General features: G+C 40.1%; 1 protein-coding gene, 1 long non-coding RNA gene and 1 pseudogene across 6 annotated transcripts; 2 read left to right on the forward strand and 1 right to left on the reverse strand.

Moving 5' to 3' along the window:
- Positions 1–68,938: 68,938 nt before the first annotated feature.
- Positions 68,939–451,349, reverse strand: NFIA (nuclear factor I A). Of its 4 annotated transcripts, none has more exons than XM_010370667.2 (12): positions 451,060–451,349; positions 450,302–450,359; positions 444,440–444,971; positions 254,178–254,243; positions 204,260–204,334; positions 184,983–185,100; positions 178,259–178,386; positions 151,629–151,757; positions 127,779–127,942; positions 125,344–125,509; positions 105,515–105,606; positions 68,939–76,390 (listed from the first exon to the last, which is right to left on the reverse strand). In XM_010370667.2, exons 1-12 carry the CDS (start codon positions 451,161–451,163, stop codon positions 76,373–76,375), a joined length of 1,650 nt encoding a protein of 549 aa, XP_010368969.2. In that variant the 5' UTR covers positions 451,164–451,349; the 3' UTR covers positions 68,939–76,372. The 4 variants fall into 4 exon arrangements, with proteins under 4 accessions (XP_010368969.2, XP_010368968.2, XP_030798516.1 ...); XM_010370666.2 differs by having other exon boundaries at positions 127,764–127,942; positions 451,060–451,239; XM_030942656.1 differs by lacking the exon at positions 105,515–105,606 and having other exon boundaries at positions 127,764–127,942.
- On the forward strand, positions 175,939–176,621 carry LOC104668048 (annotated as a pseudogene). Its single transcript, XR_748764.2, has one exon. The product of XR_748764.2 is annotated as a low molecular weight phosphotyrosine protein phosphatase pseudogene (transcript).
- A 24,490-nt stretch (positions 451,350–475,839) lies between the features above and the next one.
- On the forward strand, positions 475,840–480,641 carry LOC115900791. The gene is made up of 4 exons (XR_004060444.1): positions 475,840–475,867; positions 475,992–476,106; positions 477,076–477,217; positions 480,350–480,641. It is a non-coding gene; the product is annotated as an uncharacterized LOC115900791 (long non-coding RNA).
- Positions 480,642–576,716: the final 96,075 nt, after the last annotated feature.

The raw sequence follows: 576,716 nt of genomic DNA on the forward strand, positions 1-576,716 counted from the left end.
AACCAGCATAGACTAATTAGAATCTCTAAGACACAATTACAAATTATTGGGAGAGAAAATCTGATTGGCTAAGCTGTTTGACCGCATGCTGCTGGCCATAGCTGATTGGGCCAAGAACTAGCAGGGTTTCTTTTCTAGAAATCTGGAACTCAGACTTGATCTCTGCTGAACACTTGGAACAAGGATGTGTAAGTCATGACTGTGGGAGGGTAAGGCCATTTGGTAGAGGACAGTCTTTCAGTACCCATTTAGAGAACAGAAAATGAATTAATGTCACAACCAGAGCAGAGGCCCTAGGCAGTGTCCATCTACTTAAAAATACATTATGTTGACTGTGAGGATTCAGTGAATTCACATATATAATGTAATGCAAGAACACTCTAACACTTCATTCCTTTAAATCTCCTTATTTTAATGAGATATTCACAGACTTTGGAGTCAGGTAAAATCTGGTTCAAATCCATAGGAGCGTTGTTTTGAAGTGTACATAATAAAACATGTTAGAAAACCCTACTGCATTGCCTAATGTATAGTAGGCAGTCAATTGAGTAGCAGATATGAATCTTAATCCACAGACTAAGGAAGTGAGGAATATCACATCTTGTTATTTTGGTAAATCAACTTAAATCAAATTGTGAGTTCCCATACCTTTCATGTCAGGAAGAATTGTCTCAGTCTTGGACCCTTCCAGTTTGTGGACAAGTTCCTAAATGCTTTTGCAGGGCCAGAGACTCCTCTGGTCACTACTGAGATGTCCACTGTCCCAGGGGTCTCATTGGGTCCAGGTGCTCTGGCTGGGATCCTGGGGGAATGGGAATCCCTACTCCTTGTAACTTGTATCTCCAGAAGCTCCCACACAGCAGCTCATCTCCTCTGAGCTCTCACTCTCTTTCTGGACCACTGTCCAACAGCCTGGGAGTTGTTGACCTGCAACATATTTTCCCATCTCTGTTCACCTCCTTCCCTCTGCCCTCGAAGTCTCTTCCTTTTTCCTGCTAAAAAGAACAAATGTAACTTTTTCTTTTTGCCCTGCAAAACTTCACATATCCATAGCGACACAAAAACTAACATATCAAGGAAGTATTGTATCAGGAATGTTACTTCCCTCCTGCTTCCTACATCTAGGAAGCAGAGATTTGAGAACTCCTAGTTTACAAAAATTTTTGACTAATTAGTGCCCCATGATGCTGTGATGTACCAGGTAGCACAGCTTTCACCATATAATCATATAATGGAATTTGCTATACACAGCATAATAGGGCCTTAGTAGCATAAAAACTGTGGCACTCAGGAGAGCAACAAGAGTTCCAGGCACTGTAGGAACATCCCACAGGGGCATAGGATGCTGGACCTGGAGGGTTGTCACCTACTGTGTCTGAGGAAGGGGCTGTCGAGGGCCCAAGGTCACATGTGCATGAGCTAAATGTCCGGTCTGAGAGATGAAGCAGGTGAGGCTGCTAATAATTAGGGCAGATGCTAAGAGGACAATGTGATTTATGATTTGTGCAGAAGTTTGCATGAAGTGAGCACATGGCTGAAGCCTGGCTTTATGCTGGGAAGAGTTCAGGGTAGTGGTTCTCAGTACACAGCCTGGAGCCTGTTGGCTTGGGCTCAACATCCGTTTCCACCATTTCCTGGCTGCGTAGCCTTGGGTACATTATTACACTTCTCTGTTCCTTTGCTCATTTATAAAAATGGGGGCAAAGGATAGTGCTTATTTCATAGAGTTGAGATGCTTCAATGAGAAAATGCATGCAAAATGTTTGGCGGTGTTCCTAGTTCATATGCTCAGTACAGGTTGAGCATCCCTAATCTGAACATCTGATATCCAAATGCTCCAAACTCTGAAATTTTTGAGCACAGACATGATGCCACAAGTGGAAAATTCCACACCTGACCTCACGTGATGGGTCACAGTCAAAACGCAGTCAAACCTGTTTCATGCACAAAATTATTTAAAATATTGTATGAAATTGCCATCAGGTTATGTGTATATGAAACATCAATGAATTTTGTGTTTAGAGTTGGGTCCTATCCCCAAGATATCGCATTACATATATGCAAATATTCCAAAATGTGAAAGAATCCAAAATTCACAACACTTCTGGTCCCAAGCATTTCAGATAAGGGTTATTCAACTTGTGTAATAACAGTAGCTAACATGTATGGGCATGTACGATATTCCAGGACCTACCCTAATTGCATTCTACACAACAAACTCATGAAGTAGATACTATTATTAATTTCTCCATTTTACAGGAGAGGAAAATGAGGATCAGGGAAGAGGCCAAGCCAGGAATCAAACCCAGGCTGTTTGACTGCAGGACCAGCACTCTTGACCACTGTATTTTTGGTCATTGTTCTTGGTGTTATTTGGTACTGACTTCCTGTGCAGGTAGGCCAGAGGGCGGATACGACCTGTAGAAGGCCACAAACAGTCTGGGCACAGTGGCTCATCCCTGTAATCCCAGCACTTTGGGAGGTCAAGGCGGGCAGATCATGAGCTCAGGAGTTTGAGACCAGCCTGGGTGACATAGCAAAACCCCGTTTCTACAAATAAAAAAAATAGCCAGGTGTGGTGGTGTGTACCTGTAGTTCCAGCTACTCAGGAGGCGGAGGGAGAAGGATCACCTGAGCCTGGGAGGTAGAGGCTATAGTGAGTTGAGATTGTGCCACTGCACTCCAGCCTGGGCAACAGAGTGAAATCCTGTCAGAAAAAAAAAAAAGAAGAAGACGGCCACAAACCACAAACAAATGGGCATCAGATTTATCCTCCATCCAAACTGTGGGTGACAGAAGAGGCAGCATGATTAAGCCCGGAATTTGCTGGGAGGCACTCAGTGCTGGACACTGGGCAGATGCTAATTGTGAGTAATTTATCTTGGGCCTAAAGACCATTCTTACTGCTGGACTTCCAGTTGCTCTTAACACTGTAGGTAAAGCTGCAGACACTTTGCCAAGAGGCTCATACTTTCCACTTCAGCACCTCAGAACTCGGAGGTCCAGGAGGAGAATGGTCAAGGGCACAGGCACTGGCATTAGGCAGACTTGGCTTTGACTTGGTTCTGCCACATGTTGTAAGGATTATTTGAGATAACATGGGTAAAACCCTTAAGACACACTCAAAAATGAGGGCTGTTACTATTATGAATGATTCTAGTTTTAGTTTGTGTCCACCAGTCCAAGTTGGTTATTCTGTTGTCTAGGTTTTCTATTCCAGTGCTTTGTACCCTGCTGCCTGCCACTCTCTTGCCAATCCCTTTGGATTGAGGTTTTATTGGGATTTTGCCCTTGGCCTCTGTCCTGGGGTCCTCTGGGCTTCACACTCTGTAAGCAATGGGCCATTTCTGTTCTCCCCATGATCTCAGGGAATGAGGATGAGCCCCAGGTCTTACCTTTTTAGTGAGGTGCCAGGCCTGGAATGGAGCCTGCATGGCTGGAAATGCCTTCTCCCCACAAGTCGTGCTTTTCTGTGATGAGGGAGAGGGAGCTAATCTTGAGGTCCCTTAGGCTGAGATGGCATCAATCATCTCAGTTTGAAGCCTGCAATCACCAGGAATGGGTGATGGGAATGGAAGCAAATCAGGAGAAAGGCCAAAGAAAAATAGGACCATCCAAATGCCCAGACCTCCTTTAGAATGTCTCTGAGGGCTAATTGCTGTCCGTGTCAAGTAACCAGGAACAGAACGCAGAGGAAAACCGATGTAGCAGTTGTCTCTCAAGTTGCAAGACTCTATCAATTCAAACGTGGTAATAAGCTCAGTGAGAAACACCTGGGTTCTCTATGGCGTGAGGTTGTACCCAAGGAGAGGATGGGCAGGCATGGGGGATGCATTACTTAGGCTGAAAGACAATTCTAATACGTATGGCTATTTTTATTTTTCAGCTAGCAGCAGACTGGAAGTGAAAGAAGGAAGAAAGAGAGGGAGAGAGAAGGAGAGGTGGAGGACAGTTAGAGGAAGACGCACTGAAAGCCATGCAAAATGCCTTTTTTTTTTTTTTTTTTTTGAGACGGAATCTTGCTCTGTGGTCCAGGCTGGAGTGCAGTGGCGCAATCTCAGCTCACTGCAAGCTCCGCCTCCCGGGTTTACGCCATTCTCCTGCCTCAGCTTCCCAAGTAGCTGGGACTACAGGCGCCCGCCACCACGCCCGGCTAATCTTTTGTATTTTTAGTAGAGACGGGAGATTTCACCGTGTTAGGCAGGATGGTCTCGATCTCCTGACATCATGATCCACCCGCCTCGCCCTCCCAAAGTGCTGGGATTACAGTTGTGAGCCACCGCGCCCGACCGCAGAATGACATCTTATATCTAGACAGTGAGGAAGTTAACAGAAAACTAGGATTAATTCAGTTGACAATTTTTAAAAATATCTACTATATACCAGCCTCTATTCTAGGTGCCTGGGACATAGTGAACAAATCAGATCTCTGCCTTCATAAAGCTCACATTCTAGCAAGTTTCTACTTGTTACAGAAAATCCATGGGTGCATTTTGAATACGGCATCTGGCTTACAGACTTCTGTAGTTACTTCAGGCTTCATTACATCATAGTTCATTCACCACGGTAATAATGATGATACTAGTGAATAGCTATTCTGTGCATACCATATGCTAGGTACTGTTCAGTGGCTTTCTGTGCATTCACTTCTTTAACCAGCACCTGAACTCTAGTGTTACTTTTTGCCTTGAACCAGCTGCGGCCAAGTAGCATGGTGCGCTCTGCCTGGTCAGGCCTGCTGTCTGTGGCTGCCTGCCCTTCCCTTTCCCTCTTCCTCAGTCCTCTCACTCGCTTTGGAAGGAAGCTGGTGTCAACACCCCATCAGAGTCACATGGATTGAGCAAGACAACTGAAAGGGGGTGAGGGTTGGCTCTCCAAAGGGCAGACAAGCATATGTCTACCAACATACATAGTAGACCATTCTAGAAAGGCAACGGCTTCCCCATTCAGCATCCAAAAGGCAGGATGGTGTGGCTGGACAAAGCAGAAATTATTACCCTCAAAGCACTGTTATTATCCTCATTTTATAAATGAGGCACAGAAAAGGTATATAACATGTACAGGTTCACACACCCAGTAAATGATAGAGACGGGATTTTGATCTCTCTCCAGAACCTGTGACTTAATACTGCACTATTCTGATAAAGTCATAAAGACAATTTTAGTTGTCATATTTCAGGGTTTCTAAGAGCATGTCTTTCCCATTTTAACATCTCTGCAATTGGGATGTGTCATATAATAGATGTGATAAGAATATGTAGTATAAGTTTAATTGGCAGCATTTCTTCTTCCTTAGTGGTATATAAAATAATAGTGCACCTCGCAAAAAAGTCATGTTAGAGTTGATGAAGTGCTGCGTTCTTCCCACAAATATTTCTAATGCTCCTCCTCTATGCCAGGCAGCTGTGCTAGGCTCACTGTGCAGCAGGGTAAGAGACACACATACAGATCATTAGTCATTACTATGATGATCAATGGGAAGGGTACAGTGCAAGAGTCATGCACAGGAAGGTACAGGGAATAGAATAGAGGGGCACTGGTCAGAGGGGGCAGGCAGGAAACCCTCCCAGAGGGGTGGAGTCCCAGAGGGTAGGGGAAGGAGAGGAGCATGTGGAGGACAAAAGTAGCTGCATATTGAAAGGGGATAAAATGTGAGTCAGGGAGTGGTTCGAGATGAGGCTGGAGGTGTTCAGCATCATTCGATGTAAGGAGGTTTGATGCATTTGGACCTCGAATTCCATGCTGTGTACACTGTAGGCAGTGAGGATTCACTTAAGGGGTTGAAGTGAGTAGGCCATGGCCAGATTCCACTTTGAAAAGTTCCTTCTGGAATCTGGGCACACGATGAGCTAAATCAGAGGCTGGTTCAGGGGCTATGGCAGTCAGTTTGAACTCCATGACTCAGTGGCAGGATGGAGAAGAGGTAGACTTGATGTCACTTTTAGAGATAAGATGGGAAATGCTTGGCGATGAGATTTGGAGATGAGAGTGAGAAGAATCAGGGATGATTTCCAGGTTTTGGGTTTAGACCACTGGCTGAGTGGTGATGCTACCAATTAAGGCAGAAAACAAAGGAAAAAGACAGATAAAACACTGTAGCAAAGGCATACAGAACAAACTCTGAAGCCGGACTATCTAGTTTTAAATCCTAGCTCTACCACTTCCTGGCTCTGGAAACTTAGGCAAGTTACTTAACTTCTCTGTGCCTCAAATTCCTAATCTCAGAAAACACAAGTCCTAATAGTGCATACCTTACTATCATTGTACGAACTGAATGAGAGTTAATACTTGTAAATATCTTAGTACAGTGACTAGTATATAACAAGCACTGTAATCACACACAAATACATTCATATATAGACACATGACATACATTCACATGTACATTCACACATGCACACACAGAGATTACTAAATTATTATACTTGCCTGATGGCAAATGTTTATTGAGCATTGATAGGTGTGAAAAGAAAAACAGAGTCCGTAATCTCAGGATGCTCACAATTTCAACTGCCAGTGCCACTGACTTCTAAATCTGAACACTCCACCTAGTCACAGATACCACCTCCTTCTCTTACAGAACTCTCACACTAAGCATGTGCTAGATCATAGACATTCTCTTTCTTTCCTCTTCTCCTCTTTCTTTCTTACAGTGGTAGTGAGGTATATACTATTATGACACGCATTTTTAAGATTCGGAATTGGAAGCACAGGCAAGTTAAATAACTTGCCTACATTTCCAGAGCCAGGAAGTGGTAGAGCTAGGATTTAAAGTTAGGTAGTCTGGATACAGGGTTTGCTCTCTATGTCTTTACTATAATTATTTTTGTTTTTATTTTAAATAAAATTTTCCTTCTTTTAACAATTGGTAAATAGACAAGGTTCAGCACAGAAAAGGTCAAATTTCAGTTGTTTGGAAATTTTATCTTTTTACTTGGCAAATGCACATTCATATGACAAGATTCCATGTAAACAGCACCATCTTTGTGAAGCTTTCCCTGGCCCGGCCTCTTTTCATTCAGCATTAAGCCTTGCCTTCCTCTGGGCTCCCCTTAGTATCCTTAGGATGCTACTATTAAAATACTACTCTGTGTTGAATATTTTGTGGTATAACTTGTGACTCCTTCTGAAGGGTGGAGACTATGTATTATGATTTTTGTATTCTCAAATAGCTAACATCATGCATAGCATATAGTAAGTACATAATGAATGCCTGTTCAGTGAATGAAAGAATGGGAAAATAATTGATCCTTTCTTTTACTAACATGTGACAGTGACAAACAAGGAGTTACATTGGACAACATGCTTTCTGCTCTCTCTCAGTCTCCATTCTGGCTGCATAGACACTCACGGAAGGTCCATCTTCCTTTTGAGTGTGGAGCCTTGCACTAAGACATGCTGGCCATAGGTCATTCAGTCATAGTCCCCTCTCTGTGGCAACAGCCAAGCCTACTGTCACATTACTTCTGCATCACCCCAATTTTGAAGGAGAAATGCATAGGGGAGCTCTCCCACCATGCCTGTAAAGGAGTGTTCCACACGCTTACCCCAAAGCTGGAACACAACACGGAGGTCATATCCTGGCTTTCTGAGTCCATGCCAAGAATGGAAATGCCCCGAGAATTCCTTTAATACTCACTATCTCAATTTCTCTCTCTCTCTCTCTTTTTTTAATGTAATGGGATCTAGAACTACTCAGAACATCTCCTCGAACCCCTATTTTCTAAAGACCTATTTATATTAGTCCTTGCTATGCATTTGTTTAGGAATAAAGTCAACATTTTGAATCGCTGCAGCATGTGGTTACTGTTTGCCATAGGGGTGGGGTATCCATTCCTCCATCATGTGGCAAAAGTACAGCAGCTGTAATATCTCATTACAGGGATTCACTTTATTTAATAAAAAAAAAATAGTATTGCTCTACTTAACAAAATTATCCTCATCCCCCACTCCCCAGAAAAACCTGATCTGTGGTTTCAATGCCTCTTGCCATAATAGCTTTAGATGGTTTGCATGTGATATTAGTTAGCTCCAGAATCTGCTTTCAATTCAGTTGCTTCAGATTGTATTTTCACTGTGAGCCATTAGTCACCAAATGTTGACAAGCATTTGTAAGGATGCCATCTTCCCCTTTGTTTATATGCAAGTGCAGCAACTAAAATGATTTATTTATGCTTTAATTAAAATTTGTGGATAGACCAGTGATTTTTAGCAGCGACTTTTCTAATTTGTGGGCTCTAGAAAGAAAAAAAAATCAATAACCTGATACCATTTATGTTTTTATAGTTACCCCAGGCATTTGTAATGCAGACCTGCCACTCACCTGCAGTCTCACTCTAAAGGAGAGTGATCCTCGCCACATAAATCTTCCCCAGAGGCCGAGAGGGTCTATATTTCAGAGTCACTTCCCTTCTGTGTCAGCTGTAAGTGAGATGTTACATGCTTTCCATTCTCATGGTTTTCATGGCAAGGTACAAAGCTAAAATTAATATTGAAAGTAAATTGATGAACTGTAAGTTTTATAATACTTGACCCAATCCGTAATGACTGCCTAGAATTTTAATAATTTAAGCCCATTGATTTTGGTTCCTGCATATCATTCTCCACATTGAAAATGTACCCCATAGGGTCTTTGGAAAGAACATACCGAAAATGCCAAGCTTTTATGGAAACTTAATATATTCGACATTGCAGGTGCATAAATCTCCATGAAATTGCACCGAGTTAATGCATTTACTGGTGCACGCAATTCAGTAACTACTTTGTAAAAGTCCAAATAAAGATAGATAAGACAGGTAGATATGGAGAGATAATGAGTAAATGTTCCAGTGTATATTAACAAGATGAACTTATTGCCTTCGCAAGGCTATTAGCTTAACTGGAAAAGAATTAATTAATGTTCAAGGTGTTTGAGATGGTTTTAATTGCTGTTTTTCAAAGTCTTAGGAAAATGAACTGTTTTTGCATTTTCTGCCAGATTTGAATTATCCTTTCGCAATAGTCAGGGCTAGGGGGTGGAGTGTGATGACACAGAGGGTGGGAAGAGAAATACTCAGTTTTGCTTACCATTTTGGCCCCTAAAATAAAGGCACAAGTGATATGAAGCTTGTTTTATTTCCAAAAGTCCTCTTAAGAAGGCTTCCATTTGAGCTTTTGCAGGGACCTTGCATTTTCAGAAAATGTATTTTCCAAGGTCCCTGCAAATGCTCGTGCTGACGTTTGACTTTTCCCCTTTCTTTCTTTCTTTCTTTCTTTCTTTCTTTCTTTCTTTCTTTCTTTCTTTCTTTCTTTCTTTCTTTCTTTCTTTCTTTCTTTCTTTCTTTCTTTCTCTCTCTCTCTCTTTCCTTCTTTCTTTCTTTCTTTCTCTCTCTCTCTCTCTCTCTCTCTCTCTCTCTCTCTCTTTCTTTCTTTCTTTCTTTCTTTCTTTCTTTCTTTCTTTCTTTCTTTCTTTCTTTCTTTCTTTCTTTCTTTCTTTCTTTCTTTCTTTCTTTCTTTCCTCTTACCTTCCCTTCTGTAGTTTTTGCAGTTCAGCTGTGGGAACATTCAAGCAAATTTTCACTGCAGCATGTTGAAAACATCTGGCCACATTCTACCAAGAAGACCCCCACCCTTGCTTACCTTTGGAGGACAGAGTTCGGGTGCTTTCTTAAGAGCAGATTTTTGAGTTTATGGAGAGAATAGTTCACTTCTTGGGAACTATCTAACTCAAACATATATATACATATATATATATATACACATATACACATATACATATTTATATATAATATATAATCAGATAGGTAGATAGATAGCAGCAGAAACCTTTCTTCAGATGAAATCTTATATAGAAATTCATTTTCTGAATCAGATAAGTATGAAAATGTTCTGGTTGAAGTGGTGGTTTTAAAATAGGTAATGAAGGAGAGGGTCTTGTTCTGCCCCCACCTTCCATCCTAACCTAGTCCCTGGACATCTCTACAGAACGCCTGGGCTATGTAGAGCAGGAGTGGAAAATCGCTATACTAATATTAATTCAGTATTGGTCACAATCTCAATATCTGTTAGTGTAAGTGAGCAAGAAATGAAAAAGTCACCCAAATAGATCTTAATGGGGCCTTCTGTCCTCCTTAGGCAGGCCTCTTCTTACTCTTTGGGCCACATATTGCAGATACACTGAATCACTTTCAATTCCTGGAATACAAATAGCTCTCTCTTACCTTTAATTTGAACATGTTCTTCACCCTGCTTGGAATGTGCTATCTCCCCTACCCATGTCATCATCAACTGGCTTACTCTTACTAACCCTTTAACTTAGAGAGTACTCTTCTTATGTGACGCCTTCTCTCATTTTCAGACACTAGGTTCAGTATCCCTAGGATATGTCCTCCTATGGTATCGAGTCCATTTATAGTCATTAGCACATAGCCCTCTGGATTTAACGTCTTATTTAGTATCTCTTGCCCATGAACACAGATGCAAAATTCCCATATGAAATATAGACCAAGCTGGGTTTATTCCAGTAAAAATGTTTTAAAAATTCTATACCCATTTATGATAACAAATGAACAAAAATACTTAGCAAATTAAGAATAAGAACATCCTTAATAAGATAAAAGGCCTCTAAAAAGCAAAGCAAAACATCTTAAAAGAGATATCATACTCATCAGTGAAATGTTAAAAGCTTCCTCCTGAAAATGGGAATAAAATGCATGCTGTCAAGAATTTATTCAACATCATACCAGAAGTCCTAGCAACTGCAGTGAAACAAGAACAAAGATTGTTAAAGAAGGATAAAGACTGTAAAGAAGAAAATTGTCATTCACAGGGAACCTGATTGTAAATATAGAAAGTCCAAAAGAATCTAAGATAAACACAATTAAGAAATTAATTTAGCTGTTCTTTAGATACAAGGTCAATATGCAAATATCAGAAGTCTTTTTATATACCAGCAACAGCAAATTGGAAAGTAATATTTGTAAACATTACCATTTATAATAGCAATAAATATAAAGAAACAAGTGCAACACCACTATACCATAAAACATTATTTAGAAGAATCAAAGAAGATCTAAATAAATGAGGGGATATATCATGCTCCTGGGTTGAAAGAATCCTCTCAACCCAGGAACATGATATGAATGTCAGTTCCCTCCAGCATAAACCAGAGATTCAATGCAACCCCATTTAGAATCCCAGGTAGTTTTTTGGAAATTGACAAGGTGATTCTAATATTTATACAAAAATACAAATGATGAAATCAGCTTAAGAATTTTTGAAGAAGAACCAAGTTTGAGGACTTACATTACTGTATATCAAAACTCACTTCAAAATTTCCAAGTACAATTGAAAAATACATGTATTCCGTCATTGTTGATTTTCATGTTCCATACATATTTATTAGATTAGTTTTTTCAAACATGTAACATTTTTAATATATTTTCTGATTTTACTTTTGGTCTGTCTATTCCATCAGGTACTGAGAAGGTGTGTTAAAATCTCTCACTATGGAATAAACTTAACAAAATAACTATAGGACTTGTATACTGAAAACTAGAAAACATAATTGAAATAAATTAAAGAAGACCTAAATAAGTGAAAAGACATCCCATGGTCATGTATTGCAAAACTTAATATTGTTAAAATAGCAACACTTCCCAAAACAGCCTACAAAGTCAACGTAATTCCTATGAAAATCTCAGATGGCTTTTCCCCACAGAAATTAACATGCTAATTCTAAAATTCACATGGAAATGAAAGGACTTCAAATAGATAAAACAGTCTTGAAAAAGAAGTATGAAGTTGGAGGACTCACAGTTTTCAATTTCAAAACTTACTACAAAACTATAGTAAGTAAGACAGTGTGATATTGGCAAAGGGAAAAGCATATAGATCAATGGAATAGAATTAAAAGTCCAGACATAAAAATTCTTATGTTTATGATTCATTGATTTTCAGCAAGAGAGTCAAGACAATTCACTGGGGAAAGGTAGTCTTTTCAACAAATGTTTGTACAACTGGATATCCACAGCAAAAGAATGAAGTTAAACTCCCCTACCTCACACCACATACAAAAATTAACTCAACATGCTTTATAGCCTAAATGTAGGAACTGAAACTAAAACACTGTTAGAAGGAAACAGAAGTAAAGTTCTATGACCTTAGATTAGGCAACAGTTTCTTAGATGTGGCAACAAAAGTTCAGGTGATAACAGTAAAAATAGCTAAATCAAAAATAAATACATTTTAAATAGATTAATCAAAATAAAAGACTTTTGTGCTTCAAAGGACATTATCACAAAAGTGAAATTGAAAATCATGTATCCAATAAGGAACTTGTACTCAAAATGTATAAAGAACTCTTACAACTCAGTAATAGAAACACAAATAATCCAGTTTTTAAAATGGGCAAAGTATTTGACTAGACATTTCTCCTAAGAAGATACAGAAGTGGCCAACAGCACATGAAAAGATTTTCAACATCATTAGGAAATGCAAATGAAAACTACAATGAGATATCACTTTATACCTACTAGCATGGCTAGCATTAAAAACAACAACAACAACAACAACCCAAAATACCAAGTGTTGTCAAGCATGTGAGGAAATTAGAAACCTTGTACATTGATGGTAGGAATATAAAATGGTGAAGCTGCTGTGGAAAACTCTGGCAGTTCTTCAAAAAGCTAAACACAGAATTACCATATGATCCAGCAATTTTACTCCTGGGTATACAACCAAAGGAGTTGAAAGTAGGAACTGTAACAGATACTTGTATGCCAATGTTCATTGCAGCATTATTCAAAATAGCCAAGAGGTGGAAACAATCCAAGTGTCCATTAACAGATAAATGAGTAAACAAAATGTGGTATACACATACAATGAAATATTCAGTTTCAAAAGGAAATGAAGTTCTGATACATGCTAAAACATGAATGAACCTTAAAAACTTTATGCCAAGTGAAGTAAGCCAGACACAGAAGAACAAATATTGTATAATTCACATACATCAAATATCTAGAATAGGCAAATTCATAGACACAGAAAGAAGATTAGAGGTTACCAAGGGCTAGAGAGCAGGGGAAGGGGGATTTAAAGTTATTGTTTAGTGGTTACAGAGTTTTTGTATGGGGTGATCAAAGTTTTGGAAATAGTGGTGATGGTTGCACAAGTGTGTAAGTGTAATTAATACCACTGAATTGTACACTTAAAGTTGGTTAAAATGGCAGATCTTATGATTTTATCACCATTAAAAAAATTAATATTCAAATACAGCAAAGACTATTGAATTTTACACTTTAAATGGATAAATTATGTTATATAAATTGTATCTCAATAAAGCTGTTAAAAATGGGCAAAGGATTTGAATATAAATTTTTCTAAAGAAGATATACAAGTGGCCAAGATGCACATGAAAAGATGCTCTACATTATTAGTCATTAGGGAAATGAAAACAAAACCACAATGAGATACCACTTCACACTGACTAGGATGACTATAATTACAAAAATAAAAACAAAAAAACTAGACAACAGTATGTTTTGGCAAGAGTGCAGAGAAACTGGAAGCCTTATGCCTTGCTGGTAGGAATGCAAAATAATATGCACCCAATTTCCAAAACAATTTAGCAATTCCTCAAAAGTTAAACAGAGTTACCATTTGACCCAGGAATTTCACTCCTAGTGATATACCCAAAATAACTGAAAACATTTATCTATACAAAAACCTGTACACAAATGCTCAAAGCAGCATTATTCATAAAGCCCCAAATAGAAATTAACCCAAATGTTTATCAACTGATGAATGAATACATTAAATGTGGTATATCCTTACAATGGAGTACGATTTACCCATATAAAGGAATGAAGTACCTATAGATGCTTCCATGCTACACCGTGGATGAACATTGAAAACATTAAGTGAAAGAAAGCCAGACACAAAAGGCCATATATTGTATGACTGTATTTATATGAAATACCCAGAAGTGGTAAATCTGTAGAGCAGAAGGGAGAGGACTGTATACTGAAAGCATTTTATTAGAAACAAAAATTTGAATTGTTATATATTTTTGGCAGAATGACCCTTTTATCATTGTGAAATATCACTCTTCATCCCCAGCAATGCTTCTTGCCTTGAAATATATTTTGTCCGAAAACAATATAACTACCCTGTTGGTTTTGGTTAGGCTTGTATTGTATTTCTTTTAACATACTTTTATTTTCAACCCTTTTCAACCCTTCTATATTCTTACATTTACATTATATTGCTTGTAAGCACCATGCAGTGTTTTGTGTGTTTTACATTCTTTGTCTTTTAATTGGAATTTTGTTTGATTTATTTAGTCTTTGTATTTTAACTGGAATCTTTATTTCATTGAAATGTAACGTAATTACTGATTTATGTGGGTTGAAATCTACCATTGTGCTACTTCAAAAATATGTTCTGCCTTTTCTTTCTCTTTCTTTATTTTTTATTTTTATTTTAGAGGTGAGGTCTCACAGGGGCTATTCATAGGTGCTGATCAGAGCACCAACAGCTCCAAACTCATGGGCTCAAGAGATCCTCCAGCCTCAGCCTCCCCAGTAGCTGGGACCACAGGCATGTGCCACCACGCCCAGCTCTGTTTCACCTTTTCTATGTTGTTTTTTTCTATCCTTCTTTTCTTCTTTGAGTTAATTTTTTAATTATTTTATTCTTTTCCTATTCCTTTAGTGTTTATCCTGGAGATTACATTGTGCATACTTGATTTTAAAATCTAATATGACAACTATAATAATGTAATATAATGATAATTTAATATAATGATAAATGTCATTATGTATGTACTCAACCCAAGAAATATAAGAACCTTAGAACATCTTTTATTTTTTTATTATACTTTATGTTCTAGGGTACATGTGCACAATGTGCAGGTTTGTTACATGTATATACATGTGCCATGTTGGTGTGCTGCACCCATTAACTCGTCATTTACGTTAGGTATAACTCCTAATGCTATCCCTCCCAGCCCCCCATCCCCATAATAGGCCCCGGTGTGTGATGTTCTCCTTCCTGTGTCCAAGTGTTCTCATTGTTCAATTCCCACCTGTGAGGGAGAACATGCGGTGTTTGGTTTTCTGTTCTTGCAACAGTTTGCTGAGAATGGTGGTTTCCAGCTGCATCCATGTCCCTACAAAGAACATGAACTCATCCTTTTTTATGGCTGCATAGTGTTCCATGGTGTATATGTGCCACATTTTCTTAATCCAGTCTGTCATTGATGGACATTTGGGTTGGCTCCAAGTCTTTGTTATTGTGAATAGTGCCATAATAAACATACGTGTGCATGTGTCTTTATAGCAGCAATGATTTATAATCCTTTGGGTATATACCCAGTAATGAGATGGCTGGGTCAAATGGTGTTTCTAGTTCTAGATCCTTGAGGAATCACCACACTGTCTTCCACAATGGTTAAACTAGTTTACAGTCCCACCAACAGTGTACAAGTGTTCCTATTTCTCCACATCCTCTCCAGCACCTGTTGTTTCCTGACGTTTTAATGATCGCCATTCTAACTGGTGTGAGGTGGTATCTCATTGTGGTTTTGATTTCCATTTCTCTGATGGCCAGTGATGATGAACATTTTTTCATGTGTCTGTTGGCTGCATAAATGCTTTCTTTTGAGAAATGTCTGTTCATATCCTTTGCCCACTTTTTGATGCGGTTGTTTCTTTTCTTGTAAATTTGTTTGAGTTCTTTGTAGATTCTGGATATTAGCCCTTTGTCAGATGGGTAGATTGCAAAAATTTTCTCCCATTCTGTAGGTTGCCTGTTCACTCTGATGGTAGTTTCTTTTGCTGTGCAGAAGCTCTTTAGTTTAATTAGATCCCATTTGTCAATTTTGGCTTTTGTTGCCATTGCTTTTGGTGTTTTAGACATGAAGTCCTTGCCCATGCCTATGTCCTGAATGGTATTACCTAGGTTTTTTTCTTGGGTTTTTATGGTTTTAGGTCTAACATTTAAGTCTCTAATCCATCTTGAATTAATTTTTGTATAAGGTATAAGGAAGGGATCCAGTTTCAGCTTTCTACTTATAGCTAGCCAGTTTTCCCAGCACCATTTATTAAACGGGGAATCCTTTCCCCATTTCTTGTTTTTGTCAGGTTTGTCAAAGATCAGACGGTTGTAGATGTGTGGTGTTATTTCTGCAGGCTTTGTTCTGTTCCACTGGTCTATATTTCTGTTTTGGTACCAGTACCATGCTGTTTTGAAGAACCTTAGAACATCTTGACTCCATTTATTACCCTCCCAACTTTTGTGCTTTGTTGTCATGTATTTTAATTCTCGATGTGTTTTATACAACACAACACATTACTGTTGTGTTTTAAGCAGCCAATAATAATTTAAGTTTCTCTAAGGCTTATCTTTTCTGTTGCTCCTTCCCTTCTGTATCTCCAGGCTTCTGTGCGGTATAATTTCCCTTCTGCCTGAATATCTTTAGTATTTTCTTCAGTATGCATCTGCTCTCTAAAAATGTCTTGAGTTTGCCTTCATTTTTGAAATATTTGATTCTAGGCTGCCAGCGATGGGGTTTAGGATACATTACCCCAAAACGTGCCACCTCAGCATGTTAAGAAACAGCAGAAGCAGAGAGATCCTTCTGACCTTCCACCCTTCTTGCCCTTCTTCCCTGAAGCCAGGAAGGATTTTCTGACCTTCCCCCAACACAGGTCACAAGACCCGCTTGTGACAAGTACCCTCTCTATACCACCGGAGGAAAGAGATCCTGATTCCTGAATACGAAGGGTCACAGAGAAGAATCTGAGCAATCGGGCCTTGCTAAGTTTCCCCCAGTTTATTACCATTAGGTCATACCCTCTTTGTCCTATATGTTTCTCCACAACTGTCCATTCCTCATCAAATCTGGCAAAAAAAAAACAAAACAAAACAAAACAAAAAAACCTCAGATTTAACTCTTTCTTTGGTCTTTGTATTCTTTGGAAGACTCTCGTGTCTTGTAAAGCTTAAATAATTTGTATGCTCTTCTTTTGTTAATCTGTCTTTTGGTTGTAGGTGCTTCAGTCCTGAACCTAAGATGAGTGAGAAAAAGATGTTTTTCTCCTCTAAACCAGTTAGTTTGTCTACTCTATTTTACTTTTAAACTGGATGTGACTCATCACGTTTATTTCATAAACCTCCGAGGGTTGCAACTGGTAGGTTGAAAAACACTGCTGTAGACTGAGCTTCTGGTCATCCAGCTATTTCAAGCCATCCTGAGAAATCAGGTGGTTCCCATAGTGAAGAATCTCTATCAAGTTTGCCAAACACTAACCACTCCAACAGAGAAGGCCTTTGGAATCCACACTTAGTCCTCAGTTTCCCAGTCTCCACAGGCTGAGTCTGAGCCAAACTTCAGAATTACAAGAAAGTTTCTACCTAATAAAGGAACCAGAAATCAGACTATTCCTGTTGCCACTCTAATCACAGGACTGAAAAAATGTACAGAGGGTGCTTCTTATCACAGGTTCCGCATTGTGGATCAAAAATATTCAGAAAAAAATAACAATATAATGATAAAAATAATGCAAATAAAAAACTAATACAGTATAACAACTATTTACATACTCTAGATCAGCAGTCCCCAGTGTTTTTGGCACCAGGGACTGGTTTCATGGAAGACCTCAGTCAGATCATCAGGCATTAATTAGATTCTCATAAGGAGTGGGCCATGTAGATCCCACACGCGCAGTTCACAAGTGTTCGCACTCCTGTGAGAATCTAATGCCCATGCTGATCTGACAGGAGGTGGAGCTCAGGTGGCAATGCTTGCTCACCTGCCACTCACCTCCTGCTGTGCAGCCCAGTTCCTAACAGGCCAAAGACTGGTACTGGTCTGCAGCCTAGGGGTTGGGGACCCTGCTCTTTATTACTTATAAGTCATCTAGAGATGACTTAAAGTACACAGGAGGATGAGTGAAGGTTAGATGCAAATACTACACCATTTTATGTCAGAGACTTGAATATCTGCAGATTTTGATAATTGTGGGGGTCCTGGAACCAACCCCTCATGGACACTGAGGGAGAACTGTATATTAAATCCCTTCCAACTTACGAAGTCACTGACCCACCTTAGCTCTCAAAACCTGAGTAGAACCAGGTGGAGGTAGGCTGAGGTAACCATAAAATTCCGAGATTCGCTCATAATTTTAAGCATTTATTGAGTGTCTACTTCATGCAACTCATCTCCATAATGTATGGCACTCCCCTCAAAGGAGGTTGACTTGTGTGACCCTAACAGGACTTTCTCTTTACTGTGGATTGTTGAATGAACGCCACCAACACATGTTTACTGTTTTATCTCCACATGTCTACTATTCTTCCTTTCTTCACTAATTGCCCAAGCCACTTCTGTGTGACCCCATGCATTCTAGCTACTCTAATACTCTCAGTCAGGTCATTGTCAAACACGTTCGGGAGTTTGGGAGCCATTGTTTTCTTCAGTGAATATTAATTGTATGTTTATTACATGTTAGGTACTGTTCTAGGTTCTAGAAATGCAGACCCTACCATTGTAGAACCCTGTAAAGTAAGGAAGACAGATAACAAATAAATATCTAATCCTGTTAGGTCATGGTGAGGGTATGAATAAGGATAACAGGAAAGAGAAAAACAGAACATGATGGTGGTGTCTTAGAAAATGTGGTCAGCAAAGCTATCTCTGAGGTGGTAAAAGCTGTGCAAAGATCTCAATGATGTGAGAAAGTGAACCATGAAAAAACTCATTGCACATGCACTTTCAGGTAGAGAATAGCTAACACAAAACTCCTGCAATTGAAGCAGACTTGGACCATTCAGAGAAGAGCAGAGGCCTGTGTGGCTGAATCACAGTGAGCAGGAGAGGGGCTGTTAGGAAATTAGGTCAGACAGGTGGTTAGGAGCTAGAGTATGGGGCTGGGTGTCATTTCTATGTCTTTAATGTGACTTTAGTAAGTGGATTGTTATTTTAATGTTTATCTTTCTTGTATGTAACTAACAATGTAGTTTTATTTCTCCAGGGTTTCTTAATCATTAGTTTAAAAATCTGGACATAAACAAATTTAATCCAAACTACAGCCCTAGAAATAACATGGGTCTTAGGATCAAATTGGCTTAACTTTTGGACCCATCTGTAAAATGAGGATAAGTTGCTCTGTCCATCTGGTTGCTATGAGGATTAAATGACATAATATATAAAATGAAAGCATTCAGCACAGTGCCTAACACTCAGATGACACTCAGATTTTAGTTTTGTGTTACCAGAGCACAAGATAGTGGAGGGTGGGGATGAGGGTCTCTGGGGGAGACCAAGATTAGCTCACATCAGGCACTGTCTCACATGCTAAATTGATGATGAGATTTTATCCTGATGGTGAGGCCCCTTTGAAGAGTTTTGAGAAGGAGAGTGAGAATGAGATTATTTAGTGAAAGGTGGATTTGTGAAGATGGTGGCAGTGGTGGGAAAGGTTAGGGAAGGGTCAGGAGACAGCAGTACCAACAAGAAGGCCACTGCAGTACTCTTGGTGAGAAATGAGGAGAGCCTGCATGGTGTGCAAATATTTTCTCCCATTCTGTAGTTTGTCTCTTCACTCTATTGATTGTTCCTTGACTGTGGAGAAGCTTTTTAGTTTGCTGTAATATCGTTTGTCTATTTTTGTATTTGTTGTCTGTAATTTTTGGTTTATATCCAAAAATCATTGTTCGGACTAAGGTCATGCATGAAGCTTTTCCCTTATGTTTTCTTCTAGTAGTTTTATAGTTTTGGGACTTATATTTAAATCTTTAATCCATGTAGAGTCAATCTTTGTACAAGATGTGAGATAAAGGTCTAATTTCGTTTTTCTGCATGTGGATATTCAGTCGTCCCAACATCATTTATTGAAGAGATTGCTCTCCATTGTGTGTTTTTGGCATCTTTGACAAAAATCAAGTAACTGTAAATGTGCAGATTTATTTTTGGGCTCTCTATTCTGTTGCATCGGCCTATGTGTCTATTTTTATGCCAGTACCATACTAATAAGGAGCTAATATTAAAAATATACAAGGAACTCAAACAACTTGATAGTAAGAAAATAAATAACCTGATTTAAAAGTGGACAAAGGATCTGAATAGACATTTCTCAAAAGAAGACATACAAATGGCCAACAGGTATAAGAAAAAATGCTCAAAATTTCTAATAATTAGAGAACTACAAATTAAAACCACAATGAGACATTACCTTACACCTGTTAGTATGGCTATTATCAAAAAGGCAAAAGATAACAGGTGTTGGTGAGGACCTGGGGAGAAGGGAACTTCTGTACAGTGTTGGTGGAAATGTAAATTTGTATAGCCATTATGGGAAACAGCATGGAGGTTTCTCAAAAACTTAAAATTAGAACTGTCGCAGATCCAGCAATCCCACTACTGCATACATATCCAAAGGATATGAGCTCAGTATGTTGAAGAGGTATCTGCACTTCTGTGTTTATGCAGCACTATTCACAATAGCCAAGATATGGAATCAAACTAAGTGTCCATCATCAGCTAAATGAATAAAGAAATTGTGGTCTATGTATACAATGGAATACTCTCCAGCTTCAAAAAAGAAGGAAATCCTGTCATTTGCAACAACATAGATGAACATCAAGGATATTACACTAAGTGAAATAAGCCAGGCAGAGAGACAAACACTGCATGATCTCACTCATATGAGGAATCTAAAAAAGTGCAATTCCTTTAAGTAGACAGTAGAATGGTGGTTACAGGGACTGGGGGAGGGGAATTGAGGAGACGCAAAAAAAACAACAACAACGATGAGAACCTTTGCTCCTGGGAAGTGAGGGATGGGAAATGGATTTGAGACGCTTCAGTTCCCAGAGCTGTTCATGTGTTGGTGCCATCAAGAGAGCTTTGGCCTCTGTCTACGCGGCCTCTCTCCTTCTGCACCTGCCTGTCTCCTCCTTACCCTCATCTTGAGCATCTTCAGCTCAGGGAAGCCCTGACTTACCCTCAAGCTGGCTTCAGATGCCTTTCCTGTTGTTTCTTCCTTTGCTCCTTAGCTCTCCTGGAAAGATGCTTTCCTGTAACTCCCCCTCACCTCCCTTCTTGGCAGGACAGCAAGGAGTGCAGTCCCTTCTCTTTTTTGAGGAGTGCTCAGTCAGTGTTAGTTGCTCACATTCACCCTGGCATTGTGATTTCCAAACAGAAGTCGGTTAAGCCTTGGGAATGCTCCTGTGTTCACTAAGAACCATTCATCCCTTGTAATTACAAGGTCCCAGGTTTTAAGACCAATCTGCATTCTTTTAATGTCAGAACAGCATGTGCCCCATAACAAGAATATGTCCCACTGCCCAGACTTATTGTTTCGGGATTATGGTTTCTAAGAGGAAGCTGGCTTTCATACCCAGTAACTAGGTTGCTGTTGTTTGGCCTCCATCCTTGAAAACTTGTAATTTATTGATTTTGATATTCACATTGTGTCCCATCACAAGATGTGCAGTTAACAGAGGCAGGCCTGAGATTAAGAATGGCCTGGGGGAATGATTCGAATAATTAAACCTGCTCCTTGGGTAGCATAGCAGGCACATTCACCCTGGGAGTCTATTGTGTTTAAAATATACTTTAACAAATTATATCCCCAACAAGCTAGGATGCCCCAAACAGGAGCACCTTTCAGGTTGCTCCAAGAAGACAGTTACTTACAGCAAACCAGTGAGTGAGGGAAGGACCATATTTCAAACCTGAAACAAAGAAAAATGGGAAGACAAGCAAAGAGGGGCCTTGTCAGCAGAACTGTTCCTTTCATTAGAGATTCATGGTTCTCTACTCAAGATCTGGCATTCTGGGAGCAAGATGGGCTGGGGGAATAGCAGAAAGAGGATTTACACACGAGGAATATTGCAGACACAGCACACATAAGCTCTAGAATCAGAAAGCTCAATATTAATACCATCACTACTAATACTTACATCAGCAACAACAATAATAATAGCAAACACTTACGTAGAACTTAGTTTGGCAGACACTGTTCTAAACACCTTATGTGTATTAATTCATTTCATCCTCATAGCAACCCTATGAGATAGGTGCTATTATTATTATCCCCATTTTACAGAGGAGAAAACCAAGCCATATATAAGTTAAGTAAATTGTCCAAGGTGACGTAAGTAGTGAGTGGTGGTGGTAGTCTCCAAAGTTAATTTTCTTAGCTACTTGGCTTATCAGCTACTCACCTTGGGCAATTCATTTAAGGTCCTTGATTTAAGTTATCTCACCTATCAAATGAGGCTAATGGTACCAACATGGAAGGAGTATTCTGAGTGGTCAAATAGTACACATTCAACAAATAGTGGGCAAGAATTAAAAAACGATGTAGTGAAAAGAAGCCTGGAAGAACAGCTTTTCAACAGTTTTTGGTTGTAAGCCACAGAAACTGTCTGACTCACCCAGGCAAGAAATGAATTTATGGAAGGGATATGGGGTATCTTAAGTTGAGCCCTCAGGAAACAGTTTCTCAGATGGAGATCTTTCTGCAGGATATCTACTGGAGGATGTTCTTGGCAACAAAACCCATGAGGGAGTGAGGGAAGCAGAACTGAGCAGAAGGAAAAGTTGAATTGTGACTCAGGTACAACAAAAGCCTCACCTGATCGACCAGGGATGGCTCTTCAGAGTTGTCCCAAGGGAGGCCACCCCCAGGATAAGGTAGCTCTCTTGAGAGAAGGGCAATTCTTGGGGTGAGACGTGTCTGTGGCTCTCAGCGATCAACCCTTCCAGGAGCTGTGGGAATTGCCTCCGTCCTGAGTGGGATCTGGGTGGCGCACACAGCATCCACCGCAGCAGGCAGTGCACAGAACTGAAGCACAGCCAAACGGTCAGACCTCACAAGGAAAGTGGCTGGGCGGCACTGAGGAGCAAAGGCGGCAAGGAAAGATGGAGCATCTGTCTGAAGTCATGCTGCCACTCTGCTGGGTCAGTGTTCAAATTCCAGGCAAAGAGCATCTGGATGGGTCTAACCATCAACAGGTGGACAAGCAACCGGATGGGTGGAGCTTTTTCGTTAAAAGTTCTTCCAAAACTGGATTTAAAGTAAATTCTAAGTGTAATTCTCCAAAGAAGAGGAGACGGATGCTAGGTGGGCAAAACAATAGATCTCCATTATATCTCAAAATCAAGAGTCTTGGGGAGAATTCCTGGATATACTTTGGGATAGAGAGTTTGCAAAAAAGCTTCAATTATTTCTGTCTTTGTGTGCTGCCCTTTTGCACTTGTCTTTAAATCTCCTCAAATCAAGAGATGGAGACTATTTCCCTATCCCTTGAATCTGTGCTGGCCTTGTCACTGGCTTTGAACAGTAGAATGCCATGGAAGCAATGTTGTGCCACTTTTGAAGCTAGGACTAAGAGGGCTTAAGAGCACTTGTCCTCTCCTGGGATCCTGCCAAGGTGCCATGTGAATAGGCTTGGGCTAATCTGCTGGAAGATGAAAGATCTTGTGAAGTAGAGGTGAGCCATTCTAACTGAGACCACCACAAGCTAGCACCTAGCTGACTGCACGTGCATGAGTGAGTTCAGTCAAGACCAGGTGAGCACAGCCCAAAATCCTGGCCCATAGAACAATGAGCTAAGTATACGTCTGTTGCTTTAAGCCACTAAGTTTTGGGGCAGCTTGTTATGTAGCAAAAGCTAACTGATACATGCTACTAACATACTGTGTGACTTTAAATAAGGAGCACATCTTCTCTGGTTTTCCTACCTGAGGAATGAAGGGATTGTACAAATGAGGATCCTTCCTGATCAGATAGTTCAAGCATCTGGGAAGGGCCAGAAGGCCAGCCAGGCTTCCAGAAAGCAAAGCTTAAAGCTGTCATATACCCAGACTGCCACCTACTTAGTGTACAGGGGTCACTGAGCTATTTCCAGCAACTCTGATAAGGTGTGAAACACTAGGTGAGGACAGAAAAGCAGTAATGATGTTAATGCAGCTCTTTTTGATGCTCAGCGAGCCACAGGCTAAACACGACAACTGTAGTTCACAGAAGGTGAGGAAACACAACTCCTTTCTTTCCCAGGGTTTGGTGACCTCCTCCACCTCTCCATTCTGGCAGCTCTGTGGGCAGGGTTTATGGATGCTTCCCCATCCACAGCTTTCTTGAGGTATGACTTGGCAAACAGAATTGTATAAATTTAAGGTGCGCACTGTGATTATCCGATATACAAATAGAGTGAAATGATTACCACAATCAACTTAGTTAACACACCCATCACCTCATATAGTTACCTTTTGTGTATGTTTGTGTAATGAGAACATTTAATATTTACTCTTTTAGCAAATTTCAAGTATACAATACAGTGTTAATTACAGTCACTAGGCTCTATAGGAGGAGATCCCCAGAACTCATCCATTTTATAACTGGAAGTTTGTACCTTTGACCATCTCTTCACTTTCCCCAACCTCTAGGCGGGAAACCACCATTCTGTTCTCCCCAACCACCATTCTACTCTATGTTTCAATGAGTTCAACTTTTTTATAAAAAATTTAAGTTCCAAGGTATATGTGCAGGATGTACAGATTTGTTACATAGATAAATGTGTGCCATGGTGGTTTACTGCACAGATCAAACCATCCATCACTTTGGTATTAAGCCCAGCATCCATTAGCTAGCTATTCTTCCTGATGCTTTCCCTTCCCCAGCACCGACAGGCCCCAGTGTGTCTTGTTTGCCTTCACATGTCCACATGTTCGCGTCATTCAGCTCCTAGTTACAAGTGAGAACATGTGGTGTTTGGTTTTCTGTTCCTGTGTTAGTTTGCTGAGGATAAACGGCTTCCAGTTTCATCCACGTCCCTGCAAAGGATGTGTTCTCATTCCTTTTCATGGCTGCATAGTATTCCATGGTGTATATATACCACATTTTCTTTATCCAGTCTATCATTGATGGGCATGTGGATTGATTCCATGTCTTCGTTATTGTGAGTAGTGCTGCAAAGAACATACACGTGCATGTATCTTTCCAATAGAATGATTTATATTCCTTTGGATATATACTCAGTAATGGAATTGCTGAGTCAAATGGTATTTCTGGCTTTAGATCTTTGAGGAATCGCCACACTGTCTTCTTAAGTGAGATCATACGGTATTTGTCTTTCTCTGTCTGTCTTATTTCACTTAGCATAATGCCCTCAAGTTTCATTCATATTGTCCCAAATGGCAGGATTTTCTTCTTTTCTTATGGCTAGACTATATATATAATTATATATAATATGTAATAAACACTATCATATATATTATGTGTGCATGTGTATGTATAGATAGACAGATATCCATTCAGCCACTGACAGATACTTATGTACTTACATTGTTTTGGCTATTATGAATAATGCTGCAATTAACATCAGAGTACAGATATCTCTTTGAGATACTGATTTTGTTTGCTACGGAAACAAACCCAGAAGTGAGATTGCTGAATCATATGGCTGTTCTATTTCTATTTTTTTGAGGAACCTCTCTACTGTTTTATAATGGCTCCACCAATTTACATTCCCACCAGCAGTGTACAAGGGTTTCTTTTTCTCCACATCCTCATCAACGCTTATCTCTCTCTCTCTCTCTTTTTTTTTTTTTTTTTTTTTTGAGACAGAGTTTTACTCTTGTCGCCCAGGCTGGAGTGCAGTGGTGTGATCTTAGTTCACTGCAACCTCTGCCTCCCAGGTTCAAGCGATTCTCCTGCTTCAGCCTTCAGAGTAGCTTGGATTACAGGTATGTGCCACCATGCCCAGATAATTTTTGTATTTTTAGTAGAGACTGGGTTTTATCATGTTGGCCAGGCTGGTCTCCAACTCCTAACCTCAGGTGATCCACCCACCTTGACCTCCCGAAGTGCTGGGATTACAGGTGTGAACCACCACACCAGGCCTTATTTTTTTTATAATAGCCATCCTAACATGTGGGAGGTGATATTTCATTGTGGTTTTGATTTGCATTTTCCTGATGACTAATGATGGTGAGAGCCTTTTTGTGCACCTGTTGGCCATTTGTATGTCTTTTTAAAAATAAAAATTTAATTATCCCCTCCTGGCACACAGATTCAAGTTGCCCTTAACATACACTCCCTGTAGTCGTCATTGGAAAGATACCTGTTCAGGTTTCTTGCCATTTTAAAATTGGATTATGGGGCCGGGCGTGGTGGCTCAAGCCTGTAATCCCAGCACTTTGGGAGGCCGAGACGGGCGGATCCCGAGGTCAGGAGATCGAGACCATCCTGGCTAACACGGTGAAACCCCGTCTCCACTAAAAATACAAAAAACTAGCCGGGCGAGGTGGCGGCGCCTGTAGTCCCAGCTACTCGGGAGGCTGAGGCAGGAGAATGGCGTGAACCTGGGAGGCGGAGCTTGCAGTGAGCTGAGATCTGGCCACTGCACTCCAGCCTGGGTGACAGAGCGAGACTCCGTCTCAAAAAAAAAAAAAAAAAAAAAAAAATTGGATTATTTATTTGTTTATTTGTTTGCTATTGAGTTGTATGAGTTCCTTATATATTTTAGCTATTAACTCCTTATCAGATATATGCTTTGCAAATATTGTCTCCCATTCCATAGACTGCCTTTTCATTTTGTCGATTGTTTCCTTGGATGTACAGAAGCGTTTTAGTTTGATGTAGTCCTTCTTGTCTATTTTTGCTTGTGTTGTTGTGTGTTTTGGTGTCATAGCCAAAAAATCATTGCCAAGACCAGTGTCAAGAAATCTTTCCCTATGTTTACTTCTAGGAGTTTTGCAGTTTCGGGTCTTACATTTATGTCATTAATCCATTTCGATTAATTTTTGTGAGTGGTGTATGATAGGGATCCAATTTCATTCTTTTGTCTGTGAATATCCAGTTTTCCCAACACCATTTATGGGAGAGTATCCATTCCCCATGTATATTCTTGGTGCCTTCATCAAATATTAGTTGACTACATAAGCATGGGTTTATTTCTGGGCTCTTGATTCTGTTCCATTGGTCTGTGTGTCTGTTTTATGTGATGTATGCATTCTTTCAGCCCAGTTTTGTCTTTCAAATTGGTACCTCCTTTCCTGTCTACACATCTGCTTTTCCTTAACTGAAGCCAAAGATGCAGAGTGGGGAGGCAGTTAATCTCAGATTCTTTGCCACATACAAATCCAAACCAACTGTCTACTTCTCAAATGAAGCCTGTGGCCCAGAATGAGCTGGTATGTATGTATGCATGTGGGTTTTTAGTTAGCTAATTAGTTAGTTGGCTTTTCCAGTTTTTAGTAATGATTTTTTTAGTTCTTGCAACGTTTATTGAAAGCATGTTATGTACAATGCATTATATCAGCTGCTTTCATGTATATTATGATTACCATCATTTTCCAAATAAGAAAAAAGAGGTTCAGAGCAGGTATATAACCTTCCTAAGGCCACACAACTAGTAAGTAGCAGAGCTGAAACAAGCACCAAGGCTTTTGAAGCTTAATTTAAGTATTCTTTGTCCTACTATGGGCAACCAAGAAAGCCAGGAGCCTCTGCCTGAGCTGTGTGACCACTCAAAAAAACAAAAAACAAAAAAACAAAAAAAAAAAATATGGTTTTTGAGACCATTAAGTTGAGGCACCAGATACATAAATTAAAAGAGAGCTTGTCTTTAACAACAATTTGAGAGATACTAACACTGTTATATATATAGTTTTAGGGACATAACATATATAATTACATATATATACACACACACACATAGCTTTTGGGGACATAACATATATAATTATATATATATATACACACACACATAGCTTTTGGGGACATAATATATATAATTAGAATGACATAATCTATGATGGAACATAGATGTTTTAAAGCCTGCTTCTGAGTTCAGGGCTGATGTTGAGCTGGCAGGTACCAGAATCACTATCTCAGTTGTCAAAGAATGAAATAATTCTATAGTTGGCAGACTGCTCTTGCCCCGAATCCTCAGAGTACTGTGACTCAGCTCTCTTGTACTCTTATTCTGAGACACCTCACTCTCCCTCCCCAGCAACTAAAGGGTTTACAGCTGGCCCAGTAGGGCCTCCGGTACTTAGTCCTAGCACCACTGTGGGCCACTCGCTTTTAGGTCTCACCCCCTACCTTAGTACATTCATGCTGTTGTAACAAAATACTAGAGCCTAGGTAATTTATAAATAATAGAAATTTATTTCTTAGAGTTCCAGAGCCTGAGAAGTCTAAGATCAATGTACTGGAAGTTTGGGTCTGGTGAGGACCTGGACTCTGCTTTCAATATGGCACGCTGAAGGGCAAAAAAGAGTTTAGGGTGTTCCCTCCTTTTATAAGATGTTAACTCCATCCATGATGGCTTTGCCCTCATGACTTAATCACCTGCTAAGGACTCCACATCTTCATACTATCATGTTGGCAATTAAGTTTCTTTTTTTTTTTTTTTTTTGAGACGGAGTCTAGCTCTGTCGCCCAGGCTGGAGTGCAGTGGCCAGATCTCAGCTCACTGCAAGCTCCACCTCCCGGGTTTATGCCATTCTCCTGCCTCAGCCTCCCGAGTAGCTGGGACTACAGGCGCCCGCCACCTCGCCCGGCTAGTTTTTTGTAGAGACGGGGTTTCACCGTGTTAGCCAGGATGGTCTCGATCTCCTGACCTTGTGATCCGCCCGTCTCGGCCTCCCAAAGTGCTGGGATTAAAGGCTTGAGCCACCACGCCCGGCCGGCAATTAAGTTTCAACATACAAATTTTGCAAGACACATTCAGACTATAGCACCCTCCAAGTACTAATATTTTTTCCCTACCATTACCTTTCTTCGCTCAGTAAACTTGACCTTAGGAAGATCTCTGATAGGGCTAGACTCAAAGATATACTAGAAGTGGCAATGACTGGTGCAATGGGACTTCTGCATTCTGGACTTTATCCTTTATCATGACCCACAAGATCTGCCTGTCCTATGTCCTATCCACTTAGGGCTCATGCTCTGCTTTCCGTGGGAAAAGTACCTGTCCTCTACAGAATGCCCGCCTCGTGAAACGTTCCCCAAATAAGAAGGTTCTGTGGTCATCTGAATTGGTGAATGCTGCATGCTATATCCTCCTTTTTGGAGTGTCACATATTTACATAGTAAAAGCTCTGAAAAGACCTGTAATAAAGAAACCTACTTAATTTTGTCTAATCCAGCATTTCCCAATGATGGAAGCCTATTTCCTTCCCCTTTCCCCATTATGCCTATTAAATTTCTACTTCCCCACATGAGAGACTCTCCTCATGTATAAAAGTCTTAGGAGGAATGTATAAAATGTATAAAAGTCTTAGGAGGGAGGCTGAGGGAAAGATGGAAAAGGATGCTTACTATCTATTTGTTGACCTGTGTATCATGACAGGAGGTGAGATGGAGAGGGTGGGAGTAGGAAAGAGAAATGCAAGGGGAGCATGTGGCTGGCTCTCCTGCCCCACAGCCATCACTCCACTCTGAAACCAGAGTAAGCATGGAGAAGAGGGCCAGTCAGCAGCTGGGGCTGTCCCCAGGGAATCCGGAAGATCTCCAGGCAGATACCAAGTCGCTGGTTGAGAACTGGGTTCATGTTCCAGTTCTGTAAATTTTTCTGCTCAGTAGCTCTGAGCATGTCATTTAAATTCCCTGGGACTCCCTTTCTCCAGCTCTATAGATTAAATCAGATCCTTTATGTAAGGTGATCTCGGACTTGAATGAGTCACCCAGAGGACTTGTTAAAACACAGATTGCTGGGCCACACCCCCAGGGTTTGATTCATTAGGCCTGGAATAGGCTGATAATTTGGTTCTCACTAGCTTCCCATCAGTGCTGCTGCTGCTAGAAGGGACCGCAATTTGAGTAACATTGATATAAGTTAAGGTGCAAATTTATAATTTGTAAAGCATGCATCTTGATTAATTTAAATGATTTAACCCATTCTGTATTAAAATAACAACGTGTTCATGAAATAAGTTTTATCTCTTACCACCTGCATGTTTGGGATGAAACGGTTTTGTTTCTATGCCAGAGGACTGATTTCTACAGTGGACATTTCAGGAAAGTATCTGGGGACCAGGCAGTCTCTATCACATTGCATGGACAGGCACCTGTTCTGGCTGGGGGTGTCAGTACCCCAGACAGTCCCACTTGGGGACAGAGGTCATCTGCCATCTCCAGAGAAGCAGAAGAGATTGTGTCCCTTGGGTATGTTCTATTTCCTCTCTGAGTTTTGCAACACCCATTGACAGACAAAGGCTCTGAGAAGTTCTGCTGAAAAATGTTTGTTCAATTTTCCTGTGGTGTAGGGGTTAGAGGTACAGGGTCTAGACCTGCTCTGTCCAGTATAGTTGCCACTGGCCACATGTGGGTATTCAAAATTAAATTAATTAAATTTGTATAAAATTAAAAATTCAGTTCCTCAATCCCAATTCAGATACTCAGTGGCCACATGTGGCTAATGCCTACCATTTAGATAGCACATATAGCATATTTCCTTAATTGCAGAAAGTTTTATTGATGTAGGGCTTCAAAACCCAATTCTACCACTTACCAGCTGTGTGAACTCAGACAGTTTCCTGAAACTTTTGGTGCCTTAATTTTCTGAGCTACAAAATAGGGCTAGTAATTTTGGTGGTACATACCTCAAAGGGTTGTTGTGAGAATTAAGCAAGTTAATATAGTAATCACTAGAATTGTGTCTGGCACATACCAAGCTGTCAATGAATGGTACCTGATACACACACACACATATATACATACATACACCTATATACACATAAGCATTAAAGCACACACACACACATATATACACACACACATAAAGATTATACATATACACACATATATAGATACATACATATGTATATATATAAAAATACATGTTTTTAAATGTAGGTTTTATTATTATTCAGGTGTGAAGAGATCACAGGATCAGGAGGCCAGGCACAGTGGCTCACGCCTGTAATCCCAGCACTTTGGGAGGCTGAGGCGACCAGATCACTTAAGGCCAGAAGTTTGAGACCAGCCTGGCCAACATGGTGAAACTTCATTTCTACTAAAGATACAAAAATTAGCTGGGTGTGGTGGTGCGGGTCTGTAATCCCAGCTACTTGGGAGGCTGAGGCAGGAGAATCACTTGAACCCAGGAGGCGGAGGTTGCAGTGAGCTAAGATCGTACCACTGCACTCCAGCATGGGCGACAGAGCGAGACTCTGTCTCAAAAAAAAAAAAAAAAGATAGTTTGTTCCTCGTGGTTCACAAGAGGAAAGGGTATTCCAAGCCACACAGGGCCACACCAGGAAGGGCCACACAGGGAAGCACCTGGGCTGTTTAGGAGACAGAAGAAGTAAGAATGAATGGGAGCAAGAGTCTTTGTTTAAATTTCACTAATGAAACAGAATCATAAGACTTTATTTTTTAGATAAAGAAAGTGAAATTCAGAGGCATGAAGAAAATTGTTCAGGTTCACAGGATAAGGAAGTGAGGGAGCTGGAACTGAAATCCAGATTTGTCTGCCTCTAAAAATCTTGCTCTTTCAACTACGTTATAGCCAGAGACACAATCAGACCCACCGAAACCTCAGAAAGTGGCAGCAATAATTCAGAGATGGCATGTTACTTTTTCTTCTTTCAGAAGCTCTTGTTGCACAAATCCTCTCTGAAAGGAAGAAGAGACACTGATTCCGAGTGCCTGCAATGAACGCTGCAGAACTTACCATGTGAGCTATAATTGATAGAGATGCCAACTGCCAACTAACCAGAAAAACTCCGGCATCGTAAATCTGTCCCCTGGCTTCTCATGAGAACTGATGGATGAGGAATTCAGCTTAAATATTTAACAATCAATAATTCAAATACCTATCCAACCATTTGCAAGTTGACATGTTTATAAATATAAGGGCTGCACTTTCTTGCATTTCACATGAAACTTAGAGTTTAAATGGAGGGAGTAGAAATACCACATATTCTATGGGGAAGAATCTAGAGGAGTAAGTGGAAATACCCTACCAGTCTTGGCTCAACTGGAATCTATTAAACTTCTAGCTTTGATCATGTACCATTGTTCACGCCCTCATGTTGCTGGTGAGCAAATCAGCAACAAATAATGTGTTGGAAAGCCCGGTTGTGCAGCTGGGGTAAGATGCCAGAGCTTGATCTCCTTTGCATCAGCAGCTCCAGGGATGAAACCTAACACACAGCCAAACAGCACAATGAATTATTCACTTTGAGCTTCCACAATCTCTCTGCCACTAGAATGGGTCCTCTCTCAGGCTGTAATGCAACCTCCTTCTTTGTCTTCACTTCCCAACAGACGGCCAGGAATGAGGCCCAACTCCGGGGAGACATTCTAGCCTGGTGGCTGGGGGCCATGAGCTGTGTGTGTCCAGATGCTGGGTAGGCATATTGCTGTTTGAATTTAACCATTTTGAATGAATAAAGTCTAAAGTCAGCATTGACAGCAGTGATTTATCTGCACTTCACAATTATTGAATTTAGATGCTCCATCCACTCGCTGATTTATTAAACTGCTCTCTCCTCTGAGAGAGAATCAAAGCACCTCCTTTGGCCCTAATGGATAGACACTTTGGAAGCACTTAGGGAAGCCATTGTTGATAAGACTCACTACCTAAAAGAGAACCCTGTCTCATTGTCTTTGCACGGAAATAACATTCATTACTTGTGTTTACTTCACAGTCAATAACTTACCCTTTCCAGAGAAGGTGGGGTTGTTGGCAAACACCTCTGATGCTGCAGGGGCTGAAGTGTCAGGCCTGGGCAATGAACTGCTTGCCACATTTGCCTTCCTTTGCCCACACTTTACAGCTGTGTCTCCTTCAGCTGCAGAGCCTGAGGGTTCCCAGATTAAAAGGAGACCAAGAGCTTGAGCCACCAGCTGGCTACACTTCCTGTTCACAGGTTCTACCTGCATAGAAACAACACTAGCCAGGACCTTGACCATTCTCCTCTTCGCAAAACAATGCAGACTCTGAAACCCCCCAGTGGAGACGGAGAGGAGAAAGGGGCCATGCGGCTGAAACGAATCCAGGCCTGGTATGCCCACCACCCTCATTGTTGGAAAAGGGCTGTGAATTCTCTGTGCCAACAGTAATTGATGATTCCGGTTGGCGGATGGCCTGTTAATGAAAAGATTACCAGGCAGCAGCATATCTGGTGTAGAATTTTGGCTTCACTCTGAGAAAACATAACTGGCTGGTGGGGAAAGAAAGGACGGAGCTCAGTCTACTTGCAGAGCCACAAGCTAGAGGTCTGTCTTGAATTTAGGTTTCCAGGTCTGTGGAGGAATAGATGAGGTGTAGGTTAGTTACAAAGGAAAAATAATATTGGTTGAAGCCGATGATAAATGAATGTCAGAAGGTGTGATATGTAGAATTTCTGGAAACGTGTATGAAACACAGTAACTAATGTGCACAGTTTGTGAGCATTTCAAAGCATATTCACAATCATTTTCATTGAATGGGTCAGTACTGATCAGAAGCAGAAGTTGGAGGGGAACTCTTGTGGGAGAAGGGAAAGACACAATAGTTATTAGAAACAAAGTAAGTTATTAACACATTTAGGAGAAAGCAGACTAGTCATTAAGAACTTACAGAGAGCATCTGGAGGACCAAGGCCCTTTGGTTTCTCTCACTGTCAGGAAGAAGTCAGATAACAAACCTTGCAACTGCAGATCCAGGTTTACCGTTTTACCTATTGATGTTGCTGCCTAAAGAAGATTCAGGTGGAAACTCTTTCTCACCTGTGTGCCTTAGCTTAGGCTAAGAGCAATTGTCATGGCTGCCCACTTCTTGCCTAGGAGGAAACCTGGGTCTGATTGGCGCAGAGCAATTAAGTAAAACATGGAGCCAAAATTTTTATTTGAGGCTTATAATCACTCTTGGAAGCAGATACCATTGGTATCTTTAAAATAAGCAAACATTGGCCGGGTGCGGTGGCACACACCTGTAATCCTAGCACTTTGGGAGTCTGAGGTGGGAGAATCACTGAGGTTAGGAGTTCAAGACCAGCCTGGCCAATATGGTGAAACCCCGCCTCTACTAAAAATACAAAAATTAGCCGGGCGTGGTGGCAGGTGCCTGTAATCTCAGCTACTGAGGAGGCTGAAACAGGAGAATCACTTGAACCTGGGAGGTGGAGGTTGCATTGAGCCGAGATTGTGCCACTGCACTCCAGTCTGGGCGACAGAGCAAGACTCCATCTCCAAAAAAGAAAAAAAAAAGATAAAATAATTTTTTAAAAATACAGACTTTGGTTTTCAACATGAGCTCCATCTGATAGCAGTGATTTTGTCCATCCCTTGAGAACTGGCCAACAAGTGTGAGACTGTCTCAAAAAAATAAAATAAAATAAAATAAAATAAAATAAAATAAAATAAAATAAAATAAAATAAAATAAAATAAAATAAAATAAAATAAGCAGAGGCACAGAGGGGCTGAATGCCCTGCTCAAAGTGACACATTCATACCGTTTCTTGCGGAACTGAGATTTTAGACCATGTGCTTCAATATTTTCTCCCAGGTCCTTCCCTTTTTTCTACAAAGAAGGGAAATGGAAGTCATGGAGAAGAGAAGGCCAAATAGCTGGAACCTGGGTTCCTGCCCCTGTTGACTTGAGATCAATCTTCTCTTTCACACATAATGGTTTCAAGTACAATCTTAGAGAGAAGATCTCATGCTGCTAAAAAGTGTTCGAAGACTACTATAACAGGCCGGGCGCGGTGGCTCAAGCCTGTAATCCCAGCACTTTGGGAGGCCGAGACGGGCGGATCACGAGGTCAGGAGATCGAGACCATCCTGGCTAACATGGTGAAACCCTGTCTCTACTAAAAAATACAAAATAGCTGGGCGAAGTGGCGGGCGCCTGTAGTCCCAGCTACTCGGGAGGCTGAGGCAGGAGAATGGCATAAACCCGGGAGGCAGAGCTTGCAGTGAGCTGAGATCCGGCCACTGCACTCCAGCCTGGGCAACCGAGCGAGACTCTGTCTCAAAAAAAAAAAAAAGAGACTACTATAACAGACAAGCCAATTTTCTCTTCATGACAACCAGATACAAAGATGAAATGAAAAATCTGAAGACCTAGTTTCTGTATATTAAGGCACTCTGCACATAAATAACATTTTCACTAACCCGATCCTAACGTAAACCGGAAACTCAGTCTCAGACTACTGAATCTTGTAGATGGAAAGTCTTCAGAAATATTGATTAAATTAAATTGCAAGTCTCAACTGCACCAGCAACTGCAGTTCATGGGTACAGGCCTGACCAACTCCCCCTGGGTCAGAAAAGGCCAGATGCTTATTTGAAATTCAGAATGAGGCCAGAAGAGGCCAGATTTAGATTGTTACTTCTTGAGAGACAGAAACCTTTCAGCATTTTGGCAATTACTATTGAAAAACCACCCAGGGAGAAGGTAGTTTTAAACACAATTAGGATTCTATTTTAAGGAGAAATCATAAACCGCCCATTTAACGTGCTAATGTTTGATCTACTGTGAAGCAGAGAAGGGAGAAGCTATTACAAATTTGCTAATACCATCAAAACTTATAAAGTGATAAAATGAGGCTACATGAAGAAAAGGCAGTCATCCCAAGCATTAGCCATGCTAATAGCTGTGAATATATATGAGAGCAGAGAACTGTTCTGAGAATCAGTGAGATAGATTGGGCTGTTTTATCTGCAGTCTGCCCAGTGACCCTTGGTCACTCCTGATTCTCAGCCCACCTGAACGCTCTCCAAAGCAGCGACACACACTCTAAAAAACTAACATCATGATGAGAATATCTATGGCATTTATTTTTATTTTCTCCATTTAGAATGATGATTTTTCTGATTTTTTAATGCCCATAATATTTTAGTACAGGAGTACACAAATATAATTTTAAATAAATAGCTATCCTACCCAAACTCAAGAATTGAACTAATTCAGATATATTTTAGGATGAAGTCTTGGCGATCCAAATTCTGACTGCTTGATGTCAGAACCAAATAGATTTGGCTAAAGTGATACTCTTCACTATCCAAATGTACCATCCCAACTCAGGAACTGATATTTTTAGATAGCGAAGGATAGCTGTGTGTAATTATGGAGATGCCAGTTTGTTGTTGTTTTTACTGATAAAAGGCACTATTAAAGGAACTGAGGAGACCACAGCTGCAGATGACTGATCGACCTGACTCTGAGTCACGGGCAGACAGGGCCTGCAGAAGCCGGGACAGAGCGAAATGCTCCATCTGTGCTTCTGTGTCAAGTACACTTGTGTATTTCTTGGAGATTAGTTTCTGACCTTGGTGAATAAAGTGAAAAGTTCGTATATCCAAATTTTCCCTTGAAAATCCTTTGGGAAGATATATTTTGGAGGGTAAGTTTTTTCTTTAGTTTGGGAAAAGATCACTATTTCTTCATGGAACTCTAAGAAGATACTGAGTTGCCTGTTGGAGGTGTATCAGAAACTTATATCTTTATTTTTATTTATTTATTTATTTGTTTATTGAGACAGAGTCTTGCTCTGTCACCTAGGCTGGAGTGTAGTGGCACGATCTCGGCTCACTGCAACCTTCGCCTCCTGGGTTCAAGCAATTCTACCGCTTCAGCCTCCTAGTAGCTGGGATTACAGGCATGCACCACCCCCAACCCTGCCTAATTTTTGTATTTTTAGTAGAGATGGGATTTCACCATGTTGGCCAGGCTGATCTTGAACTCCTGACCTCAAGTGATCCACCCGTCTCCGTCTCCCAAAGTGCTGGGATTGCAGGCATGAGCCACTGCACCTGGCCAAATTTATATCTTTAAATATTAGAATGAAACTCAGTGCACTGACATACTTTATAAGAGGACATGAAGGAGAGAGATGCCCTGAGGAAGACCCAGTTCCAGTGTCCCCTTCTCATCCTCCCACTGGTCTACAGTTGAGCCTGGTGCTGGTTGCACAACTCTGTGAATATACTGGAAATCATTGGATTGTACACTTTAACTGGGTGAATTGTGTGGTATGCTAATTATATATCAATAAAACTTAAAAAAAAAAATATAGCCCTAGGCATTCATTTCTAACGGACAAGTTTCAAGAGATGAAATCAGTACCACTCTTAATTAAATCCAGGCAATTGAGGTTCCTGTCCCGGGTCCTCTACTTTAGAGGGCCCTTTCTTTGGCTCTCCTATTGCTGTACTCTCCCCACAGGCTGAGGGGTCCCTGGAGCCAAGGGGATGTCACTACCCAAGTCTCTGCTTCTCTTTTATAGGCCATGCTATTGGGCCCAAGCACCCTGAAATTCCTGGTCAAATGGCCCCAACTTGCTTTCATGCCCTGTAGAACTCTTCTCCTGTTCATCTTCCAGTGGCAATGGCAGACTTTACCACATATGTATATGCTTCTAATTGCAAAGGGTAGACTTTGTCTTTGGAGGGGAAGGGTTTATAGGTAGAGCTTGGACATATAGGTTAGGATGTCCAAGCATGTGCACAAGACCCTTCATGGTGCAGGACTGAGTTAATGGTTGGAAAAGAAGGGGGTTGGCTACGAGCCAGAGATCCTTATCTGTGCTCTGATCCAGGTCCCTCCTATGTTGGGACATACATGTTATGATAGGAAAAGTCTAAAGCCAGAATATGCATCAACCTAACCTAGTACTTTTCCAATATACATTCCCTCTTTTCTCAGAAATCCAAATACAATAATGGCTAACATGTATTACACGTGTTCGGCTCTCTTTTGTGCACTTAATACACATTATCTCATTTATTTCTTACAATGATGTGGGTACTGTTATCACCCCAACTTTCCTATGACAATACTAAAGCTTAGGGAAGTTAAGTAAATAGTTGAGTCTGAATTTGGTCACAGAACAAGCTGACAAAATCCAACTGAGCCACACTACTCCCTAGGAATGCTTGGCTCATAGATAAGATTGTGTTAGCAAGAAACAGGCCTCTTTTTATCTTCTAGCAATTCTGAAAGTGATACAATAAGAAAAAAAGAAAAAAGCTTACCTTCCAACAGAATCGTTGACGAAGTTCCTTTTATTTGAACAAGGCCGGATAGCACAAAACGTGCATGAGTATTGTAATATGAATCACATTTGTAGAGGACATTTTCATTTTCTCTGTAGCCTGAGGCAATGGGTTGTCAGTTATTCCTTCTAAGATTAATCTTTCTGCATCAGAGATATGGAGATTAAGTGTTCAGGGCATGATGACTTATGCACAGATGAATTTGATTTTCTATATGTTACAAAAAAATTTGGTTCACAAAGCATTCCTTCCATCTAAGATCTCAGTGGCATGGTTACTCAGAACTTATTGATGTGCTTAGGGGTGGTTTTCTGAAGTTGCAGACAAGACCTCCAAATTTACCAGCTCAAACTGGTTTTATAAAAGCTGACTCAATTCTAGCATGGATTAAGCTAAAAGCAATTTATAGTAAGTACATATATGTAAGCATGTTCCATTGTTAGCTGACATCTCCATTTTATAGATGGGGAAACCAAGGCTCGGAGTTCTATAAATTGTTCAAAGTGATAAGGCCAGAAATCAAACTAGTCTTCTGATGCCACTTTGCATGTCAGTGTCCAGCATTTTACAGGTATAGGTCATTGTCATTTTCACAATCTTCTGTGATTTTTATATTAGCCTAGTGAGCTGTATAGGAATATGGGCCCCTTGGTGAATGCCTCCCCAGCCTCCATTTCTCCATCTCCTTCTCCCATAAATATCATCTAGATCTTCGTTTGTAGGGGAGTCCATTCTTAGGATGGGACAGCCTCTACCTTATCTCCAGAGAAAGCTCTAGTTGGCTTCCATTTGTTCAGTTCAAGAATTTGTCACCATGTGACTTGGTTTGGCTGATGAGCTGTAAGGGGACAGTTGCTGGAACTTCCAGGAAAGAGGTTTCCTCTTTTATCTATGGTAACTACTGGAAGAGATCAGTCTTCTTCCTTTGAAGTGTGGAATATGTGGAGGAGAGGCCTGAAAATTGCTGTGGTTTTTACCACAAAAGGAGGCAGCCAGGGGAGGGGGAAAAAGTGGGGAAGTGTGGAGTTGACTCACAGGGAAGGATGGAGTACAAAGAATGGCAGAGAAATGGAGATGGGGCCATGACACCGTGACCTCAGGATCAATTCACACCTGGACTCATCATTTTATTATTTTTTTTATTTATTTTTTTTTTTGAGACAGAGTCTCGCTCTGTCGCCCAGGCTGGAGTGCAGTGGCCAGATCTCAGCTCACTGCAAGCTCCGCCTCCCGGGTTCACGCCATTCTCCTACCTCAGCCTCCCGAGTAGCTGGGACTACGTTAGCTGGGACTACAGGCACCCGCCACCTTGCCTGGCTAGTGTTTTGTATTTTTTAGTAGAGACGGAGTTGCACTGTGTTAGCCAGGATGGTCTTGATCTCCTGACCTCGTGATCCGCCCGTCTCGGCCTCCCAAAGTGCTGGGATTACAGGCTTGAGCCACCGCGCCCGGCCAGGACTCATCATTTTTACTTAATTTTGATTGTGTTGATACAATAGGAACTATCTTCTCATTGCATGTTAAAACAACCTGAAGCTCAGAGACAGAATCGCTTCTCAGGTTACCATAACTACTAAGAACCGTGTCTAGGGCTGATATACATGTTCCTTGACTTCAAGTCCAAGGTGGCTTTCGTGTTTTTAAAGATGATTTCTCTAAACTTGGGTAAGAGCAATGCTTCTTTCTCTTCTTCTGAGAAAAATAAGGAAACATTCACTCCATAGAAGATTCATGGGGCAAAGGCCACAAGAAATAGAAAAGAACAATCAGGGCATTGTCACAGAAAGAGTTGTTTCAAAGCCAATAGAACCAATGGAATTAGAAATGGCCAATCCTAGGCATTCAGAACAAGTCCTATTAAAAATGCTGACTGATTTGTTAGAAACCAGGGAGGCCGTTTTAAGTTTTTATAATTACTAGGGACTTCAGAATATTCCCATTATGATGCCAAAAGCTGTGGAACAAATAAAAAATGTAATCAAAGAATAAAGCATAAAACATTAGGTTTAGAACAGACCTTAAACATCATCTTATTGGTGGGAGCACCAACGGAGAAGTTCCTCTTACTGCACCCTTAGTAGATGGCCTTCCTGCTCTATTTGAACACCTCTGTTTACGGAGCTCTCACTACCTCATAAAGTAACTAATTTTGCTTTTTAAATGACACTTCATCTGATTTAATTAATGATAAAATTTAAGTACACATAAAAACAGTAATGCTGCAGGATAATATTGTTTATATTTATATCAACTTTTTTTTTTTTTACTTCTTGGTATTTCCTGTTATCCTATAATAAATCTTCCTCTGATTTGATGAACAGCATGCGTGTTCTGTTTCTGCCTTAGAAGAGGGATGGCCAAGCAGAATGCAGAAAACAAAGGGTCAATTTTATGGCTTCTGGGCTTCAAAAGCCTAAGTCAGGGCATAAGCAATAGATTTAGAAATATAGATGTAAAGCCAGACTCCCCTGCCTTCAGAACAAAACAACAGCAGTAACTACAAAAAGATTCTGCAGACTGGGGAAGGTGAAAGAGGAGAGAAGCAAGGAGGGCTCAGACACAGTGAAGTGCCTAGAAAAGTAGCTGCCTCCTGCCCCACCTTAGGTGAACCCCAGGATAAGAGGGAACAGAAGGCCCTGGGGTGGTTCATGGCCCTAATCCTAGCACTTTGGGAGGCCGAGGTGGAAGGATCGCTTGAGCCCAGGAGTTCAAGTCTAGCCTGGACAACAAAGTGTGATCTCTGTTTCAATAAAAATCAAAATATTAGGTATGTTGGTGCATGCCTACAGTCTCAGCTATATGGGAGGCTGAGCTTGAGCCCAGGAGGTCGAGGCTGCAGTGAGCCGTGTTGGCACCACTGCAGCCCGGGCAACAGAGCAAGACTCTGTCTCAAACAAACAAATAAAAAAATAGAGGGAAACAGCAGAAATTCCAGACAGGTTTGTGGATGTCAGGAGCCCTCTCCTTTTTTCTGAAGAGAGTCTGTGAAAAGAGGAAATAGGCCAGAGTTCCAGCCTAGGCAACACGGTCAAACCCCATCTCTACCAAAAATAGAAAAAAATTAGCCGGGTATGGCGGTGTGTGCCTGTAGTCCCAGCTGTAATTCCAGGCTGAGGCAGGAGAGTCGCTTGAGCCCGGGAGGCACAGGTTGCAGTGAGCCAAGATCGCGGCACTGCACTGCAGCCTGGGCGATGCAGCGAGACCCTGTCCAAAAAAAAAGCCAGCGTAGAAAGAGTCATGTGGCCCATCTAGGAAAACAGTGCTGCAGCGGCCCTCAGGCTTTCCAGTAGCCCAGAGTTGGCGGGGTGCGGTATGGAAAAAGAGGCAGGATGTTGCTCCTTGCTCCTGTGGGCGGAAGGAGGCAGATTCCATGGTGACCCGCGTGGGCTCATCACATGGAAGTGGCAACATCTCAGTGAGACAATGGAGATGAATAATGACCAAGGTCAGTTCCTGACCTCTGTACCAACATCATGGTTCTGTGTCACACCCCCAAACAGAACGCAGTCTCACATTACTTTTTGCCTTCCTCAAATCCAACCTGTCTCTGGGATTCCTTAGGGGAACTCTTTCTGTCTCTCCACTGCCCTCTCCTCTGCTAGAGTGAGGACATGTGACCGATTGTCACTCATTGAATACTTCTACCCGGAAGTTTGACTTTGGAGTGAGTGAAGGGATGATGAGACCAGCCTGGCAGCAACCGGGACAGTGGTCTGCAGTGATGGCTATGCTTGTGACTAGCTATGGTTACATCCTGGCCAGTTTTTCCTGCTGCCTGGCTTTGCTCGGTTCTTAATTTGCAAACCTGTGAGATACCCAATACCTTCCAATGAATTCCTCTTTTGTATTAATATATGTGATTATATTAATATATGTTTCTGTTCCTTGCAGCTTATTGATGCAGAAATTGGTGCCAGGGCATATGCTCCGGGCTCATTAAGTCAGAAGGCCTTTACGATAGAAATCTGGAGTTGATCAGATTGCCTCAGTGGGGAGTTAGGACATGATCATTCTTCTAGGATTCAGAGACAGGAATATGGAAGCTCATGTTTAGATGTTCGGCAGCAGAACATCTAAAGTATCACCTGTGGAGGTGACACTTTTGGAGGAAGTGCTCCACATTTGGAGGAAGGGCTCCACATTTGGAGGAAGTGCTCATGAACATCAAGGGAGCTTTAAGACAGCGCGTAAGTATTGCCCTGGGTCAGCCTGAAAGACAGGAGTTAAGGACTATGGAAGAATGGCTGCTTCAAATGGCCCTGGATAGCTTATAAGAAGAGAATGACAAATTTAAATCCCCAGATTCTCAATTTAAGGCAGATATCCACACCCAGGAACTTTCTATGGCAGTGCTAAATGAATGTCCAACCTTTAAAAGCCACATTGCTGAGAGAGTAGAAAACAAATTCAAAGTTGGACTGTGAGATTGGTAGAATTACATCAGTTGAATGCACAGTTTTGACATGCCTCTTTGCGGAAAGTTAAGGTACTGATAGAGTAAGGTGTGGAAGACCAGGCACGGTGGCACACGCCTATAACCCCAGCACTTAGGAGGCCGAGGAGGGCAGATCACCTGAGGTCGGGAGTTCGAGACTAGCCTGACCAAAATGGAGAAACCCTGTCTCTACTAAAAATACAAAATTATCTAGGCATGGTGGCACATGCCTGTAGTCCCAGCCACTCTGGAGGCTGAGGCAGGAGAATTGCTTGAACCCGGACGGCGGAGGTTGTGGTGAGCCGAGATGGCGCCATTGCACTCCAGCCTGGGCAACAAGAGTGAAACTCCGTCCCCCCTAGAAAATAAATAAATAATAATTTTAAAAAGATGTGGAATGGGGGTATGTGAGAAGACCCAGAGAAATGGCCAATCTTTCTGTGCCAGCCAAAGCAACTCTCCTCCTTGAACTGTTGGCTATCTTTATATTTTGCTCAAAAGACACTATAACTCTTTTACCCACAAGAGTTACATGGAAAGGAGTCTGTCCTTTCTCTGCACTGCAGCATCTCTCCCTTGTCTCCACGATCTGACCTAGAATACCTGTGGGGGAGACGGGGAGTAAAAGGTCAAACTGGGAGCAGAAGGCATATATAACAAATGATTTGCAAGACCTTGCTAATTTACACCTTCAAAACCCAGGGAATATGTGTAGGAATGAATTCTGTATGCTATTGACTAAGGGGAGAGGAACATAATTTCAGACCAAGTTGAAGTGCCTGGTAAGGATGCACTTACTAGAGACTCCAGATTCTGTTGCTAGCTCGGAGCAGCTGGGAGTAGACACTGTTGTTTGTTCAGTTGGTTGACAGAAATCTGGACTCAGTGGTGGCCAATATTAAACAGAGTTGAGATGTCATAAATTCCTTGATACCGAGTAAAGGAAAGAATCCAAAGACTCTGAGAGATAGGAATGTTGGAGTGAATTTATCATGTGCAACTAACCCTATCTTTCCCTGAATATGTCTCCCAGGAGAGCTTAGAGGACATACCCTTTGCCAAAGTGTTGAGAAATACCTTGATGAGGGTAACACCAGCAAGTGCTATCTGGAGGCTAGGGATACTGATGGGCGGTGGGTTGACATGGCTCCCTGAACTCAGTGGGGAGGAGGGTCCCAGGGCCACGCCACAGCTCTTCAATGGCAAACGTGGAAACTGAAAGGGGAATCCTCCCTGTTTAACACTTGGGGACATGTGGCTTTAATTCAGCCACTGAGATCTTCCAATCCAGAATTCTGAATCCTAAGCAAGTAAAGCAAAGATGACAGATGGTGAGATTGTCTCAGGGGCCCTTAGGGTAAAGACTCAAATACTCTACCCTCCTGAATTTGACTTTTGATATCTTACAAAGTTGAACATGCTCAACCCCTTACTTATTTGTCCACTTTCATCTTGCTGCACTCTCCCACTAATCCACTGGGATCCAACCACGTTGGCCTTGTTTCAGTTCCTTAAACTTGCCCAGATATCTCCCTTCTCATGGCTTTGATAGATACCATTTACTCTGCTTAGAATATTCTCCCAGCTCTGGGCCGGGCGCGGTGGCTCAAGCCTGTAATCCCAGCACTTTGGGAGGCCGAGACGGGCGGATCACGAGGTCAGGAGATCGAGACCATCCTGGCGAACACGGTGAAACCCTGTCTCTACTAAAAAATACAAAAAACTAGCCGGGCGAGGTGGCGGGCGCCTGTAGTCCCAGCTACTCGGGAGGCTGAGGCGGGAGAATGGCCTAAACCCGGGAGACGGAGCTTGCAGTAAGCTGAGATCCGGCCACTGCACTCCAGCCTGGGCGACAGACCAAGACTCCGTCTCAAAAAAAAAAAAAAAAAAAAGAATATTCTCCCAGCTCTGGCCTGGCTAACTCTGCTCATGCTTCAGGTTTCAGGAAAAATAGCTCTGTCTTATGAGGCCTTTCCTATTAAACTGTATTTATTTTCCTCTATAGCTCTTATCAGAGTGTTAATTGCCTTTTAATTTGTATATATTTCCTGATATATATATATATATATGTCTGTTCATGACCCTCCAGGTTTTCTGCTGTGTTCCTGGCTGTGTTTCCTGTCGGTGACTTCTAAGCGAGGACCTGACAGAGATGGTGCTCACAATGATTTGCTACGTGGATGCTGTGCATTTGCTGCTTTGATTGATTGTTTTCCCTCACTGTATAATGAGGACACCTTTTTCCATCAATAAATATAAATCTATAAAGACATTTTTAATGATACCACAGTATTCTACAATAGGGATGATGATAATAACAATAACAGTCTTTATTTAAACATTACTTTCTGCCAGGCCCTTTTGTAAGGGCTGTACATGGATAACTTATTTAATCTTCCCAAACCTTACAGGGTAAAAATGTGTGTATTCCTATTTTACACAGGTGGGAACTGAGGCATAAGAAAAATTGGGTTACCTTCCTCAGAGTCTCACAGCCAGCGTCATGTACAGCCAAGATTTGCACCAAGGCATTTTTGCTTTGTTTTGTTTTTAGTTGAGAAATAGCACCTAGGCATTTTGCCTTCAGATCTTGTGCTTTAATCTCAATGCTACATGGCACATAAAATTCTATTTCATGTAACCAGTCTCTGAAGGATATATATTTAGGTGTTTTCTAACTTTGGGCCATGGTAAATACCGGAATTAACTCCCTTATCTCTGAGCAATTATCTGATCATATTGGAAAGTATTTTGCCAAATTTCTTACCAGATTGAGCATTTTCCATCAGCAGAATGAGACTGCTCTTGCCCACACCCTTTATGCTTTTCAATATTTAGGGCTGACAGATTTAGCAAATAAAAATACAGGATGCCCAGTTCAATTTGCATTTCAGATAAGTAACAATCTTTTGGTGTGTGTCCCATGCAACATTTGAGACACATTTCTGCTTAGTACAAGTATGTTCCATACGCTGTTTGGAACATACTTATACTGAAAAAAGTATTCTTTGTTTATTTGAAATTCAAATTTCAATTTAAACTCCAGTGTGACTGGGTGTCCTGTGTTTATCTGGTAACCCTAAGGAGAAAAGAGTACTTCATTTAAATTTGTCTATCTTTCCTTAACTGGTTATTGCAAAATGATTTATGAAGCAGTGGCTAAATGCTGGCAACTGTGACTGTAAAAAGGAATACATAGTTCCTGACATCAACTAGGTGTACCGTCTAGTGAGGAAAATGGACACACCATTAAATCTAGTGCAAGATGGCAAGGACAGTGATTGAGACGTGCACAGGGGTTTCAGGGAAGAGCATCTAACACCAGATGCAGGAGGCAGAGAAGGATTCCTAAAAGGCGCCTAAAGAATAAATAGAATTTAGCAGATGGGAGTGGTGGCTCACGCCTGCAATCCCAGCACTTTGGGAGGCTGAGACGGCAAATCACTTGAGGTCAGGAGTTCTAGACCAGCCTGGCCAACATGATGAAACCCTGTCTCTACTAAAAAAAATACAAATAATTAGCTGGGCATGGTGGTACACACTTGTAATCCCAGCTACTCAGGAGGCGGAGGCAGGAGAATCGCTTGAACTCGGGAAACGGAGGTTGCAGTGAGCTGAGACTGCGCTGCATGCTAGCATGTATGGATGATAGAGCGAGATTCTGTCTCAAAAAATAAAATAAAATAAAAATGTCATTTAGCCCAAGGGATGGTGGAGTATTTCAGGCAGATGAGAGTCATATAATCAAGAATTCACCATCAGCATGGACGCGGAGGTAACCACCAGCAGCTGAAGTTGCTGTAGCCCAAAGTGTGGGGCAAAGTGAAGAGAAATGAGACTGGGGGTCGGTAGGAGCCAAACCATGAATATGGTTCATCTTTTGGGCCGTGGTACTGATTAGAACAAGATTGTAAGCAGGACCATGTCAAGGACATCCTCTCTTGTCCTGATCAGCTACCACTGTCTTCTGTGTCTCACTTCCAGTGTTCTCTTCTTCAGGAACCTTTCCTCACCAGCCCTTGGTGACTTAGGTGCCTCTCCCCAGGGCTGCTCTGAGACCCTGAGCTTGTTTTGTCAACATGTGACCACCTTGGGTCAGAAATCCCTGTTCACTGTCTTCCCCACAGCCTTCCTGAGGACAGGACTAATGTCTTCATCACTTCTGTAGCCTCAGCTTCCAATTCCCTTTTGGTTTTCCTGAATCCTGGCTGTCTGCACTGGTGGGTGCTACATTAGTGATGCCCAGGCAGACCATATTCTCTATACTACTAAGTCATATTCTATCTCTGCAGAACCCCAGAGGGCTTCCAGTGCTCAAACCCTACTGTGAGTAGCTTCCCTAAAGCTGAGAGCCCTCAGTTAATTCCAAGGTCCAGAAATGAAACTTCTCATGGTCCCCCACCAGTCCTTGCCCCCTGGGAAACTGTTTGGGGTATCCATTGTCTAGCAACTTTTACTGTATTATCCCCCTATCTTTCTCCCAGAGGTCCCTCTTCTCCCAGACCATTAACTTTCTGACATATATTAATCAGTTAGACCCTTGGGCTTGCTCAGATTTAAGCTGATAGCCAGGCATAGTGATGCAAATCTATAGTCCCAGCTACTGGAGAGGCTGAGGCCGGAGGATTGCTGGAGCCTGGGGGACGTAGAGGTTGCAGTGAGCCATGATTGTGCCACTGCACTCCAGCCTGGGTGACAGAGTGAGGCCGAGTCCCGCCCCCCCCCAAAAAAAGGCTGAACTTCTGCTGTATATAGTTGAGATCTCAGATCTCAGAGGCTCACAGGTCAATCTTACTTCCCACATTCTCCTTTTTATGATTTTCATATAGGAAGTATACCATTAGCTGATCTTCAAGTCTGCCTGGCTGCTGACCTTGCTGCAGCCTTTGCTCAGCATGGATAACTCTGCTCTGTTTGCGCTCCCCTGCGAGTCCAAGCCCTACACTACACCCCAGTGGGTCCCGTTAGGTCCTCCGCGACTCTGGATTTGGCATCCTGTCTTGGCCTCTGTGTCTCTCCAGAGTCATGAGTTTTTAATGGTTTAGTTACAAGAACTTTGGAGTCTGAAAAACGTGGCCTGGAATCCCAGCTTATTTTTATTTAAGACTTTCATTTTATTATTTAGCCTAACCCACCCGTGTATCCGGTGATGACTGTGTTAATCTATCACCTTTTGTTGACAAATGAAAAAAACTACGGGCAGAGAAAGGCTAAATGTTTTTCAAAACTGCCCAGCTAATGCGTAGCGTAGCGGGGACTCAAACGCTGGTTTCTGTGATTTCAAAACTCACATTCTCCCTCCAATGTGGTGTCCATGCAGTGTACCTGGGCCTAGGGCAAGCCACTTCAATTTTATGAGTGTCAGCTTCCTGCTCTCTGAAATGGAGTTAATAGTTGGTTAATAAGAGCTACCTTTCAAGATTGTTGTGGAGATTAAATGAAATTATGCAAGTTAGGCACCTAGCCCAGAGCCTGACAACAATTGTGCAAGAAATATTTCCTTCCCTCTTTGCTGCACTCACCTGGGTGGATTTTCCATTGCATTAGCAAAAGAGCAGTTCTGAGGAAATATCAGCTGTGTCAGCTGGCCTGGGAGGAGCTGCTTTTCTGATGAGCGGGTGAATGCGGGCTCTTTCCCCAGCCATCAGATGGAAATGAGCTTAGTCTCCACAGGCCCAGCCGGATGGCCTGGGGCCTGCCCCTGGTCCTGGGAGACCAGGTCTTCACCAACCTATGGCATCCCAGAAAAAGGTGACAGCTAATGGGCTCAGCAACTTTTTTGGGAGAAAAGATGTTTTGGATAAGTCTTTTGGATAAGGGCTGCATTAGTGATGTCCAGGCAGACCATGTTCTCTCTACTACTAAATTGTATTCTATCTCTGAAGAACCCCAGATGGTTTCCAGTGCCCACACTCGGTATTCCTTATCTCTCCAGCCCATCTAAATATGCCCGTGGCCTGGCTCTGAGTCACGAGGACATAAATCTCCATCACAGATTTATTGCCATAATGTATCAGCTCCTGTTGCTCAATGGCCAAGTAGTTAATTTTTAAATGAAGTGGGGCTGTTTTCATTAACACCCTTGCGCTAACTACCTATCAAAACACTCAAAGACAATAATACCATATTGCTGAAGTACTGAACCAATAAATATCGCCAGTCTTCTCTCTGGCGGATGAAAGACATTAGACTCATCCTCTGATATAATAATATTATCCCATTGTCTTCCTCTTCATAGCATCAGAAACATCTACATTTTAGGACTGTATTCCATGGCTGTACCAGCCCATACCACGACTTTAAGAGGCTGTTGCCTCATGACATCTAGGTCATGTCTTCAGGATATCGTGGTAATGACAATAGGCCTGAAAAGTGGATGGAACGTTTCTGAAGATGATACATGATCAATACCAAAGCCTTTTGGTTTCAAAGGCTTTCTGGAAAACAAATGCCTTGCATCTAACTGGTGCCAGAGTTTAGGTTTATCAGTAGTTTGAGCAGTGAACAGAGGTTGAAATTCACATTTTTTATAGGTGCAAACCTGTATAGAAAGAACATTCTAGATTTTGACAACTCTCGAGCCACATAAGGGATTCATAGCCCATGATAATTTGTTATTTACTAATGCATGATGTTATACCTCATATAGAGGCTACTGTGAGCCGGTGATTTTTTTCACTTACAGGGATGTTCACTTACCCTCTTTGCCAGCAGTATCTCACTCAATCATTTCTTCCTTAACCATTTACTGGGGGCCTACTGTGTGCTAAATGCTGCCCTAGGCCCCAGAGAGGGGAGCATGGCACCTCCCTGCCATCTCAATCTGCAGGGAGCATATTCATATCTCCTTTATTATTTTCCACATGCCAGCATCATTTATACAACAACTCTTAGGAGGTCATAAAAAATTGGTTTCTTTATGGAAAATAGCCCTAAAAAGAAATCCAGGTGGTGCATTTAAAAAGTTGTTTTTATTGCTTTTTTCCCATCTTGCTTAAATAATATGTTCACCATGGCAAAAATTAGAAACTATATAGGTAAGCAAAAAGAATATAATTAGCTCCCTTAATTTCACCACCCAGAGATCACCACAGTTAACCTTTGCCTCCCACACATGGGCTGTCTTTATTCTTTTACATATATCCACTGTCTATTTTTTTAAAGTCACGATTATTCTTTGTATAACTGTGTAATTGTCTGCTCCTCATTTCCTTATATGAGGCTATCCTGAACCACCATTCCATCTTCATAAACATACTTCTGTAATTGATGGCTGTATACACTCTTGGCGCCCTACTGACTCGTGCATGTGACATTCTAAAACATGTAATAGTTTGCTTAATCAGGTATATCAGTCCTTCTTGCGTTGCTATACGGGAATACCCAATGCTGGATAATTTATATAGAAAAGAGGTTTATTTGGTTCATGATTCTGCAGGCTGTACCTGAACCATAGTGCCAGCATCTGCTTCTGGTGAGGGCCTCAGGGAACTTCCAATTATGATAGAAGGCAAAGGAAGAGCCAGCGTGTCATATGACGAGAGAGGGAGCGAGAGAGGAGGAGTCAGCTTCCTTTAAACAACCAGCTCTCATACGAACTAACAGAGAGAGAACTCTCTTGTTACCATGGGGAGGGCACCAAGCTCATTCATGAAGGATCTGCCCTCCACGACCCAAGCACCTCCCACCAGGCCACATCTCCAATATTGGGGATCACACTTCAAAATGGGATTTGGAGGGAACAAACATCCAAACCATATCGCCAGGCCTCCATTTTTGGGATATTGAGGGTGTTTTCTATCCTTTTGTATGATAAACAAAACTATAGTTTTATTTGTGTAGCCGTCTTTATTGCCAGATTCCCATGTAGCCCCCTAATTATTTCCTTGGGATAAATTAACTGTATGCACATTTTAAAGGTTTAGACACACGCAGTCAAATTGCCCTCAAAATGTTTCCAGTTTATACTCTCAGGCATCCTTTTCCTCTGTCACATGAAGAATCACCAGCTTCCCACCTTCAGGTTACAGAAAAATCAACTGCTTGCACCCCCAGCACTGCAGAGAAATCGACTGCCCCTGCACCCCCAGGACTGCAGAGAAACCGACTGCACCTGCACCCCCAGCACTGCAGAAAAACCGATTGCAATCTACACCTGCAGCACTACAGAGAAACCAACTGCAATCTACACCCCCAGCACTGCAGAGAAACAGACTGTGCCTGCACCCCCAGCACTGCAGAGAAACTGACTGCACCTGCACCCCCAGCACTGCAGAGAAACTAACTGCAATCTACACCCCCAGCATTGCAGAGAAACTGACTGCACCTGCACCCCCAGCACTGCAGAGAAACCGACTGCACCCGCACCCCCAGCACTGCAGAGAAACTGACTGCACCTGCACCCCCAGCACTGCAGAGAAACCAACTGTGTCTGCATCCCCAACATTGCACAGAAACCAGCTGCACTGCACACCAGCATTGCAGATAAACCGACTGTGTCTGCACCCTCAATATTGCAGAGAAAGTGACTGCCTGCACCCTTGGTTACTGGAGCAGATGCCTCCCTCCTTCTGCCCAGGGCTCCCTTTCCCCTGGGCTCTCCTTCCAACCCCTGCCCCAGCCTCAGGACTTTTCCTCTATTAAGTGACCTCTATTTCTCTAAGCTCTCTTTCCACTACATGTAAAAATGCTTGACACTTGCATATGAAAAGAAAAGTTCTTGACCTACAGATTGAATTGCATCCTTTCCTTCCTCCCAAATTTCATATACTAAATCCCTAACCCCTAGTACCTCAGAATGTGACTGAATTTGAAGATAGGGTCCTTTAAACAAAGTGACTAAGTTAAAATAAGGCTGTTAGGGTGGACCCAACTTCAATATAGAAGATGTCTTTATAGGAGGAAGAATTTGGGCACACAGAAAGAAAGCAAGGATGTGGATGCACAGAGGAAAGCCTGATGAAGACGCAGCGAGAAGGTGGCCATCCGCAAGCTATGGAGAGAGACTGCAGAGAAAACCTAATCTGCCAACACCTTGATTTTGGACTTCCAGCCTCCAGAGCTGTGAGAAAATACATTTCTGTTGTTTAAGCCACCTAGTGTGTGGTATTTTCCTATGGCAGCCCTAGCAAACTAATACAACATCCTAATAGCCATTTCCATGACTGCCCCCATACAACCAAACTTCTTGAACACATTTGCTCTCAAGTGCTTCATTCCCTAGCTCCTCTCATTCAACAGCCCACCTCAGTCAGGCTTCTACCACCTCTTTGGGAGACAGCTCCCACCCAGGTCACCAGCAGCCTCCACAGTAGTTACTCAATGAACTTCATTCCCAACATAGGTAGACACTGAATTCATGAAGAAGTAGTTGCTGTTGTTACAGTTGTTTAAGAGGTGCCAGCTCAGTCTGTCAAATTATGGTACAAGATAAGAAAGTAACCCAGGAAGTGATGGGGAAGTAGGGATGGTTAATAGGTACCAAAAAAAAAAAAAAAAAAAACCGAAAGAATGAATAAGACCTAGTATTTGATAGCACAATGAGGGGGAGGGTAAAGTCAATAATAATTTAACTGAACATTTAAAAGTAACTAAACCAGGATACTTGGATCATTTGTAACACAAAGGATAAGGGCTTGAAGAGATGGATACCCTATTCTCTATGATGTGATTATTACACATTGCATACCTGTATCAAAACATTTCATGTACCCCAGGAATACGTACACCTACTATGTACCCATGAAATTGAACATTTAAAAAAATCTGTGTTATTCTTTATAAAAAGTGTATTGGTATTTTTCAGTGTGTACATAGCATAGGCATACACATTTTAGACTTATTTAGAAAATAGGATAGGTATACACATTATACAGATTATTTGTAAAATGCAACGTGATATTGAAGCAGTCCTCACAGGATTAACAAGCATTTTGGACAGAAATAGAATTATAATGAAGCATGAATCAGGCTGCGCTTTGGCTCAGTTCCTTGTAATAGAAAGTCATGTAGCATCAGACACCAACCATTTGCATCCTCATTGTTCTTACAGATAGGCTCTCCAATGTTAGAACCATAAAGCTTTTAGGAATTGCTTAAGTTGTTTTTCAGATCCTGAATTCCAGTGGAACAGCTGAGGACAACCAGTTTGAAAATCCCCACGGTGGAACCGAATCAGCATGAGAATGCAATCTCTTCATCTCTCTGTCCCATGACTTCACCCTGCACTCTTTGACTAGGTGATGATCTCCACACTTCAGCCCACTCCAAAACCCTTAAAATTCCTAGCCCCAAACTCCTTGGAATGATAGACGTGAGGTTTCCTCCTGTCTCCTTGTTCAGCAGCCCCAGGATGAAACCGCTTTCTCTGCTGCAACCAGTGTCTCAGCATATTGACTTGCTGCACATGGGGCAATGAACCTATTACAGTTATAATATCTTGGTCAATTTCCTCCAGGTCTTTTTTTCCCCTATGCTGAGGTTGTCTTCATGCTATAGTCTGCAGCATATTCTCTGTACAATTATTTTGCACCCACCTTTCTTTCCTTTTAAGAAACATTATAACCATGCCTCCTCCAGCTATATTCAGGCTATTTAAAAGCAGCATGTAGCTCACTGATCTTCCTGATTCTCCTTTCAGGTTAGGAGCTCAGTTTCTGGTAGAGCCTTGGCCTCTATGAGGATCAAGACCAGTTGGTCAAGAAGCACCCCCTGGACTATAAACCTTGTGCCCACCACACCCTTCCTGCCCCCACCTTCCACTCCCTGACCTTCCACTGCCCCACCTGCAGATGCATATTATGGTGAATTACTTTGATTTTTGATTTGCCAGGTGTGGCAATTGAGGGATTCCAAGGAATTGGCAAAGACGTGAAATGCCATTCAGAAAGCAAGGTGAGTCAGGAACAGCTCTTGCAGCAAGCACCTGGCATGCCCATGAGCTTTGAATGTAGTGATGTTCCTTTCATCTGCTGGGTGGTTCCCCCCTCTCAAAGGAGGGACTCTGAATGACCTTTCACAGACCCAGGGAGAGGTGGCTGGAGCCATTTGAAAGCAGATTTATGGAATCAAGACACAGAGATTCCCTAACTTGCTTGAGCAAAGTAGATGCAGCTTTGATGACAAAAGAAGAAGGAATTTGGATCCTATTTTAGGGTGTGGGTTGTTCCCATCATAGCCCCACAGGCACACAGGGCCAGGGTGGAGGTGGTAGGATGTGGAGGGACTTTCCTAACCAATTCTTCAACCACGCTGTGCTTCCTGAGAACCACATGTCACACCCTGGAAGGAAGAGAGCAGTCTTGGACCCAAGTAGCACCAACCTGCTCTTCTCTGGAGGTTCTCTGTTGTCAGTGTCCACTCCTGCCTCTATGGCTTCCAGGTGGCTCCTTGGAAGCCCATCTCTCCCTTTTCCAGTACATTCTGCCCTCCTCTCCAGGCTCACTTGCTTTTCCAGTATGTCTGTTACCTGACTAAATTTGTGCTTGACTTCCTGCTGCTTGACAAAATCACCACTAGTTCAATAATCGTGTTGATGGAGGTTTTTAAAAATTTTATTTGTTTTTCTTGGCCTCCAAAACAAAGATGCAGAAACAGTCCCTGCTTTAAGTCTAGAAAGACAGGTATACAGAAAGAAAATTCACAGGGAGAGTGCGACCACAGAGGAAAGCAGAGTGCCATAGCAGTTCAAGCTCTCCTGAAGACAGTTCCCAACCAATGCACCAGATTCCCAAGCTTACATATTTTTTTTTTCCTGCACTTCAGATGTTTAACAACAAACTCACTGCTTGACTTCAATGTCTCACATGCATCTGTGGCTTAAAGTGTTTAAAGTTCAGCTCTTAATCTCCCACACACGCTATCCCACACACAGGCATTAACACTCAAGCACTTGTCACTTGTCCTGGCTCTGCAACTCCCAACCCCTGGCGTGGCTGCTCCAATATCCGCATCACGTGCTTCTGCTATGTTCTCAGTTTCTACTGTCTTTCTAGAACCTCACGATTTCTCTTTCTTGCAAGCTCAGCCAAACACTTTAGTTTTACAAATTGTATTAAAAGTAATGGCAAAAACCGCAATTACTTTTGCACCAACCTAATACATTGTTCAGAATGTCTAATTATAAAAGGTATGTAAATTTCAGGGTAGCCTAGTCTGCCTTAAATGCGTTTATTATATTAATGTTTTAAAAGTGTGAAATATAACACATATATAGATAGGTATACAAAGTAAAAGTCTAAAGCCAATGATTTATCGCATGCAAACATTCTCCTTTATCCTGTCTATGCGGTGAATTATTTCGATTTTTGAATGCTAAATTACATTTGTATTATGGGAATAAAACCATCCTAGTTGTGTTGTATGCCCATTTACTATAAAGCTGGATATCCTTCTTTTCCTTTTTTTTTTTTTTTTTTGAGACAGAGTCTTGCGCTGTCTTGCCCACGCTGGAGTGCATTGGCGCGCACTGCAACCTCTGCCTCCCAGGCTCAAGGATTCTCTTGCCTCAGCCTCCCAAGGAGCTGGGACTACAGGTGCCCACTACCATGCCCAGGTAATTTTTTTGTATTTTAGTAGAAATGAGGTTTCACCATCTTGCCCAGGGTGTTCACAAACTCCTGAGCTCAGGCAATCCGCCAGCCTCAGCCTCCCAAAGTGCTAGGATTACAGGTGTGAGCCACTGCACCTGACCAAGCTGGATTTTGTGTTAACATTTTGCTTAGGACTTTTGGATCTATGTTCATGCATGAGATTAGCCTATAATTTTTCTTTCCTGTAATGTCCTTTTCAGGTTTTGGTATCCAGGTAAAATAGAGAGGTCTTTCTTTCTTATTCTTTATAAGAGTTATGAACTATTAGCATCGTTTCTTTCTTTAGTGTTTGGTTATTGTCACTATTGAAGATATCAGGACCTAGAGTTTTCTGGATGGAAAAATTTTTGATTTTTTTTCATGGTGATAGGACGGTTCAGATTTTTAATTTAGTCTAGTGTCAGGCTTTTAAAAAAATTGCCCATTTGATCAGTATTTTTGTTTATTGGGGTAAGACTAGTTCATAAGCTTTTTTTTTTTTTACTGTTATTTGTAATGCTACCACATCTATAGCACATCCTTCTTTTCATTTCTGACATTGCTTATTTGTGCATTTAAATCCTCTTTGATGAATCATTCTCCCCAGGGAATATTCCATTATATTGTGTGTTTTAAAGCACCAACTTATGGCTGGGCATGGTGGCTCAGTCTAGAATCCAAGCACTTTGGGAGGCCGAGGGGGTGTGAATCACTTGAGCCCAGGAGTTTGAAACCAGGTTGGGCAATATGGTGAAACCCCATCTCTACAAATAATACAAAAAAAAAAAAAAATTAGCTGGGAGTGGCGGTGTGCACCTAGAGTCCTGGGCAACACGGTGAAACCCCGTCTCTACAAATAATACCAAAAAAAAAAAAAAAAAAAAATTAGCTGGGCGTGGTGGTGTGCACCTAGAGTCCCAGCTATTTGGGAGGCTGAGGCCACAGGATTACCTGAGTCCAGAAGGTCAAGTTGCAGTGAGCTGAGATTGCACCGCTGCACTCCAGCCAGGGTGACAGAGGGAGACTCTGTCCCCCCCGCCAAAAAAAAAGTACCAGTTCATGGTTTCTTAATCTATATTGTGTATTTATATTTTCTTTCATTATTTTTTCTCTTTATCTTTTCTCTCTACTTTTCTTGGGCATAATTTAGTGGTTTAAAAATTTTTTTTGAGTTGGGTTCTTAATGCAATGATTTCATCCTTTCTTATTTGGTAATACATGCATTCTTAACTATAACATGTTATTCAAGTTATAGTTTAACTAAATCTCTTAAATTTTTAAATTAAAAAAATTTACAAACAGTGAAATTATTCTACTTCTTTGATAAAGTGTCTAGTCAAATCTTTTGCTTTTTTTTTATTTGGGTTGTTTGTTTTTATTGTTGTTCAGATTTGAGGGTTCTTTAAGTATTCTAGATACAAGTTCCTCGCTGTATACTTGTTTTGAAAAAATTTTTTTCAGCCTGTGACTTGTCTTTTCCATCTCTTAACAGTGTCTTTTGACAAGAAAAATACTTTAGTTTTAATAAAGCCAATGTATCATCCTTGATGCTTTTGCTCTTATATCTGAGAAGCATAACCCAGAGTCACAAAGACATTTTAGGATATTTTATTCTAGAAGTTTTATAATTTTAGGTTTTATATTTAGTTCTATGGTCCATTTTGAAATAAATTTTGTACAAAGCATAAAGTAGAATAGAGGCTGTTCTCCTCTTTCTTCTTTTTGCATGTGATGTCCAATTTTCCAGCACCATTTGTTGAAGAGACAATTCTCCATTGAATTGCCTTTGCACCTCTTTCAGAAATCAGTTGACTACACTTGTGTGGATCTATTTCTAGACTCTGCTGTGTTCCATTGATCTATATATGTATTCTTTTGCCAATACTGCCCCGTCTTGATAATTGTAGCTTTATAGCAAGACTTGAAATCAGGTAGTATGAGTGCTCCAACTTTGTTCCTTTCTTTCAAAAATATTTTGGTTATTCTAGTGCATTTTTAAAAATATAAATCTTGAAATCAGATTGTTGATATCCACAAAAAATGTCCTGAGATATTTATTAAGAACACCTTGACTCTACAGATCAATTTCTAGAGAATTGACATCTTAACAATATTGTCTTCCAATCCAAGAATATGGTGTATTTCTCTACATTTTTAGGTCTCAGTTAACTTCTTTCATCATTGTTTTGGGTTTTCAGAATGTACATACTAACCATATTTTATTAGATTTATACCTAAGTGTTTTGTACTTGTAAAAGATACCATAAAAATTAGATTAGAATTGTTCATTACCATTACATAGAAATATAATTGATTTTTATTTGTAAACCATGTTACTGTTATGGGTGGAGTGTTTGCACCTTCCCAAATTCATATGCTGATGTCCTAACCCCCAGGGCAATGGTATTTGGAGATGGGGCCTTTTAGAGGTAATTAGGGTTGGATGAGGCCCTCATGATGGGATTAGTGATCTTTTTTTTTTTTTTTTTTTTTTTTTTGAGACGGAGTCTCGCTCTGTCGCCCAGGCTGGAGTGCGGTGGCCGGATCTCAGCTCACTGCAAGCTCCGCCTCCCAGGTTTACGCCATTCTCCTGCCTCCGCCTCCCGAGTAGCTGGGACTACAGGTACCCGCCTCGTCGCGGCTAGTTTTTTTTTTGTATTCTTTAGTAGAGACGGGGTTTCACCATATTAGCCAGGATGGTCTCGATCTCCTGACCTTGTGATCCGCCCGTCTTGGCCTCCCAAAGTGCTGGGATTACAGGCTTGAGCCACCGCGCCCAGCCTGGGATTAGTGATTTTATTTTATTTTATTTTATTATTTTTTTTTTTTTGAGACGGAGTCTTGCTCTGCCGCCCAGGCTGGAGTGCAGTGGCCAGCTCTCAGCTCACTGCAAGCTCCGCCTCCCGGGTTCACGCCATTCTCCTGTCTCAGCCTCCCCAGTAGCTGGGACTACAGGCGCCCGCCTCGTCGCCCGGCTAGTTTTTTGTATTTTTTAGTAGAGACGGGGTTTCACCGTATTAGCCAGGATGGTCTTGATCTCCTGACCTCGTGATCCGCCCGTCTCGGCCTCCCAAAGTGCTGGGATTACAGGCTTGAGCCACCGCGCCCGGCCTGGATTAGTGATTTTATAAGAAGAGACACCTGAGGGCTGCTGAACCAGTTAGCAATGTCCTCCCTTGTCTACAGGTTTCACTTTTCCCAGTTTTAGTTACTCATGGTCAACCACAGAATGAAAATATCAAATGAAAAATTCCAGAAGTAAACAATTCGTAAGTTTAACATTGTTTCTTGTTCTGAGTGGCATGATATAATCTCAAACCATCCTGCACCACCCTGCTCGGGCTGTGAATTATCCCTTTGTCCAGTGGATCCACACAGTGGATGCTACTTGCCCATTACTGTACAGGAAAAAACATAGTGTCTATAGGGGTCGGTACTCTCCCTGGTCTCAGGCATCCATGGTGGGATGGGGGTGTCTTGGAATCCATTCCCCATGGATAAGGGGGGACTACTGTGTTACCTCTGTGATAGTTCACGTTGCTTGTCAGCTTGACTGGATCACAGGACAATCAGGTACCTGGTTAAACAGGATTTCTGGCTGTGTCTGTGGAGGTGTTTCCAGAAGAGATTAACGTTTGAACTGTAAATTTAGTAAAGCAGACGGCCCTTCCTAATGTGGGTGGATATCATCTGATCCACTGAGGGTCTATTGAGGCTAGTATAATAGCACAAGAGGGCTGAGGAGGGGTGAATTAGCTATCTGCCTGATGGCTTGAGCTGGGACATCCATTTTCTCTCACCCCTGGCACTCCTGGTTCTCAGACCCTCAGACTTGAACTGGAATCTCCACCATCAGCCTCTGGCTCTCAGGCTGTTGAACTACACCACCAGCTTTCCTGGGCCTCTGCTTGCAGAGGGTAGATGGTAGGACATCTTAGCCTCCATAATTGTGTGAGCCCACACCTTATCTCTTTCCAGATACAGATATAAATATAGATATTTATTCTATTGATTCTGTTTCTCTGGAGAATCCTGACTAATACAACCTCTCAGCTCCAAACTCCACTGTTAAGTCCAGATCCTGTGTATTTTCCCTCCCAGAAGATGATGAGGCTCAAGTCACTCAAGGGGACAATGGGCCAAGAGTAGGAATCTCTTGCTGTACTGAGGGCATATCCCTGGCTCTCTGTGCAGTCACTGAGGATTTGCCCTGACTGAACATGTAGGGGGCTCCTGAAGGATCAGGACTCCCACCACACAGTGTAGCAGGCATGGGTGTGTGTCCTCAGGGGTCATGTTCTCCCCTCACCCACTGAAAGCCCCCCACACTCTGAAAATGGTGCTCAGGTAACCAACAATTCAGTTGATGGTTCATGTACTGGCCACCCACTCCCAAAGGACAAAAATTTCTTTAAAAGTTTAGCTTATTCTAGTAGTGTTAACATTATTCAGAGCTTTTCTCAATTATTCTGAAAGCACTGAAGGATTGTGAGGTATCTACAAGTCCCAATTGTGAGCATTTTGGGGTGCAAGTATTCAATAGTATTAGTTGATAGCAACTCTTTGTCTAAATAAATTTTACTCAGCTTCTGGGGCTCAAAGGTGAGCCCTCGGGATTCATGCTTTCCAGTTGGGTGACTTTAATTTTTCTGTGTCTTATAGTTTCTTCGTTTATTGAATGGGACTCCTAGTTTCTACACTGCTAGGTTACTGGAAGGATTAAATGATTGAATGAGATAACCCCGTGACACAAGTTAAGCACCCTCTATAGTGTTGACTGTTGGGTTTCAAGGCTGGACATCTAAATGATGTAGGAATGAGAAGGGGCTGACACATTAGCCATGTATGCTTTTGTAGGAATAGGCTGAAATCCCATGTGATTGAGTTTACCAATCTAGGAATGAGAATAAAACAAAGTGTATGAGATTAGAGAACACTTTAATAATCCAGGTAAATGCTTTAAAACAAACAACTGGGATTATGTGTGTGTGTGTGTGCGCGCACGCACACGTGCACTCACACACATGTGCTTGCATGTAAATGTATATGTGTAAATCAAGATTTAGGGGAGACATTTTTGAATTTTAGTTTAATTTGTTTTAAAGCAGTGGTCTGTGGACTATGAGGTTTATCAGATTCTAGGTTTTACTGCTGTTCCTGGTTCATGGCTGGCTCAGTTCAAGTCCATTGGAAGCCAGTTAGGGAGAGATTGCTGAAGAGAAGAAGCAGAGTATAATGGGTTGAATCAGGTCATATGTTGAAATCCCAGTGCCTCCAAAGATATTCGGAGATAAGTCATATAAAGAGGTGATTAAATTAAAATGAGGCTGTTGTGGGCCAGGGGCTAATTCCACTGGTGTCCTTATAAGAAGACATTTGGACACAAAGAAAGATACCAGAGACACCAGGCATTTGCAGGCAGAGAAAAAAGGTCATGTGAGAACTCAGAAGGCCACCGTCTGCAAGCCAAGGAGAGAGGCCCGAGAAGAAAGCAAACCTACCAACACCATGACCTTGGACTTCCAGCCTGTGGCCTTCCAGATATGTGAATAAATACACTTCTGTGTTGAAGCCACTCAGTCTGTAGTAGTTTGTTATGAAAGCCTGAGCAGACAAATACAGAAAGGTCTGAAGGCAGAGCTGAGGGGAACTGCCTGCAGATTTCTGTTCATGGAGTGGCAGCCTTTGTCAGGGCTAGTCAATAGCAGCAAACCAGCATCCTCCAGAATTCAGGGTTTGGATAACAGGAAGAGGATAAATGGCCAATAAGATAAAAGTAAATTGAAAAAGAAGAATTCACCATCACTTCTGTCAGAAACCCATTCCAGCCGTTTTTTTTTTTTTTCCTTCAGAGATTTTGGCTCCATCTTTCCCTTCTGCCTCGGATAAACCTCTCAAACCTATTCGTGTAAATGTTAGTTACAGTGTAGGGTTCCTCTAGAACGTCCAGGTTGACTGCTTGAGACTAACATGTGCCGATTGTCTGCCTTCATTGATCTGCACTTCAGAGCCGGAGAAGGGCAGGGATGATTTAATGCCTATTTTCAAAGAATGAAGGATCTTATTTCAGCTCTTGCCAAGGAACAGACAAAGGAAATGGGCTTCACCTGTAACACGAGGGGTTACTGTTAGACAGGAGGGAGATTTATCAGGCAAGGAGGCCGAAGACACATGAGTGAGTTATGGTATCTCCTTACCTGGAGATCTTCAGAGTAAGATGTACTTCCCTCTGACAGGAGCAGTCAGGGTGGGGGTGGGGGCGGGATTCCTAGCTGGAGGCAGAGAAATGGACTTCAGTGACCTTTCAAGGTTGAGTCCAGCCTTCTGAGTCTAGGATAAACTAAGATGGGAAAATTTATGGTTTTGACTTCTATCATGTGAATAAATCTGAGCCTCTGCTGGAGTTTCAGGAGAAAGAAGATTCCAGAAGCCTGCTCTGGCTTGATCTCTCTATCAGTCAAGGAACACATGGCACATACAACTCAAGATGGTTTGAGAGGGGCTTAATATAGAGAATTTTTACAAAAGTGTGGACAAGATGTAAGGGAGAATACAAAGGATAGAGCAGTACCCCCAGAGCTTTTACTACCCCATGCCTGAAGGAATGAGGGAGGGAGCAGTTATTAGAAAGTAGAAGGAGAAATTCGGGTCCAGAGACCCATCTTGAGAGGAGCTGTGGCCTTCTGTTGAGGAATGTCACCAGCCAGAGGAGAACCAGAGGGAGCCAGGGAAATACAATAAGTCTTCAAAAAGTTCACGGAAAATGTGTATTAGGAAAAAACTATGCATGATTTTCAAAACTTTTACACCAAAATAAACTCATACTAACTTGTTGTAACGTGACTGAATAGGATCTAGTTTGAGGCACTAAGAAGGATAAGACATTAGTTTTAAAAGAGCCCCCATCAGAGCAGCATAATTCTGCTGAAATGAAAGCAAGAAGTAACAAATGTATGGTGAAGCTTGGATGGAAGAATGGTGAGATCACTGATGCAACCCAGAAAGTTTATGGGAACAATGCCCCCCAATAATAAGCAGTCTAGGCCAAGTGTGGTGGCTCATACCTGCAATCCCAGCACTTTGAGAGGCTGAGGTGGGCCAGGAGTTCAGGACCAGACTGGCTAACATGGCAAAACCCCATCTCTACAAAAAATACAAAAATTAGCTGGGCGTGGTGGTGCACACCTTTAATCTCAGCTACTCAGGTGGCTGAGACATGAGAATTGTCTAAACCCGGGAGGCAGAGGTTGCAGTGAGCTGGGATTGGGCCACTGCACTCCAGCCAGGGTGACAGAGCAAGACCCTGTCTCTAAGAAAAAGAAATCAGCAGGCTGCAAATGGATGACTCATTTTAAGAAGGAAAGAAACAATGTTGAAGATAAGCCTACAGTGGCTGACTGTCCACATCAATTTGTGAGGAAAAAAATGAACCCAGTTCATGCTCTAAATGAGGAGGACCAATGATTAACAGCACAAAAATAGCCAACCTCATAGACATCTCAACTGGTTCAGCTTACACAATTCTCTGAGTGAAAAATTACAGTTAAGTTACCTGTTCCACTCAATGGGTGCCAAAACAGATCAGCTGCAGACAAGAGCAGAGCTTTCAATGGAAATTTTAAACAAGTGGGATGAAGGCTCTGAAGCACATCTTCGAAGAACTGTAACAGGAGATGAGACACGGCTTTACCAGTATGATCCTGAAGACAAAGCACAAGCAAAGCAATGGCTACCAGCAGGTGGGAGTGTGCCAGGCACAGTGAATCACACCTGTAATCCCAGCACTTTGGGAGGCTGAGGTGGGAGGATCACTTGGGCCCAGAAGTTTGAGACCAGCCTAGGCAACATAGCAAGACTACATCTCTACAAAAATAGAAAAAATTAGCCAGGCATGGTGGTGCACTCTCGTAGTCCCAGGTACTCAGAAGTCTGAAGTAGGAGGATTGCTTAAGCTGAGGAAGCAGAAGCTTCAATGGCCTGTGATCATGCCACTGCACTCTGGCCTGCAGAACAGAATGAGACCTTGTCTCTCAAAAAAAAAAAAAAAAAAAAAAAAAAAAAAAAAAAAAAAAAAAAAAAAAGCAAAGAAGTAGAAGTGTGTAATCAAAGCAAAACTGTTCTAGTCAAGAGCAAAGGTCATGGCAACAGTTTTTGGGGGATGCTCAAGGCATTTTGCTTGTTGACGTTCTGGAGAGACAAAGAACAATAACATCTGCTTACTATGAGAGTGTTTGGAGAAAGTTAGCCAAAGTGTTCATAGAAAAATGCTCAGGAAAGTTTCACCAGAGAGGCATTTTCCAGCACAACAGTGCTCCTGCTCATTCCTCTCCTCAAACAAGGGCAAACGTTCCAAGAGTTTCAATGGAATATCATTAGGCATCCACATCACAGTCCTGCTATGACTCTTTCTGACTTCGTCTCCTAATCTTAAAAAAAAATTTAAAGGGTACCCATTTTTGTCCAGTTAATAATGTAAGAAAGACTGCACTGACATGGTTAAATTTCTGGGACCCTCAGTTCTCAAGGGATGGACTAAATGACTGCGATCATCCCTCACAAAGATGTCTTGAAATTGATGGAGCTCATGTTGAGAAACAAAGTTTGTAGTTTTAAAAAATTATTTTATCTTTTTTTGCAGCCTCCACCTCCTGGGTTCAAGCTATTCTTCTGCCTCAGCCTCCTGAGTAGTTGGGATTACAGGAGCCCACCACCACACCTGGCTAATTTTTGTGTTTTTAGTAGAGACAGGGTTTCACCATGTTGGTCAGGCTGGTCTCGAACTCCTGACCTCAAGTGATCTGCCCGCCTCGGCCTCCCAAAGTGCTGAGATTACAGGCATGAGCCACTGCGCCCAGCCAAAAATTATTTTATCTTTTTAAAATGACCCCCGGAAAGGCATTATTTTTGTCTTTTAACTCCTTTTCTCCAGGAAATTTCTGTAGTCCCCTCATAAATACCTGACATCACTCTCCTCCAATCCACCAATCTGTCAGCGCTTCCAATCTGCCGATCTCAATTGAAAGCTCTAGTTCAGGGGAGCCCATTGATGTGGTCCACACAGGTCAGCCTTCTGAGCACAGAGGATTTTGGAGATAATTGGAGAGTGCATCTGGAGGGGCACACAGGATAATAGGATGCTCATCCCCTCACACTATAGAGTGCCTTTTATACGCCAAGCACTGTTCTGGGCATTGGGAAGAGCACTGTCAACCAGACTTCCTTTTGGAACAAATTGTGATTTACACATGTCAGGCACCACACCCCTTAAGCCTCTGAGTGTTTGCACTTTAAGGTCATACACAGGTAGCTATTAAGTAGGGAAGAAACGCTACTGAAACTGTGCCTCAGTATCCTCATCTGTACAACAGGGATAACAATGGTGTCTCTGTCACTGGGTTCGATTATATGTGCGAGTGCGTGGAAAGCACTTAGAATAACACAGTGTGAAGTTAAGGGTTCACTCAATGCATGTGGCTGTTGTTACTATTAGCATCATTAATATCTTCCAACCAATCTCTTGAACTCTTCCTCATCTTTGAAGTCCTGGACTGTGCATCTCCTCCCTGTAGCCTCCAGGGTCTCCCTGTAGAGCCCCTGCTCCTCCCTCTTCTCTCTTCCTTAGGCATGGTTGGTTCCCAGATTACTTGGCCCATGATGTCTTCCTGCTTCTTGCAAGGCTGTGGCGCAATTATTTGGTTTGCATGTCTGCTTCCTCTGCTAGACTCCACCCTTCTGGGATGATCTCAAATTCATCTCCTTCACTAGCCCCAAGTTCTGGCACATGGGAGCTACTCAATGATGTTTGTTATGCTTGTTTTGAATGACTTTACATAATAAGCTTTTGTAGTTTCATAGAAAAGAGTTGGCCCAGGTCAGTGTTAAGAGCCATGGTGGTGGAAGTGGAAGCAGCAAGTGAGCTAGAGATGAAGTGATCTTAGGGCCTTCAAGAATCTAGCCCCACTGCTTCCACAGAGCCTGATCAGGGAATTCTTTCTTCCCTGGCTAGCAAGTGACTTCCGGTCCCCAAGAGCACACATTGTCAAAGGAAACAGGATGCCTACTGAACAAGGAGGCATGAAAAGACACATTTTATTTTTATTTTTATTTTATTTTATTTATTAATTTTTTTTGAGATGAAGTTTCGCTCTTGTTGCCTAGGCTGGAGTGCAATGGCGTGATCTTGGCTCACTGTAACCTCTGCCTCCCAGGTTCAAGCGATTCTCCTGCCTCAGCCTCCTGAGTAGCTGGAATGATAGGCATGCACCACTATGAACACTATGTATTTTTAGTAGAGATGGGGTTTCTCCATGTTGGTTAGGCTGGTCTCGAACTCCTGACCTCAGGTGATCTGCCTGCCTCGGCCTCCCAGAGTGCTGGGACTACAGGTGTGAGCCACTGCACCTGGCCCATTTTTATTTTTTTGAGACAGAGTTTCCCTCTTGTTGCCCAGGCTGGAGTGCAATGGCATGATCTCCACTCACTGCAACCTCCACCTCCTGGGTTCAAGTGATTCTCCAGCCTCTGCCTCCCGATTAGCTGGGATTACAGGCGCCCACCACCACACCTGGCTAATTTTTTAAAATTATTTTTGGTAGGTACGGGGTTTCACCATGTTGGCCAGGCTGGTCTTCAACTCCTGACCTCAGGTCATCTGCCCGACTTGGCCTCTCGCAGTGCTGGGATTACAGGCGTGAGCCAGTGTGCCCAGTTCAGACAGACTTTAATCTCGAGTTTTCAACCAGAATTATTTATCTTCTCCGTTAAGGTGGAAACTGTTTTTTTCTCTCTTGGTTTTTGTTTTTAATTATCAGTAGAAGGTGGCAAAGGAGGACAGGGTCCTTTGTCAATCAGTAGGCCCTCCCTTAGCCTTCACTCTCCCTGTTGGAGGAAACAATACAAAACAAAACAAAAATCAGCAGCAGAGAACTGCCCTGAAGCACCTTGCCCTTTGGGCCAGTTATTTGCCCACAGTTTCCAGAGTCAGGACACAAACCCAAAGGCAAGTCCCTTTGTCCTTCCCATGATTAATCTGTGAAACAGTCTTGGGATTTCATCCCATAGGGTCAGCTTCCAAGGTCAGGAATATGCTTCCAATTTGATGGTTCAAATAGCATTTACAATATGCCAAGCCACTGTTAACCACTTTACAAAATTTAACTCATCAAATATCTACATCAGTGCTGTGAAGTAGTTTGGTGCTGTTATAATTATTCCCATCTTACCAATGGGGAAACTGAGGCACTTGCCAACACCATAGAGCTAATAAAATGCAGAGCCAGGATTCAACCCAGGCTGTCTGGGCCTGAGTCCATGGTTTTGATCACTGCATTGCCTTCCCTTTGAGCCCAGTATTAAGCACCACTTTGTCACAGAGTATGTCAATAAAGGGGTGGTGTTGGCTGACCTTCATTCCAATTTCTTAACCCCAAATACTCAAGACTGAAATAAGATAGTGACTGATTTGGTCTAACTTAAACTCTAAGGCATGTACATGTGAAATTGCTCTATTCACTTGAGTCAGCAATGTGTTTTGAGGACTGACTACACCTTTCTGAGAGCTACAATAATAAGAGAGAACATACTCAATTTAATGGGATAAATCACCTATAGCACTTGGCACATGAAAGAGCTCAATATGCAGTGGCTATTAATATCTGTATTAATCTCTCAAATCTATCCACTTCTCTTTCATTCTATCATGGGCACCACAGCCTGGGAATCTGTCATCTCTTCCATTGCTGCAGTAGCTTTTTTTCGGCGGCCCTCTCCACTCAGGTCCTACTTCTCTCTCCTCTCTTAACTAGTTTGCAATCATGTTCTCTAAGCCTTCTGTGGGGAAGGACTATCCTTCTAGGTCCTGTCAAACCCAGGCATGGCCCGGCGACTTGCTCTGGCCAGTGCAATGTGAGCGGAGTGGTGTGTGTCAAATCCAGTTGGAATATTAAAAGCCAGCTATGTGCCTTGCTAACACATCCAGCAGTGGTCCATATGGTAGCTACTTTTCACCCTGGGTCGCGGAATGAGATCCTCTGCAGAGGCCCCAGGCAACCTTTGATAGACATGTAAAATCAGTGGTAAACCTTTATTGTTGTAAGCCACTGACATTTTGGACTTATTTGTATGACAGCATAGGCCTAGTCTAATCTGACTGATACATGTTTTGTAAAGCTCTTAAAGGGTAGGACAAACCTGCCTGCAAGGTCCCACAATGTCTTGACCTAAATATCAAGCTTCATTTTGTACCGCATTTCCTCTCCGTTTCTCCTCTTCATCCAAACAAACCTTCTTCTAGCCCCTCACAGGTGCTGAGCTCCATTTGACTCAGGTTCTTTGTTTTTCTGCGCAGAATATTCTTTCTTCCCTCTTTTGCCTGGTTAATTTCTACCTATCGCACTAGTGTCATTAGGCTTTCATGGCAATGTATATACTTCTTTTTAAACAAATTTATTTTGAGACAGGGTCTCGCTCTGTCACTCATATCTCACTGTAGCCTCAACCTTCCAAGTTCAAGCCGTCCTCCCACCTCTGCCTCCCAAGTAGCTGGGACCACAGGTGTACACACCACCATGCTCAGCCGATTTTTAAATTTTTACATTTTTGGTAGAGATGGGGTCTCCCTGTGTTGCCCAGGCTGGTCTTGAACTCTTGAGCTCATGGCATCCTCCTGCATCAATGTATATCATTTATGGCATGTATCACAACCACGTGCTTACCTTTGCTGCTGTTCAAACATTATTTAAATGTTTCTTTTGTCCACTCGAATGCATACTTTATCAGCATAGATGCCCCATCTTTACTTACTATTTCTAGCCCCTGGCATGGTCTCTGGTACACAGTAGGCACTCAATAAGTATTTATTGAATAAATAATTAAGAGTCAATATATTGCAGTGATTATAGGATGGAGGTTGGGGCCGGATTTCTTGGATTCAAATCCCACTGTGTCAATTACGCACTATATGGACTTGGATAAATTATTTAATCTCCCCCTGCCTTGGCTTCCTCATTTATAAGAGGATAAAAGCAGATTTTGAGACCCTGTCTCCCCGGTGGCTGTGAGGTTTGAATGGACTGAGATATGTCTGCTGTTATTTATGTATCGTCTTGTCTCCAAGCTGTCTCATCTACATTCTGCTTCATGGGGTTGGGGCTGATATTTTTCTCGTTACCTTTTCCAGACTCCCTTGCCTTATGGCTACCATTAGGTCCAGCCCATGAGAGACACAGGCAGGAGCCGAGGAGGAGGAGGAGGAGGAGGAGGAAGAGGGCGAAGGGACTTCTTTCTGGTTTCAGTTTCTGTCCACAATGACACCGCAGCAGAGGACAGCTGCACCTGCAGCCTCCAGCTCCTTTGGGCACTCTGGCACCAGCCACACCTCACCTTCTTAGAAGTACTAATCTCCCCTTCACTCCCCGCAGTGATTCTAGCGCCAGCACCCCATGTCTTCTCAGAGGTCTGGCCACTGGCCATGTGTTGTCCCCACCCTCATGGTGACCAACCCCCTTAGAAAAGACCCAATTATCAGCTGTGTGGTGTCCCTCCTTGAGTGCCTAGGTTCTGGTAAGCCCACCTTTCCCTTCAGTTTCCCCAGCTCCAGGGGTGGTGGCTGTATCCCGCAGTTACTAATACCTAGGCAACTTTACAGCCCCTGTTGGAAAACCCACTGAATCCTATTCCTGATTCCCAATTGGGTCCCAACTGATACAATCTATATGACACTCAGAACAATATCAAGCACACAGTAAACACTACGTGAGTGTCAAGTCCTGTATTTGTCTAGGTAGGTGAAAAAATAACAGTGCCCGTCAGAACACAGCCAAGGATACTATGTGCCTGACAAATCCCACGGTGTATAAAGACCATCTTCTGTGGGAGCCTCCAGTCCACACCGGTGACTGTCACTCAATCACCCAGGCATGCTGTAAAGCAAATGATGACACAACTTCCATAGCATTAGCAATTTTTTATTTTTCCTTTTTTGTTGCATAGGAAATGCAGTACTTGCTTCCAGTAATTGTATTGTAATGTGAGAAGGTGGTAGCACTAATGGTTGAATACAAGAGTTAAACTAATCCACACCAGCTCAAAAAACCTGTGGAGATTTAGTTGAATAAGAATGGACGCCCACAGTGATTCTCAACCAATTACAAATTTTCACAGAACACAGTAAAACTAAAAGGGTAACTATGAGAGTCAATACAAGTATACTAGAGGCACAGGGGGCCCGGCTCATAAAAACAGATTTCAGACCAAGTTATTAACACGGGGGGTGTTTCATTTCATAACAGATTTCTTACCATCACTGGAAGTGTTCCATCCCCTCCCCCTACAATTTGAAATGGAAAACGGAGGTATTCCGAGTGGACAGATTTCCATGTGTGGTGGGAAAAGTCCCCAGTGAATTTTGCTCTGGTGAGAGGGCAGGGCTAAGGGTGGGATGGGAGATCAGGGATTTGCCTTTGAGAGTCTTCCTAAAGGACCTCCTAGAACCTGATAAAGCTCCTAGTCTAGGTCTAGTTAGTATCTCAGTGGTGAGGCTACCAAATGCCTTCGCAGTGCAGAGACGACGGTCTGAGACCAGGGAGAAGGCACCGAGCTGGCAGCTCTCTCAAGCCTCCGTCCCAGCGGAGCTAGCGGCCTTATGACCTTAGGTTGCAATGTCAAAGGAAAAAAAAAAAAAACCCCAAAAGGCTAATTTACAGACTATTACCAAAAAAATAAAAATTTAAAAAATAAGAACAACACAAATAAAGTCAAAGGAAAAATAAAAGCTTTTTTCATTTTGAGAAGTTGAGTATAAAAACAGCAGGAAAAATGGCCCATATGTTGGACACTATATGTCCTTGAAACCACTGCAGAGATACAAAAGTTCACATTGTACGACCTGGTGGGTATTTTCCACCATGAAGGTGCTCTGGTTAGATTAGAGGTAGCACTTCCACTGTATACTCTTGTGGTTCAGACACATTTTGGGAAAGTTTGTTTTTCTGAATCAAATCGGCTAATGTGTCTACATGTAAAACTCAGGATGCTAGGCACACAGGTGAGGTCCCACCCCCACACACAGCCTCCCTGTTCTCACGCCCAGCTGTGGGTGGTCCCCCTTATCTTTCTAAGCATTTCCACTATCTGCTCCCCACATGCCATCCCCCTAATCTGGGTAAGGTAACTCTTTGGGGAATAAAAGGCAGATGGGTGCTGGTTTAGGGAAAAAAAATGAGATGAAATTTATTTAATTTGGAAAGCAAGTAATTTCAAATTTAGACCAAAAAAAGTATATTAAAAAAAATCCCGTGTTAATAGCAAACTTCTTTTTCTTATGAATCGGGCCCAAAGTTTGTACAGAGTTTTATTTTTGAAGAAGATATTGCAACTGTGCATGAAACTAAATAGCCATGTGATTTCTTAATTTTTTTTTCTTATTTTTCCTTTTAATATGAGGAGGTCTGGTGTGAAGATGGATCAAGCATGGGTACCTGGCTGAACATTGTCCATTAAGAAAATGTATCAGTCTCAGCACAGCGTCAGTTGAGGGTCAAGGAAAATGCCCCTGACTTGCAAATGTTCTCAGGGTGTCTTCGCGGCACAGTTCTTGAAATTCAAATAGTTGTTTTCAGACAAAAATCTCGCCAGGTACTGATTTCTGAAATCAAACACCCATGCTTGTCCCCTAGGAAAAAGAAAACAAAAAAACAAAAACAAAAACAAAACACAAGTAATACTGAATTTAAGTAAATGTATACCTCCAAAATACTGAAAACAGCCGAAATCAAGAAAAGACAGAATTTGCGTTCTCAGTGAAATACCTTTAAATCTAGCTGACAAGAACCAAGTCAGAAAAAAAGACTAACATAACTTTGAGTAATATTCATACAGTTCACTAAGCATTATGGAATAGCATGCATTAATATTGTACGGTTATTTTACATCACCTATACCAGAAGGTCCTGACTGACAGACAGCGAAGGCTACCGGTGTAGAAAAATCTTACTTCAGAAGAGCAATATAATACAGATTTCACAGGCACTACATTTTAATATATCAGGTATTATGCTGGTTTTCTTATAATTCTTTCTGTCCTAAAGCTGGCATTATAACAATGACCAAAAAGGCAAGGATTGGAGTAAACGGAAAGTAGATACCAAAGTTGATATAGTTTTTTTCTTCAGATAGATTAGTGCATAGTTCTCATGCAGATAAACACTGCTATGCATTTACACTGTTGGAAAGCAGAGTGAATTGAGCCCAAGTTGTCACATTTGTGTAAATCATTTTGTCAGCCTATAATAGCACCATGTAATGGATTTGCATTAAACATTAAATTGATTTCAAAATTGGTGACACAGTATTCACTACAGTTAAGTGCTATGGAATAGCTTCAATGTTACCTGCTATATATCAAAGCAATTTTCATCCCACTGCTTTTTTATTGGAAAAAATAAAAGGAAAACATACACGACGCTAATTAAACGAATGCACAGCCTTGGACGTGGAGAAGGCAGAGCGGGTTTACTGTCAAACAGTAAATACATGCATTGACTTCAAGACAGAATTGGCCTTGGAAGCCTATTTGAATGAAAGCCGAGCCGGTGGGCAGTGCAGCTTTCTGAGACTGTCTTTGGACAGATCTCGGAGGTGGGTGGTGAGGTGCCACTGAAGCTCTCCTTACATTACTATGGTGGTTGTGTTTTAGATTTGTTCTATGGAGGCCTGCTACCAAAAATAAAAAGAAAAGAAAGAATGAAGACAAGAAAGAAAACAGAAGCAAACAGAGAGAGAGAGAGAAAGAGAGAGAGAGAGAGAGAGAGAGAGACCACCGCCACTATGGACAAAGGTATTTCCAGAGACATGAGGTGAAGTACATTAAATGACATTCTTAGAATCCCTTTCCCCTAAAAAAAAAAAAAATTCACGCACAAAAAAGTTTTCCTTAATCCAGGTTTTGTCAATCTTTTATGCCACTGTAACTATAGGATTCAAACCTTATGGGGCTAAGGGTTTGGAAAAAATGAAAGACAACCTTTTGGAGATGGGTCCTGCATATTCCTGTGGGCTGACTGAACACCGTGGCTCGGGGAAGTCTGGGTTCCTTCACACTTCGACTGTGAGAAAATGAAGATCACAAGCTTTGGGAGGTGTAACCTTGTCAGCCTGCCTAGAGCCCACACCTGGCGGCAGGGACGGGCCTGGGGAGCAGGCTGACCATACCTGTCATGCCGAGGTGTGAAGAAACAGAACATCAGTTCAAACCTCAGAGGAAAGAGAAGGCTCTCTAGCATGGAGAGAGTGGCATTACTGGGAGGGCCTCTGCCCACAGATGATCAGAAAAGGGGTGTTTTGCCGGCAGGGACAAGGGCCAGAAGAAAAAGTCTACAGAAAAATGCTAAGATTTACTGCTCGTGCCTCTGACTTCAGTTCCCAAAGGAAAAAAAAAAAAAAACAAAAACACACACACACAGAAATTTGAGGGACTCATCTTTGCCCAATCTTGTTAATGCCATTTGATGGGAGAGAAAAAATTCAAATGTGTCTCAGAGTCAAGGGCTGGGCCTTCAAATGCTGATAGCTCTCAGTCTGTCTGTCTACACACCCCAGGTAGCAAAGTCTTCCTCAAGCATCTTCACTATGCTTTTAAGCTAAAAAGCAAAAACACTGGAAACTGTTGCTGTTTCTTTTTTCCTGCTTGATCACAACTGAACTAGTTTCCTGCTGCTTTCTGGACAATGAAACATGAATAAAAATGTAACTTAGTGTATTTAATACTTAACCCCTGTTCGTTATCACCCTAGACTGCCTCCCTAATGTTTTAAAGCCTTTAAAACATTTTTTTCCTGCAAATCTGTTCAGAGTTCCCTAATTTTAGCTTCATCAAACTTAATACAACGAAATACCTTCAAAAATACAGCATACCTGTAACGTCCATTTACAATGGTTTTTCAGTAGACCTATACTTCTCAAGCATAGGAATATGCTATACCATTGAGAGAAAAAAATAACTGTATTTAAATACTTACAAAAAAAAAAAAAAGGAAACAGGAAAGTTTTAAACTTAAATCCAGTTCCCAAAGGGGGGGTAAAAAGAAAGAAAAGCAATTCTATGAACGCTGCCTTTATAATGAACAATCAGAAATTTCACTAGGCTAATTTGACAGAAATTTTTCCTCATTTAAACAACATTACAAAAGTCCTGCATTATAAAATAGGGTAGAATAAATCAGTGTAATCAATAAAACTATACAACAATACAAATTACATATCTTCTGAGTGGGCAGTTTATTCTCTCTCTTTGCAGTCATGACTACAACATGCTCACTAAAAACAACTAAAACTGCCCAAACTATTGCTTAGTTTGTTTTGTTTAAAAAAGGGTGCAATTTTATTGTATATACAACCAATTTACTGGTAATACCTTGGCTTATTGCAAGGTTCTGACAAAATGTTTGTCTAGGCTTTTTTCCCTTCACTGTGAAGCACTGAAAGCTGCTATTTTTTCTTTTTTTTTTTCCTTTTTTTCCTTTTTTTTTTTTTTAGTGCACATATGTCATAATAAAGTAATGCCCAGCTAAGTGCTATAGGGGAAGGCAAAGTATGCTGGCTGGCTATAGGAAGTGACACCATACACTGACAATCACACCATACAACAGCGCCAAACGACTATTCAACCACTTATCAGACACATATGAAAATCCAAAATGTTTTATTTTATTTTTTTTTCCTTAAATAGAGATAACCAGTAAACAATTTTCAGAACTTGGAAGTTTAAAAACGTGCATATAAAAATGGGCATTATATACTTTTTATTGAATGTGGATTGACTGCAGTCTGCTAAGAAAAATGGGGTGTGGGAGCTGAAGAAAAAGGAAGTTGTCTTTTTTTCTTTTTAAGGCTTGCTTGTGAAAGGAACAGTTGTAAAAACAAAATTGCTTGAAGCAGGGTCAGCTTAGTGCTTCACAGTTTGACTGCTTCTCTAAGAGGAGCCCTTCCTGCGCACGTGCATTCAAAAATCACAAAAAAGTACAAAGACAAACACCTAAAACACACTGCGCCAAGTGCAGCACCGACTTTGGTCAAATAAAAAAAAATAAAAGAAAAATTAATAATTGCTAAGCTTTTCTACATGATATAAGCAGGTATTGCATATTTTCATATATCTGGGGGAAAATAAAGGAAGACTCCAAATAAATTGTAAAATGCAGCAACATCCAAAATACTGATATTCTAAGCATCTACAGATCTCAGAATAGCACTGCCACCGACCGTACAGGACAATAAAGACTACTCCTATCTGCGGAACAACTAGCTTTCTATTTAGTTCTAGATGTTGAAACTGACAATGGCTGACATAAAAGTCACATTTACAAAAAGTGTCTCCAAATGCTTGACTAGGGAAAAACCCCTTTCAATAGAGGAGCATGTGCAACAATTCCACAAATAATCGCTATCCAGGGCAAGGCACATTGATATGGAATTTTTGTTTTCGTGCAAATTAAGGAAAAAAAACAAAACAAAACAACATTGTTTCGGGGGGAAAGATGAGGAGCAAAGTGTCTTCCCAAGAATTTCAGTTACTTGATTGTATAGGACAGTAGTAGAACCCTTCTGAAGGGCTGAAAAACATAGTTTAAAGGCAAGTGCCTAGAGTAGGGATTACAATATTGTGTCTTAATGCACTCTACTTTATCCTACATTAACTATATAAAAATTAGTTACTAACACTAGAACATGCAGAGACTTTCTCTGATCAGCAGGGCTTGCCAACCAGAACGTATATATATGTATAGTATAGGAAACCTTCTTGAAGTCGCATGGGAAGCAAAGGGGTGCTTCGCTGTCTGGTAGAAAAATCACTTGCACTTTTTTTTATGTTTCTGTGGTTTTTTTTTTTTTTTTTTTTGTTTTTGTTTTTGTTTTTTTTTTTTCATAAGATACAGGACATTTGGGGGTGCAAACTTTTTTTTTCCCTAACAAGTACCCCTTGATGTGAATGGGCACCAGCATTTGTGTCAGTATTGGTTTCATCATTATTATTATTATTCTTACTATTATTATTTCCCATAGCCCAGTTCAGGGACGCAAAGGTCTTTAAAACTTCTGGACAATCTCTGGTACAATGAGGTGTCTGATAACTGATAAATCCTATGATGCCAGATATGTGTAAAATTTTTTAGAATTGGCATAATCCATTATAGTGACTTCTAGCTTATAAAATTAACAGATACCATGATTTCATTTTAGTCATGTGCTTTGATAACAGAAAATAATTAATTAGCATTTAATGTAGTTAACATATTGTGGTAAAAGCACCATTAGATTTGTTTTTTTGTTTTTTTGTTTTTTTTAATTTCCTTCAGTTTTTAAAGGGATACAAGTTTAACAATAAAAAACATAAAAAGCAAAAATAGCTCCCCTTTTTCTTGCAAGGCTGTTTTTTACCCCAATAATTTAGAGTCCTGGGGTGAAAGGACTTGAAAAACAAAAATAGAATTTTCAACAATCTCTATCTTACAAAGATATTTAGCTATCCAATGAAATTGCACTTTACTCAATTCAAAATTCGATTGTTTTGATTGATTCCTGTCAGTTTCTGTCAAAACAGACCATCTTCCCCATTTCCATGTGAATTTTTGTGTCATTGTTGAAATTGTTGAAAAAATGTTGTTGTTGTTGTTGTTTTAATGTAAGTGCAGCATTTCAAAACTTTTAAAAAACTGAACAGTAGTAGTAGTAGTTTGCCATTTTCGGAATTGTTCTGCAATGTGAGTGGATTCATTGTCCTTGCGGGCCATGTTATATACTTAACTGCTGACTGCTGAACCAAAACAAACTAAAAGAACAAATAAAAAAGGAATACAACTGCATTTTCTTTTTCCAATATGTTACAGAAAAACATTGCCCTTTGACTGTCCCGTAAGTTATATATTGCAGATCTCAGCTACTACAAAAGATTTAGTTCTCCATGTGCCTCCTCAATGCTCAAGGAGGATCACACCTGTGTGGGTAAATTCATGAAATACTGTGAAACAGCCGGGCTCCGTAAGGAAGTCAGTGAGCAAGGGTAGTCCTCTGCTAGCCACGTCACCTAATGCTCACGCTACCACGGAAACACTTCAAATGTTACAAAGCCCAACCATTTCCAGCACCATATGAGAAATTACAACAGTCCCTAAAGTATTTTTTTAAAAAAAAAAATCCCAAAAGGTTATGGCCTTTGCTGTTTGACCATAATGCTTGCTGTTTCCATGTACAAGTTGATTTGAATCGGTTTTTCTCCCCTTCCACTGACAGTGAAGTTGTAACTGCGCTGGGTTGAGGTTGCGTCCGTGTTACAGAGTTGAGAAGGGGTCAGGTGGTCTGTCTGGTGGATGGTGGGACGCTGCAACTTTTATCCCAGGTACCAGGACTGGAAGACAAAAGGAAAAACATAATTAAAAGCACAATTTGTAAAAAAGTGTGCTTTAGAAGTTGTCTTTTCAACCATGCAACCAGGATCTACGTTAGGGATGTGGGAGGGATTCGTTGGGAAAAGTAAAGTCATGACAGACAATAATAAATCCTGTGACACTGAAACTGATCTTCCTCTTCTGAAATTATAATTCATTGTCTTCGTTGGGGTTTTCCAACATTCTGAGTGTGTCTTACAAAATGAGGTATTTCTGTTCACTTGAAATACAAATAAGGGTTTCGTTATCTGATGGGGGCAGTTATAGGAGGGCAGGAAACTTGACCATCTTGTTTATCATTCAATCCTCAGTGCCTAGCCCAGTGCCTGGAATACAGAACGTTCTTAATGAAGAAGAGTTGAATGAATGGAGAATGGGTGAAGGGAGGGGCTTCATGTGGCAATGAATGGCTACTCTGATGACTTTCAACATCTCCTTTCAAATGAGGTGCAGGCACTAAATACATGATTGTGACACTCTCCTAACAGGCCCAGATGGTCAATAGCGATACAAGAGTAAGTAGAGGTAAGGTGGAAAAAGCGCTGGACCCAGTCTTCCTGGGTGATTTTGAGCAAGTCACAGTATTTTTCTTTCCTTATATATGTCAGATTTTATGAGGGAAGATGCTCCTTTCAGCCCAATATATCTAAAATAGTATTTTCAAACATGAAACATCATAACTAAGTAGGATCAAGATTTTACTCTATTAAGTACCACACTGATCAAAGGAAAAATGAGGCCACTGCATACACTTCATTCATGCTTGCAGCATTTATTTAGAGCCTTCATTCATGCTTGCAGCATTTATTTAGAGCCTTCTGTGTGCCTGCTGAGCCCAGTTACTGGTTACCTTTTCCTTTCGTAAATTCTTAGGTGATTAGCTTTGAGCAATTGTCTGGTCATCTATCACTTTATCTGCTGGCATTTCTTTTTCTGTTAGCTAGACAGAATGAGCAATTATGGACTAATATCAGAGTTAATTTCTCCAGTGAAATAAAAAAGTATGTGGCTTTTGCCGACTTTTCTCTAGAGATACCTGACAAATTCACTCCATTTATCATTATTTACAGAAAAATTACCAAAGCCTAACAAAAGTCAAGGCTTCTGAATTCTTTAAGTTGATGGTATCAGAAAGGGTTCTAATTGGGTAGCTTCAGGCAGGTGAAGGATCATCCCTGTGGAAGAGATTCAATTAGGTAAAGTAAGGACTCGTTTGGTCCCCAGGGATGAATGGCTAAGTGATAGCTACATGGAGTTTGGTATAAGATTTCCTAGTCACACAAGCCACCTTTGATTTCCAGAGAAGTTTAAAAAACTGAAGCCCAAACCGAAAAACTACTCATCCTGTAGACTTTTAGATGTTATTCTTTGACCACATGCTTTGAGGAACACAATAAAGCCCCTTGTGTCCTGAAAGGAACTCAGCCTGGCAAATACACATGGCCTAAATCTAACTGGACAAAAGAAAGAAGAGGGGCAGAGAAAGGAGAGAGAAGGCGAGCTCCAAAGTGTGTTTCTAGTAGGTCTCTACCTAACAGCTGACTCTGATCCAAGTTAGAGCCGCTTACTCTCTTCTACAAAATGGGCTCAAACTTTGGGTGCGGGGAATAATGCTTACTATTTCTGTTTTCACACTTTCTAAGTCAGTTGTGAAATTCCAGACTTCTTTAATCTGACACTAAGGTAGTTCTTGAAGCAAAGGCCTGGCACCCAGTGAGTCAGCAGGGGGAGCAGTTTTCCACACCACAGTTTCTGGAAGAGACCTCAGGGCACTACAAAAATCTGCAGTGCCTCTGCACTTCTCTTAAAAAGCAAAGCAAAAAAAAAAAAAAAAAAAAAAAAAAGTTCCTTCACACATCTTACTATTCAGTATGTGCCTTGCCGACAAGGTTACCCCAGAGCAGCTCTGTAATCCTTCACTGAAATAGGCTTTATTGATTGCTCTGGTCTATTGTTCTCTTTTCAAGTCCCCCAAGTTCAAGTTCATCCTGGTGTTACATCATGTCTGGTTGCTCTTAGCAACCAGACAGACCCAGACGTGACTATCATTAGCAAGAAACCCTCTGCTCTCCTCCCACCAACCTTCCAGTGGTTCTGACGTAGCAGGCCCACTGCAAACACATTGAAGTATTTATTCTGCCTAATTTATGACCTACACAGCAAGCAAGACCCCCACTCCAAAAACCAACACTGTTGTATATTTAATTAATCTGTCTTTCTCTGGCACTTGGGAAAGTTAGACAAAGGACTAATTATTGTGTTTCACTCTCCACACTTTTCTTTTGGGGGGTGGATATTTGCATGGGAAAGAAAACTGCAAGGCCCAGCATCAGCCCCCCTCCTCTTTTTCTTTTTGCCCTATTGACATTTCATGAAATACTTTAGCTGCTTAAGGGAATTAGAAAAAAAAAATGCGATGTGAATGTTACTCCTTCTGAGTTGGTATTCAGTAACACAAATCAACTCATGACATGTTTAAATTTAAATGCTAACCACACACTCTCAGAGTTACTTTAAAGGTTAGTTTTTAATCAATAGAAGTTGCTGACTCCAGGTTTTTGAGCTGCGCGCTGCAACTCTTGGGCTTTTGTCTAACGTTAAAGCTTTCAAACTTTTTTTTCCTTGAGATGATTTTAGCAATGATTTGCAGACACAGAAGGCTATTGTGCTCTGACCAGCAACATGTCAATAGAGGGGCTGAGCTGCCCTGTGGTGGGGTGTCAATATGACTCCTGAAGGCAGAGGTTGGGGGTCTTTAATAACCCGTGAAAAAACCTTAATTAACCCTTTCAGGCCCAAACCAAAACCTATTCTTAAACTTGTTCACTCCTATAATTTGACCATTAGTACTTATTTCAACATCACACTAATCTTCATGACAATTAACCCAGCTACTTGACCAAGGTTTTCCAGAATAGGAAGTTGGTTAGGGGAACCACACAGGGAATTTTTTTTTTTTTTTGAAGTCTCTGATTAAATCACTTATTTGCAGAGATGGCAGATAATAATAATAATAATAATAATAATAACAATTCATATATCTCCCTGAATTTTCTCCTAATCAGTTTGTAGTTAAAGACACTCATAATCCCATTGGGATGAGTGTGACAGTCACACACATGTAAGCCAATCAATTTCTAGAAACTTCCATGAGCTGCTAGTAACACCAGATGGACAATATAATGTTTGTAAAAGCCTACTTTTCTCTTGTGATATTTTCTTATAATTTCTATTATGCAAGCAGTACAAGTTTTAGAACATTAACTGAGGAATGGTTCTGCATATTTTCTTCCTGGGTCATATAGGAAAAACATAAAAGAAATCTGAGATTATCCGATTGTTGGGGTTGAGTAGCTAATCACTGGGAAAATGTTGACACATGAAACAAAGACCATCCTCAGACATTTAGTGACATAAGCTTAGGTTTCATATGGTTTTTGCCTTCGTACTTTATAGCCCCTTAATCTACTCTACTGTATCCAAATGGACTACAAAGGAATCTCCCTCCCTTATGTGCAGTGAGTGGCATTATTACAATCCGATATAGGATGATGTTATCTTGATACATTTACATTAAGGAAGTAAACACAGAGCTTTGATCTATTTTTTCCTCAGGAACTTTCAGCTGTAGTTGTTGTGGAGGTCCATAAATGCACACTCCCACCAAGGCTCCAGTTACGTAAAATTAGTTGGTAACATTCACAATGTGTACAGTTTGGGATGTGCTGAGCGGGAGTGGGGAGGGAAGTGAGGGGACTGTCCTCTTTCAGTGTTCAAGGTGAAACATCAAAAGAAATCTCAGTCCAGGACAAGAGCTCAGCTTTCCTTGTCTCCAGTCAAATGAAGAAGTAATCTCATCAGGTTGGAAAAGTGCTGACTAAGGATTTAATAAAGTGCCTGCAGATGTGGCGTCTCTAAGGTATTCAACTCATGTAATGCAAAACAGCTCCACACTGAATGTGCTTATAAAATTTCATTTAACCATTGCAGCGCGACTTTTTCCCCCTCACAGTTCTCTGAGGAGTTTTATCACACTTGCTGCCCGTTAATTTACAGCTCCATGAAAGTTCGAATCCCATTCCACTGGGATTCTGGAATACTCACAGTAGTCAGGTTTTATGAACCATAAACAATATCTATCCGACTGCATCCTAAACAGGAAGCCTCAAATGGCAGAAGGTACCTCTGACGGTGCCAATCTCTTCCATTTCTTACGCTTCACAGAGAACAATCAGAACACACGGGCCATCTTCCAAAATGCGGTCATGGGGCTGCCGAAGACACAGCTGATGAGGGCCATGGCCTCAACCCCTGAGTTAACAACAAATGCTCTAATGTGTGCAACAACATTTTAAAAGGCTTTTTACATCCTCTTTTTACTAACAGGGCAGGATGCACATTCTAGAGGAAAAAGAAAAATGTCTGAGAAACATTTTTTATATTTTGTATTTTACTTTAACCCCCAAAAGGAGCAGAGAGTGCTAGGATGGCAGGGGCAGAGAGGGCAGAGAGGACTGTGATGCAGCAGAATCTGTTTTTCAGATTAAAAGCTTAAACAAAAGGCCTCAAGGGCAAAGTTTAACACTGCGGAAGGAGGTTGTTAATGTGGAATCCAGAACTGGGTGTGACACTTGGCTTTCTTCTGCAGGCAAGGTGGGTTATTTGAGGACATTCACACACATAAAACGGAAACGTGCAAACACAGGCTGGCCTCCCTGCACCCTGCAGGCCCAGCTCCTCATCAGCCCCCAAAGAGGCTCAGCCAACCAATAAGCCAAGACTCCAGGAGCTGCTGTCACTGTTGTGCATTCTCTTCTGGGGAGGTGCTAGCTTTGCTGGGTCACACTACTCCCATGGGTCATTTTTGGCTTCCCGCACTTGTGTGGATGGACTAAAGTCTACCGTTTAGCCCAAATGAGTTGTCCTTGGCAAATCAGCCAAAAGCCCGGTAGTCTCTTCTCCCCATCTCAATATGATGGAAGTGGATGGGGCCTCTGAGCGGACTTCAAGTTTCTCACATTCGCATAAACCATTTAGGAGCATTTATTCACTCATTCAGTAAGCACTAAGGGCTTTCTATGTACTAGGTGCTATGTACGCTGGCTCTGCGGATATAATGAGTAAAATATAGTCCCTGTCCTGAAGGACTTTCTTGTCTATCAGGAAGCAGGGGCTAGATTCTAGACCCCAAATGATACCAGAGAGCCTGCTTTTCTCCCAATAGGATTTTGTAAACTTCTGGCAATGAACGATGCCCAGTATCCAGTGTCCAAAGGACTCAGGATTGGTGTCGCCTTTTCCACTGACCAGCAGTGTGACTTCAAGCAAGCCAGTCCCTGTCCTGGGAACCTCAGAGTCTTGTGAGGACCATTCTGTATTCGTGAGAGGCAGCAGTGATTTACACTGGTTTCTTCTGAAAAGGGGGTCATGCTGTACACAGGTGTTAGTTACTGGTACTGCCAGCCTTAGGCTTTGATCTCTGTAATCATTTTTCTTGCCTGATTTTATTTTCTTAATTAAAGAAAGTCTCTTTTCAGTAACTCCGAACCAAGACTTGTTTATTGTACAGAAAACTATTAAAACAGTAATGAGCCGGGATCGGCCCCAGGTACCTTTGTGGCCCTATCTTTTCACCACTTGTCCTCAACACTTGTGTTGCCTTAAACTTTTCCAGATCCCCCAAAGCCAAATGCGTCCTCCCTGCCAGGCGTGGGCACAGGCTTTCCCTCTCCTTGGCTTTGCTTAATGCTTGCTAGTCCTTGGGTTCTAAGATTAGATGTTCCTTCTTCAGAGGGGTCTTCTTGGGGCCTTTACCCTCAGGATTCTCCTCTGTCACAGTTGCTAATCTTTAATTACCTGTTTTCATCCCAGGCAAGCTGGCTATCTAAGGGATGCCAGGGTAGGCATGTAATAAATACTGTTAAATAAATAAAGGAGGGAAGGAAGAACAAGCTGTATCCGAGGTTCTCAAAGCCTGGTGTCAGTCACCCCAACAAGTGCAAAGCAAGGCATTTGGATGGATGACTTCTAGCACGCTCGTGCCACATGACCATGTCTCCCCAAATGACAGACACTCTCCCTCGAGGGACACAAGTCTCCACAAGCCACTCCAGGTAGTTTCGATGGGAGAGTTGTTGCAATGGGGCCAATTGCGGCCAACTGCGTCAGTAGCATGTGCAATAGTTTTGTAACATGGACTGCTGCCTACTTACTACAAGCTCAGAGGAGTTGTCCAAACCACTGATCCCTGGAGAATGACTGTGCTGCTCCCAGCCAAGACCTCCGTTTTGGTTCAAACCTCAAGACGGGAAAACACTAATCTTTTTACCCAATAAGCCATCCAGTACCTCCAAACCTTGAGAGTGCATACAGAATCCAATTATTTTGACTGTTCATCCAAAGTCCGAATCTTTCACGAGATTCCAGCTTGCCCTAGTGTCTCTCTTACCACCAAGTACATTTTTCTTTTGGTCTCCCTTCCTTTCCGTTTTTCTTCAAGTAACCTTTTACCTCATGAAATAAAGACTGCTGGATTAAACATTGCACTCTGGTCCACCTGCATTTGCTTCAAAATCTTACTAGAGAGCTGCGTGCATAGCCGTAAGAGCCAGGACTCTGGGGTCCGAATGACAAAAATCCTGGCACCATTATGAACTAGTTAGATACTACCTTAGGCAAGTTAGCATCACTAGGTCTCAGTTTTAGACTCCAGGAAATGGAGGTAACAACTTTATCAGTTTTTGTGGGGATTAAAAGCCTGGCTAGGGGTTACTACAGAAAACCAGGAAGCCAGGGTAGCTGGGTTCTCTCACTGTAAAAGGTTTCTGGGGCCTTAGGGTCCATGTGAGACCTAAAGTCCCCGGGAAAGCAAATCGCTCTACAAGGTGGCTTTCTCTTATTTAATGACATAATTTCTTAGTTAAAAGTAGCAGCTGTGTCAATTCCATTTCCCCAGTTGCAAGAGAAAGTTCTTGAGAAAATAAAAATCTGTCTTTAATTGCGATATTAAAATCAGAGCGGCGAAACCAACAACACAAAAGGAATTGGCTCAAGTTTATGAAAGGCATTTGGGCCCTTGCGTTGCAAGGCTAAACTGCACGCCTTGGAGGTTGGGGGTGAGGAGAAAAGGGGAGGAAGGGAGGGAGTAGTCAGGCAACCAAGTGGGACAGAAACAATCCTATTTTGGTTTTTGTTAGCGAATGGCATACTACATAGATCAGAGACTTCTTATAAAATACAAACCCCCACTGTACACAAAGCACAGGAAAATGTGAGGAAAAAAGGGAAAAACTAAAAGCAGCTTAGGGTGTGTTAACGCTGCTATTCTGTCAGCTTAAAGAGTATTTTATGCTTGATCAACAGCTCTTTTTTATTGTGCTTTTCTTTCATTCATTCAAGACATCAAAGCCGGGCACCACCAGCGTACCTGCCCTTCTGGAGCCGCTTATGACGGGGTTCTAATGAAGCACGACTCTGGGAGCCGGAGACCCCCGTGGACACGGCAGTTCAAAGGGAATATTTCAACAATGATTACATTTTGTAAATCTTTTTATGAAAGAGACAGCTTATTTCCTGCTTTTTCATGAAAAATAGATTCTATCCATTAAATGGAGCCCGCGCCACGGAAGCTGCTTGAGATCTGAGGTGCAGCGTGGAGATTAAGGGGACAATGACCCAATGAAATTGTCCAGAGTTCCTATCTATTTGGTCATGATGGCACTGCCGGATTTTCTGGGTGGAGCCCAGACAGTGCAGTAGATGGCTCTGCTGCGGAAAATGCAGTGGCGAGGGGGTTTCGCGGCTTTATTTTTCAACTCGGGCCTCATGTTTATTATCTGTTTCTTTGTATTTATTGATTCCACAAAGGCCTACAAATATCAGAAGACAGGCCACACTTTCTATCGCATAAGAGCAAGATAAAAGTTTTAAGTTGCAAATTCATTAAACGCTGTATTTTAATGCCCTGAAATGGGACAAACCCTTTTCCATATGGGAAGTTAGCCATAAAAAAGCTGGCTCCTGGTCTGAAGACACAATACAGGCTTTCTGATTGGCTAATGTCTCCCCCAAAGGCAAAAAATAAAGAAGCAGCCTAGCCCTTTGTAATTTTTGATTTTCACATTAAAATAATCTTTTCCTTTGCATTTAAAAAAAAAATTTTTTTTGGCAGGGGGAGAGTCAAGGAGAGTGGGGAAGGAAGGGAATATGACTTCCTGGGGAGCTATGAAATGAAAAAAATGTATGTTTTCTACACATCGGATTCCAATTTTAATTAAATGCCTGTTGTCTAACAAGTGCAGACAGTCACACTTGGGGTTGGCCCAATGGTGGCCCAGGGAGGTAACCTTTCTTGTTTAAAAAGAGAGGCGTGGGAGTGGAGGCCGGAGCTCAGCAGAGCGTGGCCACATTGTAATAACCATTCCACGGCGTGCCTCCTCGCTCTTGCTCTTCCCAAACATGACTCAGGTTGAGAGCCTATTGATCGTGGAGACCTTAGTGTGGATTGTGCAGGAAGATAAAGTCCAGTCGGAGCGAAAATAACATTGAAGTAAAAAGTCCAGTTATTTCAAAAATTCTCCCAGATACATCCTGCAATAGTATGCCAGAAGATCTGGCCTCTTGCCAGAAATGAATTCCCAAACTAACCTTTCCAGCCAAGAAGCCCTTCAGACACTGGATAGCATCTGCCACCTTTAGACTTCTCCACCCCAGCAGGCACTTCCATGCTCAAGCCCTGGCACGAGTCTGCTCCTTACCTCTTTAATTCTCCCCTGTCCACCATTCCTGGTCTTTCTAGTTCCATTCTCTATCTCCTCCCACCCCTCAAGTTAGTGTCTCCCTCCCTCTCCACCTGTGTTTAATCCCCGTGCGGGAATCACGACAGACCCCTACTCTCTCCCAGGCCATGCAGACCAACAGTCCCTAAGGATTAAGAGGAAGTGAAGAAGACCTTGAGCTGCAAACCACAACCCCTGGAAGGCTTCTGTTGTGAGCCCAGGAAACAAGACACACAGGCAGCATTTGGAGAGAATGCAAAGGAGACTGTGGTGTCTTTGTTTTCATTTTCATGAGAAAAGACAGTGAGAGTACAGTGAGATGTCACTGAGCACTGGACTGTGGGTCTGGTGGCCTGGTTCAAGTCCCAGTTCAGTCACCGGCTTGCTAAGGGGCCTGAACTTCACCAGACCTCTCTAAGGATACTACAAGATCCTGTTGCTATGCCTTTCTTTACCTTCTAGGAACACCTGCTTTTAGATATCACTGGTGCCAGAAATCGTTGTTGTGTTGTGTGTGTGTGTGTGTTTTTTTTAATCGTTCACAGGGTAGATGGGATACTGGCAGAGGTAAAACTGTTCCTATCTTTCACTGAGGTCAGAATGAACTTGCCTATGGAAAAAGTCAGATCATGGAGTCAGAGATCTAAATCCTAGTCTGTAGCGAGTCAGGGATCCAACTTTAACTTTTCTGCAAAACAGGCCTCAGGATACTAGTTATCACAGCATTTGAGGGAAAAAATAAAAACACAAAACGACTTTCAGATACTGACCTAAAATGTAAGGAGCATAATTATGTGAGGCACTGATATGATCTAGATGGGAGGTGTGTGTGTGTCAGGGTTTCATCTGAACCAACAACCCTGGATAAAATCCGAACAATTTCCCTCTGCGCAGTCATAGCTCTGTCTATTATCCTAAAAGCCCAAACCCAGAACCAGTGAGCAATACTTTTCTCCTGCTTCTGAGGATGTGGTAGGATTTAGGGTTTTATGGCAACAAAACTTGTCTTTGTTAAGACGTGACTTGCAAAACAAACCCACATGGGAGAGTTTGCAGTTTCAAATGACAGTAATTTTTTTTTTTTAATGCTGAAACAGCAAATGCTTTTTATGTTCAGATTTATTTCCTTCTAAATTTGTAGATTAAATTTACAACTAAGCAATATTCATTGCTACAAACAATTAGATTCCTCCCAAATATTTCCAGGGGATATGAGGGGGAGACTTCCTGATGGGGTTGTGGTTGGGATTTGAGCAAGGTGAAGATCCTATAGCATTGACGGTCTCCGTGAAGGGCCTTCCTAACAACCTGGACTGTACATAGCATATGTGACTGGCACAGCTACTTGGCTTCCCTGTCAGGGATCTATGCTTCTTGGAGGGAGGTAATATCATTCTAACACAGACTATTTAATTAATTTTTTACCTTTTTAGTAGTGACTTCTGAGATGGAGACCTCACAAGCAAAGATTATTGAAGACTGATTCACGAATTTTTTTTTTTTTTTTTGAGACAGAGTCTCGCTCTGTCCCCCAGGCTGGAGCGCAGTCGCGCTATCTCAGCTCACTGCAAGCTCCGCCTCCCGGGTTTACGCCATTCTCCTGCCTCAGCCTCCCAAGTAGCTGGGACTACAGGCGCCCGCCACCACCACCGCGCCCGGCTAATTGTTTTGTATTTTTAGTAGAGACAGGGTTTCACCGTGTTAGCCAGGATGGTCTCAAATCTTCTGACCTCGTGATCCGCCCGCCTCGGCCTCCCAAAGTGCTGGGATTACAGGCGTGAGCCACCGCGCCAGGCCCACGAATGTGTTTTATAAAATTGAGCATGCGTACAAACTCATTCTCACTTTGTTTTCCGATAAATCCCACTTGGTAGTGCTCTACCAGTAACTGAGATTTGCGAACAAACTCCGAATACACACACACACAGTGCTAGTTTGAAACAGTCCCACACCTCTATTGTCACTTTATTATCAATTAATAAAATCAATTACAGATGGCATGACTATTATATGTTGACAGGCTCTTTAAATATCCTCTTGTTAAATCACCATATGGATGGGAAATTCTATTGTTTATTTTGCAAGAATGGTGGTAAGTTCAAATGATATATATACATACACACTTCCATTCTGACTCTGCAATACCAAAAATCTTGCAGACATGCCAATTTGTGCTGTTCTAGAAGACAGTTCAATTAAGGAATACTTTAAGATACTTTCCTTCTTTTAAATTAGGAGTAAAACGTCTGAGCTAAAATATGACTTCCTGTTCTACTGCATCAACCTTTCTGTATTGTTCTCAAGGAACATGTTTACAAGTTCAAGTTCAGGTTTAAACTACTCAGGAGTTTATAACGGAGCCTCATTTACATGTGTTCCCTCTGAACTCTGCCGGCCTCTGTATGCTAGTTTCCAAGGCTTGGTGAAGGAATGTTTTACAGTTGGAATCTGGACTGCTTTCTCAGGCATTTCAGACTCAGAGGCTACGCGGCACCAAGTTCTCGTTAGTATTAAAAGTTTCCTCAGGTCTACTCCAGAGACAAAGAAAGACAGAGAGAAAGGCAGGGTAGGGGCCAAGAGAACTGTAGCTTCTTAATTTTCCCTAAAAGGCATTCTAGTTAACATTATAGTTGAAAAGTGAACAATGGCTTCTAGATGTAGATTCTAGAATCTCATGGCCATGACTTAAAATTTCTGTGCAATGATTTTCAGCTTTCTGTGGAAATGGTCAACGCACGTTGATTCTCTTCAAATATTAAAACTAGGGTTTGCTTAAATTGTTTTTCTGCCTTGAAGATTAAGTTATGAAGAGAAATGTACCCAGTCCAAAAGAGATCCTAAACCTAAGAGGTTTTGGGGGTCAAAAAGATCTCAGGGGTTTTCCAGCCAATAAAGGTGCATCAGAGAGGAAGAAATGGCTATTCTTCATTTAGAAGCAGGAAGCTTTGAAGGGGGTTCTCAGATGCCCACAGGGAACCAATCTGGAGAGAGCTGATTTCCTGGCTTATTGAAATTAGCCAATTAGCCTTATTGCTAAGCAAGGGTCCAAGAGTTCAGAGAAAGCAGCCATCACTTTCATGGGCAGAAATGGAAAGGGCATAGGAGAAAGAGGACCAAGGACTCTGCTTCTCAACTTCTCTCTGAATCAGAGTTTATCTACAATAGCAAGAAAGTAGGTTCAGCAGTAATAAATCAATGATGCTAATAGTAACTGTAACCTCAGGGCAATGCTCAAGAGCTACTTTATAGCATCTTTTCATACTGGAGCAGTCCTTTCCTGATAGGTGAGCATACCCGACAAAACTGTAGGTTGTGGCTTCCCTGGTACCCAGATTCAGCAGCTGCATCCCTGCAGAGTGACATGTGATGAGTCAGACAAATAGTTCAAGAGTAAGCACTACTGTAGGGGGGTTCAGAGAAGCAACTGCATGGCTGGGTGTGGATGGACTAGGAGTGTGTGGTGAATCTGGATCTCAGTTTGCACCTCTGCTAAGAAGGGATGAAGACCGCCTTGCTAGCATGGTGTTTGTAAGGATGAAATCAACTAATACATGTGTTTTGTCTCCTAATGGGACTGTAATGCAGAGCTGATGCTTTTTTATTTTTGGAGTTGTTGGGGTGGGGGAAGGGGATTCCTCTCTGTCTTGGGGGAAGACAGAAACCTCATCTTCATGTGCTAGATCATGGCCTTTTCTTAACCTAGTGCAATATTGAGCCGTCACTTTTCTTGCATAAAGTTCAATAATAGCATGAGCATGCTGGCTACATGCAAAGCTTTTAGTCTTTTTTCTCAATCCCCTGAACTCAACCTAGCTCAATGCTAAAAAACATTAAGGGTTTTCTAAAACCAAATTAAATGTGAATATGCTTCTAAATAAAACCCGCTGCTGCAAAAATCAGAAGGTTCCTCTTACTGGATAAGGACATGAAGGAAAGAAGAATCCATTTAGAGGATGTTCTGCAGAAATGGATGATAAAAATGGTTTCTTTGGGAGCAGCAGTTTAGTTACAGTGATGGGGTGGAATTGGGGCTTGCAACTCTTAAGAGTTTCTCAGCCTTTAGCCAGGACTGATTGGCTGATTTCCAGAAAGAAGATAATTTGCATAAGAGATAATTTCTCATTGGTCAGTCAACTCCAAATGACTGAAAATCATGTGTTCTTTCTTTTGTGTATTTTTTCTTCTTTCTTTTTCATAAATATCTATAAAACTGGTTCATTTTCCACTATCCTTTGGACCCCTGCCAATAACGGCTGCTATAGGAAGCCTATTAAACATAACTGCTAACGTTACTTTTTTTTTTTTTTTTTTTTAAGCAACTCTGACAACATGGTGAACAGGAGAAATTTGAAACTTAAAATGGTTTACAGATTTTCCTGAGGATTTAATTTATCCATGTGGATCCTAATGGTTTTGAAGACAAAATAATTTTTTAGTTGATTTAATAGTTGATTGAAGTTCCAAGTGTTTCACACTTGTTCATGTGTGGGTAGGCAGATTCAGATCTAATCTCATTTCATTTATGCTGATTCTTCTGGTAAAACAGTAGCTTCATTCACCTGTAATCTTCTTTAAGAAACAGAGGGCACCAACTTTGGAAGCGTGCTTGCTTAATCAAGCTATGTGGAAGGTGTGGGATGAAGAGGGGAAACTATTTCCTGGAGGTGAATCCGGCACCAGGAGGAGCAACGCTTCTGTCCTGTACCCCCTTACAGTTACCTACTCAGCGCCTGGCATCCCTCGTCGGGGCTTCATTCTGTGTGCCTGCTTCTGACTCAAAGCAAGCAGCCAGGAAGGGGTGCGAGGGGACAGTCCAGATTTGACAGTATTGACCCCAGGGCTGAGGAGCATTAGTGAATTCCATAAGGAGTTTCACCCAGCAGTTGTTGGTTTACAAAGGTCACTGTGATGCAAAGCCCAAGGGATGAGCCAAGCAAACCGCCTTCCTGGAAGACGGTGGGGGTGGGGGAAAGGGAACAATGATGTTAATATGGGGGTGGTGTGAAGGGAGTTTGGTACATCTTTAGACTTCAAGACAGGAAAAAAATATTTGGGAAGAGGCCAACTAAGAGATACAGCGTGGCCCTAGCTAAATAGTAATGATGTAACAAAGAGCAATATCAGCACTATCCAGATATCAGAGAGAACAACTGGTGGATACTAAAGTCATTATAAGATGTGAAATTATTACCTCTCACTGCTTCATTATCACTATATTTCATAATATTTGTCTAGAAAGGCACACAAAGCCTATCAGGTTAAATTAATCCTAATGACCAATTTTAGTTTTATTCTAATTAAATAATTTCAATTTAATTAATGCTAGCACAGAAATTAGTCAAAATTACAAATGTAAATGCTGAACTTTAAATCAAAGGTCCTCCCTACGACCTGCCTCATGTAGAAGCACTTTAAAGTGTTTGCCTGTGAAGGTAGATGGGAATTTTGACCTTTGTCTGCACTGTGAAGATCAGAAGATAGAAAAATATGCAACAAAAAGCTGTCCAGGAGCATAGACAGCAGCACAGGTTAAACACACACACACACACACACACACACACACACACACACACACACACACACACACACTCCTGCATGGCAGTCTGTGAAAGTAAATCCTGCAAAGTGAACTTCTGAATTACATGCATTTGTTTCTTGGAATTCCAATGCATTTGAGTCAGTCTAATGGATATTGGGCTTTTATAAAACACCTTTGTAAAATGGAAACCATGGCCCCATTTTCTAAGCCACATATTAAACCACCAGTCCCTTCCTTCACTCATGGCAGGTCCCTGCATTTCAGTCCTGCTCTGTCTCTGATTAGGTTTGGGGCCTTGCAAGTTGTTTCAGTTCCCCAGGCTTTGGCCCTCTTATTTGGAGGTGCTACTTTATTAAAAATGATATGAACTTTATTCCAAAATATTCTTAAAGTTGTATCTGAAAAATGACGGGAGTCTGGAGTGGATAATCTTTAAGGAAATTACCAGCTTCAGTGTTCTATATTCTAAAACTTTGAAAAATACTGGCATCTTAAAATGGATTTGAAAATGGTACAGGGCACATGTGTCTGAGTCATCATATAAAGACATTTAAATATCCTTTCTTCCCTCTTCATAAAAATCCAAAGTAGACAGTATTCAGAGCTCAAAAAATTTGTGGAAAAAGGAATCTGGCAAAATAGACGTTCTTTTTTCCCAAAGAAAAGAAAAGAAAAAAAAAAAAAGGTGGGGAGGATGATACAAAAATCTGAAAGAGAAAAAAAACACAACACAATAAAGAGAAATACATGTTCTTTTTTTTGTATTTAAACAAACATGTACTGATGGATTATACTTAATAACAGGTCTGTAGCGCCACTCACTCTTCATCTTAAAAGAACATTCTACACTATCACTGTTATCCATAAAATAGTCACAACTTCTTTCCTCAAAAGGAGGCCTTCATCCATGATCCTCTATCTCAACTTGTTCTCAACTATATATGAGAATTATTTGGTAGCAATCAATTCACTATTACTGTTTGGGGACATTACAGAACAGCAGAGTAATTTAATAATATAGTTGATTAGTATAATAATCATCATTAAACTTAGTAATGATAGTGGGATTCCCCTTAACTTGGTTAATGATCATGGACAATTCATTTCTTGACTGCCAGTGGTAGAAATGGTTTTTGAAATATTAACTTCTGCCCCATGGGAATGACACTTAGCCCATCACATTTAATTTTTGACCTTCACTGAGCAGCACGATCCTAATCCCTTTGATTTTATAATCTTAACTAGGAAACATTAAAATATGGATTGACTCCAGTTGGCAGGAATCTTTATGTTCTTTTCACTAAAAAAGCTATAAATTCAATGGTTGACCTTTTATTTCCAGGTCACAAATGACACCCACTCAGTTTTGTCCATTCACACAGGATTTATGTTAGGGTCTACAGGTATAAGCCATGAAAGTTGAACTTTAATGAAATGTCTTTCAAAGATGTGCACTTAACCAAAAATTCCTCACAAAAAAATTAGCAGGTGGCCTTTTAAAAACAGCCATTATGTCCTCAGGTTCATTGCTGGCCTCCACTAAGTCTATTTTTCACTTGTAATAAGTTTCTCCTAATATCATTTTTCAGGGGGTACAAATTACGCTTGTGTTTGGGATGACAATAATATCTTAGTTCCCAATTTAGGCTTCTAACCTGAAAGATTTCTGAGATGTTCTCTTTCCCATAACCACAATTCATCTCTCTCCAGTTGAAAAATGTTCCTTGTCCTTTTCACAAAATCAATCGTATTGATGGGAGGTATTCTGTGTTGTCAATCAGGGAAATGTGATTTGATGGGACCCCAAAGCAGCGAGACAGGGAGAGGAATACCAAACCTGCTCAGGTCCACACCATCGGAGTGAGATCGATGTTTCCCATAATACTCATCCTGTCATGTGGCACCCTGTCACAATTAATAATGTAGAAGAAGCTGATTAACTTAAGTAAAGTGCTCTCTGCTGTGTAAACACATAAAGATCTATGAGGCAAAAAACGGGGGGAGGGGGCAGGAGAGAACAAAACGTCATTTTTATTTTTCACGTGTACACGTTCTCACTTTCTATTCTTCTCTTGTAACAATTGCTGTACCAGCCACTCTAGCAGAGTCAATAAATTGATCTGGGTCTTGACGCAGCAGCAAGGCAGACTAATCTGATACACCATTATCTGCACTGGAGAGTGTGGGGGCTTGGGGGTGCACTCAGGTAACACAGGGCAAAGGGAAGGAAGTAAAGGCCAGCCAGCCTTACTCTAGATAGGTAATTAATGTTCAGTGTGGAGCTTCTAGAGTAGATGGATGCATATGTAGCAGGTGTGTGTGTGTGTGTGTGTGCATGCATGTTAGGAAAACGAAGCCTTCACCTTGGCTAAAGGATGCAGCCTAAGTAATACCATATGCACCACTTATTTAAGTCCCTGCGGTATTTCAGTCACTCATACCAATCTGCAATTCAATAAGGATCACCACCCCATTAGAACTAATCATGTCAGCTGTGTATCTGACAAAATAAACGTTCAGAAACTGTGCTCCTAGGTTCAGAACTTGTTTTTGCACTGGGATTTTTTTTTTCCTTCCCTCCCTGATCCAGTATAAAATTTAATCATTTTTTATATGAAATTATAAGACACACAGAAGCTCTCCGTATGGATTCCTCAGTGTATCCTGACAACGAGAAACTGGCGATGTTAGTTGAACTTTAACTTGCTCCTTGGGAGTACGCTAAGTATGATCTCAATAAATAAATATCATTCCACCGGGTAATGAGAGAATTAATGGCACGACTTATGGAAAATGGACACAGGAGGATGGGGTGAGAAGAGACTCAGCTCAGGGACAACGTTACCAGATTACATCTGGGGTTACCACTTGTTTCTTCTTCATGGTCACAGGCCCCTTGTCCTAAAGATAAATGAGCAGCACCCCGCCTCCAGTGCTCACAGAGCTTCCCTCCTGAGGGCTGCAAAGGCAGCACCACACATTGGCTGGGCAGGGTGCTGGGGGCTTTACATCCTAACCAGACTGAGTCTTTACACAACTCTAAGTAGAATGCAGGCATTCATTTATAATTTTATAGATGGGACATCTGAGGGTCAGAAAGGCTAAAAATTATTCCAGCGTCACATACTGAGATCAAACTCAGGTCTGTCTCCCTCCAAAGCTTCTATTTTTTCCACTGCCCAGAAGAGGAAGGTACCTCATGACCATAGGTCTCAATGCTACTACTGCCTGTAAAATCCTGTATCTCACGAGGATTGAACATAAGCAAGGCAGAGGTTTCTTCACATATAGAGATCCCACTGTGCCCGTCACCCGCTTCCTATCTCCCACAGAATAAAGTCCAAGTGCTTTACTACCCCTGGATAAAGGCATGTATTTATTCATGACTAGACCCTGATCTAATATTTCTACCATCTACTGTAAACTGACAGATACATCAAACAGAATAGGGTTCTTTAGACACACACTGCTATTCCTTTGCATGCACTGTTCCTCCTGTCTGGTCTGGAATGTTCTCCTCACCAAGTATATCTGTCTCCTTCAAAACCACTCATGTGTCTTCTCTTCTGGCATATCTTCCATGAGCTCCATACTTCTCCCCAGAGTTACTTACTGACTCTTCTGTATGGATTATACCTATTTCAATTACTTCACCGATCACATCTTAGTTTCTTTACTTTTCTTTCTGTGAGCTATGTATGGCGGGGATTGAATAATGTACATCTTTAGCCTCCCTTCCAGCTTAGTATGGTGCCAGGAATATAGTAGGTGTTCAATAAATTCTGGCTTCTTTCTCCTCCTTAAGATCAATCATGTAGCTGGTGGGTGGGAGAGATGAGCTAGGAATCCAGGTATTTTGATTCCTAGTCCAGGATTTCTCTGTGTACCAAGATGCACAAGTCCCTCCTATGGTCAGTTCCCTTACTAGACCTACTGTGTTGTTCTTCTATCCCCCCAGTACCACTCCTTCCCCATATATGCACAGACACACTGCCAGAGACCAGTGGAAGGGAGACGGTGCTTGAGAGGGACAGAAGCTGTATGTCATAAGGGCTGGCCTTACGTTTCCCTTCACTAGTCAAGGCAACAGGAGATATGCAGCACAGTCCAGTCCTGGAGGGCAGCAAAGGGTGCTTCCCACATTATCAAGGCAGCACTGTGAGGGTCCGAGGTTGCCCTGTCCTGAGAACAACTGTGCCCAGTGGCATCCCCATTATCCCAACACATTCAGACTCTGAGGAAGGAGGGTGTTGAGGGTGAGAAACACAGGGCCAGGACAGCCTGTCCTAACAACCCAGTGTCCCTGCTCCAAGACAAGGGATCTGGCTTATCACAAGCTCATGTGACTCATTAGTTAAATGTGTATAGTGTTTGGAAAGTGAAAAGCCAATTCGAAGTGCTAGGTTATATCATCTCTGCTGTAAAGGGAGCAATGTGAGACCTTAAGAAAAATTCTCATGCAAATATTCTGGGGGAGGCGTGTGCTGTGGAATGTAATTCAATGAATAGACTCAATAGAAAGGCTATATCCGCAAAAGACAGGCCACTGATCAAAGAATGTGCCTAGGTCCTCAATAAACAAACAAGAAGGTAAGCAGGTGGGTGTGAGAAAAGTGGACAGGAAGAATCACTGAGACCTCGCGTGAGATCTTCGATGGATCTCACATTAGACAGCAAGCTCTGGGCTTGACACTGTGTGTGTCAGGGGAACTTTTGAGGCCTTAGACCCATTAGAAGCCCTGAGAAAGCCTATGTCCAAAAGGATTCCTAATGCTGAATCCTTTCCTTACGTGAACAGTCATTATTTAGAGTGTCGAAATATTCGGTAAGGCCAATTCCTTGGGCATGAGATTTCCACAAGCAAGGACTTTGTGGACAGTGAGAACACCACCTGTACTGCATTCTCTCCTCAAAGTTCATGCAGCAGGGCCAGTCAACTCATTTTCCTGTTCTCTGAACTCCTGTTGACTCAAGCTCTGCAAAACCAGGCTCTTTTCTTTTGCAAAGGAAGCATCTGGTTCCAAGTCATAAAAGAGAAACCCAGAACCTACTGCTGCCTGTTTGGTAAGCACTCTGGAGGGCACCCGGGGGCACTGTTTCACAGAGCTCCCCTGCAACCACAAAGGCACATCTACTCCAACTCAGCCTTTTCAGAGTCCATGTTTAACCAGTACACGGTGACCCAGCCCCATGGGAGCTGGTCTGCACAAAACACCAGGACTTCTGCCCAAATCCTGGACCTCAAACAGAGGCTGAAAAGAAATGACCTCTGCACAGTCACACACACAGCATATATGTCTCCTAAACACATAGGGAGTGTGTGGAGGAAAGGCAGAGTAATAAGCCAAGCATTCAGAGACAAGAGGGTCAAGTGCAACTACTGGAGTTGAAAAGTGCATGAAACCTATCAGGGAACAGGACAAAAGAACAAGGCAGATCCTATTAACAGTCTATCCACTATCTATTGCCCCTTCTTCCTTGGGACAATTTTGCTTAGAGAGGCAAATGTGACTGGTCCTAGGTGATGGGTCATGATTTGAGCCAATCAAGATAATCTTCTGCTGGATTTCTCAGCATCCTTTGCAGCTAGAGATTAAAATGTGACCCAGATTTAGCCAATGAGACCTACAAAGAAATTCGCTAGCAGGGTGCAGAGGAGGAATAGCAGGGCCTTTTCCCTGATATTAGAGGAAAAATAAGGTATGATATGACTATGCTATTTGGAGTTGCAGCAGCCGTGTTGCAGTCAGAGGCTCTAAGCACGAGGCTGAAAAGGCAGCATACTGAGGAAGGCAGAGCAGAATGTTAGGAAGGGCATGGGTTCCTGCTGGCCTCGTGCAGCACTGAAACAATGCTAACACCCACTCACTCACAGATTTCTTGTTACGTGAGAAAAATAATCCTGACTGCCTTACACCACACTTAATTGGGGTTTCTTCTATGAGGTAGATACTATTATTGCCTTCATTTCACAGATGAGGAAGCTGAATTTTAAAGGGTAAGATACACAAGACCACTGAGATAAATGGCACAGCCAGGATGTCAGAACAGGTCTGTCCTACTCCTCAAATCCTGACTTTTCCTCCTGTTCCCCCAGAGAAACCTGCTGAGTACCCAGTACATTTCCCTTAGTACCCTGGAATGTCACTGATCGGAAGCATTGTTATGGAGACCCATCTAACAGCTAGAAATGTTGATGGCATTTCTGCACTTGGCACTATGGTTTTCTAAGTTCCATGCATGGCTATCATCAACTTCTGATCTAGTTCCTGTCAGTTCTCTCCACCAACTCACAGCTCCTTTCTCCAACCCTTTTCCTGACATCATTTTCTGTCCCCCTTTTCCCACAGTTCCAAGTGCTAATTGAATGGATAGCAGATTTTTGGTCTTTTCTCTTCTTCTCCCATACAATGTAAAATTTCCTGTGAAATCTCTTTTTTACCTTCCCCTTCTCTACTGCCACTGTTCTCATTTTAATACTAAAAAAAAGGAAGCAAGAAGGGAAGCGATATTTGCTGAGTAGCTATTGTGTGCCAGATACTATCGTAGAGACCTTAATTATTATAATAACCATCAATTTGTTTCAACTAAGAAGATCCCCCAAATCTTTGTGGAGCAAAGGTGACAGGAAGAATAGGAATAGAGAGAAAAGGTGAACAGTATCTAGAATTAATGGCTCAAACTTTGTCCAGAAGTGAAGTTTGTGGCCAAGGATGTCTACAACATGCTGCCAAATTAAAACCTGAAAGACAAAGACTCTGTTTATTGAAAAATTTATTTTAAGAGTGTCTCATAGCCTGTCAGTGAGTCAGCCGCCAAGTGTATGTGAAGAGAATGTGTCAAGAACTTACAGGTTGGTGTGGGAGCTGGGGAAGCTGGGACGATTCACTCCTGCCCACAGTAGTACGGAGGGAGGCGAAGCAGATTGCATGAGTAACTCAACTCTGCGAGGTGTTGCTTACTATTCAACACCTGCTACTGGAGCTGAGAACATACGAGAAAAAATGACCAGGCAGCACCTCAATTTAGGTACCTCCTTTCCCTTTAGATTCTGGGTGGATGCATTCACTTCCTCCCGGTCCTTACCACTCTCAGAGACATTGTCTCCCCTTGGGAAGGCCCTTCTCGGCACAATTTAGCATAAGGGGAGAAACGGTGCACTTATGCTGCTGCCTGTACAAGGGAAGAATAGCCGTGCCCAATTTAAACAGGCTTTTGGGCACCTTTAAGGCTGATGCTCAATGGAGCAACCTACAGGGTTAGGATCTTGCAGTGGGTAGGGGGAAGCTTCCTAATTTGTTAGATGGTTGCTTTTGGTAAGTAGCTTCTGACCATAGAACAGCAGGTGCTGAATGGCTTATACACAAGTCCTTCCTTCATAGGACATGTGGAATCAGAAGTGGATTTGTGTCCTGGCTCTACCGACCTCTTGATATGTGGTTCTGGGAAAGTCACTTCCCTTCTTTAAACTTCAGTTTTTTTAACCTATACAGCGGGGATAACAATAATAATAGCTCTGCCTACTTCAAAGGGTAACTCTTACAATCAAATGAGAAAATACTTCGTAATCCAGAAAGTAAGAGTTTAGTTATTAACCAAACAATGAAAGCTATCATTTGTTAGGTGTTCATTAGGTGTTAAACACTTTTTTCACACAAACAGAATTTAAGACTCAAAACCATAGGGCTGTGTGTGTGTACATATATATATACACACATATTTATAGCTCACTATTTTCACTATTTTACAGTTAAAAAAACTAGACTAGATAAACTGAATTACTGTGGAAAAAAAAACCCAACAACAACAAAAATAAAACACAGAAAATGCTTCTAAGTGATGGAATAAAGCTTCAACTAAAATCTGAAAATAAAGGAGTTATCTTAGCTGCTCTGATATCTGGTCTCTGGACAAAGGCTAGTTGCTCTCACAGATGCAGACTAATATCATTAGTAAAGGTCTTCTTCCCAGGCAGGATGAGAGAATGAATTCAGTCCTGGTTTCACAGAGACATGAGCAGGAGACTGGGGCAGATCTTCAGAAGAACCAAGTTCAGCACAGTCCCACTGGAGCCAGGGAGCACTGGGATCAACCTCAAGGCTTCTGATTCCTTGATATGAGAGTGTGAGTCAATCTTAGACTCTTAAAGAGAAAATGGTCAGTAACCTTTCAATACAAACAACTGGGGATGCAGATAAGTATTTGGGAAAAACATAAGTTTTGGAGACTGGTTCAAATCTCAGCTACCTCAATTACCAAGGGATAAATGTACTCTTCTGAAACTTCGGTTTCCTCATCTGTAAAATGGAGATGTAGCACCAACCTTAGAGGGCTCTTGAGTATTGTAGCAAGTGTAGACACAGAACCTAGCATGCATGGGTGCTGTAGAACACTCATTTGGCCAGTAAGACTTTGAACTTGGCTCAAAGTCAGGAGAAAATGGAATTTTATCTGCCATTCCTCTCTAATCTTGGGAGTTTTCAGCTGTGTGGGCTTGAAACTGAAATGCTCAAATCCACTTCTAATTGGAAGATGAAGTAGAGTTGCAGGGTGGGAGAGAGAGAGAGAGAGAGATATATAAATTTATTAATTATATATAATAATGAATAAATATTTATTCTTTATTTAATAATTATAATTATTATTTATAATAACATTTATTATAATAAATACATTTTAAAATATATTTTATATAATAAATATATATATAAATTATATATATATAATTTTTTTTTTCCTCTAAGGAAATCTGAGTTTCCTGCCTTTGTAACTCTCCAGCTGCTCCTTGAACTTCTGTGTGCTAACTAACCTTCTACACCCAGGCAGCTCCTGTCAGGGTGGGCAGGGGCCCGGAAATGGCTTCAGCTAACTCAAATGCAATCTCAGGTGAGCTTGGGTGGGCAAGTGACGATGTGCCACCCGGAGGGGGCGTTTCTTGGAAATGAGGGGTGAAGGGGTTACTGGTTGAGCCTTGTGCAGCAGTAAAGGAGTCTAATTTTATCTGGTCCAGAGAAGATAGAACTGAACATGTCTCTCTTATTGGGATGGGCTAAAACACGATCTACCATCTGATTGGCAAAAGTTAAAAGTAGGGAAAAGTGTACAAGAACTATATCATTAGGCCCAAGCTAGACAAGGACAAGGACAGAAAAACTATCCAGCCTCTTCTGCTGCTTCCACTCTTTGGAAAGTTCTTATACCCAACTCTGCTTAAAGCCTCTTAGACAAATCCTTATAGTACTGGCATTACACTGCATTATTGATGCTGATGTTGTCATTACTATTATTTCTTTACATATGTTTCCTCTGCTAGACTTCGAACAACTCGAGGAGAGTTTTTAGTCCCTGTACTTTGTAGGTGTTGAGGCTATATTAAGTAATTAAGTAAACACTAAATGATTGAAGAAAGGAACTTATGAAGAGTTCCACAGATGGCCTAAGCTTTGGTTTCTCGGGTAGAGCTTCAGGAATATGACACACAGAATGGCAACAGCTCAAAATGCTCTCCATGATCTCCATCTCTCCCATTCTGGGTGTACCCCCACCAGACGCAGACAATGGGTGTCATGACCATACTTTAGCTATGCAGGGACCTCTCCAGATCAGCTGGCTTCCAACACAGTGAAGTGTGTGGCTTGTGCATATATTTGTAAATTTCATGAGGCAAAGGCAATCACACTGCTTGCAAGTCAGGCAGCTAAATGATTTATTAAACAAAGGTTATAGCACCTGTGCCTTTTTGTCAACAAATCGGGCCCATGCCATGCCAAGTGATTCTTCTAATAGTCTGAATGGTAATTTGGTTTTAAACAGCATTTCGGATACCACGATTCTGTTGATGCAAAACAGTGATAGATTTGGGTGGTAAGGAGGAAATGCCTGTTTTTAATATTGTTTGTACTCATTTTTCATTTTAAAGAATTAGTCCTCACTGGAGTTCTGCAGGTTAAGCATTTTATTTAAACCTTTTGATTAAACTAGAACCTGAATCAAAATGAGTTCTTTGCTCAGTCCTCCTGTGTCGAAATTGGTATTTCTATTTATTACCTAATGATGAAATATTAACTTTTTTTCCTTTAAATAAATGCCTCCTCTTAATGGTTCTCATTTTCACACATCAGATTAAGTTATGGGATGCAACTGAAATGGCCACTGGCTTTCTGCTATTTGAAACAATGGCAAGTTCCCTATCATTACATTATATCATTCAGTGGGCGTGCAGGGCGCGTTAATAGTGTCTAAAGTGAAGTAAATACTGTATACCCCAGACACCATTCTATATGTTAATATCAGCTGTCACGGGACAATGTTGAAAAATAAGAGATTCAAGGTGGGACAAGTGGCCACAGTTTCTCAGTGTTGATGGTTGTTCTAAAGGCTGTAGGGAGGTGGCCACCTCTCATCTCAATGATCAGTTACAATATGGAGAAGGGGGAAGAAAAATGAGAGGCAAATGATGGTAGCAGAGGTAACAGACAAGTGAGGCAAAAGAATGGGACAGATAAGGCAGGAATGTTCAAACAAAGCCGAAAGCCAGGGCGAGATATGCAATGCAACTGGAAGGCAGTTTGAAAGAAAACTAGCTCAAGGCAAGGCTAAAGAGAAGGCAATTCTGCTTCAGTCAAGGGAGGAATTCTCTGGAGAAAACAACAGACTACAAGCGAAAGAGGAGGAAAAATGGCTTTCAATTATCCATGTTATCTTTCCCTACCAATCATTACAGATGATGAATAGATGCAATAAAAGCCAATATTCAATTTTTCCAATTTACATGGTAAGAAGGCCATAATATATTGTTAAGGGGAAGAAACAGCAGGCTACCAAACAGTGTATATAATATGATCTCACTTTTTGCAATATATTTGTATGCACAGAAACACTCTGGATGGATTTATATAGAAATGTTAATAGTAGGACTACAAGTGATTTTTATACTTTTTCTCATCTGTATTTTCCACAATTAACATGCATTATGAATATAATAAGAAAAAGTCATATTTTGTAAAGTTCCTTCTGAACCATTTAGACTCAGCCAATGTATGCAGAGTACCCACTATGTGCTGGGCATGATAATTAGTGCTTTTCTGTCAGCACATGATTACTCTGATCAACAGTCCACTTGCCCTTACTGTTTCACACAATTTTTAACTCCTAAGAGGTGAAAAGGACTTTAGAGCTTATTTAATGATTCTGTTTTAAAAATTGTGGTGAAATACATACAATGTAACATTTACCATCTTAACCATTTTTGAGTGTACAGTTCAGTGGGATTCGGTACGTTCACGTTGTTGTGCAAACATCACCAACATCCATCTCCAGAACTCTTTTCATCTTGCAAAGCTGAAACTCCGCACCCCTTCAACACTGACTCCCCATTCTGCCCTCCCCCTAACCCCTGGCAGCCACTACTCTACTTTCCATTTCTATGAATTTGACTACTCTAGGTACCTCACATCTGTAGAATCATATAGTATTTATTTTGTTGTGACTGGCTTATTTCATAAGCATAATGAGCATAATGTCTTCAAGATTCATCCACGTTGTGGCGTATGTCAGAATTTCCTTCCTTTTAAAGGCTGAGTAATATTCCATTCTACGTACACACCATGTTTTGCTTATCCATTCGTCTGTCAATGGACACCTGGGTTGCTTCCACCTTTTGGCTATTGTGGAGAATGCTGCTACAACCATAAGCAAACAAATATCTCTTTGAAACTTTGCTTTCCATGTTTGGGGGTATACACTCAAGATTAGATTTTAATGCAGTCTCAGGGATAAAAGCAGGGACTCCACCAGTAGTATTCCTGAGAAGTGAGCATCAGTCTCTGTTGGAAAATCCCCAGGGAAAAGAGCTCATCAGCTCATGAGGCAGTAACATAATACAGTGGTTAGAGGGCATAGGCCTTGGTGTCAGACAGAACTGGGTACAAATTCTTGCTCCACTCCTGACTATTTTATGGCCTTGGGAAAATCAACAGTCTCCTTAGTCTTAGCTTCCCCATCTATAAAGTAGAGATCTAGCCTATTAGGTGACTATAAAGATTAGGTGCATCACATACTTGATGGACTTAGAACACAGAAAATGCCCCGTAGAAGCTATATACAATCAAATAACTCTTTTTCTTGAAAAAGATCTTATGATAGTCTGAAAGCTGCCTACTTATAATGCCTGCATTGGTTCAATTTCTACCCACTTGAAAAAACAGAGACCCCATCAATTCCATCTTCTACAGGATGATGCTTCAGGCATTTTAAGAGATTTCCACTGGAAACTGGTCTTTGGGAGTAGAAAGGCCATTTTATTTTGCATTTGTTTATAGATTTATGTACAAGATACTGCTTCTACATTTAGAAAGCTTAAGTATCTGCTTGGGTGACGCTTCAATTCTTATTCCTCCATAGGTAGAAAGCAAAATTTTGTTTTCCCAGGTAACTTTTCCTGTAATTCAATTAATATAAAGGTCATGCTTTATAACAAGGGTATCAATATAGAAAAACACAAGTTTGCCTAGGAAATATGCAGACCATGTTCTAAATATATTTTTAAAAATTCTTGTCAAAAATTCCTCCTCCGAACTAATGTCCTCTTGAAAGTGAACTTTTTTTTTAGGTATATTATTATTTTTATTATCTATATTTACATATATCTAACACTTTAAGTGGTTCCAGAAAACAGTCTCTCATTTAAGGAAAGAGTTAATATACATGCTTTAAAATTAAAATATTTAGAATACATAATTTTTACCTCAAGATATCTTTTTTTGGGGGGAAAATGACAACTCCATTAGCATAGTTTCTCATTAGACAACTGGGAATGACTTTCTTCAAGCCAAATGTGGCAGGTGTCATTGTGGTAAGAAAAATTTAAGCTGTTGTCCCTATGATGCCAAATATTTAACAGAAACCAAAAAAAAAAAAAAAAAAAAAAAAAAAAAAAAAAAAAAAAAAAAAAAGTTTGAGTTCCAGATGCCAACATTGGGCCTACATGACATCATTCATCCAGATGCATGGAAAATCTGGATTTTTAAGAATTGAATTTCTGTGGTCAGCATTACGAAAACTCAGATTCTGGGTTAAGTGAGGCATTTGTGAAGGAAAGCCACAGTGGAATATAATACATTTCGATTACAGAGAAATAAATTGAATGGAACACAGCGTACAATTTCAGGGCTGTGAATCACAGCTTATATAAAAAATACTATGTAAAATACAGACAGGACATTTCAAAGCTGCATTTTAAAGGCTCTTAATGAAGCAACTTGAGGACATTCGTGCTTTGGGAAAATGAATCATCCAATATAGAGCCACTATCTCCAGTTCTCCCCCCTCACTGAACTTGGACACTTACCCAAATGTACAAAATTAAATTATGTTCTTCTGTTTTAATGCCTTACAGGTAATCATGCAACTTCAAATTCACCAGAAAAGTGTTTGAATATTTGAAGGTATGGGAAAATAAGCAAATAACTGAAAGAATTTTATGGGAGGTACTGAATAGGAGATTTTAATCTCAGATGCCATGTGCAGGCCAGTTTAAGAAGAAACAGCAGAGGTGGGAAATTCAAGAGTTAACCTTCTCTCTCCCCTTTTGGCTCCCCCTCTCCTCCCAGCTGCCTTCTCTGCTGATGCTGTACTTTCTGTGACCCTGCTTCAGTGTGAGGAAGGCTTCAGATACAATGCAGTTTAACCTGTGCTGTCGACATAGCAATAAACCAAAGCCCTTTACAGAGGGAGCAAATGGACCCAGGAAGGCAAATCTATTCCATTCATATGCACCTGGTCATAGTTTTATAAACGGAGGCGAATAGTTATAAATTAGGCATCTGGAGATTCCACACACAGGCATGTGCACAAAATTGCTCCAAGAATGTTTTCAAACACCGTGCTAAGAACCTTACAGAGAAAATACTTTCCTTAGGTTAATTATGATAAAATATGGTCATGTTCTAATTAGGAAATCAGAGAGTAGTTTATTTCAAAACGTGAATATAATTCTATTTCACAAACCTCTAAATGCCTCTACCTATACTAACGTTGAACTTAAAAAGTCTTTTACTATTTCTCAATATACAGCAGCCATTCCAAAACTTTTCAAAAAGATTTCTTCTCCTTGACCTGGACTAGCACAAAACACAACTGTCTATGGGCAGACAAGCTCTGGATGTCTGGGCAGTCCTCTTCTCTCAATCACCTGCTTCAGATATGACTCATACACACCCCTCACCACCCACCGCACCTTGCTCCCCAGTGGCCAGCAGTAACCACTAACAAACACGTCTTATTTCTGGACCAACACCAGCAACTTAATAGGGCTCATGCACCCTTTCCCTCTCTTTCTTTCAGAAAGCTTGCCAGGTTCCTGGGGACCCTCTAATGAATACAGAGGAGTGGCTGGTCCCTCCATGCCCAGCATGCACTCTGATGTCACTGGTTTTACTTTCAGGTTCTGTAGGGGCCTGCTTCTGTCTGCTTGCATTTAGAGGGCCATGAATTCCTAAAAGAGGGAACACACACTAGCTAACCCTGGGAAACCTTTTTTGCCATGGCTAAAACAGCTCTTCTTCTACCCACTCAATACAAGAAGCAAAAACTGCAGGAAAGTTTTCTGTGATTTCTGAGAACACATGGAAATGTGGCTGGGATCAGGAGGAAAGGGAAGACTGGACAGGGTCTGGAAAATGAGGCCTTTTGTGCCAAAAGACAAGTTAAAATGCACCTGATGAATAATACAAGCTGCACCACATACAGAAAAGATGAGAGCGGCCCACCTGTGTCTGTTGAGGGATATTTACAAAGCTTGGATCCCGTGGTCCAACACTGACGAATCGGTTTGCGGGGGAGGTGCTGGGTGTCGAGTAGGCTGTGAAGGGAAGGGACACATGCGTTCAGGAAGCGGCACGAGATTGCACACACAAACAACACCAAAACACACGGTCTCTGAGCCGACGCAGCTGATTAACAAGGAAATGTGCAAACACTGTAGCTAGCAAAGGGGTCTGGCTAGCAAGGGCATTTTAGACAGTCAAAAAAGGGGGAAGGCGGATTGGCTTCCAAAGACCATTGGGATAAAATGATGTCAAACTGATGCTCAGACGAGCTATTTTCTCCTTCTACCATACAAATTAGAACATGCAGGACATTTGCAAAGTATACTTTCTGAGTTAAACATGAGCTCTGGGGTCAGAAAGAGATATCCTAGTCTTTAGAGCAGAGGGAGAAAGAAATTAGCTAGGAAGGGGAGGAAAGCAGTTCATTTTACAAGCTTGCTTTTCACACCGTTACACTCCTAAAAAATCATGAAATGGTCCTGTGCCTCTACAGCTAGAGATGGAAGAGGAATCTTTACAGAAGGAACTAATGGGTTCTCCAGGAAGGAGGTAGAAAACCATTTCAGAATAAGCTGTCTTTATAGGCCCAGTTGTGTCTAGAACCTTTATGATGCACAAAATATGCTTTTCATATTAACATTTGTAGCCTTCCCATCCTAGAACCTCTCTGTTCAGGCATAAACTATCAAGACCCTTTGTGAACTAAGATATCACACTGGAACCTCAGGTAACACACTTCAGTTTACTATCCTTTCTTGGTTCATGGAAGTTTTGTTGTTGGTTTTCGTATTTGTATTTAAGATCTTCTTTCTACTTTAGTGGGAAAAAATTCAGTGGCTTTGGTGTTTCACTGGCTCTTAAATCCAAAGGTACATTTGGTTTTTTGGTGTCCTGCAATTCACTTCTTTATCACCAACTCCAAGGATTTGTTCACATTCTTCCTCTGTGCTAGAACCTTTAGACAGTTACTTAAAAATTTCAAATGTCTTCACAATAATTAAAAAGACCTAAGGTTTTTAAACTAACTCTAGACACACATCATCTAAGAAACAATCTAGGTTTTTAAGCTAACTCTAGACAAACACCATGTAAGAAACAATCAGGATATGTAACTTTTTAAAACACAGATAATTGAGGGCATGATATCAAATTCCTGCCAGATTTTTTTTTCCTTCTTGACATCATCTGCTCCTCTTACTCTGGCTTTCTGTTTTACAGAAAATTGCTCATACTTCTTGTTTCTCTCATTAAACAACTCTAGGGATAAAATTCCCACCATCTGGCCCAGGCCCTGTTGGTTGTCTTTGGTAAGAGCTAAGCCACCCAAACAGATCTGCAATGGTCATGTGGATGTGGACGTGGCTGTGTTAAAATGGCACTGAACAGAGGTTGAGCATGAGGGTCCTTGATGTCTCATTTAAATAAGAAACTTTTTGTGATAATAGTATTTGTTTAAGGAGGATCTATTCAGTAATGACTTCATTTAAAATGATCTAAATGTATATGTCATACTGTCTACCAATGTGGATCTACTGATTTTGTCTCTAGCCCACGCTATGCCAGACTAATTTGAATAGATCTGAGAAATACCTCTGCCTTTAGCCATTCTGCATGTACCTCTCACTTACCGGCATGGGGATAATTTAATTTTTTTAAAAGCTCAATAAAATAATCTATATTAAGTGTTCCATTCACCCCATGGTTTTATTGATATGCTTTGAGAAACAGCAACATAAAGTTTATAAATTGAAAATGATAGAGTATAATTATCTGATAGTGTGTTCCCCTGCTCTTAGAGCACAAAGAGGTTGTGGGAGGGATAAAGAGGAAGCTAAGAGGTGAAATAACCTGTTGAACCTGTTAGTGGTTAGGGAAAAAAGTGTTCTTTCACACATGAATAGGTAGGTAGGTTGAGAAGGAACAAAAAGGAATGAAGGGTATATTAAGGTATGAAGGCTGAGTGATTGATGACAGACGCTGAAACGTGAGTCCGTGTTTGATGGCCCTAATAGAACAGTGTGCACCCACCTGCTGCTCATCATAGACGCATAGCAGGATTTCCTATGACATTCTTACCATACTGGGGACATCCAAAACAAGCATGCTAACTGATCCCAACACAGAAGCCATTCTGGGGGTTGGGGGGGTGTCATTTTTTTGTGAAAATAGTTTCACTATAGCAAGCTTACTAAATCGGGAAAGGTATCTGTATTATATCCCATCATCTATTTTTGCTTAACCTCAATTTCTCCATTTGAAAGACGATTTAGCATACAAATACTTTAGCTATGCAAAATTTCTATGAGGCCAACAATCAGATACTTTCCCTTCTTCAGTCATGGGACAAAACATGCAGTCTTAGTTTTACAACATCCCAGAAGCCCTTTCATGCTCTCAAGGCCTACCAGAGCTTCTCCAAATTTTATTCTAGTTCTTTAAAAAAGAGAACAATGGTAAGAGAGGTGCTAGTGGGTTTGCATTTATATATATATAAACTACAAAAGTCTACTAGTCTTTCAGTACCCAAGTGAAACAATGGGACAAATGGTGCCCAGGCAAATTTATTCCATAGAAAGCTAGCTTCTGGGAAAAGCACACAGGGAAAATAAAGGAAGGAAGAACGAAATTCTGACTCATCTTCTATTATTCTAGCAGGGTGGTCACCTATAACAGGATGTAGTCCCAAAAAGGATACAACATAAGTTGAATTTGATTTTCCTAAAGAAACAATTGAGTAAGGGAATTACACTGTTGAATAAAACCTTAATTGAAACTTTTTGTTAAAACAATCACATTTATCATAGTGAATCAATTATACATGCACAGTTAAGAGCTTACAACATGAATATCAAGTAAAGGGGCAATAAGGTAATTCATTACATACAACTGTGTATACTAGGATATATCATATTCATATCCTTCTTAATTATAATTCTTGACTTATTTACAACAGCAATAATCAAAGCTGTAGGTAGAGCTATGAAAAGTCATAAAATCCAGAAAATAGTTTTCTGGGGAGATTACTGTAGGGCATTTTTGAGAATTCTGGAGGGGAGATTCAGAAGTGCTTGATGACTTATTGATAAAGTCAACAGGGAAATCAACTTGGCTACATAATCTCATTATAAGAATCCTCATGGCAAACATGACTATTAGAAATCAAATAATTGATGATTTGGCTGCTTCTGAAACAGAAAGTGTTTGCTTTTTGTTTTAGCAGCCATTTTACCTATATTAGCGATAGTGCTATGAACCATTTTCCTAACATTGAAGAATGTTCCTCTAAGAAGCTTCTGGCAAGCTCTCATTTGCACTATCTGACCATATTTTCTCTCTCTCTCTAATGTATTTCTTCACATTATCCAAGAGTCTTAGTTTGGCCAGCACTCCAGCAGTAAGTTTCAAAATTCCAAACCAGAATTTGATCCCATATCCAGAAAATTTGCGTTCTTTCTGTGTTACCCTCTTAGGGTAGGCATTGCTAATTCTATAATCCTTCACTTAGACAATACTGGTCCTGCCTTCCTAAGATCAGTTGGGGAATGGCTCAAGAACAGTTCTCTCGTTATGAACAACAGTTTGATAGGGCCTCTGAGGATGCTAGGAATTATCTCTAGGGGCATTGTGGGGTACATGGACACGAGGGAGTGGGGTGAAGAGGGTAAGTAGGGGGAATCACCTATCAGTGCGGCTCTTTTTTTTTTTTTTTTTTTTTTTTTTAATAGAGATGGGGGTCTCGCCATGCTGCTTAGGCTTGTCTCAAACTCTTGAGCTCAGGCAATCCTCCCGCCTTGGCCTCCCAAGGTGCTGGGACCAAGCACTGTCCTTTATCATGGCGGATGTCCCTGAGAGGACTGAACTGCCTCTACGTCCTCAGAAATGAATGTGGTTCACTGACTGCTAGCCAAACAAATTCCAGTTTTTGTTGCTCCTGTGGTAGGTTTCCTTTTTTCTTTTCCCAAATGGGAAGGCATAAGGGATATATCTGCAGAAAGGAACCATGGCATTTCCAGATGAATTAGTTTTGAGTCTGTAATAGCCTTCACTCAACAATTACACCTGAACATGGTGTTGAGAATGTGGTCAAACTGATTTGAGTGGAGATGCTTTTGTCTTGTCTTTGGAAAAAATATGACTGAAGAAGAAGATATTAAGATATTAAAATATTTATGCCAATGTCAGTTGATATTTCTTTATTTTTTTTTGAGATGGAGTCTGGTTCTGTCGCCCAGGCTAGAGTGCAGTGGCATGAACATGGCTTACTGAAGCCTTGACCTCCTGAGCTCAAATGATTCTTGTACTTCAACTTCCTGAGTAGCTGGGACCACAGGCATGTGCCATCATGCCCTTTTAATTTTTAAAATTATTTGTGGAGATGAGGTCTCCCTATGTTGCCCAGGCTGGTCTCAAACTCCTGGGCTCAAGTGATCCTCCCACCTTGGCCTCCCAAAGTGCTGGGATTACAGGCATGAGCCACCACTACACTCAGCCAGTTGATGTTTCTTTAAGATAAAAATAATATTAATAAAATTCCCCAAAACTGACAAACTAGAAAATGTGAGCTCATATTGGTTGGTTTTGAAAGCAGGCAGTTAGTTTCAAGGTTTAGTTCAAATTTAGCAATCACTAAAATACATGTAATCACAGAAAGGCAGAAAAGGGAGAAAATTTAGCCAGATTTCTTCTGTGTAAAGGGTAAACCTGAAAGGAGAGCTGCTCTTTGGACAAAAAGCCCTCCATATACCCATAGGGTGCCCAGAAGGAGGCTAAGTGGCTGGTTTCACCTGGGGCTGACCTACTTGAGTGACAGCCAGCTCCTCTGGCCGCAGCTAGGAGGAAAATGTGAGGCACCCTGGCAGAAAATATACGGCAGGGTGAGCTTTGAGGTTCTGAATTTACTTCCAGATGCAGCAAGCGATGAGGTACCCTAAACCCTGGCAGCCTGGTCTATAAACCGACATGAAGTTAGAAGAAAAATTGGTCTGTTTTATCAAAGACTCCAAATGTACGGAAGTAGCAAACATTCACCCCCTCTTCATTCCCTTAAACTAGATCCACCACGTCTAGCTTCCGCAGTGCATCATAGAGACATTTTAATAGATTCATTTTTTTCCTCTCTCTCCAAGAGATATTTCAACACTTGCTACGTGCCAGGCTCTGTACTGAGCACTATGGAGGCTGCAAAGGCGAGTGAGACACACTGTTAGAGCCTAACATGTTAGAGCCTAATGGGGAGAGATAAGTACAGAAGATGGAAACACGAGTGCCTAAAAGTAATATAAATAAAACTCTGCAGGGTGTAAAGGACAGAAAAGTGACACTGGCAGGAGGAACAGGACAAGCTTTACAAGGGAGATGGAGAGGGCTTCTGGGATGGGCTGTGAAAGATGTGTTGGTTGACAGGTTCCAGTGGACTAAGGCCACCAAGGGCACAGCACAATTGGAGGAACAGAGGCAGGGAATGGAGCTAGCGATTGCAGAGGGAAAGGAGAAAACAGGGAACTTGCAAATTACATTTTGCCATACAGCAAGGAAAGGTAACATTTCAATGATCAGGGACCTGAATGTTTGAAAATGACGGGGAAGAAGCCTGTTGAATTTATTTTTAGAGGAGGAGATAATTTACAAAATAAACAGACACCAAATTTCAATTATAAACACTGTTAAGGCAACTAGACATTCCTGCACTCTAAACCTTTTCCTGCTCATCTCAAATATCAAGATGCACCTTCATGTGTTCCCTCGTTTTCAGAAACTCAGACATATTCATGTGTGGGAGCCTCCCTCTAAAGCTAGTCGAAAATTCAATTTCATTCAAAATAGTCTTACTGTATGATTCTACTACCTGCTCAAAATTTGCCAGTTATTAGACAAAAGTAATCAAAACAAGTTCAGGAATACAGACTTAAACAGAATCCTGGGTATTCAAATTGCAGTTTTATTAAATGTTTATCAGTGACTCCTGGCAGTAAAGGAAATGTGCCTAAGAAGCATTCAGTTGCAAACTGAAACAGGGAGGTGGCTAAATACCTCACTGAAATAATTTCCCAAATCTTTTAACTGCACTGTCATGCTATTAAAAAAAAAAAAAAAAAAAAAAAAAAAAGGCCCTGTGAGAAAACTTTCGTGTCTAAAAAAAATGCGGAAACTTAGAAAATAGATTGGCTAATTTCTAAATGAAACATTACAACTGAACTCACTTAAAAATCTGAACAGCACTATTTCTTACAAGGTCACAAAAGAAATGCTGGAAAATATCGGAATGTTTCTCCTTCAAAGAAATCAATTGGTATTGACAAGTTTACAAGGCCTGGGCTAGTATTATTAATATCATTCTATAGCTAGAGAAACAGCCTTTTACAAATCTACAGGCCTTACTTACACATGATCCAATATTCAGAGGTTTCAAAATCCCCACAAGATGGAATGGATGTTGTAGTTTTTATCCAGATGTTTAGCATCTAGAGGATAACTACGCCGAATTTCTATTATTTTGATCACATCTGTACAGCTACCTCATCCTATTATTTCTGCAAATCTTTTGTCTTTACAAACAAGTTACCAACAGCAACAACAAAAACTCACAACCCTCAGGGCACAGAATGAAAGCCTCCTTATCGCTAGTAAATTATTACAGAACAACATGCCCACAAGCTTCCTTCCTGAAAAGCTAATGAATTCTAACTTTAACATATTAGCATTGCTTAACGTGTATGATAACTATTTGCATGGCATGTCTAAGGTGCCAAGAACTCACAAAAATCATGAAAAGAAATAGTCTGGCCAGATGGCTTTGCTCTGTGGGTATTTCTGTTTGTATTAAGGATCCTAAGGGCAGTAGGAGGTCAAGCTATATCAGAATTTGGGGTAAAAAGTATAGAAAGGAGGTGCAAGACAATTCATGCTATAATGTGCACACAGAGAGGAGACCAGAGTAACCCTTCAACTGGAGATGATTTGACCTTATGTTACCAAAATCTGTGCAAGAAGGCGGCACTTTACAATGAGTGCAATGAGCGTTTCCTGTAGCCAATCTTTTTTTTTTTTTTTAGAGACAGGGTCTTATTCTGTCACCCAGGCTGGAGTACAGTGCAGTGGTGTCATTATAGCTCACTGCAGCCTCAAATTCCTGGGGGCTCCAGTGATCTTCCCACCTCAGCTTTTCCAGTAGTTAGGACTACAAGCACGTGCCACGGTGCCCAGCTAATTTTTTTACTTTTATTTTTTGCAGAGGTAGGGGTCTCGCTATGTTGCTTAGGCTGGTCTGGAACTCCTGGTTTCAAGCAATCTTCCTGTGATGGCCTCCCAAAGTGCTGGGATTACAGGGGCAAGCAACTGCACCTGGCCCACAGCCTGTTTGTTTGAACTGCCTGTAACATTCTTTCTCATAATAGTTTTTAAAGGTTAAGAATACAACTTTGTTTCAGTTCATTTAAATTTATTTCTGATGGTGAATCCAAATTCTATGACCGTCATTTATTTTTATGTGTATGCTGTGTGTTGCTCAATTGAAAGAAAATATTTATTGATCAGAAGCAACCATGTATATGGGTAGGGACAGGTGAAAGTTATATTAAATAGCCACAGGGAATAAACCCTGGATACGGCTGGGGTTTGCTAAAAAAAGAAACTTTGATCAATATATTGGATTGCTCCCACTTGAAAGACTTCTGCAGCCTCTCAAAAGGCAGTGCAACTCTGGAAATCTACTTCGGGAATTTATCCTCCACAAATACTAATAATACAGATAAAGGTTTACGCTACAAGATGTTCATTACATCATTACTTATAAGAGCAACAAATTGGAACCAACTTTTAAGTTAATGCTTCATCCATACATTGGAATATTTTGCAGCCATTAATAGTATCTTAAAATAATAGTTAATGACATTGTAATGTGTTTGTAAGATGAAATAAGAATCATTTACGAAACTGTATAATACATACACACATATATCATGATCAATTATGATTAAAATATGCACAGAAAATGACTGGAAAATATGCACAGAGAGTGATTATCTTTGAAGACTGGGATAATGGATGATTTTTTATTTTTCTTTTTTGAAATGGGTCTTGCTCTGTTGCCTAGGCTAGAGTGCAGTGGCTTTAACACGGCTCACTGCAGCCTTGACCTGCTGGGCTCAAGTGATCCTCCTCCTGCCTCAGCCTCCCAAGTAGCTGGGACCACAGGTGTGTGCCACACGCCTGGAAAATTTTATGTTCTGTAGAGACACTGTCTCATTATATTGCCCAGGCTGGTCTTGAACTCCTAGGCTCAAGTGATCTTCCTGTCTCGGCCTCCCAAAGTGCTGGGATTACAGATGTGTGCCATTGTACCCAGCCGGATTATAGATGATTTTTAAATAACTTCTAGTAATTTTTAATGTTAAACACAAATGGAACCTAAAAATCTCAAATAATACTTTTTTTTGGAGACAGTACAACACAGTCAATAGAAAATAAATTTTAAAAATCACCAAATCCTGGATTGAATTCATTAGATCTCTTATTAGAAATGTGATCTTGGCAAGTCAGTTAACCTCTCTGAACTTCTCTATATTGAGTCCAGTATAATGGACATTATTTACTCCAATCTCCCAGCCCTTTAACTAAGTCTTTACCCCTCTGTGATGTCCAACAGGTCACTCTCTTCACAGGAACAGTCCAAAGGGTGATCCCTATGGAGAGGCTTTGCAAATAGGATGGGAAATCCCTAGAATTCCAATTTTAATATAATTAATACAAGTAAAGAAAAACACTAAAATCACTTCATCAGGGACCACTGATTCTAATATCTGATAAAGGACATTATATCCCCAACACATCTGCCTTCCAACAATTAAAAAAGATAACACCCAAACTTCTCAAGGGTTAATGTTATGATCATACTCGTATGCAATTTGAAAACGTATAAATTGGCACAACCTTTCTGAAAGCAATTCAGTAATGTGTATCAAGAGGAATGTTCATACTGTTTGTGTTAGCAATTCCAATTCTAGAACTATATCCTAAAAAAATTATTAGAGTTGGGGACAAAAATATGTCTAAGGATATGCTGCAGCATACGCCATAGGTTGGAAGAAAAGTTAATGTTCTATAGTGGGAATATAGGTAAAAATTATTTAAAATCTCATTTCTCAACTTTTTTTTGAGTAAGAAAGGCATACAATTTGAATTAATGGCATACTAAATATTATATTCAGTATGGTCGCAATCATCTTATATGTGTATACACACACACACACACACACACACACACACACACACACAAAAGATGAGGAAACAAGACCAAAATGTTAATAGTTGATAATGGGAGAATATAATTTTCTTTTTTATGCTTTTCTATATTTTGCAAATTTCTTAAAATGCCATATATTATCTTCATAAAGAGAGACTTAAACTCATGGGTCATCTGAAACAATAAAAAACTAAGGTGAACACAAGAGTTGACTGGGTTATGACGACCCAAATGAATGGAATCGTCCAAAGTTCTGTTCTTTTTCCTATTCTTTTTTTGCAATGCTTATCTCTTAATCTTTTTCCTGCTTTGGTTTCCGTTTTTTCATCTATTTCAACATACCCAGGATGGTGTTATTCTTGATGCAATGTAAAATATTTTTAATGGGGTGTTTTAAGATTTTCAAGGGAAAGCTGCATGATATTACATCTCTAAACAGAACACGTGTCCTGGTAGAGTAGAAAACACTGGGCTTTGGAGTCCAACAGACTGGGATTAGAACTTTTGCTCAGTTTCATCTTCTTTAAAAGGGCTAACAATTCCAGTGGTGCAGATTTATAATAACAAATGCAACTAAGGTAATGCATATGAACATACCTACCAAAATGCTTGATTTTTAATAATTCTTTTTCTTTTCATTTAAAAAAGTTAAACACTAAAATATTAGACTACACAAAATTAAAATGCTCTAAAAAGTATTTATAACAAATTATGTTATAAGATAGTACAAGTACATTTATATTTAATGGGTTCGTAAGGCAGAACCTGTAACCAACTAATAGCTACTGTGAATGAAAATGCTCACCTTACACTGAACCCCATGCTCTCTGTGAGGGGGAAAAGAGTATTATTCTTTACTAGAAAAATCACACATTTTTGGAATCACTCCAAAAGTTCAGGTTAGTAGAGCTAAAAGCTAGATGTATAAAAATTGCCAAGGATTTTAGGAACTCCCCCACATATGAGTATGTGGTTTTGATCACTGTCATCATTTTAGTATAAACAAGATTATTATTAGATCACTAGACAAATATTTTTAAGAATAAAGAAATCATAATATTTGATATAAAAGGAGGACTGAAAACTTAGCAATATCTTTCTCACTGGATAAGGCACCAAAAAGTTGTCCGCCAACAACCTTGTCCCTTTCCCTGGAGTAAACCACTATTAGTTTCTATCCTTCCACATACCATCCAATTTGTATATACATCCCCTCTCCGATGCAGCATTCCATACACATTTCTTAGCACTCTCCTTTGCTGAATTAATATAACAATATAACTCAAGGATTCGTCCATGAATTCATGGAGACAGACCTATCTTTTTATTTTTAAAGGGTTCCTAATGTACAGTACTCACTTGGTGGGTGTTTCAGTTATTACCAGTCTCTTATTGTAATCAATGTTGCAATCAATACTTTATGTACAGTTTTGTTCGTATGTCCAAACCAAGTATGCACAGCTTACAAGTAAAATTTATATATGTATTAATATAGGGACAAAATTTAAACATTAATGTTTTTGTGTTATAAAGTTTATTGCACACATTTAAATTTTATATATATATAAAACTAAAATGTCCTCTGAAGAGGTTGAACCAATTTACAGTCCTTTAACAGCGTAAGAGAATGTCTGTTTTCCACATACTTACCAATATTGTGTTAAGACACCTTTTGATCTGTTAATATAATAGATGAAAACATCATTCAAGTTTTAATCAGTATTGCTCTCATGCTACATGAATGAGATGTCTTTTAAATGTTTTCCTTTTCTCTCTGTTTATATCCGTTTCTCCTTTCTATTGGATTGTTGATCTTTCTCTTTCTCACTCACTTTTAAAAATAATTTATATGTCAGATAATTTAGCCCTGTCACGTATGTTACACTTTTTCTCCCATCTTTTGTCTTTTGACTGTATTCATGGTGTTTTTTCCATGCATAAATTTTGGATACTTTCCTTTCATGGCTGCTGGTTTTTTGGCATTATTTAGAAAGCCCTTCTTTACTCCAACATTATAAAAATTTATCCTGTATTTTCTCGTGCTATTTTATGGCTTAACATTGTATTTTTGGTTCCAGCTGAAATTTATCTTGATGCAAGAAATATATTTTTCAGACTCTCCCAATACACTTCACTGACTAACCCCTTTTGCTCCTCTAATATAAAATGCCACTGTTACCATAGATTAAAATACTGTATGTATTTGGGTCTCTTTCATAATCTCTCAATTTTTGAAACATAATGGGATAGCAGCAGCACTGACAGGGGAATTAAAATCAACGTAGAAATCGAGCAAAGTAAAATAAGCTCCCTGGCACTAAGTGACATCAGACATTAAACTAAGAGTAGGTGAGAACAATGAGAGAGTTTGGGTATTGTTCTGTATCCTGTCTGTGGTGTTGGTTACAAGAATGTTATTAACATTCACAGAGCTGTACATTAAAGAGTGAATTTTATTGAATGTAAAATTTTAAAATTAAGAAAAAGAACAGTAACATAGTCCAGGCATCACTAATGAAAAAAAAAAAGTTCCGTGAATGGAAGCCACTAACTCCTTTTCTTCATTCTTTCTTAAAATCTACTGCTTCTTCTCTGACAGAGGAAACACAGTCCTCACGTCTCCCCTCAAACTTTCTGCTCTCTTCCTTACCTGCTAATAAGACGCACTCTCTGAAACAGAAACCAATTCATACTGAAGTACAAACAACTACTTACATCTTCCTCTATATTTCTGCCATTGGGTTTTCACTGAAAAAAAAAAAAAAAGGAGCTTTGGGCTAAAGCAAAGATCCTCATGTTACAGCCAAGCCTATGAGCTCTAGGTTGAAGGCGAATTGGATGGAAATCATGACTCTGGCACCCTGGTTAAGTGACCTTGAGAAAGTTACTTTATCTCTCCACGCTTTGTCTTTCTCAATCTGGGTAACAAGAGAATTTATTTCATAGGATTATTCTGAGGATGAAGTGAGATAATACATATATAAAAACATTTTGTAAAGTGGGCCGGGCACAGTGGCTAACACCTGTAATCCCAGCACTTTGGGAGGCTGAGGAAGGTGGACTGCTTGAAGCCAGGAGTTTGAGACTAGCCTGGCCAACATGACGAAACCCTGTCTTTACTAAAAATACAAAAATTAGCTGGGTGTGGTGGTGGGCACCTGTCATCCCAGATACTCAGGAGGCTGAGGCATGAGAATCACTTGAACCAGAAAGATGGAGGTTGCAGTGAGCTGAGATTGCACCACTGTACTCCAGCCTGGGTGACAGAGACTCTGTTGCAGAAAAACAAACAAAAAACAAACAAACAAACAATTTGTAAAGTGCCTGACACATCCGTAAAAGCAAAATACTTGGGCCGGGCGCAGTAGCTCATTCCTGTAATCCCAGCACTTTGGGAGGCCGAGGTGGGAGGATCATAAAGTCAAAGAGTTCGAGACCAGCCTGGCCAATATGGTGAAACTCTGTCTCTACAAAAAAATATAAAAATTAGACAGGTATGGTGGCGGGCACCTGTAGTCCCATCTACTCGGGAGGCTGAGGGAGGAGAATCGCTTGAATCCGCGAGGCGGAGGTTACATTGAGTTGAGACAGTGCCACTGCACTCCAGCCTGGGTGACAGAGCGAGACTCCATCTCAAAAAAAAAAAAAAGGCAAAATACTTTGTTGTTGTTAATTTCAGATAGTAGCAGACAGCTGTGGTTCCCCCCAGAACCAGAAATCTAGTCACATTGTTTGTAATTTGTTCAGTGACAGTATGAGGTAGTAGAAAGAGCATGGAAAGGCCTGTGTTTGAGTCCCTACCAAACTAACCTGGGAATGTAACCTCCATCTTCCAATCTCGGTTTCTTTGCCTATGAAATCCTGACCTCATAGGAGGGTTGAGAAGATGGGATGAGATAATATACATGTAAAAAGAGCTTTGCTAACCAAAAAGCATTCAACACATGTTAATTATTATATGAGAAATTTTAAATCCCATAGATTATTGTTATGTTCTTGGCTAATGAATTCATATTCATTTGTATAATGAATATATACAAGATTCATCAAAGATATAAAAATAAATAATAAAGGTAACTTATTACATGCTTCTATTTTAATAGAATTCTAGTTGAAAAAAATCCAAAGTTCATAGTGAGGAAGGCATGGAGAAACATGTTGATAGGTCTTTTATGCATTTCTAAATTGAGTTTTTGTGTTCCTAATTAATTAAAAAAAGAAAATATGCATGTTTTATCTTCCATCATAATTCAAAAGTGTTTTTTCTCTTTCTATTATATTTCTAGATTATGATGCCAATCTCCATTTTTTTCTGGAAAAGTCCATTTTTATAGCAGGTTGATTCCAATCTACAATATAAAAATTGGAACTTAAAAGTACAATTAACAGAAAGAATTGTATATTTTGAATTACCACAGCACAAACAGACCCAGACATAATGAAAGATTTCCTCCATGCCTGAGCTGTTCTCAGGACTCTTAGTCTATTCATTAATTGTATGATATGTTCAAAAAGGAGTCCCTTCTCAATTTGAGATGGTGCACACAGAAAAACACAGTCCCCTGCAAAGAGCTGCAATAGGCAGCAGGTTATTATGACTAGTCCAGCAATAAGATGTCTAATAGGCATCTCAAACATAATTTGGTCAAACCGAACTTCTGATCTCCACCCCTCACCCAGAGATGCCCCTCCTGTGGTCTTCCCATCTCAGCTGCTGGCAACTCTATCCCAGTTGCTCAGGTCATAAACCTAGGCATCATCACCAATTCTTCTCAACCCATATCTAATGTGTCAGCAAGTCTTGTCAGCTCTACCTTTCAAATATACCCGGAACCCACTTACTTCTCATCACTCCTATTGCTCCCACGTTGGTGCAGGTCATTAGCAACTCTTGCCTGGATGATTGCAATAGTGCCCCTCCCCATCAACCCTGCCTGTTTTAGTTTTCTCCATTGTCCTTACTGGTCCTTAACTCACTAATTTACTTATATTTTAATTACTGTTTATCCCCTTCCACTAAAATGTAAGCTCCACCAGGGCAAGGGATTTTTGCCTGTTTTGTTCACTTTTATATCCCTTGTACCTAGAATACTGGCTGGCATGTAGAAGATGCTCATTTTATTTATTGGAAAAACCCAGTTTTTTAACTCCCTGTTTTAATTCTTTAATTCTTGCTCCTGGCAATCTATTTTCAACACAACCTTCAGGATGTATCTATTAAAATCTAGGTGGTATTACCTCTCTGCCCCATCTCACTCAGGGTAAATGCTGAAGTCCTTACAAGAGCCTATAAGAACCGGTGTGATTTACATCCCTGAGGCCCCAAAAGTGGAGTGAGGCATCCTCACTCCACTCTGACCTCACCCCCTGCTTTCATTCCCTGATCTCCCCACACTGGTCTGCCTTTCTACTGGCTGGTCCTTCTGCTTGGAAACCTCTCCTCCTACAGCATCCTGGCTCATGCTCTCATCTTTGTCCAGGCTTTGTTCAAATTTGCTCTTCTCAAATAGCCCTCCTCTGATCACCCTGCTTAGAGCTGCATCCCTCCTCTCTCGGCTTGATTTCCCTATGTAGCACTTACATATCACCGTCTTACATCCTACCTACCTTTCACACTCACTGTTTTGTTCACTGTCTTTCTTCCCTCTCTAGAATCAAAGTTCCATAAGGCCAGGGATTCCCTGCTGAACCCTACCACCTAGAAGAGTGCTTGGCACATAGCTGATGCTCAATAAACATTTATTGAATAAATAAAAGAAGTGGTCTTTTTTCAATAAGTATCAAAACCCACACAAGTCGTTAATCTGTGGGAATGGAGCACATTGGTTGTGAAATGCTCTTACAGGTCATGCTTCCATTTGTCATAGTATCCTAAAGAGACCTGGCATAATCTATCAATCTTTCTCCAAACAAATCAACAGTATAAAAATTCTTCTTGCCCCACTCCCACTTCCCTGTTTCTTAGGGCACTGGTAAGGATTATTCCCATTAAAATGTATTTATTTCATAGGAATTTTTTCCCCCAGATCTGCCTTCCCCCTGTTTTTCTGGCCACAGCTGCAAAGTTTAGTATTAGTGCCAGAGGCAACTGATTAGTGAAAAAATACATACTCTGCTCCAGGCTGGCATCCATTTGTATTTCATTATAAGAGGATATTAAAAATGATGCCTTGGACTTTTAACTGTCTATAGCATAGCACATCTGTTACCCCATTTGTTCTGATAATCTGACTACGAGAGTGAGTACAGCAGTTAGTGTTATTTCCATTAACACATAAGGGAGTTGAGACCTAGAAAAGTTGATAATACAGAAGGCACTTGGCATGTTTTCCTACTTTTATTTTTATTATATATATATTTTTTGAAACAAGGTCTCACTCTGTCACCCAGGCTTGAGTGCAGTGGCATGATCTTGGTTCACTGCAGCCTCGACCTCCCGGGCTCAAGCAATTTTCCTGCCTCAGCCTCCCAAGTAGCTGAAACTACAGGTGCACGCCACCACGCCCAACTAATTTTTGTATTTTTTGTAGAGATGGGGTTTCACCATGTTGTCCAGGCTGGTCTCGAATGCCTGAGCTCCAGCAATCTGCCCCTCCTAGGCTTCCCAAAGTGTTGGGTCTGCAGGCATAAGCCACCAAGCCCAGTCTCTATATTTATTTTTAGAATTGTATTGTATGGCAAGTCATCTCAAACTCCTAAATAGAAAAGGCTGTCTTACGTCATACAGTTTACATTTTTGAGAAGAGCCTCCATTTCAGACATGAAACTGTTGGGATGCTGAGTACATGTACTGAATACCCTGTTGTGATGTTCCTTCTTACTAAAGTTGAGCTCTGATAAACTGACAAGATAAACAGAATCTGCTCAACCTGTGTTTTTAATTTCTAAGAAAGTACCTGATTTCTGAAACTATAGTTTTGCCCGACATTTTTATCTAGTGGTAATCCATTAGGCCACCAAGCTGGTTTCAGAAGAAAAGTTCTATATTCTCTTAAGACACCAGGATGTTATCCCTACTAAAGAGCTTAGAAGTCACCTCCTCTAAAATATGTTTACCTGGAGGCCCACACTGGACCAAACTCCCTCCCATGTCTTCTTGTGGCACCTATACACAACTTTATGCCAGTGTCATCCTGTATAAACTGCCTGTTTACGTGTCCCTCAACAGATGCCCATTTCTTGAGAGTAGGGATCCATCATCTCTGAATCCCATGCGCTAATACAGCCGTGCTGCATCATAGGTGCCTGATAGGTGCAGGCTGATAAACGAATGAAAAAAGGCAGTCGTCAAAGATGAATGTTAAAGGAGGGGGAGGCTACTTCACTCCTGATACTTATTCCCTTCCATCTACTCTTGGCTTCTCTCCACCCTCTCACCTATTACTCTCTTGGTTGTAGAGCTTCAAAGGAAAAACTGGACATGACTAGTCCCCACCACCCCACCCAGTCTCTTCCTCTTTGGGGACAGGTGCTGGTGGGAAGCACACTGCCACCCGCACCTTCATGCCATCAGCTTTATAGGCTAGGGCGGATCACATGTAAGAAGGGCAGCTGTGGTCTAGCCCTGCCAGTGACCAGGTAGCTATGATGGTGTAATTGGGGGTTCAGTGTTAGGAAGTGCCCTGGCCACAGTTCTAAACTGAATTCTCTCACAATAAAGGTGATATTTTGTCTTCTGATTTTTAAAAAGTATTTTATTTATCAATTGGTTTAGAAATCAGGGCATGGGAGAGGACTTTTTAAATTGAGGGCCCTTAAATCCCCTCCAAATAAGGATGAGTGAGCTTCAAGATTTTTAATTTGAAAGGCTTCTCCTACGCTATAAATTACAGCTCTCCCACCCTAACACCATCTTGTTAAGAAAGCAGAAAATGGTAAGCAACAGTATGCTGTGAAACTACATATTACTATGAATTCATCATACCCTAGAAAAGCCTTTAGCTGAACAAGGGCTAAAATGAATGATGATAAAAACCTTTCTGTGTCATCAGTAGAACATTTTGTTTTGTCTATATTTCTAGAATCCCATGATTCAAAAAGTATCAAATCTGTATCAAGCTCTGGGACTCTTTCTTCTGATATTCGCTCACCCCCACCCTACCCAAAATCTTAAGTGCTGCTCTAACATGCAACCATGAGTTGGATCTGCCAAGACTCCCTCTGCCCTTCTCCCCTTAGTGCTGACAAGATGCTTGAGGCTGGGCACAAGAGAATGATAGGTATTATCTTATACATAGTGCTTGGTTCAATCCATGGAGTGGAGTCCAGAACTATGGACCCAAAGGCATCCACTCAATTTAGGGGTTGAGTAGCTTCTCCAAGTCCTACAGATGTATTTTACCATTACCCAAGTCTGGAGCCTTCCACTACGTAAGAGTTTAGGCAGATAATAAAATACTTCAATGATCAGAACTGATCTCACACAAATATCTACCGCCAGGTAGATATTATCATCTACATTTTACAGAAGAGGAAATTGATTCAAAGAGAAACCCAGTTAGTAATTTGAAAGGTGGGCATTTGAGCCCCCATCCTTCAGACTTGAACAGCCACACATTGCTATTTCCACTCTTCTGCCATGCCTCAGCAGAGCCTCATTCCCATTACTGAAAAACTCATTATGACACATGAGCCATTGAGAGTGGAGGTGAGGATCTGTTTCTATGGAATTGATGGCATATTACTACGGAGCTTTTAAAAGACTGGCAAGGTCCTGCACAGACAGGGAGAAGACGAGCAGAAAATGGTATGCGGAAGCATGGACAGGGCACAATAGGCATAATCTGTAAGCCAACATCCTCATGGAACAGATGTAAGTAGAGTCTGGGGCAGTTATTTCTCTGACTTGTTCAAAGATGTTACATAAATACACAACAAGCAGGGCACGTACTGTGTATTTATGTGACATCTTTGAAGAAGCCTCAATCCTCTGAGAAGCAGAGGCTTTCTTTCTAAGCTGAGCTTCTAAGATCCATGGGCCAAGCCCAGCTTGCTTCTCTGTCATTGGACGCTCAGGGTTTTCTCCTTTGTTGACAAGTGTTGTATCACATCTCACCAAGAGAAGTAGGTCTCCCCTAGATTGCCCCTGGACCTTCAATCTTTTGGCTATTGATACAGAATCCATGCACAGTGCTGCTCATTTCTGCATATGTTATCAAAATGCATAAATACTGGATAATCCAAAGCTCACTCTCTGATGTGTCCATGAGGGCCTCTAGCCATTTGGGTTCCATGCCTCCAGAATCAAATTCTATGAACATGGCATAAACAGGGGCTCAGTTTTCCTCTTTCTCTCTTCCTTCCTGTATTCAATATCATTATTATTCCAATACTGAAGGTAAGGAAGCTGAGAGGCCCAGAATCTTCATTCACTGTATTCACCCAGAGGACGGCCCAATCCCAATGCTTATGTCTACAAAACACTCCCCACCATGTCCTGTTCCATTCTACACCTATCACTGTGGTTCAAGTTCTTGGCCTTAACACTCATTTCCCACACTGCTCTTACATCCTTTCCTCTACAGATTCCTTGCCTCAGTCTCACCTCTTTTGACAACCCCCTTGAAGGCTTCCCTTAGGGTCACACTGTCACAGTTCCTATCCTTCTCTTATACTTTGCTGCCTCTTTACAGCTTTAGGGAAGGTGCTCATCACACCATCTATCAAGACTAGGGCATCCATCCCCTAGGAACTCCAGTCATCACTCTTTTTGTCGTTATTCCAGGCATTAATAAAAGCCACATTTGTGCATTCAAACTATTTCCATCCCCTTGCCACCTCTAAAACATCTGGGAATATCTGGAAAATTATTCTCTCTCTAGTTCAAGTAATCATTCCCATCACCTAAAAGGGTTGTGAAATCTTATATTCTTTGATTAAATGTTCTCAGACTGTTCAGAGAAGAGCCAAGAGTTCTCTCCTCCCTCCATCCTACTCTCCCCTCTATCTCCATCCCCCATCCCCCACCCCAACCTCTGCCAAACCTCACCATGCAACTGCCAGGGCTACTAGCACTGATCTTCTGCCAGGCTCTTACTCTTAGTGAATGGTCAGTGTACACACCTTTGAGTTGATGCTTTGATCTAGACATTTTCTCCTATTGATGTATGAGGTATATAACTTTCAAGTGCATTTCTCTTAGACTGCAAGTTCCTGGAAGGCAGGGCTGTCCGTAAGAATGAGGAACTTTCTCTAAGCAGAATCCATGCAAGTCGCTGCTGCTTGATGATGGGAATAGCATTTGAAGTCCCTCAAATAATATACAAAATGTAATAGCTCGTAACTTGATTTCAGTCCTAGGTATGTAGCTATACCATCTCATCCACCCAACACCCAGTGTTTTCCTCATCTGGTAGAGTACCTAAGAGTCGTGTTCACTTTGATTCTTACTCTGGCAAACTCATGCTACAACACCACTGGGGATCTGTGCCTCTTTCTAGAGCCTATACAGTGAGGGACAAAGCCTAAGTGTGGATTCCAGTGCATACAGCTTTATAAGTGACCGGCGCCTTGTCACAGCCATACTTACTTGGTGACGTGGGGGAGGCTGCACCTCCTTCTGTTGACGTGGTCGGAGGCTTCGTGTCTGGCACCGGCAGAGGCACAGGCCTGGCCATTGGTGGTGGTGGTGGCGGTGGCAACATTGGGGTGGGAAGGAATGGGTTGTGCACCTTGCCTTGGCTGCTCCCATTGGGCTGTGAGGGTGGGGGCAGAAAACACACATACAAGAAAAAGAAGAAAGAGACAGCAACCATTAGCTGCTTCTGAAAACAAAATATTCATCAGGCACCTTTAATGTAAATTACTAAGTATCTAGCTGCTTGAATTCTTCCCTAAGTCCATATAGAAATGTCCATTGTTGGGTTCTGTTCTTCAGGCATTTCACAAAAGTACTCTTAGCCGCACGCGCTCCATGCATCCTAAACTTATTTCTTTAACTGCATTGTCCTTCTTTGCATCTGATTTCATAAAACCACCTGCCAGTCATCACTCCGCATTTGTCACCTGAGTAACCAACTTTTGCTTGGAATGTTTTATATTTTTCTGTTATTAACTACTACCTTCATTATCTTCCTCATGATTATTAAATATTTAATATCTAAGTGTTTTATGGACTGTGCTATTATTCCACTATGTTTCTTTACATAGATATAGCAAAGTTTCCTAAATATGCACTTGAGAAAAAAAACATTTTATTTTCACTCTTTAAAGTTGATATTATATAACATTTAATAAACGTGTTAAGTGAACATAGAAAATTTTGTTCACATATTGTATAACATCAGGCACACAAACTTTAGAATTCAGCTGTCAGAAGTCTGCTAGGGAAAAATATCACTTCTAATTTTGATTTAAATTATATAAGCATATGCCGTAAGAGTCATATTTATTTTGCTGCCTGATGCTAAAACAACCAAATAACAGCTCTTTAACAAAAAAATTCCCCTCTAAAGAGAGCAATAAAACTCATTTTATTTTCAATTTTTTCAAAACAGTTTCATGAAGAGACCTGCCTTAAGTCCTATAAAGTTTTGATCAAAATGCTAAACTGGGCATTTGACAGTTATATTGGGTGTCAGGACTATTAAAAAAATGGTTAAAAATTTAGAAATCAGATGCCTGATGCTGGTGATCAGTTCAGTTTTTTCACTGTTTCCCAAGAGGCCTCTATTCAACCAACAACAACAGTTCACATTTAGTCCCCAATCAAAATTCGGTTGAAGGAGATTCTGCTGTCCCAGGCTTTTACATTTAAGCTTAATAATTCTACAGAGGCAGTCTCACTCCCCCATCAACATTTACTTATATATTTAGTATTGCTCCTCAAAGACTACCTTGTCTGATGATCAGAACGCTGTGCTTTCTTGCCAGCAACCTTGCCTTTGCGTTATTTCTGAGTGTGCTGAGAGTCCATAAGTGAATGCTTTAGAATAAGCCAAGCAAATGAATATACAAGCAAAAAGAAAAGAGGCACCATATTGATTTGTTGTCTAGACAGAAATGTATCTGCTAACACATCACCAGACATTAGTCAAAGCTGCCTGTTCTGGCTCAGATATGCAGAATCAGGTATTTCTGCAAGTGAAAAAATCAGTGACAGGATGGTGTGACATACTATCCTAAATTAGCCAGTAATAATTATGGCTAATCTGTGACTTCATGCACAATTATTAGTAGAAAAGGAAAATCAAATTTGGCTTTATGCCGGTCACTATTATTATTGGCCTTGGGATACAGCTATCCACTGTAAACATCTAATCCTATATTTGAAATAAAATTTCTGATTTTTAAAAATCACTTTTATATTTGGAATGCCATTTCAAATTGTGATTATTTGGTTTACTTGAAGAAAAATAAAAACATTCACATGAAGCTATTGAACACTGTTTAGCTTTATACCAAGATAAGTGGGAAAGATAATGACTTGCAGAAATAACAAACCATAATAAACTGTACTTTTAGCATCTTGAGTTCAAGTACTGGTCAACTTGATCTAAAGTGTTAGAAGACTGTATTTTTCAAAAATATCAACTTAGTTGATCTGAAACATCTGTCCCCTTCATCTCCCTACCTCTCTCTACCGCCCCAAATCATTATTTAAAACTATTTGGTCTTTCTATTTTGTTAACTGTATGAGCCCTGGGGTTAGAATGCACGAGGTGGAACGATCAGCCCACAGAACTTAGAAGGTTATATAGTTCACCCTTGAGCTGATTTATATCCATAAACTTGACAGTTGCAAACTTAACACAAACACTGTTTTTAAACCCTGACTAATCACTCTTAGACCAAATTAACTTTCCCACAATCTAGAATAAATATGACATTTGTCTGCAGTCAGTCAGCACAACATTAGAGCACAATGTCACATGATCATAAGGTCTCCCCTTGTTATTTTTATATTCGGCTAACATTTCTAAAGAAATGGAAAAAAAAAGGTTTCCTTACATTGAGGAACCCCACCTGTCCAGCCTGCTGACCAGCATCAGGGCAGACAAGTTGGACAAATTCTTTCAGCGTCTCCTGAGGGTGATAGCGGATGGCTGGGTGTGAGAAGTAAGGCCCAGGCTGCTGGATAATGGGTGATGTCGGGAAATGAAGAGTCGATGGTGTTGCATGCGGACTTGCTGCAGGAAAAGAAAACATCAGGGTTATGAAAAGAAAGACCTGCTTTGTCATAGCTGAACCCGATTCAACTTCCTCCTTTATTTCTCTTCCTGGCCTGATTCACAATATTGGTCACGTGACTGAATTTAACACTGGATAGGTCTGACAGATTTTCTTCCTTATGGCTCTAAGACAAACATGGAGGTTAGATTAGGGTAGAGTTTCAAGCTGTCTTTCTATTTTCAGTGGACATGAGTTATAAAGGCATTAATAATCCTTGGTTAGGCTGAAGATTATTCATTACCTTAAGAGCTTTTTTAATGAAGCAAGCAATAAAAAATGTATTTGGTAGATTAGACCTGACTTAACTGACATTACATATGACAAATTCTAGTTTGCACATATGGATCCCCTTTCACGCTGAGCTATCCATAGACAATAATTCATTGTTAAAGCTCTTATACCCCTTTCAAGGAAATTTCTAGGGACTAATTCAGGATGAAAATTTTTTGAAGTATGTAGTAAATGATCACTTAATGAACCCATGCAATTTGGGTGCCTCACTTTACACGGATGGTTTATGTCGCCTTCAGATGACATTTCAAAACCAAACTCAGAAATGCATACATGTTAGAGCAGGGGAACCCCCAGGGTAAGCAGGCAGTGGCCCCTGCTAAAATGTTGGCCCTGTGCCCACAAAAACTGGTAAAAGACTCAGACAACTACTACTCCCTTACATTTGAACCCTGGTAAATTTCATGAGAACAAGAAGATTACATTAGATTAAAAAAAACTTATGTGAGATGCCTAATAACTTCTCTAAGAGAACTTTTGCCCTTGAATTAGAAGGATGATTGATAAAACTGGCTGGAGGATAACAGTAGTGCATGGGAAGGTTGAAGATATTCAAATTAAGTCAAGCCAAGATAGCAGCTCTTACTTCTCAATGAGAGCCAGAGAAACCTCTCCCAAATTAGAGGAGATGAGAGTATTTATCTTTACTTTACTTTCCTCAGTTTAAATCTTTAAACTAAAAATCACAGGAATGTCTACATTTTGGAAAATAAAACCTTTCTAATACCAAGAATGACTCATAATACTGAAGAGAAACCCAGTAACACAGGCCACCACTTCTACCACTTGCATGGGTAAGGGCTGTAAAAAAGAATGCATCTGTATTAGTTGCTGGACATGGGTTCTTTGTTCCCTACTGGGATTTCCTTATGATTGGGGCACTTTCTGACTCATGACTGAAATGGCTCATACTATGGGGTTCAGAGTGACATCTGTAGTTTTCAAAGACTGGAAATGGGCGATTGGAGTGGAAGCAACTTTCCAATCCATGTCTTGCAGGTGGTCTGATGAAACCCTTTAATTCATGCAATCTTTAATCTGCCCAATAAATATTCATAGGCTCCTACTATGGCCTCAAGAAACAAATCTGAGCTGAAACAGATGAAATTCTGCCCTCGGTCATACAACTGAGGATGTCTCAAACATAGCCTATTTGAATCAGAATTTTCATTACCTTCTCCTCTCAAGCTTACGCTTCTCCCAGTCTTCTCCATCTTTGTAAATAGCTTTTTCACCCACTGCAATATCCCCAGATCTGAGTCTGGCACTCAGTAAATATTTGTTGAATGTGCAGTGAATGACTGAAAGTTTAAACAGAGGTTAATAAGATAGTCATACCATTAAACAGAATAAAATTTGCCAAAACCAAAACTTGGTTTTTCCACCTGGCCAAGAACCAGGGAGCTTTTAGAAAAATGGGTAAAACTGGCCAGGTATGGTGGCTCATGCATGTAATCCCAGCACTTTGGGAGGCCAAGGCAGATGGATCATGAGGTCAGGAGATTGAGACCATCCTGGTTAACACGGTGAAACCTTGTCTCTATTAAAAATACAAAAAATTAGCCGGGCGCGGTGGCGGGTGCCTGTAGTCCCAGCTACTCAGGAGCCTGAGGCAGGAGAATGGCGTGAACCTGGGAGGTGGATCTTGTAGTGAGCCAAGATCGCACCACTGCGCTCTAGCCTGGGTGACAGAGCAAGACTCTGTCTCAAAAAAAAAAAAAAAAAAAAAAACGAGCAAAACTTAGGACTTCCTACAATGAACGATAAATCTTGGAATCTATTGTTGTTGCTGAGTTAAAACCCACAAGCTAAAAAGTTAAATGGCTCTAGTCATCTCTTACTCTGCAAATTATGCTACTGGCTTTAAAAAATCAAAGGAATTTTTTCATCCAACATGGTACAGTCCTCCTCGCTGGTGGCAAGAAACTTTCACTCGGTACCTTGCATCTGATGAAACAGTCACTAGTTAAGGACAGAATGTGGTATTTCCCAAACTAGGCTGAGGATATACTGAGCCTAACTAAACAAAACACTCAACTTTTGCAGGGTGTCAAACACAAAGGTGTCGATCTGCTGCCAAGAGCCCCTGGTAGACTGACGTTGAAGATAAAGCGCTGCTGCCTCAGGTGCTCAATGGAAAGTGATGGGAAATTGTTAGATTACGAAATCATGGTGGCCAACAGAGAACGCTGCCCAAAAAAGAAATTCACTTGAGCAAAGATCAAGCAGAACTGATCTTTAAAGAAATGAGACAGAAGAAATAACTCAAAAGCACCCTGTCATCTCCCCATTAACTGTTAATAAACATCCTTTCCCTCATTTTGTTGTTGTCGTTAAATACCTAAAAGACAATCATTAGCAACTTAAATTTAGACCTTCATTTCTTTATTTTACTAAAAACAATTTATTCACTACTTCCTTGTGGAATAGAGTTTAACACAAACACAAGAACATATGGTACTATATGGAATTAATTCTACAATGACTGATTTATAAGAATCAATTCTTAATTAATACCAGGAAATCATTTAGTCTGTAGTTTCAAATTAGGCAATTGCTGAGTCTGCATTTTAAAGTGTCATCCTTTGCAACCCTTACTTTCTCATGCTTTGGACTTCCTGGTTCAGTCGTCAGTTCACTGTGCAACTGGAAGAAATCATTCCAGATCCTCAGCCTTCATTTCTTCAAACAGAAAATAGTTACGTTACTGACATCACAAAGCTCTAGTAATTATTATTAAATAGATGCTGCTTCTCCGGATAACCTGCTATATTCCTCGTCTACCAGACAATGAAACCCACTGAAACTCAGAATTAAGATTTCATCAATGCCTGTCTAACTTTGTTTTTCTTCTCTCCTCTCTATTTCTTGCTTTCTCTCTTCTTCTTGGATATTTTTACTGTACCTAAGTTTTTATTTGTCCAAATCATTTTAGAAAGAGCCATTGGGGTTAAATCAATTTAAGAGTAAAATTCATCAAACATATTTTGAGATGGCCAGATCAGGTTTTATAGAAAAAAAACTACTATTATGAATTTGGCATGATGCTAATGGAATGCACAAAGAATGGTATGAGTCCAGATTTTTGATGAAGAAAAACATGTCTTACGGATGTGTGTGTGTGAGTAGTTGACACGATAAAAAATTATAGCACATTATGTAAATGCATATTTAGATCCTTTAAAATGTGCATTATTTACTTGAGAGTCAATAAAGGCTTTTCTCAAGTGGTTACAATTTATTGCAGTGCATCCATCTGTATCCATGTTGATGTTAATACAATTTTGTGTATTAAAAGACACGACAAAATTGGCTGCTTCTGGCATCTCATACTCTTAGTACCCTAGGCCAGGAGCAGCAGAAAGTGTCAGAAACACTTCACTCCTGATGGATCTCACTACTAGTTCAAACTTTTTTTTTTTTTTTTTTTTTGAGATGGAGTCTCGCTCTGTTTCCCAGCCTGGAGTGCAGTGACCGGATCTCAGCTCACTGCAAGCTCCGTCTCCCAGGTTTACACCATTCTCCTGCCTCAGCCTCCCGTGTAGCTGGGACTACAGGCGCCCGCCACCTCACCCGGCTAGTTTTTTGTATCTTTTAGTAGAGATGGGGTTTCATATGTTAGCCAGGATGGTCTCGATCTCCTGACCTCGTGATCCGCCCGTCTCAGCCTCCCAAAGTGCTGGAATTACAGGCTTGAGCCACCACGCCTGACCTAGTTCAAACTTGTTAATTAAAGAGTGGCCAGACTTGTTTAAAACAACTGCTTGGGCTTTTCACAAAGAATACAAATAAGATGGGAAGGAAGGAAATTTGATCAGGTTTCTCTGGCTGCAGTGGCACTGCCTACACATCCTGAACAAAGTAGCCACAATGAAAGAAACAGAGAGCCAGAATTTCCCAACGGTGTAATACTCAGCTGTTTCTTACCAAATGATCATATCACTGCATACTTTAAAAAAAGAAAGCAGGTCAGTCAGGTTGGTTTACTTGTTCACTCCCCTCCCTACCAGTCCAGCAGCCCACCGGTTCTTGAAAATCCTCTCTTGGTTTTAGTTTGAAGGAGAAAAAGTTAAAAATTCAAACAACTGAAAAAATACATACACATATTTAACTCAAAAATGCTTCTTCTGGCCGGGCGTGGTGGCTCAAGCCTGTAATCCCAGCACTTTGGGAGGCTGAGATGGGCAGATCACGAGGTCAGGAGATTGAGACCATCCTGGCTAACACAGTGAAACCCCCTTCTCCACTAAAAAATACAAAAAACTAGCCGGGCGAGGTGGCGGGCGCCTGTAAGTCCCAGCTACTCGGGAGGCTGAGGCAGGAGAATGGCGTGAACCCGGGAGGCGGAGCTTGCAATGAGCTGAGATCCAGCCAGTGCACTCCAGCCTGGGCGACAGAGTGAGACTCTGTCTCAAAAAAAAAAAAAAAAAAAAAAAAAAAAAAAAAAAAAAAAAAAAAAATGCTTCTTCTGTTAAAAGCAGAATTTATGAAGACTGAGAAAGGAGGTCAAGATCATTATTGTATTATTGGATATGTTATGAGACTTCTATAATACCACCAGTGATTCTTGGTGTGAGAGTCCACTATGAGGACGAGGTCTTGTAGACACATACAGTGCTCTTAAGAGGAGTCAGAACTAGTTAGAACATCTAAGTGTGGGCCATATGAAATAAGATGGTATCAGGGAGCTGTGTCCAGACAAGCTTGGAATCTTGCATTTTTCTGCTTTTATAAGTCTCAGGGAAGAAAAAGAGATAGAAGAAAGTAATCTCTTAGTATTTCCAGTAGTTTTTCTCAAGCTCAACCTCCAAGAACTCTAATAACCCTCACACATTTTTCCTCAAACCAAAATTTTATGGGTTGAAATATGTTCTTCTGTATTACAACCCTGACATTGCCTTAATTGCTTTATTCCTTGTCCATGAACCGTTGCAGATTCTCACACACTGGACAGAGACTTGGATTCTTTTCACGTTAGCTTTTGCTTTCTGGCATCAGCCTTTAAATCCCAGTCTCTCTTCTATGGGAGGCTCCAAAGAAAAGCTGTCAAGAGAGCAACACAAACAATAAAATCTAATCCTCCTTCAGGTGCAGTGTGGTCTTAAGGCAGTGTTATATACAGGCTTCTTCCCTCACAAGAGCGAAGAATCGCTCCTGAGCCCTGGCATCTGCAAAACTTCACAGTCTTAGTGTTAATCAATACAAAGGCAGTGGCAACAGGTGAGATTCCAAACACTTTTTCTCTGTTAGCGCCATTATAAGAAAAACCTTCTTCTCTGTCTTCAGAAGTAAGATGTTCTTTAGATGAAAGTCACTATTTCCATAGAGTAAGGGTGGCATTAAGAACCCTTGACTACTCATAATTAGAAGTAAAAATTTGTAATAAGGCATAGCCTCAAAAGGAAAAGAAAATCGAAGAAAAATATCCCACTTAAAAAACAAAAGAAGCTTTCCATAAGGGCAAATAGAACTTAAAAATGGCTTGGATTGTCAACTACTATGTATCTTGCTTCTTCAGAAATTGAAAACCACATTACACAACACCATTATACCCTACCTAAAGCTGAGAAATCTATCTTAATGGTCCATAGCCCTAATTTATAAATCATGCATGAATCAGGCCTGCCATTTATGAAAGCTGAGAAGTTTGGAGTCATGGGATTTATTTTAACAGAGACACAAGGAAAGAAGGATTGACAATGGTTTTCAAACCTTTAAGAGGTGATGCCTTTTCTAAATAACAAAGCTTTTGACTCAAGGTGAGCCAAGGTTTTTGAAAACATTTGGTACATATCTTTTAACATCATGAACATGTACGTGAAAGGACCCGGATATGTCAATTGAGAGAAATATATGACATTACTTGATAGCTTGCAAAACACCAGTGTTTTGTATTACTACTACCAGACAAAGTAACTTTATGACACGGTTAGTTTCCAAGATGGTTGATAGAGTCTATTTCATTTGAATTGAGGGGATCTTCTAAGAGATCAAATTCTAATGTCTTTTGGAAAAACAGAAAGAAAAAGAAAGGCCCACACAAGAAAATGAAAGATCCAAGTCTTTTAAAATTTTTATGTAGATCAATTTTAGCTACTTCAAGACCTTTGTTGCTCAAGGCCCTGGCTAGGCCAGGAGTTGGCAAATATTTTCTGTAAAGACCAGATACTAAATAGTTTAGACTTTGCAGGCTATATGGTCTCTGTTGTAACTGCTCAACTCTGCTGCTACAGTGCAGAAGCAGTCATAGACATTACATAAACAAGTGAGTGTGGCTGTGTTCCAATAAAACTTTATTTTCAAATACAGGCAAAGGGCTATTGGAGCTGTGGGTCCAGGCATAGTTTTCCAGATCCACAAAATTTCTGTTCACTCTCCAAGCACCTGCCGTGCTCTGTGAGTCGACACCCGACAATCACTACTACTTCCACCTCAGCTTTCTGAAGCTTTCCAAAGCAATCTGGTCGCTTCTGATCTCTCATTAGCTCTCCATGGTAGCCTTTTGATTGTCTGTCTTCACCATTACTTAACATGCCTTGGTCTTTGGAGTCAGATAGACATGAGTTTAAATTCTAAGCTCTATCACTTACGAGCTATACTTCAGTTGCTGAGCTTCTCTATAACTCAGATTTGGCATCTGTATAATGGGGCTAATAATACTTCACAGAGCTGTTGTGAAGATTAAATGAGACAATGTATATAAGGCACATGGCACAGTTTCTCAACATACAATTAAGTGATCATTAGCTTCTTTTATTAGTATGATAGTACTATCATAGACAAGAATGGGATAGGCAATGAATAAACTGAAATTTGCTCCTGTGTGCTAGGACCTGTTCTGATTGTAGAATACATGAAAGAAAGGAGTGGTGGAACAAGAGGTACTTGTTGCTTGCTTGTCTCTTGGACAAAAAACTACATAAATTTTGATAAAATAGTATATACTATCAGTATGAATATGACATGAGGGCCTTGAAAATAATTCCACAAACAACAAAATGAAAAGTAAAAGCAACAATACCAGTAGCAACAATCTTGACCTAATAATCATAGATACCATAGATATCTAAGTAAAGATAAAAGCTCTTTAAAGACCTAGACCGATAAAGAGTCTTTGCTGACCAAATATACTGTGAATCCCCGCCTTTACTGAAAATTTCAGACTGTGAGACTTAACCCAGAAGCTTAGAACTATGGGGCCATCGCCGTCCAGATGCTATTTTTTACTTAGACCTACAATCTTTGAGTGTCCACACTGACCTCCCTCTTCACCATGTAGGCCCCTGCCAACCAGGCATTATTATTATTATTATTATTTTTGGAGACAGAGTTTCACTCTGTGACCTAGGATGGAGTGCAGTGGCGCAATCTCAGGTCACTGCAACCTCTGCCTTCCGGGTTCAAGTAATTCTCCTGCCTCAGCCTCCCGAGTAGCTGGGACTACAGGTGCCCACCACCACGCCCAGCTAATTTTTGTATTTTTTTAGTAGAGACGGGGTTTCACCATGTTGCCCAGCGTTGTCTTGAACTCCTGAGCTCAGGCAATACTTTGGCCTCCCCAAGTGCTAGGATTACAGGCATGAGCCACTGTGCCTGGCCCCAGGCACATTTCTCAGCACACCACATTCTAAGCATGGCCTCCCAAAACATGGAAATAGTGGAAATCTCTATCATTTCCCTTGAAAGTCCCACCATTTTAGTTATTGGGAGTTTGCTTATCAGAAATCTAATACATATTGACTACTAGAAACACTTTTTGGCTGGGTGTGATGGCTCACACCTGTAACCCCAGCTACTCAGAAGGCTGAGACAGGAGAATCACTGGAGCCCAGGAGTTTGAGACCACCCTGTGCAATACAGTGAGATCTCATCTCTACACAAAATTCAAAAATGTAGCCAGGTGTGGTGGCAGGTGCTTGTAATCCCAGCTACTTGGAGGCTGAGGCGGAAGGATTGCTTAAGCCCAGGAGTTTGAGGCTGCAGTGAGCCATGATCATACCACTGCACTCTAGCCTGGGTGACAGAGCAACACCCCGTATCTAAAACAAAACAAAAACAAAAAACAAACAAAAAACAGTAACAAAAACAAATGCTTTTCAGAAGATCTAGGACCTTTTCTTGGAAAATGTTCAGATTAGATAAAGGGACTTGGGTTTTAACTTAGTTTCTGCTGCTACCTGGCATATTATAAATGTGGGTGGCTTCTCTTTCCCTCGGTCTCTCTTCTCACAATAAGCAGTTTGAACTGAATACTCTCTGAAGCTCATCTAGTTTAAGCCCTAGTGGATGTATAGAATTCAGTCTCTGAGATTACATTTACAAATAGTACAACTGATCCATTAAATAAAATTAAAATCTAAAAATCTGAAATAAGGAAGCCTTTTAAAAGAAATTATTTTAAAAATGTTTATGAGATATTAAGTTATACGGTATATCTAGACTCAGTCTTTAAGATACTTTGCCTTTGGGGAGACTGTAATATTTAGAGTTTAAAAAACCCTGAGTGTGCTACTTTAAGCTCTGTGAAATAGAGCCCCAGCCTTTGTCCTGAGAGGGCCTCTTTGAATCAAAATTGACCATATTCTCACACTAATTGCCTAAGCTTCCATGATGGCTGATGTGAAATGTGTTCAAACGCCACGCAACAGCTGTGATTATTGGAAATATTTAGAGTGATGGTTTAATAGGCAAAGTTGACAAGAATCCAGTTCCATGAAGGGAACTTGAACTTTTACGTAACATGTAAGCGATACTACTGTGAGACTAAATGAAGAATGAAAAACAAATCAAAACAATTACTTGAGAAGAAAACTAACCACCATAGATTGAATGATTCCAGAGATTAACATAAAAAGGGAGGGAATCATCCAATGACCCGTTGGAAGTGAAATGGAATTACAAACTGCAGTCCTGTGAAAGAGGACTTCAAAAAACAAGATCCGGGCAGATGCTTCTTGGATAATGACCAAGTGCTGGATCTAGGCTGTTGCAAGTCTTTCCCTGCATTAAAAACAAAATAAAACAACAACAAAAAAACAAAACACACACACACAGGAAATAAGCAGACAAAAAAAGCAAATCTCATAACGAACATAAAGCCATGGGTTATTTTGCAGCATTTCTCTCCACCAAATTGTCAGATTTATACTGAAATGGAAGCCTCTATTTCTGTGCAACATGATTACTAAAGCATAGACTACTTTTCTCTCTCTCTCTCTCTTTCTCTCCTTCTCTCTCTGAGACAGGGTTTTGCTCTCACCCAGGTTGGAGGGCAGTGATGCAATCTAGGTTCACTGCAACCTCTGCTTTCCGGGCTCAAGCAATCCTCCCACCTCAGCCTCCCAAGTGGCTGAGACTACAAGCATGTGCCACCATGCCCGGCTAACTTTTATATTTTTAGTAGAGATGGGGTTTCATTGTCGCCCAGGCAGGTTGCAAACTCCTGAACTGAAACGATCCACCTGCCGTGGTCTCTCAACATGTTGGGATTACAGGTGTGAGCCACTGCTACCAGCCAAACACTACTTTCAAGGCATCCTCCTGAACTCGAAGTATCTTCCTGAATTCATCCCATAGGATTTGAGGATTAATCCTACTGTGGGTAGATTTCACAGAAGGCATGGAATAAGCAACAGAATAATCAGTCTAGTGATTAAAGTCAGGGGACCAAGTTTTCATTCCAGCTTGGGTATTGACTAGCAAGATGCCAGCCTCCTATATTCCTTAGTTTCCTCTACTACAAAATGACCTTGACTCTTCTGGCTTTAAAATCATTCACTCCCTGTGTTAACCTGGGTAAAGTTATTTAACATTTCCAAACCTACATTTTCTTATCTTTAAGTTTCTTATCGTTAAATAGTAGCAGCAATTGGTCAGGCATGGTGGCTCACGCCTGTAATCCCAGCACTTTGGGAGGCTGAGGTGGGCAGATCACAAGGTCAGGAGTTTGAGACCAGCCTGGTCAACGTGGTGAAACCTCATCTCTACTAAAAATACAAAAAATTAGCTGGGCGTGGTGGCGTGTACCTGTAGTCCCAGATACTCAAGAGGCTGAGGTAGAAGAATCACTTGAACCTGGAAGGCAGAGGTTGCAGTGAGCCAAGATCGTGCCACTGCACTCCAGCCTGGGCAACAGAGCAAGACTGTGTCTTGGAAAAAAAAAAAGAAAGAATAGCAGCAATTTAAAAGGCTTTTCTGAGGATTAGAATTAATGTACACAGGTACCTCATTCAATAAATGTGTTGAGAATCTACTATGTGCCAAACAGTAGGCTAGACTCTGGGTTATTTAATATTCTTAGGATTGTTTTTAGAATAAATTGAGATACATGAAAAGTAGTCTGGATTATACAGTGCAATGAGGCAACACCAAATAACTGAGAATCAAGAGCCGAACTGTTTTCAAGTTACCCTGGGGGTCTACTGCATGAACAAATAGGCCTGGGTTTTTCTTGTGCTCTGCAAATGCTAACTGCAGGAACAAGCCACAGCTAGTGAGTAAGCTGAGCCCATTGGCCAGTGCTCAGGCCAGCTTTGCTGTTATCTCCTGCAGTGGGTAGCTATTATTTTTGCCTGCCCAGCAGTTCTTCACCCCTTCTTCTGGAAACAGAGCTCTAATGTTTCTTTGGGGAACTCTCTGTCCCTCAGCCTCAGCCTATGTGGTTAGGGTGGACTTGACTTAACCTGCTGACTCCACGGGTGGACAGGGAAGCCGGGTCACACCAATGAGGCACTCCGTTGTCTTTTAAACATAAGGGTTGTTTTAAAAGTGAGCAAATGACCCAAACCTGGATAATCAGAATCATAAGCATCTAGGAGTAGGCCCTTCCCTAGATCTATTGTTGAAAAACTGCTCTTTTTTCTCTTGGGATTATTAAATTGGTGGAAATTAAGCCTGGAGCTGCTCACACTATCTGGGCCACAGTCTGAGGATATTTAGTCTAAGAATAGAGCTCATACACAGAACAGCAGACCTGGGGGGGGGTGGGGTAGGGGAGGGGAGAGAGGGGGAAAAAGGGGAGAGAGAGGGAGAGAGAGTGAGAGCAAGAGAGCGAGAGCAAGAGAGCGAGAGCAAGAGCTTTCTGAAGGTAGCATCTGAACACCTGACTCCATCTCTACCCGAAGCCATATACCCCTGGACTTTTCAGTTACATACACTAATCCATTATTTGCTTTTGGGGGAGTAGAGGAATGGCAAAGCAATTTGGTTGGGATTCTTTCATTTGTAAGAATCTTTCACTAGAACGAATATGTGTTAACATATCTACCGTTCATTACCTGGTACGTGACAATTCAACAACTCTTATTATGCTACTCAGGAATTTGGAGATTCAGAAAGATCTAGACATATCCCTCAGGGACACCAAAGTTTTAAAAATTCATATTTCATACCAACAAAGAGGACCCTTACATCCTGACATAAGTGCATCCAAATCTCCACAAATATTTCAAACAGCTTGCTATAGTATTCCTCCACCTTCTTTAATTCCCTGCATATTCATCTCATCACAGGTGTAATCATTTGTCTAATATCTGTCTGCTCTGCTAGATTGGAAGAGCAGGACTGGCTGGTCTAGCTCGTTCATTAGGGCCCAGCACAGTGCTTGGCAGATAGTAAGTGCCCAATAATTATTTGCCAAATTGACTCTTACAAACAACGGATTCTTGAAAACAACAAAGGTGCATATCCCTTTAGGAAGAGCCATGCCTGAATGAAGGCAGATCAGAGCAAAGCCTAGATCATGGCTAAGGGGCTACCCCTTATGCGAGAGGGGCTGCTCGCTCCACTGGAAAGGTTCTCCCGTGGCTCCAAGTGTACAAGAGCAATGGGATGGGGTAACTGGGCTTGCTCACGTCCCCGAGACCACATCTCCTCTAGGCAAACGTGGCTTCTCCCCGAGAGGGGGAACACATTCTTCTTTCTGGACCAACAGGAGCAGGTAGAGAGAACTGGGATGGGGAGTGAGGAATGAAAGAATCATCGCAAGAGAACCACATACAAAAACAAAGAGCAATATGGGGATGGGGGAATCTGAGAGATAATGAACATGTATGTATTGGATGCCTAATGTATACCAAGCTCTTTCCATGTGTCATCTCACTTCCCCTCCCAGAAAGCCTTTCCAATTTGGGAGAGGTGGGAAAACAAAGACCAGCAGAGAATAAGTGACTTGGAGAAGCTGACACAGACCCCAAGTGGCCGTCCAGGATCTGAATTCTATTCTGGCTGACTCCAAAGCCCATGCTCTTTTCATTGCCCTCTGCTGCTCCCATTTATTTTTCAGAGGTCAAAAGATTTATTTGCTTTCAGATTTTTTTTTTTTTTTTTTTTTTTTTTGCTCATAGACCCCTTATTATTGTAATAGCTGGCAATTCTGATGATCCTCAGATGTGTTTTGTGCATCAGAAAAAGGAGTTTTTTCAGGGGGAAAAAGCAGCTACCATTTGATATGAAGAAATGGCAAATGTAAATTTACTGCCAAAACATGAAGTTTAAAAGACATTCCATACGTGCGGGTGATCAAATATGCTAGTTTCAATAACACAAAGGATGCAGCCTGGAATGGGTGACTCTTAGTGATACTGCAAGCACATTAATAGGGCCATACATTCCCATTTCGAGTATCAGCACTCACCCCTCCTTTCCTACATGGATGATAAGCTGATACTCCATAAACACTGTTAAAGTTACAGTCCCATGCTATAGTACTTCACTTAACCTTAACATGATTTATGATTCTGTCAATAGGGGAGGTTGAAAACCCTGCACTGAAGCTTCAATGTGAGCTTCAGATTTAAAACAGTAATCGGGTATGTGTGTGCGTGTGTGTGTGTGTGAGAAGAGAGAGAGAGAGGCAGAAGAAACCATTCCACATAAAGAGGAGATACAAGTTCAATCTTGAATTTTTTATTCTATGCTGAAAAAAGAAAATAAATGATGAGTCTAAACAGGGAATCAACTTTGGATTAAGCTAAACCAGAAAGAACGGGGCTTATCTGATTATGCGAGGTACAGTTGAAGCCCACGATACCAGGAAGTCTTAAAATGAGGGGGTTTCTAAGAAACCTTGCTCAGAACCACTGCCTTCACTATGTATGGATATGTGGGTCTATGCCTGTGTGTGCCTGTGCGCACGCATGCACCCGTGAGGCACACAGGCCTGCGTGTGATTGAGAGGGACAGAGAGAAAGGGGCAAAGGAATTCCAAGGGAAAGCAGCTTCCTTTGTGAAGATGAGTTTAAATCCAGGTCCCCTGGGCTAATCACCCTATTCTCTTCAGCACTCACCCTGGAGGCCCTTTGCCTCTTTAAGAGATTAAGGAGCCAAGTGGTCTCACTGCTCTAACCTGTCCTCCCAGGGACAACATATTAACATGATTCCACTACGGAAGAGCTCTCTTTAGAAGTTTGCTGCAGGGATGACAAATTAACCCAGCAGGGTGTCCCACACATCTATCACAGTACAAATTATTAGTGTAATAGAGCTTTTAGTTGTGCATTTATCTAGTAATTATTGAACGTTACACAAACCCAAGCTGAGCAGCCATGGCCCTTTATGAGGGTGGCTCAGTGGGTGGCCTTACAGTTAATTTAGGATAGTTCTCCACTAGGCAGTTCACTTGCAGACAAATTAGCTAAACAGCCTTCTCCTTTAAATATTTTCCATGTCACAGTGAAACTCTTTACAATACAATAAAGGTACAGTTTTAATTACACGCTTCCTGACTTTTGTTTAGTTGTAGTTTTAAAACATTTGTTGGCACTCTTTTTTCCTTTGGCTGGGCAGTAATAGCTGCTTCTAAGTATCTGGCTAATGAATTTAATAATTTCCTGAACTGGGACTTAAAGGACCTTTGCAAAAAAAAAAAAAAAAAAAAGAAAAAAAAAAAAGAAAAAAAGAAAAAGCTGCTTTTCTTCTTTAGTGTCCTGCGACTTCAAATCCCATCCACAACACTGCCCTTTAGGCTAGGCACTGGCACTTGAACTAACCCTGAACGAGGCTCACAGGCTCTCTTGCTTTTCTGTTCCATGCTCCTCAAAGGTGGTACTTGTTAGGTCTACGAGGCCTGCGTTTGAAAATCATTCTGGCAATTCTTCTTGGAGAAAGGCAACGTAATGTTTTCTCAAGTGACATACTCCAATAATAAATAAACACCGTGCGTCTGTTGGCAGATTATTTCAGCGCCTTGTTAGCAACAGGTACCTAATTGCTTCTCATTTTCCCGAGATGATTCAATTGCACTAAACCAGGAGAGACAAATTAGATTCAGTGGATCACCAGCATGTTCTACAACTAAGTGAAAAGCGTTCCTAAGAGGCAAAGAAGTTTGTGGATATGACAGGAGAAAGATGAACAAACCTAGCACTTGGGGGCCTAGGCCAGGGGAGGGGGTGCCACAATTACAGTAGTGGTGAAACGTCAGGGGACGTTCCTTCTGGAGGGACCTTAGTTTGGAGAGAAAAACTTATAATGCCACAGCAAAAATTCTACAAATGGAGGACCAAACAATTTTGAGCTCATTTCTCTTAAGGTCTATCCAGGTAGATCTTAATTAAAACTAAACTTGCATTAGGCTGGGCATGGCGGCACACGTCTGCCAGAATCAAGGCAATTTCACTTCTAAACTGCCTTCGCATGTGTGTGTGTGTGTGTGTTTGATTCACAAAGAAGTGGGGTTTAACCTTGTGCTCGCATTTTGTATGTCTTGAATCCTCAGTACCTAGTTATCTAAGGGCATGACTTATTTGCTGTTGTAAGCCCAGCACTTTGGAAGGCGAAGGCAGGAGGATTGCTTGAGCCCAGGAGTTCGAAACCCGCCTAGGTAACATAGTGAGACCCTGTCTCTACAAAAAAAAATTTAAAAATTAGCTAGGCATAGTGGCATGCGCCTGTAGTCCCAGCTACTTGGAATGCTGAGGCAGAAGGATCCCTGGAGCCTAGGAGGTCGAGGCTGCAGTGAGCCGTGATCAAGTCACTGCACTCTAGCTTGGGTGTCAGAGAGAGACCCTGTCTCAAAACAAACAAACAAACAAATCAAATATATACTGAGCACTTAAACATGCTATGCCTCTTTCTATGTGCTGCTGAGTACATGCATTTGAATACTGTATTACTACACAGTGGAGAAGGAAAGAACTTCCTATTATTCTCAAACTTTCTCTGTTCCTTCAATCAAATCCATGCATTCACTCATTTATTTGACAATTATTTATTGAGTGCTTTCTTTATGCCGGGCAAAAGGCGGAGGGATTCAGAGATAAATGATAAAGATGTGGTCCTTGCCCCAATAGGCCCTGCCATCTACTGATGACTGTCACCCTGCTATTTTACCTCTCCTTCCCTGCTCCTCTATTGTTATCTCTGCATATTATGAATCCACACTCCTCTAACCTTCCTTGGTGACCCCAACTTCCTGAAAGGTAATCTTAATTCTCATAATTCTCTGCGGTATATTTTTCTTGGCCAAACTGGGAGATATTGTTAACTTCAGACCCTCAGATGTTTCATCACTGAGAGCAAGATCCCTGTTTGGGTCAGGAGGATCATGGACTCAGAGAGGTTTATAGTGCATATAAACTTCTGACTACCTCTCCAAACAGAAACTGGAATGATTCTTTGAAAGCTGCACAATAAATCTTTGGTTTATATGGTGATTGCTTTAGTGTATCTTAGGCGTATTTTCGGAATAAAGGCAATTTTACTTCTAAACTCTCATTGTGTATTTTTTTTTTTGACTCATAAAGAGGTGGGGGTTTAACGTCATGTTTGCCTTTTGTATCCCTGAATTCTTCGGTACTTAGCTATCTAAGAGCATGATTTATTTGCTGTTGATCTGTTTTGCACGCCTGTAATATGAAGGCAAACTGTTTGACAATAGGGGTTAGGTCTTCTGCTTGTCTGGACTTGTGTAGTGCCAGATGCCCCTGTAGTTGTCCACAAGGATGTCCTTCCCCTCATTTTCTATTGCACCCTGTGCTTCTAGCACAGTAATGCAACTGCTGGTTTCCTTGTCCTCTCGTCCTCCAGGAGGCAAGCACTCTAAGGACGGAATCCATGCTTCTCTTATTCACTCTACTACTAGAGCACCTTGTACACTGTAAGAATTTGATAAACATTTGTGGAAAAAAATGAATGGGTCCCCAGATAGTAATGGGTATCTGCAAGCTAATACAATATTGAAAAAAGCCAAATTGACCTCAAAAAGTGTCTCTGAAGTGGCGTGCACCTAAGAGAAACCCTGAATTTACCAGTAGCAAGGACTTATGGACTAATAAAAAAGGCTAAATGATTTGTTTATGGCTGCTATTAAAAAAAAACTCAGTGTGATGGCACAGGTTATGTTATGATTATCAAAAGATCTAAATGGATATGTTATGACTTTGACTCATAAAAAATGTGAAAACAAAGTAATTGTTTAAATAAATGCAGTTAATTTCTCCCAGTGGGGGAGAAAAAGGTAGAAACTACTGATATGGCAAAAAAGGCACTGAACTGGAGACTTGATTTCTGGTCTTGGTTCTGGGTACCTCAGATTTCTCATCTGTAAAAATAATGGGGAATATGTTGCTAACTGTCAACCAGCATATTTATCCACTATTTACCCACTGATAAAACCTTAATTTGATACAGAGCAGCCATATGCTCAGCTAAAAATTTAGAGTTTCCAGCCTCCCTTGCAGCTACAGGTGATCATCGGACATAGTCTTACTGTGCTGTAGAAGATCCTATGAAAAAGTGGCAGGATAAGCTGACAGGTCCTTTTTGCCTTCACCTTTTCTCTTCTTTCTGCTTGGCATGCAGACATAAGGCAAGAGTGCAGCGCCCATGCTGTGACCTCATAAAAAAACAACCCACTGAAACATGGCTAGGAGAAGAAATCTCAATCCCTGATGGCACTGCAAGTGCCACCCTAACAGCCTTGAATCATCTACTTGCTTTTTTTGTTTTTGTTTTTGTTTTTTTGAGACAGGGTCTTTCTCTGCTGCCCAGGCTGGAGTGCCGTCATAGCTCACTGCAGCCTCAAATTCCTGGGCTCAAGCAATCCTCGCACCTCAGCCTCCTGAGTATCTAGGCCCACAGGACTTATCACTGTGCTCTCCTAATTTAAAAAAATTTTTGTAGCGATAGGGTCTTGCTGTGTTGCCCAGGTTGGTCTCAAACCCCTGGCCTCAAGTGCTTCCTGCCTCAGCCTCCCGAAGTGCTGGGATTTCAAGTGTGAGTCACCATACCTAGCCACATTCTTGTTTTTCTATGAGAAAAATGTGACTCCTTATTTTCTTAAGCCATTGTTCACTCAGATATACTGTTACTTTCAGCCAAAAACAATCTTTGCTGAGACTGGGAACACATTATACCAAAAGATTCCCAGACCATAACTCTTTCAATTACTTTCAATTGTGCCGCCCAATGTGGATCGTGTAGGCTGCTCCCTGTTCCTAAATCTCTAAGGCACAGAATTGCTTTACTTAGTGCAGAGTATTTAAATAAACTACCATTCATTATCTTCTTAATCTTCAAAATAGCAAAGATTTTAATCAAAAAGGTAAGTTTTAAGAAGATCTAAACTTTCAAGAAACTTTAAGATGTAACTGATGGTTACTCCAAATAATTCTCTAAGAAGTTAGCCCCTTCAGATCATCAACCAGGCAAACTTACAATTCTTGAAAAGGCAAAAGGACGAAGAAAGATTTCTTTTTTCAATTATCATGAATAAGACAAATAGTCATGAGTAAATACTTTACTATGGTTACAATTTTAAGTCATGGTAAAAGAAAGTCTTTGAAAGCCCAATCTTTCAGCTTAAAGTGCACAGTGATTATACTAATGTATAACGATGTACAAATGCCTGTACTGAAATGTAATATCTTCCCCCTACCGATAGGATATTCCCAAATAACCTCTTTACCTAATTCTCACCACACAGAAAAACAGGTGGCAAAGTATTATCCCCATGCTACAGATGGCCAAACTGAGGCCACAAGGTTAAGTGATTTAACAAAGCCACAAAGAAAGCCAATATCAGAGAGGGGATTCATTTTAAGAAACCACACGCCTCTACCTTTATACTGTAAATAGGGAAGTGGTTAGAACAACCTAAAGAAAGCCCATAGCTCTTAATAGCAAAGCTTTACTTAGAGAATTTTGCATAGGTTTTCTTTGGATGCAACGCCATGGTTCTTCCACATCCTGGACATTTCTTACAAGGAAGTACTGCATGAACTATCACACATTTATCACCCTTGGCTCTTCTGAAGAAATGAAAATTCATCAGGGTCAGAGAGAGGATAAATGTCTCCTGTGTGCATTTATATGCATTTTGATTACTTTTATTCATTCAAACAATATTTGAGCATAAAACCCACTGTGTGACGCACAACAAAGATAGTGAAATGTCTAAGTTAGAGATCCTTCCCTTTGGAGATTCTCCTCTAGGAAACATGTATATTAACTAACAAGGCCAGATGAGGTTGGTGGAGTCAATGTGCAGACACAAAAGGCAGCAGGAGCTTAAGCAGTGTGAGATGATGGCAAGCTGGGTGGAGAGGAGGTTTCACTTTGAAAGTAGTGCTTGAGCTGATCTGGGGGGATGGGCAGAATATTGCTGGGCGAAGGCAATAGGGACAGCATGATATTTTCAAAGCCTGGGTGAAAAAGGATTATTTAATTGTATGACCTGTGTGCATACTGTACTTCCAGGCACTGTGAAAATGACTACAAATACATGATTTCCTTTGCTCCTAACATAATACAATTCTTTTGAGTTAGAGATGATGATCTCCAACTTAGAGATGAGAAACGTTTGGTTCAGGGAGAAAAGCAATGTGCCAAGTAGTGGACAGAGATTCAGACAGCAGCCTATCTGACCCCCTGAAATTTTGTGCTTAACCACTGCCATAGGCTGAATGTTTGTGGCCCTCTGGGATCCATATCTTGAAATCCTCACCCCCATTGTGATGGTAACAGGTAGCAGTGCCTTTGGGAGGTGATCAGGTCACAGGGTAGGGCCCTCATGAATACGATTAGTGCCTTTATGAAAGAGACCCTAGAGAGCACCCCCGCCCCTTCTGCCGTGTGAGGACACAGCAAGAAGTGGGCCCTCACCAGACACAGAAGCTGCCAGAGCCTTGATCTTGGACTTCCGGTCTCCAGAACTGTGAGTGATAAATTTCTGTGGTTTATAGGCCACCCAGTCCATGGTGTTCTGTTCTGGCAGTCAAAACAGATAAAGACAACTGCTGTGCTATGCTACCTCCCTTCAACGCCCTGTGTTTCTCCCTTCGCTTTGCAATCTTGAGAGAGGTTTTCTTTGTAAAAGGTGGCCATGAAATTTCCAAATGTAGCTTATGTTTGCAGCCAAAAGTAAGGCCCTTGGGTTTTTAGTGAGGTGACCTTGATTTGCTGTAGCTCTGTAAAACCTCACCTCCATTCTGAGCGTGGATGTGTGTTGGACAGTTATTGCTTACTCACTGGTGCTAGTCTCGTTGAGGCATTCCTGTGAGAAATGCTAGGGAAGGCAGCAGAAGCCTTGCAACCTAGTGCTAACCACAGAGCGGTCAATGGCCTCCCTGATCCCTGCCCCATGCCCTGGGGACCTGATAAAGGACATTCTTTCCTTTTCTTTAAGACCCTTTTAAAGTTTGATTCTCTGGATTCTCTAATAATTTACTATTTTGTGTCGTGGCAACTTTGCACAATAAAAGGAGTGTCAGAGGTTGAAACCTCCTTTATGTGCACATGTTGACATCGATTCCACACTGACTCTTGGCAGCTATACTCTTGCTCCTCAATTTTGGCCTCATCTTCCTAAAACACCAAGTCTTACTCCCAAATGTGATATCATTCCAAGCATTAGCTTTCCAACTAGTTCAGAGAAAAATGAAGGAAATTACAGTACCCATAGCAAATACGCCTTAAATAATGAGGCTGAATTCCAACCTTTTAAAAATATCTTAGCCAGAAAAATGTCTTATGTTAGCCTATCTCAATTCTTATGATTCTTACCACAAAGAGGCAACTGAAGTTTCATCTCAACTACTCCAATTCCCTTCACCAGACCACTAAGCGGGGTGGGGCACGGTAAGAACGGGTACCTGAGTAGACTTTCCAGAAAGGAGAGCTGAGGATGCTGGGAGCCATCTTGAATTCTGGTGAAAACAAAGAATCTTTGGTATTCCATACTTCTTACACTAGGCATCTTTCTCTTTTCCTCAAACACAATTTTATGAATGAATATGATTAGACTGGAACTTGTTATGCTGTGAGCTAAGGAGGTTCATCCTGGTTCAACCCAGCGTGGGTCATTTTAGAAAACGTGCTTAGTCATCTAGCATGAAGAAGCTCTCAACCTGTACCCGTGGGGAAGTGCTCATGACAATAATTTCTAGAACTACAGTTTTAAGGCAAGACACACATTAGACACTCTTAACATTTACTGACTAATGATAATATATACAGATTGCCTTATGGAATCTCCACAAATACTGTTTTATTGTTGTTTCTGTATAAGAATACAAGATTGGGAGGAAAGGGTCATTTATTATTAGTATTGTGCCCATTGTATTGATGAGGACATTGAAAAACACAGAAGGTGAGTGGGAAGGAAAAGAGGGAGGCTACCCAGCTCTCCTGATTGCTGGCGTACTGTTCTTCTCAGTTCTTACTAACTTACTACACCACGAATCTTTCCTTTCCTTAGGATGGTCCTCCATTTATCTAAGCATCTTTTAAGTTTTGACTTCAACGTTATTTATACTTTGAAGTCTCTCTTTTTTTTTTTTTTGAGATGGAGTCTCACTCTGTTGCCCAGGCTGGAGTGCAGTGGCACCATCTTGGCTCACTGCAGCCTCCGCCTCCTGGGTTCAAGCAATTCTCCTGCCTCAGCCTCACAGGTAGCTGGGATTTACAGGCGTGTGCCACCACACCCGGCTAATTTTTTTGTATTTTCAGTACAGATGGGGTTTCATCGTGTTGGCCAGGCTGGTCTCAAACTCCTGACCTCAAGTGATCTGCCTGCCTCGACCTCCCAAAGTGCTGGGATTAGAGGTGTGGGACACCGCATCCGGCCTGAAGTCACTTTATTTGATACAAAGTGATAAGTAATAGTACATTCCACATCAGGTTTTTGTGTGTGTGTGTGTTTTTTTTTTTTTTTTTTTTTTTTTTTTGAGACAGGGTCTGCTATGTTGCGCAGGCTGGAGTGCAGTGGTGCGATCTTGGCTCGTGGAACCTCTGCTTTCTGGGTGCGAGCAATCCTCCCATCGCAGCCTCTTGAGTAGCTGGGACTAAGGCACTCGCTACCATGCTCAGCTAATTTTTGTATTTTTTTCTAGACAGTGTTTTGCCATGTTGCCCAGGCTGACCTTGAATTCCTGAGTTCAAGTGATCTGCCTGCCTTGGCCTCAGAAAGTGCTAGGATTACAGGTGTGAGCCACCGTGCCTGGCCCATCATCTTTTACTTGCTTATTTTCTTGTGTGCCTCTCTTCTGTGGTAGATAACATGCTCTGTGAGGACAGGAACCATTGGTCCCAGTGTCTAGAGTCACTCAGTAAATCCTTGTTTAAAGAGTGAATGAACCTCCATGGTCACCCCAACACTGAGCTCCTGCAGGAACTTTTACCATTCAGTTAGCATTTAGAATATGTGAACTTGACCCCAAACAGATGAAAAGTGACACATGCCTCATCTCCTTCTGGCCATAAATATTCTGACTAAAAGGGTTTCATATCTCTGATCCCCCACTACAGTTTATATGCTCAATGAGTGTTAACTATGAGGATAACATTTTAATACTATTTAATAAGCCTCATTCTGGGACCTTATAATTCAATTCTGATGCAGGTTTTCAAATTATATATCGATAGTAAGCCTCTCTGATTATACCACACATATACACAAATGAAAGAAGGGATCTTGAGAAAGTTCTTTTTTTTTTTTTTTTTTTTTGAGGTGGAGTCTCGCTCTGTCGCCCGGACTGGAGTGCAGTGGCCAGATCTCAGCTCACTGCAAGCTCCGCCTCCCGGGTTTACGCCATTCTCCTGCCTCAGCCTCCCGAGTAGCTGGGTCTACAGGCGCCCGCCACCTCGCCCGGCTAGTTTTTTTTTGTATTTTTAGTAGAGACGGGGTTTCACCGTGTTAGCCAGGATGGTCTCCATCTCCTGACCTCGTGATCCACCCGTCTCGACCTCTCAAAGTGCTGGGATTACAGGCTTGAGCCACCGCGCCCGGCCGAGAAAGTCCTACCAATGATCACAAGATGTTTAAAGATGAAGCAAGTAAGTTTCATAATTATGGATAAAGAAATTGCTTCCCACAGTAGTCAAAATGCTTACTTTCTTCAATATGACTTCCATGTGTGCACCGGACAGTCATCTTACCCGCCACATTTCCCTGATCTGCACACACAGCATATTCATAAAGGGATTCAGATTTGTGGGACTAACATTGAGATTAATGCAAGAAACATCAGTTTCCCCAGGTATATGTCAAAGCAGACAAGAGATCATAACTTTCTAGGACGTTTTATGATTGCAGCTGGTAGACCACAGATCTACCTAAAAGAAAATCTGATAAAGGAAAGCAAACGTGGTTACAATTATTCATACTCCTACCGTGGGAGTTTCATAAACAAAATAATAAATATTTTTATCTTGCAATGAGATCAAGTTAAGTGATTTGCTGACATTCTCTTGAGGCTTAAGGCTTGTCTTTAATGCGAAATACAAATCATATTTCTTGTGGACACATTTTAATAATAAACTTAAAAGCATATGAGACAAAAATAATGAAAACATTGCAATGAAACCCAGACAAACTATCTACCACTTCAAAAGGAATGAATGAAGACTGCTCGTCAACACTCTGATGCAAACAACCTCAACAGAAAATGCCACATATTGAACTCAGGTTTTATGGCAAGAGAGTCAGCAGGGATGAGAAAAAGCTACTACTTGAAAACAGGTGATTGACCATATGGAAATATACTCACCTAATGCATGCCTGTGTGCGTGTGTGTGTCCGCACACACTCTCTCTCTCTCACACACACAAACACACACACAACTTGTAGAACAGATTTGATTTTGGTTCAATTCAAGTTACTTCCCATCTCTCTGCAAAAATCTCACTTGCAAACAGAAAACAGATTTGGTCCCTTTTTGCTTTAGGAAAGGATAAAAAATTTGATGCCAAATCTGTCTGGTCTCTAAAATTCCAAGGCTGCCCCCAAGGGTAAGAAATTGGAACACTCACTGCCTCAGGAGTATTCAGGGGGAGTCTTCATTGTCTCTCATTTTGCTACTTGGGTCCAAAGGCCATGATATAAGCACAACCAAGGGTCCCTGTGGAGCAGCTCACCTCTGGGTCCTGTAATGACAGGTCGGTGATGCTGTGTGAACGCCGTTCCCAGGGAGGAGGTCTGCGAAGGGGAGGGGCTGCTGAAACCAGACTTCTCCGACTTCTTCAGTGTGGTTGGAGATGGCATTCCTGGCAAGAAGGATCAACTGGTAAGTACACTTTAATTCATGGAACAATGATTTGTGCAACCTAAAAGATAACATCTAAAGAATTAAAAACAAACAAAAAGAGGAATCCACCTGTGAATGAAAAAGATGTTTTGAATTGCTTTGCATTTGTCACAGGAACAAAGAAGTGACAGAATAGCCCCCTGCTAAGTCGGTCTGTATTTGATTTCAATTTATTCTACTTAATCACAGTCCATTTTTGGGTTATTGATCTTCTCTTAATAATACAGGGTTCAACTTTTGCAGTGTTTCCTAAAAGTTGTTTGTGTCTGTGACCTCTGGGACCCCCAAAAGGAGACCATCTATGCTTATGAAGACTTCGCATGCAATCATTTCATCTTGTTGGTTATCTTGCTTTGAGACCGAATCACTTTCTCCATATTTTAAATAAGTTGGCTGTTTTAACATAAGAATACCCTCAACAGTGGCAACTTAGTTGTTCATTCAATGAATTCTTTAGAATAGAAAAAAAGAAAAGTAAAAAATCTTAAATGCCCTACAATTGGGGACTGGTTAAATAAGTATGGTATAACCAATGTAAACAATATGGTAAAAGAGTAATGACGTGGCAAAACATTGATAATATAATGTTAATTGAAAAAGGCGATTACAAAATAGGATGTTATACTATGACACCATCGAAAAGGCTATTTCTATGCACAGAGAAAGAACTGGAAGGCAATAAGCACAAACTATAATGGCAGTTCTCGCTCTGTGTTGAATTTGGGTGATTTTCATTGCCTTCGTTTTGCTTACCTGTCTTTTCTATGATGAACATATATTGCTTTCATGTTAATACAATAAAAGCTTGTTTTTTTAAAAAAATACTTCTACTATTGTGCCTAAGGTTTTCACAGCATTTCCAGCATAGAAAATACTTTGGGAAGAAAATAATGGAGAAACAGTTCCTTGTAATTACTGGATTTGTAATGTTCTCGGCAACCACGCTGACATACCCAACTGGAGGCATCTATCAGTTTGGTAGGGTGCCAATTAAAACAATGAAAATTTGGATACAAAAATAAGAGAAATGACTCCTAGTCTCCACATCGGGGGACAAATTTGGGCTCTTTTAAGGTTGTAGCACAAAACTGGTCTGCACTGATGTTAAAAGAACCAAAGCCCATTCTACTTATACGTGTTTACGTGTGCTGTGCTCTGCCCGTGACCAGAGAATTATTTGGGTGAACTGAAAAAGTAATAAAAATCATAATGATATTAACATGTAACTGTGACTGAGTACCATGTACTGTGCCAAGCACTTTATAGGTATAGATCTGTCCAGAAATTTAGTTAGTTTGGCCTGTATCTAAATATGTCCCTGTTATTTCTGATCACAGATTTCCTTAATGCAATTCTATAACATGACCTTGGAGTGTGACTCAGACTCTATACGGACAGAGTACTTGTCTGCTTTGTTCCCTTCTATGTCCAAGACATCCAAGGGTCTGAAACATCCAAACGATCTGAAAAGATATTTAAACTACTTGTGCAGGTCTCAGCTTTATCTGCAGCTTAATGAATACATGCTTAAACATAGCAAAACTTAAGAAAAATTGCAAACTGGTAAACACTTTTGCATCGTCAGACGTAAGTACAATATAGAGTGGTATGTGATTTCATACTAATTTGACAAATTTGAATCAGATCCTTTCTAGATCAATATCCATGTGATTTGAATTAAAAATGAAGTCACTAAGTCAAGTGACTTTAGTTATACTTGTTGCTTGCTGAATCAGTAACCAGTCACACCATGCCAAAGTTCTAATAATGTAGGATGCACTGAGATTTTGGGTGAACATTCACTGCAAGTAACCTAACCTAAGGTATCATCATGAAATTACACTAAGGAGGAGATTTCAAATAAAAAAATAATTAAAGAAATAAAAAGCTACCAAAATGTAAACAAATCTCCCAACTCATTTAAACCTTTTTGTGTAGACCAGTTATAGGCTGTCAACCATTCCACTGATTTAAATTTAGTCAAATGCCTGAACTATATGTCATAAAACAGAAGCAGAACAGAGAACAACAACCAAATCAAAACTTTAAAGACGGCAGATTTTTTTTCCCCCCAGATAATGGAATCACTGATGAAATCTAGTATCCTAACTAATCTTATTGGCGATAGCAAATGGCTGGACTCAAGAAAAAGTTATGATTTCTTTGAAAATTTCATGTTTTCTAATTCATGCCATTCTAAATCTGCAGAAATGTTGACATGATTGAAATTCACTATTTATGCTTCTAAAAGGAATTGTAAGTAAAATTCGGGTAATAACAAGTATCGAGAATGACCAAGCTGATAAACAAGTTCAAAAATAGCAAAATTTATGTCTTCTTTGCAAGGGTTACAGAGGAAAGAAATACTGTCGGCATGCAGGAAGAACTAGCCAAACTATGTATAATCTTCTAAATTTATCACAGTCAAGTAATATGAACCCTAAGGCTGTCATGAATCTCAAAATTACTCTGTGTTTTCAATTTTTAAAGACTCGTATTGAGCACATTTCCTTATTATATACTTTAATATTTTCTCTACATGCATAATGTATGTTTTGGTTAATTTGCTTTGTATATTTAATTGACCAGATGAAATTCCAAAATGCTAGTAAACTGCTCTCTGTTAAAAGCTAGAGAACATTAATCTTGGCTTTTATTTTTGAAATCAAACTTGGTTCTATACATCCCTTTAAAAATAAACTCCTTTTTAAAATCTTTTGCCAAATATTTATGCACAACTGTTACAAAATTACTATATGGATTAATGACTGATTGGCTTTCTTTTAATGAATTAAAACTTTAATTTCAATATATTTTCTAGAAGTACCAGATTTTTAAAAAAAGATTACGGATGAAGTAATCCTACCCCTTTTCTGGAGGAAACGAAATGTTACGTCAAAGTTCAAAGCAGAAAAATAAAGAATTTTGTAGAATAAGAAGCAGAAATCTAGCACAATGTTTTCTTTCAGTGGGGCATTTCATCCTTTTGATGGGTATTAAAAAAACCCAATGATAGGAAACAGAATTGGAGGTACGTTTCAAGAAGGACTTTGGCTTGTCACTGGTTTTCTAAACATCCAGAATTTCTGAATTTTGAATTTCCCTCTAGTCTGCCAGTTTTCTAAGCTACATGAGTCATTCCAAATTGTGTTCAGTAGACAAGGGCAAACATATATGGGACTCTAGTCATGTCGTGGCTTTCACCTCTGGAGGCACTTATAAGTGTAAAGTTCAACAAGAAAACCTTGAAAATACAGGTCAAATGCACTATTCACAAAGATTCCTTCAAATTCATCGCTGGTATTTGTGGTAGTCAGGCTGGGCTGGTGGCTCATGCCTATAATCCCAGTACCGTGGGAGGCTGAGACAGGAGGATTGCTTCAGGTCAGGAGTTTGAGAGCAGCCTGGGCAATATAGTGAGACCTTGTCTCTACAAAAAAAGGATTTTTAAAAGTTAGCTGAGGCCAGGCACGGTGGCTCATGCCTGTAATCCCAGCACTTTGGGAGGCCAAGGTAGGCAGATCACATGGTCAAGAGATCGAGACCAGCCTGGCCAACATGGTGAAACCTGGTCTCTACTAAAAATACAAAAATTAGCTGGGCGTGGTGGCGTGTGCCTGTAGTCCCAGCTACTCGGGAGGTAGAAGCAGGAGAATTGCTTGAACCTGGGAGGTGGAGGTTGCAGTCAGCCCGGATCACGCCACTGCACTCCAGTCTGGTGACAGAGCAAGACTCTGTCTCAAAAAAAAGAAAAAAAAAAAAAAATTAGCGGAGTACGGTATATGCCTATAGTCCCAGCTACTCAGAAGGCTGAAGCAGGAGGATCATGTGAACCCAGGAGTTTATGAGCTGTAACCATACCACTGTACTTCAGCCTGGGCAACAGACAGAGACCTTATGTCGAAAAAAAATTGTGGTACTCAGAATTCTAAGATGGTTTCCTAGTTCCCAGCCTTGTATAATGATGCCTTACATAATCCTCTCCTCTTGCATGTGTGAGACACTTGTGAATATGAAAAATGTCATTCTTGTGAATAGGTTATATTATACCACAAAGGTGATTATGTTGATTAGGTTATGTTATATTGCAAAAGACTTCTGCAGATATAATTAAGGTCCCCAATCAGCTGAGTTTGAGTTAAGGAAAAATATATTATCCCTAGCGGGCCTGACCTAATCAGGGGATCCCTGTATAAAAGGAACTAGAAGTCAGAGAGATTCTTCTTCAGGCTTTGAAGAAGTCAGCTGCCATATTGTGAAAAGGCCTGTGACAGCCACATGGCAAGGAACTGCAGGGGCCTCTAGGAGCTGAGTAGGGCCCCTTGCTGACAGTTAGCTTTCAGAAAGCAGGGACCTTAGTCCCAAATCCACAAGCAACTGAATTCTGCCAACAATCACGAGAGTTTGCAACAGGCCCTTGAGCTCCAGAAAGAAATGGAGTCTGAATAAAATTCTCATTGCAGCCTTGTATGACCCGAGCAGAGGATCCAGTTCAGCTGTGGCCAGGCTCTGGACCCATGGAAACTGTGAGATAATATTAAGAACTGTGTGTTCTTTCACGTTGCTAACTCTGTGAAAATTTGTTCTGCAGCAACGGAAAACAAACATGATATTCAAATATAAGACTATTGCAATGCTAGACATGTGTGTATTAAAGATCTTTACTGTACAATAATTACTCTCTATAATTCTGAAAGTTTCCCTTAGTTTTACTTAATCCACCCTAGGTTGTACAGTCTTCCACTAGCCTACACTCACCCAGAGAAAACGGTAAGATGTATTCTTAGAAAATGAGCTAGAAAGTGGGGACATAATACTTTTGAAAATTTATCCTTCTCCTGATTCTTTCGAGAAACATCAATAACAAAATTAGATTGACTGATGTGAAAAAAAACTCAAAAAAATTCTCACTGTCTCCCCTAAGAAATTAAGATTTGTTTTAGGTAATTTTTCACTGCAATTTGATATTACACAAAATAAAAAGAAGAAAAAGGAAAACCAATAATAATTAATGTTACCTCTCCGTTACTCCCAAGTTATGATATTTTTCAAACACTTTGACCAAGAACTCTACAGTGACAACCGTAAAGGAAACACTACAGGAATCATTAGGAAGTACAATGCTGTGTTTTTTTTTTCTTAGGTATCTTCTTAAAGGGGATATTTTTAGGAGTCAAAGGAGCTACAACATTAACGGGAATGGAAGAGAAGGGAAGGATCACCATAAACTATAATTATTCCAGTGACAATCGAACAACACACTGGATTTTTCAAAAGGAAATGGTAACTTCTCAGTGTTAGTGCTTACTTTGTTAGAGCACCTATCCAAAAATTCATTCTCCTGTGAAAAGTATCCCTGGCAAGTGCTGCTCGGGACAGCAGGACCTTCTCTTGTCTGTCGCAGGAGTTTGGGAGATGTAATTCAAGTTGTCAGAGAAGATTTAACGGGTGTATGTTCCTTTCTTCAAAGTGACAAAGTCAAGAATAGAAAGTTTAGTTTCAATAATGTTCATTTATAGTCACAAACTGAGAGAAAGTCTGAAAGCAAGCAACCTCAGCACTTTAGTTTTTAAATCCAATACAATAAACAGGTTAGAGAGGACCCCAAAATGTTGCAAGTTTAATTGTTCATGACTTGGATAGTGTCCTGTTCATTGTCATCATTTAATTTCCAACAACCTATTTTTATAACTGTTATTACCAGAACAACTATTACACCAAACTTAAAGGCTGAAAGGCAACTGGAAGCATTCATCCATCACGTGGCCTCAAGAGAGGCAGGAGGCAGCTACAGAGATTAAATCTCTGCATATCGATCACTTCCAAAAACCAAGCTGAAAATAATAAAAGCTACAAATTACGGAGTACCCATTACGTGCCACGCACTTATAAATACCTCAAATCCTTACATTTTCTTTTCTTTTTTTTTTTTGAGATGTAGTCTTGGTCTGTTGCCCAGGCTGGAGTGCAGTGGCAAGATCTCGGCTCACTGCAACCTCCACCTCCCTGGTTCAAGCAATTCTCCTGCCTCAGCCTCCTGAGTAGCTGGGACTACAGGCACGCGCCACCATACCTGGCTAATATTTTTATTTTTATTTTTATTTTTAATTTTTATTTGTAGTAGACACGGAGTTTCACCATGTTGGCCAAGCTGGTCTCAAACTCCTGACCTCAGGTGATCCACCCGCCTTGGCCTCCCAAAGTGCTGGGATTACAGGCATGAACCACTGTGTCCATCCCCAGATCCTTACATTTTCATCTCAGATAGGTAGCTATTATTATCCTATCTACCAATAACTTAATATTCCAGAAATTAGATATCAAGTGATGTTAAGCAATTTGTCTAGGATCATACAGCTATTAGATGGTACTACAGATCCAGGTATCTCTGGTTCTCAAGTACATACATTTTGTAAAACCCTCATGTAGTTTCCCTAGTATACTATAAAAACAGTGTCCTATTTAAGTCCATAAAGTACAGTTATAGCTGAAGTTTTAAATTTGGTTATCCAAAGGGGGAAAAAAAAGGAAGGGTATATCAGATACGAAAGTGTATACAAAAAAAACTCACTCTGAAGTATACTAGGAATCATTTGTCTTATATATAAAAGTTTTTTCTTGGCTTTAGTAGGGATCAGTTAGGATTTTATCAAACACACACTGAATGAATTATCAGCGATTCTAACACAGAACCTCCACAAAATAAATATCACATAGATTTAGAAGATAATGACCCCAGATGTTGAGTTGCAAAAGAGCATATACATGTTTTATATTTACAATAGGCCTCTTGCCTATTCAACAAGTTACTTCTTCTATAAAGTCTCCTGCAAACCATGTTATGTCTCTATAACAAGAAATGACAAAAATTTTCCTCTTAAGACTTGTTGATAGTGTCCAAGCCTAGACTATATATTACAATGCAGTAATAAATAGCTCACTTAACCAGAGGCTATAACACACACAATTATTTAGAATTCAGTAATTTGTAAAATCAAGGAAGGCCCCTGAGTGTCTAAAGTCAGCATCAAAACAGGCAACTAAGTTGAGGCATTTAACTCATAGGGGAGTATATCTTTACAGAAACTAAGAAGTGTTTCAAGGAGAAGGCTGCAATCAACTAAGTTGAATGCCACTGAGAGATCACGTATAATGAGAACATAAAAGGATCCACTGGATTTGGCAACATGAATGTTTCTGACAGTCTTGAAAAGTGAGCTCCAGGAGAGTGAGGCACATAGAAGACAGGATAGAATGGTTTATAAAATCAATGGGAAGTGAAGAAACAGGGAAAATGGTGTAGTCAACTTCCATGAAATGAAGGAGGAATCGGCAGAGGAGAGCAGAAAAATAGGGTAGTGGCTACAGGAAGAGGGAGGGAAGCAAGGGATAGCTTTCTGAAGGTGGAAGAGAGTCCAGCATGCTTGTCTACTGATGGGAATGGTCCAGCAGACAGGCAGAAAGCCATGACTCAGAGGAGAGGGTGCCCGAGGCAGAGCAGTCCTTAAGAAGGCGAGAGGCTACACAATTAGTGAGTGGAGGAGCCAGGATTTGAACCCAGGCAACCAAAGCTCTTGCTCCTTTCAGTGTACCGTGCTACCAAGATGCCTATTTCTGGGGGAGGGCGCGGGGGAGTACTACTTATGTATCTTATTGATACAAACCTATCATGAGCTGATTTAAATGTGAACTATTAATGACACTTGAACATTTTTCTTCTTGCAAACATTCCAAGTCTTAATGATGCTAACTGCTTTGTGACTCTTCTTTTTTACACTCAGGCGTTCAGATTCCCCTACTCCACTAGATCTAAGTGTGGGGAACAGACAACCCAGTCATGTCCATCAGACTAATGGTGTTAGCATAAATTTCAGTGACATTTCTCAAACCCAGAATGAATGCTGAGTACCAGTATCATCTTTTGCAAGTCATCCACCATCAGATTTACACTCAGACACATCTCTTCCAGACGCAGAGCTATAATGCACTCTAGTAATTCCCCCACAGGCAGGAACAGGACCTTTCTAGAACCATTTAAAGTATACCTTGTAATTAGATTATCTCTAACCATGATGCCAAATAAGTCTGTGATTGAACAGAAGAATCCCACAGTTAAGGGACCATTCTGTTCTCGTGAGCATAAACACAGGCTGCGTGATACAAGGAGGTCATGGAAGACACTGCACGTTTGTTACATGTGTGTCCTAATGATAAAATCCATTAGGGTTCATTCTAATATAATTTTTTATGATTAGCACACTCAACAATAAAAAGGTAAAGCAGACTATTTTGACTTTTAGCCTTTTTCAGTGCATAAAAATGTTTTAAAATCATTTTTATGATAGAGAGCATAAAGAAAAGTTAATATAGCTTCTGAGGTTTATCTTTCTTACTCTATATGCAGCCATTGAAAATGAGCTAAAAGGACCCCCAAAGAATGATCACATCATAAAGAAGTTCAGGTAATTTAAATGGCTTGGGGACACCAGTGATTTCTTCAATTTTTAAAAAATGGGAGTACGGAGTAAAAATTACATGGATTATTCAAGGGGAAAGAAATGATGAGTTCTGTAATATATTCCAAATGTTCATTTGTGAGTGAAAATTTACAACCAGAGAGAGTAAAGAATAGACACAAGGAAAATGTCATATAAAAATCTGGTTTCTGGGCCAAAAATAAAATCTCTTGACTAGTTGGGGGATTTCCTCTCCTTTCAAGGTAAACACAGACACCCCAGTGACAGGACTGAAATAAAAAAAATTGTGCTACATGCTCCATATACTTACAAGAGGTTGGAGATTCCCTACCCATTCCATCTGCCCCCTAGCCATCCCATCCCCCTACGTGTTCAGGAAAGGACTGATTTTGGCTCAACATAGCAATTATACGCATTCACAGAAGGACTGAGGATAAAGAAGACATTTCTGAGAAAACCAAATTATTTCTTTGCATAAACAATACATATAGTATAAAATAGCATAATGTTTTATTCATTCTCCTTAGATATCCAGCTGAATAGTAAAAAACTCAATCATACATATGTTTGGTTTATATCTGCCCTGCCCAATATGGCCACTACTAGCCACATGTGGCTACTTAAATCTAAATTAATTAAAATTAAATGAATTTAAAAATTCAGTTGCTCAGCATAGCCACAATGCAAGGGCTTAGTAGACATATGTGGCTCATGGTTAGAATATTGGATACTACAGATGCAGGACATCTCTATCACTGCAGAAAGTCCTATTGGACAGCTCTGGTCTATATGATATGATATCAAATAACTTTTTACTCTTTTGGTCATGCTGTACAACAGCAGATAAACCTTATTTTGTATTGCTCAGCATGGTTAGTCTTTTTTTTTTTAAGTTCCAAAAGCAAAACATATTCACTGTACAAATATAGACTGTATAATGGGGCAAAATGAAAGCCTTTCCTCTCCATCTCCAACAAGTTGGAAGTAACCCAGTGTTCAAGCTTGGTAAACACCCTTGTAAATACTTTCGTTGGCACATAACATTAGCCTTGATGATGTGAACTTTGGTATTTACTTAAATATACTCTCTTCCGTCGGTTAAAACATGATAGAGAGCTAGAGTTTAAGGGTCCTATGGATAAAATTTAATTTGAAAGAAATGCGTAGAAAAGGGTCCATGTTTGGGATACGCCTGTGCTGGAGCTCTATTAGTTCCAGTGTTCCCTGGATACAAGCAGAGCACTCAGCTAAAGTAAAAATTTGAAACTGATTGAAACATTTCATAGGGGAAAAAGAAAGAAAAATTTAGCCCTCTTCAAATTGCTTGAACTGTGAAATCAAGTAATGAAAACGAGAAAAGGTTCTGTCAGCTAGAATCTAAGGCTTCGTGTCGTCAGCATTTTCTTGCTAAATCTTATTATGGTAAAGCATTTGCTTTTTCATCTCTGCACTCTGTTCATCCCACAAATAAACTGCTTTGACCTCCACCTGTTACTTAGTGAAATCTGCCTGCCATCCTTCAATAACCCTATTCTTTGCCTTCGAAGGCCTTTGAGTCAAGGAGAAAGTGGGAAGCTAGCATTGTGCAATGAATTGAGCTGCTATCACTTTATAAGTATTCAGTAGTTCACAGTTCAAGCTAGAAGCTACACAGCAAAAGAAAATGAATTTTTTTAAAGGTAGTGCTTACGAATACTGGAAGAGGGCAATACATTCCATCATTTTAACCTCCAATTTTTTATAGAAAGAGGTTTTCTCTTGAGCTCTTATTTAATGCAGAAAACTTCTAGCCCATTCCTTATAAGAAAACCTTTCTCTGAAAGAGCTTTGCCTTCAGTTTAGGTAGATGAGCCAAAATATCACTTCAAAGCTTAAAAATACTTCAAATTCAAGTATGTTCATTATACTCATATTTTACAAAACGAAACGAATGAACCACTAACCTCAAATGCAGCTTCATGGCTGTAGAAGGACCACACTACTATTAAACACCATTAAAACAAACAAAAAACAATAAAAAGGGAAATAACTGTATTCATGTAAATCACACAACTACACGCGTCATTTTCTGAAGCACTGTATCTGACAAAATAGTTTGCTTTTTTTTTTTTTTAACAACAATGACATATCAGAAACAAGTATGCTGTGTAAAACTGCACTTCTAATGATTAATGCTACATTCAACAGAAGAGATGGTGTCTAATTATGTTAAATACTTATCTAAGAGGGATTAGCAGGCTGTTTCTGCTCACTGTCATTCTTTGTGACAACGTAATGATCCATTTACTTATGAGTGCAATTATTAAAAAGCATGCTATTTTCTTAACTGTCTTCACATCTTAGAAATATTTTATTAAAAATTACTTATTTGACACTAAGGGTAAATGCTTGGCAGAGTTTTGCATATCAATTAAGTAAATGAGTTAGTTCCATCAGTCACAGTCTTTGTTGGGTGTCTTATTCAAGTTGGGTGAAACTTGATCACCATAATCCTTTCATATTGGAGTTAATGATTCACCCTTTTTTTCTCCTCGTCTTATTTGTCCAAATCCTAAAGTTTGGTTTTCACTTAAACTAAAAACTGCTCATGGCCGACATTTTCTCTGGAGTCATGATTTAACACTTCTTCTTCACATTCACACCTTTTTTTGGAACCGAACACAAGGATCCAATTTTACACAGGCAACTCTTCATAGACCAATCAGAATGGGTTGCTAGCTATATACCATCTTTTGCGGCTTCTTCTACTCATGCAATGAACTTTATCCAGCACTTGTGAGGAAAAGGTCTTTAGACAAGATAAAAACAAGAAAGCAAACCACAGTGGGCACTACAACTAGGCTGGTTACCCCCAAACCAAAGGACTATTTCTATATGTGTCTAAACAGACAAAATTAGGTTACTCTGTCTTTGTCCTTCCAGTTACTAACTCTCAAATGACAATTGCCACCAACCTGGCCCTTGGGTGTGAAAGACAACCAAATAAGGGTACTGGGTGAAAGTTATTTACTGAATTGCTCCTTCAAGGAAGAGTTTATCTATGTCTACAGCTTTTGTCAACTTAAGACAACTATCAAGTAGGCCAAGTGGCAGATAATGACATTTCTGATGAATTATATCTCTGCAAAAGTCTTCGAATGCGTGGCCAGGGCAAAAAGTTATGTGACCCAATATAATAAATGTGTGTCACAATTTTTTTTTTAATTCTAAACTAAAGGTATGTTAAGGTTTCAACGCTGATAGACAAACTCATCAAAACATCAAGCACATCAAAAAAAGAGAAATTGCTAGTTAAGTCTTTTGAGGATAAGATTTCTGAAGGAAAAAAAAATCCACTGGAAGAAAGAACTCTTAAAATTAGAAGCAGGTGTCAGCACCATGAAGTGATAAATATCAAAGAATAACTGGCCCTGAAAAGCATTCTTAAGCATCCCATACTACTTTTAAGCCTTACACGTGGATTTTGACATTCGAACATGAAGTGTTGCTTATATAAGTCCCTAAAGAGTGTTAAGACATGAGGGGTGTTGGGCCGGGCACGGTGGCTCACGTCTGTAATCCCAACACTTTGGGAGGCCGAGGCGGGCAGATCACGAGGTCAGGAGATCGAGACCATCCTGGCTAACACGGTGAAACCCCGTCTCTACTAAAAGTACAAAAAATTAGCCAGGCGCGGTGGCGGGCACCTGCCGTCCCAGCTACTCGGGAGGCTGAGGCAGGAGAATGGCGTGAACCCGGGTAGGTGGAGCTTGCAGTGAGATCGCGCCACTGCACTCCAGCCTGGGTAACAGAGGGAGACTCCGTCTCAAAAAAAAAAAAAAAAAAAAAAAAAAGACATGAGGGGTGTTGCACAGCCATTTTGATAAATGCTGCCTTCCGCTGGGTTCATGAAACGGCTGAAAGGCAGATGGCAAATTCTGACTGACATTAAGTCATAAGTAATCATGATATCCTAGAATTCATTAATCTTGGAAGCTAATCATAGTTAAGTGATTTCTGGGTGGGGCTAGCTAACATGGCAGAATAATCTGGTGCTACAGAAGACCCTTCAGATTAGAAATGGATATTGAGTTGCCATTCCTTGAATATCTAATGACGTGAGTGCACTTCCAGCTACTCAAATGAAAACTTTAAACTACCTCTCATTACATACAAAGTAGACGATCCCTTAGAGACTGGAATGTTTCTTCAAAATGAAGAACAAGATGCTTGGACCACAGTAAATCATCAAAGTGTGGGAGTATTGTCTGAATAAATACCGAACATTCACAGCTGTCTGGAAAGCCAGTTCCCCACAGTGGGCTGAGCATGCTGGACCACAGGAAGAGTTTTTTTGCTTGAAAAAGGTCAGAGAATCAAGAACCAAAGTAACGCTGTATTTAAAAAACCCAAAGGTTTCAGAGGGGTTTTAATTGTTAAGAAAGGGAGGTCAGGTGGGCCGGGCGCGGTGGCTCAAGCCTGTAATCCCAGCACTTTGGGAGGCCGAGACGGGCGGATCACGAGGTCAGGAGATCAAGACCATCCTGGCTAACATGCTGAAACCCCGTCTCTACTAAAAAAAAAATACAAAAAACTAGCTGGGCGACCTGGCGGGCGCCTGTAGTCCCAGCTACTAGGGGGGCTGAGGCAGGAGAATGGCGTGAACCCGGGAGGCGGAGCTTGCAGTGAGCTGAGATCCGGCCACTGCACTCCAGCCTGGGCGACAGAGCGAGACTCCGTCTCAAACAAACAAACAAACAAACAAACAAACAAACAAGAAAGGGAGGTCAGTGATACTTTACTCTGAAGAAGGAAGCCAATTAATTGCATTAATATTTAATTGGTTTTGCCATTCTACCTCAGGTTAATTTTTCAAGTTTAACAGATGCTTCGAAATAAAGCGATGTTTTATTCTAGAAGTTTTCTTCCACTTGAGATATACTTTGTGTATCAGTGCTGGAGACAGCCCTCTTCATTTCAGTACTTGGTGTGCCGTTCAGGAATCCATCAGGAAATAGTTCCTGATTCACTCTGTCGACGTGAGCATTTCTCGTAATCTTCTAGGATGTAATTCACCCAGCATTTCAAAATGGGTGCCATGTCTCTGATTAATTGATGAGTTTATGATGTATCTAAAATCCTTGGATGGACAGAGCTGGATAAATAGGCATTATTGTAATCCTCTGCTGAGCAGAAAGCAATTGGGATGTGCACAGCCTCATGAGAAACTGCTGCACAGCAGTGTGCTGCACACACTATTGATTGACTCCTGGGATCTGCATGGACCAAGGACTTCTTTCTTCCCTCTCTCCCCAATTCCCCATGTAAAAGCCTCTTACTCCGGGGTGTTAAAAAACTACTTTATTAGAAACATTGATGGCCAAAACCCACAGAACTTTATTTCCATATAAACGGATGGTGCTGTATTTGGTTATTTCACATTTAAAGAGAATAATCAGTATGTAGGAAAAATATAAGACCCTATGAGAGAGGGAAATAAGTCTGCAAACAGTAATATTAGTGGTATCACTTTTTTTGCAAATTAAATGAATGTATATGTACACACAAATATATATTTATATGTGTATGTATGCATAGAGCTTAGAACAATGGCCCATAGTAAGTGCTCAATAAACATCAGTTATTGCTATTACTTATAAAACACTTATATATTTAAAATTTCAGCAGCAGTGACAAAATACAAGCCAATTTATATTTATTGTTAATCAATTTGTTTTGAGTCTATAAAATAGCTACATCGTGTTCATACAATAGAGCTGAGGAAGTAAGATCACTAAAGTATTTTCATCTTTATATCTGTGGTTAAAACTACCTTCAATTTAAGTTCTATAAATATTTAAATAATACTAGATATAGGAAAACACAGTATACTCTTAGGTAAGTCTGACCTATTATCTATCTATCGATGATCGATCTGTCTGTCTTTATTCTCTTTCTTTTCTCCTCTTCCAACTATACCTTCTGGTTATTTTTTTTTTTTTTTTTTTTTTGAGACGGAGTCTCGCTCTGCCGCCCAGGCTGGAGTGCAGTGGCCGGATCTCAGCTCACTGCAAGCTTCTCCTCCCGGGTTCACGCCATTCTCCTGCCTCAGCCTCCCGAGTAGCTGGGACTACAGGCACCCGCCACCTCGCCCGGCTAATTTTTTTGTATTTTTTAGTAGAGACGGGGTTTCACCGTGTTAGCCAGGATGGTCTCGATCTCCTGACCTCGTGATCCGCCCGTCTCAGCCTCCCAAAGTGCTGGGATTACAGGCTTGAGCCACCGCGCCCGGCCACCTTCTGGTTATTTTACCCTCTAGTGAATTTAGTCTCCATTCAGATTAATTTTGTTCCCTCTAAGTAAATTATTTGCTTGTATTCTACCCAATCTATTATCTACAAACCCCTGTTTCATGCAGGGGAGATTTGGGTCCATGAGTATAGAATGATAAACTGTATTTTTGTGCATGCACTTCTTGAGGACTTCCTAGTATGTCAGCTCTCTAGGTGCTTCTTAGAGACGCAGTAAGATTAGACTCTTGATATTATGAAAGTAAGGAAACGGGCCAGTATTCACTGCTGCTCCTTTAACGATGAAATGGCTGATGCACCAGCTATTTCAAGCAGGCACAGCAGAGGACTGTGGTCTAAGTCACTGACTAAACTCCTCACCCACATGAAGCTTGCTGTACTCTACTTCTTATGTATTATAGCCATTGGGTACTTATTCAACCAGTTACCCTTCCTTCCTTCACTGGGCTGTAAGCTCTTTCAAGGCAAGTTCTGTTTTGCTTATTTTCATATTTCTTCTATCATTTTTGTGCAGTGCTTTGCATATAATAGATGCAGAGGTATAAAATATGTTATCAAATAAATTTCACAGTATCTTAAATTCATAAAGTTTAGGGTTTTCAAAGTACCCCCTAAAAACGATATACAGTATTTCTTTACAGCATTTTGATTTATTAAATATACTTTGCATATATTAAAAATATGTATAGTACCCTGCATAATACTTTTACACACAGCTGATGCTTAATAAATGGTAGCTGTTGTTCTTAACATCTCATCTGATCTTTCCAAAGCTACGAGTTAGGAAGGCAAGGCTGTTTTATTGTCCTCAATGTTTACCTAAGAGGAAATGAAAATTCAGAGAAGTAGTTTGCTAAAATTCTCAGGCTTGCTCATGGCAGAATGAGAGAATGACTAATTTTTAAAATTCTTAATTTGTACTTTTTCCTCTTCATAATACATTTGATTTCTCATTTATCATCTCCCTCCCCAGCAAGCCTACGAAGACTGCTGTGGTTGGAATGAAATATGATTTAACGTTCCTCCTTACAGTATGCTCCACCCAAGCCATACCATGAGTTGGCCACCTGAACCATGGGGGCTGTACTGAGGATGGTGACAGGCACAGGGAGGAGGATTTCACATATAAACCTAATGTATACACTGCATCTCCTTCTTCCTCCCCTTCTAGAATATTTACACAGCTTCATTTTTAAACATGAAATTAAAAATTTTGGAGATTTGGGTAATTTATTTATTCAGACAAGACCAGCTGAAATGCAGCATCTGTTTTCCTGAGAGCTTCTGCATTCACAAAATTGTACATCTGGGTTCTCCGATGCAAGTGGAGCAACGCTCATTCGTTCGACAAACGTATACATCACTCTGCTTCTGAGCGCTTGATCCTACTCGAAGGACAAAGTGAGACGTGTGTGATCTCCATCTTATTATTTACTTATTTATTAAACAAATATTGATTGATGGCTACTAAGTCGCCAGGTACTAGAGGCTTCAGGAATCCAAACAATTTTTTGGATTATGCTTTATCATATATGTATATAACACATACACAGAGTATATGTGTGTGTGTGTGTGTGAGAGAGAGAGAGAGAAGAATATTTCTTTTCCTCTAATAGGTAACCTTTTGGACTCCAATTACAAGGAACTGTTTTAGGCCCTTTTCTGACATTAAGAAAAAAATCGCCTTGATAAAGAAGGCAAGGGATTTTTGAAGGGTGGGTACAGTGCTCATTTTGTAATACAGCTTTCCTGTCATAACCCTTATTTGGGTGAAATGTCTCTAATAAAGAAGGGTTCATAAAGAAGAGGCCCGTTGTTACTGTACCAATGTCCCCTGGTATACCAGACTCTAATGAGCAGGTGCCAATATGAGAAGAGATCACAGAAGAGGATGTGATCCCAGATGATGCTTTCCTACTGCTCCATAAATGCAGAAGAAAAGCCAAGACATCGATCCCATGGCAATGTTCTGTAGCAGTGACTATTCCTCCTCCAGCAGGAGATGATGGGAGATTTAATCATTTTCTCTAATATATGCTAGTGCAGTGGAGTGTCCATGATCAATGCACTATTGTTACCAGTCGCTGCCTTTTTGCTGGCACTGATAATGGGTTTCCTCTGTGTCTCAGCTAGAAGTCTAAGTTGGTAGACTTCCTCCACTCTTACAATTGATAAATGACTGTTGGCAGTCAAATTAGGATCAGCAGAGTTGGGAATCCAAGTGAACCTAATATGTGATATTTAAAATTACAATGACTAACATAAGTCTGCAAAATTCAACTATGCTGCCAGTAGTTGTGACACTGGCCCCTAGTTCTGAATGTCCTGGCTTGCTGACTGACCAGATGTTGACTGAATATTCTTTGACAGATGCCTTTAAACAATTTTTTAAAACTATGTTTCTTAATAATTGTGATAGGAACAGAGAACATGTTATTAAAGTACTTAATTTCTTTTTTTTTTTTTTTTTTTTTGAGATGGGAGTTTTGTTCTTGTCGCACAGACTGGAGTGCAATGGCACAATCCTGATTCACTGCAACCTCTGCCTCCTGGGTTCAAGCGATTCTCCTGCCTCAGCCTCCCTAGTAGCTGGGATTACATGAGGGCGCCACCATGGCCAGTTAATTTTTGTGTTTTTAGCAGAGATGAGGTTTCACCATGTTGGCCAGGCAGGTCTCAAACTCCTGACCTCAAGTGATCTGCCCACCTCGGCCTCCCAAAGTGCTGGGATTACAGGCGTATGCCACTGTGCCTGGCTTAAAGTACTTAATTTTGACCTTCAAAAATGAGAACAACTTACTCTTTGCGGAGAAATGTATCTCTAAAAGTATCTATAAAAATACAACTAAGTTTACTACTTAACAAATTTGACTTCAAAACTTTAACTGAACTGTTTTGAAACTTCCAACATTTTGGTGGATGTAACTGTGTCTGTTAATTGTTTTACAATCCCAGTATAATTGAAGGCATTTGGAATTTTGAATGTTTTTTCTACAGGAGAAAATGTAAGTAACCTCTTATGCATATATTTCAAACACAGTACTGAACTTCAGTGAAAAGTACTATAATTTCATGTTTTTTCACAATAAAAAAATTTGCTTTACTTTTCAGGTCTGCCAAAACTTACTGATATGTCGGTACTTAATGCAGATGCGGTCTCAAACCTGCATGTGGTGCAATGCAGTCATCCGTGCAGCCCACTGGACCCCTGGTATAAATCGTTAACTTTGGGGACAAATACAACCTGAGAAAGGTTCACAGAACAGCCACTGAGCTGCCTTTCAACTTAGAAAGAAGACTTAAATTTATAAATACTAACAATCAAAAGACTAAGAGACAAGTCTCACTTTCAAGTGAGACATGAACATTTCTCAGACTGATTCCATCTAAATCCAGTTTAACTGCCACCTTTTAAGAAAATTGTCTCTTATTCTCCAGGCAGATTTAACAGCTCTCTTCTTTTACTCCGTGACACTTAACCCTGTCTGCTTTCAACTACCCTCAGCTGGGTAAGCCTGGCTGCCTCAATAATCCCAATGATGGTATTTCACGTGATTAGAGAATATTAACTTTCACAAAGGACTTTGGACTTTGTTACCTCATCTGTCATAACTTTGTGACAGAGATGGAGCAGAAGGAAAAGTTCCCACCTTACAGGTAGTGACTGACACGAAGAAATTCGGAGGTTTGCCCTTGGAGACAGGGACTTGCTGGAGTCCTCTCTGTATCTACTCTAGTATACTGCATACAGTCAGCACTTAATAAGGATTCAACAACTTGGCTTGACTTTAATGATAACGATTAGATGACCAGCCACTCCTTTTCATGCACCAGGCCCTAAACTGGAGGAATATAAGACAGAGAAAGAGACAAGAGAATTGTTTTTCTTATAGTGAGGTATCTAGAGTCACCCAGAATCCAATCTTCTCTAATCTGTTTGAAAATAGGCTAGATTTCTACCTATCTAGACTTGTTCTAAAGAAAACCTACTGTAACAGAGACAGAAAGTTGGGGAGCATGACATTTAAAGTTAAGGTGGCTTCCAGACAAGTACTGAGTGGGGAGAACCCACCTAAAGGAACAAAAAAGCAGCCTAAATCAGTGCCTTGCAAACCGTAACACACATTAAGCATCACCAGGAGATCTTGTTAAAATTCTGTTGGTCTAGGCGGGGCCTGAGATTCTGTTTTTCTCTTTGTTTCTCTTTTCTTTTGGGACAGGGTCTCACTCTATTGCTCAGGCTGGAGTGCAATGGCACAATCATAACTCACTGTAACCTTGAGTTCCTGGGCTCAAGCAAGGCTCCTGCCTCAGCCTCCCAAGTAGCTAGGACTACAGGCACATGCCACTATGCATTGCTGATTTTAAAAATGTTTTTTGTAGAGACAGGGTTCTGCTGTCTTACTTAGGCTGATCTCAAGCTCCTGGCCTCAAGCAATCCTCCCACCTTGGGCCCTCAAAGTGCTGGGATTATGGTGTAAGCCACCACGCCCGGATTACGGTGTAAGCCACCACGCCTGGCCAGGGTTCTCTATTTTTAGTAAACTCCCAGGTGATGCCATGTTGCAGGTCCTCAGACCACACTTTAATAGCAAGGGTCTGAAGTGTCTCATATGGGTTCTCCTTACACTTGGGTAAGAGAAAATTTGGCATGGAAATCTGAATTTTTCACAGGTAAGTCAGGGAGGTTGTCTATACTACATAAAATGTTCTACAAAGAATTCACTGTTGAGATTCTTCATATAGAGCTAAAACTAAACAACGAACTTAAAAATAATACAGAATTATTTTTTATTTTATTTTTTTAAAAAGGTTTGATTCACTTAAAGGAACACACTTTCAGGTGAGGGATACTTGTAATAAAGTCAATGCACTGCTGCTCATCAATGGGGTCCTTGGCTGAGCCTAAGCAATTGTTCTGCTTACGAATTGCTAGTAATTGGATGTGACTGAAAGCCTGCAAATTGAAAAATGTAGTAAACACCAATTCTGAGAGTATTCTTGGTAGCAAAGTCTGCTTTCAAGTTTATTGAAAGCACCTCAGATTCTCTGCTTTATCCTTCATTCATTCAATCAGTATTTACTGAATATCTATTATGTGCTAGACACTGTTATGGATGTTAGAGATACAGCAATGGAAAAGACAGACTAAGTCCCACTGTTTATGGAGTATATATCCTAGAGAGAGAAAACAGACAATAATAGCAGAGAGATGCCCTGGCATGGTGGGCTCACACCAGTAATCCCAGCACTCTGGGAGGCTGAGGCAGGAGGATCTCTTGAGGCCAGGAGTTTGAGACTAGCCTGGTCAATATGATGAAACCCCGTCTCTACTAAAAATACAAACATTAGCCAGGCATGGTGGTGTGCACTTGTAGTCCCACCTGCTAAGGAGGCTGAGGCAAGAGAATCACCTGCACCCAGGAGGTGGAGTTTGTAATGAGCTGAGATCGTGCCACTGCACTCCAGCCTGGGCGAGAGAGTGAGACTCTGTCTCAGAAAAAAAAAAAAAAAAAAAAAATAGTGGATGCAGATATAAAGAAAGCAAAATAGGGTTGTGGGTTATAGGATGATGCAGGGAGGGTCAGCAGCTATTTTAGATCACTGAGGGCCTGTCTGATGAGCTACTATTTGAACAAAGACCTAACTGCTGAGGGTTATTTGATTTTATAAATGAAAATGATAGTTTACTTTGTTAAAAGTTAATACTCTTTGCTTATATATTGTGTCCTATGTATATTTAATAACCTATATTTCTTCTCTTGATTAAGTTGTATGACAAGGCTTTGGGATAAGGAAAATCAAATGTTTTTCAGGTCTCTCTGATGAGTTATTTATTGTTTCTTATTATATATATGTATTTTTTTTTTTGACGGAGTTTCACTCTTGTTACCCAGGCTGGAGTGCAATGGCACGATCTCAGCTCACCGCAACCTTCACCTCCCGGGTTCAAGCAATTCTCCCACCTCAGCCTCCGGAGTAGCTGGGATTACAGGCGTGCGGCACCACACCCGGCTAATTTTGTATTTTTGGTAGAGATGGGGTTTCTCCATGTTGATCAGGCTGGTCTCCAACTCCCAACCTCAGGTGAACCGTCCACCTTGGCTTCCCAAAGTACTGGGATTACAGGCATGAGCCATCATGCCCGGTCTTATAATGCTTTAACTGAAGTACCAGTCCAGGACATGAGACCCTAAAATGCTGCTCTAATTGTTTATGGTAAAAGAGGTTATTGAGTATAGAAGATAAACTTAAGACTATGAAGTCAGATTTGGTTTCAAATAGGGATTTTGGATCCACAGATTTACTATCTGTGTGGGCTTGGGCGAGTCATGTGACCTTTTATGAGTCTCGGTTTTTATCTCTATAGAGGCAGGATCATTATATCTTGCATATTTTAAAGGAGGTTAATTTTTTAAAAACCTGGTACACAGTAGGTACTCAATCGTCACTAGAATTTTTCCACACATTTGAAAGCAACATGCAGAGTCTGACCCAATGTGGGAGCTGTCTATTGGTTTCCTTCCTGTTTATCTGCATTATCAATTTCTCAGTAATTCTTCATTTGTACAGATAAACAAGAGTTGATGGTACGCGCATTTGTGCTTGATAGAATTTCATAGGACTGGTTTCATCAATTCACGATTTGCTTCAAAGTTTCGTATCTAGCCCAGGTTTGAGATAACTGGGAAGTGAAACTAAGTACGAGGGACAAATGCAGCATTGTTAGAGAAGCAAAAGTCATTCTGAAGTTGTCTGATGTTTTTAAACTAACATCATCTTTAATCTCCTATGCCCTTCTTCCCAGATAATAAGAGCTGTGCACTAAAAGTGCCGAGATAAACTAATGGGGAACAGGATACTACAAAAGACATTTGGAAGAGCCCATGTAATTTACTGCATGTCTGGTTTGTTTTACTTTCCATAATCTTCCTGTTGCTCTAGGAAATTTGTCTCTTTTGGCAACCTTTGGCCCTCTTTTGGCCAGGGAATCCTGAAAAAGTATTTGAAGGCAGGTAAATGGATACCAAAGCGTTCTGAGTGAGGAGCAGGTACAGGCCTTGCTTCCTGTGTCACATCTGAGGCATATACACAGTATCCTTAGTACTTGTTTGAGAGAATTATCCCAAATGTAGGAAACCAAGAAACTGCCCGTCCATTCAGATATACATAACTCCCAACATATTTCTGAAGGTAATTTACATGTGAACCACTAAAAGCCTCCTACTCAATTAACTGTACCCCTGGGGAAAAGCTATGCAGGCCTGCATAAGTGTGGGAACAACATAAAGGTGTCCTCTGTGCCAAAAAGGGGATTGGGCTTTATGGAATATCCCCAAAAAGGACCATCTGGCAGCATAAATTATCCATTTTAAATGGCTGGTGTGAGTTAATGACACCAAAGTCACCATGAACATGTGCAACATCCTTCAGTTGAGTTTTAATGTCCCCTCAGGCCTTGTTGCAATTATGACTTTCTGCGCTGAGTATGGCCAAATGTACATTTATCTGCTGTCCTCTATCACTCCCTCTAAACATATACCATGGAACTGCATTTTTCTGTAATGAAATGGGGATAGAGAACGGAGAGTCAGTCCAGGAATATAATTGTGAGGGATTCTCTAAGAATATATATATGTACACACACACACACACACACACACACACACACACACACACACCCCTCTTACCAAAAAGGATTCAGCCATTAAACTTCAGTTGTTTAATGACTACAAAGGATTCAGGTATTCAAATGTTAAAATTTATGATCATTTGAATCATAATGTACAGATAGGAATAGGAATTGCTCTGAATAAGAGTCGCTAGGTCAAAATACTCTATAATAATCAATCAACCTCTACAGCCCCCAATATACACAGAGGAAGTAAATGTAAGGACCTAGAGCTCAGCCTTAGGATGGGGGAGCTCTGAGTACCTCAGCCTAATAAAGCAGCTTCAATATGCACAAAAATGCATCTACACAATAATCAAGCACAAATGTACCAAACCTGTATGTTGAATTCTGATTTTCACTGAAGCAGGTAAATTGGCTAGGGCTCTAATTAGCCTTTGAAAAAGGGTTCAAAGAAGTTTTACATCTTGTAATTTTTTAATAGCACATACACTTTTCATTGGCACTATACAGAAGTCACACTGACCATGCAGGTAGGGGCAGGGAGAGTCAGCATTTTCCTGCTCATTTAGGACTGGGACTATTTCTTAGGCACTTCAGGCGAACTGATGTGAACACAAATGTGGAGAAAAGACGATGTGTGACCTTCATAGAAGAACCACCACACCTTGAGTGCTGTGGTTGGTACTAATTAGAAACAGAAGGCACGGAAGACTAACACCACCATCTCTGTGCTTCCCATATCACCGTATAATGATCTGTTTACGTGTTCGTTTCCCATCTCTGATTGTGAATTCCTTGAGAGCAGGGGCCATAACCTTCCCATCTATCCTTGAGTTCCCAGAACATGGAATAGTGCTTCATACAGAGAAAGTCCCCAGTGAAGACTATCTAATGAGTGAATGAATGAGAGACTACGCAGAAGCAAAGCAACGAGACGTTTTTGCATTTTAATAGCAGGGGCAAGATAAAAGACACAGCCAATGGGCCTGAGGTGTTTTTGTTTTGTGTTTAATTATGATACAGTAAAATTAACTTGAGCAGGGAGGTATGTACTTCTGTGAATGTTAACAACGCTTGTCTAGATTACTGTCGCCACCACAATCAGGATGCAGAATGGTTCTATCGCCCCAACGTTTTCCCTGTGCTACACCTTCAGAGTCATATCCCCTGAGCATTGTCTTTTGAAAAAAAAATTTAGGGAGGAGACAAGGGAGCTAAGATTTGTAGATGAAGAGGTTGGTTCAGAAATTTTCTTGGTGTTCGTCTGTACTTGCATGGAATTACTCTGAAGCAAAGGCTGGGAAGGATGGCCAGAGAACAATTTTCTCATACTTACTCTATGCTAGGCAGTAGCTATGCTAGGAAATAGCTATTTGTACTGTCAGATTATAAAAAGGGAGACACAGGCTCAGAGAGGTTAGGTAACTTGCCCACAATCACACAGTCAGCAGGAGTTGAAGCCAGGTTGACACTCCAGTTGTCTGATTTCAAGGCACATACTCTATCTTTTATACCCATATTCAGGAAGCCATTGGAGAAGATTCCCTCTAACCCACATGTTAGACATCGGTAAGGGTTTCAAAAAGTTTTTCCGATCAGATTTATTCATATTACTCCCAAGACTCCAGAGCCAAGATTAGACTACCCCAGGAGATTAGACCAGCAGTCATCATTTGTTTAGTTTACTACAGATGAGAATAAAGAGAGTTGTCCCATTTAAACAGAAAAACAGGAAAGATGGCGGAACAGGCTACCAAGTCCGTGCTGTTTGTGTGTCTGGGTAACATTTGTCGATCACCCATTGCAGAAGCAGTTTTCAGGAAACTTGTAACTGATCAAAACATCTCAGAGAATTGGGTCATGGACAGCGGTGCTGTTTCTGACTGGAACGTGGGCCGGTCCCCAGACCCAAGAGCTGTGAGCTGCCTAAGAAATCATGGCATTCACACAGCCCATAAAGCAAGACAGATTACCAAAGAAGATTTTGCCACGTTTGATTATATACTATGTATGGATGAAAGCAATCTGAGAGATTTGAATAGAAAAAGTAATCAAGTTAAAACCTGCACAGCTAAAATTGAACTACTTGGGAGCTATGATCCACAAAAACAACTTATCATTGAAGATCCCTATTATGGGAATGATTCTGACTTTGAGACGGTGTACCAGCAATGTGTCAGGTGCTGCAGAGAGTTCTTGGAGAAGGCCCACTGAGGCAGGTTCATGCCCTGCTGTGGCCAGCCTGACTAGACCCCACCCTGAGGTCCTGCATTCTCAGTCAGTGTGTAATCATGTTCCAGAGCCCAAAGGCCTAGCTCTTTGTTCAGTTGACTTACTGTTTCTTACCTTAAAAAATATTGTAGATGGAAATCAGTTATGTTTGGCAGAAGAATCAATAAAATTATTTGATTCTGACAGTTTATGGGGTGTATTAAGCATTCTTAGACTAGTTGAACATCTCACTTTGCCCCAATTACAAAAATAGTAGAACAAACAACATAAAACATAATGAAGGAAAACCTCACTTGAACGCCCAGGTCAGCATCTGAGCCCGCTGAGACTTAGATAGTCAAGTCTACCTCTTCAGTAGGTTTGTGTGGATGGCCTGATGGAGGGCAGGTGTCCTCTGCTCCCTGTGCTACCTCTCTCTTCCCCGGGCCTTTTATGGATTGACAGTAGCCCTCTCCATAGGAGCTCACAGTCTAGATTAGAAGTGTTTTAATTTATACACACCCATAGTGCACACTTGTATATTGAAAAGATAGGGAAGAGAGAAACATTTATGGAAACAGTCGTTAGCACCTTCAATACTTCATGATTTTTGTCGAGTTTACTTCATGAGGAGGTCAGCTCATTGGTTCCCATCTGAACCACTTTGCCTCTGAAACTTAATTATATCCAGAAAGAAGGACGCTTGTATGCTAGTCTAACTATGGTCAGTTGAGGAATATGACTGTTTTTATATGCACATGTAACCCAAATGTCCAATATAAATTGGCTTATTTTTAAAATTTTTAAAAGTTGGGAAAAGCTTTATTATTTGGCATGCTTAAATATTAAGTATTCTTCATCAGCATTTAATAAGTGTGTAGGCAGATATAGGTAATTTCTGTGTATTTTGAGATAATGTCGAAATCATGAATATTTCAAAATAAACTGGGGAGTTACAAAAATACAACTAGAGATATAAAAAAAAAAAAAAAAACAGAAAAACAATCATGATGATATCCAGTAATAGGAAAAATACTGCAAAGTGTCCTTATCATATAGAAATCTGAGTCTAAACTGTAGGGCAAGGAACCCATTCTTCTTTCGAATGTTACCAATCTTGCTGAAAAAGTTGACAGATCTTTATTAGGATGAAAAGATAATTTTTAAAACTAAACCAAAAGATAGTATAAACACAAAAACAATTGGGAGGCCAAGGTGGGTGAATCACAAGGTCGGGAGTTCGAGACCAGCCTGGCCAACATGGTGAAAACCCATGTTGTATTTTTTAAAATACAAAAATCGACCAGCTTGGCCAACATGGTGAAACCCCATCTCTAATAAAAATACAAAAAATTAGCCGGGTGTGGTGGCAGGTGCCTGTAATGCCAGCTACTTGGGAGGCTGAGGCAGGAGAATTGCTTGAACCAGGGAGAAGGAGGTTGCAGTGAGCCAAGATCGGGCCACTGCACTCCAGCCCGGGTGACTGGGAGAGACTCCGTCTCAAAAAAAAAAAAAAAAAAAAAAAAAAAAAAAAAAAAAAAACCACAAAGCAAACAAAAAAACCCAAAAGCAAATCAAATGCTGAATTGTGGTGTAGGGGAAAATATGTAAGAGTAGAAAATCATACACCATCTCACCAGTCTTGCATTTCAGTTGAATTACTACCGCTTTGCACAGCCATCCTTTTATGAATGTGGCAATCGGATTACAATACAAACAAGTGTTCACCCTGAAAAACTCAACTACCTTGAGCTTTCTTTCTCCACTTTTATGCATGGCATGGGACCCCACACGTATTTTCAGTTTCACAGTGTTAGCCACATGCCCGTGCCCCCACTCTGCTTACCTGGCTCCACTTCATGCCATCCACTTGACTGACTGCCACTTCCTGGGGAGCGCCCTTGGCCTGTATAAAATGGCTCCTCACCAGGACTGTCCATTTCATCCTCCACAGACTTGAGGCGCTTTGTGGAGCTGAAATAACAAATGGGTGCATGTTTAAAAGCAATCGAAACCACCTTTCTCTTGGATGCTGCACCTCTGGTTGAAAGAAAGCCAAGGGAAGAAGCAACTGGACAACTTAGCGTAGCTCTAGGACTCCTTTTAAACTTCTGTTCAGTCTGGTGAGTCACTGGATGTAGAACAAAGTCTTGGGTCTGCGTTGTTCCAAGTATCTGAGTTTGATTTTTTATTGTCAATCAAGTTGCTGCCGCCGCCACATCTTGTTCCTGTTTCCTTTGAGGAATGACTGGCTGGCTCTAGCTTCTGTCTCCACCTGGAAGTGTTGGGAGTAAGGCCACATATTTCCTGTCTCCACAGGTGGTGGCTGGGGCCTGGCCATCAGCAATGAACCTGGGCATCAATTTAATCCCTGCTGGAACCCCAGAAAGGGTAAGAAGCAGGGCTCATGATCCTTCAAGAAAAGCTTGGATTGGGCTGGGCATGGTGGCTCAAGCCTGTAATCTCAGGACTTTGGGAGGCCGAGGCAGGCTGATCACACTTGAGGCCAGGAGTTTGAGACCATCCTGGCCAACATGGTGAAATCCTATCTCTACTAAAAATGCAAAAATTAGCCAGGTGTGGTGGCAGGCACCTGTAATCCCAGCTACTTGGGAGACTGAGGCAGGAGAAGCGCTTGAATCCAGAGGTGGAGGTTGCAGCGAGCTGAGATCGCTCCACTGCACTCAAGCCTGGGCAACAGAGTAAGACTCTGTCTCAAAAAAAAAAAAAAAAAAAAAAAAAGGCAAAAAAAGAAAAGAATAAGTTTGGATTGCTTTTTTTTTTCTTTTGCCACATTTTCCCATCTTCCACTTGGGAGTTGTTCATTCAAAAAAACATTTACTGCACAGCTAGTCCAGGTCCTGCTCTAAAAGCTAGAAATAAATCAGTGAACAAAACAAATAAAAAGGAAGGAAGAAGGCGTGCATTGTCCCCTGAGAACAAGAGACATAAAAAAAGAGTGGCCCAATGACTTTTATGTGCTTTCTCTATACAGAGATTATCAAAACAAAGTTTTATTCCATCAGGGTAGGGATTTTCGGTTTTTGGAGAGGTATGGTCAAGAAACTTCCAGAATATATCTCATTTTTTCCAGTTGAGGGACTGAATATTCTCCCCCGTTTGAGGCTTCAGGAGTGAAAACGTAATGAAATGCTGCCTGTTGCTATGCTTGCTGTAGTTGTTTTAATTGAATGCCACAAAATCAGGAAGTTTGCAGGGGTGATAACACTGTCTAATCTACCCATATTAAGATGAGTAGATTTCATAGCTAGTGGGAGCGCTTGTTGGGAAATCTCTTCTTCATGTTTCAGGGGACAGAATTTTTCGTATGTTTCATTCATGAAATACCTACTATGCGCATCCCACATGCCAGGTGCTGTGCAAAGTGCTGAGATATAGAGATGAGTCAGACATGGGGACAGGCAAACAAAACTGTGTCAAAGAGAAATATAGGAGTTATGATGGAACCACACACAGGGTACAGTGGGTCACACAATGGAGACAGTGATGAGTCAGGGGTTCGGGAAAGGCTTCCTGGAGGAAATGGCTCCTGAGCTATCTTCAAGAGTGTCACAGGGAAGAATGAAGGAAAGGGCAGAGGCAGGGGTGCTATTCAGCTGATGTACCACTCAGACAGCCATTTGGTATTAAAAATATCCTCAATGGGCAAACTGTCATTGTCTCAAAGTCCATACATTTCTTCCAACCTTGCCTCTCCTTCTTTGTCCCAGACACCCTCACAGTCCGAAATCTAAAGGGTTAACGTCTTGCAGATCAGGAGCATTCCAGGACCTAGCCAAAGAAAGCCCTGCAAGCAGGACAGTGTCTGTTCTAATTGGCATGCTCCTGTCACACAGGTTATCAGATATTTCGAACATAACCCCCAGAAGGGAGGAGCCTATCAGGAAGAAGACACGTCGTGAGTGAAGTGTGATATGTTTGGAGAACTGCCAGCTGTTTAGGATGGCTGAGGTGGGGAAGAAGGGACACAGCGAGTGAGAAGGGTGGAGGTTACAGAAGATACTGCATGTCTGGACTTTCTCCTATAAGCAATGTAGACTCCCCAAAATAGTCTAAACAGGGAATGACAGGGGAGTTACATTTTAGAAAAGTTACTTTGGTAACTGCGCAGATGATAGATTTAGAAAGGCAAAGGGGAAAACAGGAAAATGGAGCCTAGGGCAGGGAGACAGTTAAGCTATTGCAGCAATCTGAATGAAAGAATGAATGTGGAGGGGCAATTTATGGCAAGAAATTCTAATTATTAATGTTGGCATTCCAGTATTCTTAGCCATTAAGTTCTATTCTCATTAAAGCCAGACCACAGGAAAGCAACATAACTATGCCATGCTAGCTTAGTACTCAAAGGAAATGCCTTTAATAGCTTATTTAATGCTCTTTGCTTGGCTTTCCTTGAAAGTTCAATGAAAAACAGCCACTGAAGTACTCTTCTATGTTTTTTGTAAAACTACATCTAATGGGAGTCCTATATAAGAGAATATATACAGAGAATTCCTTACAAAACATAACCAGAAAAATATGGTCTCTTTGAACAAATTTATCTTGTTTCCTTTTATTAGAAATGCAAACTATATAACCCTTTTTGCCTTGGCCACCAGGAAGCTCAGGGTTAAACTTGAGGCGTAACTCTTGGTTCAGGTTCCTGCTGTAACAATTTTTTCCACATGGTTTCTGGCCTCTTTCTACATGTAATATTACCTGTTGTTTTAAAATTGAAAGCCACTTGAAATCATCTTGGAAACAGAAAGAATACATGTTAGAAAAAAATAAACATTTCTCTGAAGTACTCAGGCAAATAAAATGAGAAGCCTATATGTTCTGATGGGGCTGTAAGATCTTCAGGGAAAATTACTATATGCTTTTTAATCTCTAGTGCCTGCCACAGTGTCTGGCTAACAGAAGATACTAAAAATCTGCTGAATTAGGCTATTGACTTAGAAATAGCCTTACGAATACATGCAACATGGATTCATCCAAGTATCATAATTCAATTAGATCTAGCCCCAAAGGTCAACTCCATTGTCCATCATTCTCCCATTGTTGATACTTTTCTGAGTCTTTAAAGGTTTTGATTTCCTTGGCATTTTCCAACAAAATGCAAATACCCCAAGCCAGTATTATTGAAAGATTCTATAGTTATCAGCTGATGTCTTAGTTTGAAAGCAAGGACTTTCAGAAGTTGACAAAAGAGGGCTGGACATGGTGGCTCACACCTGTAATTCCAACACTTGGGGAGGCCAAGGCAGGAGGATCACTTGAGGCCAGGAATTCAGCGACCACCCTGGGCAACATAGTGACACCTTGTCTTTACGAAACAAAAATATTTTTAAAATCAGCCATGTGTGGTGGCAGATGCCCACAGTCCCAGCTACTTCAAAGGCTGAGACAGGAGAATCGCTTGAGCTCAGAACTTCGAGGCTGCAGTGAGTTATGATCACTGCATTCACCCTGGGTAATAGAAAGAGACTCTGTCTCTACTGGGGAAAAAAAAAAAGATAAACATCTGGAGCGTGTAGGTACAGCATGGAAAAGAGGAAAAGATCAGGAATGAAGCAAGTTAGGAAGCACAGGTGGAGGCTTCTGAGACAAGTTTACTCTGACTTCACAAACTTTTGACAGCTGGTTTATCTTGATAAAGTTTTTTGGAATAAAAAATGTATTTTATCCCAGTTTTTACACTGTTCTTTGTATGATTTTGAAGATGTTTACCCTGAAGGGGTACAGAACTTACAGTGAGTACCACTGCATCACATCTATCTACCTACCTATCTATCTATTAAAATGAATCAGTCATTGATTTTGGTTTCTTGCTCTTTCTAACACACTCATTCTATTTTCCCAGAAACGCTTGAGGGAAGCAGGAAAGTATCTGTAAGATCTACACAAAAAGTGAGGATGAATATTTTCCTAAGGAGTGATGCACTATCTCTTCTTGTGTGTGGAATTTTTTCTCATATTTCTAGCAATTATATCTAAAAAATAGGTAAAAGTATTACCTTAATTCCAAATATCTTAATTCCTACCGTGTGTAAGGCCTAGAAGCCTTACTTAGCATTCCTAAGACTGCGAAAGGCCTTAACTTCCCTGAGTGTTCATAGGACCCTGAACTGAAAATTCCCACTAACTTCTCAGTCTCTACCACTAGATTGTAAAGCCCCTTATTTGACTTTACACCCATGGTGCCAAGGACACTATCTTACTAAAGTAAGATAGTAAGTTTCTTACTAATAGTGTTCGCTGCTGAATGGGAAGCGTCAGACGCTGTCACTCAAGGGACTCACCATCCAGATGGGGAGGCTGCACACGTGCAGACCTCAAAGATGGCAGGAATAACTCAAGACGGCAAACACTAAGTGCCAGGGAGGAGTGGAGATGCTAGAAACTCCTTTTTTAGGACCTCATATTCTATTGTTCCTCACAAAAAGAGTCAGTCCTATTCTCAAGAGGATTCTGAGTGAAAAGAGCATATTTTTAAAGTTCCAACAGACCTGAGTGTGAATGGAGACTCCTCTGTTCACTAGGACTGTGACTTTGGGCAAGTGACTTAACTTCTCTGAGCTTTGTGTTGCTCCACTGTTTAAATGGTGACACTGTGTATGTTGTAAAATTATTGTGAAGAATAAATCAGAACAGCCATACAACTCACCTAATATGGTGCCTGCCACAGAGAAAATGATCCATTAATATTGGCACAGCAGGAAGACATACTGATCGGTGAACATTTCTATATATGAATCTGAGATATTCTTCTGGGCACACTTTCTAACCTGTACATTGTTAATTCTGCTGAATCTATGTATTTAAAGAATTTAAAAAATCATCCTAGGAAGAGCCTAATGAGAGTAAAACAAACATATTACTGGGTTATTAACTACTGATGCAGGTTATAATTAGCTCCTTATCAGGGTTAGTTATTTGCAGAATATGAGAACGACACTGGCCTTTTAAATGACATTCATAATGAGCTTTTCTCTCAGAGAGTCACAAAAGATAATAAAACATAGCTGGAGAATTGTGTGAAAACGTAAAAAGTGGGGAACACTGTTTGGGAGGTATATGGTACATGTACAGCACACACATGAAAAACAAACAGCCCGTAAACTTTTAAATTAATCACTGCCTACAAGCATTTGCAAAGCTTTTTCATGTTGACTGAGTGCAGTTACACACAATGTCTCTTCCATTAGCAAACATTCAAAATCCTCAGAATGTATTAACACCCGAATGTATTCACAATCTCTTTCTTCTATTATAAATAGACTTTGGATGTGTGACTTTTTTGTCCCCCTGAGGAGCTGATACTACAGAGAACTAAAGGGAACATTTAAACAACACGAAAGGCGACGGTAGGATTTGGTAGTTATACTAACGGAATACCTGTTTCTTTAACTGTCTTCAAGGTATTAGCGATGACTAAGTTGATTTTTTTTAAAAGTAGCGATGTTTAAAATATATAAAGGCAAGGTAAGAACGAGTGTGCACCGAGGAAAATTTCTACAATTTGGGCATTGTTTTAAATCATAAGACTCAGGTACTTGCTTTAGGAGGAATATGCCTTTGTCAGACATTTTTCTGCAAAGTGTACAAACATTAAAGATCGCTCTGCACCATTCTATTCTTTGTTGTCACAGTCCAGTGCTAAAGCCAATTTGTAAAAGAATACTGTGGATTTAATGCCTAATCCCTTTCCCTCTGGTACAGGTTATCTAGAGACAACACAATCTTGCAAAAATGTTTCATTTTGATTTTGGCTTTGTGACTTTAAGGGGAGCAAGAACCCCAGAAACATTATCTGGTCACTCTACTCTAGCTTTATTGTTTTTAAGGTCTTTCAATACAATGGCATCTGTAGTCTGGCCCCATCCTCACTTGAGGTTATGCAAGTGACTGCTTCCATTTGTATAATCTCACACCAGGATATCAAATGGGTTTCATCTTTTAGGGCAACTCCAGTAAACTGGATATTGAGAGCTCTGGGGTCTCAGTGGGAAAAGAGCTGGCACTGAGCTGTAATGTCTGCTGTGGGCATGACACTGGGACTGTCACCAGTGTTCACTTCCTGCCAAACAAGCCAAAACATATGCCCTTTGCTGCAGTCCAGCCTTGTCCTTCATTTCCTGAGAACATGTTATGTTCATCATCCATCCTTCCTCCATGCCTCCGCTCCTTTTTCACCCCGCCCAGAATTCCATTCCTTTTCCTTTCGATCTCACCAACCCTAACCAACATTTAGAGCTGGAACCATGGTATTCTTTTTGGATAAAGCTCTCTTTAACTATTTTTAGCCTGTGTCACACAATTTAGTTCAGTTTTTTACTGTGTTTGTGTGTGTGTGTGTGTGTGTATGTGTGTGTGTGTATTTAACCTTGCTACATGCATATTTGCTTTATCTCCCCAACGAGACCGACAGTGTCTGTTGGGGCTGAACCCACTACTTTGGTATCTTCTATTACTAAAGGCGCACTGCTAAATGCATAGCGGGCCCAGAGTTAAAATCAAGGTGTGCAACCATGTAGCATAACTTCTTTAAGAGCTGCCAATCAAATTACCTCGTAGAGGATGTGCTGGGTAAAGACCTCCTCATTGCTCCTGGACTCATGCTGTAGTATGAAGAACTTTCCAAATCTGAGAGAGAAAAATTTGGGCCAGTTCCTGCAGCTATTGGTGCTAGAATTAAGAAAACAAACAAAAACCAGTTAAATTCTGTGGATATAAAATCAATGACAGCATACTTCAGTCTTGCATTTAGCACATTTTTTTTTTACATTTATATGGTAAGCTAATCGAAAATAATCAGTAATAAACTGACTCCAAAGGAATACTGACTAAAAATAGTCTATACGGGAAAGGCATATTTTTTCTAATACATTTTTCATCTTTTCTCTTTATGTAATAGTAAATTGTCACCGAGGCTGCAACATCCTTGGATGCTTTTAACAAAAATACTTCCCCCACATTTTGGTCTTAAACTTTTCTGGAATGACCAGCCAAAACACTCCTTAGGCTTGTCTAACTTTATCTGATCCTGATAGCTTCTACTCATCGGTATTTTGGAATTCTGTTTTGAACTTTGGTGAGAACAAAGTCATCTTTCTAAGCTGCCCATTCCCAGTTTCTTATAATATGAAATGTGTGGTTTCTCTTTACTCTGAATCACCTCTCCATCTTGCATACATCTTAACTGAATATTTGTCCAACCTTGTAATTTAAGGCAGGCCCATAGTTTTTATGAATAAAGTTTTACTGGCGCAGAGCCATGGTCTTTCATTTCTACGTTGTCTATGGCTGCTGCCACACTACACCATCAGAGACAAGGAGCTGCAACAGAGACCATATGGCCCACAAAGCCTAACGTATTTATTAGCTGGCCTTTTATAAAATAATTTTCTGATCTTTGATTTAATTTTGATTATTTGTGATTTTCAGAAATGGCACTTGTGTGAGACTGATTCCTTGTATTTTCTATCCTTCAGCCGGGATACCTTTTTGACAGTAGTTTAATAAATGTTTTCCAATGGACAAATAACAAGTACCAATTTTATAAAACAACTCCGTGAAATTAGTGGTGTAAATTATCAGTGCAAAAATCTTTCTGAAAGATTACGTAAAAGCAGGAACAACAGATACTATATTGAGGCACTGGTTTGAGAGCTAAGCCCACATAATTTGATACTGGAATAAATAAATTACAGGTTAGTATCCATCAGAAGAAATAATAATAAGAGGCATCATGAACCAGAGACATTTATTCAGAGACATTTATTCATCCAATGAATGCTTACTGAGAGCCTGCGACTGCCAAGAACTATGCTGAGTGAGGAAGGCACTCAGATGAAAGACGTGGTCCCTACCCCTCAACGGAAAGGAAAGTCTGACAGATAAATTTTTTAAAAGTCTGAGAAGCCATTTGATAGGACTACAGGCGCTCAACTTACAATGAGGCTATGCCCTGATAAACTCATCGTAAGTTAAAAATATCATCAGTTGAAAATGCAGTTAATACTCCTATTTTATAACGAAGTGTTGAATATCTCACGTAACTGATTGAATATTGTACTGAACGTGAAAAACAGAGTAATTGTATGGCTACTTGAAGTATGATTTCTACTGAACACACGTCACTTTCCCACCATCGTAAAGCTGAACATTTTAAGTGGAATCATTGTAAACTGGGGACCATCTGCATTCCTAAATTGAAGTGGCTGAAAAGAAGGGGGTTATTTAACCCAGCCTGGGGATAAGAAGTTCAAGGAATGGCCTCAGAAAATGTGAAGCCTGGAAACAATGTGAAAAGGACAAGGAGGAATCATGCAACTGAAAGGGATGGATGACTTCTAGGCAGAGGAGACAGCATCGAGGTAAGACAGCAGAAAATGTTGACTGGATTTCTGAGAGCTTGGTATGATGACATAGTGTAGAATACACGGGAAAGAGGAAGGATGGTTAAGGTCAGATTATGAAGGATCTGGTAGGTTTTTCTTTCTTTTGTTTTAGAGACAAGAGCTCACTTTGTCACACAGGCTAAGTGCAGATGCAGAGGTGTGGTCAAAGCTTACTGTAGCCTCCAGCTCCTGGGCTCAAGCAGTCTTCCTGCCCCAGCCTCCCGAATAGCTGGGACCACAGGTGTGCTATGTCACACCCAACTAATTTGTAAAAAGTTTCTTTGGTAGAGATGGGGTCTTACCATACTGCCCAGGCTGATATTGAACTTCTAGTCTAAAGCAATCCTCCTGCCTTTGCCTCCCAAAGCACTGGTATTACAAGCATGAGCCAACACGTGCCGGTGGGATCTGGCAGGTTTCTTTAAGGAACATAAATTTGAAGTCAGCAGATTGCCAAGTTTATAAGCTATTAAAGCATTTACCTTACCCCACTATAACTGGAGATTATACTGTCAGCATCTAATATAGTCCCTGACACCAGGAGGCAGTCAGTAAACACTGGTCAATGGAATGGGTTGCTGCACTGAGTTATATTCAATAGTGAAAGAAGAACCAGAAAGGTACGGGAATGCTATCATCAAATTTGCATTTATCACCTAGAAAGATCAGTCTGTCATGAGCGTAGGCATGGAGAGGAAAGGGTGAGGGGCGCTTGAAGAATATCATCGGCAAACCAGAGAGTCCACTGGGGCATTTATGCAAGGTATAGTGGGGATGGGGTCTAAACTCAAAGGATGGAAAGGAGGAGCCTGATGTAAGTTATTCAGGAGTACTGACTGGCTGGGCACATGTGTGGTGGCTCACACCTGTAATCACAGCACTTTGGGAAGCTGAGGTGGGAGGATTGCTTAAGACCAAAAGTTCAAAACCAGCCTGAGCAACATAGTAAGACTGTGTCTCCACGCACACAAAGTTTTTTTAAATTAAATTAGCTAGGTGTAGCGACACGTGCCTGTAGTCCCAGCTACTTAGGAGGCTGAGGCGGGAGGATCACTTGAGCCCAGGAGTTTGAGGCTGCAGTTAACGATGATCATGCCACTACAACTCCAGCCTGGGCAATGCAGTGAGACCCCATCTTGAATAAAAATCTTGGAAAACAAATAAATAAAAAAAAGCCATGCTGACTTCTTGACTGTCGTAATAATGGGAACAGGGGAGTTTGGGATAACTCCCAGGATTAGCACTTGGGAAACCAGGTGAATTGAGGTGCCATAATGGAACTATGGAATCAAGAGGCGGTATGAGGGAATATAAGAATTTCTAAGAATAAATAGTTATTTGATTAATAGCAATGAATAAACCCTAATCCCAACTGTCAGTATATAAAAACAGTCACTGCTGAAAAAAATGGAAGACTGAAATTCACATCTACTTTCTGAAATTCAAACACATCTCTCAGTAACAGGCTCTAAGGGAGGAAGAGCCTTTCATTTAAAAAAAATGGTGAGGCTTGACAATAAGTGTAAACAGGGTTCTAATTAATAATTCTGACAGTCATCCCCTAATTCGCTTTTTATATTAAATTTATTTGCATAATTTCCCCTTTAATTTCGTGGTATTTTAAGTATGAAATAGGCTGTGGAGGAGAGGCGAGGGAGATTACTCAAATATGAGCCTAGATCACTCACCCTCACTCCCAGCAGGCTGACATACAGTAGGTGCTTAATGCTTTGTGCCTTCCTGGAGATTAGAGATCCACACCTCTCATTAGCTGAAGAAGAGTTACAAGGCTAATCAGTGTCACAGGTCTGGATTTAGACGTTTTTCACAAATGTCAAAAGGGAGATGAGGCCTCAACTGGGTGGAGAAGTCGTTTCATTCCTGAGCATGGTGGACACTGTCTGGCCCTCACTCCCTTGCTTTTGGAAGGAGAGGAACACAGCAAAGTGTGAATGTGAGGGACTGGATCAGACAGAGAGAAGAGGCCTCCTAGCTCATGGTGAACATCCAGCTGCACTTATATTTAATACTTTATCTATCCTAGAAAAACGTCTTTTGTCTTATCTTTTTTAAATGTCAAGAGAGCCAGAATAGGGGAAGAAAAAAAAAGCCTGTATAAACATGGTGTGCCCACCTTCCAGATATTAAAAAATAATTAAGTCCACATAAACGCGCTTAGCTTGGCCATATATGTGAACCACTTAAGTATACTGTAATTGTAATGTGCAAATGGCACCAGGTGGCCTGGCACTTCCCAAAAGTGTCTATCTGACTTCTGATGAGCAACTTGAGAGCTTGGCAAAGTGGTTATGCGTGTCTTAAAACATCACTAAGTTTCTGAAATGAGAATGGGTTTCACAACCTGAGTTAAATCATCCTAGTAATTCACAGACCCAAACTCTGCCTTCTTCAAGAGTCTTATCAAGGAACATCCCCCTGCAACTGCCTGTAGGTATGTATCACATGGACAGCTGGCTTATCGGATTGGATTCTGACTCAGTGACACTGTCACAGCCAAAGAGAAAGCTTCGCACCTGAGGGGAGCAGTCCCTGTCAAAGTATCCCTGCAATGGGTTGGGTATTCTCAGTATCTCTAATCTGGAGAACAGAAAGAGCTTTTGACAGGTCATGAAGAACTCAAGAGGTGGGCTTTAGGCAGGCCTTTTGGAGCACCCATCATGCCACGTTTTGATAAGCACTTTATTTACTGTACTTAATTTCATTCTCAAACTTAAAAGTGTATTTTCTAGATGAGGAGAACGAAGGCTTGGAGTGACATTAAATAACTTGTCCTCGATTACAGAAAGACAAAAAGAGAGAGTCAGGGTTAAAATGTAAGGACGCTGACCTCAAAACCTGGGCTTTTCTTACCGCACCACAATGACTCTCACATATAGTACTTGCCTTAAACTTGAAATAATAAAAAGGTACACAGTGTCTCTGTCCCCAAAAGGTTTACAACCTAAGTGGAATACTAAAATAATACCTTAATATCTAATGCAATGCCGAACATGCTAAATTTCATAGGAAAAATGTTATGAATGTGCTAGGAAAGTTCAAAGGAGTCACAGATCCCATTGGCTTGTGAGATCAGAAAAAGGTTTGATTCCAGGAAGAGTGGGCACTTAAACTGAGCCTTTAAGGATGGTTCAGATTTAAAGAGGCACAGGAGACAGGAAAGGCTTTCTTGGCAAAGGACAAAGTATGTGCGTAAGTTGGGAGATAAGAAGTAAAGTGGGCTGGGTGCGGTGGCTCACACCTGTGATCCCAGCACTTTGGGAGGCCCAGGCAGGCGGATCACAAGGTCAGGAGATTGAGACCATCCTGGCTAACACGGTGAAACTCTGTCTCTACTAAAAATACAAAAAATAAGGCAGGCATGGTGGCGGGCACCTGTAGTCCCAGCTACCTGGGAGGCTGAGGCAGGAGAATGGTGTGAACCCGGGAGGTGGGGCTTGCAGTGAACCAAGATCGTACCACTACACTCCAGCCTGGGAGACAGAGCAAGACTTTGTCTCAAAAACAAAAACAAAAACAAAAACAAAAAAATTAGTAAAGTGAGTGATCTGTGGGATCCAGGACAGTTTCTGAATAGGGAAGTGATAAGATCACTGCGGACCTGGGAACATTCATAAGGCAAGTGATACGGTTTGGCTCTGTGTCTCCACCCAAATCTCTCCTTGAATTGTAATTTCCACATGTCAAGGGTGGGACCAGGTGGAGATAATTGAATCATGGGGGCAATTTCCCCCATGCTGTTCTCGTGATAGTGAGTGAGTTCCCACGAGATCTCATGGTTCTATAAGGGGCTTCCCCCTTTACTCAGGACCCATTCTCTCCTGCTGCCCTGTGAAGAGGTGCCTTCTGCCATGATTATAAGTTTCCTGAGACCTTGCCAGCCATGTAGAACTGTGAGTCAATTAAACCTCTTTTGTTTGCAAATTACCCAGTCTTGGGTACTTCTTCATAGCAGCAGGAGAACAGACTAACACAGAAACCATATTCAGAATGCTTGGAAGGGGGCTAAGATTCTGGAGGTGGGGAAATCAGAAGATTGATTCAAGTGTCCCAGCAGAAGGGAATGGAGGCCAAGACTCTGCTGTTGGGAAAGAAAATATAATTTTTACAATAGATATTTGACAACTCCTCCAGGAGAGCAAACAGGTCTAAAAGACCTGTTCCCAACTGTGCACTTGAAAGGACATAAATAAATTATCATATTCTTCTAACAAATATAAAATAGCAATAAGATATGTGTAACGTAGTATACTTTTTAACTAATAATGGCATTAAGTCCTTCTTTTGAAAAATTAAGAAACTAATAAAAGTTGTGGAGGGTTAAATGCTTTGTCCAATTTCACATAAATTCTGGGCTACCCAGGTTATCACATTGGGTTTCTGAGGTTAAAGACTAACTGCCTTCTGGTGTGCTACAGAAATGATGCAGCCACTGCCAATCAAACGTGGAGATGTTAGGGCAGGACTGGATCAAGCACAGCACTGCCTCTCTGTTCCATTTATTGTGAAATCCAGTTTTGCTCCATTTGTAATTGACTCTAGGCTTTACCATTCTTTGTCTCATATGTAACATTTTCTCCCTATCTAGGTTGAGATGCCTTTTGAAGGTTATAAAGAGATATCATGGGGCATAAAAAACGCTAGTCCAGGATGGGGAGAGATTGTCTAGATTCCCAGTCCTGCCAATAACCACCTGTTTACCTGATTAAGTTGCTGAAACTCTTTGGGCCCCATAATTCTAGTAACAATTATGGCAAAAATGAGCTGCCACCACCACTAGCCACTGCTGCCACCATCACCATCATGATTTACTTATTAGGCATCATTTATGAACCAGAAGTTGGGCTAAGGGTTTTAAGCACATCATCCCATTTGATCCTCACTAGAAGTCCCCAACCTTTTTGGCACCAGGGACCGGTTTCATAGAAAACAACGTTGCCATGGATCAGAGTAGGGGGGTGATTTCGGAGCGAAACTGTTCCCCCTCAGATCATCAGGCAAATTAGACTCTCATAAGGAGCCTGCAGCCTAGATCCTTTGCATGTGCAGTTCACAATAGGGTTTGCGTTCCTATGAGAATCTAACACTACCACCGATCTAACAGGAGGCAGAGCTCAGGGAGTAGTGCTCACTCACCGGCCGCTCCCCTTCTGCTGTGCAGTCCGGTTTCTAACAGGCCACTGACTGGTACTAGTCTGCAGCCTGAGTGCTGGGGAATCCCGATCCTCACCATACCACCAGGAAGGAACGGAGGCACAAAGAGGTTAAATAACTCTCCCAGGTCATGAAGTCAGAGGTAATACACATGACCTTTAATCTGACAGATCCTAGAACTCCCTTTGACCACAGTGTTGTGTACACAGTTGATCATCAATAAATACGCTTTGAATTAAGGAGAGTGAATAATTACCCTCCCTATTTGCCCCCTCTAAACTTTAAATAATACCAAATGAAACTCAGAATTCTATAAATACGTATAAATCGTGTGGAGGGGCTCCTCAATTTTCTTAAGTAGAATTGTAATTAATGAATCTGAAGTATTTTGCTCTATCGAGGAGTTTTTCTCAAAAGGTTAACTTTTGGAAATTGTCTCTTCAGATACTATTTCCAAGTCATTCATCCTCTACCCCCGCCTCTTTCCTGTCATAAGTAGTATGTAGTCTTTGTGTCATTTCTTAATAAATGGTTTGCTATTAAGGAATCATTATATTAATGTAGGCTACTGGAAGAAAGGGGTTATTTTAGTAGCCAACCCTCTTAATGACCTGCTCTTCTGTACACATTAGTAGTTGGATAAGGTTGTGGTTATTGAACTTCTGCCATCCACCAGAGACAAGCTGCTCAGGCTTGCATTGTTGGAAAGAGAGGATGATGGAAAAAATTTCTATACAAATTTTTGAGCTACTCTGCCTGAGAGAGTACAGTGTGCTAAGTTTCCAACTTGTTCAACAGAAGCCAGCAGGGAGCATTAACGAAATGACTAGTTTGTCCAACCTATGGTTAATAGTACATATCCTCGGAGAGGCTGTATTCAGTGGAATTCAACAATATTTATGGAGCACTTTTAGTGAGCCAGGTATCATTTCAGATGCTTGAGAAACATCAGTGGACAAGATACAAAAAACCCCTGCCCTTGTGGGGCTTACATTTCAGAGACTGACCATTATTGCCCCTTCTTCAAATCCGTGTGGCCGTATGAAAGAATGGCAATAAGTAACCCAACTCAATTTCCAACTTATAACTATGAAAAAATGGAGATACATTTTTCTTCTGATTACATGATCTGAAACACTCAGTGAGACTTTGGGAACTTGCACTTTAAGACTGGGGGGAAAAAGTCCAATAGCAGCACACAGTTCTACGGACCCAGCACAATTTAGTGTTGTTTTGCATTCCAGTGGCAAAGATCTTGTAAGAAAGTTCATGTCACTGGCACAAAGGGACTGAACATGGGAAAATACTTGTTCTTCTTTCTATCAAAGGCACAGTTGTAAAACGCACAATGCTATGAAAACTCAAGCAAATCTGGAATCATCGTTAAAGGGAATTAACTTGGAAAGTAATTTATGGCAAGAAAATTCAACTCCTTTGTTATCTCCCTTTTACCGTAATATGCCTCCTGAACACTGCCTATGAGAAAGGGCTTTTAGAAAGAAAAAAAAATAAGTATAGTAAAAATTAACTCATTTTATCAATTTGTGCTCTCTGCCAGAGTTTCCTGACTGGCTACGAGAGGCTGTAAAACTGATGAATTTGCATGGAAAAAGAAACCAGTGTAAGTAATTTGTGTAAGAGGTAACACGAACATAGACTGCTATAATTCAGACACCCTGCAGATAGCAGACTGCTGCAGTGTGAGCAGTTATGGGTTAGAAAAATGACCACACTGCAGTCAGTCTGACTTGAATGGAAATCAATCATAAAGGTACTTTCTCTGCAGCTTCTATGCCACAGTCTTCAGCAACTCCTTTGCCAAGCAGATTTCTGGTCTGTAAACCCTGTGCTGATCTCCTGTTTTCCACTTTTCCTTTCTAAAAGGTCTGACCAAATGCAGGCTAAGAGTATGGTTTATCCAAACAGGAACATTTGAAAAAGGCATTGAACTAAAACAAGGATTTCCCTCTATGTGAAAATGAACTTGCCTGCTATTAAAAGATTTAAGCAATGCTTTTTATGAAATGTAGTATTAGGTGCCAAAAGCCAGTAGAATATTTTTTAACCCCATGAAAGGCATCCGCTAACACAGACAGAGCCTTATTTTCACACATCCCTGTCTTGTGGACACATGTTAAGGAATACATATGTGGTGGCAGAAGGAGAAAAGGGAGGTGAATAGAGGAATTTTTATTTTTCAAAAAATCTTTGTTTCATTAAAATAGGAAAATTCACCGATACATTTTCCCACCCCATTCCAAATCAGGAAGATAATTTATCTTTGACAGATAATTACTGTAAGTTTAATTGGTAAATTAAGTGTATTCAGGCATTTTATTGCCATAAAATAAGCTCAGTCTTAGATCTCGAGAAACTTAGATATGTACTCTACAGAGGAAAAGTCTGTCTCCTACTTATTTTTGTATTCTCAGTACACAGTGCAGGGTGCTTCATATATTACACATATGCACCAAATGTTTACTGAGCTAAACTAAAATTACATGAGCTTGTTAATGAAAAATAGCTAAGAACTAATATTTATTGAACATTTATTACATGCCAGGCAATGTGCTAGGTATTTTACCTGAATCAACTCATTTAATCTTTGCATTATCCCTATGGAATATGTATTTATACTATTCTCATTTAGAAATGAGAAACTACGCTGTAGGTTAAGTAACATGGTCAAGATCACGCAACTAAGTAAGTGACAGAGGAAGGGCTTGAATGTAGGCATTTCCTAGATATCTGTTCAGAGAAACGAGTGAAATCCACATTTCTAGTGCTGCTGTCTTTCCTTTGTCATCAGTTATGAGGGAGATAAATTCAACAAGTTTAAATAGAAGAGTAATTATCGCCTACAGTTATGTGGCAAAACTTCTATCTCATCATTCTCCTTCTCGCCTCTCTGCTTTTGCAGGTCTTAAACCTTACAAGCATCAGCAAGAGTTCCACTGGATGAAGGGCCCTGCCACCTGGTCTAACAGAGCAGTCCACAGAGGGGTTAGCAATGCTGACTGATCTGCATTAGTGCCTTCTGCCTTGGGGACCGAAATTGATTTTCTGCATTTTAGAGTATCATCATATCTTAGCTTTTGGTTGAGGTCAAATGTGGTACCCGTTTAATATCTGATACAGCCTCAGTCATGGGATTAAGTCTTCTCTGACAGGGGCAGGATTTGATGGCCTAAGAGATCTTTTCCCCACAGTGATTTATAAACCAGGGAAGGGCTAAGCTAAACATAAGCCCCACAACCAATAAGGCACTGGGGCTATTTGACCATTAGCTGTTAGGAAACCAAACTGTATCAACAGGGTCCTATCCCAACAACTGACTAATCCAGCTGTCTAAAAAATAAATAGTTTTCAATATTTCCACCAATAACTTTCATTTTTTTTCTCCTCCACCTAGTGAAAAATCCTGGGTATTGACATGTACTCATATTAACCACAGACTGGATTAGTTCAGTTCCAGTATTTGACCTACGTGTGGTTTTGCTGAATGTGGACTCTACCAGCCCCATTCTAGCCACACTAGGATGGTCAATACCAACAGCCCTTCTAATCGGCAAGAGTTAGCTATGATAATGTACTCCAGCCAAATCTCAATAATATTTGTGGCCCTACTGCAGGGTAATATAGGATTTCTCCTAAGCTTCTGGAAGTCACAAAAACCCCTTTTAGCTTTTCAGTGTTACTACTGGATATGAATATCCACCATGAAAAAGTTGAGGCTTATGAGTGCATAAATAAAGGTTTATTAAAAAGCACATTATTAGCTGGGCACACTGGCTCATCCCTGTAATCCAGGCACTTTGGGAGGCCAAGGCAGGCAGATCTCTTGAGCCCAGGAGTTTGAGACAAGCCTGGGCAACATGGCAAAACCCTATCTCTGCAAAAAATACAAAAATAGTTGGGTGTGGCAACGCGTGCCTGTGGTCCCAGCTACTGGGAAGGCTGAGGTGGGAGGATCCCCGGGGCCTGGGAGGCGGAGGGTGCAGGGAGCCATGATTGTATCACCACACTTCAGCCTGGACAACAGAGTGAGACTTTGTCTCAAGAAAACCCAAACAAACCACATTGTCAGTAATGACCTGTAGCATGCTTCTGCCATTCATAGGGAATTTTGACTCATAATATGAGTGAAAGCAAAATTTAAAAATACTGTAAAACTAAGTACGACTTTTAAGAATGCTGGTACAGATAACCCAGGTGTGGTTTGCCACTAAAAAAGTTGCTAATGTGTCAGTGTTAGATTGAGAATTTTAAAAGATTCTTCTATCCATGAGATATCCTAGGAGAACAATTTCTAGAATAATACAGAAACACAGGCTATGGCTGAAAATTTGAGGAATAAAAATTTTCTGGTTTCCTAAAACAGAGGAATGAGGTCTAATACTGGCATGCTCTTACTCTATTGGAATTACTAACTCCGTAAGAGTCACTAGAGTGGTTCTTCTCATAAATTGGTTGTTAGAACACGAATTCTAAAATTGGCCCTTCTTAATTTATACATGCACACACACATGCATTTTCAATACATTTACTGATAGTGGTCAGCTCCACGATTGGCTCTGAGCACACAGTGAACAAAGATCGGGGCTGAGGCTCTGTTCAATAACTGTGGTGGTTATCACTGCTGAGCATCTACTCTGTGGCGGACACTAGGCTATCTGTCACTTAACTCTCATTACACTCCTGAGAGGTATTCCTATTTCCAGTACTTGGACTTAGGCTCAGCACACAGTTAGGACTTCATGAACATTTGCTAAATGAATAAATGATTGTAACCTAGAAGAAAACACAGCCAAGAGGGGTTAAATATTGCCCAAAGTTGATAAGTTGAAAAGCTCGACTCCCCAACTCTATATCCTGTACTGTTTTACAATACCATGCTGCCATCTTGAATATAGGTTTTATACTTGACACATAGGAAGCATAACTAACGAATGACCTAAAAATAGATGAATATACGAATAGAGACCACGACAACACATTAGTATGTATATCAAGGTGTATGTTGTGCTTCTCCCCAGTTCAAATCTTTATAAGAAGAGAATTCATAGTCTGGTAAATTTAGCAAAAGCTTCAGCTGAGAACAGAGATCAAAAGGGCCCCAAATTCTGCCATGAGAACTCTCACTGCCAGCTCTAACCAGGAAGACTGTAGGAGTATATGCATGTAAGAGAAAGGACTAGACCTTCATGCAGAGCATTGACTAAAGGATACACTAATGTCATAAGCTTATTCCTGCCATAGTTCTAATTTCAACAGCTCAGGGGTCCATGACAACTGCCAGAGCACATATCGAACACAAGGTATATACACCTTTTAATTTGTAGGGCTGAGTCAGCTGAGGACAGAGTCAGTCTAAGGGTGGGGACACTCTCACCTTACATGGCTTCATTAGGTGAGGAGGGTAGGATACGATAAATCAAGCTTGGCCACCCATACTGTGAGCTAGGATTCAGAAGAAAGGGTAGTTTGATGAAAATTTCTATTACTGCCAGTACATTGCACTTGCTGCCAGCTTTACTACCCAAATATTCACCCCAAATATGTCAAGAAAATTAAAAGGAAAAAAATCACACAACAAAACATCCTCCTAAACTAATTCAATTTCAATATTTATTTTGAAAATTTATTAAATTATAGTAGAGGAAGCTGGCTAAATTAAGCCAGCCAGACTGTTATTTTTCTTCCTAAGAGTATGGCAATATTTATTATTTTACCTCTCTATGAGGGGTTGGATTAAAACTAGAAAATGTAACATTTGCAAAGTCATAATATACTCAGAACAAGGTGGTTCAGATAGGGAAAATAAAAATATATAGGGGCCAATCAGAATTTTCTCTTCCAAAACTTAGATTTCCTTTAAAAACTACATTTGGAAATAGACATTATGATTTTTTTTAAAGGGCCACCCACTCTTTTGTCTGCTCCACACTCTACCCTCACTCTAGAAGAGGTACCATTGACTTCTACAGATATAAAATGTGTGATGTTCATTTTAAAATTACTAGTAGAGCCTGCTATTGACCATCTAATTATGCCGAGTTCCATTTATAAACATAGCTAACCACTAAGTTTATGGAGACTTTTTGTGCTGCTTTAATAGGATATTGATCGAGCACATAGTTTGAGTAGACTGCCATTGAAATGTGTAATGGCAAACAAAAGGCAAGGTCACAGCGACTGTTCATGCTAGGGCTGCAATCTATTTTTTATTATATTCTCTTTGTTTCTTCCTTTAATGCTCGAGCCCAAATGGTTTCTTTTGAAAGAAGATCTTACTTAAGAATATAAGCTATTTTAAAAATTAATTTCCATGCAATGATCACAGCTATTGTGTTACTTAACACAGGAAAACCAACAGGCCATTCATTTAGAAAGAAAGTTTTAAATCTATCCCACTTTAATTAAGATCTAAAGTACTGCAAATGTTTAAATGGCACCCCAAATGACTCGGTGTCTGGAATTTCTTTTCACCCATTTCCATTTACACCCATTTCCTCATTAGTCCTTCTGTGCAAGAACATTTTGTATTTTCAAGTTTGGGCTTGTTCCTACCAGAGAGTTTCATTTTCTTATTGTGCCTTGTAGTGCAGTTCACTCTGTCTTAGAAGTTCCACCATGTCAGGTTAGAATACTGCCAATAGTTCTTACTAAATGACTGGCCTGAAAATCTAAGCATCTGAATATGGGTACCTGAAGATGCAACAAGGACCTAGAGACTTCAAAAAGAACTTTAGAAATGAACTGCAATTTGGATGTTAATGACAATTCCTGTGTGAAAATATAGAGAGTTCACATTTCTAAGGCAGAAAACAGCCACTAGGGTGCCACCTCATGCCAGGCTGAGGCATATGCCTGGTTCCATTCACTCCTACTCTCCATTGACAAACAACTCAGGAATCCTGTAGTCGACCCAGCAGCTGAGCTTTGTGGCAGAGCCAGGACAATTCAGCTGCTGGATTTTAATAGATTCTGCAGCACTGCAACAGGAACCAAAAATCAGTCTGGGTAACTGAGAGTGGTTTTCACACCCAAAGACTCTAAGGCTGGCCACAGTGTACTGAGAATCCTGGCTTTTCAAAATTCCAGGGCCATGAAGTCATCCTTAGCCACGAAGTTTACTTAACCCTTGCAGCCGGCTTGGGTGTACAAACCGCCGCTAGAAAATTAGAGCCCACCAGGCCAGAGTCACAATGGCCTGTGTGTATTTGCGGTTTTCCTCTTTCCCAGTGAAGTAGTTAGGGTTTCGAAGTCACTCCACCAAGTTCAAGTAAAATAGAGTCAGCAATTTGGAAGGAAATGGGCAGAAGTAGTGGATTTTTCAGGAGAACTTTCTGGGTTCATACCAGGAGTGATATTTGACAGCCTTAGAGCTCATACTTTGAGGGAAACACTGGTGTAAAATAAACAAAAGAGTGGGTGCTGACAGAGAGAGCTATCTAAGCAGCATCATTTAGCAGCTAGCAGAGTGGGCTTCTCTTTGTAGCAACTTCAAGGGAAAGAGACCAAGCTAAAAATGCCTTGAGAAGGCTTTGTTTGAAAATGCAGCATCATGTAAGAGCCATTTCAACAGATGGTTCTTGTCTCTTTCCTCATAGTATTATGCTAAAACAACTTTAGTGATTCTGAACCACATTGTTAACACTTGTAAAACCCCCTTCCCCAAAGCAGAGAATACTTCCCCCTCTCTCTCTCTGGCACAGCGTCTAGTGGTCTGTCTTTTCCTCCTCCCCTGGAACAAGGCAATAAATAATTGAGCTACTTTCAGATGGTCCTACCACATGGGGGGGAAAGTAGCAAGAGAACAAATATAGATTTTTATGCTATAGTACTTTCTTTGCCATGGAAGCAGAACTTTCCATTCTTGCCTTTCATGGACTTTAGATGATAATGAAAAAAAAAAAAAAAAAAAAATTAAAAGGTGGTGGGCAGGAGGCAAGGAGGAGAGGGGAGTTCATGGAAGACTGAAGCTTCGGTTGGCCAGCAGGAGTCCCTGATTCCAACAGCTTCATATATCTGATCAGTATAATTCAATGGCAAGCATCCTTGTTGCCTAATCCCTCACCTCTGAGTTTGTCAGGCTAAGCCAGCAGCTTTCTCTTGAGTTTCTCCACCATTGCCACCTCAGTAGTAACACTATTAAAAACAACACACTTAGCACACAGTTATTTCAGTGAATCCGCATGAGGAAATACTGAAAGAGCACCTCCCTCCTGTCTTACATTTAAAAGGAAGAAAATGAAAAACAATAACTGGAAACCTAGTGAAAGTAAATATTTATATTAGCAAATTTAAAAATCAAATACTAAAGATCCAGAAAGGGAGAAAAATCTCAAGTCAAGCCATCATTAATGATGACTGTGAAATTTCCAGTCCATATAAGTAGTCATAATTAGGGTATAATTGCAGGGGACTGGATGGGGCTGGGATACCGATAACAGAAGGTTAAGAAATCTGTAAAAGAGTCAGAGATTCTAGGACACTGAAACCATTAAAAACATCTAAGTAAAAGGCATAACTATGGAGAGAGTAAAAAGATCAGTGGTGGGGAGTGGGAGGTAATGAATAGGTGGAGAACGGGAGATATTTAGGGCAGTAAAACTATTCTGTATGATACCATAATAGTAGTTACCTGTCACTATGCATTTGTCAAAACCCACAGAATGTACAAGAATGAACCCTAATGTAAACTGTGGACTTTAATTAATAATTACGTGTCAATATTGGCTCATGAATTGTAACAAATGTACCACACTAACAAACGATATTAACAATAGGGGAAACTGTTTGGGAGGAGGGGTATATGGGACTTCTGTACTTTCTGTTAACCTAAAACTGTAAACCTAAAAAACTGCCCTAAAAAAGAATAAAGTCTGTTAATTAAAAACAAACTCACACCTGAAAACAATCCAGGAAAAAAAAAAAATTAAGTATCTTACTTGCTTTGGTTTACATGAAAATAGTTTTAACCTTTTTTTAAATGCACAAATTAATAAGCTGAAAGTGTATCAAATCAACAAGAACTGATTATTCAATAAAAGCACAGAATCCTTGGATGCCATTTAGTTCTATAATGCAATTATAGGAGAGGTTTTGATGAAAAGGTCGGCAGTGAGCTAGCTGAGTACAATAAAGGAAAAAGAGCAAGTTGCTTAACCTCTGGGAGTATTGCAGACTCCATCTATAAAAAGGGATGGTAACACCAACCATGGGAGGATTGAATGAGATAATGTTTACAAAGTACCCAGCACAATGCCTGGTACATGGTATGTGCTTGATAAATGCTAGCTACTCTAAATTTTTGTATCATATGACATAGTGAACTCCTAACAGGGCCAATATCATGTGTTTAATCACTTTATGCGCCAGTTAACTTATTTCTATTCAAGGATACAGAATGCACCCCAGGTCCACTCATCTGCAAAAACCATCCACCACAGTTCTGAAATGGGTGCTTCTCTCTTCCCACATGGGGGAACAAGGAGGAGGGCAGCCTTGCAAGGCAATGCTGAGGGATTTCAACTCCCGCATGTGGCTTGAGTGTTAAGCCTTTCAGGAGGGTGTGTAGGTGAGGAAACCTGAGCTGGGGATCCTTACCCCAGCAGTCAAGGCAATCTTGTGAAATATACCCTGACAAACCTAGATTATCTCTAAGAAAAAGGGGTCTCCTGACTACAGTTGACTAGTTTGGCCTGAACCCACGATCGAGCTGACACAGCCCAGACCCACTCTTGCCAAACAGTTTCCGTCAGCATGAGGCCATGTGTGAGTGAGTCCCAGAGCGATTACGCAGCAGTGTGCAGAATCAAAAAGCATTTGAGAGCCAAAGGATGTTCACGATGCCAGGTACTGGCTAAGCAACCCCCTAAGCGGGCACAGGAAACAAGTCCAGGTCCCTCTGCAAACTCAATCCCTGTCCAGCCATACTCTCTGGCAGTCTTGAAGGCAGGTTTAGAATTCATTTGGCAGCCAAGCAATCTTAGACTGACCAGAGTTCTAATCAAACTTGGAACTGATAAGCTTTGGGATATAAGACCTTAAAAGGAAAGGCAGGGAGTAGAAGGAAGAGGAGAGGCTGGGGGTGATTCTGTACTGTGTGGGCCTTCTCATACAACCCCCAGGCCTGGGAACACTGATGGTAATGAGGACTAAATGTAAGAATTGCAGCACTCAGGGCAGAATAAAATGGCTAGTGCTCCAATCTTATGCTTAAAAGGATTTTCTTTTCACTCTTTAAGACTATGTTTTAGATCCCATTGAGGGCTCAATGAATGTATTTCCCTATAATGCTACTATGACAGGTATGGTCTGATACACACACATACACACACACACACACACACACACACACACACACACACACATATATACACACTCTCCATATTACTGTTATTACTAAAATTACAAGAAAATGTGATATTTATTGTGTTCAAAAGTCCTAAGAGTTAAATATATATATACACACACACTGATGCACTGTTATTTGTCTATGACTGTGCTATAACTAGGGCAGCATATCCTCTCCAGCTTAACAAGGCAACATAGTATCTACTTAACTGGTTGGTACTTTAAGTACACTTCAGTACCATGGCAGCAACCTCACCATTTCAAGTCACGACCCGCTGCTCCTAATGTCTCATTCCTTAGGGTTCCAAGTCTTCTACACTGGAATACCTCAGCATCAACCTGGGAGTCCTTGACTCCCACAATTCTAACACCGACAGTTACCTTCCCACTGCTTCCCTGTCTAGTCTCATGCCATAGATCTCTTCAAGTTCCTTTGGGCCAGTCTAAAAAGTACGGATTCTGGCCTTATAGAGACTCAGCTTAACGATTTATCCACTATTTGAATTTTTTGCTTGTTCGTTTTTTGAGATGGAGTCTCACTGTGTTCCCCAGGCTGGAGTGCAGTGGTGCGATCTCGGCTCACTGCAACCTCCATCCACTGGGTTCGAGCAACTGTCCTGCCTCAGTCTCCTGAGTAGCTGGGACTATAGGCGTGCACCACCTTGTCCAGCTAATTTTTTGTAGTTTTAGCTGAGACAGGGTTTCACCATGTTGGCCAGGCTTATCTCAAACTCCTGACCTCAAGTGATCCGCCCGCCTCAACCTCCCAAAGTGCTGGGATTACAGGCGTGAGCCACCGTGCCTGGCCTCACTGTTTGACTTTGGATAAATAACTTAAATAGACCCTCAATTTAACTCATCTTTAAAAATGGGAATAATTTCTTGTCTGAAAAGCTTATTGCAAGGATTAATTTATGCATCTTACACTAAGGCCTAGGACAGTGCCTGGCAGACAGTAAATGACTAGTAGTCATTAGATTCTCCCCTATTCCCACATTGTATATCACATTCTGTGCTCTCAAGACTCTCCTAGCCTGAAAGCGACTGAAATAAGAACAGAGAGAATCCAGGCTTTTGGGACCAGGATGGCTTGTTTGACCTGACATGGTGTCCTGAGATGGACCGGCTTACTCAGTCAATCTTGCAAGCCTGTAACACAGAGAATGGGGGGTATGAACCTGAAATGAAAATATTTCTTCTTACTCCAGCTCATTCCACAAAGGGCTGATGCTGCTCAAAACCAATTTTAAACATGTAAATTTTACCTACAAGTGGTATTTTGAAGTAGGTGGAGGGGTAAAACAAAATAAAATTTCAATATTTGGTATTTATTTTTCCTTCTTACTGGGACCTGGAACATCATAATCATTGTAGTTACGCTTTCAAATAAGAAAAAAGAGAGATTCTTAAGGGAAGGCAACTGTGTGTGTGTGTGTGTGTGTGTGTGTGTGTGTGCACTAGATTATGTCATAACAAAACTACAATCAATTGAATGGGCCTTTGATCAATGGAGAAAGATGGTGACAGGCACTCTTCATTCACTGTTAGTGATTATTGACAAGCTGGTAATGATCATCCCAGACTGTGTCACTCATACCAAGGACATTAGCATTTTTTAAAGGTCAAAACCAAATTCTTTTAAAATGCAGAATTTCTTAGACATCAGGGAAGCCTTGGAATATATGAGACCCTCAGGATTTTCGTCTTTCTTTTACGCCTCACATCAAAATAATGTTTAATTTTTCCTAATTTAAATTCTTGGTTGTCAAACAAACTGTGTGTCACAATTCCTCCAATGGGTGAACGAAAAGGAGGTTCTGGAGGCTTTTTTTGGTCTCTAGGGGTCCCAGGCAGAAAGCAAGCACCAACCAAGGCAAATCTGTACCAAATGAAAGCAAAATTCTACTTACTCTGTGACACTCTTACTAGCTCAGTCACACTAAAAACACCTGATGTGACAAAACTGTCCTGGAAGCCCAAATGTCCTGGGGAAACAAAAACAAAAGAAAACAAAGTGTCATAAATACAAGACATTTGACAACAGAGCTTTAAATATTAGTTTCATTATGATTAACACATGTGGTGCCTCATCTCATTCTCTGCTCTCCTTAGGGTTTATGTGGGAGGGCACAGTCATTTAGCTATGCTGATAGATTTTTGGTTTGAATTTCAAGGTTGTGCAAAGCTATGGTACGACAACTGGCTGATTTTTGAAATGGTTAAAAAAAATTCAACAGGAAATCTGAAACAAAAGACAATTTAAAATAAATAGTTACCTTGGGTGACCTCTAAGACCTTAACAATTGGGATAAAAACAGCATATCTAAGAATCACTAGGAGAGCTGCATTCCATAATAGTTTTTTAAACATTATTCTCTAAAGCAACATCTGATTGGAATTAGTTATCTATTCATTTAACTCAAACACGATTTAAAGATGTTATTTTCTGGAGGCACCACAGGGTGAATTTTTAAAAAGTCAGAATAGAAAAAGCAAAGCCCCAACCCACAAAACAGGAAAACAAATTCTTTTGAGCACAAATAAAAATTCAGATTATTTACACACACCAAATGTTTCTCGTGTCCATTGATTTTTTTGAGAAAAGATAATAAATCAATGGTTCAAACATTGATTAATCTTTGAACTTTGTTTCTGCTTCATTTTTGCTGGATGCAATTAATTCCCTTTAAGACACCTGGTATTATGTCGATCACCAATTACTCATTCAATTTTATGATATATTCAGAAACATAGAACTTATAAATGACAAGGAACACATAATCTATGATATGTAGTTTCTGTCTCTGCCTGTACAATTTTCTGATTCTATGACTCTCACACAGGTAGATTCTAGTTGAGAGATCACTCCAAGGTCAGCTTAGTCTTTCCCTGCTTTTAAATCTGGGTCAACAAATTGTTGGTTGAAGGGATTTTTGAAATAATTGTTCTTTGACACAGGAAACATACCTTGAGAAAATGCAATAAAAGAAAATAGACCAATCTGAATATATAACAATCCAAAACAAAGTTTATGTTATTAATAAAAGCTAGATTTCATACACTACTGAGGGAAAGCAAGTTTACCTGTGGCACTGCATATCCACCAGTACATTTACTAAATGTCACACACATAAACACACGCAAAAAGTTGCCATGTTTTGGAGGAGTATAAATGGACCTGCAAATTACTTGTCTTTTTTTGGTTACATTGGATTTTTGCATAAGAAATTTCTACTGAGATGTTAAAAATTTTCAGTTAACTTTTATATCAAACACATAATCTATGGTATTTGAGATGAAACAGTTCTAAGTTTTAGGATAGACAATAATTGTAAACTGCTTTTTGAAATAAAATGGCAAAATTTTACTATCAAAGTGCTCAAGAAATTTCACCTCTCAAAACCACCCACACCCAGGTATTCAGCTGGCTTTGGTAAGCACCTAAGACGCTGTCTATTAGATTAAGAGAAGTTAAAAAAATTAATAAATAAATAAAATTCTCTAATGAGGTCTTGGCAAAACAGACCACAACATCTCTTTCTTATAGGGAGACCATCAACATTACATTTATCCCACAGATCACAGCAAAGGAAATCTAACCACAATGTACATTAAGGTTGACTTAAAACACATAGAACAATAACAAGGAAATTCACAGATGAATAGGAAAATCTGGGTTGATCTCCAGCTCCTGCTCATCCCTACCTTCTTTACTTGACTTACAGGCTGATACTTGTTTCAGTTCCAATCTTTGAAATTCCTTATTTTAAGGATGAACTAACATGAATTTCTGTATAGAGTGAATGTAAACACATGCAATTTAATCCTGCCACCAAAAAAGCCAGCAATATATTTTAAAGGCTAAGCTGAGTTTGGTGCAAGGACTTGGGAATTGGGAAGACCCCTGCGTTCATTCATTCAAATTACCACCCTTTCCTGGTTGCCCCTTTTCTTGTGTTCACCTCTTAAATGTTGGTGTTCTCCAGGGTCTGTGCTCATCTCTCCCTGTATGTGTGTGCAGGTGGCGGGGGGTGTCTATTTCCTAAGTTATTTTATCTACCTCCATGTCATCAACTAACAGTCTAGACTGTGATATTTGTGAAAACTAAAATAATATTTTTGTTTACCATTGTATACTTAATGCCTGAGACAAAGCAGGTTAGTAAGTGAATATTTATTGAATGAGTAGGTGAATGAATCTACAGACCAATGACTCTCAACTCTATCATTTACTGAGATCTATCTCCTGGTTTCCAAATCCATAAATCTAGGTATTTGTTGGGCATTCCATCCAGATAGCCCACAGGTATTCTTAGACCCAACATGCCCAAAGCTGACTCCATTTTCTACTGCACCCAAAACCCGTTCTTACTCTTCCGAATTCCGTATTTCAATGAACCATTGGCCATTCATCTAGTTTTTTGGCATCATCCCTGACTCCTGCCTCCGACAATCACCCACATCCAACCAGTCCCCACTGCTTCTGTGATTCTTGACTCTATGTACGTCTCCATCATCCTCCTGTAACTGTGGCTCAGGACCTTCCCACTTCACCAGCATGGCGGGAAAGCCTCCTAACTGTGCTCTCTATCATCTCTCTCGGCTTCTTCTCCAATCCCCTCTCTCCGCTTCAGCCAGGGCTGTAAAAATCAGCTGGGTGTAGTGGTGCACACCTGTAATCCCAGCTATTCGGGAGGCTGAGGCAGGAGAATCGTTTGAACCCAGGAGGCAAAGGTTGCAGTGAGCCAAGATCATGCCACTGCACTCCAGCCTGGGTGACAGAGTGAGATCCGTCTCAAAAAAAAAAAAAAAAAAAAAAAAAAAAAAATTATAGGCCGGGTGCGGTGGTTCATGCCTGTAATCCCAGCACTTTGGGAGGCTGAGGCAGGCAAATCACCTGAGGTTGGGAGTTAGAGACCAGCCTGACCAACATGGAGAAACCCCATCTCTACTAAAAATACAAAATTAGCTGGGCATCGTGGCGCATGCCTATAATCCCAGCTGCTCGGGGGGCTGAAGCAGGAGAATCACTTGAACAGGGAGGCATAGGTTGCGGTGAGCCGAGATCGTGCCATTGCACTCCAGCCTGGGCAACAAGAGTGAAACTCCATCTCAAAAAAAAAAAAAAAAAAAAAAAAAAAAAATATATATATATATATATATATACACACACACACACACACACACACACACCATATATTATATATATTTATACCATACATTATATATATTACATATATGTTATAAATATATATATTATATATGGTATAAATGATATGAAGGAGACAAATATCAAAAGCTTTAGAAAGGGTGGTCAGGGCAGGTCTTGTTTAAGAGCTGATATCTGAAAGATATAAAGGAGCCAAACAGGAAAAGGAGAAAGAGCTCTTCAGGCAGAGGATTAACATGAGCAATGGCCCTGAGGTAGGAAAGAGCAAGATGCTGGAGAAACTGAGACAAATCCAATGTGTTCTGAGCCCCCGCCCTATCAGAAAGCTTACAAGAAATATGCATCCAACAAAGGACTAGTATCCAAAATTTACAAGGAACTCAAATAAATCAGCAAGAAAAAAACCAAATAATTCCATCAAGTAGGCAAAGGACATGATCAGACATTTCTCAAAAGAAGATATACAAATGGCCAATAAACATGAAAAAATGCCCAACATCACTAATCATCATGGAAATGTAAATTAAAACCATAATGAGATGCCACCTTATGGCCTGTAAGAATGGCCATTATTAAAAAGTCAAAAAAAAAAAAAAAAAAAGATATTGGCATGGATGTTGTGAAAAGGGAATGCTTATGTCCTGCTGGTAAGAATAAGTACCATCTCTATGTGAAACAGCATGGAGATTTCTTAAAGAACTCAAAGTAGATCTACCACTTCATCCAGCAATCCCACTACTTGATATCTGCTCAAAGGAAAAGAAGTCAACATATCAAAAAGACAACTGCATGCGTTTGTTCATTGCCACACAAGTCACATTTGCAAAGATGTGGAACCAACCTAAATGCCCACTGGCCAAGGAACGGATAAAGAAAATATGGTATATATACGCCATAGAATACTACTCAGCCATAAAAAAGAACAAAATAATGTATTTTGCAGCAACTTGGATGGAGCCAGAGGCCATTATTCTAAGGGAAGTAACTCAGGAATGGAAAACCAAATACCGTCATGTTCTCACTTATAAGTGGAAGTTAAGCTATGAGTGCGCAAAAGTATACAGAGTGATATAATGGACCTTGGAGACTCAGAAGGGGGCGGCTGGGTAGGGAGTGAGGGATTTTAAAAAGCCTACATACTGGGTACAATGTACACTGCTTGGGTGAGGGATGCACTAAAATCTCAGACTTCACCACTGTACAATTCATTCATGTACCCAAAAACCACTTTTACCCCGAAAGCCACTGAAATGAAATATATATGTAAATATATATTTTTACATATACTGTAAACCTTTGACAGAACTTCTTATTTCTGTCTCTCTCTCTGATTTTCAACAATATAGTTTAAACTAAAACTGAGCTGATCTGCACTGGGAAACCATTAAAATGAAAAAAATATATATAATAAATATATATGTGTATATATAAGTAGATATATACATATCATATATACAAGTAGATATATACATATCTCATGTATATATATTTTCTTTTAAAGAGAAAGAATGCTTGCAAGAGCCCCACAGAATGTTCAGAGTACAGTACAAACTCCTTCCCACGGCATGGGACCTAGATATAGCCTCTGTTTCCTCTCTCTCACTTCTGGCCCTACCCTTGGCCTAAGGGAACTACATGCTCACTCCCCGTTGCACTGCTTCACTGCCATCCCCTGATACAGCTCCTTCTTCCTGAAACATCTGTTCTTCCTCCTCCTGGCTTAGCCAACTCCTAAAGTGTCTTTTAGAACTCAGCTTTGTTGTCTCCTCTCACAAAAGTCTTCCCTGGCTGCCCCCACCACTGGGGAACACTTTTTTCTCCCTTCTGAATACTGACCAGTCATACTGTATATAACTCTCACCTGGGACCTGCCTTACTCGATTGTAACTTTGTCTTTTTCTCACATCAGACTGTAAGCCCTCTGAGGAGGGGAAGTATCTTCTGTGCCTCTGGCCCTCCAGGTCCTGACAGGCTGCCTGGCAGGGGGTCCGTGTTCCTGAGATGCCTCGGAATGAAGGAAACTCAAACTGGGCTCACCTATGTCATTTTTCCACTTGGTAAAATCTGTGGCAGAACTTCTTATTTCTGTCTCTTTCTCTCATTTCCAGCAATATAGTTGAAACTAAAACTGAGCCAGTCTGCACTGGGAAACTATGAAAATGAACTATCCACATATTCCCTCCAAACTAAACAGGATCAGGACAGGAAAGGCAAAGAAGCTTCTGGTCAGACTGATTCAGGCATTTCTGATGATAAATGCCGGGGGATTGTCTTCTTGTTCGCTTTATGGTTCATATTTTTAAAGTTCAAGTAAAAATAGAGTTAAAGGGCAGCAGCATTGTCCATCATGTCCATAAAGCTCCCTCCATCCAAAAAGGATCTAGTCCCAAGCTTAAATGAAGATCCTGTGTGATCCTGAGACAGTCACTGCAAAAATAACAATTTCATCCCCTTCCCCTACCGGCAACTTGCCTCCCAAGGCTTACCTTAGTGGAACGTGCGCAATTTAGAAGGTAAAATATATGTGAATGCACTATAATCAGAAAAATAAAGAGTGTAATTCTTTGGCAGGTTTTGATGTAACCATCTCTTCACACAGTATTATCAGACAGCCTTGGCTAGATTATGTTTATAATATGTCCCCAAGGAAAGGTCTGTGTAAACACTCCATGTAACTTTAAATGGCGATGAAACTACTCTTGTTCCTTTACCAATTGCTTGGAAACCCACTGATGAACTCTGTAAGAAGACAGCAATGAGAAATGAAACCTAAGAAATGATGGAAAAAGTGATATTGCTAACATAATTACTAAGCAAACCTGAGTGAATTAACATTTCATTCTCACGAACACAAACCAAATCTTAAAAATGACTTTCAGGGAAATGACACTAATCTGATTGTTCTACTTTACTGCAAAGTGAGAAAAAAGTGGAAAAGAAAATAAAAAGGTGAGTTTAAGCTATTCAAAATTCGGATATTATTAGCATTGAAAGATGCTCCATTGGAAAGCAGATTAAACACTCCCAAAAGGTCCCAAGATTTACATTCTGAATAGGGCCTCTCAGAAAAAAAGGGCAAAACATGTACTTTCGTTAAGTATGTCTTAGATGAAAAGCCAGATTGCATAATGTGCTATCTCTACAATTCTGTACTACTGTTCAGGAGCAATTGTATAGGAGATTGAAATGAGGAGCAGATCCTTTCTCATTTTATATAATATGGCTAAAAAAGTTCATTCACTGAAGTCTTGTTCATTGAATTCCCAATTAGAGCACAGACTTCAATATCTTGGAGTCAGTCATACAGTGGGGAGAGATTAAACTATACGGGAGAGGTAGAAATATAAAAAGCGAAATTCTTTCATGGGTAGTTAGGAGAAGCAGCTCTCTTTACCTCGATGATATCAGCAGTTATTATGGAAAATGCCATTACATGGGAACCAAATCTCATTTCATGGAGGAACTGAACATCTATCTGCCTTTTGGCAGGCAGCAGAGGAACAAAGTTAAGATTTGAAGAGAGACAGGTAACCTTGAAGAGCTGTTCAGAGGTCAAGGCCAGAGACACCTGGGAACAAATCACACAGGGGGCTGACTACTAAGGAAAGTTTTCAGGTCCAAGCAACAGAGTTAATTTTGCATCTGAGAAGGGAAGTTTATATCCAAGATGGTATTTTTGTTTTTTTTTGCTGGAATATCAAGGGGCTATCAGATCTAAATTATCAAATCTCATCTGGTTAAGGGATGTAGGCAAACTGCAATACCCAGTCATTTCATCAAAAAGAACTCATCTCAATTCTAGTCTTCCCTTGGTAAACAGGTTCCATCCCTAATAACAAGACAGGCCAATGATTACCAGGCTTCCCCATGCTGGTGTGCCTTGGCCACTCGAAGGGAAAAGCTCCCTGTTTCTCACGCTGTTTATATTCCAGAATGATTTTGGACTGCCTGTGCGTGCAGGTCTGTGCTAGTACCTGGGGACACTGCTCTCAGGGAGCCTACATTCTCATCCTTCCAAAGAAAAGTTTACCTCATCAACCACACTCCCTCCTTGGAATTTTAATTTCTCCTTCTGTGAATTCCCCACTGGCTTATGAGCCGCCTGTGGGAATGTGGCTCGTTAATCTTCCCTCTCACCCCAACACAGAACATGTTAGATGTGCTCAGGAGACACTGTTCAATTAAGGAGAACTTCTGCTCTGCTTGTCTTAACGGCACTTGCCTCTTTCTACCTGACTGGACAGTTATTTGTTTATATGTCTTATCTCTGCATTCCTACAGCAAACCAGGGGAGGGGAGGGTTGCGACTCATTATCGCACATTGTCCACAGGGCCCAGCACAACCCTTTATTCTAGGTGTGTAATATTTATTTAGTGATTCAGATGTGTGACTTATGAGTCCCTCATTTGCTAAGTCCTCTTGTGCATGATGTAAATTTGTGTTAGCTCACCTGCAGTGATACTACTTCTGTACTCTTAATTTGGAGTATCTTGGAAAACAGTTTTTCCTTTTGAGGAGTCAGGTGCAGGTATGTTTTGAGGAGTCAGGTGCAGGTATATTTCTGCTGATCCGTTAAGGCCAAATTTTAAATTTCTGGTCTGATTTCTGACTGTATAGTGACTATTTAGATTGTTCTGCCACTCATCGGTGACATTTGAGATATGGTTTATTTTTAGAATAATTCCTTATATTTTAAAGAAATGCAAAAATTCAGTATCTAAAAAAGAACACAGGAGCAATAAAAGTACATATATATTCTGTTTGTGAGATTCACCTTTATGATAGTGGAGAAAAATTCACTTGGTAGTGTGCTTATGGTAAACATTAGAAGGTTGACATATGGTGTTGGACTGATAGTAAGGGTGAAACACTTCTGTGTCTAGAAAGTTGTGCCTGAGAATTTGCAAAATGTAGAAATGTTTGTCAGCTAATAATATGGATGAGGTGTTTTGAGATTCTCAGATGGATTGCTTTAAATGCATTTGTAACATGGTTATGATTGTCATTTTGGTTTATCATGACACATTAAGAAATTGTCACCATTATGGAAATAATGTACTCTTAGACCAAGAGAAGGATGAGGCAAAAAGAGGTTTGAGAAGTATGTGTCATGGGACTTACACACTATTGGCCTTCTTTTGTGGCTCCAAATTTCCCTGTGCCGCTCATTTATGCTGCTCAATACAGATAGCTAATCTGTGTTTTTTTGTTTGTTTTTGCCATCATTGCTCACTCAATGATTTCTGCCATAGCCATACAGACAGAGTCAATATTTAATTTACAGCTTCCACTCCATAAATGTTTACTTAATGTCTATTACATGGCAACCACAATCCTAGGACCTGGGATGCAACAGGTAATAACATAAGGTCCTTACTCTTGGGGACTTACATCTCCAGTCAAGGAAGATATTTACACCAAGATTTCCCGTAATGTATTTATAAAAAATTCGAATTTTTATAATACCTTTCGAGGAGAACATTAGAAACTAATAAAGACTACTGCAATATCTTCCTGTGATGAGTCTGCTGTTTGTCACGCATATCCGTGGTTGATAGCCAGAAAGCACACTTTCCAACTGCCTTACAGTTAGGAGAGGCCACAACCAGAAAGTGAATGCAAGTGATATGATTAACTTCTACCCCACATACCTAAAAGGAAATTCTTGCCCTGAACATTGTCTCTACCCCTTTTTATGAGTGAGAACACTTCCTACCATGCAGGCACATACCCATGGAATAGCAGAGCAGTAAGACAGAAGGAACCTGGGACCCTGAATGACACCGTGGAGTAGAACCATCCTGTCAACTTAGGCTGTTCATCTGGGAATATTACCAGAAAGAAAAATAGATTTCAATATACATTAACTACTATGTGTTTTTGTGTTTTATTGGTTTCTTCGTTATGGTAGCTAAGTACTTACTCTAAACCACATCGTTACTAACTTTGCCCTTTTGAATCTAAAGTGTCACAGCTTAGCAGCCCTCAGGCCAATTCCAGTCTACAAACATATTTTGCTAGTACAGTATATGCATTATTAATCTGCATAGGAAAGCTTTTAAACTAGACATGAGAAGTTAAGTGACTTGCTTAACTTAAAGGTAAACAAGTGGCAGAATTAAGATGACAACACAGGTACATTTACCACTCTTTATATAATAAAGTTGATTCCATTTTCATCCATGATTTTTAGCATCAGAGACTTAATTGCCCATTCTAATCCAAAGGTCTTGACACATCTTTTCACCAATTCCTGCAGTTAATAAAGGAAGGGTAGCATTTAATTAAACTAAATGTGATTGCCCAATGACTTCACAGAAAGAAAGTTCATGAGTTTTAAGTTCCAAGTGATTGAGAAATTAATTAAAGGACTATGTCTATTAGATATCAAAATATCTAAAAGTGAAAGTGAAAAAAGATTTTTACCTATTTGTATCTTTGCACATATCAGATCCATGTCATCACACAACGAACTGGATATGGAAGGGACCTTAAAGTTAATCTAGCAGTGGAGTAATAATCATCATGTTGCAACAAAAAATTATGCCTAGTAAAAAATGAGGGTTAAAAAAAATCATATTTCCCTGAATACGTCTACCTTCCTATAACTTGTAATTTACCTAGATTTTGTCCTCTGGCATAGGCAGAACAAATGTTGGCTCTCTTTAATTCTACTACCCTTCAAATATCTGAAGACATCCTCACAACCTAATTTTCTCTCCTCCAGGCTAAGTTTCCTTCCTTCCTCCCTCCCTTTCTCTCTCTCTCTTTCTTGTCATGTCAACAAGTTATTTTCCCCATTTCCCCTAAACATTTAGAATTATGCATTTATTAGTCTTAAAAGCTGAAACAGCTGTTTTGCAAGCAGACTCAACTGAAAATTTAGACTTGTACAAGAACAGAGAAATACTTAAAAATAATCTTTAGGGATTATTTTTACATTTTAAACACTTACTTTAGCACCATTTTTAAAAAACAGACCATTTTGCATCATATTAGAAAAGCTAAGGTCTACTGTAATTAGCATAGTATCAGTATTTTATAAGCTTAATATTTAAAAATGTAATTAACCTGGTTTTGAATTAAAGACGTTTTTAAAAAAGCAAACTTACTGTTTTTATGTTCTGAATCAAAGTTTCCTCTAAACTTGGACAGTAACAACTGGTAATTTGCAAATAGATCAAGCTATTTGTAGTAGCTTTAGTTTCTGCTTATGAACTTTTACATATACTAGCGAAAAAACAGGGAAATGTATTCCCTGAATACATCAGAAACTGATTATCTTAAGTGAAACAGACATGAAACTGGATCACCTGAGGGCTACCCTGGTTCATGGATGTTAAACAGCAAAAAATCATAATAGCCCATCTCCCTTTTCTTCCTTTTTAGGTTTTATACACAGGGCTGTGAGACAGACCACTTACAGAGAACCCCGCTTGCTAAACCACCTGAGGACACATGCCATGATAATGAAAGTAGATGACCAGGGGCCATGTGCTAATTTTAAGATACTCAACACTGATTTTGGTTCACCAAGCATAGAAAGAAAACCATGGATGGACTGAAGCAATAATATATTTTTTAAAATCCTTACAATTACTTTTTCAAGACTCCAAATATTAAATGTACTATTATATACAGTTCTCCACATATAAAATAAAACTAGCTAATGTTTAGAACCACAAAATGCAAAGAGCTTTCATCTTTTTAAAAGTTATTTTTTGCGTAATTCTTGCTCATTTACCCAGTAATTAGTTATCAATGCCAAAATTCACTGTGTTTATTAAATTCTAGAACTTGCATTATTCACTTCTGCAGATACTATGGCAGGCCACAATCGTGGGTCACAATACTTTGAAGTTTGCTGGCCTAGCACAAAGTATTTTAGAAGTACCAGAAAATTCTTTGTGAAATGTAACAGAATGAATTAGACTGTTCAGGCCATGTCGTGTTAGCACAATGGAGGAACACTTTTAAGACTTTAAAGTCATGTAATGCAATTCTAGGCTGGATTTTTCTTGTTTAAAAAAAAGTAGAATGGAAGTGATTGGAAGAGAAAAGGGCCAATATTTGACAACAGAAATCAGCATAACCTTTTAACTGCAGCAGCCATGGGTGACTGCCCTTTGACCTTGGAAGATTATGTGGGATTTCAATGACAACAGCTGGAAGTGAGCATGTGTGAATAGAGAACACAGATCTGAGGCCTGGTACAAAAGATCGCACAATCTCTGCCCAGATCAGAGTGCTGATTAGAAATTGTTTCCTGGTCCTGGCTTAATAGAGTGTGATCATGAAAGTTGTGTGTGCGTGTGTGTGTGTGTGTGTGTGTGTGTGTGTTTAATTCTTCCAGCAAGAAATCATTGGTGGATTTCTTCCATATCCATTCTACCTCTTCAGCCCTTCAAATCTTCAGAATTTCGATATAAAACAGGCCCCTCTTTCTTCGAATAAAACCTTCACTACTTTTTGTAGACAAAATATCTTTAAGTTCTAGAGTTCTCTCCTTGAGTTTTAAAATAACCTCTACTGGGGCATTTCCCATAGGTTATCATTATTTTCTGTTTAAGGATCTGTCACTCGCAGACAGACAGACAGACAGACACACGCAGCTTGAATGAGGACTCAGTGAAAGTGGGGATCTTCTCTCATCTTTCTAATTCTAACATCTGCACAGTGTATGACTTATGGTGGGTACTCAGTATATCTATGATGAATGAACACAGAAATGAAACATCTATTCTTAATCGGTTTTTCCTTTTATTCTTGAGCGGTAATGGAAGATTCCTGCTACTACACAAACATTTGTGTAATTTCATCTTTTTTTCCAACCAACTTCATATATATTTTAGCAATTTTTTTAGTGAAGTCTTTAGGTATAGTTTGCCAAACATAAATATATGAGAAAGATTAGTAATTACTTCCTTTCCAAGGCAAGGTAACTTAATCCAGTAGAGGCAGGCTATCTGGTGAATGTGGTCATTTCCATGCACAAAACCCTCAATGAATTGTATTCACTGGGCTGAAGTACATGTACACTGACACAGATGCACTCTCAGATTCCTACACAGGACCCCACACTTGCTGACACTGCTCTGAAACCACCAGAATGATGCCATATGATTACTGAAAGGGCACTGCGTTATGACTCATTTACGTTGTTTTGGTTTTACCATACACTGTATCTTACCTTCCATTACTCTGGATTTTGCTAACTCTTTTAGCTCTGGATTTTGCTAACTACTCTAGTTTCTATATCAAATTAGCTTCGGTAGAAGGTGACGTTTCCTCTATGCAAATACCTTGAGTCGGGCAAAAACCAACCTGGCCGAACAATAAAGGACAAGGAGAAGAAACTGGGGAAACTGTCTTCCAAATCAGACACGGGTCATCTGCCTCCATCCTTCTATAGCAACTCTAGATGTTATTCCAAACAAGCCACAGGACAGATTGTTTTTTCAGAACAGACCAAATCCATTTGCTGTTTCAAAATTCTATAAACAAAGTATTAAGGAATTCAATTCCCAGAGCAACTATATGGGTGTTGGCTTCAGTTTCATGGGAGCATCTGCCAAGCTCACATATTTGTAAAACTATTGGTTTAGAGTGTCCTTTGCAGCTCAGAACAGGAGGGACCATTACTTGTGATCTCAGTTCACTTTAAGGACTGGGTCTTGCTGGTGACAGGTATACATGATAAATGTTCCAGAAGGCTGACCTAATTTCCGTTGAAGTGAGTGTTTTGCTAAGAACATTCCCTCAAAGTGTCAGCTTGCAACCACGGATTCCAACATGCCGGGGTCCACTCTCCTCAGCAACTTATTACCATTGCTTGTAAAACTTCCTTTATAGTGAAGTTAATTTCGACTTATTTATCCAACTTCTCCAGACTTAGTTTTGAACTTAAATAAGTTATATATTTAATGTGAAATATGTAATTATCAAACATAGTAAGTTTCACAGTTTTTAGTTGTTTGTGATCAGAAAAAAACAAATGCTCTGGGCTAAATATGAATCGGGGTGAATTTGCAATGTACCTGTCTTTTCTCTTGTAAAGGGATTTATATGGCAAAATGTTCGTTCATTTCATCATTCAAAAAATCATATCTGCAAGATATTATTCATTTACAATAAAGCAGGAGGGGCAGTATTACAGAAATTATAATTCCAAAATCCTAAGCCTCAATTTCCCCATCTGTAAAACGACACTAATGATTGAACCTACTTCATAGGTTTGTCATTAGGAATAATGTCACAGTACATTTAAAATGCTTAGCAAAGAACCTGGAACACAGAATGTGTTCAAAAAATGGTAACTTATAAATAGTAAACAAAATCTTTATATCTTAGATCTTGAATCACATAGGGAATTTTTAATAGAAAACAATTAAGAAATAACCACATTCTTTTCACATGGAAAGTTAAATAATGCAGGTATTCATATAAAAGTTGTCTAAATAAATCCAAATGTAGATAATGTAATTTTATTTAAGTGAATTTTTGAGTAAAAAAATTATTTTCTAAAGCTGGTAACAAATTATTAAAAATCAATTCTCTGGAATTTTTTGTTTTTTTCTACAAAAAGTGAGAAATAACAGTACTTAGTCTCTAAGCTATTTAAAATTTTAGAAATCTAATTCCCAAATATAATCATACTAGTATGTATATTTATGTATAATGTTTATGAAAATAATTATTTATAATTCCTCAAATATTTTTCAATATAAATCACCAGCTCTTCTTTAAATACATATTGAATATCTACATGGGCCAAGCATTATTCTAGACGTAAGGATACAAATTTTGGTCTTATATTTTTGGGATGATGACTATTAATACTCTAGAAATGGACCTTAGGTCAATTTTACTTGCAGGAGATCAAGTTTTATCTACTTTTTCATAAATGATGTACAGAAGTATATAAAGAATTAAAAATGGCTTCTCTTTTTCCAGTTTCACTTTATTTTTTAAAAGATTTTTGTTTGCTGAAAAGTCCTGTTGATAACTAAATATGCCATGCTGCCTGCTCTAGGAAACTGAATTTAATTTATTTAATTTAGAAATCTAATTTTATTTTTCAGTATTTTTTGAATAAAAGTTATTTAAATTTTTTAGATGTGAAAGTATTTCAGATGGTATTAAAAGGCATATAAAAGAAGAAATTAATATTAACATTAAATGCAGAAATAACTTTTTAAAATCAACTACCCTCTAGTGCAGAGCCTCCACACTTCAGCTCCTTCCGTCAATACAAATGGAGAGTCATCAGAAAGCATCATTAAAGAAAGGGTCTTGATTCCTTACAGCTTTAAATCAATGCTAAAAGAATTTGGCCTTTTAGGCAGGACAATGATCGACACATTTCACTTGACTGACTTTGATCATTGAAGCACTTTATGATCCAGGCCATTTCCTTGATTTTGGGGAACAGAACCTTTGTTTGACTCATAGAATATGTGGAGGACATCTCAGACTCACTTCCAAGTAAGAATGCTCTCGTTCTTCTCGGAACCACTACAACGTTTCTCATCAGGGTTATCAGCATTTGGAGGGGAATCGCTTCCAGTGTTCACAACTGCCCTGTCCCCTCAGGATGCTCAGCATCCCTGGCCTGCACCACTGAATGCCAGCAACATTCCCTCCTTGTGAGCACCAAAAATGCCCTCACACATTTTTGAATACCCTCAAGGAGGGCCATATGGTCCCTGGGGGAAAATACCCTCTAGTGTATAAACACTGCCTTAAGACCTCAGCAGGTGTTTAGTACTATGTGATCTTGCCACTGTTGAGCTGTCTGACTTATATTCTCTGTAATTAGAATATAATTAGACTCTTATAAGGTCAGGGACTGATTATTACCATTCTTTTGAAATGCCCCTTCTTCCTCAGCCATACCCTCTACTCCTCACCCTTACCCAAGCATCTAACTCAGATTTTATAGTGAGAAGTTGATTTTTAAAATTGTTATATCTAAACTACTATCTTTGGTTGAGGGGGGTTGGGAGGAGGCTCTCAGACATGTGGTCTATAAATATAAACTTGACAATTTGGACTTTCTGGAAGAATCTTGATTTTGAAGGTTGGCTTATCGGTCCGTATGTGGACGAGAGAACACATTGGCCAAGCCTCCCGGATCTCCTTTTGTTGATGCTGAGAAGGTATGTTTACTGTACTAATAGGCTCTCAGGAACACTCAGACAGCATCTTACTTGTTCACGACAGCATCCCTGTACCTAAAAGTCCACAGAGTCTATGGAAATACGAAATAGCAGGTAAAAATGGAAAATAAATATGTATTCTGTTCTCTGCTCTCAACTCAAGGATGCAGGTGAACTAAAAAGACACAGCACCAAAATGACCCAAGTCCTTATTGCTAAAACCAAATGAACACAACCCTGAAAATATACAGGAAACAAAATTAAGCAACAACAGGCTACATAATGTCAACTGACCATGAATTCCAATGAGTGCCTTTGTTTCAACTGCTTGTTCAGAAGTAGGGCAGCTCCTCCAGCTCTATTTTTTTCCCCCTCTAATCATTCTGATACTTTATTGAATATCTGTCATTTTTACAAAATTAAGAGCCAAGGGCTGCTACCCAGTACCATGTTGCATGGACGTCCTTCTGCTTCATGATTACCAAGGGGTACTCCCTTAGTTAAATTCCTACCTCTAACATTAGAAAATCGATCAAATCTCCCAAGGTTGCAGTGTAGTCACAGACCAGATGCAAAGTCCCATGTATGTGCATGTATACACAAACATATATGTATGTGAGTTCAATTTCATTTACTCCCTCGAAAACCCACACAGAGAAAAGCACTTTCTTGTCAGATGTTAACTGTCAGGGGCACTTGAAATATTTTTCACTACCGTAGGCATTTCTGACCCTCAGTGTCACCATTAGCAACAATGCCATGAGGGACATGATTTGTAGCTAATTTGAACATGGAGCCCTTCTGGCCACAGCTGGTGAAGCCAATAGCATTCTGCTCTATTATACAGTAAATCGTTAGAAAAAAGAGTCAGTAAGCTCAATGGCTAATTTCTGAGGTTCCAACTACCATTAAAAGGGTTAGAGAGAATCTAAATGTAGTGTTTTTTTTTCAGGTGCTTTAATTATAAACCTAAAATGTTTCTCTACAGCCATCTGATTTATTCATTCAACAAAAATCTACTGATGGCAACCTATAAACCAAATACGAACAGTGAACTCAGAACAAATACCAAAATATTTTGTGTCATCAAGGGCTCACACATTAGTCAAAACTTCTTTCAAAGAAGAGCTAGTGGGGAATGCTTGATTCACACCAGCAAGATGTAGTTCAAATGTCACCACCTTCTGATATCATTTCTGTATCCTTAGAGCATCACAGGTCGCTGCAATGTAGGCCTCAATAAATACTGATGACTGCTTGAGAGGAGATGAAAGTGCAAGTCAAATTTATGGGGGACAACAAGGATAACCCTATGGATAGGAAGTCAAGTGTGTATGTTGGAGGCAGAGTATAAAGTGAGTACTATTGTCAGATAGAGGTTTGAAGAGACGATAGAGCCAAAATTTGGAAGGTTTCAAGTAATTTTGAGAGTATTCTGTAAGTAATAGGTGGAATCACAATTTAGTGCATTATTGTTATCAGAGGAATATCTTTCTTATAGTTTATTATTTATTTTTATAAGTCAGACATGGGTTTCACTCAATTACTAGCTTTGTGACCCTAAGAAAGTTAATTAAACTTACAATAATTTATCCAAGATGCATTTGTTGAGTATCTGTTCTGCTTCATGTACTATGGTAGGCATTAGAGGGTACATCTTTGACCTTCACGTCCTTGCAGTCCAGTAGGGGAGGCAGGCCAACATAGGAACCATTACAATACAATGTGGTAAGGGCTCTGGTAGTGGAAGCAGGCTCTGAGGGCACAGAGCCTGGCCACATCCACCTAAATTTCTATACTTTTGGAATTTGCTTTTACTCCTTGAACTGATGAGAACCTGAAGCCATGTCTTCATATACATAAACCTTTGTGTGAATTTTCTTATTTTTTTTCCCTCTCACTGTGGAAAGCAAGGGAAAAAGTATTAGAGGAGAAAGGGAGATAAAATATGTCCAGAAACATGAAAAGATTTAAGTAAGGAAAAGTCATGCATACATTTGTTGGTCAGAGGCTTTTTTGGCAAGCGTGTGGGGTGCTCATGTCTGGCCCCAAATTAATGATAACGAGTACTGACATTGGAGAAGGAGTCAAGACTCCAAGATTCATAGGAGTAACATGTAGGACACATGTCACATGTAGGGTCTCTTCATATTCAACCCTGACAACATCCCTCTATAGAGATGTTTGGCACTGGGCTCCATATAATTATTATAATATACAAAGTGTTAGAGCTCAGATGAAAGAAGGAAAGGCTTTGTAAGGAAAATTGCAGGAAAGGAGGAAGCTGGGGAAAACTCTATACTATAGAGTATTCACAGACATAGTGAACAACTAGTCTCTATCTACTCTGATGACTGCAAATGGAAAATGGATTGAGATCTTGGCCCTACAGTATAGGTTACTAAATGATGGCATGGATTTCTTATGGCTTCTGGAGAAGTGCTGGGTTTGGGAAGCTTTATAGCAGCACTGGTTCTCAATCATTCAAAATAATTAGGTTATGGTTACTACTTGGAATATAGCATAGAGCAGCATGACCAGCGCTTCTGAATCAAGGCAAGAACAGCAGTAACAATAGCAGGAACAGCAATGGTGATCATTTATTGAAGACTTACTATGTACCTGAAACTAAAGCTGCAAAGAAATCTGAAAGTTAGGTACTAACTTCTTTGCTTCCTGAGAAAACTGACAGAATGCTTCAATGATTTGCTGGAGGTCACACTACTAGAAAAGGACAAAGCAGTATGTAAACCTAAATGATTTCCAGGCCCATCTTCTTCCCACAGGGGCACCATACTCATTATACCATGGTTTGCCTTTATGCAAAACTGCAACTTACTATCTCCAATAGCTCACTAATATAATACAGTTCTATTTTATACACAGCCTTTAACGCATGAACCTGGATTATACACACCTGAGAGGAAAGTCTCATCTCATTCATTTCAAAAAGAAATCTTTGCTCTTTCCTATGGTGTAACACTCAATGAGACCTAAAGTAATTTTTTATTATTGATGATGATGATATCCTATGGATTTTTTGTCTACTCCTTTACTCCTTGACTAATGCACTAAAATGGCAAAGCACATGAGAAACTGCATTCATTGTTTTGTTAAAAGATTGTCATCATCACCTGCTTTCTACCATTACTAGAAATAAAATGTGACTTCCTTCATCTCTGTCCTCCTCTGCAACATTCATACAGAGATAACCTGACTGCTACTGCATTTTTTCAGCTTAAAAATTTAAAGCCAATAAATTCCAAGTACTACCAGGTTATTCTGCTAGACTTGTCCTTCATCCAGTTCAGCTACAGAAGGGGATAATGATCTGTCATAAAGGTAAATTCATTACCACGAAATAATATCATCATACTTCTACTGCCCATTTTCACAGCAAGGCACGCTCTCTCTGTAATGCTGTATCTTACTCCTCTAGGGAGCATTTTACTGCTGACACAATAATAATAACAACAACAACCGACGTTTATAGGAAGACAAGACAGCCTGTATTTTCTAACTCTTGACAAAGAAGGGCTCCCATCTCTACTTCAGATGCATCAGTTATCATCACAAAATGCTCAGAAAAATCCAGAGTCTTTAAAAGATGCTAGCAAATGGATCTCCTAAAGGTTCACGGAAGTTTAGCTGTCACAAACAGGTGACTCAATTGCCAACCTCACTGAGCTGGGGAAGCACTGCCAGTGGCATTACTCCAGAGCAACTTAATAAAACACAAAACAGAAGCACAGTCATATGTGGCTACTGGAAATGATTCTTTATGCATTGCTGGCTGATTCAATGGACCACTCGGCACACTTATCCAGGTGACTGATTTTCATCAGGGTTTAAAAAATCCCATTTTCTGGTGTTGGGTGGTGGTGTTGGCTTAGCCCTTTTGGGCTGCTGTAACAAAACACCATAAACAAGATAGCTTATAAACAACAGAAATCGATTTCTTACACTTCTGGGGGCCAGAAAGTGCAAGATCAAGGCACCAACGGATTTATTACCCAGTGGCAGCACTCCTCCTCATAGATCACACCTTCCACGTCCTCACGCGGCAGAACGGCTAGCTCGCTCTCCGTGTTCTCTTTATAAGAGCACTAGTTCCATCCAAGAGGGTTTTAGCCTCATGAACGAATCTCCCAAGAGGCCCCACCTCTGAATACCATCACCATGGAGTCAGGATTTCAACATATGAAATTTTGGGGGACACAAACATTAAGGCCATAGCAGCTGTGGTTTACTGTAGAATGCAAAAATCCTTCCAAGCTCATGCCACTGCTTCTACCCCCACAAGTTTTTTCCCTAAAGACACAGCTTTAATCTAAAATGGGTAATCTGTGCTGCATTCACCAACCCAATACTTTCTGAATTTTTCCTATATGGACAGTATCGGGTTAGATGTGACAGAGGAAGCCAAGGTGAATTAGAAAAGAAAAGCCCTCCAAAAGGCATACTGGAGCAGACTGGTTCCTAAACTTTGGCTTAGTGTGACTCTTCTTACAGGATAAGAGTTTTCCATACCCTGATATGACAAGACAGACAATGCCTGGCTGTGCATGGATTTGCTGTTCCTACAGAATAACTCCTCCAGGACTCAAAGGCCCCAGTATGTGGACCACTATGTGTTTTTGAGGTTGGGTAGAACTTATGAAAAACCTCCACCATCTAGGAAGTATTCAGGGGCAAACCTTATTATTATTATTATTATTTTTTGAGACAGAGTCTTGCCCTGTTGCCCAGGCTGGAGAGTGATCTCGGCTCACTGCAAGCCCTGCCTCCCGGGTTCATGCCATTCTCCTGCCTCGGTCTCCCAAGTAGTTGGGACTACAGGCGCCCGCCACCACCCCCGGCTAATTTTTTGTGCATTTTTAGTAGAGACGGGGTTTCACCGTGTTAGCCAGGATGGTCTCGATCTCCTGACCTCGTGATCCTCCCGCCTCGGCCTCCCAAAGTGCTGGGATTACAGGCTTGAGCCACCGCGCCCGGCCTGGCAAACCTTATTTTGCCGTTACTTCGTTATTAATCACGGTAAGTGGTAAAGAAGAAGTGGGTGAATGACAGAAAGAATTCCAGAAACAACAGCTAAGGGGAAAAAATACTACACCAAATCGTACAGTTGCTATTCGAGAACAAAATCTGGCAGCACTTTGGGAGGCCAAGGTGGGTAGATCATCTGAGGTCAGGAGTTTGAGACCAGCCTGGCCAACATGGCAAAACTTTGTCTCTACTAAAAACACCAAAATTAGCCAGGTGTGGTGGTGTGCGCCTGTAGTCTCAGCTACTCGGGAGGCTGAGGCACAAGAATCGCTTGAACCCAGGAGGAGGAGGCCATGTGAGCCAAGATGGCTTCACTGCACTCCAGCCTGGACGACAGAGCGAGACTCTGTCTTAAAAAAAGAAAAAAAAAAGAACAAAATCTGGGTTTCCAGGATGACAGGTGAAATGGCTAAAAGGTAGGCAGGTAGAGAACCAGAGAAGTGAGAGAAGCAAAAAGGCTGAGTACAAGTCTCTGAAAAAAATCAAGAGAAGACAATTTCTTGCTAACAGGAAAGCAATCCTTTGGAGCCAGGCTCCAGGTCTGAATTCTGGCCATATTCTTTTACTAACCAAGCCTCAGAGTCTTCTTCTGTTAAACGGGACTAATGTTGTCCATCTGAGGATTAAACAAGACGGCAAGCCCTGAAGACAGGATGGTCTTCCCTTCTGTTTTCATCCTATTGGAAGAGCACTGAAGGAATCCTACCCACCCCTCAAATGCTTACATGGGGGCTTATAAAATGTCTGGGCTCTCAGCTTATCTGCCTAACAGGACTGCACGGATATCAGATTTCATAAGTGTACACTGCAACACCACCACAGCTATGTAGAGTCTCCAGGTGTCTTCAGTCTCTAACTTGCAACCTCTCTAATACTTCTCTTGTTTTCTGCTGTTCATAAAAAATGCAGAGACTTCTGCAGGTCCAGCCAGTGGCCGTCTTGTGTTTAATGGAGGTTCTGGCCTGATGCTTTGCAGGGCATGGTAATGAGTTGCTTACGGTTAACCTCTGCCCTGCTAACAGGTTCTAGGAACTGTGGTGCTTTTCTCCTCTGCCACCCCTTCCCATCCCTTGCTTCCCCTTTTTATTTGCCTCTGGCTACCTTAATATTGGTCATTCCTGGTCCCTACCATATCTCCATTTCCTACCTGACTTCTTTTCCTTCTCTCTCCTTTCAAGGGTTCACTGCTCTTCACTCTCCCATGCCCACAGCATTTCCACCGTTTTCTCCCTTGCCCCTAACTTACTTTATACTACACTATTTTTGTACACAGTGAGAATTTTGGTTAGGGACCAGTAAGTGTCCATCTTGAAAAGAAAATAGAAGTCTACTTACATTTCATTGTGATCATGATAGTTGCAGCTAACATTTGATGAGTACCCTCCCTTGACCCTTGCTATGAGACAAGCACTACTACTATTCCTGTTTTCAGATGAGATTAGAGACTTGGGTAAGGTTGCACAGTTATTAATTGGAGGTTTACGACTTTCCCTCATTTTGTACATCAGGAAGGAGGAAAAGGTGGTGCCACATTATTGTTCTCTTTCCTTATTTATTCCTCATAGAGCTGGGTGTCTCAGGGAGCATTTGTATGTACTATAAACAACATTTTGGGGGACCATGGGAACTTTCACCTCTTCAATCCTACAAAAAAATCAGATCTGAGATCAAATGGCAGGAATTTGAAGAACAACTGTCGTTTCTCTTCCGTGGACCATCTCAGTGTCCCGTTCCCCACTGCCTCCCGAGGATATTCTGCTAGTCCCATGTTCCTAGGCAGATCCTTGTCAGCCATATTTGAAACGTATCCCAACTATAAACTCCCCGTATTTTCCATCCGTTTCTCAAACTTGTGGACGAGCAACTCTTTGAAAAGGAATTCATACACTAATTAAACTGAAGATTTAACCAAAGGAATTTTAGGCTGACATAACTAATGCTTGGTATGCTTTTGCTTTAGAGGACAACCTCAAATAAACTCAGAATGGAGACAGCATAGCTCAATGATGTCACCCTGATCTCTCTCTTTCTTTCTTTTTTTTTTTAGATGGAGTCTCGCTCTGTTGCCCAGGCTGGAGTGCACTGGCATGATCTTGGCTCACTGCAACCTCCATCTCCTGGGTTTAAGCAATTCTCTCACCTCAGCCTCCTGAGTAGCTGGGATTACAGGCATGTGTCACCACGCCCAGCTAATTTTTCTATTTTTAGTAGACACGGGGTTTCACTATGTCGGCCAGGCTGGTCTCGAATTTCTGGTCTCAAGTGATCTGGCCCACCTTGGCCTCCCAAAGTGCTGGGTTTACAGGCGTGAGCCACTGTGCCTGGCCAATGTCACCCTGATCTCTTATCTTGATTACTGTAGTAGAACCCTAGTTGGTTTCCCTTCTTCTGCCCTTGTCTCCTACAGTGTACTCTGAACAGCATAAAGAGATTTTATTTCTCCTATTCTCAATTCCTGCAAATGGCATTCATGTTATTAAGAGTAAAAGCCAAAGTCTCCCAATAGCTTCAGTGGATCTCAAAGTGTGGCCCCGGAGCAGTGGCACTGGCATTACTTGGAACTTTGTTAGAAACACAAACTTCTGAATCAGAAACTGTAAGGGTAGTGCCCAGAAATCTGTGTTTTAACAAGACTTCCAAGTGATTCTTAGGCTGCTGAAGTCAGAGAGCCACTGTCCTGCACGAATGGTCCCAGGCTTTTACCTGAGTTCCTCTTCTCCTACTCACCTTGCTGTCTTCATTCCATCTAGACTAGTCTTCCCCCAGGAAATCTGCATGTCTCACTCCCTTACCTTTTCTAAGTCTTGTTCAAATGTCAACTTCTTAGCAATGTGTTTGTGGCCATCATTGCCTTTCAAACCAAAACTACTCTGGACTCCCTATTCCTCTTCCTTTCTTAATTTTTCTCCATAGTACTTATTACCATCTTTTGCACTAGATACTTTTCTCATTGATATTTTAATTATCTGTCTCCATCAACTAGAACATAAGCTCCTTGAGGGGCAGGGATTTTATTATTTAGTGATGTATCCTGTGCAACTACCAAGGTATCTGGAATAAAGTAGGTGCTCATTAAATATTTGCTGAATATTGAGAGAAGGAATGATTATATTCTGCCTCTTAGAAGCCATTTGACCTGTGCAAGGTACTTAATCTCTTTGAGCCTCAGTTTCCTCACCAATAAAAAGAGAATGAAGATGAAAAGCAGACACAGTGCACAGATCATTTAGCCATTCGATTAACAGTAGCAATTGTGACCTTCAAAATAGGAAAAACCATTTCAATATCATTAGAACCAAACGAAGAGTAACGGTTTGAACTTATAAAAGCATTTTTTAGAATTTGGAGAACATTTTTGGGAGGTGGGGGTGTACTAAAGATACATTTCCCTTTCTAAGAGCAGGTTGGTGAAAAAAAGAGTAATTTTCCTATGCTGAAATTATTTTCCCAAAAGGTGGCATTTTGATGAATTAAGAACAAAGGAATTATAAACATACAATCTAATTATCCTTCAAAACAAAATACATATTGAATAGGAAACACATTGAAAACTTAGGTTTGTTTGTGGATGTTTTTTCCAAAATATTGCAATAAAATGTTTGGGAACATCTAATAAAACTAATATGCAGCTGGATTTTCCTGCCCTAAAACTAATTTGTGCTGATTACAAGATAGGTCACAAGGTCTGCAGGCTTTATTTTTGATGCATTCATTATAATTGTTACTATGGACCAAGACTAAACACAAAAAATAAAACATCCTGTTGGGGAATATCTACCCAACACACACCACATGTTTTCTCTTCTATCATTAGTCTAAAGGGGATTTCCACAAAAACTGAGATTCTTAGAAACTAAGCTTTTACTCGTCATTGCTGCATATTCCCACTTAGTCACTGTCCTGGGACCTCCCAGTTGCTCTGTGATGAAATAAATCTGAGGTTGTACACTAAAAAAATAACCGTAGCTATGAATTAGCTATTTGGAGAACAAAACCCTCTTTTTGTACTGTTATGTTTAATAGTATAATATCACGATCAACAGCTTAACAATTTCTTAACATGACTGCATTCCATATAGTTTCTATATGACCAAGACTTCTGTAGAGTACCCATCTGGAGCTTTTAGAACTAGGAGATGATATAAGTCCTAGCCCACACTTCTCTGCTACGAATGAACAAGGTCAAAAGAGAAACTCTGCCCACTGCATGGGGAAATGGCAGTTGTCACAACACATACCTTCACACCTACCACTGTCTCCCCTGTGAAAATAACCCTTTTGGTCCTAAGCAACAGTAGTGTGTCCAAGTAATATTGTAAATGGGAAAGTTCTCTCTCAGAGGACAGCTATGGATGAGACGCAAAGAAAAGGTTACCAGGTCAGCAGTGGCTAAGTGCTGCCAACAACCACCTTAGGAAACAGCATTGTTGTTTGCTTTTTTAGGTGACCTGACTCAGACAGAACCTGCCATTTCACTCCCCTTGAAGAACCCAAAGTTCTTTCCAGAGAAGAAACTACTTTCAGGCAAGACTCTGATGTCAATCATTTCTGTTTGGAGGTGAATTAAATCAGCACGTTCGTACTCTCTTAAAACAAGCCCTGCATTCTAAACCTCATTTCTCTTTAAATAACAATAGACATTATACCCTGTTAAATAAATCTTCAGGAAATCTATTAAGGGAAGATAATGAGAGGAATTTTTAAAAAGCACTTTAAAAAATAACCACAAGGGTAAATGCTTGCTTTTCCTATATTCAGGAGCTTCAGTTTTTACCTTGTAAGGCCAATCCTGTTTGTTTACTCTGTCAAGTCGAGTCCTTAAGAAAATATCAGTTCTTAAAAAACATCAATGTGACTGTCTGTGGCTCAGCTTTAATCAAAAGTTTGGCTGTGAGAAATATTTAAAATCATCTAAGGACTATGACACCTACTTGCTTCTCAGGATTTATAAATTTCATGATGTGAATCTCTCCAGCTCTTATAAAAGTCTTGATGGATTGGCAGCAAGTTACTTTCATGGATCATTCAGAATCACTTTTATTGAGTTACACTTTTGTATTAGGTTCTCAGCTTCTAGTTAGTGGGTCCTAAAAGAAGCTATCTTACCAAACCCTTTATTCTATCTACTTGAATAGCACTGACTGTTAGCATATCTCTGGGTGTCCTCCTGCTGAAGTTCTATGTGAGAAATTTACATCACAACTAAGCGCCAGGGAAAGCTTCCTTCCCTTGAGGAACTGGTATGTATTTTCTCATGGGTAATGAGAACCACATGATTAATCATGTATGTTTCTCTTTTTCCTTTGGCTGCCAGGAAATTCAGAACCAAACTTATATCTCAACGTTATTAACTATGTAGAACCATATGGTAGAACCTTTGTCCAATTTTTTTCTCTGATTTTCCTTTTCTACTTTAATTTACACATTTCCTAATTCTCAGTTTTTACTTGTTTATATTTTCTTACTGTATGTATTCTTGTAAGCCATCAATCTTTATAAAAATGGAGGTTTATACATGTGTATGTATCTCTGTGTACAGATACATATATATATACACACATACATATATACCGAGCTTACATATGGGTTTGTGTGTATATATACATATATACACACACACATATATAGCTAGCTTACATATGGTGTGCGTGTATACATGTGTACATACAGACATACATATATATATGTGTATATGTATACTGGGTAATTAGAAAGACTGTAATTTTAATAGACTATATTCATGAGAAAGAACTAAAATAAAATTGGTTGTAATGGGTTAATCATTGTAGAGAATTATTTTGAATAAATCTCAGTGGGCTATGTATGAACATATAGCCATGCTTAATGGTACTTTCTGTAATATTTTTGTATAAGTAAGTATTTAGAGTTCTTGAAATCTAATTTTCTAAATGGCCTTGTTCTTAACAATCTCAGATAGGTGTCAATTTTTAAAAATTCAATATTCTTATTACTCATACTCTAGTGAAATTGGTATAGATCTGTTGGAATATCATAAAATTATACTTAGAAGATCTGTAAAGTATCCCATGAGATAATGCATAGCGAAGTGTTTTGTAAAACTCTAGAGTATAATTGTTAGCTATCACTGCTATTGCCTAAAACACATAAAATATGATCCAGAGATGAACTGTATCTTACTGGTAAGCATGGTAACTACTGTGGAAATCTGGAAAATAACTGTTGAAACAAGTTAAAAAAAATTTTTTAATGTCATCCTCAGTTGATTTGCTCCTTGAGAGGACCTGGCCAGCTCATGGATGAGTTTTTTGTGAAACTTTATTGGGACTCTCAAAAATACAGATATACTCACAAACCCTCAGATACTTGAAAACTCCTTGATCTCACGAGTATAAAACAATATCTAATTTTAAAATATTCTGCATAAGAAACAGAAGTAAAAACCTCAGAGATGAGAGGTCTTCTCAGTGAAGGTACTGGCGTGTTTGTTACTTTCTTTCTGTTTATTAAATACAACTTAGCTATTCACTAATAATCCAGGAAGCACAGAACTAAGACATTAACCAGCTCGTGTTCCAAACTAAAAGGAGGTTAAAAACACAGCATTGTAATACAAACACAGCTTATAAGTACAGTGTGTGTACCTACTGTTCAGCCATTTAAACTCTGAGTCGCTGTACAAACAAGTCTATCTTGAGGAAACAGACTGGGTAATTTTCCATTTGGACTGTCTGAGATTTCACCAAGAGCCTCAAACTTGCAGAAGTCTGTGTTGCCAGACATTTTCCTCAAATTTGTTATCTACAGTTCTTCCCATTAAGATTTCCCTGTAACAAAAATGCTTTTCATAAAGGTTGTGCTTTAAGTGAAAGCTTTTCTTCTACAGACATTGAGATTAAATTAAAAAGAAAAATTAAAGAGGTAGTGGCCTCATTTTGGAAACATAAGTGAAAGCTCTCTCCTGGATAGCCTAAGATAGACCCAGATCACGATTTCAAGCACTTGAGTCTTCAAAGTTCAGAGGAGAGTTCAAAAGATTGAAAAGGAAGGTAAAATTCTAATCAATGAAAGATCAAGATGCAAAATTGCTGGAATGGCACTAAATGCCCACAGTGATTTGAGGGATCTTTAGAGTCTTTTGATACCGGATGGGAATCTGTCAGGGAAGGAAAAATTCAGCACTTCGAATGCAACTAGAGAATATCAACTTCTTTTTAGCTTCCATAAACTCGGAACACTCATGAACAACTGTCAAGCAATGGAAAAGAGATCTAGTATACAATTATTTTAGAAACTCATGAAAGTACATTTCATAAGTTCAGGTCTCAAAAATTTCAAAATGACTATTCTACAAATACAAGTGAGTAGTATTTTAGAATGACTTTTATTGGGAAGGATCTTATTTTCCAAGTTATTGCAGTCATTTTGAACACAGGGACGTTTCCCCCAGCATGTTGTAAGTTATCAATAAGTAAAATAAAGTCCAGTTTAATTAAGACGGGCAATGAAGTATAAAAACATTTTTAAGTTGTTTCTACTTTTTGAGTACTGGTTATATGCTGAGGACCCTGCTAAACACCTTTGAGGCATGGTCTCATTTAAGACTCTCAACAGCCATGAGGTAGGTAATATTATTATCTCCAGTTTACAAAAGTAAACCAAGGCTCAGAGAGAAACAGTTATTTATCCAAAATCACAGCCAGTTAATGGCTGAGTCAGGAATAGAAGCCTGTTTTCTGGGTTCCTGATTTAATGCATTTTCTACCAACATTCTGATTGGTTGAACTACAGAATTGGGTTAAGACAAGCTCTGGTGACAGTGAGTCCGTGGCCAAAGGTGAACTGAGCGTTTCTTTGTTTTATGCTGTAAGGAGAATCTAAAAGCTTAGTATGTGAGTCCATTTTCACACCGCTATAAAGAATACCACCCGAGACTGGGTAACTTTTTTTTTTTTTTAAAAGAGGTATACTTGACTCATAGTTCTGCATGGCTGGGGAGGCCTCGGGAAACTTACAATCCTGGTTGAAGGGGAAGCAGACACATCTTACATGGTGGCGGGCAAGAGAGAGCGTGTGTGAGCACAGGAAAATACCATTTATAAAACCATCAGATCTCATGAGACTTCACCTACTATTATGGGAACAACATGGGGGAAACTGCTCTCATAATCCAATCACTTCCCTCCCTTGACACATGGGAATTACAGCTCCTTCCTCCCTTGACATGTGGGGATTACAATTCGAGATGAGATTTGGGTGGGGACACAGAGCCAAACCATATCAGTTATACTAAAGTATGAATGCCTTACCTCCATCCCCTCATTTTACCCTTGCAAAGGCCATACCACACTACTTGGCGATTATCCAAGCTCATCATAAACTTTCAGACCACACTATGCCTTTGGGGGTGCTATTTCATTTTTTTGGACCTCTTTCTCTATCCTCCTCATCCTTCTCTGCTGGTTGAAATCTAACGTTCTGCTTCCTGTCCTAAAGTCTGAATTAAAGCATTCTTTTTTTCACATTCTCAGAGTACTTTGTTTCACTGTTAGAGTACTTAGCATATTTACCCTGCATTATTATTAGGTGCAAACCTGCCTGTCACCTGCATAGAAAAGTATGGCTCTTAAAGGACTGCATCCAAAACATGTTTCTATAGCCATGTGTCTTCAACAGCACCCTGAACACAGCAGACACTCAATAAATGTTTCATGTAGAGTTAAAATAGGAAACTCAGGTACTACTACTGCAACATTTATATCAAAGAAAGGACTATTCTCAAAGGAAGTAGGGAGTATTTTTGCTCACTCTTCTTTTTTAAAGGACTTTTCAGACAGCCTATCACCATTCCAAGGAAGGTAATGGGGCTATTTTTCTGTTTAGGAACCAGTGGTTTAAGTAATGTAAGCTATGGATCAGTGGTTTGCAATGATGGGGCTGATCGAAAGACAATCACACTCAGCACTGCTAAGGTTAATGGCATTGCCTCTTATAGAGGAAATATAAAACTGGAAGATAGGGAAGAAACCAATAAAAACATTTACACATACCTTTAATAGTATGCAGAATAGAACCCACTTAAATGAATACCAACTAATGAAAACATCTTGAAAAGAGAGTGATTTTCTTAGAAACCTTTTATCTACAGGTCCTATATTTATAGACCAAACCTTTTAAATAAATACAGGGTAAAAAATGAATTAAACTGGTAATTGTTGTGATTCACTGTGGTTCATACAACTTTCATTAGGCCAGTGAAATAAATGAACCATTTAACAAAAGGAAGCTCTTCTCCACCAATTTATGCCATGCACTTCACGTTATCAGTAAGAATCTCCTCTTTAGGTACCACAGACCAAAAAAATTATCTTGGGAATGACTGGACTTTACCCATTCTGCTGTACTTCTAGCTGGGCATAGTCAAAGATTTAATTCTAAGAGGAGGTGAAAGAATTCAGTTCAACCAGAAAAATGCATGAAAACAGAAACATACATGTCTTAGCCCTCCCAATATATGTAGAGGGTTTCTTTCTATGAACCTTATTATTTTTTTCTTTTTTAAAATGAACTTTGATGTCTTAAAGTTACAGGTGGGTAAGGACTATGATGAGGGGGTAGAAATGGAGGCTCAAAAGCAGAGATAAGAGGTGGAATCACAATTTCTTCTAAAATCTTAGAAATAATTTGTCAGGGATTTAAATCTTATGCTTGACAGATATTTTAGACCAGTGGCTTAAGAAAGAGGACACTAATATTTCCTCTTAAGATCACCAAATACAAAGAATTACTTGGGACTACTGTGTTCCTACAGCCCTTAGCAACTAATAAAATGTATCTATTTACCAAAACATCTTTGTGGTTGGAGCCTATTTTGTCTCTGAGCTGATTGTCTCCAAAAAAGAAAAGCCTAAGTAAAAGCCAATTCAAAGTGATCTGAATGTCAATGGGGAGAATATACTCAATGCAAATAAGAAAAAAGCCTGGAGATTCAAGGGAGTTTAAGAATGAATAAACGAGTCAATCTGAAGTCAAATACTGATACACTAACATAGTCTAAAGGTTTCTTAAGTGTATTCTGGATCAACTGGAATATCATTTATTCAGTGTTGTATTTATTTGTTTTGGCTCTTTGAGGTAATTTTGGATGCTTATACTTTTAATGATTATGTTTGAAAATCTTAGAATGCCAGATCAGTTCAGAATAGAGGGCGAAAGTGATACCGCAGGAAACACAGAAAGACACCTTTCAGTACCCTGAGGACTCTGCAGTCACGGGGGTGCACTGGTGTGCTGAATGTAAAGAATGTTCCCCCTAAGAGAGGAGTGTGCATTTTTTATGAAACAGATTTGTTACCATATTCAACCTGAAAATGAGTACTGCTGGGCTGAAAGAAAAATATGCAATATATTCACTGGTTTCCTAGCACTGTCCAGGGCATCTGGGATGGAAATGAAGGAATTCCTAATGACTCGAAATTATGATAATAGCTCATTTTATATATGGCTTGATTGTTCATAAAGTGCTTTTGGATATATCATATCATTAAATCCTTACCAAATCCTTGGGAGCAAAGAAGGGCAAGAAGCATTCATGACCATTTTACAGATGAGGAAACTGAGGCACAGAAGGTCAGGTACCCTTCCTAAGGCCAGTTACAATTAGTAAGTGTTTCTGTTCTGAAAGCGTTTCACAGCCAGGTGAGTGGTAGAGTCAAGGTAGAGTCTCCCTTTCTCTTCCATCCTTGCACTTGCCAAGCTCCAAAGAGGACGACACTCTTCCTTTCAACAAAGTTCCACCTGAGAGAACTATCCAATGTATCACTTAGAACTTTACCCATGTTCTGAACCCAATAAGATCATGAAAAAGACTGAGCAAGAGAGACACCATGTCTTTTATGTCTGCTAGGAAATATGAGGCGGACATTGCCTTTCCTTTCACACAGGTTCTTGCTTCAACTCTAACCCAGAGCCCACTCCTAATTTACTCTGGTCTCCCTTTGCTGAATCTCTCTCGGCGCAAAGATCCCCTCATGTCAGTCAGCTTTGCCATAGAACGAGTATTTCTCTCACACTTTGACTAGTTACAGCCACCTCTGCCTCGTATACAATTTTCCGTCAAGAGTGCTGCACTTAGGACAGCTGATGGCTGTGGGCATATGAGGATGGTGGTGGTGACATAGAGGGAAGACCCAGATGTGGAGCCTGAAATCCTGCTACCCCTAGCCAAGGCAAACCTTTCTCCCTCATTGGCAGCAAACATTTCACACCCTGCTTGAAACCATCCTGCTGTGTCTGCAGCCTGGGGGCCTCCAAGTACCAGAGGCACTCACCCCAACATAGCAAGGAGAACTAAAAGCTGCTTGACTGGACACTTAAGTACTGAATATCGAGTTCTGCAGAGGAGATGGACTGGGAATGACATGCTCTACACAGAAGCCCACTGAATACAGACAGCACCGTTCACCATCTTACCGGCAACAGACTCATAAGAGAGCTCACGTTGCACACACTGCACCAGACAACAGGGATATAGCGAAGCACAGGAAATGCATTTAGTTCTGCATTTATGGTAGATATTTATTGAACACGTACTATGTGATAGGCACTGTACTAAAGAGAAAACAGTGAGTAAAAAAGAAAACAATCCTTGCTTTCACGGAGTTCACAATCCACTTAATGTCTGCCTTTGAAGGCATTTTTCAGAAAATCATACACATAAATGTAATATGAAAACTGTATTAAACTGATTCAAAATCCTACACAAATGACTTTCCAATAAACTTTACAACTTACTGGAAAATGAAAAGAATGATTTCAATCGCCTTTCAGGTAACTTTTTGATTCCAGTTTATTTATTTATATTTTTTGGTGAAACAGTAAGTGTAAGAAGAGCAGAGTAGAAACGTAGAAGCAAGCAAGCTGGACAAGGAACCGAACATCAAGGCTCTCAGTTCTACAATGCATCTGTTATTGGACGCATGACACTTTACGTTTCTGTGCTTCATCAATCTTGTGACTAATGCCTGCAGCAGTATCTGCCACACAGCAGATGTTTAGTAAATAAATATTGGTTGAATGAGTGAATGTAATATGTGAAGGTTTCGTGTGAAGACTTTTGTAATTCAATGTCAACATTAAGAAATTGGAGGCCGGGCGCGGTGGCTCAAGCCTGTAATCCCAGCACTTTGGGAGGCCGAGACGGGCGGATCACGAGGTCAGGAGATCGAGACCATCCTGGCTAACAAGGTGAAAGCCCGTCTCTACTAAAAATACAAAAAAACTAGCCGGGGGAGGTGGCTGGCGCCTGTAGTCCCAGCTACTCCGGAGGCTGAGGCAGGAGAATGGCGTAAACCCGGGAGGCGGAGCTTGCAGTGAGCTGAGATCAGGCAACTGCACTCCAGCCCGGGCGACAGAGCAAGACTCAGTCTCAAAAAAAAAAAAAAAAAAAAAAAAAAATTGGAGATGAGAAGAGTCATGTAACAAAGATGCATGTACTGTGCTTATAGACCCACAAATCAAACTTCTCTAGTAAACTGTGTCAAAGTGACCAAGTGGCCAGCAGGAAAATGTGGGAATGTGACCACTCGTCCTACTTTTTCACTGCATCCCTCAGGTGTGAATTGTATTATAATTTAAACCCAACAAATGGACTTTTTCTCATTCCAACTCAGTAGGCTAGTACCCTGGCTAGCAACTTCACTGGTGCCATTCTAAGCCTTCCCTTCAATATTTACAGAATAAAAAGCAATTTTGGTTTGAGCTTTGAGCACATTAGATTTTGACAGCTTGGAAATGTCATTCTCAAAGCAAGGACTTCTCACATGCATAGAATTCTGGCTCTTAACTATTCTATAAATGCAAATGCAAATATCCTTGACCAGAAAACCTTGAGCATCATGTTCTAAGAATGTTAGTGAGATTACATGAAGTTCTTTTTAACTGTATTAGTTTCCATCTAACATCTACTAAATTGAATTAAAGTGGGGAAGGCCTAGGTTCGAAAGGTGGATGCCAAAGAAGTCACATTTTAATTTCATCTCCATCTCTCATTTATGGATGCTTTCTAGCTGTCAGCCAGTCAGTCAGCAAGCTTCATTCCAAGGGAAACACGCTGGGTGACTGGCCATCCAAGAATTCAACATGATATGACTGGCGTATTTGAAACTGTTCAGAAACACTATGTCCTAGCCAAGCCGCAGCTTTACACGCTGGGTCCTTTCTGCCCCTAGGCCTTTACCCATAATGTTCCTTTTGTTTAACAAGGACTTTGCATCTTCCCTCTCATACACATAGAAACTGCAAATCCCATCTATCATTTTGTCAAGAGTGCCAGAATCCATTGATTGGGAAAATATCTTGATGGCACACTTCTTATTTAAAAAGGAGATTCCTAAGAACATAAATTTGCAAGGCTCAAGGAAAACTAAACAAGAACAAGGAGAGGCTAAAAGAGAGGGAGGGAGGAAGAGAGGGCAATGGTAACACGGCAGTGACCTAAGTGCTCTTAAAAACAGAGTTGTTTAAAATCAATGTGATGCGGTTAGTATGTTCTTAGACACTACTGAAGTGCCCAAACTCGCCCTCCTACAACTTCACCAAAGCTGGCTGTACACATAACTTCTAAAGGTACATCAGACAGAAATATAGAGAAGGTGCTCAACCCAGCATATGGGCACAGGACATGGAAAAGAGCATTGTATAGCTTGGGGGAAGATGTATAAAGTAAACTAACTCAGCAGGTGCAGGAACTGACTGACAGAAGAGAACTTTTGCTGTAAGCATCCCCAGAAACACACAGAAATCCTGGGATAGGCTTTAGATGTCGTCAGGTTGTGGAATGGTGGGTTTGAGCTGATTTTAAGGAGCAAGAAAGCCCTAAGTAACATCTAGGAACATGTATACACTTCAGCATTTAGGTCAAATACTGAACAAGCTCTTCTCTGAACACTTCTAACTTTACTTTTGTCGCTTCTTGCCTAGCGCCTTTATCACTTGTACCTCCACCATGTGCCCCAAACACCATCCAAATAACTTTAGGAGATCACAATCACATTTTATGCGATCATATTTATGCCTAAATATCTGTATTCCTTGCTAGAATATGTACTCAAGGAGCATGGGGTTGGTATCTCATTTATGTGGCCATGCCCACTGCCTGGCACAGGGATTATATATTAATAAATATATGTACAACTAAGATCAGTTGGAAGGAGGGGAATAACCTATGATCATGTATTACTTTCCCCTCAAAAGACTTAAACTCCTGAAGACAAGATTCACTCGCTTACCCATTTATTCATTCACTCACCCTAAAATATTTATTGAGTGCCAAACATTATGTTTGGAATGTAATACAAACACTAGTTTCTGCCCTCAGGGAGCACATAGTCTAGAATAGTGTTCTCCTCAAAACACAAATTAGGGGTGCCCAAAGAAATCACTGGAGCTTCCATTTATAGTTATATTGTATCTTTTAAAAATAAGAAGTCTTTTGAAAAAATGTTTATTTCTTTTTTTTTTTTTTTTTGAGACGGAGTCTCACTCTGTCACCCAGGCTGGAGTGCCACTAGTGGTGAGATCTCGGCTCACTGCAAGCTCCGCCTCCCAGGTTCACGCCATTCTCCTGCCTCAGCCTCCCGAGTAGCTGGGACTACAGGCGCCCGCCACCACGCCTGGCTAGTTTTTTGTATTTTTTAGTAGAGACGGGGTTTCACCGTGTTAGGCAGGATGGTTTCGATCTCCTGACCTCGTGATCCGCCCGTCTCGGCCTCCCAAAGTGCTGGGACTATAGGCTTGAGCCACCGTGCCCAGCCGAAAAAATGTTTATTTCTAATAATGCATTCTCTCTCACTTGGTACCGATGTCAGGTGGTCATGTGTCACCCATGGTCTGCGAGGTATCCTGAGGAAAATGTGGGATTCTGCAGACCCTCTCTCACTGGCTTCACTTTCATCATACTGTGACATTTACTATTTTCATTGGCTGGTGTTCCGTCAAAATCCTAATAGATTATAAGGACTAGAGATTACACATTGTAATATAATAGATAATACATTTACTCAATAATGTAATACATAATGTATGTAACACTATAATACATGTATTATGTAGTCTATCATATGACATTATGTCACCATACTTATATGTCATATGCCATTGTTATTCCCTGACCTCAAGTCTACACTTTCCCTGGGGTAGGGGGACAGAACATACAATCAACACATTGAAAACCTAACAATACAAATTATTTGAGGTTATTACAGCTGCTGAGTACAAAACATTTCAAAGCACACCACTATCCGTTATCCCTATTTATTCTCAAGGTTCTCCCAGGAAAGATGAAGCAGGAACTCACTTGCTATTGATCATGAACATGTGCCTCAACTTCCGAGCCTCAGTTTCCTCATCCTCTATGTCTTAGAATTATTACATCAAATTAACATATTCAAGCAATCTAAAGTTTATAGTACATAGTATTATTTGACCCGTCAATTTTCATGCCTCTCTTATGAATGCACAGAAAAAAACCCAGCGATCAGAGCCCAAAATTCAAATGTTCTACACACTTACATGTGACTGAGCTAGGAAATTTTGTTAGAATCTTTTGTTTCAAAGTTATGATTTCCTAGTCAATTTACATAGAGAAGTACTACCTGAGTCTCCTACTCTGATCTGCTTTCCACATCAGCCTATCAATTCTGCTCAGATAGAACTGAATTCAACAGTATCTGCTCAAAGAACAGTGGAAAGGGGTACATTAATGGAGATGATGGGCAGCACTTGCAACAACCAATCTCAACTGGCTATTCCTAGCACCTGCTTTTCCCTTCTTTCCTCGTCTTCGCTAAGAGACAGTTAAAAGGCTATTAACCAGTGGTCTACAGCACAGGCTTCTGTATCTTCTCACCATTAAGGACAACTTGTAATCATTTCCTCTCGTAGGGCCAGCTTCTCAAAGTATTTAATTTACCATCTTTACTAAATAATAGATAATTCATCACTTCCCCACCTTTCATTGAATGAATCCAAACTATAACTGCCAGAGTCTCTGTAAGTATGAGAACCCATGAGTTCACAAGCATAAAGTCAGAAGCAAAAATCTTCAGCCAGTGCAGCTTTATCTAAGGGGAAAAATGCATCATTTTTTTAAAGATGTTTCCTCTGGCTCCCTTCAAGGACCACCAGCTGGTAACTACTCCACGAGCATGCGCTAAGGTTTACTTGCATGCCTTCCATGATATTGTGTTGCAAATCCACTAGAACTCAAAGGACATAGACGTTCTGCACTGCTACTTTTAGAACTGGCTCAAGCTCGGACAACAAGGTGCTTCATTTTCCTTCTTCCTATTGTTTACGATCTTACTTAGACTTCAAAGCTGTAACAATGCATTAAACTTCAGCTTTCAGTTTGGGCAGCATTTGCAATTTTAAAAGAAGATAAACCTCTCTATAGAGTTAACATGATCTGTGAATGTGGGACCTGCTAGGAATCAGATATCCTAATGAACTTTGTCTTGCTCACTTGAAATGGAGAATTAACCAATTCTTTTAAATAATTCAGAAATCTAAAATGAAAGGAATGGGGCCCAAATTTCTATTGTACTGCACAAAAAATGAGGAATGAAAAGAAACACTTTATGTTTTCAATAAAACTACACTCCTACATCTTTTGCAAGTGAAACACTTTCAAATTTATTGGCAATCATAATTGTTGTATGCCATCTAACACACATAATGGCATCTGGTATAAATACCTTGCAACTAACCTCATTTTATAGTCTCCACCTCCAGCAGAAAAATCAAATGAAAATTTAGTCTATTGCTTAAAAATATCTATTAAAGTACCATATACTCATAATACTTGAGACTGTAGAAAAAAAGAAGAGTGTTCATAAAAAAATAAGAATAATTTTTCTATTAAAATGTTATTTTGTCAAAAAAAAAAAAAAAAAAAAAAACTTAAAAACAAGATGTCCCCTGGCACCTGGTTCATGTCTATGAGGCAATGAGGTGGATGAGAGAGAAGGTGAGCTACATTTTATTATCTATGATGGATTGCTGCAAGTACTCTGCACTTTCCACTTATCTACATCCAGACATATAATACACACAGAAACAGTCCTGTTAGTTCTGAGGACATAGTTAAGCCTGTGGGTGCCTGAACAAGGCTAAGGCAGATACCTGGGAAGATGAGATAAGAAATAAAGGAAGAGATGACGATCCTAGATGAGAGCAAAACAAGAGGAAGGAAAAGGAGCTAACATTGTTTGTGCTCAGAACAAAACAGCAACGAAAACACATTTCCTGGGAAGGTGATGACATTGCACCTTATATATTAGAAAATAAAAGTCTAAGAGTTTAAATAACTTGTTCAAATTTATACAGTCAATACATTATAGAACCAGAGTTTAAATTCCATGCTTTCTCTAATACAATGTCATGGTTAAGCAGTTAAGACTCTGGACTTACAGTGAGTTTGAATACCCTTATGCCTTCTTGACTGTGGGCAAGCTATTTAAATTGTTTGTGTCTCAGTTTCCTAATCTGTAAAATGGGCACACTGATAGCACCTATCTCCATAAGATGATATAAGATCATGAATATAGAACTCAGCACAGTGCATGGCTCTGGTGGCCATGAGTAAAATGGGCCACCCTGATCACCTGTTGGAAGGAACATGGTTGCCTAGCAGGGCTGCTCCTCTGAATTCACCACCACATTTGCTTGAAGGCCACACTTCCTCCAGGCTGTTTCCAGCCAACAACTGAGGGGGAGGATACCAACATAGACCCATTCCTATAAAACACAGAATTCTTCCAACAGGGGACTTAAGCTCAGGGACTCTCCATTGGCACGGCCAAAACTTTCTTAGAAGATTACTCCAGGCACAGTGGCTCACACCTGCGATCCCAGCACTTTGAGAGGTTGAGGCAGGCGGATCTCTTGAGCCCAGGAGTTTGAACCCAGCCTGGGCAACATAGTGAGACCCTTGTCTCTACTAAAAATACAAAAAATTAGCTGGGCTTGGTACTGTGTGCCTGTAGTCTCAGTTATTTGTTAGGCTGAGATGGGAGCATCACCTGAGTCTGGGAGGTTGAGGCTGCAGTGAGCCGTGATCATGCCACTGCACTCCAGCCTAGGCAATGGGAGTGAGACCTCTGGGATTCTTCCAATCCAATCCCTCATTCTTCCCTCCTCCTTTCCCACCTGTCAGAATTGTGCTGCAGCCTAAAGGTTCTCTCAACCTATTCTTGCTCTGTCCCTCTTTATATTTTATAGATATTGCCCCAATAAATCTCTTGCATGTCTAATCCTATCAGGACATATTATTCTTGGAGGACCCAAACTAACATAATGGCACACAGAAAGTCCACAATGAATGTGAGCTACTATTATGATTATTATCACCCAAAATAATTATTTTTGTTATTATCTGGCTCTAAGCCCAATACAGTTTAACCCTATTTCAAAAATTGTTTTCCTAGAATCTGTGAACATTATTCTTTTTTTTAAAAGTAGGAGGATTCAAAGGTTATACTATATTTCTTTAACATGTTCAAACAAGATTTGTCATACCTAGCAAAGTTGTCCCAATTACAAATGAAAACATATACATTTATCATTCCATATTGCACATAAAAAATATGGCCCCTTCTATTTTCAAGTTTATCAGAAATGCCATTTCTCTACTTCACCTTTGAATGTGCGAATTCCAAATGCTCTATTATTTGACTGATTTCCTGTTTTCATCATCTTTCATGAGTAAATGGTCTGTCAGTGACTGGATGTATGTGCTCACATAGTGTCCCAGTGGCTTACTCAATTAATATACGACTAATTAAACTTATACACTCACTTGCATGGGCTGAGTGGCTCTCAACTATTATATTGTACCTATTGACTGTGCCTCACAAGTGGTTTATTGTTCCAAGAAAACTACTGGGCTAGGTACCAGCAGATGCGGGAGGAATGGAATTTAAGTAGCCAAGTCACTAGAACTTTGTAGTACTCTTCCCAGATTTCATTTTCAGTGGGTGAAATTCCAGTGGTTTGGCCTTTCGTGATCAGTGAAATCATCGCAGACTAATCAAACCTTTTCATACGCTGCTGTTACTATTGCCTATGTAACCTCCACAGGAGTATGTGGAGAATTACAACTGGTTGCCAGATAAAATACAAAACTTGGTCTAGATAAACAACGAATACTTTGTATATTTCATGCAATACTAAAAAATTATTCATTGTTTATCTGAAATTCAAATTTAACTTGGCATCTTGGTTTTTTTTTTCTTGCGGGGGGCGGAGGGGTGTGGGTGACAGAGTCTTGCTCTGTCGCCCAGGCTGGTGTAGAGTGGTGCAATCTCGGCTTCCTGCAACCTCCTCCTCCTGGTTTCAAGCTATTCTCCTGCCTCGGCTTCCCGAGTAGCTGGGATTACAGGTACACACCACTACGCTCAGCTAATTTTTGTATTTTTAGTAGCGATGGGGTTTTGCCATGTTGCCCAGGCTGGTCTCCAACTCCTGGCCACAATTGATCTACCTGCCTCGGCCTCCCAGAGTGCTGGGATTATAGGCGTGAGCCACCATTGTGCTACATCTGGCAACTACTAAGGAACAATATCCACCTTCGTGGTGAATATATGTGAGACATGGGGGTTATAATTTAATGGGGTCACAAGAGCAGGGTTAAGCTGAAACTCCACAGATTTAGACCTCCATTTTCAAAAATAATTGTTTACACAATTGGGTACGTGAAACCAAATATTATTCCATGCAAGTAACTTGGCTTTTAGTAATACATGCATGAGGGAAAACCTTTGGAGGTACTAAAAGATATTGCCAAGACAAATCAAAGAGTCTCATTCCTTAACAATGCTATGAATTAGGCCTTTGTGTACAACTCCATACTAAACTCTGTCTACTTTGCTTCCTATTGAAAACTCAGTATCTAGAACAGTGACTATCACAGTGTAGGGGCTCAGGACAAATCTACTGTATTGAGAAATGAATGGACTCATATGTGCATTCTTCCACAGCATGGCTTTTCAAGGATGTGCCATATTTTTTCCTTGGCTTACAAGATCCAATATGATTTGCCTTCCTGCTACTCATGTCCAACTATTCTCTCCCTTGTTTGTACTCTTCAAGCCACACCAACCACCTTAGTGTTCTTCCAGCATGTCTCAGGGCTGTTACATTTAACATTCCCTCTTCTTAGAATAAAAGTCCCTAATATCTGCATAATTCACTTCTTTGACTTAATTAGGACTTAACTCAAATGTCAACACATCAGAAAGACCTTCCTTTACCACCCTTTGTAAGACAGTACCCAAAACCTCCCTTCTTTAATCCCTTATATTGCCTTATTTTGTTTTATAATGTTTGATGCCACTTGGCATGTGACATGTGTATTAATCAGTTGACTGACTGTCTCCTTCCCCAAGAAGGTAAGCTAAATTAAGAGCAGGATTTTCTGTTTTGCTCAGTGTGATGCCTAGAACATGCCTGATTCTTAGAGTGTTGAATGAATGAATGAACAAATGGTATCTTTTCCCTTTTACTAGACTGTCAAGTACCCAAGAGCAGGATGTCTGCTCTATCTCTGCACTCCCTTAACATATGCAATAGCTAGCCCAAATATATCCAGCAATACCTCTTTTTTTTTTTTGAGACGGAGTCTTGCTCTGTCGCCCAGGCTGGAGTGCAGTGGTGCGATCTTGGCTCACTGCAAGCCCCACCTCCTGGGTTCATGCCATTCTCTTGCCTCAGCCTCCTGAGTAGCTGGGACTACAGGCGCCCACCACCACGCCCAGCTAATTTTTTTGTATTTTTTTTTTTAGTAGAGACAGGGTTTCACCGTGTTAGCCAGAATGGTCTCAATCTCCTGACCTGGTGATCTGCCTGCCTCGGCCTCCCAAAGTGCTGGGATTACAGGTGTGAGCCATCGCGCCCGGCCTATCCAGAAATTCTTAAGAACAATCTGTTAAATTACTTATGAGAAAACTGAGGTACAAGTCTTTAAGTGACTTGGACAACTGATTTTCCCTTAACAGATGCCCAGTGTCAGGCTTTTAATGGCAAGTCTCTTTTGCTAATTTGACCTATTCAGAAGCTGTGATTTGCCTTCTTCTTGTTCATCTCTGAGTTTACAAGTGCTACTGGCTGAGAAGCTCTCTGGTTGTAAAATACCTACAGAGATCTAAGAAAACACTGACTTTCCTTCGTGGAGAGATTGTTTGAAAGCTATTCCTATTTGGCTGAGCCACGCCACAATATCCTTACATTTCTCTTTTTGGATATTCACCATATGATGCCTGTGGATAAGCCATATGAGACTCCCTGGTTCCCTTTGGGTTAAAATCAACCAAGTATAGAAATTCACAACTGAGATGGGGCAGAGTAATCTGCAGCAAATAGTGCCCCTCCCCTCCATCCCTATTTGAGATATCCCAGTAGATTTCCTTAACAACAAACTAACGCCAGGGGGAAAAGAGTTGCCCGGAGCTCTGCAAAACCTGAAGAAGAGAAAAAGAATGAGGAAGCTGCAGGGAGAAAAGGTGCCAAAAATCCTTGTGGCCACATGAATTTTTTCTAGCAGGCAACTAATCAATCTGGATTAGTGACTCCAAATCCCCAAATACATTATTTATATTACATTGTTTACTAATATTATCCACAAATAGGTAATTCCTTCCAAAAAATAATGACAGGCTGAAAAACAACAAATTCACATTCAAATTTAAAATCAGAAGTGACCCTATTATTTGTGGCATGGAAAGCTCATACCCAATTCCTGACCCCAGCTCGCCCCCCTGATCTTTCACCACGCTGGTTTTTAATTGATGGGGAGGTATGGAAAGTGGCCGTTAGAAGTGGTCCTTCTAAGGATATCTCTGTCAAAGGGTCCTGTCATACTAGTTCCAGGCTTAGATCACAGGGAAAACAGAGCAATGGCAGATGGAGCTGTAGCCAAACACCAGGTGCACCTTCTACCGCACTGTGATTTGATGACGGCTTCTCATTTGATTTCCTTTTTGAGCCCAATTCAGATACTGCATAAATTGTACTGCTTCATATTTTCATATTTTTAGAATCTAGATCTATGTATATATTTACACAATTCCAGATACATTCTAAATACACACGTTAAAATGCTTTTCTACTTGGAATGTTACATTCAATGGGCACTCCTGGGTCTCTCCTGGGACAAGAGTCACAGGCACAAATGAATTTGAGGACCAGAAAGAAATCCCTTTTTTTCTTCTTTCCTGTGTAACTCTTTGTGTGTGAAGGGTTGGAGGTGGGGGGAGCAGGGAGGGGAAGATGTCTGAAACAGACCACCCAGTCAGTCCATTTTAGAACTTGAAAATCAGGGGAATAGGATCTAAAACATTTCCTATTTTGGCTACTAGCCAACTAACCTAAAGTCTGTTCAGCTAGTTATTCTCTGCATGTAGACAATAAAACACCCATAATGTGTGAGGATAAGACTACTTTAAAATGGCTACAAATCTCCCCCTACACCCCCCATTTTTCAGTTGAAAAGGCGCCTTAAGTACACTGGATCCTGTGGCTTAAGCTCTGCAGCTTCCAGTGCGTCATGCACTTGGGGAAGCCCCCAGCCTAGGATGGCACCTCATCTTTCACAGAGCAAGACTCAGGAATTTCCTTTGTCTGGAGGCATTTCTAAGGAGCGTTTGCAAACAGTGATGGGTCACACCTGCTAACGATACTTAAGAAAGCAAAATTCACCTAGTTTCAGACTGAAATTTCAGAGGAAACCAAATTCTAGTTCCCTAGTCTCTTAAAGAAGAGAGACTAGCTCCACTGCATTGCTGAAAATTCATCAGTCAGAATTTAATTATACAGATCTGGAAACCAGAAGGCATTTAGGTTTTAATGTCTCCCTGAGTTGGGACCTTTACATATTTTAGAATATTGATCATAACAGTTGTTATTGCTGCTATTTTGGTGGTCACTCTACTGTGTCTGTCCCTGCGGGGTTTTTTGAAAGAACACTGCAGAGAAGAACTGTTGCTAGGTAATTATAAAAGAAAGTCATGCAAATTATGAAATATTGATAAATTGCATTTACAAGTCAATGGTGCTAGAATGCTCCTTCTTTCCCAGTAAAACACAAACTGGAAGGTTGCACTGCCTCCAAAATTTTTTAAATCACCCAACTAAATGACACATTAATCAAAACAGTTCCTAAAACAAGCAGTCCATCCAGCAGTGACCATTTTTGCAGTTTTGAATTATCAATTTTATTTTGCCTTCCCACTATATATAAATATTGCAATATAACATTGTAATATATCTACTATACATGTGAGGAGGTAGTAAAAACAATTTAAAACATTAAACAAGAAGGCCCACAATTTTTAAAGAGAATAATGTCAGATAAAAAATGTTTATCAGAAAGAGAAAAAGAAATTTATAGGTTTCTTTTCTCAGCCCCAAATTACAAAGTAAATCCTACACATAAATCCTTTTTTTTTTTTTTTTGAGATGGAATCTCGTTCTGTCACCCAGGATGGAGTGCAGTGGTGCGATCTCAGCTCACTGCAACCTCTGCCTCCTGGGTTCAAATGATTCTCCTGCCTCAGCCTCCTGAGTGGCTGGGATTACAGGAATCTGCCACCACGCCCAGTTAATTTTTTGTTTTTCTTTTTTGTATTTTTACTAGGGAATGGGTTTTACCATGTTGGCCAGGCTGGTCTTACTCCTTACCTCAAGCGATCCACCTGCCTCGGCCTCCCAAAGTGCTAAGATTACAGGCGTAAGCCACTGTGGCCGGCCCTACACATAAATCTTAAGTCAGGAAGTCAGTAGCATTAAAACTTATTTCATAAACATTAAAAATTCAATGAGGTAAATAATAATGCATGAAATACCAACAATTGTGGATGAAAAGAAGTACATTCCTTGTTCACCTAGCAACATTTAACAATGACACCTCTTTTAACAATTCAGGATGCGAACGACACAAATGAAGATGGTGAACATGAAAGCTAGATTGTACCAATACTCCAGGGTAATTTTCAAATTGGCAGGTAGAGCTGGAAATTTTCAAAATCTGGGGCAAGCATCATGATTAATGGGCTTCCACTGATTGCAAAGACCCATCTGAGGGTTGATGCCACCAACATATGTGCAACTACCAGATAAATGAGGAGGAACAAACATGATTAAACCTAAATGAAATAATCTAAATACCAACTCTGATTTCTTGTTATAAATATCACATTTTAAAAACCACTAAGATAAAGTTATTACTAGCAGGCTGTGCAGGTGATGAGAAATAGCAAATAGAAGGGAAAAATAACCAGGTGCAGGTAGCCTTTCTTTCTGGCAAGGGAGTCCCACATTTTCTTTTTTTAGTTAAAGGTGCTTTCACGGATAACAGTGAGAGCCAGTGGGGGTGTGTTTTCAGAGTGCCAACGTTGGCCAATACTGTTGCCTCAGACACTGACTCAGTGCAGCCCTACAGAAGCATGCCTTGAATTAAATAAGAAGGCTATCACATGAGCTTTACCCTCATTAATGACTGACCTGATGCACCACAGAATGCAAGCTTGGAGGACTGTTCACAGGCCCTGTAAATATCAGGCAGGCACTTCAAATGCTCTGTCCCATAAATATGTTTAAAGTAACCAGAGTATATCAGGGGAGTTCACAAAGGTTGTTTAAATAGATGTTCTAAGTCAAAGTCCAACAAATGAGGCTTACAACCTTCAGGAGCTCTGGAAAATCCAGATTCAGTGATATACCAGAGGATTAAATGATACCAATCAGAGCTGGGAACTTTGTCTGAACTGCATTCCCTATGGTAATCAAGCATCATGCATAAACTGAAATGGTGATATTTCAAACATCTGACCACACCTGCTCATTGAAGTGGGGGTGGGGGCGGGCAGGAAGTGGAGAGGGACAACTTGATGTCCTATTCCCATTAGTACCTATACCTAGCCCTCAGTTTTGGTTTCCTAGACCTACTAGTTACATCTGTTAATCTCTGTCCATGTGTCTGAGCACAGCCTTCCCCCATACCCAAATTAGGTTTTCAGCTTCCCCAGAGCGTTTTCTTTTGTTGTTTTTTTCTTAAAATCTCTAGGTAAATCAACAGTGAACAGATACTCCAAAAATATTTGGAAGTAATGACAATATATTCATCTACGTATTAATTTTATTCATTAAGCAAGTAAGTACTAGGTACCCACTAAGTTCAAAGCACAGATCTAGGTACTGTGAAGGATCTTTTTAAAAAGGAATTTGTCATAAATCCTACCCTTAATCGGCTTATAGTTTTTAATAAGCCAGATTCTATTTGGTTTGTGCCAACGAAAAACTCAGCTAAAATTAAAGACATCTAGGAGGAGTCTCTTCTTTCCAGAATCACCTTCTTGAGCACTCATTCTGAAGGTTCCAGCAGCTCTGAATCCTTTTTGCAATTCCCTGGTTCTCAAACTCATGGGAGATGAACAGATTGTCAGTATAAAACAAAATGGGAAAACAGACGTGGCACCATGGGGATTGTGGGGATTTGGGAAACCTATGTCTGACATTTCAGAGCAGGGTAAGTACCCACAAAAGATGTCTCTAAAAGTCTTGGTATATTTCTGACACCATCCCCTTCCACTCCAAGGCTCCCAGCTTTGGACCTCTTGAATATACGTACTCGTAAATATGACAAGCTTTAACTGGAAGGTAGTAATGGTAACCTTCCTCCTTACTGTGAACCAGGCAGAATGCTATTTTGTATGCATATTCTCAGTTTAACACTCATGAGATACGTCCTTTTAGTATTTCTTTTCTTTTCTTTTTTTGAGACGGGGTCTTGCTCTGTCACCCAGGCTGGATGAAGTGGCACCATCTTGGCTCACTGCAACCTCCACTTCCCGGATTCAGGTGATTTTCCTGCCTCAGCCTCCCAAGTAGTAGGATGTGCCACTATGCCTGGCAAATTTTTGTATTTTTAGTAGAGATAGGCACCATGTTGGCCACGCTGGTTTCGACCTCCTGACCTCCAGTGATCCACCCACCTCGACTTCCCAGAGTACTGGGATTACAGGTGTAAGCCATTGCACCTGGCCTCCTTTTAGTATTTCTGTTTTATTGGTAAGAAAGCTGAGATTAGGGTGTACCTTACTCAGTCGCTCAGCTATTATTTAATTTGAACTCAGGTCTGTTTGACTCCAGAAGCAGAGTTTTTACCCATTATACTATACCAATTTTGAGTTTCAGAGACTCTGATATTTTATCTCTGGGCTTCAGATAATTCCTTCAAAATTCCCATCTAATGCTCTAATTGGGCAAAGATTTGTTTTCTTTTACAGTTGAGTCTTAAGGGAGTACAAGAAAAGAAAGCAAAAATTCCACAGAAAAAACAGACTAGTTGGACAGGGAAGAAACAGCTGCATCTACTTTAGGTAAAGTTACATGGCCCAGTTTACGATTTGGAATGAAACAGTGTATTACCATTTGTCTATTCATTCTCCATGGTTTAGTAGGGAAATACCATTCGTTTCCCATTACCTTTCTCAAGAGGTAGGGTAAAAAGAATATTATTTTCCTTCCCATATATACAAACATCACACACACACACACATACACACACACACACACATACACAATCTATGTGAAGTAACGAGTTCCCATTTTATTTGAAGAATCAAGTCTGTTACATCTTCCAAAACGTCTTAGAGCTTTGTTGATACACCTATGAGAGTTCCCTCTTTCAAAACAAAAACAAAACACACAAAAACCTCTCAGGAATTCATCTTCATATCCTGAGGTAATGAAAAAGAGGAAACATTCTCTTGATCAACGCAACACCAGAGAGTAGAACCTTATCTAATGCATGTAAATACCAAGCCCTGAATCTTCATTTATTCCTTTTGGGATTAGATGTCTTTAAGGAAGAGAGAAAAATCATTTTTCCTCCACTAACTTCATCTGAGATTGACAAGAGGCAGAAAAATTGAGTAGGCTGATAATTCTTCAACTAGGGCTAAGATAAACCAGGTTCTACTACTTTTTCTCTGAAACAAATAAAAACTGAAAGATAGGAATTTATTACTTTATCTCCTCGATATTAATACTTTCTTTCTTTGAATTCACACGATTTCCCCAAAATGACAGTGTAAATCCTTGAGGGAGCATCAAGTGATCTGAGGTTAAAAGTGAACTTGGCTAGTATTTCTCTGCCTTTGGCCGAAAAATCCAGGCTCAATCCTGGTTGCTTTCTGGAATGGGAAACACACAATATTGGGATTGCAGGCAGCTCCAGAAAGGCATGCCAGGCCTCTCATGCTCTCAATTTATATTTGCATGTGAACAGCTTGTTGGCCATTTTATGAAGACAGATGAATCGCAGGCATGCTAGAGGGGCGGCCAGACCTAAATACGCGAACTACACACCCGTACAGTCCACACATTTTTGAAGATGAAAATAAAATTATACCTCTGGAGACATCTTTAGGGAGATTATGCACAAATACAATATGTAGAAAAAAGTGAAACTTTGAAGGCATCACCTGCGAGTCAAGTGGAAAATAAAGAATGAAACTAGTCTATAAATACCACTCTTTAAAATGTCAACAAAAAATAAGATGTAGCGTATATGACACTAAAAACAAACCTCCAGAGTTCTCTTCTTTTTTTTTTTTTTTTTTTTTACTGCCTGCTTTAAAAAGACAACTTTGATAAAGAAAATATCACCAAAATACCAGGATGAGGAGAGGAATTGCCAGGCAGTCCCTATTTAATGCTAGAAGCCAGCAATGTAATCAAATTTCTCATGGGTAGGAAATGAAACGTATTCGGAAAAATGAGTGATAGGATATTTAATGTGGTAACGTCGGTCCTTCACCCCACAATACCAGCATAATTCCGTTTGCCTATCTTTTCCAAAGATTGGATGGAGATCAGCATGGAACAACGTACAGAACAACAAAAGGAAGAGACTCAAGGGGTCGTTCAAAGTGGGTGAAAAACAAAGTATGGTAGAATTATATTGACAAGAAAAATAATAAAAGTCATAATGAACCACAGCTGACATTTTTAAAGCATAAACTCTATCAGAGATACTCTGATGAGCATATTACACATACTATCTGACTTAACTCTTCCACAAGCAGGTAATATTATTACCCTGTTTTAGAGGAATAAATCTGAGAGGTTAAATAACCTATTCAGTATCACACAGGTAAGAAGAAATAGCAGAGGCAGAATTTGACTGCAGGTCACAGCCTGAGCTTCCCCCCCGCAACCCGGAGATGGAGTCCTGCTCTGTTGCCCAGAGCTGGAGTGCAATGGTGCAATCCCGGCTCACTGTAACCTCCGCCTCCCAGGTTCAAACAATTCTCCTGCCTAAGCCTCCCAAGTAGCTGGGATTACAGGCACGTGCCACCACGTGCGGCTAATTTTTCTATTTTTAGTAGAGACAGTGCTTCACCACGTTGGCCAGGCTGGTCTTGAACTCCTGCCCTCGTGATCTGCCCAGCTCAGCCTCCCAAAGTGCTGGGATTATAGGTGTGAGCCACCACACCCAGCCCACAGCCTGAGCTTTTAATCACAGTGGCATATTCTCCCCATAGGCCCTTCAAGGTAAAGCATTCCACCAGAGTCCTCAGTGCTATCAGCAAAGAAGAACATTTTTGAATTTTATGAGATGGTGTCTGTGAAAGTATCTAATACAATGTTTGGTATACTAGGTACTGCTAGTTCATGTCTCTGCTTTTATTGAAACCGACAGTTTTATTCAATATAAAATTCCAACCCATGATAATCTTTTTCATACTTGTAGTGCCTGTCACAAGTTCCACATTTTACCAGATACTATGATATTCACATATAATGTGTGTTCTATTTTAATGAAGCATCTGCAACAGAAAATTTAGATATTTATGCAGCTGTGGAATTTAATGCTGTCCTGTATCCTCACTATTTTATTTTAGACAATTTAAAGTAGAACAATCCTTCAAAGCATAGATTTTTTTTTTTTTATTAAAGGAATTGGCAAAGTGTTGAGCTCGCAAAAGGCTTAAAACTGCTTGTGAATGAATGATCTTAAATCACTAGTGAAGATGATCACGGGGCATTTGCCACATTAAAGAACTAAAACGAAATGAAAAAGCCATGACTCCTCACTTAACGCTATTTAAAAAAATCTGATTTGGTAAATTAACCCCACTTCTCATAGTTTAATTGGGTAATCAACTTTCTTGGCAATTCAGGTTCTCATGGGCACCCTAATAGTGTTTAGGGCCGGGGGTCCTGAGGCTGCTGGGGTGATCCACAGAACACGAAGTTGCCCTGTTAAAAGTAATCTACTTAAGTTTTTCCGAGTCTCTGGAGTTGTTCCTACCGTGGGCTACTTATAGGGTAGGCCCCCAAATCCTCACACTTAGTCGGCCTGCTGGCTGCTGTGGACTCTGAAAGCAGCAGCTAGAGTCCCAAGCTAAACTTACCATTTTCTGGCTGGTCCTTAATGTCAGCGTCACTTGGCTGGCTGGGACTTTCAGATTGACTTGAATCTGAAAAACATAAAAATACAGCCAAAAATTACAGGGTCTGCAAGGGAAAGTGGATCAGAGGTGCCAGACTTTCTCAAAAGGTTCAACCTATAAACTAAGAATGGGAACGTTACAGAAATGACATGAGACATGAAAAAAAGAAAAGACGGAAAGAGAAAAGAAAGACACGGAAATGCAGCAGCAGCCTGTGCCTTTAGAGAGGACGCTCCGGTTTGCGGACACCTACAGTGGCACTGGCTTTTGCCAGATCACAACTTGAAGCTCTTCAGCAACCATTCTCTTAGACCATTTCCAAACTGCTCTTCTCCACTATTTATACACTCGAGTCTGATAAAGACTTCATCCTTCATTACACACATCTGAAGCTTGATTCAGAACATAATAAAGTGTCAAAACATATTTTGAAGCTGGTATATAAAAGCAACCCAAACAACAGTAACAAGTTCTGTTGATATTTAGCTCTACATTCCAGCAACAGAGTATGCAGACTAACACCATTAAATACTAGAGTCCTAATATTCCATCACATTTTCTTGAAATAACTGCTTAACTCAAAGAAGTCTTTCCGAAGGTACAAGTTTCCCCCACTTTATAAGAATTATTTTTTTCTTGTACTGATGGATTTGGGAGATCCTACAAGAACGTGTTTGCAAAAACAGATTTTTGTACACCTTTATAGAATTAAACATTTTTTAATTTAAAAAATATAATCATACTTTCAAACTAAAAAAGGAATTCGATTAACTTAATTTCTAAATGAAATAATTAAAAATCAAAGTAACTTAATTTTTAAATTAGATAAAAATTAACTTAGATCAAAAGAATTTCACGAAATTAGAAACAAGCATATTTATGGTACATTTTTCGGGGAGAGGAGAGAAAAAACAGGCAAAATGTTTCAAGTGGAAAGTTTTTGATATAAAAATAAAGTGTTGTCTGAGACTTGAAGTCGTTTACAACATTGTTTAATAGCAAACAAAAAAAATGTTTTTCAACAAAACCTCTGTATCTGTGGAGAGCTTGAATCCTAACTTCACCTTGACTTCACAGGTTTAGAATTAGTTGCCTGAAATTTGACCACATTTCTGCAAGTTTAATGTAAGGTCAAAAGGTCATGACACTTAACTGTGATTAAACAGAAAATATTACTTCTATAGCAACTGAGTTATAGCATCACCCTTCTCTTTCTTGGAGATGCTGCAGAAAGAAGTGGCACTACTAGTGACCTTAGGTCTAGAAATGCTAATTTATTACTTTAAAAGACTCCCTGCTTTTAAGCAAACGAAGATTTTAATTATAAGTGCTATAGTGAAAATATCTATTTTTAAATTTTCAGATAATCTTAACCTGGTGACTACAGCAAAAACTCTATGTTGATTCAAAGGTTTAAACAACAGAAGATGCTAAAAAGTGAATTTTTATTTGAGTCTGGCAAAGTGACAGCTTTTATCGTTCTGTAACAACTGCCGCAGAGAAGACACAAACAAAATGTATCACTTACTACATGCCAAAAACCTTTAGAGAAATCCTTCAGAATAAACTACAAAAATACAAAACCTGGACTAAAAATTAGAAATGCAAACAAATTTACATTGATCCATATTTAAATTTTTAACTACATAAATTAATATTATAGATACAACAAACAATTTAAAAATACAGCATGATTACCTTCTTTTTCTTCTAGGGAACAAGCCTATAATTTTACCATCAGAAATTACACATTAAATATTTTGAGTAGTAATTCAGTATGTTTTAGGAGAAAGACATACCTCCATTGTTTTTGTTCTGGACAATCTTAAACCATTAATTTCTACAACTAAAATGAAAACAAAATATCTAATTTTGTTTTAGGGAAAATTAAAATTCTTGATCATGTCCTGAAACAGATACATAAAATTTAGCCAAACATAACATTTTCTTTGGAATAATACTAGCAAATATACATCTCTATCCATGTACTACTTCTACGTATAGTATCTTTATAATTAATCACTTCTCTATGAATAAATGGAAAACAGTTTTATCTCAATTATTAGATATACAATAGCCAATTACACTTCTGATATTTATCCATTAATATTAAGGCAAAAAGGGATAAGGAAAGACGCTAAATTTTTTTTTTATATATATAATCTGAAAGTGGACTTCTTTCTTCTTTTCACTTTTTGTTTATATTTGGTTTGCCACCTACTTTTACAGAAATATAGCATAATAGAAAACATGAACAGCAATAAAAGATGAACATTAGGTATGTTGAAAGAAAGTTTAAAATTCCAAGCCACAGAAAAATAAGCAAACCAACAGCAAAAGAGTGAATGGCAAGAAAATGCTCAGAGTTGGTCTGCAAGGGGCCGCAGCGTTCTCGTGAAAGCTCGGATACAAACACTGGAGAAGGCATCTAGCCAAACTGAAAACGGAATTTATTTTTTCTAGTTTTATTCCAAAGCTGGAGACACTGCTATCCATCTGAGGACTGCATACTAAAATGCACCATCCTGCCAGGTAAGGGGCAGGCAAAGCCAAATATCTACATGAAAATGTACATGATCTCAAAACTTCAATAATTATTTTCTACCCTGCGCAGTTCAATACCATTTTCTTTTGCAGCCAAGAAGGAGGAAAACTACCCAGTCTTAGGGCTATTCTCTGCTGAGGACGCATGGACACTTTCCGGTATTGCAAAAGGTCACTGATGCTGTTAAGTGTGGAGCCAACCAGGTGACCAGAATTACAAATTAATTTCTACCCATGCATAATTGATACAAATGAAAGATCTCTTTCTCAAACATTTGCATTAAAACACTATCAAGAAGGTTAACAATTAATTTACTTTTCTTCTTTATATACTCCATAGACACCTGTCAGAAGCCAAGGTGACTGTGTCTTACTCTTTTGGACAAATATCACGTGGTTGATCGATTTCTACCACCTTAAATAATTAGGAACCTAAGAAAACAAACCAAACTGCATAGAGCTGGATGTTCTTCTTGTATCTGAGTCTCCCATACCAGTGAGTTTCTCTCGCTTACTGGTTGAAAGCCAGAAGATTTGTATATTACAATGAAGAGAATATTTACTCACACTATGTTTAAAGGATGGGGTTGGAAATGCTCTTATAAGGAAGTACATTAGGGTTATCAATTTTTTTTTCCTATCTAAGGATTTGCTTTTTGTTTAAGGAAACTTATACTTTAACCTAACCTTGAAAAGCAATGTTTCTTTGGGTTTTTAAAAAATTTATGAGCAGAAATTTAAACCTAAAATAGACAGGGTTTGCATGTGCAAGGCTAGGTTAAGAACTCTTAATTGAACTGGTAGCCATCCATCTATGCAGTTTTATGGCGCCTACAGCTATATTGCCGGAGTACTCAGACAAAGATAGTTCACTGTCAACGTAATCACTAGGGAAAGGAATAAAATAAATCCTAATGCCTACATATTAGTCTCTGCTTCCAAACGCTTGTACAGTGCAAGAACGGAAACTTTGTACTGGATTTGCTACATGTATACATATACGGCTCCTCAAACCTCAGGTCTACTCCTCTTCAGAAGGAAACTTCAGTACTCCTTTGGGGAAGGTGAGGAATGACAAAAACATGTTAGTATGGTAAAATGAATGAGGCAAAAATATAAATATCCCTTCCATGTATTTTATGTTCTTTAGGCAAGAAACAAAGATAGAATATTGCTAAATCTTCCCTTTCACCTAGAATTAAACACTTTGTCCTCTCCAGTCCTTCTTTCATTGGAAACATATCTTTTACAGTGTGATTAATATTATGCTGTAGTAAGGTCTGTTTAAATCATCTCCTGAGAATGTCAGCTTCTAAAGAAAAGAGTTCCTTCCTACTCTTCTCTTATCCCCGGTACTTTCCACAGGGTGCCTGGCCCAGCCAAGGAGTTCAATAACTGCTGAACTGAAGAGATGAATTTTCAATTGTTGTTCGGCTTTCTAATACTGAACCATTGTCAGTGACTGAAAAATATACTAAGCTTACACCTGAAAGGGGAGTGGGACTTCTAAGATGAGAAAGGAGGGCAAAAAGTCCTTTATCTCTGCTTGATGCCTTGCTTCTTGAGACCTGGCAAGGGAATATAAGGCATATTCCTCTGGTTTGTGACTAGTTTGGAAATCTTACACAGTGTTTAGAAATTGCAGGCAATCATCTCGTATGATCTACTGGCCCACATAGCACAGAGGCTGAGCTGAAGGCCGTATCTGACACATAGGAGGCCCTCCAGAAATGTATACAGGTTAAAATGATGAATGATGGAGGAATATTTCACACATTTAAAAATTACAAAGATTAAGAGAAACCCACCATATTCTGGTGTCTGTAGACTACCTCAAAATCCTCACAACTGCTGTTGTAAGTTGCTTGATAAAGGAAAAGCAGACACACTGGTGAGGAACCCTTCCCACCCTAAAACAAACCAACGTCATTCCTGGTCCATCAACATGACAGCAACCAAAGTCTATGAACCATAAAGGCACAAATTCTGGTTCCACTAGAAAAATAATATAGCCTAAGTTTCAGCCTCCCTACATGCATAATGATTTGGCTAAAGATGAAGTCTGAAGAGCCTTTGTTAGAATTTTATGTCCAGTTTTAAATCTCCCAAATTAAAAGACGGTATGAAGACACCAGAAGGCATGCAAATCCAAAAATATTAGTGAAAGAAATAAAGTGAAAATTCCACTCTCATGATCTAGAGTTGCTTGTAGTATAAAAACTAAAAGACAAAGACAGGAGTGAATATTTTCCTGCAAATAAATGAAGAGTTAGGAACATTTCTGAGGTAAAAGAAAGTAAGGAGTAAGGGTGATTACACTCTGAGTGTAATAAGCAGTTATCCTCTACAATTTTAGACCTTAAAGATGTTCAAAATTTAGATAAGTTTTAGTTTCTTAGGGTTTGGAAAGATAAGTACTCTGCAAAAGAGTCAGGCCAAAGAATTCGGTTTTTGACATCTATAAGGTTATAATAGAAAAATAATTCTGTTCTTATGAGTAACATAATTATTAAAATTACTCTATTTTGATCAGTCAGTACCATAAGTTTATTACATTAATGAAATCCAGAAAATCAAATAGCTATAATAGTCACATTTTGCTTATTAGTCTCACAGCTACAGTTATAAAAGAAATGATTATTGCAATACTTTATAATATTTAGGAAAATTATCTATTTTTTCCAGTATGACCGTGACCTTAAAGACTGAAGTGTGAGGAAAATATTTGAAAAACCTTATTTGAGAATGTATAATGTCAGCACACAGGTGTACATATGTATATACAATTTGCAGCTTAAGGGTAAACATTGATGAATACAACCCCATCAGCTAAATATAATATTATCTATCACGGTCTGGTTAAGAACAAACAGAAATCTGTAACACCATTACTAAATCTGGACCACCGAAAATATGCAATTATTATTAGCATTTCCAGAGAATGAATAAAATCTTTTAAGCTCAGTGAATAACCAAACTAATATTTAAGGTCAATTAATGTACACAACTGTGGCCCGCTTAATGAAAAATTAACATACAATAACCTAGTTCCTAAAACAGATAAATTATGAGGTGAGTCATACCATAAAAGTTTTCTTAAGCTTTAAAAATGGAAACACCCTGTGGTTCTTTAAGTGGGAAATCTTATCATTACTGGATTTTAAATAAAAAATTTGATCTTCATAACTTTCCCAGCAAGCTAGAATTGAGTGTTTGTCTAGATATATGTACATGGTAACTGTAGTAATTAATGTATGCAGAGTGAGTCCTTTATCGAAGGGAGATGGGGAGCTGTGGCAGGGTGCAGGGGAACTCCTAGCTCCAGAAGGACCAGGCTAGTTTGCACACACTGATCCTCATCTCCTCTACTCCTGATTCGGACAGGGAGCAAGGTCTGTGTTGCTGCAGCCGCCACTTGGAAGGGTTCCCTCCACCAGACCACCATGGGGGCTGCCAGCTGCTCTGGAGATCCACCCCTCAGTCACTCCCCTGTACTGCACTGTCAAGGCCTACTTAAGATTGTTACATAATCTAGGTTACTACCATTTTCTTTCTCAAAACTTTTCTTTTTGTAATGCCTTTCTGGCCATGAGTTTGTGAAATATTAAATTTACAGAAATTCAATTTTTTCTGGTATTTCATTAATGTTGGTATTCCAGGGCCCATCTGTTTAGTCGGTACTGTGTACGATGATAAGACTGTTTAAGTTGAAGAGTGAGTCAACTGCCTTATCACCTACTCATCAATGTGTTATTTTTCTACATGCACAAGGAGGTTGCAGAATGATACACAGTTCTAACACGTTGAGAAAAAAAATGAAATGGCATAACTATTGTTGTGTTATGACAGTGAGAGGAGGATCATTTCTAAGCTTTAAAAATGACAAATTCAGTCACTCTGAAAGTAATGACAAAATGACTCAATCATTAAACCTTCAATCTTCGCATGAGGCTGAATTTCAAGTAACAATCAGCTTTCTCAGTGATGTTATAAATGAAGTCAGTGGTAAGAAGCTGGTGATTATAAAAGATAGGCAAACACGATAATTTGACTAAGTTTACAACTTCTCATATTTTCTTTGACAAGACCCTTTGACTAAACCAAACTAAAATGTCTAGGTAATCATTTTGAATTTTGTTTTCCCCATAAAAGGTGCTGTGTTCATAGCGCTGCCTGCTGATTAATTCAGAACTCAAGTTATTGAGTCTACCGGATCACCTACCCACTCCCATGTAAACAAAGACCTGCTTAAAAAGCCATCCCTGCAACATTACTGCACAGCAGAATTGTGCTTAATTTCCCCGTTTAGTCACTTTTTTCACAATCAAAATTAATCATAACACTAGGTTCTTGGAGTTCTTCAACAGAATGATATATACTTGAAGATTACTCATACAACCATCTATACCACTTAACGTAGAAAATTTTCCCTGTATTCTTTCCTACTACAAAATACAAGCTTCAAATGAAAACGAAGCCTGAGTTATAATCTAAATGCATTATTTACACGTACCTGGATGTCTGCACAAAATTTTATTGAAATAATAAAATGCCCTCTATCAAGTGTAAACATGCTATTTAAAGTCCTGGTAGCACCTTAAAGTACTAATTTTCTTGCATTCATATTCCACCATTGAAAGGAGTATGAAATGGTAAAAAGATGGTGTCCTAAAAACCTCAGCTATATCATTTAACTGTGCTGGATCTCAGTTTCTTCATCTGTAAAATGGAGACACTACTGATCATTTTGCCTAACTACTTAACAGGATGTTGTGTGGTTCAAACAAAATAATGCAAGAAAACCTGGTTTTGAAACTCATAAAGGCCCCCCAAAAGGTACATTTACCTCTGTCATACAATCTTCACATCCCAACAAGTTTTGTGTTTCTTTGTAAAAATCAACCCCAACTGACACATGATGTGATTTCAGTATAAAACATCAGGAGCACAGACCTGGTTTTAAAGAACAGGTTCTTAATTCTCATATACTGGGAAAGAGATTATCCTTGATAATGGAAATGTAAATCTCAGCTTGCCGTTGTTTATTCCAGACAGGCATTTGTGTGTTAAGTCTGTTTATCAGGCAACACTTTGTCTAAGCCAGGAAGTAGTCAGTCTTTGTAACAAGATGTATGCAAATGAATTTCCCATGAGTCTCTGCAGCAAATTGTAGGAGAGAAAAAATAATTCCTTGTTACTTTACCAGCAAGAAGCTACCTCAAAAGTAGACTAGAGACAGAGAACTATGAGCTAGACTATGCTGATGAGTTTAAATGAGTCCTAAACATGTGCTCACAGTCTGTTGCTCTTTATTCTAAGCAGACTTGGTGCATTACATCTGTTTATCAGACAACACTGTCTGGATATTCAGGCTTTGGAACCTGTGTGAAAATGAACAGTGACCATAATCCCATGAAATAACCTGTCTGTGGCAAAACTCCAAACCTCCTGCACTTCAAGAATTCTCACCAACAGAAACACCCACAAAACCTTGGAAACTTTAAAAAAAATACATCCAGCTCTAACTGTTTGTCATCTATCATAAATAACTTTTGTACAGGCATTGGATTCCCTAATGGTAATGACAGATTCATGTCAGAATGGTGAATTTCATCATGCAAATTAGACTGATCAATAAAATATTTGCCAACAACAAATGCCTTATTTATCAAAACAGAGCTTTTAAATTAAAACACTTTTCTATCACAATACAAAGTCTTTATTCTCTAATTCTACTATTAAAATATTTGTCCCAAATCTTCTTTTAATCCTAATATAACCAATTCTTTTGTTTAAAAAAATTCTATATGTGAAGAGTTGAACAGTGTATTCATTTTCTTTTTGTTTTTCTTGTTGGTTTTCTACAGGGTTTGAAAATCTTACCGAAGGAATCGAATTGGTTTAGCTTGTCTTCCTAGACAAAATAAACACTTTAGGACTCTACTTGTTTGTATTCTCCTCAGTGGCGCTGTATGCATCAGCAGCTAAAAACAAAGAAACTTTTTAGCTGCTCAGACAAAATGCAGAAGCTTCCCAAACAACGAGGCAAGGGAGGGGGCACGGGTTCAGGGGAGGGTGGGGGTGGAGAAGTGTGCGGAGAGTCTGACAGTCCATTCAATATAGGGATGATGGCTATAATGCAGCCAGGGTCCCCTTGCTAATTAAATATGCATTGGCACAGTTTTGATCGATGCAAGCCATGGATCAGATGACACACCTGCAAAATCTTGAGCCCAGAGCTCCCAGGAAAAGGGAAAATAGAGTCTTGTCTCCTTATCTTTGTTTTCAAAGGCTCTCAATTTCTGTGCTTAGATATCTAATTTAATTCTCTCACCCCTCAGCAAACTGGATTAGGGAAGTCAATACTGCCTTTGTGCATCGACAGGAAAACACAGCTTTCCTTCTATTCAATTTAGCTATGACCTTTAGACAAAGATAATGACAACTGTCTAAAAGTAAGGTTAAGGCCTCAAGAAGGAGACTCTCACAGCTAAGACTCCCTAGAAATTTTGGATGACAAGGTAGTAGGGTTTACAGTGACATATCCCTTCCTGGTGAGAAAAAAAGGAAGAAAAGGAATTAAGAATTGGTGTGGGGGGATGGGGACAGGGGAGTAGAAGGGCAGGAAGATAACATGGCAGAAGAGGTTTGAAACCACAGAATAAATGACTAAACTCTGAAAAAATCAACTGGGTCTTGTCATGTCCATAATCAGAAAATAATTCTGTGAAAGAATAGGAGTAAGAATGGCACAGTAACAATTTGCCTAAAAAAATGCAGAAGCCTTAATGAGAAGGTTGACGATTCTGTGGTTGGGTAAATCAGGAATTTCTTTTCCCCTTGAAGCATTTGAGAAAACAGGATGGTCTATGGAGTTTTGCCACAGACAGGTTATTTCAGTGTTTTGGTGAATCCCACTGCTGAGGAAAGCTGTAACCAGAGATTCTAGACAAGTCTGGGATTCTGCAGTGATAGCAATATTGATACCACTACTCCTACCCAAAGGGGAAATGATACTGGATCATTCTCCTCTGAAATAACACAGGTTGTTTTTTGATTTACTTGTCTTTGGGCCTATCCATCTCATTCATTCATTCATTGATTCATTCATTCGCCTGGCATCTACTATGGCGCCTTTCAGACTGTATACCTGGAGATACAAAATAGAAAAAGGCAAGGTCCCTCCCCTCAAAAAGCTCCTAATCAGGATAAAGATTCTGTGACATTCCCTCTTGACTAAATCCTATCTCCTGGTGAAACTGGGGTAAAGCAACAAGTTGTTGTGTATATTCATAATTGCTTTTATTCTTTTACTATGAGCAGCAATCAATACCACTAAATGCACCCTTGGAACAATTTACAGCAGCCCTGATACTTACTGGTGGTGGTAGTGGTTAGGGTTAGCTCTTCTAGTGAGATAAAGAGAGGTTTAGGCAGAATCTTTTTTTAAGTGGAATATTAAGCTATTTCTGCATAACTAGCATTGATGGAAATGGTGTAAAGTATCCAATTTTATTTTTTCTTGAGACGAAGTCTCCCTTTGTTGCCCAGGCTGGAGTGCAATGGCACAATTTCGGCTCACTGCAACCTCCGCCTCCAGAGTTCAAGTGATTCTCCTGCCTCAGCCTCCTGAGTAGCTGGGATTACAGGTGCTGCCACCACGCCCAGCTGATTTTTGTATTTTTTGCTAGAGACAGGGTTTCACCATGTTGGCCAGGCTGGTCTCGAACTACTGACCTCAGGTGATCCAACCACATCAGCCTCCCGAAGTGCTGGGATTACAGCCTAAAGTATAATTTTTTTTTTTTTTTTTAAATCAGACTTTTCTCCTTAGAAACAATTTAATAGATAGTGCAGAATGTTATTCTGAATTAGGCCTGGTATCCTCCCTTTAATAGAAATGACAGTTCTAGCAGAAGTAGCTATAGTATAGTGAAAAAAGGCAAAAGGCATGATAAAAGAAAACCTGGGTTTGAATCCCTTCTTGGCTATTTATATTAGCTTTGAGGAACTGGGCAAGCCCCTTTACCTCCCTGAACCTCAACTGACTCATTCCAAATACCCAACTCTAGAGACTACCAGGACTGAATGGCATGATTTACAGTGCCTTGTAAATTATGAGTGGCTATAATTCTCTAACTGTTCACTGCCTGGAAGCAGGTTTTCTAAAGTATATAGACTGGTTAAAGCATCAGACTATTTAATTTTCTGTCTCATTTTTACTGGCAGATAGCATCATGCCTGGAACATACAGATACTAATATATGTTTGTTGAAATGGAATTTAAATATGAAGATGAAAAAATAGCTCTTTCAGGCCAGGTACGGTGGTTCATGCCTGTAATTCCAGCACTTTGGGAAGCCGAGGTGGGCAGATCACCTGAGGTCAAGAGTTCGAGACCGGCCTGGTCAATATGAAGAAACCCCGTCTCTACTAAAAATACAAAAATTAGCTGGGCATGGTGGTGTATGCCTGTCCTCCCAGCTACTCGGGAGGCTTAGGCAGGAGAATTGCTTGAACCCGGGAGGATGGCTTAAACCCAGGAGGCAGAGGTTGCAGTGAGCTCAGATCGTGCCACTGCACTCCAGCCTGGGACACAGAGTGAAACTCCATCTCAAAAAAAAAAAAAAAAAAGAAAGAAAATTAGCTCTTTCAGAGCCATAAAATACAATAGGATCTCTCTTGGGAAAGGTCAATAGGTATTTGGGGTGTTCTTTCTGGTTTGGGGGAGACTCCATGACTAGAAGATAGTATGTTTCCTGTGAATAAGAAGGGTCTCTATGGGAGTCAGGAGGTCTACTTTCTGGTCATAAATCACCCATTTTCCCTTGGATATGTAAATTCTTACCTCTCCAGGCCAGAATATCTATAGATGAAGGTGGGGGTTAGGTGTCCAGTAAAGGCACTTTCCAGCCCCCGAGTTCTACATTTGAAACAGATAACTAGCAATTGAGCTGTTGGTCTTTGGCTACATTCAAGGCTAAGACTCATTTCATCAAAAGGCACTGAGTGTATTTGCTTATTTGCTGCTGATCATAAGTGCAGTTAGAAATAACATGAGTGCAATAATTACTACAAGTCATAAACTGTGTCTTCTATACTTTATAAATGACCACAAATAGCCCTCTAACAGTTGCAAATGTTTATTTTCAGGGACTTGGCTAACCCCTGACCACAGAAGACCATAAACAATGTTTTTTTCTTTATATCTTGACCCATCGAGTCTTCCAGAAAACTTTGTGTTTCAGGAGCTTTCCCCAAAGAATTTAACCTAGGTCCTAGAATTTAGGTTATTACTTGAAAATATATATTTTAGATATACCTTCTCTACGTTATATCATTAAAATAATGTGTTTTCAATTTCCACACTGACAATAACTTTTCTGTAGTAACTTGGTTTTTGAACCTATAACAAATACACATGAATATAGGGAGTTAATCATTTGGTAAACCAATAAATGCTCCACAGAATTCCCATATTATAATAAACCTCAGGTAATATCTGATTCTTCAGAAATTCACCCAAGCCTTTCCCAAGTGGAAATAGGCATACATTTTGCTTCTATGTCTTTATGAGAGATGAAATTATTTAAATGATGTAAGTGAATCATTTCACTTATAGGAGCTTCTGTTTGAAGCTTTGTGGCTTTCTCCCTGACATATGCAGTGCTAAGTTATTTAAAATTAATTGCAGTACAATATTTTAAAATTTTTTCACATGGTGCTAATCTCAAGTGCTTTGGAAGTTTGAACCACACTTGGAAGCCATCAAGTTCTGTGTATCTTTATACTATGGAACAGTGGAACATGCTAAAAAGATTAGTCAGTGATTTTCTAGTGAACTTTAATCTATAACCAAAGCTATACTGAATTCTAAAACTTCAAAAATGTATGAGTTGATACAAATGGGAAAACTGCAAACATCCTATATAACAAGGAAAAAACAAACCTAGATAACCGTAACACGTGAATTCACTTATGTAGCTTTGAAATCCTGAAATGCTTTCAAAGATCAGTAACCAGTCATGGGATCCCACCCACCCAAACCCAGCTCAATACCACTGAGCTTCTGCGCTTTCGCCTTCACCCAAAGTTCATTCTATCTGTCATTTCTGTTTTCACCTAAGTACACTATTTACATTCTTGTCTGTAGTTACACTGGGGGGAGATAAAAGTATTTTCCATCTCAGTAACTCAGTATTTATGAGTAATTTGCTCAGTAATAATCCTAAAATTAAATTGTCTTCATGTAAGGTCTAGTAATAGTTTGTGTGGGATTTGCCAAATAAACTATCTTCGGGAAATTCTTTTTTTTTTTTTTTTAGATGGAGTTTTGCTCTTATCCCCCAGGCTGGAGTGCAATGGTGTGATCTTGGCTCACTGCAACCTTTGCCTCCTGGGTTCGGGCAATTCTCTTGCCTCAGCCTCTTGAATAGCTGGGATTACAGGCGCCTGCCACCACACCCGGCTCTTTTTTTTTTTTTGTATTTTTTAGTAGAGATGGGGTTTCACCATGTTGGCCAGGCTGGTCCTGAACTCCTGAGTTCAAGCAATCCACCCGCCTTAGCCTCCCGAACTGCTGGGATTACAGGCGTGAGTCACCACGGTCAAATTCTTTTTTTCTAAAAGCTTCTTTTTTGTCATCTGGATGGATTTTAATAAAAAATCATGTTTGCTGGGAAGACTCTCTCTCATAGGTGCTATTTCAATAGCTTCTCATCAAAAAGTCCAAGAGGGTGACTGGAACTTTTACTCTGATTCACTTTTCAACAATCAGCATGGATCCCTCACTCCAAAGGATGACTATTAATTAACCTTTCTTAGGAGGAGGAAGCTTGTTTATGTCAGTCCCTCAAACATTTGTTATCACCTACTGTGTGCAAAACATTGTGAGACTTTATTCAGTCTCAAGATAGGTCATCATGTTCACCAAGAATTCCATTCATTCAACTCTGTATCATTTATAAAAGTTTACACTTTTTTTTTTTTTTTTTTTTTTTTTTTAAGTCAGAGTCTCACTCCGCCACCCAGGCTGGAATGCAGTGGTGCGATCTCTGCTCACTGCAACCTCCACCTCCCGGGTTTGAGTGATTCTCCTGCCTCAGCCTCACAAGTAGCTGGGACTCCAGGTGCATGTCGCCATGCCCAGCTAATTTTTGTATTTTTGGTAGAAACAGGGTTTTGTTGGCCAGGCTTGTGTTGACTTCCTGGCCTCAAGTGATCCACCTACCTCAGCCTCCCAAAGTGCTGGGATTACCAGAGTGAGCCACTGTGCTATTTGTTTTCTGAGAGTAGCTACTTCCCTCATCTTCACTGGTGGTAAGAACATGGTGTTTCTCTGCATTAGAACCCTTGCCAAAGTCTATCAGGAGGTAAATATTTCTATGAATAGGTAATGGCTTATCTGTTTTATATTCAACAAAAGTTACTTACCTCTTGACTTCATGGTTTTTCAAATATTTTGGTCATGGTAGAAGCCTATTCACAAGAAAGAGCCTATAGGAAGGCTGGGGTACCCATGTGTAAAACACAAGTGAGCAGCCCTACCTGTCCATCATGCCCCGTTATCACACATCCTCACCCCACGCTCCCGCCTGCGCTGGCCTCCTCACAGCAATGTTTAAACGCTGGCAGCATCAGCACAGCCAAGGCACTAAACTGTGTCTCTGAGTGATACCAGTATCACCTCTGTCTTTTTGCAAATTTACAACCTTAAAGTAAGCAAAGAATAACCAGTAACTCAATCAGTTTGGTTAACATCTACAGACATTTCCTTTGGAAACTGTCCTGTTTTAATTTTTGGTTACTAGGAAAGAAGATAAAAACAAATAATGATTGAGAAAAACAAAGTCAAAGGAGAAACAGTTGGAAAAGAAAAGGAAAAAGAAAGAGGTAGTAATAAAAGAAGTGGTATCCTTTGAACAGGTGACAGAAATAGCAACTCTTCAAATGAGATGGGACATTTTATTGGCAACAAACATGGGAAATATTTTAAGTAAGAATAAGAGTTTATTCAAGAATTAAAGGTGAAACAATATGTGGCAAGGTGTCTCCAAATTACCAGGTTAGTGTTGGGGGATGGATGGAACAACACAGCAGAGCTACATGGGAATGAGGTGAAAAAAGGGATGAAAGTCCTTCCATTTCCTTTGATTCTGGCTATCACCTCCTAAAATAGCACATAATTCCATAAGGAGACTATTCCATTTAGTAACTTTGAGACAATTCTTTCTTGTTACTCTTTGCCCAAATGATTTCCAAAAACATCACCGAGTGTGTTTTCATTTTCTATTTTTACTATATACTTTAATAACTCATCTATTGACTTAATGATTTCCTTTTCTCCTCTAAATGGAGGTCCTATAGAAAGGAAAACATTTCTAAGTTTTAGTCAACAAAGCCGTAAGTCTTGACTACACTCATGCTCTTTACAACCTCACGTCTACACCACTGTAGATACACATTCTTCCAGTTGGCCTTAAAATCAACATGCCTTTTGTTTTCATGCTGCCTCGTTGGTACTGTAAGGACATGTTTAGATTTCAGACTTTAAACAAACATATTTACAAGGACTTTCATTAAAAACATTAGGCAAAAAATTTTAAATTAGCAGAAAGTAACATCTCACCAGTAGTAAAAAGAAATAAATTATTCAAAACTGTATACAAACACTGAAGTCATAATGAACAAAGTCATGCTGTAAGAAACCTCACTGTGAAAAGCTGGTACTTGCACAGTAATTGGGAGTGAAACAAAACAAAAATTGTAACATAAAAAAACTTCTCCATTGCTTTTCATAACTCACTCAAAACTCCCCATTGTAGCGCTCTCAAGGCATAAACTCCGTATTTCCATAAAGAGAGAAAGTATAGAACAACGTTAAAAGTCCCAAGACTCAGAGAAGAAATTCATGCAGAACATCAAATGTTACTCAACATTTTCAAGTAACCATAATATGTCAAACAGACCACATGATGCAAGTACATTTAAATATAAGTTTCTATTTCTGTTTTAAAATAAAAAAGATCAGAAATCTGAATCTGGAAAAGCAAAATCTCTTGCAGGTTTAGAAAGCATATACAAAACCTGGCAAAAGAAAACACTATTCACTGCCACCATCTGCTTTCTGGCACACTGAGGAAACTTTTACTAACAGCAACATTTTCTTACATTAGAAAATCCACTAATTAGTTTTGTTGTAATGAGAAAAATAACCTTTGCATAGAAGGCAGATCGCCAGCTTGCTTTTTTTGTCGTTGTTGGCTGTACCTTACATTAGGCCTGCAACATTTTCACGTAAAGTTAACCTCTTACTGAGTTCTCTTCTCCTAGAGTCCTTTATTATTCCTGTTTAGTCTAAAGTAAGTACAGATGCACGTTGACTTTTGATGGGGGTTGCATCCTGATAAATCCTTTGGAAGTTGAAAGTATCATCAATTGAAAATGGATTTGATACACCTAAACTACCAAACATTACAGCTTAGCCTCGTCCACGTCAAATGTGCTCAGAACACTTCCATTATCCTGCAGTTGGGCAAAATCATCTAACACAAAGCCTCTTTTATATTAAAGTGCTAAATATCTCATGTAATTTATTGAATACTGTACTGTAAGTGAAAACCAGAATTGTATGGGTAATCAAAGTCCCATTTTTATGGAAAGTGGATTCTTAAGTTGAACCATCATAAGTTGGAGACCATCTGTATTCATAAATGTGAGTGCAACAGAGGGGAAAAGCTTGAAGATATTTGGCTTAATGACCCCTCAAAATGGACATCAAATTCAGAATCAGGAAACCTGGGATTCACTATCAACTGTTAGAAGCTGCGTTAGCTTGGGTCTTATGTCATACCTCATCTTTAAGGCCACTCAATTAAATGAGCTCCAGATTTCCCCTAAAATTCCTAAATTCTTTGACTCTAAGTCATTTTTGCCCTAAGAATTGCATGTCCCAAGAAACAAATGACTTCAAAAGAGCAGTGGAGCTTCAGACATCACTGATAAACACTAAATAACTTTAGTAATTGTGTCATAGATATACTGATTACAATATTACAAATCATTTAGCAACCAAGGAAATGGAAACTCTATGAAAATTTCTTGATAATATACTCCAATCATTTACTCAGCATATCATTCCACAAATAAAACTACAAATATTTATTGAGCATGTACTATGTGCCAAGCACTACTGTGAGTGCTAGAGATAAAGTCGTGAACAAAAAAGGCTCACCAAGCTCTGTCCTCACCAAGTCTACATCACAGGAAGCTTGTCACCTAGGGAGCTGACATTCGTCCACTGGTGAATTCATTCGCCAACTGCAAATCCCCACACTGTGCAGAGCAGAACAGTGACATGGTCTCTGGTGCCTGCTCACTGCTCGAAAAGTCTGTGTGAAAGTTCCTTAAGAAGACAAAACAAATGGGTACAAATACGATTTTCTGAAAAAGTGCATGGAAAATAGGTGTCATGTCCTTCGAAACAAAACAGGACACTGAGGCAGTGACTGTGATAGTTTGGACACAGCTTTTCTGTGAAAGATGTCTGCGACTTAAATTCCTCAAAGAGGCCCTGTGCCTTGAGTGAACACATTCACTAGTTCAGAACTCATCTCTTCCATTCTCTTGATTTTTTTTCCATAGGCTTGAACTTAGCTAAATTTAAAAACAAAGCTGCAACATAAGATGAGCTATTGCAATCTCAAAAGCCCCTCTGCCTAAGGAATGAGTGACAGGCTACTGCAAGTTTAACTACCCCACTGGGATTGCAAAAACAAACCCATTCTACTCTTCTCAACTGTATGGCAACAATGGATTTATTAACCCTCAATTGTCATTTAAAAACATTAATTAAAATTGTAACACTTTATCCAATGCTTTCTACCAAATATTTGAAAAGATTTCGGTTAAACTGTCCCCAAAATTGGCTTTGCTTCTACCTTGTTTACGCCAACAACCTTCTTAGGCACAGGAGGTAATTACACTCTTTCCCAGTCTCTGTTAGTCACATGTATACAGCACAGATCTCCGTCTTAAATTTAGGATTCTATCTTTCTATTCTAACCAGTGTAGAAGAAGATAACGTCAGAATCCTTTCCCTTTCTCTTGGCAGAACTCATCATTCCTTCCTCTGGCTCCCTCCACCCTGGTTACTGAGTGTGGGACTCAGCTCTTAATTCACTTCTCTGTGTATATAACTCCCACGTGCTTTCCCAACAAGTTATAAGTTCTTGAGGGCACACAGCTCGTACTTGCCTAAATGAAGTGCTTGCACATAGTAAATGTTCAATAAGTGAGCCTTGAATGGAAGAACAGAGAGGGGAAAGGCCAGTCTGGGCAAGATTTTAAAGGAAGAGTAGAAATCTATCTCAGAGATGGCTTATAGACTTTCCTATCTCCTAACAGAAACAAAGTCCAGTTAGAACAAAGTATAGACTTTTCAATTAAGGCTAAAATTCCTAAACTGGCTACACATTAGGGAGCAAATTTCTTCTCTTTATCAGGGATGGGCAAAATGTGTCATCTGTGCTCATACAATCCTAATTGACAATGTAATATTTGAAATATAAACCAACAAAAATTAAAATTTAAAGAAGCAGATAGACAGTTTTGACAATTCTTTGCACATTTTGTAGGAACCAGAGTCTTTAAAAACATTTCCTGGCCAGGCATGGTGGCTTATGCCTGTAATCCCAGCACTTTGGGAGGCCAAGGCAGGTGGATCGCTTGAGCTCAGGAGTTCGAGACCAGCCTGGGCAATGTGGCAAAACCCGCCTCTACAAAAAAATTAGCTGGGTGTGGTGGTGTGTGCCTGTAATCCCAGCTACTCAGAAGGCTGAGGTGGGAAGATCACTTCAGCCCAGGAGGTCCAGGCTGCAGTGAGCCATGATCATGTCACCCCACTCCAGCCTGGGTGGAAGAGTGAGACCCTGTCTCAAAAAAATAAAAAATAAAAACATTTCCTATTATCTGTAGCAGGAATCCATTAGTTTACAGTCAAGTTCTATTTAATGTGAATCCTGTTAGGTCCTTACTATGGAATATTTCTATAGTATGTGACTCTGGGCTTCTGCAGCAATGGTTTCATAATTGCTGAAGACCCCTTAATATACAGCAAGAACACTTTATTACACAGGTGAGGAAGTAAAAAAAAACATGTTGGGACTAGTGTGTCTACAGGTCTGCTGTCAACGAGAAGAGAACAGCAACAAAAATAAAGACATCAGAAGTTACATCTATAGATGACTGCAAATACGATATGAAAAAGTCCTTTCGGTTTTCATACTAGCATGCATTTAAAAAGATGGGTCTAGAAACTGTGTTAAAAAATGTCGGGCTGGCAACAAACTCCAACATGTAGCCTGTTTCCACACCCTATCACACTCACTGAATTGCTTTAATCTTTGGCTTGATGTAGGCACAATCACAGATACAATTGAATTCTTTAAAAAATAAGATGAGAATGCTGCTTCCAAAATTAGCCAAAAGTTATGAAAATGGCTTATTATTATGTATCTACATTTTATTAGATGCTATTTATTAACATACTACAGGTATACTCAGAATATCCATGAAGTGATGTGGAGTTGTGCAGATAACAAAATAATACATACTTTCAAGGCAAAATTAGACATGATAAAAGATGATGAACTAATAATAAAGATTAAGGGGCCAGGATTACATCCCTGTAATCCCAGCACTTTAGGAGGCCAACATGAGAGCACCATTTAAAACCAGTCTGGGATACCTAGCAAAACTCTGTCTCAAAAAAAAAAAAAAGAAGAAAAAAAAAAACCAGCAAGGCATGTAGTCCTAGTTGCTCAGGAGGCTGAGATGAGAGGATCACCTAAGCCCAGGAGTCTGAGGCTATGCTGAGCTATGATCATGTGCCACTGCACTCCAGTTCTCGCAATAGAGTGAGACGCTGGCTTGAAAAATATAAATATATAAATAAATAAATAAATAAAGATGAAGGAAACAATATTCAAATAACACGAGAGGTGAAAAAGCTTCACTTACAAACTCAGTAGGCCTGACTGTGGTGGCTCACGCCTGTAATCCCAACACTTTGGGAGGCTAAAGTGGGCAGATCACGAGGTCAGGAGTTTGCAACCATCCTGGCTAACATGGTGAAACCCCGTCTCTACTAAAAAAAAAAAAAAAATACAAAAATTAGCTGGGTGTGGTGGCATGTGCCTGTAATCCCAGCTACTCGGGAGGCTGAGTCAGGAGAATTGCTTGAATCTGGTAGGCAGAGGTTGCAGTGAGCGAAGATCACACCACTGCACTTCAGCTTGGGTGACAGAGCAAGACTCTCTCAAAAAACAAAACAAAACGAAACAAAAACAACTCAGTAAAAAATATAAAAAATAAAATCATGACCGGAGACAATTCTCTACCTCTGCACAAACATGCTTATCCCACTACAGAGGACTAGTTAACTAAGCTGAGACAGCACAGACACACTTCTGTCACATTTCCCCAACCTATTCTTGCCTCAATTCTCTGGGTAACTGAGGTAAAACGCAGCTAAGGATATTGGGGTTTCCTCTGGCTGAACAGAGGAACTGATCTTGAAAAACATAAATAAAAGAAACTAATTATTTGCGAATTTGCTAAAATAGATGGACTGTAAAACAACAAAACAAAACAAAAAACCCAACTGGTAGTCCTTTAATTATAACACTTGAATGCAGCTCTAAGTTGGAAGGTTTTAATTTATTTACCAAATTTATGAAAGTGGTACATCTTTCTCTCAAGCCTTGCAGTTCTCGTCCCAAGCTGGCACAAGCATACACACACACAGTGCCATGAGTATGGCACTGTGAACCCTTTTGGGCCCTTACGACACAGGGTCCTAAATAAATGATACGAGGATCATTTACTGGATACTTGTATTTTGCTAACTACAGACCTGTGTAAATTATATTCTTGCAATCAAAACATGAAAGTATACAACATACAAGCACACAAACCATGACTGTTAACTTTCTTCTTTCTGCATTTCCCTTTTGACCAAAACATAACAAATAGCAATATAAAGGTAGAATCTGGGCTCAGAAAATTCTTACTTTCTGGTTTAAAATGAACAACACTTAGGGACTAAACCAAGCTTGTCCAACCCACAGCCCAGGGGCTACATGCAGCCCAGGATGGCTTTGAATACGGCTCAACGCAAATCTGTAAACTTTCTTAAAACATTATGGCTTTTGTTTTGTTTTTGTTTTTTTTGAGATGGAGTCTCACTTTCTCAACACCCAGGCTGGAGTGCAGTGGCGCGATCTTGGCTCACTGTGCACTGCAACCTCCGTCTCCTGGGTTCAAGTGATTCTCCTGCCTCAGCCTCCGGAGTAGCTGGGATCACAGGCACGCACCACCACGCTCAGATCTTTTTTTTTTGTATTTTTATTAGAGATGATGTTTCACCATGCTGTCCAGGCTGGTCTCAAACTCCTGACCTCACCTCAAATGATCTACCAGCCTTGGCCTCCCAAAATGGTGGGATTACAGGCGTGAGCCACCGCGCCTGGCCAACATTCTAAGATTATTTTGCAATTTTTTTTTAAAGCTCATCAGCTGTCGTTAATGTTAGTGTAATTTATGTTTGACCCAACGCAATTCTTCTTCTTCCAATGTGGTCCGGGGAAGCCAAAAGATTGGACATGCCTGGACTGAACGATATGCTAGGTATTTACAGAGCTGGAAAGACTTCCTAGTGAGCCTACATTTGGTCTATCTGAGGGCAGCCTAGCAGCGGCCACATTAGTTGACATGGGAAGCTTGAGCCCCAAATTAAAAATCAACAAGCACAAGATCTGTATTATACAACAAAGTACCAAAGTTTTCATTTCTGTGATACATAAATTGTATGACAGTAAGAATCCCATGATCCCGTGTGAGGTGCCAAGAAAAAAGAGGTATCTTTTCTACTTAGTTTCACAACTGCCAGTCAGGTGCCAAGGTGACTTAAAGACCAAAACTTCCCACCAAAACCAAACCCTAGGTCTATTTCCACTATGGAATACAATAAAAATCTACTCTTAAAAGATTTTGAGTCTCCCACAAAGTAACATACTTTTAATGTGACCACATTTCAAACAGTTTACCCATCACAATAAGATTTGAAATACATATGGCATGTCTCCTTAGTCTGTTTCCCTTATTATACATGTGGTTTCCTCTTTCTAAATTCGGACTTCTGCCCCATTTTAGAAGGTCAGGAGAATGTAACACATAATACACAAGTATTTCAAGCAAACCATATGATATCTGTACTTGATAATTTCTCATGGTTTTACACCAGAAGAATAGCTGCATATTGAAGATTAAACATTTTTTAAAAGCTAGAACACTGAGCCTTCCTTTCAGACAATTCAAACAAGGAGCGTATTGCTGACACAGCAACACTGTGGTCTCAGACTGTGGGAAATGTCAAATTTATGGTCCTGGGGGTGATTGGTGGATGGTTTTGTGGTGTGTATGGTGTTTTGTTTTGTTTTGTGTGTGCTTTTTCTTTTCTCTTTTGAGCCTCTGACAGAAACAGAGCTCTACAAACTTTCTGGCGACCTCCCAGGAAAACAGAAGGAAGCTGTATCTTGTACTTCCCCTGGGATCTAATGAAATATACAGCCTCTGGGCTTCTTTCAATTTGGACTTTCAGATTGCTAAGCCAGTGAAAAGGGGATCCTAGCTGTCACAAACGTCACATGGTCAGGGTCACCTGCTGCTCGGGGGTTCTCATGCCAGTTGTTGACATAATAAGCACCCCTTACACTTTAATTACAATTCACAGTGTGCAAACTATGCAATCTGCTTTAAGGCAGACTGTCTTTTAAATCAACACTAAAATTCTACTACTAATATGGCAATGCAATGTAGCAGAGGAAGGGTGTGTCCACATGACTAACTATATGCAGATATCTGCCGTTTGGGAGACAGTGGGTAGCATTTGCCAAAATATAAAATGGTGTTGTTGACCCTAATTCTGGGAGATGGTACTTGAATCTGACTGCGCTCTGAGACTTCTTTCAGTAGGCCACAAAAAGGCAATATGATATACTTCATTTGCAGCATTTTACATTTGTATAACTACTATTTTTTTTTTTCACATAGCTCCATAACTGTTCTATGTACTAATCTTGCCTATCTAACAGGAGGACTGTTGAAGAACAGTGAATTTCTACTTCCCTATTTCTTCCCCTTTAAACCTAGGGCAGTGCCAGTGATGTTTAACACATGCTTCTAGAATTGTGTCAATGCTCTATCATTTACTGGATCCTTGTATTTTGCTAACTACAGACCTGTGTAAGCTATATTTTTGCAATCAAAACATGAAAGGTCATTTTAAAACAGAGCCCATTTAAAATGATATGACAATGCAGGGAGCTGTTTAAAAAGTGCTAACACATAATTATAGTCTACAGTTTTCTCCAAAAACAACAGTGGAAATTAGTTACAATTCTATTACAGACAACTGCTATAAACTTAGGTGGGCTAACCTCTGAATGAACCATCCCAGTACTCTGGGAATTGCAATCTCATTTTCAGTGCCACAAATGACGTAAGATGGAACACACAAAACAAACCCACACAAAGTACTTTTATGTTTATAAAGTCTTACTCAAACACCTTAGCTGAGCTAACTGGTATGCCTCACTGTAAAACACCACCATCACCAGTAACAAAAAAATAAACAATCAAACAAAATAGAAGAAATCCAAACTGAAAAAAACATAGTTTTTAAAAATAATAATGCCAGTACTTGCTTTAATGAAGGATGTACCTGAATTATAAATGTCTTCACGACAGATTAAATTAGCCAATAATTATTCACTGCTTTTTTTTTTTTTTTTTTTTTTTTTTTAGTGTCAAACAATGGTAGACACCAAGACAAATAACAACAAAGGCAAAAGAGTTTACTTTATTTAGACATGCTTATTCTAACATAAAGAGAAGATGCATTTTCCTTTCAAAAACTGAAGTCTCTTTGGGCAAACTTTCAGTCCTTTGGCTATTAGGGTTTGTCTTCATGAAGACAGACATAAAGCAATTCTGTTCTCTTCCTTATTTGAACACTTTCAGCCTTCACCTGGCTCTCTGCCACACCAGCTAAACCACTTGACCTCTGATTACATAACAGTCCCCATCTGTGAGCTCAGCCATCCTCAGGAGATAGGAGGGGCCATGAGAAGCTCAAGTTCACCATAAGCCACAGCAGTAAGCCATGCCCTAGCCTCTGACCTGTGCTCCAATTTTGGTACAATAATTTCTGCCGTGTTCTCCAACAGGTAAGCTCTACCTCAAGGACTGACTTCTGTACCTGTATTTGGTCAAGTGCCTTGGCTCATCTGGAACTGGAGATGTTGACTTGCTTTTCCCTACCTGCCTCCCAAGAACAAAATTCTGGCATGGAAACCCAGGCTAGCATGTGGAGCCCTATGACCCACTGACAGACTTCTCTGATGCTAATCATCTGCCTGGATTACTGTCATCTGCTTATGTTCTCTATTTCTTGGTTCTGTCCAACTTTGGGGACATTCACCTGTCCGTTAGACTTCCACGTTGTAAAACACTCCACTAAGCTTACCAGCCAGTGCCTATACTCCGACCATTTGGAACATGGCTGGACTGAACTTCTTTACGGAACTTCAAAACTACCAATCCCAGAATATCAACCTTCAGGTAATTTCAGGTCCTGGCCCTTTACACATCTCATCCCAAGATATAAACTCTATCTGACAATTCCCTTTTCTTTCCCTTGGTAGGTAGGAAACAAAACATCTCTAAAACTCTGTAAAGAATATGAATAAAAAATAGAATAGAAGTTAGCTTATCCAGTACTGTTAGGGCCAGTCGTTGGTTGGTTAATTGGAAAAAATGGATGAAGAAGATACTCTTTTAATGAGACATATGTACCTTAAACATTTTAACTTTGAGCACATATATTTACATTCTTTGGCCAATCTTTTTATGCAGAGACAAGAATTTAAATTTAATAAGTCTGTTAATAATTGGAGCTCCACAGCATCTTTCTCACATAATGCGTATCTATAATGCATCATAAAAGATTTCCAGTTCCATTTACTTTAAGTAGAGGGAGAATTTAAAGATACTTCTAAAATAATCTAACAAAACTCTTATTTTTTACAACTTCTCTCATCTTCTGCAGTTGTCTCACTCACATGTAATCTGACAGAAATTTGTGTAGCTTGCCTTTACTAATTCTTTCCAAGGCACTGGGTTAGTTTCATAGAAATAAAACTTTTTCATTTTGAACTTTCATGCCATTGGTTCACAGAAATTTAATTAAATTACACAACGGTGATACATATAAAACTAGTATAAACAGGTCCGGAATAAAACAACTGATGTAGTAAGTACACAACTGGTAAAAACAATAGTGCTAGGATGTGGTAGTAGGTAACTGTTGGCCATGAACATTCAGCACGCCAAAGGAATCAGCATATTACAAAGAAAATAAAAAGTCTTAGTTAATCTTGCAAGCTGGTTAATACAGTTTCTACTATGAGGGTCTATCCAAAGAAAATATAATCCAAATATTCATTGAATAGATATTATGAGTAGAAATTGATGCTTGATGCTAATGCTTGATGCTGGGATACATGCTGAAAAAGACATCTTTCCCAGCATTCTGGTATAGCTCTAATTTCTAATAATATCAGAAAGTAATTAGAAATAATTATAAGAAACTCCTCACTGGACTTACTGTATTTTACATGGTAACTGAATTGATACCGCTATCTACCTGCTATAGGAGGCTTAATATTCAAGTTGATCTAAATGTATTTAAAGAACACAAAAAATAACTAACTTACCTCCTAATATAGTATTTTCAAATTCCAAACTCTATTCATATTTTTGTTATTTTGTATCACTACTTCTGTTTTCATTTAAATACATGATTGGTGAAGCCGTTTTTAAAATTAGAGGCACTGTGTTAATACAAAAAATCAACTGCCATTTTAATATCACTTAGTCTGACAATTGAAAACAATCACATAACGGTCATAATTTTTCAGTATTTTATGATTTTTCAGATTATACAACCATCAGTTTTCATGTGATTGCACTTAAGATCAACCTTTTAGCAATAAGAAGCCTTAATCTCAACCTTCTGCTTTTTATCAGTTTACTTATTATCAGCTTCAAAATAAATGTATGACGTAACTGTGACAATAATGATGGCCCCAGTAACAGCTAGCATTTATTGAATGTCTAGAAATAAAAATAAAGTGATTTACATATACCTAACTTTCCCAGCAACTTTTGCAAAGTAAACATTACTATCCTCATTTCAGCGTGAGGAAACAGACAGCACTAAGAGAAAAAGCTGGAACTCAAAACGAAATTAACTCCAAACTTCAGTTTTCCCACTTCGACAAGGTGTGTGTATGTACGCAGTAAAGAGATCACAGAGTTCCCTTTCCAGTGAAATTTGTATTTGTACAGATGCATGTGTATGTAGGCATGTGCGCACACAAACACACACATACACTTTAGTTAAATCAATTTCATATGCAAAAGAAAAGTGAGCCAGGGCTAAGTTATTAAAAGAAGCCTTTGAAGCTGAGAGTGATGATGTGTGAAAGATACACCACAAAAGTTTATTTAAACAAAGAACAAGCACAGAGGGATGGGACAAAAGTGAAAATAAGAGAAATGAAGGCTCTCCATCTTTTCTCTGTGTGTATGGATTTCTCATACATAGAAAAACACAACAGTAAGAAACAGATGTATGCAATTTACGGAATATCCAAAAGTAAAATTAGTTGAAGCTAGGGCCCAGATGAACTCAACTCCACACTGATCTTTCAACAAAGATTTTCTATGTGAAACACAATCATGTTATCCTGTAGTAAAGTCCTTGATATTAAACATAATTTCTTACTTCTAAGAAAAAACTCGAGCTATGATTTTAATAAATATTTTTATAGTATCTTTTTCAATGTCATGCTATGAAAGCAAAATTTTCAAGTAGGTTTCAGAAAAGAGATACAGCCTTTTTACTTTCACTCATCATGCTCTGCAGAACATTTCAATATCCCAGTGTACATTTCAACAGGCACTAAACTGGCCCACAGTTTTCTTACAATTCAAATTTTTGTCTGGTCATCTTAATTAAAAGGGAAAAATTCAGCCAATCTTACAGAAATTATATTCATGATATATACCATCTAGATCATATGGAAGTGGCATGGTACTTGTAAAAATAAACATTCCTCTTTTAGCAAAACAAAGAGCAACATTTACATTGCTCTTGGGGAGCAGAACTAAAAAGAGAGGCCAAAAAGTTGCAATGGAGAAAGGTCTTCCAATCTAAAGTGAAAACTAATTTTGTCTGCTTGCATTTAAGTAGACATTATAAACGTCTTATAGAGACGCCATGCTTACAGAAGGCATTATTGCCTTTGAATATAAATGAAAGCACATTTCTAGCACTTATATTATTACAAATATTGAAAATGGCCTCCAGAAGCTTTTAGCAATGTACTCTTTGTCTTGTTTCCAAAGAAGCAATCCAATTAAAATGATCATTTTCAGCATAGAGGACTAGGACAATGAACCATACCTTGCACCCGGCATCTTAGAAATACTTTGGGAAAAAAATCTATGGAAAATAGATTTGAAACTTCCATAGGCCTTCTGTGCACTTTTACTAACCAAGCATAAATTACCAATATTTTCCTAGAAAAGGAACTGCATGTGTTTTTCTGCCTCTTCCAGTAAGTATCCATCCATGATTATTCCAACCCATACCATGTTTGCTTCCTTGAATTCACTAGGTCACGGTGTATCTTGTGTACTCAAACTGTCAGCAGGAACATGGTAACGAATATTATTCTTTTTTTCTTTTTTTTGAGATTGAGTCTCACTCTGCTGCCCAGGTTGGAGTACTGTGGCATGATCTCGGCTCATTGCAATATCCGCCTCCCGGGTTCAAGCGATTCTGGTGCCTCAGCCTTCTAAGTAGCTGGGACGACAGGCGTTTGTTTGCCACCAAGCCCAGCTAATTTTGTATTTTTAGTACAGATGGGGTTTCACCAGAATTTGAGGCCAGGCTAGTGTCAAACTCCTGACCTCAGGTGATCCACCTGCCTTGGCCTCCAAAAGCGCTGGTATTATAGGCGTGAGCCACCGCATCCGGCCATTATTCATTTTTGACATATTCCTTCTACCTCCCCCATCTAATAGCAAATACCCATGTTAAGTATAAACAAGACGCTTAATACATGTATTGGCTGAATTATTTTTCTTACAATAAGATTATTTCATTGTTTGTCCTAACTATAACATTTGGTTAGTAAAGTTTTTGATTTGTAGAAATATTTCTTTCTGAAAAAAATTGATGTTTACCATGTTGTTGTGGTCCGAAGTTTTTCCTCAATTCCATAAATTTAATTCTTGTGGCCATTTTTTCAACCAGTAAGTATGTAAGCACCTTTTATAAATTGTTTTAAAATAGTTTACACTACACTTGATACTAATGAAATTATGAAATAAAAATATTGTTTTATGTATTTCGGGATTATGTCATAAAAGACGGATGCCTTCCTTTTAAAATATTTGAATGGGTCACTAAATCATTACCTACTTTTCTCTCACAACTCAGATAAATAATTAAAAGGAGATATACACAGATTGGTTGCATACTTAAGACGGATGCCTTCCTTTTAAAATATTTGAATGGGTCACTAAATCATTACCTACTTTTCTCTCACAACTCAGATAAATAATTAAAAGGAGATATACACAGATTGGTTGCATACTTAAGAGTGAGAATCGGCCGGGCGCGGTGGCTCAAGCCTGTAATCCCAGCACTTTGGGAGGCCGAGACGGGCGGATCACGAGGTCAGGAGATCAAGACCATCCTGGCTAACCCGGTGAAACCCCGTCTCTACCAAAAAATACAAAAAACTAGCCGGGCGAGGTGGCGGGCGCCTGTAGTCCCAGCTACTCGGGAGGCTGAGGCAGGAGAATGGCGTAAACCCGGGAGGCGGAGCTTGCAGTGAGCTGAGATCCGGCCACTGCACTCAGCCGGGGAGACAGAGCGAGACTCCGTCTCAAAAAAAAAAAAAAAAAAAAAAAAAAAAAAAAAAAAAAAAAAAAAAAAAAGAGTGAGAATCAATTAAAATAAAATTGCATGCATGTTCTTCCAATAATATACCCCTACAGGGATCACGAGATGCTACCTTTACATTTGTAAAATTACTGAGGCCAGATCAGAGCCTTAATGTTATGTCTCATGAGCATTCAGAAGTGGTCGTGGACAGGCGTATGTGGAATTGGGGCTGGGGAAGATTTAATTGGCAATTTTTTAGTTATTAGTATCTTCATAATTAAGTGCTTTAAAAGTTTCTTATAATGCCCCAGAAACCAGAAATGGTCGTTGAATACTTACTGAGCAGGCCTAGAGTGGAAGTTTCTTGTTTAAGTTGGTATTTAAGTTGGGACTGCAGTACGGCATCTTTCACCAAGAAACATTTTGGGATTACCTTTAAATAAACATTTAAATCCCCTTCATTAATTGTCTCAGAGCTCTCCGGTGCAACTTAACAATAGGAAGCAGCTCTGCTCCAAACAAAAGAACATAGAGCTTTGGGAAGATGCCATTATTTGAGAAATCACACATCATAAGGAAAGGTAGTTATTTCTAATTTAGTTCTGTGGACCAATTCAAGTTTGGGGGTTCCAGAAATCCTGAAACCCTACCTCTCAGGGCTGTGTTTTAATATTAGGGAACTGTCTAATTTCTGCATCAAGAAGTTCTGTGCATTAAGTTTTACAAAATCCATCTCACCCAAGCCTTTTAGTTAAAAGGCTTGCATAATTGTGCACACAGATAAAAACGGCACTCATGATATGACACACTTTAGTGCGTTTTCCCTTGAATCTATCTGCCCATTATTATGGTTAATTATGCAGAGGTTTGGTTCTCTAGCTGGAGGGACAGCTAGTTGAGGGAGAGCTAGTTGAGGACCTTTATTTTTTTCCCTGCACCTAGTTCAGTAGCTGACATAGAAGGGCTTGGTAAATGCTGGCTCAATTAGATTTTTCAGAACTTCCTCAGACTAATGTTTACTTATCACCACACACATGTACAAGAAATACTTGAAACTCTTGAAAAGGAAATTTAGTCCTTTAAGGGTTCAGAAATAACGATGAGAGAACATTCTCACCAAAAAAACAAAAAAGCTCAAAACCAGGAAACACTTGATAAAGGAGCTCATGAGGACACTTACTCTCTCATTTATTAAACTAAGAAAGTTCTCAGGATCATGTTGGCAGTAGACCATTTCTGGCCCTGAGGTGAATGCCCTTTTTCCAAGTTAAAACCATGGCCCAACTGTGAAATAATGATGGCTGCAAGGAACCCAGTGGTGGCAGCAAACTCAACTCAAAGGCCCAATATCTGTAGGCACCAAACAGACAAGCCAGCAAAACAGGAGTGGTGACCAGATGTCAGCAACGGCCCGAGGGCATCCCTCTCACCTCTCCTCACGCATAATGCTGCTTTCTTCCCCCACCCATTAAGTGTGGCATCAAGAGCAATTACAGCACACCCCCAATAGACTGTGCCAGGCGGGGAGCTGTAACACCTGTCACAAGGCCTGCATGACATTAACGAGGACCCAGAAAGTAGCTTTAATGAGCTGACCCTGCAACAGATAGAACCTAGTGTGGTGTGGTGTATGTTGTGACTATTCCAAAGATACTGCTTCCTATACCAAGAACCGGAGCAAACACATACATTCTGAAAGCCCAGTTCTTCAGAGTGCCACCGCATACCACGAAATGACACATGAAAGTCTGTGAAGCACACATTTCACTTGGTGTCAGCTTAATGCTTTGTCCATCTGGAAATCTTTATCAGTGGCATTCAGGTGACAAACTTAAGTTGTGTCTTGATACTCTTTGTGTGATAGAGTTGTAACTTCGGGAGTTGTAAGCTCCTTTAAGAAAAGATGCATTTCCTCCTCATCTAGCTCTTCCCACTGCCCAAAAGCCAGTACATGGCAGATGGCTGGAAGAATGAATGGACAAACAGATGATGTATGAAAATTACTTAATGCTTACAAAACCTATCATGAGACAAATGGTCAAAAAAGTAAAATGGATAAGAGACTGACAGAGCTCATTTTGGTTCACGGTCAACATTTACAGGCAAAGGGAATGACTTCAGGATTCTTGAGCATCCAAGACACTGGCCTATAAAAACTCATACAATGCAATGCTTAGTCAGCTTAATAATTACTAATATGCTAAGATACCAAGGCTACTAATAAAGAACTACAGACGAACCAGTGAGCCAATTTCACATCAGGAGCCCAGCAGGTGATGTCTAGGAGTAAGTACTTGGTACACATTAACACCGATTATACTTCTGATTGCAATAATTAATAAGGCAAATTAGCCTAGTGATTTACAACGTGTCCTCCATAAATCAGTCATTCCATCTTTGAAGGGGATATTATGGACAATGACACAAACATAGTTGCTTCCAGATTTTTTTTTTTTTTTTTACGAGTTGGAAGGAATCTGAGAAGTGGTTTTAGTCTAATCCCTTCATTTTTCAGAAGAGGAAACTGATGCCCCCAAAAGATTAATATACTGTATCTGAAGTCATGCAACTAGTTGAAAGCCAAGTGACTCAAATGATCAGGGGTTCTGTTTCTCTTTCTGCCTAAAGAGAACTATAATACCTAGCTTCTATCAACCCACATTGTCATAAGAAATGATGTATCAAGAGTCACATTTTGAGTATATGGCATAAAGGTTAGTACAAATCCAAGATAACGTTACTTTTTCAAAATAATGTTGATGAACATATCTACTGTTAATTCCACTCCTAAAACAACAATCATTATTACAACTATATTTATGTCTTGGCAACTTTCCAAGAGATCCTGGCAATGTTAATACTTACAAAGAAGTTCCAGTTCCTCTTTTTAAACAGCATTATTATTAGGTTTTCACAACAGGATAACTATATTTAAATACTAAGTAGCTTATGATTCATACCTTCGAAATAAAACAGTTCACTTCCATATGCAAAGCTTGTCTTCAAACTGTGGACACATAAAGCCGCCACTAGAAAATAGTGGTTTTTAATTATGTGCCAGCTTTAGGTATTTTGATTCTTTGGGGTTCATATGGGTTTATAGGACTTCACTCAGTTTATGGGGTTCAGACAAGGCTCATAGTGAATTTCACCTGGAACTTTTCACATGGTTTGAGCATTAACCAGGGATTCAGTGGTTTATAGATCATCCAAAAGAATTTCTGTCTTGGACTCTTGCCGTGAGCTCTAAGTATTTAAATTCCAAATGAATTTATATCACAGAACTACAGGTTTTTAGTAACTGTTTCTATTTCCTTATTTTTGCTATTTTAAATGAAAACCATGAAGTAGATACACAAAGAGGAGAATTTGATAATCCAAAGTTTAAAAAATAAATAAATAAACCCTAAATGTCTTGATATCTAAATATTTAACAGTTTACAAAGGACTTTCATATATTAACTTATTGGATACTAACCACTGACCTTTGTAGAATATAATGAGATCAGTATTTATGCCAATATTATCTCACTCTTTACCTATGTAATTATGTTTTCTAACTGAAATATTTATGAAAAATAATAATCAATTATTAATAGAATTTATTTTGTAAACAAAGTATTAAAACCATTTTTATAACATTTTTTCCCTGAAGAACAAAAGCTTGGACCATAATATATGGAAAACATTTTGATGCCTATAGTTAGGACTTTGAACTTTGAAAATTTACTTTATATTTATGGAAATGTTTTCAGGGGATGTTATAATGAAGTTTTACTGTGTATACGATGTTTAAAAAGCTAACACAATGAATGAATACTTACAAAACAAAAACTATGCCCCTCAATTTAATTCTGCATACATAGTTTATAAGATTTCAGGATGGTGTCATAGCTTTTAGTTAAGAAAAAGCTTTCTAAATTTTCTAGGTTGAAAGTTAGCAAAGACCCAAGTATGTCTTCCTCATACTAATGCATGAAATACCATTTTTGCTTACATTTTGAAGACTCACATTCATCCCAGCCATTTTTCTATACATAATGTATGTTTGAGTTGAAAAACCTAGCAAGAGGACATTTAGTTCCATTTATTTCAATCTACTGAAAGTATTTAATGAAGAAAAAATGTTTAAATCTCAAATATATCTCAGAGAATAGACCAGCAATTCATATTGCTCAGTCTACTTAATGGTTGACAATTTAAATCCAGACAGGTAGAAATAAAATTTTAGCATAATTCCCTGAAGTCTATTAGGTGTGTATGTAGAAAATGCATTTATGTGAAGTAAATTATTACACCATTTAAAAGGAGGAGGATGATACTCTTTTGTTTGAGGAAAAATTCAAGATTTAGGCCTCTAGCCAGAACTCACAAATAATCTAGGGTTTTTAAATAATCAATTATGAAAATCACTAAAACACTGTTATATTATTTGAATCCTACTTAAAAGTAAATAATACTCTTCTGAGAATGTCTGACTCAAACCCAGGTGACTATAATGTACTAGATTATTTAAGTCCATCATTTATAAGTTATAACCATATAATTTAACTAACATATACATTCAAGGTATACAACAGCTAAATCCCTAGCCCTTGAGTTTCCTTCCCTACACACAGCCTCTCTCACCTATCCTGGCAGACCCAGGCCTCTGGCTGTGAAGAAAACCACAATGTGGGGAGGAAAGCCTACAAAAGAATGAAAACAGAAAGTGTCTAAGGCCTTGGCAGAAGGACACTAAATAAAATAGAGAGTGGTGACTCATTTTGGCAGTGAATCCACCTCAACCCCTTCAAAGCCTTTGGCAAGAGTCCTCAGAGGAGACCCCAGCCTTTTGCCAAGCCACAAAACACCACAATTATTATCGCAGCAGTCATCAACAAAACAGATTTTGTAAACTGACTTGTTGGCACATAGATTAAAGAAGCTATAAAAAGGAATAACAGCTGTTTGGGTTGCCCTATGCAGAAAGCTACTATATAGAAAGTAAATTTTATATTTCGATACATACTTGGGTAGACACCAGCATACACATACACCCCATGTACTAATTATACGTGTATGCTATGTAGAAAAGGATAAAATGCTAAATATACCACCACATAAATTGAAAACACAAACAACTCTTTTAAAGTAAAATACTCACTTTGGAAGGACTAATAGAAAAACTTCCTGAAGAAAAGATTTCTGCAATTCACTAATTTAAAACATGAACTGTGTCTACAAAAGCAAAATGAATAAAGTTTCTCTCAAAATACTAAGAAGTACTATGCGTTTTCATATAAGCAAGAATGGCGATGTGGGAATTTGCAAAAATATGCCTTATTCTACCTACCTAAACATTGCCTGATTGGCATTTTATACTATAAATCTAGAATTTTGTCACGCTTCAGACAATTTGAAAAAATTCTACTTGCTTACACACTCATAACTTGTTATGAATAAGTAAAAATGGCATATTTTAAAATGATTTAATTTTTGCCTCAGCTACAATGTTAGTCATCTGAATAAATCATCAATGAATATGTAATAGAAAAAAACCAACAAAACTGACAAGTAACAATCAGTATTACTTACACACTCTTAATATGAAGATTTAAAATGCACTATGATTTACTGTAATGAGGTGTGAACTCTTGATTTTCTAATTTAAAAAGAAAGGTTTTATTCTGGTTCCTTGTCACTAACTCATAGTACGATATGTAAGAATTGGCAAGAAAGACTTCTAAACTATTTTACATTTGTAATATATAACATTACAAATATACTCTGGAAATATGTATGAAGGGATCTGCTACGCACCTTGTATATCACACAGTTGCCCTGCTAACCTCTAAATGCCTCCATAGCTCTATGTTGACATTTCCAGAACTGAAAGATCTTAATGAACATTGATCTTTTATGCTGAAGGATACAGAGTTCAGATTTCAGCTCTGTCAATAACATTTGGTTTTACCTATTGAATGATTGGGCCTCGGCTGACAACTGCTTATTAGGCGAGAAAAGACTAGAAATAAACATACGAGAAGCTTCGATGGCTACAAACACTGTTGCCTAAATGGCAGGAGAAAATCAGCAAAAAAAAAGGACCGGAAAGTCACATTTCCTGGCTACCTCTTGTGATAAAGAATATAGAAAACGTACACACCACCTAGGGGCTCCATGATTGAACAAATCCTAAAACTATAGAGTTTTCAAAACTCAAGCTATATAAACGATATTGTTATATATTATTATCACTAGCTGATTCCATTACCAATTGAGATAAAAACAAAACATCACTACCTTCATGACAACCAGCCTTTTTGAACAGCTTCTTAAGCATTAAATAAAATGTTTTATCACCTAAAAACTACCTTTAGGAATGCAGGTCTCAATCAGAATATAAAACCTAGTCCATTGCTGATATTAAACAGAAGATCTATTTAAGGAATTCACTGACTAAACTAACTGCCTGGAGAAGTTAATTTATCTGTCTATTTTTTAAAGTATCACACAGAAAAATTTCAACAACTTGTGGAAACATATTCACTATTAGGTCATTCTTCAAACTACTACAAATCCTGCCATTTTCAGCTTAGTTTAGTATTGGTTATTTATATAATTAACCATATCACAGAGTACAAACTGCAAAGGGTTCAAATAAAATTCTTTTTTCCAGGCTTTGTTTTTTAAGTTCAAACTATCTTCCCTTATTACCATTTCCTCAGCTTCTTCTATCTACCTTGGAATCCAAGCACATTATGCAGCCAGCACAATGAACCAACATGCCAGCAGAAGTAGTATGCTCCACCTATCCAAGAATTTTAAAAGCATCCAAGCACACACACACTGTCTCCTGTGTAGCCTGGAGATCCCTATTGAGCTCATGCCAAGTGTCTGAAAAGTTGGACCCTACATCCGGTATTTACACTAAGCTAAAATTCTAATCAGCACTAACAGCAGTATGTTTTAATTCACCCTTATGATTTTATTTCAATCTGCTAAGTACCACAACTGCCAGAAAGCAATTGCTATAAACTTAAGTAAACAAATGCAAAACTAAAATAAATCTTAAACCTGTTGTATATAAAGTTTGTGCCACTTTAGGCAAGCAGTACAAAAAAGGCACAGCCCGAAGTCTCAGTTAACGCTCTTCGATCTCATTTAGAAAGCTCTTTGAAAGTATTGCCTTGTCTAGGCTTTTTCCCCCTTTCTAAAGAATTATTTGGTGCATATTAGATAAGGTAAAGAAAATGGTCATGTTATTTTACAGTGGTTTTTCACCTCATGTATTCCTCTGAATAGTCTTCTGCCAAGCATGTGAAACAAGTAGTACGCGGTGACTACTTGAATCTCTGGATGACACTACAGCCACTCGTGCCAAGGAGATGGTGCCAAGTCTTGCATCTTCGGGTTTGTGGTTTTTTTCCTTCCTTTTTGGGTGATAGTTGTGTGGGGGGAGGGGGTTGACAGTGGGGGAATCTGACCAACAAATTCTGAGAAGTTGGTCACCATTTTGAACCTGTTCAGTGTGCTCAGACCTTGGCAGCCATCTTACAGCTTGGCAACCATTTTGAGAATTTGTTTGGCAAGCTCTCAGAATTCGCTGACACTGTTTAAATAGAATGCTAGTTAAAAATAGTCCACATTAAACAATACAATGTGGTATCAGGTAAAATAACCCCCAATAAATCTTGCCAACAAAACAATTTACAACATCCTCACTGAGGTAATGATATCCCAGTTTCCTTAACTTAAATACATTGCACGAAAGCAGCTTAAAATCTGATTCTTTAACCCTTTAACAGACAAGCTCTTAAGAAACAGTGTCAGAAGGGGCACCAGTGAGTAGGAAAGTGGAAGATATAAGGAAAGAAAGATGGCCAAAAACACAGCCATGATTGACATCAACACATTCTCAAGTGCTTTCAAATTCAAGATATAAAATAGAAGGGGAGAGGTGCTGTCACCATATTCCATCAGGTATAATTCTAGAAAATGATCACAATATTTCAGACTGTCCCATTTCATGTTTTATGAGCTCATGGAAACTCTCTTAAGGAGTCACGTGGCACAAAACTCTCCTTAGGTAAAGAAATTATAAACCAAAAACATGTAATCTTATGAACTAGACAAAAAAAAAAAAAAAAAAAAAAAAAACCAAAAAGATAAAACTTGCAGGTGCTGATTTTTCCAAAATCAAGAGTTATGTATACAATTTTCTGACAAAGTTGTCATATTCAACTTCACTCTTTTCCCTTACGTTTCAATATTTCTAACTCTATAAAAAATAAGCTGTGCCCTTGCAAATATTTCTCGATGTCTACAAACCTGAAATACAAATGACAGTTTCGCACTGGTGTGACTCTGGCATCGATACCAGACCTATATAGTTTTGTAGAAAATTGAATTAACCAAAATGACAGTGGGTGATAATTTCATACCATATGAAAAAAGAAAATGACAATTCAGTAATATGAAAATATCTTCTGTCCATACTGGAATAAATAACTTTCACATATACTTCAGTATCTGCTCTTCATTATTATCAATATTTAATATTGTATCAGTATGGGGGGAAGATTTATGATTTAAAAAAAGACCCTATTGTGTATGGTTTGTGAAAAAAAAAAAAAAAGTCTAAATGAGCTAGTCTGTGAACCTACTCTTATAGTTAAATCATAAATATGGGGATAAAGCCTAAAGAATTTTGAATCTTGTGATGTTAAAAGACAAAAATTTGGAGTCATTAAATAATGTTCCTATTTGAGTTTTAATGCTTTTGGGGGCATGATGGATACCTGACTTGTATTCTAGTTTCAATGGTGATATAACTCATAATGGCACTGAAAAAGGCTAAAGCCATGCATTAATAACAATGTTTACACTATTGCAGCGCTTTTTACACTTGAAGGCTGAATTTCAAAATTTCTATTGATATTCAACGGAGAAAACATTTTACTTCACTTAATACTATACAGAGCGAAACTATTAGTTAAACCATGATCAAAATTAGAGTATCACATAGAAAGACATTATGCTGAAATGGATCCGTCTGAAGTCTTTATACTATTAGATGTCTCTTTATTGAATGACAGTATCTGCAGTGGTATGACGCAAACCATGCTAGAATAGTTTGGAATGCATTGATAAATTGCTCTATCGATCTCGTTCTGCTTCACTTACCATAATTATAGCACGGTAATGAAAGACATGAATGATATATTTTCACTAGAGAGGAAAGCCCAGAATTTTCCTGTTTCTTTATGAGATTATACCCAATCCTTTCAATTAATGCAGCATAGTTGATATCTAACACTATCTGATGAAAAGACACCCAACTCTAGTATTCTTCTTAAATATTATTGTTCATATATTTGACAATTATTTCGAATAATATATTAAGTGTTTAAAGACATAGCATTTGCTCCTCTATAAGATGCTGTTTCAACACAATTTTATACAAACATTATTTCACTTAGAAAGCTGTCTTTTAAAACCTTAAGCCATCTTACAGACACAATTTTATCATCTTATATTCATTCAACATGCAAGAAGTTACCTCAAAGTTTTTCAAGGATAATTCCAATAAGAGTTATTATGTTGAAGAAGAATACATATTAGAATGAAGGAAAAGATAGATAAGCAACTAAAAATGTTTTCAGAAGAAAAAATTAATGATTTATTTAATTAATGCTATCTGATAGTCCTGATAAAAGATTTCATAGAGAAGACTCAAAATAAAAATAAAAACTTTTTAACAGACATCACCTGCAATAATTATTCATTCTCCATAATTATTTGGTACCCATAAAAGTAATCATTTAGTTTCAAAGAAACCAAAATCTGCATTAAAACCACAAGAGCATTAGAGCTGTTTGTTGTGCCACTTTATTCTTCCTCATATTGCCATTCTAGTGTACTACTAAGAAAAGACACCAGGTTTTCCCAAATGGATACATTTAAAATTAAAAGTGTCATTCCAAGTCATGCAAAAGGAAGGTGAGAAATCTTTAACAGGATATAACTGAGTCTTAACAACTTAGAGCAAGATTGGGAATGCTTTTATTTTAAAATATTCATTAATGAAAATATTTCATTTTATTCACTTTTGCTGTGAAGAGGGAAAATAAATATTGTAAATTTTTCAAAGAAAAATCAATTTATGGAAAAGAAATTCCCCCAACAACTAAATGGTATAAAAATTGATCTATTCTTCTGTTCTCAAATTACAAAGGCTATCGTGGGAAGAAAATGTAACCCAGGAGAGCTGTGACAGCTATCAAACTTTCCCTGATACATTAGAACGTCTGAAGCCCGGACACCAAAGGTTTACATCAGAAAAACTCCAGCATGTAGTGAACAACTCAAAACCAACTATCGACCATGCTATTGATTTTTAGTGGAGAAACCAAGAGGGCAAAAGCACCAGAAAAGATAGAATTTCTTTTTTCTTTTCTCATCCTTAACTTAGTGGGCTGCCAAACTTAAGTCTTCTCAGGCTTGAGCCCTGTGAGCTTGCATTGCAGCTAGCCAGGATGTCTGCCTGAGATAATTCAAGCTGAAACCAAACAGTGTACAGTGGAAGGCAATTCTCCACTGACTTGCAACATAACCTCTGAGACAAATGCAGTTTCTTGACAGAAGGGTACAGGAGGAGACAAGGGAACAACTGCAAAACTAATACATATGATTTTCTTTTCTGATGATATCTGAAGATACTGCATATGACTTTGAAAGTTCACAAATTATGCTCGACTCAATAACCGCTAGGAGGCTAGGTCAATCATATTTGAAACCATTTAAATGTAGATTATGGACGAGGTGTTACAGATAGATGTATTTGGAAATTAAGGAGTAACCCACTTACTCCCAAATTCCAAACTAATGACACAGAAAACTCCAAGTTAATTTTTAAAGAGCTAACTTCTTCCCTTTCACATAAATTAACACAAAATGGGTTATTCGAGAAGCTAAAAGGTAACAAAGCAAACTGCTTGCTTTAGCTCCTTGGGGTCTTAATCACATAGTCTTGAATTGGTTGAGGATCATTTACTTGGATCATTATAATCATATCCTACAAGTATTCTGCCATTTAATTTGTGAAATGCATGACCACAGAGCATGTACATAGAAAGAATTATTAGATGAACTCATTTTACTACTAAATTTAGAGACGGCTCTGAGCCATTTAAAAATACTAACAATAATAATAATGATTAATAATGATGCACTTCCATTCTGACTCACAGAACTATCTCAAGAGGTTTTACAGCTGTTCACTAATTAAGTCTCATATTCCCCACCCCCTTGCTAGGTAGATGAGTACTGTGATGCCAATTTTATATCTGGGAAAGCTGAGGCACAGCAAAGTGGTAAGGGTAAATCAAGATCCTACAGCAGGTGCAAGAATGAAAATAAGAATGTAGGAAACGCACAAAATAGTGCATCTTGAAATCCATATTTGAAAACAGTGATGGGAGAGGAAAAAAACTTGCACTGAATAGCTAATGAAGAAACAATAGAGCTTATTTCCTGTTGATTCTGTTGATTAAGAAAACCCACAATGGATTTTATTTGTTTGCTTGCTTGCCTTTACCTATTCTGCCAACGATGAAAACACTATTTGTTTTCTGAATTTCAGTTTTAATATACATAAGCACAATATTTTCTCTGTCACAGAGATTTAAGTATTTATCAGTCAATTGTCAAACTAATTCTTCTGTTGCTAATGTCATCCAACAAAGATAAGCTTCTCATATTACCTTTGGTTTAACAGAATTACTTGGAAACAGTAAGTGCACCCAAATCTCACAAATCACCACTGAAGAACTTACTCATGTAACCAAACACCACCTATTCCCCAATAACCTATGGAAATAAAAAATTAAAATAATAATAAGTGCATATTTTGCTGAGCTGGGAATCTGCTTTGACTTGCAACATGGCTATGTAAGTTTGAGGTTCTCAATAATGCAAATGAGAGATAACTATATCACCAACTATTTTAGGGTTAAGAAATGCTTTGATCATTTATTCACTCAACATGGGGGCGGAGAGGCGAGGCACATCTGCTATGTGCCATGCAATGTTCAAGGTGCTAGGGATAGAGCACTGAACAAGAGACAAAAAGTCACCACCCTCCAGGAGCTTATATTAGACTGGACTTGACAAGAAGGGTCCTAGATATGTATTAATTCATTCATTCCACAATTATGAAACACCTCAGTCTCTGGAATAAAAGTATGAAAGAGTCATTGGCTATGGCTTCAAAGAAGTTGTTTTGTTTTCTTCTTAGAAAATTTAATTTGCTTAAGATATTCTCACTGGTGACAAGCAAAAGAGTGATTGCCATAGCTCTTTGGGCAGGAAATGATTAGAGAAATGGACTATATCTGCCTATGGACTAAGTCCTTGGTTATGTCCTTCACATGTTAATACCACTGATGAATACACTGAGCCATTTTAGACAATAAGCAAAAGAAAGAAGTCACAAAAATAACAAAATGATCACAAACAAGAAAGAAATCCTTTCTTGAAGAAAAAATCGTGTTAAAAACATATCCAAGTAGTACTATTAGGCCAAAGTGTGGCTTGGAAGGTGTTTGTTAGCCCTACAACTTCGGCATTTTCTATTCCTCTGTGTAATAGTTTTGTAGGTGAGGGTCATGATTTGGGGTTTAGACGTGATGAAGTACGTTGTGAGAAATCATATCAAATAAATAATGTAAAAATTATATAAAACACCTGCCTTAAAAGCACAGAGCAAACATTGCCGTCTGTTATTTTGTTCAAAGATATCTTGTGCCATATGTTTGGGGACCCTAACTACAAGTACCCTCAAGATACAGCCTCTGCTTCACACCTATTTAGCTAAAGAACTCTCTCAGATGGCTACTGGGTTTGTCAGCTCTAAATAGAATGGCTGTTCCCATGTTGATACTGACCTAGAGAAATTGGCTTCTCTCTGCCCTCTCTTTCCACCTTTTTTTTTTTTTAAATGGACTTTTCTTCAAAATGATAAGTATACCTTGAATTGGATGCAGATGAATTGCCCATTTCAGGCTGTTTTTAACATGTTCTGAATCAGCAGTAGAACATAAGAGCAGCCCCAAGGTGGGGGTAAGAGGAGGAAAGGGAAGTTCAGAACCACGTAAATAACGTATCATTCCCCACTGATCTGTCATCCACGTTGTCAGGCACTAACCTAAAACAACTATGTGTCTCTATAATAACAAGACAATCTTCAATTGAGTGGGGGAGTCAACTCAGTCTTTTTTCTTACAAATGAAGCTGATCAACCTTTTGTCTCTTTTTTTTTTTTGAGACAGGATCTTGCTCTGTCACCCAGGATGGAGTGCAGTGGCAGTATCAAGGCTCACTGCAGCTTCAACTTCCCAGGTTCCAGTGATCCTCCCATCTCAGCCTCCCAAGTAGCTAGGACCACAAGTATGCATCACCATACCCAGCTTTTTTTTTTTTTTTTTTTTAAGAGATGGGATCTCACTATGTTGCCCAGGCTGGTCTCAAATTCCTGGGCTCAAGTGATTCTCCCACTTCAGCCTTCCAAAGTTCTGGGTTTACAGGCATGGACCACCGCACCCAACCTTTGTTCATTTTTAAAAATTGCCTGTGATGTAGTAGTTTCACTCCTTTATTCACTCAACAAACACTGGTCCTCCTATCCATTATGCCTTTCATTGCAAGTGGCAACTTATTTTTGTGGGAATAGCTTCTTTCTTAAGAAAGAAGTCTTAAAAGGGGTATAAAGGCTTGACTAGGATCAAGACAGGACCTACCAGGAGGAGGGAAGAACTAAAACCAGAAGCCAGGGGAACCACAGACAGATGCCAACTGGTATGGCCAGTCACAGCTATTGTATTTTTAGGAAATACTGCAGATGTAGCCACCTTTAAAAAAAAACAACAAAAAAAGTAAAACAACTGAACACAAACTGTATTTTTAATTTAAAAAGCCCATTCAGGAAGTGCTGTAAGTCAAAATACATACTCAGTCTTCTTGAGTAACTTGTAAGTCATCCACTCTCAGACCATTAAAGTAGCACAGCTAGAAAGGAGGCAATATTGACAGTTTTATGGTAATATGAAAAGCACAACCTTTTTTTTTGCCTAAAGTAGTTAAATACTGCATCTCTTGCTGGGACGAGAGCTAACCATTAGGGGTCTCTCTGAGGGACTACTTTCTTTTATATGCCAGTACTTATGAAGGGATTAGTAAGGGCAAAGTAATACGGTAGGTGGGTAGAGACAAAGAAGCGAACAAACTTTCGGAGCTCACAGAAGAGTTAGCAATCGGAAGAGAGGAGGCAGACGTATACCCACATAACGCAAGAATGATCAGCATCAAGCATTCAAAACCACCACAAAGCTGGGTCTCTGATCTCAGGAGCCACTTTTTTTTTTTTTTTTTTTTTTTTTTTTTTTTTTTTTTGAGATGGAGTTTCACTCTTGTTGCCCAGGCTGGGTTGCAGTGACACAGTCTCGGCTCACCACAACTTCTGCCTCCCGGGTTCAAGTGATTCTCCTGCCTCAGCCTCCTGAGTAGCTGGGATTACAGGCACGTAGCACCACGCCCGGCTAATTTTGTATTTTTAGTAGAGATGGGGTTTCTCCATGTTGGTCAGGCTGGTCTCAAACTCCCGACCTCAGTTAATCCGCCCGCTGCCTCGACCTCCCAAAGTGCTGGGATTACATGCGTGAGCCACCATGCCCGGCCAGGAGCCACTTTCTACATTAGGTCTTTGTGTGGAAAGGAGAGCCATTCTCTCACTTCCCCTTCTGCCCAGATTATTTAAAACAAGAAACAGTTAAGAGGTCAAAGATATTCTCACAGCTCTCTGTAGATCTACCTATAGATTCTCAATAGAAAATAATAAATTATGCCAAGCAACTATTGAAACCAATGTAACGGAAACCTATTGTGTAGCTTTGTGGATACACTGACCCATGGCCAAACACCCTCCCAAGGAGATACCACAGCTATCCCCAGGAGGCTGCTGGCACAGAAGGGAAATCAATGACTGAGTACCTCTGCGTCCGCACTCTGCTAGGTTTCTTACTTATATCTATCAATTTCATTCTCACAAATCCTCTTTGAAGTGGTTACTATCATCCCAATTTTACAGATAAAGGAACTCAGGCTCTGAGAAATTAAGGAATTTGTTCAAGGTCATAAGGCCCCAGGATTTCAAACACCTCCATCCAATTATAAATTCAAATATTCATTCTTCTATTCACAGCACAAGTAGTAAGCACCAACTATGACACGACTCCCCTGACTTCCCCAGTTTCGGTAGGTTCCCCTCCACTGGACTCCTCAAATACCTGCAGTATGTTGCTACCACAGGCTTTTTTAAATAGCATAGCATTGTGACGGTCAACTTGTGGAACTTTCTCCCATCACCTATGAACTGGGTTTCTCAGTATGGTCTGTGGGCTCCCTGCATCTGAATCACCTGGTATTTAGAAGTATGATCTTTGGCCCCTAGTTCAGAATCTCTGCATTTAAGTCTTGGGAATATACTTCCTTAACAATTCTTTCCAAGTGACTTTTGTGCTCATGATAGTTTGAGAATAATTTCTGTAAGATTTTTTTTCTAGGCTGCCTTTCATCTACAAAATCCAATGCATAGCTTAGACAAGAATATAGTAGGTACTGAATCAATGTCTGTGAAAGGCAAGAAGGGAGGGGGGAAAAAAGAACATTTTTTAAAAAAGCAGTGCTCTAGAGTCCAGAGACAATATAAAGGCCCTGAATACACAATCTAGGAGCTTAGAATTTATTTAGCGAAGACAACATACACTCAATTACAATTCTGAGAAAAAAATAGAACAAACCAGAACTAAAAGGGTGGTTAAAACCCAACGAAAAATTCCTGCCAAATGAATTTATGAGCAATGAGTGAAAAAGCAAGAGTTCAGAAAAATAAACTTGGGGTGACGTAAGTACCCACAGAGAGCTTCTTGGAGATGGAGCTTGAGATGGGTTTCAAAAAAGAAAAAAAACTTACATAAAAAGGGAAGAAAGTAGAAAGTGTTTATACTTAGAGCAGGAAAAACTAAACTAAACTGGAAAGTAAGATGTTTTTTAAAAAAACTCCTGTCACAAGTGTTTTTTAAAAAAATCTCTGTGCATTAATTTTTGCCACAATTAATGGAACTAATATTTACAGGCCAGTAAGTTTGAAATATAGTGCCAATAAAAACTTTTACAACTCTGGAAATTTCTAAAATTGGTTCTCTTTAAATTTGTAGCATAGGCAGAATACCGGATGATGTGGTACAGTAAAAACATTTTATTGGCATTTAGTTGAGATGACCTGCATAATTCACTTGTGGCTTTACCACTTATAAGATGTCACCTCAAACTCATGGCAATAAAACTTTTATGTAATATTGCTGTACTATGCTTTACATAAATATGTACATATATAATATATATGGCTTAATTTTCCCTTTTAGTTAAAATGGGTCTAGCCCAATCACTCAGAGGAATATTTGTAAACTTGGATTAGTTATAATTAGTGGCTGTGGAATGCCTACAAAAGAGCCACCCAGTGCCATGCTTCATTATTCAGATATAACCTACTCAATATTTACTTCTACAAAGGTATAAGTAAAGTAAGGGTAAACTATTACAAAAATCCAGAATCACTGTTCTGTTTTGTTTAATCTTTGTGGACTTGCTTTATACTTTCCCAATGCATTACATTTCTTTTTTGCATATTGAGTTCTGTTTTGAGCCCTCAATCAAGAAACTGAAAACTAAGGTTCCAACTTCAAACCCATCACTAGCAGCTGGGTAATGATAGTAGTCACAGAATTTCTTTGAAAGTCAGTTTCCTTATCTATAAAATAGGTGATATAGGCCCTGAGATGATATAGGCTCTCTCAGAATGCAATACTATTGTATTATTTCTTGTTTTGTTTTTTTGTTTGTTTTTTACATTGAGGCATGGTCTCTCTGTGTTACCCAGGCTGGAGTACAGTGGCTATTCAGTTACAATCACAGCTCGCTGTAGCCTTAAACTCCTGAGCTCAAGCAATCCTCCTGCCTCAGCCTCCTGAGTAGCTGGGACTACAGGCATGTGCCACTATACTCAGCTTAAACTGCTATTTTTAATCTTAAATTGGCTGTTATATAAACAGGTCTTACCTTATATACAACCTTCTTAAAGGCTGAGCTATTTTACAATAGCTAAATATAATAGCACCAAGTTCAGTCCTAAGCATATAAAAGAACATGGATATTTTTTGAATGGATCTGAATTTTACATATATATAATTGTGTCATTTACTATTTGAAATAAAACATGTGATTACAATTTCAGCATATAACCTAATGACATTAATCTAGGCATAACAGCTAACAAAGAAATGGTAAGCAGTGACAACATAAACACAATTTATATCCTAATTCATAGGACTTTATTTTTATTCCTGAAAAAAGCATTAAACATTGGTCAAACTTCAGTGGTGACATCAAATATGTATATAGTGATACTTTATATCCAGTCATTGCTTAGTTACAATACGCAAAAAAAAAAAAAAAAAAAAAAAAAAAAAAACCCAGGAAATTTTAAAGTAACTGTCCCAGAAAACAGCTGTATAACTATAAAATTATCTCAGAAACATAGAACTTTATGAGTATCAAATTTGTTAAAAATACACATTTCAACAAATAACAAAGAGCCAGCCACTGAGCTACATGCTAGAGATGCAACGAGCTTCACACTCTAGTGGGGGCCACTAGTAGCTACACTATAGTGTGGTAAGTACTGTGGCAGAAGTATACGAAGCTTCTCAGGAAACAGGGAAGGTAAGTCCCTAATTGCTAGAAAGTGTGTGGAATGGTTTTCCAAGTGATCCAATGCCTAAACTCAGTGTAAAGAGGAGCTGGAGTTTTCCACGCTATGAAGCCATTTAGATGGAGAGTATCCTGTAGAGAAACCAGAAGGCGCAATGGCCCTGCACTGACACTGCAGTACTGAGGCACTGGTAAAGCACAGCACCTTGGCAAACTGTAAGCATGGCAACCCAGCTTAGAACACAGAGCTGGAGCATGGTGTGCCCAAGTGTGAAAAATGGGATGCAGGTGAGGAGAGTGGACTTTATACAGCTGGTAAGGGGGAGTCAATGAAGGTATGTTAACAAAGGAGCAATAGTTGTTACTTCAGAAATATCACTCTGGCAGTAGTGTAATGAAGGGATAGATGATTGAGAAAGACTGGGAGTAAAGAAAAGAGGCCACAAAGTCTAGGTTAGAAATAATAAAGGTCTACAACTGAAGGAAACATGGGATAGGATAGGAATTAGTTTGCATGCTAATAAAAAGGTGGACTCGGGGAACTTGGTGGATGAATAGTTACAAAACACTAAAGAGGAGTAAGAGGTAACTTCTAGGTTATGATTTGAAAGAAATATTTAAGGGGTGATACCATTAGATGCCATTCCTTCCTATTCATATAACTCTCATAATTCAGAACACCCACTTCATAGTAGGTCCTTCCATCAAATTACTGTCAAATTATTATTATTTTTTTTGAGGCGGAGTCTCGCTCTGTCGCCCGGGCGGGAGTGCAGTGGCCGGATCTCAGCTCACTGCAAGCTCCGCCTCCCGGATTTACGCCATTCTCCTGCCTCAGCCTCCCGAGTAGCTGGGACTACAGGCGCCCGCCACCTCGCCCGGCTAGTTTTTTTGTATTTTTTAGTAGAGACGAGGTTTCACGTTGTTGGCCAGGATGGTCTCGATCACCTGACCTCGTGATCCGCCCGTCTCGGCCTCCCAAAGTGCTGGGATTACAGGCTTGAGCCACCGCGCCCGGCCTCAAATTATTTTAAGGCTATTTCTAGATACTGTTTTTTATTGTTCTCCTGAATGAGATCTTTTTTCTGTCACAGCTTCTTATTGGAGATGACTGTATAACACAATTTTTGACTTTGGGATATTAATCTATTAACTAGCTCTTCTGCTAAATTTTCTTATTAATTCCAAATGCTTTTTAATTAAACCTTTTGTCTAGGTAGATAATTCTATCATTTCCAATTAGTGATAATTTCATCTCTTCCTTTCAGATAGTTATAATTCTTATTTCTAATTCATATATTTTGACAATGTTCAAAACTTCTAGAAGAACATTAAATAATAATGGTGATAGCAGCCATCTTTGTTTTCTTCCTGATCTTAGGGGAGATGACTCCAATATTTCACAATTCAGTATGATTCTTTCTGTTGATATGACATAGATAATTTTATCCTGTTAAGGATCCTATTCTCCTTTGTTACTGGTTTTAAAATATTTGGAATCAATGCTAAATTATATCAAATTCTTTTTGCTCCAAATGATTTTTAATAAGGTTTTCATACCTGTATCCCATATTTTTGTAGAAAAGTCAATATTTAAAATATTTTAAATTAGATTGAAAAAGGCAATAAATGAATGTTAGATAGGAAGGAAAGACACACAGCTCCTGATTCAATCAGACTTTGATCACAGAGTAAGGATGGGGTTCTTATAGCACTTAGCATGGTAGGCAATCAGTAAATGAACCAACAATGATTTCTCTTTGAGATGATGTCTAGTTTAACAGTCCATTTTTGTTTGAGCTTATCAAACAAAATCAAACACAAGGAATTTTAATAAAACATTTCCTAAGATCTTATCTAGAGCAACAATGATGTTTTGGGGGCCTGTGTACATGAGAAAATATTTGGAAGATGCAATGAAAAATTCACTGCACTATAAATATATCACAAAATTTCAAGCATAAATACAAAAGACATTTATTTTCAGAATGTATGACTGAGTAATTTGGGGGTTATATTGAGAAAAATGGCATAGTAATTTATCTTTCTAAGAATACCTTTAACATGATCTTATATTTTATGCTTTTTAGTTCAATAAAATGGTCAAGTTGATTTGTACAGAGGAATTAAGCAATTTTGGTTCCAATAAAGGAAAAAATTATGTTGCTTTTTTTTTTCTTTTACTCTGACTCCATTCATTACTTACTTCAGACAATTCGGATGAAACATTCATTTCCTTCCCTATATGAAAAAGAAGAATTTTTGTATTATTTTGGGCAATATATTTGCATTCTTTGTTATTAATGGGTTCTTATAAGATTCTTTCAAGGTTCAAATAATTGACCTTTAAAGGCACAAATAATTAATAGTCTTTTCTTTGTTCAGGATTATTGAGCTTATTGTTGCACATGTTTTCAAAAGAAAAATTTGTATCGCAGAATAAATGAGGCGATAATAAACATTTGAGAGTAAAGACATACAATGTGGCTCCCTAATGAAGAAAGTTTAAATCATAAGATATAAACATAAATCAGGAAAAATACTACTAATATCTTCAGGATTCTTTTGGATTTAACATTACACCGAAAACCTTCATGTACACGTTAAAAAAAAAATACAGAAAACCCAGTATTTCTAACAGGTCCAGAAAAAAAAATGAATGAATTAATTAAATATTGCAGAAATTTTAGAATTTTAGAAATGCGAAAAAGCTAAATCTCACAGTTTCTGGAACATAATAGTTTTTCTCTTCCAACATTAACCCTGTCACATTTTGGCCATTATTATTTGAGCCACACCATCCATTTCTTTGAACATCTTTCTTCAGGGTAAGTGTTCAATACTGAAGCCCAGTCCAAGCCAAGGATGCACAGATGGGTGGTTACAGCTGCAGCTCCTCTGACAGACTGCAAAAACCCGCTGGGACACTTCCCCCAGCTCTGTCTATCCATCTTGTGAGCTGGTGCAACTCCACCTTGCTCACGGCTTTGTTGAGTGTGTCACAGGACTTTGGCCAAAATGCTACAATTCAAATGGGTCTTATTAATGGGATGAAAAATGAACTCTCAAAACACACATACATACAGATCACATGTTTTTCCTGAAATGACTGACAATTCTAATAAAAAAGAACGTTATAATAGGTTTAAAAAAACCTTCAGAAATAGTATATTCAGACTCTCTTTAGCAGGGTGAATGAGTCAAGTTACTCAATAGGATCCATTCAGACTGATTAAATTGGAACCAAGCCAAAACAGATCTTCAAGATCTGAGAGATAGTGGTCATTGAGCCGGGAAGAGGGAAATGGCATCAACTTGAGAATGTACAGACCACAATAGTGATGGAAAATAACAAACTGGCCCATCCAAAGGCTAGCACAAAAATTTATAATAATGAAACTTCTAGGCTTAAATATTCACAGCTCTCCTTATTTAAAACCTGAGATAATTAATCTGAAACACCTGCTTATGATACCAGAAAAGTTCATTTAAAGATTTTAATTAGAAATAGACTAAAGTTTCCAATCTGAAGTTTTATTTACTTACCGGTTACTTCATCTACCTTCCAAAAATGATTTGAGATGGTTCATAAACATGTAGTAAATTATCACACTTACACATTTAAGTCCATGAAAGAAGAAAAATATGAACAAAAACTGCAGGGGTTCGAGAAGTGGTAGGGGCAAAAATCTAGGCTGAAATATTTACCAACGTTAAGAATTAAATTTATCTCTGAGTTTCTTGGGAGCCAAGGCAAAAAGGGAAACAAGGCATTATATAATTTGTACATCCTGATGAAAGAAAGAACACACCACCTTTCAGGAGTAAAGCTGTCTGTATCGTGACTTTTAAAAAGAACGAATCAGTCTTCAAGATCCCATCGACAAATCGTGCCTGTTCTGCATGATTCCTGACCTAGATTGCCAAAGATTATGAAATCAAGCTTGATAAATAAATTATGAAACAGCTCAACCAATTTCTAAACTAAACAAAAAGGGAAAACCAAATGAACAAACGTTTCCAAACATTTAAAAGTTAGAACCACCCAAAATAAAATTGAAACCAGCGGCAAATAAAGCCAATCCAAATCTCAGCAAACCAGAATCACAAAACCCTGCCGCTACAGGCTTGGGAAAAAAATGCTGCTTGTCAGTCAAAGTGTCTGTCTATGGCATATGGGTAAAGGTTTCAGTCTGCTATCTCCAGACTCATCTTATGGCACTGGTTCAACACCAGTGAATGGTGCTTTAAACAAAAGGAGAGCTCATTCAAAATGGGCATTTGAGAGTTACCGGTCAGTGTAACTGTGCAGTTTGTCTGAGTGAAAACTATTGGCATGGGAGAAATGAAGTGCAGCTCCCAGGCCTTTGGAGTTTCTTAAGTGCTGAAAAGCAGCCGGGAGGTTAAAGCTGGCTGGTCGGAATGGCATACTTGGCTGAATGCACAGCCAGGTGGCTTGGGCATATTGGCAAACAACTGGCAACCTGCCCAATACATATGGCTTAGATTGCTTTGCTCTTCCCACGAAGCCTTCTTAGACTCTTGAGCAAGCATTCATTTTAGAATAAAATGCATCTGAGTGTTAAATAAAAATTTTTAATAATATCTGTCTGATGTAAAATCCTTTCACCAAAAATAAAAATAAAAAGATGGGAAGGGGTGGTTGCCAAATGCATGAAATAAACCATTTCTTTGTGGGAGGAGACTTTGCAGATCCCTTTTCAACCATCTTTGGACTGAATTATTTGGACCTTTCAGTTTCATGGGGGTTAAAATGACCCCTGCAATCCCTGGGAAGCAGGGTTAATGTGAAGTTTGGGGATGGCTGCCATGGTCAGGTGACCATGAATTCTTACTAAATACATAAAAATACAAAGTAGAGTAGGATAATGGAAGTGAACAGCAGATATATTTTATAAAGGAACATTATTAAATCTTGATTGACAGATAACACTAAAAGGTGTTAGTATGGTCTGTCATGTAAATACATATCTGGAGACTTGTTAAAACACAATCTTTAAGTGCTAACTGTTGAGGCACATGTTACTTCCCAGGCTTTACCAAGTGACTGCTTAACGTCGATACCATGAGGCAAACTTTAGGTTTAATAACCCCAGCTGATCACTAATCTTGTACTGCTACTATCGTACCACATTAAATATTACACAAATACTACTTTCCTGTTGGAGTTGGGTTTTCTTCTGTTACACGTTTGTTGTATGTCCACTGTTTCATTTTAGTTTACTGGATATCTTAAAAGTATTAACAACTGATACATTAGCGAATTAGATTACATGGATTACTGTCAGAATCCTATTTTACTTACAACAATTTTTAAATATATGTTTATGGTCCCTTAAAGTTGCAAGCCATTCATCTAATAAACTATGTTAAATCTTCTGGAATTACTATAGTCTACTCGATAAAAAGATTACAGAGCTGGTGTTGTATTGTGCATGTGTTTTTTAAGATTTTAAGCTCAGTAACAGCTCAAACACTGAAATAAATTCATCTCTCATACTAATGAGGGCTCCATACACTCACAAATCTAAAATCTCTTAGGTAGATGCAAACATATGTATTGTGATAGAAAAGGAATCATTTGTGCTTATTCAGCATGTACTTAACATGTCAATCATAGATACGAACAGGTAAACTTCCTTTGGGTGATACAAAATAAAATTTCCTGCTATAGTTGCTCCATCTCTTTCACATGTAAAAAAAAAAAAAAAAAGTACCGGCTGGGCGTGATGGCTCATGCCTGTAATGCCAGCACTTTGGGAGGCCGAGGCGGGCAGATCACAAGGTCAAGAGATCGAGACCATCCTGACCAACATGGTGAAACCCCGTCTCTACCAAAAATACAAAAATTAGCTGGGCGTGGTAGCATGCACCTGTAGTCCCAGCTACTTGGGAGGCTGAGGCAGGAGAATCACTTGAACCCGAGGGTGGAGGTTGCAGTGTGAGCTGAGATCGGGCCACTGCACTCCAGCCTGGCAACAGAGTGAGACTCGGTCTCAAAAATAAAAAAAATAAAAAAAAAATAAAGGACTATGGACATAAAAACTCATGTAATGGCTTTACATTGTGTATTTACTGCATTTTAGGTTAAAACCTTCAAATCAATTTCCTTCTTACAGACTTTTTTTTCCAAAGAAAAACAAAAAACAAAATATATGTCATAAAAACATTTTGAGAAATGGAGCAAACTTAAGGTGGAAAGGTTCAATGGATTCCTATGTCATGAATCTGGAAAATAATATATTTTTAAAGTCTGTTTCTTGGTAGGGATAACATAGTAAAGAGCTTCATTAGTAAATCTTTCCAATACTCAAAATTATGGGGTGAAAGGAGTGGAGACCTTTTAAAAATGGACTTTAGTGCCTCATGAAATGACCTTTGTAGCATCACATTTTCAACACCCTTATCCTCTCCTCTTGATCAGCAAGTAGTACCACTTAGAGCTTTATTAGAACATCCCTTTGCCAACTTGGAATAGCTCCAGGCAACTCTGTCTTCCAAGGACACAGTTTGAAGTACTTAGAGTAAATTGCAATGGACTGGATAGATGAGTAGAGGAGGTGAGACAACTGAATCAAGTATCACTGCTTCTGAGACAGAGTCCCCCACCACCAGGCACTTGGTACCAAATGGAGACTAGAGCATATTAATTTTTAAGGGCTTCAGATAAGCAGAAGGGTCAGCAGGACGATGATTTTGACACCAACAGGACTGAATCAGGGTAAGTTTCCTCACTCAAAAGCAGAGAAAAGGTTAAGGGCATAATTTCTCAAAGTGTGTTTTGGGAGGTTAATAGGGGTTGCATGAAAAAAGGATTTCACCGACAAATAAATTTGGCTACTGCTAATTTAAACAAAGTTCTCAGACCCTCTAATATATTAATGTGCGTCATGACTCTCTCCAAGAGGGACAACAGTATGCATATATATTTAAATCTTAATTCACCGAAAAAGCACCCTTTTTTCTATGGAGCATAAGAGACAAGTATTGAGAAGCATATTTTGGCTAGTATTAACTTGAGCTTTTAAAAGTTGGACTTAAGTGGCCGGGCGCGGTGGCTCATGCCTGTAATCCCAGCACTTTGGGAGGCCGAGGCGGGCAGATCACGAGGTCAGGAGATCGAGACCATCCTGGCTAACATGGTGATACCCCCTCTCTACTAAAAATACAAAAAACTAGCCAGGCGCAGTGACGGCACCTGTAGTCCCAGCTACTCGGGAGGCTGTGGCAGGAGAATGGCGTGAACCCGGGAGGCGGAGCTTGCAGTGAGCCGAGATCGCGCCACTGCACTCCAGCCTGGGCGACAGAGCGAGGCTCCGTCTCAAAAAAAAAAAAAAAAAAAAGTTAGACTTAAGTAAACTTGTTTAAAATTAAATTGAAAAGTTAAGTTCAAGACAATAAACTAATTTTAAATATATTTTTAAAACTAATTTTTAAATATTACACTATTAAAAACTAAGTCTTTAATAATTTCCGTATTTTTAACACAGTGTCTGACTGACCTTACTGTTTATATCTTAATAAGTAAAATGCTATCCTATCAGCACTAAAAGTCCTCCCCACCTCCAAAAAAAACCCAACTCGAACACAAGCTTTTCTCTTCATATTAGGCAATAACCATCTGGTAATTTGTAAGTGGAGAGGTCAGTTTTCAAACAGGCTGGTTTCTGAATATGGGTTTTAATTATTTAAAACAAAATTTAATTTTTCTAGAAGGTTTCTGGGATGAAGTTTTAGTTGATATCCTCAGAAAACCTCAAAGTATTGTTAATAGAGTTTAGCACCCTAATGATCTAGATTTTGGTCATAGAGTTGTCTAGTTAGAAAATGTAAATTTTAATAAACAGAAATACAGAGAAGAGGTGGAGGATAGCTATCATTCTAAATAGAATTACTGTTCATTATCAAATGAGAATTCCACATTCAGACAAAATATTTCCAAAAATCAATTCTGGAATCATGTGGAATCTCAGGGAAAGTCAACAAGTGATCACAAAATTTTAAAAATATAATTTGAAATGTTTATCTTATATTCTAAAAATAAGTTAAAATTTGTGGAGTTTCCAAGTATCCTCATTTTATGTTCTCATTTCCCTTTATGAAACTTGAAAAACTGTAAGTATGTACAGGTACATCAAAATCCAAATTCTGTCTCCTTGCAAAGTACAGGGAAAGGTTCTTCTACTCAAAGCTGCATGTGATACCTTTCATTAAAGCTACTTTTTAAAAAAAAGTGACACAAGAATATGCTTGGATTACAACACAACATTTTCCTGGTAAACATTTGCTCTATTTTATTTTTGCTTCTGGTCTGTATTTCCTGGCCAAAGAGTAGTCTCACCTAATGGTCATAAATGATTTATTTCTTGGTTAAAACTCCTAAAGAAAATGTTCTTTAAATAGTGAAATTTTATTTAACTTGATTTTCAAAGAACTGCTGTTAAAAAATTCCAGTTAAAAAGAAAGATTAAACAGTTCTAAAAATAAACAATATTTGGTTAAACAAATACACAGATTTAAAGCATATGGGTAAAAATGAATGTTAGTGTAAACATTCGGCAACATTTTTTCCCTTCAAAATAATTTCAGAGCAGAAACAAAAAAAAGTTATTTTAGTTTAAACTGTGAAGCCATTTTTAATAAGTAATCATTTCTTCCTCAAGAAAAAACATTTGTATAGCTTCAGAAATCTGTTTCATTTCAGTCTTTGTGTAAAACTGCACATGAAAAGTATATTTATAAAGGAAATACCAGACTTGGAATTATTTATGTCATTGTAGCATATATATAATAAATGAGAGCTCACTGGAGATATACATATCTTACATATATGAAGGTTGAATTCTGTCTTAAAACCTACTCTAAAGGAGTTTTCTAATTGAATCACATTTTAAAGTTCTATAAAGCATTATTTCAGCATAACAGTATTTTACCTATACTTCAGCAAAACAGAATCTAGCTTTTTACCAGATGTGGTACTGACTCTAAATACCCATCACTAAAGTTAGCAAGTTTGAAACTATACCTCTCAGCTCTCAGGGCTCAATTCTATTCTTTTCTCTTTTTTCCCAAGTTAAAGAAAGGCTATAAGGACTCAACCCTTAAACTCCTCGTAACATGCACCCCAAAATGGGAAACTAGAGCTGAATACATCTGCATGTAACAGATGTTTCAAGAATGAAAACAAACAGGTTGAAAATATGGTAATGAGGAGAAAAGACAAGGTACATAGAAACCCAACTGCAAGACTCCAAACGGTACAATGGAAACCTTAGAAACATAATGCAAATTACTTAACTTTCTTTGCAATTGGATACTCTTGGATTTATATTTAATATTTTACATCATTGCTATGAGAATGTTCTTTAAAGGTGTTGCTTCTGCCAACTAAATTTACAATATATATAAGAAGAAAACCATAAAACTTTTTAAACTTCTCCATAACAAAAAAAAAAAGAGCCCGCACTATCCGTTTCTACAGTAAAAATTAAAACATGTAGATCACTTTAAAACTTCATATAGTGATAGTGTTTAACATAACTTATTTTAAAAGTATCTTGTTTTAGAGAAAATTTGTGAACAAAAATGTTGTACAGAGTTCAGAGTGCTTTTGAAGCCCAAAGACCAAACGTTCAGTTTTAACAAACCAACAATGTCTGTTCATTTTGCCCAAATCTTTTCAGCTTAAATATTCACAATGTGCCATTATTACCGAATCATTATCTGCCTTTAGCTCTGACAACAGCATCATACGGGCTATGAAAGGCTCCTTTCTTCTCATGATTAGTCCCTAAAACATTTCCTCATCTTACAGTGCTTTTTAACTTCCCAGAATGCATTGCTCAATTACAGTGCTGAAATTAACTGTACGCCACTCTTATTTATTGAGAAAAGAATAATCAAGTACTCCAAACCATGTCATGGGTTGCCCACAATTTTATATCAAATTTCAACTAATAAAAATATTAACCCTTTCAGGATGCCAATTTTTAAAATCTACCCTTTATCTTTACTTTTTGGCTGTGTCTTGCAAAACTATCAACAGTTTGGGTTTCTACTGTTCTCTGTAACATACAGCTTTTACAATAAATGCTAAGTGTCTACAGAAGATCTATTCATTCTTAAAATAAGTTTTTAAAATAAGGTTTTATCAGATCTCTTTTAAACTTAAATTTCTTCCTTCTTTTCTCAGCAAAGTAGGATTTCCTTCCCCATCTACTAATTCACAGTGTGAAACTGCTGCAAATTATCTTTCTGAAAGCGGGAAACAGAAATAAATGAAAACCCTGATATTAAAGTATAGAAATGTTCCAATTCCATAGTAATTTTGTTTATACCACTAGATAGCACCTCTTCCTCAATAATAGTAATCTTATTAAATAGAGAATGTAATTTTTATATATACACTCTTCAAACAACTGTTATTCTGATAAGTATTATTTGAACACAACATTACAAATGAAGTTTGCCAATCTTCAGATATTATTAAATCGATTATTTCTGTTTTAGGGAAGCTATATTCAACGTACTTAGTAAATTAAAAAACGGATTACATATCAAATACTACAGTTGAAATATATTTAAAAGACACGTGTTGGGTAAACAAAAACAAAAAGCACAGAAACAATGAATTAAAGCTACAATTGTATTCACACTGCAAATGTCTGTATGGAAAGGGATGAGAATATTTAACATGTGGATTTATATTTATTTGTTTTATACCTTCAGCCAACAGAAGAATGTAAATAAAAACACTTTTTAAACCTCAAATATACTTACTAACCCATGCATACATTAATCATTCATACCGCATGATTATTGTTCAGTATTTTCTGCAATAACAAATTGGAGGGTGTGGGGGTTATTGTGGGTTTCAGCAAACCACATTCTATTTAGGCAAAGCCAAGTATTAAAGAAAGGCCTAACTTGCCAAACCAAGATAAATACATGCCATTATTATGATTACATAAAAGCCACTGTTCCCAGCGTTACAATTTCTCTTATAATTGGCACTATTATAATTAAATGGATTCATATGTTTACAATTCTTCTTTGAATTGTAAAGTGATTTAGCAATGATAGTGTCTCTAATTTCTTTTAACTATACTGACAAACTTCACTTAATCAGTGGTCTAAATACCGCATTGCCACAATAAATTAGGTAAATACCCAGTAAGGCCTGAATTGCTATTGAGTTTAAGTATGTTATAATAAAGTAGCAAGTAACTTCTCCAAAGCCTGTTGCTGGACTAGCCCACAAACCCACAAATGAAGGGGATGGCATCAAGTATGCCAATGGCATTTAAAATATTCTCTGATGGATAGGGAGGCAATATGAACAGGGAAAAAACACACATGTACACACACATGCAGAGTTAAAATCTCACGGGTTTTGAAAACAAACAGGAGGTGACAGATCATTACAAAAAACAGAAACACTAATATTGTCGGGTTTATAGTCCGTGTTCCTTAAGACCCAAGGAGTTCTTCACTTGTTCCTTTCTCATCACCAGAGAGACAGGGGCGTAAAGCATGCCTCCCTATCACTGGCGGAAAATGCCGATGGGACCTGCTATAGTTTACCTGCCACACCCAAATAGAAGCTATTATGCTCGCTCCTTCCTTCCCTTCCTCCCTCCCTTCCTCCTCCTCGTCGTCTTCCTCCTTTTCTCTCTCTCTTTCTTTCATTTTTGAGAGGGAGTCTCGCTCTGTCGCCAGGCTGGAGTGCAGTGGCGCGATCTCAGCTGACTGCAACCTCTGCCTCCTGGGTTCTAGTGATTCTCCTGCCTAAGCCTCCCATGTAGCTGGGACTAAGGCATGGGCCACCGTGCCTCGCTAATTTTTCTCTTTTTAGTAGAAACAGAGTTTCACCATCTTGGCCAGGATGGTCTTGATCTCTTGACCTCGTGAGCCTCCCACCTGTGTGTGTGTGTGTGTGTGTGTGTGTGTGTGTTTTGAGACGGAGCCTCGCTCTGTCGCCCAGGCTGGATTACAGTGGCACGATCTCGGCTCACTACAAGCTCCGTCTCCTGGGTTTACGCCATTTTCCTGCCTCAGCCTCGCTAGTAGCTGGGACTACTGGCGCCCGCCACCACGCCCGGCTAATTTTTTTGTATTTTTAGTAGAGACGGGGTTTCACCGTGTTAGCCAGGATGGTCTCGATCTCCTGACCTTGTGATCCGCCCGCCTCGGCCTCCCAAAGTGCTGGGATTACAGGCGTGAGCCACCGCGCCCGGTTTCTTTGTTCTATTATTTAAATAATGTTAGATAGTTGGTATTTCCTTAGTGTTAAGCCTTACTAGACTCCTCATATATGCCAAATCCATACAGCTAATAAATGTTTAAAAATAGGTTAGAAATAATTGAGGCTAGTGGTTGGAAAAAAATTCTTTTACAAAGGATGCAAGCGATATTAAAGGGTAGAGGTGTTTTTTTTTTTTGTTTTGTTTTGTTTTTTTTTTGAGACTGAGTTTTGCTTTCACCCAGGCTGTCGTATAGTGACCCGATCTCAGCTCACTGCAACCTCTGCCCTGCGGGTTCAAGCAATTCTCCTGCCTTAGCCTCTCAAGTAGCTGGGATTATAGGTGCCCACCACATCCAGCTAATTTTTGTATTTTTAGTAGAGACAGGGTTTCTCCATGTTGGCCAGGCTGGTCTTGAACTCCTGACCTCAGGTGATCAGCCTGCCTCGGCCTCCCAAAGTGTTGGGATTTTAGGCGTAAGCCACTGCACCCGGCTGAGTTGATCAATTTCTTATCACTTAGTTTTGTTTAAAAATGTTTTAAAAACACAAGTTAATGCTGCTTTTTAAGTATACAGTCATGTTTGAGCAATATAGATCTTAATCGCCACATTAATTATAATAGTAAAAACTTACAAACTCAATGGCCATCACAAAATTGGTTTCACAAATGATGCATCAATAATGTGAAATACTATACACCCACTGAAATGATTCTGTAGAAGAATACATAATAGGGAAAGGTGCTTGTGATATAGCATTAGTTTTTAAAGGATTTCAAAAATACATATATATGTTTGGAAGAATAAACCCCAAAACAGTAAAATTTTAAGGATTATTTTCCCAAGATGATTTTATTTTCTTCCTTTTACTAGGATGTATGTTACAACTTTTACATGATGAGGGTATTTTTGATTCATGGTTGATTGAATCCATGGATACGGAACCCACTGGCATGAAGGACTGTGAGGAACTTGAGCATCCGTGGATTTTATCTGTGGGAAGGTCCAGGAACCAATCCCCTGTAGATACCAAGCGACAACTATACTCCAACATACACCACTTTGTATATCAATTCATGATTCTTTGACCTCTTGAAGTCAGTACATGAACATTTGATGAAGAACCCCCATTTCCATTAGAAGATCCCCAAAGTTTCAAACATCTCTTACAAGCGTAACATATTCAGAAATACAGAGGCAAAGTGAGAATCAGTAATGCCTTACAATAAAAAGAGTGGTACCTCCATTACAAAATACATCTCTGCATATTTAGGTATGTGTCTTTCTGTTTTATTTACTTAGCAACAATATGGTAAATATGTTTGGCAAATGCTACTGAAAGTATGAAATATATAATCATGTCCTGGGAGCTTTCTGCCTTAGGGTTTTGCTGAACAAGAAGGAAACCAACATTTATTAAGTATCTTCTCTGTGCCGGTGACTATGTTAAACACTTTTAGGCATTACCTCATTTCTTCTTCAAAACACTGCCATAATATAGGTATGACAACTGCCCTTTTAGGAGTTGAAGAAATTGAGGTTAGTGGATAATAAGCAGCCTGCCCAAAGTCCCAGAATTCTTAAGTGGTAGAGCTCAGAGTGAATACAATGTCTAATTTTAGGCCTATATTCTGTTACATTTAAGAGTTTATAAACCACTGAAATGAGGTTTATTCTCATTCTGCAGTAAGACTGTGAGCCTTTCCCCTCCAAAGTAAAGGTTAATCATGTATGGGGCTGTGAGGCAAATGTTTCATATTAACATGTGCCTACCAAAGTTCCATTACCCAATCTTGAGTTTTTCCCAACCAGATCCAGCTCAAGTCCTGTGGGTCCTTCCCCTCTTGACTTCAGCTCTGCTATGGATGATTAAGCAAAATCTGTGTTTCTGAGCAGCTCTGGAAGCACAGCTAAAGGAATGCTAAGGAGAAAAAAGTACAGATCAAACTATTCTAACCATAAATTTAATAATGACATACAGTTCTCTTCTGGGCATAATTATGCACATTAACAGAGTCCATACAGTACATACAGCTATTGGAAAGTTTAATCGGCCAGGCAGGGTGGCTCATGCCTGTAATCCCAGCACTTTGGGAGGCCAAGGTGGGTGGATCACGAGATCAGGAGTTTAAGACCAGCCTGACCAATATGGTGAAACGCCATCTCTATTAAAAATACAAAAAAAAAAAAAAAAAAAAAAAAAAAAAAAAAACAATTAGCCAGGTGTGGTGGCGTGTGCCTGCAATCCCAGCTACTCAGGGGGCTGAGACAGGAGAATGGCTTGAACCTCAGAGACGAAGGCTGCAGTGAGACAAGATCGTGCCACTGCACTCTAGCCTGGGCGAGAGTGAGACTCCATCTCAAAAAAAAAAAAAAAAAGACAGAAAAAGAAAAAAATCAATCTTTATTTATTTATTTATTTATTTATTTATTTATTTATTTAGAGATGGAGTCTCACTCTGTCACCCAGGCTAGAGTGCAGTGGTGTGATCTCGGCTCACTGCAACCTCCGCCTCCCAGGCTCAAGCGATTCTCCTGCCTCAGCCTCCCGGGTAGCTGGGATTACAGGTACCCGCCACCACGCCCGGCCAATTTTTGTATTTTTAGTAGAGACAGGGTTCCACCGTGTTGGTCAGGCTGGACTTGAACTTCTGACTTCAAGTGATCTGCCTGCCTCAGCCTCCCAAAGTGCTGGGATTACAGGCATGAGCCACCGCACCTAGCCTCAATTCCCTTTTTAGAGAATACGTACACAGTTAAACAAAATAGGACAGTAAAAGTTATTGCTACACACTAGTATCAGAGAGAGTATAGATAGATTTCAAACATGTGTCTCGGAGGCAATTAATTTACCTGAGCAATCAATCATGTCTTGTTGAATTGAGCAGGTTTTTAAAAACTAAACTTGACTATTCAGTTTAACTGAAACAGTGAAACATTCTCATTTCAAGAGCCAACTGAGATAACTCCTATGTTCCACCATGAGACTGCATTTATCTTTTACCCAGAGCAAGAAGTAGAGGTCTTCTTTGAAATTTTTATAGTCACCTGAATATTCTTCACATTTTTTTTTTTAAATTTAGGGGTTTGTGGGGATGACAGATAAAAACTGAAACCCACAGTACTGGGTCGGGCATCCCAAGACATTAAAAACTATTGAAGCTATGCAGATGCATCTTCCAGGCAAAGACAATATGATGACAACACTGGATGACTATGCAAAACTTACAGCCTTTCCAGAAACGTGAACTACCCAGCACCATGAACTGAACACAGTGATGTTCAACAATGACCCAAACTATCTGATACAGGGAATGGGTAAATGAACTGGAACCACATCACTACAACATGGTTTACAATAAGATATGACTATCACAGTGCATCAGCGCCATGCAAGGTTCATAGCCATCAATATTTGTCCTTGTACCTGGTAACATCAGCAATTTGGGGAATTATCAAGTTCATGGCAAATAAGCCATCAAGCATTTCAAGAATTTATTTAACTAAAGCAAGGTACGTGAATGCTGACCACATGCGCTAAACTTTAATGTCCTGTTCATTTTACCTGTCTGGGTCAGACTGACCTTAGAAGGGCAGAGGGCAGAATCGGATGCTGAGTCACATAAGACAGGGGCAAACGAGTCCTGAAATACTTCTGTTCATCAAGTCACCGAAGTAAGTTAATAAACAATTCATTAGTTTATTCATAGCTGATTTCCACAGGAAATATAAAACAGAAGTCATTTATAAGTCAAATCGTATCATCCATATTTAATCATAACTTGAAAGATATAAAATTGGCTTATCTCATTTACTTGAATAAGCTACACTTCTACAACGATGATGAAATTTACTTTAGTTTTTTCTATTCAGTGGTCATCAGTGGAAAGAACCTTACATTAATCAGCTACAGAAGGAACTGAGTTTTTATTGGTGGAGTTAATCTAATTTTTTAACCAGTCTTTTAATTTTTTTTAACTAGTTCTAAACATTTATTTATTAGGATATCTCCTAATAAAGTAATGATCTTTTGTCTTCAACAGTGGGTGATTTTAATGCTTTTGTTTTCAGAACAGGAAAACTTGGAACATGCTTATCAAAAATTTACAGCATCACATAATCAGTAACTGCATGGACGTGGTCCCACTAGAATGTTCCAACTGTGTTACATACAACAAAAATATTCTTGTAAGTGGTATGACAGATTTTAGACTTCATATAACAGTATAATCATTTTGAGCAGTTTGACAATATTGAAGAATCCATCAAAGGTATTTTTTAATATCTTTATTAAAATACATTTTAAAGCAATGATAAAATTTCTGCTTAGGTACTATTTTTTTCAGTTTTAAAAGAAATATATGCACTGAGAAATGTGCATTTTAACAAATATTTCACTGCAGACACTTATTTTGTTGAAAAAGTGGTACTATGAAGTCCTGTCATAGTACCGTCTGGCATTAGGGAAGTGGGAAAAGTGTATTCCTTGATCTCTGCAGCTCTTTGCAAATTTGATTTTATAATAAAGGAGTTACATTTAAGGGTAACTCAGAGCTAAGACCTGTTTCACAAATGGTGCTGGTTTTAGCAAGCAAAGCATAAAACATCGGTGCCGTCTGTTATACCGGCTACTGACGTAGTAAACAAAATACATACTTAGAAAACATCTTCAGTTCTCCTACAATGTCAAATATGACATAAGACAGAGAAGTTCTCAGAAAGCTGAGCTTAGCTACTATATATTATAGAGGTGAAAGCAAGGGGACTGGGGACAGAGGTCTTGTCATACATCCAGACTCAGAAGTCACGGTTTAATGATTTGGGGAAAATCTCTTAAATTCTCAGAGCCTCAATTTTGTTATCTATAAAATGGAAAGTGGTAATGATGATAATGATAATAACAGCTGCTCTTTCTCAGCAAGGAAGTATGAAGCTTAAATAATATGTGGACACTTAGAAAGCTGTTAACTGACACATAAATGTAATTTATTATTAACCCAACTTTTAACTTCCATCGGCCAAACACCACTCTCTGGCTTCTACTCCCAATTCCCATCGTTGAGAGTCTATATAAGATATTAGCAAAATTCTGGCTTTCCAGGATTTTCCTTTTTTTACTTGCAAGGGCTGAGGCTGGAGCTCCACTTAAGTGGTTTGATCCAAACTGGAAACGCAACTTCCAGCAAGGAATATCTAGATAAACCCTTTGCAGAACAAAAGAGTGGGCCCCCTCCTGACCACAAAGATGGAATCCACTCTCCTTGATACAATCCATGAATTTATATCTTTTAATCGGCTGTCCACTCAGGCCTAGGTGTAGTCAGAAAATGACACCCTCCACACATGTGTAAGCAGAAATTAGCTCAACCATGGCTGACCCTGTGTAGGTCTGGGTTTGATGGGGAGCACTTTCAAACTCCTATACTTCCGATGAAACTCACTGGAGCTTTTAAGTCACACAGTTGAATAATTTGTATTCCACCTTCCTGGATGGAGCGTATCTTCCCTGCTACTCATGAAAAGTACAACCACGTCCCAATACACGCCTGGTGCGTCAGCAGGACTTAAACTGTCTGACTGGTGGGTGAGGCCAGGGAGTGTGGGGTGGTGGCGGGCATCATCTGTGTGCAGTGTGACAGAGTAGGAGCAGCCAGGAGAAGTTGGGTAACATGCACTCTGACCATTATTTCAAGCCATCAGATTGCAAGGTTGTTGGTAAATGCTAGGGAGAAAAGCAGATTTTTAGTACAGCTTTATGAAACCCCTGGTGTCCTTTCCAAGGAACTATACTCAAGCAATCATACTCCGCATACAGTATGTGGTATCAAGGGCATTTTATCCTGGGAAAACAGTAAAATAAGATCACTACAGAGCTGAGGTTCTTCTAGTTCAGTTGGGGTGGGAAGCCATGCCCATGTGCCAGGACAGATTTAAATGATCTATCATCTGCCAGAGAGGAAAACAGAAAATGAAAAAAACACAGGCCCATCATGAACAGGGTTACATATATCAGCTCATCCTTGGAGATTTAGACTTGCAGTCTGTTTCATGTGAACACATATCTTCACAATCCGCATCTCCTGTTGACATCGAAACATTCACACGTCATCTATATCAGGCACACCATGCCTCCAACTGAAATGGTATTCAAATCTGGAGCATCAAGACTGATACTCAATTATCAACTGCCCACCAGGAACTTCTAAGGGTCTGAATCAAAGTATATGAAACCACTGGAGGAACCACAGCATTTTCATATCCTGTACATCAAACTTGGGTCAGTTTAAATTTAAAATTTCATTATTGTTGCCCTTGGGGTTACACTTTCCTGATTTTTGTCTTTTTCTTTTGATGCAGTCATTGCAATTGACCCGACTGCCTGATACCACAGAGCATAGGAAAAGTCTGGGAAAATACTGGGATGGGCAGTGGAACAGTCAAGGAGCAATGGTGAGCTTCCTCAGATATCTCTGCCGGACCACTGATGGTGACCAGGCCACAGTGTGAAGGCAACATTAGCAGAACCAGGCAAAGCTGCACACTTTAGTAAAAAGCTAATGCAGCTGCCAAATTGAAAATAAGTATGGTCTACTTTCGATTATCCACAAGTGGTTCAACCACACGGCCTCCTTCTTCCTCTGGCTCAACCTCAGTCTGGGCTGCAACCCAGACACTGAGCAGGGTGGGGGTCTGCAGGTCTGAATGCAGTGTCTGTGCCTGAAGATACAGTCCCAACTATACTGAATAGTAAATTTTCTTTTATGCTTCAAACCACAAAGTTCTGTTTTATCAATAAGGACAATTACAATGTACAAAAATGAAATTGTTAGTAAAAACTATATTTTACGGCTTCTTTTTAATGTTATATAAAATGAGGTTCTTTAAAATTCGCAAGCAGATGTTCAGTAGATGATGGGAAACTTTATAAATTGTATTCATTAATCCAATTATTCAGAAAGCTTTAAGAAGTCCTTACCACGTTATCTGCTGGACATAAAGATGACGACAATTCACGGCTCATGGACCATACTGCATAATAAACTAGGATTCAAAACTCATGTTTTCTAAAATCTAAAATATCCTTCTAGATTAATATTACACTGTCCTTGAAGTAAATGTAATTTATTTGTTAATTCTCTAGAAAAACAAGCTTTAGTGTGTCACAAAGGTGACATCTAAGAAACTTTTCAATGGAGTAAAGGTGAAATGTTAGCACAGATGGAATCTGTCTTTGATGTTCTGCCCTGCCTGTGCCCTTAAGCACTGAAAGCTGCTTGCTTGCTTGTCCCTCTTTTAAAAGCAGACCCCTATGCTGTCACCCCTACTTTAAAATCCACAAACAACCCCTTTCTGCTACAACTACAAATCCAACAACCCAATTTGCTAATTTAAATTCACACCCTAAGTGTATAAGACTCATGAAGGCTAAAGCTTCTAAAGGAGTTTTCTCACATTTGAAAAATAGCAACCAATCCCAGCACTTGGGGAGGCCAGGCGGGCAGATGGCTTGAGTTCACGACTTCGAGACCAGCCTGGGCAACATGGCAAAACCCAGTGTCTACAAAAAATACAAAAATTATCCGGGTGTGGTGATGCATGCCTGTAGTCCCAGCCACTTGGGAGGCTGAGGTGCGAGGATGGCTCCAGCCCATGAGGCAGGGGTTGCATTGAGCCAAGATTGCACCACTGAACTCCAGCCTGAGCGACAGAGCCAGACTTTGTCTCGAAAAAATAAAAATGAAAAGAAAAATAGAACACTTCTCTACAAGTCTCTAATTGACGGACTATGTGGGAGAAAACATGTTTAACTGGGGGGAATATTTCCTGGTGTCTCTTATTTACTCTAGATATCTATGAGAAGCTATTTAAGCTCTCTGAAAATTGACTTTCTTCATCTATAAAATGGCAATGATAAAAATATAAGACTGAAAAGTTATTGAGACAATTAAATGAGATAATTCATGAAAGCATTTAGCTTGGTATCTTTTTAAAAAGTAAGCTGTTACTATTTATCATCATCATCATTACTACTTAAATATTATCATTACTAAATAAATAGTAACTTGTAATTCATTTCTGAACTGTGACCAACTGCTGACTCAAAAAAAGAAGGCAAAGAACCAGAATCTTCTTATTATTAAGGCTTCATAAGGTCTCAATGACTGAGAAACATAACTTATGGTACTGTTGTAATCTTCCCAATAAAAACTGGGTACTGTTTGTTTTTTGAGTTAATATATGCAATTCAGGGCAAAGCCCCTAGAATGTAGTCATTTTGGAGGCAGCAGTCATCACAGTGTATCTTCAGGCTTTTGAAATGACACAGTTCACTCAACCAGAAAAGGTTATACTAAGATACCCACAAGCCACGAAAGTGTACAAACTTCCTTCCTAATACAGCATACTCCTTGCAATCTATTTCCTTACTTGAAATTTATTGCTATAAATGCAGAGCATGAAAAATGTGAAATGATGCCAGTTCAGCCATCACTTTGGCCCTGATCCTTTGCTAAATTTATGCATTTCTCTAGTTTTCTAAATGCCAAAGAGCTAGGCAAACTAGAAGAATATTATGCTCTTCTCTTCAATAAAGAAGTCCACCTGAGTGTTGCCTATAGATGGAGACAAGAGAGCCAAGGAAAGGGGATAAAAATGTTCACTTTACAGATGAGACTAGCAGGTTTGAGGTGTCCAATGAAGTAGGATTACAATGAAACCATCCCTCTCTACAAGTGATCTGTGGAAGTCTTGCATACTTCCCAATGTCATATCCATTCTTCCAGTCTTTGTCCAATAATGGATAAATTTAACAGAACAAGGTATGACTCAGCACGAGAACTGTCAGAGATGCACAGGCCATCCTAGAAAGCATCTATAAAGAAAGATCTAACTCAATAGAAAACAGTCTTTCAGAATTCAGGACTGTGATAGATGCTACAAAAATTGTACATGCTTAAGGATCTTCCATCCTTTCATATTTAAGTCTCCTTCTCCATATGTGATAATAATTTAAGCCCTTAGGAGAAATGTTCTGCAGGAAAAAAGTACATTAAAGCCTGAATTTGTTCAAAGAAATGGTTTTTGTGGTGTTTTTGTTTTTTTATTTTTCTGAAAACAGGAATACCATAGCATGGCAAAATTGGGTTGTTCCATCACCTTCGTTACCTATCATAGGGGCAATGTGAAGATTTCTTTTGAGCTTACCAACCTTCCTTTTGCAATCTTATTCCACTTGAGGAAAACTACATTTCCTGCTGCAGCAATGAGAGAGCCCTGAGCTAAGGAACCCAAAGGTATCATACCCTTCCTTGTGATTCTGTCATCCCAGTTTTTATGTCTATATACACTCTGCCTGGCTACCATCAGTTTCTATCCTACAACACCTGGGCTCAGCATGAGACGATCTTTGAGGATATATCTGTATTCATAATCATAAATAGCTAGCATAGAGCTCCATACCAATACAAAAAGTCTGGAAGGAAGTATACCAAGATGTTAATGTTAATTATTTTTGGACAGTGAAACTGTATATGATTTCCCTTCCATTTTTCTGCATTTTCCAAACTATAATAATTTCATATTACTTTTTAATTTTTTTTTTTTTTTTTTTTAAGACAGAGTCTTGCTCTGTTGCCCAGGCTAGAGTACAGTGGTGCAATCTCTGCTTACTTGTAACTTCCACCTCCTGGGTTCAAGTGATTCTCCTGCCTCTCCCTTCCGAGTAGCTGGGACGACAGGCACACACCACCATTCCCGGTTAATTTTTTTTTTTTTTTGTATTTTTCATAGAGATGGGGTTTCACCATGTTGGCCAGATTGGTCTCAAACTTCTGATCTCAAGTGGTCCACCCGCCTCAGCCTCCCAAAGTGCTGGGATTACAGGCATGAGCCACCAATGCCTGGCCTCGTATTACTTTTTATAATTAAAAAAAACTGTAAAAATAAAGATGCTTGCTTGTTTATTTTGGGCCTATCTGCATACTGTGATGTGTACCTTGAGAGCTGTATGATCCCTGCCCTCACAGAGATTATATGGAAAAATAAATTTTAAAACAACACAAAATGAACAAATAATGCACAAAACCATTTGGGGGAAGGGAAAACTGTTTAATCCCAGCTGGTATTGATGGCTTCCAGAAGAGCAAATCTGTATACAAACAACTGCTTTTTACACAATGAAGAGGTTGCATTTCTCTAAGGCAAAATATATAAATCTGATAGATAATGCATTTCTGTCAAGTATTACTTTTCCTCTGAAAAATCCATTTCCATTTGATATCACTGGAATACAGGACCAATATCTGACAGAAACAAAACAAAACAAAAAACTCTTGGCTTTTTAGTTTCCAGGTTTCCTTAATTCAGCAGTTCTTTCAGGTCCTTTGCCCAGGGTTACTCCATTGCAGCAGGAAATTCATCCTCCTCCCAGGCAGCGCTGGGAATGACTCCTCTACTCTGGTCCTCTAATTAAAGGGGCTGTTACTGTTAAGAGCTTCATTCAGTACTTTCTCCTATATGTGTCATAAAACAAGTATCTTTGACTGCCCACTATTTAATCACCAAGAAACCAATCATGTCTGAGCCCTTTTTAACATCTTCCATCTTAGACTCCAGACATGTTTATTAAAATTTTAAACTACAGTCAATAATAAAGCTTAAGACATATTTTGTAAAAATTAACAGTAGGAAGAAATGCCATGACAACCTTGTTCATACAAGAATAATAGCAAGCCACTATGTGTAAGGCTCATAAGCAATGTCTTATTTAACCCTTGTAACAATCCTATGATATACTTCTCTTATTCCTATTGGACAGATAGCAAACTGGATCTCAGAAAGATTAAGTCGTTTGTCTAAGGTCACAACACACAGTTTCAAACTCAGATCTTCCTGACTCCAAAGACAGGGCTTCTAATATGTCAAACTGCTTCCCTCTGAATTTAGAAATAAAGGACGGGAAAGAGAATTTGGGTCTTTTCTTTTTTTTTTTTTTTTTTTTTTTTGAGGCGGAGTCTCGCTCTGTCGCCCGGACTGGAGTGCAGTGGCCAGATCTCAGCTCACTGCAAGCTCTGCCTCCCGGGTTTACGCCATTCTCCTGCCTCAGCCTCCCGAGTAGCTGGGACTACAGGCGCCCGCCACCTCGCCCGGCTAGTTTTTTTGTATTTTTAGTAGAGACGGGGTTTCACCGTGTTAGCCAGGATGGTCTCGATCTCCTGACCTCATGATCCGCCCGTCTCGGCCTCCCAAAGTGCTGGGATTACAGGCTTGAGCCACCGCGCCCGGCCGAATTTGGGTCTTTTCAAGACTAAAAGCCCAAACAAACATATAGATAGAAAAGCTACCAGAGCAGTCTTTTCCTCTTCATGCTCTTAAACCACTACCTATTTCCTCTTCCTCTTCTGAGCTCACTCTGCCTGGCATGGACCATACTTTTCCAAACTAGCTGCTCTCAGAAGGAGTATGGCATAAAAAATGGTAAAACTGGACAGACTCGCTTGCAGTAAGATTTTCAGATGCAAGATTTTACTGGTGTACAAAAACAAGAGTTCAATCATAATGTTGCGAACAGGAAAAAGCAAAGGATGACCTAGTTATAGGGAACGGTTCACCTAAGTGATATCTCTTAGCTAAATATTAAAGAAAGAAAGCACTTGACCTGCTCCTGCAACACCACAGGTCTACTGGGAGTTCTCACTTTTTAAAAAGTGCTTCATGCATTGCAGACAGTGCCTTACCTTATCTATTTGTGAAGAGCTGCATTTAAAAAAAAAAAAAAAAAGGTTCAGTGCATTTCCAAGGCATACCACTATCCACCTCGGTAAGACTCCTTTCACTCCTCATTCCTTTTCCTCAGCAAAACCCCCACACAGACACCCACATTTCCCTCAGAATGGTAACTCATGCGATGTTATTAACGTGGAAGTATGTTCTAATCTTTTAAAAACTTTTGTCTGAATAAATAAAGGGGCTACACTTAACAAAAGCAAAAGGAGACAGAAACAGTGATGGAAATGGCAGCACCAGAGAAGGGTTTTCATTCATGAATCGCTTTGCTGTTGGTGCCACAAAAATCCCACTTCACAGAAGAGAGATTCCTAGAAATTCCATCTGGCCACATCTGAACAGTGCTTCTGTGGTCAAAGATGAGTGCTCACAGCTACAGATTTCCCTGCACTGCTCACACACCCTGGACTACCATCAACTGAACTCTAGATGTCTCATGAGTATCCCAGTTTGTTTAGAATGACAGCTACCACACTGGGGGAGCTGGGAGGAAGGTACCCGCAGGCAGAATTAGCAAATTATCGGAGATAAAACCGTGAAGTTAAAAAACAATAAAAAAGGAAGAAAGATGAACTGTTTAAAGTTGGCTGGCGGTCTTGTTTTAAATCTAAAAATCATGGGGAGAGAGAAAATATGAATAGATGTGAAATGGGTCAACTGTTTATGACTCAAAAATAATTTCCCAATGAGGGTCTAAATGTGAGAGAAATAAAACAAAGTAAAATATCATTTCTTCCCCAAAGCAATCATTCACTAAATTTTTGTTTCAAAATTCTGTACATTGTACAAAATTTTGACAATCTTCTAATCTAATTTTCTCACCCATCGCAGCTACAAAATCTCTGAACCACCTCAGCAGAACCATTCCCTCCCAGATGTAGGGTCCCCAGCTCCTCCACAAGTCCACTGTTGGCCTTCTTCATTGTCATAATGACTTTCTTTGCATGGAGTTGGCATCTATCTGTCCTCTAACTCCCATTGGTCCTAGACATACATCAAAAGATATAAAGAGTATCTTTACTTATTCTTTCATATGACAGCACTTCAGAATAACAGGTATGTTGGTCCCAAATATGCAAAACTTTGCAAATAACAGTACAATGGTGTGTTTCAATGTGACTGTATGTGTGTGTGTACTGCCATGAGGTAGGTTTGGGAGGGCAACCCTGAGCAGAAAATAACAATTCTGAAAGCAAAAGAGGAAAAGAACAGCTCTAAGATAATCCTCAGCTCTTTTCCAAAGGTAGCATCCAATGAATTTATATTTATCTAGGTTACACTTTGCATCTTTAAAATGCAACGTGGCATATAAAATAGAAGAAATTCCACCTGGTTAGAGGATGCACAGCAAAGAAGGCAGTATGTGTCTGAGGTCACACTGACAAGAATTATCAATGATGGTGAAAGAAAATCTTCAGACTGACTTCTAATCATGCTCAGGTCCAAAAGAGATAAAATGCCAGTCACTGGTTTCAGTTTAAAGCCCATGGAAGTTCAACCAGTTTTCTTCCCTAGTCAACACAGTGAAATTGGTCTAATCTGAAAACTTGTTAGCAGCCAAGGTAGTATCTGTAGCTTCTCTTCCTAAGGAAAGGTTGTTACCAAACAATAAAAGCGTTGCAGAAAGAAACTCTGCATCCAATCTGACAAGATTCAGTGTGCTGGCAAAAAGACTGATTCCATACGAATACAAAACATTGATAAGTGAAACACTTTTCAACCAGGAAAGGCCTTATATTACAAAATTTTATGTCTTAAAAATGTCTTATGTAACAAAATTTTTATAACAAAAAAAGTCTTATATAACAAAAATTGTATGTCTTAAACATGTCTGCAAAATAAGCCTGAGCAATATAGGGAGACAAAAAATAATTTTAAAAACATTCGTTGGGTATAAAAAAATTAACTGGTGCACACCTGTGGTCCCAGGTACTCAGGAGGCTGAGGAGGGAGGATCACTTGAGACAGGGAGGTCAGGGTGCAGTGAGCCATGACTGCATCACTGCACTCCAGCATGGGTGACAGAGCGAGCAAGACCCTCTCTCAAAACAAAAAAGGCTGCAAAACAAAGAAAGTAAAACCTCAGTGTAGAGCATTTGCTGACTACCGTAGAACTGTGAATCAAGGTAAAACATGGTGACCTGTGTCAATGCTGAAACACTGACTGGAATAAACACGAGCCCATTGAAGTTCTCATCAGCTCAATTCAACAAACCTCTCTGGTCCCGTCTCTTTGGATAACCAAGTGTATGAACTCTGCCCAGTCTTACAACCTTCTGACTTCCTACTTTCACCTTTTAACCTATTTATGCCTAGTGTTCCATTATTGTAACGCTAAGCATGTGGGAGTTATTTATATCCTACTGCTCAAGATCATCGCCAAGGTCTGACTGCAAAAATTCACAAAATTGCAACCTCCAGTATAAATGGGTTAAAAATGAAGACACTGGACCCAGTGCTAGGCCACAGCCAGGAGCACCAGATTTGCTTGATTCTAAAAGTTTCTCTATTTTGACATAATTACTGCTATGCTATGCCTATAAGAAAGCCCTGTCTCTGAGAGCTAACTTTTTATACAAGTGCTAAGACAACTGAGTTATGATGAAACATCTCTTGAATCAAGAAAATCTGTTAAATGGACCCGCACAGAAACTGAGATGCTCTACATCATTTAGGCTAAGTCTTGCTAAAATTCTCAGGCAACTTAGTATAATATTAAGAGTAGAGACTCGGGGTTAAGACAACCTTGGTTCAAATCCCATTTCTATAAAGTATCCTAGCAGTATGGCCTTCGATAAACTGATCCACTTCTTTGTGCTTCAGTTTCCTCATTTGTAAAATGGAGATAGATAATAATACTATTACCTGGTAGGATAGCCATTAAGGACCTAATTGAATTGATAGTGAAAATGAATGTATAATTGGCAATGGGATTTAAATCCATCAGTGTATCCTAGCATCTTTCTAGTCCTATCCTAAACCCTCTCAACAAAGTAAAGTACGTTTGAGCCAACAGAATACAATTCCAGTGCCTAGAATGGTGGGTGCCAAGTAGTCATGGAGTGAATGAATGAGCAGGTTTTTAGAGAAAAAAGCTCTACCTAAATGTTTTCAATATCACCAAGCATATGTCAGAAAAATGCTCACACAATAAACTAATCATAGGCTACAGGTGTCTTCAACTCACCATCCCTGGTAGGTAAGAACAGCTGAGTTTGTTCTACTAGTGAAGGTCAATGTCCAATCTCCAGATAGCCTCACTATCTTCAGTAACCACATCAACCCAAGTGGGGGCAGAAGGTCGACTAAGGCAGATGTAATACAAATACACACAGCTAGAAATTAAATCAAATTTAGTGCATTTTTGCTGCTTTGTCTTTATAAGGAATATAGATACAAATAAAATGGAACTCACGTAACCATCCAGGATTGCACAGAAAAAGCTGTTTAAAAAAAAAGATAGGACCCTCCTGCTGCATCTTACATTAGGTACTACCTTTAGGGTCATTTACATCCATGTCTAAATCCAAATAGATGCATGGATGAGATATTCTATAGGGATGAGATATTCTATAGAAAGTTCTGTGGCCCAGGCCAACCTTCTAGAAACTACATAGGAATCAGTTTATGCCTGAATAACATCCAGTCCACCAGCTAACTGGCTCAAGTTCACTAATTAAAAACCCAAGTTTAATTCCTTTGAGCCTATGCCTAAGACAACAAAGATCTTAAGACCATATCAGAAGTTCTAAACTAGACCCACTTCAAGAGGGCCACAGGAAAAGGGGGGCACTTAATGACAGCAACGTGGATGCAGAAAGGTTCCCATCCAGTTCATCATTTCATAAACTGCTAGACAGTTGGTGGCAAAATACATCCCACAGAATTTACAGAAACAGAAGTCACAGCAACACCTGGAAAACAAACCAATATTTTCTTTGGTCAAAAATGAGTATTCACCAACCACAGCTCATGTACACACACCTAAATACCTGCCCTGAAATATGGGGTTAAGCTCTCACATAGTCCAAATGGAGCCTGGCAATTGGCCACAATCTTGGGGATGTACAGAGTTCCCTCAATGTATCTTTATCACTTGAAGGCCACCTCCTATTAAAATCGATTTCTTTCATTTTCTTCTTTAATTCAGTCCAAACAAAAGTTATAGGGCATCCACTGTTACAAAGAACATCACAAGCACTAAGAAAACACCATTCCAGTGTTCAAGAAAACATAGCCCAGTGTAGGAGACCTCCTTACACACAAACAACTACAATGTAAACCAGATTTAACCACTATATGGCAACAGAAACCATGTGCAATGGGTAGAAGGGAGAGGAAGAAGGCTAATCAAGGAAGGCTGCACAAAAGAAGAGATATGTGTTCCCTACCTTCTTCCACAAAAGATTTGAGGCAGCCTGCAGGGTGAGCAGGGTTTCAACAGGCAGAGCAAGAACCAGGCAACCCAGGTAGAAGAACAGGCATAGAAAAGGGGGAGGAGGGCACAGCAGGTTCACAAGATACTTCTGTTTTAAATAAGGGAGGGTGGTAAGCTGTCCCATGGAACTCGTGCTTTAATTTTGACATGTACACTTGAGCACTTGAAGCGTTCACTTTTATACTTTCTCCCTTTAGTAATATTACTGATAGGTTCAAAAGATTCTGGGGCTTATCCCAGTTTCGCCTGCCTACAATGTCTATCCCACTGCTTAACTCCTTCATTTAGTCAGGGCAGGCTTTAACATGTGGCTCATGGAGAAAAGTGAAACCATAGACACCAGCGGAACTCGGAATAAAAAACACATTTTGAAATAAAATAAAGGTTAAGCTCTCACGCCAACAGACCTTGCTTGATCAGCAAAAATGTAGGTGTTAACAGGAAATCGCTATATTGTGTAATCCCCATTTCACCCTCCACAAAATTGCACTATAATTCAAAATAAGTGAAGCAACAATTGGACGGATGACCAGTTTTTGTTGTTTACATAGTTTAATGCACAAATGTGCAGTTTCCATGATTTTCAGAATGACGTGATTTACATGAGGCTTTAACAATAAATAAACTTGAAGTGCTGTATATAGTTAGCATATGGTGAAATTTTTAAGCAAAGCTTTCTTCCACTCCCTGCAAGACATTTAAAATATTCTCCCCATTGGGGTCTTTCATTTTTATTTTACACCCTGCTAATTCTCCTCCTGTGCAAATACAAATTTTTGTTTTATAAATAAAACGTAAGGGTGGAAAATAAAACAAAAGACATGATCTTTATGCATTATTGCCACAATAATCAGTAACAACTGCGCACAGACTTTACAGATATTTAAAACTTTGCCATTTTAAAACTTAGTCATGGATGACAAAAATACTTATATTACTGTGTAATAATTTATGATATTTCTATAGACCTGGTATGTATCATCCTTCTTTAACCACCTGGCATGTCAGAATATCTAGGAAAGGATTAACAGAATTATTTGCAATAAATCTCAAAAATGTACCTTGTGAGGATCATATACAAATAAATCCTTAAACAAGGATGTACTCTCTTGTCAACTTTTTAGAAACCCTGCCATATGAATCTTATATATACAAGACTCCTCAAAGTCTCAGGGAACATATTTTGACCAAGGTGAAGGTCATGCCTGTATTCCATCCTCCTTCCCCAAAATTCACCACAGTGTTTTCCTGCCTTTTTACCTAGTTGGATTTTATTTAAAGAACTCTAATCAAGTTTATGACCATAATTACACTACAGGAAGATAATGCTTTAATTCCCTCTTACCAGAAATAGGAAGCAAGCCATAAAGGTGAAATCTCAATCTTAAGTTATCATTGGCACCTATCCTTCTGGAATATCATGGCAATCGATGAGTTTGCAATGTTATGTAAGTCACGATCTAACACCTGCCCAAACTGGAAGTCAAGCAAGGCCAGCCCTGCAGTCCAATTTTTAATGGCAAGTTAAAGAACACATTGGAATCTGAGGTTTTTTTTTTTTTTTTAAGATTTTCTTACACGATAGGTGTTCAATAAAATCATCATTAAGAAATAACAATGTCAGCATACTTTATTAAATACTCTTAGCCCAGAAATTGCTACTAGAGCTATTTGACAGTTTTTATTTGGAGCTACATTTCTATTCACACTTGCTATAAATCTTTTACCTGAAATACTTTGTATAGAAACTCATTAAAATGCTCTCGTGAAAGGAGAGCACAACACCACTGCCTTCGCTTTGTCTAATAGCTCAGGACCTCTCGCTCATAAATTCATTCTAATTAAATTATGCTTCTAAAGGTGCTCCCTCTCATGCAATCCTTATGTAATTGTACCTAATATTTTCTCCACAACTGATGTTACATTAAACAGGCTTTTACTACCTATCTAATGGCCCCCACCCCTTCCTCCTTCCCTTATTCCCTTTTCCTTCTTTCTTTTTTTTTTAATTCAAAGGAGAGAGAAATCTAACCTGACAAAACACTTTTTTAAGTTTGCCTTAAGCTTTCAAGCTCTTTATAATTTTCTTAATGTGATACATAAAATACACAAGGACTCAAACAAATGTATCTCTTTGAGCACCAGAAAAAGAAAAAGAATTACATTTTACAGTTCAATGAAAAAACAGAAAACAGGTCAGTTGATATTTATTAGCCAGTTTTATTTCAAGGCAGTGTGCTATAGAGGAGGGGATGTGTTGATTAAAATTAGTACAATGACTCATAAAAGTATCAACAATCATTATATTTTCCATTGATAGGGTAAAAGATACTGATTCTTTACACTATCAGGGTATATTTTCATGTGATACTTAAGGTAACAACAACAACAAAAAAAGCCAAATCTGAGAAAGTATGTGAGATCTTACTATATATCTTGGCTTGTATTGCAAATTCCCATCAGAATTCTCTATTTTTAAATAAAATGTAGAGGGAGTCATTGTTTTCCCTTTCACACTTTGCTGTGTTTCAGCAACCCTACAGAATAAATGGGAGTTTTATAAGAAAGGAATCGTTCATACTTGAAAAGATTATAGATGACAGAATTTCATAACTTTGCTAAGTATGTAAATAACTTGTCTACAGCCATAAGAGAAGCCACTTAAATGAGTACTACTACCTTCTATTACTGCTATTATCATAGTTAGAAATATTATTAGCATTATACACATTATTAAAATTTCTGGAGGGTTTTTGGTTTGTTTAGCTTTTCTTCATCTTTTCTGTCATTACTTGGGGATGAATACGTATTTAATTATGTGGTTGTGATAATTCACTGGACTGAATAGGTCAACAACTCTAGAGCACTTGTGGAACCTAAGTAGATATGTCTTGTCTATCCAACATGACTGGTACCTCTGTAAAGTTTATGATATTATTTTTTATTTTGGGGAATGTATACATCATTTTATAGCAGAAGCTCCATCAGCAATTGTTGACTGGCAGATCAAATCAAGAGGGTGACTCATTTTAATTAATCAGATGCTATATAAAGGCCAGTATTTAGTATCAGAATTTTCTAAAGAATGGATCAATTAATCTTCCTTAATTTCTTTTTTTTCTGTGTGAAGTCTAAAATGTGATGATTAATTTTAGCTAACCTCTAATGGGTACTTTCAATGTTCCAGGAGGAAGATTCTAAGTGTTTTACGTAGATTAACTCATAATATTATTATCCCATACAGATGAGGAAACTGAGGCACTGAGTGGTCAAGTGATTGGTACAAGATCACGACGCTAGTCACAGGGGAGCTGAGAGCTAAAGCAGCAACTGGACTCCAGAGTCCATGCTGCTAATGACTGCTCTGCCTCCTGCTGTCATTCAAAATACCCCCGTTTGTCATCACTGCAAATGGTGACTAAGGGTCAATAGGAAATTGCATAATTCTAGCACACGTTCTCTCTCTCTCTATATATATATGTATATATAGCTCTCTCTCTATTTATATGTAGAGAGAGAGAGTTGGAGTTGGAGTCTCCCTCTTTCATGCAGGCTGGAGTGCAGCGGTGCAATTTTGGCTAACTGCCTCCTGGCTTCAAGTGATTCTCCTGCCTCAGCCTCCTGAGTAGCTGCGATTACAGGAGCACACAACCACACCTAGCTAATTTTTGTATTTTTAGTAGAGATGGGGTTCCACCATGTTGCCCAGGCTGGTCTCGAACTCCTGATCTCAAGTGACCCACCCACCTCGGCCTCCCAAAGTGGTAGGATTGCAGGGATGAACCACTGTACTTGGCCACTCAACCTTTTTTTAAAAAATCACCAAAACTTAACATATGTGGAAAAGTATACACACTTGGAAGTATACCACATATCTATGAAGCTAGGATTAGAAGGAATCAGAAAAAATCTTGCATTTTCTTCCCAGGAAGGAAGCAATGTAGTATATACAATCTCGAGTCAAATGGATCTGAGTTCAAATTTCATGTCTACTACTCACAAGATATGGTACATAAGACTGGAAATGGTACATAAACCATGGTATACTCATCTCTAAAATGAGGGCGATAACAGTTGCCACAGAATAGAGGTGGCATGAGAATCAAATGAGGCAACACAGGTAAATCGATTTGCATTTTTCCTTAGCATTTTGTAAATGATCAATAAATGGTAGCTATTAACAGATATCCTCAACCAGCAATATGTCTTTTTTGCTTTGTACAAAGGGACCTATTTCATTAAATGTTGTTGTTACTGTTTCTCAGGAATGCTCAGTCTAATCCTATTTTAAAATTTCAAATGCAAACACAAACAGAGCTAAACATAATCATAAAGAGAGGACGGCACTGACGAGTAGTCTGTATGAACCACTGGAAACACGGGAACCACATTTCTGGTCTTCAGAATTCTGGTGAAGGGTACCAGCCACATTTCTTCACACCACTCCTTCTCCCTTAAAATAAGGACTATTCTTATTTCAAAATGGGAGGTGACAGAATTGGAGAGTGATGATTTTTTAGTGGGCAAACGCCCTTTTCCAACCCATTCCTAAGGATGGCAAACATAATACTTCAGAGTGATGAAGGAGGGGGGCAAGCCGGGGTGGTGAGGTCTCTGCCTTTTAAGCAAGCCAGCCAGCAAACACAAATGCACGCAATTTGAAATTTTAATTAGGGTGCCATGTGCTGGTGACATATGGCGACACACTGACAGCTGGGCATCCAGGTTCAGGAACAGACCTGGGTTCTGAAGTCACAGTTGGCAGAAGCAAAGTTCTCTGCTTGTGCGCTAGGTGCTAGCATGCCTGGAAAGTGCTCTGCCAACATCACCCCACTATTCAGCACTGCCTTCCGGTCGCATACAGACGCTGCCTGCCAGAGGACCACGACTGCAATTCAGATAGAGAGTGAAGAACGAACGAAAAGGAATAAAAAGAGTAAAACCCTCAGGTCCTATTCTCAGTTGCAAGCCCAGATAACATTCAAAACAATACAGCCATTGATTTTTGGTGACTTCTCAGTCAAAGACCCTAGGACTTTCACACTAAATCACCCTTGCAGGGGGTGCTCTCTCTGTCACCATAACAGAACACACATCAACGCACTGCCATCAAGAGCTCTGTATTACCTGCTCCAAAGTCAATCAGAAGGAAGCCCTTATATAAAACCAAGTATGATTTAAAAGTCTGATTTGCATAGATTGGAAGATGAATCATGTTAGCAAAGAACTGTATCAAGATTGAATAAAGACATTTTAAGAAAACTTGTTAAACTGTAAAGGTCAAGTTTTCTTTTTCCTTCTCCCAGAATTTTTTTCTGTGATGAATTACATGTTGGTCAGTCTGACCTTTGAAGCTTTACAAGTTGCCTGAAAATGTCTTAAAATGGGTTAATGAATTGCCTTGCGGCTTTTTCATACGCTCTTTCTTGCCCCACTTTGCCTGTTTACTCTACTTGAAGTGGGAATAGTTTATCTATGACTGCTGTTTTTTGTTTTTGTTTTTGTTTTTTTTTTTTTTTTTTGAGTAGTTTCACTCTTGTCACCCAGGCTGGAGTGCAATGGCATGATCTTGGCTGACTGCAACCTCCATCTCTCAGGTTCAAGCGATTCTTCTGTTTCAGCCACCCAAGTAGCTGGAATTACTGGCACCCACCACCACGCCCAGCTAATTTTTTGTATTTTTAGTAGAGACGGGGTTTCACTATGTTGGCTAGGTTGGTCTTGAACTCCTGACCTGGCGATCTGCCTGCCTCAGCCTCCCAAAGTGCTGGGACTACAGGCATGAGCCACCATGCCAGGCCTACATCTGCTGTTTCTAAGCAAGCCCTCGACTCACAGTAAGTTGAATAACAACAAGGTTTCTTAGCCAAACCATGCAATATTAAGAGAATCATATTTGAATCCTTCTTTACATACAGAGTGTTTTTGAGATATAAATCTTTCACTATTAAGAACCAAAGTAGTGGCTGGGTGCAGTGGCTCACGTTTGTAATCCCAGCACTTTGAGAGGCAGAGGTGAGTGGATCACAAGGTCAGGAGTTTGAGACCAGTCTGGCCAACTCAGTGAAACCCTGTCTCTACTAAAAATACAAAAATAAGCTGGGTGTGGTGGCAGGTGCCTGTAATCCCAGCTACTCAGGAGGCTGAAGCAGAAGAATCGCTTGAACCCAGGAGGCAAAGGTTGCAGTGAGCCGAGATCATGCCACTGCACATCAGCCTAGGCAACACAGTGAGACTCCATCTCAAAAAAAAAAAAGAACCATAGTAGTAAATAAGCATGCCAAACTGCACCCTCTTCAACTCTGTGGGAAATCTGAGTTTCTAGCCATTATGTAATGAATATTATAAATATGGGGTCCAACCTCTTATCTCTTCCTTGCATTCTGAATACTGCTATCACATCAGCCAACTGAATTAAAGGTAGAGCCATCACTGAAGTGGAAATTCAAAATACATCAACTTGATTAAAAGCCAGCAATTCCTCTGTTTAATTAAACACAAATACATATGCATTGCACACACACACACACACAACACACACTCCTTTAAAGTTTTAAGCAGTGTGACCTACGGGATATTAGACTTTATTTTTTAACTATTGACACTGTTATGAGTATGCAGAGAAGTCGATTTACATAACATTTTATTCTACTTCAAGTTAATTTTTGGATAGCAACAAAATAAGCTGAAGATTAACATCAGCCGTTTCAGGCTTCAGACAACACTGCTGCAAGCTGGAGAATACAGATACTAGAATTTACACCCTCCAGTTGTAAGCCCATTAACTAGTTTGGACAGAAATATGCATTTGCACACAGTTACCCTTAAAAAAATTAAACATGCTGATACCAAAAAAAGCCACTATAGTCTCCTATATATTAGCATGAGGTCTTTGAAATAAAATACCACTGGCCAGTCATACTGCATACAAAATTTGCTCTACACTAAGAAATGTATTTACATGTACCCGTAAGAGTAGCAGAGAAAACTAAAAGCAAATATATTCTCAATTCTAGACATTTTCCAAATTTATCTTAAACCAGCTTTTAAGTGAAGATTTCTTTAACTTAAGAGCTCCACAGCCATGACCTAGGAATTTACTAAGTAAGGCAGAATATTGGGCATGAGGATGCAAATTTTTGCCCTGGAAAAATCCTTTATAAAGTTTATACAAATTTCTTATTCAAATCAAATTTGAGGTATTGATTCCCTACTCTAGGTTTTCAGTAGCACATTACAGCTATAATTTTTTCAGAAGACACCATTAAACTCTGTTTAAAACACATCAATAGCACCTACACATAAGATAAGAACAAACACACCCACAAAGAAAACTTACTTTTAATTTTCTTTGTAAAATTAAAAACTTGTAGAAGTGTTAATTACAGAGTTTAAAATATACTTTGCCAACAACATTAGTGGATTCTGAATCCATCTTTGGGGAAATAAAGCACAGTCTGACTAAAAAGATCAAATTAATGTTACAGAAAAATTCAGTTACTCTGTAACAAAATCCAGACTCATTTAAACCAGTTAAATATAGTATTTTACTCTGCTTTCTTTATATGTCACATTTTTTTCTAAAACATGAACTAAGTTAATAAAAAGTGAAGTTGAATTTCTAGCCTCCAAAATGACATTATTAAAAAGTAGCATTTAAAAGGGATTTCTTGTGGTTCTAAAAAATATGTAAATTTTCACTGTTTTTCACAAAATGGTAAATTTATTATAAAACATTTACAAAAAATAAGTATCACCTTTGAATAGGCTAAAACTGTAAAAGGATAAAAAAATGTATAAATCTACTGCCAAAGTAAAATTTTTAAATACAATTTAAATGCAGGTAAGATAAAATGGATAAGGTGGCCAATTACATTTTAAAATGTCTTAATTCTTAGTGACACAATATAGACAAAAATAAGGAAAATGATAATATACGGACAGAGGAGGGTACACAGGAAAGGTCAGGAGAACAATATTGTCTATGGGAATAAATTACAGACTAGACCTTGAAATACAAACGATTCAAGAAAATTAAGGTTTAGGTGAAAGACTTACGGCTTCCTAGGTTGCATTTCACATACAAGTTGCATGTGCCTGTTATTTTCTTATATGGCTGAGATAATACTAACTAATAGGGGAACACATTCATGATGCCGTAAGACCCTGTCATCACTACAGTTTTGACAAAGGAATCCCAGTTGAGCAAAATTAACATTCCATAAAATACAACAGGAAAGGAAAACTTATAAATGTACACCAAGAATCCCTGCAAATATTCATGCTGCCGAATAAATAAGAATTAATGAAAATATTTCAGTATAGATTCCTAGTTACCATTACCTAAAATGTGACAGTTGAAGTCAGAATAACATATACAAGAGGTGGTGAGAGAAAGAAGCAGAGGTTCACAGAATTGAAGTCTCAGAAAGCTGCAGAAAAGAGCCATAATTTTCAAAAGGGGAAACTGATAGGAACTTGTGAAGAATTCTATGCTGTGCTTACTTAGATATCTTTGAAAATGAAAAACGCTCTATATAGTCCAGAGTATCTGGATTTAGTCCAGACATACTCATTAAACAGTTTTGAGAACCCTAGAAATTAAGAGCTGTGAGCAACCTGTCAATGAGAGGGCAATTTAATTAAAAAGAAAAGTGATCGGCATGGGACAGTGGGAAGGGAACTGAATTCAGATCTACTTTGTTATCTTTGCCAGTTCCGACATACAGGACCTTGAACACGGTGCTTCTTTACCTGCAAAATGATGGGGTGAAGTCAAGGCTGTATTTCTTTCCAGCTCTACAGTTCTTTATCTCTATAACCTAGTATCTACCTTGCCTACCTTACGGGGTTTTGTGAAAATTAATTAAGATAAGTTTGCATGGAAATTGTAAGATGCTATTTTTTAAAATGTAGGGACAATTAATATGACCTAAAGTTGATACAAACAAGGAGAAACATTCCAACTGCAAAAAGATGGACAAAATAGAAGGCAAAGAAAGACATGATGCTTGCACTACTGATGTCTTCAGAAAAAGAAGTGACTCTGTTCACTCAAAGAAATCTGACAGCAATCTGATACATGGTGTCTTTCAGAGGACACATACTTTAAAAATACTAGAAAATAACAAAAGGTACTACCCGTCCATCAGTGTGGCCCAAGTGTGGTGCTGAGCACCTCCCTAACTTATTTCCCCAATTCTCACTACCTTCTGGGATCCGTGTTTTTATGACATCTTAATGGATGGGGAAAAAAATGAGACTTAGAGAGTTTAAAACCAAGGTCATCTATAGTAAGGATTTGAACCTATGTCTCTGCCTGACACTAAACTATCTTGTTAATCAAATTAATTAATTATCAAGTCAAATCAATCTTGTTAATCTTAACTACCACATTACACTAATGCTGTTCCTCTCTGTACGAGCACTTCTCCTATTTTAATTAAATTCATCAGGCCAATCAGTTAATTGGGTCCAAAAGTTAAGTTGACCCTGGATGTATGTAGACAAAGCCCTGAATAAAAATGTACGCATAAGGAGGCATTTTATTAAGAATGTGTACTACAATGATCACTTCTATTAAAGTGGGATGTTTGCCTTTGGTATTTCCAGGAAAGGCACTAAGGACACACTAGGGAAATTGTTAAAGGAAAAAGTGGTCATATTATAAAGTAAATGCATTAACCATCAGAATTTTATTTCTAGGACCTAGTGGTTTTGCAGCTTGTTCAGCAAATATTTCATATTTATGTATCATCTTTGGTAGAAGCAAAATATAACTGACTACAAATAATGATCCTTCATCTCTTTTCTACTCCAACTAATGGAGAAAACATTTGCAGAACTACACTGAAAGGCACCTACAATGAATTCTGCCAACAGAGGAAGAATGACTAATTTTTACTATACATTAAAGACTATTTGTTTCACCTAATTCAGGAGCTATTCCCTCTCTCTTTGGATGGGAAGGGAAGGTAGTTACAGAGGAGACAGAACACCAGAGAGAGTGACTTCCACATGCCATTAGTTGTCACTTCACCGAAGAGACATCTATACATGGAAAAGTTGGAAACAAACACACAAACAAAAGATCCTTCTTGTAGTATTCAGTGATCAAACGAAAAATACTACAAGTCATAGCAAAGCTTCTTTTCTTACTATGCTTTTCTGCTCTATTTTATACTCAACTATTCTGAATAGCAGAGATAACAATTTTCATAAGCATATGAACGTTTTATAAATTGGTCCAAACCAAACACATGGATACCTGCCAACTTTGGTAGGTTTTGGAGGCACATTCAATGATAATAGCCATGTTTTTCCCCACATCAGAGGATTCTGGCAGTGATTTCCAATTTTAAACGCTATACTAGGCTAATCTGAAAAATATTTAACAGAGGAGTTTAAGAATCTGAGTACAAAAGTTTTCAAGAGTGAGAAACAAAAATGTTAAAATTTTAAAATCTAAGCTAGGGCCAGGTAAGCACAAAGGCCAAGATGCAGGATGAAAATGACCAACATCTCCTTAGAATGTTGGTAATGAGACACATTACCATGGGTGATTTATGCAGTTTCCTCTTTAGATCAGAAATACTTCCCAAACCACCTCCCACTTGGTGCTTCGACACTTACAGTAAATGAAGTCAAGAGTGAAAACACACACAACTCCCTCCTTACTTCGACTTTTTTTTTTTTGAAACAAGAGTCTTGCTCTGTCATCCAGGCTGGAGTGCAAGGGCACGATCTTGGCTCACTGCAACCTCTGCCTCCCCAGTTCAGGGGATTCTCTTGCCTCAATCTCCTGAGTAGCTGGGATTACAGGCGCCCACCGCCACACCTGGTTAACTTTTTTTGTATTTTTAGTAGTGATGGGGTTTCACTATGTTGGTCAGGCTGGTCTTGAACTCCTGACTTTGTGATCTGCCCATCTTGGCCTCCCAAAGTGCTGGGATTACAGGTATGAGCCACTATACCCGACAAGATATTTTGACATTTTAAACCTCAATAAAGGTTCAGTTCCACATGGTGGCCTAAAACTCGATAATTTAGAAGACTAAAGGAAAAAGAAGTTTTTTGTTGGATTATTTCTAATATGCTTCAAAACTTGTTATTTTTTGTCTGGGTGCAGTGGCTCATGCCTGTGATCCCAACACTTTGTGAGGTGGTGCACGCCTGTAATTTTGGGAGGCCAAGGTGGGCAGATTACAAGGTCAGGAGATCGAAACCATCCTGGCTAACACGGTGAAATCCCGCCTCTACTAGAAATACAAAAAATTAGCCAGTGTGGTGGCAGGCGCCTGTAGTCCCAGCTACTCGGGAGGCTGATGCAGGAGAATTGCCTAAACCCGGGAGGTGGAGGTTGCAGTGAGCCGAGACTGCACCACTGCACTCCAGCCTGGGTGACAGAGCGAGACTCCATCTCAAAAACAAAAAACAAAAAACAAAACAAAAAAAAACCCAAAACAACAACAACAAAAAAACTTGTTATTTTTAGTAAATTTTAAGTCACGGGTTTGAAAAGTTAACAGGTCTCTAAAAGGGCAAGGCCAAACCACAAACTCACGTACTCAGAAAAGTGTTGAGTTACTTAGCATTTAGAAGAAAATTTATGGTGTTCTTATGATTTGCCAATATCTGTGGGGGGGAAAAAAGCAGATCTCTGATTAGTGCAACCACCCCCATTTTGCGTGATGGATGTGGGGTAGGGGAGGCGAGAGGAGAGAGACGAATTGATTTGAATGCCATGGCGTCACCAGGTTGAGAAGGGATCAGAACCCAAAAAGAGGCACATCACAACAACAACTCAAAAAGTTTTTCAAACAGAGCTACTACCTACACACCAGAAGCTGATGGAAACAAAAACCTTCAGCACTATCTCCTGCCTAATTGAATCGGTGCCTATAATGGGAGGAAGCTGTTTCTCAGAACCCAAAATAAATGGTGCTGGGAAAATGAGGAGGCCAAAAAAACCAGGCTACAGACAAACAGAATTGGTGGAACAGGCACCCAGATTCTCCGGAAAGCAAATCCCGTTTAGCATTTCTCCACCCAGGTCACGGTGAAGCCTGTATCATAGCAACCTGAGACTTTAAATACTACCATTCATTTGGTCATTAGTTTCTCTTGGTTCCTTTTACTTATCCGTATTTTTGATAGCCAAATCCTTAAAAGAAAGCAGAGACTATGAGAATGTTGTCAAATTTCAATAACGCTCAAGGGGGAAAAAATCGCCAATCTCTTAATGGTTTGGTCTAACATTCTTTCTGGAGTTACCCAGTAACAGATTAATGTAGCTAAGCATTGTAACATTGAGCTAAAGTACTAAGAAAACATGCCTGAAATTTACAAATAGGCTGCCCTTGCTTGCTTAAAAAAAAAAAAAAAAAAAAAAAAAAAAAAAAAAAAAAATTCCTTCATTTTCACTGCCAGTTTCTTTCTTTATTTATCTTTAATTTATTGTGGTGTCAAAACCCATGTCTGGTCTTGGAAAAATTCTGGCACAAAGTTGGCTTTTTATAGTACCAGACCATTAAAACTACAAAACCTCAATTAAAAAACTGCCAGAAGAGTTTGGTGCTCAGCAGAAAAAAAATGATACAAAAGACTGCCATGGAGAAAGGAAGAAAAGAAGTTGGTGTTGCAAGAAGTCTAAATCGTGTGACAAAAATTTTGAGTACCAGGGTAACCAAATATGGTCTATAGTTTATGTATGTTCTTCAACTCATATTCCTGGACCCTGATTTCCCACATATTCTGATTGGAAACTGTGTAACTACAGGTCATAAAATTTATTTGTTTCAACAAATTTTATGTTGTATCTAGTGGATGCCTAGATACAATCAGGTATGTCACAATATGTGTAAATAACATTTGCAACAATCCCTGAGACAGATTAGCTACCATTCTGCCTGACTTGTTTGATTAAATGTGAATCATTCTTGTGATGTAACCATAAAAATGGGATAAGATAGATGTCTGTTTTACAAGGAAAATAGTGGAAGCCACATGTTTGGAACTTTAAATCCCAATTCTGACGGCAGCAGGACTCAGGAACACGGCCTGGCTTCCAGGAATGATTCCACATTCCATTCCATGCCTGGCATAATATTGGTAGCACAGAAATAATACACAGCTGGCAAATAAGGGAATCACCAACCTCATGGTGCTGCTGGGGAAAGAATTAATTAGTGCAAAGCATCATGGAGATGGAATCTATTCTGATGAAGACCATGTTGTGTGGTCATTAAGACCGTGGCCTCTAGTGTCACCTGCCTGGTGCCAATTTCCTAGTCAGTAAAACATGGGGGGAATAGTACTACCTCTCTAAAGAGGTAGTGTGAGGATTAAATGAGGTAACTGATGGAGAGGCTTCCAATGCTACCTCTGTGCCACACTGCAGCACTCAACAATGCTATTAAAATATCATTATTCTTTAATACCACATTTAATTTCATTAAATTCACTAAATACCATTATTAAAATCAAATAGCATGGCAATCAGAAAAAGCAATATGTGACATTATCCCTTATCCTAGAACTGTAAACGTGAACTAAAGTTCCCCAGATCCAATATGTGATCCAAACCCAATCCATTCATCAATAAGTATTTAGTGAGTTTCTAGGATTCAACATGCCTGGCACTCCTGTTTAGTCAGTCTCCTTGGATGTACGAAGATAGGAAATCTTTTTAATACAGGCATACGGAGTACGCATAATAAAACATTAGGAGTGAACTTACTGATATAGATCTACTGACTTGAAAGCTGGAGACACAACCTATGGCAGACCTTTTTTTTTTTTTGAGATGGAGTCTTGCTCTGTTGCCCAGGCTGGAGTGCAGTGGCCTGATCTCGGCTTACTGCAACTTCCGCCTCCCAGTTTCAAGTGATTCCCCTGACTCAGCCTCCTGAGTAGCTGGGACTACAGCTGTGCACCACGACGCCAGGCTAATTTTTTGTATTTTAGTAGAGAGGGGGTTTCATCATGTTGGTCAGAATGGTCTCAATCTCCTGACCTCGTGATCAGTCCGCCTCGTCCTCCCAAAGTGCTGGGATTACAGGCCTGAACCACCGCACCTGGTCAATGACTTTTAACCACACTTTAGAGCATTCTCTCCACACCTGTAACTCCAAGGGACTGAAGCCATGCAATCCAGGCAGAGTGGAACAGAAGCAGAAGGGCAAGAGCCACTGCCCTAAGGTCAGGCCCCAGCTCCACACCCTAATCTTCAGGGCTCCTTGTCCTTGTCTGCTTAGTTTCTGAATCTGTCTCCTCCATACCTTGCCAGCCCCCAGCCTGCAAAGACCACTGCTTTCTCTGGGCCACAGACAACCATGCCTTTCCTTGACCTGTTACCCTATTATACCTCCTGATACCAGGACTTTGATTTGATTACAGTTATGTGTTTGGTCAGTTATTTGCCTGACTGGTCATGATGCCACACAATTTTTAAGAGACACTGTACTGGCCATTGTTTATATAAATAATGTGTCATTTTCACAATGAGCCTATTAAACAGATACTACTATCCTTATTTTACAGACTAGGAAGCACTTATCGTACCTAAGTAATTTGACCCAGATGGAATCGGACAAACAGGGATCTGAAAACTTGCTCAGGCACCAATTAGTATGACTTTAATATATGTAATTTGGAAAAATACAATTTAGGTATGGCCTGGTAGCAACAGTTAAGAGTAAAAGAATGACTAAATCTGGCCCTAGTTTTTGAAGATGGGAATTTTCACATACATTAAATGACTGATTTCTACATTAGAAGAACAGATTTCTGTCTACCATAAATGCCCTAGAAGATTCACAGAATTCAGCTAAAACATGACAGTCACGACGATGATGATGATGGTGATGATGATGATGATGACACAATAGCACAAAGTCAAATAATTTGCCTAAAATCAAACAGCATCCAAGTGGCTGGGCCAGGATTTAAACCCAGATTAATAAATTATCCTGTTTTAAGATCCAAGAGTAAATGCACAACTCATATGGGGAAAACAAGTTTTTCAAGCTAAAAGAGAAAAGAAAAAAAATTCCTAGCATTTTGTTATTAGTTCCCAGCATACATCTTTCTTTGCAGTCCACGACACAATAGATGTTTTTGTTCAGCTCGGAGGGGCTCTTGATAGGTTGTAACTCTGTGTGCTTTCTGGGATCATGTTCTTCCTTCTCTGAAATCTAAAGATGATCATGTAAGAAAACCACCAGCCTGGCCAACAAGCGAAATCCCATCTCTACTAAAAATAAAAAAAATTAGCCGGCGTGGTGGCGCGCGCCTGTGGTCCCAGCTACTCGGGGGGTGAGGCAGGAGAATCACTTGAACCTGGGAGGCAGAGGCTGTGGTGAGCTGAGATCGCGCCACTGCACTCCAGCCTGGGTGACAGAGCAAGATTCTGTCTCAAAACAAACAAGAAAAACTTCAAGGGTAAGCTAACCCTGCTTACAACTGGCTAAACCAGGCCCAACATCTCTGGGAACACAGAGTCCACCTCCACCAGGAAGCAAAGCGAGCGAGGCTATTCAACCTCCTGACTGTAGGCTGCCTTTTCCCTACCCTGTGGAGATGGAGGACACAGTCCGCTCTCACACAGACCCACTTCAACAAAAGGAAAATGGAGATGGGGCTATGATGAGACCTGCCCTGGTTTTCAGCAGGGACAGGACTTTAAACAATGGCATTTATACGGTTCTGAAGTCTTCAAGGCAGGGAAAACATTAAATGCTTTTTAAAAATCCTACATCACAGGAACAAGAGTCAGAGGCAAGTTGTGGGCAATCAATACTTCTCTACTCCTGCCGCTAAGGAAAGTTGCAGAGGATAGGCCAGTCTGTGGTACTGAGTCTACGAAGGAAGGAACAGATCTTTCCGAGACTGTTCTCTGACACTGCAGAGGGAGTGGGTGGCAATATTGAGTCTAAACGGAGCGCATCTCCATGCCACCACCACCGCTCCTTACACTTCCCCAGGAAAACAAACTGCCTCACAGATGCATCGATTTCTGAGTGGAAATATAAAACGAGAAGAGTAATTTTTAAATGACTAAGGCAGTTATGGCAGTTGGAGAAGCAGCTGAGGGATGGTGCTAGCAACCTGGGTAGGATGCCATTTCAACTGCTGGGAACTTGTTCCCTTTGGAGGTGGATATACCAGCATGGAGGCTAACATGAGAAGAGGGGCTCGGGCAGGTCACAAGGGATCACAGATCTCATTTTAATATGGCATAATAATAATAGCAGTAGTAGTAATAGTTATGGGGAACATTTGTTAAATGCTTACCATATGCCAAGCAATATGCTAAGTACTTTACCTGAATTATCTCATTTAATTCTCATAATCACCCTGTAAAGTAGGTGGATACTTTCACAGTTGACATTTTACAAATAAAGCAACAAGGGCTAACAGGGTGAAACTGGCTCTTTACAGAATCCTTCCAGGGCTTCCATATATTATGAAAGCAAAAGTATAGCACCACTGGGATGCCAAAGTGGCTAAGCAGGGATAACACAGATGTCCTGAGAGTGAAAACGTACGAGATCCCAGCACTGACATTTAATAGTTAATATGACCTTGGGCATGCCACATAACCTCTCTTTGGTTCACTTTCCTTCTCTGTAACATCAGGGTGATAACAGTACTGTTTCATAAGGTTGCTGTAAGGGTTAAATGAGATAATATATGTAAAACAGAGTCTGGTGCATTAGTAGAAGTAGTACATAGGTATCTGTTGCTATTGTTTTATTACTATCTCTAGGGGACATATTTTACCTAAAAAGAAACTTAATCTGTCTCAAATGCTATTTCCTTTAAGGAAGGCATCTTTGCTGTCTACTTAACAGAGGCAACTGCTCCCTCTTTTATAATTATTTAATATTCTGTTCACATAACTTGAGAGGTCTTGGCACAATGTATGGTAGGTAACTTACCTATTTACATACATGTCTCTTCCACTGACTGAATGATTTAATGGACAGAAGTGTTTCTCATCACGGTTGCATGCCTATCGCTTAGTACTGAGCTGCCACTGCTGCTATGGCAGCAGTGGCAGCAACAATAATAGTAATAGCTAATATTTGTGTGACCAGAATTTTACAATATATCACATTTAATCTTCACAATCCTATAAAAAGTGTTTTTACATCTCACTTTACAGATGAGATACTGAGGTTCTGATTGGCTGAACCACCTGCAGCAGTTCATAAAACTAGTCAACGGCAGAGCCAAGACTCAAGCACAGGCAGACGGACAGCTCACAGCTCTGTCTTCTCCCAACCAGTGTGCTCCACCGACTCTCAATGGAGCACTGAAAACATTCGTTTAACAATGTATTTTATAATATAATTCTTATGAGTATAGGTAATAAAATGCAGGATTGAGTAAAAGTTAAGATAAATGAAATATTTTGTAGTATTCTAACTTGCCCAGCATTTTATTCCCAATGCGATTAGGTGAAGTGCAAAAGGTAGAAAAGAAGGTAGTAAATCTAGTTTGCATCCTTGTGGGACTGACATCACAGTGCAAAAGAGAAATAAATAAAATAAGTACTCAAATAAATTAACAAGAACATTTCAGACTGTTAATATTATGGAAAATATAAACAGGAAAGCCAATTTTAGACAGAATACTCTTTTACAGGGCTATCATTTGAACTGAAAGAACTAAAAGGTAAAAGGTAAGAATAAGTCAGCCACAAAAGGAGCTGGGAAAAATGCATTCTAAGCAGACAATAAGTAGCAAAGGGGATGGCAGTTTCTGAAAACTGAAAGGGAAAGTATGGCTGGAGCATCTAAGGAGTCATGGTAAGAAAAAAAAAAAAAACAAAGGTAGATACAGAAGCCAGACAGATCATGCAGTGTCTTTGCAGACCAATGCAACAAGTTTGGATTTTATTCGAGATGGAGAAGAAAACACTGGAGGTTCTTAAGCAGAAAAGTGATATAAACTAACTTACTTCATTAAAATACCACTCTGGTTATGGTGTGAAGGAACAAGAATGAAAAAGGGGAATACTCAGGATTACCCAAGTAGTCTGGGTAAGGATGATGGTAACTTCAACTGGAGATATTCCCCTTTTTTTTCCCTTTTGATGGACAAATTTCCATATAAAAACTAGAAATGCATTTTATACTTATTCCAGTTGTTTATTCCAATTCAATTTCTTTAGGGCTCAGAAGACTACTACCTATCTTCTTTAATGTCTTCATTACACATATATGGAAACATGTATAGTGGGCTTACATAACTTGCTGATGTCACAAGAGTAATTAACAGCAAGACTTGACTCACTTAACACATGTCCGGGTGCAAAGATAAAGCATGTAAGTTTAAAAAGTTTTCTGTTACCCCCCAAAAGTCTGCTAAATTTTCATATTTGGAATTTGCAGCTATCCTTAAAGTCTTTTAAAGGTGTTTAAATCTCACATTTGTTCTCATATTAACGTTAAGCAGTCCAACATTCTGCTCAGACACAGAGATGGAATTTGCAGGGTTAAAAGAATGTAAGTCAAGTCAGAGAACTGTGTATTATGTCTGGGAAAAGTTCATAAAAGTAACTTTAAACTCCTCTGTTTTCTTTCAGTTCCTTCCTTCATGTTTATGTGCAAATTATACCTTACTCTCTAGGTTGCATTTTACCATTTTCCTCTCGTTTCCCTAATAAAGCTCCCCAAAGTGACAATGCTTTTTTAAAAGGGGCCAGTATGAAGTTCCTCTGAGTTCCTGCTCTCTTGGAGCACGGCTCCTATCACACAATAATGTGTTATTTTGTTGAATTTTGGCATCCTTCTAGCTTGTTTGGTCAGAAGCCAAAAAATTAGAGTGTGTCGGTCCACCAGTTTCTCAGCAGAGAAGCTCTCTTCTCACCCAGCGAGTGTGCTGTACCCTTGGCCTCTGGCCAAGAAGGGAAATCCATTTTACATAAAGAATGCACAAAGCTCAAGTGCTCAGAGACTTTTTACCTACTAAAATAACTTTATGGACAAATGCCAGTCTGCTAGACACATTCAGCAAGAACATTTGGCATGCAAAACAAGGTAAAGTACTCTGGAGGTAGCAAGTTTTTTAGAAACAAGGAGATGGCTGTGCGTGCCCTCGTGGCATGTCACGTGGCTTGGCACGGCCGGCTGATTGGCTGCGGCGGAGTAAATACAGCCGCCATGTAAGGAGCGGAACGTCGCCCTTCGCTGGCTCCTTAAAATGGCGGCCTGAGCCCACACCAGGAGAAGCAAGCCGAATCCCATTCTCAGTTTCCCCTCTGAAGTTTTTTGTTTTGGTTTGGTTTTGGTTTTTTGTTTTTTTTTTCCCCCATAAACCTTACGGATCTGAGTAGAAACAGATTTCTCACAACTTGCTTCTCGGCTCAATTTCACAGTTCGGCATACACTCAGGCTCTGTCAAAAGCTTGACAATGTTCCAGGGAAAATATTAACTGTAAACTTTCCAAGAGGAATTAAAGGAGCAGGCAAAAATGTCAGGACGTCCTCTTTTTGAAAGCACATCCCAAGTTTGCGCACGTATACGTTTTGGAGAGAAGCACACGCAGCAAGCTCAAATGACATCCAGTATGGTCCCACTTAACCATGTCACGGTGTAAAGGGAAGGGAAAAAAAAGGACATATCCTCTTTGGCTAAAAGGCACGGAGGTCTCTCCCTCTCCCTCTCAGGCCTGACCAGTTGAACACTGCACACTCTGATGTATAAATATTTGCCTCTGGCTAAAGTTCAAGCAGCCCTGTGTGGCTGCCAGACACAACAGAAAACCAACATCCAAGGGAAAGTGTTTACTGCACTGGGGGCCAAAGGAGCAAGTGCCAGCAAAAGATCGCATCTGATTGGCCAGGCATGTCTGTGGTGTTATCATAAAGCACCTGGCCACCAGCCACTGGCCGCTGGGGTGTTCCCACCCTTTTAGTGATGGTTATGTTCTTTAATGCACAGTCTTGCCACAGTTAACGCAAGACTAAAAGACATCCTGATGGTTTTTATCTTGTGTTCCTTCAGAGCAACGGGCTTGAATGAGTCAAACCACCCCACCACCACTACTGCAAAACAAGCGTTTGCTCCTTCAAACTACCTAGATAAGGCCTGTGACCTTTTTGCATGGCTCCCACCTTCTGACATGCATGTCTCCTGCACACCTCCCAATTCCCATCCGTAAGTATTCTATAATTCTGTAGTCTATAATTCTATAATTAAATTCATCAATCATCATTTGATGAATTTAAGCATCTCTGAAATTCCTGCAGGAAAATAAAAGAAACCTCTGATAGGTGGCTGCAACAAAATATTTTAAAGTAATGGATCCTTCCAAGTCTCCCTCCAAGAACCAAAATATACACTGTGCCATTTTACCAGTACTGTAGCTCTGCAACAGGTAGAAATAAGCTGTCCATCAAAAGATTACGATCTCTAATTAGGATGAAGTAAATGAAAACAGGATCTTGAAAAAAATCTTTTTGGAAAACTTTATAGTTAATGCTAAGCGTGTAGCTGACAGGGCATAGCCTTTTCATGGTTTTCAGTATTTGGAGAAGAGGTTGACTACAATCATGATAAGTAATAATATTTTTAAATCACTGTCCTCCATATAACATTTCTATATTCATGAATAATAATGAGTTAAACTTTTCCCTAATGCTGCAAATGAAATGTCTCTTTTTAGCCGAACCAAAAAGCTATACAGAAAACAGGACAAAAAATTCGGGAAATATGAAGAGAAGAACTTATTTTGAGTTAATTTTTTTGATACTATGTAATAATAACTTAGGTAAAGCAAGCCAAACTGTTATGACTTCATCTGTTTCAAATAAAATACACATTTGCTTAACTGAAACATTTGCTGTTTGTTGAAAGTAAAGATTTTACATCCCTACACAAATTACAGTTCTTTGAAAATTCAGGACTTTGAAAATTCTTCAAGGTCCTGAATCTTGATTAATCTTAGGCTTAAGGATATTTCTGAAGTTGAATAAGATGCAAAGCTAAAATCATGTATCAATTCCATTTTCAATTGTTTCTGAAACTTTTAACAACTTCATTGGTTTTGTCTAATCTAACTCTTAACCAAACATGCCACTAAGTTTGATCTGTGTTCAACCTTAGAAGCCTAGGACTTATAGTATCAAGTCCACTTTCCAAGAGATCCCAGCGAATCATGTGCAAGGAGATCACAGAGGAATGTTCTGTTCCCAGCTGTGAACAAGACAGAATTAACTCTAAGATGCTTCCTCCTGCTGCCCTGGTGGACAGAAAGGTCAAGTTGGTTAGCTCATGTAGTCTCAGTATGAACCGTCAAAACAACATGTATGTTAAAAATAGATTGCAGGCAACCAAAATACAAATACAGAAAGAATGTAAAGTAAAAATAGTTTTTATATATTTAAATTTCAGCTTCAAGTGTTTTCAAAGACTGTAACCTGAAACCAAGGAGAAAAAGGACAAAGCAATAATTTTCCCAAGTGCATTCACTTAACAAACTTTGAGTCTTGAATTTTAAAAAGCAACCATTCTGACCCATCTATGACACTTTTCTTAGGAAATTCCTTGGATTCACAAGTAATTCTTTGGGAATTAAAGCACAAGAGGCACATTTACCACTTTTATTTGTTTATATTTTGATAACTGCATTTTTCCTCAGCCCAATTTCTATGGAAGTAAAAATACTATTTACTATCACAGGAATTTCTTTATGTATCAGTAGGGAATACAGTTGAAATATTATGAGGTGGTTTTTTTAATGCAATGAAATTATCAAGACATTCCACAGTGCTATGATACATCAGTTCTGTCACAGCCATGTAGAAAACCAGGGGTAACTGCTGTTTTATATGTAAGTAGATACTTAACACTTATCACCAAGCAGCATGTTTAATAAAGTCTGTTGCATTTGTATGATAAAACATTAAAACAATAATAAAACTAAAGTGGAGATGTAAGTAATTCCATCTTACAGACTTTCACACTGAACAAAAATATACCTTCTAAATAAAATTTATATTACAAATGTAAATATTCCTTTTAAAGCTGCTGAATGTATCCCTTTACTAGGAAAGGCTTAGCTATGTTATTTGCAATTCCCTCATTGCACAACAATGTACATTACTGTCTGTAAGCTCTAATTTGGCATGGCGCATCATTAATGACCTGAATGGTGGCTGTTTCACACATACATATTTAATTACAACAGCTGAACAAATTACATATTTATGCTTTATAAAGGGGATTGCCAGTCTAATTCATTTGCTATGCATGCAGGTACAGGACTCCATCTGCAACAGCATCTGCACAACAAGAGCTAACAATTATCCATTGTACAGCAAGTAAGCATATCTGGGGAAACCTGTAAGGGAGGCAGTCATATTAACTATTTCACTGCCTCAGGCACTGTATTTTTTTCCAGGGGTCAAAATCTTTTAAAACCTTGAATAGTAACTCAGTAATGAAAATTTTAGCTCTTATATGCCAGTCCAGTCATTGAGAAGCATCAACCAACCTTCTTTATCCATGCTAACTTCCAGTGGGTTTAAGATGAGATGGAGAAATAAAGATTCTAAATCCTGTACTATAGTGAGGCTGTACTTTGTGTGGCTTCTTACCATAAGCAGACATTTTCTTATAAGAGAGTAAGTCGAATTTGCAGCACCAGAATTCAAGCACTGGTCCTTAATGGCCCAATAACATGGTTTGCCAAGATGTCAGCGGGTCTTATCATCCACCAAGATAGAAGCTGAATCTTTGTTACCATGCCCCCATCAGACCATCTACTTGGGTGTTTATAAAAGATGGGCCTAAATAACTTTTTTAAAAGAAAGCACACTGTGAGCCTTTTTGAGAGTCCCAAGACTTCTGTTTGCTGAGCCATTCTTATCATCAATATATTCCAGCTAAGCCACAACTAAAAGCTACTCTTCTCTCTTGGTAATAAAGTCCTATTCACCAGTGCTGCAACCCCATCTTAAATGGCTGTAGGACTTTTGTATGTTTAATTTAATATATCCAATGAGTAATATAAATATTCTGGACTATCACTTCTATTTCAAAACCCAAAGAGGAAGAATTAAGAGTCAGCCAATCAATAGTGAGGTTTCCCATTATCATTTAAGGCTTTTGCTGGGCAATAAAGAGGCTCCATAGTGATGGCCCCTAAAAGCTCCTTACGGCGTCTTTGCCTCTTTAGGCCACAAAATCAAAGTATGAGTCAGAGGTGTGGGGTTTTTAATGTTCCCTCTTGAGTGATGGAGTTCAAGCCAGAGGCTAACTGGGGTGGGTGGGGTGAAGGAATGGCAGTGCTGGCCGTGACGCTCGATGGGAGGGGACACAGTCAGGGGCATCCACCTGCCTCTTTCAGTGTGAGTGGTGCTGAGGAGTCAGGAGGTGCTGTAGAGAGGATGCTCTCTTAGCTGTTCAGGCCATTCTCAGCTGTGTAAGGGCCAAATTCACATAGTGCATAAAGAGTCCTGATTGACTTGACATCAGCCGCCTGTGGAAGAGTCACCCTTTGGTCAGAAAATAAACAGAGTGAAAGAATGAAAACCACTGTGGCTTCATCTAAAGGCTGATGGACCTTTACTCTAGTGCTTGATCTATGGGGTTGTAAATCCAATCAAAATCAACTTTCACCCCCCAAAAATCTCTGCACTTGATAGGGAGCTATTGGAAATACAGTCTCACCTGGTGCAAAGCAGGGTTAGCAACTCTCAGTGGGCCAGAAACCAGATAAGAGAAAGGGGCCTAGATAGGGTTTGAATCCCTTACCTTTGACTTCCAAAGTGTCAAGGTATTTGAGGACAGGCTTCCTGAGCTAAGATTGCAGCCTTCAGGTGTGTCTTGTAAAGCAAACAGCTGCCCTCAAAGCTCTACTAGCACCTAGTACTCCACCAGATTCCTCAATCAGGAACTCCAATGGCAATGACTCAAAGGTGGCATGTCGCTTTATCATTTACAAATGCTTTTACAAATGGCATTGCATTTGATCCCTGTGAGACAGCTATGTCCACTTTATAGATGAGAAAACTGAGACTCGAACAAATGGACTTGCCCAACATACAGCTAGTAAGTGGCAGAACTAGGAACAATACCCCAAACTGCCTGATTCCAAATCCTACCTTCTTCTCCTGAGAGGAATCCTGGCTTCACTGCCTCCCCTTCTGTCTCACTTATTTATACAACGTTTCACCCCCAAAGCTAGGGACATCAGTCTGGACGCATCTTTATCAGCACCGGTGCTGGCTTCAAAAGCAAATGTAACAGAAACTATTGGTGTCCTCCCCACGTGCTGCTCACACTCCGTGGAGGTCACCTACAGCTGGGGCAGACATGCTGTCCAACTGAAGCACAAACAGCAGAGTCTCTCTGCCTCAGGGCTTTCTCCGTCTACATGGCAAAGTGGGGCAGGCTGAAAGAGCAGGGGACTTAATGCACTCAGGAGCAACTCTCAACTAATGAAAGACAAGGAGTTGCTCGTCAGTTAAACAATGAGGAATGTTCTACAGTCTCTCAGGGAGGTGTCCACAGGGAGGGAGCCCAGTCTCTCATAGTGATAATCTGCTCATTAGGGCATCTGTTATTGGGTATATGCCCTCACCATACTTCCTGGGATCACCTCCCAAATCAACTATAATACTTGCACTCAAAACCTTGTTTCAGAGTCTGCTTATGAGGAAACCCAAACTACAGAAACAAGTATTAGCTCCTTTAGCAATGAAAGCCTGGCTTCAGGGTCCACTGCAAACTGTAAGCTCATGTTATTCCACTTCAATTAATTCGTTGTCAAATATTATGCACAAAGTATGCATCCTCCTTTTAAACAAATGGATGACTTCCAATAAGGCTGCAGCCTTACCACAGTCACAGGGGCAAATACTGGACACACCCAGATCGAATCCTGATTCCACCCATCTGGTTACACATATTCTTCAGCAAGTTATTTAACATCAGTGATGATCAACTCCTCCTATGTGAAAGGAGGATAACGGCTCCTACATCTTGTAGAATTTTTTTAAGGTATTTGGAAAAGCACCTAGCATACAGCCCAGGCACTTAGCAAAAATTCATCCTTATCACTAATATGGAATTAGCCACGAAGCCAAAAGTATGTCAATATGGTTTGGACAAATGTTAAAGAGAAAAAAAATTCTCAAAGTAACAAACTTTTCCCCCTATTACTTTGTTTACCTTCTTGCCATTTTTATTTAACCAAACATAATTCAAATGTTTTGACAAACTAATTTTCCAGTATGGGTGTTATCACCCTAAAAGTTATGGGTGATACTCAATACCGGCTCTAAGTCAATGCCACAGGTACCTCAGCTGACCTTGGCAAATTTCAAAGTGCAAAGCCATCCTCTACTTCATTTCTGCCTTGATCTCTGGTGATCCAGGGGAAGTGGGCAAAAGTAATAACTAGGGACCCACATAAGATAAATGAGCTCTTGTAAGGTGCCATATACCAATTCATGCGCTCGAAGGGAGATGAATGGTGCCTTGAAAGAGCTGATTTACTGTCTAAGGATAAAGTCTCCTATAGATCTTCATTAAGAATGCTAACTTCCCAAGGTTGATTTGCAAGAGTGGCTACTGTGTGGGAGAAAAGGCAAAAAATAAAGTTTGCAAATGTCAAGGTCTTACAGAACCAATAATAGAGTTGGTTTATTAAAGCTCCTCTCTATTCAGGATGGTTCAAATTTGAGGTGGGGAGTTATGGAAAGGGGAGTCAGACTAACTGAAAATCAAGAGAGATTTATAAATTATAATGGTATTCCAACACACACACACACGCGCGCACACATGATAGAGAAAACATTCTTACTATAAACACTATGCTAAATATAACATAACCTTTTATGATTCAGAACATATCTGCGGATCTTAGGAAAACAGAGTTAATTTCTCAATGCTTTGATTATCTTGTTAGAATAGGGATAACAAATAGCTAAAGTTTTAAGCATTAAAAGAGGTAACGCATATAGCATTACTAGATAAATGGGAAAGTGTTAGACAACTATTACTTTTCCAAAATCAGGATTATTATTATGACTCTCATTGTGAATTCACCAAATCCTGTTGAAGATGTGTATAGAAGGCAAAGGAGACTGAAATAACTTGACACATTTAAAGCAATCTTTCAACCATCTCCTGATAAGCTTCTTTTGTGTTTTTTCATAAATAGAACCAAATGTGGGAAGGAGAGCAATACAGTTACTTCTACTTTCCTATGTTTGATATTCCCAATAATTGCCAAATTTCCCTGTAGAGCATTTGAAAGGTATTACCAAGCAAAAATGAAGATAAAGCATGGAAATAACTATCTTTTTTTTTTTTTGAGACAGAGTCTCGCTCTGTTGCCCAGGCTGGAGTGCAGTGGTGCGATCTTGGCTCACTGCAAGCTCTGCCTCCCGGGTCTATGCCATCCTCCTGCCTCAGCCTCCCAAGTAGCTGGGACTACAGGCACCCGCCACCACACCCGGCTAATTTTTTTTTGGTATTTTTAGTAGAGACGGGGTTTCACCATGTTAGCCAGGATAGTCTCAACCTCCTGACCTTGTGATCTGCCCACCTCGGCCTCCCCAAGTGCTGAGATTACAGGTGTGAGCCACCGCGCCCGGCCCAAGTATCTCTTGAATAAATGAATTTTTGAAAAATCAGTTTATTACAATTTGATTCTGCTCATATTAAAGAATGTATACAAGCATAGAAAAAAATGAAAGAGGCCAGGTGCGGTGGCTCAAGCCTGTAATCCCAGCACTTTGGGAGGCCGAGATGGGCAGATCACGAGGTCAGGAGATCAAGACCATCTTGGCTAACACGGTGAAACCCCGTCTCTACTAAAAAATACAAAAAACTAGCCAGGCCAGGTGGCGGGCGCCTGTAGTCCCAGCTACTCGGGAGGCTAAGGCAGGAGAATGGCGTAAACCAGGGAGGTGGAGCTTGCAGTGAGCTGAGATCCAGCCACTGCACTCCAGCCTGGGCGACAGAGCAAGACTCCATCTCAAAAAAAAAAAAAAGAAAAAAATGAAAGAAAAAAATTTTTTAAAGAATATCCATCTATCATTTTATAGTAGTTCTTCAAGTAGTAAGATTAAGGTTAATTGTAGTATTCATCTATGTATTTTTTCTGTTTCCAAATTTTCTAAACTTAAGATAACATTACTCATTTATAATAAGAAAGAATTTTTTAAAATATCAATACATTTTATATGAAAAAAGCTTTAAGTGGAAGTAAGCAATCAGAGGGAAGAAAAATCCACTCAGCCAGATGTTTTATCTTCTGGTATGCTAAAGAATCAAAACAGATTTTATTTCTATCCTGTAAAATATCTGCTGAGATGAAAGGCAAACCTGGTAGGACTTAGTTTTATAAGGCAATTTAAGAGGCCTTTACTATTCACTAATTCGTGCCTGCCTCCTGCATCCTACGTTTATACCCCAACTTAAAATGATAGCATTTATAATTTTTAAAAATGGCAAAAGTTAAAAAGGGTGGGGGAGAATTATTACCCGGTAAAAGATAAGTATGGCCCTGCCAGGAGCCCTTCACCAGCTGCCATGAAGCCTTCCACTAGAGGTGACACAGTAGTTGGCTGCAGGCCTTTCCTAAGTGGACTCCTGCCTTGCTCTTCCACCCTGGGCAGAACTAGGCACAACTGCTGGAACACACCCTGTTCTCCCCAACCTCTCTGCTTTTCTTTACACATGCCACGCTTCCTATCTCCATTCTGCACCAACCCTTTGCCTCTCAATTCCCACTCATCCTCTGCAACTTGGCTTTGATGAGGTTTCATGCCGAAAGATAGCCTGGGGCACTCTGTATTAATTCTATCACAAATCAAGCTTTATTGTCTTTAGTTTTCTTTCTCCCCTGGACTGTGAGCTTCGTGATGGCATGAGTACTACGGTTTGCAGCACAGAGTAGGTGTCCAAAAAATTGCTGCATGAGCAAGTGAGGAAATGACTGACTATATAGCTAGCTGCAATCTAAGAAGGAGAGAGACACCTGCAGAAGGCAACCACATGAAGATATAGCTTACATGTGAAATAACTGACTTACACAGACTATGACATGTGACAATAAATAAATGTAAGAATCCTCTGCATAACTACTGGCCTATTAGAATAAGGTTTCCTATAGTATAGGTTCATTTTTAATAATGCCTTTTTTGAGGGCTTGGAGGAGGGATAAGGTATTACATTGATACCTTACTAAATACCCTTTGGTACTCTACCCTAACAATTACAATGGTAGAAAATGACAACATTCAATAACAGTTTTTCCCATCTATAGTTATACAACATTTTTCATAAACTCAAAATCATTATAATAAGGGCCCAGTGCTGTGGCTCATGCCTCTAATCCCAGCACTTTGGGAAGCTGAGGCAGGCGGATCCCTTGAGGCCAGGAGTTTGAGCTCAGCCTGGCCAACATGGTGAAAGCCCATCTCTACAAAAAATACAAAAATTAGATGGGCGTGGTAGTGCGAGCTTATAGTCCCAGCTACTCAAAAGACTGAGGCAGGAGGATCACTTGAGCCTGGGAGGCACAAGTTGTAGTGAGCCGAGATTATGCCACTATACTCCAGCCTGGGCAACAGAGTGAGACCCTATCTCCAAATAATAATAATAATAATAATAATAATAATAATAATAATGATAATAATAATCAATACAGAAAAGTTTAAGTGTCAATGCTGAATAATGCTTTGGTGCCTGGTCTGTTAATATTCAATAAATGCCAAGGTTTGAGACGTGTGTGTGTGTGTGTGTGTGTGTGTGTGTGTTTTTAATCATTTACACTGGCACTGGGGAGGAGGCCACACTTTCAAGAATACCAAAATTTAAGCATGTTCTAGCTACAGAGGGTGCTCTTCCCTGCATGCCAGGATTCTTCCCAAATAAACAAATCATGTCTTGTTGGGTCCCATCAAAAGTGCATCCAAAAATGCTAGCTTTTCAAATACAAAGCCCAACTTCAGTCTCAGCAAATGTGACTCAAGCTAAACTTCTCAAAGACATGATCTGTGTCTTCTCATCCTTTTACCCTAGGCGTATATATCCATCACAGTATCAGGCACACAGGAGGTACTCAAAGTTTATCACATAGAACCAAAACAACTTGCCCTTCCACATCATCTTGTGGAATCAAAAACAAAACCACACTCCTCTCCTCTTTCTCAGTTTTCAATGCAAATGGCAGATGTCAGCTACTCACTAGTTTTGGAGCACAGAGTAGCAGCTTCATTTACTCACTTCTTTCTCACCTCCCCACTCCAATGCCAGATGAGACCAGGAGTAACAAAATTCTTCTAAAAGGTGTGGTATACCATCTCACAGCCCCTTGCACTGGATTCATAATTGAGTGTGGAATTCCCCAACCTTTCCATTAAAAGTCCATTTCATTTTCAGAGCACATGGAAAGCAAAAGAAACCATCTGCTTTGTGAAGTGTGTGTAGGCACACTTGCAGCTTTCGGAGCAGGTAACACTGCCGGGGAAAAGCCTCCACAACAGCTTTGCAAACTACCCTGGCCTGCTGAGAGCGCATGTGTTTCAAAATCAAGGAAGGCTGGGAACAGACCCAAGGCAGGGCTTCAGTAACCACATTTAGCTGCAGACCTCTCCATCCGCATAATGCCCTTACCTTCTAGATATCTCTTCCTTCAAGACACCTCACATCTGAAGGGGGAAAAGATGAGAGACCAAATGAAAGCTAAAAGATAACAAACAGCGCCTAAAGTGGAGAAAACAGTCAAATCCAAAAGCCATCCTTGTCTCCATCCACTTCTCTCATCGGCTCTACCCTTACCATTTACCTCTATTCACTTTTCCCTAATACAGAGTAGTATTTATTCAGAGGATATTGAGTACCAGTCACTATGCTACTACATCCATTACCTCACTTAATTCTCTTACATACCACCCTCACCCCAGCTGTACAGAATCAAATGAGGCTGAGAAGAGCTACCACTTTTCCTGGTTACACAGCTGGAAACGAGCAGGGCTGCACTGACTGTAAACCCAAGGCTCCCTCTGTGCCATGTACCCTCATTCTCCCAGGAACATCTTCAGAGCCCTGGCCAGAGAGGTGAGAGAAAACATAAAGGGGAAATTAGGGCCAAGCACAGTGGCTCACGCCTATAATCCCAGCACTCTGGGAGACCGAGGCAGGTGGATCACTTGAGACCAGGAGTTTGAGACTAGTGTGGCCAACATGGTGAAACCCTATCTCTATTAAAATACAAAAAATTAGCAGGGTGTGGTGGTGCATGTCTGTAATCTCTGCTACTTGGGAGGCTGAGGCAGGAGAATCACTAGAACCCAGGAGGTGGAAGCTGCAGTGAGCTGAGATCACGCCACTGCAATCCAGCGTGGTCAAAAGAGCAAGACTCCGTCTCAAAAAAAAAAAAAAAAAAAAAAAAAGAAATAAAAAAGAAAAGAAATTTCAAGCAAGGAGAAGTCAGTGGCTTGCCCATGATCACACAATGAATGAACCGGGGCAGGAGGCCAGGTCCCTTGACCCCCTTGATCTTTTCCTGTTTTACTTACTAGCCAATGTGACTCTCTCAGATCTGTCTCTCCCTCAGATTCCACGTTCCTCAGCAAAAGCTACCAATTTTCCTTTCCTAGATAAGCAGTGAACTTTCCAAGGGTATCAAAACAGAATAGTGGAAAGAGCACTGGCTTCTGAGCTAGGGTAAAATCTAGGGGTCTCGAGTCCCAGTCACTGAGTGGCTGTGAAACCCTGCGCAGGACTTACAAGTACTCAGGTTTCAGGTTCCTCATCTGTACTTTGGAGGTAACAATACCTGCCCTCTCTACCCTCATGGAGTTGTCAGAAAAATCAAATGAGAAAATGAATGTGAAGTGTTCCTTATAAAACTGCAAATACTGTATAAATATAAATGATTATTATTTTTGGATTCGATAGTCTTTCTCAAATGAATGAAGTCCTGTGTAGCTGGATGGTCAAGTTATGTTATAAATAACCAAGAAAAATGTTCTGATTCTCGAAACAATTTTACCAGCCTGCTTTCTCCCATGAAAGGACACTGGTTGTAAAATAAATTAAATCAGCACTCCTTGCTATCTTCAGAACATAAATTGTTACTGGCTGAGGACAGGTAGGGGAATGGATATTTTCAAAGGCATACAGACCTCTGACTATAAAAAAAGCTGACCTTCCCTAGTCTAGAACACAGGCCTTGGGGCAAGATGGAAAACCAAAGGAGTTGCCTGCTTGCTTTACAACAAGAATTATCCAACATGGACTGCCTCATCTTCAACAGTGGTTGGAAGGGCTCAGATGCTAAAGTCAGCTTCCTGTTAAATACTTCAAGGATGTTAATGGAACCAAAAGATCAACTCTGTTATGCATCAACAGGCTGGCTTTATCCTAAAACCAATTATAAATAAACTTCTAAATACAGCCTGCTTTAAATTTGTATTTTAAAAAATACATCCAACCTTCATGCCCGTCGTCACCAGCACATATCTGACTCATCTCAAACCCACTTTCCTCTGGGGATACCATCCTCTGCTTCTGTGACCATTTGCCTCCAGGATCGTGGCTAATATAGCATTATTTCTAATAACTTCTAGAGGTTCCTTTCTCTTTAGGAAGCAGAAATTCACTGCCAAACACACTGCTTCCATTCACAAGATTATTTATGGCACTGATAATTAAATTCCAGTCACATGACTAAGGAAGACTGGGTTGAGAGGGGAAAGAACCCAACCATAATTTCTAGAGATCCATAAATTACTGCTTTTCTCCCCCGAGGTTGAAGTCCTTGGAGCTCTATGGATTCTTCCCTAGCATTTATTCTAAGTTTGGAATCATCACAGAAATTCTTTTCTCTGCACTCAGTGACAAAGCTCTTAAGGTAAACTCTTTGAAATTACTCTTTGCATCAGCCCCTGAGAATTTCTAACGGGTGCACAGGAAATCCCCTCCTTTTTCAAGGACCAAATGTTGCTGTCTCTATGCAAGCACACAGTTCCTATAAGTACAGAAGATTAGAATTAAGGGTACAACCCTATGACAGTGCTCTCTTTCCCCCAACAAAGGCACACACCATCACATCCACACCCACACAGGTATAGCACCATAGGCATGATAGCCACAGGGAGGAGGATTCTCTTATTCCTCCTCAAATTACATCAGCAGGCTATTTTCTCCATTTCTTCAAGAAAGACCTACCAAAAACCTTTCCTAAATAAGGAAACTTTTCCTCTTCTCAAATCCTATATTCAATGTTTTAACAACGATGAGGTTTTAATGAGTCAACGTAGTAGGCATTACAGATAACAGTTATCTGTTGTTATCCTAGACTCAACCAGAGAAAAAAATGTCACTACAGTTACTAGATTACTTTCAAAATATTTCCTAATTATGCTTAAAATAAAAATACAGTGAATAATGGCAGTCTAGAAGGAACATTAAATATTTTTTTCTCTAAGAAATACCTTCTAAAATATATCACATTTCGATTTGCTTGGCTTTTCATTTCAAGTAGATGGGTTAAACATCATCATCCTATTGTAATACTTTTTTAGCCTGGAATAATTTTAGCATTTTAGAATTTTTCCACAGTCCTTTTCATTTAATGGTTTCAGAGAATATAATAAACACCATTTGATAAAAGATTGGGAATAAAAGAAACTGAGAGTGTAAATACATCTTCCAAGGTTACATAGCCAATCTGGGATCCATTTTGAGGCTTTATACTAAGTATTAACACAAGCAGCCACGTAGGCATGCCTACATAAACACACACACACGCACACACACACGCCACAGAGCAAAGGCAAACACTGCATTAGCAAGTTAGACATTATTCTCTATAAACTTTCTGCCCTTTTCTATTTAAGAAAGAATGTCTCTTTTTTTTTATTAACAGTTCATTACTGTTTAAAACAACAACAAAGTCTACTTCTCTAGAAGCTTATCAAGACCAAACACCTTTGTGGGTGCACCATCACTGATGTTGGCACAGTTTTGTGATAAGTGTCCAGCCGTTAAAAAGGCAGGGACACTAATTTTTGCTCAGTCCAGATCCTCTTCTAAAATTCCAAGGTAAAGAAATACTTCCTACTATACACCACGAATAATGCAATTTTGCAGGAAAGTTCAAAATGTTACTGATAGGTATCCTTGTCATTTAGGTGGCAAAAAAGGTATGGGAATGTGGGGGAGAGCATATTTCCAGGCAAGAGTTCAAGTTTGGTTACAGTCCTAAGCATCCAGAAATCCTACAAGGGCTAGAGTACAGGGAAATGCCAAACGCTATGACGAGACTGTGAGCACCTCCCAAGGCTATTTATTAGCAAGCTGGATTTCTGGGCCTATCCTAACAATGTAGGTCTTGTCCGTAATTTGCCCAGGAGCCCTACAGCATCTTGAAGGTCAGCTCAAGTTCACAGGCATTCCTCCTCCCCCATCTAGGTAAAAGGAAGTTCTAGAAAATGCTATGGATCAGAGCAGCTGTGAACCTGTCCAAATGCCACCAACATTTTAGAACTCTTTCAGGAAGACAGGTGTGAGATTCATTCACTTAACCTCTGGGGTCAAGGATGCCTTTGGGAACTTGATGAAAGCCACAGCTGATGGTGTCCAGAGGTTGCAGTCAAACAGTTGTCTATGCATGAGGATCTCCAGGGTAGCTCTATATAGCCAGATGAGGAGGCCAACACAGTGCCTAAAGGTACTCAATAAAATTGACTGCCTGACCTGTGCTAATTTACAATGCCTTCCAAACAAAGAACAAATGCCCAACGACTACATGGTAGGGGTAATGGGAAAAATCTTCCTTTCTGTACCACCAAAAATCACAATATAATCGCAAATAGAACACATAACATTACTTTTATTTAAATACCAAAGAAGAAAGCCAAAAATCTTTGCTGTTCGAATTCAATCAGTAGAGAACTGGTTTACTCAACTAATATGGCTCAATGACCATTTCTTGAGCAGCTACTATGTGCAAGAAGCCAGGATTCGCAGAGGACACCAAAGAATTATAAGGCCATTTCTATCAATTGAGAATTCACAACCATGTTGGGGAGAACAAAAACAAGAGGTTACTGACATCATGAGCCATGTTTTAAACCATTCACTTACCCCAGTAAGTAACATAGTGTTTGACAATAAGGGGCATTTAATAAATATCTGCTGACCACTGAACATTACTGAGTACACGAACACCTAAAACACAAGGTAGAATAAGAATACTGAGCCCAGGCAAAAAGTAGGTAAGATAATTGCACTGGAAATTGTGGACCCCTTTCCACATTCAGTTGGGGGTGTCCATAAAGTCTTCAGGAATAGCTGGTAGCATTTAAAATGCAGACTGAAGGACAAATAGGATTCTATCAGACAGAGATGAGGATGGAAAGAAGAGCATTCCTGGGGGGACAAACTAAGAGAATGCAGGGTGAGAAGTGTCCTGGAAACAAACAGCAAGAAATCAAGTTTGACTGGAACACAGAATAGTGGGAAGGAAAAAGGAGTAAATATTTAGAATCTTCTCTTCTGTGCTTGTTACACAGCTGGAAAAATCAGGCTTCAGACCTTCTATGTTGCCTTTTAAGCTTGCAGCAGCAGGGGAAAAAAAGCTTGGAATATTTATCTAAAAGCTTTCAAGATCCACTAAAATGACTTTTTTTCCTTTAGGGAGGAATTGACTAAATTTTGCAAATAAAATATCCCCTTAAACAGAGTCAAGGCTAAGTTTAACAAGTTGCTATTTTATGCATTTAGGCTTCCCACAAACAGAGTCTGATAGGAGGAGCAGAAGTTTCACAGGTTTGTTCTTTGTTTTATATAGTTGCATTTTCTTCTCACCAACAAAATTATGATAAGACAGACTTTGTTTTCTAAACAAACTTAGGGCCTTCCATAAGCAAAGGAAGCGAGTCTTGCTGCAAAAAAGAAAATGCTGATAAGCTGGTAAATGAAAAATATTTAACAGCCATTCATAATTAAGTTTTCAAAAAACTGTGACCAAAGCTGTGGTTTTGTAGACAACACCAAGATTGCTATAGCCAGGGCTTAAATTTTAAACCCTTAGAAAAGAGATACATAACCTCCATCCTAGAAGCATGAAATAGTCCTGGAGTATTCCAAATATATTTTGAATTTTAATTAATATAATTCAAGAATTTTTCATTGAACACCTTCAAATATCAAGGTCATAAGAGTATGCTGGTGTTCATAATCTCCACATATCTCTAGTTTAGGAAACTGAAGCTAATTCCTTTAAGAAATTCCAAACAAACAAAGTCTCACCCAGCTGTACATTTAATTCTAGCTAATGTTATAAATAATGCTGTTCTACTTTTATTTAACCGTTCCCCATCATAAAAGGGCAATTTACTAGGGTATTTTTTATTTCAAAAACTATTACCTTTTCAAATATATCTCTCAATATGTACCTTTCACATACATGCACATGCAGAGATAGCCAATTTAGGCAGAAGTAGGTGTCACTGAAATCCGTTGCTTTAGAAAAATAATGTAAACATAAATCAATGCTTGCACTTCCACAGAAGCAGTGGTTTTTTTTTTTTTTTTTTTTTTTTTTTTTTTTTTTTTTTGAGGCGGAGTCTCGCTCTGTCGCCCAGGCTGGAGTACAGTGGCCAGATCTCGGCTCACTGCAAACTCCGCCTCCCGGGTTCACGCCATTCTCCAGCCTCAGCCTCCCGAGTAGCTGGGACTACAGGCGCCCGCCACCTCGTCCGGCTAGTTTTTTTTTTTTGTATTTTTTTAGTAGAGACAGGGTTTCACTGTGTTAGCCAGGATGGTCTCGATCTCCTGACCTCGTGATCCGCCCGTCTCGGCCTCCCAAAGTGCTGGGATTACAGGCTTGAGCCACCGCGCCCGGCCAGAAGCAGTGGTTTTTAAAAATCACAACTGGTCTTTGCACTATTGATTAGGGCTTTGCTTTTCTATATCTGTATGGCTTAATTCCACAAGCTTATATGATTATTAATGCCCCAATAGTTAACATAAATATATGTGCTAAACTTGGCTTAAAAATGTATACCTAAAGTAACACAAGAACCTGTTAATAAAAAAAACTCTGACAATGTTCCCTACTACCTGCAATCAAACCCCAGACCCACTAGCCCTCTGATGGTCTTTTATCTGATCCATCATGTACATGCAAGGTATCAACTGGCATAAAATCTTCCTAATCTTATTAAGTGTACATCAAAATCTATATATGTGGAGAGCATCCAACATTGGAATTTAAATAACCTTCAGGATTTGAGCTACGGGTTCTGCCAGGCATACCCAGAAATCTACCACAGATAAAAATAAGCTGTAAAATGCCTTTAAAAGCTTGGTGGTAGAGAAAATGAAATTAAAAGAAAACTAGAAGGATCATAACACCTAAAACCTGCAAATGTTTTAATGAGAAATAATACCATTTTGGGCTCAAATAACAACAGGATTAATAGTTGTAGATCTGTCCCTTCTACTGAGATCCTTTTTCAAATTATTTCAAAAAATGAGTATGTGAGAGATTGATTTTTAAAGCCATGTAAATTCTTAGAGACAATGCAGACTGACTTAATTATAATCAATGAAATCCACAGACATTGATGCAACCCAGCAGAAACACTGCTACCAAAAAAGCACAGCATAAAAATCACCCTGTGGCTCCCTTTGTACACAACAGTAATATGACCTTAATAAATATTTCATTTCTTTCAGTGAATAACCAAGCATCAAGATAGCAGATTTTAATAGCTATGAAATAATATAATAATGACTCTACAATGAAAATGCCTCTTTTAGAGAAAAGTAACCTTATTTTAAAGTAAAACTTCCAGTCTTCGTTTTCAAAACATACTCCAAATCAGTACACAATCATACATGAGTACACTCATCTATCTTCCTTGCCACATACAGATTGAGGTACAGATTAAAGAAGTTTTTACAGGGTATCTTTCTCACTATGGGAACACAAGAAATGTCTTACGGGACAAGTACAAGAACACTATCTTTTTATCCTTACACAAAGTAGGTCCTCAATAAACCCTCCTGAATTGACTGTAGGGAAGAGCCAACAGTCATGCTGAGAGACAGCCTTTACTATGACTCCCAGGTTTCTTTCATGACTTAAAATTAATACCTAAGAGTCTGTAAACTGTAAGTAACTATAAGTATAAGTAGTTTGGTGGATATTTCTTCACTAAGTACATTATCATACATTTACCCATATTTAAGCCCATCTGCTATTTTTCTTCTCAGTTGGCCAGTGTGGGTGGATCTTCTGATATAGGGAGAAGAAATGAGTATGGAACACAGACGGAGCTGAGTTCAAAGCTCAACTCCAAAATGTACTGACTACACATCTTAGGCAAGTCATTTGGTGTGGACTTGATATCCTCATCAAGGAAACAGTGGTAACAAAAGCTAATTTATAAGATTGGTATGAAGATTAAAGAGAGCAATTTCAATGCATCTGGCATAATCTCTCTCACATTACAGGTAGATACTGAATGGAAATGTACTATATTTTCCTACGCAAATAGGTTTCCCTACTCTTTTCTTCCTTGTCTCTAAAAAAGTCCCCTATTAAAACAAAGCAATAATTATAATCCTACTATTTTCATATGGCATCGGGACAAAATTTTTATTTTTAATCCTAACTAGATTATTTGGAATAGCAGACTGGTTCTCATATCTATATACCCATTCAATCATTCTAAAAGACTGTCTAAGCATAGTCTTTCCTAATAAAACAGTTTTGCCTTTTATCCTATAGCTTATTTATCCTAGTATTACTAAAGATTCCACTAACTTGCTCAGCCTGACAAAGTGATTACGTATTGGAATTACATGTTGTAAAGGTTCCCATGCTTTTAGGTACTCATTAGGCAGCCAACTCACAGACCCTAAACTTATGGATAGTAATGTTGAGGAGTAACCATTCACATTATCTGGGGTTCTTTTTTCTCCAACATCTAGATCATGAAAACCCAAATTTATAACCCCAAGAAGAAATGATCAGGATCAAATTGGCAGAAATATTTTTCTCAATTTATCTACACGTGGTGGCTTCCTGAATTTGTCAAGGACATTAAAGAAAAGCTAACTCAGCAGTTAAGCTGCAGAAAGGTGTAAGCAAAAATATCACAAGAGTCAATTCGCTGGAGTCAGATATAGTTTTCCTTTAGTGCATTCTTAGCTGTGATTTAGAGTTCTTCAAACTTCCATAATTCTTGAGTTTAATTAACTAAAATACATACATGGTTTGGTAGCACTTCAACTACGTACATGCATATAGAATATACTTTTAATCAGCTTAAAATGGCTGCTTTTATAAAGCATTTTGCAAGAATTTCCCAGTGTCTAAGTATACAGATATTAATAAAAAGAGATTTCTTTCTAATAGAGATTACCAAAATCAGATAACAATGATTTACTAGATAGGCATTTATCTCAGAATAAAAACAACTAAAGGGAAGTGTAGTTTATCCATTGTTTTTAAAAAATAAGAGTAATTTATATATTAAAATGTAATGTAGCAGTACGGAAATAACATTAAACGGTATTTTCTTCTCTAGCTTCTCTAATAAAACTCTAAATAAATTTTTCCAAGAAATAAATTTAATACAACGTTCCCTCAACAGTTTGTGCATTGTTAGCAATGACCTATCTTATATAATACAAAACCATTTAAATTAAAAATAAAGCACTGGCTGCCTCTCCGACTCTCCTCCTTTCCACCCAAAAGATAACTTTGACTTTATAATCCTCAATCTGAAGATTTGTGATAAATACTGCAGGTCATAGGGTCTTCAGGCCCTGCAGTTGGGTTTCATGTTGAGTTAGCTACTGTGCCAGACAGTAACTGTTCACTAGTAAATGCAACAACGATTTCCCGCTTCTTCACCATCTCCCACTGTAGAGGCTAGAAAGTTTGAGACATCTGGCTGGGCGCCATGGCTCAAACCTGTAATCCCAGCACTTTGAGAGGCTGAGGCGGGCGGATCACAAGGTCAGGAGATCCAGACCACCCTGGCTAACACGGTGAAATCCTGTCTCCACTAAAAATACAAAAAATTAGCCAGGTGTGGTGGCGGGCACCTGTAGTCCCAGCTAATCGGGAGGCTGAGGCAGGAGAATGGTGTGAACCCGGGAGGTACAGCTTGCAGTAAGCCAAGATCGCGCCACTGAACTCCAGCCTGGGTGGCAGAGCAAGACTCTGTCTCAAAAAAAAAAAAAAAAAGAAAAAAAGAAAGCTTGAGACATTTTCCCAAACTTCCCTGCAGCCAGAATGACCCAGTTTTGGCCAGTAAATCATAAGCGGATGTCTCCTGTGTAGTTTCTGGAAAAGTTTTCACTTTCCTGATAAATGGAACAAATAAGGCTAATCTAATGTATCTCCTTCATTATCCTACCTTCGACATACATATGGCAACCATAAATGACAAGCACTTTTTTTTAAGCCAACAAATGAAGCATGTCAGGACAGGAAAATGGAAAGTGTCTAAATTCTTGTTGGTATTAGTGAGCAAATAAAACAACACTAGCTATTACTGCTGGACTCACTGCTATGTAAGAAAAAAAAAATCTTTGTTTAAACCACTGTTAAACTAAAATTTTTGTTTCTTGCAGCCAACAGCATTCTCAAGATACAGCTGGAATTATTTAAAGCATCCTATGATTCATGTAAAAATCTGCACTTCCAGATTCTTAGGAAAAAATTAAAAGAACCGACAACACCGGGCCCAGCTTTTCACACAGCACCAACTGGCTGGAGCCAAGGGGCCTCAACTGGGACTCACAGCCTTTCAACAGGACATGGGTTGTCGCTATGTCTATGGCCTACTTCAGTCCTTTAGTTACCTCTCTAGATACTCCAAGCATTTTAAGACCCCAGCATACAAAAATAGATATTCATGCATTATAAAACAAAGCACCATGAAAACTAACAAAGTATTTTGTTTTGCTAGTTAGAATGCAGATGTCCAGCATAATATAGTCACAGTCTCACTTATAAAAAGTATGTCTTTTTTTTCTGACTACTAACTTTTTCAACAGGCACACCAATTTTTCTTCCATAGCACACCACCAGGTCACCAAAGAACTAGGCGATACTAGTTAGGTCTAAAAACAATATCACAGTGACAATAATGATAAAAATAACTACTATTTACTGGAACTATAAAATTCTGGGCAAAGTGCTAAATGCTTTACAAATACTATGATGCTTAATCCTTTAGAAAAAACCAATTAGGTGGGTATATAACCTTTGCTTTAAAATAAAGTGAGTCTCAAAGAAAAGAACTGATCCAAAATGGCACAGCTAACAAGCAGTAGACAGAGAATTCAAATCTAAGTCTTTCTAAGGCACATAACTCTTAACCACAGGTTATACTGCTTCACAAAGAAAAGACCAAAATTATTTGATTATTTTTGAGAAACATTCCATAAAGTGTCTCAGATCCTACATCTTATTCCTATGTAGCTACATTCTAACATGAATATTATGTCAAATATTTGATTTTTAATGCCCATTAGTGTAAGTCTTGATTCCGGTATAGGATTTTTCTTTTTTCAAAAGGCACTTCCTTCTTAAGTGTAACTGACCTGGTACAGTAAGTTCTTGAGATTCAAAAGTGACTCATTTCCAAAGCTCCACACATTAGCAGCTGGTATTATTCAATCTGAGATTTAAATTTATAATGTACTCTTGATAATGTACTCCCAATACATTTTTCACTTCTCTATCTCTTGAATGACACAAGATAAAAGATCTTTAAGGTATAAATATTTTATATAAACTTTCACTCTGTTTTTCCTCAGCCATTTTCCATTTGCAAACACTAGACATCATGCAAAAAAAAAAACAAGGTTGAAAGAGTTTTATGGATTATGTTGGGGGGGGTGGTGCTGAAAACTGCTTATCCATTCTGCTGTGGCAGCAGACACCACAGCTACGGGCCTAACTGCCCTTGCTGGCTAATCAGAATGTTCTACCCTCCATGGGGTCTGATTCAGAGTACTGTTTTCCATTGGGCAGATAGTAGGCTAAAAGGAACAAGTTCCCAGCATCATCTATCATGATAGAAACTAAGGATACGGATAGTGCCTGTGGAACCCTGGTACTAGGATGCCTCATTCAGCCCAAAGGCTAAGGACACAGCCATCCCACCCAGGCTTTGGGTAGAAGAACAGAACCTTCCCAAGACCCAAGACTCCAGGTAGGCATGTGGCTTTTGGCAGATCATTTATAACTCTGCCTTGTCACGTCTGAAACATGAAGAAGTTAACCCATCAAAGGTTTTCGAACTATGTGCAGTTTCCTCCAGGGCCTTGCTTCTCAAAATGTGGCCAGTGCATGTTTAACACATTAGGAGTTTATCTGAAATGCAGAGTCTCAGGTGCCTCCCCAGACACACAGAATCAGAATCTGCATATAATAAGCTTCCCAGGTGACTCCTTGCTCTAGGGGCTGATTCCAACTGGGGCTTCTTCTGGAAGAAAGAATAGGTGGGCCAAAGTTCTTAATCACATGAAACCGGTACCCCCATACTTTTCAAGTTAAAAAAATACATACATGTACATAGGTTTTCCACAGATTTGGTCCTGAAGAAAACATTCCTATTTAAATAATATTTCAAACCACTGGAGAAAATTATCTGACATCTTTCGTAACTACAGATGTCTATGACTTTATAAATTTACAAAATTGCTTACATTCACCACTTTAATAACTACCTGTTTTCTACATTAGCTCATTTTGGAGCAAAATCTTCCATAATTTGTTACTGATATTATTATATGCAGAAACATGCTTTAATCTTTTCCTAAAGATATCAATAAGAACACAAGTTAAAGTGTTCCAATATAGGGAACACCCAAACAACAATTTAGGAATTTAAGTATACAGGATTATGGGGGGTGGTATGTGTATAAATGTAAATGGATATGGATACACATACACACATAGCACATGCTCCTCAACCTGTGATGGGGTTACATCCTGATAAACTCATCATAAAGTCAAACCGTTGAAAGTCAGAGAGTGTCTGCAAGTGTGTGTGTGTGTGTGTGTGTGTGTGTTGCACATGGCACATGCCTAGAGAGGAAGAGAGGATCTCAAGCTACTATCCATCTCAACCTCTTTGACAGTGTCTCCATGTCTTTCTTCACTGTTCATCTGCCAGCTAACACCTCTTGTTTGTTTCTAGTTTCCAGACTGAAGCAGCTGTCCACTATGACTTTATTTGCTGCTCTGGAATGAAAAATCAGACTTGTGTCTAGAACAGAAGCTGTTAGACCTCATTGAGGAGGTCTTCTCTGCACATAAAGATTGTGCTCTCTAGCGCTTGAACTTGGTAAGTTTTCAGATGTATTTCCAAATGTACAAACAAACAAACAAAAACTGCAGATACAGGAAATATAACTGTAAATTACTTTAAGAAAAACACGTACTGCCGGACACGGTGGTGCACACCTGTAATCCCAGCACTTTGGGAGGCCAAGGTGGGCAGATCCTTTGAGGTAAGGAGTTCGAGACCAGCCTGTCCAATATGGTGAAATCCCATCGCTACTAAAAATACAAAAATTAGCTGGGCATAGTGGCCAGTGCCTGTAATCCCTGCTACTCAGGAGTCTGAGGCAGGAGAATCACTTGAACCCGGGAGGCAGAGGTTGCAGTGAGCTGAGATCGTGCCACTGCACTGCAGCCTGGGCAACAGAGTGAGGCTCTGTCTCAAAACAAAACAAAACAAAACAAAACAAAACAAAACAAACATGTTTTTTACTTTCTCAGTTGCCCTCATCTCACAACAATGCAAATAATCTAGATTGTGATCAACTTTTGAAAGTTCTTGAAAAGTCTATAAAATGTGACTTGGTGCTATATCGTGATGACAACCATTCGGGGAACAGGAAGAGAGTAAGGAGGAAACTAAAATGGAAGAGAACTTTCTCAGTGTATACAGTCATCTGCATTAGTCAGCTTTTGTGGGCCACTAAAGCAGCCCCAAAACTGGATAAGCTAGACCAGGGTAAGTCAATGCAATTATAATCTATTCTGAGTTCCAGAGAGGTGAGGTTTTAACTGTCTGAGTTCAGTCCTCCTTACCACATGCTCAATGCAATACAATCACAGAAGGTTCAATTCCCCAATCTTCCTCTACCTGGGAGATGGGAAAGTGTCTAGAGATGACACAGACAGGCTTTCTGTTGGCTGAACCTATAAACAGAAGGCTTAAATATCTCATTTCAAAGTCAGATGACACTTCAGAAAGTTTCTCAAAATTTAGCTGCATCAGAATCACCTGAAGGGCTCATTAGAAATCAGATTGCTGGACCCCACCCCCAGAGTTTCTGATTCACCAGGTCTTGGAAGAGGCTGGGAATCTAACCTGTATTTCTAGCAAGTTTCCAAGTGATGCTGATGCTGCTAGTCTTGCAACTACCCTTTAAGAAGCACTAACCTAAGTCAAGCCCTTATTTTAAAGACGACACAAGAGGTGACCAGAGGAGATGATTTGGCCAAAGGCACAGAACGGGTACTAGAGAGGCAGGGATTCCAGTTCCATTCTCCTGCCTCACAGTTCCAGGCCCCTCCTATCAAAGAACAGCCCACAATGATTTGATGAAAGGTATCCAAAGAATGTCTTTATCTATAAACAAAGATCCTTGCTGCCTTGTGCTTATTTGACACTTTAAAATTACGTCTACAGGCCAGACACGGTGGCTAATGCCTGTAATCCCAGCACTTTGGGAGGCCGAGGCGGGAGGATCACCTGAGGTCAGGAGTTCGAGAGCAGCCTGGCCAACATGGTGAAACCCCGTCTCTACTAAAAATACAAAAATTAGCCGGGCATGGTGGCAGATGCCTGCAATTCCAATTACTTGGGAGGCTGAAGCAGGAGAATTGCTTGAGCCCGGGAGGCAGAGGCTGCAGTGAGCCAAGATCAAGCCACTGTACTCCAGCCTGGGCGACAGTGCAAGACTCCATCTCAAAAAAAAAAAAAGAAAAAAAAATACATCTATATTATCTAATTTTATTCTCATAACAACCCAATGAGGTAGGCAGAACAAAGATTAATATCCCAATTTTAGAGATTAGGAAACTGAGATGTAGAGTTGTTAAACTATACCCTAAGCCACAAAGTCAGCTAAATGCTAGAGCAGACCCTTGCTATTCAGGGTGTGGTTGGAGGTTCTACAGCAGGGATGTCTCAGTGAGCTTGTCAGAAATGCAGCATCTCAGGCCCACTGCAACCATACTGATTCAGACTTTGCAGTTTAACAAGATCCCCAGTTGATTCGTATGCACATTAAAGTTTGAAAAGCATTGGGGTAGATAGGCCTAGAAACCAGGTCATCTAATTCCAAGATCAATGCTCTCTCTTCCCTCTTTTTTTCTCTCACTCTCTGAAAACTACTGATGTCTTTTTGATTTGTTTTCCAACATGGCCTAATTAAGAAGTTAACTCTCAGCAGGTAAAAAATGTTTACAGTGTTTTGCCTTTAAAAAAATATTCAACTAGGTTAAATTACCTTTATTACTAGTCTTGGTAATTCCTCTGTAGCTATTTTCTTGACTGATGTATAGACCCCTATGAAATGAATCCTCGGAGAAGAAGATGGAAAAAACAAGACAGTGATCAATGGATTCAATTAGTTACAGTATAATTCTACCAAGATGAAAAAAGATCAAGATGCAATGCAACTACTCCAGGGTAGCTAAAATACTTTACCCAGAAAGTACACCATTTCTTTCCCACATTCTTCAACTATTAAGTTCAGGAAAGCACAAAACAGCTGCTCCTAAGACACCTGGGAAAATAACCAAAATAAATGCACGGCTCCTCACAACTGGAAGTATTTAAATACTGCTTTAATGGTCTAGGCAAGATGACAACTGCATTTCTTCACATACAGGAAGTGTTACACAGACCAATTTCTCTAATGACAGCAAATAAACCCCTCTCGCGACATAAAGTCAACCAAGAATTAACTGTGGTTACTATAAGACCACAGTTTTAAAATGTGTATGCACGATTTTTCCTTCAACTTTTCCAATCAATCTCTTCCATTGAGATTCTCTGTTAAATAGAAACCAGAATGCTGAGATAGTGCACTTATGAAAAGCTGATTAATTCAACATGGTAAGATGTAAATTCAAATGATTTCTTGTAAAACATATTAATCCTAGGCATCTGAATGAGTAAATATAAAAACAAACACACATGGGTTTTTTGTTGTTACTTTTGGTCATTTTCGAGTTGCTTTGTACAAATGCATGATGAGTAAATCAGGGTAGTATGATTCCAATTATTAAAATTAATGCGCAGGACATAGAAACAACTATTTATAATACCTGAGTAGATGAGTATATTAAATAAAGCCTTCTGCAATGCAAAATTATTAAGAAAGATGCACATCTAGTAAAAAGGGTTTTTTCCTCATTTAAAAATGTGGTTAATTAATAAGGCTGATCAAGTGATTAATAGAATCCATAATCTTAATCCTATTATTTTCAAAGATGAAAAGGCTTTTCTGCCAAAAGTCAATTGCCTCCATTTGCTTGAGAACAATAAAATCTGACTATGATCTACCTACTCTATCTGAGATAATTTGTCATAGGCATACCTTTAATTCTCTTTGTATTTCTTTACAAGATACACAAAGCTGTTAGTGGTTTATCCCTCTGAAACCTGGGGATTCATGTAAATAACTTTTAACAGTGGGATCACACATAACAATTTACAGAGCACTGTGGCATAATGCAACTCAAAGTTGTGCTTGATTTAAAATGTTTAAAGTCCAACCACAGTGTCAGTCTGCCCAGAGAAATCTCTTATGAAAGTTTTCACACTCTGTTGGGTTAAGAGACAGTGGGTATTAATCCTATGGCTTCTACGCCAAGCTTCCTTTTTGTGGTCAGCAGAGAAGCTATGTGGTTGGTCTGAAGGAGTCCAAAGTCTTTTTTCTGTGTTAAAACAAGGGAAAGTGGGCCGGTTACAGAGTAAAAGAAAAACCACAGCCAGCTCACTCTGCTGTAGCTTTTCCCTTAAATGTGGCCTACAGCTATTCTGCTTTCCAAAAAAAGGTTTAATTTAAACCATACACAGTGCTGCAGGCTGCCACGTTTCCAAACTCAACATTCCTTTCTAATCTGTGCACTTCAGAACCAACATACTCTGTTTCCAGTGGTACTCAGACAAGCTTTAATAAATAAAATATCACTGCCCATCCATTACTTAATTTGATAATAATATGTCATTTTTTTCCCTTCCTCTATTGACATTATTCTAAGTGCTCATTCGAGTGTGTTGAACTGTTGTAAACATCACCTCTAAAAAATCAGTTCTGCTTTCTTTTGTGGGGAGTGGAAGGAAGGAAAGCTACAAAGTGAAGGAACTTATGAATGTTACCAAGTAGTCCAGAGCTCAAGAAAACGATCACTTTGTGAAAAGGCTGCATGTGCCAAAAATAGCTTATTATTTTTATGTCAAAAACAAACAAAAAAAAAAAGCAAAAAAAAGTGTTTGTTTATTCCTTGCATATGATACCAGAATCTATGCTGTCATCGAAAACTATCACCAGGAAAAATAACAGTTACCATAGCTCACAGCTACAGAACAGCCACATGACCAGTGCAGTTCTCTTTGGCCACTGGTGTGGCCGGTGCTGATCACTACACTGGGCAGAGTGAACAGAATGAATACCCCACAGTTGGAGAGCTTTAATTTTTTGCCTCAGTGTATTCACTTGTATGTTCATTAAGAACTCCAACCCCAGCAGGCAGCCCCGCACAAGGTTTACTATGTGAGTTGCCATGCCCTATTATACATGACACTTGTCAATTAAAGAGGAAACCCTTTTAAAGCAAAGTGAAGTTAAGCTGGTACTTTCTTCAACATCTGATTTACCGCTGCTGTTATCTTCCAAAAGGAAGTTTGTTTTAGAACAATGATAGCAGTAGTAATCCTCCTATTTCAGTAGTGAGGGATTTAAACACATTCAGGGCACTGGGGACCAGTCAAAAGGTCTCTTTCAACAGAACTATGTATTTTCGGTAGTAAAAGGAAGGTCTTACTGATGGGATAACTGCCAAGATTGGACAATTTTTCAGCCTAACAGTTTAGAGAATATCATTTTAAACTACGTGGTATAATAAAAATGTGGCACAATAGATCAATGCAATGAATTCTCTATAGTCAGTAAAATGCTCTCCCAAATAATGAAATCCATTAATAATGATTACTGCCCTGGTGCCTTTGCCACAAAAGTAATGTCCAATGCTACGTCTCAATGGTCTCTAATAAATACATACAAGTCCCACAATAAGGACATAATCATAACATGGCAAATGAGGGCTGACTCCAGTGAGAGTACAAATTAAAAACCCATTATGAAGGATACTCACTGTTGAAAACTTATTTTACCTTGGAAAATACACTTTCCTTATCTGTAAAATGGGGCTTAGAGGAGATAACCTCTTAGGTCCCTTCCAGCTCTATGAGTCCAGGAGGGTTTAAAGTTTTCTCAAGGGTTTTAATTCTTTTTATTTTGGAGACAGAGTCTCGCTCTGTCACCCAGGCTGGAGTGCAGTGGCACGATCTTGGCTCACTGCAACCTTCGCCTCCTGGGTTCAAGCAGTTCTCCTGTCTCAGTCTCCCAAGTAGCTGGGACTACAGGCACATGCCACAATACCCAGCTAATTTTTGTATTTTTAGTAGTGATGGGATTTCACCATATTTGGTCAGGCTGGTCTCGAACTCCTGACCTCAGATGATCCACCCACCTAGGCCTCCCGAAGTGCTGGGATTACAGGCATGAGCCACCGCGCCCGGCCAAGGGTTTTAATTCTTAATGAACTCACTTTAGGACTTTCACCAGCACACCAATAATAATTAATGCCAATATGAGTTTGTGAAACTTTTGCAATGAAACTTTAATTGGGATTGATCTAGAGGGAAAAGGAAATGTAAGAGAAAGATTTCAACTCTAGATTTTTAAAGTCAGACATCATTTGTTTCTCGAAAAAACTGAAAGCAGCACGTTTGGAACATACAATTGCTAGAACATACAATTTCCTGGAAATGTATATGGGTGATCCAGCATGTATGAGCAGTCTTAAGAAAGTATACCTTTACACTCTTCTTTAAGAGAAAAACCTCAATGCTCAAAAACATATTTCAATTATATTCTTGATAAAAATGATCATGAATATTCATTGTTTCTTCTGTAACCAATATGATGATAAATCCTCTATATGAATTACTCTAATTTATTCCATACAATAAGCCATTATTATCCCCATTTTACAAATGAGGAAACCAAGGCCTAGGGAGATTTAAGTAACCACTCCAAGGTGACAGAATTAAACCCAAATTAGGAACCCCAGAGCCTAAGCTTTTAGCAACCATGTAGATACTATCTCTTCTTGTTAAATTATATCGAACCTGGTTAAACCAGGCTGCTATCTTCTGAGCCCTTTATTTTTGTGTGATGTGGACTGCTTTAACAGTCATAGGTCACATCTCAACTTAAGACTGGTTTATATGCAGATTATTTCTACACTATAGATCTTTCATCTGTTCTATTTAAATGTATGTTTGGCCGGATGCAGTGGCTCATGCCTGTAGTCCCAACACTTGGGGAGGGTGAGGCAGGTGGATGGCTTGAGCCCAGGAGTTCAATACCAGCCTGGGCAACATGGCGAAACTCCATCTCTATTAAAAATACAAAAAAATTAGCCAGGCAGGGTGGCGTGCACCTGTAATCCCAGCTACTCAGGAGGCTGAGGTGGGAGGATCACTTGAACCCAGAAGGCGAGGACTGCAGTGAGCCAAGATCGTGTCATTGCACTCCAGCCTGGGTTGGACAGAGTAAGATCCTGTCTCAAAAATAAAATAAGACCGGGTGTGGTGGCTCACGCCTATAATCCCAGCACTTTGGGAGGCCGAGGCGGGTGGATCACCTAAGATCAGGAGTTTGAGACCAGCCTGCCCAACATGACAAAACCCCGTCTCTACTAAAAATACAGAAATTAGCTGGGCGTGGTGGTGCGTGCCTGTAATCCCAGCTACTGAGGTAGGAGAGGCTGAGGTAGGAGAATCTCTTGAACCTGGGAGGCAGAGGTTGCAGCGAGCCAAGATCACACCACTGCACTCAAGCCTGGGAGATGGTGCGAGACTCCATTTCAAAAATAAATAAAATAAAATAAAATAAAATAAAATAAATGTATGTTTTTAAATTGTCAATTTACAATATTCACCAACAGTCTGAGTTAAACTGTAAAAAATGATTCTTCTTAACTGGAGAGCCAAGTTTTTAAATTGTCTCCCAATCCTTTTAACAAATTCCAAAATACTCTTGACTACAGGGAGAAAATGTAACAAGGGCCTTTGGGTAAACTCATATAGGAAGCTCTTTTCAGCTCACTGAATGTAAAAGCCAGGTTTTATAGAGCCTTCTCTAAGCTGACCAATAAGGAGACAATTGAAAAGACATGAACTGCACGTGGATAAACAACTTACTTGACGCTCTAACAACCAGGGCAGTCCAGCAACTCATAAAACAACAAACTAAGTTCTCACCTAGAATCCTTGGTCTATCACATGTCTAAAAAGGTAGGAAGACCTGGGAACTATTTTTCATATATTAAAACTTCAAACAAAAACTATACACTTTCCCATGAAACAACTGAACAAGCTGCTGAAACATCAACCAACTTACTGCACACTTTTATATTCATACTGTTGATGGCTCATTTGTGTGTTCAGTTACACATGTCAGTTTTCACAATGGAAAATCAGTTAGTAACCAATGCAGTATGTCTGGAACACTACAGTTTTCAAATATGGAACAAAAAAATAACAGTTGAGGTCCTTGATGATAAAATTGAAAGTTAGAAAATTAAAATTATAGTCAAAGGCATCAACGACTAACCTGAGTCTCAGATTTGGACCCTTACTATAGCAACAAAAGGTCACATGATCAATAATTACCAGGAATCATAAATACTTACAGACCCTGCAGGCAAATGATAGAAGCAGGCTGCTGATACAACATAATATAATAGGGAACAGTGGGGATTATGGCAAACTAGAAGGCACAGATTCCATCTAAAGGCATTCTAATTCAAGTGTTTGAAAACACTGTGCCGGCAGCATTCAACCCACCAAAAACAGATTTACTAGCCCTGAACTCAACACACACTCGTTTCATTGATCAGGAAACTTGTTTTCAGGAAAGTAAAGGGACTTGCCTAACTTCACTGCCTGAATTCACTCCCCACCTTTAATGACTGGGTGAAGACTAGGAAGAAAATTTCCTGACTCTCACCCTGGGGCTCATTTACTGAACAAACCCAGTGCTTACACTGCCAAGGCCCTCTGGTGAAAGCAGGGCCAGAAAGACAAATGATTTAAGTCCCTGCCCTTTCTCTCCTTAGAGTAAAAGACACAGACCAGGAAACAAATATTACAATACAGTATTAGCCCTACAACGATTCTCTGTTCTCATAAACGCAATGAGAACACAAGAGGCAAACAGAAGCCAGTTTAGTGGAGACAGAGCTCAAATTTTAAAGTGTCCAATCTTTGTATGTGCGTACTCCTAGGTGATAATGTTTCTGGACTTTATTTTTTATAACTTCAAAGCAACACATTCCACAAAAAGAAAAAAAAAAAGGCCTTAGATCATGATACTCTTGGAAAGTCTTAGAGAAAACTTTAATAGCCCAGTGATAAATCTTCTAAAATGAGAATTTATAATAGAAATACTGACAGACCTTTAATTATGGCAGCACTATGGGGCTTTGTATAATAAAGCCCACATATTTTCAGCTTAGATCATTATTTATAGGATGCCTTGGAAAGGATTTTATTTACAAGTGCCTGCCTGAATCAATGAGGTAAAGTTTTACACAAGGAAAGGAAGTGCAAAGTACACTGTTTGAAAAAGAAGGGATTTACCTCCTGGGGTGCAGGAGGCCCAGGGTGCAGGGGTTTCAGGCAGTGAATGATGATTTTGACTCCTCCAGTTTGTATAAAAGGTTGAAGTTCAGTCTGGTGCAGTGCAGCATTCCACAAGACCTGCTGCCTCTTTGGGCAGGCGATTAATCTCATGATCGATAGACCATATGATTAGGCACTAATAGCTGATAGGAGGAGAGAATAAACAACCATAAATTTGCTTTGTACCGAGTAATCCAAGTGTAGGCAGGGTCATTTAATGGCCCCATTGGGTCATGTTACCTAAGGGGCCATATGGAATAAAAATGGAAGATACATACATTTTTAAAGATCTTCAGTTATTATCACAATGTTCTGGAACCAGGACAGGACTCTCTGAGCAACACTCATGAATTCAGTGTTCTTTGGTGAGAGATGCCAAGGTTTCCACATTCTGAGTGTAGAAGGTGATTGCAGAAAGAATAATGGAAAAGTCCCATTGTTGAAATAATTCCTCTATAAGCACTATCACCATCCACCCTCAGTACAACATAAGTGGCCCTGTGTGGTCTAGCTCATCACTCTGTGAGCCAGTGCCTAGGGGAGAAATGAAAGGGAAGCAGCACTCAGGACCCAGAATAGTACTATGTGTGTCTCTCGGTCAAAGCAGTTGCTGAACTATTTAATTTTGCCTTTGCATGCAGATCACTGCTCTGAGTTCCAGGGCTGTTTCTCAGGGTGTCATGAACTTCCAGTATTGGGAATGGTTACGCGACATAAAAGCTGGGATCCGGAGGGTCATAAATCTCATTCCTTCTTTTCTCCTTTTCCCTGACTTCTTCTCCCTTTCTAAGACTCTGACCTCCTCAACCAGTCCCTTGAAAGAAAGACATCAGTCACCCCCAGACTAAAATGAAAACCTGAGCCTTCTCTGCACATTGGATCGTTTTCCTTTACCTATGATAAAATTTTTTTAAAAACGCTGCATTAGCCAGGCATGGTGGTACAAGCCTGTAGTCCCAGCTACTTGGGAGGCTGAGGAACGAAAATCAGTTGAACCTGGGAGGCAGAGGTTGCAGTGAGCTGAGCCACTGGACTCCAGCCTGGGCAATGGAGTGAGACTGTCTCAAAAACAAACAAACAAACAAAAACTGCAAAATGTCAATTTGCTCTTAAGTGTGTCCTTCTCTCCAGCCTATCCTGAGCCCAGGGAGGCAAGAATCCCTTAAGTTCTTGCTATCAATGGCCATGATAAAGGAAAGAAGAAGACACTTCATGAGCCTAAAAGAAACATGATAGAGAAATTAATTGCTCGATTAAAAAAAGAGTATCAACTGGTCTTGCACTGCATCCTCAATCCCACAGCATACTACACAAATCCCTTTTCTTTGAAAACTATCTGGGAAACAAACCCCTCCAATCACCCTCTCCACTGCCGAATTGTTCCTCCCAGCCCTCATTCTCTTTACCCCACCCCTCCCCATTCTTACTAATATGGTCTTTGTTAATTTCCAAGCCTTGAGGGAACAACTGTTCACAACCCATCCTTCTAGTCTAACTGTTCAATACTGTTGATAGCTCTTGAGCCCACGGAAGAGTATTCGATCGGGCTCTTTGAGAAGAAAGCAGGCGCTTCAGACACCCTGGGGTTTGTTGGGGGAATTTTGTTGTTGTTCCCAGGAAGCTGAGAAATCCACTCCCCATTCAAAGACAACCATTATCGATACCCCCAAGAAGCTCAGTGTCATAAGCAGTTGCTCCGGTTAAGTCAGGTAAGAATTTTAAAATTTTCCCCCAAAATACCTTCTCAGTATATGTTTATTCAAATAATTTCTACTTACAGAATTTCTAAGCTGGAAGACTTTGGCCAGGTGTATTGTACCATGAAAGGATGCCCAGAAATGTCAAATCACAGGGTCACTCCAATGCCCAGTCATTTTTCTGCTAACACTTCTTAGAACAGTAAGACCAGCCCATTCCTACTGGGACCACCCACATCATACTAACTCCCTGTCAGGAGGAAGCACTTGCCCGGGAAGAAAACAAACTGTAATCCTCTGGTCCAATGTACTCAACTCACAATTGGGGGACATAGGACACAGTGATCTAAAGGGACTTGGCAGAGAATACGGAGCTGAGTGGAGCAGAGCCTGGCCCCGCAAGAGTAACTCACAGGTCAGCGCTCTTTCCTTCATACCACCCTGCCTTGTAATGTGCATTTTTTAAAGGTCTTGCTTAGTAACTAGTATCCATTTCTGGCCATCTCTGAAACACTCAGAACATAGGGAGGGAAGAGGCTCTCAGCTCCCTTCTTAAACCAGTCTGAATTTTCTCCAGAGGAAAAAAAGGAAAACCTTTCTGAAGACACATGATGGAAACTGTTTAGACCTAAATCAGCTGTCCTGTCCTGATCTTGCTGGTTACCTGTAAGATTGTCCCTCCTGAAACACTGAAGGGCTTATAGCCACCTTGGTTCATTGCAGTAACAGTGGTCAAAATAGTTCCCATTTACTGAAGATCTAATACAGACTAAGATATTTATCATTTCTCATCATCGAGACATACTGCAGGTTAATATTGTCCCCTCCACTCCATTTTACAAATGAAAAAACAGAGAGACAGGGGAACTCAGAGAAGTTAAGCAACTTGCCCGAAGTCACACAGCCCATCAGCAGTACAGACAAGATTTGAATCACACCCATCTGACACAAAGACTAATTAGCTTTCCATTAGATTATGCTGTTTTCCACACTGCCTTAGTAATTTACGGGTGATACTGCCCTATAGCTCTCAGGAATTAGTTGGTACTGGTACCAATAACTGGCTCTTCTGGTTTACATTTTTGCAAACAAGAAAGGCATATAGTCTCACACCATTCCTATGGATACAAGAATCTTATATCACTAAAGCAATCAGAAACAAGATGACTCAGTCTTAGCAAAAGCACTAAGTATAGTCTGGGGCTAGAGCTATGAAGGCCAAAAGAAGTGTAGTAGAAAAGACAGGGAACTTTTAAAAATATATCATTGTAAAGCAAATGGAAAAAGAGGCAAACAAAACAAACTTGGTTCATTTATTTTTTCATCCTCAGCAAATGTTAGCTGAGTTCCTACTATGCACCAAAGTTTCCTAAATTAAATTAGAACGGAAATGGTTCAGGCTGGGTGTGGCTGCTAAAGCCTGTAATCCCAGCATTCTGGGGGCCTAGGGTGAGAAGATTGCTTGAGGCCAGGAGTTTGAGACCAGCCTGGTTAACATAATGAGACCCATATCTCATCCAAAGAAGAAAAAAGAAAAAGAAAGAAAAAGAAAAGAAAGAAATTAGCCAGGCATGGTGGTGTGCACTTGCTACTCATGAGGCTGTGGCAGGAGGATCCCTTAAGCCCAGGAGTTCGAGGCTGCAGTGAGCTAGGATCGTGCCATTGCACTCCAGCCTAGGTGACAGACTGAGACCCTGTCTCTAATTTTGAAAAAAAGAAAGAAAAGAAAGGGAATGGTTCAATTTCCCAACTTCTTTTTGCTTGTTTACCCACTTTAGTATCAGCTGTACCAAAGGGAATTCATCAATAGTTTTCCTTCATCTTCCCATTTTACCCTGATACTGATGCTATAAATCGAAGAGAATCTGCTGCTAACTTGAATTCTGTTTCAGTTACTGTAGCGTCATGTTCTGCCCATATCTAAATGGAAAGTACCCATAGAGTTTGGAAGATGTACATGCAAATGATGCAGGCACCTGAAATGATCCATATTCTCCTGAAAAGAAACTTCAGATATGCAGCTTTCAACAGTGTCACTAGTCAGCAGCTCTCTGTTGTTACCCAAAGAGATATGTTATCATAGAGATACGAAAAACAAACCAGGCCTTCAAGCAAATACCCACTATGATGCCTCCTAAAACGTCTTCTAGAAGGTGCTAAGTCATAAAGAACCAGTGGGAATTAGCCAGACAAAGGGGATAGGGGATGGGGAAGGTGGTGTGAGAGTCAGAGGGAATGAAACATACAAAAGTCCAAAGGCCGGAAAGAATGTGGAGTATTTAACAAGCTGCAAGTAGAGTATTATTGCTAGAAGGTGGGGAAGTGAGAAGGCTACAGAGGTAAGCAGGGACCAGGATTTTTAAGAGACCTTGCCACAACCACCACTCATTCATTCTTCTATTAACATTGCAAATGCTAATGAGCACCTACTACATTAGATGCCAGGCCCTGGAGATACCAAGATGGGTTAGGAATGTCTCAGGACACCTGTACCACAACTACTCAACAACGTCCTGTACCTTAAACAGCTGGTTAATGTTGAGTGTATAATGTAAACTGGAATACAAGAAAACACCCCTTGCTTTTCCTAATCGACCTACTAAATTAAACTATTCACACCTGGAGGGGAAGGACTCACTTGCATTGGTGTACAAAGAACATTAGCCAACCCCCTAGGATAATGTTGGACTTCTGCCCACTCGTCAATATTAATTGCAATATATATAGATGCAACCCTGTGTTCTCCCATTTCACCAATTTCAGCCCTCACACCAAGCTACTTTTCTTAATCCAGCCGAAGTTTCAGGGCACACACTTCAGTGCAGCTGGGACTGTAAAAATTCACATGGTATCATTAAGCACCACTAGGTGAAAAAAACCAAATGAAAATTACATGCTTTCCAACAACACAGAAAGCCCAAGGTCTATTTTCAAAGGGGAAAAAAAAAATCTGCCTGAATGCTGTTAAAAAGAGGCAAACTGATTTTCCAACAATGACCATATTTTTCCACATAGTAAGATTCTACTTTAAAATCTTTAAATAAAAATGTCTCAGTACCAGTGACTTGATTCCATTACAGTAACTCGAAGTTATTAAGCTACAGAATATCTTCTTTGGTGACTAAAACTGATTTTAAGAATTTAAAGGTTCAGGTCAGGCGCAGTGGCTCACATCTGTAATCCCAGCACTTTGGGAGGCCAAGACGGGCAGATCACTTGAAGTCAGGAGTTTGAGACCAGCCTGGCCAACACAGTGAAACCCTGTCTCTACTAAAAATACAAAGATTAGCCAGACATGGTGATGCCCACCTGTAATTCCAGCTACTCAGGAGGCTGAGGCATGAGAATCGCTTGAACCCAGGAGGCGGAGGTTGCGGTGAGCCAGGATTGCACCAGTGCATGCCAGCCTGGGCAACAGAGCAAGACTCCGTCTCAAAAAAAAAAAAAAAAGAATTTGAAGAATTAGGTATTCACCTTGATTTCCATCACCTCCAACTATGCAGAATCCACCTTGTTTATGGTAGATTTACAGCAACACAGTGGGAAGAATGGTGCAGAGCTTCAGAATTATATTCAATTGAAAAGAGCCATCCGTAAGATTCACTAATCCACAGCTCAGTCAGGTATCCTAACGATGTAAAATACAACTTAGGGAAGCCATGTGATGCCAGTCCTTCCTGAACCCAGCCTCATCACACCCTACTTTCAGCTTCTGGTAAATACTTTTTAAGTGAAATTAAGTTACACATAAAACTATTTTAAAAAACCTATGAAAGATGAGAATTCATTCACTGATACAGAGACTTTCACCAAATGTCTTCAGTGTGCTCAGCAGATGTAGTCCCTTTCTGGAGAAAGCACACCACGTGGGGGTGGAGGGTATGGGGACAGTGGGCAACAAGTAAATCCACACAATTACAACAGGAAAGGTTTGATCATGGAGTTACTTACACATAGCGTGACACAGAATCACAAACACGGAGTATCATACAAGCCCAGGAAAATTCAGGAAGGCTCCTTGGAGGAGGGGTTTTTGATCCAAGTCTTGTGGAACAGACAGCAATTATTAAGAAAATTTTAGGTAGTTGTACACATATAATTGGGCTCTGCCAAGTTAGCAACATTTGCATTTTAGAGTGTTTTCTGCTGGGTTGGGTTTCATAGAATGGGAAAGACTGCTCAATAAAACCTGCTCCTTAGCAGCTCAGCCCAGGGACACTGGAATTTCTTACAAGGTATAGTCGGTTGAACAATGACCACCCACCAAGATGTCCATGTCCTAATTTCCAGAACCCATGAATACAACAAAGGATTCTGCAGCTGTGATCAAGTTGAAGATCTTGAGGTAGAGAGATTACCCTGGATTATTCAGGCAGGCCCAATGATGCAACTGCAAGGTTCCTTAAGCGGGAGGCAGGAGGGTCAAAGGTCCAGGAGAAGGAAGCAGAGCTCAAATGGAGTGATGCAGTGAAGAGCCAGCCTCTAGATGCTGGAAGGCCCGAGGAACAGGTTCTCCCCTGGAGCCTACAAAAGGAACCAGTTCTCAGAACACCTTTATTTCAGCTCAGTAACATTGGATTTGAGACTCCCCACCTCCAGACCTATCAGGGAATAAATCTGTGTTACTGTAAACCACTAAGTTCATGTTGATTTTTTACAGCAGCAATAGGAAACTAAAACACAGGACTTGCAGTCATAGGAAGAAGAGTTGAGTTAAGTCAGCAGTGACTTGACCCCACAAACCCAGGGCACCAGGACATGTCAGAGAAGACAGAAAAATGTGACAGCGTTCATTAATGAAGAGTTAAACTTCACCGATAAAATTTAAAGCAGATGAATGCCAAATGGTTTGACTAGATTATATCACTGAGAATCAGCAATCATCTACAGTGCAGGAAATTAATATGATGCACCCAACACCACCCCAGGCTCAACACCTGCATACAACACACTACTCCAGAGACACCTACACACATGCCCATGTGTGAAAAAGAAAGTAACTAGTACAGTACCAAGAGGGCAGAGACTTTTGTCCTATTCATTCACTGCTATTTCTTCAGCACCTAGGACAATGCTTGGCACATAGTAGGTACTCAATTAATAATTAGTGAATTAATGAACATCTGGAGATAAACCTTGATAATCTATTGGTGAATAACATCTAAGTCATCCAGTAGATAATGTTTCTTCTGAAAGGTTATGTGACCAACCAGACTATATAGATTTTGAGAAAACATCCTCCTCATAATTGTACTTTGTTTTATCCATGTAGTCCAATATGTAATAGAAATAGAAAAACAAAAATTCAGAAAGAATACCAGTGAAATCAGGCTATATGGTAGTATGTTAGCTTCAAGTTCCTACCATGCTTAAGGGAAGCATTAATTTCTTCAAGAATTTTTCTCCTTGGCTTAGTGCTGAAATGGCACAAAATAGGCAGAGGTCTGATTCGCTCTGATTTACTTATTAATTCCACAAGCATTTCAAGAATAAAATATCTACAAGCAGATTTGGAAGACCCTTAATTAAATAAAATTTTAGAGGCATTTGAAATATCCCAAAATTAAGAGGTAAAGGGGAAGGCAATATCACACTTTGACTGATGAGGATGAAGTAAAAGCAGTGGCTAACCGGCAGGTCACGTATTTCCAAGAGGACTGTGTGTCAGGTGCACCTTGATGCTGAGTCCCATTATTCTTTTCTCTTCTGCTAAAGATGGACCCGGGTTGGAATTAAATAGCTGCAGACCTTGAGCTAATGGCTAACACAAAGGAAAATAAACATCTACCCTTTCTTTCAAAGATTTGTTCTCTGAGCATGTACCCTGTGCCAGGCCAGGTGCTGGATCCTGGAGAGAGAAAAGCAATTGTCACTAGTTACTGGACATTTTCTTTGTACCAAGTAGCCATGTTACAAATGGAGGTATGGTCCTATTACTGTCAACTTCATTTGCACAATGAGGAAACTAAGGCTTAGAGAGTTTTCCTAACTCTCCCAAGTTCTCGTGGCTAGTGCTTGGCAAAGTAAGAATCTGAATTCAGGTACATGTAACTCCACGGCCCACATCCTTGGGTACAAATTTCCAAGTGCCTCTGCCCCACAGAGGCCCAACATCTGAGCTTTGCCAATCACTAAATGCCGTTATAAGGTAAGACCTCAACACGCACACATACACACACACAATAGTAATCTGGGAATGAATCAGGAGACAGTTTTCCAGAGAGCTATCCGCCATAGGAACCCAAATTGTGTAAAATCTTCTAGAATACTGGTTCTCACACTTTCACATACATCATAATCACCTAGAGGGCTTGTTTAAAATCAGGCCCCACCCCAGAGCTTCTCACGGAGTAAGTTGGGGGTGGGGACCAAACATTTGCACTGCTAACAAGTCCTCATGTTATGCTAATGCCACTGATCCAGGAACTACACTTTGAGAAGCACTGATCTAAATCTGCAACATCACCTCTGTCAGAGTAAGGATTCTTTTTTGTTCACTGTATCTAGAACAATCTACTTGGCACATAACAGGTATTCAGAAAATATCTGAATGAATCAATCTGCTTTGTATTTGAAAAACAGATAACCAAATTTATTAGAATTGTGTGTAAACGAAGTAGATTCTTACTGTGGCCTAGGAAAATACCCCAAGATTACGGGCTTAAGCACCTTAAGAATATTGTGACCTATCCTTTGGCCTCTCAGAGGCCTGATGTCAATGTATGGGGACTGTTAACAGAACCTTTCTCAATCTCGGTGGTATGGCATATTGGAAAGAACATGGAATCAGAGCTTATTCTGCACTTGCCGAGTACAGACTCGACATAGCTACTCTATATGGCCAGGTGTCCTGGGATAGGTTCCAAACCTAGTGGATCAGAAATAACATATGAAGGCAAGGCACGGTGGCTCATGCCTGTAATCCTAGCACTTTGGCAGGCCGAGGTGGGCAGATCGCTTGAGTCCAGAAGTTCTAGACCAGCCTGGGCAACATGGTGAAACCCCATCCGTACAAAAAATACAAAAATTAACCAGGTGTGGTGGCACACACCTGTAGTCCCAGTTACCAGGGAGGCTGAGGTGGGAGGACTGCTTGAACCCGGGGCTCAGAGGTTGCAGTGAGCTGAGACTGCACCACTGCACTCCAACCTGGGTGACAGAGTGGGACCTTGTCTTTAAACAAAAACAAAATACAAAAAGCAAAAACCAGAATGACATATGAAGTGTTCAGTTATGTGTCTAGTGAGTAAGAAGTTCAAAATGGTAGCTATGATTAACTTAATCACAAACATACGTTTGTCAAGGTCATCACAGAAATCTTGTTCTTCAGTAAACAGTCATTCACTTAATAATATTCAACAAATATTTACTGAGCATGCCACTGACTCTGTGGGGCACATGTGGTTCTCCAATGCCATGCTGAGTAATAGTTAAAAACAAAAATCTCCATCCTAGATTTCTTGCCACCCCAAAAAGCTTGTTCTTCTAAAAACCTTTTGAGGAAAAGCCCAAAAGATCATTCTGGAAGAGCTTAGGGACAAGAATCAACAAGAGTTATGTAAACAGGTGAAGCCAGGTGTTCCTCCTCTCTGAGGAGACACGAAGAGAGTTGAGTCAACAATCCTACTTGCTCTTGGGCCAAGCAGTCGCCACACAAGCGGTCCTCCTGGCCAGGGTGAGTGCGTCAAAAGAGAGGCTGCACTGTTCAGGAGCCACAGCAAGGAGGGTCCGTCCCCAGCTCGCTCTTAAGTTCTTGGCACAGGGGCAGGCGCTTTCTATGTGCCCTAAGAGCCTCTGTCTGTGTCTTCCTGTCTCCCTACCTGAAAAACTAAAGGCAACACATCTTGGAAAGTGCCCCTCCCTCCCGAAAACACTTCAGTGAAAGTTAATGTCTACTATGTACATATTTGCATCAAGTTATATACTGTTAAGAAAACTAAAATTACAAGTAAAGGAATCAGACAGCAGAAAGTAACCTTTACAATTTCATAATCCTGTGTTCATTCATAATGTAAAAGACTTAGAAAGGTACCCATTTGGACTCTTGGGAATAGGAAAATCCCAAAACCATAGTTTACTATTTTCAAAGGAGTTTCAATATGGGCAAAAATCAAGAATACTGTTCTTCAGGCTAAGTTTATATCCTGAAATATGCTTCTTGTAAGAAATAATTTTAAAATGTGGAATCTAAAATTAAGCAAAAATAACATACAGTATGTTCAGCTTTGAAATGTGCCGGGACTCAGCCAAGTTTACCATAAACAGAAGGCAGAATTGTCTATTTTTAACTTTACAGCCCTTGGGTGATTAAAATTTTGAGCCATAATAAACAACTTTTTCTTTTTTGCAACATAATTTCTCATTTGAAATTGCAGTCTTTTTAGTTGTTTAGGAGATATGGATTGAGCACTTCATGTTTTTAAATTCTTTCTTAAATGGAAATTTCTTGCAGAGACTAAATGCATGCATTAGCATGCCAAAAGCACAATTTTTTTTTTTTTTTTAAGGAAAGAAAAGGAAAAAAAACTCACTAAGGCCCAAAACTGAATTGCCTTCTCTTCTTTCTATTTTAACTGTTTACCAATTAGCACCTTTGGCCAGCTGCATTTTAGGAGAACATAGTAACAGATCCCGCCATTCTGTTCCTGTAAGTAGAATGGCCACAAACACCTCACCATCATGGGCAGATTATTGGGCAATTTGGCATGTCTGCGTATCTATTATGTCAGCAGAAAGTGTATCTTCCCACCAGGACAGACAGTTGCATATGCAATAAACCAATAGCCTTTGACATGTCAGTTAATTACATCAGTTCGCCACTATCTCCTGTGCATGATCGCTGTGTTAATGAAACTATTTTGGTGTGCAAATGAAACAGGTCAAGACAAGTAGATCAGGAAATAGAAGGGATTTAGGGTCATAGAGAATGTCAATCTGCTGAGTCACACAGAACTTAACCTTGGCCTTCAGAAAGCATATAAAATGTTTCCCTCTGCTGTGAGTAATGTTAGTATTATTTTTTCATGGCATCACTTCGTGCTAAAAAGCTCAAAACTCTTTAGAAATTATCAAGTTTAACAGTATTGCCTCCCCTTCAAGGGTTGTTAACAATTGAGTTATTGGAGATAAACCAAAGACCAGTATTATACGAACTAACTTTAAAATACATTTTTTTTTTCCCCTGAGTAAAGGGGACCAGTCAAAGATGATGCCTGGTTTCTGGTTTGGATGACAGGGTTAAGAATGGTGACAGCTACTTATTTTGAAACAAGATGAGCAGATGTATTGGAAAAACAGATCAGACACTGCAAGGAGATGTTAACTAGGGTTTCTGTTGGTTTTTTCATGCTGAGCAGAGGTTTGAGGCTCCAGAGAAGGACTTAACTCCTTCTGTCTTCTAGCGCATCAGAGACTATCCCACCCCTACTTTCACCAGACACTTAAATATTTAAGCTTGTTACTGAGGTCATTCTAAGAAATCTCTTCTCCAACTTTACAATCATGCCTTCTTCAACTGCCCGTCACATAATATGATTTCCCAATTCATTGGCATTGAGTCTCCATTCTGTTGGCGTTCCTCTTAGCATTCTGTGCCCAAAACCGGGGGAAAAAAAAAAAACCCAGCTGTGGTCAGACCACAGCCCAACTACAGCATTAGCTTTTTGAATGGCAATGTCACACTGCTGGCCCCTGTTAATCTTGTGGTCACCATACACTCTTGGGTTAGCTGTCAAAGTAGGATTTCTCCACCCTGCTTTTGTATAATGAAGTTTCTAATCCTAAATGCAGGATGGCCCATTCCAAGCCTGTTTGTACTTAACAGAAAATGGGGATTTTCATCCCATTTTTATCTTACCAATTCACTCCCCAACTGCACCAGAATGCCCAGAGGTAATAGCCTTTAGGAAGGAGCTTTCCCATGCTACATTCCAGCAGAATAAAACAATCTGAAAATGTTCTTGCCCGTTTTATCACTGAATTCTCCATATCCCAGGCTATTTTATAAATAAAATTTTTCCCTACAGAAAATATGTAAAGCCACTACGAAAGAAACCTTTTCTACACACAGAAAACAAGATAATTTCTCATTAGTCTTGGAACAATACAGGTCTACTCTAAGTTGTTTCTTATTCTGGAGTACAAAATTTGCATTTTATAATGTAAATGTGGACACTGTATACTAATTTTCTCCTACCCATTGCATCCCCCCACCGCACCCCCGCCCCCCCCAAAAAATACAGCCAGATATTTACCAACATCCTGGAGGCAGTAAACAAACAAACCTGGAGGTTTTTCTGCAGGCAGTAGTATGGAATGTTGATTGCGTTTACTTAGCTATCAGTATGTAACAAGCTGTAGAGCCTTCAGGCCAGGGGTAAAGAAAAGTGTAAAGGAAGGAGCTATGTTTTAAAAAAATGTATACAGGCCAATTTTCAGTACTTATCTCAGGCTTGCAGCCCCACCGCCTGCCTGTCTCAGGGCCATACAAGGATTTAGAGCTTTGGGGGCGAGTAGTCTCATGGCATTTAACTCTTTGGATATTCCTATCATCATTTATTGGGTACCATTCGAGTTTGGTGGAGCCCAATGTCTGGATTTCTACCAGGTCATGTATCTGCAGGAAGAGCTATTCTTCCACTGAGTTTTGAAAACATCCTGCTAATCTGACCCATTAGCAGATACCAACTTTTTTCTTTCTTTTTTTTTTTTTTTGGTAAATTCCGTTAAGTATAGAAAACAATGTTATATACCTCCATGGGAGATGGTAGGAGAAATATGCTTAGCCCGATGCTTATCAACATTAAAACTTAATAGTTCAGCTCATGACATAGTCTTTTAAAGAAGAACGGGAATACATCTGTTTGGGGGTAATTTAAGCAGCAGTGCCTGAAGGCAGGAGGAAAGACAAGATCACTTCCCAATAACTGTACATGTTCATGAACAATGCCACCACAGCAGGCACCAGTGACTCAGAATTGAGACAAGAGAGAATATTATGAAATCTCATAGTTAGGAAACGCTGATCTGTATCAGCTACTAACTCCCCAGACTAGCTTTCAGCAAAGTTATCCCTACTTTCTGATCCACAAAATAGATGCCCAGAAATCCCTCGGGTGAAAGACGATCTCTTTGAATAGCACCAGCCTGGATTAAGAGTCGGCTACAGGCCCACTCGCTCAGCTGCACCAGCAAGCTGCACAGAGCCCCTCAGCAAAGGCTGCCCTGACCAGTAGCGTAAGATACTTGCACCTCAGTTACCTAATAATGGGAGCTACACGGGGAGTTCCGCACTATCCTCTGCATGTTTTTTTCTTCACTTTTATCCTCAGAGTAACCAAATGTGTTAAGAATTGTTTCTGTTTTACAGCTTAAGAAACCAAGGCCCAGAGAGTTTTGTTCTTCTGTTTTGTTTGAGTCAGATTGCTCTGTCGCCCAGGCTGGAGTGCAGCGGCGTGATCCTGGCTCACTGCAACCTCTGCCTCCCGGGGTTCAAGCGGTTCTTGTGCCTCAGTCTCCCAAGTAGCTGGGATTAAAGACACTCAGTTAATTTTTATATTTTTAGCAGAGATGAGGTTTCACCATGTTGGCCAGGCTGGGCTCCATCTCCTGGTCTCAAGTGATCTGCCCACCTCGGCCTCCCAAAGTGCTGGGGTTACAGGCATGAGCCACAAAGCCCAGCCCCAGCGAATTTAAAATGACTAATTCTAGCCAGGTACAGTGGCTCACGCCTGTAATAGCAGCACTTTGGGAGGCCGAGGTGGGTGAATGAATTGAGGCCAGGAGCTCGAGACCAGCCTGGCCAACATGGTGAAACCTCATCTCTACTAAAGATACAAAAAATTAGCTGGGTGCGGTAGCGCATGCCTGTAATTCCAGCTACTTGGGAGACTAAGGAGGGAGATTTCTTGAACCTGGGAGGTAGAGGTTGCAGTGGGCTGGGATCGCACCACTGCACTCCACCCTAGGAAACAGAGTGAGAACTTTTCTCAAGAATAAATAAATAAACAAATAAATAAAATGACGAACTCTTTATCAGAAAGTGAGAAAGCCAGGATTTACCACCAATCTGTCAGGCAACAAAGACTCTTTCCACCTCTAAGGGTGGTGGGGTAAGACCACCGTATTTTGAAAATAACTTTGGCCGGAGCAGTGGCTCATGCCTGTAATTCCAATACTTTGGGAAGCTAAGGCAGGAGCATCATTTGAGTCTAGGAGTTTGCGACCAGCCTGAGCAACATGGTGAGACCCCGTCTTTACAAAATATACAAAATTTAACCCTACATGGTGGCATGTGCCTGTAGTCCCAGCTACTTGGGAGGCTGAGGTGGGAGGATCAATTGAACCTGGGAGGTCAAGGCTGCAGTGAGCCATTATCTTGCCAATGTACTCCAGCATGGTGACAGAGAAAGACCATGTCTCAAAAACAAAAAAGAAACAAGGAAAGCAAATATTTTCCGTTTTACTAAGAAATTGGGGGAAAAAAACACAAAAAACCTCTTGTTCTTGACTTCTCTGAAGGGAAAAGTTACCATAATCATTTCTCTCTTCACTCCATCTAATTTGGCCTCCTTCAATAGAAAAAAAAAAAAGAGGTGGGAGAGAGAGAGAGAGAAAGAAAATGTGCTAATAGTTAAGTATAGAGAGTGTTTAATTTTTACATGCTAATTAATGCATAAACAACATCTATCACAACTGGAAAAGATTTCACAGCTTCCATATTTCTTCTTCCAAACAAGCAAGAGGATCATAATCAACCCTGGCAAATCTCTGCTAAAACTTAGGCTTAACACCATGGGCAACCAAAACACCTATGCCTGAGGTAGACAGATTTTAAAGCAGAGGTCTATAGTGCAGGTTGCCTACCTGGAATCACTAGAGGAGCTTTAAAAAATGCTAATGCCCAGATCCCACTCCAGGTGATTCTAAATGGGCAGCCAAGGTTGAGAACCAGAGTCTGAAAGCAATGGAATGAGGGTTAAAAAAATAATACAAAATAGGTTTATTTAGAACTCATCCAAGGATGAAAAGAGCCAGAAGGGAGAGAGATTATATATCCCCATAAATTATATGACAAATGTGATCTTTACAAGCTATGAACATAACTGTGCTAGTTTGCCATCCAACCACCCCCAAGAACCAGGCCAACGCTGAGTTCCAGTCCTAACTCTTCTATGCTAAAATGCAATTCACGTAGCCTTTTTGAATCTCTTTTTTCCTTATCTGCAAAATTAGGTCAATAATAACTACTTTGCAGAGTTGTTATCAATATTAAATGAGATGGTAAGGTATACAGGATGTTTGGCATGCAGCACTTAACAAATATTTCAACCTACTCTCCATTGGCTGCTGTAGGCTTCAAATAATTTGCTTCTTACGTTTGAGTCACCTTTCCTTCCGAAAGCTATAAGCTTCTGTCCTCTAACGTTTTCCCTTAAACTTATCTTGATCCATAAGATTATGCACACAATATTTACATTCATAATCCAATTCTCACATATTTATAGGATAGTTCGCTTGAAACCACTCTTAACTCAGTGGAAGTTCCTTCTAAATATGGGGTACCTATTTTTGAGCACCTATTATGTGCCAGGCATTGTACCAAGTGTTCTATACTTACTATTTTAATTTTTTAAAATTCTTATAAAGCCTCTTCAGGAATAGATTTATCTCATTTTATAGATGATGAAATTGGATTTCACAAAGGTGAAGTAACATGCACCGAAAAAACCCTCCCCAAACAAAAAAGCTAGTAGGGGAAGTTGCTAGAATTTGAACCCAGGTCTGTCAAAACTCCCAAGTCAGCCCATAATTGTGTCTCCCAGCATATAAAGATCCATAAAATGCTTTGTACATAGGTGTCAACATGCCAAATTCTGGAAGATTAATAAGTATAGCCTTTATTTTTATATTTACACAACATCATAACATTAATTTCTATATTAATATTGAAATTCATCCAGTTTCCATGTTTCGCAACTGGTTTTAATTTGCCTCTCATAGGCGTTAGAAAGGCTCCACAGCACCTCCCCCAGCCCTTTTATACTATTCAAGCTTTTTATTAGCCCTAATGTTGATTGCCTTCCCAGGGCATCTACTAGTTTGCGTATAATTTGTCTAATTAAATTTAAAGAAGAGATGTTTCAGGGAGCACCATTTCATCATTTCCTCTTATACTCCATGCTGTGGACTTTAATGAGGGCCTAAACCCCATCTTAACTCAGCCTTAGTTTCAGCACAGATGAACTATGCTTGTTAAGACGGTCTTCAGTTGTCAGGAAAAATAGCTTTATTAAGGTCACGGAATGCAGAGAGTTTGATTAAAGCTAATCAAGGAAGAAAGCCAGGCTGTGGCACGGTGATTCCAACCTCAGTACAACATGTTTAACATAACTTAACCTAGCCTATCTGTTAAATGCAGACGTAAGATCAGGTTTCCAAAAAGAATGCATGGACAAATGCAGACATATTACATGATGCAGTATATCTCCTGAGTTCAACCTAATGCTTTCAATAAGCAACATATATTTTAAGCTACATGTATGCAAGTGTAAGTGGAGGGTTCTGATTTTTTTTTCAATAGCCCTTGCCATTTAAAAAAAGCTAGGGTAGGGGAGACTACATGTATTCTTTCAGATTTAAAATGTGTGCTCTATGGGTAAGTCCAGACAAGGGTAAGGATGGCACATAGACGTAACTATCTTATTAACCTGAAAGTTGGTTTTCTGGTGCAGTAAACCTGGGTGACTGTCATTAGCAAATGTAATGCTAAGGTGGTCAACACTAACAATATTTTGGAAAGTTCTCCTAAGTGGGGCCTATAATACTGATTTAGGTTTAAGAAAATTCAAATCCCAGCATTTTGGGAGGCTGAGGCAGGAGGATAGCTTGAGCCCAGCAGTTTGAGACCAGCCCACGCAACATAGGGAGATCCTGTGTCTAAAAATAACTTTAAAAAATTATCCAGATGTGATGACACACGCCAGTAGTCCCAGCTACTTGGGAGGCTGACACGGGAGGATTGCTTGAGCTTGAGTTTCAGGCTGCAGTGAGCCATCACGGCACCACTGCACTCCAGTCTGGGCAACAGAGCAAGACCCTATCTCAAAAAAGAAAAAGAAAATTCAACAATCAACAGTTAGGTAACAAGATGGCATGGTAAAAATTTAGGAACCTAAAGATGTAGGTGACAGTCTTGACTTTAAGAACCCAGTAGCATGACCTTGCAAAAGATCCTTGGTCTGGGCTACCTGGGCCTCAGTTCTCTTAAAAGCCAAGTTACAGTAGCTGTATTAAATGATCTCTTAAATCTAAAGGTTCTATCTTATTAAAGTTCATTTCCAAATCTAAAGTCTTACAATGCTTTTAAAGTCTGCTGCAGCCTATACACAGTTTTCTTCCTAATTTAAAGCAATGTGTTAATATAAAGAACCTCTATATTACTTGTTTCTTAGATTTAAGAATTCTGATAAAAAAAAAATAAATGTGGGAAAAGAATGGGTGTAAAGCCTTGAGTTGTTCCTAAAATAAAAAGTAATTGTCCTAATGATGTCATCTTTTCTCTTTGTCAATACCATTCTATTTTCTTTTCAGTTTCTATCTTTTTCTCTTCCAGATGTGCAACTCTGAGACATATTATTATTAAAACACATAAGCATATGCATATATACACATTTTTTTAAAAAAAATCTTTATTTATGATAATAGAGACAGGGTCTCCCTATGTTGCCCAGGCCTGTCTTGAACTCACGGACTCAAACAATCCTCCCACCTCAGCCTTTCAAGGTGCTGGGATTAGAAGCGTCAGTAACCTCATCCAGCCTAAAAAGTAAATTATAACTAATTCTATGACACGGACTTTAGTTTACTATGTTAAAATGCATGATTATCAATCCAGCATATTAACAACTAATAAATACTTCAACTTAGTCATCAAACAATCTTAAGAGTGGTCATAACTAAAAGACTCTAAGTCATACGTTATGGCTTGTATAGTTCAAACAGGTAAGAAACTTCATGAGACATGCACTCAAGATTTCTGAGTACCACAGAGTAACATGGACATGAGAAAACAGCAGACCCCGCTTTCCACTACAGCCTGACTCACCATCTTTTTCTGATTTACTGGAGGTAATGGAATATAGAGGCTTAGTAAGAACAGAGGAGAGCTGTGCATAATGGGATTTAAATAATCTGATTTTCCTAAGAAAAGAAATTGAGAAGCAAAGAGATAAAGGATTTTCTGTGCAGACACACACACACACACACACACACACACACACACACACACTGTAAAGCATCCTGTAGTTTCCAAAGCACTTTTGCGTCCCTCAGATATCATTTAATCACCACGAAAACCCACAAAAGGCAAAGAGAGCAGATACTATTATTCCTTTTTTGTTTTGCTTTTGAGATGGCGTCTTGTGCTGTCACCCAGGCTAGAGTGCTCACTGCAACCTCTGCCTCCTGGATTCAAGCGATTCTCCTGCCTCAGGCTCCTGAGTAACTGGGGTTACAGGCATGCGCCACCACCCCCAGCTAATTTTCGTATTTTTAGTTAGAGATGGGGTTTTGCCATGTTGGCCGGGTTGGTCTGGACCCACCCGCTTCAGCCTCCCAAAGTGCTAGGATTACAGGCGTGAGCCACTGCACCCGGCCCCTATTATTCATTTTTTAAGAGACAGGGTCTCACTATGTTGCCCAGGCAGGAGTGCAGTGGCTATTCACAGGCACAGTCGTAGCCCACTACGGCCTCAAACTCCTGGGCTCAAGTCATCCTTCCACCACAGACTCCTGAGTAGCTGGGCTATTCCCAATTTTTTTTTTTTTTTTTTTTTTTTGAGACGGAGTCTCGCTCTGTCGCCCAGGCTGGAGTGCAGTGGCGCGATCTCTGCTCACTGCAAGCTCCGCCTCCCGGGTTTACGCCATTCTCCTGCCTCAGCCTCCCGAGTAGCTGGGACTATAGGCGCCCGCCACCACGCCCGGCTAGTTTTTTGTATTTTTAATAGAGACGGAGTTACACCGTGTTTGCCAGGATGGTCTCGATCTCCTGATCTTGTGATCCGCCCGCCTCAGCCTCCCAAAATGCTGGGATTACAGGCGTGAGGCACCGCGCCTGGCCCCCAATTTTGTTAAAAAACAACCAGAGGAGCAAAGAAGCTAAGTGATTTCAGCAACAACATATTCTTGATTAATGGCAGTGATGGAACCAGACTCCAAGTTTTCTGCATTCTAATGGTACCCCTACTAGGCAATGCTGTCAATTTACATTCATTTTCTTCACTCAACAAATATTTACTGAGTAGTAGTTATATGTCAGGCACTGTTCTAGACAATGGGAAAACAAGAGTGAACAAGACCAGTAAGTTCCCTTCCTCATAAAACATTCTAGTGTACATATGCATGTATTTACAATAACTATAGTTTAATATATATAGCTTTTCATACACTTTTCTATACCAGCCAGTTTATGAGACTCATTAAAAATTAAGACCACATATAAATATTTATTATTTTTTAAGAACTGCACTCATTAGGTCAACAGAGAAAAAAACAAAAAAAAACCCCAGCCACTCCCGCCTCCCTTCCTTCCTCATTCCTCCACACAGCTAGCCTTTTAAAACAATCTAAGTAAACAGCAAAGTAACATCTATTTGAGTTACACATTGGTTCACATGCTGAGAAGAAAAAAAAATGCCTATAAAAGTCTTTAGAAAAAGGAGAGGTTCAAAATTATGGAGAGGGCTTTTTTAAAGGATCGTTTTAAGGATATACAGGATCTTAAAGAATGCACATGGACATCTTGTTTGGAAAAAGTTTGTTCTTTTTTTCTTTCGTCTTTTTAATCTACACAAAGCACAGTCTTAAAAAGCCTGGGTGGGGGGGCAGTGTCTGCTCCCCATCTCTAGTTCTGTTGCTGAATGAAAGATCGACAGGAAATTAACGCAGTGGTAGGGAGTTGCTTGCCAAGAGTGAACTCTTGAAACAAAAGACCCACTATTGTGTAAGAAAATCTGACATCTACACCCTCAGCCGTGTTCTAAACTTCAGTAATCCTTTAGTATGATCTATGATTTGTTGTTAAGTTTTTAACATGTATATCTAAAGTGTTGTGTTACTCCTCATCTTCCAACTCCTCCTAAAAAAGAAACAGATTTTAGTTTCTTTGGTTCCTTTCTTCTTCCCTCCTTTTTCTCCTTAATTGTCTTTTTAGCCAGCAACAGAGTTAGTCAACGAATTCAACCAGCTTCCTTCTTTCACCAGCCATGCCAAAAGACACTACCTTTGTGGCTTAAAGGATTTCAATTGCTCCCAAGTTATCTGAACTTACGGTACTGAAGTTTGTTGTTTTGGACTGATGTTTCAGAAAATGCTCACTTCTTGATCCATTAGTGAACCTGACATGGCGGCATTTCCTCATTTCTAACAGTCTTTATAACATTAATATCGTGAAAAGAATACTGAAACTGATGGTGGAAGTCTAATCTAAGAATCTAAAACTAAACCAAGTCCTCCTCGGGTGGATCCATGAAGTATGATCCATTTATGGGATGAAGTTAAAAGGGGAGATTTCTTTTAGTAATGGGAGTGGACTGCCTGGCTTGACGTTCAGTGCTGATCTCTCAGAGAACTTTTTCTGAGGGATTTTCCTCATTCTTTTTTGACCGAATGACATAACCAAAGCTTAGCATATCTTCAGTGCTAATCTCAACAAGCAAATTGGGTTTACTTCATTTCTACCAATTGGCTTACCTATATTTACCAATACACAAATATGTTACTCTGCTATTTAAATAGGTGCCAGTAAAGCCAGAAGTAGGAACAAGTCACCAAAGTATCAGCTGTAGAAGTTTTCTGGGCACACTCCAAAAGTCTACATCTGCTTGGCAACAATTCAGTGAAGAGATACTGTTACTCTTTTAACAGTAACAGAGCTTTCCCAGGCTTCAATGTATGAAAAACAGCTTGGGATGTATGAGAAAAAAATTCAACCAGATCTGCAAAAATCACATACTTACTACTCTGCCTGATCAACTTAAAAATTACTGCCATAAATGAAACCAAAATCATTAATGACATAGTTATCAGAGAGTAGCCTGTTCACATGGTTTGAGAGTCCAAGTGGGCATCTTTTTTTTTCCTTTTCTTTTTGCAACATAAACACTTAAGCATTTAGTGATAAAATATTAAAAGCTAGAGGCTCCAGATCCAATGAGTACAAGTTGCTGATATAGCATCATATACCAAGGAAAGGTGTCAAGTATGCTAAAATATGGCTCTAGCTTAGACATTAGGGGCCCTACTCTTCCCCTAATATGCTTGCCTTCTTCCTACTGTCCACAGTTAAACGCACACATCAGCACTAAAATGCATTCCCTCAAAATCTAGGGAGGAAATTCAATACATCTATGTCAATGAACAAAGTAATTGTCACATTTATTCACTACAAACAGATCTAGACACTGTTTTTAATTATAACATTAATTGATCTTTTGTAATCACTAATTAGAATGATAACATCACATTTAGTTACTTTCCTAGCCAGAGTGAACTTCCAGTTGCTGGAAGATCCATCAGTGAAGAAGAGGGAGAGGTGGGCAAAAAAGAAAAAAAAAAAAAAAAGACTCGTACTTTTTTTTAAAAAGAAAAGTTTTACCACAGTCAAGCGCATTTTATATTTTAATTAATTTTGTTTCGTGTAAAGATTTCATTTAGTCTCTTTGCAATTACAGTTTATATTGGTATTATATAAAATGTTGCCCAACCGTTGGGAAATTATGAACAAGGAAGACTAGGTTGATGACCAGAAAAGCTACCTTTTGTGCCTTGAGGAAAAAGAAACATCATATGAACCTGTCATAGCTCTAGTCTGTGAGAAATGTAAAGGACTTTAATGGGTATTTTAGTAGAACCACTTAAAATTAAGTGATGAATTGGAATGGGAAAAGTTATTCCAATAAAAGCAAACAAATTAACTAACCTGACCTTGGTCCACATAAAAGATTCATTTTCTTAATGGAAACAAACTATTTGAGTCTAGCTCAGGTTTAACCACTGAAGTGTATGTGGAACCTAAATTAAGCTATAGAAACGTACACCCCCCAGATACTCAGGTGCACACACACAAGGAGGTAAGAGTTCTTACAGCTTCGGGATTTGCCACTGACATGGTCTAGTAAGACCCACTTCTACAACTATTACCATATGAGTCAGAAACCTGTTAAGACCCAATTAACAAAATTGTTATGCATCACTGATGCATGTTTTGTCCAGAGCTTAATTCCATCGTTTTCCTAAGTAAATTCTGTCTTTTCTACTCATTAACTTTCTCTTCCCTTGGGTACAAGTACCAACTTCTCTCCTGTGTTGTTTAAAAAGGTTACAGAAGATCTAAAAGTTACAGGGCAATGTGTCTTTCTTTTTGTCCATGACTAAAAAAGAGTAAGATGACATCTGTCTTTGTTATACATTTGGTATCACTGATGCCATAAAAACCATGAGTCTCCCTGATTTCACTGGCAGTCTGAGAGGTAATGTCATGTAAACCCAAGACAACTGGAAACAGCCTGGTATTTTTCTCTTCTTCCTACCTGAACAACCAAAACTGTTTTAATACAATGTAGAAGTGATTGCTGAATAAGTCATTCTGGAAGCATAAGAAAAGCTTAGAGTGTAGGCTGGTAAGACTACCATGCTTGAAGCAATCAATGACATTGACTTTGGCTATTTGGAAAAAAAGAAGCCAAAGAAGGGTCTTCTTACCAATATAAGAACCACCACACTGGGTCAGTTTCCTTGCCTATCAAGCCAAGATTCTAACTCTAATGGGCACACCCCCTCTGCCCTTTCTTCAGTGCATAGTCTATAGAAAGGTATGGTTGCTCTCTGTAGGATTAGGAATGTCTGCCCACATCTCTAACTTTATTCGATATTTTTTACATATTCATTATCTCTAAAGTTCCCCTTGGAGAATGCCCCTAATATGAAACACAGCAAAGAACTGGCAACTTCAGATTATAACATAGCATGAGTAGCCAGGCGTGGTGGCTCACACCTGTAATCCCAGCACTTTGGGAGGCTGAGGTAGGTGGATCACTTCAGGTCAGGAGTTTGAGACCAGCGTGGCCAACTGGTGAAACCCCATCTCTACTAAAAATACAAAAATTAGCCAGGCGGTTGGCATGCACCTATTATCCCAGCTACTTGGGAGGCCGAAGCACGAGAATCACTTGAACCTGGGAGATGGAGGCTGCAGTGAGCCGAGATCACACCACTGCACTCCAGCCAGGGCTACAGAGTGAGACTCCATCTCAAAAAAAAAAGAAAAAGAAAGTTTCATGACTATTGTCGTTCTGTGCACGTTTCAGTTGCATAGAAACCATCCTTTAATCCTTTAAAACCAGGTTGTGAGGATTTATGTTAGATGACTCTGTAAAATAATGGCTGATATACACATAATAAACTAATCCTGGGACAACTGGACTACTTCATATGGTCTAGAAATTACCTTTAATCTTTTAACATTTTAAAGATTTTTCTAAAAAACGTAAGTAAGCATCACCATTGGTTGGAAAGAGTACTATTGTTCTGGTCTGTGACCTTAGGAAAGTCCCTTCACTAAGTATCCTTATCTGTAGAGTACAGGGAATTCTATCAACAGATCTCCCTAAGGTCTCAAGTCCAAAATTCTCTTCTTAACATATGTAAAATCATTAATGTTTATTTCATGTCCATTAATGTCCATTTTATGCAAGCCAATGCTCATTTTCAACAACATGTGATTGGGGTTATGGTAATCAACACTTTTACTTAGGCTATATTTTTTTAAATTTCAAACATAATAAAGGTCATCTTTTTTTTGTTTTTGAGATGGGGTCTCACTCTGTCACCCAAGTTGGAGTGCCCACTGTAACCTCCACCTCCCAGACTCAAACGATCTTTCTACCTCAGCCTCCCACATATCAATATCTGGGACTATGAGCATGACTAATTTTTGTAATTTTTTGTAGCGATGGGGTTTTGCTATGTTTCCTAGCCTGGTCTTGAACTCCTGGGCTCAAGTGATCCACCCACCTTGGCTCCCAAAGTGCTGGGATTACAGGCCTGAATATCACCATTTTTGAAGACGACCATACCTCACTGCGGTCCACGGTTCTTCCTCCTCATAATTTATTAAATGTATCAGGGCTTGGTGCAGTGGCTCATGCTTGTAATCCCAGCACTCTGGGAGGCTGAGGCAGGAACATCCCTTGAGGCCAGGAGTTTGAGCCAGCATGGGCAACACAAGGGGACTCCATGTCTATATTATTAAATAAAAATTTAAAAATTAAATTAAATTAAATGTATTAGGTGCTCACTACAATTGCACTTTTAGGCCATTTAGCCAAAATAAAGTTACATGAAATAAGATTTACCAGATGCTGGGTTCAGTGCTAGGGAGTCAAAGACTTGCAAAGGTCCCTGCCCTTGAGGAGCTCCCAGTCTACTCGGGAAAATAAAATTCTTTATGCAATGGATAAGTTCTCGGCTTACAGAGATATTCTTCAATACCTCATCTGTTTTCAAAGGTTCCTGCAGACTAAAGGGTAACGTTTTGGTGAACAATCTTGGGCTTATAACCTAAAATAAAGAAAACTAGGGGGAAAAAGCGAACTCTGTAATTATAAATTTAAGGATACTATTTTTTAAAAGGCCCACGTAACAATATTGCAGTCTCTTTTTCCATTTTTAAGAGCATACATAATTATTCTTTCTCAAGGTCCAGGAATAGCAAGAGAATTCAGAAAATACTTTAATTTAGTCAGGCATCTTACGAGACCATTCACCTTATCTTCTAGATGAAATAACTGAAATAACATGGTCTAGTGATGGCTGAGTTATATGAATTTATGGTCATTTGGGAAGCTCTCCTCAAAGAGGTTAGTATATTCATTTGGGAGGAAGTTCTCTACTCTGAGTACTTCTCAATTTTTTTTTTGATACAGAGTCTTGGAGTGCAGTGGCGTGATCTCGGCTCACTGCAACCTCCATCTCCCAGGTTCAAGCAATACTCCTACCTCAGCCTTCCAAGTAGCTGGGGCTACGAGTGTGCATCACCATGCCTGGCTAATTTTCTGTAGTTTTAGTACAGATGGGGTTTCACAGTGTTAGCCAGGATGGTCTCGATCTCCTGACCTCGTGATCCATCCACCTTGGCCTCTCGAAGTGCTAGGATTACAGGCATGAGCCACCGCACCCGGCCTTTTCTCGATCCAAGAGATGGAGTTTTGTTCTGTCACCCAGGCTGGAGTGCAGTGGCATGAGCTTGGCTCACTGCAACCTCCAGCTCCCGGGTTCAAGCTATTATATTTTAATCTCAGCACTCTGGGAGGCCGAGGCAGGCAGATTGCCTGAGGTCAGCAGGAGACCAGCCTGGCCATCATGGCGAAACCCCATCTCTACTAAAAGACAAAAAATAGCCGGACATGGTGGTGCACACCTGTAGTCCCAGCTACTCAGGAGGCTGAGGCACAAGAATCACTTGAACCCAGGAGGCGGAGGTTGCAGTGAGCCAAGATCACGCCACTGCACTCCAGCCTGGACAAGAAAGCAAGTTTGCCTTCAAAAAACAACAACAAAAAAATTTGACAATAGTTACTGACCATTTTTCCAGAAAAATTCATATATAGGTTAAATTCTGCATGCAATTTCAGAAACTTATACATAGACTACAAGTTAACCTATCCTGTTCATCCTGTTCATTATTTTTAGCAATGGCTTGACTGATGGCATACTAACAATTGGTTGATGAATCAGGCAGAGAAAGATGAAACTAAAGTATCTTCTGAAAAAGTCAGGAAACAACAGGTGCTGGAGAGGATGTGGAGAAATAGGAACACTTTTACACTGTTGGTGGGATTGTAAACTAGTTCAACCATTATGGAAAACAGTGGCCGGGCGCGGTGGCTCAAGGCCGGGCGCGGTGGCTCAAGCCTGTAATCCCAGCACTTTGGGAGGCCGAGACGGGCGGATCACGAGGTCAGGAGATCGAGACCATCCTGGCTAACCCAGTGAAACCCCGTCTCTACTAAAAAATACAAAAAACTAGCCGGGCGAGGTGGCGGGCGCCTGTAGTCCCAGCTACTCGGGAGGCTGAGGCAGGAGAATGGCTTCAACCCGGGAGGTGGAGCTTGCAGTGAGCTGAGATCCGGCCACTGCACTCCAGCCTGGGCGACAGAGCAAGACTCCATCTCAAAAAAAAAAAAAAAAAAAAAAAAAGAAAACAGTATGGCAATTCCTCAAGGATCTAGAACTAGATGTACCATATGACCCAGCCATCCCACTACTGGGTGTATACCCAAAGGATTATAAATCATGCTGCTATAAAGACACATGCACACGTATGTTTATTGCGGCACTATTCACAATAGCAAAGACTTGGAATCAACCCAAATGTCCATCTGTGACAGACTGGATTAAGAAAATGTGGTACATATACACCATAGAATACTATGCAGCCATAAAAAAGGATGAGTTTGCATCCTTTGTAGGGACATGGATGCAGCTAGAGACCATCATTCTTAGCAAACTATCACAAGAACAGAAAACCAAACACCGCATGTTCTCACTCATAGGTGGGAACTGAACAATGAGATCACTTGGACTCGGGAAGAGGAACATCACACACCGGGGCCTATCATGGGGAGAGGGGAGGGGGGAAGGATTGCATTGGGAGTTATACCTGATATAAATGATGAATTGATGGGAAAAAAAAAAAAGTATCTTCTGATACTCATATTCTTTGAGGCTATACCTCTAGTATTCAAAAAGAACTCCATATGTTGAAAGATGGATTGCAGTCAAGAGGATATTTGTGTGTGTGTGTGTGTGTGTGTGTGTGTGTGTGTGTGTGTGTGTGTTCATTTTCAAAAAAAACGACTAGGTAAAAGATGGCAGAGGCCATTTTGGCAGCAGTGGTTGCAAACCTACCTGCATAAGGAAAGAGAATTGCATCAGTTCTGTGATCCTCCTGAGGCCAAATCAGGACCAATGAGAAGTGTTAGTGGGAGGCAGATTTCAGTTAAATAAAAGAAAGCATTTTAAAAGAATCTGCATTATTAGACAGAAGAGGTTGCCTTAGCCATGAAGGGAGCTCTCCCTCATCCTGAGAGGCAGTTTAGTGTAGTGCAAGAAGATGGACCTAGGTTCTGATTTCAGATTTGCCTCAAGCTAGACACCTGAGCTGAGGCAAGTTTCATGACACTTACATAAACTTAAGTTTCCTCACTTGTAAACTTGAGGGTTATAAAACCCACACTCACAAGTCAGATGAGATGGCGATAAAGTACCTACTCTAGTATCTTGCAGATACTAGGTACTCAACATGAGTTCCTGCCAACCTTCATCCCCACCCCCACTCCCTCACTGTTCTCTGGAAGTATTTAAGCAAAGGCTTTCAGGGTATCATGAGAGGTGCCTACAGAGGAAGGTGGCTAGACATCATGACCTCTAATTTTAACTCTAGGGTTTGGTTAGCAAAACTAGGCTTAGGTGATCTCTTCTATATTATGTACACAAAGTAGAAAACAATTTACTTTCATCCATCTCCCTTCCTTGAACAGCTACCTAAAAAAATCAGAATGAATGCTCTTATTTTTCTTCTTAGGTATAATATGCTTGCTAGCTCATTCCACTTTATTTCAAAGAATTTTCCATAAGCTCTTAAATGTTTCCATATGACACCATATTTTGCAGGTAACCTGAGTTCATACCATTCCCCACACACGAGTCCCTATAAAACGTTCCAGGATCTCTTTGTGTGCTCTGAATAGAATTTGTTAGGCTGCCAAGTCATTTGGTCTTCTCCAGATAGCCTTGTCGTTCCTAACTTGGTTATCGAATTCTTTTATCAGCATATTTTAATCAAAGCCTTTCAAAACAGTCTGAGGGTTAGGAAATACCATAAGGTCTAAATGAAAAAGGCAATAGGGCAAAACAGAACTGCTAATCAGGACAAAAGCAAAGGGCTATTCTGACTTTGCTTTAGAATACAACACAGCGGACGCTACTGTCATCTCAGGAGGAAAAAATGCCAGCTCAAATGTCACATGTGAATAAATTATTGGCCATTCATAAACAACAACAAAAAAAGGAGATATTCAAGTTTTATTTCTAACCCATGGGTTTACAAAAGATCTTTAGTTAGAATAGTTTTATAAAGAGGGAATCTCTCTTTTGTCACGAGATCAACATCTATCACTTACAAATTTTTTTAATAAAATTAAACACTTAAAAAAGAAGAAAAGTCCAGGCTCCATGCCTCCTAAGGCAGCACAGATTCACTCCTCCAACAGTGAGAAGCAGAGACGGTGGGTGAGATCCAGAGTCTCAGCTGCTTTGGAAGCTGCTGGGCTCTCTTGTCATTTCAGAAGCCTTGCTGCACACAGACACATTTCAACATGGCCACCTGGATTCCCTCCTCTCATGGAGGGAGGCCAGGTTACAGTGGTTCCATCCACCGCTGCGTCCTGAAACTAAAAGGGAAGGCTGCTCTGCAAGGTGTTTGCTGCCTCATATACAAGCTGATTTTTCAAATAAGGGAATAATTATAAAGAAAAAAATTGGACTGCTTCGTCCCATCCCGCCCCAACTTTATCACTAAAGGTAATCTTTCTTCTTTCATTATTATTTTCTTTCAACCATGACAATAAACACTTTGCAGCTAATAACTCATCAGTCGAAAGCTATTCAAATAATTTTACACCGATAACACAACAAACGTGGAACTGGAAAGAACCTTGTTGATAATTTGTTCTGAAACTCTCAGTATTCAAATACCCGGAATGCCTGCTCCTCTTGCATGTCAAAATAGAAAATCCTTAAGAAGGATTCGTAACACAAATCTTCCTGTCTACACCAGACAGAATTGACTTTTCCTGCGTTTGTGCACCCATATCTCATACACAACACTCTCTACATCGTTCAACCACAATAGGTTTCCATTGTAAGACCTGGAGCTTCATAAGCGTAGGACCCAGTCTTATTTGTCTATGGATCTATAATGGCTTGCTAAATAGGTAGCCCACAGAAAATCCTCACATTTGCCTCAATAAATGGTCGCTGAATTGACTTGAGTCAAAGGAAGCACTGAAGGCCAAGAAGCTGAACAACTGGCCAATGATCACACACAGCTAGAACAAGAACTCACTCCACCAGCAGTCCTCTCTCTCCTCTTCCACACTGACTCCCTATATTACAAAAGATGATCCGAATGGCTCATTATTTTATTGTCTTTCAAAACCAACTGTTCTTCCTAGAACACTGAAGCAACTCTTCCTCTAGGAGGAGGTATCTTTCTCAGATTCAAGAAAAAGGAATCTGTTTTGCCCAGTATTAAATAATTTGATAAAAGCTGGTAAAACAGAAAGGTTTTTACACATGCAAATCTGCCCTTGCACCCAATTTCAATTCTCTTATTTTCCTGATCTATATTCCTGCTCTCCAGATGGACCATCAGCTTTATACCAATGCCAGCAACAGCTTGTGCATTGTTTGTTTAAAACAAAGATGATGGATTAAATATCATATGCAATGTGAGGAAAGAGGTTAAGGCTAATATTCCTGTTCTGAAATATATCATTAAGCCAAGTCCATGTAGCCTTCTCCCCCCAAGTGGATTCGTATAAATAAAGATTTAATTTTATTTTTCAGAGTCATAAGAGGAAGCATGCATTCATCTAGAATATGGAGCCTTTCCATCGCTCCAGATTTATTCTTGTTCTAAGGCATCATTACCCTCCAAATTATACAGACTTATGTCATTTCACTGAAACACTCATTCACCCATCACATGCCCAGATCCAACAGTAACACTTTTGTTTTAGAATTATGCCAAAATGAGCAAACTTGAAATTCTTTCACCTATATTTGAGTACTATGCAAAATGTCTTGAATCATCTCAAATAAATTCCAACCAAAAAATCTACAATTTCAATACAAAATATACAAACAAAAGAAATCACAGTGTAGGTCTCTCTCTGTACCCTCTGCACTATTACATGAAGCTGCCTACAAGACAGCTGCCAGTAGAATGGCCTGCGTATCAAAACCAGCCTCACTATGCAGGTTTCCTGCCCTGGCTGTGGGTTCTGTTCTATGTATTTGAATGTTGTCTCCATTAGAAAAATGATTTAAGGGAGGAAAAATAACATTTAGAAGCTAGAATGGAAGAACTGTGCAGAATACAAAGGTAATTCCATAAAGGGATTCTGATGATAGGATATCATTTAAGTAGATTATCATCAACAGAAGAATACTGATTAGGGGTTAGAAGTCCCATAGGGAATCTCTCTAGAAGAATCCAAACGTAGAACTCTCCATTTCTCCTGGATACATGGATATACATACTGAGTAGAAATGAGGAGCTTGGGTTGGGTGGGGGAGAGCATTAAGAAAAACAGCTAATGCATGCTGGGCTTAATAACTAGATGGTTGACAGGTGCAGCAAACCACATCATCACATGTACTCCCGAAGTTAAAAATTTAAATTAAAAAAAGAAAAGAAATGAGGAGCTCATCTGAAACAGACAGAAATGCAGAGTCTAATCCTAGACACAGTCCCACATTGGTTTCTTGACCAAACATTCTATTACTCTGCCATTTCTACCAACTGGTCAGGTTGAAACTTTATTAAGGCTGGAATTTGGCCCTCCCCAGTTGCACCATGAAGAGAAAATATTTAAAGAAAGGTGTTTTGCAACTCCTGTGCTTGGGATTAGTGATACAATCTGTAGTGCTACCACCACTTTCTAGATGCCAGCTCAATTACTACCATTTTGTAAGTCAGGAGAGAACAGTAGGTAGAGTGTATGTCTAATGAGACACTCAACAACACCGTGCAAACTCTGGGATACATGCAAGTTAGTGTAAAACTTTGCAATATAACTCTTATGGCAACTTGACTGCTGAAAGCACAGTTACTCCAGTCTTACTGCACTATAACTCTTTACCAGTTTATAATACTGGATTGCCATCCTCTCTTGTTAGTTTGCATGTGTGAGCATATTAGTAGACTAAAAGGCATATACAAGCATCCAGACAAATAAAAAGAAACTATGATACAGGATGTTCCCATTGGTGATATTAAAAAAAAGCCACAAATACATGATGGATAAAATGACACATTAATAAACTTAACTTTTAAATATGGAAAAGTCCCATTCACAATCACGGAATATACATTTTATCTAGGACCTGGATGCTAAAATGTACGTTAAATGAAACCTACGGCCCCTTATAACATTCTATGATGCTTTGAGTGTCTTTTTCTGTATGTATTTGCTTGGATTTTTTTCTTGTCAGGGAAGGTAGCTCCAGCCTTCTTCTGGAATAGCTTTCCACCTACACATCTTCCTACTGCAGTGACACAAGTTGACTGCACAGTGATGTAACTTCAGGATTAAAAGAAAATGAAAAAGAGAGTTCTACCCCAGTCCTTCATGCTATCACCATCAAGGTCCAGCTAGTGAACACTTTATTTTATCAAAATACCAGAGGCTACACTAAAATGGTTTGTAACAGGTTAGGTTAAAAAATTCTCCTTTCTTTTAAGTTATTGAGGGTAAGAGGGAGAAAATTACAAGGAGAGCAGAAAGATTCTTTTATTTTACACACCTACCTATGAAGTACAAATCCTTTATCCCATAAAGAAAACTCTATTTGTGCTGAATGTATATTTACCATTTCCTACTAATGAAGTAAAAACTGATTCCAGATGAATAGAAAAAATATTTTAATTTTCACTGAAAATTAATTCCAGGGCAAAAATGCAAGACAGTTTTTTAAAGCCTATAACTCTGTTGATCTATTTCTGATTTCCTGTTCATGCATTTTACTCCCTAGAATTCTGGCGGAGGAGGAGGGTCAGTTTGTGATAATAGAGCATACTTTTACATTCCGAGCAAAAGATTGCTAATTTCTATTTAGAAACCAAAGAACTCACGTTTTCTTTCCCAAAAAAAAACGTTTTTTAAATAGCAGTAAAATAACAGCACAGCGTATTACCTAATAAAACAAGAGTTCAAAGAGCCCTGGGAAAAGCAGAGTTAAAGATGATCATTTAATCAACCTTAACTCACACTAGAATATTTAGCTATTGCATCATTTGCAGTACACAAGTCACACGCTGTCCTCAGTCCACTCCATTGGGTAACAGACAATGCAATGCTTTAAATTTGATTTCCTAATGTCCTGGATGTCAATTTAATACCTTACAATGCTAACACTTCTATTTTAAATGTACTGGAGATTGTTTAAACTGTCCCTGATATTATGGCTAATAGATATTGTTCACAAAATATATTACAAGGCACTAATTAGATATCATAAAATGCAAAGTATGGCCATGTTCAAGTTTTAAATCTGAAGTGGGAAACTGTAAACTTGAAAGGATCGTATGTCCCAGAAATTTCTTTGACTTTTAATTTCCAATATTTCCATTTTCCTTACATTTAGAACCAGCAATGTATTTAAAAAGTAGTTTGCAGAAGAGCCACTTTCAGTTTTAAATGGACTTAACTGCAGATTGTTAATAACTTCAAAAACGTAGACTGTAGAAGGCCTCATATGTGCTACTTGATCACTTTTAAAGAAATTTCCAATAATGTCTTCTTCTGAGATGGGACCAGAAAAATGACTTCATTGCTTCCCCAAAGGCTTCACTTACAAGCTTATCACTCTTTTGATGGCAGCTCTGTGTGACTGAAAACTGTCACGGTCACGGCAGACATGAAATAAGTGGACATTAGAATAACAAAACGACCAGAGTGTGCCTGGAATGCTCAACCCTGTGTAGCAACAAACGTTGATTTTGATTCTAACAATATTTCCAAACAATCCTTAAATCTGGCAGACAGAAAGAATACTAATCACCTAGATAAATGTGTTTCTTCTACATTCTGGAGGAGTGCCATAAGAATATATCAAGTTTAGTAAGCTTATGTGAGTGGCTCACTGTCCCACTTGGCATTACTTATTGAATTTCACATTATTTTATTAGGATGTTGATACAGATACTATGTAAAACTCTACAATTAAGTTAATTCAATCTTGTCATCTCACATAATTACAAATATTACAGAGCCCAAACCAGATCAATGGCCAAGTGTACATCAGAAGATTTAAACCAAAGAAACCTGGATTGACATACATAAACCACAAAATTCAAGTAGAAGGGGATTTTAGCCTTCATTATCCAAATATGTTACCCAAATATGTTACCCAAATATTTTTCTGACATACAGATCAGATTCCCTTTGCGATGTGGGCATAACGTACACGCAGGTAATGAACTACCAACCCTCTAAATATGCAAACTTCTTCCTTCAAATGTTTATTTTTAAAACAATATCAAAGTTGGTAAGACACAGATGAGCAGGGCATACAGAGGCAAGGCTGTTAAAATTAAAGAGCATTAAATACAACTATCTACTCACCAGGTAGAAACCTGATATCTGATTACTAATTCTTCACGGAAAATCTATATACTCTCATAATAAGTATTTCTTCGCCAACAAGGCAAGCAAACACTATAATGAACATACATTCTGACAATACAGATTTTTGGTTATAATAAGTAGCTCAACCTTCAAACCTAATAATTGAATGTTTTTTTAATTAAAATTTTAAAGTTTCTTTAGTGTGAGTACACGCAAAACTTTAGCAAGAACTATCGCAAGTTATTTCAGTCATACAAATTATTCAATGAGCACCCATGCAATCTATGCCAAATAAAAATGAAGAACAGTGCAATGCCAACTTCTCTGATTAATGCATCCTTAGCTTACACTTCCATACAGTTTCTCTTAATTAAAGACAAACAGAAATTTCCTCTTACTAAACAATTTTAGGTTCAAGTTTACTTTCTAGAGCTATTTCTAAAAGTGTATATCATTTGTTTTGCTGAGTAACTGAATTACCCTATATGATAAAGCTATTAACTATGTGGACCTGGTAACAAAGGAAGAGCACTTGGCACAGGAACAGAGACGAGAGAGTTTACTAGTGGGGTGGACTTTGGGACTTGAGTAAGCCAGGTTTTGTAAGTATCACCAGGGGGAAAAATACCTACATAAAAGCTAAAATTACCAATTATACGTGCAAATATTTAAGATTTCACAGAAAAAGATTAGCTAATTAAAAAGGTTTGAATATATTATATCTTTCAAAGGGAGGTCATAATTTATTGTAATAATTTTTCTGAAAAAATTAGCCAGAATAATTTCCTGGTTGTATTACAGGAGGAAAAGATCTATAGTATCTTTCATATTCTGTACATTTTTTTCAAAGACTACTGAGATGTTTTCCTAGATCAAAGCGATTCTCCTCTGGTCTGGATGGCTACAGCAATTATTTCCTTGAATTATGTTTCGCACTTGCCCTCTGTTGCTACAACAGCACATTCCAGAGCCAGATGGACCTGGATTCAAATGCTGCCTTTACCATCACTGCCTATTCTGTGTAACCCTGTGGCAAGCTGCTCTCCCTCCCAACATGTACTTTATTTAGGCCACTCTCCCTTAATTGTCCAGCCATAATGGCCTTCAGTCTCTGGAACACACACATACACACTCATCCCGACCAAACTTTGCACTTGGTCTTCTCTTTACTTGGATGCTTAGTATGAATGTGGCCTCATCCTTCACATTCCCATCTAAAGCAGTTCCTCTCAGTTATTCTCGATCATTCTGCCTGTTTCCTTTAGAGATCTATCACATTAGGAATTATTTTTTTTATGTACCCACGTACTATTTCCCACACTCAAAGTGCACACTCCAAGAGAGCAGGGCTGTCTCTGTGCTGCTCACTGCTGTACTCCCAGTATCTAGCACACTGCCTGGTATACAGTGGGCAGCCAACAACAGTTGGCTGAATACATAAACCACCTAAAATAATATTGATTGAAAACATCATTACATATAGAATTATTTTCTCCATTCAGATACCCAGAAGTGATCGTGCCGATTCTGAGGAAGAATTCTTTCCCTTTCTTTAACCAGACGATATTTCTTTGTTTTTGAGACGGAGTCTCGCTCTGTTGCCCAGGCTGGAGTACAGTGGTATGGTCTCGGCTCACTGCAACCTCCACCTCCCAGGTTCAAGTGATTCTCCTGCCTCAACCTCCCGAGTAGCTGGGATCACAGGTGTCTGCCACCACGCCTGGATCCTTTTTTTGTATTTTAAGTAGAGATGGGGTTTCACAATGTTGGCCAGGATGGTCTCGAACTCCTGACCTCAGGCGATCCACCTGCCTCGGCCTCCCAAAGTGTTGGGATTACAGGCGTGAGCCACCACGCGCGGCCAGCCAGATGATGTTCCATAATTTGTGACCCACTGGAAAGCAACTAATGAACTGGTACCTACTTTTACCACGAGATTATAGAAAATTTGAGGCTACAGACTATGTCATATACTTGCATCACTAAGCTTATGCCTTGTACCCAGCAGGTGCTCAACAAATACATTTGAGAGCTTTAATGCTAAATAATAAACTGCAATCTGTCAGGACACCGAATTATTAAGCAACCATTATTAGTGAAATATACGATAACCCTGTAAAACACCCAAGATGTCTGCCAAGTAATATTAAGTAAAACACAAAAATAGGTGCTATATAGTTACATTAATATAAAATCTGTGCCTATATAGCTACACTAATATAAAAACTGTGCCTATCAAGGAATCTACATTTTTTTCCTGTTCTTAACATTATTGCAGACTTGACAATAAAGGATTAAGGTGGAGAGAAACTAGTTCCTAAACCTAAGACCTTAAACTTTCAGAAGGAAAAATAAAAATGGTATGAGGGACACCAAGTGAATCCTCTATCACAATCCAGTGATTCATTAGAAACATTCTTCTCTCTGGGGCTCATTCTTCCATCACTATGGAGGGATTTATATCCATAACCTCCATTAACATTAATGGAAGGTAGCCACATAATTTCACCAGAAGTCCACTAGAGAATCGGGCCTATAAGAGAAAAAGCTTTCATTTATTAAGTTTATAAAGAATTCCTAGTATAACACAAATAGCGGTGCCTCTGTTAACTGCCCTGATGGGTGCAATCATGCTGGAGAGGGTGAAATTGAACAATTAAACTAATTCTGCTATATTCACAGAATATATAGTTCATAAAGCTACATGCTTCTAATACCTTCCACTCTCAACAAGAGACTATCCTTTGATTCCCTACCGTAATTTCAAAAGCAAATAGTATTTTAAAAGTATTTCTTGTTCATAAAAAAGCATGCTTTAAAATGGAATGTTCTAACAAAATACACTCACACATGCAGGAAATAAGGAATTTACAAGCCAACACAAGGTCATTATTTAATTTTTAATTAGGTTTCACCTAACAATGGAAAACGAAGTCTTCCTTCATCCATTTAACAAAATGCTCATTTAGAATACTCCATGGCTTAGAAAGCTTCTGAACAGATGTCTAAAATGAGAATTCAAGACTCAGGAAAATATGAAACTCACTTTACTCTGTTCTCAAGTGATCTGATAAACAAACAGCCTCACCCACTGCAGTCATCGCTGATAATTTATTTCTAGAGTCTGATGACTATATGGCAATTCACTTTGCTGATGAAACATTCTTTATTTGGGTGGGATGCACACAGATACCAACTTAACGGATGTCATTCCCACAAGATAACAGACCATCGAGAAGATGCATGCCAGGCAGTACTGCATCAAAAAACCACTTTTCACCTATCAGAAGATGCCTTAACAACTGACAGTGTTTATCAAGTGCACAAAACGTTGTTCCCACTAAGCACAGTTCCACAGCCAACTCTGTTTCTTCATTAAGGTCATCTAAACTTTCTATGCCCATGTTTTCTGCATATTTGCACTAAAAATCCTTACATTTGCAATTATTTATAGCAGCACTGGAAGTGGCAGATATGTACTGTAAGTTATTTTTATTTTGTTAATTAACTTAGGGTCTCATTTTCACTGTATACAAGGGTTTCCTCAAATTCCTAAGACAATTCTACTGATAACTGAGAATTCTCCTTCTCCAAGATTATTTTAGGGTCTCTAATTTGGGCTTTGCTTTTATACCATTTAACTTTGTTGTAGCTGAGGAGCCCTAAGATGACAAGAAATCAGCATCATATTTAAACTCTCCCAGGGGAGGAAAAAAGGGGACTCCTCAAAACAAGGAAAAAAACCAAAAGACACGGCAGACACTCCTCAGATCACCACCGGAGGGAAGGCAGAATCCAGCTGCAGAGTGAAAGAAGAAAAAGAATAGGGAGAACTGTGGTCTTCGCCACCTTTTTTAGAGGTTCAAAAGGTTCATGCTTTAAATTCATCAAGGGAACATGAGGTTTCAAATGCACACTTGGGCCAAACTTTATGCCAAGGGATAACATGTCAAAGGCACGGTATGTGGACCTTCTCCCTCTCTGGGGTAAGGGCAAGTGGACAAATGTTTTCAGCTTTGCTCAGGAAGTTGGGAAGTTTCTCATGGGCAGCCCTGCTCAACGGTCAGCACGAGGTAAAGCATGGGTGCTTGCTGAATGAAAAAGGATGGAAGTGAAGCATTACACACTCTATGCATGTGTGCTCTGCCTCCAAGTGCTGTATCCAGAACACACGCTACATATGCCCATCTCCATGCTCTGTCCCTGCATGTCCCTTGTCAAACTTCGAGGCTCTGCTTCACAGAAGCAGAGGCCATCTCCTTCACAGAAGCCATTCTCATTCCGCCCAGCTCAGAATCAACCCTGTTCTTTCCCCGGCCAAGTGAAACCCTTGTAGTCTATGCGTAAGACAGCATTTAATACCTTTTGCCTCTGCCCCTATGAATCTGGGGACATCTGGAAGGGAGAGCCACCTCCTGTTTTTCTCTATATTTATTCTACCTACCTGTACCATATTACCTTACTTCAGTAAGTTATCAATATATATTTGCCGCTGGGTGCAGTAACTCACACCTGTAATCCCAGCACTTTAGGAGGCTGAGGCAGGTGGATCACCTGAGGTCAGGAGTTTGAGATCAGCCTGGCCAACATGGTGAAACCCCGTCTCTACTAAAAATACAAAAAGTTAGTTGGGCGTGGTGGCCTTTGCCTGTACTTTGCTACTCAGGAAGCTGAGGCAGGAGAATAGTTTGAACCCAGGAGGTGGAGGTTGTAGTGAGACAAGATTGTACCACTGCACTCCAGCCTGGGCGACAGAGTGAGACTCTAACCAAAAAAAAAAACAAAAACAAAAACAAAACAAACAACAAATACATATACATATATATTTGCTTAATGTTGAAATGAATACTTCTACCTATGCCAGTGCATTCCAGCTTCCAGTCTAAATACTATATCCAGTTTTTTCCTGATTATATTAAAATACCCAAAATGTGGTGTTTGAGATCATATCTTTTCTAGTGTTTTAAAGGCACTCAGATTACATACTATGAACAAGGTAAATATAGAAAAGTGACAAGAGGAGTGATAAAAGTCATCATGCATACCATGTCCAAACTTATCAATGATAAACCATTTAAAGATAAGAAGAAAAGTCCAGGACTTTCTCCTGAGTAACTCTGACATGACCTCAGCTTCCAATGAAGAGCAAATATTGACAATGAAACAGGCCACACTCAAAAGAAAGAGAAATGTGCTCCCTTAAAGCCAATTTTTTAAAAAAACACAAGAAAAAATAATCTGGAAATAACTTTCCTCTGAAAGGAGAAAGGAAATAATGTTTTTCGCTTTACATTTTGAGGAAGGATCTTGCTCTGTTGCCCAGGCTGGAGTGCAGTGGTACAATTGAGGCTCACTGAAGCCTCAATCTCCCTGGCTCAAGCGATCCTCCCACCACAGTCTCCTGAGTAGCTGGGACTACAGGCAAAGGCCACCACACCTGGCTGATTTAAAAACAAAAATTAAGGTGGGGTCTTGCTATGTTGTCCAGGCTAGAATGTTCATTTTTTTCTATACAGGTCTTTCTACATATATAGAATTTGTTGTTATTTTAAGATAACAAAGAAATAATATATGTTTTATCATATAATGATATTTTTGAAGTTTCAAGTACTACTCAGAATCAGAAACCATGTGTTATTTCAAAAGTACTCTTGTCATTTTGTATATTTTGTTTATGATATTACTCAGGGCACAGGAAATAAAAACCACCATCATTTATAATTTTGTGCCGAGACAAAGCTACTGTTCCACTGTCTATCACTCTACTCTCGTTTTCAAGGCTCCCTACATTCGGACCTCAAAAAAACCTCTTGAAGCATGTCATATCCCTGTTCAAAAACTACATGATTCTTACTGCCTAAATCTTTAAATTGGCATTCAATACCGTCCCCTATGTAACCCCCCATTCTAATCATCAATACCCTCCCCTATGTAAACCCCCATTCTAATCAAACTCGCCAACTGACCTGCTCTGGGACAAATTGTGCATATGTCTGCTTCTGCAGCTGTGCTCACACCTTTCGCCTGCTCTCCAACTCTTCTCTCCTCTCCACCACCGCCTCTGCTCATTCTCTCATTTCCAAACAATCCTTCATCCACAACTCAAATCAGTTTTATCCAAGAAGCCTTCCAAATGGTCTCAATTCAGCATAAATTTTCTTCTAGATTTCTACTAAACTTATTTATTTTTTTTTTTTGAGATGGAGTTTTGCTCTTGTTGCCCAGGCTGGAGTGCAATGGTGTGATCTCGGCTCATTACAATCTCCACCTAAAGGGTCCAAGCGATTCTCATGCCTTAGGCTCCCGAGTAAGTGGGATTACAGGTGCCTACCACCGCGCCTGGCTAATTTTCTTGTATTTTTAGAAGAGAGAGGGTTTCGTCATGTTGGCCAGGCTGGTCTTGAACTCCTGACCTCAGGCGATCCACCCGCCTTCGCCACCCAAAGTGCTGGGATTCCAGGAGTGAGCCACTGCACCCAGCCCACCAAACATATTCTCATTTGGTATTTACATGTCCCTAAGAAGAAGTATGTTTCATAAAGCACGTCTACACTGTACACCTAGAATGACATCCTCCACCAAAGCTAGTGCAACCGATACAAACCTGTGAATTAAGAAATTTATCTCAAAAACAGTAATTTATAAACCTTATAGAATCAAATTAAAGAATACATTGAAAGACTGTAATAAATTAGGATTAGCTATATATTATAAACAAAATGCTTTCAAAAGATGTACAATTTTAAGGAGAAATTTTCATTCCAATCTTATTCCTGATCTTATCACATTTTTAGGGTTAATAAAACACTAGAAATACTATTGTAAATTAAGCATGTTAATCTTAATTCCTCAATCCATAGTCACTATAAAAATTAATAAAAAATCCTAAATTCTGCAGATGACATTATATGTCCACATATGCATGATGTAATTAACGCAAGTTCAACAATAATAATCAATGCATATGAAATGAATAAATGTTAGGCCTACAAAAGAAAGTGCAGCAGACTTTTGCGGTATGAAAACTTCATTAATCCACTGTATGCAAACATGTCCTTGATTTTAAATGAGTTTTAAAGAAGATAGTTTATTAAATCACCCTCTAGGAAGCTAATGGCAATTGGGTGGCCATTAAACAGTAAGTCTCTGACTATAGATGTGAGCTATCACACATTTATAAGATCTGGGTAAAAACTACCTTTAATATATCCTTAATTTTCAACAACAACAAAAAGACAATTACAAGACAATCTTAAGAGTCCAGCAATAGCCAAAAGAAACCTTTGACCATCAAAAAAGCATAGGAGCACCTTAAAACTCTTACATGCACAAATGCACATACTTATCTACATGCATGCACACATATACACACACATACACCTTCATCATAACACCTAATAAGTCATGGTTACTCTGTACTACTACATATAAATGATATTGTACCTTGACTTTAATTTCTTGTTATCATTACTTTAGGAACCAAAGTGGTGTGTGTGTTCAATTTTGAAAGTATACTAAAAATGAAGGATTCTAAAAAGAATAGAGAAATTTATTAAGAAAACCGAAATTTATTTTTAAAAGGACACAGCTCAACATACTAAAGACATACTTAAGCTGCCAATTTTTAGAGCATAGGTTTTTTTTTTTTTTTTTTTTTTTTTTTTAAATCTTTCTATTTTGGACAAATAGGATTAAGCTTCTTAGACAATTCTTTGTTGTTTTGACTTCAACAATTTATGCAAATGAGATGTTAATTAGTGTAATTGTAACTTAAATTATGCTTGTGTAAACCTCTCCATTGGTAGAAAAGTGTGGGAATCTACACAACTGGTATTTAAAGTAGCTGTACTAACTCACTTCTGAAAGCCCAGCATAGCAAGATCACTTTCATGTCTTTACAATTTGTTTTTATGAGGTGATAACATTTTTACAAATACCATCATTTTTGGTTTTTTATATTGTAAGTGACAGTCTGACATTTTACAACTGGCTTATTGAAAACAAGAATTGAGCACTCTAGCAGTAACGGACATTAACTGCTGAATAGAGATTCAGATGCTAATGAGGTGAGAGGGGCTCCAGAAAGTTTTGATAAATGCTACACACACTCTAACTAGCTGTGAATGTGGGTTGACAAAGAACATCTACACCAGGGTTCAATAAAATGTAACCCTTTAAATTAATCATACTGGCAGTATTTAATAGAATGCACAACAATCTCCTTTTCTGTTGGCTATAAAGCTGAAGAAATGCAAAGTCTTCACCAATGAATGTTCCCACATTCCCCACTCCACATGGCTACTTTCATTTGAACGTCTACAGCTGTTTCAAAAGTACTTACTGTAAATAGCAAAGTATAAGCAGATTTCAGAGCCTGACTCTTTCACAACATGAGATATAATTTTTTCTTCATTTTTACACCTAGAGTTAAACAAAAAGTCCTAAGTAAGAAAAAACTCTGAAGATCTGAGTGCTCAGTACAGAATAAGCGCACAGTAGGTTCTCAATAATGGCAGTTATTGTTATAGGAAAGATCTGGCAACTTATAAAAAGAAAAACCATCTGCTCGCACAGGAAAAAATAAGAAAATTCAGGAAGTAAAGCAAGCATTCAGTCTTCAAATCTACAAACTTAAAGTAGGCCTTTGTTCTTCAGGGACTGTGAGGAAAACTATTTTATAGCTTTTGTGAAGAATTCATCTTATATAGAAGGAAAGTAATTATGTCCTATTAAGTAAATCTATAATGAGTCTTAATTCTAACAAGTGTCAGAGAGCCTCTACTTATTTTATTTAATTTTTGATGCTCATATTAATCAAACTCTTCTATTGATTGCAAACTTGTAAGTTTCAACAGACTACAGTTCAAGAGATCATTCTTACATTTCTTAAGCAAATGCAGAACATTAACATGTTATTTCTTCTTAAAGTGACAATCCCTAATATCCTTTTTGGTTTTTGCCAATTTTAATCTTGGCAGGAAGTAGAAATCTGTGCACTCAGCAACACTGCAAGCTTGCTGGCTGTCAAAATTATGTCTCAGCCAATGCCTGAGTGGTATTCTTGTCATTTCACCGTGGTAAGAAACTTATCAGTCTGACATATAAAGCCTCTAAAAGTAGTGATTTATGCCAAAATGTAGATACACTTACCCACCACCTAAATTTCGTTTTTATAACTCCTGCAATTATTACAACTTCCCCTAATCATATATACAGACTGTAGGATGCTTTAAAAAAATTCAGAGAATAATTATGACTCAAATAGCTTCAGATTAAAAGACAACTGCATTTTAAAAGTATACATTTTTCTATACTGATACGTGTGTAAGCATATATATATTTGTTCATACGCTTGCCTGCAGATATTGCATTTTTAAAAAATCATTTTCTACCAAATAATCTCTATGTGAACTATACATTTTTCATCTAAAAAATAATCATTTCTCAATAAGCTGCATAAAAATGATAGCTTTACCCCTCGACAAGCACTGGTTACTCTGACTTTTTTAAGAGTAAAAACTCCCACTTAAAAAATAAAGTGAACAAGTAGACGAATGTGTGCTATGGTTTAGAAATGGCCATTTAGCCAAATTGCATACCTGTGCTGTGTCAGCGCCAGGCAGAGTCATCTCATTCCACTGGTCTAATGGATGGCAATTGAATTTAATTAACAAAACTCCTTTGACTTAGTTTCATACTGTGCTGAATATAATGGAATCCTCTCTGCCCCCCCTTATCTCTCTCTCTTTCACTGTCTCTCAACTAAAAATTGTCCTTAACTAACATCCACTTTAAGAATATTAAAGGCTATACATTATACTTAAAAGATACAATACAGTCATCCCCCTTTCCATGACTTAAATTATATAACATAAAATAATTAAAAAGATACTTTGATAGTGATACACAGTATAGATTCAATTACCACAATGTCTCCATTAAAGGTACTTTTATAGTATGAATAAAATGCAAATCCTCTTTGTGGATCAATACCAGAACATAATTCTACTCTTCCTCCTAAAAAAGGAAGTTAACTATTATAAATCATCTTCACATGAAAATGGTAAAAAGGTATTCCTCTGAAAATGTTCTGCTACTCTCAATATATTAAGAATGCTATTTTCCATGTTACACCCATTTAAAAATTATGTATTCTAGCACCATCTGATAAAACTGATAAACAGAAAACTTGTTGACCATTATTTTTCATATTTATTTAAATGCTTGACACTAAATTCAGAGACATTTCAATTAATTAATCTTTCTAAATAAAATAAAGAACACACCAAAAAAAAAAAAAAAAAAAAACCCTCATAAGAGATTCTGAGTAAATACTACTATTCTGCCTAACTTTTGCCTGGCTGGGCACTCTGAGACAAGTTCCTATGATTGATTATTGTGGTATCTCTGAATCTTTGACTTTGAACCATAACCTTTTTTGTGAACAATGACAGTTGGGACCTACCATTTGCCATCTGTAGAAATGGAGGGGGGAAAAGGACTTCTCGTACATTAATCAACCAATTAAGAACAGACTTAAACAAAACACTAAAGCATAATAAACCCCTGACTGCTTAATAGCTTTCTACTTTTAATAGTTGTCTTCCTGCAGTCTGCTCACAAGATTAAAGAGTAATCTATTCAAGTCTTAACAAAAATTGCATAAGGAAAAAGGAAAAAGTAAACCCATCCAAACCAGACATTTTAAATTGTAAAAAAAAAAAAAAAAAAAAAAAGGCCATTAAGGGTTCTATAGTTCAAATCAAAATGTAAGAGGCTGATCCACACAACAGAGTATCAAAAAATCTCATCAGTATGAAATAGGGTAATTCTTTTCCCTGAAATACCTAAAATAATTAGTTCGTACAAATGAGCCTTATATTTTGAAATTTTAGATGACTGCATTCTTTAAAAGCACTATTTACCCACTAATTAACAGATACTATACCACTTGGCATAAAGTAATTTGTGAATTTGTGAGAAGAATCTGAGATTTCAATTAATGATGGCGTATACCAAACCATAAAAAATTTAAAAAATAATAGGAAAGTTAACAAAACGAGGTCAGGTCTTGTCCTTTCTCTGATTAAAATGTGATCAGCAAAAGTAATATTTAAATATTAAGGCATTAACTCTGATTCATTCAGGCATTAAAAATAAATAGTAAATCAAGAAAAAAAAATCAAGAATGCCCACTATTACAGGTTAATTTAACACCAAGTTGCAGGTCTTAGTGCAGTGAGAAGGGTAAGGAAGATATAAACATAGATAATAGAAATGAACATCTTTCTCTTTGTTTGCATTTGATATGATTATCAAAATAGTAAACACAAAAGAATTTATCAACACATTATTGGCTAAAAATATGTAAATATAGTTGAACATAAGATCACCATATACAAAGTAACTGTATTTCTATACTAAAAATTAGAGTTAAAAATAAAGTATTAAAACCACAGTTTACAAAAGCAGCTTCACAAAAGTGTTCAAAACCTGGTGAAAAATAAAATTCAGTGTAACCAAGAATAAGATCTAAATAAATGAAGAGACATACCATGTTCATAGATAGTAATATTTGATAGTTAAAAAAAGATGTCAATATCCTTTATCTGTAGATTCCATATATTCCTAAACAAAGTCCCAATAGGATGTTTCATGAAACTTGACAAAGTAATGCCATGATATATATGGAATAGTGAGGGGTAAAGAATAACAAAAAACATTCATTTTAAAAAGAGGTGTGAAATTTTGCTTTATCATCTATCAAGACTCATTATAAGGGCTTAGTAAGTGAAAAATGTGGTGATGGTATAGGGTAGATAAGCTAATCAATGTAACAAAGCAAAGAATCCAGAAATAGACATATGTAAATATAAAAAAGTAAATGACAGAAGTATCATTTTACATTATTTGCAGAATAAACTATTCAATAAATGATAAAGTAAAAACTGTTCATTCATACAGAATAAAATGAAATTGGATCCCTACCTCACACCATACACAAATTCCAGCTGGAATACAAACCTAATGTGAGACGAACACTGAAAAGATGTACAAAAAATACCATATATTTCTAAACTTGGAGTGAAAAAGGATATCTTCAACAAGACAAAAAAGCAATAACCATGAAATAATTGATAAATTTTACTGTATTAAAATTAATAATTTTTTTCATCAAAGATAACATGAAGAAAATTTTAAAACAGGCCAGAAACAATGAAAATATATTGGCAAATCTACACTGGCAAAGAATTAGAATGCAGAATCTATAAAGAACTCCTACAAACCAATAAGTAAATGAGAAGCAATAAAATAGAAAAAAAATGAATAAATGACAAAAACATTTATTTCACAGAAAAGGGTGGCTCTTACATATATAAAAAAAGTTTAGTCTCATTAGTAATCAAATTATAAATGCAAACTAAAACCACAATGAAATACTCTTTTTAGTCTCAAGACTGGCAAAAAGTAAAAATCTGGCAATGGCAAATTCTGGAGAGAATGCAGATCAACAGAATTTTTTGTATACTGCTATGGTGAGTGATCGTATAAATAGGCATAACTTGTCAGTAAGATAAAATATCACTATCTTTTCTTAAAAAAAAAAAAATTGACATTTACATGCCCTGTAATTCAACAATTTAAGTCCCAGGCTCATACCATAAAGAAACTTTTACACACGTGCTCTAGAAGACATGTTACAGTTCATAGCACTTGCTAAGAGCAAGAAACTGGAAACCTTCTATAGATCCATCACATAATAGAATATTATACAAGAAACAATAAATTACAGTATATATGACATTATAAACATATTGTAGAGTGAAAAAAGCAATTCCCAGAAGTGTGTGTATATGTATTTATACATATATGTATGTATATGTATGTGTGTAAATATATATATAATTTTTTATAAAACGAACACAAGCAAAACTGAACAACATATTTAGTACATATGTGTGATAAATCATTTATTTTATAGGAGGGGAATTACAAACATAAAATTCAGGATAATGGGAGGAATTTCAGGGTAACGGGAGAGGAAAAGAACACATGGGTAAATAAAAGGTATTGGCTGTCATCTTTCTTGGTCCACAGATTTTCAGTTCATACTATGTGCTATAAGTTACATATATATTTATATTAAAAATAAAGGGAAAGAAAGTAAACCAGAAATGTTTGTTACAATAAAAGGATTTTCCACAATATTCTACAGCTTTTTAGCAATAGATTTGAAAAAGTTTAAAAGAAATACATTTGGATTTCCATTTTGAATTATTTTACTAACACTATCTTTTTCCCCAAGAAAATACAATAATAGTCAAATTTGGGGGAAATGTCATTCTTTTTTACTTGACTAATGTGAATAATTTGTAGTTAAAATCTAATCTCAGCTCCCCATGCAAACAGGCAGGGTGCAGTGAGAAGGAGGTAACTCCAGCATTGACAAACTCAAACAGCAGCTACCCAAATGTATGTCTGACTTAAAATGCATTATCCAGTCTTTTAATATTTCATTTTATGTCCTGTTTATATCTGGTTTAAAATAAACTTCTATTCCCGAGAAGGGGCTAAGAAAGAATGATCCAAGTTTGCTGTAAATAGCTGTGCTGTAATATATATGCTGTAAACATAAAGTGTTATATATCATATATATGAAGAAATACATATATGAATAAATCAGTAAGAGACAGATAGATAGATAGACAGACAGATAGATGAGCGAGACAGAAGATTTTTGTGGTTTGGCAGAAGAAGGGTGATAAATGAGTTCAAAGCTTCCCTCCAGTGGTAATATTCAATATCTGGTTACAGAACTGAGATTCTACAAATAATCTCCAAAAAAGAATTTTTTTTCAACCAAGTGAACATGAGTGGCATGCAACAGTCAAGGATGAATTTAACTGAATTAGGGAATTCTTTTGTCACAACCCGAGTCAGAATTTCAGCACACCCACTGTTACAGGTGCATAGAAGGCAATTCTTTTAAAAGGTATCTTTCAAAATGCCTTCCTAGGTGTGCTAAGTCAAGAAATGGCAGTAGCAACGTCCATCCATCCATACTTTGCCATAATGGAAATAATCTTCTCTCAGATACAAAAATATAAAAAGAAAATTAAGTAATAATTAAATTAGTTAGAATTTCACTGATAAGCATTATACTCGCTGATAAAAAGTTACTCTCTATGAATCAAGATCTCTCCAATATGTTCCCATCTAAATATGCACTTCTCAGGACCTGAGATGTGTTCAACTAGCAACATCAAACAAGAAAAAGACAAGCACCACAAGAAAGGCCATGAATTCATTTCTGTAGTATCAACTACATGATTAAGTTAAAAATAACCAATTTTATCTAAGATGCTGTAATTCTGCTAATTAAACATCTTGTTTAGAGATCAGTAATACCCTAAGGAATAAAAAAGTTAAAGTTCTTCATAACTCAAATTCTAAATATTAAACATATTGTAGTGTAATGTTAAGAAATGAAAAATAGAGATATTTACCTCCTCAATACCTACCTAGTTTTTGTCATTTAAACATAATTTGAGTTACCATATGAAAATCTACATCTAAATTGTATTTCTCCTTCATGAGATTCTTAATACTTTATAAGCAACTGGCCATACATTGACCTTGAATCTCACACTTCAGAAACATGGAATTACAAGAAGATATATAAGAAAATACACACAATCCGCTATTATAAACAGCTATAATAGGATGACCTTATCCTTGGAAGCACAGCAGGAAAATCCTGTGCCTTATATACCACATTGGAGAGTTTGCACTGGTACACTACTTTCTCTGCAGCATTGAGACCTAATTAGAATGTAAGTTTTTTCAAAAATCCATTCTATTTTTCATTCCCCATGGCAATATTTTTGGTGACTGCTTACCAAAGATCAGAATTTGGTTTCTTTTAGCATTCCATGAAAGCACAAAAGAAGACAATTATTCTCAGTCTCTTTAAAGCATTGTATTTTCATGTGATTTTGTAAGTTTTTGTTTCTCATTAATTTTAAGATCTTAGTTTTAAAAAAAGAAATATATATTCTGTCAAAATGTTTTCATTATCTCTTGCTGAAACCAGTAGAAGCTTTTAGATATGAAAACAGGGCCAGACAGAAACACTTTATAGGAAAGTCTGCAGTGGAATGGTTTTGATAATGAACACGCCTAAAGAAATAAAATCATGAATGCTATACGTGTTGGGGGGAAGAAACTCTTATCTTCAGTTGGGTTATGTTACCTACAATCAATAGGTCTCCAATTAAACAAGGAAGATTTACATATGTGGGTGCATTTTGGTCTAATGAAATTGGTCTAACAGTTTTAATGAGAGTAAAACATTGGATAGGAAGGGAAAATTCTGACTTCACTATATGTAACTGGGCCCACCACCTTAATAGCCACCTTTGACTTCTCTTTTACTTCCTGTGCCTCTCACAGCTTAGGATTAAGTAACCATGCCAAAAACACCCTGTTAAGTGAGGACAGACATACAACGTACAAATGCTCAAGAGAGATAAAGACATGAATGACAGGCCCTTTTCCTGCAGAGCAAGACAGTATGTGATTCAAAACCAACAAAAAATATGAGTGTCCACTCTGAAGAGAATGGGCCAATTTTTTAAATCAAAATTGTGCTCTTTAAAAATGCAATAGCATTAAACTGAAATCCTTTATTTCCTACCCTAGCAGGGTACCTAGCACATAGTAGGCACTTGATAAATTATTATTGGCATAAAGATTATACCCTCACATGTAAACCAGAGCAGTTACTATGTTACTCCATCATCACCAAATCATCTTTTCTAGATAAAAAGCTCAAATAAAAGTCAAGACCAGGATCTTAAAGGGAAAAACAAATAGCCTAAATGGTTTAGTATCATCAATTGTCTAGCATCATCAGATCTTTATTTTCAGAATTATAATTACTTACATGTCAATAATTCCTTTGGGTTAATACGAAACTATGGATTTGGGTGAAGAAACAGAAATCCATTGACATGGTAGGGTGAGAAAGGAAAATCATTCTGTAAAAAACATAGGCTTAAATTCAGTCCTAAGGTAAATGCCCAAAAACTGTTTTATATGTTACCTAGTTTTAAGATTCATGCTATAAGTTTCTCAAGTTTTTGTTTTGGTCAATCCAGACTTCCCATCTAGTTACCAGCTAAACAAAGATACTGAGTGCACAGTGAGGTGCCAGGTTCTATGCACCCCTATGTGGGGATACAAACACACTGAATACAACCCAGTCCCTGCTCAGAAAGAAATCACAGCCCAATTTGGAAATACAGATGTAGACAAATAGTTTTATTATGATAAAGGAAGTGCTAATGGCAAGTACTAATATACTGCTAATGGATGCTGTGGGCATGCAGGGAAGGAGTCCTTAGCCCAACCTTGGGGGGAAAAGAAAGCTTCCTTGAGGAAATGATGTTACAGCTGAACCTTAAAGTATAAATAATGTTAGCCAAGTAAAGGTGGGTGAGGACATCCCAAGTAGGACTATTACAAGGAATAAAACAAAAATATGCATGCATATACCTGTACTATGATAGAACCTGTGTACACAGGCAGGAAGACAGGATGGTTCCGTATGTTCCATGCACCAACATTTTCACATATGTCTTTGCACATGCTCCCACCAGTTTCAAGGTTAGTTGTGTTCACTAATTAACTCAACCCCAAAAGGTAATTTATCCACTTTTATCAGGCCACATTTGTCTAAATACACTTACCCTTATTGAAATATTGTACCTACTGTTTTGATTACAAATAAGAACATGCAGTGACACACAGCATTGTCAGACGCACAGGTCATTCCACAACACTAAGTTTCCTAAGTCTTGAAACACCCTCTCAGACTTTAACTTTTACCTCCAAAAGCTCAAGGAATCAAAGATCTGAGGCTGATGAGTTAGAATTTACTGAAACATCTGCCTAGCAGGAATATGCAATTGGGGATTAATTCCAAATTTAAAGACAAGCAATCGTTCTTCCAGATGTTGGACACAGTTGGAGAAGGAAAATACTCTGAAACAATTTCCTTCTAAATAATGGATTAAAAAAAAAAAACAGAAAAAAAATGTGAATGGCAATACTGCAGACTCATAATTCTAACCTGGAAATAGGTATTTAAAAATATATAGTATTATTGAAGGCTATTTATCACTAATGTGTTCCATTTAATTCATATTATATGAAACAAGGGAAAACTAAAGGAAACAGAATAAAGCTAAAACTTTAAAGATGCTATTCAAGATTACCCAAAAATAAGATAGGGAAAGATGAAAAGGAGGGATATGATTCTAAAGATTCAGTAGCAAAAACAGATTTTCAAATTTTTTAAGCTTTCATTATTGGGAAATAAGACATTCTGAAAGGAAACATCAAATATTGCTAAAATCATCAAGTAAATTGTGAGATTTGTATACAGATGGCTTATTTAATATGAAGCAACGTGGTTTTCTCTTTCTCTGGAGGAAATGAACTGCTAATATCTCATGAACTGTATCAAGTTTGCTTCATGTCTCTTACTGACTGTTAGACAAAGAAATCTGTCTTCAATTTCATGATGTCCTACATGTTACTGTGACTAATCCCCAACCATTTTTATTTACAGTGTTCAGAATGAGTTTCTATGACAATCCCATGCCATTTCTTAAATGTTACAAACACATTTTCCGCTTTTTAAAAATAACTATGGAACAAATAATTTGTTCTCTACTCTATACAAAGAAAAGCACACATATTAATGAATGGGGAAACAGATTTCACTTTCAGATTGAACCATCAGCAGATACCACAGAGAACAATAACAACAAATCCAATATACATTGGGCCACCAGATTTTTCTTGCTGTTATTTCATTTGTCAGCCAAGCAATAATTCTCTCATCTTTTCTATCACCATCCATACACACTGTCCCATTAATCCACTAACACATGCTCACACTTATAAGACCTATCACATGCTTTCTGTCTGAATATAATATGTATCTGTTTTCTTTTAATAAGAGAGAGAGAAAAAGGCAAATCAGCTTGAGACTTCTGACAACTTAAAATCCACTTCAGTGTAAAAGTCTCGAGACTGCTAACTTTTTTCCAAGAGGGAGCAAAATAGGGAATTTCGGTGGCTACGCTACTGGAACTTGGCTGTGTTTTAGGAACTGCCAAATGAATTCACTACCGCCTGCTCTCCAAGGTTTTCCCTTCCTTTCTGTTTTCTACTCTCTCGTTCTCCTGCTGTCTCATTTTCCTGTAACACTATTTGTTTTATATTTCAACATTACTAGAAGGATGTCCTTAAAAAAAAATAGAACTTTTCTGTGCACAATCAGCCTTCTTTAGAGAAAACATGCTATGGTGGTGAACTTTTTTTTTTTTTTTTTTTTTTTTTTGAGACAGAGTTTCACTCTTGTTGCCCAGGCTGGAGTGCAATGGTGCGATCTCGGCTCACCGCAACCTCCGCCTCCCGGGTTCAAGTGATTCTCTTGCCTCAGCCTCCTGAGTAGCTGAGATCACAGGCAGGCACCACCACGCCCAGCTAATTTTGTATTTTTAGTAGAGACGGGGGTTTCTCCATGTTTGTCAGGTTGGTCTCAAACTCCCGACCTCAGGTGATCTGCCCGCCTCAGCCTCCCAAAGTGCTGGGATTACAGGCATGAGCCACCATGCCTGGCCAGGCGAACTATTAAATAATAGAAAGCACCTGCACCATCTTCTGTCAGCTTTAATTTTCTTTACATTTACAAAAATATTTTTGATACAAGAAAACAAAAAATTGAACACAATAGAAATACAGTCAAATGGTAGAATTCCTTGACATATACCAATTTTATGGTTAAAAATAAAAAAGCAACGTAAACAACTGGTTCCACAAATGTTTAAAACTTCATATAGGCCAGGTTTAGCAGCTCACACTTAGAATCTCAGCATTTTGAGAGGCTGAGGTGGGAGGATCACCGGAAGCTAGGAGTTCAGTGACCAGCCTGGGCAATGTAGTAAGACTCCATCTCCATAAAATATTTTTTAAGTTAGCCCAGGGTGGTGGGATTCACCTTTAGTCCCAGCTACTTAAGAGGCTGAAGTAGGAGGATTCTGTGAGCCCAGAAGTTTGAGGCAGCAGTGAGTTATGACTGCACCACTGTACTCCAGCCTAGGCAACAGAGCAAGACCCTGTTTCAAAATAATAATATTAATCATAAATGTTTTATAAGTGTTTTAAAAACTTCACACAGGCTATTAGTTGAAAGAACCCTAATTTAAAAACATTAAACGCTCTAAAATCTTGATTTCTGAGGAAATTATATCTGAGATAGCACTGACTTGTTTTAAGTTATTTTCTCTGGTTTTGCATCTCTGGAATCTATCACAGTGCCTAAGAAGTGCTGGAAACCGATCTACTGAACTGAACTGCCAATCACATAGTAGAGCTTGTCAATAAAGGTAACCAAAACAGATCTTCCATGCCACCACCACCCAGAGAGCATCCGCCCCGATGGAAACGCTAACGGTCTACAACTGCTCTCCAGCTCACACAAGAAGTTCCCGTTTCCATAGCTTCTGGGATGCATGGACTTAAGAATCCTCAAATGTAAAAATTAAGGTTTGGGTCTTAAGGTTTTCTTCAAGGTAGGAAGCTGAAACTAAAACCAGAAAAGAAAAAGCTCTAGCTTCTCACTACTTTTTCAACTACTTTCTAAACAGAGAAAGCAATGGCTTTCAGAGTGTTTATGTATTTGCAGAGAATATTTTTCACTCCATCCATAAATTCAGAAGCAAAGCTTCAAGTCTAACATACTGGGGAACATCTTAGAAAAAAAACAGGCCATAGAAGGGTCTGACCTAGTTACTAATCCTAACCACTTATTAACCATATAACTCTGGACAAGTTACTCAGCCTCTCTGGCTGCTTCCTCAATGGCATAAAGGGAACCATAAAAGCTCCCTTACCTAAAATTTGAAGTTTATATGAAGGGCTAATTTAAAAATGCGTTAAGAAAAGATAATTTAAATATTGTAGTTTTAGGGCAAAAGTCTGGGGTCTAAGGGAGTTGGCTTAAATGCTGGCTTTGCCACTTACTGTTGGTGTAGCCTCAAGTGAGATGCTCTGTGAAAGTCTATTTCCCAAATAACAGGAGTAAGCCACAGCAAAGGTCATCTACAATCTCTACTTCCCCAACACCACCTAACATGAAAAATTCTCCAAAACTTGGAAAAGTCAAAGGACCAAAAAAAAAAATAAGAAAACATGCAAAACCAAAGAAACTCATATCCACAATTTAGAAAATCCAACAAAGCAAATCCTAAGAAACGGTACCCAGATAGGCAACCTCCTTGAATTACCAAAAGCATTTAAAGAGCTGGTAATCGAAAGCTCTATCACAAAGCAAAATGAATAGGTAAAGCTGCTCTGTCCTGAGTTTTATACTGGGTGACTTGGTAGTAAAAAGCCCAAAAATATGAATCTAAGTTCCTCTCCAATCTGTCTGTTTCCCTCCAATTCTGACGTCTCAAAACACAGTTCCCTTATTCATCGTCCCCACCCTACTCCAGCACCCCCAAGATTCAACTGCACATAAAGTAAAAAGCTATGCATAATCAGTCTTTATACAGCCAAACTGAAAATGTCTTTCTTTGAAGAATTACAAAGCTTTCTGTCTGAAACCTCTGACCTTTCTAGAGAAATCAGAGTTACTGTAGTTTAAAAATGTAGGTGGTAAAAGTACAAAGGATTACATTTATCCATTTTGCATGTTTGTCGTCTTTTCTGGGGCCAGGGGCAAATATCTTTAGAACAATTAGTTCTTCAACCATAACATTTCGGACTGCAATATCCTCATTCTCCAAAGAACTGTATGTGTATATATATATACACATATATATATATATACACGTATATATATACATATATGGTTACACAGATATAGAACTGTGTGTATTATTATATACCCTTGATCCAATGAGATGGCACTTTTTTGTTAATTTTTGTTCCCACTTTATTTTACTGAAACTCTAAAATACATTAATTTTAAAACCTTTTTTAAACATAAGATTTTTGTCTATACTTAGTAAGCTAAGAAATCAATAAAAGTTCATTTAAGTATTTATTTAAACTGTAGTTACTGATTGAATGTGGCGAAAGGAGAGACTTCTAAAAGTATGTTAAGAAAAGAATTCTTAATAAAAGTCCTTGTCACATATTAAGAGGCCATACAATAAAAGTACTGCAATGACTATCTTTCCCTGACAGGAATGCACAACAATAGTTACGCTGTTGAACAGCATCGTTACAAAGACTTCATTCTCAGAAGTTACTTGAAACTACTCTCCAAAAGAGAACCTCTACCATTTAAAAGAAGACGGGGAGGAAAGCCAACTAAATGAATCCATCAGAAACTTCAGTAACTTCGTAATTTTTATGTGGTGTGCATCCATCCAAAAAAATCTTGTCATAGTCATACAAAGATGCAAAATTTCTTATGCAAATAAGCTTTTGCCAAGTTCTTATCTAGAATCTTTGCTTCATTTCAAACACTGGTAACCCACTTATAGTTAGTTCTCAATTATCTAATGTTGAAAATACGTTCTCAGGTATACAGTTTTTCATCAGCAACATTTTAATGTGTAATACTATTTATGAGTTATATTCAGCATAAAAGATATTTACAATTGTCATTGCTAATCTGCTATTATATGTGAGCCTGCACAGCTCTGTTTAATAGTATGCAACAGGGGTTTACATGCAGATACACAATATCTTAATTACTTATTCTATAGTAAGCTCTTTAAGCATCTCCATCCCTCATTCATTTGGAATGTTAAAAAATGCCACGAAGAAGGGCTTGATGTCATCTCAACACTGAGAGCCATCTGTCTATGGCCCTCCTTTGACTTTACTCCTTCTGCAGCCAACATTTTCACAAAAGTTGATGAGAATTTGTCAACCTAAGGACTTGTCATGTCAGCTCCTTTGAAAGGCAATGGAATATTTGAAAGTGACAATGATGGGACCCTGTATGTACAATATTCATTTTATGTAGGAGTTTAAAATTAAATAACTAATCCCTTTAAGATTAAACTACACAGAATTCTAAGTGCATTCGACAGGAAAAAAGGAGAGAGGCAAGCACATATCAACGCAAAAGATATGGTTCTGAATTTCTGATATTAAGTAATATGTCTCTAAACTTGAAAATTAAATGAAGATTGATAATGTAACACTACAGTTTCTATTACCCGCTGACAAACACCTTTCCCTACTAAAAATTACTACTCCGATCAAGCTATCTGACTCACCACAGATATATCTTCTCCAACAGCATGAATGTAATGTACTACCCAATCACTGGCTGGCAAAATTACAAAAGGAAATAAAATCAACCAAACCATAGCAACAAAGACAGCCTGAAAATGGCAGCTGCTACATAGACATTCATACAAATTTTTAAATAGTACAGTATTTTTTAAATGTTTTAATTTCGCCTCACTTTTTTTAACCTGTAGAGCACTGCAGCAATAGCCATTTAAAAATTTATATGAATACACATGTTCTGAGAACTGTGTATGTCTGGAAACTCACAAGTTATTCGGGACCACCATAAGCACTTACCAGAGACATAAAAATATATACAGTATGGAACTGGATACAGCTGACAATGGGATACGAGTCCTATTTTTTTTTAACCAATTTAATCACTTTTCTTCACGTGCCTCACAGTTTTCCCTTTCTAGCATAACTGACGCTACATAACCCTAACTTTAAGATCCATTAATGTTTCTTAAAAAGAAAGTTATTTTACTTTCTTTGCTGTTAAGTTCAGTTTAGCAGCTTATTTTTAAATTAAACCTTAAAAGAATTAATATGTATAATGAATTAATATAGTATAAATTATACTTATTGGTCTTTTTCTATTTACAATTATAACAATTACAATGAGTGAGGCTTTGAGTTTTTGCACTGAAGTCATTAAGAACTAATCTTGTCGCCGGGTGTGGTGGTTCATGCCTGTAATCCTAGCACTTTGAGAGGCTGAGGTGGGCGGATCACGAGGTCAGTTCGAGACCAGCCTAACCAACATGGCGAAACCCCATCTCCGCTAAACATACAAAAATTGGCTGGGCGTGGTGGCGGGAGCCTGTAATCCCAGCTACTCAGCAGGCTGAGGCAGGAGAATCTCTTGAATCCAGGAGGCGGAGGTTGCAGTGAGCTGAGATCGTGCCACTGCACTCCAGCCTGGATGACAGACTCCATTTCAAAAAAAAAAAAAAAGAACTAATCTTGACTAAGTTTAAAGAGTTAGAAACAAACCTCATGGCTGGGCAAGGTGGCTCACATCTGTAATCCCCACACTTTGGCAGGTTGAGGTGGGTGGAACACCTGAGGTCAGGAGTTCGAGACCAGCCTGACCAACATGGAGAAACCCCATCTCCACTAAAAATATAAAATTAGCTGGGCTTGGGGGCTCATGCCTGTAATTGCAGCTACTCAGGAGGCTGAAACAGGAGAATCGCTTGAACCCGGGAGGCGGAGACTGTGGTGAGCCAAAATTGCACCATTGCACTCCAGCCTGGGCAACAAGGGCTAAACTCCATCTAAAAAAAAAAAAACAATGCCAAAGGAAAAAAAAAAAAAACAAACAACTCACTAATTTAAGGGCATGAAAATGAAACATGTCCATCTTTAATTTTTTTCCTTCCTATTTTAATTTTTTAATTTTAAACTAATAAAATTCCATTCTTTTTTCAAACATGATTTTTGCTTTATTTTAAATAATTAAACACACAGCCATAACCAAAGGATTTTTTCAGAGCAAAGTGAATTTTACATTTTAAAATCTAATCATTAGGGGAAGTTAGAAATATATATATATATTTCTCTCTCTGTAAATATATATATATGTAATACATAGGGGAAATTAGAAATACATATTATGTCTTGTACTCATAAAACTATGTACAAAAATCTGCATAGTAAAAATTACATGCAATTTAGTTTTTTAAAATAATGCTTAGTTTAATACACAAAGCTTTCCCAAAGTATCTAGAACCAATTAGTTTAACTTTGTCTTAACAACAACAAAAAATCTTAAACCTGTGTCATAATGCTTCTAGTCACTAAATTTCAACATTATAAAAACAAGAAAGAACAAATCATTCCAGATTTTGACCCTAACACTGACTAGGGTAACATCATTTCTCTCTCTATCAAGTGGTGCCTCATTCTGTGGCTAACATCTGAAATTGACATTGAAATATCTCCACAGGAATGGTTTGGATTTTGCCTTTTTATTTTCCCTTTGATTCAAGACAGGTGTGTGATACCATTAAAATGACATCCAACCCTAAACAATAAGATATAAAGAAGGATATAAAATGAATTTGAATTGTTGAAGAGCATAAGATTTGAAATCAGAAGACCTGGGTTTGAATCTTGCTCTGGACATGTAACCTGGCCACTCTGAAGATTCTATCCTCATCCGTTCAAACAGAGAGTGCATTACTAATTCATAATACTGCTATGAAAGAGAGAGCAAGCTACAATATATGACTATGACAAACCTTACTCAGTGCCTGCTGCAGAACAGACATTCAATAAAAGTTATTTCCCTTCCTTCCTTCCATCTCCTTTTCTCTACTCCCAATTGATCTAGGTCCAAAATATCTACCACTAGGGAAGTATCTGAAAGACATGAAAAGAAGTAAGTTTAAAGTTCTCAAAGAATATTACAGTTATTCCACTTCAATCTCTAGTTATAATTATTCTCATCATTTCTTGTTTTAGGGTTAGCAACATTTTAAAGAAGACCAAGGTTTGCCAAAATCCATAACACAAATGAACTTCTTTTTCTCAGTCTTATCTTATTTAGCTTGTTTGACAAACAGAAAAGCAAAAATATCTTCTGCTTCAGAGTTGCTGCAACTTGTCATTTGTTGGACTTATTTCTTCACTTCATAAGCCATGTTTATTTAACTAGAACACTAATGGGAGGACTAATTCCATTAGATAAAATATGCTTTATGCTGTGGAATTATAACAAAACATGAGGAATTGTTTTCTAATATTTTGGGGAAAATCTAAGGAAAAAAGTCATTTCTGTCTAAGCAGCAACTAGAGGATTCTGTTAAGTTCAGGAACACAAAAGTTTGGATCAATAATGAGTATCTTACAGTTGCCTACTGGGAAAGAGCCAAAAACTTGACAATATTCTGAACTGCCACCTTAGAAAGCAAAACAGTAAAAAGAAAAAACATCTCCTTCCCCTTTTCTGATCTGTAAGTGTGCAATGATGTCTCTAACTGGACTCCTAAATTCTAAAAAGAATTTTTACAAAACTTTTTCCTAAAAACTCCCAAAGTCCCAAAGAGTGTCTTAGTCTGAAAAAAGCTACGCAAAAAATTGTGTGAAGACAAATTATAAAATTCTCTACTTGATAGCTCACTGCCCAAGATCGCTTTACAGTCATTACTTAAACCAAAATACTTCTACGGTATCTCCATTTGTGATTAAGTTCAGGGTTTTATGTTTCTCTTTAACAAAGCATACGAGTACATTCATTCTCTTCCTCCTCCACCTGACTTCTTCCTTCCCTTACTCAAACCCCATGGATTTACAATTTATAATATATTTAAAAGCAAGCTCTAACCCTTAAATAACCATGGGAAAATTATTACTAAAATGGTAACAAATCAGTGTTTAGCACATTCACTGAACTCAATCTGCATTTTACGTTTTTTCTTCTAGTCTAATCCTCAAAATTGGTTTCAAAAATCTATATTGACATTTGTGAGCAATTAGAATTGTTGCTGCTTCTGTATAAGATTTAAAACGCCGACAGGCTGTTCTGTGTCTTCTGGAAGCAGCTTGAGGCCTTAACCAAATGAAACACCCAGTCCTACTGTGTACAGCAGTGACCACAACAAAGGCTGTGGTTTCTCCCACACTAGCCTTAAATAGGTTTAAATTAATGCTATTCATCACTGGGTGGAAAAGAAGACAAGGAAAATCCAAGCCAGCAGCATTGGGAAATTTTCTTACCAACACACTCTACCTCTTAGCCATAAATGAACTGACTTCCATTCAAAGGTTTACTCCAGAACAACTATTTCTCCCTATTCCTGTACACCTTCTGCCTTAGAACTACCATCTTTTTCACTGCATTCTAGATAAAGGATTTTGTTCTCTAGGTAAAGGATATTGTTACTATCCTCAGGTTACACAGAAAATACTCAAAGATGTAAAAGCAATATTTATCTCAAATTTGTTGACTGCTACCACTATCTTTTTTGATTAAAAGATAAATTAAAATTTCTAAAAATATGCCATATGTCAATAATTTACAATAACTCAATCAGCCACAAAATCCACCTTGAGCTTAGAGCTAGAGTTTGATAGGGTGATCCTTACTCTCCTAATTTAAATATCACTGTACATTAGTTTTACTCCTTCTTTTTGCAAACACACTTTATTAATAATTACAAATCACAGGAACTAACTGCACAACTTTCTACTAGGGAGTTAAGTTACTGAAGAAATTTAGTTACAAAAATGTATAGTCCTGGATTTGAGTGTAAACACACATACGTGTACCTGCTAACAGAATATATTGAATATATTTTAGATATGCAATGTTGCCTCAAACTAATGTAGGAAGTTACCTAAAAATTAAGAAATTATCATAGTTAACTTGACATAAAGTTATAAACTGTAATAATCTAATGTGATTTATTTATAAAAATTGCAATATTCTATATGCACTGAAAACCTTATCTGTATAATTACACTGTATTTAAAATACTAGCATTTCAAAAAAGAAATCATTCCCATTGCTCAAACAGCACTCCGTGCAGCCTGGATGTGCACACACATGCACACGAAGCACACACACGCCCCTACACAGACACTCCTAATCTTACACCTGCTCTGAAGCAGTAGGAAGTGAATTCTCAATCTGTCAACATGACCATCTGGTCTATCTGCATATCACGGCATTCTCTATTACTATATGAAGGAATGGCAATCACAAAGCCAAAATAAAACTAAAATGCACCTGACTGGGAGTAGCTCTCCTTTGGCTGAAATGGAATAATATGAGGTACAGCAGAGCAAAAGTAACAAGAATCTAAATAATTTGAAATGAGCATTCATGTCAGCATAATTAAGTGAACAATATGGTACAGGTAATGTGGTAATCAGTAACACTGCTGAGTAGGTTTATAGGACAGGTACCAGGCTTCCGAGACACTGAAACAGCTCCTTCAGTGACTGAAAGGATCTTTGCTATTCCTGATCCAAGCAAAATTAAGTTAAGATAATAATGGGGATAGTATGGAAGCAATCAGTAACCACTGCACTAAAAGATTACCATGCAAAAGTGTTCTCTTTCTACCTTAAAACTAACAAGTACTCATACTGCTGCCATTAGGACAATAGCAACTCACTTTGTCACTGGCTAATTAACAATTAAAGCAATTATCTGACAAATTGTGGTCACTTATTAGTCTTTCAAACTGAATTTTAAGACTGCTAAAAATACTTCTAATGTTAGAAAATTCCTCATCTGCAAAAAGTGAAGATGGCTCACTGTGATTTATCTTTTAGGCCTAATGTCACTTGAAAATTAGCAAAGGCCTTAGTTGAATTAAACATAAATTTATTTGTTTAATTTTAGATTTCAAATGTTTAATTTTAGATTTCAAATGTACAGCGGCCTCCGAGCTTTTATTCTACCCCATACCAGGTAATAATATCAAATATAATTTGTGAAACTGTCATTCTGTGGCCTAAATATAGCAACCTACCTCTATCCAAGAAGTGAGTCCTTAAAGAGTATAACCTTTTACAAAATCTAACTAATTTGACTGACAATCTTTCTAGAATCTGATTACATTACCAGAAGTTATACAGAAGCGGTTAAAAAAAAAAAAAAAAAAAAACTCTCCAGAAACTTCTCGGTTGAGTGCCTACTAATGAACAAAGGTTAACTTTATCTAAAAGGTCAAATGCCTGGTGGCTAAGGTTATGACCTTAACAACTTAAATTGTGACCTTGCCACGTGCCGGGTATATTGTAGATTCTGATACAGATCATCTGGTAAAGACTGGTCATAAATTAGCTTTACTGTTACACACCCACAAAGAAAACCATTTGCCACAATACCATAATATCTCCAAGTTGTCATATGATACATGGGAAGGACAACTCAAATTGAGACCAAATTAAGGGCATAAAATGGTTTTGTTCTTTTAACAAGATGAAATTCTCAGGTTTATGAAATTACTCCAATTTCATTACATTTGTTACTGTTTATCAGCCACAAAATTCACAGTTCTAATGCCACTGGATTTAGAGGAAAAAAACTAGAATGTAGCTTATGTATTATATTTTAGCATCTCGATGAGTCAGAATAAATCACCTCTGCTTTAAAAAAAAAAAAAAAAAAGACTGATTCTGCATTTGCTTCTAGTATTCACATTATGTTCTGAGATTTCAACTTCCTACCAAAGAAAGGTGGACGCATAAAGCAAGAATTATTACACTATTACACACAAATTTCAGAAGGAAAAGAAGATCTAATTTCTGTGACTATCTAGGGGGAAAAAAGGCATTCTGGAAAGGAAAAAAAATACAATATTTTAAAAGAAAGAGCGAGAAAAAATGCATTATAGGTGAAAAGGCCACAATGGTTTTGGCATGTATCTTGAAGCACGTTTCAGAGTCTCTGCCTCCTGCCAATACTGGCAAGTTCTCAAAACTTTTAAGGAGGTAAAAACATTGTTTAGTGTTTACAAATCTTCAGTATTATAACAGATGCTTGTCAAATCAGTTGTATGTAAGTTGACCGATCTACCTCATATTTGTATTGGCAGCTTCCCTTCCACAAATAACAGGTCTCTAAATCTCTTAAATCAAATTTGAAATATTTTCAGACAAAAGACCCTTAATATTTTCTTTTACAATCTTCCTGTTGCGCGCACAGAGAAGCAGCCATTACTGCGGTCCCGTGAAAACCAATGGCCAAACATTTGGCTGGCATTCAGGCATAACAAGGGATTCTGGGATACATCAGAAAAACCAAACCGAAGGGTAGTCTGATCTATGCTGCTGTCAATAAATCTTTCATAAGCAATAAGGATGCTAACTCTCCTAAGTAACCTTCTAAATCTCATTTTACCAACATAATCCCTTCAGGCACTGCAACAACCAACAACTGTGTTAGTTCAAGGATTGGGAGCAATAGCACAGTAACAAACCAACGACGAAAAAGAATGCATGTAATGGGAACAGCGAAAAGATTGCATTTCTTTAAATACAGAGAAATGTGTAAGTCGAAAACTTAGAACGGACACCGCTTACGCCGACAAAAACTTCACAGGTATTTCATTTTGATGTTATCTTACATGGAAGCACACATCATGATCTGTATCACCTGTTGGCACTTTAAAGTTTCGATGTTGGTCAATTTATTCAGGATAATTTATAGGTTATATTTTTCTAAATATCTAAAAGGTAAAAGCAAGATTTTAAAGAGTGCTCCTTGAAAGCACCTGTAACGCCTATACTGTTTTTGCATTTTGCTGTACTTTTTTATGCAGGCACATTTTTTAAAATTTTAACTTTGCTTTTTTTCAGTAAACAAAACAAAGGAACAACACTAGGGTTAAGAGTGGGTTAAGAAAGGGCTACTTATTCCTGTTTAGAGGTCACTTGAGAGGTGCTGACTTTTCATTCTTGCTACCCAGAATTGGCTAAAGCAAAAGGCAATTCTTATAATTAAGTATACATTTTCAAAAACCCAAATATTTGAAACACTTACAGCTCACAGCCTCTAAAATACTCATCTATCCCCTGCCAACAGAATGCAAATGATGATGTGACATGCTTGCAAAGCTAATTTTTCCAGTTTCTTATGTAAGGGCAGATGGATAACAAAAGTTCTCTTTCTAAAACATATATTGAGAAAAATAATAGAGAACAGGCTATCAGCTGACTTCTTTAAAAACTCACTAACATTTTTAGAACTAAAAATGTTTTGAAGAAAAGTGCAGTGTTTTTACAGGTAACATCTCTCCTTTGTTTAAAAAAAAAAAAAACATAAATATTTGAACCCCAAAACAACCTACTGGTAGGATTCCACAACCCACTTTCTTCCATCTGGCTCAAGTAACTGCCATGAAGGTAATCTAGCAAGACCGATATGTACATATATAAAGTCAACAAGTTACACAAGACCTGAGCGTTCACATAGCACAATGAGCCTTTTGTCTAAAACAAGACGAAAGGAACGAAGTAAAAATGCATTATTTTATCCAGTCCTCAATAGTTTTATCCTGCATGCTATTCTAAATACTGAAACATGCAAAGGTAAGACAGGCCTTGAAAAAAAAAAATTTTTAATTTTATAATAAATCAAAGCAACTCACTACATCAATTATCAATAGCAATTTTTCAATGTGCTCATGCACTATACCGGTCGGTTATTTTCAATATTAACCTCTCCATCAATTACTCAAAGAGCTGGTTTGTTTCCCTTAGCTATCTGAGACAGCACTAAGAATTCCTAAATACAAAGCTACTAAGTCTGCGTATTAATGTGATTATTTTTCCTTCCTAAATGATCAGCAATTTGATAGTAATCTTACCTCCAACTTCTTAATTGGCAAGGGGTTCAAGAGGCCTCAGTAGGTTAAAAACACTCCCAGCAGAAAACCAACTAAAAATAATGCCTCAATACCAAAATAAATGCTTTTAAACCAGATCATTTGCCAGTTAAAATATACTCTTTATTAAAAGGGTTTTCACGAGGCTTCACTCACCCCCTCATCAAAAAATGTGATTTAAACATATCACATATCTGATTACCAACGCCTCTGAAAACACTACTTACCAAAAGAGCTGAACTTAGTGAGAATTCGCTCAAAGCTATGCTTTCCCACCTAAATGAAGGTGGCACCTCAGACTTTGGTTTCTCAATCTTTGAAACCATACTGGCTTCATGTATGCATGTGGCCTGCAACTTGGGGAGCTCAGGAAGGATCCAGCATAACGCGGAGGCCACCAGGAAAGAAACACACACAAGAAAGTGGAAGGAATTCTCACCATCGCACTTACCTGCTGCATGCACAAAGTATGCCAAATATAAATCGAGTTCCTTAACAGAAACCCCTATGTGATGGGGTTGGACACAGAGCCCTGGATTAGAGCATTGTGGGGACTTTACAAGGCGCTCGCCATCAGTACTTTCCAGCGGAATACCTTTAAACAAAATCACCATAACAAGGTCCAACCTCCAGACTTTATCTGCCTGGCGGAGGCAGTCAATTCTTCGCATCTTGCCTTTCTGGTCTGGGTTGGAAAGAACACAACATGGAGGTTTTTTCCCTGTAACTGTAAGAACAAAATCCTCTCGATATTCGGGTCGGATATCTTTCCGTAACTTTGCCAGAAGTCGAGATGCCCACTTCTGCTTGACCTCTGGTTTTTCACTTAGCAATTCATCCTTCACGGCTCTCTCTTCTTCTTTTGACATACGCTTTTCATGTTTTTTGAAGTATTTTCGTTTTCGGGCCTGCAGGTTGAACCATGTGTAGGCAAAGGCTCGGACATGGGGCAGAAGTGCTTCGATGAAAGGATGAAATTCATCCTAGGAAAATGAACAAAAACAAAAATATAAGTAGAATGAAAACAAAAGAAAACAACTTTTCTTCAGCGGGTCACCTGAAGAAAGAAATTCCCCATTTCACTTGAAATTTGATTAGAGCATTCTGTTACCAAAATCATACATAGGATCCTATGGGAAGTCTGGGAAGGTGGGAGAGAAAACATCAGTATCATTTCTTATGATGGGAAATTTAAAAAATTGCTAAAAATTAAAAAACTGTTTTAATATGTTCCCGAGGGTACACCAGCTGCTACTGTCGGGCCTAGCTCCCCATCCTTTAGATAGTAAGTGAAGTTTATCTAAATGCTTATAACAATGTATAATCTTAACCCTATTTCAAGGAAGGCATATCTAATTTTGTCCCAGCCTTGACCTCACCACTTGTAGTACAGCCAGGGCCCGGCCGCCAGATTGGCAAATCCTAAACATTTAGATGCCAGTCAATGTTTATGGAAGTCTAGGAGCAAAAATCATCTCTACAATCAATGAAAACAAAGGCTTTCCCGCTAAAAATACTGCATGTAGATTCTGATATGCTTCCTACTCATTTTGCTAGTGTCTAAATTCCTTTTAAATATTATAATTACATATATTTTATTTTAGTCAAAAACCAGGAAAAATTTGGCAGGTTCATATACAAAAGAAGGGATGAATTTGACATTTATTAGGCTAAAATAAAAGATCTATGCCCAAGACATAATGGCTAATACTATGGGAATGAAACAAAAAAGGGGGAAGAAAAAGAAAAAAACAAAACAAAGAAAAGCATCCATGAATACATTTAATTTACTAACATGATTGTGAAATGCTTTCAGTAATAATCATGCCTAAAAAATAGATTATTTAATTTTTGCAAATGCTATTTCAGGACTTTTCTCATAGGGAAACAGAACCTGGTATTTTCAATATTTACAAGATGCCAGGAAAACCCTCATAGATGCCTCTTAAAATTCAAAAAAAAAAATTGAGTTTCAAATATTTAAATGTTTCTTCCTGTTTTGCTTAAAATGTTTGATCCTTATACATGACATTTTCTTAGGAAACATAAATATATTTGTTAAAAAAGTAAACAGTAACCTCCACAAAGCTTTCGGAGTACATCTAACTTTTGATTAACTAATACACACTGTTACATAACTTCTCTCTGCCACATAACCTCCCTCTCCAAAACATAGATTACCTTCAAATAAATGAGAATTAGAAACCAAAGAGAGATTCGATGACTGTTTGCTAAACGGTGTAGGACAAATATTATAAAACGCATTCTTTCTCAGTTTATCTAACTAAATATATACTTTCAAGGCACAAGTAGCAGTAATGTCCAGAATATTATTATTAGCGCAATTACTAAATTTTTAAATGTTCAAATGTGAACTGATAAGGTGAAATTGGTAAAATATTTAATAATTGTGTTTAAAAATTTAGCAAATTATAAGCAATCATTTAAACACTATATGACTGAGTTTTTAAAAGTAAGTATATAGTAATATAATACATAATAAATCACTTCAATAACTGACTTTTTTCCCTCTCTGCACAAATTTCAGGCTCTATGTTTCAAGTTTAGCTTTCAAAACTGCTCTTTTTCAATAAAAGAATCCAAAAGAGAAGTAGTCAGCTTTCATAACACGTGTGCATTCTTTAAGTAGAGAGAGAATAGAAAAAAATACAGGAATGATTATTCTTTGCCATAAACCATTAACATTTTTAAAATTTCTCATGTTTGAGAATATTTCTTATTCTCATACTTTAGGTGAGAGGCATGGGGGGCAAGTCACAGTTTATCTGCAAAGGTATATGCCAAACGACAAAGCATCTAAACATTACTAAATTCTGAGCTCATCCTTGAAATGCTCTAAAATACATAAATTTTAGGTTTGAAACAGAACTTCACATTGACTGATTTTCTTATATATACAAGACATGCTAGGGACCAAGACTCCGTTGTATTATGCAAAAAACTCCTGGACTCTACCTTAAACTACAAAGTGAGCTTTCATCAAAAGGAAGATTTCATTTTAAAGTTTCATCCCCATTTTATAATGCAAAGGATAACTTAGCTCCAAACAATTCATATCTATATCAAAACGCTATCTTATTTAAAAGTTTGATTAATGATAATAAGCATTTAAAATAAACATTTTAATATGGCATTTTAAGTGTTTGAAGATACTCCCAATATGCTTTCCAAAAAAACTGCAAACTACATGCATTCGTGTTCAACAGGATTCTGTTTACCTGCCAACCAAATGCCCATATATCTCATCATAAAAATCCTTAAAACAACTATGTCAACTAGTCATTAAGAATAACCTAAGTCCCCAATTTTGCATCAAAAGTATTTACAATGTATTACTCCCCAAAGGTTAAGAACCTGCCAGTGAAAGTCCACAATATTTTGTATAACTTTACTCATATGCACAATTAAAGTATTAATTTTTTCTAATGTGTCTTTCTCAAGTCATGATTTAAAATATTCCAGAATATCAAAACTAAAGACTATCATTAGCTTGCAGGAAATGTCCAGGGACAGCATAAATGATTAGTTTTAAAAAAAAAGTAGTATTCCCTTATAATTCATGTTGCTGCACATATCGCTATAAGCTACGTACTATTTCATAACATTCAAGAGAAAAAAAAGAAAATTTTACATATGTACTCAGTGAGAAAGTTATAGGCCACCAATAAAAACAAACCTGAAAACCTGTTTCAAAAGTGGTATTACTTTGAATCAGCATCTTAAACATTGATCTGTTTGAAAGTGAGCCAAGTTTAAGAACCACTGAATGCTGATATTTCTGGAAACTACTTTTTTTAAAGGTTCACCTACAAATTTCTGCTGGGTTATCATTATATGGACAGTACCTGATTTGGTTATTATATGCCCATATTTGATTAAAATAAGATGTCTAGGTTTTTCTTGGTAAAGTTTTTTTAAACTACCTACAAGTTAAATGGAGTTTATTATTTCATTTAGAGTACTTTTATCACTGTGCTTACTGCATTTTTTTAATGAGCAATAAACAACTGAAGTTTTTCTTCCTAAAACTGGCACTAAAGCATTATAACTATTCCAGCAAGTTAAATTAAATTGTAAATAAATTTTTAAAAGAAGAACCTATAAAATATGAGTCCTCATTCACTATTTATTGTACATTTTCTTTACAAACTGTTACACTAAATAAGCATTTCTCTTAGTGGTGTTTCCGGAAGAAGGCCTAGTGAACGCATCAATCAACGCTGCTAAATATGTAAGCCGGAAAAAAAAAAGAAAAGAAAAGAAAAAAAAACTTTCTTAATGTGATAATAGCTCATGAACCAAGAGAAGCCAACTTTGTTAAATACCTGACTGTGCTCTGGGCCTGCATGGATATACAGGTGCCCTCATATATGCACCATTCCCAAATACAAATTTATCTTTTCAGAGCTCAATTGAGAAGACACTAATGTATCTGTTAGGGTCCTTTCCCCCTATTGCATCTCGCTGGTATTATCTATAAGTTCTGTGTGTTGCAAACTTCTGCCAGCTAGAACTTCAGCCTTCGAATCTCAGCATTTTCACTATAGTCCGTAATTCATTCAAATTATCTTACACTTTGCATCTTATCCATATGCAATTGTGAACCTTGCCAGAAGTGGTTGGAAAAGTTTCATTCCATACTTCCACAAGTTACTAAAATAGGAACTTTGGAAGTTTGTTAGTGAAAAAAAAAAAAAAAAACAACTTTTACAATAACTAAAAGTAACAGCTATCCATTATTAATGTGAGGCCTAAATCCCAAACAGACCATTTCAACATAAAAGATGCGTTTAAGAGTCTTCTGGTATCAGTATTATTACTGTTAGATATTGCAGTAAGAAGGGGTGTCATGTGGGAAATAAATCCAGAATCTAGAGAGCGAAAACTACTGATACTTTTTAGCCTTCCAGAAACTATTCCGGTTAAACCGTTATCTCCCACTAAATGAAGGCAAGAAGTGGTAGTTTTTTTTTAAGGGAGAGGTGAATAAACATTTTATGTGAAGCATATAACTTCATGTAGGTGATTAATGGTCAGATCGCAATGTACCAAAGCAGTATGAAAGCTCACGCTTAAAAAAAAAAAATAGCGCAAAACCACTTTGACTTCATGCCTTTTAGTCAAGGAAAACAAATAATATATTCAAAGGGGACCGGATTTGAAGTCTCGAAGCAGCAATATTTTGCCTGGGGGTGGGTAGACAAGGGAGGGATGGACAGGAGGGCACGGAAAGGAGAGGCGTTGGGGCGCGAGAGCCCCACGCTCTGAGTTAAGTCGGAGAGGAAAAGTTGCCCCAGTCCTGCGCGCGGAGCGGCCGGAGTCGCGCGGTGGCGGTGGTGGCGGTGGTGGCGGCGGCGGGGGGAGTCGCGTCCGGCCCGGGCCGCCGCTCCGGCTCACTGCTGGGAGCCCAACTCTGCCCGGCGCTACCCGGCCCGCGGCCCGCGGCCTCCGGCGCTCGGCGCCCTGCACAGCGTGGGCTTGTCTCTGCCCCGAAACTTTCACTCCGAGAGAGCGAGCAAACCACCCGCGCACGGCGAGAACGCAGGCTCCACCCGGCCGGCGCAGGGGAACGCGCGTCCACGCAGCCCCGCTCCGCCGAGGGCTCGTCGCCGCCGCCTGCCCGCGTCGGAGGGGCGCTGTCCGGGCCGGGGCCGGGACGGCAGCCCGCGTCCTTCCCGCGGCGGGACCCCGAAGGCTGACAAACAATAAACAAAAGTAAGAGTTTGGGGAGGCGGTGGGGGGCTGCGGCAGCGCGGGCTCCGGGAAGCGGGCCATTGGGCGCAGGCACCCGAGGTCTCCCCGCACCCGAGGACTGCAGCCGGCCCGAGCGTGCGGGGTGTGCGGTGGGCTCCGTCGGCGGCCCCCTTCCGGGCGCCGCAGAACTACGGGATCCCTGCTCCCGGCAGCAGAAACGCTGAGCCAGATTTCAGCGTGTCATGGACTGCAACGCCGCCGAAACACGTGCGGGGTGTCCGAAAACACCGCCGTTCCGCAGTCCGTCGCCCCGATATTAATTAACGCATTAATAAGAGGGCGCCATTAGCCATGTGCCCACACAAATGGCCGTGCAAGAGGAATGCACCCGCATGGAAACAAAGTTACTTTCTTAAAGCGGGATCCCCCCCCACCCGCGGGCACACGCGCGCACACACACAGAAACACGCGCAGACACAGGCACACACCGAGACGCACGCCCCGGGCCCGGCCGGCGGGACGGCCCCGGTACCCCCCAACCCAGCCCAGCCCCCGGCGCCCCGGCCCCCCAGCCCTCTGCATCCACGCCGCAGCTTACCTGGGTGAGACAGAGCGGAGAATACATAACTGCCGGGCGCTGGGGTATGCGTGTGCGTCTGGGTGTGCGGTTTGGAGGTGTGCGTGAGTGTGGGTGAGAAAGGAGAAAGAGGGAGAGAGGAAGAGAGAGAGAGAGAGAGAAGGGGGGAGAAAAAAAAATCAAGCCTGCTTCTTGCGTTCACATTTCCAACTCGGCTCAACTGCAGCCAGCCAGCGCTATTGCCGCTCCATGAGCTGAACTTTAACCCCGCCTAGAGTTTCCCTACACTCCACTATACATGCCTACTGTACGCGGGCGTTAAAGGCATAGCGCACCCTTTCCTGCTCCCGCGCCGGCCCGGCCGGGTGCCCGCGAGCTGCCCGCGCGCCCGCCTCCGCCTTAGCTCTGCACCGCACCGCACAGCCGCCGCCCGCTCGCGCCGCCGCCGCGGGGGGGAGGAGGTGTGGGGGAGGGGGCGGCTGCGGCGCCGCGCGGCCAGCCGGGTCCCGAGCCTCCGCGGCCGCTCGCGCTCGCTGGCTGGCTCGCTCGCTCCCCGGCTCTCTCCGTGGCTCGCTCCTCGCTCGTTCGCTAGCTCTCCCGCTCGCTCCCCGGCCCCCCCGCCCCCCTCCCCCGTTCAGCGCATTACTGGGTAACGCAGTGAGGAGCAGTTACAGTCTGTACTCCCGGGCAGCTATAGGCTGCCACAGGATGTGCTTAAGCAAACAAAACTACTTTTCCTCGTCCCCATCCCCCCACCCCCGCCGCAGACCTCCGCGGACCTCAGTGGAGGACTTGGGCAACTTTGCCAGGTTGCCCCGCACCCCCCGGGCCACCGCGTGGGCACGTAGAGAACCGAGGAGGAGTCCGGGCGGCACATTTGCATGTATGCAAATTTCTTTGCAAAATCAGACCTCCTAGGTAACTTTTTTTCCCCCACTGAAATGCGGTAAGGCTCAAAGCATTGTAATCTCTCCAGCGAAGCTTTCTGTGGGAATAGATTCGTCGGCAGAGGTAATTATGCACACAATCCTGCAAACTTTGTGCAGCTTCGGTCCTGTGGCATTCAGAAGCGGGGGTGGTGAGGAATCAGTGCCCACAGAAGATTCACCGGATTTGGGGGGCGGGGGTCTGGAGAAAGGAAGGCGGAGATTAATGAGCATTCTCCCTCCCAGGACGGTGAAACTAGTGGGTTTGAACACAAGACGCCATAGAAAAAGTTCTATCACGTTCAGAAACAACAGTGGTTTAGCTGTGACATCTTTTTAGGAGGAAAAAAATATGTGAAAGGGATGTCCCCTTAGGGAAGGGAGATATTCTGATCCACAAACGCGTGCCCAGAACTGGACATAGACTGTCATTACCGTCCCAGTTTCTGGGACACCTCTGGAAGGGTGCCTTTTAAGAATCCCTTTTTTCCCTCCCCCAGGTGATAGTTCTTAAAATGGAAAAGAGCTTCCTGCAATTATTTTAGGTTTGCTAAAGTATTGTTTTGGCAGAAAAGGGGGGTGGTTTTAGGGTTTGGCAAGTTGCCAGTAAGCCTGCTTTTCCAGTTTTTTTTTTTTTTTTTTTTTTTTCCCCCCCTCTTATTTTCTCTCTAGGCTCTCCTCTCTGGGGGGGGTGGGGGGGGTGGGGGGGTGGAGTATATCTGCCTCTTCTAAGCCCCCATTCCTTATTTTACTTCTCTTCCTCATGATGGTTTGCAAAATTCTGCATTTGATAACCCCTCTCAAAATTCCAAAAGGAAAGAGGTGGGTATCATGTTGAAAGACACTGGCACACAGGGGAATCTGCCCATCGGTGGAGGTGACATAGCCACAGAGTCTCTAAAGAGAGGACATTCCTGTAGGAAAGTGAGGGTAAGTGATGTGTTTAACAAGCGAGGGTGAGTGACGTGTTAAGGCCACTCTCATTCAGACTTCTTTTTAAAGCAAGAAGCAGGAAATACCGTACTGGAGAAAGAGCAAAAGAGAACCTCTGAAATAATTCTGCATCTGTCTAAAGTTATTTTATGCTTGTACTTTAGTTACTTTATTGCCAAAATAAGTCCCGAATGCTCAAGAACCATTCTTTCCCCCACCCTCCCTCCTGAACATCCTTGGAAATCTCTCAAGATTATTTACTAAGGAGTGAGGAGAAATAATGATTTCAGCCTTTAATGAGAGAATCCATTTTCCCAAACTTAACCCACTGCTTTTCCTTGGTTCCTCTCAGATTTCAGTAGGGGAGGAATGTCCTAAAAGCCAAGCTGTGTTACAGAGACAACATCCCTGGCCCCGAGAACCTTTGCTGGGATCTATAACTTCAATGCGCTCCAAGTTTCCTCGATAGAAGTTTCTGGCTGACGGTCCCAACATGTAACTGAGGCACAGTGAGAAGTTATTGTTCGGAGTGTGTACTCGGGAAGCTCTCTTCCAGAGCAGATTAAAATCTTTCTTTTGGTGTATTAAAAGATAGACTTCACATCTGCCTCTTTTCAAAACGGCAAAGATTCTTTTGAGTCTCAAGGAAAAAAAAAAGATTTTTTTTTTTTTTTAAAAAAGGACTGGCACATCGCCCTGTTTTTTTTAAAAAAAAATGGGGGAAGTAATTTAATGCTGATATTTCTACTTTAAAAACTTCTTTTGTGCAGCAGTGGATGTGCCCGCGATTTCCAGCTTTCTGCGGTTAGCAATATTATCTTAAGTAACTTTTGGCGCCCTTCGTAAGACTTTTGGATATGGGACGATTGTTTGCGCCCTCTAGGCAAGGGCTGGATCCAAGTTCAGCACCAAAGCCCTTCACATCCGCTCCTGCTTTCTCTCCTATCTCCGCCAGCTCCCGCTCTCTCCCCCGCGGAGGGAGGGGGGGAGGCGGGGGAAACACTACAAAGCACAGTTCCAACTACAGCCTTTGGAAACAAGACTGAGAAAAATACAGTAGAAGAGTTACAGTTACAGAAAGGCTTCTGGTAACTTTCTCTCCAACAGGCATAAATTTAAACACACGCACAAAGAAACAGATGTTCCTCAAAGGGCAGACTGGGGGTAAAAAACATTTCCAACCCTCTCCCCTCTTCCCAAGTTGCAAAAGTAAATCCTTGTCCAGAGTTTACAAAGATACTAAGGCACTTGAGAGACAGCAGGGATGGAGGAGGGAAGAAAGAAAGGATAGTAGAGAAAGCAGTGGAGGAAACGCAGGTGAAGTATGGAAACTAGTTTACTGCAATCATATAAATGACCCATTGTTAGGAAGGATAAACCCCTTATTGGAAATAACCACTCCAATCATTTATTTTGCAAGTGGTAGGAGGCTGCCTTGAAATGGGATTGTCTCTGCGCAAAGGAGGCTCCTGTCATGCTCTCTGCTATCCATATTCTTCCTGGCACGGAGCCCAGCCTTGCATTTACTGTGTTTTATTTGCAGAAACGTTACCTTGCCAGCTTTAGTGAAATCCTCTTAGATATATAAATTACGTCAATAAGGTTTCACTTATATGTACATCTCAAATAGCTCTCATTTTGGAGGTTACTTAATAGGGAGATCTTATTAATATGATTTAGATTTTAATACCCAAAGCAGTGAAGATAGGACTGGGATTCATAAGTGACAACACCATAACTCTGTAGTTCTTACCAACACTAACTTTATTAACTGGCATTTTTCAACATTTTTTCTTCTCTGGTTTTTGACCTGCTGGTCACTTCTGTGCAGATTTTTCTTATGTGCATATAATCCTAAATTGAATCATGTTGCTGAAGTGAGTGTCCAAGTGAATTCTTACATCAAATTTCCAAGCCAGATTTGACTGGAAGGCCTAAAGCCTTGGGAAATAGCTCGATGGGAATTTAATCCAAAGAAGGGAAAGAGCCCATATTATTTTCCATTCACTTCCCAACAGAATTAGGTGTCTACACTGCTCAGAGAGGAGGAGATGGAGATATTTTAGTCAGAGGCTGCCAGTTCCTGTCTCCAAGACAAGCTACTGCAGTTGGTTTCCACTGGATTTGTATCAAGCACTTGTCCAAGAGGCCAGACTCCAACTAACAGTTAGCAAGTCAGCGATCTTCCATATGCACACCCTCCACGGGGGTTGTTGTAGTAACAAGAAGAAATGTGAACTTGGCCAGTCTTAATGTCCTATTTCCTACTGACCATATACTTAAAAAGCAGAATTCAAGAACAGCCAAGAAAAAACACTCCCCCCATTTCAAGTGTGTAAGACAGCTGCTAGTCCACATGTGAAACATTTTCTCCTTTAAAACTGTTGTTTAGAGTTCAAGAAGAGAGGTTTACTTATTAATTCCAAAGTACTTGAAATGCCAAAGCTTCTAAGATAATCAGAGTAAGAAGTTTTGTAATGCTGAATACGCAATATGTTACTTCCCAAAGCTCACTACAGTCCCACAATTCAGGCAAGATTTAAGCTACACGTTTCTTAAAGTTGAACTTCACATTCCACAAGTTACCAACTTCCCTGAGTTTAAAAATAATAGCTAATGCAAAGTTAATAACTAATGCAAAGTTACTTCTTTAGCAGAATGTTTCTTTTTCCAAAAGACAAGGAAGAAGGCACACGATTCATGCAAACTCCCCCGATCAGTTTTTTTTTTTTTTCTTAAACGCGAAAACTCTTTCCTATTGTACTTGCTAAATCCGGAAGCGCTTGTAGCTTTGACAGCTTGAACCACACCATCCCCTTCAGAGCTGCAGAGAACTTCAGATCTCCTCTGCCCCGCCCCCTCTGGCTATTGAGAACTATTGTACACCCAAGCTTTCTTATGATTGGATAAAGCTTTTGTCAATCTCCCATGTTGTCCCATTGATTAGAGGATCAAATCGTCAATTATTCTCCGGGTCCAGACATTTCTTTTCGGGTTAGGTTGACTGCTGAGGCCAGACGTCTTTTACAGAACAGAGCACGTACAGGATTTTCCCCCCACCCCTTTCTGGAACCGAGCAAGCGCTAGGAGGAAAAAAAATCTGTCAAGCTCAGCAATTTTTTCAAATCCCGAAAAAAAAAAAAAAAAAGAGAAAAAGAAAACCCGGTCTCTGATGTACATAGCAAAAACACCATCAACAAAGCTACATCTTTAAAACAAAACCATCACAATCGACATTTACCCAGCAATCACTTAAGTGCATATACGAGCTAGAGAAATTTTAGTCTTAGCCATTAAACAAAATCATTCTACCATTATTGTTTATAAAACGCGTATCATATAAATGCAAAATAGAAAGTTTAAGATATACCACGTACCATTGCAATGTAAAAAGAGTACGTGAGAAACTTTAAAATGCTCAGACGAATTGCTTCATTTGTTGTCCCCTTTTTTTTGCATTTAAAAAAAAATCTAAATAAACTTGGAACCGTTGAAAACCCGGAAGAGATTTTTTAAAAAGCTGTTGGCCAATTGCAGGCTTCTTGGAGAATTTTTTTTTTTTTAACTCCAAATCAGAAGGCTTTTGCAATTGCAAGGCGCGCTCTCTCCCTCTCTCACTGTCTCTCTCGCGCTCGCTCGCTCTCTTTTGAAAGCGATCCAACCCGGGCTGGCTGGTTCTCAGATTCTCTCTGGTTTTGCCTTGCGTGCTTTGGATTGTACGAGACTTTGCAGAAGTTGCAATCGATTCGGCAGTCCCTCTCTCCTCTCCCTACCCCCTTGTTTATTTCCGCAATCGCTGCAATTTGCATAGTAACCACGCACGAGGCACCGGCGGCAGCCGGTGGAGGGGGCCGGGAGGGGGCAGGGAAAAGGCCTTGCCCCCTTCTCCCCTCCTCCAGTCTCCCTGCCCGCCAGTCGTCTCCTCCCCTACGGCGCGTGGCCAATAGGAGCCCCTACATTCGGCGCAAGCTCCGGTCTGGACACCGTTCTGAAGAAAAGCCCCTGTGTTACTAGGCCCGGCTCTCGGAATCGTGCTTTTGGCGCAGTACAAGTTCCCCTGCCTGCGGACCTCGCAGCCGGTACTGGGCAAACGTGAGGATAAAGTACCTTTGCCTGCGGTTGTGCGGGTTTTGCACGTTTTAATCAAGTCTGCACACCTGCTTTCTCGGTTTCTTTTTCCAGGGCCTCTCGTGAGTTATTAGGCTAGTTCATGATGGTTAGTGAGAGATTTAACCTTTATTTGCACTGGTGTAGACCAAGAGTTAAAGATCCTCTTTGGTGCATTAAATCAAGAGAGTGCAAAATGTCACAGGGAACTTGCAGTGAAATAAAGCTTCTACCCTAGGTTAGGAAAGAAAAAGACAGTGGCTCTATTCTCTGCAGATGACTGAACATAAAATTGTTAGGTGGGCTCCCTCAAGAATAAAGCTGTTCTTTTAAGGCAGGAGATACGGTGAAATTCTAATTTAATTGCCGAGCATCTAATTTGTCAATATCCTTACAAAACCTAGGTTCCACAAAATTAAAGGAGACCCCTCCCCTTCCTACTCCCCTAAGAGAAGAGCTGAAGAGTTTTGACATTTAAAAGGGGGGTTTTAAAAGATAATTATTGGAACATTAAGTCCTTCATCTCACTGACTCACCTTATTTCATTAACCCAGACTCTTCAAGACCCTGTAGTCTGGATATTTCAATGTCACCGTTTAGGTGTTTGTTTTAAACAACAAAATAGCCATTGGTGCAGAGCAAGGAAATACGACTCTGAAGGGAGGGAGTATCTCTTTAAATGGAAAGCACACAACCAGGCTACTGCGCTTTTTGTTGTTGTTTTTAAAAATGTGATTGCTGGCTGGACGCGGTGGCTCACGCCTATGATCCCAATACTTTGGGAGGCGGAGGTGGGCGGATCATGAGGTCAGGAGATCGAGACCATCCTGCGCAACATGGTGAAAACCTGTCTCTACCGAAAATACAAAAATTAGCTGGGTGTGGTGGCGCGTGCCTGTAATCCCAGGTACTCGGGAGGCTTAGGCACGAGAATAGCTTGAACCCAACAGGCGGAGGTGGCAGTGAGCCGAGATCAGGCCACTGCACTCCAGCCTGGCGACAGAGTGAGACTCCGTCTCAAAAAAAAAAAAGAAAATGTGTTTGCTTTGAGTCAGTTTAGAAGCATAGGACATTTTGCTGAATAACTTAGAGGAAATCGTGTGCTTACCTCACTTGATAAAAAGTATCCAGTAAGAAGTCAAGAGTAATAGGAAGCAACCTGGCAGTTGTCTGATTTTCTTAACTGTCCTTGGTGAAGGTACCTAATTAATTAATAACAGGACCTTGCATAGTTAAATTGGAGGTTAGAGAAACCTCATATTTTATATTGAATCACATTTTTTGCTTTGGTCTTGCACTCTACAACTAGTCGACTGATGCAGCCGTAGTGTGGCTGGCCTTGGCATTAGCTTTGCTGTTCTGGTCTGCCCCTCATAGATGCAGATACACTCTTGGATGTAGCAAGCCTGTGGCATTTAATCCTAGCTTCCTCCACTGAGCATCCATTTCCAGTTGGTGTACTACCTTCATCTAGAAATATACTTGATGGGATGTAACGGCTTCAGTTTAAATAAAAAACAATACTTTGGGAGGCCGAGGCAGGCGGATCACCAGGTCAGGATATCAAGACCAGCCTGGCCAACATGGTGAAACCCCGTCTCTTCTAAAAATACAATAATAATAATAATAATTTTTTTGTAAGTAACCAAAAAAAAAAGTTTTGGGCCTAGTTTAGCTGTTACTAGACTGTGTGACCTTGAGATGGTTACATAATACCTATAAAGCCGGACATCAACCTATTGTGAGAATGTAAGGCTGTTTTGTCAAAACTTAAGAACCTTTGAGATGCACAAGTGGTGTCAGCCTGTATTGCATTGCTCTGTAGATGCTATGGTCTGAATAATCTCTGATGCTAAGCAGTCCAGGCCTTGTAAGTAGGTGGTAACGTGAATTTTGTGCGCATTGTCTGTAGTGCATTAACTCAGTTTGATATGATAGGTTGGCACCATTTCCAAAGTGACCTTTTATATCTCCATCTAGCCAACAACAGCATAGCATTGACAACATAGCATTGGCTTTGGAGTCCAACTTAGGTTTTTGTTTTTGTTTTTTTTGAGACAGAGTTTTTGATCTTGTTGCTCAGGCTGGAGTGCAGTGGTGCGATCTCGGCTCACTGCAACCTCCGCCTACTGGGTTCAAGTGATTCTCCTGCGTAGGCCTCCTGAGTAGTTGGGACTACAGGCGCCCACCACCACGCCTGGCTAATTTTTGTATTTTTTGGTAGAGACTGGGTTTCACCATGTTGGGCAGGATGGTCTTGATCTCCTGACCTCGTGATCTGCCCACCTTGGCCTCCCAAAGTGCTGGGATTATAGGCATGAGCCACTATGCCCGGCCTCAACTTAGGTTTTAATGTTGTTTCTACCATGTGCATTTTTTTTTTTTTTTTTTTTTCAGGCAAAACCTCTGCAAGCTTTAGATTTCTGATCTGGAAAATGGGAGATAGATAACATATGTAAATTAACTACTACATTATGTGTGCTCAATATAGGCACATTGAAGGTGCTAAGAGCTAGGGATACAGTAAAGAATGAGACATTATCCCTGCCTCTAACAAGCTTTCAATAAAATGGGGGAAATAAGACATAAAGCTAGCTAATAGTGTAATGTGATAAGCACTGTGTCCAACATTATATTTATATATATATATATATATATGTATATATAAAACAAGCAGTGGTGATAGAATGATTCATTTTGTCTGGGTCATTAAGGCAGAGACAGTCATTAAGGCCTAAAAAAGAGACATTTGTGTTGGGACAGAAATATACATTAGTCAGGTAGACAGGTGAGGGTCTGGGCATTCCTCTCCAGGAAAACACAATTATGTCAGTGTATGCAACAGGCCAAAGAACGGGGATGTATTTGTGGCTACTTGTCCAGTTAGGATTAGCTTTTATAGTCATGTGTCACTTCATGACAGGGATACATTCTGAGAAATATGTTGTTAGGCAATTTAGTTGTTGTGAGAACATCGTAGAGTATACGTGCAGAAACGTAGATGGTATAATCTTGTACACACCTAGGCTATGTGGTATAGCTCTGGGCTACAGCTCTGTACAGCAGGTTACTCTACTGAATATTGTAGGCAACTGTAACGCAATGGTACCATTCCTATATCTAAACATAGAAAAGGTACAATAAAAATACAGTATTATATAATCTTATAGGACCACCATTGTATCTGCCGTCTCTCATTGACTGAAATGTCCTTAGGCGGCACTGGACTGTATTACTGTAACTAGAGATGACCTTAGAAAGGCAGGCAGAGCCAAGGTGGTGGAGAGCATTGTGAGCCTTTTGAACCTTCACTGGAGGGGCTGTATTTAACCAAGAGATATACAAAATAAGATTACAAATTAGAAATATCATTCTAGTAGTGGAGACAAAGAGAGTAGTTAGAAAGAAATGAGAGAAGATGCAGTCCTGAGCTATGGCACCGCTGGAATGAATGAGAAAAAGAGAGAAAGGGAAGGAGGAGTAGAGGGTGAAAGAGAGGTAAGGAAACAAGGAAGACCCTCTGTTGATACTAGTTTTCAGGGACTTTAATCAACAGAGGCAATGTAGGAGTCAATTTTTCCCAGACTCTTCTCAAAATCCAGTAGCCAGAAGGTGTATAAGGTCTGTTAGTGAAATAGGTTCTACTTACTCCACAAATTGCTGCTTCTAATATTCTTAAACCTAATATTAAATAATATTAAAAATAATACCAGTAATAATAGTTCACATGGCTTAAATGTTTACACTATATCAATTCTTCCCACCTTTGTGAATTTGCATTCCAGTAACGTTGGCTCCACCATGCCACTGGAAATCAGGTGCAAATCTAATAGGATGAATTTGGGTTGCTAACCCCATTGAGAGCCTCATGTTTCTGTGTAGGTTGGCTTTATGCCTTGAAAATAGTAGGCTCTTCCAGGAATTTTGCTTTGTTGACCCAAATAAAAACTTAATCCTCTTGCAAGACATTGATATGGAAACTAGAACGTTAGACTTACAGAATTAGAACCATAATTCAAAATTGCAATATTTTTCTAATAATCAACTGAAGTTTTAATTTGTGAACTAAGTTGAATGTTGACACACAGAGATATATTTCACATTTTCTTGATTTGCCTGTATAAATCCTAGATCATTCAAATCACTTTTTAGACAAAGTAATCAACACAGGCATTCAGAGGACACACATTGTAATATAAATGATAAACACTACAAGCGAAATTAATCTAGGAATTGATGAGGTTCCCAAATAAGCAAGTTGTGGCAGACTATTCCCTCCCCACTCCCAAATCTGTTCTTTCTCTATTCTTAGATACACAGATGAACAATTTAAAGTCAATATTAGGCTGAGCACAGTGGCTCACACGTGTAATCCCAGCACTTTGGGAGGCCAAAGCAGGCAGATCACTTGAGGCCAGGAGTTTGGGATCAGCCTGGCCAACATGGTGAAACCCTGTCTTCACTAACAATACAAAAATTATCTTGGTGTGTTGGCACACACCTGTGGTCCCAGCTACTCTGGAGGCTGAGGCAGTAGAATCGCTTGAACTTGGGAGGCAGAGGTTGCATTGAGCTGAGATCGTGTCACTGCACTCCAGCCTAGGCAAAGGAGCGAGACTCCAGCTAAAAAAAAAAAAAAAAAAAAGTTCCTGAAGAGAGTTTGATCCCTCCCTACCATGTTTGAGAACCAATCCTATTAAAATAAAATCCTAATAAAATATAAAGTTAAATTTCCTAGCCTTCCTTGCAACTAGATATGACACATGATTAAGTTCTTCTCAAAGGAATGTGAGCAGAATTGTTGACTGCAGCTTCATGACACTTGCTTAAAAGAAGTTTATCCTGGGCCAGGCATAGTGGTTCATGCCTGTAACCCCAGTACTTTGGAAGGCCAAGGCAGGAGGATCACTTGAGCCCAGGAGTTCAAGACCAGTCTGGGCAACATAGTGAGACTTTGTCTCTGCAAAAAATAAAAATAAAAAAATTAGCTGGGCATGATGCCACACATCTGTAGTCCCTGATGCTCAGAAGACTGAGGCAGGAGATTGCTTGAGCCCAGGAGATTGAGGCTGCGGTGAGCTATGATCCCATACTGCATTCCAGCCGGGGCAACAGAGTGAGACCCTGTAAAAAAAAAAAAAAAAAAAAAAAAAAAAGGAAAGAGAGAAAGAGGAGAAAGAAGAGAAAGAAATGAGTGATGGAGGGAAGGAGAAAAGGAAAAGAAGGAAAGGAATGAATGGAGAAAGGCGGTAGGGAGCAGCGGGGGGAGAGAGAGAAGAAGAGAAAGAAAGAAAGAAAAATTTGTCCTGAACTTGTGGCTCTTTCCAAAAGCAGCAATGATACTGAGATACTAACTTCAACTACAAAGACCAGGACAATTCCCTGGAAGACAAGAGAGCTACAGGATGAAAGGAACCTGCGTTCCTAAATAACCTCCTGGAGCAGAGCCGCTTCTCCAGTGTAGATTATATTTAGGCTACCGTAGTTGTGTTTTTTTAAAGCTACTGTGTTTTGAGGTCTCTGATACAGCAGCCTAATCTTCTCTATGACTAATAATCAAGATCATAAAACAATCTCATGGTATATTTGAATTGTTTTCTCTCTGAAATCTCATGGCCCTTCTCCAATTTGGTATATAATATATCTAATTTTTTTATCAGCCTACTTTTCCAGACTTCCCTCCTGCTCAGTCTCTCTCTGCTGCCCCCTCATTCTAGCCACAATAAATGACTCAGTTTTCCCTTTTTAAATATACCATACATGTTCATCCCTCTTTTTCCTTGTTTGTATGATTCTTTTTGCCCAGAAGCCTCTGAAGTTGTCTCCATTTCACCCATTTTCTCAAGGACCAATTTAATGCTGTTTCCCAACTCCCATAGGCGGAATTGGTTAACCTCCTCTGTGCTCTCTAACATCTTACACTCATCTAAGACCGCTCTCTTGACACTGTATATCAGTTATTTATTTGTGTGTCTGTCTACTGAGCTATGGGCTTCTTAAAAGTGCAGTTATTTTATGCATCCTTGTATGCTTATAAGCAAAGTGCCACAGTAGATCTTCAATAGATGTTTGGTGAATTAATATGTAAATGACATGAACAATGGTTACCTTTTCTAGACTTGCATTCTGATAGAAAACAAGGTCAGGAGTATGGCTAATGCAAGACAGGGCATCATCACACGGGTGGAATTGTAGTATAAGTATCAGGACATTGAATTTGCCTTTCACAGGCCTTCCTCACAGGTCATCACCTTTAACCTTCCTACTGCATAAGTGGCTTAGACTTTGTCATTCCCATCACAAAAACGAAGAAACGTAGGGTCTGAAAACGATGGGGTGTTTGTTACTCAAAGTCATTCTCTTAGTGAGTAGTTACATAGAATATTTAATTCATCTAGAATTGCTCCTCAAAGCTCTAGCCATGATATCTGCCTTAGGAAAGAGTTCAGTTTTTTAAAATACAATGTTGATGGTTAGCTGGCTTTAATCATAAACAAAGGTAAGCATATGGTCCCATCCTTCTTATCTTTGACACACCACAATAAACTGCAGAAGACCAAAAATGATGTCCAACTGAAAAATAATGATGTCCAACTGAGCTGCTGAGGTGGCCAGCAGAAAAAATTTTGAGTAAATTAAAGGTCGCAGCTGGGTGTGGTGTCTTCTTCAGTGATCCCAGCACTTTGGGAAGCCAAGGCAGGTGGATCACTTGAGGTCAGGTGTTTGAGACCAGCCTGGCCAACATGGCAAAACCCTGTCTCTACTGAAAATAAAAAAATTAGCTGGGTATGGTGGCAGGCACCTCTAATCCCAGCTACTCAGGAGGCTGAGGCACAAGAATCGCTTGAATCCTGGAAGTGGAGGTTGCAGTGAGCAGAGATCATGCCACTGCACTCCAGCCTGGGTGACAGAGCAAGACTCTTTCTTAAATAAATAAATAAATAAATAAATAAAGGTAGCAAAGTATGCATTTATAATTCACAGAAGCAGAAAGCTGAAAGGAAACTCAGAAGTCTCCAACCACCACATTTTACAGATGATAAAGCTGAAAATAGCACAGTAAAGTATCAAGCTCATGGCCACACAGTTGGTAAAGAATTCATCCCCAGTCCAGTGCCAGTTTCATTACATCATGCAAAGGATATTCTGCAGGAATGGGAAAGGAGTGAATAACTGTCTCTGGTATCAAAATAGAAAAGAGGTCTGAGAAAGTGAAGAAATACTGCTGGTAGATCTGATAGGAGAAAGAAAATGGTTAATTGTCTAAACTGAAAAAGCAGCTATAAAATCCAGGCTAGCACTTAAAGATTTACCCAAACATGTTTAGACAGATAAAGGATAATATTTCAGGAAAAAACAAATGAGGTAGGAGTGAGGGAAGCAGTCTAGAACTGTAACATAGAGAGTAGTGACTTGAATTTTATTTATTTATTTAGAGACAGGGTCTCTCTCTGTCACCGAGGCTGGAGTGTGGTGGTACCAACATGGCTCACTGCAGGCTCAACCTCCCTGGCTCAAGCAATCCCCCTACCTCAGCTTCGCAAGCAGCTGGGACTACAGGCCCGCAGCACCACAGCTGGCTAATTTTTGTGTTTTTTGTAAAGTCAGGGTTTCACTATGTTGCCCAGGCTGGTCTTGAACTCCTGGGCTCAAGCAATCATCCTGCCTCGGCCTCCCAAAGTGCCGGGATTACAGGCATGAGCCTCTGTGCCAGGCTGTGAATTGAATTTTTGAGCTGTGGGGTTAATATGGTTTCCTATTCTTTACTCTTGGTGACCTTGGGAGAGTTTAATTTCTCTGACATCCTACCCATCCCCCACCCACTGTAAAATGTAAATATTGTCAGCCCTGCTTACCTCATGTGGCTTGGTGAGGATTCAATAAAATCATGAATATAAAGCTGTTCAAAATGTGTAGGTTTCTATTCCCTCAATGCCTCTACCACCAACAGTTGTTAATAGAGGAATATATATAACAAAGAACGGGAATTTTTAGCTAGTCGTATTTATCTTGCCTGTATTTTATAGGTTTTGGAGTAGAGGTGTGTACACATACATACATAAAGTCTATCAAGATAAAAATGAGGTGAAATTGAGAGTAAGATTCAAAACATATGCAATAAGATTCTATTTACTTTGCTAGCATTGACTTAAAATTTGACTTTGAGTTTCCCAATAATTTAAAGAGGAAAAACTAAAAACTTACGAAATATACAATGTCCATATGATTATAAAATTCAAGGCCAGGGAAGGTGACTCACTATAATCACAACATTTTGAGAGACTGAGGTGAGAGGATCACTTGAACCCAAGAGTTTGAGACCAGCCTGGGCAACGTGGTGAAACCTTGTCTTTACAAAAAATTAGCCAGGCATGGTGGCATGTGCTTGTAGTCCCAGCTACCTGGGAAGCTGAGATGGGAAGAATCACCTGAGCCCAGGAGGTCAAGGCTGCAATGATCGGTGATTGCACCACTGTTCTCCAGCCTGGGTGACAGAGCAAGACCTTGTCTCGAAAATAAATGAAGAAATTAGCTGGGCATGGTGGCTCGTGCCTATGGTCCCAGCTACAAGAAAGGCTGAGCATGAGCCCAGGAGGTCCAGGGTGAAGTGAGCTGTGATTTTGTCACTGCATACCAGCCTGGGTGAGAGAGCAAAACCCTGTCTATGAAACCCCTCCCCCCCCCCAAAGAAAAGCCCACAAAATTCAAGAAGCGTTATTCGAAAGCAACAGAGATGTTCTGAGGTCTGAAAAAATTTACCATGTAACCTGCCACTACCACCTTTACCACTGCCACACAGAACTAGGGAGTCATGAAGAGTCTTGACTGTGATGCACTGAACCATTTACTCCAGCCCTGGATGAGAGTCCAGCCAACATAAGGACAGAGAGTGTGGGAAGGATGGGAATCTTCTCAAATGACTATTTTAGGGAGTCCTCAGCTGTAGTTTGAGTGCCATGGGCTGATGGAAAGGCCTAGAATTCAGCAACAAAGAAGGGACAGAACTAGCTGGCATTGACCCCTCTGCCCCTATGGTTTTTCATACTTATTCTAATATTCCTAAGATCACATTACATGTCCCAAAAATAGTGCAGGAAAGAAGGGAGCAGAAACTGGACAATCCAATTGGTATGGACGCTATGGCTTCAGACTCTTCCAATCTCTTTCCTTTGGCTCTCTGGCCTCTCCTGACATCTTTCTTGCATTAGGCGACTCAAAAGGGGGTCAGCAAAGGGAGCTCTAACAAAGCAAGTTGTGGAATTGGGTTATTGCTGTTTGATACAAGTAACAGTAAGTGGGTATCTTGCCTCAAAGCTCTGTTAATAGCCTAAGAACCAGGACTTCATGGTAACTGAAATAATTACAGGAAAAAAAAAATGCCTTTGTGGGTCGGAATAGGAGATAAGGCAAAGTCTGATCGTGTACTGGTGGAAAATGACAGTGTGTGTGTATGTGTGTAAATATATATAACATAACATTTACCAATTTTACTTTTTTTTTTTTTATTTGAGATGGGTTCTCTGTTGTCCAGGTTGGAGTGCAGTGGTTCAATCATAGCTCACTATAACCTCAAACTCCTGAGTTATAGTGATCCTCCTGCCTCAGCCTCTTGCATTTTAAATATATATTATATTTTATATATATACTATTATATATAATATAATATAATGGATATTATATAATATATCGTGTAATATATATTATATATTTCGAATATAAAAATATATTATAAAATATAATATAAAAAATATAATATATTATATATATATATGTATTTTTTTTTTTTTTGAGACAGAGTCTCACTCGGTTGCCCAGGCTAGAATGCAGTGGCACAATCTCAGCTCACTGCAAGCTCTGCCTCCCGGGTTCATGCCATTCTCCTGCCTCAGCCTCCTGAGTAGCTGGGACTGCAGGTGCCCACCGCCACACCTGGCTAATTTTTTGTATTTTTAGTAGAGACGGGGTTTCACCGTGTTAGCCAGGATGGTCTCGATCTCCTGACCTCGTGATCCACCCGCCCCGACCTCCCAAAGTGCTGGGATTACAGGCGTGAGCCACCGCGCCCGGCCTTAAATATTTTTAAATGTACAACTGAATGGCATTAAGTAGATTCACAAAGTTGTTCAGCCATCACCACCATCCATCCCCAGAACTTTATCATCTTTCAAGCAGACTCTGTATCCATTAAATAACTCCTCATTTCCTACTTATCCTAGCACCTGGCAATCACTACTCTGCTTTCTGTCTCTATGAATTTGATAACTCTAGGTACCTCATGTAAGTTGACTCATATAGTATTTTTCTTCCTGTGACTGGCTCATTTCACTTAGCATTATGTCTTTCCTCAGGGTTCACACATGTTGTAGCTCATGCCAGAATTTTCTTCCTTTTTAAGGCAGAATGTTTCATTGAATGAACATATATATGCACATTTATACATATATATGTGTGTGTGTATGTTATAGTAAGCTATGTTTTATATATATATGAAACATTTTGGCTGGGCACCATGACTCACGCCTGTAATTCCAACACTTGGGGAGGTTGCGGCAGGTGGATCACTTGAGGTCAGGCGTTCAAGACCAGGCTGACCAACATGGCCAAACCTCATCTGTACTAAAAATACAAAAATTAGCCAGGTGTGGTGGAGTGCGCCTGTAGTCCCAGCTACTCAGGAGGCTGAGGCAGGAGAATCAGTGGAACCTGGGAGGTGGAGGTTTCAGTGAGCCAACATCACGCCACTGTACTCCAGTCTGGGTGACAGAGCAAGACTCCATCTCAAACACATACACACACACACACATTTTGCTTCCAAACCTTTTTGGCTGTTGTGAATAATGCTGCTATGAATATGGGTGTATAAATATCTCTGAGACCCTGCTTTCAATTATTTTGTATATGTGTATACCCAGAAGTGGAACTGTTGGATCATATGGCTATTTTTAATTTTTGAGAAGGAAACAACAATCTTAATTTATTATTGGAAAAAATTATTGAATGAATTCTTTAATGACTTGTTGCATTTATGGAGTTGATTTCATGAGCCTGAGGAAGTTCAGATTCTAGTCCCCATACTCCCATTAGCTGTGTGGTCTTCAGAAGTCACTCGAGACCCGGCATGGTGGCTCATGCCTATAATCCCAGCATTTTGGGAAGCAGAGGTGAGTGGATCATTTGAGCCCAGGCGTCTGAGACCAGCTTGGGCAACATGGCGAAACCCCCTCTCTATAAAAAACAAAACAAAAATTAACCAGGAGTGGTGGAGAGTGCCTATAGTCCCAGCTACTTGGGGGCTGAGGCTGAAGGATTGCTTGAGCCTGGAAGGCAGTCAGCTGATATCTCACCACTGCATTCCAGCCTGGGTGACAGAATGGGACCCCATCTAAAAAAAATAAAATAAAATAAAAATTTAAAAAGTCACTCCAATTGTCAGGACCACTCTGGGTTTCCTCATCTGAAAAGTATCTTTGAACTAATGGATATCCAAAATCTTTAGAAATTCCATAGGTCTATAGTTCTGCATAATAGAACACTATGGTATATGGGTTCATCCATTCATTTCTTCATTTGTTTCAGGAATACTTTATGAATGCTGGAGCAGGTTTTTTTCTCAACGAACAATAAGAGTTACCCAGGGACTATAGGAATTGGGAGGAGGAAGGCTGGAGTGACAGGGGAAAGAAGAAATAAACTGGACTGAAAACTAGTGGGAGAGGAGGTATCAAGATGAGGCTGAAGGGGTAAATATGAGTCAGAACATTTGGCCATAGTGATCAACTTTCAAGACTATAGACTGTATCCTGACAGCAATGGAGAGTCATTGAAAGTTGTAAAGAAGGTGGTAATAAGGTGAGTTTTTGTTTAGAAAAGTCACTCTGACACAGCAGTGTAAAGATTGGATTGCAGGGTTGCAGAAACAAGCTACCTTTCATTTCTTTCCTCCACTGTCTCATTTTTTTCTCCTGTATTGTAAATATGGAAAAGTTAGTCAAGATGTCCCAGAGCTTAACATGGAACAAAAGACATTTATATCTAACTTATTTCATCTTGGTAAACAATACCATACTATACTCTTTACAGTGAAAAATGTTTGGTCACTATTTGATACAAACTGTGAAAGTACTCAGCTGAACTCACGGTGGTTGGTAATGTATGCACATCTTCAGGTCTTTAGTCTGCCAATTAATATTTTAGGGTTATAACATTAGAGCAATTTAGAAAAAGAGTTCTAACTGGGCACAGTGGTTCACACCTATAATCCCAGCACTTTGGGAGGCGAAGGTGGGAGGATCACTTAAAGCCAGGAGTTTGAGACCAACCTGGGCAACAAAGTGAGACTCTCATCTTGCTTGAGCCCAGGAGGCTGAGGCTGCTGTGAGCTGTGATCGTGCCACTGCACTCCAGCCTGGGTGACAAAGTGAGACCCAGTCTCAATTTAAAAATAGGGCTGGGCACAGTGACTCACACCTGTAATCCAACACTTTGGGAGGCCGAGGTGGGTGAATCACTTGAGGTCAGGAGTTCAAGACCAGCCTGACCAACATGGTGAAACTCCATCTCCACTAAAAATACAAACAATTAGCCAGGTGTGGTGACATTCGCCTGTAATCGCAGCTACTTGGGAGGCTGAGGCAGGAGAATCACTGGAACCCGGAGGTGGAGGTTGCAGTGAGCCAAGACAGTACCACTGCACTCTAGCCTGGGAGACAGAGTGAAACTCCATCAAAAAAAAAAAAAAAATTAAATAATAAGAGAAAGGTTCTGATGGGATATTGTTATCCCTTTTATAACATAAAAAATTAAATATCCCATATTAATGTAATACCTTATATTTTACAGAAAAACTTTAGAAAATATATATTTTATTAAGTGGAATTTTTTCTTAATTGGGATGCCAAAAGTCTAATTCTCACTTTATATATTATTCTTTACATAAATAACGTGGTATTATAAAATCATAAAATTACAGGGATACTGTTTTCCTTTTTAATATACCTATTATTTTCTTTACTCTGAAAGTTAGGAGTTGTGCTGTATCAGCAGAACTGGGTACCTATGGAAACAATGAATGATCCCTGAAGGCCATTATTTTTTATGGGCCAAGAAAAAAAGTTGGTTTCTATCATAGATCACATGAATGCAGAAATAAGTTGTTTGGAAAAAAAACTCTCTGGGTTTTAATATGCAAGAATAATACTTTGCTTTCCTGTAGATATTAAGATTCATTCCATCAGTAATGCCTTGTTTAGTAAAATAATGCTGGAAAGAATGGCATTTACCTTCAATAAATTTTGGCAGTTTGGGCATAATTTTTACTTTATGTTTACCAAGGAAAGAATACAAAAATGGGAGTAAGTAGAACTAATTATAAAGAGTGCTTTAGTTTGGCGAGGATGTTCTAAATGGCCAGTTTGTTGTGAGCAGGGCCAGGCTGAAAGCTGAAAAATGAAAGTTTGTTAGGTCTTTGGTATGTTTACAGTATACTGAAAAAAGAAGTACTTTTTAAAGAAAGAGGCCAAAGAATGGTGAATGTTTCTGGTTTTAACATTATCCTATTAGTTTGCTAGTCCTTGGAAGAACCATAAAATTGACAATAAATCAAGCATATTTTAATTTGTCATAAGATAGCAGATAGAAAAAAAATTCCCAACTGGTCTTCTGCCAAAGTATTTCTACTAGCCCTATCTGCTACCAAAATTTATACTTCCTATCAATTTTTTTAAATTGAACTATCGAGTTTGTAAAATATTTACTGAATGCTTTTGGTGTGCCAGGTATTACACTGGGTTCTGGGCATGCAGGAAGAGTAAGGGGCAAGCTGGTCTTTATAAAAAGCAAGTGACTCTCCATGAGGCTGGATTACCTTATTTTCCATAAGGCCAGAGCATAATAGCCTTTTCTGGGTCAGTAACAACATTTGACACATGACTTTGCACCAAATAATGGGTTGTGTTCTACCTCACTTCTCTCCTTCCAAATCCAGTTTCATAATTAGTAGGACTGTCTTTTGGAATTCTTATTTGAACATCAGATTACAGTAAATCCTATATCCTGATGTGACAGCATAATATTCAAGTAAATTCTGAAAATGTAATATGTATGATATTTGCTTCAACCCATGTTTAAAAAATAGGTATTAGTATTCAGTTTAATTTCTCGAAGTCAGAATTTGAGAAGACAATTGAATTTTATGTTACCAGTAATTGAAACACTCATTACAACAAGTGCTATTTAAAACAGTTTGATTTTTTTTTTTTTTTTTTTTTTTTTTTTTTTTTTTTTTTTTGAGACAGGGTCTCACTACATCACTCAGGCTATACAGTGGCACGATCATGGCTCACTGCTGCCTCGACTTCCTGGGTTTAGGTTATCCTCACACCTCAGCCTCCTGAGTAACTGGAACTACAGATGAGCACTATCACACCTGGCTAAGTTTTTGGGGTTTTTTGTAGAGATGGAGTTTCACCAGTTGTTCAGACTGGTCTTGAATCCCTGGGCTCAAGCAGTTCACCCATCTTGGTCTCCCAAAGTGCTGAGCTTGCAAGTGTGAGCCACTATGCCTGGCCTTTTTTTTTTTTTTTTTTGAGACAGAGTTCTTGCTCTGTTGCCCAGGTTGGAGTGCAGTGGCACCACCTCAGCTCACTGCAACCTCTGCCTCCTGGGTTCAAGCGATTCTCCTGCCTTGGCCTCCCAAGTAGCTGGGATTACAGGTGGGCACCTCCCTAGTAGCTGGGATTACAGGGGCACTTCACCATGCCCAGCTAATTTTTGTATTTTTAGTAGAGACAGGGTTTGACCATGTTGGTCAGGCTGGTCGAGAACTCCTGACCTTGTGATCTGCCTGCCTTGGCCTCCCAAAATTCTGGGATTACAGGCGTGAGCCACCATGCCCAGCCTGTTTTTTTTTTTTTTTTTTTTTTTTTTTTAAGTGTAGGTAGGAGAGAGTTTTTCTTAGTAGATAATAACATTGACACAGACACCTGTTATTTCCCAAGCTAAATGTTCTCAATTGGAAAGGTATTAAAGGTTTATAAAATATATCCTCCCTTTTTTTCATTTTCTTTTGTAAATGTAAATGTGAATGTGAATGACTCCATCCCATAGTTTTGTGTCTATATTGCTTTGACATTGTTACCTGATCACCCCAGTTGTTTCAATTTTTTCAAAGCCTTCGCTTCAATTTTTAAAATGTAACATTGCATAATGTTACTTACTATTGTAAATTGTCTCCGTGTGTATGTTAGGTACAATAGTTTGACTTTGATGGTCTATAGATAATATAATTATGTTAACTTTGATGTGTACCAACTAAAAAAACCCTCAGTTTTTTTTTTTTTTTTTTTTTTTTTACAATTGATAACATGAAAGTTTAACACATAAATCATAAGTTGAAAATTAAAAAGCACTTCATTGATAGAGCAATTCCAGTATGGGAAAATCTGAAGATGTTACTATGATGTTTTATGTTACTTTAAAAATAAGAGCATAACCAATTAACTAAGAAAATACCATAGTTAATGTTTATACTATTCAGATATTTATTACTGTCATTAAACGAAGTGCCCATTCACTTTAGCAAAATGGTCTACAGCAGCAGCATATTAGGAATTTTACTAAACATTTTCTACAAGAAAGCTTTTTTTGTGATTTCTTTTTTGCTTAAAAAAAATCTATACCAAGAAAGTTCATAAAAATTAACTCTGTGGCCTGACTATAGTCTCTATGATAGTGAATCATGGTTCTACCTAGGATATCACAAAGAGTTTTAATTCAGATAGAATTTAGGGGAGTATTTCATGAGTTTAGGGCCTTGCCTAATGACCAACAAAGGCTTATTTGTTAGCTCTCATATGTTCATATGTGAATGTAAACATTTTGGTATCATTTTTATAGCTATAAGTCAGAATCACATCAAACTCTGAGGTCCTGGAATGTGGGTCTTTAAGAAGAAAGACAGTGGAAGTTTTGGTGCCTGGGAGACAGTATGGGTTTCCTTTGAGTTGGTAGGTAGACTGCCTTTCTGTGGACCTAGATGTTAACCTACTTCCATTTGTCTCTTCTGTAATGGCTGAATTAAAATATCCGACTGGGGTGGTGGCTCACACCTATAATCTCAGCATTTTGGGAGGTCGATGTGGGCAGATCACCTAAGGTCAGGAGTTCAAGACCAGCCTTGCCAACATGGTGAAACGCTGTCTCTTCTAAAACTACAAAAATTAGCTGTGTGTGGTGATGGGTGCCTGTAATTCCAGCTCCTCAACAGGCAGCAGCATGGCTATAATTTCTCCTAAAAAGGAGTAATTTTTCATATCATGGACAATGCAGGCCAATTTATCAAGTTGAACCCGGGAATCACTTCAACCCAGGAGGTAGAAGTTGCAGTGAGCCAAGATTGCGCCATTGCACTCCAGCCTGGGCGACACAGCGAGACTCTCTCTCAAAAAAAATGAAAAAATAAAAATAAATCCATCAAGTTATAGTAACATGAAAATTGTACAGTTTTACAAATAATGAGTTGTAACACAGTACCCCAAACACAGGACCAATTAAGTATGTTTCAAATGTTGGAGAAAATGAGGTTGGTGGTGGTGAGTTCATTTGGGCTCATTTTCACTATTTTAGAAGCACATTTTTAAAAAGCTGTCTTTTGGCCAGGCACGGTGGCTTACGCCTATAATCCAGGCACTTTGGGAGGCTGAGGTGGGCAGATCACTTGAGGTCAGGAGTTCGAGACCAGCCTGGCCAACATGGTAAAACCCTGTCTCTACTAAAAGTACAAAAATTAGCCGGGCATGATGGCACATGCTTGTAATCCCAGCTACTTGGGAGGCTGAGGTAGGAGGATTGCTTGAACCCAGGAGGCAGAGGTTGCAGTGAGCTGAGATTGCACCACTGCCCTCCAGCCTGGGCAACAGAATGAGACTAGGTCAAAAAAAAAAAAAAAAAAAAAGCTATCTTTCAACTCTGTTGTAATAGCTTACTCCACTGGGTATATATTCACGTTTAACTGAGATGGATTTTCACTGCATTGCTACATCTAGCTTTTTAATTTCTCCTAAAAAGTTTCTCCTAAAAAGGAGTATTTTTTCATATCATGGACAATGCAGGCCAACTTTATCAAGTACATTAAGGTCATCAGTTTGGCCTCTTTCCAATCTCTCCCTTCTGTTCAAGGAAAATGGGGTCCTCTTGCCCCTGGTATCTGCAGGTTGGGATTTCATATAGCAATGAGGACTGCAGAACTAACGGGGAGGGATGGATCACACCCTTTCTTTCTTCTTGACAGTTACTCATTTGCAATCCGCTCTGCACTAAACCCTTTAAGGCTACGTATAAACTTTGGGAAAGTTACATCACTGTAAACAAAGATATGCTGCTTAAGTTATTATTATGCAATACTGTGTCATTACTCACACATTCACACTGCAATTATCTTCCCAATTTGACAGATACCACTGTGGCTCTGTAGGCAGCTTCAAGAGAAGTAAAAACCTAGGATAAATGTGTCAATGCCATCTTTACGAATGGAAACGTTTTCCCACCCCCTCAGAAAACATTCAGGTTTTGTCCTGCAAACAAAGTTGGGTGGCACAGCTGACCCCCAAGTCTTTGGAATCCCACTTTTTAAATGTAAATTATGTCTGGTATAATCCATATGCTCAGCTACAGAAAATAGCAGTTCAATAATATATGAAAGTAAAATTCTGGATATGTTTTTAAATAAACTCACAGGCATCAACACACATTTCTAGAAATTAATTTGTTAATTGGCCACCTTCCTCCAAAAATTAAAAAAAAAGTATCTGTAACTATTGAGTTGTGTCTGCCCCAGGTGATCTCTACCAGGTCTGGTAAAGAGATTGCCTCTTGCTGCTGTTCAGCCACTGCATGGGTTGGTGTTTAAGAAGACAAATTAAACATATTCTGGACATATATTTATTAAAAATCTGACAACTAGACAAAAAGGATGTTTTAAAGGAAAAAAATTGCTAACTACTGTCAGAAGAAAAAGGCGAGTGAGAACGAATGACCCGCACAAGTGCCTATGACAATTTCTCTCCTTGGGCTGTTGCAGAGCTGACAAGGTGGGGGTTGGTGAGGGAGGGAGGGACAGAGGGAAGAAACAGATTAAAAGTGTCACCTCCGGCCAGGCGCGGTGGCTCACGCCTGTAATCCCAACACTTTGGGAGGCCGAGGCGAGTGGATCACCAGAGGTCAGGAGTTCGCGACCAGCCTGACCAACATGGTGAAACCCCGTCTCTACTAAAAATACAAAAAATTAGCCGGACGTGATGGTGGGCGCCTGTGATCTCAGCTACCTGGGAGGCTGAGGCAGGAGAATCGCTTGTACCCGGGAGGTGGAGGTTGCAGTGAGCCGAGATCTTGCCATTGCACTCCAGCCTGGGCGACAAGAGCGAAACTCAGTCTCAAAAAAAAAAAAAGTGTCACCTCCCCATCTGCAAAGGTCTGGCCTCCCAAAAGCTCAGGAAACGGTGGTGGCTATTTTCATTTTTTTTTTTTTAAAGGGAATAAAGGGGAAATAAAACAGAAAAGATATATCTCCCTTTTTGCGCCAACAGCTCGACTCCTCTCCACAAAAACAAAACAAAACAAAACATATATATATATGTTAAATCACAGGTACAAAACCCAATCCACACGCATCCTGTGAAGCTTCTGCTGTCAACTCGATTCTATTTGGCGAGTTGCACTAAAGGAGATAGGATCTTGAAAAATCAATCCGTGCTCGCGCCCCCGCGCTGCCGCCGCCGCAGCCGCCGCAGTGGCCTCAAAATTAGCGGCTCCGAGGACATTTTTGCCGCAGTGCACGTCCGCCGTAACCACCAAGCACTCGGGTGAATAATGGAAGTACAGTGTGGAGACAATCAAGTTGATGTATCACGCAAAATAATTCACTGCTTCAGTCCAGTTCTTGGTCCTGTCACTTTAAATCACAAACGCGCGCATACACAGATCCATAGGCGCCCACACATGCACGGTACACGTGTGTGTGAGTGTGTGTGTGTGTGTGCACGTGTGTGCGCGCGCGCGTCAGAGCCAAGTGGAATGATTCCAGATTGCTTCACGTATATGAAGGGGGGGAAAGAGCCCGTCACCCCAACCCCCTACCCCAACTTTTGCAGCCTGGACGAGTGGTCTGTAATGCAGCTTGGCGCAAAATAAAGTCTGAACAAAACTAGACTGTGAGACTAGCACGTCCTAGAGTGGAATTGACTGAGGTTAACGCAGAATCTGTGAGGACTCTACAGACTCGGATCATTTGCAGGCAAACTAAAATTCCCTTTTTTAAAAAAGAAAAAGTCATTAATTGGGTTCCGATCTAAAATACTGCTCTTAAAATGCGCTCACATGTTGAAGACTCTGAGTTTGCACGTTCTCGAGTAAACATCTGGTGAAGACATTCCAGGAACACATCTGAAAGGAAGAAAGGAGTAAGACAGCCCCTTCTTTATGTATCTTGGGCCAAAAAAGGGTTGCTAAAACTTTTTTTTAAGTGTGCTTTTAGTCTAAATACTTTTTATCAACTCTAAGGAGCAGTGTGGTTGGAGGGAAGTAGACTGAACTGAGTGAATTGGAAATACGGAGTTCTGGCTTCCTTGTAAGTTCCGGCAAGTCTTTCTTTTTCTATGTCCGCCCTCCCCGCTCCCCCCGCCCTTTCCTCATCTGTATAATTGCAGAGGGTAAATGATGTGGTTTCTAAAGTCTTTTTTTTTTTTGCACAGACAATCCGTGATTCTATCTAAGAGGAAATAATGATGGGGGAGGGGGTTAATGTGGAGAGAAAAAGAGGTCACATTCCTCAGGTGGCATCTGTTTGAACTGAAGATGATGAAAGTGGTGAGTCCAGTATGCATAAGTCCTTAACAATCAAGATTGTCTGTATTAACAGCTGTTATTGTCCTAGCTCTGCAGTACATATAGCATATGAGTGCTCTTTGAGAATGACAATTTAATCATATATTTTCTGGGGGAGGCGAAAAAGACCATTTTCAAGGATCAGCCAAAAGGATATGGGGATTGGAAGAATTTTCAATGTTCTTGTTTATTTATGATCTGTATATAAAATTCATTGAATCACGTGGATAGTTTATGGAAAGTAACTTTTCAGTGGGTGAGAGTTCTTCTGTGCCAGGTTGGCTGTCTAGATGGACCATTAATGGGATTAATTACTTCCTGTCTACTTTTTCAGAAAACAGCTCCAAGCAGGATCACATGCAGGGATCACTGTTCAAAACCCCTCTTGTCTGTGTAGTCAGTGGTCAAGAGCACAGGTGTTGCAGCCGAACCACTAGCTAGTTTTAACATACACTGGCTAAGTAATAGTAGGCAAATTACTTAGTTTATTTGTGCCTCAGTTTCCTACATTTATTAAATGGAGATTAAAACAGCAACTAATTCATAGGGCTGTTGTCAGAATTAAATGAGTTATCATATTAAAGTGCTTAGAGCAGAGCATGGCACGTGTAGCAAACAGCTCAATGAATCTTAGAGGTTATTATTACTCCAATGTAAACACAGGGAAAGCAAGGTCAGATATAATAGGGGGATCTTTGAACTGCTCCTGGATTTCCACTAAGGCCTCTAAGCAGTTTATTTTATCTGGCTTTTATGATGTCAGTGTGAAGCAAAGAGCTCAGCAGTCTTTATTATTATTAAGAATAGGCCAGAACATTCCCTACCAACTCTGTTCCCATACATGGAATGCTTAAGCAACTATGGAGAATTCTCCACTTGACCAGATCAATGCAAATATGTAATGTTGGTTGTATATGTTAACTGCATACTTATTAATGTGTGATTATTCAGGTGGGAGGAAGCCAAGGTTTCCTTTGGAGAGAAGTTTCCAAGCCATGTTCCTGTTGCGATGCTTTCTTTCCTACACAACTTGTTACCTCAGGCCTAGTCTGTCACTGAATTATGAAGAAGTATAAACAATCCCAGGTCTCAGGTATGCTCCCTTTGTGTCATTATTAGTTTAGACTGAAAGAAGGACATCCTGAATTTCTCTTTCTCTTAAGGACCCACAGAGTGCTCACTTGAATGAGGCTTTAGGAAGGGTCAAAGGAATGAAATGCTTAAGGGAGCAATTCTGCTAGTGTTTGCAATTTGGGATTGGAGGCAAGCTGCAGTTAAGCTTTATAGAGGAAGTAGAGATTAGGTGTTTCCAGAACAAGGTAGGCGCTGGCAGGCTGAGGTCATTGCTTGTTGGAAAGAAATGCCCCACTTCTTTCCGCCTTGCACTCTGCGAAGCCCCAGGTGCAGTAACTGTTTTACCAGGGGACGGCAGAGAGACTGCCCCGTCGAGGGCAGGCAGGCCTGGGACACCCAGTGTGGCATGGGACGCCAAGTTTAGTGGGTTGCAGCCCCCTGGGGTAAAGTTCTCCATTAGTAGAAAGCATCTTGCTGAGAGCGTCGAGAGAAAAATTCATTCATTCCAAGTGCTGGCGTAAACGTAGGACTCCGCTTGATTAATCTTACACAATTTTCCAAATAATGAATAAAAATAGAAGAGGATGTGCTACCTTCTCCTCCACCCGCCTGTCTCCTCTTGCACACTTGTGGGGCCAGGGTGAGGCTTTAGCAGGCAAGAACTCCCCACCCCATCTTCTCTGTCACACTCGCACACACCCCTTCGAAAGAGGCGCTGTAAGTATCAGAAGGGAAATCTAAGGTACTCATACTTCAAATAATTTCGGGAGCCCAGTGTGGGAGATCTGGAGGGTTTCATTTCTCGTCTGCAGCAACCTGGCATCCAGAAGTCGCGGGCGCTTGGCCTCGGAGCTCATCCCGAGACCTCCTGCGTCCGGGTGGGGACTCGGTGATTACTGTCCCTGGTGGCCCGCGGACATCCCCAGTTTCAGAGCTTTTAGGGGAATTTGAGAGTAAATAAATTCAATTCTGCTCTCCATCGCCACCCACCCGGACCACGGGGGTCTCCCACTGCAGGCCCCGAGAGGGACTGGAGTGAGGGCGAGTGCAGGAACCGAGCCTGAGGCTCAGGAGCTGCTCGGCAAGGTCACGACCGCGAGGCTGCTGGAGGAGACCGTGGAGCGCTGCAGCCGGGCGCCGCCCTCTGGTTCGGTGGCTGACCCCGCGCCGCGCCCCCTTCTCTGTCGCCCGCCTGGCGCATCCCAAGGGGAAGGAGGGGGCGACCCGGCAGAACCGATCCTTACTTTCATGGTGGCAGTTGAAACCCGCCGGGCTCCTGGGCGAGTTGTCCTGGATCAGATGCCCAACACAACTGAACTTTAAATAAAGGAGTTTCCTGCGCTGCCCCGTCTCCGTAACGGCGACCTGTGAGAAACCTTTGTCGCCTTCCCTTTGCGTCTTTGAGCCCCGGGAACCTAGCCCGGACGGCCTCGTTCTCCACATTAATTCGTAGTCCACCAGCTCAGCAGCCAGTCCTCTCAGCTTGTTCTGGGGTGGCTTATAATGAAGGTAGCAACTTCAATGCTTTTTTCCCCCCTTTTGGAGGGAGGATTGTGTGAATTTAAAATCTCCTAGGCGTTCAAAACCAAAACCAAAACCAACCAAACAAAAACAAAACAAACATAAACCAAAAACAACAACAGCAACAAAAATACTGTCTTCACTGAAGTGGATAGCGGAGTCAATCCAAGCCTGCCTTGGGCCAGTCTTGCTCAGACAGTGGAGTTCCTGAATCTTTCAGGAAAACAGAGCCCCTTTCACCCGCTTCTGGAGGGGGACTTAATAAGACTGCAATATATTACCATGTTTAAAACGTTTTGCAGAAGCAAGATTTCCTAAAAACGACCTACCAGCGATGCACGGGAAAGCAAATCCGCTTACAGAGAGGGCCCGATCTGGAGGAAGAGGGGAAGGCAGGACCCAGCCCCAACTAAAACCCAGTACTTTCCAATTTTTGAAACATAGCACTCAATGCTGTGTGGCTATAGGATGGAGAGGTGACGGCCCCTGGAGCTGACAGGTTGCAGACCTTCCGGGCTGTTCTTTACTGCTTACTGGAAGTCTTCAGACTTCTTTTGGAGTAACGGTTCCCTCCGGCACCCAGAATTAGGTACTCCTCTTTTGTGTTTTGTGGGCATGTGTTTGCACCCTTAGTCAAGCTTATTCCCGCACTTGAAGTGGATAGTTCTTGTTCTTTAACTGGCAGTGAGTGGCCCCAGAGTGGGAATGTTAATGCCAGTGCAGACTAAGGTGTGTGTTTGTGCCTGGTTTGTTGTCTCGGGGAAACCACCACCTTAATTATTTTGTTCTCAAAGTACCTGTGTTTTTAAAGTGAACTCAAGAGAAAAACTGCAGAGTTTGCAAGTTTTGTGATTCCTCAGGCCAGGAGAGCCTGCGAAGGTCTTGGATCCCTGTATCTCTGGGGCGAAAATAAGAATATATTGTGGAGAAAGCATAGCCTCCCAGCTTCATGAGGATATAAGGCTGCTTTCTGTAAACCTTCAAACCACAGTGCACCAAGCCTCTACCCTCAACCCCTCTTCGAGAACAGAAATGCACTCCAAGCATTTCTGGTCCTCTTGAGGTTACCATGCCATTATGTGGCACCACCTGAAACTATCTCTTTGAATATTGATTACAACTTTTACAAAGTTTCTTGCCCTTTTCGCACCCTGATAAGTTGTACTTGTCCTATGTGTAATGCAAGCTTGCCTCTGAGCCCTTGACATGCTTTCAACCCCGGAATAGGAAGTATTCTAAAGGTTACATTTTAGTTTTAAGGGATAAAAATGTTGCTTTCATCCTGTTTACCGAGGGTGCCCAGTACCAAGTGGGCAAAGTGGTAGGAAATGCGGTCTCTGGGCTTTGCTGGTGTCGGGAGGATAGTTCCGGCATATTAGTCCCTGTCTGCTTAAATACCGACGTTAGGTACCCGGGATGTCCTGCGACTGAGCCCTATTACTCTTACTCATCAGGTCCGGGCTCCAGCGCTGGGAACGCTCCGCACACCTGCCGATTTTAAAGCAGCAAATTCAATTCAGGCCATCGGAAGCGGGAGGGCCCGCTTTTCCTCTGGGGCTACAGCATGAAGCAAGTGCTAGAACTTCACAAAAGGGAAAAAAACATTTTGCTTAAATCTGTTTCTTCTTAGGACGCACTTGGAGACCAGGCCCGCCAATATTCCAGTTAAGAGTTAACGCTACCAGAAATGTGCAGTGCTTTAGGATTTCAACTTGGGACTCGTTGAAGACCAGAATGTTACAGTTAATCTTGCCTTTCTCTTTTTGTTTCCAACGCCCTATTTTCCCTTCAGTGTCTTTCCTCTTCGGTGTCCCTACCTCCTGAAATATAAAAGTTTAATAAAAACACCGTCCTATTTTATTTTTTAAAATAAAAGTTGACACTAAATTTGAGAGCTAGTGTTGCAACTAAGCTCTTCGGAAGTTTACCCATCTGTTCTCCAAACCTTTGCTGCCTGTAATGTCAACCACGATTCCTTCTTAAAATTCCCTAAAAGAAGTCTTTCAGTAAGTTTGAGAAAGTCTAATAAATGCTAATGGAGGTGGGGGGGACTCCCAACTCGGATGGATTTTACTTCCTCGGATCAAGGAACAGGACTCCAAGCAAAAGAATAAACTTTATGTAGTTTATTTTTAAACTATTCTATTTTCAGTAGCGATTTTTCTTCCTTAGCTAAATTACTCAGCTTTGCTCAATTCCACTTTTACCTTTCCCAACACGTCCTCACTGACTCATTCAGCAATTGTCACCGAGTGAGACCCTAGGTAGTGGGAAGGAGGCCCCCATAGATATGCTCCCCGGCTAAAGCGCTCAATTGAAGATCTGAGAAAATATCTTCAGAAACTACAAATGGAGCAAATCATTTTTCTAATTCACTCAAGAGCTTCCACGGGAAGGACTCTGGAGGATGAGTGTCCTAATGCGGTGCTAATGAAAAGCCGCGGCTCTCCGGCCGAGCGCGGGACCGTGTCCGCGGCGGAGCGGCCCTGGCTGGCGGCGGCCGCGCATTCCCTCCCCACCTGTCCGAGGTGGCACGGCGGCCGCGACGACTCAGGACACCGCCGGGGCCACTCTCCGGTGCGTCGTCGTGCTACCCCGGACGTCCCCCTCCTCGCCCTCCCTCCCCCCACCGGCGCGGGCCCTCCTCCCGCTCTTCCACTTCCTCACCCTCCCCGGGGCTCTGTGGGGGGGGGCTAGGAGGTGACAGGGGACGCTTCCTCGGTCGCGACTCCCGGTTCTCCGCGGCCTCCCGCCCGGGTGGGTTGGGGTTAAAATCCGGGAGTTCAGCTCTGCGGCGAAATCTCACGTTCCCAGGGAGGGGTCGGAGGGAAGGAAGACCCCGCAGGGAGCGCGCCGGCCAGAGCCGCCCCCGCCCCGCGCGGCCGCTGTCCCGTGGGGAGGATGAAAGCGCAGGGCGCGGGCGGGGCCGCGGCGGCTCCAAGGGGCGGCGAGTGCGGGGCGGGGGCTGCGGCGCTCGCAGTGACCGGGCCTCCCTTCCCAAGCGGCGGCTCCAGGCCCTGCAGGTGCACCCCCAGCCCCCTTTTAGGCCCCTCCGTGGAAACCGCCTTCCGGCCCAAGTTCTATCCTTTGAGGCTTTGAACCAGGCCTTTCAGAAGTTTTTAAAGCTGCCCCGCCCCGCCGGCACTCACGGGGGTCACAGTCCTCCATCCCTCCACCCCCGCTACAGCTGCCACCGAAGCGGGTGCCGGGAGGAAGCGGAGTGGGGGCCAGCGGGCCGGCTCGTGGGTCGGGGACCGAAGCGCCGCCCCGGAGCGCCAGGATCGGCCCCAGCGCTTGGAGATCGCGCCGCGCAGCCCGACCTCGGAGGAAGCGCGGGCCCGTCAGCCCCGGGAGAGGGGAGGGCAGGGAGGTTGGGGGAGGAAGAGCTCCTGGGTAGAGGGGCACGTCCCCATCACCGAGGTTCCTGCGCTGAGTTCAAGCCAGGGGACAACTTAAATTGGCCTTCAGGGGAGGCAGCTGGTGACCCGGGTCCTTGCTTTCCAAGTTCCCCTGAGCGAAGCAGAGCGCCACCTACAGGCGAGCTCTAGATAGCAGGAGAGAGAAAGACGCGCCTGCAGAGTAATGTGGCCCCGTCCCAGCAAGCCCAGCAAAGCCTGTTGTGTCCACAGCCTCCTCTCAACTGCTGAGCCTGTCCAGAGTTATAGGTCGTTGGCAACAGCAAGAGCCCTGAGGGCACTCAGCATGTGCTTCTGGGGAGTGGAGAACTGGTGTTAATTTCAGGAACTTGGGGATTCCAGTACCAAAGAAGTAGCAGCTCTGATTGGACAGGCAGGTTGCACCCTGACAATTTTGGCTGCACTTTGACTCCAATATCTCGACTCCAGGCCATTTTCATGGGATGCACTACGTTTCCTTGAGAATAGCTGTGTAGTCTTGGGCAAGTTACTTTATCTCCCCGAGTCTCTATTTCCTCTTCCCTCAAAAGAGGGAATAGCGGTACCTGTCTGATAGTCATTGCGAGAATTTAAAGAGATGATGTAGGTAAGAAGCTGTAGGTGCCTTCGAAGGAACTTTCACCTATTTCTTTTTAAAAAATGGTTTTTATTTATTTATTTATTCATTTTGAGTCGGAGTCTTTCTGTCGCCCAGGCTGGAGTGCAATATCGCGGTCACGGCTCACTGCAACCTCTGCCTCCCGGGCTCAAACAATTCTCCTGCCTCAGCCTCCTGAGTAGCTGGAACTACAGGCATGCGCCACCACGCCCGGCTAATTTTTTGTATTTTTTGGTAGAGACGGAGTTTCACCATGTTGATGGCCAGACTGGTCTTGACCTCCTGATCTCAGGTGATCTGCCCACCTCGACCTCCCAAAGTGCTGGGAGTACTGGGATTACAGGCCTGAGCCACTGCACCCAGCCAACTTTCACCTATTTCTAATGTGAAAACCCATCTTTTATTCTAAGAAATCTAACTTGTAAGACTGTTTAGCTTCTTTCTGTTCCTTGAAGATTAGGGCCTTAGAAGAAGGTGGAGAGTGCTAAGAGGTTTCAGTGTTTGAGTAGGAAACAGGATGGACTACTGGGAGTTTTGATAACTAGCTTATCTCCTCATAGACAACGGCTGTAGGCCGGGTGCTGTGGCTCACATCTGTAATCCCAGCTCTTTGGGAGGCCGAGGTGGGCGGATCACCTGAGGTCAGGAGTTCGAGACCAGCCTGGCCAACATGGCGAAACCCCCATCTCTACTAAAAATACAAAAATTACCTGGGCGTGGTGGTACATCTGTTATCCCAGCTTCTTGGTAGTCTGAAGTAGGAGAATCGCTTGCACCTGGGAGGTGGAGGTTGCAGTGAGCCGAGATCACACCACTGCACTCCAACCTGGGCAGCAGAGCAAGACTCGGTCTCAAAGAGAAAAAAAAAAAAAAAAGACGATGGCTGTGTGGTGGCTCAAGCCTGTAATCCCAGTGTTTGGGAGGCTGAGGTGCATGGGTCACTTGAGCCCAGAAGCTTGAGACCAGCCTGAGCAACATGGAGAAACCCATTTCTCCAAAAAAAGAAAAAAGAAAAAAAAAAAAAGCTGGGCATGGTGGCCCATGCCTGTAATCCTAGCCACTTCGACAGTCAAGACAGAATGACGGCTTGAGCCTGGCAGGCTGAGGTTGCATTGAGCTGAAATGGCATCACTGCACTCCAGCCTGGGCGACAAGCTAGACCTGTCTCAAAAACAACAACAACAAAACAAACCAAAAAACCAAACAACATCTTATATTTGTGGATGACTTTACTATTTACTATTTTTATTAACACTTGCCTCTATTAAATGATTTGTTAATTATCATTTAATTTTCACAATCTCATATGGTATACATTATCCCTATTTATTTATTTATTTATTTAAAGACAGGGTCACTCTCTGTCACCCAGGCTGGGGTGCAGTGGCACAATCATAGCTCACTGCAGCCTCAAACTCCTGGGCTCAAGGGATCATCCTGCCTTGGCCTCCCAAAGTGCTGGGATTATGGGCATGAACCACTGCGTCTGGCCCATTATCCCAATTTTAAAGATGAGGAAATAAAGACATGGGGATGCAAGCCATAGTTGCTATATATTTTTTTTCTGCTTTTAAAAATATTTTTTGGCAGGGTGCAGTGACTCATGCCTGTAATCCCAGCACTTTGGGAGGCTGAGGCGGGTGGATCACCTGAGGTCAGGAGTTCGAGACCTGCCTGGCCAACATGGTGAAACCCTGTCTCTACTAAAATACAAAAATTAGCTGGCTGTGGTGGCAGGCACTGTAATCTCAGCTACTTGGGAGGCTGAAGCAGGAGAATTGCTTGAATCCAGGCGGTGGAGGTTGCAGTGAGCCAACACTGTGCCACTGCACTCTACCCTGGGCGACAGAGCCAGATTCTAGAGTAAAAAAAAAAAATTTTTTTTTTTTTACTCTAGGAGCTCTAGATCTATATTTCAGAATCTACTTTTTTTTTCTTTTAGAGTTGTGGTCTCGCTATATTGCCCAGGCTGGAGTGCAGTGGCTGTTCACAGATACAGTGATAGCATACTTGTAGCCTTAAACTCCTGGTCTCAAGGGATCCTCCTCCCTCAGTCTCCTGAGTAGCTGCTACTTAAGACTCAAGCCAACATGTCCAGTCAGAATCTAACTTTAACATTAATCTCCTTTTAAGTACCTACTCTGTGCTAGATTACTAGATTAGGAATTTTAAATTTCAGGTGTCATATAATTCTCACAACGCCTTTGTGAAATAGGACTAACTTCTGTTATCACAGAAGAGGAACAGAGGTTCAGGGAGATCAAGCGAGTCACTTAAAGTTTCATAGGGAAGTGGCAGAGCCAGGTTATGGAGAGCCCAGATCTCCCAGAACACACCCAGGTGTCTTCCACTGCATTACAATTTAAGAACACACCAACTGGCTTTAGGATACTTAAAAAAGTTGTCAAGAAAGATCGGGCAGGAAGGTGGCTACCTCGGTAGTTTTGCTACGCTGAAGATGTGGTAAAAGATAGTGTTTTCAGCCTCAGTTAAATGTAGATTATAATGTTTCCTAGGAAAATGTTGATGATGGAAGAAAGGAGCAGGGGTGCATTGGAAGAAACCAAAGAATGAGTGAATTTGTAATTTTATAAATATGAATAATTTGTATCTTATGACCAAACCAACCAAATGTAATTTTAGTGAATACATTACAATGAAAAGTTTAGTATAATCTAGCTATTGTCAAAGCCTGGCATCTGAACTATAGTCATAGTGCTTTGTTGATCTGGTTATGGAAATTATTTACAATAGGTGTTTTTGTATAGCAAATGTTTTTACTGGTCTGTGTCCATGTAATAGGAACATTTTATGATGAAAGGACTGGATTGTTCAGGGAAGCAAATTATGCTCCTTTCAGGAGTGTTGTTTTGTCATTGTGCAACAATTACTCATTAGCTTCCCTTCTTCTTACTTACCTAAGTAGCAAACCAACCTGTTCATCATTCCTAACCAGAAACCTCCTTTCCATCCCCGAGAACAACTGAACTCATCAAAAGGTGGGTAGTTACTAATAGAAGGGTTTGAGTTGGGCATTGGATGTGAAGGTGTGCATTCCGTCTTCTTTCTCCCACTGGGTCCAGCCATGATGCTTCTGCTTGCCAATGCATTATCGTGAGCTCAGACTTTGGCAATTCATCTCCGGTTTCTTTACACTGAGAGTGTTTCTAATAATATAATAGATTTTCATTTTGAAACAGATGCCACAGAGGATTCGTTAGCAGGAAAACCCTACCGTGTAACTAACACTATAAAGTTATCAAATGTAAGGTCAGGTGGTTAGATTGTTAGCTTCTGGGGACCAGTTGGTAATTAGATAAGAGGGCTTTGTGAAGAAAAACCAGTTGAAACCAACACATATTAGTGGAACGTATTTTGTGTGTTCTATACTATTCTAGGTGCTAGCAGAAATATGGAGAAATACAAGAGTATTTCTCCCAACAGTTACATTATTAGTTTTAGGGTAAAATTTTCTCCCATTCTCCCGTTTTTCAAGTTCATGCCTTAGTTCTGTTATAATAAAATCATGAGGATAATGTTCAAAGAACGTATACCCTAGCTCAAACATTGAGCTGATAAATTTCCTTCCTGAAATTACTACCTTCATTCAAGAATTTCAATGTTCCTCATTTTGTCATCTTCGTATAGCTAGGGCGACTTGAGAACAGACTTTAGGGCAGGTAGGAACGACAGCCTATGGCCTCATTTTACACAAGTTGCATATGTATGCATCTATGAGACAGCAGTGTATTTTGGAGATACCTATTTTATTCTCTGATTTGTAACTGTGCTTCCACGTCATGGAAACACACATTGGTTGGTATAAGAGTGTAGATTGGATAGGTATATTTCTGGAAACCTTAGCTACTTCTTTTTGGTACCATTTCCCAACAATGAGCAATCCAGGGCTCTTTTTAGTAAATAAAGGGCAGAGCTGTGATCCAGTCTATAGGTCACTTTGGTTATTTATTTATTTATTTGTTTTGACACAGAGTCTTGCTCTGTCACCCAGGCTGGAGTGCAGTGGTGTGATCTCAGCTCACTGCAACCTCCGCCTCCTGGGTTCAAGCAATTATCCTGCCTCACTCAGCCTCCTGAGTAGCTGGGATTACAGGCATGCACCACTATGCCCGGCTAATTTTTGTATTTTTGGTAGAGACGGGATTTCACCATGTTAGCCAGGCTAGTCTCGAACTTCTGACCTCAGGTGATTCGCCCACCTTGGCCTCCCAAAGTGCTGGGATTACAAGTGTGAGCCACCGTGCCAAAACTATAGGCCACTTTGAAACTTATTAGTGTTCTTCATATCACCTGTGTTGAATCCGAGCATTAACCTTCCCAAGTCCCATTCTCAGTACTTTTGAATGTGGGTATCTCCTTGAGTCAATTGCAGGGCACAGGCTGTTCTGTGTAGTTTTAGCTCTGGGAAAGCAGATACTTATTACAATGAAATGACTTTTTACAACAGACAGGAATAAGATTTGCTTAAGAAGCTGAAATGCTGCTCTTGATCATGGGGGATGGAGTGTTCAGTTAGGGCCACTGGTGAGAGTCTAATAAACTGATATTACTTATGACTGACATTAAATGGAGCAGTCTCATGGGCCAGTTACTCAGAAAGTCAATTGCCAGAAGCTTGTAGTAAAAACTCAGTGTTTTCAAATAATTTAGATGCTCCAAAAGATATCAGTATAACATGGACTGCTGAGTGTCTGAGGCAACAGAGCTGACTGAACATAAACAAGATGAGCATAGTCACATATTTATTTGAAGAACTCCTGAAGATGCCCAGAGTATAGGGATGATGGGAACGATTTTGAAATGGTTGAAAGAGAAGGAGGGGTTATATTAATACCAAATGTATTTAGGCCCAAGGACATTGTCTCCTTTAACCCTGTGTAATCCTCACAGTACCAAGGCATAATTATCCCCATTTCACGGAGGGAAACAGAGACTCATAGTTACAATTTGTAAGAGGCTTGGATAGGGATGCTTCTGTGCTAGTCTGGCCCCAAAGCCAGTAGATTATCCTTTAGATTCTGGGCCCCTCAGCCTTCTCAGTCTGGGCTTGATTTACTTGTCCAACTTTATCTTCCAACGTGAATGACTGACTCTTTTTTTTTTTTTTGGACAACGTCATCTCAAACTTTAGTATCTGTTTTCTAGGCTGAGCTTATATAGAACAACCTCTGAACTGCAATGGACTCACGGAGATGCCCACACACAGATGCTCCGAGACTCCACTAGCCAATTCCAATACCCATCCTTGATTTGTTTACTCAGCCTTGCTGCATCTATTTGGATACTTAATCAAACGAATTTGTCCCTTTTTTGAATTTTTTTCTCGCTAATCAGCTTGCAAGATCCTATTTTCATTCTCAATAAACGCTGCTGGTGCCTGATTCAGTGCTCCGCACGTTGTTCTCTCTCCAGAAATCCTTGCTGGTTGCTTGTAAGGTACCCTCCCTCCCTCCTTCCCTTCCCACCCTCTCCCCCAACAAAAGCTGGTGCAGAAACATCCCAAAAGGGGCCAGGTTCCATGTGCTCTGTCCCCTTCCTCTGTCCCCTCACTGTCACCCACAAGGCCCCAAATATAAAAGGCGAAAGGCGCTGTCGCAATCAGAGCCTCAAAACAAAAGGCTCAAGGGGCGACTTAATTGACTCAGCCCCAACCAACTCACACTTCCCCGTGGTCAGAATGTTCTTTCCCGCCACCATTCCGTCTTCCTGGAAAACGCGTGAGGGGTGTGTGTGTGTGTGTGTTGGGAAATGGGAGAAGGTTGCAATAGTGCCGAAGGTGGAAGCAGGGTGGGGTGCGAGGAGAACGTTTCCCAGGGAACCTGAGAGTCGCAGATCTCGCGGCCGGCGACTCCCAACTCTCCCAAAGAAAGCCGCGGGCCTAGCTCGTTCATCAGTGTCACGTTTCAATGGCAGCGCGGGGCGGCCTCGGCCAGGTGCCCGCGCGGGTCCGCGCGCCTTCCCGGCACGGTTCGGCCCGTCGGCGATTCACAGACCACCAACCCACAAAGCCAAGATGGGAGCCCGAGGCTGGGGGAGGCCCGGAAAACCCTGCGCGCCTCTCCTTCCTGCCGCCCCCATTACCCGGGGCTCCTTCGCGGCCTGCCGCCGGGCAGTGCAGGTCGAGTTCGGGCCTCTGTGGCTGGAGCCCGGCCGTCCCTGCGCCCCGCTGCGGTCGTGGCTTAGGGGTTCCGTCCTTCCTGCCTTCGAAGGCCCTGGCTCTCCTCGCCCTCCACACTGGTTCCCCCGGGAGCCACTATCTGGGGCCAGGGTAGCCGGGCTTTCTGATCGCAGCCCAGCTCTGCGCGACAGCGGGGCCGCGGACACAGCGTCCGCAGAGCGGCAAGGCACTTTCTAGACTTGATCTTTCGGTTTGCGAACAGGGTGGCGAGTTGAACTGGGTCCCCAGCGCCTCTGCTTTTACCCGGCCGCCGCGAGCCGACACCAGAGGGCGCCGTTTTAATGCGCTTCTGGCAAGGACGCACGCTCCGGGAGAGCCCCGGCGTCGAGGCCGGGCTGGGATCTCGGGACTCGCTGCGGCGCCCTCTCCCCTATGGCGCTCGGCCTGGGGTGCAACAGCGAGCCCCGCTTCCCTCTTCGCGAGGGGAGGTTTACTGCAGTGGATCGCGCCCTGGCTTTGCACAGAATGAGGGTACCTTGCAGCTATCCGGGTGAGGAGGAGGATGGCCCCCTACCTGAAGCCGTGCCCCCGCCTAACTGCTAAGGAACGCGTCTGCAGGCGTTGTTCAATTGCGAACGACTCATTAATTTTGCAGCACTTGTGCAGAATACTTTAAAATGGAAAAATGAAGGTCTTCGATGAAAATGAAGCTTGATAGTGTGCACCTGCCACTAATGTACAGTGCACGGCAACTTCCCCTCATTAGAGCGATGACTTGGGTTGAGAACAAGTCATATAGTGAAAATCACTTCAACACGTGCCTGTTCATATGCATAAACTCCTGTGTACCAGATGGCAAAATATAATGACATCTTAAACAGCTAATTGCGTAAACCTTGTAATGCAGATAATTGCTGTACCAAAGTAGGAGTTAATAATTTCCCACTGTATTGCCTGGCTTCAGAGTAATCCTCAAGGAAAGTTGTGACAATTCTAACACACTAAAGTTCACCAAGAGGTAATTAAAACTAGCACTTAAATCATTTGACTTTCAAACCCTTAATTATGGTTCGGAAGAACTGCTTTGTGGAAACCCAGAATTTATGGATGGTTATGTGATAACATTTAATGCCTGTATTTCATCAAGTTTTCTTTAATATATTTTATTCTGGAAAATTATTCCAATAGCAAGAGGTTTCCATTTTGGGGTAAGAGTGGTTAACTTCCACCCGCAGATGGATCTGTTGATTTTTTTCAATTAAACGTTTATTATAGAGCCCCTTCTATAATAACTAACTCCAAGCCTTACCATGTACCTGACATTGTTCTAAGCACTTTACAGTTGTTATCTCATTTAATCCTCAAAACAACCATATGAAATGTGTACCACTATCATCCCCGTTCTCCAGATGGAGGAAGCCCAGACATAGAGATGCTAAGTAATTTGCTCAAAGTTGTCTAGAAGTCACTTTCCCAAACTCCAACCGTCTGACCCCAGAGCTCATGCTATTTACCACTATGCTCTGCTGTCCCCTGGATTAAACCAGGGCCTTAATACTTTAATAGTTCTAATTATTGTCTAATAATATTTAGAAATAAAACCAAAATAACATAATTGGAGTATAAAAGTCAGTTGACAGGTAGATGTCTTTGCTGAATTTATCAGTTTATGTCATGATACATTCCAGAAGCAGCTCTCTGCTATTTCCACAAGGTAATTCTACAACAGTGAATACACCAAGAAAAATAAACCTTTGAAACTAAGTTTTTATTTCATCAATACCTAGTTTAGAAGGTATGTTTTTCCAATATTGTATATTCTCATTCATAAGTGAGTGTTAAAAATGTGTACACGTAGACATACAGAGTGGAATGATGGACAGTGGATACTCAGAAAGGTGAGAGAGTAAGAGGGAGAGGGGGTGATAAGAAATTAGTTAATGCATACAATGTACATTATTCGGGTGATTGATAGCCTAAATGCCCTGACTTGACCACGTTGCAATCTAGCAAGTAACAAAGTTGCAGCTGGGCACCATGGCTCATGCCCATAATCCCAGCACTTTGGGAGGCCAAGACTAACAGATCAATGAGGCCAAGAGTTTGAGACCAGCCTGGCCATCATGGTGAAACCCCATCTCTACTAAAAATTAAAAAATTAGCCAGTCGTGTTGGCAGGCACCTGTAATCCCAGATACTCTGGAGGCTGAGGCAGAAGAATCACTTGAACCCAGCAGACAGAGGTTACAGTGGATGGATATCGTGCCACTGCACTACAGCCTGGGCAACAGAGTGAGACTCCATCTCAGAAAAACAAAACAAAGCAAAACAAAACAGACCAAAAACTTGCACACATACACCATAAATTTGTATAAAAAATGAAAAGCATGTGTGGCTTAGTGTTTCTCTTTCTTCATCTTCAAATAAGACTAAAAGTAGGCTTCCCAGAATATACAATAATGAGCATAGAACAAAATACGCTTCATAAAGTCCACAGAGAACCATAGCCATAGCCCTCCTTCTCCATATTGATATTATAGAATTTCTTTCCTCAGTTTGGGTAGATGTATGGGGGCATAAAATGAGAGATGCCAGCTACCTCCCTAGTATAGGGGCCATAGCATTGGAAAGCCCATCATTAGAGATTATTTTCTGTGCGTTGAGTGCCATCTCGTTTGTTTTTATGGCTGCATCATATTCCATGTCAATAAACCAACTTTTATACAGACTCCCAGTAGAGGAAATGGTTGGTTGTTTATTGCTAAGCTCCTAAATCCCTCTGGTCTCTGAGCTGATGGCTTATGCTCCTTATTAAGGGAGAAATCAGTCACAATCATGGCAAAAACTAGGACAGAAAACTTTTAAAATCCTTTTAAAATTGTTTTAAGGTGGTAAATCTCATTTATGTTGGTGTGGGACTAATTGCTTAGTAGTTCCAATCTGGCTGTAGGAAGGGAAAAATATCACTCTCAAACACTGCTAGTAGAAATGCATATTGGTAATCCTCTTCTGGAGGATAACTTGTCAGTATATATAATGTCTTATATCTTCTGATTATCCATTCTACTTTTAGGAGTTTATCCTAAGGAAATAATCATGAACTGTTCAAATATTTGGCAAAATAATGTTTGTGACAATGGTTTTATAATGTTGAATATTGGAAAGATTCTGATATTCAATTCTAGAGAATTGTTTAAGTGAACTGTGGTGTATACATACCTTGGAAAACCATGCAACTATCAAGATGTTGTGATACATTAAATGAATAAATTATGTTATAAAATAGTAAGTGCAGCATGATCTCATTTTTGTTAAAGATGTTTGTATATATGCATAGAAAATAGACCAGTAGGAAATACATTTTAGAATAGTGGAATTATAAGTGATTTCTATTTTCTTCCTTTCCATGTTTTTATTTTCTAAATTTTAATTTTAATTTTATTTTATTTTTGAGATGAAGTCTTGCTCTGTTGCCCAGGCTGGAGTACAGTGGCATAATCTCAGCTCACTGCAGCCTCTGCCTCCCTAGTTCAAGCAATTCTTCTGTCTCAGCCTCCCAAGTAGCTGGGACTACAGGTGCATGCCACCACTCCTGGCTCATTTTTGTATTTTTAGTAGAAATGGGATTTCATCATGTTGTCCAGGCTGGTCTTGAACTCCTGAGCTCAAGTGATCTGCCTGCCTTGACCTCCCAAAGTGCTGGAATTACAGATGTTAACCATCATGCGCGGCCATGTATTTGCTAAATTTCGAAAAGTGGGAATGTCTAACTTTCATAATAAGGAAGCAATCATCATAAGAACATAATGTAAAATTATTTACAGTCATGCATTGCCTAATGACTGCATATATGATAGTGGTCCCATAAGATGATAACAGAGCTGAAAAATTCCTATTGCCTAGTGATGCTATAGCTGTCCTAACATCCTTGCACAATGCATTACCTTTCTATGTTTAGAAACACAGATAATTACCACTGTGTTACAATTTTCTATTCAGTACAGTAACATGCTGTACAGGTTTATAACCTAGGAGCAATAGGCTATACCCTATAGCCTAGGTGTGTGGTAGGCTCTGCCATCTATGTTTGTGCAAGTACTCTCTATAATGTTCACACAATGACAAAATTGCCTAGTGATGCATTTCTCAGATTGTATCCCCCTTGTTAAGCAATGCATGACTGTATATTAAAAACAAAATCAACAGAGCAGATTGTACATCTATCTAGTAATGGTGACAAGGTAATTTGGACTGACCATCCCACTGAGGACAATGAGAAAAGCTTATAAGAATATAAAAATATCTGCCTTAAGGCATTGGAGAACTAGCAAGGTAGGGAAGAATTACCTGGCCAGTATCTAGAGGAGGGTAAAATGTGGTAGGTAAGGTCAGCATTTGGGCCTAATTTCCACTAGGGTTATTTGCCTGTTTTAGAGACGGTGGCTAAGGATTAAGGTTGGGGAGCAGAAATTAAAGATCAAGGCCTGCTCAGGTTGGGAGGTCTGAGTTATGACGCTGGGAAGGTCTGAACCCTGGGAGCATGAGCGAACCAGAAATAGAGAGGCCCCACAGGAGCTAAGATCAGTCTCGAATCACCTTTAAATTGGATTGAAATGATTATGACTTGAGAGCAGAGACAAATGGGAATCCACTTTGGGGAAGATAACATTATCCTAGACCTCAAATTAATTCTATGAACAAATTCTGAAATACAAAAACTGTTGCATAATAAGAAAACAACTAGGCATATAAGGAGATAAGATGATAGGAATGAGAACTGGCAAAATCAACAGGGAATGGAAAAAGATCTATTGGGACTCCAGATATAGGAGTTATGAGACACAGACTTTAAAATTACCATATCTACCATGTTTACAAGAGACAAACCTAAGGCATAAAAATACAGAAAAGTTGAAGAAAAATAATTAAAAAAATACATAATACTAGCCAAAACACAACTGCTATAGCTATACACATTGTAAAGCATTACTAGAGATGAAGAGAGACTTTGCACTAAATAAAGATTTAATTCATAGGAAATTGTAATGTACCTAATAACATAGTACAAAAATATATAAAATAAGAATTGACAAAACTGAAAGGTGAGATAGACTAATAAATAGTATAATGGGAAATTTTAATAATCACTTTCAGTGCCTAAGAGAACCCACAGACCAAACATTAGTAAGAATATAACAAACTAAAATGCATTATAATCACATTTAAATTAATGGACGTGTGTAGAATAAAGCACACAAAAATCCCAAAATACACATTTTTTTGCCAAGCACATGGAAAACTTAATAGACCACAAAGAAAGTTTCTAAAACTTTTCAAAAATTTTTATTTCAAGCAATTAAGCTAAAAATCAGTAGCAAAAACAGAATGGGAAATCCTCAACTATCTGAAAATTAATAATTATTGTTCTATAGTCCCATAGTTCAAAGAAGAAATGACAATGAGAATTAAAAAATCATTTAAACTAAAAAATTTAAAATACATGTTAAAACTAGTGTAATACAGCTGAAGTCATGCTTAGAGAAAGATCTATAGCTTCAAAGACGTATATTAGTAAGAGAGAAAGACTGTCAATCAATGTGTTAACCATTCATTTCAAACATTTAGAGAGAGAGCTGCAAATTAAACAAATAAAATAGAAGATAGGAAATAATAAAGATAAAAGCAGAAACAAATGAAATAGCAAACAGAATAGAGAGGATTAATAAATCCAAAAGTTTATTTGAAAAGGCTAATAGAATTGATAAATCTCTCATGGAAAAAGGGAAGCAAAGAAAACAGAAAACACATCTAATGTCACAAATAAAAAAGGGTCATGATTACAAATATTACACACATTAAAAAATTTAATGATAGTATAAGTAACTATGCAAATACATTTGAAAATTTACATAAAATAGACAAATTTGCTAAAAAATGAAACTTTCCAAAATGGATAATAGTAGAAAGAAAAAATATAAATGATTTGATAATTATTAGATACATTGAATCTATAATTTAAAAACTTTTATTTAGTTAGTTATTTTGAGGCAGGGTGTCACTCTGTTGCCCTGGCTGGAGTGAAGTGTTGTGATCATGGCTCACTACAGCCTTGATCTCTTGGGCTCAGGTGATCCTCCCACCTCAGCCTCCCAAGTAGCTGGGACTCCAAGTGCATGCCATCATGCCCAGCTAATATTTGTATTTTTTTGTGGAGACAGGGTTTTGCCATGTTGCCCAAGCTGATCTTGAACTCCTGGCCTCAAGCTATCTGTCTGCCTTGGCCTCCCTAAGTGCTGGGATTACGGGTGTGAGTCACCACAACAAGCTCATGATTTAAAACCTTTTAATGAAGAAAATCTAGAACTAAATGGCTTTTCCAGCAAATTCTATCATTTAAAGATGAGATAATGCCAATCTTCTGAAAATTTTTTTCAGAGAGTAGAAAAAGGGACCGTAATACCCCATGAAGCCAGAATAACCTTAACACCAAAACCTGATGAGTACAGTTTAAGAAAATTATAAACCAGTCTCTCTTATGAACATAGACATAAAAAATTTAAGAAATTAGCAAAAAAATTAGCAATATATAAAAAAGGATAATAAATCATGACTAATTTGGGTTTAATCAAGGAATTCAAGTTTGGTTGGACATTCAAAAGTCAACCAACATACTGCATAAATTAAATAAAAGAGACAAATTATATGATCACCTAAATATATGCAGAAAAAGCATCTGATGAGATTCAACATCTATTTTTAATTAAAAACATCTTAGCAAACTTGCAATACAAAGGAATTTACTTATTCTGAAAAACAGTAGCTACAAAAACCCAACAGCAAACATCATATTTAGTGGTAAAATGTTAAAAGCTTTGAAATTGGGAACATCCTAAGGATGTCTATTATCAACATTTCTACTCAGTGTTGTGCTGATCCTAGTTAGTGTATGCAGCAAGGCAACAAGAGAAATAAAATATACTGTCATGTGTCACTTAATGATGGGAATGCATTCTGAGAAACACAATATTAGGTGATTGTGTCATTGTGTGAACATCATAAAGTGTGCTTACACAAATATAGATGGTGTAGCCTACTTCACACCTATGCTATATGGTATAGCGTGTTGTTCCTGGCTGCAAACCTGTATAGGATGTTACTGTATGGAATACTGACTGAAAACTGTAGCCAATTTTAACATAATGGTACGTATTTGTGTGCTAAATATAGAGAAGGTAATGCATTGGGCTATGACGTTGGGATGACTATGAAGTCACTAGGTGATAAGAATTTTTCAGCTCCATTATAATCTTTCTTTTCTTTTCTTTTCTTTTCTTTTTTTTTTTTTTTTTGAGATGGAGTCTCACTCTGTCACCAGGCTGGAGTGCAGTGGTGTGGTCTTGGCTCACTGCAACCTCCACCTCCTGGGTTCCAGAGATTCTCCTGCCTCAGCCTCCCAAGTAGCTGGGATTACGGGCACACGCCACCATGCCCAGGTAGTTTTTGTATTTTTAGTAGAAATGGGGTTTCACCATGTTGGCCAGGCTGGTCTTGAACTCCTGACCTCATGATCCACCCACCTTGGCCTCCCAAAGTGCTGGGATTACAGGTGTGAGCCACCACGCCCGGCCCCATTATAATCTTTTAAAATTAAAATTAACATTTTTTTTTTAGAGATGGGGTCTCACTCTGTTGCCTAGGTTGGAGTGCAGTGGTGCAGTCACAGCTCACTGCAGGCTTGACCTCTCGGGCTCAAGCAGTCTTTCAGCATCAGCTCCAGAGTAGCCAGAACTACAGGTGTGTGCCATTAAGCCCTGCTTCCCTTATAATCTTATTGAACCACTGTTGTATATGCAGTCTGTTATTGACCAAAATATTGTTATGTGGTACATGACTGCATAAAGATTGGAAAGGAAAAAATGAACTCTCATTATTTATATATGGTATGATTGGGAATATAGAAAATCCAGAATACCTATGAATTATTAGAATTCTTAAGTGAGTTTAGCAGATCACTGGATACAAGAGCAATATGTGAAAACATTGTGTTTCTATATTCCAGCCTTGAACAGTAATGAAATAAACATTTAAAAGTAATCTTGTGGCTGAGTGCAGTGGCTCACACCTGTAATCCCAGCACTTTGGGAGGCCAAGGTGGGCGGATCACTTGAGGACAGGAGTTCAAGACCAGCCTGGCCAACATGGCAAAACCCCATCTCTACTAAAAACACAAAAATTAGCCATGGGTGGTGGCACACACCTGTAATCCTAGCTACTTGGGAGGCTGAGGCAGGAGTACCACTTGAGTCTGGGAGGCAGAGGTTGCAGTGAGCTGAGATGGTGCCACTGCACTCCAGCCTGGGCTACAGAGTGAGAATCGGTCTCAAAAAACGAAAACAAAAATAAATAAATAAATGTAATCTTTTAAAATAACATCAAAACTTTCAAATACCCAGTAATAAACCTCAGAAAACATGTGCAAGAACATAACAATATTATGTTAAAATGCTTAAATTTAAAAGGCTTATACCTTGGTAAAGTTGGACGATACAATATTATAAATATGTTCTTTCTCTCCAAAATGATCTATAAGTTTAATGTATTCCTAATGAAAACCCCAACTTGAATTTTAAAATGGAACTTGGAAAGATTATTCTAAATGTACATGTTAATGCAAATGGCCAAGAATAGACAAGGTACTTGATGAAGAATAGTGTGAGGGTTTGCTCCACTGCACATGAAGACTACAGAAATCAGTGTAGTATTGCCACCTGAATACATAGTTAAAATAGGAATTCCAGCAAGAGACCCATGCACACATAGCACTTGATTCAAAGCAACATGTTGTTTCTAAAGAGTTTTTCCAAAACTGGGTCAGTTGGCTATCCTGATGAAAAACAATGAAATAACTTACTGCCTCACACCAGACTAAACATAAACAAATTCATTCACTCATTCCAGGTCACTATAGACCTAAAAGTGAAGGATAAAACAATGAAGCTTCTAGAACATAGCATAATATATTCACAACCTTGGGATAGGGAAATTTTTCTTAAAGTGAATGAAATGAAGCACAAAATCTCAAGAGAAATATTGATGCAGTGGATTGCATAAAATTAAGAGCTTCTTTTCCTCTGAAGACACCATTAGGAGAGTGTAAAGGAAGCCACCAAATAGGAGAAGATATTTGTAAAATATGTAACTGATAAAGCCTATGTCCAGAATAGATAAAAATAACTCTTATCATTAAAAAAAATACAAAATAACAAATCTGGTAGACAGGCAAGAGACTTGAACGGGGACTTCACAAAAGAAGATATTCAAGGCCAGGCATGGCTACTCATGCCTGTAATCCGTAACTTTGGGAGGCCAAGGTGGGCAGATCAGCTGAGGTCAGGAGTTTGAGACCAGCTTAGCCAACATGGTGAAACCCCTTCTCTACTAAAAATATAAAAATTAACCAGGCGCGGTGGGGGGCTCCTGTAATCCCAGCTACTTGGGGGGCGGAGGCAGGATAATCGCTTGAATCTGGGAGGTGGAGGTTGCAATCAGCTGAGATCACACCATTGCACTCCAGGCTGGGCAACAGAGTGAAACCCTGTCTCAAAAAAAAAAAAAAAAAAAAAGATAAAACAAAACATATAAAAGATGCCCATTAGCCATCAGGGACCAAAAAATTAAAAATTACATAAAATATCACACACATGCCGGAAGGGTTAAAATCAATAGACTGAAAACACCAACCGTTGGTGTGCACGTGGAGCAATTGACATTCTCATACATTGCTGGTAGATGTGAAATTGATGCAACTGCTTTGGAAAACAGTTTGGCACTATCTACTAATGTTGAACATAAGAATACCTTGTGACCTGGAAATTAGTCTCTAGGTATAGATCCAACAGAAATGTGTGCTCCAAAAAATGTGAAAGAAAGTTCATAGCAACATTATTCAAATGAGTTAAAGATTGGAAACCATCCAACTGTCCATCATCTGTGGACTAGATAAATAAGTTGTCATATGTTCACACTCTGTAATAATTCACAACAGTGAAAAATGAATAAGGGCTGGGCGCTGTGGCTCATGCCTCTAATCCCAATGCTTTGGAAGGCCTAGGCAGGAGGATTGTTTGAGGCTGAGTTCGAGACCTGGTCAACATTTTAAGATGTGTCTCTATAAAAAATTTTTTAAAATGGGCTGGGCATGGTGACACATGACTGTAGTCCCAGCTACTTGAGAGGCTGAGACAGGAAGATCGTTTGAGCCCAGGAATTCAAGGCTGCAATGTGCTATGATCATGCTACTGCACTTCAGCCTGTGTGACAGAGCGAGACTCTGTCTCTAAAGAAAAGAAGAAAAAAGAAAAGAATAAGCTAAAGCTATAGCTATGGCTACTTACAGCAGAATGGATCAGTCTCACAAACATAATATTGATTAAAAGAAACCCAATACAGAAGAATGTGTAGTATGTGATTCAATTCATATAAAGAACCAAAAAAAAAGAAAGAAAGAAAGAAAGAAAGAAAGAAAGAAAGAAAGAAAGAAAGAAAGAAAGAAAGAAAGAAAGAAAGAAAGAAAGAAAAAGAAAGAAAAGAAAGAACCAATGCAAAACCAAACTGTGCTGCTTATGGGTATGTATGTAGGTGATAAAATTATAAAGGAAAGCAAGAACATAGTATTCATGAAAGTCGAAATCATGGTAGGTGATGTTTGGAGGGAACTAAAGGGAGGAGTTTCTAGATGCTGATCATGTTCTGTTTCTTGACGTGGGTGGTGGTATCATACACGTTCACTCTGAACAAATTGTTGTGCTGCATATTTTTGTTTTCATGCCTTATATATTTTTATTTAGTAATATGTTTTAGGTATACGTATTTTATTTCATAATACAAAGGTTAAAGGCTGGAGTCACCTGCATACAGTTTATAAGGTGGAATATTTAGATTGTGCCAAAAATCTTTCAGAAAAATATTTATGCCCACATTAAGGGCAATAGCTATAAGAGACAGCATATGCATGGCCCTTGTGAGTTCCACTCACCACTTCTTTTGTGGCCAACAGACATCACCAATTAGATTGTGGCATTCTTTCCAAAGGCCCAGTATGCCATTCTCAACCAATCTTACTGACTCATCATGGAAGTTGCAATCTATTCTCCATCCCTTTTCTACATATTCTGACTGGTTAAATAAAGTTAAAGAGTCAGGGGAAGGTGCAGTGGCTCACGCCTGTAATCCCAACACTTTGGGAGGCCAAGGCAGATGGATCACTTGAGCTCAGGGGTTTGAGACCAACCTGGGTAACCCCGTCTCTACTAAAAATTCAAAAATTAGCCAGGTGTGTGGTGCACGCCTGTGGTCCCAGCTACTTAGGAGGCTGAGGTGGGAGGATCCCTTGAGCCTGGGGAGATTGAGGCTGCAGTGAGCCATGATTGCGCCACTGCTCTCCAGCCTGGGTGAAAGAGTGAGACCCTGTCTCAAAAACAGAAGGAGGCGGGGAGTCAGACTAGTTTTTGAACCCAGCGCTGCATACCCTCCAAAACTTACTATATCTTGACATGAATAAAGAAATTGTGCATAAAATCAACATCAGCCCTAGATGCAGGAATCTAAACAAAGAACTCCTGAGGGATAATCTGTCCTTGGAAAGTAAGACTGAACATAAAAAATGATACAACTATTACAGTTCTTCTGAGTAGAGCACATTTTATTTATTTATTTTATCAAAAGACAAACTAGGCACTCTTCTGGTCACTTGGGACAAAGAAGGAACAACACAAATATGATCCCTTCCCTTGTGGAGTTTACCTGTCAGTCTCAGGCTCCCTCAGGTATGTATGCAATTTTTCCTGGCTGTCACCCTCCTGTCTGATCCCCTACTGCTACTGTTCACCATTCATTGCCATTGCTGCCATTCAATTCATCAAGAATTTGTTCACCACCCTGGTGACTGGAATTGTGCAAGATGATATGAAGGGATATAGTGAGAATATGAGACATATTCCCAGTCTGGATGCCATTCCATGAAATTTAGGGATGTAAGATCCATATTCACATTAACAAGGTAAAAATACAGGACCTGAGTGGGATGGAAAAAAAATGCTGTAGGATTTTCAAGGCAGGAGGAATTGACAAAAGTGTAAATAGATAGAGAAAACTTCATGAACAGAGTCCTTAGTTAAAACTTTAAATTTTTTTTTTTTTTTTTTTTTTTTTTTAGACAAGATCTCACTCTGTCACCAAGGCTGGAGTGCAGCCTTGAACTCTGGGCTCAGGTGATCCTCTTGCCTCAGCCTCCTGAGTCGCTGAGACCACAGGCATGCGCCACCACACCCGGCTAATTTTTCTATGTTTTATAGAGACGGGGTTTTACCATGCTGCCCAGGCTGGTCTGGAACTCCTGGGCTCAAGTGATCCTCCTGCCACAGCCTCCCAAAGTTCTGGGATTACAGGCATGAGCCACCTTACCTGTAGCTTTTACTCTTTTAAATGTAAACCCCAGTCTTTTAACATGGTTTAGGGGCCCATTATGACCTTGGTGCCTGACAACCTTTACACTTCCAACTCCTTGTTTGGTGAGTCCACACTTGACATTCAAATTTAACCCATGCACCATCTCCTTTAAGACTTCCTTGATTTCTTGTTAAGCATATATATGTGTCTCCCTCATACTCTCCCATATCATTTATTTTCTTTCTTTCTTTCTTTCTTTCTTTCTTTCTTTCTTTCTTTCTTTCTTTCTTTCTTTCTTTCTTTCTTTCTTTCTTTCTTTCTTTCTTTCTTTCTTTCTTTCTTCCCTCCCTCCCTCCCTCCCTCCCTCCCTCCCTCCCTCCCTCCCTCCCTCCTTTCTTTCTTTCTTTCTTTCTTTCTTTCTTTCTTTCTTTCTTTCTTTCTTTCTTTCTTTCTTTCTTTCTTTCTTTCTTTCTTTCTTTCTTTCTTTCTTTCTTTCTTTCTTTCTTTCTTTCTTTTCTTTTCTTTCTTCTTTCTTTCTTTTTTTTGAGACGGAGTTTCGCTCTTGTTGCCCAGGCTGGAGTGCAATGGCGCGATCTCCGGCTCACTGCAACCTCCACCTCCTGGGTTCAAGCAATTCTCCTGCCTCAGCCTCCTGAGCAGCTGGGATTACAGGCATGTGCCACCACACCTGGCTAATTTTGTATTTTTAATAGAGACGGGGTTTCTCCGTGTTGGTCAGGCTGGTGTCAAACTCCCAACCTCAGGTGATCTGCCCGCCTCGGCCTCCCAAAGTGCTGGGATTACAGGCGTAAGCCACTGCGCCCAGCTGATATCATTTATTTTCAAATAACATTTATCACACTGTGGTGATTAGTTTAGTTTTTTTCCCCAATTCTGTAACCCCAGCACATATACACAATGATTTTTACATGATAAGTAATCAATATTTGTTGACTATTGAGGCAATGTATTATAGGAGATAAGGAAGTACATTAAAAGTGTTGATAATGACACTGGTGCATTTGCCTGCATGTAGCATCACGAAGAATATCTGAGAAGGGTAAGAAATCACTCTTTTCAATAGTGCATCTGGCATCAATTCTAGTGACTAGATCACATTCTCATGCTTAGTTCAATACCATTCTTCTTCTTCTTCCTCCTCCTCCTCCTCCTCCTCCTCCTCCTCCTCCTCCTCCTCCTCCTCCTCCTCCTCCTCCTCCTCCTCCTCCTCCTCCTCCTCCTCCTCCTCCTCTTCTTCTTCTTCTTCTTCTTCTTCTTCTTCTTCTTCTTCTTCTTCTTCTTCCTCTTCTTCTTCTTCTTCTCTTTTTTTTTAGATGGAGTGTCGCTCTGTTGCCCAGGCTGGAGTGTTTTGAGATGGAATCTCGCTCTGTTGCCCAGGCTGGTGTGCAGTGGTGCGATCTCAGCTCACTGCAACCTCCGCCTCCCAGGTTCAAGTGGTTCTCCTGCCTCAGCCTCCTGAATAGCTGAGACTATAGGCACCTGCCACCACGCCTGGCTAATTTTTGTATTCTTAGTAGAGATAAGGTTTTACCATATTGGTCAGGCTGGTCTTGAACTCCTGACCTCAGGTGATCCACCCACCTCAACCTCCCAAAGTGCTGGGATTACAGGCATGAGCCACTGTGCCCGGCCCATACTTCTACTTTTTTCTTTTTTAATTCCTCCTGTCAGTTTCTCTATACTTGGTTTTGTGCAGTTTAACATTTCTATCAATTATTTGCGTGAGGAATAGATGTTTCATTTAATAAAACCTACAGATGACAGAGAGCCGGAAGGAATAGCTAATACCGCAGATGATAGAATCAAGATTTAAAATAATCTTGACAAGGTAGACTATTTGTCCAAAAACCACAAGATGATATCCCACAGGGATATACGCAAAGTTTGTGTTTAGATTGAAGAAAAAAAATCAATGACACAATTATAGAAGCCTAGCTATATGTAAGTAAACTGGAAAAATATTTAAGTGTTTTAGTTGATCATTAAAGGAAGTTACAGGCATCAGCAAGGAACCCTCCCCAAAAAACTCAAAGACTAAAATTACAAAATCGACACACATAATGGACGGGATTAGGTATATACAAAAGTAACTTCAAGGGTGAAACTGGAAATGCAAACGGAATTTGATTGTGGAATAATCAGTGGTGTTATGTCTAAAAATAGAAGGTGTCAGTCCAAAGGTAAATGGATTGTTAGCATGAAACATAGAAAATGAGGAGCCAGGCCGGACGTGGTGGTTCATGCCTGTAATCCCAGCACTTTGGGAGACTGAGGCGGGTGGATCACGAGGTCAGGAGATCGAGACCATCCTGGCTAACACGGTGAAACCCCGTCTCTACTAAAAAAAAAACAAAAAACCAAACATTAGCCAGGCATAGTGGCGGGCACCTGTAGTCCCAGCTACTCGGGAGGCTGAGGCAGGAGAATGGCGTGAACCTGGGAGGTGGCGCTTGCAGTGAGCTGAGATCACGCCACTGCACTCCAGCCTGGGCGACAGAGTGAGACTCCATCTCAAAAATAAAATAAAATAAAATGAAAAATAAAATAAAAAAGAAAGTGAGGAGCCAGAGTGGACCAACTGGTATGGTGTCAGAGGATAATTACGTACATGGCCAGTGAGTGATGATACCTGATACCCGGGCCAATCCAGATACCTGTGCCGTATTTCTAGAGATTCAGTCAGTGGGTGAGTACATGGCCTTGGGGTCACGCTTTAAAACCAAGTTTGCAAAGTACGAATTATGTGATTTTTGAGGAAGTTACCACTGCTTCGACAGTTCTCACCTATATTATGGGGAGAATCATGATCCCTACTTTCAGAGTAGTGAGTATTAAATAAGATGATATGTGATGGTGCTTGGCCCTTAGTCAGGGTTTAAATACGTATTAGTTATTATTATGGTTTTCTTCATTATAGATTGATATACTGACCTTTTCAGTTTCTACACTAGTCTTTTGTGAAATTCTACAAATGGCTCTTTCCTCAAGAGTATGCTTCATTTTTACTGAGCTGAGAAAAAACTCAAATTCCTGAATGTTTGACCCTGAGACTACAGTCATAGTTATTTTTTATAATATTCATTATACATAGTTACCATGTAATGATACCATGGTAACTATGTTAAACAGACCATAATGGAATGTTTTATTAAATTATAAAAATCTATACTCTAAAACTGGCTGAACAAACTGAAATATATCCAGGTTACCATGGCTTAAGAATGGCTAAAGAGCCAGAAATGCTAAAGGGAGCCAGTCTGGTTGTCTTCGATCCTTGAAGACATGTCATGCGGAATAGGGAGCAGATTTGCTCGCCTCCATGAAAGGAAGGCCTCCACAGTGAAGGGAGCTGCCTCAGAACCCAAGTTTCTCTCCCTGAATGCACATATTGCAGGCCCCTGACAGACTATGGAAAGATAGCTCTTTGGATCTGTATTTATGTAAGGCTGGGCATACGCAAAGAAATTTATCTTAAGTCCCCATGAAAACCCTGTGAAATAAACAGGATGTGCAAATCAGTCTTTGGCTTCTAAATCCAGTGGGTTTTTTGTTTGTTAGTTTGTTTTGGCTTTTGGTTTTTGAGACAAGGTCTTACTCTGTCACCCAGGCTGGAGTACATTGGCACAATCTCAGCTCACTGCACCTTCCGCCTCCTGGGCTCAAGTGATTCTCCCACCTCAGCCTCCCAAGTAGGTGGGACCACAGGCCTGCGCCACTACGCCTGGCTAATTTTTGTCGTTTTTGTAGACACAGGATCCCACCATGTTGCCCAGGCTGACCTTGAACTCCTGGCCTAAAGCAATCTGCCAGTCTCTGTCTCTCAGTTTTGGGATTATGAGCCACCACACCCAGCCTGTTGTTTTTTGAAAGTGTGTTCTGAAGTCATCTACATCAGAATCACCCATTTGATACCTGGGCCTATCCAGATACCTGTGCCATATTTCTAGACATTCAGATTCATTGAACCTGGAGCAGAGCCCAGGAAACTGCACTGGTTCCAGTCCAATGCTTTTCTACTTCTCTGCTAAACTTTCTACTCTAATATCAATTCTAAGGTTATTCTTTCAATGAATATTTACTAATTCCTCCTATGTAGCAGTCATGGTTTCAGAGGCTGGCAGATACAGTGGTAAATAAGATTAAATAAGTATCTTTTTTTCCAAGCTTATAACTAGCGGGAGGACACATTTTTGAAATAAGCAAACCAATAAAAATTGAAAAATGTATCAGACAGTGAGAGAGGCTTGTTAAGAAATAAACAGGGTGCTATTGCTGAGAATGACCAGTGGCTTTTCTGGACTGGAGCACCTCTCAGATGGTGATGTTAACCTGAGAGCTGAATGTTAAGAATGAAACCACCATGCATAAGGTCAGGGTTCCAGCTAACCAGTTGTCTAGTGCCAAGGCCCTAAGAGGAGAATGAGCCTGTTGTGTAGTTAAGAAGCAGAAACAAGGGCATTGTGGCTGGAGTGTGCTACGTGAAGGCAGAGTGCAGCATCAGTTCAGACAGGTTAACAGTTCCCAGATCATGCACAGCTTTGGAAGCCAGAGAAACATCTGATTTTATTTTGAGATGGGAATTGTTTGGAGAGTTTTAAACCAGAGAGGGTAAAATCTGATGTATATTTTTATAAGGTCCCTCTGGCTGTAGTGCAGACTCTATAGGGGTGTGACGCCTAGTTATTAAATATATCATACTATCACTGGAGAGAACTTGCTTTTCATGGTGTCTCTGTTCACAGTATATAACACTTTATAGTTTACAAAGCATTTTTTTTTTTGAGACAGAGTCTTGCTCTGTTGCCCAGGCTTGAGTGCAGTGGCGGATCTTGGCTCACTGCAACCTCTGCCTCCCAGGTTCAAGCAATTCTCTTGCCTCAGCCTCCCGAGTAGCTGGGATTATAGGTGTGTGCCACCACGCCCGGCTAATTTTTGATATTTTTAGTAGAGTTGGGGGTTTCAAAATGTTGGCCAAGCTGGTCTCAAACTCCTGACCTCAAGCGATCCACCCACCTCAACCTCCCAGTGTTGAGATTACAGGCATGAGTCACTGTACCTGGCCTACAAAGCATTTTTATATATACCCTATTTCATTTGATACTCTCAAATGATATATGATTATAGATATATGAGATTCATATATCTATAATCCTCATTTTACTGATGAGGAAACTGAGGCTCATAAAGAATGAGATTCTTCTTAGGCCACGTATCTTTTAAAGGAAGACATTGGGAGATGGGGGAGATTTTACATAAAACTCCAGAATTTTTGCTTTTCCGAAAATAAAGGCTGGGCACTGTGGCTCACACTTTGGGAGGCCAAGGTGGGAGGACTGCTTGAGCTCAGGAGTTTGAGGCCAGCCTGGGGAACATAGAGAGACCCCATCTCAACAAAAAGCGCAAAATTTGCTGGGTGTTCTGGTGCACCCTTCAGTCCTGGCTACTGAAATTCAAAAAAAAAAACAGGCATGGTGGGGTGTGCCTGTAGTCCCAGCTGCTTGGGGCACTGAGGCAGGAGGATTGCTTGAGCCCAGGAGGTTGAGGCTGCCCTGAGCCCAGATCGTGCCACTGCAGTGCAGCCTGAGCGACAGAGCAAGACACAGTCTCAAACAAAACAAAACAAAACAAAACAAAACAAAAAATAAAGATGTCTTCACTGACCCTGCATTCCTTTTGGAGACAGTGGGCTGGAGCTGCCAGGGAGCTGCCTCTGAAGATGAGACTTGCCCACTCCAATCCCACCGTACCAGGTCAGCTTCAGGCTTTTGTTACCTGCCAGACCCCTGGACACATCTGAGTTCTAGAATGCTGCTCTCAGGTGTCCCCAGTCTGCTCCTTTGGTACTGTATCACAAGCTATTTTCTTCTTCCCCCATCAAACATGTTCCCAGAAAGAGGGAGAGGGAGTCTGATGCAGCCTCATTGCTCCTAAGCAGGGGACTGTGAGGTTGTTCCCCCGGGAGCTTAGCCAAATGCAACCTGTGCATCATACAGATCACTTTCTTTCTTTCTCTCTTTCTCTCTTTCTTTTCCTTCTTTCTTTCTTCTCTCTTTCTTTTCTTTTCTTTTCTTTTCTTTTCTTTCTTTCTTTCTTTCTTTCTTTCTTTCTTTCTTTCTTTCTTTCTTTCTTTCTCTTTCTTTCTTCTTTCTCTTTCTTTTTTCTTTCTTTCAAAATTGACAAATAAAAATTGTACATACTTATGGTGTACAGCATACTGTTTTGAAATATGTATACACTGTGAAATGACTAAATCAAATTAATTAACATATGCGTTACCTCACATACTTTAATATTTTGTGTGTGTGGTGAGAATACTTAACATCTACTTAGAGCTGTTCAAGAATACATTTTTATTAACTATAGTCACCATGATGTACAAGGAACAAGTTTTCTTGAACTTATTCCTCCTGTCTAACTGAAATTTTGTATCCTTTCACCAACATCTTCCCAATCTCCTCCTTCCGCCGTAACCCCTGCAAAACCCCTGGTAACCAACATTCTCCTCTCTGCTTCTATGAGTTTAAATTTTTTAGATTACTGGATGCTCATTAGAGCTAAATTCCTGCTCTAGAATGAAATGTTTCCCCTTTCAAATTCGTATACTGAATCCCTGACCCACAATGTTGCTGTATTTGGAGATAGGGCTTTTAGGAGATGATTAAGGTGAGACGAGGCCATACGGGTAGTGCCCTAGTCTGAGAAGATTGGTGGCCTTATAAGAAGAGGAATAGTGAGAGATATTGCTATCTCCCCATGTGCATACGCCAAAGAAAAACCATGTGAAGACACAGCAAGAAGGAGGCCATCTGCAAGCCAGAAAGAGAGCCCTTACCAGAACCTAACTACGCTAGAACCCTGATCTCAGACTTCCAGCCTCCGGAACTGTGAGAAGATACATTTCTGGTTTTCTTTTTTCTTTTTTCTTTTTTTTGAGATGGAGTCTCACTCTGTCACCCAAGCTGGAGTGCAATGGTGCCATCTTGCGTTATTGCAACCTCCTCCTCCCAGGTTCCAGTGATTCTCCTGCCTCAGCCTCCTGAGTTGCTGGGATTACAGGCATGAGCCACCGTGCCCAGCCTACATTTCTGTTTTTTTAAGTTCCCCAGTCTATGGTATTTTTGTTATGGCAGCCTGAGCTGAGAAGACAATGTCCAACCCCATCCTTTCCTGACCCCATCATCCCTGCCAGAACAGGGTCAGCAGGAGCATCCCCTACTCCAACCTGTGGGTGAGGTTGGTCTAGAATTGGGCTTGCTGTTATAAGGTGTGAGATTCATTGTGCTTGAAGTGTTATGGTGTTCACCAAGTTGCAGTTTTCTTTTAATGGCCAGCCTTGTGCATATATTAAGGCTTCTGATGGTCTTTTCTTTCTTTTTTTTTTTTGAGACGGAGTCTTGCTCTGTCGCCCAGGCTGGAGTGCAGTGGCCAGATCTCAGCTCATTGCAAGCTCCGCCTCCCGGGTTCACGCCATTCTCCTGCCTCAGCCTCCGGAGTAGCTGGGACCACAGGCGCCCGCCACCTCGCCTGGCTAGTTTTTTGTATTTTTTTTTTAGTAGAGACGGGGTTTCACCGTATTAGCCAGGATGGTCTCGATCTCCTGACCTCATGATCCGCCTGCCTCGGTCTCCCAAAGTGCTGGGATTACAGGCTTGAGCCACTGCGCCCGGCCTGATGGTCTTTTCTATCGTCCTCACTTCCCCTGTTGACCAGAACACTATACTAATTATCAGCCTGCTGGAGAAGCAATATGGCTTAATGATTAAAGATGTGTATTCCAGAGCCACTCTGCCGGAGGCTGAATCCCAGCTCCCAGCTCAGCTCCTTACTAGCTGTGTGACCTTGGGCAAGTTACTTAATCCTTCTGTGCTTCTTTGGTTTCCTCATTTGTGAAAGAGGTTCATAATAGTGTCTATGTAAAAGGGCCACTTCGGGATTAAATGATTTAATACATGGAAGTGCTTAGAACAGTGCTTGGCACATAGTAAGCCTTATATAAAAGCTAGCCATTATTATAATTGCTTGAGTTGTACTCCATCTCTCACCCAACTTTGGTTGGCCTGCTCGCCTCATTGTCTGGAACTTGTTTCCTGTTGGAGCAGCTACTTGCTGGAGTTCTACTCCGAGTGGATGCGTCACATGCTTGGCGCTGATTCTTATCTCACTGGGAATCTCCAGACACTATAGCCCACTACTGGATTTGAACCCTTTGGGTACTGACTTGAAGGTTGAATTACTCTTTCTTGAAACACAATGCCCTACCTAACCCAGATAATAGAATGAAGATGTGGAATTAATGCAAGCAACTTGAGGCCTTTCTCTATTCCTAAATAGTAATTAAAAAGGGAGGGCCAGGTGCGGTGGCTCATGCCTGTAATCCCAGCACTTTGGGAAGCTGAGGCAGGTAGGTCACGAGGTCAGGAGTTTGAGACCAGCCTGACCAACATGGTGAAAGACCGTCTCTATTAAAAATACAAAAATTAGCCAGCCATGGTGGTGCACTCCTGTAATCTCAGCAGCTCGGGAGGCTGAGGCAGGAGAATTGCTTGAACCCAGGAGGCAGAAGTTGCAGTGAGCCAAGATCCCGCCACTGCACTCTAGCCTGGTTGACAGAGCGAGACTCTATCTCAAAAAAAAAAAAAGAAAAGAAAAGAAAAAAAAGAAAGGAGGACTATTTATTTTATCTCTATGTAAGGGCTCATCTGCAAAGACGGCTTATGTATTATCTTTGACTGGGAGGTAAGAGGGAGATGAGGACTGGTTCTCACACATGGTGAGGAAGGATCCAAACTCTTTGGAGGAACTTTTTTTTTTTGAGATTGAGTCTCGCTCCTTTGCCCAGACTGGGATACAGTGGCATGATCTTGGCTCACTGCAACCTCCGACTCCTGGGTTTAAATGATTATCATGCCTCAGCCCCCTGAGTAGCTGGGATTACAGGTGTGTGACACCACACTCAGCTAATTTTTGTATTTTTAGTAGAGACAGGGTTTAGCCATGTTGGCCAGGTTGGTCTTGAACTCCTTGGCCTCAAGTGATCCTCCCACCTTGGCCTCCTAAAGTGCTGGGGTTACAGGTGTGAGCCATCGCACTGGCTGAGAAATTTATTCTTAATGTAGTCCCTACATTCCACAACCAGAGCTTCTGTTTCAGTAGGTCTGAGGTGAAGTCTGGAAACATGTATTTGTAGTAAGTGCCTCAGGTCTTTCTAATGCATTTGTTTAGCTGACTTATAGGAGAATTCCTTGGCTAGATGATTTTTCAAGATCTCTTTTAGCCTTTGGCATGGAAAATTCCAGAATGAATAGAAGAGCTGGAATATAAAGAAATAACTTAGAGCAAGGTAGTACTTTATCAAAGCATTTCCCAGGTCAATACATGGCTGGCAAAAGCACAACCTGGCATGCCTAAGTAAGGTTTTGTCTAGATTTTAATTTAAATGGTGTGCTAGCTAGTTCTAGTTTATAGAAACCGAAGAATTAGTAGCAGTGTCCATGTCAGAAAATGGAATCACATTTTAATTATCATAGCCTCAATTTGTGAACAGTCTGGGAAGGGCTTCTGGCATGGTGGTCTCATTTAATTTACTATGAAGTGTTAATACTTTCTAGGAAAGATGGATAACTGACACCTTCAACAATGTTTATTTGCAAGAATGAACTACCTTGGCCAGGCGCAGTGGCTCACACCTGTAATCCCATACTTTGGGAGGCTGAGGTGGGCAGATCGCCTGAGGTCAGGAGTTCGAGACCAGCCTGGCCAACATGGTAAAATTCTGTCTCTACTAAAAATACAAAAAAATTAGCCTGGCGTGGTGGCAGGCACCTGTAATCCCAGCTACTTGGGAGGCTGAGGCACAAGAGTCACTTGAATCTGGGAGGCAGAGGTTGCAGTGAGCTGAGATTGTGCCACTGCACTCCAGTAGTCTGGGCGACAGAGCAAGATGCCGTAAAAAAAAAAAAAAAAAAAAAAAAAAAAAAAAAAGAAGAAGGAGAAGAAGAATGGTAGCTAACATCTTCTAGGTGCTAACTAGAATTCCAGAATAGCTAGAAAAGAAGCATCCTTGTAGGGAAGACCTAAATCTTGGAAATGACAGCTCAGGAGATAAAATGCCATTGTCCTGTATTCAGCTGAGACAGCCTGGGATTTGTGGAGCAAGCTAGCTAGTGTCAAGGAGGCTGCAGGCACTGCACATTAAAAGGCATCTCCCCTTTGATGAGTGTTTAATTTGGCCTTGTAAAGTGTATGAAGTGCAGGCATTTAATTTGTTTGACAGAAGCAAGCCCAAAGCACCTTCTGTAATACCGTGCCACACGGTTTCATGACTCTTACCACATGTTAGGCATAGTCTGGGAGTCTATTAAATAAGCTTTGAGTCAAAACACTAGTTTGACAAAGATCCGTTTTAATTAAAAGACACAAACCTCTCTCTCCTGAACCTTAAGCAGGGACATAAAGGAGAGCACCATCCACCTGCCTGGCTAAGGAAGACTTTGCTGTTTCCTGTAAGAGGACAAAGATGCTTTGGGGCTGGCAGGTAGAAATCTATCAGTGGGTCCTAGAATATCTGATGTTGCTGGCCTCCTGTAAGATTATCTTTCTGCCAACAATGCTGGCTATCTGCCACAATATCAGTTATCCCTAGCTGAGACAATAAATGATCTAGGATACCACTTTTTAAATATTATGTTTTAACAAACTAGAAGTAGGAAACTCTACAAAATTAATGCACTTTGACACCCCCTGCGTCAATATCCAGATACTCGTAAATCAACCATACCCGTCAGGCTCTTCTGCCTCAAGCATGTTAAAAAATACATTTAAAAAATATATTAAATATTTCTCCAATTGGAGTATTCTATATTTCCCTGTTATGGAGAATGCACACCTCTTGGAGAAGTGTGAGAGATGACAGAGTTGGCTATACCCAACTTGGAATCCAAAGCATGCCTCCTTTTTTTAGATCGTCCACCCTGACTTTCCATTTCTTCAGCAAAGGGCCCAAGCTTTCCTGACCGTCTCATCTCCTGCCACTTTCCCACTTGTTCTGTTTTCTACATTCAAGACACGCTGGTCTTCTTGAGTTCCTCTATTATTTTATTTTATTTTATTTGAGACAGAGTCTCACTCTGTTGCCCAGGCTGGAGTGCAGTGGCATAATCTTGGCTTACTGCAACCTCCATCTCCCAGGCCCAAGTGATTCTTCCTCTTCAGCCTCCTGAGTACCTGGGACCATGGGCATGCACCACTATGCCCGGCTGATTTTTGTGTATGTATTTTTTGAGACAGAGTCTCACTCTGTCGCCAGGTTGGGTGCAGTGACGTGATCTCGACTCACCGCAACCTCCACTTCCCAGGTTCAAGCGATTCTCCTGCCTCAGCCTCCCGAGGGGCTGGGACTACAGGCACGTGCCATCATGCCCAGCTAATTTTTGTATTTTTAGTAGAGATGGGGTTTCACCATGTTGGTCAGGCTGGTCTTGAACTCCTGGGTTCAAGCAATCCATCCGCCTGGGCCTCCCAAAATGCTGGGATTACAGGCTTGAGCCACTGCACCAGGCCTCTTGAGTTCCTTTAAGAGCTTGATGTGCTCTTCTGCCTCAGGACATTGAAAAAAGGCACTTCTCTACTGAGAAATCCCCTCTGACTGCTAGCCCCTACACCCCCAAACCCTTTCCACTGGTTTCTTTGTTTATTCATTCATTCAACAAGTATTACTGAGAGGCTATATATGCAGAACACTTCAGTGAATGCAACTGATTTAAAACTTCTCATAGCATCTACATTCTACTTGAGGGGGAATCAGACCATAAATAAACATAATAAATAAGTAGATTACATAGTACGTTAGAAAATGATAATTGATACGGAAAAATATAAATGGATAAGGAGTATGCAAAATGCTTGCAATTTTAAATAGGGTGGTAGGAAGCCTTTACTGATACTGTTACACTTAAATTAATTCTCAGTTATCCTTAGACTTCAGCTCAAATGAACTTTCTCAGGAACATCTTATCTTCCAGGATAGTTCTATCAGTGAATCCTACAGTGTGTGACTAGGTCATTCCCTATTACATGCTCTCAGAATTCCCAGTACTTTTCATTCATAGTTCTTAGTACCATTCGTAATTGCATACTCATGTGATTATTTATTAAAGAATGTCCTGTCTGCTATGGTAAGCTCTATGAAGGCACAGGTGAGATATTTTTGATTACTGCTGTCTCTCCAAAGCTAATTCAGTTCAAGTGCTCAATACATATTTGAATCGAATGAATGAAAGAACCTGTGCAGTATGGATACAATATATACATCCAGGCTACTTTAAGAGAATCAATTGAGATGATGAATGCGTGAATCCTTTTTGTAAATTGCAAAGTTCTATAAACATGTGACGCATCATTATTCCTGTGGATTAAAAAACACTCTTGTATTAACATGGTTCTGTGTTTATTGATGTTGCATGTTCCTGTATCTCCTTTATGGAGGCAGTGTGGTTTAGTGGACTGCCTGGGATGACTCTTAGCTCTGTCACTTACTTCACAACCTCACTGTGCCTCCAGTTCCTCCTCTATAAGATGGGATGATAATAGTACCAACCTCACAGAGATGTCATGAGGATTAGAAGAGTTAACGTCTCTGAGGTGCTTAGGGTGAGGACTGGAATAGAGTAAGTACTCAGTACATATTATCATGATTATGGTTGTTGTTGTTATTATCTGCCAAGCTTTTAACTGCATCTAGGTATTGATTGATTGACTGAAATCTTTCTTGGTTTCTTCTTAAAGATGAATAAACTAGATATTCATTGTTCAGTGATGTTTCTTTAACATAAGTCAAAGAGTAAGGATGACTCTCAGGCTCCATCTTACAGCTTCAGCACCTGTTCTAGTTCATCAGTGACTTTTGTTTTATCTTGGTGGGTCCTTTTCAATTGTCTTGACAGCTAGAAGTTAAGCTAGAGCCATGGATGACTGAGAAAACTAGGTTCGAATCCTGGTTCTGACACTTACTGGTTGAAAGACTTTAGGCAAGGTATAAAACTCTTTGGGGTTCACACTTTCACTCATAAAATGAGACTTATAATCGCTCCTTCACTAGTTTGCAGTGAGGATTGAGTGAGATGATATCCTTGAAGGGCCAGCACAGAGAGAAGTTCTACAGATATTAGTTTAGTTCTGCTTACCTTGCCCTTCGCTTAGGAGCAAATGTACATTTTAAAATAAACCTTTTGGAGACACAAAAGGTTGGAGACAGAAAAGGTTGGAGACACATTGTGGTCTGCAAAGAAGTCTCTGACAAGCATTCTAAATCAGGGGGTTAAATTCAACACATGCGGAACCCACCATACATGCCCTAAAATAGTTCATATTATTGGCAGAAATCAGTGCAAGAAGCACAGTGTTGGGCTGGGTGCAGTGGCTCATGCCTGTAACCCTAGCACTTTGGGAGGCCAACACGGGCGGATCATCTGAGGTCAGGAGTTTGAGACCAGCCTGACCAACATGGAGAAACCCCGTCTCTACTAAAAATACAAAAATTAGCCAGGTGTGGTGGTGCACGCCTGTAATCCCAGCTACTTGGGAGGCTGAGGTAGGAGAACTGCTTGAATGCGGGAGGTGGAGGTTGTGGTGAGCCAAGATTGTGCCATTGAACTCCAGCCTGGGAAACAAAAGTGAAACTCTGTCTCAAGAAAAAAAAAAAAAAAACAACACAGTGTTTATTTGTTGTTCTATCATCCAGGGAAGCAGTTATTTTTGAAATATTAATTTTATTATCAGAAATGTATCAATTTACATAGAACTAACTAATTAACCAGAAATACCAAACCAAATATATTTTGTGGATTGCAGAAAAATTTTACAAAACAACTTCTTCTGGTTGACTAACAAATACTAGTTAAGAATAGTTGATGGCATAATAATCATAGGAGTTAAAAAGAATCTTCTTGAATTTTTCGAAGTTATTGTTTGATGCTTGTAATTAGGAATTGCCTAATTGTATATGTATGTGTGCGATTATGTGAAAAAAGGAGAATAATTCCAAAATGTTCCCTTCATATGTACAAAGACTCTAGACTTCCTTCTTTCCTCCCCTGGATGTTTTGCTAACCTTATCAGATAATTTTCACCAACTGTTCACTTGCAAAGTATGCTTTTCAATATATCCCAGTTAAACCCTTCAAATTATGTTCCACTTCAAAAGACCTGGTTTCAGTTTCCAAATCTTCCTTTTCCCCATGTTTTGGGTTTTTGATCAACAAATGTTTATTGAGGTCCCACTGTGTAAGTGGCAGCCTCCCAGAATGGCTTTTCCAGTGCCCTTGGTGTTCCAGATGTTGGATAAATTGAAAATCCATGAATCTGAAGTTAAAGCAGAATTAAAATTATGTGTGAACATGAACTGAGTGCTTAGAGGACAACATGCTGTTCACCACTGGCAGCAATAGAATTGGGGGATTTATTTTCTGCTTATTGGCTTAAAATGTGAAATTTAGATGTGAGGGGGCCTAGCCTACCTGTCCTTAGGGAATCTTCATGCCAGAGCTACTCATTTTAATTCATCTGACGTTCGTTTTTGCTTGGTGAATGCTCAAGCCCCTCACTTGTTCTAGTTAGTGCCTTTGATAACATTTCATGGTCTATAAAATAAAATTTGGCATTCAAGGTTCTTCATGATGTGATTGCTGTGTATCTTTCCATTCCTATTTCCTTTTGCTCCTTTGCTGGCCGTTAATGGTCCAGCCAAAACCAATTTCTTACTGTTCCTCCTCATTCACTGAGTGCCTATTCTTGGCCAAGCACTGCTTCATTAACTTTAAAAAAATATTTTATTCCGTCACATTTTCTGGGAAGGAATTATTGTTATCCACACCTTTTAGATGAAGACACTGAGGTTCAGAGATATCAAATGACTTGTTCAAATTCATGGGTTAGTACAGGAATGAGCTGTGATTTGAGCCCAGTTTTATAGTGGAAAAGGGTCTTCCCATCATGCCATGACACCTCCTCCTCAGAATGCCCCAGCGCCATCTCATCATGCACCTTTCTTCCATGTGGTGGCAGGATAATGCCCCTTCCTCAGAGATGTCTATGCCACAATCCCTGGAACCTGTGAGCATGTTACCTTATGTGGCAAAGGGGGATTAACTTTGCAGATGGAATTAAGGGAGAGGATCTTGGATTATGCAGCTGAATCCAAAGCAATCAAAAGTGTCCTTAAAAGGGAAAGAAGGAGGCAGAAAGGTCAGAGAGGGAGATGTGACGAGAGAGGAATGGTTACAGAGAAGCACCATTGCTGACTTTGAAGATGGAGAAAGGGATCGTGAGTCAAGGGATATGGCTGGTCTCTAGACACTGGAAAAGGCTGGGAATCGGATTCTCTTCTAGAGACTCTAGAAAGGGATACAGCCCTGCCAACACCTTGGCTGGTGAGACCCATGTTAGATTTCTAGCCTACAGAAGGGTAAGATAAAGTTGTGTTATTTAAAGCTACCAAGTTTTTGGTAATATGTCTTAGCAGCAATAGAACATGACCCCACAAGTAGCTTTCTTTCTGTACACACTCCAGCTGCCCACATGTCATGTTCAAGGCTGAAATCCACCCTTCCCACCAACCCCTCTTACTTTCAAAGCCTGCCCTTGGGGAAGATCTGAAGCTGACCTTGATTAATTGTATCATTCTAGACAGAATTGACAGAAGCTGTCTAAACTGACCAACTTATGTCAGAGAGGTTGAATGATGTACCCAAGGTCATATGGATTGCAGTGACATGATGAGAGCTCAAACCCATTGCTCCTGACTTCCACTTCTAATGGCTTACGAGGAACGCCTATTCAAGAACATTGGTGTCTTTCAGGGAACCAGTGCCTTGAGATTTCATTATTAATCATCCATATCAAAACTTTCAGAACCAGTGAACATTTTTGTGATTAGATCCTTGGAAATCATACTAAATAAGTCTCTAAACTGGCCTATGCCTGATTGGAATTAACTCACTCACCATCATCTTGTTCATTCATTCAACCAATTGTATAAGTGTGCTAAGTCTTGAGAATCACAAATGAATAGAATATAGTCCGTGCCCGTCAGGAACTTATGGTTTAGTGGAACTGGCGGAATGGTCAGGGGTGTTGAGGGGGCAGATAGGCTAAACAGAAATTGTGATGCCTTGTGATAAATGATATGATAAAGTGAAGAAGCACAGAGTCACTCGACAACCTAGGACAAGGGGATTCAGCCAACTCTGAAGTTTCTGGGAGGAAGTAATTCCTTGGCTGGGTTTTGAAGCAGGAGTAGAAGTTAAGCTATGGAGAAGCAGAGAGCATTTAGCCTGGAGAACTCTCAGATAGGACTGGTCAAGTAAGTTCAATAAATCATGAAGCTTTGCTCTTCTCTGTTCATTCCCTCCACCAAACTCCCAAAGTCAGCTCAAAGAGTTGTTTAATCGTTCATTTAATTCCAGAATGGCCCAGCTTCATTTGTGAATAGGGGACCAGCCTTAGATGGTGAGCGTGCAACATGAGGGAGTGGAAGGAACTGCTAGACACAGATATGAATCCTGACTCTGCTCCTTCCCAGCTGTGTCAACTTTCAGCATATTCCTTTGTGCCTTAGGTTCCTGTGAAGACTGGAGTCAATGCATGTCAGAGCACCTGACGTAGCGTGCTATATGTAAATGGCAGCTGTTATGATCAGGCTTAGGGACAGGGCTCAGAGACTCTTCCTATGGCTTTGTTCTCTTTTATCATTAGTGTTGTGTGGATCCACAGTTCTTCCCAGTTTGTAGATAATTCTAATCTGAGTCCAAGGAGTTCTCACTGGTCCCTGGCAGGTTGGGGAAGGACGTGCTAGAGAAGTAAATCTGGTTTTAGCTAGCAACACGAAGTCTACCATGCTGTAGTCCGTCTTCTATATAGCTGCTAGAGTCAGCTTTCTGAAGTGTAAAGTTGATCATGCTTAAAAGCCTTCCTTGGAAGGTATTTCCTTCACAGTCCCTCCCTCCCAGCGTAGAGTGATCTGCTACTCCTGCACTGCAGATACTCAGTGCTTTAGTTACTCCTTACTTCCTTTTGCATATATATCTGCTCCAGTGGTTATACTGCCTGGAATGCCTTTGCCTCACCTTATTTGTCTGGAGAACTTTTATCCCCTTTAAACCTCAGCTCAGATGTCATTGTCTTTGTGAAGCCTTCCCTGATTTCTCCCCCATGAGTCAACCACACCCTCCTCTGGATGAACAGGCTGTCTCGTACAGGTCTCTTAGAACATTGTGCACATGCGAATAAATTAGTTATTTATTCATCTACCTCCCCATCAGACTGGGTGCTCCTGGAGAGCAATTTTGTATATCATCTATCTTAGTCTTTCTCACACATAGTAGGAACTCCATAAGTATTTGCTGATTAACTAACTTAATGAACATAGTAGGGACTCAATAAGCATTTCTAGCACATAATAGGGACTCAATAAATGACTGCTGATTGACTAAATGAATGAAAGGCAAACAGGTTTTCCGAATTTTCTAGTAGCTAACCAGCTAACCCTTGTAAAAAGGTGGCTTCAGACTCCTGTAAGTAATCACACCATCACATTTTGTAGCAGACTGGTACTAGCTAGGGAATGACGGTGTGTCCGAAAGGCAATGAATTAAAACCCTGCTTTGGCATATCCCCTTTCAGAAATAGGAGCAGTCTTTCAAGTGACTTGAAAAATAGTCTTCAGTAAAAGTGTAAGAAAATGTGTGCAGGCCGGGCGCGGTGGCACAAGCCTGTAATCCCAGCACTTTGGGAGGCCGAGGCGGGCGGATCACAAGGTCAGGAGATCGAGACCATCCTGGCTAACACGGTGAAACCCCGTCTCTACTAAAAAATACAAAAAACTAGCCGGGCGAGGTGGCGGGCGCCTGTAGTCCCAGCTACTCGGGAGGCTGAGGCAGGAGAATGGCGTGAACCCAGGAGGCGGAGCTTGCAGTGAGCTGAGATCTGGCCAGTGCACTCCAGCTTGGGTGACAGAGCGAGACTCCGTCTCAAAAAAAAAAAAAAAAAAAAAGAAAATGTGTGCAATTAGACACAATCAATAAAGTTGTCCTTGACTGATGTCTACATTTAAGAGAGTTTAATTAAATTATGTAAAAGGCCATTCTGATAGAACTGTCGGTCTGGCTTATCATGTATGTACATAAACTCTGCATGGGGTTTTCCTTCAAGACTTCTAGGCCCTCAGTGAACACAAAGATACAAGGAAGTATCAACTCTTGTATCTTAAGAGGGGAGAATCTGGTAGGCAAGTTTGAGAAAGCAGGGGAGCTAAAGCCATCTGTCAGGGTAGGTTGAAAGAAATGGAAGTCCTGCAAAATGCTCTTTCTTCTCTCATTCATTCATTTAGAAAATATTCATTCAGCTTGTACTATATGTAAGGGACTGTGCTAGGTGCTAGCAATGTATTGGAGTAGAAAAGATAAACATCGAACACAAATATCTACATCTATATCTATCTAATTATAAATTACATTTATTATGATTATGCTCCCCCCAAGCTCAGAATGCCCTCTCTTCTTTATTTTGTTTATATACATTCAACATCCTTGCAACAAACAAAAGGTAAGGAGTAGTGCATTTTGTATAAAAAGTATGTCTTGTCTACCTTGGCTGGGTGTGGTGGCTCACGCCTGTAATCCTAGCACTTTGGGAGGCGGAGGTGGGCAGAGTGATCAGCCTGGCCAGCATGGTGAAATGCAACATAGTGAAACCCTGTCTCAACATGGTGAAACAGCCTGGCTAACATGGTGAAATACAAACATTATCTGGGCGTGGTGGCGAATGCCTGTAATCCCAGCTACTTGGGAGGCTGAAGCAGGAGAATTGTTTGATCCCTGGAGGCAGAGGTTGCAGCAGCCTTGGACCCTGCCACTGCACTCCAGCCTGGGCGACAGAGTGAGACTCTGTCTCAAAAAAAAAAAAAAAAAAAAAAAAAAAAAGAAAATGTTGTGTCTACCATGTGTCAGATATTGTGCTAGATACTGGGGACACAAATATATCTTCAAGGTGCTTACAATTCTAATGGGACATTTAAGCAATAAAATAACCAATAAACACAAAAGTAATAATGCAAAATGAAAAGTGTAGTGACAGAGATAAGCATGGTTGCTGCTAGAGGAACGCAGAGCAGAGGAGCTGCCTGCAACTCTCCTGCCCTCTCCTCTCCCATCTCCTTTGAGCACCTCTCTCCCTCCATCTTCTACCCTCACCCCAGGCACAGAGGCTGGCCACAGGAATGGTAGAAATTGAATAATACCACCAACAGTTTTTACTAAGGAAAGCCAGCTTTGAATGAAACTCGGCACTTCTGCCTACCTTCTGTTCCTACACAAGCAGAGGAAGGTTAGACTGCAGATAGGGCCATCCATCCCGGGAAGATAGGAGAGAAATTAGAACTGCTGCAGTGAAAGAGCTTCTGGTCAGAGTAGAGGAGCTGCCCAGAGGAGGCGGTCCTGAAAGCTGCAGGAGTGTTCAAATCCCACCTGGACTGGCTCCATCACACACAGTTGCTCTGAGGTGCCCCTGGCAGAAGGCACTGATGTCAAAGTCAGCAGCAGAACCAGCTGTGGCCAAAGAATGCTCAGCTAAATTTCAAATTGGAAATACATTTAATTTCACTACTTTTATTTAAAATGTTCTGAATACTGTTTTTAAAGGCCACTAAGTAAAAGAAGTACTGAAATACCAACAGTGCCATTTTGACTTAGTGCTGTGATCCATGGCCAGGCTCACAACTAGCAGTCATGGGATGAATTGAGATTGCAGACACATTTTGCTGTTCAAGCACATTTTAACATTTGAGAATAAAAATGTCTTTAGGTGGGGCTAAAGGCTTTCTTCTGTTCATAAAGTTCTGAACACTCTGTTGGCTGACATTGCCATATATGTTACATGCCTGATTCCAGAGGGCATTTGAGGTTGCAGCCTTTGATCTAGGCTAATCATTTTATTTTTCAGACAAAGAAGCCAAGGCTTGGAGGAAAATATGCTGTGTGATACAGCAGAGTTAGGACTAGCATGCCAGTGTCCCCCTGCTCTAGCTCTCCCCGTGACAGGTGCTGCTGTCATAGGAAGAAGCAGAGAAGTACATTGTGAACACAGTGTGCCCAGGTTGCAGCCAGAGCTGCCTTCTGCAAGGAAAAAAAATCTCCTTTAGTACCAGTGAATGCAAGCAGTGGGGTTTGGGGGAAAACCTGGGTGACTTATGTCAGGTTCTTTGCAAACTATGCAATTGTTTGGCCTTACACTAGAAGATAAATGATAGATTTCTCTGCATAGGATGGGCACATCCCCTGTCTCCCTGTAGGGTGAGTGCCCACTGCAGGTTAGAGATAGCTGGGTGACCACGAAATGGAAGGCAGGACAGAGTCTGGCTGAGGGAGAACTCATGACTTTGAAAACCCTCTGAGCCAGGGTCACTTTGAAATGACTATTTGCAAACTCAGATGTGGATGGGTGGGGAAGATTATGCATTAGGGCTTATCTTGCCCTCTCAGCTGGCTTTCTGTTATCCCTGGGCCCTGAGGTGGGGGCTGGCAAAGGCTCTGACCTATTTGCTTGGCAGGCTTGGTCTGCATGTGTTCATCTTCCACACTCCCAAGGAGTGGGGCTGGAGGAGGTGGGGTGAACAGGATAGGAATCCAGGTGGGAAAAAGAAATCAAATCCCCAAACTTAAACCCAAATTTACAAAAATATGCAATGACCAGCTGGCCCCAAGTATGGGAAGAAGGCAGGCCAAACATTTTGGGAAGAATAGACATCTGGGAGGAAAGTGAGCTGATAAACAGCCTTTTCCCCACAAGGCGAGGCATGCTCAGCACTTGGGACTTTTAGGTTTTCCCAGCACACTACTTTCTCAACTGGCCCCTTCATTGCCACTAGCTATGGGGGTTGGGGGTTCTCTGGGTGGGGTTCACAGGGTTATGACTCCCTAAAATTGGGCAAATCTGGAGATTTCCCACCTACCTGGCATCCTGAAAGGTGACCGAAAATCAGACCATTTGCTGCAGAGGAGCCTGTCACTTTTTTCAGAGGGTCCCAGGCAGAACTGCCACCTACTTTGCAGAGACCTTATAAGACACTGATAGTCCTCTCCCTCATCCCTACCAGCTGCATTCAGGGGCAGCTGGAGGGACTGTCACCCTCACCCTCCAAAAAAGGTCTGGATGTGCATGATGTCTGCATTCAGCACCCTCATCCTTGTGCTGACAGGTGGCTTCTGAGGCCACCTCTGTTTAAGACTCTACTCTGACCCTGGAGTAGAGGCTTGGATTCTATTCTACTGACATGACGTCACTGTTCTTTCTACGGAAAGAGGTCTCAAAGTGTTTACCTTGCAGATTAACAAAAGACCTCATGACTCCAAAAAAGGGCATAGAACTCTTGTCCTAGACTGTGACATTCTTTTTTTTTTTTTTTTTTTTTTTGGAGACGGAGTCTGGCTCTGTCGCCAGGGCTGGAGTGCAGTGGCCGGATCTCAGCTCACTGCAAGCTCCGCCTTCCGGGTTCCCGCCATTCTCCTGCCTCAGCCTCCCGAGTAGCTGGGACTACAGGCGCCCGCCACCTCGCCCGGCTAGATTTTTGTATTTTTTTTTGGTAGAGACGGGGTTTCACCGTGTTAGCCAGGATGGTCTCGATCTCCTGACCTCGTGATCCGCCCGTCTCGGCCTCCCAAAGTGCTGGGATTACAGGCTTGAGCCACCGCGCCCGGCCGACTGTGACATTCTTAAGAGAAAAAATGATGACTCCCTCATGTTTTTGATTTATAGGACCTAGTGCTGTGCTTAACACATGATTAACGCATGGCAAAGAATTCTTAAATTTACAAGATGCTGATCATGTGTCCAGCACTGGGCTAATAAAGAAACAGACAAGGTATACTCTTTAACCACAATGAGCTTAAAATTTAATGAGGGAAAAAATGCAAATAAGGTGTTTCCACACAGTAAAGAGGAGCAGAGCACCCTCTGTGGAGTGGAAGAGTGTAAGCAAGGGTAATTCCTCCTGATGTTGTCCTTCTGCACGACATCTCTTTGAATTGCTTATGAAGAAATAGCACCAGCCTTGCACCCTGAGTTTCCAACTTTCCAGCAGAACCATGTTGGGTCAGGTCATGGGTGACATCCTTCAATACCTGAACAGCCTGCCCTGCTACCATGGGCCAGCGTTCATGGTAGCTGGGCTCAGGTTGACTTGCTATGTTTCTTACAGGTACTTATCCACTAAATAGACTCCTGGCTATCAGATTCACTTTGAGAAAAAGTTTTCGTTTGTCTTTTAGAGCTCATTTTTGAAAGATGGTCCACCTGGTGCCTGCTCCTGGGCGCTGGATGAAGGCCAGGGGATGACAGCAACATGAACTCGCTGTGGATAACAAGTCCTCTGTTATGACTGGAAGCATTTGCAGTGCTATAAATAACTCTATCAATATTGTGATAATGGCACTTTAAAGAGATCTATTTTACAAGTGCTGAATGTAAGAGAGACCACAGCTGCACTCATTAATTCTGAAGTATGCCTCCCTCTATGTACAACTTGCAGGTGTAACAATAGGAGTGTTGACTCATTGAAAGTCTAGATAATGTTTGGATTAAGGAAAAGGTTAGAGTAACATTGTTAGCTTCTCCATTGTGTTTGGCATAATGAAAACAAATTATAATAGCTTAATTGGAAATAGGGGGAAAAAGGCAAAACATAACTTTGTAACAGATTTCAGATGCTCACAAATAGCTCCTCCCCCCTCAAGAGCAACTATCATAATTGACAGCAGTAGATCTTTTGATAATTAATTGCAGTAAATTATCACTTGGCACAAAGAAGGCATAATTGTAATTAATTTACAATCTTCCCAGCATAACGCTGAATTAGAAATGGCACTGCCGTAATTTTTCCAAGTGAGGAAACGGAGGGTAAAAATAGTGTACCTGGTTTTTTTTTTTTTCTGACATGCATTCAGAGTTGTAAGGCAAGCCCTGCTTGTTGTAATTTTTCTGGTATGATCATGGCATCTCTGTGACTCTCTTGGGTTAGGGGTGTTTAATTTAGATTGTGTCTGTTGGCTCTGGGCTACGATAGTTACCAAGAGGGGTCTCCTGCAGAGCTCTGCCATGGCTTCCCATCTCTAGCCTCAAGTTAGTCACTTACCCTCGGCATCTTTCTGTGTCTGCGTTTCTGTATATGTCTCATTCACTGGGGTGCAGGAAGACCTAATTAATTCAGATAATAGGCATCATTTCGGTAAAAAATAATATTACGTTTTTACTTTTAAATTTTTATTTCTAACAATCTTATTGAGATGTCATTGACATATAAAAATTATGTATGTTTAAGGTGTACAACTTCACGTTTTGATATACATCATGAAATTATTGCCACAATAATGTTTATTAATACATGCATTACCTTTACATAGTTACCATTTTGTGTTGTGTGTGTGCATGTGTGTATTGAGAAGATTTAAGATCTATGTTCTCAGCAAATTATAAATACATAACACAGTATTGTTAACTATTGTCATTATACCTTATGTTAGATCTCCAGGAATTATTTGTTTTGCATAACTAAAATTTCATACCCTTTGACCAATATCCCCTTATTTCTCCTTTTATATTTTTATGTTGTCTAATTAAATGAGTTAATAAAGTTTTTTTTTTCTCAAAATGTTTCAGTGTATCCTATTTTTAGGGTGATGCAGATCATGATTGAGAATCTTTGCCATAGTACAATTTTATGGCGATTATAATAGATCAAGATTCAATCTAATTGCTCAACAATTAATTAGAAACAGAAATGAGGAATAAAAACTATTTTCACTGGATTCTAGGGAACAGTTTATAGCATTTCATCAGAGTGCCTGGGAGAACAAATCATTAAGCTATAAAAGATTACATCTGGGCTAGAATTAAAGTCAAGCGGATTCATTAAGCCAAATGGTGGCCCAGAGATTACTGCCATGGCATTGCTGCACTGACCAAAGGCTCAAGGGGTCATGGATTCTTCCTTCTCCTGCTACATATGTGCCCTTGAGAGAATGAGGAAAATGGCTCTTCTGGCAATCAGGGCAAGAAATTGGTCTCAAAGTTCTGTGGAGTGGTTGGTGATTAAAAAAAAAAAAAAAATTAAAGATAAAGGTCATAGCCCTATCAGGAAGACCAATATAATAAAATGAGACTTATTAAATTATTTGAATACTTGGAACATTCTCTTTAGCCCTATTGTTATAAACACTGAAATAAGATGACTTTGTAGCCAGAACCCTTTACCACTGCTGCCTTGTCTGGAAAATGAACTTGGACTTGACCTATATGTAACACCTTCTCCAGGGGTTAATAAATCATTCAATCTTCATGCAAGTTTCCTTTCTCAAAAAAAAAAAAAAAAAAAATACCCCAAATGCTTTAAGTAACTTCTGCTACCCTGCACCCCCTCCTCCCAAATAATGTTCTCCAGTTGGGTTGAATTAGTCATGATAGTTTTACTGTGTGAACTAATATTCACAAGTGTTGGAGTTCAAACTGTCCAACATATCTCAAGAGACTTCAAATGGAGCTCAGACTTTAGCCCTAGTTGCCAAAGGTCCTGATGCTTATTTTACTGAACTCTCTATATGAATACCTAAAGCACATTACAAGGAAATGTAGACACCACCTTCAAGGGCTGCGTTTAGTGCCATAAACCTAGGATGTTAGAATGTTCACTGAGAATCAGTGGGAACAGAACTCCAATTCTCCAGTCTAAAACTGAAACATGATTTCTACGGAGCAAATGAAGGTAAGAAATTTCTGACAGGCTCTCATCTGTAAAAGGAAGTAGACTTAATCTGTGCTATCCTCAAAGGCTGAGAAAAAGGATTCATGCATAGATGCTTCAGAAAGGTAAATTTTGGCTTACATTTATAATTGTTATGCAATGTTATGTTATACACTGACAGGAAAAAGATGCCCATCACAGGAGGAGTTTAAATAGAGAGTAGAGATAGTAGGCAGGCAGGGTAGAAGGGATTGATGATGGGATCTAGCAGAAGGTCTAGCCCAACACTGAGGGCCTTCTAAATTGGTATCCAGCTCTTTGGGTGGAATTATTGATAAATTAATGATTAAACTTAAAATCGTTCATTTGTTGTTCCAGTCATTCATTCATGCAACAAATGCTCCCGCAGCATCCCAGTGTGCCAGGCCCTGGGTGTGCCCACTGCTCTGGACTTAGATATAATCCCTAGCCTGGGGCTGTTCTTAATCAGGCTGGTCAGTGTGCCTCAATATTTTGGTATTTTTATTTCTCACTTTGATTAGTATCCCAAAGAAGGAAAATACACTTGCTAATGAGAAGAAAATGGGAAGCAAAAGTTTCTGAATTCTATGTAAGATTTAGCTTAGACATAAAAGCTTGGTCTGGTTCCTGCCTGCCTCCTCTCTAACCTCATCTGATGCTTCTGTCACTGTCATTCTTCCCCCCGCCCATCCCCTTCACCCCAGCTGCATTGACCTTCTTTCTTCCTTTCTTTAGGTAAAATCTTATTCAGAAGCCCAATACATAAAAGAAGTCAAAGCAGACTTGGCTAAAGTGAAGGTAATTTGCACAACTCCAGGGCTGCCACTCACATGGGATCCTATGTGAGGGAATGATGTCCCAGACACTGTGTCTGTGGGCAACTATGTGGGCAGCTTAGGAACTGCCACCATCACGATTACCTTTGCTTTAGCCTAGCCAGGTCTGCTTTGATTTATTTTGTATATTGGGCTTCTGAATAAGATTTTACTTTAAGAAAGTGTTCTGCTACAAAACAAACCTTTTGAAACCTCACTTTTGCTAATGTACCAGCTGAAGCTTGGGTAGCTGAATGACCTATTCTTGATTTTACAACCAGAGAAGGGCAGAGTTGAGGCTTGATCCTGTGACTCTGGACTCATGGGGATCACTCTGGCCTCCACCCTAGGCTGCCTGTCTAGGGGAGATGTGGCAAATTACAAAGATGACATAATGGGAAGTAAATCTGGGTTGGGTATTGGAAGGGACTTGTGAAATGAAGGGATGAAGACTGGGATGTTCCGAGCTAGCCACCCTTTTGGACCCTGCCTGTCTTGGTTAGACATGCTCATCCTTTACTTTCCCCTGAAGATATGTACCACTCTTGCCCTCATCTCAGTCCCCCACCCCACATAACCCCTCCTCACTTCTACCTTGATGGGTTCCCCTCCCCGCCCAAGGAAGCCTTTTCTTTCTCAATTTTGAGAACATTGGAGATTAATACCAGGGCCCTTTCTTTGTTTCCCAAAATTGCTGGGTGTGCAAATTCCTCAAATTCTACCTTATTCCCTGGTTTGGACCTAATTTAGACCTCCCATTCAGTATTAACCCGTGTCTGTCTCTAGGACTTTTCAACACCTCAGATAATCTTTCGCAAAGAACGGGAATGTTTGTTATTGCTGTTCTCGGTCATTAGTTGTAACAAAAAGTCTAATTATTCTGAGAGTCTTTTATGCTTTCTGCTTTGCAGTGAAACAATCATTCTTCCCTTGACCCCATGACCTCACTAATCACGTGTGGCCTGGTGAGAACTTGGGGAGTTCAGACTTAAAAAGGATTTCTAGTAGTATTCAAACCCTGGCAAGCACAACTGTACTAAAGGGAAAGAAAGTTACTGTCAGTGTGTCTAGTTTGTAGTCATAGTCAGCAAATGTTACCGGTTTGAAGTATTTTTTTTTAATTTTTTTTTTATTATACTTTAAGTTCTAGGGTACATGTGCATAACGTGCAGGTTTCTTACATATGTATACTTGTGCCATGTTGGTGTGCTGCACCCATCAACTCGTCAGCACCCATCAATTCATCATTTATATCAGGTATAACTCCCAATGCAATCCCTCCCCCCTCCCCCCTCCCCATGATAGGCCCCGGTGTGTGATGTTCCCCTTCCCCAGTCCAAGTGATCTCATTGTTCAGTTCCCACCTATGAGTGAGAACATGCGGTGTTTGGTTTTCTGTTCTTGTGATAGTTTGCTAAGAATGATGGTTTCCAGCTGCATCCATGTCCCTACAAAGGATGCAAACTCATCCTTTTTTATGGCTGCATAGTATTCCATGGTGTATATGTGCCACATTTTCTTAATCCAGTCTGTCACAGATGGACATTTGGGTTGATTCCAAGTCTTTGCTATTGTGAATAGTGCCGCAATAAACATACATGTACATGTGTCTTTATAGCAGCATGATTTATAATCCTTTGGGTATATACCCAGTAGTGGGATGGCTGGGTCATATGGTACATCTAGTTCTAGATCCTTGAGGAATCACCATACTGTTTTCCATAATGGTTGAACCAGTTTACAATCCCACCAACAGTGTAAAAGTGTTCCTATTTCTCCACATCCTCTCCAGCACCTGTTGTTTCCTGACTTTTTAATGATTGCCATTCTAACTGGTGTGAGATGGTATCTCATTGTGGTTTTGATTTGCATTTCTCTGATGGCGAGTGATGATGAGCATTTTTTCATGTGTCTGTTGGCTGTATGGATGTCTTCTTTTGAGAAGTGTCTGTTCATATCCTTTGCCCACTTTTTGATGGGGCTGTTTGTTTTTTTCTTGTATATTTGTTTGAGTTCTTTGTAGATTCTGGATATTAGCCCTTTGTCAGATGAGTGGATTGCAAAAATTTTCTCCCATTCTGTAGGTTGCCTGTTCACTCTGATGGAAGTATCTTAACTCACTGAATTCTCTGACAGGGCTGGCAAAATCTGTCTTTTTATGGTGTTAGCTGTTCTGGCTAGAGTATATATAACATGGACATCGGCCGGGTGCTGTGGCTCGCGCCTGTAGTCCCAGCACTCTGGGAGGCCCAGGCGGACAGATCACGAGGTCAGGAGTCGAGACCATCCTGGCCAACATGGTGAAACCCCGTATCTACTAAAAATACAAAAATTAGCCAGGCGTGGTGGTGGGCCCCTATAATCCCAGCTACTCGGGAGGCTGAGCCAGGAGAATGGCTTGAACCCAGGAGGCGGAGGTTACAGTGAGCCAAGATCATGCCACTGCACTCCAGCCTGGTGACAGAGGAAGACTCTGTCTCAAAAAAAAAAAAAAAGAAAAGAGAAAAAAAAGGAGGCATCAGATGGTGTCTCTCCCACCCATTAATGGAAACAAGACAAATTCAAACCCCCATTTCAAGGAGTGTACAAGTGCTAAATCCTCCCCAAGATGATGGAATCTTACCCTGTGTCTTCTGTTCTCTGGGTCACCTCTGGCTTTGAGCTGTACTCTTAGTTTAATCCACCCCACCTTTATGGATTTTCTCATACCCTGATGTGTCTGGTACCGTACCACATCAACTCAGGTGTGAACCCAACCCTTTCTCCTAATTTTACCAGGAAAACCACTTGTAACTAGGCTTTCAGGCACATAGAATAGGAAGAATTTTGATTGTAGTAACACAGATAACTTGAAAATTTAATATTAGGGATTTTTGTTTCTGAAATCTCTTCAGCCAGTTTGACAAATTGGGCTCCAATCTCCTGCCATGTGGCATAACTCACCCCCATCTCTTTCCTGTCCTCTTTCCTATCCTGTCTCCTGTCCACTCTGTCACCTCCAGCAAATAAAAACAAAACAAAAAACCCCATAAGTTTGTGTCATTTCCTCATGCAGGGGAATTGAATTGAGCTCTTAAGCTTTTACTTTCTTTCTTTTTTTTTTTTTCCAAGATGGAGTCTCGCTCTGTCGCCCAGGCTGGAGTGCAGTGGCGCGATCTCAGCTCTGTGCAACCTCCGCCTCCCGGTTCAAGCGATTCTTCTGCCTTAGCTTCCCGAGTAGCTGGGACTACAGGAGCCTGCCACTGCGCCTGGCCAATTTCTTGTATTTTTAGTAGAGACTGGGTTTCACCATGTTAGCCAGGATGGTCTTGATCTCCTGACCTCATGATCCACCTGCCTGGGCCTCCCAAATTGCTGGGATTACAGGCGTGAACTACCACGCCCAGCCTTAAGGTTTTACTTTCTAAATTTAGACCTAAACCCATCAAGGTCTTTAGCAGGGCAATAGACCTTTCATGTAACAATATGCTCCCCTCCTTAGAAACAGAAAGCACAAACACAAACAAAAATTGTCCTTGGTTACATATGGAATCATTGTGGATTATGGAACGTGAGAAACGATCTGTGGTGAGCATTGGCTGGCACAGGGTGCCCCGGTTCCCAGGAAAAAAGGCCTGGGCTTGCAAGCATGATGAGGAGGGACAAAGGGGCAGGGTCTCTGCAGGGCATTTGCAGGCAAAGTGGCTTCCCTTTTGCTGACTCTGCATTCCAGGCGGCTGTCACCACTTGCTCTTTGGAAAGGGGACTGCAGAAAAACGTGCCTTGCTTAGAAATGACAAGCTCACCAAACCCTGCTGGAGGCTTAGGATGGCTTCTGAGTGACAGGCACATCATAAGGAGTCCCTGCCCAGAGCTTGTGGCCTCAGTCAAGCGTCCTTATTGCCACTAATATGAATGAGTGTGAGTCTGTGCTGTGCTTCTGGGCAGGTCTTCCTCTTTGCAAGATCCCGGAGATGGGAATTTGAAAGATGGTTGATAGATCTATGTTAAAATGGCAAAGCCGAGTGCAAGAAGCAGCTGGAGCTAGTGGGATGCACAAAGGTTCAGAATCAGGAGATTCTAGTACTGGCTCTCTCTGCTTTATACTTGCTGGGTGACCTTGGGTAAGTGATGCCTCATCCTCTGGCCTCAGTTCTGTTATGGTAAAGAGAGTGGTCTTTGGTTTTCAAAGTGTGCTCTTCAGGGGTTCTGTGAGGTATTTGCATGAGAGTGAAGAGAGGTTAAGGGAGAAAGAAGCCCCAAACAGGACAGCTCTAGCTCTGGTTTTCCCTGTTTTATTGCTAGTGGTACTTTTTTTTTTTTTTTTTTTTTTTTTTTGCATAAAGGAGTTGGCTGTAAAAGAAATCTGAAAACTACTGCTATAAAGGATGGCTGTCTTTGGTCTCTTCTAGCACTGACATTACATGATTCTAGATGGAGGCACAAAAAAGAATGAATGCTGGGAAAGACGCAAGCACAAGAAAAAGAAATTCCTGCTCCAAATAAATCCCTGGCCAATCTTTCTTAATCTCTGAAAGTTTAAAGATTTAAAATATACTTTAAAAAACCTGCAGTTCTCAGCAAATAAAGACTACTTTAAATTATTTAGGTTTGTTACCCCCACAAATCACCTATACAGTACATTCTAAATAAAAAGCTAATAACTCTCTCTCTGCAAGAAGTGTCCCTTCCAAGGGCTATGTATAAGGCATTAACCTGCACTGCAAGAAAATAATACTAGTGATTTCCAAATTATACTCATTTTAGGAAATAACTGAAATAAGTGAATTTGGTCAAATGCAGCCTGCTTATTTCTTCTGCATTGAAATGCAGGGGTAATATTTTTCTGCCAGCAAGTATTGGAAACAAAATCAGTTAGAGCCATACTTAAAGTAATGTTTTGGAATCCTTCATAAAACTACTTTAGTTACATTTCCAAAGCCTTTCGCTTTTTATAGTGCTTAGAAGAGTTGGAAAGGGGCTGAGGGAGGGAGAAGGGGAGAAAGAGGGGCCCAGAAAGAGCTGTGGGCTCAGGGCTTCAAATTCAGAGACTATAGTAGTCATCCAAGACAACTCTGCATCAAATGCTTCTGTCTCTGCTTGCAACATTCCTGCCTCTAGAAGACCCCTCCAGGCATGGCTAAAAGTCCATTCCTTTTTCTGACAGATCTAGTTATTTGGAAATGCTTGGCACAGAGTAAACACTCAATGCTTGTGAGTTAGTAGAAATAGCCTACTCTCTGGTTTTCACCCATTGGTTCTGGTCAGCCCTCTGAGAGAGTGCACAGGACGATATTTCTTCAAGGGTGGCCCACAAATGTCCTTTCTCAAGAGGTGGTTGAAGCATGCTGACTAGAGGGGGCTGGGATGCTGGGGACTCACTCCTCCCTTTTGCCTTGGATGGTGCTGAATGGCAGGGCGAATTCAGTGTATTAGCTTAGTTTGGAAAAGCAGAAGCATCTAAGATGAGTAAGACAAGGAGAGGCAGGGCATGAGGTCACGGGCTATAGCACAGCAGCTGGAACCCTCAGTGCTGGTCGTAGCTGGGACCTTCCTAAAGGACTGATGGTGACAGCTTACTTCATGTGTCTGAACTTCTCTTTCCTCATTTATAAAATGAAGATAACAATGCTTACTGTATAGAATGGCAGTGACAATTCAGCCCAGGAACATTTATTGAGCACCTACTGTTGTACCCAGAACTGTGCTACATCTCTGCCTTTAAGGAGTTCAAAGTCTAAAGAGTAGACAGAGGCTCACACCTATAACCCCAGCACTTTGGGAGGCTGAGGCAGGTGGATTCTTGAGCCCAGGAGATCAAGGCTGCAGTAAGCCATGATTGTGCCACTGTACTTTAGCCTGAAAGACCAAGACCTTGTCTTGAAGAAAAAAAAAAAAGAGTACACAGATGAGTAAACAGACCAGGATAAGGTAGTACAGAAAGCACTGCAAGTAAGGATAACTGTGGGGTGTTAGAGGAATACAGAGGAGGAGCCTCACCCCAGTCAGAGGGTGGGAGGAGGCTCAGGGCAGACTTCTTGGAGAATGAAAAGATGAAGCGACGGCTGTGATTTGTATTAGAAGGAGATGAGGCCAAAGTGCAGGCAGGGCCAAGATCACGAGGACCCTTGTATGTTGTGCTAAGAACTTGGATTTCACTCTCGGTGAAGGGAAGCCATGGAAGAGTTTGATGTAGTGATAAATTTTGCTGATGTATTGGAAAGCACCTGCCACACAGCAGGCTCTAAGCAACGTTCATTTAAAATTTTTGAGCTGAGGTCATTTTTTTTTTCAGGAGCGACCCGGTGTATCTTTGCTTTATGCAAGTGAAGAAATTAATGATAGCAGAGACTTAATGCTGTAAAAAGAACACTGGACCAGGAATTAAGAAACTTAGGTTAATCTATGCTGCCCTACTCACTAGCTGTGTGATCTTGGGAAATTCACTTAATAACTTTAATATTTGGTTTCATGAACTCTAAACTGAGATTAACAATGCCTACCCTATCTACTCAGAGTGCTATAAAGGGTAACTCACTGTATCAATATCAGGTGTTCACGTTGTATTTTTTAGAGCTCCCAGAGGACTCTGGGAATCTAAGGTCATAGGACAGGGAAGGAACATGCAGGCAGGGTCATGAAAACAGAGTTTTGGGAGGAGACAAATATATCTCTTCTTGTTCTTTCTCAACCCACACCTCCTAAGCCAATGAACTATATATGCCATGTGCATCTCAAGATGGCTGAAGCCGAGTGCCTGAGGATGGAAATAGCCCTGCTGATTTATGAGCAGGAGGCAGATTTGCTTTAATATCGCAACACAAGAAGTCAAGTCTCTTAAATAATACGGCTTATAGATTTACGGCTGTGCTGCGTGCTGCTTCGGTGCTGTCTCTGACCATGGACAGTGCTTTACTCTGGAAAGGCTGAAGTCAGCAACTTCTGAGACACTGTGAAATAGATCCAGTGGCAGCAGCCAGTCCACTGGGTCAGCTCTTTTCAGCGGAGCCCCACTCCCTCCCACACCTTTGTTATATGTTGTCAGAATGCTGGGGACCTTTTCAGCAAGCCAGGGTCTGGTTTGGGTCCTGCAATGCCAGAAGTACAGCAGAGAGAAAGGGCTGGTGCTTATAGGGTGCTATATTGGAGACACCAGGAAGCCCGATATCACCTTTGCCCCTGATCGATAGTGTTATGCCACTGGGGCAAGAATCACTGTCTCCTTGGGCCTTTCAAAATGCACAGTAGGAAGGGGGGGTTCTATAAGTCTTTGGTTTCTTAATAATAACAATGATGTATTTATTCCACAAATATTTAGATAGCACTTATTATAACCCAGGAACTCTTAGACTAGTCTCTACTATTCCTAAGACCCCTCTGAAGTCAGGCTATTATCTTCATCTTACAGTTGAGGACAGTGAAGTGTAAGCAACTTTGCCAGGATCACAGAGCTACTGAGAAATGGAGACAGAATTTGAACCTGGCAGTCTGGCTCTACTGTCTGTGTTCATGATCACTATGCCATAAATCATAACAACACAACCCCAAAGACAGTAGCAATGGACATTCACCCTGTGTGGTAGTTACTATTATTTTCATGTCCATTTTGTAGATGAGAAAGCTGAGGCTTACAAGAAGATTGGACTGGCAGAAGGTCAGGTAGGTAGTAAGTGGCACAGCTGGGATGCAAATTCAAGCAATGTGACTCCAGAACGTCTCTTGCTAAATATGAATGTGGTGAGTGAATCTCTTCTTGTTCTTTTTGGAAAGAAAGTGATAAAAAGAGGGAGAAACCTTTAAGGGTAAATGTGGGAATAAACCTACTTATTTTAGCTTCTGTCAAGGGATGGTCCTGTCAGTCCTGCTTGCAGGGGGCCCATTTCCGTGTGGTGGGGATGAGGGCTGACCAGGATACTATGGAAAGTGCACAATGTTATGGACGACCAGGCTCCCTGCACTTTGTTCTCTTCAACGGGGGGATTTAGTTTCCTTTCCATCCATTACCTCTCTTCCTAGCTCAATAGCTCCTTCAGCCGTCAGAAATCATTACTGTCTTGGAGTCTTCTGTCTTGACTGCCTCTTATCCTCCAGATCTTGTATCTGAGTTCTTGACTTCCTCCTTGTCCTTAATGGTTCAATTCGATGACCTGTCCATGTCTTATTTCCTACAAGACCAGCCCCTGTTTTGCTTTCTCCAGGCTCCCAAATGCTGGAGGTTTGGCTCAGACCTCCAGGCCTGTGAATGTGGCTTGCTGTCAAACCTGACATGTTGACGGAACACCTGCTTTTATTTCTTCTGATGCACATGTATGGAGCCAAGAGAACACTTATCATGTGCCAGGTACTGTGTTAGATGCTAGGGATACAGAAACCCACAAGAATCAGTCCCTGTCAACAAAGAACTCATGATCCACTGGGAGGAAACAAATCAGCAATTACAGCACAATGGATGAGTGGCATGACAGTTGTGAATGCACAGCACTATAGGAGCAGAGAGGAGGACGATCTTAAATCAGATGGGGTGCGTGCAGGTGTGTGTGCATGTATGTGTATTGTGAGGGAGGGAGGCATGAGGTGACGGAGAAAGGTTCAGCCTTGACATAGGTGAGTTTTGAATGTTGAGGAAGTGGGTGAAGAAGGAGAAGAGATCAGTGTTTATACAGAGGAAATAGCAAAAGTGAAGGTCCTCAAGTTTGGAGCAGCGTGGTTGGCTTGGGTAAATTTTAGCAGCCCAATATGACTAGAATAAGGAGACAAAGGAGGGGACATAGGAGGGTGTGGTGGCCAGAGCTGCAGGGGAGAGGAGGATGAGCCTTGTGCACTGAGCTAGGGAATTAGAAGTTTGTTTTGTAGGTGATGGAAAGCCAGTAGAAGATTTTAAACAGCGGCATGCTTATCATGTTCAAGTCATCTTTTCAGATTGTGCACTCCACTCAGGCTGTCCACAGCTTAATGAGGCATGTAACTTGTGCCCATTTTTTCTTCTCTCACCAAAGGCCCTATACTATTGCTCTCCATCTACTCCAGAGGAACTGTGCTCCACCCACTAGATTGGACGCCCGGGAGCTGGGTCAGGTGCCCTGCTCCATCACAGTCCTTCCACCAGCCTGGCGACTCTGGTGGGCTCCCATACCAGTACTTCTGGGCTGTCTGAGGGATAGCAAGGAAGCCAGTGGGCTGGCACAGAGAGAGTGGGAGGGGAAGAGTTAAAACAGCACACGGTCAAGTCCTGACACTGACCCACAGTGCCCTTACGGTGTGCTCTTTGTTACATTTCTAATAAAGATTAGTGTAAGGACTTGATCTGGTACTTTTACTGAGATGGAGAACCAACCATTGGAGGGTTTGAGCATAGACATAACGTGATTTGATTGACATTTTAGTAGGATCATGACAGCTGCAGTGTTGAAAAAAACTGTTAGTGTGGCAAGAATGAAAGCAGGAGCCTAGTTCAGAGGCTGTCGCTTAATCCAGATGAGAGAGGATGGCAGCTTGGATGAGGATGGGAGTAGTGGACATGGTTGGATTCTGGGGATATTTAGGAGATAGAGATAACAGAATTTCCTCTTGTACTGAATATGGATTGTGAGAACAGAGAGAAGTCAAGGGTGACTCCCAGGTTTATGGCCTGTACCATAACCCTGACGGGTTACCATCACCTGAGATGGGCAAGACATGTGAGTATAAAACCTTTCAGTGTCCCTGACAGATTTTGCATGAGTGTGATGTGACCAGGAGACCAAAGAAGAGGCCCTGGGATCACAGGGGTCTCTCAGGGAGTGGTGTCTTGGCCTTGTGGCTTCAACTGCAGGGTCTAAGGTTTGGAATTTCATTATGGGAAATGTTTATTTTTGGAAAATACAAGTAACTTAGTCACTTCAGTCTATTTTCTTTTTTCTTTTTCTCTTCTTTTTTTTTTTTTTTTTTTTTTTTTGAGACAGAGTCTTGCTTTGTTGCCAGGCTTGAGGGCAGTGGCATGATCTCGGCTCACCGCAATCTCCACCTCCCGAGTTCAAGCAATTGTCCTGCCTCAGCCTCTTGAGTAGCTGGAACTACAGGCATGTGCCACCATGCCCGGCTAATTTTTGTATTTTTAGTAGAGACGAGGTTTTATCATGTTGGTCAGTGTGGTCTCGATCTCCTGACCTCGTGATCCGCCCGCCTCAGCCTCCCAAAGTGCTGGGATCATAGGCATGAGCCACCGCGCCTGGCCCTATTTTCAATATTGACATAATTCCAAGCACCTGTGTGCTACATCTGCAGTTCCATTGTGTCCTTCTGAAGGTGCTATCTTACTTATCCTATTGCTAGGTGACAGGATTTATGGCAGCCTCTTGTGCCAGGCTCTGTGATGTCAATGTTTGCTAAGCAGAAACTCTGGTCCAGGGACTCAGTAATGAATGGATCTTCCCACAAGCCTGGTGTGTTTAATAACGGCCTGGTTATCTCCACGTGATTTCCATGGGAGTGAACCAAAAATTGCCTATCAGTCCTAATGAAGAATGCTGCAATTTCTTCTGCTTTCCAGTTACTTTTTAATTTCCACACCACCTGCTCCTAGTTACACCAGGGCAGACTCTGCCAGCATTATCATTAAGGACTTTGTCTTCCTGCGATGTGTAACTCATCATATCACGGTCCTGTCCCAGCTCAGGAACTTAAAGAAGTGTTTGCCAGTGTAGCAGTATCTCTGGTCTGAGAGACAAGAAATGTGCTGCCCCACTTATATCTAGATTTTGGGCCCATTGACAAAGCATGCCACAGCATTACTTTGTGCGTGTGTGTTATATTTGGCATCGGGGTAAATTCCACCCAGGCAGAGTATGTGGAAAGTACAGGGGCCTTCGCAGCAGAAAGAACTGGGCTCACATCTTAGGTTTATTACGTACTAAGCTGGTGACTTTAGGTAAGTTAATTATGTCAATTATGTGCTTTGAGCTTCCCCAGCAATAAATGGGTATGGCATCTGCCTCATAGGACCGTCATGAGGAATAGGAGGGCATAGAGGAAGCACCAGGAATGACTTGGCACGTGGTGGGCTCATACTACTTGTTAGTTGCCTCACCTTGCCTTATGGGTAGAGTCTTATGAGTTTCCTTGTCTGCAAATGGAGATACACTGAACATCACAAGAGGTCAAGTACTTTGGTGCCAGGACACTTAGGTCTGAGTCCTAGTTCTGCCTCTTGCTAGTTGTGTGGTCTTGGGAAATTACTTGCTCTCCTGGCACTCAGCACCTCATTTGAAAAACAGATAATAAGAATATTGGCTTCCAAAGACTGTTGTATGTATTAGGTGAACTAGTTAATTCATGAAAAGCTTTTAGAACGGTGCTGCACACAGAGTAAGCTCTCTACAAATGTTAGCTATGATCATTCCATAAGGTTCCTTTTCCATCAAGGACATATTTAGTTTGTAGTTAACAAATCCCTTTATCAACTTTGCAAAGTCTACTCAGATACTTGATTTCATTTGATTCTCATAATCCTGAGAGGTAGGAAAATAACTTTTGTTTGTTTGTTTGGTTTTTGACAGGGCCTTGCTCTGTTGCCCAAGCCAGATTGCAGTGGCAGAATCATAGCTTACTTCAGCCTCCACCACCAGGGCTCAAGTGATCCTCCCACCTCCACCTCCCAAGTAGATGGAACTACAGGTGCATGCCACCATGTGTGGCATTTTTTTTTTCTTTTTTAGAGATGGGGTCTCACTCTGTGACCAGGCTAGGCTTGAACTCCTGGGTTCAAGCAATCTTCACACCTCAGCCTCCCAAAGTGCTGGGATTACAGACATGAGCCCCCATTAGCTTTTTTTTTTTTTTTTTTAAACTACTATGTAACATACAGATAAATGAAACACAGAGCAAGAAGGTAAATTGCTCAAAGTCACACACTAAGTTAGTAGCAAAGCCCAAGTTAGAACCTGTCTCCTCAGCCCCTATTCCCAATTCTCCAGTGTGTGGTACTGATTTCCATCAACAGCTGGGTGGAGGGCATAGACCAAGTCCTTGGAGCAGTGTGGAGTCGGGTGACCCATGCTCCTTTTGAATCTGTGACCCTGTTCTCATTTTTTATAACAACATCACAGTACATTCATTGGGCATGTTCCTTGTGTCAGGTGCTTTATATATATTATCTTGTTAAATAACCCCACATCCATCCAGATTAGGCTATAACATTCCTATTTCTTAAAGAGGAAGCAGAGGTCCAAGGGGAATGAGTAACTAGCCCCAGGTGAAGCAGTTGATGAGTGCAGCTCTGGGATTTGAACCAAAGTCTGTCAGGCTACTCCAAAGTCCATGCTTTTTTCAGTGTGCCATGCTGCATTCTTTAGTGCCTAAATCAAGCACTTTCATAGGCTACATGGACCCCCTCCTACTGCCTATTTCTTTGAGAAAGAACACTGGGTCCATTTCCAGATCTAGCTCATATTATTAAGTTAGTGCAAAGGTAATTGTGGTTTTTGCCATAGCTGCACAACTTTCAGTAAGTCATGTAACCTCTCTGAGCCTAAATTTCTTCATCTTTAGAGTGGGGATTGTATATGCCACACCTGATTGGTAAGAGCAAATTTCGTAAGACTCTTAGCAGACATCTTTCTGGGGTGTTGGGAGAGGACTAAGTATAAAACCTATATAAAAAGACTTCACAGACAGAAACATGATTTACTATTCTATTTTTTTGGGTGGGGGGGATATAACTCACATACCATGCAATTTAGCCTTTGATGCCCTTTTTTTTTTTTTTTTTTTTTTTTTTTGAGATGGGTTCTCACTATGTTGTCCAGGCTGGCCCTGAATTTGTGGGCTCAAGTGATACCTCTACCTCAACCTCCTGAGTAGCAAGGACTATAGGCATGTGCCACCATGCCTGGCCAAATTTGGCCTTTTAAAATGTATAATTTGGTGATTTTTTGTATATCTGTGAGGTTGTGCAACTATTACCAGTATCGAATTCTAGAACATTTTTATCACCCCCCGCAAAGAAAACCTGTAATTATTAGTAGTCATTCTCAGATTTTGACAGTCACAAATCTACTTTTTGTCTCTGTGGATTTGTCTATTCTGGACATTTTATATAGGTAGAATAATTTGTGACTGGCTTCCTTCATTTGGCACAACTGTTCAAGTTTTATCTACATTGTAGCATGTGTCAGCACTTCAGTCCTTTTTCTGGCTGAATAATCTTCCACTGTATGCATATTATTTCTGTCTATCCACTCACCAGCAGATGGACATTTGGGTTGTTTCTACTTTTTGGTTATTATGAATAATACTGCAATGAACATTCACACATTTTTTTAAAAATATGAGCATGTGTTTTTTGTTTTTTTTTTTTTTTTTTGAGACAGAGTCTCATTCTGTCACCCAGGCTGGAGTGCAGTGGTACCATCTTAACTCACTGCAACCTCCACCTCCTGGATTCTACGTGCCTCAACCTCCCAAATAGCTGGGATTACAGGCACGTGCCACCACACCGGGCTAATTTTTGTGTTTTTACTAGAGACAGGTTTTTGCTGTGTTGGCCAGGCTGGTCTCAAACTCTTGACCTCAGGTAATCCACTTGCCTCAGCCTCTTGAAGTGCTGGGATTACAGGCATGAGCCACCATGTCTGGCTGAGTATGTGTTTTAAATCCTCTTGGGTATGTACCTAGAAGTGGAATTGCTGGGTGTATGATAACTCAATGTTAACTTGTTGAGGAACAACCAAACTGTTTTCCAAAGTGGCTGAACCATTTTATATTCCCATCAGTAATATATGAGGGTTCTGATTTCTCCACATTCTCACCAACACTTATTATTGTCTGTAAGGTATTAATTTTATCAAGGCTATATCTTTATTTTGAATAATTCTTATCTTATATACCATTTGAAAGACCACACTGCTCAGTCAAATAGATGAGATTTTCAAAGTTCATGGGTTCAAGAGGAAAAGGTGAATTTGCTTCCTTCTATTTGTAAAATAGCTTTAACTGGAAAGAACATGCAACTGGTTGGGCGTGGTGGCTCAAGCCTGTAATCCCAGCACTTTGGGAGGCCGAGACGGGTGGATCACGAGGTCAGGAGATCGAGACCATCCTGGCTAACACCGTGAAACCCCGTCTCTACTAAAAAATACAAAAAACTAGCTGGGCGAGGTGGCCAGTGCCTGTAGTCCCAGCTACACGGGAGGCTGAGGCAGGAGAATGGTGTAAACCCGGGAGGCGGAGCTTGCAGTGAGCTGAGATCCGGCCACTGCACTCCAGCCTGGGTGATAGAGCGAGACTCCGTCTCAAAAAAAAAAAAAAAAAAAAAGAACATGCAACTATTGGCTTTCATATCCTTTTTTTTTAAACCATTTTTTAACTAACATTTATTCTTATTTACCATTTGTTCTTAACATTTCTTCTTCATATCCTCTTGTTTTGAGAAATCATTTCAAGAATCTTGGAAGAGACTAAGTTATATGACCTTAGGTCTATAAGACCTGCTATTGTACTGGTAGCAGTAGTAGTAGTGATTATGTATCTCTGCTATGTGCTTGGCATTGTTCTACATGCATCATGCATATTAACACATTTAACCTTTTGCAACCACCTTATGAGATTGGCTACTATTAAAATCTCCATTAGGCACTGAGGAAATTGAAGTACAGATAAGTTAAGTAACTTGCTCAAGGACACACAGCAAGTAAGTGGTGGAGCAGAAACCTAAACCTACAGTCCATGTATTTAATCCATTTCTGCAGTGGTATTAATTTCTATAAACTTTGTCTGAGGTTTCAGCCTGTTCTGGGCTAAAACACTCTCAGATTCCAAGGTCTCTGGGCAGAGCCTAGGCTTGTTGAAGTAGGTTTTTACAGTACTAAGGCCATACCAAGGGACTGTGTGTGTGAGTAATGCTATGAATAGAAACAGCAAACAGAAAATTCCAAGTTAAGACTCTAAATCCTCCTCTCCTAAGACTTCCTCGATCCCCTCCTTCAGAATTATCTATTATGACAATTCAATTCAAGAAACGTTTTTGTGCCAGACACAGTAATAGTTACTGAGATGCAGAGATATTAAGAAACAGTTCCTTCTAGCACCTATAGTAGTTTGGCTTGTAGTAATTATTTACATATTTCTATGTTTCTTCCCTAATTTTCTCTGTCCTACTCCTTTCCCCAGGTGAATAAAAGTGAAAATAAAATCTAAGTTTTAGGGTGAGCCTTTACAACCTTCTTATATTTCTGCAATAAAAATTCCCCTCATTTTTCTAGGAGGAGAAGGTATGTGTTATGTGGTCTAACTCTTTGTTTTCCCCCAAAATCCATCTGTTGAAATCCTAACCCTCAAGGTGATGGTATCAGGGGGCAGGGCCTTTGGGAGATGATTAGGTCTTGAGGGTGGAGCCCTGATGAATGGGATTAGTGCCTGTATACAAGAGGCTTGGAGGAAGCTCTGTACCCCTTCTATCATGTGAGGACTCAGTGAGAAGGTGCCTTCTGTGAACCAGGAGGTGGGCTCTCACTAGACACCAAATCTGCTGGCACCTTGATCTTGGACTTGCCAGACTCCCGAACTGTGAGGAATAAATTTCTGAATTTGTTCTTCATAAGCCACCCAGTTTGTTTTTGTTCTGTATAGCAGATGGATGAAGACAGTATGGAATCCCCATTTCTTGTCTTGCCTCCCAAAGAGAGACTGACCTGATTAGAGAGATCAAGAGAAGGAAGAGGGCATGCTGGTTTCAGCTTCCTTCTCTCCACCAAGCCTAACATGTTGCTTTCCAAATCCCGAGCCTCCTCTAGGAAGGCAAGGAAATGGCACCAACATCCACCCAGTTGCTCAGGTCCCAAATCTAATAGTGTCCCTGATTCCTCTCTCTTCCTCATCCACTACTTTGAATTATATGTAAATTTTGTGATCTCTTTCTCAAAAAAAAAATAATCACGCATCTGTCCACCTCCCTCCTCCTCCACTTTCCCCTGGTCCAAAGACTTTCCTGCAATCATCTCTCACCTGGGCCACTGCCGTTAGCTCCACTCTTGTCTCCTGCAATTCTTTCACTACACAGTAGCCAAAACAATACTGTTCAAACATAAATCGGGTTATATGATACTCTCTTGCTCAAAACCAGGCAATGACTTTTCATTGCACAGAATAAAATGCAAATTCCTAACCAGGGATAAGGCTCTTTGTGATGTTGCTCCTGGCCAGGCCTCCCACGTCTTTTCCTTCTAGTCTTCCCCTGCTCCCCCTTAACATTCTTTGACTACTTCTTAAATGGCAAGATGATTTTGTCTCAGACTCTTTGCATTTTCTGTTGCTTCTGCTAAAATGTTTTCTAACCACATCTTCTCCTGAAAACTTGGCATGGCTCATTCCCTTTCTACATTTGGGCTTCTGTAGAAATGTGACTTCCTGAGTATGGCCTTCCCTGACTCTATCGAACAGTTACCCTTTCTCCCTATTCCCACCTCTGTCATTCTCTATCCCTTCTTATCCTGTTTAGTTTATATTTGCAGCAGCTATCACCAGCATCTTACATGTTTAATGGACTATGTCTGTCTCCTTTGTTAAATATATGCACCATGAGTTTTGGTCATGGTCTTGGTGCCTAGAGCAGCCACCCACATGGTAGATCTCAATACATATTCCTTGAATGAAAGGAAAAACCAAGCAGGTGCAGCTCCATTCCTTTCCTCCTGCCCATTTCCTTTTTCAGAACGTCCTGTTCTCAGAATGCACACAATCTTCGCTCCTATACGGGTAAGCTGACAGGTAGCTATCAGTTGTCTTTGTCCTGCCAAGGTCATCTGCCAGGGAGCAGATAGTCATGTGTTAGGTCTCAGCTTAAATTGTGAACTCTTTAGGAATGCCTTCCTTGGCTACTCTATCCAAAGTAGATCACCCTCAATGAAGCTGTTCTCTTTCTCAGCATCCTTTTGGTTTCTTTCTTCACAGGGCTTATCTTTTATTTACTTCTTATTGTAGCCCCTGCTAAAATTGCAAAAGTTGCTTGGGCCAAGAACCTTGCCAGACAATTGGGGAGATGACATGGTCACTGTACTCAAATAGCCTTCACTCTAGATGGAAAGATGAGGAAGCAGGACAGACAGACATCATTCTGTCTGCAGTAGAATTCTATATTGTAGAATATCAGGCAGGGGACATTTGTTGGGGTTATTGCTTTTACCAACTAAGCTAAATTCACTTGCAATGGAAAGACTTCACCCTTCCAAGGACTTACTATGTAATCTGTTTCCTTGTTTATAGTATAAAGATACCAGTAACACCTACCCTATTGGACTAAAGGTGAAATGAAACCGTATATACCTATAAAGTGCTGTCACTATGTAAGATACGTGCTAACTTACAATGCTTGGTGTTGAAAAACAAAAATGCTTGTAATTTCAAACCAAAGACCATTTGATTCCTTCCCTTTCTGTTATTGGTGCTGACAGTTTGGTATGTATTGCAGCAGATTCTCATGGGTGTAAGCCGGTTGGTTATGATGGCAAGTGGTACACAGGCTTCTTTTCTTTCCTTTCCCACCAGCACACCCTTGTCCTGTAGCTTGCCCTGGCATGTTGGACAGCTGGCCCAACTGTGTCCTTTGGCAGAGCCAGATGTGCCAAGTAGAGCCAATAGAACAACAAAATAGACCAAATATGGTGCATGGTGTTCTGGAGAGCACACAGATTCATAAAATCCAGCAAATCACTCAACCTTGATGCAAGATTTTCCAGAAAAATGATTGGAGAAGTCAGGTAGCATTATTAGGCAATTCAGCATCTAAATGCCCACATCAACAAGAGCTCTAGCCAGATAGAAATCAAGTTTTCATTCCAGTTTGGTAAATCCTGAGTGTGTGCTCCATGCCAGGCCCTCTTGTAAGAACTGGAGTGAAGAAAAGAGGCTCAAATCCTGTCCTCAAGGAGCATACATTCTAATAGGAGGGAGAGAGACAATAAACATAATAAGTAAGTTAGGTCGTCGTGATGCAATTTTAAATAGAGAAGACAGGCAAAGTGAGATCTGAGCAAAGAGTAGAGGAAGATGAGCAAGTCATGTGTGAGTCTGCATGAAATGCATTCCAGGTCAAGGGCAGGAGCATGCCCTGCAGGTGCGAGGGGCAACAAAGAGACTGGTGTGGCTGGAGGAGACTGGGCAAAGGGCAGAGCAGTGGGAGATGAGGTCAGGCAGAAACGGGCTCCAGGTACTGCGGGGTTGTCTCATAGGTGATCTTGAGATTGGGCTTTTACTCCTGTGAAATAGGGAACCATTGAAGGGTTTTGATCAGAAGAGTCGCCTGACACATTTAAAAGAAACTGGATTATGGATGAAGAGTCACTTGTGGAAAGAAAGACTTATTTGAGAACTATTCCAATAATCCAGGTGAAAGATAATGCTAGGTTGGGCCTGGGTGGGAGTGATGGAGCTTGTGAGAAGTAGACAAGGTGTAGACATGTTTGGAATACAGAGCCAACAGGATTTTCTTAAAGTTATTGTTGACGAATCAAGCTGAGTTAATGTGCTTAAGAATGTTGTGTCTTTCTGTGAGTTTGTGAACGTTTCAGTATATTATCTCATGTGATCCTTATGATAATCTTGCGAAGTGGGAGGGGCTAGCAGCCCCATTCTCAGCACAGAGAGGTGAAATGGTTCTCTCAGGGCCACACAGCCTACAAATTGGCTGGGGCACTCAGCACCTCAGTCCCCTGACTCCTTTTCTAGTCTTTCCTTTTTGTCAACTTGCTGCCTTTGGACTTGTGCTCTTTTAAGAATCTTACTCTCTATTTTCTGAGCTACCAATGAACCGTCCCCATCTTTAATGGCTTCACTCATATCCATCCAAATTTCAAAACACAGTGATTTAACAAGGACAAATGGGAAAATCTGCAGTGCTGGAGGGAAGACTTTCTGGCTCCCAGGCCCTGAACCCCCCCATGTCTGTCCCCTCCCCTTCCAGTTCTCTGCTCCCTCCGACCCTGTGAGTCTGGACTGAATTCAATTATTCCTCGCACTCTCATTACAGTCTGACCAAGATTTATGAGTTGATAATTGTCTGAAAGTAAGACCACAAAGTATCATTTGTGTTTGGGGCTAACCTTCCCGGTGACCTTTAGGATTAAAGGCAAAATGAAAAGTGTGATTTCTGCAGAGCCAAACAGGGTAACGTGATCCAACCTGGCTAATAATCCAAAGCCTCGGATTTCCCTGGTTGAGGACATATTAAAGCTGGGTACAAAGGCGGACAACTAATCCTACAGGTTCATTTCACAAATTAATTTTTTTTTAAGGCATCACAACCTCCCTCCCTCACTTTAGGGTGCATTCTGAGTGACGTTTTCCAAACAGGATGATGACAACAGCTCACACCTCTGAGGCCTTTATTGGATTATTTTTACAGGCCATTTAAAAACACTTTTTTGAGAGGTCCTAATTGAAAACAGACCTCTCCCCTTGCTTGAGTTAGCGAACAGAGCATCACTGGGGGTGAGAGGAAAATGAATTCATGGAAACTTTCCCAGATCGGTGGGTGAGACTTGACACTCACTTCCCCGAAGCACAGCACACGCGCAATAATGGCCCTTCCTGATAGCTCTTCCTCACGTGCACCAGCTATTCAAAGACAAAACTGCAAAGAAAACACTCCTCGAGACTCAATATAAAGCTTCCAGCCAGCCTGTAACATTTGTGAGGCATTTGTGGTTCCCTGTTGGGAATATGTAATACTGTGTCATTTCGAGTTAGAAGGCCACTTCCTAAGGGAAGAGGGGCTGTTGGCCTGTGTCCCACGCAGTGAATCATAAAATGAAAAGGCCTAATAAATATGAAACTGTGATAATGTCTTCCCTCTGCTCAGGCAGCCTCGATTTTTAGTTCAATCCATATCTATTGCACCCAGCACTGGGCTGGGTCCTCTGAAAAAAATCCTGTAAAACCTCAAGGAGCTCACAGGCTGGAATATTCTTTCATAGGCAAGCAAGGACCCAGGGCTGTGCTCACGCTGGGCTACAAGAACTGGACCAGGGTCTGGGGTTGGGCATAGTTTGGGCTGATTTGCAGTTGCTGGCCTTGGAGAAAGGAGAAGCAAAGCCATTGTGATTGGAGGAAGGAGATTCGGGAAGCAAGAATAGCTCTTAGTGTCAGTTCCAATGGTTGAGTATAAGAAAAAGGGAGTAAAAACTGGGCCTTCAAGAAGGCAGGGACTATATTTGTATTTCCTCCCAGTGTATTCACAGTGCATCTGGTTCACCAAACGTAAGATCAACCATTGCTGAACTTAACAATTTTCTTCCTCTCTTTGTAGTCAATTGTGGTGATATCTCTAAATGCATATATTATTTTGCACCAACTATTTGAGCATTTTCTGGGAAACATGTATTTATTCCACTTTGAAGTATTTCTTCATATATTGTTTGCCTTCTCTATGACTTTTTAAACCAGTCTAACACACACATGTACCTGTACCGCATAGCAGGTACAACCACAGTCTCCTCTGGGTTTAGGCTGCCTGTTGCATCTGTAAAATGGGAGCTATCAGTAGTGAGATCAACTACATATAGCCCTTAAAACTACACCTGGTCTACATTAAGTGCTCAATAAACTTGAGCAATTATCATGATTAGTCAGTAATACATGTGAGCAGTGTAGGTCTCACGGGTATCTGTGACACACTCCAAAACCACTTGTTCCTGACCTATTCTTTTTTAAAACAGGAGTTGGCCCCAACCCTGTTCTGATCTGCACCTTCTTCGTGAAGTCTGCCTTCAGCTCTTGTGGTTTGGTGTTAGGACTTTATCTCCTATGCGTCTGGCTTTCAGCTCTCTGTAAATATTGGCTTGGCCTAGTCCTGTATTTCTTACCATTCCAGATGGCTTCAAGTAAGCTGTCAGTTCACATCTGGCCTCTTGAATTGCCCCCTGGTGTCCCTATTCTGACACTGTTGCACTGGTCAGCCCTCTGTCCAAGTGAGGCCATCCCAGTGGTGCACTGGAGTGGACTACAACTGCCCGTGAGGGTCATCTATTGAAAGCTACAGAAATTTTGTAAGCTGGTTGTCAAAGCCACTATTAAAAATTAAATGGTATCAATTCTCAATTAAATAAAATATGTTTAAAACAGAGTTAATAAATACACAAAAATCATTGCCTCCAAATTATTTTATTTTATTTTATTTTATTTTACCATGTTCCATACTCTCAAGGTGACTTCATCCATGGCGGCTGTGTGGCAGGAGTACTATATAACGGCTAGCTAATTGCGCATCGCTTCTGTTCCGTGAGGTCATGTTGGCAGCTTGAAATTGATCAAGTGGGAAGCATTTACATCACGGAAATTGGTAAGAGCTGCAAATTAGGGCTTCTTTCCCCCTGGACAGCTGGTCGTTTAACACTGACCAGCACACCCCTGGTTCAGCTCTCCCAGTGTGGCATAGGAGGCTGCTCAGGCTTCAGACAAACACAATGGCTGCAACTACTGGGACAGCAGTGTGTCTCTTACTGGACTGTGACCAGGTTGAGGGTGGAGGACCAACATCCATTCATCTTGGGTCCAGACTCCCCCTTTCTCTATGCTGCCCTGTCCCCAGTCTATTTGTAGAATAAAAATTTGAATGTTAGTTTACCAAAAAAAAAAAAAAAAAAGACTTCTGGTAACATCTGCCAAGATGCCTTTTTTGGAATCTGAACAGCGTGACAGGTAGAGAAAGGGTGAATGACAGCGAAGACTGTCATCCCATCCTCACTACTGTAACTGGAGGGAGCTGGTGTTTGGTTGGGATGGAGTTCTCCAGGACACTTAGTGACTAATCTACACCCACGGGTCTTGTGCCAGGCAATCCCCATCAGCAATAATTGTCTTTTCAAAATGGAGTAGGGGTGAGAGAGAGAAAAAAAGAGAGAAATTGAGAGAGAGAGCAAGAGAGAGAGTGTCAGTTGTGTAGCTAGAAACAAGACTTAGAATGTTGGACTGTAGGAAGGAGACCATGAAGGAGGGATAGAGTGGCTGTTTAAAAATTACTTAAGGACGCTAAACATGTCTCAGAGTTAGAGTTTTTGGTGATCAGACTATCGCTATAAATGTTTGCATTTAAAGCTTTTTTGCCTGATGCCTGCATTGGAATGTCTAAACAGTGCACACCAGCTCCTTGTAACTGGAAATTGTAGAGGCGCCTAGGAAATAATAAATAGCCCTGGGTCGGTGCATTCATAAATTTCATATAATGATAACTAGTTAACACTTTTCCAAAGGTCCAAGGAAACAGCCAGGGTGACCCTTCACATTTAAAACTCAGCTTCACACATTTTATAATTAAACTGCCTTCCAGGTGACTTATGACCTGGGATTTTTCCTTTTTCCTAATAGACTGCCTTGGCATCTTGTAGGGCTTGACTGTTAACCTGGGTGTCTGCCTTTTGGGAATAATCTTGAGTTCTGGAGAATAAAAAGCCACTGCTTGTGCTTATGCAAAGGCAGACTTTCAAATGGGAGACTCTGGCCACCTCACTCCCCAATAACCTGAGCCACATCATTAGGAACACCTCTGTTAGGAATGTCACAAGCTAATGTTTGTGACTCTGGGTACATTAAGATACCAGCAGAGATGAAACTGCTCTTCAGTTGGACAGTTGTCTTCTAACACGTGGTTTGGGACAACTGGGATCTTTAGGGCAATTGATCTGAATCTGTTTTAAAAATTGCCTCAAGCATGCTGTTGGCTTTATTTCTAAAATAGTCAATTTAATCATGTAGCTACAGACTGTGGACACATGTCCTACGTCTGTAGGTTTACTTGCTAAGTCAGAGCCAGGTACTCTAGTATCTTAATGAAAACTAATACATGTTTACTGTCATTTCTATTTAAAATAATAATAATGATGCTAGCAAACATGATTTTATGTATTATATATATTATATATTTATTATGGTACATTGCTATAAGCCAGGCAGCCAGGCATACTCTAAGAATTTAATATGTACAATATCATTTAGTCCTATATAAGCTGAGTGTTGTTACTATCATTCTTTTTTTTTGAGACAGAGTCTTGCTCTGTTGCCCAGACTGGAGTGCAGGGGTGCTATCTCTGCTCACTGCAACCTCTGCCTGTCGGATTCAAGCAATTCTCATGTCTCAGCCTCCTGAGTAGCTGGGATTACAGGCACATGCCACCTCGCCTGGCTAATTTTTGTATTTTTAGTAGAGATGGGGTTGCACCTTGTTTTAATTCTATGTATATACATTTGTATGTACTGGGTTACCACATAAAATGTATTTTTTACTGTGGATAGCAGTAAAACAAAGTTTGAAGAACAATTTTAAAGCCAGCAGGGACTTATAGGGGTGGGGTTGTTTAAGTAGACAAGTGACTAGGCAATTAGATCACACCAGCAGGCCTGCCATGTAGGGTGATCAGCTGACTGCTTTGTGTAAGTGAGTTGAAGATGAGTTTGGGATGGAACCAAGGTCAGGCAGGTGAGTTAGGAGTGACTGCAGTTGTTCAAGTGGTGACTGATTTCTTTCCAGCCATGGGAACATTGTCTGCTGTTCATTTAAAAAATCTGCCCTATTCCAGGCAGGGTGCGGTGGCTCACACCTGTAATCCCAGCACTTTGGAAGGCCAAGGTGGGTGGATTGCTTGAGGTGAGGAGTTTGAGACCAGCCTGGCCATCATGGCGATACACCATCTCTACTAAAAATACAAAAATTAACTGGGTATGGTGGTGTGCACCTGCAGTCCCAGCTACTTGGGAGGCTGAGGCAAGAGAATCACTTGGACCTAGGAGGCAGAGGTTGCAGTGAGCCGAGATACAGCCACTGCATTACTCCAACCTGGGTGACAGAGTGAGATTCCATCTCAAAAAAGAAAAAAATCTGGCCTACTCTGTTCTGCTGAAAGGCAGGATGGCATAAGGAATGGGGCATGAACCCCAGCCAGGTGGTCCTGAGCAAGGTTTCTAACTTCTGCCTGTCTTAGTTTCCTCATCTGCTTGATGGGGATAATAATAGTACCTGCCTGTGGGCTTATTGTGAAGATTAATTGAGTCTGAACATTCAGTCCTCTAGACCAGGGCTCAATACACGTTGCCTAGTATAATTTTGAGATTGACAGGAAAATGGCAATGTTACAGTTATGGATTCATCTATTTGTTGCCTATTCAAAAGCTGTTTACTGAATGTCCATAGTGAGCCTGGAACTTTGCCAGCCTGGGAGATATAGGCCAGTGGAGGAGACAAATTGTGATGCTATAGCAATAATAAAAGTAAAATAATTATAAGGACCACTGATATTTGTTTAGGGTGACTAGATTGTTAGCTCCATGAGGACGTGGATTTTTGCTTGTTGTTTTCATTCACTGCTCTATTTTTAGCAATTAGAGCAGTGCCTGGCACATGGTAAATATTGATTATTAGATAAATATGCCAGCCACTATTCTAAACAGATGTATATGTAACAATCACCCCATTTCACAACAACCCTGTGAGGTACAGACTGTTCATATTCCTATCTTGGAAATGAGATCGGTGAGCCCAAAGTCACTCATTTAGTAAAAGGTGACCCACTGCAGCTGATGCCCAAGCTTCCTGCTCTACACAGACACAAGAGAGTGCCTTAAATTCCTGAAGCTGTCCCCATGGCACCCTGTTTAGGGCACAGCTGATATACAGAAGGGCTCCACTGTGTGTCACCATGTTTGGATCTGAGCTACAGCGATTGGGGAGGATCCCAATAGAGTTCCACTCTGGGTTGTCTGCCTTTGAGACAAAGGAAACATCTTAGGGCCATCTTGTTGTGCCCACCTCCTTTCCAAAGCGCTCCAATCAATCCAATGATGTATCAGGCATTTACCATGCACCCTGCACTGTGCCAAAAGCTGTAGGGAGGATGGGAAAGTGAAATGGAGTTTGTTCTTTCAAATTCCACAGAATCTCTCTGAGGAGAAAGGGTTCGCACACAACAGGAGACTATGAAAGACAGTAGGGGTTTGTGATGAGCTGTAGGAGCTCTGAAGTGGAAAGCCCAGAGCCACTTGGGTGGTAGGTGAAGGTCTGAGACAGAGCTTGGGATTGTACATCTCCCATGGGGCCAAGAGATGCATGAAACCTTGTCTCTACACAACCTCATCAAGCAGTTGCCCGTTCTTCTCCTAGCCACTGGTCTCTACTGCCCAGGGATCCTCATGTCACCTCTGCATAGCTTTGCCTCCTCAAAAGTTTTCTTACCAGCTGAAATCTGCTCTGTGGTAGATTTTGGTTGACAGGATGACTTAGAATGGGAAGAGTAGATGAGAAGCTGCCAGGGAGGGAGAAGGCTTGAGGGGCAGCAGCATGCGATGGCTGTGAACCCTCATCGACTGAGGGCTGGATTTCCCGGATGATAGCAAATGTGAGCTAATGTCTGTGCTAAGCCATGTGTCTTTGAAAAAGAACTATTAAGGATGTTTTCCCTTCTTATTACACACACTAATTTCCTCACCAAAATAACAAGTCCTGAAGGCTTGCATCTGCTGGGAAACTGTATCCTCTGGGACCGTGTTCTGCATGTAAGTTCATCTGGAGTTTGCCCTGCACTGGGGAAGCCTGCCTCTGCTCAATTCCTTGTGTTTTCCTTGGACAAAGGAGAGACCTGTGTTTGCTCCTTTATAAGTCTGAGAAGCCCCCTCATGGCTCGAGCCCCAGCTTGACACTTTGCTGGATGGGGGACTCACCTGAGATATCTTCTCCTGTGAACCCTGGGAAGCCCCAGCTGTGCTGAGAGCAAGTCGCTGAGTGGCTTGTTTTGGTTCATGGAGCTGACCCACCAGTCATCGGGCCCTGTGATTGATGCAGGGCCCGTGCTCTGGGTTATGTGAACTCGGAGTGTTTTCAAGGGAAAATTTTGGTCATACGGCAAAGCCTAGCCAGGTTTGAGATAAGTGTGAAAAACACATTACAAAAGGAAACAGACTCGAAGTTTCCTGACAAGGGAAACATTTAACCCTATGTTTAAGGAGTGTGAGAAGCACACACTCAGAAACCATGCACGTCTGTGTGTGCACATGTCCCTATGGACAGAATGGCTGTGTGTGGCAGAAAGTGTGTGAGTGTGTGGTGTGAGTGTGCATGTGTTAGAGAGGGAGAGGAAGAGAAGGAGAGAGAACAGACATGCCTGGGGAGGGCAGGGATATTAATCATGCTAAAAGCAATCTGGCCCCACGGGATTTATAAGGATCCAGCTAAAATCAATGGGAAGTTTTATGAGACAATTTTCTTGTTGCTGGCTCTAGGGACTGTTTGAACTCTCCTGGAGTTTAGGATGGCACTGGCTCAGAGCTCCCCCAATCCTCACCCCTGTGCATGACACAATGTGCATTCTCCACATCTGTGCCTCTCAGCTGACTTATCTCTAAGGACTGCCATGGAGGGGCCCTGGCCTCCTGACTGCCTGGCTCTCTAGCTTGGACCTGCAGCTTCTTGTTAGGGGTTTGGAGGTCTGTGAGGAGAGGGAGAGGGGTGGAGGGCGGTCAGTGCACTTTGTCTGCGGTGTCCAGATAAATGTGAGAGGCCAGGAAGATGCACACAGTCCTGCGGGCCTTGAATAGCTCCAGTGGCTCCCTGTGAATGTCTGAATACAGTCCAGAGACCTTGGTACGGCTGCTTCCTACTTAGCCTTTCCTATTCTCTTTCACACCCAGGCATCCTAGGTCAAAGCGACGCTATGGGCCCCTCCTCAGACGGGGTGCTTTTACAATTCTATGCTCCTGGTGATGTTTCCTCAGCCTGGAGGACCTACTCCTCCCCATTTCTCCCTGATATGAATCTTCTAGTTTAAACCGGATTAATTTTGAGCTCTTTTAAACTTTCCAGAAAAGTACAGAAAATGTTTACCAGAACTTATATAGCCATCACTCAGTTTTAAGAGTTGTTGATATTTGCTAAGGCCCTTTTCCCTTTTCCCTCTCCAGAGGCGAATCAGGATGTAACCATTGCCAATGCACTTTTACTGTATTTAAATATAGTCACAAGCAATACATAGCATTGTTTATGTGTCCTTATATTTTGTATAGTGGTGTTAATCAGCCCATATCCTGTGGGGGAGAATTTGGCAATGCCTGACAAGAAACATACACCAGTAATTCCACCTGTGGTTGTTCATGCCAACAAAAGATCTTGCATGTGTCCGAAACATGTACGTGGATAATCAATCTAATAATGTAAAAGTGGTAACAACTTAAGTGCCCCTTAGTAGACCAATAAAGATAAGTTGTAGTTTAATAAAATGAGATACTATATGGTAGTTAAAATAAATAAGATCTACTTGCATTATAAACATAATATGTGGAAAAAAGCAAGCTGCAAAATTATCTGCTCATTTTTTATAGCTAAGTTAAAAATGTAATCCTTCTCTTTAATGAAGCATCCTGTGAAAAAAGTCCCATCTAAATATAATTAATTGCTCTTTCTCTTCATAGAACTTTATAACTTTATTTGTTTAAGGATTACTTCTTACCCTTCACTTTCCATCACACATACATTATGAGCTTCTTACATGCAGAAACTGGGTCTTAGTAATCTTTGTATCCCCGATGTCCCAGCCTGAGAGCTTGCTTACAGTTGATACTCAATAAGCAGTTGCGCAGAAAGAAAAATGCATATGTGTGTGTTTTAAAATACTCCCATGAAGGCCAGCTGTTGTGGCTCATGCCTGTGACCCCAGCACTTTGGGAGGCCGAGGCGGGCAGATCACGAGGTCAGGAGTTCGAGACCAGCCTGACCAACATGGTGAAACCCCATCTCTAGTAAAAATACAAAAATTAGCTGGGCGTGGTGGTGCGTGCCTGTCGTCCCAGCTACTCAGGAGGCTGAGGGAGGAGAATCGCTCAAACCAGGGAGTTGGAGGTTGCAGTGAGTCAAGATTGTGCCACTGCACTCCAACCTGGTGACAGAGTGAGACTCCGTCTCAAAAAAAAAAAAAAAAAAAACTCCTGTGTATCTCAGGTCACAAGAGCTTTATAATCCCAGTGTTTCTGATGAGGAAACTGACTGAAGTGCATTATGTCAAATGACTTCCCCCTCTGTTACTGATGGCAGTGAATGATGAAATCCAGGTGTCCTGTCTCTTGGCCACTGGGGGAAGTGGGAAGATAAGGATCCAGTCGCTCTTGCACAACACTGCCATGTAATTAACTTCAAGACAGTGGGATGATTTAAATTTTATGTCACTGACCTGATATATTTGGAAAAGATGGTGGAAGACTTTCTGGAAATCAGGAGAGCAATACATGAAGAGCCTTAGAGATTGAGTGAGAAAGCTGAGGCCCAGAGAGGGAGAGTGATTTCATTTCAAGTCAGCATAATTGAATAAATATATTTGAATATGCATTATGTGCCAGGTGATTGCCTAAGCCCACCCAGGTAGAACAGATGGAGAAATCACTGGAAAAGTGCCTAGCAGAGCACTGGAACAGAGCAGGTTTCAATAAATGTCAATACCTGCCCCCTCTTTTGTTTTCTTTAAGGGCAGAGCCAGGATGAGAACCCAGATTTCCAGATTCCAAGTCCAACATCTTTTCAACCCTCTCATGGTCATCCAGAAGTGCAACCAGGAAAAAGTCTGTAGGGAGATCATGCCTGTAATACTCTTGCTGTTTAAAAAGAGTATTATGGATTTTCTGACAGCTCTTTTGCTGTATCACATCAGCCCCCGTCTGATTTTATGCTCACATGGCCATTACTCTCTATTAGCATACTAATAAATGTTTATGAGATTATGCTGTATAAACTATAAACTTTTACATATTATTAATTAACCTCATACATTGGATTGGGAGCTCCTGAACATTTACTGACTTATAAAACAGGATAGTGGCGTACAGGGAGCCGTGTCTGCAGAACTGGCCTTATTCGCTCTATCTGGAGGAAGGGTTGCATTTCCATTTATGTGACTCTTAAGTGCAAGCCACAGATAGCATAGTATTTGAAAACAGAAGACCTGATCTTGCCTCTTCCCCGCTGTGACCTTAGGTAAATTTTGTAAGCTCTCAAAGGCCCAGTTTCCAAAATGGGCATAGTAATACCTATCTGTGGGGGTCCTTGGCACATGGCAGGTACCTAATAAACTTAAAGTGAATGAAATTGAATTAATGCAGGGCAATGACAGGAAGCCAGTTTGATTTGTTACTGATGAAAAGACTGATAGGGATTTCCAAGAATGATGGCCTGCATTCCAGTGTGGTAAATAATATGTTCTCACTGGAGGTGAGCAAGAAGATGGACAAGGGGATTCTGCAAGGAATGGGAGGGTTTCCTCCATTCCTAAGATCTCAGGATTCTGTGACTTTCATTTTTTTTTTTTTTTTTTTTTTTTTTTTTTTTTTTGAGATGGAGTATCACACTGTCACCCAGGCTGGAGTACGGTGGTGCGATCTTGGCTCACTGAAACCTCCGCCTCCTGGGTTCACACCATTCTCCTGCCTCAGTCTCCTGAGTAACTGAGACTACAGGCACCTGCCACCTTGCCCGGCCAATTTTTGTCTTTTTAGTAGAGACAGGGGTTTCACTATGTTGGTCAGGCTGGTCTCGAACTCTTGACCTCAGGTGATCCGCCCGCCTTGGCCTCCCAAACTGCTGGGATTACACGTGTGAGCCACTGTGCCCAGCCAACTCTCATTTTTTAAGGCCAAAGAGGAGGCAAAGTGGGAGTGGTACTTCAGGTCTTAGATTCTAGTTTTAACTTAGTTGCTGACTAGTTTTACAATTTAGTGTATACTCTAGACACTTCAATCCTGTCTCTATTGTTTTATCTATAAAAGAGCTACACAAATTTGATGTGGTTATCAGAGGAGAGAATGGCTAAGAAAGCACTTTCAATAATACAAGGCTGATCATTAGAAAAATATTAAGTTTAGGCCGGATGTAATGGCTCACGCCTGTAATCCCAGCACTTTGGGAGGCCAAGGCTGGCAGATCACAAGGTCAGGAGATGGAGACCATCCTGGCTAACATGGTGAAACCCCATATCTACTAAAAATACAAAAAATTAGCCGGGCCTGGTGGTCGGCACCTGTAGTTGCAGCTACTCGGGAGGCTGACGCCGGAGAATGGCATGAACCTGGGAGGCAGAGCTTGCAGTGAGCCGAGATAGTGCCACTGCACTCTAGCCTGGGCAACAGAGCAAGACTCTGTTTCACGAAAAAAGAAAAAGAAAAGAAAAAGTTTAGCAACGAGGTTCATTTCACTGTTTTTGGTATTGATAGCTGATCATCCCTGCTTCGAATCTTCTGCAATGCTGCAAAAATGTTATGGGAAGAACCCAGACCTGGGAGTCGAGTGACCAGGTCCAGGCTCTGTCACTAAGCTATGAGACTTTGGTGGAGTATTTCTGTTCTTTGCATCCCAAGTAACTGATCTCATGTCTGTAAAATGAAGCTAACAGATCTGCTGTGCCAACATCACGGGGGTGTCCTGAGAGTCAAATAAGGTAATGGATTTGATTTAGTGTTTTCAAATCAGCTCTCAATTTAGCTATTTCAAATCAGCTATGTTCTCATTTTCTACCCTACAAGGCTGTAAGACCTGTAAGTACAAAGCTGTTTTTTAGATCTTTGTATTTGCCAGTGCCTAGCAAAGTGAATTCATTGATTCTGGACACATTCATGAAATGCCTATTTGGGCCAGGGATAGTGGCAAGTTTTGGGGTTCGGGATGAAAAAGACATGGCCTCTACCCCTAAGGAGCTTGCTTTGCAATAGAGGAGTAAACTATAAACATATCCAAGAATAAAGTTAAAGGAAACTGATACTGAGATCTAGCCTTTAAGGGGGCCCCCTGTGTGTGAGTGTCGCCACCTCCAGGGCAGCACAAGCTTCACCCCCTCTCTGCTCTCTTGCAAAGAACTGACAGGTACCAACTTCTCTGTTTTTGATGGCTGCCTCTGTGTTTCTGATGGCCACATAGTTTTTTGGATTTGTGTGTTTCCCTGCCCTTGGACACATTCTGATGGAGTACAAAGTGGCAACTGACTCCTGGGGTCTACTCAAGGTGGCTGGATGTAAAAGATTGGTGAAATGATTTAAAGCTTATAGAGATGGGTAATTCCCCGGGGGCTAGCAGGTACTTTCCAGGGAGGAAGAGGATGCCTCTTATAAATACAATTATTATTGATTACTGTCAGATTCTTTTATCTGATTCCTGCCCATTAGGCCCTCTCTTTGTTGCTAGAAGCTCTCACTTGCCCTCTGCCCCATCTTACCTCTAGAAGTGCTTCTTAAATGAGTCCTGCAGAATCCTAGTCATCCTTGAATAGCTCATAGGTGCTAAGAGAGCATTCAGAAGAATACTTCAAAGCCTGACAATAAATAACCATTTTACGATTATGACATAAGTGGAAAGAAGGGCCAGCTCATCTCAAAACGATGGCAACAACAGCAAGATCAGGTAATCCCCATCCTGCTGATTAGCAGCAAGAGGCTTTGAGTGGCACCCTGACTGTGAGAGTGTGCATAAGGGACACCTGTAGACCGCTTTGCACCCAAGGTGTCTTCCCTTAGCTTTTGACAACAGTACCCTACTTTTGCTTTGAGAGAACTGCCACTCCCTCACTCTCAGTCTTGTACTTTCATATGTCCCAGGGGCCGAGCACTTGACATAGGCATAAGGCAATATATGAATTTTATTTTCTGGTCATAGGAATGACCATATGTTCCAGTTCAGGCCAGTGAGAGAGAGAGAGTGGTGGTCCCAGGCTTATGGAAGAGCCTACTGGAAGAGACAGTGCTGTGTAGCGTGATGTGTATCTGCAGCTGCTGGGGCAGTGCGGAGCCTACAGTGTGGGTCTGAGAATGGGGCCATTACCTGAAGAGCTGAGTCAAGATTTGGATCCTGTACACATTATCTGAGCCTGGGTCAAGCTGTGACTGAAGCCAAATCTGCTCACAGACTTTCCAATATATTCCTTTATCTAGTTTGAGCCAGGGCCGGTGGAATTTTCTGTCATTTGCATCCAAAATATTCCTAATATTATACAGTATGTGATGTTTTACTTCATTTTTTTTTTTTTTTTTTTTTTTTTTTTTGAGGCGGAGTCTCGCTCTGTCGCCCGGACTGGAGTGCAGTGGCCAGATCTCAGCTCACTGCAAGCTCCGCCTCCCGGGTTTACGCCATTCTCCTGCCTCAGCCTCCCGAGTAGCTGGGACTACAGGCGCCCGCCACCTCGCCCGGCTAGTTTTTGTATTTTTAGTAGAGACAGGGTTTCACCGTGTTAGCCAGGATGGTCTCGATCTCCTGACCTCGTGATCCACCCGTCTCGGCCTCCCAAAGTGCTGGGATTACAGGCTTGAGCCACCGCGCCCGGCCTTACTTCATTTTTGCAACATGTTTGGCTAAACAATAATATATTACATATAATATGTAATATATTACATTATAATAGTATGTAATAGTATACATTCCTCTATTTAATCATTATGCAAAGCTAAGAGGTAAAATTTGTGATCAAATTTATAAATTAAAATACCGAGTCTCAGAGAGAATGAGTGACTCACCTGAAGATGCACAGCTGATAAGTGATTGAGATAGGACAAGAATGTAGGGCTCCTGACCACAATGATTGCTAAAGATGCATTTTTCCCAAACCAGCTACTTATGGAAAGCAAATATAAAAGAAATGCAAAGGAAACCAAAGGTAATGCTGGTTGCCACAATGTATTTTTTTGCTGGGAAGTTTCATCCAAAATGCGTGGTCCCATCCAAAGGTAAAAGACCCTCAGCCATACTTCCTATGGCCAGTGCCTTGGTCCATCAGGCCTTCATCACTTCTCACCAAGTTTCCTCCAACATTTTTCTAGGTGGTCTTTTTGCCTCCAGTCTCACTTCCCTACTATCCATCACTCACAGTAGGACAGAAACATTTTTCTAAATGCAAGCTGGATTATGGTACTGTTTGCTTACAACCCTTTAGTAGTTCGCATAGCTTTTGAGTACAAATTCAGCTTTGCACACAAGACACTTCCTGATCTGACTCTTTTGTTCTCTTCTGCTTCATCTCCTCATTCCTCCAGTAATAGTGAATGACCCGGGGTTCTCTGAGGCTGATCCATTGCTCTACTTTTGTGTACACCATTCTAGTTGTGTGTGGAAATCGTTCCTTTTTTTTTCCCCGGCAAACGCCTCTTATCCTTAAATTCTCCTTCATCCTTCAGATGTTGTTTTCTCTGGGAAACCTTTTGTGATTCATCAGACTGATTTGGATGTTTCTTTTCTGTGCGCCCGCTAGACTCTGGCTCTCTCCTTGCACTCTCACACTGTAGAGTAACTGTGAATTACATGCCAGTGTCTCCTCTAGATTGTGGGAAACAATTGTGCCCTACTCCATTTTACATGGAGGACCTGGCAGACAGCTTGGCACATAATAATCAGTAAACATTTGTGGCATGGATGAAGAAGGAAAGGGAGGAAATAGGCCAGGCGTGGTGGCTCATGCCTGTAATCCCAGCACTTTGAGAGGATAATGCAGGAGGATCACTTGAGGCCAGGAGATATTGAGATTGGCCTGGACAATGTAGCAAGGCCTTGTCCCTAAAAAATCTAAAAACTTTTTTTTTTTTAAAGGGAAGACATATGGAAGAAGAGATCAGCACTTTCTCTTTTGTTTGACACTTTCATTTAAAGTATTACACACTGATGTTATATAGTTTCTTTTATTAAATTCAGATATTATGTTCTTCCTAGCTTTAATATTTGAATAAATTGCTTTGCTTTTTTTAAAGAAAAATTTCATGGTGTTCCAAATTAAGTAAACAGTGTTTATTTTTCTGTGACCTCGAAACACTTGGGAAATATTGCATGATGAAGTGAGGAAGAGGGGTGGTGAGGGTTTTGTGAATGGTGAGAGAGAAAGCGGACATTTGGAAGCTGAGAGCTGAGGTCTCCTGGTCCCATTGCTAGCTGAAGTCTTTGGCAGGATGAAAATGATTTATGTTAGGAATCTAAGAGTAACTAACTTCAGTTTTCCTGAACAGAAACATTCTCTCCCCAACATGTCAAGTTGGGGGTCTTGTGCTTACTGAGTCTAACAGTTGGTACGGAATCTTGTCTCTAAGGACCTTGTCTTACATTTGCCCCTGAAAACTTCCAGAGGAATGGCTTTTGTTCCTTGGCTTTATGCATTAATTGGGGTTCTTTCTAATTAAGTTGCTTACCTGCTGTTTCTGGTGAGTATTAAGTGTGTGTGTGCTGAGCAGGAATTTTCCATGTTAGGTCTATTATTTTATGAAACGGATCCTTAATTATCAGCTCTCACATATTTGTAGAAAGTTTAGCTTCCATGTCTGATCTGAAAAATTCAAGCTTCACAGGAGGCATTTTATACTTGCCCATTTGAAAAAAAATTTGAAATGAGCTTTTGGCAAGATGATTTCTTGATTGGGTATCTCACTGAACCATCCTTCCCTCCATCTATCCCTGTATTTATCCATCCACTTATCCATCCCTCAGTCCATCCATTCCATAACCATTTTCTGAAATGCTACGCTTTTCCCTGTACTTCTTCTGTAGGAACAATGAGGAGGGATACCTAAACCCAGGGTGGGGGTGGGTGGAGGACAGGGGCAGAAAAATCTTCCTAGAGGAAAGATGCCCGAGGTGAATAATAAGAAAGGAATGGGACTTAGCTAGGTTGGTGGATGGAAAACAGAAAGGGGGCTTATTTCGGGCAGATAGAGCAACAGGGGCCAGTGCCCAGAGGTATGAGAGGACGTGATGAGTTCCAGGGACTGAAAGCCGTTTAAACAAATATTTCCTGAGCACTTTACTTGTGCCAGGGGCTGCATTGAGATCTTCTGGAATGAGATTTGCCGCATGACTACAACAGTGAAGGCCTAATGCTGAAGCAATTGCTAAGTATTAGGGTGAATGGAACATTTACTAAATAAATTTGAGCTAGACAGCAAAGGCAGTGGAGGAGCATGGGAGACAGGGAACTACATTGTAGTTATTGTCTGCTATATGCCAGAAGCATTACCTTCACATTCTCTGTGATGTTCCATGTACTGCTACAGGAAGAATCCCCATTCAAGATAAAAGATAAACAGATGGAATCCCACCAAAGAAAAGCAAACAAACACTGCCAGCTTTGGGGACTAAAAACACCCATAATTTTTAGTCCCCAATATTTCTACTGTACCATTCTGTCTATCATCTTCCCTTTGACATATGGCTCGCTCCCAGGATTCGAATCTCCCTGATTTTTCCCTACAGCATTTGGAAATAGAGCTTAATCATGCAAGTTGTGACTGTAGGGAGTCTTTTCTGAAAGAAGACCCCCTAACAGGGAAACTGAATAGAAAGACTAGAAAGTGGATGTCAGGGAGACATTTGAGTTTGGTGCTTTGGACCAAACCATCTTTCAAGACTCATCTTAAATCCTCTTTCCTTTGACAAGCCTTCCCTCACCACCCCAGACTCTACCCATCTCCCCCTGCACTGCTCTGATTTAGGAGAGAGTGACTGTGCAATAGACTTAGCAATGAATCATACCTGCTCTATCATACCTGCTATAACATGTGACAGCTATTGTACTATTGCCTTAAACTGATATTTTGCTCTGGCCTTAAAATTGATCTTTGTGCATGTGCATTTTCCCCCAATGAGATTATAAGCACCTTGAGGACAGAGATTTTGTCATAAACATATCTTAAGTCCTTCCTTCCTCCCTAATACCTAGCGCAATTCTGTCCACATAGTAAAGGCTCAACAAATGTTTTCTAGCTCCATATAAAAGACCCTGCAAGGATTTCTGAACCAAAAATATGATAGAAATCAAATAAATTAGTTTGAGGAGCAGGTGATTTAGATTTATTACTTATGGTGGAATGCAAAAATTGCCACAATCGTTTAAAGCAATTCTTATCAAGAGGCAGAGTCTATTTCCCCCCTCCTTGATTCTGGGCTGGCCTTGTGATTTCCAGTTGACTGTAGTGAGCATAATGTTGTGTGAGGTCTGAGCCCAGGCATCAAGAACTCAGCAGAAGAACTGCACAGCTGAGACCAGCCCAAATCACAAACCCACAGGACTGTGAGTTAAATAAATGTTTTTTTTTTTTTTTTTTTTTTTTTTTTTTAATTATAAATCACTAAGTTTTGGGATGATACGTTAGGCTCCAAAAGCTAACTGATGCAGGATCTTCTTTAATTATCAGGATAAGCCCATGAGATGTATGTTAGCATCCTACTTTATGAGTTAGGAAGCAAGCATTCAGGAGCAATATGATGTGGAATGATCATAATTAGCATCTTTCAGAGCCGTTGTTAGTGTCTTTTAGCAAATGTTACCTGGATGGGGAAACATATCAGGAGGCACATGTCTCAGCAGGCACTGGTCTGTCTGATGGGGAGGGGGACAAAGGAGTGTTTGTTGGCAGGAGTCAGGAAAAGTTCAGACCATGGAGAGTTCAACAATGTGTTGAAGGAACAAGCAAGACAGAGCTTGAGGGCTCTTGGGTCCATGCGTTCAGGCTGAAACGATGTAACTTGGGATTCTATAAAGAGGGAAATGATAACAGCAGTGACTAATAAATTCACTGAACATTTCTCATGTGCCAGAAGCTGTGCTATGTCTCTAATCTTCACAAATGTCCTAGGTGAGGCTGAGATAAATTAAATAGGTCATATAACTTGTAAGTGATTAAATTGCCATTGAAACGTAAATGTGTCTAACTCCAAAGGGAAATAACAAGCAGCTAAAAAAAAAAAAAAAAAAATGCCCCTTTCATTATATTTTCTGGTCTGTAACATCAATTTCTTCCTAAGTTTCAACAAACCGAATGGGCACCTATATGTCATTGCAGGCAAAACTCTTCGGGTGCCTTGGAACAAAGCCATACACAGCTGAAAACTCATGACTTGTCCCATATTGGGCGTGGAAGGGTGGTTTCTCCAGTTTGATAAGATCAGGAGGGCCTCTCTGAGACATGCTTTTGTGATAACATTATCAGGCTTAACAGGAGTTCTACAAACAGGGCCCCTTTGAAGGGAACTGTCCCTTCTGCTTTTGAAGTAGGGTGACCACAGCCCTCGAGCAGAGACCTTCAGATATCCTCAGGCAGTGGTTTCATCCAGACTAAACTAGTTACAAACCCTTCCACTTATCTAATAGTTGATGCACTGTGCACACATATATCTTGTTGAATTGAGTAGCACAGCTTTGTGGCATTCACTGGGCAGCATATGTGATTCCCATTTTATAAATGAGAAAACTGAGACTCAGAAGTTAACTGACATGCTCAAGGTCGTAAAGTTAATCTGTGGTTGAGCTAGGACTGGACTTGGTCTGTTTGACTCCTCCTCCCATGTTCTTGACTGAATCAACTCAAAAGCATTCCCTATGTATGAGGCATAGGGAGTACAGAGATGTTTTAGTCTGGGCTCCTACACCCAATAATAGCACATGTCTGCTCTAAATGCTTTACTTAGAGTAACTAATTTAATTCTCTTAACAACCCTACGAGGGAGTACACTTTTTACTCTTGTTTTATGTGTAGGAAAATAGAGATACAAAGCAGTGAAATAGATTTGGGGTTCACATACAGGCAGTCTAGACATGGAGGCCTCTGACTTAGCCACAGCACCCCACTGCCCCTATGCTTGGGGAAGCTACTGGGGAGAGGAGTGAGATGCTGAATAACAAGGAGACCTATGATAGCCTGGTAACAGCAGGTCATGCCTGCTTGGGTTCAAATACTTGGCCAAGTGCTTAAAACTGTTTGGTCTTGGGTAAGTTTTTGTGTGTGTGTGTGTATCAGCTTTTCATCTGTAAAATGAGATTTTGCTATTGCTCACTTCATAAAGAGGTATTATGAGAATGTAATGATTATGTGTGTATGTGTGTGTATGTGCATGCATATGTTCAAGTGTGTGTCTATACGTGTGTAGTTAAGAATAATCCCTGGTCCTCCAGTTAGTATGATTTGAGTATTTGCAATCATCGTCATTACAAGGCCATGAAGTGATCTAATTTCCAGACACATAGCACAGACAAGAGTCACAGATTCTGAGAAGAGGGAGAACTTATTGTCAGCAGGAATGGTCAGGACAGGCTTCAGTGAGGAGGTAAGATGTTAAGTGGATCTCGAAGGTTAGAATCACGGACTTGGGAGTTGACGGGACTTCAGCATTCCTGCAATCATACGACTTTATCTCATAGAGGAAATCTAAGACCACAAGGGAGAGGTGATCATGCCATGTTTATCCAGCTAGTTGGGGGCAGGGCCTTGACTGGAACCCAGGTCTCCTCCAAACGATGCCTGTCTGAATTTTTCTGGGCTAGATAAATTAGAAACCCTGCATCCCCAGTCCATACTGGTGCTCCCTCTTGTAGTCCTCACTCCAGTCTAAGTACTCTTTATTACCTTTCCTCTGCCATCCCTTTGGGAGAAATGCAAGTGAGCAATGAATGTGACAGTGATAGGAAAGACCTTCTACAGAAGCAAGGGACTTGATAATCTATCAACTGTTTCTGGGTAAAAACCATGAATATGTATTGAGCACCTACTCTGAGGTGCTCACTAAATTTTCTCAATCTCCACAGTAACTGCTATCATCCTTTGCATAGATAAAAAACCAAAAGGCTTAGTTTAGTAGTATCTTAGTTTTGGTAATTTTCCCAAGATCTCACAAAAAGAAAATGTTTGAGCCAGGATCCGAACAATGGTCTATAAGATTCTTCTGTCCACCCACTCACTCATACACACACCATCCATACACACACCCATTCATGCACACACTCATCTACCCACCCATCATCCATCTGTCTTTCTGTTCACTCATCTTTCCATCCAAGAAACCTTTACTGAGAGTGTGTTCCATGTAAGGCAGTGTGCTTTGTGGAATGGAGCTAAGGAGATACAGATCCCCTGTCCTCATAGAGCTGAGTGGGGCCTCCTCGAGGGTACTGTTGGGATAGTGTTAGGGAGGAGAGTGATGAGGAAATGGTTTATGTGGAAACTGGGTACTTGGGAAGACCATGACAAAGGATCAGTGGATTGCTCCCCCACTCCTGCTTCTAAGGTTGCAGATGAGTGCCCAGCTGGCCAGCTGGCCACTGGCATAGTCTGCCTCTTTGTGTAAAAACTAGTGGAATCACATATGTGCTGCTCCCAGATGTAGTCTCGGCACCAGCACCTTCCAAGCAGGAGGTTCTGTCATGGTGCTGCCTGCCAAGCCTTGTCCAGAGGACTGAGGCCACTTGGCTGGTTGCACTGGGTCCTGTGCCTGTGCAGAGACTGTCTCACCACAGCGGCTGGGGGCGGCAGGGAAGGGCAAGAGCTTCTTTGTGTGTGTGTGTGTGTGTGTGTGTGTGTGTGTGTGTGTGTGTGTGTTTAAGCTGGAACGAAGCCCTTTTTCACTGCGCTCTGTACTTGAGATATTTCACTGAGTGGGAGACAAAGAGGCTTTGTGTGCTCTTCAAAGTGCTCTCTGCTGACTGTGATACACATCCAGGAAAAACCCAGACCAAAGCCATGAAGTCACCCCAAGTTCAAACCCAAAATGCAATTTGCAGTGGTTAGAAATGACAAAGGATGGGTGGTAGGATCCAGAGAATAAAACAGTGAAACCCAATGGACCTAAAATAGATCTGAGGGCACTGATTTGATTATTTTGGATGAAATCTTTTAAGAAAATTGTGCCAGATTCTTCACAGAAAATTTGGTAGAGCCTATATTTCATCACTGGCCTAGCAAAGGTAAGACCCACTTTAATTTTCTTGGACTATTATTGTTTTTATTCTTAGGCTGTATGTTAGGGAGAAGAGCAGGGAGGTAGTTTGTCAGATGTTGTTCTTTCCTTGTTAAGCTTCACCTGTTCTTAAGAGCAACTTGCACTTTGTCAGTCACAGAATAGTGCCTGCCATTCAGGCTAGTGTTTTAGATATAATTGAATTGCTGGGACGCGTTAAACATCACAGGGTTTTTAGCGGAGAAATAATTTAATGATGTGGCCTTTAGGATTGTTAATTAGCACTGTCTGTATGAACATGTAACAATAACACCACCTACCGTAAAAGCGAATGTTCTACACTTCAGAACACTCATTTCTTTAGGGCTTCCCGCAGAGAGGCAGTCATTAACTCTTTTTTTGACAAATGCTTTTAGACATGCTCTGTAGGGCCGTGAATTCACCCTTTCCTCCAATCCTGAATCCTTCTCTGCATTTATCCACAAGGCAAGCTGGCAAACAGGGAAATAAGGAGAACTGTGTGCTCAGCCCTCCAGAGTGACACAGATTATGAGGAGGTGATGGTCCTTCCCTGCCAAGATCCTGAGACACTGTCACTCCGGAATCCACAAAGAGATTCAGGCAAGGATGTGGGAAAGTTGGAGCCCTGCACGCTGTTGGTGGGAATGCCAAATGGTGCAGCTGCTATGGAAAACAGTATGGAGGTTCCTCAAAAAATTAAAAATAGAATTACCATATGATCCAGCAATCCCACAGGGTCTTTATCCAAAAGAATTGAAACGAGGATCTTGAAGAGATATTAGCACTCCCATGTTCATTGCAGCACTATTCACAATAGCCAAGATGTAGAAACAAACTAAATATCCAACAACAGATGAATGGATAAAGAAAATGTGGAACACACACACCCACACACACACACACACACACACACACCCACAATATTACTTAGCCTTAAAAAAGAAACTCTAAAATATGTGACAACATGGATGAATCTTGAGGACATTATACTAAATGAAATAAACCAGTCAGAGAAAGACAAAACTGCATGATTCCACTTACGTAAGGTATCTAAAATTGCCAAATTCATAGAATCAGAGTGGAATGGTGGTTGCCGGGAGCTAGGTGGAGTGGGAGATGAACAGTTGTTAATCAATGGGCATGCAGGTTTAGTTAAGCAAGATGAATGAGCTCTAGAGATCTGCTGTACAACACTTTACCTATGGTCAATAATACTGTATTGTGCACTTACAATTTTGCTAAGAAGGTGGCCCTCATGTTATGTGTTCTTACAAAGTTTAAAAAGAAAAAATTAATGGGATTGATTCACTGGAGGAGAGGCTGTTGGCTTGCATCCTGCCTGCCCTGCTGAAGGGAAAGTCAGGGACTGGTTTCTCTGCTGGAGTTCAGGCGGGTCTGTCTGAGCCATGGGTCTGGAGGAGGCCTGCATAGGCAGCACGCCACAGGTTTCTCTGGCTTCTTGAGAACAGAGCCTGATAATGATGGAGAGATGAGAGCTTCCCACTCCTTCTTCTATTTACATTAGAACAGCCAAGTGTTTCTTCAACCATCCACCATTCCCTTATGTCACGTGTCTTCTGAAGACACTTGACCTCTTCAGTGAGTCAAGAGCAGCAGCATGAAGGTATTTGAACACTAGATTGTGTCTTGTTCTTCCAAATTTTTCCCTAGCCACGTTCTAGGCCTTGATGCCTCCAATGAAAATCCAGCTGTGGAAACCTCACCTTCCAACATCTCACTCTCTGGCCACAGCCCCCTGTCCTGCTACCTCTCTTACTTTTCTCTTCTCACAGCCTTGTCTGGCCTCTGGTCCAGAGATGGCAGATGCCTAGTGTGATTGTTGCCATTCTTCCCAGCTCATTGAGAACCTCATAGACTGATCATGCTGCTCTCCTATTAAACCCAGAGATTGCTTTGGAATCCTTAGCATAGGTTACATCAACTGGAATTGACGCGTGAGATGAAAACTATTTGCCATTCCAGCTCCATCTCCTTGATCCACTTTCTCTCAGCCCATCAGGCAGGACAGACTCTACACACTTGCATTTGAACTCTTCATGACACCCCTCCCCTTCCCTTGCACACACACATGCTGTGTCTGTCCAATGATGTGTTCTCTCCACTCTCTCCACTCTCATGCCCAGAGCGCTAAGTATTGTTGGAGTATTTTGCATTATGATGTGTACTTAATGCCACAAAAAATGTGTGGTTTCTACTTCAGAACTGTCTTTTATTTGTTCTTTATTTGTATCTCCTTGCATTTCCCAGAGAAGCCCTCCAGAGCCTATCTTGCCTTTTCAGTCCCCCAAACCACACTGCCTCCCCTCCTTGTCTGTCAACTTCACCTCCTATTTCCCTGAGAAAACTGGCAGAGGCTCCCTGTGCCTCCGCCCCTGCCTCATCCCCCACCCTCTGCCCACATGCACCCTGTCTCTCCCTTTCAGAATCTTTGTTATCTTTCTGCCTAGAGTGCTGTGGCCTCCCTCTTCTTTCTCCCGAGATGTTCCTTTTTCTTCCACACTCAGCAAAGGGTCATTTCCTTGACAAAACCTTCCTTTGCTAACTGACCGTCACCACAGGCAGGCTGGGAAGTTCCCTCTTCTCTCTTCCCTCCATATCTCATACATACCCGTATTAAGGTATTAATTCCAAGGAATTGTCATCTCTCTCTCTTCTAGTCTACTTTTCATCCCTGACTCTAACAGTGTCTGGAATAGGGGAATGATTCAAATTGTATGTATTGAGTGAATGAATGAATGCTTTGGGGAATTGAGGCAGCAAATAGATTTTGTCCACCTCCCAGAATTAGTCATCCCCTCATCCTTCCTGTTAAATTTCACCATCCGTACTTCTCTTTTTACAAATGATATTTATCATTTTCTATCATTGGTGTACTTATCTATGTACAAGTCTTATCATTCCTACCACACTGCAGCTTCCTTGAGAGAGTTATCTAGATTGAAATCAACTATGTGTCTCCCAAAACACAGGAAGTCACACGTGTTGTTTTTTCAATATTTGTTGGATGAATAATTATTAAGTTGTCCTTGTATTACTTAGAATAAGGGTCCAATGCAGGCTTGTTGAATTAAACTGAATTTAATCCTTTGTCATAGACATGCTGATGTGGTTTGTTGTGTCCCTACCCAAATCTCATCTTGAATTGTAGTTCCCATAGTACCCACATGGAGGTGTGGGAAGGACCCAGTGAGAGGTAATTGAATCTTGGGGATAGTTACCCACATGCTTCTCTTCTCGTGATAGTGAGTTCTCACAAGATCTGGTGGTTTTATAAGGGGCTTTTCCCCAATTTGCTCGACACGTCCCCTTCCTGCCATCATGTGAAAAAGGACGTGTTTGCTTCCCCTTCCACCATGATTACAAGTTTCTTGAGGCCTCCTTAGCCATGCAGAACTGTGAGTCAATTAAACCTCTTTCCTTTATAAATTACCCAATCTCAGGCAATCCTTTATAGCAGCATGAGAATGGACTAATACAGTAAATTGATACCAGGTAGTGGGGTGCTGCTGTAAAGATACTTGAAAATGTGGAGGTGACTTTAGAGCTGGGTAACAGGCAGAGGGTGGAAGAGTTTGGAGGACTCAGAAGAAGACAAGAAGATGTGGGAAAGTTTGGAACTTCCTAGAGACTTGTTGAATGGCTTTGACCAAAATGCTGATAGTGATATGGACAATGAAGTCCGGGTTGAGGTGGTCTCAGATGGAGATGAGAAATTTATTGGGAACTTGAAAAATAGTAATTCTTGCTATCCTTTAGTAAAGAGACTGGTGGCATTTTGCCTCTGCCCTAGAAATCTGCAGAGTTTTGAACCTGAGAGAGACAATTTAAGGTATCGGTGAAAGAAATTTTTTAAGCAGCAAGGTGCTCAAGAGGTGACTTGGGGCTGGGCACGGTGGCTCATGCCTGTAATCCCAGTACTTTGGGAAGCTGAGTTGGGCAGATTACTGGAGGGCAGGAATTCTGAGACCAGCCTGGCCAACATGGTGAAACCCTGTCTCTATGAAAAATATAAAAATTAACTGGGTGTGGGCCGGGTGTGGTGGCTCATGCCTGTAATCCCAGCACTTTGGAAGGCTGAGGCAGGCAGATCATGAGGTCAAGAGATTGAGATCATTCTGGTCAACATGGTGAAACCCTGTCTCTATGAAAAATACAAAGATTAGCTGGGCATGGTGGTGCACACCTGTAGTCCCAGCTACTGAGGAGGCTGAGGCAGGAGAATTACTTGAACCTGGGAGGCAGAGGTTGCAGTGAGCTGAGATTGTGCCACTGCACTTCAGACTGGTGACAGAGCGAGACTCCATCTCAAAAAAAAAAAAAATTAGCTGGGTGTTTTGGTGCACACTTGTAATCCCAGCTGCTTGGGAGGCTGAGGTGGGAGAATTGCTTGAGCCTGGGAGGCAGAGGTTGCAGTGAGCCGAGATTGTGCCACTGCACTCCAGCCTGGGTGACAGAGTGAGACTCCATCTTGAAAAAATAAAATAAAATAAATAAATAAAAGGTGTGACTTGAATGTGGTTAAAAGCATTCAGTTTTATGTATTCACAAATATATTGTTTGGAAAAGGAATTTATGTTTAAGAAGGAAGCAGAACATAAAAGTTTGGAAAATTTGCAGGCTGACAATGTGATAGGAAAGAAAAGTCCATTTTCTGAGGAAAAATTCAAGCTGGCTGCAGAAATTTGCATAAGTAATGAGGAGCTAAATGTTAATTACCAAGACAATGGGAAAAATGTCTCCAGGACATGTCAGAGACTTTCACAGCAGTCCCTCCAATCACAGGCCAGGGGCCTAGGAGGAATAAATGGTTTCCTGGGCTGAGCCCAAGGCCTTGCTTCTTTGTGTGATCTCAGGACTTGATGCCCTACATCCCAGGCATGGCTAAAAGGGGCCAAGATACAGCTGGGACTGTGGCTTCAGAAGGTGCAAGCTTCTAACCTCAGCAGTTTCCATGTGGTATTGAGCCTGTAGGTACACAGAAGTCAAGCACTGAGGCTTGGGAACCACTCCCTAGAATTCAGAGGATGTATGGAAATGCCTGGATGTCCAGGCAGAAGTTTGCGGCAGGGATGGAGCCCTCATGGAGAACCTCTGCTAGGGCAGTGTGGAAGGGAAATGTGGGGTTGGATCTCCTATACACAGTCCCTACTGGGGACTAGTGGAGTTATGGGAAGAGAGCCACTGTCCTACAGATCCCCAGAATGGTAGATCTGCTGACAGCTTGCACCATGCACCTGAAAAAGCTTCAGACACTCACTGGCAGCCCATGAAGGAAGCTGGGAGGGGGGCTGTACCTTGAAAAGCCACAGGGGCGGAGCTGCCCAAGGCTGTATGAGTCCACCTCTTGCTGGATTTTGGATTTGCATGGAGCCTGTAGCCCCTTCATTTTTGCCAATTTCTTCCATTTGGAACAGGCATATCTACCTAATGCTTTTATCCCCATTGTATCTAGGAAGTAACTAACTTGTTTTTGATTTTACAGGCTCATAGGTGGAAGGGACTTTCCTTGTCTTAGATGAGACTTTTGACTTGGACTTTTGGGTTAATGCTGGAATGAGTTAAGACTTTAGGGGACTGTTGGGAAGGCATATTTATGTTTTGAAATGATATGAGGACATGAGATTTGGGAGGGACTGGAGATAAATGATATGGTTTGTCTGTGCCCTCATCCAAATCTCACCTTGAGTTGTAGTTCCCATAATCCCCATGTGTTGTGGGAGGCACCCAGTGGGAGGTAATTCAGTCATGGGGGTGGTTACCCCATGCTGCTGTTCTTGTGATAGTGAGTGAGTTCTCAAGAGTTCTGATAGTTTTATAAGGGACTTTTCCCCCTTTTGCTTGGCACTTTTCCTTCCTGCCATCATGTGAGGAGGGATGTGCTTCCTTCCCCTTCCACCATGATTGTAAGTTTCCTGAGGCCTTCCCAGCCATGCAGAACTGTGAGTCAATTAAACCTTTTTCTTTATAAATTACCCAGTATTGGCAGTCCTTTATAGCAGTGTGAGAACAGACTAATACATATGCCTAAACATCTAAAAAGACTTGAAAACTGACTGAATTGTTAAGTTCATGAGGGCAAGGATGGTGTGCCTATCTTGTTTAATATTGTTCCTAGCACAATGACAAATACTAAAAAGTATTTGTTGATGAAATAATGGATTTATTTTACCCTACCCTTAGGAAGTAGCAAACTCAGGTAGCTGAGAATAATTCTAGAACCACTTTTTATGATGTTCTCTAGAGTGGACAGCATTTTTTCCCTGAGTACAACTAACAAACCAAATGTCAGGAGGGGAGGTTGTCATAAGTCTTTCACTCCCTTCCTTCATTCATTTGATGAATAAAATTCCTTTTTATTTAGGATAGAGGTAGAATTTTTTTGATCCTGAGACTCTGGCATAGTCTTTGAGCCCCCAGAATCACTAGCTCAGACTGACAGACATGTTATCTTTCCTGCTTAAACACTTTCCTTAATAGATGGCGTCTGGTGCCCTTAAACTCAAGTGCATTCCCACATGAGAGAGTGGCCATATTTCAGCTGTGGTGATGGGGTGGGCAGTGCTCTGTCAGATCAATTATGTACAAGACTCATCTTCTCTAAGGTTCTCTTAATTTTTTTTTCTCCTGACAGTTCATCTTGTGCCCAACCTTCTGTCTCCCCCAGTCAGACCTGAAGACGATTGCATGCCACTGGCTGTCTTCCCTCCTGAGAACATGACACAAAGGAATGCTCCCTGTCAAGTTCTTCATTATCCTTCTGATGAATTTCCCCTGATTTAAACAAGTTGGTGGTAGACAGACCTTTCTTGCATTTTCACAGATGTGCCAGGAGGAAACCCAGCGTCTCTCAGTTGCCTTTAAATATATGAGGTAGTATCTCATTGTGACCTCAGTTTTCTTCTAGTTCACCTCATTTTCTATTTCTTCTGAAGTAGTAATGCCACTTTGACCACAGTGAACAGGGCAAATCGCCCCTGGGGCTGTTTAGAAGAGCAGGGAGTTCTCTGCCAGTGGCTTCTCTCTTCTGTCTGGGTCAGCCTGGGCAGTGGTCAGGGGAGCTGTCTGGCTTCCTAGCAGGCGTCGTTGTTTGTGAAACTTTATAAAACCCTCTCCTGGGGTGTGCAGAGGAGGTGACGGCATCACATTCTGTTATTTCAGTGAAGTTTTTGTAGTCTGACTTGGCAGAAGCCAGTCAAAACATAATGAAAGCAGCTGGCAGGGGGTACCATGCGGGAGTATCAGAAAGGCAGCAGCTCCTGTCCACTTCCAAAAGTGCAAAGTGGCAAGTGAGGTCAGCAATTTTCCCAATTACATTCAGGATGTGGATACTTCTTCATGTAGCTCACTTATACCTGATCTGAGCCAACATTATTGCTTCATCTGAAGTCCTGCAGGCCTCCCCTCTTGTCTCCCTGCATCCTCTTGTCCCCTCCAAACAGCAGTTAAAATTACCTTTTTAAAATGCAAATCATTGAAAATATTTCAAATGCTTCCATGGCTTCCTCTCTTAATTAGAATGAAATCCAATTTCTTGTGATGGCCTGCCAGGCCCCCGAGACTTCACTGCCCCTCCTTTCAGGCCTCCTCTTCTACCATTCCCTCGCTCATCACTGCAGCCTCCTTCTTTTCTGTGGAGGCACCAAGTCCATTCCTGCCTTATGGCCTTGGCACTCGCTATGTCTCCTGCCTAGAAGGTGTTTCAACCAAACCTTTGCAAGGTTAGTAGCTTCTTGTCCTTGAAACCTCAGCTTATAGGCAACTTTCTTGGGTGAAACCTACCTGACCACCCAATATAAAGCAGACTTGCCCATTTTGCCCTGGTTTATTTTCTTCATTGTACTTCCCTCTTGCAGGACTCTTCTTATTTATCTTATATTTTCCTCTATTATTATCTGCTGTCTTCAAAGGAAATTATTCCCATGACAGCCTTTTTTGATCATCACTTCGTATGTCCTCAGGGTTAAAAAAAATGCTTGCGGTACAGTCGGAGCTTAATAGGTATTTGTTGAACATTTGAATGAATGGATGTAGTCTTTGCATTCTTTTGTGTCTTCTTAGACTACCACCTGTGTTTTTCATTTATACTTTCTTTAAGATGTAGTTGATTAGAGTTTAGGACCTGGATTCTGACAACTGTGTGTTCAGGGTCCCATTTTGCTGCATGCTAACTGAAGAACCCTTGGGCAAGTTAACGCTCCAAGCCTCAGTTGACTGATATCTACAATGGGGATAATAATCACAGGGCCAACTTCTAAACTGGTTGTGGAGAACAAATGGTGTACTACTTGATTGACACCTGACACACAGCAATTGCTGATTAAAAATAAAAATTTGGCCAATTTATGCAGGATAGTGTGTATTTAACTCAAAGCCTTGAAAGGAAAAATAGAGGCCTACAGAAAATTTTTAATCATAGACCTTGGTGCTAGAGTTATCTGGATTGTTTTTTAAAATTTATTTTATTACAGGGTCTCACTGTGTCACCCAGGCTGGAGCACAGTGGTACAACCATGGCTCCCTGCAACCTTGAGCTCTTGGGCTCAAGCAATCCTCCCACTTCAGCCTCCTGAGCAGCTAGGACTACAGGTGCATGCCATCATGCCCAGCTAATTTGTGTGTGTGTGTGTGTGTGTGTGTGTGTGTGTGTGTGTGTGTGTGTGTATTTTTGGTAGAGACAGGATTTTACCATGTTGCCCAGGCTGGTCTTGGCCTTCTGGGCTCAAGTGGTCCTCCCGCCTCAGTCTCCCAAAATGCTGAGATGACAGGCCACCATTTGAGTGTCTTCTTTACTTTTTGTTTCCTTCTTTGTAATGTGAAGAAAATTATACACTCCTTGTAGGGTTGAGGTGAAGATTAGAGGTCATCCTTACCAAAAGGCCAAACTGGTGCCTGGTTTTGGGGGCAGTAAGCAGCAGCCACTCTGACTGTGTCCTCGCTTCCTGGGTGGTGAGGTTTGCAGTGTGGAGAGGAAGAGAAGGGAAGCAGACAATCTAGCAATCTGTGGAAATTCTTTTTGAACGCTTTGATAAGCTCAGGCCCAAGGGCTGTCTCATTTGACTTCCTCTTACTCACCTTCCTGTCTGGTTGGCAGTCACCAGGCTGGAAGCCATGCCGTGGCCCCTCACTGGTGGGTCAGTATGTTTTATTTCCCCTCAGTCCTCTCTAATGAAAAGCACTCGCATCCAGTAAATCTTTCCTTTGCTCTTATTAAAGCACTTGATGTTGGTTATTGAGGTCTGTTCCAAGCTAGGTGAGGATCAATAAGGCGATCCACTTAATCACTTCAGCAATCAACAAGCTATTTTCTTAGCTTGCACTCTGGCCACTGCCTGCAGAAATCCAGGGGCTTATCAGGCCCTTGTAACCCAGGGAGCTGCCTGGAGATTTTCCCTTTCATTTCCCTCCTCCCTGTCAACCTCATGAAGTCCCAAGTGTTCTGAAACAGCCCTGCCCTCTGCTTGGTCTCAGGGCTGTGTTGGGTAAGATAATGACAAGCCTGTGCTTCTATTTGTACTCTTGCCATTAAGGGCTCCAACTGTGTCTGGGCTGTGGGCAGTCAATAACCTGATTACAGATGGTCTCGTTTTGGCCAAAGCCTCGTTTTGCCAGGCTTTGCACACCTGGGCAGGGCAACTACTTAGAATGAGGGTGACCCTATTCCTACAGGGCCAAGCCTTTCTCCCACTTCAGTATTCAAATTTCACTATCACCGGGAAACTCCCAGGAAAAGGATCAGTCCTTTGCTCCTTGTAATGTTTTGAACTTAGGTTTACTCTAAGGCATGCTGTACGATATTCGAGCTCTGTCCTGTTTTCCAGACAGCCTGTGATCTCCTTAAAGACTGGGGCTGTGTCTTAGTCATCTCTGCATTATCAAGACCACCCCAATGTCTCACCTGCAGGAGCTCAGTTGCACTTATTGAAAAGAAAGAAGGAAGGAAGGACAATAAAAAGGAAAGAATGAATTTTTTTAATAGTCCTGGAAAACAGCATGGTTTCAAGTCCTGGCATTGCCAATAATTGCTGGGTGACCTTAGGCAAGATAAAGAATTTGTTTCAG

The sequence above is a fragment of the Rhinopithecus roxellana genome, chromosome 12, assembly GCF_007565055.1.
Source record: "Rhinopithecus roxellana isolate Shanxi Qingling chromosome 12, ASM756505v1, whole genome shotgun sequence".
Classification (NCBI taxonomy): Eukaryota; Metazoa; Chordata; class Mammalia; order Primates; family Cercopithecidae; genus Rhinopithecus; species Rhinopithecus roxellana.

Excerpts from the sequence above, each read along its gene's own strand:
- NFIA (XM_010370666.2), bottom strand. The coding sequence starts at position 451,163 with ATGCAAATGTGCCGCCCGGACTCCTCCTCGGTTCTCTACGTGCCCACG. Across the intron at positions 185,101-204,259 it reads GCTAGTAAGAGTGTCACAGA|CACCAATAGCTGCAGGAACT; the intron begins GTAAGTAGAATT and ends TCTTAATTCTAG. Across the intron at positions 178,387-184,982 it reads CCCAGCACATCCTCTACGAG|CTCCACAAAGCGCCTCAAGT; the intron begins GTAATTTGATTG and ends TTGTTATTTCAG.